General features: G+C 50.7%; 13 protein-coding genes and 10 non-coding genes across 37 annotated transcripts; 13 read left to right on the top strand and 10 right to left on the bottom strand.

Moving 5' to 3' along the window:
* Positions 1 to 10,461: 10,461 nt before the first annotated feature.
* Positions 10,462 to 244,301, top strand: RNF220 (ring finger protein 220). Of its 2 annotated transcripts, XM_049808212.1 has the most exons (16): positions 10,462 to 10,544; positions 16,009 to 16,749; positions 104,261 to 104,335; positions 153,868 to 153,997; positions 168,726 to 168,771; positions 179,118 to 179,213; positions 183,818 to 183,860; positions 191,844 to 191,965; positions 192,995 to 193,127; positions 209,849 to 209,945; positions 210,982 to 211,068; positions 212,772 to 212,827; positions 214,627 to 214,705; positions 230,059 to 230,167; positions 231,301 to 231,375; positions 241,124 to 244,301. In XM_049808212.1, the coding sequence occupies exons 2-16, from the start codon at positions 16,125 to 16,127 to the stop codon at positions 241,193 to 241,195; spliced, it is 1,845 nt and encodes a 614-aa protein (XP_049664169.1). In that variant the 5' UTR covers positions 10,462 to 10,544; positions 16,009 to 16,124; the 3' UTR covers positions 241,196 to 244,301. The 2 variants fall into 2 exon arrangements, with proteins under 2 accessions (XP_049664169.1, XP_049664168.1); XM_049808211.1 differs by lacking the exons at positions 10,462 to 10,544; positions 16,009 to 16,749; positions 104,261 to 104,335; ... (1 more) ...; positions 168,726 to 168,771; positions 179,118 to 179,213 and adding an exon at positions 183,449 to 183,642.
* A 5,760-nt stretch (positions 244,302 to 250,061) lies between these two features.
* Positions 250,062 to 254,094, bottom strand: TMEM53 (transmembrane protein 53). Its single transcript, XM_049808790.1, has 3 exons — positions 254,000 to 254,094; positions 253,305 to 253,417; positions 250,062 to 251,452 (listed from the first exon to the last, which is right to left on the bottom strand). The coding sequence occupies exons 1-3, from the start codon at positions 254,052 to 254,054 to the stop codon at positions 250,790 to 250,792; spliced, it is 831 nt and encodes a 276-aa protein (XP_049664747.1). The 5' UTR covers positions 254,055 to 254,094; the 3' UTR covers positions 250,062 to 250,789.
* A 210-nt stretch (positions 254,095 to 254,304) lies between these two features.
* Positions 254,305 to 272,179, top strand: ARMH1 (armadillo like helical domain containing 1). 3 transcript variants are annotated; one of them, XM_049808642.1, is made up of 13 exons: positions 254,305 to 254,340; positions 255,258 to 255,361; positions 257,644 to 257,857; positions 258,235 to 258,303; positions 258,806 to 258,972; positions 259,808 to 260,004; positions 260,171 to 260,255; positions 262,968 to 263,090; positions 263,645 to 263,717; positions 264,721 to 264,850; positions 266,841 to 266,918; positions 267,709 to 267,814; positions 271,930 to 272,179. In XM_049808642.1, exons 3-13 carry the CDS (start codon positions 257,652 to 257,654, stop codon positions 271,941 to 271,943), a joined length of 1,248 nt encoding a protein of 415 aa, XP_049664599.1. In that variant the 5' UTR covers positions 254,305 to 254,340; positions 255,258 to 255,361; positions 257,644 to 257,651; the 3' UTR covers positions 271,944 to 272,179. The 3 variants fall into 3 exon arrangements, with proteins under 3 accessions (XP_049664599.1, XP_049664601.1, XP_049664600.1); XM_049808644.1 differs by lacking the exons at positions 254,305 to 254,340; positions 255,258 to 255,361 and adding an exon at positions 257,435 to 257,526 and having other exon boundaries at positions 257,640 to 257,857; XM_049808643.1 differs by lacking the exons at positions 254,305 to 254,340; positions 255,258 to 255,361 and adding an exon at positions 257,548 to 257,575 and having other exon boundaries at positions 257,612 to 257,857.
* On the top strand, positions 260,669 to 260,783 carry LOC126042413 (U5 spliceosomal RNA). The gene has a single exon (XR_007507142.1). It is a non-coding gene; the product is annotated as a U5 spliceosomal RNA (small nuclear RNA).
* On the top strand, positions 261,639 to 261,753 carry LOC126042423 (U5 spliceosomal RNA). The gene has a single exon (XR_007507152.1). It is a non-coding gene; the product is annotated as a U5 spliceosomal RNA (small nuclear RNA).
* On the top strand, positions 262,687 to 262,801 carry LOC126042424 (U5 spliceosomal RNA). Its single transcript, XR_007507153.1, has one exon. It is a non-coding gene; the product is annotated as a U5 spliceosomal RNA (small nuclear RNA).
* On the bottom strand, positions 268,559 to 287,670 carry KIF2C (kinesin family member 2C). Of its 3 annotated transcripts, XM_049808639.1 has the most exons (21): positions 287,511 to 287,670; positions 287,261 to 287,355; positions 285,470 to 285,574; positions 285,190 to 285,238; positions 282,389 to 282,508; positions 281,525 to 281,641; positions 281,026 to 281,126; positions 280,672 to 280,767; positions 279,423 to 279,477; positions 279,174 to 279,336; positions 278,828 to 278,918; positions 277,346 to 277,409; positions 276,086 to 276,177; positions 275,699 to 275,841; positions 273,998 to 274,202; positions 273,451 to 273,561; positions 272,884 to 272,951; positions 271,188 to 271,290; positions 270,994 to 271,110; positions 270,509 to 270,635; positions 268,559 to 269,203 (listed from the first exon to the last, which is right to left on the bottom strand). In XM_049808639.1, exons 1-21 carry the CDS (start codon positions 287,572 to 287,574, stop codon positions 269,127 to 269,129), a joined length of 2,163 nt encoding a protein of 720 aa, XP_049664596.1. In that variant the 5' UTR covers positions 287,575 to 287,670; the 3' UTR covers positions 268,559 to 269,126. The 3 variants fall into 3 exon arrangements, with proteins under 3 accessions (XP_049664596.1, XP_049664597.1, XP_049664598.1); XM_049808640.1 differs by lacking the exon at positions 281,525 to 281,641; XM_049808641.1 differs by lacking the exons at positions 287,261 to 287,355; positions 287,511 to 287,670 and adding an exon at positions 285,802 to 285,878.
* Positions 287,671 to 288,069: 399 nt separating this feature from the next.
* LOC126042425 (U5 spliceosomal RNA) lies at positions 288,070 to 288,184 on the bottom strand. The gene has a single exon (XR_007507154.1). It is a non-coding gene; the product is annotated as a U5 spliceosomal RNA (small nuclear RNA).
* Positions 288,185 to 289,059: 875 nt separating this feature from the next.
* Positions 289,060 to 289,174, bottom strand: LOC126042402 (U5 spliceosomal RNA). The gene has a single exon (XR_007507131.1). It is a non-coding gene; the product is annotated as a U5 spliceosomal RNA (small nuclear RNA).
* A 364-nt stretch (positions 289,175 to 289,538) lies between these two features.
* Positions 289,539 to 295,930, top strand: RPS8 (ribosomal protein S8). Its single transcript, XM_049808520.1, has 6 exons — positions 289,539 to 289,829; positions 290,688 to 290,794; positions 291,176 to 291,275; positions 293,797 to 293,972; positions 294,951 to 295,080; positions 295,767 to 295,930. The coding sequence occupies exons 1-6, from the start codon at positions 289,826 to 289,828 to the stop codon at positions 295,874 to 295,876; spliced, it is 627 nt and encodes a 208-aa protein (XP_049664477.1). The 5' UTR covers positions 289,539 to 289,825; the 3' UTR covers positions 295,877 to 295,930.
* LOC126042408 (small nucleolar RNA SNORD55/SNORD39) lies at positions 290,534 to 290,618 on the top strand. The gene has a single exon (XR_007507137.1). It is a non-coding gene; the product is annotated as a small nucleolar RNA SNORD55/SNORD39 (small nucleolar RNA).
* On the top strand, positions 290,981 to 291,084 carry LOC126042411 (small nucleolar RNA SNORD46). The gene has a single exon (XR_007507140.1). It is a non-coding gene; the product is annotated as a small nucleolar RNA SNORD46 (small nucleolar RNA).
* On the top strand, positions 294,238 to 294,310 carry LOC126042410 (small nucleolar RNA SNORD38). Its single transcript, XR_007507139.1, has one exon. It is a non-coding gene; the product is annotated as a small nucleolar RNA SNORD38 (small nucleolar RNA).
* Positions 295,480 to 295,551, top strand: LOC126042409 (small nucleolar RNA SNORD38). The gene has a single exon (XR_007507138.1). It is a non-coding gene; the product is annotated as a small nucleolar RNA SNORD38 (small nucleolar RNA).
* Positions 295,931 to 296,611: 681 nt separating the features above from the next.
* On the top strand, positions 296,612 to 296,741 carry LOC126042421 (small nucleolar RNA SNORA35). The gene has a single exon (XR_007507150.1). It is a non-coding gene; the product is annotated as a small nucleolar RNA SNORA35 (small nucleolar RNA).
* A 3,130-nt stretch (positions 296,742 to 299,871) lies between these two features.
* BEST4 (bestrophin 4) lies at positions 299,872 to 303,949 on the bottom strand. Its single transcript, XM_049808178.1, has 9 exons — positions 303,798 to 303,949; positions 303,484 to 303,578; positions 302,740 to 302,973; positions 302,266 to 302,420; positions 302,097 to 302,174; positions 301,591 to 301,743; positions 301,218 to 301,298; positions 300,604 to 300,758; positions 299,872 to 300,289 (listed from the first exon to the last, which is right to left on the bottom strand). The coding sequence occupies exons 1-9, from the start codon at positions 303,947 to 303,949 to the stop codon at positions 299,872 to 299,874; spliced, it is 1,521 nt and encodes a 506-aa protein (XP_049664135.1).
* A 1,705-nt stretch (positions 303,950 to 305,654) lies between these two features.
* On the bottom strand, positions 305,655 to 307,951 carry LOC126041873 (SLIT and NTRK-like protein 6). Its single transcript, XM_049808216.1, has 2 exons — positions 307,880 to 307,951; positions 305,655 to 307,613 (listed from the first exon to the last, which is right to left on the bottom strand). The coding sequence occupies exons 1-2, from the start codon at positions 307,896 to 307,898 to the stop codon at positions 306,379 to 306,381; spliced, it is 1,254 nt and encodes a 417-aa protein (XP_049664173.1). The 5' UTR covers positions 307,899 to 307,951; the 3' UTR covers positions 305,655 to 306,378.
* Positions 307,952 to 312,714: 4,763 nt separating this feature from the next.
* PLK3 (polo like kinase 3) lies at positions 312,715 to 320,131 on the top strand. 2 transcript variants are annotated; one of them, XM_049808876.1, is made up of 15 exons: positions 312,715 to 312,955; positions 313,769 to 313,876; positions 313,963 to 314,079; positions 314,538 to 314,667; positions 314,755 to 314,842; positions 315,355 to 315,450; positions 316,157 to 316,352; positions 316,700 to 316,826; positions 317,226 to 317,335; positions 317,415 to 317,532; positions 317,637 to 317,720; positions 317,919 to 318,081; positions 318,209 to 318,338; positions 318,584 to 318,694; positions 319,078 to 320,131. In XM_049808876.1, exons 1-15 carry the CDS (start codon positions 312,797 to 312,799, stop codon positions 319,270 to 319,272), a joined length of 1,932 nt encoding a protein of 643 aa, XP_049664833.1. In that variant the 5' UTR covers positions 312,715 to 312,796; the 3' UTR covers positions 319,273 to 320,131. The 2 variants fall into 2 exon arrangements, with proteins under 2 accessions (XP_049664833.1, XP_049664834.1); XM_049808877.1 differs by lacking the exon at positions 315,355 to 315,450.
* An 865-nt stretch (positions 320,132 to 320,996) lies between these two features.
* Positions 320,997 to 322,123, bottom strand: DYNLT4 (dynein light chain Tctex-type 4). The gene is made up of 2 exons (XM_049808630.1): positions 322,035 to 322,123; positions 320,997 to 321,683 (listed from the first exon to the last, which is right to left on the bottom strand). The coding sequence occupies exon 2, from the start codon at positions 321,672 to 321,674 to the stop codon at positions 320,997 to 320,999; it is 678 nt and encodes a 225-aa protein (XP_049664587.1). The 5' UTR covers positions 321,675 to 321,683; positions 322,035 to 322,123.
* Positions 322,124 to 323,567: 1,444 nt separating this feature from the next.
* On the top strand, positions 323,568 to 330,820 carry BTBD19 (BTB domain containing 19). Of its 4 annotated transcripts, none has more exons than XM_049808005.1 (8): positions 323,568 to 323,769; positions 325,875 to 326,112; positions 326,528 to 326,581; positions 328,141 to 328,200; positions 329,496 to 329,564; positions 329,939 to 330,070; positions 330,301 to 330,426; positions 330,555 to 330,820. In XM_049808005.1, exons 1-8 carry the CDS (start codon positions 323,579 to 323,581, stop codon positions 330,687 to 330,689), a joined length of 1,005 nt encoding a protein of 334 aa, XP_049663962.1. In that variant the 5' UTR covers positions 323,568 to 323,578; the 3' UTR covers positions 330,690 to 330,820. The 4 variants fall into 4 exon arrangements, with proteins under 4 accessions (XP_049663962.1, XP_049663965.1, XP_049663963.1 ...); XM_049808008.1 differs by having other exon boundaries at positions 330,260 to 330,426; positions 330,555 to 330,679; XM_049808006.1 differs by lacking the exon at positions 329,496 to 329,564.
* Positions 330,821 to 331,626: 806 nt separating this feature from the next.
* On the bottom strand, positions 331,627 to 353,849 carry PTCH2 (patched 2). Of its 2 annotated transcripts, XM_049808849.1 has the most exons (24): positions 353,697 to 353,849; positions 353,202 to 353,394; positions 342,741 to 342,930; positions 342,542 to 342,611; positions 342,213 to 342,304; positions 340,036 to 340,231; positions 339,814 to 339,935; positions 339,297 to 339,444; positions 338,951 to 339,082; positions 338,715 to 338,870; positions 338,499 to 338,591; positions 338,285 to 338,410; positions 338,088 to 338,206; positions 337,564 to 337,969; positions 337,168 to 337,480; positions 336,758 to 336,900; positions 336,488 to 336,668; positions 335,644 to 335,927; positions 335,041 to 335,178; positions 334,746 to 334,888; positions 334,376 to 334,475; positions 333,706 to 333,951; positions 333,124 to 333,537; positions 331,627 to 333,019 (listed from the first exon to the last, which is right to left on the bottom strand). In XM_049808849.1, the coding sequence occupies exons 1-23, from the start codon at positions 353,772 to 353,774 to the stop codon at positions 333,124 to 333,126; spliced, it is 4,083 nt and encodes a 1,360-aa protein (XP_049664806.1). In that variant the 5' UTR covers positions 353,775 to 353,849; the 3' UTR covers positions 331,627 to 333,019. The 2 variants fall into 2 exon arrangements, with proteins under 2 accessions (XP_049664806.1, XP_049664807.1); XM_049808850.1 differs by lacking the exons at positions 331,627 to 333,019; positions 333,124 to 333,537; positions 333,706 to 333,951; ... (1 more) ...; positions 334,746 to 334,888; positions 335,041 to 335,178 and having other exon boundaries at positions 335,744 to 335,927; positions 336,517 to 336,668.
* A 13,715-nt stretch (positions 353,850 to 367,564) lies between these two features.
* Positions 367,565 to 472,014, bottom strand: EIF2B3 (eukaryotic translation initiation factor 2B subunit gamma). Of its 2 annotated transcripts, none has more exons than XM_049807661.1 (12): positions 471,943 to 472,014; positions 471,568 to 471,716; positions 468,835 to 468,974; positions 450,476 to 450,635; positions 444,706 to 444,817; positions 419,822 to 419,911; positions 401,200 to 401,330; positions 399,811 to 400,004; positions 395,554 to 395,631; positions 394,707 to 394,855; positions 379,363 to 379,466; positions 367,565 to 367,781 (listed from the first exon to the last, which is right to left on the bottom strand). In XM_049807661.1, exons 2-12 carry the CDS (start codon positions 471,713 to 471,715, stop codon positions 367,729 to 367,731), a joined length of 1,359 nt encoding a protein of 452 aa, XP_049663618.1. In that variant the 5' UTR covers position 471,716; positions 471,943 to 472,014; the 3' UTR covers positions 367,565 to 367,728. The 2 variants fall into 2 exon arrangements, with proteins under 2 accessions (XP_049663618.1, XP_049663619.1); XM_049807662.1 differs by lacking the exon at positions 471,943 to 472,014 and adding an exon at positions 469,361 to 469,488 and having other exon boundaries at positions 471,568 to 471,657.
* Positions 472,015 to 472,419: 405 nt separating this feature from the next.
* Positions 472,420 to 481,339, bottom strand: LOC126041570 (E3 ubiquitin-protein ligase HECTD3-like). 4 transcript variants are annotated; one of them, XM_049807453.1, is made up of 21 exons: positions 480,949 to 481,339; positions 480,706 to 480,866; positions 480,045 to 480,137; positions 479,480 to 479,615; positions 478,986 to 479,101; positions 478,607 to 478,720; positions 477,427 to 477,509; positions 477,030 to 477,195; positions 476,379 to 476,460; positions 475,921 to 476,103; positions 475,776 to 475,825; positions 475,587 to 475,651; positions 475,209 to 475,312; positions 474,824 to 474,943; positions 474,606 to 474,695; positions 474,308 to 474,514; positions 473,902 to 474,031; positions 473,358 to 473,432; positions 473,012 to 473,093; positions 472,813 to 472,884; positions 472,420 to 472,645 (listed from the first exon to the last, which is right to left on the bottom strand). In XM_049807453.1, the coding sequence occupies exons 1-21, from the start codon at positions 481,273 to 481,275 to the stop codon at positions 472,561 to 472,563; spliced, it is 2,541 nt and encodes an 846-aa protein (XP_049663410.1). In that variant the 5' UTR covers positions 481,276 to 481,339; the 3' UTR covers positions 472,420 to 472,560. The 4 variants fall into 4 exon arrangements, with proteins under 4 accessions (XP_049663410.1, XP_049663411.1, XP_049663414.1 ...); XM_049807454.1 differs by lacking the exon at positions 473,902 to 474,031 and having other exon boundaries at positions 473,012 to 473,091; XM_049807457.1 differs by lacking the exons at positions 473,012 to 473,093; positions 473,902 to 474,031.
* Positions 481,340 to 484,210: the final 2,871 nt, after the last annotated feature.

Below are 484,210 nucleotides of genomic sequence, written 5' to 3'. Positions count from 1 at the left end.
GATGAAAATCTTCTGCATTTGGAGGGAAAGGATCCACACGATTTGGCACTGGACCCAGCAGATTTTCCAAGGCTCTAGTAACAGTTCAGCACAAAAGGGAAAGCCAGCAGACGAGAAGCAGGGCATTAACAAGTCTGAATGACACGTGCAGCCAGATTGTCTGCTTCGCTGACAATTGATGCCATCCCTATTACTGGGAAAATATTGTAAGCATGCTTCCATAGCGCTCTGCAGCTTATTGCTACAGATAGCCAGTGTTTCTTGTCATGGCTTATGGCTCTTGTGAGCTGGTGTAAAATGGCTTGCTGTTCCCATGCCCGAGTTTACTGGTGGAGGCAGTCGATGCACAGCCAGAGCGTGCCTCTCCAAGCATCTTGTATGCTTTGGAATTCTGCAAAATAGCAACTGTATTATAAATACTCCTCTGGCACAGCTCAAGAGACAGTCTTTACTAGAGACGCTCGCTGTTAAGTCTCACTGTTGAGGATCAAATATGTGACAAGGGAGAGGGAGTCCCACAAACAAGATCTTCTGAACTTGTACAAGGAGCGCACAAGGACGCTCCTCTAAATGGGATCATTGGGAAGCCCAAGGCTCAGGTATTTAAGTTAGACAATTTATTTTCACCATCTCAGCAGCACTGGAAGAAGAGCAAGAGGGAAAGCTGGGGGGGCAGCAGCCCCTGGGCGGCAGGAAGGTGCAGGTGAGCACCCCACAGCAGCCTTGGGGCAGGCAGCGGAGGGCTGAAGGAGTGAATCCAGGCAGGCATGGACCATGGGCGATAGTCTCAAGTAAGGCTCTGCTACAAAAAACAGTTGAGAAGGAGTCCTAGAGCAGTCCCCTTGTTTCTGTTGATATTCCCTCTTCACTCTCACTCTCCGTTTCTTTTTCTTTCACTCCTGAAGCATCTTGTAGGGAAAGACAAGCAGTTTGCCTCTTCTGGCAGTGGAGATGTGACACAAGTTTCACATCTTCATGTCCCTCTTACATCCTCCACCTGCAGTCAAAAGAACCCTGTAAGGAAAACAGCTGTGGTGGGTAGGCAGAGCAGGGGTTGAGTGGAAAGGAAGGAACAAGAAGAATCGGAGGCTGAGGCAGACCATCACTGTGAATCATAGCAATTTCCTCTGATCCTGTTTTATCATTGGGGGTGGGAATGTAAAAGATGCAGAACCTGTGTGAACAAGGTCAAATTAAATCACATTTCCAGGCTGGGGAAATTACTTTTGCCTGCAGCAAGAGAGGTGCACAACACGAATGAAGGAGGGGAGGTTCATGCCACCAGGCATGCTGTATCCAGCTAATGCAAGACAGAGGGAATTTATAATTAGCCCACTGAAATATATCCCTGAAGGATTTCAGTGGAGGGGGGTCACACCAATTGAACATGTAAGAGAAAAACCAACTGAGATCTGATTTCAAATCTATTGCTCCTTATGAAAGACAGCTCATCCTTATCTCAGTGGACATGTGTTTCTGTCTAATGACATGACATTACTCAACAGGGTCAACTACCCACACATTCTGAAGACGTAAGAGAGAGACCCTGAACATCTCCAGGACAATTCAAACCTGACCCAGCTTCAAGAACATCAATAGGAAAAAGACCCAGATGCTACCGAAGCTCAAGATTTCCTACAAGAGCGCACAAATTGTCAGGTCTATTTAACATCTCTTGGTCAAACCCTATGACTGTTTCTCACTGGCACAGCCTTAAGGAAGGGAGAACAATGCTATGCATTGGTGGACCGATGGAAGGATGAATGGAAAGGAGTTGAGGAAAACTGCAGATGCAATGAGATGTTCCTCCAACAATCGAGGCAGACATCTGAAGGACTGTGAGATGTGGGGCACTGGGACTGCATGATGGGATATGGGGCATTGGGACTGGATGGCAAAAAAAGCTAGCTAAAGATAAAGCTGGGCCAAGATAAAGAAATTTTGAGCGTATCAGTTTCTGAACAGGCTCGTGTGTGACAGAAAGCTAGCTTGTTGCACGTATTTGCCTGCTTTAAATAATTTACTGCTAGAGTAATGTGAGCTGGATTAAAGGACAAGAGAGGGGCAAGAAAAAGGAATGGGAAATGCAGGTGAGAAGTGACTTGTGAGAAAGACCGGTAGAAAGAAGACATGTTTATCAGTGGAAGATGGGTAATTCCCCAGGAGGGAAATAGTGAGAACCAGGCACAAAGTCCTGGAAATCAGCAGCAGGAGTCTATCTCAGTATGAAACCAAAAATTTTCCAAAGTCATAAGAAGAGATTGTGAAAATAGTCTCTGAAGCCAGGTTTGGTGACTGAGCTAAGGAAGAGCTGGAGCTCTGGAGCACATCACCCCCTCAGAAAGGGAAGGGAGGATCCCAAGGAGGAGCGAGGCTCGGTTGGGTCCGCAGCAGCACCCTCCCTCCCGCGAGTACCCTGACGGGTACGTCAGAGTCTGAAATCTCTGCTGGGGCCCCAGATGTGCTGGGGCAGAGCAGAAGGCAGGCTGCCGGGCACTCGCGTGCAGCGTGGCAGCAATAGGGACAGGGTCTCCTTGTGCCGTGACTCTGCTGGGGCCACGCTGCTGTGGGACCAGGATAGAGGGCTTCGGTGTGGAAGTCCCTGGCCTGACCCAAATCCCCAGGGAAGGACCGATTAGGCAGAAATTCCCGCTCCCCTGCCCTGCTACAGGAGGGGTTTGTTTTGCTGGAGAGGAGGTTTTGCACAGAGTCTTCTACAAAGGGCAGAGGAGACAGAGACGGTGAAAGACGTTTCACTCTACTCTTGCCTGAACAGAGGCTGGTTTGTTATTTCAACCTGGATTTTCGCCTCTTCAGATTTAACCTCCAACTCCTATTAAACAGGCAGATCAGTCTAGGGAAATAATGTATTTATTTATTTGGTTATTATTATTTTTTTCTAGGGAGGAATACCATCTGGTTGGCATGACAACGGTGCTGTGGGCCACCATAAACACTGGATCATTAGCACCATTGCATTGGGCTATTATGTAGGCTTGGCCATCAGCGCGGCTAAGGTGTGTGGGTTTATGGTGCAATCCCATTCGTGTCGCAGCATGGGAATTATCACAGCAGTCACAGTAGTGAGCACTACAGCTGATGCTGAGGTCCAGCCTTACGCTGGACTAACTGCATCGGCATAAAGCGTTTTCCTTTGAAAGAAGGCAGACACAAAGCACAGGCTTGTCTTAAGTCGTCTATGGCATGTGAGCTGGCTAATATCTAACGCAGTTCCTGGGTTGAACCACAAACATCATAATACTCAGCACTTTGCACTCCTAAACAACATCCCTCTGTTTTACGTAGTATCATGAGAAAATGCACGTGCATGTCAGGCACCAGTGTATTTTCTCCTAAGAATGGGCAGTTGCTATTACTACAGATGTACAGGGTGCTCAGCACGGCTCTGAATTAGATCCACAACCTGCGCGTTCTTGGGAAAGAGCAACTTGTCTTTCTTTTTACTGTAAAGCCCCATTTCAGCTTATGTATCTGTAGTAGATATTAATAACAATCACGCTGCACTTGGCTGCTGCAAACTCTGACTGATGAGAGCAACCCTAACTCACACAAGTTTCCAATTGATTTTATCTCATGTTAGGCTCTAACTAATCACACCAGAGAGCTGCCTTAAAAGCTCACTAGATCTGTCCTGCTCAGGTTTGCTTGCCTGACTAAAAGGGAAGGTGGGGGTTGTTTCCAGTCTCCCACTGATCTGGGGTTCCCTGCTGAACTGGGGATCCCCACGCCTCAGGTAGGTGCAGCCCCGTGTCCCTCCAGGCTGCAGTGGTGGTGCTGCCCCTGCACCAGGCTGTGCAGCTTGTTTGGGCCCTGAAAGCAAACCCAATGTGTTCCCGGAGGTGCAGTCACATCAAAGACCAAGAAATAAGTAAGAAGAGCAAAGCTGTTTTGCTTTGCGCCTTGCGTTGCTCACCCCGTGCACTATGCATGGGCCAAAGCAGGAGCCACCGCTCTGAGCTGCTCTCGGACATGGCTCCAGCTTCCCCTGCCTTCCGAGGCACAGTTCAACAGCTTTGCCTTAGTTTTACTTGATCCCATTAATGACAAAAATGACAAACACATATGCTTTGCCTTTATAGCTATTTCACGCTTTGACATGATCCCGGGCAAGTTACCTATGCTGTCAGCGTGATGGATGGTGCACAGAAGGGGGGTTGGACAGGTGTAGCTCTTGTCACAGGGAAATATTTTTCCACACCATTAGCCTGTGGAACTCCTAGCAACAGGATATTGCTCAGAGAGGGATTCAAAAAAGCCCTGAAAAAAAGAGTGGATGCTTGTACAGAAAACAAGTGTCCAGTGCTGTAACAGCAAATGTTCGAAATAATCGACAGGAAAGGATGTCGCATGCTGCACATGTATAAATTGCACAACTTCGGCTACCGGAGTTTTGGAGAGAACTTTCCTCGGGAGCAGAGTGTCCCAGAAGTGCCTCATTTGGGGCTCTGGATATCTTATCCTAAGCATCTGGGTCGGCCCTCAGCTTTGGAAATGACAATATGGTTGGCGTTCACTTGTGAGCAGCGCTCCTGAAACGGTTGGTGTAGTTACTTGTCAGGCATCCACCATACAGTCTGCAACCTCCTTTTTGGAGAATGAATTTTCCAAGGGGAAGGTCATATAAGAAATAGTACTGGAGGACCACGGTTTATAAGGAACACCTAGTACTCATTTGCAGAATCCTGGGCATGGTCTCCACTCTGCTGTGGAGTTTCGGTGATGAACAAGATTGAAAAGTATAGGGGCATCTTGCAGCATGTCCTGAGAAGCAGAACCAGGAGGTTCTCCTTGCTCTCCCGTGTTATTCAGCAGACTTTAGAAAAGATGTAGGTGATGGTGATGATGACAGTGAAAAAGAGACACGCTTATCTGTCAGCCATGGAAAATTTTTCTAGGCTGAAGAAAATTTTCTCACTACTAGTCTTATGAGTCAACAAGTCATTTAAAGGACTGTTTTCTCATTCTGGGAGGACTAGTCACTGAGAGTACGCCAGCTCTAAATTTCAAACTTCTGGCAGATAGTATGATTTCAACCCTGCCTCTGCCAAATTCCTCCTCTGCAAGAGAGAGGGGATTGGCAGAGGGCGGTCACAGATGGCTCAGAAGAGGAAGAGTTCCCATATTAGAGCTCTCCTGATCTACGGGACAACCCTTACACCAGCCGCTAGAGTAAAGGCCAGCTCAGCTGCTAAGACCAGAATAATGCTCCCAAACTCCTAGGTCAATCAATCTTCATCTCAGATGAAGTATCTTCATCTCAGATGTCCCTCCGAACAGCACCAGAGAGTGAGACGTGGCGAACTGCAGAGGCTTCAGGCTCCTGTCCTCCTGGAGCGTAGCCACCAGCTTATCGACTCTTAAACCAGGGCCACGGCTCTGACAAAACCAGGAGACGAAAACATTTGGAGAGCAGGGACTACCACCACTGGCAGCACTTCCCAGCATCTTCTCCCAGGAGGGGAGAAGTGGTCCTTCTCCCAGCCGGGAGGGCAGGGCGGTGGTGGCACGCTGCTGGGACACGCTGGCTGTAGCCAGCAGAGGGCATGGAGATTACACATGCCACCCATACCGAGCTGGAAGCCATAGCCGCCTTGAAACATCATTGCCATAAAAAAAAAGGGGGGGGGGGGGGGCTTAATTAATTAATGAATTAATTTGCCATTTTCCCCTCCTCCACCCATACTGCAGATGAAAGGAGGCAAGGGATGGCCTGGGTCTGGCGGAGGTGATGGTGACGGTGACTTCAGGACGTGGACCCGTACCTGCAGAATTTCGGCACTTTCTCGGGGTGTCGCTTTTCAGGGGACCCACAGCATCGCGACGGGGCAGTTCCCAACAAATGCAACGCGCTCCCATGGCATCCCAATGTGCTGCCGGTAGGCGTGCGATACAGTTTTGCTCCATGCTTTCTCTAGTTGCTGCTACAATTTATCGTATTTCTCAATCTCATTTTATAAAATAGCAGCTAGAGGACATAACAATGAGTGAAGGAGTCTCTTGTTTTAAGAATTTGTACATTGGTATTGTAAGAATGCAGCACGCTTCCAGTCAAGGCACTGTTTGTGGTGGAATTTACATGTACGCTTGGCTTTATGTATTATTGGTAATCCTACTGAAATCTGTATGCAAAAAGTTAAGTGCATCTAATCAACTCTGTAGGTTCAGGATTGTATATATTAATTTAATTTAGATTTCGGTATTTAGACCAGCATTTGCAATGAGAAGGTACAGCACTGTGACAGCCCATAACAATCTCAAATTTTGTTTTACTGTTAAATGCAAAAAAAAAAAAAAAAAAAAAAAAAAAGAAATTGAGGTGTCCCCTATTACTCCTAGACATGAGCAATACACACAAAGTTAAATCAGATGTTAAAAGTTATTTTAGGGTCCAAATTATCAGTGTAGAATATATTTCAGTGGAAATTTTTCCTATGGGCCTCTGTGCATATCACAGCTCCATAGTGGTGCAGGAGTCCATGTTTATGGATCCATTTTCAGGATCAAAACCCTCATTAGTAATACAGATTAATGGTAATTACAAATATAAATAACTTGAGTGTATCTTCTCATTTTCCTCTGAAGACATTGCTCACAGAAGCTAGCTAAATGCCAGACTTGCTCCCTGAATCCAAACTGTATTAAGTTCTTGTGTAACGGTGCAGTAACATAAAGTTAAATAAAGCTGCATAATTTTTTTAGAGCCTCAAAACATGGAGCTTGATTCTCAGCTAGCATAAATTGGACACCAGCGCAGGATTCAGATCCTTTTTTCCACACTAAGAAACTGAAAAAGTAAAAAAAAAAAAAAATAATTGCTTTTTGGCTAAGGACAAAAGAAAGAAGTTTAAATCTGAGGGATCATTTTTCACGATGTTGTAAGTACTGAAAATACAGCCTCATAATAAGAGCGCTTTTTAAACCAGAATTCTGTGATTGCGACTGTGAAGCTGGAGCAGAATTGGGCTGTGCCTGTTCACAGGCTGAGTGTTTTCCCCAAGATCCCTGGGAGATAAGGGTTGGTTTTTAATGTGGCTTCCTGAAGTGTGTCAAAACTCTGATGTTATTTAAAACCTGGCTCATCTATACAAACCTACAGAATATTTACCGAAGTCCTCAGCTGGTTGGTCCTGTCTGTGTGGAGCACGCTGCAGGATGAGTGCCTTGGAAATGTCTGCGGTGCCAATTAATTCAGTGTCCCCCCACAAATCAGCAGGACTCGGGTGTTGGGGCGCGTCTGTACACGCAGCCTGTGGGGCAGCTATTTCCAAGGAGGTGTTAGAAACAACTAACCCCCAAAATCGCAACTTTGGTTAATCAAGGAGTGACTGCAAGATGTTATTCACGAGCAGAATATATGCAGAGTAATGTTTGCTCACAACTGAGAAAGATTTTTACCTGGAATATCTAAGTGCCAGTTTTCACATGAAGCAGAAAAGGAGCTCAGGAATCTGAGACCAACTTACCATCATGCCACGGCTGATCCAAGGAAGAAGGCAGCGCTTGCTGCCTGCCCTTGCCAGCCTCCTCGCTCCTGCACACGGTGTGCAGGAAAGCAGCAGCGGAGCCGGTGCCTCGCGCGGGAAGCATGCTCTTTTTGTTGGGTATCATCAGCTGCTGTATGGCAGAGCTGCGGGTCAGAGCAGGGAGCAGAGCTACTGATGGGTATGTAAAGAAAGTACACGGAGCTCCTTCACCCAGGTGCTTTCTCTGAGTTGAGGAGCTTGAAATGCCGTGTGGTTTTATTTTGAAATTTAAGTGTGAAAATACGAAAGCGCCTTTTTTTTTTTTTTTTTTTTTTAAACTACCGTTTCCAAAGATTTTTCCATTCACGAGGCATGCAAGCACTCTGCCTAAGACCTGTCTCTGAAGCAATGTAGAAAGGATGGGTGAGCTTCAGCCCCGCGGAGAAGCAAACCGTTATGGTCTGCACAATGCACCCAGTGAAGGAAGGCCTGGGGCCGTGTTTCTTACCCTGCCTGTGGACACTTTTATAGGGGTTGGCGCATTCAGCGATCCCGTGGAATAACAGGGAAAACCAGCCCGTATACTTTAGTGATGAGTCACCGCTTACACAAAAGTTGTTGGATGACATAAGCACATAATCCCTTTTACTCTCTCACACACACACATAGGATGTAGCCCAAGTGGTTGATGACGCTGACGGAGAGGACTTCTTTTTTTCAGCCTGCGTTGTACAGCACAGTCATATTTTGAGAACGCCAGTGCAGAGCTAGATAAGAGCCAAAAAATGCCGCCCATACTCTATTTTTAAGAGCAACCTGAAATTATTTAGAAGCTGAAGAAAAAACCCAAACGGTTCCCTCCTGGCTGCAATAAATAAGTCTCTCAGATGAGTCCCTGGTGTCCTTCACAAGAAACAATGAGGCAAGCGTTTCATCTGAGCCCCCATCACAAACTGGCTCTTCCATCTCCTACGACCGTCAATTTTTGCTCGGACGATGCGAGGGCCGGCAGGGGAGTCGCCGGCGGCCGAGGTGGAGCGCGTGTGCGCGAGGGTTGGTGCGGAGCTGCGACGCGCGTCCAGGAAACATTAAAATAGCAATGTGCGTGCCGTGCGTGCGTGCTGCAGTTGGAGAAACACTGGGAGGGTGAAGTCCCTAATTTGATAGCTGGGTCTGCCGTGGCCGTCCAAGGCGAATTTGGGGATGCTGTTCCAACTGCCCACCCCCGGGCACCCCTGAGCGCCAGGAGACGCAGCAGGGTGCGTGGGGGAAGGCTGCGTGCCCGGGAGCATCCCGCGGGGTGCCGGCTGCCCCAGGGCTGGGGGGGGGGGGGGACACGGGACGGGACGGGGCTGCCCCGGGGGGCGGCCGCTGCCGCCCGGGGAACCCTGCAGCGTCCCCGCAGCCATTTGGGAGGGAGCCGCACGGTGGCAAATACGACCGGTGCCAGGACCTAAGGCCGGGTGGGTGACGCCGGTGCGGAGGGGCTGGGGGAGAAGCGGCAACCCTGGGAGGGGAGCAGCCCCCCCCGAGGCCCCGTTTGGGCAACTCCGGGGGGGGGGCTGCGCCTGACGGCCGGGCGCCCGGTGCCGGACTGCATTTCCCATACTGCCCGAGTGCCCTAATGTATGCAGTGCTCAGCCTGGCTCCGTGTGCGAGTGTGTGTGTGTGAGTGCGTGTGTGTGTGTGTGTGTGTGCGGGCGTGTGTGTGTGTGTGTGCGTGTGTGTGTGTGCAGGCAGGAGTCCCTCGGAGAGTGGAGGCTCATTCACTGATGAGAGCCGGCACTGAGAGGCAGCACTGCTCCTTCCCTCGCACCCCCGGCGCCTCCCGCTCTGCTACATGCGAGCCGCGGGCGCGCAGCGGGGCCAGCACGCCCGGGACTCCCCTGCTCCCCGCACGCCGCCAGCTCCGCGCAGCGCCCGCCGGCAGCCGCACCGTGAGTACCGGCCACCGGGGCCGCCCGGCCACACGCAAACTTTGCAGGGCAAGTTTCTCTCCCCCCCCCCCCCCCCCCCTTCCCCGTCTCCCCTCCACCCTCCGCCTCCTACCTCCACCCCAACCCCCCGCGCCCTTTCCCCCCTTCCCCCTTCTCCCTCCCCAGCTCCGGGGAAGCCGGGCAGCTCGGCGGCGGGGAGCCGCGCCGGCCGCGGGGAGGGTCGGGTGGGTGGGGATCGGCATGGTAATGCCGAGGGGGAAAGGCAGATAAAAGGGGGGGGGGGGGCCCGCACCCTCGGCGAGCCCGGAGCTGCCCGGATCCTCCCCCCCCGCCCCCCCGGTGGCTTGCCGGGGGGGGGGGGGGGACACCGGTAGCCACCGGGGGGATCAGGTGCCGGGGACCGCCGCGGCAGCCCGGCTGGGGACGGCGCACGGCGGGGGGGGGGGGCACGACGCGGCCGGACCCAGAGACCGGCACAGCTCCCTCGCTCCGAAATAGATTTTTTTTTTTTTTAAACTCTTTTTTTTTTTTTTTTTTTTTTTCCCCTTCCCCTCCCCTTATTTTTTTGGTGGGGCAAGCCGGGGAGTTATTTCCTCGCTTCCCTCCGCTGCGCCCAGGACCTCGCTCTCTCCACGGTCGCTCTGGGCAGCGACAATTTCATTTCCCAGCGGCTGCGAAACAAAAACTTTTTTTTCAAAGGAAATAAGCAGATCCACGCACCCACCCGCCCAGGGTTGCTTTTGGTTTGGTTTTTTTCTTTCTTTTTTTTTTTTTTTTTCCTCCCAAATACACAAACTAAGGCTTTTATTTTGCAATAAAAGTATCTGCAAAAAACCCCGCCAGGGTTTCCGTGCGCTCAAGAAACACTGAAAAGGCAGTAATTTGATTTCCTCCGAAGCTTTCATTTTTGCAGTCGTGCAGTCCCCGTGTGAACTTTAGTTTTAAGCCGTACCAAAAATGCGCGATCCCCGCTCGAAGACCGAATTCTTTTTTTTTAAACGCACGTTGTTAAGTCGCCACTTAGCTTAATTTTGGCCGAGGCTGAAGTTTGTCCAACATCCTCGCCCCTCCTCGGGTCCTTCATCCCTAAAAGATTGCCGCCCCTGCCCCCGACTGCTTTCAGGTAGGAACCAAACGCCTGGATCTCACGTGCGGTGTTGTTCTGGTTTTATTATTGCAGATAAAACAAAGGTAGAGAGGCGGTTTAAATTGTCAGCGTTATTCAACGAATGAGCTAAAATTTCTCCACATGTGCATTGCGTAGCTTGGAAAGCCAGAAGAGGTGAAAGGAATTATCCCCGTTTTCGCTTTAGGTCCTTTAGAAAACTTTCGGGATCATCCAGCGATGCGATCGAGAAATCGCAGGATTTTCTTTCTTTTACCCAACAACCCCAGCTCTAGACCAGGGAAGTCTGTAAATAGGTTGGAAGCGTGGAAGATAATTCTTCACCTTCAGATCTAAATACATAAAAACCATCTGGTTGACCACAATGAAATCATTAGGAACTGTCTACTTAAAGAGTTGTATTGAATGCTTATCCTTCCCCACAGGAAATGTGTATGGTAAGTGATTGTTGCAATAAATCCAAACAACTTTGGTCATCTTCGCGTTTGATGATCTTTGTGACTTGGGGGTTTAAGGAGGAGGAAAAAGTGTGTGTGTGTGTGGGGGGGGGGGGGCTCGCCGACCTAACGGGCTGTACGGACCGGAGCGGCGGAGCCCCCTCCCGCCGCCCTCCCCGGGCGTGAACAATTCCCGAGAAGGCAGGAGAGGAGCAGCCCCGGCTGCGTCCCGCTCGCCGCTTCCCGGCGGGGCGTGCGGGACCGGGCGGGACCCGGGGGCCGAGCCGAGCCGAGCCGGGCCGGGCCGGGCCGAGCCGTGCCCGCAGCCCCGGCCCCGCCAAACACCTGTTTAATTTGCCGGCGGGGAGAGCGGAGCGGCGGGGCTTTGGCGGCGTCGGTAGGCTCCAGCCCGGGGCTCGCCCCCTTTCTTATTTCATTTTATTTGGGTTTATTGAACACCCCCTCTCCCCCTCCGCTCCCCCGGGCGGGGGAGAGAAGCCGGGAGCGGGAGGTAAAGGGGGCGGCCGGCGGGTGCCAGCCCGCTTGGTTCGCCGCGCCGAGGCGGGCGCTGCCGGAGGGGGCCGGGGCCGGGGCCGGTGCCCGGGGCCGGTGCCCGGGGCCGGGGCGCGTCCGCCGCCCGCCCTGCCCGGTGGAGCGGGGCTTTCCCCGGGGCGACGCCGCCGGCGATTTTCGTTCGGATTTCGCCAAGTTGGGAGCGGGGCCGGGGGGCGCGGGCCGGGGGCGAAGCGGCCAGCAAAGCCCTCGGTAGGTTGTGGGGTTGGCTTTTGGTTTTTTCCTTTCTTCTTTCCCTCTTTTTTTTTTTTTTTTTTTTTCCCTCTTGCCGAAGCCCCGGCGCTTCCTCTCTCCTGCAGCCCGCCGCCGCGGGGAGCACCCTCTCCGCCCGGGGGCTTTTATTTTTTCCGCCTTTTTTTCTGAAGAAAAATTTTTTTTTTTTTTTTTTTTTTTGGAAGAAGTTTGCAGCAAAACAAAAGCGGGCGCGCAGTGCGGGGCCAAGGGGCAGAGGCCGGGCTGCCCTGCCCGGCGGAGCCGACCGGGCACCGGGACCGGGGCTGGTCGCTCCGGCCGTCCCCGCCGGCGGCTCCTCCGCTCCCCGCTCTCCTGTTATTATTATTTTATTTTTTTTTTTTCTTTTCCCCTTAAACAGGTTTTCACAGCAGCTGCCCGGGTGTGCGGCTGCAGTTGGCATATTTCACGCGTTGGAAAAAAAATTAACTGTTTTTCCTTTGTATCTTAATCCAGTGATGAGAGCTCTCCTTTGTTGGCTTTCGAGCTTGCATTTGTTTTATTTATTATAAGGAAATCCAGTTTGGTTCAAATATATAATCCATTTGAGCACTTAAATCCCCAAACAGCTGGCATTATTTTGTTTTATAATCTTTGGCTTTTCTGCGCAGAGCATATTTCTAAATTCCTACTTGACATTTATGGGGAAAAAACTTTTTAATGTAAATGGATATTGTGATTTTTTTCTGGGTCTTTCCTAATTTACATGCATCATCAATTTTCCTGGATTTCCTATTGTTTTAATCTTTTTTTTTTCCTCTTAGCTTGTTAATTAATTTTTTTCCCCAAGAAAACTTTGTTTCTGGAGGGAGAAAAATGTTAATTTGCCCCATTATTTTAATCTCTGGCATTTGGAAATGGTTGAGAGACCACAAAAATGCAACCTGTTGTAGAAACCAGAGTGGTGTGCTTTATTTATTTTAATCGATAGCAGAGAGGTGATTTAGTAATAGGAACTCTGAGTAACATTTTACTAAAAGACTTGCAGATCTGGTGGCTGCATATGGGGTGTGCATGTGCTTGCATATGTGCGTGTTTCTTTGCAGGCTGATTAGCAAGTGGGTTTTACGCTTATAACCGGTGGTCACTGCTGTTTTCTCCACTTGCTGGGTGTTTGTGTGATGCCTGCTAAATCCAGCTCTGTCATGGCTTCTCCTACTTTTATCAGACTTTCCTCTTAACTAATTCAGCACGGTGCTACAACCTTCGTAAGGAGAGGAACCAAAACTGAGCCAGAGATAACTGATTACAACTTGTTCCTTGGTGAGAGATTTTTTTTTTTTATGGTTCAGAGCTAAAGGCTGTTGATTCAATTTGTCTTGGTTGTGGTGTGTTTAGCCTCGTTATTAGAAACATACACGTTTACACAGGTAATTTGTGTACACCTTAAACAGGGTAGCTCTCAAAACCAGTAACTGTGCATATAGGTAGCCGTGAAAAAAATAACAATAAAAAAATTAGAGTTTGTTTTCAGTCTGTCCGTCTAACCTTCATACTTGGTAGACAGTTTATGTAGCTTCCTAGATTGATCTCCACCCCCCCCCTTCCCTCTACTCCTTGTTTAGTTAATTCAACAAAGACTTTTTGCAATCTGTTTGGAGTTTGTCTGATGCCGTGGAAAAGTAGCTGCTGATTTATTTGGTTGCTTTTCGATTTCTGTCTCTAGCCCGTCTTTTCTCCTCCTTTCAGCGGGGATGTCAGCTGTTATTACTTCCTATTGATCCCTTTGCAAAGTGAGAAGTGAACTAAAATTAATGTCAATTCCACTGCTCGGATCAATAGCTGGAGTTATTTTAATCTGGATTTGCGCGAGGTGCTAAATTAAAAAAAATCAGCATAGAGGCAGAAAAGTAGCAGTTCCTCACTCCACCTGTGCCCACTGCCTTCCCGGCACCCAAATGTTCCCTCCAGCTGATTACCCTGCAATCCATATTTTTTTAATTAAGAAGGTCAGTTAGTTTTCTTATTTTGGGGTTCTCTATTTAAACCTATGACATTTTGACATTGGGAGTGTATTAACGATAGATTTTCATAATGACTGGTCCGCCGCAGTCTAATCTGTCCGTCTTGCTGGGGGTGGGGAGGTGCTGGGCGAGAAGGGAGCAAGAGAGAACGAAAAAGGAAGTGGGAGCTGAAAAAAAATTAAATTTGGCTGGCTGAGATATTGTAATGTGTTGATTTATTCCCGGTGTAATGAAGTTTGCAAACGAATAAACGGCCGTAGTGATTCACGGTATCCTACAGGAGTGTCAAGTGTTGCGGCCAGATTACTAATTTATGAAATACATTTAACGTAATGGGGTGATAGCACAAGTAAAAATAGAAGAGGAGGCAGGGGTGGATGCTTTTTTTTCCCCTGGAAATCCATGTTTTCCCGTGACTGCTCAGTTTCACTTCCATGTTAATGATTGTTTATTTCGGAGAACGGTGGCTCATTTGCATGCATCTCTTCAGCTCTATAATCATGCGTGTGTATATATATATTTACACGGTTGCATAAGCCCCCAGCAACTCCAGATTCGCCAGTGGCTGCAGTTTCCTGACCTCCAGTTTTCGATCAGCCTTGCGTGAAGCGGCGGAGCGAGTGTACCCAGGACTGCAGCGCTGACCAGGATGCCCTTGGCATCCCTCGCTCTCCCTCTCCCCCTCGCTCTCCATGGCGAGAACTCGACGGGAAAGTTATTTAAAATTTGGAAGAGAGCAAATCCGTTAATGCGAGATACATAATCTGGTAATTTAGCAATGATGTCTGTAAGGATGGGTGCCAAATGAGGAAGCAGAGAGATGATGTCCACTCATCTTCACAATTAATACCAGTCGGTGGAGCGGCTGGGTACAGGATGGGAGAGAGGAAATGTTATCACTGAACTGCATTAAAGCCACAGACTGGATTTCATACACTTTGTTAACCTAGGCTCCCTCATTCATGGAGTACAAAAGGCACTCCATTAGGGAGACACTCTTTCACTAAGTTTTATTTGAGATGTTTGACCCTCTGGATTTAAGAGGCACAATTTGTAACAGCTTTTTATTATTATATGATTTTTCTGGCCCTTTGAGCTCCAGCGGCTAGTATATTGTTTCAAAGTTATAGTCCTTGTATTTTAAGCTGGGTTGTGGGGCCTGAATGGCAGGCGGCGGAAGCTTAAAAGAAAAGACACGAGATTGATTGGGGGAGAAAATAACAACACAAAAAGCCGGAGTGAACTGAGGGAGATACAGAAAGCAGCATTTTCCCTTCTTTCACCCCGGGAGGGGGTTGTGGCTGGCTGGGTGGCTGCAGCCAACCTAGGAGGCTCTGCAAGATGCGAGGCAGAAATTTTGTTAACATTTTCCTCTAAATGTTAATGGCACATCCAGGGCAGTTTACAAATCTACTTAAGAGTGAGTGCATTAGGAACTAAAATTACTGATCCATTCCCTCTTGTCCCCGACCCGAAAGGCAGACGCTTGCAGAGATCAGATGGCAGAAGCACCCATTATGATTTTAAATATCGTCAGAGACGCCAGGCATTTTACTGGGGAAGTCTCTTCCCCTTTGGCTAACGGGGACCGTGTGTGTACGCACGGGTGTTTGTGTATTACACACAAGCACCCATACGCAGTCACGTTCCTACATTCCAACCGTGTGTATATATACACGATGGTATCGAGTGCTGTGTGTGCAAGTTCTTACCTACCCATATATACTGTGAGAGTGAGAGAAAATACATGTCTGTTGTGTGTGTCTTAGGCGTCGTGCACAGCGTAACCGTGTACGCCGGCTTATTTGGGTAACTGTACAACAGATATTTTTATGTTGGTTCCACATGTGCACACCCCCAGGCAAACAGTGGTGTGTGTATGTGTGGGCTTTCTTAAGTTTACTGCAATTACATGTACGTGCCTCTTTTGCCATATAAAATTCCAACCATAATTTGGAGTTACTATCTTAATTTTAGACCGAACCTTGTTTATTAGTCGGTTATTAAATCTGCATGTTATTATGTTTAGTTTGCCTTTCATTCATCTGCACTGGCTGATACCCTTTAACATGGAGGGCCAGAGCTGATTCCACTAGTGTGTGAAGTTGTCTATTGATTTTCTTGAATGAGAACAGTGGTGCGTCTCCGGCCAGTGGGTTGTAACGCATGTGGCCACCCTGCTGCTGGAGCGTCCCAGAGAGAGGAGCGCGGAAACCTAACTGGTTGTGTTTTCTTTTCTTTTCTGTTTCCTTCCAGCGTTCGGAGGGCGATGATGCTCCAGTAATTTTCCCCGCTCCATTCCCAGGCACCGCTTTGCTTTCCTTCCGGGGAAGATCGTTCCGCCTGTGATCCTGCTGAGGAAAGAGACTCCGATGGACTTACACCGGGCAGCGTTCAAGATGGAGAACTCACCCTATCTCCCCAACCCGCTGGCGTCCCCAGCACTGATGGTTCTCGCCTCCACCGCCGAAGCCAGCCGTGATGCTTCCATTCCCTGCCAGCAGCCGAGGCCTTTTGGGGTCCCCGTGTCAGCAGATAAGGACGTGCATATTCCCTTTACCAATGGCTCGTACACTTTTGCCTCCATGTATCACCGGCAAGGCGGGGTGCCAGGAGCGTTTGCAAACCGTGACTTTCCTCCATCCTTGCTTCACCTCCACCCCCAGTTCGCACCCCCCAACCTGGACTGCACCCCGATCAGTATGTTGAACCACAGTGGCGTTGGGGCTTTCCGCCCCTTTGCATCTACTGAAGACCGGGAGAGCTACCAGTCGGCCTTTACGCCGGCCAAGCGCCTGAAAAACTGCCATGACACTGACTCGCCCCATCTGCGCTTCTCGGACGCTGATGGGAAGGAGTACGAGTTTGGCACGCAGCTCCCCTCCAGCTCCCCCGGCTCCATCAAAGTTGATGATACGGGGAAGAAGATCTTTGCCGTTTCTGGCCTCATTTCTGACCGGGAGACCTCATCCAGTCCCGAAGACCGAAGTGACAGATGTAAGTACCTCCGTTGACTTGTTGGTTCTTCTTTAGTTGCGCCTCGTTGAGATAGTCAACAGGTGATTGTCCCGCAGTGCTGTGGTTCTTGCTGAAGGCAGAGGAAAACCAGCCTTTCCTGCCTGCCAAGCTCAGCCACGCAGTATTGCCTTGTCTCTTCTAAGTGGACGTTTTAAGGCGAGGTGCTCTTGAAGGAAACTCGTCCTCCAGCACACAGCTGGAGAGGCAGTGTTGACCATGCAGAAAGCTGTCCGTGCCCCAGTGCGAGGCTAGAGATGCCGGTACATATATGCGTGTAAACGGGGATGCAACTGGAGTGTGTAGCCAGAAACTTTCCCAGAGCTTGCAGAAACATGTACCCCCTGCTTCTTCGGGTATTTCTTTCTGACCTTTTCTTCATGCACACCGTTCTTATAGCAAATGCATCACCTTCAGGATTTGTGCCTCAGGTTAGGACAAAAGTGCCTTTTCTTCTGGTTAACTTAAGAATATTTCTGGCCACCGAGCTCCCTCGTCGAGACGTAAACCCGAATCTGTTCTTACAATTCAATCAGCTGTTGCACCATGTGCTTTCTCTGAGCGTTTCCCCCCCTCTGGTGCCAGCTGAAAGGTGATGTGCCCTTTAGCAGATCGCTGGTTGGACTGAAGGAAACCAGTCCACATGTTCGTGACTGTAACTCCCTGTGCCCCGTCACCTTGTCCCTTGTGGTGTTGCCCCCACAGAGGGGCAGAGCTTTCCTCCGGGAAGGGCAGGCTTCCAGCTTTGCTGAGCTAGGAGGTGACCCACGATGGGGAGTGGTCTGGGGACAGCCGAGCGTGGTACCCTGAAGAAGAGCGCTAACTTATGGTTAGAGTTCTCCTGTAAACCCAGACATGTAGACCGAGGAGCGAGTGGTTTGCTTTTCACACGGCCTCCTTTGTTCTGTTGAACTTTCTTCCTAGAAAACAATTTTATTGTTGTTGTTGTTATTATTATTATTACTATATTTTTTTTTCAGCCAAAACCTGCCACACTGCTCCTTCCTCTCCCTTTCAGACGTGATTTTTCTTCTCCCCTTTATGATGCCGAGGAGAGTAATAGAGACATTGTGGCTCTCTCTCCCCTGTCGGCGCTGCTTCCTCAGGCTGTCTGCTTGAATTAGGCACTGTGCTAACTTACCGGCGCTAAAAGGCATCTGCCTAAACCCAGCGTACCTTTTCAATAAAAGTCATCATAAAATCAACCTGCCTTGTAAATCCATCGCTCTTTGGTTTTGAAATATGCTGCAAGTGTGTCTTTTATGTCGGCGTTTGCGAGGGTAGGACGATACCCGCTGAAGGCAGAAGCCGGGTATTGCTTGCACTACGAATGTGATCTCTTATCTGTCTCCCCCCTCTCCTTCTGATCCACCCCCGAGCGTGCTACTTCTCGTGCTGTAAGCTCCTTTCATTGTTCAGCATCTCCTCTCCCTTCTTTTGGGTCCGCAGGGGAAGCGGCTGTAGGTGGGAGCGTGTGTGGATGTGGATGTGTGTGAGCCGGTAATATACTTATCCCGGGGGGGGGAGGCAGGTGAGATGGCAAGGCTTAGAGACATCTTTGTCGACGCTCTTTCCCTTATCGATATAACCTGGCTGTGGAAATGAAGCTTGCTCAAAAGAATACTCCGGGAGATAGCGGCGGAGGCGCGGGTCCGCTAGCTAAGCGAATTTAGTGTGCATCAGCTGCTATGGATCTTGCTAGCAAAATCCTGTCAGATACCCCATTTAAAGAAGTAAATCTGTTAAATGAATTAGACCACATGGAGCGCAGCTGCGGACAGACAGACGCATCCATATCCACGTCCACCGCCGCGCGTTGCCTTTGCCAACAGCGTGTGTGGAACGTGGGTCCTCTCCTTCCTGGGAGCCGAACGGGGCTTTGCACAGGCGCGTGCGAGAGGCAGGCACGGTGACAGCCGGCTCCCCGCGCCGCCAGCGCTGCGGCAGGGGACTTGCTGGGGAAAGGAAGCAGAGTGAAAACTTTGCAGGCAGCCTGGAAAACTTGGGCAGAAGTGGAAGGTGTTTTGTCGTGTTGTTTTTCTTACCCGTATTGTTAAATTTCTTTAAGATGCTTTGCTGCACGGTAGAGCCAAGCAAATGCAACATCCCTGATATTTCATCGGCATTAAAATTCTTCTGTAACTACCAGGACGGTGTACACTAAATATGTCTGTTGGCTCTGTATCATATTCCCATCACATATAGATACTGCACCATGGAAACTTCGCTCCATTAACACAGCTAGTTTATTTGGTGTGTGCATACGCACGTATGGGTGTGTTTGCTGGAGGCCGAGAGAGCGAGCGGCGGAGCTTTTTAGAGGATCCTAATGATCTTTGATGTTGACCATTAGGAAAGAAAAACTTCCGCAACGAGGAATTCGAGAGATCACAGTTTGCAGATATAATCGTGATCCTGTTTTGCAATGACATTTGCATACCTGTATTTGGAGTTTCTATATACATGCACACTTTGGCGGGGTTGTTGTCTCTTATTATTGGTCCCTGAGAAGTTTTGTGGATTCCTTGTGTAATTGTTATGTATAACCCTTTGTAAAAACTGCCCGTTTGTGCTCCTGACGGAGAATCTGTTGCAGGTAGGTGGCTGTAGATTCTAGGCAAAAAATGTAATAAGGCTTTTCTACAACAGCGAGCAAAAATTGTAAAATTTTCTTAGATCAGCAACACCTTTACGTGTCTAATAGGTGCTTTTCAGATTTGCAGAGCTCAATCCTTTAGTTGTATTTTTCAGATTCCTGAAAGGGTTTGTGTTACACGGAAGGTGAATTACTGTGGTTGCACTGCATATTCTTCTGTACCACTGCACAAGAACCTTTTTTGAGTAGCTCATTAAACTGTTTGTGTTGCCCCATAGCTTAAATGGTGATTTTCTAAGAAATGTGCCTTTTTTTCTTAAATGTTTTCTTAAAAAAATAAAAAAAGGAGTCCAATGCACTGAGTTTTAATTTTCCTGAAAAATAGGTTTACGCTTGAGATACTTTGCAGCAAAATGAGAATCCAAAGTCAGGCATTTTCATCTCCAGGATTGTTTGGAAGTTGCTCTATTTAGTCCTATGCATCATGGGAGCAAAGTCTCATCCTCGTTTTCACCAGTGGAGGAAATTCACAGAATTCATTAAAATTATTTGGGTTATGTGCTGATGTAACCCAGATTAGCACCTGGCCACGTAAGATACGTATCTGTGCAGTAGAGATTGCTGAGTCTTTTGGGTGAACCTTTCCTTACTTTTAAAGCAGGGTGTTGTTTGCCAGCGGTACCTGTACCTGTGCATCCCACAAAGGGAGAGCATCTCCTCTGGGCTGCATCTGGGTGGGATTGTGCTCCTTGTTATTCTGCAAATTGGGCTGAGATGTCTACATTTGGCCAAATTGTCTCTTGCTGTAAAATGCAGGTACTCAGGACATCTGGAGCAATGGAGCGTACGGGGAGCGCGTAGAACAGCGGAACCTTTCCAGGGAGAAGCAGACGTAACGTGTATTGGATGGGCCGGTTCGCCTAGGTGCTTACTGAGAAAAATAATGCCATTTGTTAGAGTTTAGGGGCTTCTCGTAAAGCATGTGTTAAAGACACTGGGAGACATATTTTATGGGTTTCCTTTAAAAAGCGTACAATAGTTGAGATTCCTAGAAGGAGTGGAAATAAATGGCATGTTCCTTTCTGCAAAAGAGATCTATAGCCCTGTTTTAAAATCACAAAAAAAAAAAAAAACAAACCCCAAAAAGATCCCCAGCTTTATTCTTTGCTTCTAATAAAATCTGTCCCAGTGGCCTTCTGTACCGAGTCACCACGGCATCACTTTCCCACCAAGTGACAGGCAGAGGTCCATGCTGAAGCTGGGATCTCTTGGCAAAGAGCCGGACCTTGTCAGAGCGGACACCTCTGCCGTCCCTGTGAGGCTGCCCGTACCTCCAGCCTCTCTGGGACCACGGAAGATGGTTCCTGTTGCTGCTTGGTCTTCATCACGTGGAGCACACCCTGATGTGTCAAGGTGACCTTCTACATCCTGGCCACTGGCTCTCCTCACCTCAGTGTCCCTGCTACTGCTGGTGGCTCTCGCCCAGCTCCTGGTGCGCCCTGGGGATTAGGGATGGAGTTGGTGAGCACGCTCGCAATCCTCACTCATCTCTTGGGACTGGTGGGTCATGTGGGCGTGGTTTTATTAATGTTATTTTGATTATTATTTTTCATAATCACATTTAACCTTGGTTATCTGGACACAGCCGGTTTGTCCTGCAACCAGTTTCTCCCTGCAAGGGAGGTTGTGTGCCATGTTAGTGAGCTCTTTGTTCCACTTTAGGGTTTTAAAGAACATCTCTAGCTTGGAGTTAGTTTTCCTTTTGAAACAACCAGTTTGTTATTGATCAAATGTAAATTGCACTTCAGGCGATGAACATTAGGGCTGTGATGACCACAACTTGAATTCCTGAATAACGTAGTGCTTTAGAGACGGTCCTCGGTCTGATTTCCACAGTCACCCACCCGGTCAGACATGCGTGTGTTGGGCTTTGTGTGTACGGGCTGGGACCTATGTAGAGAGCTCTGTGTGTACATATGTGTACGTGTGCTGGGGGGAAGAAGGTTTATCTTCTTATATTCTGTGGCAGAACAATGGGTTGGAGGAGGAACGCACACATGCACACATCCATTGCTCACGACTCTTCCTGCTGGGATGCACCGCTTCCAACGCCGGTGAAATTTGGGGTCTAACGTGAAGTGATGCTTTGTTGCTAATAATAATCAGCCGCGACCACGGGAAATTGCAAGCTTAACATTGCTTATGAAATAATGAAATAAATCAGGTGGAACGTTTGCTTTCCGTTGTGCAGTGCCCTGCGTGATGTAGGAGGAGTGAAGGAGCAACAGTGGATTTTCTGAAGGGGTGGGCAGACAGAGGGACAGTAGCGGCGATGAAGGCCACGCGTCCATCCCTGTCACGCCACCGAAAACGCGCCGTCCTCATGGAGCTAGGTGTGCTGCATGGAGGGAGGTCTTGGAGTATGCAGCAATCGCCTCCTTTTTCTGCTTTTCTGGCAACAACCTTCCCGCTCCCTCTGCAAACTGTTGCCGAGACTCTTTTCCACACCGTTCGGCTTAATTGTCTTGTCGGGATAAAGAAATGTTTGAACAGTTAAAGTGGGGAAGGGTTGGATGGGAGCAGCCCCTGCCGGCTGCGGGGCCATCTGGCCTGCCTTGGATCTGCCGGTCTCCAGTTTATATTTCTCTTTCTGTTATTTGGGGCTATCTGGCGCACTCGGAATACCTAATCACCATGGTGAGAGGAGGGACGGGGCTGCCTCCCCCGCCGCCCCCTCCGGCCTCCCCTTCCCATCAATTGTCATGCAGAGCCCGGCCGGGCGGCTGTTCTGCTCGCAGCCCTCATTTGCTGTCCTCGCCGGGCTCTCGGCAGAAGGATGGCTTTTAATTGATCGTTTGAGGGGGAGGGCTGGGGCTGTTTTCTCCTCCAAAATGTTTCCCCGCGCAGCCGCTGCCATCCGGCCAGCTTCCATGTCGTCTCAGCCATGCCAGCGATGCCTCGTCCCCTTTCTCTTCCTTTTTGGACTCCCCGGGAGTTGGTGGCCGGGCTCATAACCGCCGTCCTCGGAGCGCCGAGCAACACCTCCATGTCGTATTTATCTGTCTCCTGCTGGAGAGATGGGCATGGACACAGTAAATATTTGTTGTTCCTCTCTTGCCCCGTGCGTCTGAATGCTGACGTGAGGGTATTTATTGTACAAGTGCAGGGCAAACTCCCCATCTTGCTCGGTACTTCCCACCAAAACCACGGCCCCCCAAACCACTGGCCAAACCTTGCTTTTCGAGAAGGATTTAATCACGTTAAATCTTCAGCCCCATCGATCAGACTCGACTGCTGTCACAAAATTGTGGCAGGAGAAGCGAAGGCAGACTTGGTGGCTGCCGTGTCGGGTTGGGGATGGGGAATGCCTACCTTGGGCATGGCTCGGAGTCGCGGCTTCCCGATCCCTAACGGGGATATAGCGATACCTCCCTCACGGCGGCGTGTGCCACTTTGATATCTTCTGACAGAAGACACTAGGCAAGGGCAAAGTATTAGTATTATTAATATAGTACAGTTAGTAGAATATTATGAACTATTATAAATCATTACTGCTAAACTACAGTTATTAAAGGAAATGACCAAAGTGCACTTTGCGAGCCAGGATCTCTGACAGTTAAAACACTGTTTTATTATTTTACTTGCTAACTTGCAAAATTCAGGAGTTAGTAACAGTTTCCTGGTTGATCGGTGGCGATTGCGTAAGGAATTGGGAGAAGCAGGGGGGTGTGCATTTCAGGAGGGAGAGAATAAGCATTAGTGCTTCCCCCCCCCCCCCCCCCCCGCCTTCTATTTCTGTGATAATTTGAAGGTCTTGAAGGAAAGAGACATACTCAGGCATGGGCCTCATCCTGCTCTGTAGGAGTGGAAGTGTTCAAGGCAACAAAGTCTAAGAGTTTCTGGAATTCCCCCTTGGAAAAAATAAAAGTGAAGGTGTTTGTGAATTGTTGCTGGTTGTTATTTGTTTGATATCATTTAGACAAGTCCCATTAAATGCTAGCAGCAGATTCATCTTTCCCTCTTTGTTTGCCTTCCAAGGAGCAGAAAACAGACATAATTATATTTTACGTGAGACTGTAAGATTTCCTCTCATCTCTTTTTTTTTTTTTTTCTGGCTAATATCTGCAGCTATAAAATAAATTCCATTTGTGCATACATGGTGTTAGACTGAGGTAAATAACTGTCATCTAAAATCTGTCTAACCTTAATCTGCATCAGGAGCACTATAGAGAACGGTACCCATTTGTATAATATTAAGCTTTATTTTTATTATGGATTTCTAATGCAAATTCATAGTGGGGGCAAAGTTGTTTTCTTTTAATACCATATTCCAAGAAAAGCAGCCATGGAAAGCAAATTGTGACGATTTTTATCCCACGGTTCGTGTCACTGGTGGTCTTCGATCACGTCAGTTTGCTTGATAGCCTATGAATTTTTCACCTCACTTCTTCAGGATGGAACAGCAGATTTGGGGACTTCTGAGGACATTTTTCAGCTATGCAAAGCAATTGAATTTCCTCGGGAATAATGGATTTCTATTTGGAAATTTAATGTGGGATCGGATTCCTATACAGCATCCTCTGAAAAAGGGCATGTGTATTTTTTTTTGGAGATCTACACATGTAATCTGTATGCGTGTCTTTCTCCCCTTTTATGCAACCTCGCTCTTTGCTTGCATGGCTCTGCTGGCCTGAGCGATCCTTGTGTATATAAACTCGCAGGTTACAGACATTCGGGGCAAATTCATCACCCTGAATTCAGTTTTCCTTACGTCTTAGGGCTGAAGTATTTTCCTGTTGCTGCTAGGGTATACTGGATATTTGTTGGCCAGTCCTTCTCTGGGACCCAGTCCTCAAGTCGTTGAAAGCTCTGGCTGAAAAAGTACTGTGGGATTTGGTACTATCTGTGTCTGTCCTCTCCTTCTTTGTCTTGTCTTTTGAAAACATGGATGGTGATTGTGATAAGCTGGGTGTCCTTCTTTAGCCACCACTTTCTCCTCTCCTTCAACCATTTGCTGGCATCTTGAATTGCAGCAGTACCCTGAGCAACAGAAGAGGGGGAAAAGCAATGTTGGGAAGGAGCGAGGCAGAGAGAGATTTATTGTCTTAAACGCAGATAACATGGGGAGGGAGTCCTGGTGACAGTGAAACTGCTCACTGAGTTCAGGTGTGGGACACTTCCATCGTATTTTTCCTCACTTGGGACATTGCTTCTAACCAGTATTGTTTTAAAACCTTCCTTTTTTGGTAACTCGAGGCTGAGATCTGCTTTCTCACTGAATTGCAGAGCAAGAATGTGTTTTGTAGTTTTTCTTGTGAATACCGGGCTGTTCTGCAGTGGGAAAAGGAAAGCACTAAGTGTCTCTCGATACCCCTAAAAGGAAGAGCTGGAAACTGTGTCCTTGCTTTCCCCCAGCAGCACCGATTCTTAGTAACTGGCTCTCGCTAGAGTAACAACGTCAAGTTTTTAATCTGGAAAGACGCAAGAGCTTTCACACATGAGCCTTTCGCTGGTGCAATCCTACAGCCTTGCCCGTGCTTTGCAGATTTGCGATGCTGCAGCCCCGAGGAGGGTGAGGGCGGCAAGACGCGTCCAGCTGCAGATGCTGGGCTCGCTGGCATGGCTGGTTTCCCGAGCGCGGGCTTGTTCCTTGGAAGGAAGGTGGAGCGCTTTGTGGCTCTTGGATGAAAACTAAAACAGAAAACGCTGGGGCGTCAGTCAGCAGGCGAGCAGGGTGCTGCCGGGGTAAAGGCTCCCGGTGACAGCCTCACCAAATGCAATAGGTTTTGTACACAGAGCAAGACGTAAAACTCAGGGGACTGCCCTGACGGACCCATTTCTTTCTATTGGGATTTTTGGTACTTTGATTCAAATTAAGATCTTTTTAATTAAAAAGGACTCAACCTTTTCATCTGATTTTGGTATTGTTTCCCTGCGCTTTAGGAAACAACTTGCAAAGCCATTTAGTATGTGAAGTTGTCTGTCCCGTAACATCCCTCGCTATAAGGAGGCATAGGATAATAATCCCTCATCGCGGAGAGCCTGCTTTGGCAGTTGTGCCGGGATGGGAAAAGACCCGGTACCAGATCACAGCTCTGCCTTCTCCTCCAACCTGGCTTCCAGTATTGAAGATTACTTTTGGAGTTTTCTGTCCCAGTCCTGCTTGGGGGGAGACTCCACAAAATTCCTTACCGGGCCCCCGGCCCAAGCCCCCGTGCCGTGCCGGAGGCGATGCGAGGGTGTTTGTGAGAGAGCAGGGAGGAGGGCTCGGGGGGGCGAACGGCATCCTGGGTGCTGCACCTCCGGCTGGGTGAGGGAAAGCCTTATCAGGGTGGCCTGGCCGTGCCGCAGCAGAGCCACCCCGCGCCCAGGCCAACCTTTGGCCCATGCAGGCTAGAGGGAACCTTGTCTCCTCGTTGCTGTTTGCAGCGCGGAGGTTCCTGACGGCTGCGGATGGGTGGAAAGTGCCGTCTCGGGTGCTGGGTATTGGCCCAGGTCGGAGGGATCCAGGCCAAATGCTGCAGCACCGTCGAGGGGGCTGCAGACCCTTGTTTATTCTCCTCCTTGCAAACCAGTGCTATAGGTTGGAGGTGAGCCTCCGGCAAAGTCCTTAGCCAGGGTGACAGCATTTCCCTCCTGAGCACTTGTCTTCAAGCCTCCCTGAGGAGGCAGTTTGACCACTGGCCTATTTTTTTTACTGGGGAGATGAAGGAGCAATCAGTGACCTGGGTAACCCGGCGCGGAGCAGAAGCAGAGGAACTTAACGGTCACAATCAAAAAGTTGCCAGCCAGCCTGAGTGGATTACATACATCAGGAGGTGCCCCTTAGACAGGAGAAGGGGAGAATGAGCAGCTAAATTCTTACAAGCCTGCTTCTTCGCCCTCGGTTTTGCACTTTGCTCGGCGCACAGCCCTGTACAGGACTGCTGGCGTTGCTCCTGCGCTCTCTGCTCCTGGGGGCTGGTTGCCACCATCTGTGCTGCTCCTCCTTTCTGTGTATTGGGGTTCACGCGCAGAAGTGTTGCTCTCAAAGAGTTGTTCTGGCTACAGAAGAGGTGTGGTGATCGGCAGCCTGCCTTCGCTCAAGTTTTGGGGCTAGCATGTTCAGGGAAGCCGTGTTGAAGGCGCCTAGAGATTCAGTAGTGGGGGAAGCAGGGAGGCTGCAGACCAGAAATTTAATGTCAGCGAGAGGTCTGAGAGAGTGTGAAGTAGAAAAGTGCTACAAGTTATTTCTGCCTTAATTTGGCCAATGCATTGTGTCCGGTCCCACGTTGGGTCCAGGATTGAAATAAGTATGATGGTATTTGGATCAGGACTGGGATATGCTGGAAAAACTAAGCCGTGAAAGTCTGCAGATCTCTGTCTCCATTAGCCAGAAGTAATGTTCCCACCATCTCATTATTTTCCCCTCTTAAAATGAAAACAACACGTTAACTGTGGAAACAGGGGAGGTTTGTGTTAGAGCAAGACAGAGCTGGGCAGAGAGAAATTGAACTGGCCTTGCTTGCATGTAACTGAGAAGTTGTGGGTGTTGTAGCCCAGGAAATTTGCCTATGGTGTGGTCCGGACCAGTCCCCAGGTTTGCAGTACACCTCAAATAAGAAGGGGCCTTAAATTCAAAAAAATGCTTCACCGTTGGTCATCTCTTCAGGAACACTGTAAGGACCCAGGTCTGCCCTTGAGCGTGTGCATCTCCCACCTGGGCGCCCACCCTGGGGAGTGGGCACTCCCTGGCGAAGGCTGGGGAAGGTTACGATGTCAACGAGAAACATCTGGGTCTGCGTTCTCCCAGATGTTGCCAGTTGTGTCTGGGTTGTTAGCTGCACCTGGGCAAAGAAGAAAAGGAAATCCCCGGGTGGTGTGATGGATTTTGCAGACCCTGGGAGGAGAAGGCAGTTAGGCACCACTTGCTGATAGTCTCTCTGCTATGTACTCAGGTGGCTCACCGACATTCGGGTGATCCAGGACCCGCGTTTTTTTTGCAGCTAAGGAAATGTGTCATCGACTTGTCACATACCGATTATTTTACTTTTGTTGCACAATTCTAGCTTGACTGGTGTGGGGGTATTGAAGATGAAGGGCATGTTTATTGGCAGAGCTGAGCGTGCCTTCTCCTTGCAGCCATGCAGAGCAGGAAGAGGGAAGGGCTGCCTGGGCAAAGCCCTCAGCGTAGGTTGTGCTTGTGCTGTGGACTCTATTGACCTTGGACAAGCAGAGTCATTTCTCTTCGCCCGTCTTTAAAGCAGGGGTTACGATATTCTCGTAGCACAGCCGTATGCTGAGGGTGGTTGTGTTCACGTTTTGGAGGTGCTCGGGTCCTACGGCAGTGGTTATAACCCTGGTACCCGGATGGTTACACCAGGATTGAAAAGGCTGTGTGGGGGGAGGGATGGAGGCTTGTTTAATAAACATTATCATTGAGATTTTATTCCAAAGAAACAGTTGCCAGATATTTTTTTTATGAAACTTGGATGAGCAGCTGAAAGCAGTGGCTGGAGAGAGAACAGTAGAGAAAGAACGGGGGAGAAAAATTTGGAGTAAGGTAGATAAAAGTGAGAGATAAAAGAAATAATGCAGGGAAGGATGAGTAATCGACATTCTTGGAGTCAAAGCGCAGGCTCTGGCTTCCTTCCTGAGCAGTAAAATAAAATAAAAAAAAAAAAGTCTTTAGAACAACAAAACTCTGGACGCGCTGGTTTCCTTCCTGACAGGCCCAGCCTCGTGGTGTTTCGATGAGTCCTCATTGGCAACCAGGGCTGATCTAAAGGCCAAAGGCAGAAAGATTGGGGGGAAGGGAGAGGGATTTAACTCTTTGAGCTCTGCTGAAAAACCAGAGGTCTTCTGCTTTGTGTGGGTTCCTTTTGCCATCGCTGAAGCATGAACAGTGTTCGTCGTGACTCAGAGGTCTGAGAGGTGGTCGGTCCATCTGTCCAGGTGCTTGGTCATAGTCAGATGTTATAAAACAGAAGTGAGTATTTTTAATCCTTGTGGATAAAATTCCGCGGACTGTGCATGGTACGGCACGAAACAACAGCACCAATGAGCAACACGGGAGTGGACTGGTGACTCTTGGTAGGGAGCCCTGACACGCCGCTCTTGCTGTCTCAGGGATGCTCATTTTACTCGTAGCATCCAGTTTATGGTAAAGTACTGCTCCAGTGTCTTTCGTTAGCACACTGCCCAGCTGGGAAGGAGCTGCTGGGTGCACGAGAGCCTGTCGCGCCCCAGAAGGCTCTGGGCAGCTCGCGAGGAGCCAGGAGCGCGGGAGAGGAGGCTGTGTGTGTGCTAGACAGGTTGAATGGCTCGGGCAAAGCTTGTTTTGCAACTAACTCTCTGAGGCTCGCCGCTCTCCGCAGGGTTCCCCTCTCTGAAAGGTCGAAGCTACTTCTTAATTCTCAGCAGCTGACAAAATATTTATTTTCAGGTACTTAAAATATTATAATTTGAAGTGGAGTCCAGGGCCCTGGCTGGAGCTGAGCTTTTGTACTAACAGCTTCAGTGAAATGCCTTTTTCCTCCTACAACTTGCCAACAAATGCTTGGAAAATAATTGTGGGACAGTCATCCCTTTAGTGAGCAGATCAAGAAGATTTGAGACTTGCCAGAGACTTTCAAAGGACAGGCCAAAGGTTCAAGTTGTTGCCAGTTCTATTTGTCTTAGCCTTTATACTTACTTTTGTGCCATTAATTTCATCAAATGTCTGTGGGTAAAAGGCACCCAGCGGGCTGCTGCTTTTGCCGAGCTCTCTGGGTGTACTTGGACACCTCTCGGGAAATAAGCCCACCTTTTTGTCTAGGGAGAGAGATTAATGCCACCGCAGCTGTAGCAGAAAGAAGCTTTACCTACCTGCGTGCTTGTGATAACCTGCCATGGAGACGGCCGTCCTGGGGGAGCGGTACCCACCAGTTACTGGTGTCCTTTCTGCAGCCCTTTTTAAGTGCGTTTTGCAGGGAGACGCGCATATGAATGATGCTCTCTCGGTGGTACTGTACCTATAGGACCTATAGAGACCTACAGAAATAAGGTGCCACGCTTGGGTTGTGTGGAAATTACTGAAAGGAGGGCTCAGCAAGAAGGAGAGGAGAGCAGAGGCCGGGCAGAGGGGAGCCCAGAGCCCCGGGTCCTGTTCCCGGCCCTGCCGTTGCGTCCTCAGGATAGTCCTGTGTTTTTGCGGATGCCGGCAGGTCGTTCCGTTGATTTTGGTAGGCAGGGCATGTCAGTTGAGCTCTTTGTAAGGGCTGCCCTTGCTAGAGTAACAACTCTGTTGGCACTGTCCTCTCCTGGGGGCCGTGCAGCAAAAAAAAAGCGGGCAGGAGGCTGTTTTCTCAGCAGGATCCCCGCAGGCAGAGCTTCCCTGCCCTTCTCTTGTGCTCTCGTGCCGCAAACCTCTTTTCTTGGTGCTCCCGTCGCTGCCTGCATCCTGACAGCTGCTTTCCTACCCTTTCTGCCCCAGTGCAGCCAGCCAAGCACGTTAATTTTTCGGCAGAAGTGTTGTAATAATTAGGCAGCTCGTCGGAGGGTTTAGCAGTACTTAACCAGATGTGAAAAGACTCGTCCCATGGTCCCCGCTCTCTCGCTGGGCTCCAGCCAGCTGCCTTTTCCCGCCTGCTCAGGTTGCCTAGAAAGGGCTGGAGGAGATCTCCCTGCTGCCCTGGCTCCTCTGGCCTCTCTTCTTATGCTAAACACTCATTTGTAAAGGAGAAGGAGGGAGGGTGGAAATCCGTGGGCTGTTTGGGAGAAGAGCAGCAAAGAATTAAAAGCAGACACCTGCAGTGCTCAGACTGGAGACCTCCACCATTAACTCTTCCCAGGGCAGCATCCCTTGGGCTTGCGGCCCGTCTTTTGGGGCCTGGCAGGGCTGCGTGGCGGGATGCGAGGGCTGGAGCGGGTGGTGGAGCCTATCCAGGGCTCTTGATGGGTCCTCGATATACATAATCTTCATCAAGTTTATATATATATATCAACAAAACTGACTATACATATATATATATCTCTCTCCATCTTCCCTGCCTCACTTTCCCTCCCTGTGGGGCCGATGCTGTTTCCCTGCCCACTGTGCACTATAAGCATTTATACATAAGGCAGTATTATTATCACTAACGTGGTTATAAAAAGAGGTTGTAGTAAACTGTATTGTCTGCCTAATCCATATTAATGGAAAAAACTGTGGGAGACAGGATATTGGCCTGGATGGCCCTCGGACTGAGTCATTCTGACAATTCTTACATTTCTATAGTAAAGTTTTATAAATACACGCTGGCACCGTATATTATGTTTAAAAAAAATCTATATACAACCTATAGGTTTATGGTTATAGAGAGAAAAGACGTATTAAATCAGCGAGACCAAGGGAGCAGACAAGATATAAAAATGATACTGTATTATGCTAGAACTTATTGAAAATCCCAACGCATCTTTTTTGTGTAAATGGTAAATTCTTTTCTATGTTCTGAATTTGTTTTTTAATGTGCGTCACGTACCAGAATAGTAGCATGGACACAGTTGCAAATACGGTATGTGTTTTATTGTGAGTATTATACTGCATAGCAGAGTAAGGGTGTTGAATATTGCAGCCAGTTATATACAGCTGTAAATGGGAGCTACCTGCTGTTCTGTATACAGCGAGCTGCATATTTATTAGTAAATACCAGTCTAGGTAAAATAAAAATAAAACAGGAAGTTGTATTAAAGACTTCAAGGTTTAAAACTAGTTTGCACAGAGCTCCTGGGATCCCACTGCAGGGAACGGTCCTGCATTCTCCAGCATTAAGCCTCTTCCATCTGATTTTTCTAGTTCTGTGAATTTGAAAGCCTCTGCTGAACTCCCCCGCTCATCAGTTTGTGGAATAATTCATAAGTGTTTCAAAGCAGGGTAAAGATTGGGTTTGGGGCTGGAGGAATTGCGGGTCGGCTCCCTCCCTGGTGTAGCTCCAGCTGAACATAGCAGAGTGGCTCTGACGGGCGAAGCTCTGCGCTTGTGTTTCTAGGCACACGCGAGGGCACGTGTGTCACACGCGTGTGCACGTAACACACAGAGCCGCGGATGGTCGATGCCTGCAGCAGGAAGACCGGGTGGCGAGCAGAAAGCAAACCACACGTTTTCTGGGGTACCCGCAGTCTCCCCGACTGACAAACACTTCTCGGGAGAGAAAGGCATCAGGGCAGAGCATGGGCTCCAAAATGAGCAATGGCTTCTGAAATACCCGAGTGTTTAACCTAGAGGGAGCTCTCTTACATGAAGAATGAGACTATTGGCACAGCCTGCCTGAACAGCTTTTAGTGTGTGTATCTTCAGCAAACTTCTGCCTCCTGCATCCTCAGCTTGCGCTTCTGGGTACCACATTTCCCTGGGCTGATGTACGGAGGGTTGGAGAAGTCCTGTGGGTAACTTCTGCACTCCCAGCGGTGCAGGGGCCGGAGCAGGAGCCTCGCTCGGTCTCCAGAGGTGGCTTCTTGGGGAAGTTGATGGAGATTTCTTCTGGCGACAGCGTTTCTTCTCGTTTTCCTGCTCCCGGTAGCACCATCACACCTCGCAGATGAGTCACGGCTGTCGGGGTGCCAGGCACCTGCTCCCTGTTCTGCCGGGAGGAGGAAGGGGTCCGCGGTGAGGAGCGACCTTTTGTTGGCTGCTGAGGGTGCTGTTAGCAGGCTGATGAACTAAGGAGATATTTATGTGCTGGTCCGGGGTGGCTCAGTTGCTCCCTTTGGGTCTCTCCTTTTAAAGGGCTTCATAACCATTCGTCCTCCTCGGGGTAGGTCCAGCTGCCTGAATACAAAGCCGTGATGTTTTGGGGTTAGATGAATTGATATTTCCTTTCCTGGAAGCTGGGTGATGCTGTGGGTGACAAGGATGGATGATGCGAGGGTGCTTCCCCAGTGTGCAGACAGTCCAGCTCCGACCTGGTGTAAGTCCTTCAAATCCCACGGGTCCTGCTCCTGACGGGTGCGGGAGCTCACAGCTGTGGCTGGAGGAAAGCCCCAGCTCCTGGGACTGTCTCTGGATACCGCAACACATCAGTGAGAGGCATGAATGAGCTGACGGGGAGCTCATAGTCTTGTGTACCTACGGCAGCAGGGCAGAGGGAATGTGGCTCTCCAGAGGCAGCGATCATAGCTCTGCACCTCCAGGCCACCCACTGATTTAACAGAGTGAAAGAGAAACTCGCTGAAGTACTGGGGCAGAGGTCTTAGAGAACCGACAGTGCCTGAGATGTCATTTAAAAGGAGGACCGAATAAAAGCGGATGGTGCAATTCTTCCCTAGGTCCAGAAAGCTCCTGTTTGAGAATGGTGGGCCCAAAGGGACAGCCTCATGGTGCGAGGGTCAAGCTGGAGGCATCGAGAGTGGTGATGCTGCCCTGTTCCCCCATCCCGACCCATCCCCTGGCAGTCCGGGTCCCCGTGGTGGCTGCATTTGCCCGGGGAAGTGGCAGGAGGGTGTCACTCACTGCTGAGGGCTGGCAGTGTCTCTGCTGGGGAGCTTCTCTCCCCAGGGCAGCCTCCCCGCTGTCGGCACCGTGCTGGTCCCAGGTGAAAAAAGAACCAGCCCATCAAGAAGAAAGGGGAGGTTCGTCCAGCCTGGGTGTACCTGTGGGGAGTGCAGCTGGGAGAAGCCGGGAGCTGAAATCTAGCCTGCCAGCCAGAGCAGGCTTTCCCAGTCACAGCCCAATCTCTTCTTGGGGCCTTCCTAAGCTGCTTGGCACTGTCTGTCTGTCTGCCTTCCCATTCTAAGAGGCTTAAGAGTGTGGGGGGCGGAGGGGGCTCCTCTCTCTTTCGTGGCCCCTGCCTTAAGGAGTTTGTGTTTTTAAGCTGGGCAGGGGGCTGGGGTGGAGGAGGAGGGCAGGGGGCCTTTCCCCTCTGGCACGCTGCTTGCCGAGAGCCGTGGCCGTTGTCAGTGGCTCGGCTCCTCACATGGGCATCCCTGGGAGCGCGGGGCGAAACGTGGTGCAGTGGTGTCGCTGGCACCGGTGGCCTTCCAGCCGCTGCTCCTCGGACGCGTCCCTGCTCTCTAGGCAAGGGCTGGATGTTGCTTAATTAGCTTTTTGTCTCATTCGTGTCCCCGCTGACCTACTCTGCCCCTCCCCAGCTCTGTGGACCTACCGACCAACAGCTTGAAAGGAGGACGAAGAAGCCTAGGTGCAGGAAAGAGATAGGCCAGAGTTTTCGCAGGAGAAATCGGAGAGATGCTGGTGGAGTCCCCCTGGAGAGGTTTTATAGCAGAGTTTGTGGAGAGCTGAATTCAACCTTTCAAATACCTTGACCCTGGCATGCAGGGTTGGGGTGACCCTTCTGCAGCCCCACTGTCCGGCAGTTGGGCTGCTTTAAAAGAGGGCTGCAGAGAGGCAAAGCTGGGAGAGAAATTAAGGACAAATGGAGTAGGACAGCACATATTTTCCTATGGGTGCTTTTCTTTTTGTTGTTTGGGGTGGTTTTTTTTTGGTGAATGAAGGAGTTTAGGGAAGGAAAGGGCACGTGTGAGGGTAAGGAGCTGAATGGGGAAGGTGGTTGGAGGGAAGAAATGGAGAACTAAAGCACCTTTTTCATCTAATTTTTAAAGAAAGGCTTTGCGCTAACTTTTTGTGTCTTCAGTTTGTAGCGTGGTCTGTGTTTTTCCCAGAGAGGGCAAGGAGAAGTGTGAGCAGCAGAGGCAGGAGAAGTTACTTTGATTCTGGCTCCCAATTTGGCTTGAAAACTGCCAGAGGAAAGCAGGTGGGATTGGAATAAGCATTTTTCCTGGGGACTTCTCTCTGTGTCTCAGATGATGGCCATTCCTTCCCCCACCTTGCTGTCCTTGCTCTGCTAGCTAGCAAATCATACCTGAGCCTCCACCCTTCCCTTTTCCGAGTTGGCATGAGGAGATTCTGGGAAGCAGCTAATTGCAAGGGTATCTCCCCTGGACTTCTAACGGGGTTAGGGGATGCTGTGGGAGAAAGAGCAGGATGAGCAGGCACACCCAGCCTTGGGGTCTCGGCAAATGTCTCTGCATGTTAATAGTGCCCAAGCCTCACCCCATCCCCTTTCTGTCTCTGACGGGAGGAAGCCACATAGTTGAGTACAACTCTCATGAAATTCAACTCCGTGAGAGCCTGTCGAAGTATGGTTAGAAAAAGCAAGCCGTTACTCTAACGGTTAGCTTTAAAGAAGTCTGTTAACTCTAGGAAGCAATGAGAGAGCAAAATGTGCTGTCCTTCAGGGCTGCTTCCCAAATATTAGAGTGGCAGACCAGTCCTTGTCAGTCCTGAAGTAGCAGCTATTAGATGTAAACTCTTGCAGTGAGAGGTCTAAACTGCGCATTTAAAAATGATGCCAGTGTTGGTTTGATGCTTGTCCCGTGGCTGTGGGTGCAGATGGGGTCGTGGTTGTTGACTGAAGTGCATTCCCTCGGGCTCAGTCAGCCTGCACGCTGGATGAAGATGTGTTGCATGGGAGCGGTCGACGCAAGGAGAGTCCTGCTTCCCAAGCTGCGCTGCAGCTGAGGGTGCTGCTCGGCGAGGAGGGTCCCAGCCTTGCCCTCCTCGCGTGGCTCGGGCAGCCTGGGCCCTTGCAGCGAGCGCTGCAACCACAATCCAGATTGTCGCTGCCGATCATGAAGGATTGTAGCGTTGTGGCGTTGCTCACACAGGCACCTTGGTGAAATGCCTGAGGTTCCAACTACGAACATCCCCACGCAGCAGAAACGCTCCATCTCCTCTTCCTTTCTCCCTTGTGGTCCCAAGTCCACAGCCCAGCAGATACCTGCTGTTTGAGGACCTGGCTACAGCAGCCTTTTTATTCTACGTCCAAGTTTATTGAGAGTGAGCTCCCTGGGGGTCTCTGCTCTTTGCTCAACACAAGCAGCCCTCCTTATGTGTTTGACCTTGTACAGAAAGTTAGTTTTATTTTTATGAGCCCCCAAGGGTGGGTGGCTCCCTCGGGGGCAGAGCAGGTCCTGTGTCCTGTGCAGGGTGGTGTGGAGGCAGCTTTAGGGGATGCTGGTTTCTCATCAGTAATTCCCACCGGTTGTCAGCTGTTTGGAGTGAAACGTTTTGGCTCCTGAGAAATTCCTGGGAATCTCAAAGGGTTAAAGAAACCTGGCACTTCTGAGTTGTACCTCGTGTGATCTTTCCCTTTTTTTACCCTCTTCCCCTTATTCACCAGTCAGGAGAGAACATTAGCCCGAGATGCTGCAGGTGTACAAAACCAGGCTGATTTATGTTAAATGAATTCGCAATGCTCCATGTTGTCACCAGTGACTGTCTCACTGTTCATGACATGGGGATGAGAAACAAACTGCTCTTCTGTCCCACGAGACACTGCCTTTATACCTAAAGATATTAACAGTGCAGAGAAAACCAGGAGCAGCAGCCTGCAGGGAAAATGGAAAGGACTTAATACCCACAGCTTGCAAAACGAGAGCAGCTCAGGACATCAGGGTCGGTTGCTGGAGCCTCGGAGGCGGTGGGAATGTCTGTTAGGAAAGGGGAGCAGGGACGAAAGGGCTACAATGGGGGGGATCGCTATCGCAGCCTGAGACTGTTTTCAGAAACAACCCTGGACCTTTGGTGGCTCAAAGGAAGTATTGAGAGTCCTACACATATCTGTTGTGTGCCCCCCTAATAAAACCATACCCCCCAAATGAGGAGGCAGGTGGGGGATGGTGAGCGTGTCCCAGACGTGCTGAGAAAGGCGAGAAGAAAGGCTGTCTTCTCCCTCCGTGGCTAGTCTGACTTAGAGCAGCCCTCCGAGCTGGCGTCGGCTCTTTTCTCCAGGGCAGAGGGGTGACGATCAGCGGCATGGCCATGCTCTGCCCCAGGCGGGAGGGAGGGCCTGGCCTGGCGCTGGTGACGGATGGAAGTTTGCAGTTCTCTGCTTCAACGTGGGTGTCACTGGCTGCGTCGCCGTCTTCCCGCGCTCTGCCCGGGGGTCCGGCCGGCTGCCAGCAGAGGAGCGAGGATGCTGCTGGCTGCTGCCTGCTACCTGGTGGCCCCTTTGGGCCCTTTTGTGACCCCCAGTAGGTCACGACCCGCAATCGGAGAAGGACTGTTTTAGATCAAGGATGGCCGGCGAGCACACGGACGGCGAAACCCAGCCCAGCAGTGTCCAGCTGGGAGAGGAGGACCAGGGCTCGGGCATCCCCAGCAAATGGACTTTGAAAAGGCCTGCCTTGCCCTGTATAGGTGTGTTTTCAGCTCTTACCTAGACTTTAAACTTAAAAGGTCCTTGCTTGGTAAGTCAGGAGAGACGTAACTTTGGCTTGCAAACTTCGGGCTTGATTTAAGCAAGGGCAGCAGCTTAAAAATAAATCCTTCTTCTCCTGCTTCCCTAAGATACATCCAGGTAGCGTGTGCTCAACGCTGGCTTAATGCTCCGGTTTAAAGAGATAATTTTGTCCAAAGCCACCCTTCTGTAGGAGCCTATAATTAGCAATTAAAGCATAAAAAATATTTCCATCAAGTGACTCCTAAATAAATGCTTGTCACTGCTGATCAGAGTTGGTTTATTTCCATGTGTGTTTTCCTTCTTTCTTTTTTTGTATAACTTACGGCCTTGTAAATGCTCAGCAGCTGTTAATATGATTCTGTCGATACGTTTACCATGGTGATTTGGCTATATTTGGCGAGCGTGTGAAGAAATCACTCACTGGTTAGAAGGAGGAAAGACAAGCTGTCGATATCAAGGGAGAAATGCTAATAACCCCAGTGACAAATCATTCCTGGGAATCTCAAAGGGTTAAAAAAAAGGCAGCAGCACTTCCCGGAGAGAGGGGCCTTGGCGAGTGAAGGTGACTCATCCGGAGCTGCAGACACCAGCTGTCATCTCCAGCTCCTCCTGTGCTTAATCACTTCACTTTTCTAAAGAAATATTTTGTTCTAATTCAAACAGACCTGGGCTTGTTTGTTTTTTATGAATTATTTACTGGTGAGGAGAACCTCTTGAGGTATCCATCTTCACTCAGAAATAAGTGGACTCTGAGAGCCTGCTGCAGCACTTTAAAGCACGCAGTGCCCTCCATGATGAACCCTTTTTTTTTTTTTTTTTTTTTTTTTTTAGAACCCACTTAAATCCAGAATAAATGCCAGAAAGTCAGCTCTGGCACTTGGATCTGTACTGGAGGGAATGTACACAGACTTTGGCCTCATCTAGTTGCTCTTTGAAAGACATCCCTTCTCGGAGGTGTGGCGCAGGTGACATCTGTGCCCTGTGACTGCCACCGGTTTTCCAGCGTGGAGGTGGAGATGTGCCCCCATACCTGACTTGCTCCTAGGTGCATTCCCATAGCAAGCATGCACTCACTGTGCACAAAGCAAGTGCACGAAGGGGCTTGTGTGTGCCACTGATCCCCCCAGTGACCACCCTCCAGCCCTGGGTGGTGTTTCTGTTACTTAATAAACTCGCGACCAAATTCCACCTGGCTGTTCCTGACTTCTGCTCTTTGCACATTTATAGCTCTTCCAGTGGCAAGAGGAGCTCATATGATATTCTGCAGTCCCAAAAGGTCTGATCCAGCAGCCGTGGAAGTAAATAAATGGAAAAATTTGCACTGACTGGACTGGGCATCAGATTAGTCCCTAAATGTTAGTTGATCTGCTTTGGGGTTATGACAGACAAATATTGCCCCAAGGTTACTGCTACAGGAATAATCGATCTACCTGTCTTGGATATGTCTAGGCTGCCTATCATCACTGTAATATCTAAGTGAGTGCTACCTCCCAGGAAGATTGTGCCTGACCAAATAACTTGCCTTTTCTTTGTGTGGTCTGAGACCAGAGAGTGCAGTTCTCGGCATATTTAAGATCATTTCTATTTGGCACTTATCTGCTCCACAGGATATTGCTGCTTGACTGCAATGTCCTTATTACCTACTACTTATATTTCATTTATAATTCTTTTTTTAATTTTTTTTTTTTTACTAAATAAATAACATGATCCATAAATAAATGCCTTCATCCTTAAAACAATTTAGACAGACAAAGTGCCTTGAGTGTGATTTAGCTTGAGTGGTGTAAGTCGCACGCTTATACAAGCTTCAAAATGACAGGAAAGATAATCCCATCAGGCAGTCTGTAAAACAGAGCAGGCCTGGAGAAGGGTTTTCTTGTGTACAATTACCCTTAGAGACACAGGATGAGAAGGAAGGGGATTCAGGACATGGGGAGGCTGAAAGAGGCGGCTGGTTGTGTCCTAGACGCTTGTTTGCACTAAGGCCCCTTCATGCAAGTCACCGCAGCCTATGGAAGCTGGAAAGGAGATGGGCCCAACCTCGTGGAAAGTAGCTCTGGTGCCCCACCAGCATGGATTTGGCCAAAGGGCTTTGCACTGACGCCGGCTGAAGCCGCCGGTGTTATCGCAGACCTGCTGCGAACGCGATAGGAGCGTCCCGTGTCGTGCAGCCTTTCCTGCATCCCGTGGGTTATGTGCAACGGGACATATTTTAGCCTCATTTCAGGGCTGCTCTTGTGTGACCTGGAAGCCTGCAGCCTCCCAGCTGTCCCTGAGCACAAGAGACAAAAGTGCCCGAAAGTCTCCTTTGTGCCCCATTTCTGTTTGGAGAATGGGAACACACCCTGACAAACAGGATGCATGAAAGCGATGCCTTTACTGAAGTCAGTAATATATTTGCTTTTGATTCCTCACCTTTTTTCTTTTTCCTTGCAGAAGACCCTTTAAGCAAGACTGTTTTTTAGGGGGCACTGTTGACACCCAAGCCTCTTCTTCCCCCCTTCCTCCCTCCAGCCCACAAAATCTTCTGGGTTCCCTCTCTGCTCCCCTCCTGGTGCAAAGATAAGACATTTGGGGTACCATATTCATTACTGATGTCTAAGTTAGCAGAATTGAGGACTTCTTTGGGATTTTTGCCCATTGCTATGAACTCTGGGATCCCGCTCTTTACATAGCAGTGGCTGGTGGAAGGCACAAGATACAATAACTGAGGTTCACTTCTGAGCCAGTTTCTTGCTTTTTTTCTTGTGTGAAAAGTTCCTGACTCTGTGTTGATTTTCTTGAGATCGTGTTTATTTAAATCAGGATAATAATCTTCCAAATATACCCTAAAATTATATAGCCATATAAATCCTGTCATAATGTATTCAGTAAAACTGTCAGGTGATCATTCTTAATGTAAAATGAGACCTTTTCATTTTCATCCAGTCAGTTAGCACTAAATTAACTCCTTGGAACAGGCTCAGAGTCATTCATTTGAGTAAATACCCAAGTTATTTATTGAATATACAGCACTGCTGTCTGTCTCGGGGCTGGGTGCGAGGGGCTCCTGTCCTTATCCCAGCTCCAACACCGGTCACTCAGGATGCTTGAAAACTTCAGGAACACCCACACAAACGTTCATTCTGCTCTTAATCCCGGCGCAGCCATGAGCTGATTCCCAATGATGGGTTCGAGCCGTGGGCTAGGCTGTAAGCAGGAATCCCGATGCGCTGCCCCGGCAGCAGCCCAGGAGCAGGAATTGTCCCACGCTGGCTCGAGCACTCGGGGACGTGGGCAAGAACCGCATCTTGGCAATGCAGCTGAGGATGCTCTGCTGATGAGCTCCTTGGAGGAGGGCTCTGACCAGTTGGACTCACTCTGTCCTCCTTGGTCACCTCACCTCAGAGCACCTTTTTCTAAATGGTTAATTTTCCCAATGGTTTTGATTCCTAACCGGGACAGGTATTCTAAACCTCCAGCCAGGAGCTGATCTGGGCACATCAGGACCTCTGTCTCCTCCTCTTGGGATGGAAAGGTGCCAGCAAGTGTGGGGGAGCTTTGCTGGGGGGTTCCCCATGCATGGCTGTTTGGAAGAAGCATTCAGACTAGTGCTGGAGTCCCAGAAGGGCTGTCACTGAGATAAAGACCCTCAAGGAGCTTCAGCTCATCCTTCGGGGGGGTGATTTTGTGAAGTGCCTGGTCTGTTACAGCCTCCTCTGTCCCCAGAGAGGCTAGGGCCCCTCCTTTACTCTTCTTCATCCCTCCTCCGGCTGCCAGGCCAGCGGGGAGCGTGAGTGGTCAGCAGACGCCTGTCCCAGAGCCTGCCACAAAACAAGGTGGAAAATGAAGCGCTGCCTGCAGGGGATTCCCTGGAGGACTCAGATATTTTATCAGCACGCACTGTTTAGATGTCCAGTCCCATGATGGAGCAGGAGGGAGAGGTGAGCTTCTTTCCCTGCATCCCTGAGAAGACAGGGGAAGTGCCTCCAGAGATGCTCCTGGCATCCAGCCCACAGCCTGGGAAGCACGAACTCAGACAGGTTGGACCTAAAGAAAGAGCTTTGCTGCTTGCAGCCCCATATTCAGCTTGCCAAACACAAAAGCCAAATAAAAATAAATGAATCAATGAATCAAATCCTGACTGTCCGGAACCGGGCTGCAAGGAGACACACTCATCCTGCTCTTCTGGGAGATCAAATTCACTACACAGATCAAAGAAAGAAGAGGAAAGGCTCTTCAAAAGTCAGGAAACAAAATTGCCTTGGCCTTCCTTTAAAGAAGGAAAGTTACTGGACCGCAGCCTAAAAGAACCAGAGGAGAAAGCATCAAAGGGAAGCTCTTAGTCACATGCAGCTCTGTGAAAGGTGAGGTCTGCCAGGTACTAGATGTCCAGTTTGAACTGACAAACTTCAGCTCCCCAAGAGCAGTCTCTTATCCTGCCTACAGGAGCTCTGCATCCCCCTACCCCCTACAAAAAATGAGAAGATTAGAGTTAGGGAAAAAAAAGAAATGAAAAGGCTCGCCAGGTTTATTCATAAATTCTTTATAGTCCTGCAGAAAATGGAGGGCTGTTCCCTTTCTTATTTCTTCTTGTTGATGCCCTTCTCAGCTATAGCCTACCTAAAACAAAGTTGGTGAGAGTGGTCGGATGGGTCTCTCCTTAGGAGGGTGGAAAAGAAATCCACCCTCATTCGAGGATGGCGTGTCGGGTGGGCATTGCAGGTTGAGGAGTAGGAAGATGAGCCAACTGCAGATAAGGCAACAAGTTTGGAGCTTAAACTGAAGCCTTTCTGTCAGCTCTTATTTTCTAGCATGGGGGTGACAAAGCAATGCAGTAGGCTGTCTAGGGAGTGGGGGTACTGATAGGTTTCAGGAGCAAATTAAGCAGAATTATTTCAGGAATGTGTTAAATTTAGGTGTTTCCGCTTTTGGACGGAAAGAAGCAGATAACCTCTCGTTCACCCTTCCACTTCTGCACGATTTTGTGATTCTCTAAGTATCAGGTTCCCACTGTTGCACAGACACAGGGTGTGGAGCATTGGGTGCTCTCCTAAAAATGTGCTCCAGTTTCTGTGGGAGCTCAATACCGAGGTAACCTGTCAGGTGGGGAGATGCTTTAATAAACATGAGGCACAGCAGATTAAAGTTCAGGATTGGCAGCTGGCAGCAAAAATGGTTCGATGTAAATTTACCAGCACATGGTCAACTGGAAGAGGGGAGAAAACAGCTCCCCCCTAGAAGAAAAGGAAAGAAGGTGCAAAGGGGAAAGGTGTGAACAAATTGTGCAGGGATTGGAGGCGAGGAGTGCAGCTAGAGAGATGGCCCTTATATCTTCCAAGTCTAGGAGCTGCAGGAGTGCAGTGACCCCAGCCACAGTGGGGTCACCTGTCCAGAGGACTCACAAAATCAAAGCTGCGGTGTGTGTCTGCCCAAGGAGGACCACCCGTTTGTAGGTACCCAGGTCTCAGCAGAAAGGATGCCAGGGCTTGGTATGGCAGGATGCTGAAGCCTTTTATCTCTGTTTTCTTAGTCTGGCTGACCCAGGGCGATTTCAATGCCTAACTGGGATTTTGTGTAGTTTGTTTTAGTTTAGTATGACATTGTTTAGTGTTTAAAGGTTACCTGGGTTACAAATTTTACTGTTGTATTGATTGACTGGTCTTTTCTGCCTTGTTGCTGAAGATGAGAAGGAATTGAGAAAAATGTTCCCGATTCCCCCACCAAACTGGAGTACTCTTCCCTAGAGATGGCTGGGAGTTTCCTTCCAGCATTTTCCTCTGCTCCCATTTTTCTGTGTGCAAACATGTGTGCAAGGCACGGGCTTCTTCCAGTATTGCATGATATGCTTGAAATTCACATTTGCACACTGCTTTATATTTTTTCCAGTGCAACTTCTCCTTCTGGGTATGTGCAGCAAGGTTTTAAAAAACCCAGCAATAACCAGTATGATTCTTCTGAGCAAGGTGTTTGTGCAGGGAAAGCAGATCAGAGACCACGGAAGGATGCTCTGCTTTACTGTCGCCTAAGTATGGCCCTGCCAGCACTACTTCTGCTACAGAGAGCAGAGTTGGGAGCAGATGTGTTGGTAGACAGACCATGTACATTCATCCACTGGAAGGTGGTGTACTTTGGGGGACTGCTGTGCACTGAATCTGTGACAGCAGCAGTTGCAGATTTGGTCTTTTTCTACTCTTTGAATGAGTGAAGGGTTCCTCGCTGCCCCAGGTGCTTTCCACTAGCAGTGAGCGTGTGTGATCCTGCCAAGGAGGATGCGTTGGCCCCACAAAGCGTGGCTGGGATGCTGCTCTCATATCTCCACTGTCCCCTTTGCTGTGTTTATTGACATCCGCATGCCTTCATTTTAATGTTTTAGCAATCTTGGTGATAAACAGCATCGTAACAGTGCCCTGTGGGCATCTCTATTCCCGTGCTGTAAGGTGCTGCTGAAGTACCTGGGCTGCAGAGCATCTCCAGATGGGAGCTGGTTTGGGGGCTGCAGTTGCACCCCGGCACGCGGTACCTCCGGAGGTCGTGGTCCAAGGAGGCGGGTGGGCAGCAGGCATGAAGTTCTGCCTCTCGTCTTTCACTCTATCCACAGAGCGCTGGAAAGCACAAATTCTGTTGAGATTAAGTTATAATTTAAGGCAGTGAACATGTGCTCTGCTGGCAGCTATAAAGATTCAAATCATAAAGTTTTACAGTGGAACAGTTTCTGTAAAAGCATCGTTAGAAAGGGGGAATCGTGCCTTTAATTCTTACGACTTATGGGGCTGCCTGGTTTGTTTTGGTTTTAGTGGTGCTTGGTGTGACATGGGGTGGGGTCCCAAACCCATCTTTCCGTTTAAAGTCAGGCCTTTCTTCCCCAGGGCCCTGCTGTTCCAGTGCCTTGAGAAGGACTGGAGATGGTGCAGAGTTTTCTGTGTTCACCCCATCCACAGGCGAGTTTTGGGGCCTCTAACGTGTGCAGAGCTTTTGGCCTGTTGGACTGGCAGGGAGAAAGATGATCTGGTGTGTGCTGCATGGTCATGGTATGGAGCCTGGGGAGATCCAGGCTGAGATACAAGTATCTTGAGCGTGTTGTAAATGCCTAGCCAAATGGGCACTGTGGATTTAAGGTTGGGTTAGTCGACCTGAGGCCTGTGAGGCTCTTGAATATCCTTCCAAAGGGTGGATTAACTTCCTCATTCTTTCAGACTTTGAGACCAAGTTAGGCTTCATCATGCCCCATAACACTGGTTAGTGTCCAAAAGGAAGCACCACCACACGTTGCTTCAAGTTTTTGCACTCTGCAAGGTGGTGTTCTCCATCTAGAATGTCTTTGCTCTGGTAGCATTGGAGTGGAGTCCTAATTGCTTTCAGCAAGCGAGGACTCCCAGGTCTGGGCTTCGGAAGTTGTCTGACACAGATGGTGAAAATATGCAGCTGCTGCGTGAAAGGCAAATGAATTAAAACATAATATGAATAATACAGTCAATACAGCAGCCATGAGTTGTTTATTTTTATGTTAAATTCAATGCATTTTTGTTGCCCTCATATTTTGAGTGATCAATAGGCCAAAGATTTTCATATTAACGATACTCAGCTGCATTGTAGAAGCAGGGGGAAGCGGGAGGTTTTGGCAGCTGGATAGACACGTAAGGTTTTTGTCACCTCTTTGGGACACGTGGAGAGCAGTTTGAGATTATGAATAAGCATCATAGATACATATATTTGCTGGAAGATCAGCAGTGAAATTGTTAACAGTATTCCCATTTCAACGGTTATCTCCAGCTCCCAGAATTAGCACCCCACTGGGGTGAGTTGACTACGGCAGACCTCGCTGTGCGTTATAGCAGGATCTTTATGGGGGGGGGGGGGGCGGTGAAACACACCGCTGGTGGGATTACACTTGGTTCGTCTTTCAGTTTTATTTATAAATTAAAGCACAGGAACTTATTCTTAATGAAAATTAAGACCGGTGGTGCAGGTGGTGCGTGTGTAATTTTTAGGGCTTTGACCCTAGGTGGTGAGCTGTGTTGCGCTGAGCTTTGCAGCTGGACCGCCGTTGCAGGGCTTGTCTGGGTGAAACCGAGAAGGGAATTTAGCTCAGCTCTAAGTTGGCTGGGTTTGAAATGGGGGAGTTTTACAGTCCTGAATTTTGTGATTTTATGTGATTCTGGCAAAGAGCTGGAATAGGGCATAGGGAGATAGGCACTTCCCAGCCCTCATCTGCAAAATGGAGGAGCAGACGGTTAGCTGAGGTGCTGTTGGTATCTTGTGGATGGAAAGAAGGCATTTAATCTGTTCCACTGGGCGGTGGAAGTGACTTCCCAGCCTCGGCTGGCAGCTGGCAGCTGGCAATATTGCCTTTAAAGCTGAGTGTCATGGGATTAGACTGAGTCCTGTGGCATTATGGCCAAGTCTTGTTCTGCTTTTGAATCCTCCCTTTGCCGAGCCCATAGATCAGCTCGGCTCAGGCTGTGCGGTGGCAGTAACCCGGCATTATTGAACCTGTCTTCCTCGCTCTCCCAGGCAGTCACACGTGCGTCTGGCCAGATTTGCAGGACTCAGCAATGGACAGCCTGGGCCCCACTTACTCAGAGGAGCAGATCGATAACAGAGGCGGGTGATAGATGAGGAGAGTTAGGGATGGATAATCTGCTGAATTTACATGACCCAGGGTGGTCCAGGGAAGGCTGCGGCTTTGCTGGGAGACTTTCAATAGGAGACAGAAGTTGCCTTAGTTTCCAGCTGCTGACTGCATTTTAAAAAACATTGCAGGGTCTGTTTGGGTGGGTGGAGGAAACTGCCAATTGTGAGCAGAAAATAAAAAGCGGCATGTCCGCTGCCTGCCTTCAGGGCTGCATCCCCCCGGCCCCGCGGCAGCAGCCAAGCCGGCACTGCGTGAAAGGGAGCGTGCGGTGCCATCCAGCCATCTGCCCGTGCCGGCAGGCTCCATCCCACGATGGAGTTTCAGGGAAGAAGGAAATACTGGCAGGATGGGCAGGACATGCTTTGAGATACTATATAGATATATATTCAGTATATACGTTAAATTGGCTGTGCTGGCTCACTTGGTAAGAAGCAGAGGGTTTCAGTCCAAAAGATCTATATTTCCAGGACCTGGTTAGCAAAAACACATCATAAAAACAAGCACCAGCAGGTAGAAGAGGGAAGCAAAAAGCTGTGCTTTTAAATAACAGTAATAATAATAATAAAAAGATTCTAGCTTTCCAGTCCCATTGATACCGGAGAGCAGAGTTTTAGGGCTTAATCCTATAAGATGTTGCTAAATGCCTTTTGCCATGAGAACAGAGCATATGCCAGCAGCCGGCTTTTGGGGAGGAAACTTCCCTTGAATTGAGGCTGCCCTGTAACTGTTTACAGTGGGGTCTTCCTTTTGTCTTCTTTCGTTTGATCTTTCACAGAAGCATCTGGTCTGGCCTTTGCTGGAGACACCACACTGGGCTGGAAGGACCACAGGTCACTTCTTCTGCCCACAAGTGACAGCTCTGGTGCCCATAAAACTATAACCTTCCTGCTGGCTGGAGTGCGCTGCTGGCAGACCGGCACACTTTGATTTAAGTGGTTTAGCTTTTTCTATAATGTAGCTATGTCATTTGGTCTCAGATTCGGTTTTTGGTAAGAATCAATGTTTACAAAACCTCAAAAGAAAAAAACCCACCCAAACAAACAGTAATTTGAAATAAATATGTACACTGATCCTTTAAAAGCCAGCCCTCCTCCTTCCCTTTCATCTGTTCATCTTGGAGCTCAGGCCTTGCAATATTCAGCTTTTGCACAAAACTCTGAAAGATAAGGCACTGCAGAGCGATTGGAAGCAAAAGTGAGGACAGGAAAGCTGTTTTCAATATGCAGACTGATAAAAAGTACCCAAATTCCTGATAGTAGAAAGCAAAATAGATTTTCATGTTTCTTCCCAGTGCAACAGTCACAGAAGTTTCTAAAAAATAAATAGATTATTTTTTAAAAAATACATATGATTTTAATCAAAGTGTGTTTCTTCATTATTTTACTGAATTAGACCCTGATCCTACAGTTAGATCTATTTTGGATGCAGCTGATTGATTGAGAATCATCTTACTCCCTCTGATTCCAGGAGGCCTTTGCTATCTGTAGAGTCTTTTCCTCTGTACACCTAGCTGCAGAGTTGATGTCTTGGGATGAAATGGTCCTCTTCTGCTTGAAGATGCCTGTCCACAGGTAGAGTGAGCATTGCGGGGTCTGGGACCTTCTGGGGAGGGCAGTGCTGGAAAAAAAGCAGGACACTGAGCTGCCTTGTGCAGGAGTGCATGGAGCTGACATGGGCATAAAGTTGTTCATCAGCTTTGTTTGTGTTTGCTATTTTCCTGGATATTGTAAGCAATTAGCGATAGACCATGTCTAAGGAGGGGTGGTTTTCATGCCAAAGATCATACGCTGCCAGGAAGGGCTGCTGACAGCGAGGGCATCGGAGAGTCTTCACACCAAGCAAAAATTGCTGTTCTAATGCAAAAAGACCTTAAAGGGACTGATTTTAAAGGCTTTTCCCCTTTCTTCCTTCCTTCCTTCCTTCCTTCCTTCCTTCCTTCCTTCCTTCCTCACCCCACTATATATTAGTAAATATGAGTGAACGGCTCAGGGTTGGCCCTACGGCAGGCTGCCCTACTGCGGGAAGGGATGCACTGGAGCGGGGTGGCCTCGCGTGGGACGCAGGCTGCTGCGTGCTGCCGTGTTGTGCCTGTGCTGAGGGGCTGCGAGGACGGCTGCGGGGGTGGGAAGCTCTTGGCTGGAGGTGTCCTGCAGCTCTGCAAATCATCTGTTTGGGTAGCTGTTTGGGTAGCATCCCCAGTGAGGCCATGGCTCAGTGGTTGAAAGGAGCATCCTGGAGGGGGAAATGAGCTGTGCAAGTGTAAGGGAGTTCACGGGAGAGCAGCGGTACCCAGGGGTACTCATATAATGGTCTTGGTAAAACACGTGCCCTCCAAACAAAGCAGTTGTGTTGCTACCAGAGCTCTCTGCAGGCAAGGTCTGTATCTGGATTTTCTTCAGCACCTTTGGTTGCCGCTGCCGTCTTCCAGGGGAGAAGAAGGAGCAGTGCTGGGAGGCCGGCGTGGATGTGTGAGCCCGAACCAGAGAGTGTGGGTGCAAGGAGCAAGGGGAGCCCTGCGGTGGCAGAGGTGCTTGTGCCGCAGCAAACCTGCGCTGCTTTGGTGCTGGGGCAGCTTCAAGGAGGAAGGGGCTGTTCTACTGGGCAAGTTGTATTCAAAGCAGAGAAGTTTTGAAAAGGCAACACTTTATGTTTCAAACCATTCTGTGTAGCAGAGAAGAAGAGACACTCTCGCCCATCGACCTGTTCTCTATGCATGTAATGTACGTACACATTGGCATACATACAAGCAGCGCATGCGCGTCTTCCATAAAATTGTAGGCATGCACGTATCTGGACACACATACACGCACCCAGATTGGGGCCTTTGTACATTTGTGTTTATTGAATGGGCTTAAAACAGGGCAAAGTTCCCTTTGCTTTCCACTCCCTGACATTTCAGGGAGAAAAATGTCCTGCCGTAGCCTCGGTAAAATAACTGAGCGAATAACTTAAAGGGAAAAAAAAATATCCAGGATTGCTCCAGTTAAGGAATTAGCCTGCCTTGCCTCTGCAATAAAGCTCCTCTCCCTCTCTCCCTGTCAGTCCTGTGGCACCCTCCCTGCTCTGCGTTTAATTCTAGTCTCTAATCTCAGCCGCTCCTGTGATAAATTAATTGTAATGATAGAGGCCCCAGTTACGAGGTCTGCACCGTTTGCTTGTAATCTGAGCGACAGGTTTAGGGCCTGCTTTATTTAAGATGCGAGGGTAATTACATGGGAGTTAGCATATGCAGGCAGGGAGATATGATTCATTCTCCCAGCGACGGCCATGACACAGCTGTTTGTCGGATAAAATAGAGGAACCGTGTTGTTACAAAATGTTCCCCTTATTATACCTCATTAAAAACAAGGCTGCGATAAGTCAGACCTGGCAATGAATAAAATGTATTGCCCCCTGTAAAAGCTGATAGGAGAGAAAGAGGGTCTTCCAAGCAGCCTCAGGTCATTTATTTATTTTTTGTTCTCTTTCACGCTCCCTCTTCTTTCTTTCCCTCTGGTTTTCTGCCTTGCACTGGCTGCTGGAGAAAAGAAAAGGAATGTTTTCTCTTGCTTTCTCTTCTTTCTTTTCTTCTTTCTTCCTTTCTTTGAACCTGCCTATGCCCTCCCCTTCTGGGAGCAATCACAGATAAGGCAGAGTCGGGCCAACGGCAATTAGCAAAGCCTTTTGCAGGGAACAAAAGAGGAGATTTGTTCCCATCGGCCTAACACGAGTTGTGCCTCTTCACCTTGCCTGAATGCAACAGGCTGAGTGAGAGAGATGGGAAGCTCCCTCTCCAGCCCAGGGGGTCGGGGCCTTCCCAGGCAGGTTATTAAAAAAAAAAAAAAAAATTAATACAAAACCGTTCCTTTCAGGAGAGAAAAAATATTTTTCTTTTCCTTTCCCTTTCTTTTTAAATAACCTGAGAAATGTAAGGTGATTCTCTCTCCTTTTTCATCTGCAGGAAAACAGGGAAAGTTTAAACAATAAAAGCCAAAAGTGGGGGAGAAGGCCACAAATGACTTCTGAGAGCCCCATCAGGACGAGATGTATAGAAAGGGTCTCTCTGAACTGGCGTGCCGGAGCAGATGCATAAATCCGTCGGCTCTGAGAGTGCTGGGGCTCGGGAGTTCAAAGGATGGCTTTCACTCTTTCACCAGCGGTTTTTTCTTTACGCACACTTTAAGCTGTCAGACTTTGTGGGTTGCAAGCATTCCTGCTTATTTATTTATTATTTTGGTGCCCTAAGGAGACAATGTTGACTTTTGTTTTAATTTTTTTTTCTTCTTTTTTTCATTCCGGGGGAAGATAGAGTAGTTTTAAAGTAGTAGGAGCAGTAAGAGGTCTTGCCTGCTCTGGAGGGCTGTCATTTGGGTGAGAGGCACCAACCACCTTGAGCAAAGCTCAAGGCGGGCAGCTGTGGCCTTTTGGAGCTGTTTGTATGGGATGCATTAAACCAAATGACGTGTGTCTTGGTTTTTCTAACATTTTTTTTTTTTTTTAAACTCTGATCAATACGTTCAGCTGCCTCTTCTCAGACCATTTGCTTCTCTCTTGCGTATGTTGCTCTTTTCTTCCCACAATAGCTGAGGTGAATGAATAAGGCTGATTGATAGATTGGCTAGTTTATTTTTAACTTAAGCTATTGAGGGAGATTTATAAAAGCATCATAATTTCTCTCTGGATGGGTATTTAATTTATAAACACTGTAATATTTGACTAACAAGATATTGAGCTGCATTTGATTTAAAAATTAGATGCAATATCTTAGAAATAACTTTCTGAAGTACCAGACACAGCAAATTAGTCACTTTTCAGTTTGTTCCCTTGGGAATAGGTCCTGTTTGTAAAAATGCATATCTGGTTTACATCCAAAACATCTGATTTTTGGAAGGGTAGGTCATTGCTTGCCTGAGTTATTGGTCTCCATGCTGTACCCAGGTCCTGTGCTGCCATGTGGCTGGTGGTAGGTGTTAGCAGTGGGCTCTGGAGTGACAGTGACAGCAGAAGGCCTTGCAGCACCATAGGGTATCACCATGCTCTTAAACAAATTAGGGACTTAGGACGATAGAGCTGGTGTCCTGGGCAAAGAAGATCAGATCCCAGGGTTGTGGGATCACAATCTGTGTTGATGTCCCATTGCTGCTCATGGCTTCTCCCATGCCACAGAAAAGGCACAAGTACTGCCAGGTCTGGCCTCTGTCTGGTGGTAGTATTTTAGTGGAAAAAGTGAGTTTGGGGTTAGGGGCAGTATCAGCTCATGGCAGTAATGGTAGCAGTGGTGTCATGGATCCGCTGGGCTTTACAAGCCCATTTTAGCTGTGGAGAGATCAGTGCTGTGCACTTGTGAAGAGCCTATCCTGTTCACATCTTCTTGCTCCAAGGACATGGAGTGTAAGGATGAGGAGACGTCTCAAGACAAAATGTCCCAGGCAGATGTGCCCTCATGCAAGAGTCTACAGCTTTGCCATGAATGGCAATGGTGCTGTAAGTTTCAGGATGAGACTAGTACATTTTGAAGGCTGATGTTGGAAGGTTGGGGAGAAGTCGAGTGCAGCATAGGCAGCCCTTTGACAGTTTTTACCGAGTCTCTGGGTTAATCACACTTTCCCAGACTGGCTTGCTTCTCCCCTCACCTCCTCTTCCCACTTCTGTATTGATCCTCTGCACCAGTTCTCCTTTCTGAGTAGATCTTGTTTACAGAGATGTAATGAAGTGTCTTATTTCCAAATAAAATCCAAAACAAGCAGGAGTAATGGTTCACAGATTCAACCACTCCCACACTGGTAATTTACTAAAATTAAAACTTAATTAAGCCAGGCTCACTCAAAGGTTTTGCATAATTTAGTAGTCTGTCTTGGATAGCCAAGGAGCTGTACAGGCAGGCAGCTGAGTCAGGAGCCAGGTCTGTCATCCAGCTCTGGAGTCGGAGCTATTGGCACTTTGTACACCTACTTCCTTTCACTTGTAAGATCTCAGAGCAGTTTAAAGGAGTGAGCTGGAATCACTGCCTCCCTTTTACTGATGGGGAAAGTGAGGTCCAGAGAAAAGCATCAACTGTCCAGGTTGGTGCTGTGAGTAGTAGTACAGGAGAACCCGATGTCTGCACTCCCTCATCCCTGTTTATGCATCACATCATCCATTCTCAAGATTTATTAAAATGGATTATCACACAGTAGCAGCATCTGAACTAGGACATGTCTCTGCTGAGGGATGCAACTTGCATTTTAAGGTCCCATCTTGAGCAAGTACGTCGCCTCTGAGCACAGGACAACTTTGTGTCACTTAGGGATGACAGCTGGGCAGTGTGTGAAGCCGGGTCATGGTGATGGTACCCATATGACTTGCTGCTAGGTATTAGGGCTCCTTTGCAGGAGAGCATGGAGGAGAGCTGCTTCCAAAGATCTTACAGTCTAGGAAGGGAAGGCAGGCAGCAGGAGCAGTATTGAAGGGAAAATAAAGGCTTGAGGTGTCTTAATGGAGCAGCAGCAGAGGTGCTGGGAAGCATGTAGGAGCAAAGACGGAATTGATGGACTGCTGTCAGTGTGTGTTAGGCTGTACCGTCTCCCCTCCCTGAGAGATGCCCTGTGAAAGCCTGCAGTTCACCTGGGAAGAAACCTTTGTACCCACAGTTACTTGGTCTCTTTTCTTTATTCCATAAAGGGAAGAGACAAGTTTTATCACTGGATCCTCTGCTGCCTCTGAGAAAGCTTTGGAGAGCCTTGGTGGTAGAAATCCCAAGCCCTCTTTCTGCTCCTGTGAAATGGCATTGGTAGAAGCACTGCTGTGGGAGGTCATCCCAGAAAAGCTGGTGGCTAATGTCTGAAACCCACAGCTTCGTGCAGTTTTGCTCTTCTACTGAGTGCAGGTACCCAACTGCGTCAGACACACCTGAGCACTCCTGTGGAGCAGTTTGGGCATTAAAGCCTATCTATCTCAGTTGTCCCGCTGGCCACATGGGGACAGCTGGTGGGGACTGCCCAGGTGGGTCATCACGGTGAGGCTTTGAAGCCCAACAGGGCTGTAGGAGTGGTGTTGCCTTTCTGAAGCCTTTGAGAGATGCACCTTGGCTGCAAGGCTTGGATGGGCTAGCGGAGTTGGCTTCCTACGCAACCAGGCATGAGCGGGGCTTACGGAGAAGACGTCTCTTCTCTGCGAAGGGAATGCAGAACTAGGGAGGGAGCTTGGGAGGGAAACGGAGAGCAACCATTGAGCTGAAGCTGCGTAGAGGGGAGCTCACCTCAAAGGGAGGACCCTGAAACGCCTCCCTCGAAGGGAAGGGAGCTGCAGGACTCCGCGTCTGGACCATCAGCACTGAACGGGACACCCAGCACTGCTACGGAGGGGAGGGACGTCAGCAAGTTGCGAGGTTAAGGATCACCCAGAAGATGCCGGCTCAAGAGAAGTGGGGACAGCAACAAAAGCCGGGGGGGCGGTGTAAAACCAAAGGGCAGCCCTCCCCTCCCCCTCGGCCCATAGAAATCCACGGGGGGCTGGAGAGGCAGGTGAGTAAATCACGCCGCCCGGGCTCCATCACCGCTGGGCTCTTCTTTGTGCGTCGCACAAAGGCCGGGAGTGTTTTATTTTTGGTGCGTGCGGGTGTGTTTTGGCGCGCGGGGCCCCCCCGGCCGAGGGCGAGCAGCGGCCGGGAGCGGGGAGCAGGGCCCCCACAGGGCTGGGTGCCCCTTGTCGCTGGCCCGAACCCGCCCCGGCCAGACAATGCGGAGGGTGGGCTGGGGGAGGCTTTTGTCTCCCTGTTTTATACACTCTCTTTTCAAGGTGGGGAGGAGGGAGAGGGGCTGAAAAAGTTTTTGAATTTCAATCAGGTTTGGCTTTGAAAGCCTTTGGCTTTTGTTGCGGGGAGAGGAGGGGAGGTTTACATTTCAGCTGAGCCTGGTGGATGGGCGCTGGGGAGGCGAGGGGGAGGGGGGGGGGCAGTCACTTTAATGACATCAGTTTGGCTTTGGGGCTAGGCATCCAAAAAAAAGTGTCATCCCAGAGCCTGCTTCTTTGGCAGGCACATGGAGAGGGTGTCGCGGGGGGACGATGGGACAGCGCTGCGGCTGCTTTCTCAGTAGCTCCGAGAAGGGCATGTCCATCTGAAGGGCCGGGTGTGAAACACAAGCCTGCCTGAATGGCTTGTCCCCGCGAAGCACCGGCCACCCCCCGCCTAGCTTGTCCCCCCCACCTCGGTGGCAGCTTTGACTTGCGTAAGCTGGTGAAGAATGGACCCACCCATGCCTAGAAATCCGCCTCCTCCCTCCCTTCCCACCCCTTCTCCCCTTTTCTGAGAGGTGTAATGGAGCAGATCTTACAGGGAGCAGCTGCCTCTGCCCCCGTGCCTGCCTGCCCTGCGCTCCGCTTTATGGCCTGGGGGTGAAAGGGGGGCACGGGGTGCCTGGTGCCCCCAGGATGGAGGGCTCAGGTCCGCTCTTCCCCTGCAGAGCCCTGGCTGCCACCACAGCGCAGGCTTTGGGAAGGCTTGTTTGGCCAGACGCTGTGGCACCCCCTCGGTTGGGTGCCGTGCAATTTCCAGTCTCGCAGCACCGTGACTGGCGAGGGCAGCGCACCGTGAGCTCCGTGAGCTGGTTCATCTCCCTCTGTATCCCACTCACCCCCTGCCTAGTGCAGAGGCAACAGCGGATTACCCTTTCGGCATGGCCAGCCTTGGCAGGGGAAGGGTCTGGGGGAGAGGAGCATCGCTCATTCCAGCTTGTCATCATCTCCAGTGATGTGTCCTTCTTGCACGTAGCGATGCTGCGTGACTCTTGCCCCCCATCTGCCCGGTGGTGGGGAGGACCTGTACCAGCTTCCATGGTTGTATCAGATGGTGCAGGTGCAGATGGCCCTTCCTCTTTTGTGTGTGGCCGCGTTTGACTCTCCCATTCAGCTGCAGAAGAGCTTATTTTCCTTTGTTTTGAGTAGACTTAAGAAAAACACAAACCCGCACTTCCAACAGCAGATCTGAGCTCTCCTAACACAGGCCGTTCAGATGCACACTTCCGATATTAAAAATCAAACACCACCCTCTTCTTCTGGTTGCTGCAGTTCTTTGTGGGACAAACTTGGACTAAAAAATGTGGAAGACCTCATGGAAAGAGAAGGAATATGGTTTCACGTGATTATTTTATATTTTTGAGGCAAAGCCTGAATTCTAGATCATAGGTCCCAATTCTCACGTCATAGAAAGAGTGAGAGGTTTCCTGGTTTAAAGAAAATAAAATGAACAACATTTGGGTTTTGATCAGAAACATTTTATGTCCCAGAGGTGTGTGTGTTGCCAGACCAGTGTGCCCTTGGCAGGGAATTAAGTTCTTCCTCTTGTGCATCCTTCAGAAGCAGCAGAGCAAGGGGATGAGAAGGTGTCAGGAGCGGGTCTTAGCTCTTCTAAATGGAGATGTCTCCTATTCTACAAACACAAAGAACCCATCTCTGTTCCTCAAAAGTCAGAAGATCAGAATATCAGTCCTGCCCCAGGGGCAACACCTTTTCCCAAGCCTTATTTCAATATTATTTGGGAGGAATTTCCACAACACAAAAAATTGTTTGAAACGAGTCTCATTTTATCCTGAACTTTTCTTTGAAAGTTGAGTCTATTAACAAATATGGGCACTCAGATGAAACTCCAGCAGAGAAGAGCCCAGGAATGCTCACCAGCAGCATGCCAGTGGCTGTGCAAGGGTACAGTCTGCACGGGGCGAGGTGTGCTTCTATCTTTCCATATTGTGTTTGTACATTTCTAAGAATACTTCAGCTTTGCCCCTGAACAGTACTTAACTAGGTAAAAATGCACAATAAAAATCATATTTCTTATAGTAGTCTTGTCATATGCCCTTTCTACCTGGTGTGGAGTTTTCTTTGTCTTTAAAACAGTATCAAAATTCATATTGACTGCCTTGAGAGGTATAAAGCGGTTTCTCGGAGTTACTGTGATGCTTGATGCAGAAGGACGTGATCAAATTTTTCCAGCTTTCAGTCTCTGATGTAAGCCCAGCACCTTCAGCTGGTGTCTGGTACGGACGTGTCCATGTTCACCAGGTCCATGCTGAGCTGTAAGGGTCTGTTTTAGAAATCAGCCAGAAGAAGGCATTGGTGGAGAAGGAAGACTCACCATCCCTTTTAGGAACTTCACTGTCAGCCAAGGACATGCCTGCAAAGAAAGCAGTCTACTCCTATGGTGGACAGGCATTGCCGGCAGCTGCAGGTGCTTTGTGTCCCTCATTGTAAGGATCTTTGGAAATGACCCGAGGTTCTGGGGGAGGTAGCGTACAGTGTCCTGCTTTCCATCTGTGTGTCCGTCACCACCTGTAGAACCACAAGGTGGAGGGTAGGAGCTGCTGTACCACTGCAGAGCGAGTCCTCAGGGCTGTTGACATAAGGCTGGCATGAGTCTGAGGGTGAAGGAGGTGCCTGTACCAGCCCAGGCTGCTGAAGGTGGTCAGGGTGGCATGGCAAAACCCACTCGCACCCAGAGCGTGACCCAGCATTGCTCAGAAAAGGGAGATTGTCAAGAGAGGGAGGGGTTCAAAAGAGCAACAGCTTTGGGGGAAAGCAGCTAGACCTTGAAAACAGAGATGGTGAGCTGTTCATGTATGAAACTAGTCAGCAGACCTTTGAGGGCACATGTTGGCTCCTGATGGGGCTATGGGGACGCAGTGGTGAGAGGTGGAGGTCAAGGAGGATGCATTCCCTTCGTTTGTACATTAACCTGAACCGCTGCTGTGGGAACTCCTGCTGTGACCCATATTTACGTTCGTATTTTATCTATTTAACTCTCAATTGAAGAGAGATGGGAGTGGATGTCTCCTCGTAGGGGACTCAGTTCTGGCCTCAGTTACGTCCTGAGAGCTTGCAGGAGATCCTGGCTCCAGCAGCATTATGCCGGGATTTACACCGACACGGTGGAGGTCAGAATCCGGCCCTACCGCCCCTGCTGCCCCTCCTTCTTCTTGTAGGAACCTTTTTGGTTTGTGGCTTGCCCATGAGTCCCATGCAACTCTGATTTGCTTTTCTCTTCTTTGAAAAAAAGCCCACAGTCTAATTTTTACTCTCTGACAGATTCCAGGACCTGAGGTGCCACTCCAAAATAAAAATGCATCCTCCCTTCCCCAGGTCCAGCGAAGTTGTTTTCATCTGCCTCTTGCAGCTCAGGTTAAGCCAGTGCCAGCTCTGGTCTCGGGAGATTCCCTGCAACCCCCACTTGCCTCGCTCCGTCGCCGGCAGCTTTTTCATTATTTATTTAATGTCTTGTACCGTAAATAATGGTGACTTTATGGTTATTAGGAACGGGTTAAGGTACATGCGGGCAGCACCAGGCTGCCTTCAAAAGGAACAGGCCCGGCATAAAATGTTGCGATAATTGCTTTACTGCTGAGTGCTTGGTCTTTATTTTGTGTCCGATTTGTCTCTTAAGCCAGCGTAACATTCTCCCCGCTGCAGGAGAATGCAGAGAGCAAATTGAAGGTCTGAGCGTGAACAATGCAACATGGTGCACTGCTGGGTTTTTCTTTTCTTTCCTCTTTCTTCGTTCCTCTCTCGACCTCCCTCCAGTCATCTCTGCTCCCCCTCCCCCTCCAGCCTCCTCTCCCTCTCGGCCGCTCCGGCTCTTCCACCTCTCGGCACCCTGTTTATGGCAGGTGAGATGGGAGGTGGGAAGCTGGCAGGTCCTCTTCAAAAGCAAAGAAAAAAAATATAACAGCGGAAACTACCTTCTTATACGAAGCCAGGCATGTCCTTCAGCCTGAAATCCCAAGCACGTGTCCCAACCCAAGAATAATCATGGCTCTTCCGTAGCGCTAATGATACCCACGCCCGCAGCAGCTAAGGGTGCTGCTGGGTGCCCGCGCCTGCCAGCAGCGGCACGGCAGCTGCCCGCACGCCGCACGTGCCGAGGAGGAAGCAACAGGGAGCAGGTCGTGGAGGCAGGTGTGCTTTTAAAACAAACACAGCTCCCAAGGTGCCAGGACCTGGAGAGTGTTTGTGTCGTCCTGCCGTACACGGTAATTACCTTGTTAGGAGTAATTAAACGTGGATTTGTGATCCTTCTAAGGTGGAGCTTGCCTTTCCCTCCTCTTAATCATGAAAGGCAGCTGCAGTTGCGCTGTGGACAATGGGAACATCCCGGAGCAGGGCAGAACAACCCAGGGCCCTGGTAGTTGACCCGGCTCTTTTCCCACCCGTACGCTCCTCCCAGGCATGAAACCCTCTGAATTGCTTTCTTCTGAGATTTATTTTCAGCCGCAGGGGTGGGGGGGAAGCTGAGTGCCAACCTGGCTCCTGCGTGGCACTGCAAGTCTGTGCTGCGCTGCTCCTGTGACCTTGACAAAGCTGCTTGGTTTTCCTGGACCTCAGTGATCCAGGCTGTGAAATGGCACCATTGCCCCCAGCCTCCCTGATTACGAGTCTCCATTTAACAACTATCTGGGAAGTGCTATACCAGAAGGACAGAGATCTGCTACAGAGCCTCCTGTCTCTCCTCTGTCCAGAGGCAGTGGAAGCAAAGGTTGCAGTTTCTCATCTAATCTCTGGTTGCTAATTGACATGGCTTGTGGACCCCTCTGGAGTGCCTGGGTCTCCGTCATGTTGGAGAAACGTCCTCTGGTTGGAAAGTCAGAAGTTTCCTGGTTGCGCAGTGTGTGCTGGCATGATGGGATGGGGTGACGGGGAGCTGGCCTGGTGCGGAGCAGGTGAACAGCCCTTTCCCCATGCCTTGCTAGCAGTGTTGGGGCCAAGGCAATATTTGTTTTACTAGGAGGAAACAGAGAAAGGGGGGTTGATTGTAAAGGAGTCCACAGCCTTCTCCTGGGTGTCTGGCCGGGAGTCTTCTGAGATGTTCAGAATCTCTCCTGTTTGAGATCAGACCTTTCTGGTTTGGCCTTTCTATATCTTATCTACCTGATATGGAAAATGCAACCCAAAATAGCTGCTCAGGAGTTAAGATTTGGCCATTACCCCAAGGCCAACAGCTACCCAGCTGAGAAGTTGGTATGTGCAAAAATTCAAGGCCAGGTTGGATGGGGTTTGAGCAACCTGGTCTATTGGAAGGTGTCCCTACCCATGGCAGGGGGATTGGAACTAGGTGATCTTTAAGGTCTCTTCCAACCCAAACCTTTCTATGTTTCTATGATAAAAATTCAACTTTTTGCTTTGGACCCTATTGCCACCTTAGCTACAGACATGATGTTTACCAGGAATTACAAATGAGAGAGTTTTACTTTCCCTGGGCCTCTGGAAAATAGCTTGATTAGCACAGCAAATTATTACACAAAAGAAGGGGTTTTTTTTCTTTGCAAGGATCCAAGAGTTATTTCAATCAGAAAGTGCTAATCATCAATTTAAGCTTAAGAATCAATGGGTTGTAGCCGTGGCAAAAGCCAAATCGATGCTGAAAATCTGACCCATGGATAGGTTTGGTCCCCTTTCTCACACTCCCCACCTGCCTCCCTTCCCCCTCCCCTTGTCCCCTAGAGCAGTGACCAAGTAATTAATAAGGCATAAGGGGAAATATGAATGAATTGGGCTGAGTGAGAGAAGGACGAGCAGGAGGAAGGATTTGCTCTGTGTATCTGAACAGCTTTAATTAGCTGTTTCTTAGTCTCTTTGGTTTGGTTGCTTGTTAGGGTAATCCAGTTAAAGAGGCTGCCTTTCATCTCTGTTAGACTTTTCTCTGCAGAGAGGGATGGGTGAGCTGCGCTGGAGCACGGGGTGGTGCAGGCGGGTGAGAGCCGAGGCCACCCCAAACCCCAAATGCGATTGTTCCTACAGGACTGCTGCCTTTTAAAACAACTAAAACAACCCAACTCTGGTGCAGCCCTCTAGCTAGCCACGAAAGTCAGCGGTAAAATGGCCAATGTGCTTCTCTGGGCTTAATGTGTCCTGTTTTCTGACCCCGAAACGTTTTCTTTATGAAAGGATCAAGTTGGGAGCATTGTCCCAGCGCCTTGAAAAGAGCTGCACAGAATGCTCTTTTGTGTTAAGTTGCCTTTTTTTTTTCTTTTTTTTTTTTTTTCTGAGCCACTGCCTGCTGTGTTTTTTTCCTCCCCCTCCCTTCTGCACGATGGGGGGAGAGGCTGGGACGGACAGTGATACAGACAGAGACTGTCTTGATGAACCATCTGTGCCACAGTGTAATCCAGTGGAGCTGAAAAATTAAACAGCATTTTCAATTAACTTTCTCTCTCTGGCTCTTTTTTCTTCTTCTTCTTCTTCTTCTTGGGGAGAAGCTTTATTTTAACCCCTTGGAAGCTGTTGGGATGGGGAGGATCCCAGATGCAGGGGCAGCAAGGGCAGGGCACGTGTAAAAACCACACACCTGGGATCAGGACAGTGTTGGCGAAGCCCAGTGTCCTGTCTGGAGCAGAACATGGTGGCTGACTTAGAGGATGGTTCAGAAAGGCACGTAATTTTTGAATAAATGGGCCACAGGGGAACTTCTTCTTACTCAGTTGAAAGAGTGTGTACTCCTTTAAAAAATTACAATGGCAGTTTTTGTTTACTCTTGTTGATATAACCTGGGATGTTTTCATTATCCTGTTTAAGTGGGTTTTTTTCCTCTCAGCGATATCGTGTGACAAGGAGTCGCAGAGGTTAACTCTGCATTGTCTATAACTATCGCCTTTTTATCAATTGCAAGGGGTTTTTGCCATTCATCTTCACTTCTTCACTGAATTTCCTTCTTCCTTTACCCAAGGAAAGGCGTAGTAGGTGTTACTTCATTAAAACTACTCCTATTCCACTCCCTGTTTTGTATATGACCTTCGTGACCATTTTTATTTGTCCTCTACAAAAAAGGTATTTTCATTCTCTTTGGGAAAAAGGTTACTCCTGACCACGGATGGTGGCTGTGGTTCACGTGAACGCTCCTGTTTGCAGTAGAGGTGTGGGGGCTGGCACGGGACGCAGTGTCCCTGCTGCTGGCTGCTGATGCATGTGCATGTCTCCCGGGTTGTGGTTCCTGTGGCTTTTGGGGCGAGAATCCTGCCTTTTTCCAGTTGATGACTCTAGCTGTCCTAGGTCCTCACTTGGGAGTTCCCTTGTCAAAGGCATTTAGAAAGCCCAAAAAACTTGCCAGCCGGTCATTGAGCTGAGGTACTCGGCCAATTCCCACAGAGAAGAGAATATTTGCCTTTGCAGGAGGCTCCCTGCGTGCGGTGCGTTAAATCATGGCCATCTGAATACAGTCTTTAATCCTAGAACTGTTTCCAGTGGTTTGTGTGATACTGAAGCAGGGCTTTGCTCATCTGTAATCCTCATGGCCATCCTCCAGCCTCTTTAAGAAACGTTACTAATGTTTTGCCCTCCAGTCCTCTGGCTTAGTGGTTGCAATAATCCTCATACTATTTTGCTCTTACAAGGTACTTTTACAGCTGTAGGACTCTCAGTACTTCACAAAGGAGATGAACCTTGTTAGTACTTTATTTTGAAGAAAAATCAAGCATGAGGAGGCAAAGGCACTCACCAAAGGTATCACCAGGTGACCAGCATCATGGCTGAGTCTGGTCCACGAGCTGCAAATCCAGGCTGCTCCCTGTTTCCAGTGGAGTCAAGCTGCTGGTGTTGAGGAGAATATCCAGCCCTGTCATTCCCACATCTCCTCGCTTGTGTCTCCCCTGGGCCTGGGAACTTGAATTCTCTTAACCTGTGTGCTGTGCACATACACAGACAGAGGCCGCCAGGCTCTCGCTCCTCCAGCTCATCTCTTGCTTCCCCGCTCAAGCAATGCAGCAACCTTCCCAAGCCCTCCCAGCTCCACACCCTTCTCCTTCTCAGCCTTCCTCCTCAGTAAGTTCTCTTCTTCTTCCACCCTTGCAGCACAGCAGTAGCAACTTTTCCCCAGCAGTGACCCCAGGGAAAGACCCATGAGGATGCCCCCATGCCTGTTTCCCCTCCCAGTGCTCATACAGGGAGTATGGAGCTGGCAGAGTGGTGGGTGCAGAGCCTGGTCCCAGTCTTTGTCCTTGGCTGTTGAACACTCCAGATCTCCATCCACAGTGGTGTGGGTTGGAGGCCAGGAAGGGAGGACCTTTGCTTCCCATCAAAGCAAATCCAGGCTGTCCCTGGACCCAGGCTGCTCTGTCCCACTCTGCAGAAGCTGGGACAAGGGGGCAGTGGGCGACAGCAAAGCCATAGCTTCACTGCAGCCTTTGCATCTCCACTTCAGACCTCTTTCATGCAGCTGGGTAAGGCCAGGCAAAGCAAAAATAATGTCCTCCCTGAGCCAGTGTCCCCAGTCCACTGACTTCTGCAGCCAGGAGGGGAGGTCACTGGAGCGTGAGGGTCCCTCCAAGCCCTCCCCTGCAGCTCAAACTTGTCACTTCTCAGGCTAGCAGACAAGCGGGGAGAGTTGCCGCTTGCAGCAGCGTCCCAGTGCCCGCTTGCCCTGCGTTCCTGTGCCCCCTCGCAGGGCTCCCTCCTCAGCCCACAGCTCCCCGGGGAGAGCAGCCCGCAGGTCTCCCCCTCCACGCGGGCAGCCTCCCAGTTACCAGGGGCTGCTGCTGGCATGACAGGGGGGAAGAATACTCAGCAAATTGCTTTGCTGCACATCTTAAAGCAGCCCTTGATTTGATTTAAACAAAAACAAAAGGGGGCTTGGTGGAAAGCGGGGCGATTGGCGGGCGCAGGCCCTCTTCTGTGTCTTGCACACACAGGCTCGCATAAGTGACAGCTCAGTGGGCCGCTGTTGAGCACTTTCATTGCGCTGGCTCAGCCTTTCGCTCGGGAAAGCCAAAGTGTCTGTCAGTGTGTGTCCCCCCCGGCCACCCCATGCCTTTTCTTTCGCTGTTCCCTTTCTTTCCCTCCCTCTCTCTGCAGAGGAATGGGCGAGACCTTTGCATTCAAAGGGAGGATGGCTCTGTGAGGTCTCACTGAGGGTGGAAATAGCTTTAGCAGAGATGATGTTTCTTTGTTTAGGGGCAAATTGTGCCCCTTCTCTGCGGCTCCAGGGTTGCCAGATGCTGTCATCTGCAGGGGGTCCCCAGAGAGGGGTGCGGGAGCCACGAGGGGAGAGGAAGGCCTCTGGGAGGGGAGCTGCTGGTTATAGCACTTTTCAATAGGAGGCAGGGATACAAGGGGGAACAGAGAAAGGTTTGGAAGATTTGTAGTTGGTGTCTGGGGAACTGCATGTGAGCAAGGGCACAGGGAAGAAGTGCAGCTGGGTGGAAAGGACATGTGCTCCTTCCTCACATCCTGGGGCCATGAGCTCCATGCAGTCGCCGAGCAGTGGCTCTCCCTGGGCGCTTTGGTGTGAGTTTCTGCTGTTATTTGATACCGCATCAGATTCCCATGCTGCTTCCACCTCCAGTCTTGACCAAAATGGAGCCCTAGGACTGAATTAACTGGCACTGAGGGAGATGGCCTGCATATTGCATTTCAATGTCTCTAGTTGTTCATTTTATTGGAGCTGTTCTGACCATATCCAGCTCTCATAGCAAGCCGGGGTAGATCCATCCCTTGGCTTTCACATGAACCTAGCACAAAATGCAGGATAGTGGGATCAAGAAAAAGCAGTGAACAGCATCGAGGAAGACACGGGGTGCTTGGACCCTGGGTGATGGGCACAATGGGGCAGAACCTCTTGCTGCTCCCCCTGCAATCAGCACCTACTACACTTTGTGCCAGAGCACTGAAAACAACTGCAGACACTGCACTCGCTCTCCCAGCATCCCAGGGAGAAGCAGGACTTGAGAGCACCAGCAGAGCTTTTGAGGAGGTGCCTAACAGCCCTCTTCTGATGTCCAAGCACATGGTCTCGGCCAGCTGCAGCCAAGTGTGAATGTGTTTGGGATGATACATCCTCTTTAGCCCCTGGACCAGGGCTGCTTTTACTTTGACAAGTGAGCAGCTGTCTCAAGCGCCTGTCCCTCATCATCCTTCATGAGCTGTCTGACACCCTTGCTGAGCTCCGCTCCCAGATGTATTCATTTGTGGGTCTTGTCAGCTCTTGTTCCTGAGGACTCGGAGCATGGTCGTCTCAGCCCTCCACAACTAGTCATCCTTCCTGAGCGTGATCCTGCAGTCTCTGCCTTGACAGCAGCAGATGTCAGGTCCGTGTGTGTCCAAGGACGCTCTCAGATTGCTTCCAGGCTCAATGCCAGCACTTTGGGTGAAGAGGCTGGTTGGTATTTGGAAGCAGGCAGGGTGGTTGCTTTAGCAGCAGATCGCTATAACCCCTGTCATGAGGAGTGTGATGTGGAACATGAATTTCGGCATTTGTGCTGCTCCCAACAGTCATTCTCTGTTTCTCCATTCCCAGTGGCAGGGTCAGGCTTACCACGGGTCTGCTTTGGCAGAGGGGAAGGGAAGCAAGTATCTCCCCAGTGAGGGATAAGGACAGCGACTCATTTGCGTGATCCTGCAAAGTCCTCCTGCCAGCCCCGGTTTCGTACGCCTCAGCTGTGCTGAACACTTTCTCTCGGTCCTTTTGGCAACCTCAGAGTTAAAAACTTTACCAGTTTCTTTCTCTCTCTTTTTCCCTTCCTTCCTTTTCAGAGTTGACAGGGGCAAAATAAAGGCTTTATTTTTTTTTAAACAATTTTGTTCCTTCTGGGAGTGATGGAGCGAGAGTGAGTGAAGATTATAGCTCTGTGTGCCGAAGACCTTCATAATGGGGGGAGAAGCAGTGACATAATGGGAACCTAATGGCAGTAATTGGCCCTGGTTTTGACAGGGCCTATATCACGGCTCAGGAAAAAAAGAGATGTTTAAAGTAAAAATTTACACAAAATTATACGGTTTGGGGGGTGAAAACGGCTGTTTGGTTTTTATCTCTCTTTTTTTCCCATTCCTCTGGGGACATTGCCTCGCACTGTGTTTGTGTCTGTGTGTGTTTTCATGTCCATCACTTAATCAAAGTCAGAATGCGGGTCCCTGAACAAGAGAGCCCTCTACGCAGCGCCCAGGTTTTTAAAGCTCTGGGTCAGATGCTGAAAGGCGGCGCTGCTGAAGTCTCCTTCAGGAGAGGTGGGATGTGGGGACCCCACTGAGATTTTTCCGAGGCTCAACTTTGTCAAGGCTGGTGGCATAAGAAAGCGAGGAGTACGGCAGGGTGCAGAAGCCAGAGCGGCACAGAGAGGCTGTGGGCAGGGGTATCTATTTCTCCTTGCTGTCCACACCACTGAGTGAGGTCCCTTCTACCTTTCTCAGTTTCTCCTTGTAGGAGCTGTAAGAGCCTGTGCATGGAGAGGACAGTGAAAGGGATGTGTGTCCAGCAAGCCAGGGAAAGGGCAGCACTGTGTCTGCAGGCTGCACTGCCGTCCTCTTAGCCCTCAGCACACTGCGTTTCCTTTAACGTTTGCTCTGGTATTCAGAGAGCAGAGGTCCGCAGTATCTTACCCATCGTCGGATCCTGTGAACTTCCTTGCTTGAATGTAGCCACAGCTCCCCCAGCCTTAGTCAGCTCCTTGATCATCTCCCAGGATCTCTTGCTGCTGCACTCCAAATTGCCTCTGCCTCTTGCCAACACTGTAGTCCCAGGGGAAAACGTCCTTTCTTCAACATGGCCACGTCAGCACCGGCCAGAGTAAAATGCTGGTCCGAGCTCTGATTCCTTTGCAGGCCTGGACCGCTCTGCATGTTTTGTGTTGCCATATCACAGTGCAAGCTGAGGTCCAGCTTGATATTCCCTACCATCACCCAGGTCTCCCCTCCATGTTTTCTTGCTCGATACATATCAGTCAGCTTGTTTTCCCTTGGAATAGCAGTGTGTGCTAACGAAAGCCTGTATACTGTAGGATTGCACTCTGAAGGCCCTTAGCCAGAAAGCGGCCATAGGCTTGGAGGTGTGTCTGTGAACAGAAGCTTGGAAGTGCAGCATCACAAGCCATTTGTGTGTGTCTGTGCAATTTTATATACGCTGCTTGGGACGAGGACTCAAACTTGTACAAGATCCTGCAGGAGCCCTCAAAAAGTGTGTACATATTGTGGTGTAAGCGTGCTTATCACACACATGGTTGTGACAGCTCAGTGACAAATTGCATCACTGCAGTTTGGAGCACAAAACTATTCTAGAAGATACTTAGATGTTTCTAGAGTGCATTGAGTTACAAAGTCCTCTGTCTTCAAGCTGGATTTAGCACAAAGGGCTGCTGGCTTTATGGACAAAAAGGTGTTCAATTGGGATGCGTGTCTGTGTGTTGGTTTGTTGGTTGAAAAGGTCCTGATTCTTTCACTTTCCTGAGTCTAGGACCCTTAAGTGTGTCTAGTAAATAAGCTCAAGGCTCGCCATGCCTATCACCCAGCAGAAGTTGGGCAATACTCTTCAAGGACTGATCCCAAGGGGGCAGCTTGGATGCACAGCATGTTCATTTATCCCATGGGAATGGCTGAAGGGGGCTTGTACACGTTTCACCCACATTCTGACCAAAACAAAACCAGTAGATTTGCAGTCATACAGTTTGAAAGAGACAAGGAGCTTAAAGCAGGGTCTCTCAGTGAAAATGCCTGAGGGCTGTTGTTACACCTCTGTGTTAAGGGATCAATAGTCATTTGGACCAGATTGAGCAGAGAAATGACTAATCTCAGAAAACACCACTCCCTGTATAGCTGGGTTGGAAGTGATGTGTGTGTTACCCTCCCAGTGGTGTCTGGGAGTGTAACCTGGGCTCACTGGGCGCTTGGTGAGCTTGCAGACCCTGGGTTGCCCACTCTGGTGTGATGTTTTAGGAATAAATAAGGGCATCTCTCCTCTAAGTTATGAGCAGTTGTCAGTTCTTCAACCTAGGCAGTTGGTAGTCGCAACACAGAAGCTCTGTGCTTGTCCACCAAGCGCACATGGATCACCTACTGCTGTAGTGTGCCTGGAGAGGACCTTTCCTTGGCCCCTGCTTCTGCAGCCATCTCACCCCCTCACATCTCCCAGAGGGCACAGAGAATACGCTTAACTCTAGTTTAGAGATGGGAACGCAAAGTCCCGACACCTATACCGCTGGCTGGCTGTGGGGAAGGGAAATTCTTTTAACACTAAAGGCTGCGCATAGCTATAACTCTTCCCTGCGCTTGCTTTGCTTTACTCTGGGGTGCCTCTCTGCCCACCTCACTGTCGAGCTTGTGTGTGTGTGTGTGTGAATGTGCGTGCTTGTGCGCATGCACCTGACTGACCTTAAACAAGTGTGCAAAACTCGTTTGCCTTCCCGGCTCAAAGGCAGCAGAGCTGCTGGGGACCTTGGGGGCAGGGGGAAGGCAACATCTGTTCAAAACCAAACAGTGCCTCCTGCTAAATGGCCTAGAAAGCTCCTGTGAGCGGGGTCCTGGGTGGAGACTCCAACGCTGGGAATGTTTTGTCTGGAGGAGCTGGGATCGGAGGTGGGTGTCCGTGGGGGCTCCCACATCCTGAGAATGAGCCACATCTGGGGAAGTCGTTTGGCTGGTGCTGATGATTCCCCAAGCGCTCTTGGCTTTAATGACTCGTGATGCCGCAAGAAGTGGCCCTGTAATAGCCATTCCATGCTTGGCCAAGGGGCGCGTGCTCTGCCCCCACACTGGTGTGTTTTCTCATTCCCACAGGGGACCCGCACCTTCCGCTCTCCAACTGCCCCAGGCAGGGCCACCTGGAGACCCCAGCGCCTTCAGGAAGGGTCTGGGGGATTTGCAGGTTGCAGTAAGGTGTGCTTTTGGTGGCCATCCAGGTGTTTGTTCTGCTTCTGCTGTACCCATCACCAGTACTGGGCCAGCAGTTCTCCCTGCATGAGGTGGGTTCAGAGGTGCTGGCTAAGCTGGGCTGTGGATGCTGACCCAGGAGCGTGAATCTGAGCATGGACCTGCTGCTTGTAATGGGAGGGAGAAGGGGAGCACCCTGGCCCCGGAGCAACAGTCCTGGGTGTTTCACCGCCTGGGAGCTGGGTTTTCAGTGAGGATGTTATGCTGCAGTGCCTATAGGAGGGGTGACCAAGCCTCAGCACACCAGCACCAAGCTTGCCTGCTGGAACTCATGTGGGGCCCAGCACCCCCAAGCATGGCCCTGCGCTCACAACCCTTCTTACTGTGCAGCTGAGAGGCAATGATGGAATTCGTCCCCCTTGTCCCTGCCAGACTGCCACAGATCTCTGTTCAGAAAGGTCCCTGCTTTGGACCTTGCACTCTTCACACAGCTTGTAGAGACCTGGGCCATCCTGTCAGCCCGGTATCTGGCCAGGCCTGCCCCTTTGGCTGTTTTCATCTCTGTTCAGAAAGGTGAATTGCCATGGGACTTGTCCTTCTGGGAAGCAAACTAGCAATCTGTTTAATCCAGCACCTTCCCTGCAACGGTGAGTGGAGGTCAGTACTCCAGCAAGAGTTTAAGTACTCTGCAGTTGGCAGTTTGGGGTTAATTCCCCTCCAGCTCTTGTCCCACTCACTAATAGACTTCAGTTTAAATCCCCTGGCTGCATGGCAAATCTCAAGACAAAGTTTCCTTGACTGAAAGTTGCCTCCTGCTGACTTGGTGGTGTCCAGTAGCCATGGTGCTTGTGTGGCTTTTCTATTGTCCAAGTACCATCATTAATCCTCCATGGGAGGTTTTTGGTGGGCCTCAACCTAGTTTCTGGTGGCACGTGCACATAGTGGCCGGGACTCTGCTCTCTCTCCCGCTGTCAGGCTTGGCACAGAAGCTGAAGCCCAAGAGGGGCCAAGGAGAATGCAGCTGGCACCATGCAAAGCGGGCATCCTGGCTCTCCTGCAGCCTCTGAGACTGCTGCTGCCCCCAGCAGGTATGTGGGGCTGGCACTGGGCTGTCCCTGCCACCCTGCTTCGGTCTCTCTTAACCCCAGATAGCAGAGAGTATGACGGCCAAGCACCCACAAGTCATTTTGTGTGCAGGCACAATGTTCTCCAGGCTCCAGCTGTGGTGAAGAGGGATGGAGAGACAGGGTCATTGCCTGGTGGCTCCTCCAGTGCCACCACGGACCTTCTCCTTGGTGGCACTGGTTTGAGGGTCTGTTGCAGTCTGCTCCCAGCCTTGCTGTCTTGACAGTGCCCAGATGTGACTGTTTCTGGAAGACAGACATGACACTTTTCACCATCCCCCTCTTCCTTCCCTCCTGCCCCTGGTGTGGGTTGCCTTTCCTTGGTGGGTTCTCTTGGTGCTCTCCTGCTTCTCATCCAGACCCTGGTGGAAGATTTGTTTTCACGCCAAACCAAATGCAAAGAGCGTGGCAGCAACAGCAATGAGATCCACGTACGGATTCGGGCCGCTCGCAGGGCCCGGTTCCTGCTCAGCTCCGGGTCGCAGCATCCGGTACCCCATCCTGGCAGGAGCCTGTCCGCCGTGCCGGTGGGGAGCAGGGAATTCCCTCCCCCTGCCCGCCTTGCGCAGCGAGCGCTCATAAAGCCGCAGGTGTGGGATGTTTGTTATTTAGTCTACAGCCTGGTATGTGACAGTTTCTTTTCTACTCGGAGTGGTTTCAGATAATTAGTACATTATGATTCCCCCACCTTGAGTGGGGGAGAGAGGAGGGGGCAGCCCACCCTCAGACTACTTGTAATTTCACATCCTGTGTTTTATGGACCCGAACTGTTCGGGGCGGGGAGTTGGATGGGGGGGATCAGAGAGCAAACAGCGAGTCCTTCCCCCACCTTCACCATCAACCCTGGGGTTGTTAGGGTGGCCAAATGTTATTTTGCAGAGTTGCAACCAACTTAATTCAGAGATGTTTGTTTTCTTTATTTTTTCTTTTCTTTTTTTTTTTTTTTTCCTCTTAAGGTTTGAATGCCTGAAAAAGGGAAGAATGAAAAACAAGATGCTCTTTCTCCCGGCCTGTCCATGCTCCCCTCTCTCCCTTTTTATTACACGCTTATCGCTTCTTTCCCTCCTGCTTTTGAAATTGATTTCCTTTCCTTTCTCCCCTATTCAGGGCCTAAACGCTGAATGTTCGATATTTCATTTGAGGCCGCTAATCGCATTACCACCCTTGACGTTTTACAGATATCATATTATGGGCGCAAATTTGGCAAATTATTAGCGTTGTAATGTATAGCTTGTCAAAGGTATTTAAGACACTAAGAGCCCTGGGCTTATCGGGGTTAGCAGAGAGCTCTCGTTGAGCTTTTGAAATGCAGAGAGCCTGTTATAAAACACACTGTGACTCTCTTTTCAGCTTGTAAAAAAAGAGTGCGAGAGAGAGAAAGGAGGGGGAAAAATATCATCCGTCTATCAGGGGCTTCCAGGGCTGATAACAAGCAAAATTCTTCTCTGTGGGTTTCACTAGAAATGTGAGAAGCTTTTAAAACATTTCACAAGCTGTCTGGGAAAGAGGAAAAAATCTTTATTGAAAGGATGTAGCAATCTTTTTACTGAGGTCTATTTATCTCCTGGGAACAAGCTGTAAGTAGGAGTTCCCCTCCCGGTCACCGGAGGGGTTTGGGGAGGGAGAGCGGGGTCCTCCAGTGCTCCTGCACTGTCCCCTGCAGTGATGAGTCCTGGCCCAGCCTAGGATGCTGGTAGCTGGAAATGGGTCCCAGCAGCCTTCCTTCACACCGCTCGGCCAGGATGCTCCTTGTGATGTCCCATTAGGCAGTGAAGGTGGGAGGCAGATGCTGCCGGACCAGCTGCAAGAGAGAGGGTCCAGGGAAGCCCCTTCTCCAGTGCCCCAGCGCAGCTCCGGGGCAGGCAGAGTGGGACAGAGCCAGTGTTGGCATTTGCTCAGCGACCCCCTCCCAAAGGGAGGTGTTTCCTCTCTGATCAGTTTATTAAAATGGTTTTAAGTCCTTTTAAAGCCCTGTGGGGGATTTTTGCCTTGCCTCGCCTCGGTGTGGAGATGTGAGCGTGTGTGTTTCCCCCTCTCTTTTCAGACCGAGGGAGGAGGGGGCATGGCAGCACAGGGTCACATTTTGCTCCCAATATTGTGATGCTAACAAGCTGCGGAGTTCGTCAAGGCGAAGCGGGGCTCCAGCAGGACCAGGGAGGGGGTGACAGGGTTGGCGTGATTCACTCCCCGCTGGCAGCAGAATGGATATCATGCGTCTTATTACTGAGTTAGACAGACAGAGCCCCACCACTGAGAGCTGTCAGTCCTGCCTCCGCTTGACAAAAACAAGCCATAAATAAGCAAATGCTTCACAGCAAGGGGGCCTGTGTGTGTGTGTGTGTGTGTGAAAGAGGGAGAAAGGCTGTGTGTGAAATACCCGTGGGGGGGCTGCATTTGTAACCCCTGTTTGTAAGAGGGAAAATGGGTGGGATTTGTGCTGCTGGGTCGCCACAGAAGAGAATGTGTCTTCGTATTGCCTTGCTTAAGTGTTTGGAAACATAACCTTGTATACAGCAGGCAGTGCACATCTGGGTGAAAGTGTGCCAGCATGGGGGGTGGGGGGGTGTAAGCACGTTCACAGCAGTTTGTGTTTGCGAGGCTGTGTTGGCAGGAGAGAGAGCCGGGGGGGTTCCTCTTGAGGAGTTATTTTTCTGGGAGGACACAGTGGGTTGCTGAGGTTGGCAGAAGCATTAAGAGTACCTGTTGCATATGCTTGTAGGCCTGGCTGCGATGTATGTGTGCTGGGAAGATGCAAAGAGGTAGGTTCAGGGAGGTGTCATGCTTTTCTGAGCACAGAGCATCTCTGAAAAGAGCTGAGTAGTGGATATGGGTTGTGTGCAGGCATGGGTGAAGTGCCCATCGTATTCAGCAAGCTCTGCCAGCACCTGTGAAGGTAGGAGGGCATGCAGTCCTCAAGGGCAGGGAGCCTGTCTTGTTTGGGGCAGGAAGGGTCCATGGTCTTGTCATAGCTTTTCTAAGAGAACCTCAGTGAAGGACCCTGAGCCCATGCTCCTGCATGGGCCCTGGGAAGGCTGCAGCATCGATCTGTCACCCATCCCTCCCGGGCTGAAGCAGGGCTTGGCACATGGTGCCCTGTCTCTACTGATGGGTGCAACAGGTTTTCCTGGCAGCCTGGCAGCCCCATCCAGCCCCCTTCCGCTGTGGGTGCTCTGCCATCCACATCCTCCCAGCAGCTTTCAGCCTCTTCTCATTTTGTGGTGCCCCGGGGGGTTTCCAGCAGAGATGTAGAGCCCACATGCAGAGCACTATTTGATCATCAGTTTGCTTTTCTTGTTCAGCATTCCTGGGTAGCTGAGAAGTAATCCATGGACCCTCAGGGGCCACAGGCCACGAGCTGCAAATCACTGCACTCTGCTCACGTCTGTCAAGGAGTTTTGTAACTCTCCCCCGTGCCTGTCAGAGGGCGGGGGATGGTGTCCTCTGACCAGCCAGTTAAAGCAGTGAACCACCTGATTTTCATGATTTTCACTGCAGTACAGAGCTGCTCAGCACCTCTGTGCCACGCAGCAAGTTTTGGGGCAGTGCTAAGGGCTGGAAGGGCAGAAACGTCAGCCACAGGGCAGCCAGCAGTGCACAGACCTGAGAGGTGCTGGGCACTGCGATTTGTCAATTCTTGCAGGCTCCTGCAGCAGTGGTGGGAAGCAGAAGAAGCAGCAGGATTTGGGGAAGGGTTCTGGGTTGGCTTTGGCTCCTCTGAGGAATTTGCCTCATTGCAGGCAAATGTGCCAGGCAAGCCCTTTCCACGTCAAATGGAGCTACTTTTCTATCTTGTATGACTGGCCATGGTCCTTCTACCTTAGAAGAAGGCAGTAGGAAAAAGACACTGCCCTGTCCTCAGTTGGTTTCTGCTGGGTTGAAGTCCATCCTTAGGGCTTTGGTCCCATTTCCCTAATGGACAGAAGTTTGTTTGATTTGAGCGTGGAGCCCTGGGCTCCCTTCCCCTCTCAGCCTCCTAAGGATGCAGCATTCACCCTCTCTCTCATATGAAATGGCGCATCGGTAAGTGCTACTTAAGAAAACACATGTTCTCCCCCTTGAAAGCAGCCCCCCCCACTCCCCCCTCACACCAACACCTTTCTTTATTCGACCCAAACCTCACCAAGGGGAATTTGCAACAACTGCGGTGATAAATCCGCCCGCAGATAATTGGCAAGAAAACAACACTTGTGCAGTATATAACGTTTTATGGTTGTTTCATGTACTTTATTATAATACTAATGAGCAGTTATATATCAGGAGCTAACTGCACGCCGGATTAGCTTGTTAGCATGATATGAAACGGCAGAGCAAATAGTCCAGTCCCCCTCACCCGCACGCCCTCCCCCTACCTCTCGTTCCCATTTGCACTGAGTAATTAGTATGCAAATTAGACCCCGGGACCACACAAGTTCTAGTATATTACAAGGGCTTTATTATGCTCTTGTGAGTAGATGATGGAAGCGGCCCATGACAGTGTTTATCTCACTACCTCTCTCTCTTTTTCTCTCTCACATACATTGGCAGAGAGTAAACACACACTGAGCTGGGCCCCGTACCATTATGACTCCCTGAAGATGCCACCAGCTTGCCTTTATCCCAATGACCGGAGTTAAGAGCCTTCTCTGGAAACACCATAACAATGATGTTAATAATAATAATAACCCTGATGATGATGGTGATGCTAAGAGCAGCCTTGGCTCTGGCAGTCATGGTGATGATTGCAGGAGCAAGGAGAAGGATCAGAGTGAGCCGGAATGAGCTCTTTGTCACCTGGGTCATGCTGCGGAGGAGCAAGGGTTGGCCTCAGTTTCCAGCCCTGCAGGGATATCCTGCTTTCTTGTAGCACAGGCTTATGGTGTGTTAACTCCTTTGGGGGTGTGATGCTCAAAGCGAAGCATCTTCACAGTCTTTGGTGGTTTCAAAGCTATTGAGAGATAGATCTTAGCTGAAGTTGGCTTCGGGGTTCCTTTCGTCTTCTGTTTTCCGTATACCATACTTTGTGTCCCACTTTCTCTTTTTCCCTTTATTTCTCACTGAGGTGGTCTCTGTCTTCCAACCATGTATCTGATGATGGACAGACCTCCCTGAATATAGGCCCCTTCTTTTTAAACTAGACTGTAAGACACTGGCAGCATCCTCTGTCTCTCCTGCCAGCATGACTCATATGTGCACCAAGGCACAGACTGAAGTCGGTGTCCGTGGTCCACTGATGCTCTGCTGGGATGTTGAACATGGTGCCACAGGGCTGTACTCCTGCCCATAGCAGCTGAACCCACCAGCTTGGGTGCCCAGCACTCTGTTGAGCTATTATTCATATTTTCTGGTTGTCATAACCAGGGCTGATGCCAATCTGGTCAGCTGGGTGCGAATGCGCACAGTGTCATTCCCGCCCCTGACCCAGCCTGCTCTCTTCTCTCCAGGTCTGAGATCTGGTGTCTCATTTAGTTGGGGTTGCTCTTTGGGTTGAAGCAGTGAGTACTAAGGAGCCAGTAGGGGTGAAGGAATGGAAGGAATCTTAATGAAACCTCATCGCCACACTTGGGCTCTTGTGGCATGCAGTCACCTCCACAAGTGTGTTGAGCTCCATCTCAGAAACAAACCGGTTTTTGCCCAGAGGCTTTCCATTATAAAGTCCTGGCTGTGAAGCTCTTGAGCTTTGACCAAAAGAAGATGTTGTATGGGGGGACATCATGCGCTCTGTGGAAATGCAACCTCCTGTGGTGACTGTAGTGCTTCTGGGGGTGCCTGGGACTTCATGAAGGTGCAGGGGAGTCAGCTGATGGGCCTGGGGTGGGGACAGAGAGACCTTGATCAGCACCAGGCTCTGTGCTGGGATTGCCCGTGGGGCAGGGCAAGTGTGGCAGGCATCAGGTGTTAAACCGTTAAACCATCTCCGGGGAGCTGCCTTTTGCCAGTCTTCCGTTGGGGATTTGCTGCCAGCGTTCGCTTTGGTTTGTTCCCATTTGCATCCAGGTTTTTCGCACCCTGAGAGCTGGCTGTCCTGGACGTTTGCTGTTCTGGAAGACAAAGAGAAAGGGAAAACCAGAGGGATGGTTTGTTCTGGGAGGTGTCTTCTCAGGGCTTAATGCTGAGGAACTTTGTGCAAAAGGAGAGAGATCCTGAAATCCCAGAATAAAAAAAAAAATTGGCCACATTCGTCCTAAGCATAAGCGAGGGGTGGGGGGAAATCTGTAGAGGCGGCAGTTTTTGTAAAGTGCTGAAGTGCCCCACACATCATGCCCTGACAGGCCCTGATGTTAGCTCCCGGAATGGATCACAGGAGACTCATTAGAAAAAACAAATATTATCACACGCTGAAATGATTTATGGAGAAAAATGAAAAATTTTGTGTTGTTGCGTCCTCGCTCTCCCTCTCTCCTCTGCTTTCGCTCAGGGAAGTTATTTATGGCAGCGGGCCCTTAACAAGAGAAAGGCAAAGCGCTGAGCCGCTCGCTCCTGCAAACTGCCTGCATTTGATTTTTATTAGCGAGTTAAAACTTCCTTCTTTTCACCTCCCCCCTTCCCCTCGTGCGCCTTTATTATCCCGGACTAACTGAAATGCATTTTAATGCCTACTACTTGTGCTTTTAATAGTGATCCTATCGCCACCCCAGCAGCAAATAAAGTGACATTGACAGGGGGAGGAAGGCCTGACAGACAGCCGGGCAGACAGGAAGGAGTTACAGGCCCGCGTGTGCTCCCTCCTCGTCTGCTCGGCGCCGCTACCTTCCCAGTAACCCGAGAGGCGTTTTATTGTCAGAGCAGCAAATGCACACCAAACCCAGCCGACCATGGATTTGCAGCCCCGGCAGCTCGCCGCCTGCGAGGCCGGGGAGCGCGCGGTGCCCCGGGCGCGTGGGCTTGCGTCCCTGCGGAGGTGGCGGGCCCTCTGCCTCCCACCCGTGACGGGGTGGGGGGGTCAACGGGAGACATGGAGCTTCCCCCCAGGCTTCACAAGTGTTCCTGGGCCGGGGGGGACTCTGTACCCCCAGCTCCGCTGCCCCAGGTGGGGAACAGCCCTACAGCTTCCCAAGGAGGGCCCTCGGCTCCGGGCCTTGTCCCTGGCCGCGGCCTGGGTGGAAGGGTGACTCGGGCTGGTGCCTTTCACCTCCAGGACACAGCCTGGCCTCTGGAGCAATTTTCCTGGCCCCAACCCGGCCAAATCACCACCCTTGGCCGTGCCCAGCGGGATAACCCCGGCGGGGGGCAAAGCCACCGAGCACCCCCCAGCCTGGGCGCTGGCAGGGTTCAGCCGGGCCGGCAGGCGCCAGCCTCCAAGCTGCCATCCCCTCCACTCAGTTGCTAAGTGTCCCCAGGACCACTGTGGCTATGCCAGGCCTGGGCCCCCCCCAGAAACTCTCCGGGTGGCTGGATGGCCCCATTCTCCCCCTGGCCGAGCATCCCCGAAGTGGCACGATAAGCCTTCCAGAGCGATGGTTATCGCCTGGCCTTTCCCCCTGCTCCCTCTTTGTGTGGGGTTTTCCACGTGAGACCAGCCTGGGGGACCTTCGAGCCCCGGCTGTGGCTCTCCAGCCGGCGGTGGCCGGGTCTTTCCAGGGAGCCGGGATCCCCGCACGGGTTAATGCCCGCTGACACCTGCAGCTCCACGGCTGGTGCTGCTGGCTGGGGGGGAGGCACGCGAAGGAGGGGGGGGATCGTTGGTGGCGTTATTATGAAGAGCTCAGCAGGCCTGGGGCCTTCCATTGTCCAAGTGGCAAATAAATAAATAGAAGAAAGCAAGTCTTCCCTATGGCTCGGCAACGGGAGGTTAACAGCTGGACATGACATGACAAATTGGGCATTTTTTTTTCCTGCGGGGGCCGATCCCAGCAGCTCGGTGTGAGGGGGAGGGATGGGGGACAGCGGCTGAACGAGGGGAGGGAGGGAGAAATCGGCTGGGCGAGGGTCCCATCGGCTTGCGGAGGGGCTTTGTCCCGGGCCGGCTGCCTCCCTCACCACCAAGCCAGGTCCCCAGGACGAGCCTGGCTCTAGAAAACATGTTGTGGGGGGATTATCCTCCAGGAGGGAATCCCCAACGCTGAAACATTCGCCTTAACCCTGCGCACCTGATTCCCACGCCAGCAGGTCCCTGCAGCCAGCCCCATGTTGTGTCCCCCCCCCCCAGCACGGCTCCGCTCCGAAATCAGGCGGCGCGGTGCCTTTTAACGGCCAATAAAACCCGGAATTCTCCAGCAGGAAAAGCAGGGAAATTAATCAAATCGTGGATCTGCTGTGAATTACGCGCTCACCTCCCATCTGCCCGTTCAGCCGGCTCACCTTCCCCTCCCTGCCTGCAGCCCCTTCGGCTTGCTGCGGGAGGGAGCCTTTATGGCTACGCCTGGAGCCCTCGCCATTTGTCGTGGGCTTAATAGAAAATGTGTTAAACATACAGGAAATGGCCCAAATGTTACCAACGGGTTTAGTTTGCTTGATTTGTTTCTTCTTTTCAGGGGTGGCAGGGGGTGGTTGGTTTCATTTGGAAATTGTGGAATGTAATGGCAGCCGGCCTCGTCCCCAAGATGGTCCTTCTTGCAAGCCTCTGCTCGGACGGTGGCCCTGGCTGAGCATGCTGCTGGTGGCAGTGATGCCGGTCACACTGAATGTCAGCCCTGGCACTTTGGTGAGCTGGGGTTTTTTGAGGCTTCTCCCCAGGCCTTTCCACCAAACTCTACCTCTCTTCACTTCCAAGTGGCTGCCCCGTTGCATGTCCCATGGTGGGGTCTGTGGGCCCCCATCCATTCCTGTGCTTCACTGTCTGCTGCCTGTCCCCACGCATGGGCACCTTGAGCCTGGCCTGCTTCTATGGCTTTTATTCCCACTCTTGTGCCTCCCAGGACCTGCCAGGGCCTTGGTGCACCTAGGAGGGACTGCTGCAGCTCTTTGGAGGGTCTCCACGTGCAAACACTGTGCTGTCCAGAATTGCTCGGCGGCCTTTGTACACAGTCACTCTTTGCAGTACGTTGACTTGCTGACGGCTTTGGGAGGACTGGAGGCCGCTCTGTGCAGCCTGTGAAAGCCCGGTGCAGTTAAGGCACCCAATCTCACTGAGATTCAGGTAACACTGAGTTCCTGTCACCGCATGGATGTGGCCAGGGAGAGCTGCTTGCTCTCTCCCATCTCAGCTGATGTGCCTGGAACCAAAGGAAGGTCCTCTAAAGCAGCAAGCATGACCCAGGCTGCCCAGCAGATGTAGCCAGGCTGTTTTTTCCTCTATGGTGGACACCAGTGGAGCCATCACCATGACTGCGGTGTGGACAGGCCCAAGGGAGCTGGAGCCATGGTGGGTGGTCAGGAGGGAGACTCTATAAACCCCATCAATCTCCTCCTCTGGCTCCCATACATCTGCTTGCAAAGGGAGGGGGAGGCAATAACCTGGCTATCCGCTCACCATTGGCGCTTTGGGAGGTGGAAGGGGGAGGAAGGGGGGAAACGCCAGCCCCGATCCCTTGGCAACTGCAGGCTGAAATATTAACTGGAAGAATGTGCCCAAGACTTGGCCCCCACACTGGCCTGCTCCAGCACTGCCTCCTGGGGGGGCACAGGGAGGGGGCAGCCTGTTTGCACAGCCCAAGTGTCAACTAATTAATAGGAGTTTATAGGAACATTTCCAGGGCAGCTGGCTCAGGAGTGGTGGGAGAAGCACCCCATGTTTCCTGAATCCCAGCCGTGACCCAGTGCTCTTCTCTGCATCTTGGAGGGACAGTAGCTGATTTGATTTGCTCTGGGGTCTGTGCGGCTGAAGCAACCTCAGCCAGTCACTGCATCTCTCCTGTCTGTGCTGCCACCACGCAAAGGGGTACCCATGGCTTATTCAGGAGACCTCTTCATTGCATGGACACACTTCTCTTCCCAGGGCTTCCAAGTGCCTGTTGAACAACCCAGGTGGGTGTACTTGATGATGTGTGTCCTACAGCGGTTCCCTGAGTACTCATGCTCAGTTGAGGAGGAGCGAGTTTCACATCCTGCTCTCTGTCCTCCAAGGTGCAGGTGTGGATGAGTCCAGTCCATTCGATAATTTCTCATGTTTTCTCAAATAACAGGAAAGATGCTTCCTGGGAAGTGAATACACTCCCAACAGTGCGTCTGCTGGACAGTCCCCTTGGAGCGCATGCGCTGCCTCGTCTTGTGTTGGCATCAGACTCTGTAGACATCAGTGAGGTCTTGCTTGTACATTTCTCCTGATGCGTAGCACATTCCTAGGGCTCAGCTCCTCTCCTGTGCTTCACCTGGTCGTGGTGGAGGGATCTTACAGAGGCAGCCAGGATGGAGCTGTCCTGGGGTAGGGAAGGGTGTGAGCTGGCGGAGCACCCTGGGGTGCAGGGCAGCCCCGTGAGCCCTACCGCAGAGAGCAGGGCTGGAGACCCCTGCTCCAAGCATCCCTGAATTTAGGGCCTACCTGGCTGTGATCTTTGAACAAACCAATAAATGAAGTTTAATAACCAAAACGGTGATTGTTTTCCTTGCAGTAGCTGTGGAAATCTCTCCCGGGGGAGCACAGAGCTGCCAGCCTCAGGTTTTAGATCACAATCCCACTAACCTTCCTGTCCCCTGGGCAATAGTTTACCGCTGCTGCCCTCGGAGCTAGGCTCTATTTATTATATATACTGGCCTCTGTGTGTGGCGGTGTGTTTGTAAAGCCTGATTGAGCTGTAAGGAAAAGTGCACTCGAGGGGAAGGAGGAGACAAATGCCTGATTTGGCCTGCCCTAAATATGGGCTTATAACCTCTGTGGGTGCTGCCAGAGGGATTGAGGCGGTCATCCAGACGCAGCCCCAGCCTCACAAAGCTGTTCCTTGATAGCTGTCCTCTGCAGGGGGTCATCCTGCCCTTGTCACCACCCCTGAGGGGCCCAAAGGGCTGCAGGAGTGCTGCAGAACCTGAGCGGCTGGCTCTGAGCTGGTGGCTTGCCCTTCGCATGGATCTGCAAAGTCCAGCTCAGAGAAATCGAGACGTCTGGCCATGCAGGTGCAGCTTGGAGCAGCCAGCAGATGGGACCTCAGTTGCGGCTGGGGATGCTGAGTCAGAGCCTGCGAGGTGTTGCAGCCATCGCATGCTAACAAAGCATCTTGAGTTGGTTTGAAATGATGGAGGTTACATGTAGCCTGTCCCAAAATCACCTGCAGGTGTCTGCCTTCAGATGAGAGATGGACAGTCAGGTCACAGTGGGGAAGACAATGCTCTGATCTCCTGCCAGTGCAAGTCTTTGGCACTGGGCTTGGAAAAACTTAGTCAGGGTGGCAGAGATGAGCAGGCATGTCCCATGCTTTCATGAGCTGGAGACCTTTACAGTTACCGTGCTGCAGGGAGAGGATCTGCACCTCTCTGCAGGGGAGTTAGCTGTTTGTCCAGACAAAACCTTGGCCAAAGGAGGAAGGGGGGTTTCTGCTGGGGTGCTGTACTGCCTTGTGTGCATGAGTATCTGTGCACAAGTGTACACAAACCTGCCCATCATACTCAGCTGTGGGTCACAAGGCCTGTATTGCTCAACTGTGGGAGCAAATCTTCTGTACGAGTGTCAGTGGCCACCTGGTATGGACAGCTGTGGACCATGGCACTGCTGCTGCTCGATGCAGTAAGTGGCCATGGGGCCCAGCAGAGCCTTGACTGCACATTCCCATTTCACTTTGCCCAGTTTTGCTGGTTTGATACAAGTGTGAACTGAGGCTGTGATAGAACAGGACAAGAGACAAGACAGATGAGGCCCCGTCACTTGCTGGGTGATGGCATGGCCCAGGAAAGCCCCAAAGGACAAGCAAAACACCATTCTCCACTCCCAAACGCCACTGTGAGTTGGGCATTGGTTGTAAATACCTACAGGCTCTGGAAGCATTTACTCCTGGATCAGGGCTTGATGTTTCACACCCATCTTCAGATCTACATCCCGAAAGTCACCCTCCTGGTAGGGCTGGTGGCAGGGATGCATTCCAGCACACGATGTAGCTAGCAGTTGCTTGGGTCATCAGCATTGCTCTGTTTGTCTTGCCGTGGTTTTTACAGCGATGCCTGTGCTAGGTGAGAGCCCAGTACAGACTGATGTGGGAGCTGGCAGGCTGGGAATGGCAAGGCTGCCCCAGCCACTCAAGAAGGGGCACAGACACAGTTGTTCTTCACTGGAGTAACAGAGAGCTATGAGATCTTTCATTTTCCAGGAATCTGCCCCCTCCCCCTACTTTTAGCTTTCCTATATAATATTCCATGCTGTAGCCTATAAATGCTGCTCTGAGCCCACAGCCTGATTGAATTTGGAAGCCTTTGTTTACAGATGTCTGGCTGTACAGGGGTATTTATTGAATTTTCCATGAAATGTTGCTCCTCTAATGCTGTAAAGCACAAGCTGCCCACATCAGAGGAGCTGCGTGTTAACGGATCGGGTTACGCAAAGATGCATTGCTCTCCCTCGCCATCCTTTCCCCTGCCAGGGGAGGAAGGTAGGTGCTGGAGTCCATGCACAGCAGGGTGTTTCAGGGGCCTCTCACCCTTGAAAAGAGGAGGACCGGCTATCCTGCACCCTGAGGCTGGAAGTTTGGTCCTGCAAGGCAGCAACTCCAGCCACATGTGATGCAGCCCGGCCAGTGCTGAGGGCAGAGCAACTTGCTGCAGGTCACAGCAGCAGCCAGGTCTGCTGGTGGGACTCGGGTGGGTGTGACTTTGGGCTGTTGTAATTACTGTGCTGGCTATCGGTGGCTCTGGAGAGACCTTGATGGCAAGCAGATGTCCTCAGGACTTTTTTGTGCCTTCCTTTGAGGCTTCCAATGTTGGGGTACACTCAAAATGGTTGATAATTTATTAAGATGCCCCTTGGGTTGCTGTGTAACCAGGGTCCATCTTTCCTTGCTCATTTGATCTACTGGTGCCCCACAAGCAGAAGACTGGTAACAGCAAAACAAACAGGTTTTTCTTCCTGGGAGACCTTTAGGGAGCCCCTTGGAGCATCCTCTGACCTCAGTGTGTCATTTTTAACCTCCGCCTTGAGAGGGAAATGGGGGAGAGCCTGGTCTGTGAAGGACACATCCGGGACCTGCCGTACTTGGAGTGGTAGCTGGAGGAATGTGTCTTCCTTCCTCATGGGGGAAAGTACAAAACCATCTTGCAAAACTCTGGGTCAGGAGCCCCAGGATCTCTGATGTAAAATAAATGATTCTCGGGAGAGAGCATGTGTTCACCATGTTAGAAAAACAAGCCCCCTGCAAACAGCACATACCAAACTCTGCCCGGAGGAAGGGACTTCAAGGGTGGACGGAGGGAGCAGTCCGAGCATCAGAGCACAGCCTGCCCCCCTCTCCCAGGCTGGATCTTCACACTGGTCCGAGGAGGAGGCAGGAGGGATGGGGGCTTGTTTTCTCAGATTTGATTGGTTTATTTATCCTTGGTCCAGGCTCCCATCTGGTCCAACTTCAAACAGGGGCTGCCGTGAAGTGTGGAAGCCACCAAGAGAGATTCTGCAAACAACAGTTGTGCAAAGTATATAAATATTTCTGGACATAAAAATGACTGTGTCTGAGGAGGGATCAATTTGGGCTGGGATGGAGGGTTCCCTGTCCTGCTTGAGATAAGTCCTGGAGGGTGGCTGGAGCAGGGAGAAATATGTGCTTATCTACAGTTTACATGTGCATGTGCAAGGGCAGAACCAGGCCTGCTGAGTGCCGCTACTGCCAGAGGCTGCAAGGCAAGGAGAGGACAATGGAAAAGTCTGTCTCTCTGCTCCTGATTTAATAGTGTGCAAAAATGTCCACTGATCTGGGGGGGGCAGAATTGGATTTGAGGTTTGTAACTCATTGGAAAATCCAGCATGGTCTGTCTCAACCTCCAAAACACAGCAGCTACATTTGAAAAGTTTGGTGCAGCTGCTGGACATGAACTTTTAATTGAAGATACAGGGTAAATGCAGTTCTGTTAGCAATAGCCTTTTGTGCTGTTTGAACAGCAGTGAGTGCCTGGGCCAGGATCCTTGTGCATCCTGGAGCAATGCAGCCAATGACTTCAGAACTGGGTGATGGATTGTAAAAGAGATCAGCTCACAGATTACAGTTTGGATGGCATTCCTTCAGGGATAAAGGCAGTGGCTGACGTTATGCCTGGCCTAAGCCAATGTCTGCGTTAGTGATGCTGAAGAGGACGTGCAGGCCATGTGGAGGAATTCATAGCTGATGCTACAATGGAGGGAACTGCAAACACCACTGAGGGCAAAGAAGTGGTGTCAGGGTAGAGAGGACAGTACATACTAGGCGGGGGATGCTCAGGTGTAGGAATGGTATGTGGCATTCCCAGATGTGCTTCTCAGTATTCATGTAACAGTCCTTCCTTGTGCAAGGCAATGTGTATTTCTGGCTGGGATGAGGAGAGGGACACGGAGGACACAGCCACCTCTGTGGGCTCATTGCTGCCTTTGGAAACATTTGGGAGTGCTAGGTTTTGTGGGGTTCACCAGGGGTGTGCCAGCCCCAGACAAAGCATGCTCCACGGTCCAGCTCCCCCAGGGCTCAGCTGCCCGTTGACCTCTGGCCACAGGGGCTGGAGCCAAACCACATGGGAGAAATCCCACCAGGTTAGTTGTTCTCAGATCAGACAAAGAAGAACCCAAAAGCAAGTGTTTCTTGAGTTGGATCCCGGTCAGGGGGGGACAAGGCAGTTCCAGGTCAGTAGATTTAAATCTGAGTGGTTTACATCCCCAGGATTCAGAGGTTTTAACCTCCAACTTTGAGGTATCTCTTAGCATCAGCACACCCAGATGTGCCATAGACAGCAGCATGCATTTGTCCCTTCTTCAGAGAGAGACAGGTACTCTCGGCGGTGTGTGGTGGGACCCGACTGCTAACCGTGGACAGAAATGACCTCGTGCCTGAGTGGCAGGATGGTTGAGTGCTGTCCCTTCCTCTGCTGTGGAGCTGCCTGGTTTGCATCCCCAGCCTTGCTTTAAGAGGAACATGGCAGCCGGAGCCTGGTGGCATGGACTCAGCCAAGGGAGGAAAAGCAGCTGTACCCAGGCTTGGTTTTTATCACAAACTGCATCAGGCAACACAGTCGGCAGCAAGGCAAAGCCAGAAGAGCCCTTAGGACCAAAGGCGGGATGCTGAGATTCCCCCTTTGCCTCCTTTTCTCTTAGTAGGGATCAGGATCAGCCCCACGTGAGCTCCAAAACCCACCATCCTGTGGCACAGGGCTGCCTCTCCGGGAGCCACAGCTCTCCCGCCCCGCAAGCACTGCTGGCTTCCCACACTGGGGCTCCCCAAAACTGGGTGTTGACCTGGAGGACAGGGGCAAAGCCCTGGGGAAATTTGCTGGAAGATCTCAGGGTTGAACTCAGCTGTCTAGGATGGAGAGCATCTAAAAAATGTCTTGCCCACGCGAAGCCCAGCCTGAGCCCTGGCCTGGCCTCCAGCAGCCGCTCTCTGCAGCGGCCCTCAGTTAAACCTGATCCCTTGCTTTAAGGGCCTGCCTGGCACTTAGTGGAGACCGTAAATAGCTATTTATAAACGATCTTCACGCCGATTCCTCTGCCGCTGCTCAGACATCAAAGTCTATAATTCACGCCCTCCCGCGTCCTGAGCCTTGCAAAACCGGAGCCTTTGATGTGAGCCTCCCCCTTCGCTACCTGCGCGCGGGGGCCAAGCCCGGCTGGGCTGCGGGCATGTGCGCTGCTTGCAGCAAGGCGCCAGGCCCGCTCTGCGAGGCATTTTATAAGGTGTCTGCTGTCATTCAGCCTGTTCCTGAGCCTGTTATCCCCTTTGGCAGGGCCGCGTGGGACGGCTGCGAAACAATGGGAATGGACCGGGGGGAGATTGCTGGGGGCAGCGTCCAGAAAGCACCTGGCCTTTCCTTCCCCCCCTTCCCCCCAGCACCTGCAAATTAATGGAAACTTCTCCTTCCAATAGTGCTGCCTGTGCTGTTTAACAAGTCCAACTGCGTGCTCTGAGGGCTAGAAACCAGCCTCGCTTCTCGGGGTGGAGGCGGCTCCCAGGATCCTTGCGCCAGCCCTACTGCTCTTGGGGCAGGGGCGAACGCTGGTGCAAGAGCTATGTCGTGTAAACGGGCCGTGATTATATCTAAGGTGAGGGTAAGAAGGAGTTTCCTGGCTCTGCAAGCAGGGACCTTCTGAAACAGCCTCCCAGGAGGCAATAAGGAGAACGAAAACGTCTGGCTGGTTGTAAGATGAAGCTGGATCCATTGTAGGAGGTGGTGCTGGTGACAGCCCCTCAGGGCTCCTCTGCGTGCCTAAACTCACCATGAGCTGCTCCTGGTCTGCAGCCATCCTCAAGGTTGACTTGACAGCCCCACTGGCCTCTCTAGACATTGTGGAGCAGAGTTCAGCTTTGTCCTTTTTATGAGCTGGCTTAGGATGCTTTCCCCATTTTCCCTGACCTCTGCCTCACCTCTCCCGAGCCAGCATTGCCCCGTGTGAGTGCAGGAGCCCTTCTCCACTGCGGCAGTCAACCTTCCAGTGCCCTTTCCAGCTCCTCCATTATCTTCTGAAACCTGGAGCTGAATGTCTCACCTCTTTTCTGTAAGACGGGCGGTTTTCTCTTCCTCGTACATGTGAAACTGCGAAATGAAGGCTCCATGCTGTGATCAAGCTGAGGTCTGGGCGAGCTTTGTGGGACAGGTGTCCCTGGGCACAGCTCACCAGCTGGGCAATCTCTTCCTCTTTCTTCTGCCTCTTTCTGCCTCTGTTTTTTAGCCCCTGGGGCTATGGAGAGTACTTTCAAGATGTGAAACTGGTGCAGGCTCTGGGGAAGGCACGCACCCCTGGTCACATCCAAATGATCGTTCAAGCACAACGTGCTTGAGCATGGTACCAGAGCACTGTGAGAAGGGTGAAAGAGAGGGGTTAGGTCTGTATCCCTGCTCACCTTCATCTCTGCCAGTTCAACCCCTTGTTCCCCACACGAGGGCCTGCAGGGTCAGGCACCAGAGCTGGATATAAGTCACATGTAAAGCACAAATTAAACTGTGTCCATAAAAAAAGCTGCCTGGTGTGGTGCGAAATACTATGTCTTACAAGCCAGACACTGCAACGTTGATAGGCCCGTTTGGCGTGTTGGGAGGATTTCAATGTATTTTGCAGCTGGGATGGTTGTGGATTTATTTATTTTATTTTATTTTAAGTGAATGTCTGTAGAAATGTATTGAGAGAGTCTTGCCTGTGCTACAGGCTGGCAAGTGGTGAAGAAAGGGCATGAATCATGTCACTCGGCTCTGTATTTAATCATATCAAACTGGTTTGGTTCTCCAACAAGTCAACATATATTATCTGTGTAAAAAAGGCATTTTACAGGACTGGGAGTCTAAATATCATTTATAAATATTTAATTCTACAAGTGATCTTTGCAAAAGAAGAATAGCTCTTCATTATCATACCTGTGTCTATTGAAATATCACCATTATTTATCATCCACTGTTGGTGCAGTGTCCCGCCTGGGACTGGAAGAGTTATTTTGTACTGGAGGCCACCACGGGGCTGGTCCTGTCCTTCTCCCCACATGAGGCACTGCATGAAACGGGACACACAGCCATGGCATGGGTCCCCTCTGCCCTGGCCCCTGACCGCACCAGCCCGGTGGCCAGAGGGTCACACTGTGGAGGTGCTTAGCGACCCAGTGTCTAAGCCTGGGGGATCATCATGCCACCAGGGTCCTTCTTAGCCTAAGCAACCAGAGCTGACGAAATCCTCTGTCTGTCAGAGAGCTTTTTGGAACACTCGTCACCCATCCTGCTGTGAAAGTGCCCTGCTCTGCCACAGTCCAGCTTCTCTTACAGTTGCCAAAGTGAACCATAAAAAGCAGTGGCCAGCCACCCCGCTCATCCTGTCCCCATCCCTGTGGCTTTCTGCCTGTTTAATCTCTCTGACATTCAGCCCAGCTTTGCCCTGCTCTGTTTTGACTCCTGACAAGCCTTTCAATTTGCTCTCCTCTCTGAAGAGCTGAGAAGCCATTGATAGCTCTCCCCCTGAATTATTGAACCTCGGCGTCGGGTTTCAGGCCCCAGGGAGCAGCCCCACACGCCATTGATCTGCAGGGCTCAGGTTCAGCCTGCTGCTGGCACACGCTTGTCCCCAGGTCCCCAGGCAGCCGTGGCTCCCTGCGTGCACGCCTTCTTGCTCTGCCATGGGAGGAGACCCCCAGCTTTTAGGACCGGGGCTCTAAAAGATGCCACCTCTGGGGTGTGCATCCCACACCGTCATCCTCCCCGTATTTGACAGCGATGGGAGGAGATGGACTTGTTCCTGGCCAGCTTCCCGTTCGTGACCGGTCTGCCAGCGCAGGAGCCTTGAGCCCTGTGTATCTCTGTGTCCCCTCCCGTGAAACAGAGGTGTGCCATTGAGGTAGCGGAGGTGTGCGAAGTACCAAGATCTTCTGCTGGAGCAGAGAGTCAGGAAGGGACAAAGGATTAGTCTGGTTAGAGTACGAGAACCTCTGACATTGCTCTTCTTGGAGAAACAAACCTCCCTGGAGAAGACACAGTGGCAGGGAGTATCTCATTTAAACGCTGCTGGCATCTTGCCCCAACTACCTAGGACTTTCCTCTTGTCATTGCTACATGAGCTGATCGGAAAACAGATACCCATTTGTGCAAGAAGTACACTTGGTGTTTTTATATGCTATTGTGAATTGTTTTCCAAACACCATGGGAATGTGTGTTGAGAGGCTACAGAAAACCAATAGCATTTTTCACCATATTTTCAAGAGGAACATTTTTCATCCTCTTTTTTCACTGCCACCCTTACAGCCACTGCACCATGAAAGGGAGCAGGTATCCCTCACATACCAGCCCATGTCACCGTGTGTCCACTGGCACCGCTGTGCAGTTCTGCTTACCCAGGAGAGGACAGATACCTTCTCCATCCTTCCCTTACCCACTTAGGGCATTTTTAGCACCTGGTCGCTCCATGGTCCTTCTCCCAGAGGCTGGCAGGATGCAGGGGCATGGCAGGACCTGGCCTGGGAGCAAGAGTGCAAATACATTTCAGCAGGGGAGGGGAGAGGAAGGGCAAGTGCGGATTTTATTAAGTGATAACACATCTTCAAATCAGATTATGGGAAATTTTCGGGGGCACCACGGCATTGATTGGCTGGGCCAGAGTTGGTGAGGCTGTGTGGGAGCACGTCAGAGCATGTGCAATTGGATCCCTTCCATTAGCCTGATCAATAGTCACCGCATGGGGGGAGTGGACGGGAGTGTGGACAAAACTGCATAAATATATACGTGAGAGCTAAGAAATCACATTACAGTCAAAGAATCCAAGCACGACATGGGTAACCCTTTCACCCCAGCACCCAGGGCAGGGGGAGCATTAACCCTTTCAGGGCAGCCCTCTGACTCTGGTGTTGGATCGAGGATGACCAGGTTGTGGCTTGGTGTAGCAGTAGGGCGAAGTGAGGCACCACTTCCCCATGCCCAGCTTGCTGGAGGCCAGGTGTGTTTTCTTTGGCCATGCGGGATCCAATGGCACACGCTCTCATGTACATGAGATGTGGCCGGGCACTGGAAGCGTGAGCAGCGTATGCACGGCGTCCCCTCCAGCAGTGTCCCCACCGCTCTTTGCAGTGGGGTGCTTGTGGCACACCATGCGAGCGGGTTAGCGTCGGAGGCTGCACCCATTGGATGCATAAGGAGAAGGTACTGGCAAAGGGCTGGGAGAGCCACTGCAGAGCTGAGCCAAGCCCAGCCTGCAGGCCAGGTCTTCATCGCTACTCCACCAGTAATTTGCTGTGCAGCCTCAGGAGACTAGGAGCTACGGGCCTTTCTTCTGCATCGTCGCATGCAGCATCCCCAGGTGCTCGCAGGCAGGCGGAGTTGGGTGCACCGAGTTCAAGGCAGCCTGATGGCAGTGTGGGAGATGCAGGGAGGGAGAACAAGCACTTCCCAGGGGACAGAAAGCAAAATGGGGTGGGGCGGAATGTCTGAGAGGGAGAAAGACAGAGAGCTAACATCAAAGAGAGAAGTAACACATTTATTAACTCTTCTCTGCCTCTTATAATCCTAAGAATTTGCAGGAATACAGGACAGACCTTGTTGTCCTCTGAGCCAATCTCCTTTACATCTCACATCAGGGATTTCTGGGCAAAATAATGTCAGAGAAGCTCAAATGCCACTGCAGGGGCCTTCCCGCTCTCACCTGCAGTGCGGTCCAGAGCCCCAGGATTTCACGTCTGTCTCCACCAAGCCCCGCTTATCACATTTCCAGGCCCTCCCCAGACGTGCCTGCCTTTCCAGTCCTGTTTTGACACTTCTAATTAGCAGACATTTAACACCTTGTTTTGCTTGGACTCTGCCTTCAGCCAGACAACACATCGATGGCCTTTGACTTCTCCCCTGACCCTGGCTAACCTGGCAGCGCAGTGCTCTTGGCATCACTCTGAACACATCCTGTCCAATTTCCTCCCGCTGCCCTCTGCCCCTCGGTCCCCACGGCCCTCCCCAGCCACGCCGGGGCGAAGGCACGGCGAGATGTGGCGTGCAGCCTTTCCCTTCGTAAGCGCTTTCCTGAACATGATTTAAGGCACTGAAGCAAGAAGAGAAAAAAAAAAAAGACCTGTAATAAAGTCAGCACTCTGCTTATTAAGGGGAAAAGGCTGTGCTTTACTTATACTAACATTAATTAGATAGATATATAGGGAGCAAAGAGGCCTCTAGGAGATTTATACAGAGGCCTTGAAGATGGATGTGAGGACTGACAGACAGACAGCAGCTCCCGTAGAGTGCCAGGAACAGGGTACCTGGGAAGCGGTGATGGGGAGCCGAAGCGGCAGATGTCTCGGAGATGCTTCAGTCCAGCAAGTATGAGGGCAGATGGGGATGTTAGGACCTGCCAAAAACACCTGGGGGTGCCAGAAAGCTGGAAGGAGGAGCAGATGGGGAGTACCTGAGTTTTCTGAGATTATCCTCAGAGAGGAGCATGTCTCCCTCTCCTGTTCCCCTCTGCAGTACAATCAGGCAGGTGTAGTGGCAGCCAAGGTCTTTCAAGTGATAGTTTGTCTTTCATGCTCCAGAAACCTGTAGTCACCTGGATGCCATTATCAAATCGAGGAGACACTCAAAGCTGTTTATTTTCACTACAAGACTTTTCTCCCTCTGTTCCCTTCCTCGCTGCATCAATCAAATATTTCTGACCGCTCCCAGCACTGGACGGACAGCAGAGCAGAAAACTCATCCTGCTTTTTCATTATCCCACTGCAGAAGGGTGCTTTGTTAGCATCTGATCAGAGCAGGTCCCCTCCTGCTCGGTGCATCATGCTGAGGCAGGAGAGCAGTCCCTGCCCCAGCCGCCCCAGCCCACAACCGTACGCAGTGGGGCATAACCTTGTGTATGGCACCAATGCAACAGGAGGGGTGACCATCTTCTTGATCCTTCTGGGCATGCCCTCGTGGCCATCTGGACCATCCTTTTCTTGCGTTTCTGTTTGGGGAGGTGACCACAACCTGTGGGTCTGGCAAGGATAGCTGAGCCCATGCCATGCACATGCTCCATGTTTCTTGCCATCCTCCCTCCTTCCTCATCTGTCACCCTGGGGAGAGCAGAACTCCTCACTGGTCTTTTCCCACTGATGCTTCAGCAAGGACAAGTCTGGAAGTCCCCTCTGATACCTTTGCAACTGCTGAACTTGCCGCTTCGCCAAGACGGTTGGCGTCCTTGGACTTTCTTCTCTCTCCTCTAAACATTTCTTTTACCTGCAAGGACAAGGTCTGACTTCAGCAGGAAAGGAAGCTTAACTGTGTGTCCTTGCAGCCTCAGTGGAGGGGCTTCGCTCATCCTAGAACTGCCAGACACTCGCACACCAGTGAGAGACTTGCCCAGCCTGGAGAGCTGGCTGTCTCGTTACATCTCCGTTCTCATCTGCTTTGCACAGGAGGAGCTTCCACAGAGGGAAGAGGCCAGGGCTGCCTGGGGAGGCTGTGACAGAGGTGGGAGTTCAGCTGAGGTCTCTTTGATCTGTAGCCTCGTGCTCCACCACAAGCCTGCCTTGCTTTTGGGTTAGGGCTTGTAAAAGGGTTGTGGCTGCTGCTGACAAGTGGAGGGTGAAGGCTCTGGGGTTTTTATTTGCAATTGCTCCAGCAGGCCCCTGCCTGTGTCCGTGAGCTGCATCAGGGCCGCTCATCACCCTGTCCTCTCTTCGCTTTCTGATCTGGATTTCTCTATCCTGCCCAGGCAGTGCCCCCTCCCCTCTTTCCCCCAGCCTGGGTTAAATATAGCGGCTAACTTTGGTGGTGATTAGTAATAAAATTTTAACAAGCATCCATATGAACGTCTTTCTGTCACTTTTATGAGGCCATTTACAGCAGGGAGATATAAGAGCACCTTAAATCTCCCCCTAACAGGAGGGGTCATGTCAGAAGGGTGAGAAGCAGAAGGCCCAGTGTCCCATGTCACCTGCCTGGTGGTGCTGTAGGTGATCCCTGTCCCCATGATGGTATGGGTGGCTCCCATTTGTGCAGATGTTACTGGCTTGGCCAGTTGCTTTCTGGACCAGCGGGTGGAAGAGCAGAGGGGATGCTGTGGGCTGCCGGTGCCCGCAGGCACTGCCCATCTGCAGAGGAGCACAGCACAAGGATGGTGCTGGAGCAGGGCAGGCACGGCGGTGTGAGGTTAGCTCGGATCCTGCAGCAGGGCAACTGCCTCAGTGCTAAGGCGTTGCACTTAGACTAATAAACTCCGTTAGGAAAAAGTGTTCACGTCAACCATTTTCCATTCGCCTCCCAAGTGTGCTAACTGCAAAATGGGGAATGGTTCCTGTTGCTTTGCCCAAGCCTAAATTCAGGGCCTGACTCTGCCTTGACACTGTCTACCTTTTTTAAGAAAGGCTCGTAAAAGCCATACACCCTTCCTTGTTTCCGACCCATTTGGCTGCACACCAAGGGCAGGGTCTGCTCCTGCTTCCAGCGGTGCAGATCTCCCCTGCCCTCAGCTGCGTCACGCCCGGCGTAAGTGGGAACAGGATTGAGTCCCTGGTCGGCCATATATGTGCGAGCAGCTGAAGGGATCCTTTCCAGGAGTAGGGTAGAAGGAATAAGCCTTTGTGTTTCCTGTGTGGTTACATGTCCCAGCTCTGCTCCTGTCTGTAGGCTTAATTTGTGAGCAGTGATATTTGAAAACTTCCTGCCTCTGGTTTTGCTCAGCATGGCAGTTGCATCAGGCTAGGACAGGTCCCAGGTCAGGCCAGGCTCTGGGCTGACCACCAGGGACAAGCACAGTTTCTGGACCACTGATCCAGCCAGCAAATTCAGTATGTGAGACTGCACAGGATTTTGCTGGGTGGCGTTTCATGGTGTGAAGGCGAGAGGTCCTTCTGCCCCAGGTAAGAGGCAGCAGCAAATTCCTGTACCTACTGATGCCCCCATACACCCAGAGGAGGGCAAAGGGGATCAGGGACAGGGAGAGGTGCTGTGCCTTCCCCAGGGTCACAGGACCCTTTGGGTTGACGGCAAAGCCCAAAATAGAGCCCCTCTCTCCTGACAGCCGCCAAACCACACGGCTTCACAACTGCTCTGCGACAGCCCTTTCGTGTGGGCACTCTGCTTCCTGTGCCAGGAGTGTGGATCAAACACAGCTTCACCAAGTCTTTTAATATTAAGAAAAATGCCAAGACTTGTGGTCGGAGTTTTGGGCGGAAGTTTAGGTTTGTTCCTTTTTCTAGTTTTGTTTCTTCAAAAAAAGGAAACACACCTTTGAATAGTGAAATCAGAAAATAAGGAAGCAAAATGTGTGTGAAATGAGGGCTTGTTTGTTGTGAGCAATGCCTGGTCCCTAGATGAGCAACGTGCAGCCTCTTCAGAGGCAGCACAAGCATTGCAGGAAGAGCTACTAATATACGTTAGTTATGTAAACATATATAACTAGTTTTCCAACCTCCTATATGCTACCCAAGTGCTAACTGTGCAAGGCAAGTATAAATATCACCCATGCAAAGGCAAGGGAGCAGATGCCTTGTTCTATGTCTAGAGCTGGAATTGTAGTTCACTCTTGCAAACCTGATCCTTTCTGAGGCGGCGAGATGGAGCTGCCAGCATCCAGCAACCTGGCAGAGCAGACAGCAGGGGTGCTCAGACTCCTCTCAGTAAAAATATCTAGTGTGGCCAACGATAAAAGTGAGGGGAGAAGATTGGTATGGATTATTTTTATTTTCCAGTGAGGAGGGCAGAAGTGAATAGGTTGGCTAAGTCAGAGTGTCACTTTTTGCTCAGAAAAGATGACTTTTCTATGTTTGAAAATTTCATTCTGGAGTCTTGTAGGATACACCGGCCCTCTGGTTCTGACCAAGCGGGAAAGTGATTTGGCAGTGTTGCTGTTTCCTATGAAAAGCAAGGCTGTGTGAGTCAGCAGCCCTGACAGACAGCATCTCAAGGACTACTCCCCGTATCACGCTCGGGCCGCAGGATGGAGCAGGGGTAGAGCGGAGGACAGCTGCTGACAGCTTGCGGGTGAGAGGAGGTAGCGGCTGCTGCCAGACCAAGACGATGTTGGCACTGCCTGGGCTTGGCAGCAGCAGAGGGATTGACCCTGCTTCTTGCTCCCACGCTGCTCTGTTGAGTTTCCCTTGGAGCCCCGGCTCCCCCTGGGCTGGTATTTGGGTGTTTTTCCTGATTGCTTCTCTGGGTCAGATGAGACATCTGTATCCCTGGGAGCAGGCGGGACCCGATGCTCCCTCCGTGCATCACTTCATGTTGCTACTGAGAGCGCCTTGGTACCCCAGATGAGGTTAGTGAGCCGGGATGTCCCGCACATCCTTGCTGCAGCAAGTAACATTCTTCAGCCTCCGCACACGCACATGCTCCCATCCCGTGGCCGCATGTTCACTGTGCGTGTCAGTGCAGTCATTGATAACGATTGGGATCCCGGGATCACCAAAGTGACCAGTTTGCAGAGGCAAGTTGCCCAAGCTTGGCAGAAGAATGCACCTTGAGGCCCCTGGAAGGATGGGATGCAGGTGACCGCGCTGAGGGAAGGCGAGCAGGGAGCAGAGGGCAGCGGCTGGCAGCCCCCGTGGGCAGTGGGATGCAAGGGTAGCCCTGCTCCATGGGGTTAGAGCCTGCTCCGGCAGGAGGTCAAAAAGGCAAAGTTTCTTGGGAGGTGAATTATCAGTGGGAGCAATATCGGCAGGTCAAGCACATCGGTGCTGGGGTAATACAGTTAAGGTGCAGAGCCTTGGAGGGAGCCCGGCCGAGGAGTGCAGCATTAAAGCAATGAGCCCAGCTTAATCTGCCCCAAGTGAGGGCAGTGGGGTCTTTAATATTGTGTCAGGCTCGCAGGCCCTTGTTGGCGGGTTATTCTTCACGGCAGCTAATGCCACTGGGCTAACTGAATTAGCCCCTCCTTCTGCGGGGTGAGCGTGGGGTTGCCGGGAGGGCGATCATGCCTCGCAGCTGCAGGGAGAGGGAGTGATGGCCTGGAAATTCAATCAGGTGAGGAGCTGCCGCCATCCCCAAAGGACAGGGAGCAGCCGAATTGGGGAGGAGAGCCCGGGACGGGGATGCCAGTGACTGGCTCCATGCTGTCCCTAGGCAGGGTGCCCTCCAGGGACTGCTCCCTGCTCTGGATGGCATGAAGCGCTGCCCTGCAGCCTGCTGCTCTGCATCCATCAGCCATCTGAGAGCACCTCGGTGGAGAGCCCATCCGCACATCCATGCTCGTTTCCAGCTTGCTCACCGCTGGGTGCAGTATACCCTCCCGCATCTGTAGGGAGCCGCGGTGCGGGGACATGCGGAGACGTGCGGTCCCCAGGGCCCAGCCTCCAGCATACTTGTAGCATTTCTGTTTGATCAGAGATGAAGGTTAGCCAGCAAGAGACAGCCTGGCCCAAGGAATTCGCAAGTGGGTCTTTCTCCTGGCTTTGCTGTTGAGACGAGGTGCTCCCCTAACAAGCCAGGTGATTGCACGATCCTCTTTGTAAAGCCTTGTGGGATGCACAGGAGAGGAGGGCGGCTAAGGGGCTGGGTGCAGCAATGGCCCATCATTCCCAAGAGTCATCTTCTGTCCTTCAAGTTAAGGAAGAGTGAAAATCTGAACCTCGCTGCTTGTCCTCCAAACCTGCCACTGCTTTTTTTCTTTCCCAGCCTCAGCAATTGCTTTCTCCTTCACATCTAATTAAAAGCATCCTCCCAGCGAATACTGCAGCACATCCTGAGTAGGCGATGGTGTCTGTGCCCACTGCTACCTGGATGGTGCCAAATCCAGAAGGGCTCACCCGTGTGCCAGGGGCCCGGGCCAGCCTGCACCCAGGCAGTAGCACTTCATCAGCCCCAAGGGCAGGAGTGGCTGTGGGGGCCCCGGAGGATGCTGTGGTCTCAGGGGCCCAGGACAGCAGACCCATGGCACAGGACTGCTCCCCTCCCATGGGGCACAGCCCCCCTCGCCCTGCCCCACCAGCCCTTCCCTAGCTGAAGCCACCGTCCCTTCGCCCCTGCTGCCAGGGCTGATGCAGTCCCCTTTCCTTTCCCAGATGCCCCTTTGATCTTCAAACCTGCCCCATCTCCTTCCACCCCCCTTTCCTTCACATTGTTATAAATGGAGGCTTTGGCTGCCTTTAAATAGTCATATCTATCAGACAAGCTCATGTCAGCCATAAATTCTACAGTAATGATGATTTTCTAAGTGGGTCGACCAGAGCTATTTCCGCTTCAGCCTCAAGTTACTGCACATGTCCCCCCCCAGGGGCCAACAGCCTCATTTGTTGTCCCCCTAATTGTCATTTCTCCCACACGCACTTGGGCAGAAGCTGGAAGGAAAACTGGCCCTGCCGCCAGCCCCAGGCTGGGGCTCCTCTCTGCCCCTATGGGTCCCTCTTGGTCTTTCCACCTGGGAGGGGGCTTCAGAGGAGGGGAGAGGGCTGAAGGGGGGAGACAGCACCGGCTGCCTCTAACACAGGCAGGGAGAATGGCCGCAGAAGCCCACCATATGGATGCCCTTACCTCTCGCGGCTCTCCCCCCCCCCTTCGCCAGCCGGGTGAAATCGGCCCCAACGTGTGAAAGCTGTAATTGCAGGTAATCCCCCCGCACTGCGCATGGTTTGAATTTGGCAGAGCAGGAATGTGGAAGGGAGAAGGGGAATTACTGCCCAGACACGCTGCAGGGCCAACATCTGCACGAGTCATCAGTGCACATCTGGCTGCAGCAGCCTGTGCTTGTAGCCCAGCTGGTCACTTTTTAGCCCATTGAGTCTGTCTCTCCACTAAGGGCAGGGCATGGACATCCCAGGACTGGGAACCTTAGGCTGATAGAGAAATTACTCCCTTTACCTGATATTGCTGCTGATACTGGGGTAGTCACACAGACTCGGTGTGCCTTAGTTTTTCCATTTGTAAAATAGATTAAGGCTGTCAGGAGCACGCTCTAGGGTACCCATCACTAGCTCTTCTGGAGAGGAGAGTGACTGTGGCACCCTCTTCCAGATTTGCCTAAGGTTGGCACTGCTTTGCAGCATCCCCCAGTGAGAAGCCGGAGCAAAGGAGCTAATTTCTGCCTCCACATGCAGTTGGGATCAGTGAGGCGGGTCCCTGCCTACTTTCTGTTTCACTCGAGCGTGGTCCCAGAGCCAGCAAGCTTTCTGCAGAAATCCTGCCTTGAGGTTCAGTCCTGCAAGGCTGAGCACTTCTCAGTACAGAGCCCCCAGTGCAAAGAGGAGGATTTCACATCTGCCTTGCAGGATCAGGCCTTTGCAGAGAGAAGTGAGGCAGGATGGGCAAAGTGGGACTCACGTGCTGTCAGTACCAGAGGGTCTTTGTTGCCTCCAGGTACCACAAACCTCAGTCGATCTGCTTACACTGGATAGGGATGGAAAGCCTCCATCACACAGACAAGATGTACTCTCGGCAATTCCTTGCATTTCCCCGCTGTGGCTGGCAAGCTAGTCCTGCACCCTGGGAAGGCTGCTGGGACCCAGGAGGAAGCAGAAAGGGCTGCGCAGATGGGAGGGCTCAGGACACCAAGAGGGGCTGCGGTCTTGGTGAGGGGAGGCTGTTATGTCCAACGCCTGGTTTCTGTGGCTGGGCTCGATCTGATCTGTCAGTGAGAGGGTGGGACAAGAATCAGGGAGGTTAGAGACGTAGGCAGGCAAGTGGCTGAAGATTCACCCGCCGCTGTGCTCTGGGACGAGAGCTGGCCCTGGGGAGCATGCTGGCAGTGCCTCGTCCCTGAGGTAGCCGACCCTGCTCTGTCTCCTTGATGGAGAAGACCTGCTGGACTTTCTCATCCTGACCCTTTGGCTCTGAGGTTTCTTTGGGAACGTGCACGGTCAGGCTGTAAAACGTTACTGCCAGTGAGCTGCCCTGTGCTGAGGACCTCCCAAATGTGGCAGAGCGCACCTCTGTAAGGAGCCTGCTTGGGGCTGACCCAGGAGCAAAAGCATCTTCTGTTCAGTCTCCAGCTCTCCCAGCCCTGAAGAAAGCAGCCTGACCTCGCTCAGCAAGGAGGCAGACACAACCTCCTCCCCAGGCAGGCAGCTTCCCAGATAACCCCCCGGCTTTCCGAGGGCAGTGCGGGTGTCAGAGGCATTGTCTCTTTGGAAATTAATTTTCCTGTCGATTTCCTTATTTCTCTTAATTGATGAGGGGCAAGTCTTAGGCGTGTTGCCAGCGGCACCAGCCACAGCCTCCCGTAGGTATCGGCGGAGCCAAAAGCACTAGCGCCGAGGGCTGGGGAGTGTAATGAACTCTCAGAGGACTCGTTGCAGCTCAGCCCGTGCTCTAGATTAGCTGAGGAATCATCTGGCCCAGCTATTAACTGTCCCATTTAACATCATAAATTATTAACCTAATTTTGAGGAGGGTCGGTGACGGATCACGCTGATTTTGTCAGCTTTTCTGCAGCCTCTCGCACAGCCTGCCGGTGTGGGGTAAGCTGCGGGCAGGGCCTGAGGGTCAGTGCCTCCAGAGGAGGAGAGAGACGGGGCAGCACAGCCTGGCTGCCGGCAGAAGGACCAGCTCTGCCTCCTCTTCCAACCCAGCAGAGAGCTCAGGGAGAGCCCGAGCAGGGGAGATCCTCCGGTGGAAATGGGGGATGTGAGAGCTGCCCCCGGGGAAGAGCAAAGCCGCTCACTCCCCAACACACCTGCGCCCATGTGGGGTACATCTGGACCTGTGGGCATGGGTGTCCAAGACCTCTGTCTCTTGCTGGGTGCCAGTGTGTGCTGCCCACCCTCGGTCCAGGCCGTTCATTACCAGAGGTGCTTTTGAGCTTGTTTAAGCAGCTCTCAGGGTGCTTTTTAGCTTGTACAGCAAAGGCCTGGGATCAGGAGGTTTTTCTTCCTACACTTGCTGTAGACTAGAGCTGGTTCGAAAAGTTTCCCTCCTGGGAGAAGTTTTAAATAAAATAGGGGGAAAAGTGGATTCTTTGGTATAAAAGTTTTAAACCATTCAGAGGTTTTTTTCAGCTGATTGAAATGTAATGAAAATTTCAGGGATACCATCTTTTCTTTCCCCTTTATCTTTCTTTGAGAAGAGAGATGTGTGCAGGAAGAAGGGGCTGAGAATTGCACTCAAACCAGCATTTTTTTAATTGAGTGGAAAAATTTTGAAGTCATTTGGTCTGTCGAAAAAAACCATACAAACCTGAAGGAGAGCAAGCTCTGAAATCCTTGTAAAACGCCTCTTTCATTCTGGCATCACAAAAAGGACTTTTTGTTTCCCCGCGAGCAGCTGTGCTGCTCGGTGCTGCCTGTCCGTGGTGTGCGCGCGCGTGGCCCCGGGCTGGCCGTGTGAGTCTCCCCATGCTGTGTCCTACAAAGGGGTGGCATTTGGGAGCCAGCATAGCCCCCAGACCCACTCTGCTTCGAGGCTGTGCGAGATTCAGCGGCTGTAGGACCAAGCCTCGCTCTCTGCCGTGCATTTCCCTGGATGGAGGTGCATGGGGTCAGGACCAGCAGGCTGCATTGCTGGTAAAACAAAGCCCCCAAAACCCCAACACAAGCACAAAGAAGTGCTTCTGGTTGTGGTGGGGCCATGGAAAGGTGTCAGAGTCTGCATTAAATTGGCAAGAGCCTGTGCCACTAGCCTGCTCATCCTTGAGTACCCACCTACTAACCAAAAGTGCCTGTAGCTCTCAGTGTGGTTACTGCCCCTCTTTCCCTTAGGCGGTGAAATTGAGAGTCCTGAATTTGCAGACCCACAGCATCAATGCTCTCATACTCCCCTTGCTTGATGCAAGGCTTTACACATGTGCAGAATAGAGAACGTGCAAGGAAATCGCCTTCGCCAGAGGCCTGAATCTCGCATTGCACACGCGGTACAGACCTGTACAGGACTGATGCCCAGCACACGGATATAAAATACAGCGCCCTGCAATAAAACATGCACTGCTAGTCTATATATTTTGCAATCCCTTTAAAGATTTTTTTTTCTTTAAACCCCTCACCCCAGCTCCCTCCCCATTCTCCCCCCAAAAAATTATTATAAAGAATTATTGCCATTAGTACGTCTTTCCCAGTGAAAGGAGAAAATCGCCTCATTCATAATTTATACCCTCAATTACTATTAATAAAGAAATATTTCAGCAGAAAATCGCCTGGGAAAATTACACGTAACATTGCATTAACATTCTATTTGAACATTTTCATCACATTTGTTATAGAGTTAATAAGAGGGATATGCTCCCCTGACTTCTTCATGAAATTATGGGCTGCCTATGATAGTTTAATCTTTTAGACTTTATATAATATATTCACTTTACTAATTGAGCTATCCAAGGAGCAGTTAGGGATGTTCTTAAACGTGGAAGACAAAGTAATCAGGGCCGTGACTTCCTGATGAGAAGATCTTCTTCCGGAGATGAGGAGCCGCACGTGTGAGGAGCACACACGTACGTGTTTGTGCACAGATGTGTCACTCCATTAGCCCTTCCCTTAATGTCCTGCCTGTACTTGGAAGTGCATATGAGTGAAGGGTGGAGGTGATTTTCGGACTGGCGAGTTATTCCCCAAAAGCTCCGTTTGTACTTCAGAGTGAAAGGGGGTCTGGTGACCTTAAGCAAGCTGTTATTTTTGGAATAAGAAGTGCCCAGCATGGGGGGTTTCTTGGGAGCACTACTTCGTGTAGACAAGCCTTTACACTCAAATTCACCCCTACCCACAATCATGCACAGGCCATCTCCAAAACTCTGGACAAGGAACTGGGCTGGGTTGTACAACCCCTCTTCTATTCTCCTTGAAGCTTCTGCTTCCCCAGGTAGTGCTAGCTGGGGCACATGGTGCAGAAAGGCTTCCCCGCGCCCAGGGTACAAACAAACCCCAAATTGGGCCAGAGGCGAGAAGTGAGGTAGGTGTGAGCAGTGAGGGATGAGGAGGCATTTGGAAGATGGACACTTCTCTGGTGCACCATGATAGTGCCACCATGGGCATCGCTCTGGACAATATACTTTGATCTACAATCAAAAAGCTTGAGCAACAGGAAAGTCTTGGTAGGTCTCTCTTCTGCTCCTGCACTTGCAGCCGGGAACCTCGTGCAGCAGCTGGAGCCTTGGTCCAGGCCCAGCTGCTCTTGGACCCTTCCTTGCAGAGGCTGTGTCGGGCACTGAGATTTGAGCCCCTCATCCAGTTTGGGAGTTGAACGCAGGTCAGGATCTCTCTGTGAGATTCTCCTTTCCCCTTCATGTGCACACAAGGTGTTCCTTACCACGGGATGTGACCCAGAGCTCTTGGTTTCAAGCAGGAGGCTACCTGAGGTGACAGCAGGCAGCGGTTTGGACCAGGACGGTGTGGAAGAGAGCTGCATCGTCAGCATGGCAGGAGGTTGCTCCCTCATTAAGCCTAAGTACATGCAGCCGCAAGCAGGTGCAAAGAGGGATCCATCACTGCTGAGCAATGGCCCTGCCACTGGGGATGAAGGTGAATCTCTATTAGCTGTCCCTGACGAGGGAGACTGAAGGAGCCCAGGACCAGCTGCTTCATTTCATATGCACAGGGCGCTGGTGTCCACTCTGCAGCCACTGAGACTGGGCACAGGCAGGGAAAGGGTGGCAGGGCACAAGGTAGCACGCAGGCTTATAGGTGAGGATTTGCAGTCACCCCCGAAACCAGTCTTGTGATTCCCAGCCTCTGCAAACCGGTGGCCAATGCTGACAGCAAGCCAAAGCGTTAATGAAAAGCTGTCATGCATTGGGATTCATTAGCTGGGACTCATTAAACAGCAAATAAGAGCCCGGATGTTGCCAACTGAGCCCTGATGGAGGCAGCTCTGTGGGTGAGGCGGCCTGGGACCGCAGGAGACCCCCATGCTGGGGGGCAGCTGGGTGAGCCCCCATCACTCCCCATCAGACTGTGGCCAGTGCATCCCACCAGAGATGGGAATCGGTGCGGGAAGAGTGCAAGGGAGGTGCTGGCAGTGAGCACCCCTCCACCACGTCCCCAGCGTTTTAATGTCTATTCACAATGCCATCAACCCATCAGGCCCGGCCAGGCTCAACTGTTCAGACCCCTGGAGTGACATCCAGTTCTGTCACTGGGGAGAGGGGGCTGACCTCCTGCCAGCTCTGTGCTCCCAGCCGAGGTGAGCCCATCAGGGAGATAGGGATGGGTGCGTGACAGCCTGAACCTGTGGCCCTCCACTGCGGTGTGAGGTATGGGGAGGAGACCACCCATGCATGGTTGCATGAGACCTGCAGCTCCATTAATGCTTTCATGGTGGAAGCATGGTTGTCCCCAACTGGTTTCTCATGGGGTGTCCTGCGCCCTCATTGTTGAGCTTGCAGTCAACATTTTCCTGGGTGATGGTGTGCCACCAGCCGGCACTGTTGGAGGCTGTGGCCACCTGGGCCACCACCAAGCCACGCTGGGCAAGCAGCAGCCCATGCAAGCCCACATCTCCCCATCACCTCCCAGATGGGCAGGGGGCCACAAGATGGTCTGTGTGCAAACACGTGGGCAGTGCAGGGTGTTGGGTATCTTTCCAGGGACTACATGGGCAGCCTGGGCATGGCAGAGGCCGAGAAAGGTGAGGCACAGACTGTTCACCCTGGGGATGGCCACTGCCTGGTCCTGGGCAGGATGGACCACACTGTAAACAGGACAAGGCTTGTAAACAGGGCTCCAGCTGGGATAAATTTAGCCTATTGGGGTTGCAGCCCTGGCGCGGCAGGACACGGTGTCAGGGCATTGTCGAGAGGAGAAGGGGAGAAAGAAGCTGAATAAACAAACACAGCTTGTCCCCGTTTTTTTTTTTTGTCCCAGCGTTGTTATTTCAGCCGGACAATTGCCCTGCAGATTGAGGGAACAGGCTGGAGTTCAAGTGAATTTGGCTTCCAGCGCCTCCCTTTTTACATTGTGTTTTCACATGGAAATGTATCCTGGCGTATATGGGAGGGTGTCCTTACACATGTGGATGGATAACTCCATGGATGCTCCATACACATCTCTGGGCTGGCCCACAGGGATACGGGCTGCTTTGAAGCCCAGGTGAGGCCGCATAATTTGGCATTGGCTGTCATGTAGGACTTTGCTTTCTCCATGTGCACGGCCCCGACTTACACCCGTGGGTGTCCAGGAGCACATGTGCAAGGTGATCTGTGCTCCGCATGCATCTATACATGCCTCCGTGGGCAGGCGCAGCCCTGGAGGTGTCCCTCCACGGCAGCGGGGACACTGTAGAGGTGAAAGTCTTTGCAGGACTTTAGAAATGGGGATCAGGACTCCTGAGCTTTTTTCCCTAGTTCTGTCATGAGGTTTGGACAAGTTGTATTCCCTTGACAAAATCATCTGTGATCTTGGGAGCAAAGGGCATGGATCTTCTCTGTCAGTCCTGCTCTGTGAGGACCTAAGTCTTTTCTAAAGGCCATGTTTAGAGGCAGCCTAATTTTCATGTCTTAATTTTATTTTTCTCACATCTCTCTCTGACACACGCATACACACACACACACTTCTATTGGAAAAACGATTTTAATACCCATGGCACATTGTCCTGGTGTGATATAAAATCCAATGACATGTGGCATTTGGAAAAGGTCACTTCTCCCATCAGGATTCATTATCCTACCTCAGCCTGGGAAGCCATGGGGTTGCCCCCGCCTCCATGGACCCCTTGCTCCCTCCCTGGCTGTGGCGGGCAAGCAGGGAGAGGGGATGAGGTGGCCACACTGGGGACTTGAGCAGTGTCAGGGCAGTCCCTGCGGCGAGGGCTTGTTTCTCCCGTTGATGTCCCTGCCCTTCCCTGTGCCTTCATTTTCCCACCTGCCATAGGGCAAGAGGAGTTACAGGGACGTGCTGCTGGGAAGGCTTGGGCTGCAAAGACGGCTCTGCTGGGTGCACGGGGCTCGGGCCAGCTTTTGCCTGCCTCCTCCTGCTCACTGCTCCCTCTCTGTTCCCTTTTGAGCAGGAGCCGGCTCTTGCAGTGCCCTCGCTCTACACAGTTGCAAAAGGGAAACACTCCCCTTCCCTGTTTCACTTGTTCAATTTTTTGGTTGGGTTGGTTGGGAAGTGCTCTTCCGTGTCGGTGCTCGCCACCACCTAGGCAGAACTGAGAAGAGAAAGCAGAGGGAACATGGAAAGCCCAGCTCCTCGCCAGCTTCCCCACCAAGCATGGAGTCCCTGGCTGCCCCACGCTCCGTGCCCCCCAGCCCGTGGGGCAGACCAGCAGCGCCCAGAAGGCTGGGTGCAGCAGCACTGGGAGGGCTCTGCCCTGTCTTTTGGAGATTGCCCACTCAGGGCAGCACCCTGGGCTAGAAAGGGGTCCCTGGTGCATATTGCAGGTGAGGGACAGCAGGTCGGGCGGGGGCGATGCTCACAGCAGGGCAGGATTGACAAGCTGTCCTGGGATGCTTGCATATTTTTGCCTTTCCTTGGACTCATTTCTGCTCAGGCTTCCCCAAGACCATCATTGTCCAAGTACATCCACCTCCCCAGGGTATTTCCAGCCCAACTTGGAGCTATTCCCTGGAAAGGCAGAAGAGTGCAGGAGGGCTAAACCTGCTGTGGAGGCTGCCTGGGAGTCCTCAGGGGACACGGTCCCTGGCAGGGCAGAGCATGGGCTGTTGCCCAGCAAGTCATCCCATGGGCAGGGGGACTGGGAGCCAGGACTTCTCTGCTTGGTCACAAACTACCTTGAGGCACCTTGAGCAAGTCATTCACCTCCGTAACCCCATTTCCCACCCGCAGAGGACGGGAGACAAGGGTGGCTGCCCTGAGCATGCAGTGGGCTGAGGGCTGCGGGAAGGGCAGGAGGTGGGGAGCGGGAGCAGTTGTTTCTGGGGGGAAGAGGATTATTTTTGCAGCAGGGAGTGGGATTTGATGCCTGCTGAAGATGACTTCTCAGAGTGCTGAGGGTGATGGTGAGTGTAGCCCCTTCCTACCACATAAACACCAATGAGTTATGGGTACCCCAGCCTCTAATTATGCAGTCAGCCCCAAATAGGCTGTGTCTAACGAGGCTGACAGACTAATATCTCAAGAGCCCTTAATGCGTTATCATCTCTTGCTGTATGACCTCATATTTATAACTGCTCTGGTGGGAGGTTGAGAAATGTCCTTCTCTTTCCCCAGCCCCCTCCCCAACTTCCCCCCCCCCCCCCCCCGGAGCAGCAGCTCTTCAGCCTCATCTGTTAGGATCAGGAGGAGAGAGGCGACTTCTCTCCATCCATCATGAGCGGAGTTCACGCTATTAGATGATTAAAGACATTTTTTATAATATTTGGAAGAGGCTTTGAAACGTCTCTCAAACAGTGTGATTAATGCCTGCTTAACCCTCGCCTGGCCGGGATGGTGTGGTGGGGAGGTGGGTGCACCCCGGGGCAGGGCTCCCCGAGCATCTCGGCCGTTGCCCGGCCGTTGGGCACCCCAAGCCCTGACAAGGTGTGATTCATGAGCGCAGGGCACCTGCAGGAAGCTCCGGCCTCTAGGCAGTTCCTAATGCACCGGGGACTTGGTGGTTTCTGAGGCTGCAACGGCCGGGGCAGGAGGAAGCGGTGCCTGCCCCCTCCCCAGCGCTTACACAAGAGGCCCCAGGGCTGTGCTGGTCCGGGTCCGCAAGCCGGACCATCCCACGCCGATGCTGTGGGTTTCTAGGGCTGGCAGGGAGAAGGGCTGAGCAGCCTGTGCCCATTCCCAGCTGTCCTGAGCTGGTGGGGTGTTTGCTTTCCTCATTTCCCCTTCTTTTTCCTCTGCTTCTCTGGATGACTCGATCTCAGAGGCAAGTGTCTCCAAAAAAATCACGGGCATTAGATGCTCTGGTAGGATACACCTTTAGGATGTTGCATCCTTGCTCAGAGTTTGCCATAAAGACCCGTGGGGCTGGTGGACATGTTCACGCTAAAATTTGTGTCGGCATTGTCTGGTACCTGCCAAAGGCCAAATCGCTGATGTTCGCTGACGTTGGTTCCTGTGGGGGAGTGGAGATTTGGCCTCGGATGGGGGAAGGATGCCCACCTCCTTTGATCACAGGCGCAATGTTTCATAATCTCAATTTCTTGTCAATTGATTGCCAGATAGAAGCGACAACCAAAGAGGGCCCCAGGCGTCTGCAACTGCCACTCATCGTATGATTTTAACTCTCCCCCTCTGTAAGTTTGCATTATTTTTTTCTTGTTGTTGTTGTTATCTAAATAAACCTCCCCTCCCTCCCCCTCCAAAAAGCCTCCTAGAAATCCCAATGCCCTTGTCAATTTGGTATTCAATGTACAAATAGCCGAGAAGGGTTAATGCATGATTAATAGGTGTTTTATTAAAATGGTTAATCTGTCATTATAGAGTCCAAAAGATCAATAGATTTCTTATAATCATGGCTTAAAATCATCCTTAGCACCACTGCTTATGGGCTTAAGACCCTGGGCAAGATGCTTAGGGGGCCTGGGAGTCTCCTTTTAACTCCTTCTAGCCCTTCTGCCATCTCCCACAGACGGAGAAAAGCTGACACAGGGCTGCACGTACTGTTATGGTTGCCATCCACCTTATTATTTATGGGTATTAAAATTGTCACACCTGAGCGACAGAAAAGGGAAATGGAAAGAGGGAGAAACTGGGAATGCAGCTGGATAAATGCTCTTTGTTACGACCGTCAGCAGCGCCCGAGCAGAGCGAGGTGGGGGCATGGCTGGGCTGTCTCCGATCCATTAGTGCCGTTGCAAAGCAGCAAGCATTGGCCAAGCATCGCCCCATCGCAGCCGTGCTCCTTCACTAACGAGCGCTGCCTCGCACGCCGGCGTGAGGCGGGGAGGTTCCAGCCTTGCACGGAGGTGAAGCCACGTGCCTGGTGTGAGCCAGGGTGCCGGTGGGCAGGGAGGACCGGCCCATGCCACCAGAGTCCCATCCGTGTCCTCAGCCCCGGAGGCTGCTTTCCTGGCAGCTGGATGATGTTGGGTCTGGTTGACCCAACCCTTTGGGGTGCCTGGTCCAAGCTGCTTTTTGATAACTCTGGCGATACCGTGACAAATCCCAGAGACGCTGAGCTGCCGACCCCCAGCGCGAGGTCTCTGCGGGAGGAGGTGCTGTTTAGACAGGCTGACGTGGGAGCGGCTGAGCCAGCGCAGGCAGGGGGAAGCGCAGACCCCCCTCTGCCCCCTCACCGCCCCGCAGCGTCCTCTCCTCTGCGGCAGAGGAGGGATCCTGAGGTCACGCAGGGGGGCTGTGGTGGAGCCTGGATGGCAACGCAGAGCGCCGCAGGAGCGCTGTCCTCTGAGCACGAGGCAGGGCAGCTGGCACCGGCGAGTGGCCCCAAGTGCTTGTGGGAGCCTTGGCCATGGATGTTGCTGCAGCACTCATGCAGTGGAGACCCAGACCTGCTGCCTAGTGAGCGGAGCAGATGCTGGTGTGCTGGGCCCTGTCCTGGTGGCCTGAAATCCCTCCCTGTGCCTCCATTTCTCCCTCCGAGATGCACGTGTGCAGGATGGGCAGGCTTTTGCGCAGCCCCTGGCACTAAAAGCCTGTCCAAGGTTGGAGACCCTCACTTGGAGGCTGCTGGGAGCTGGTGCTTTCCCATAATTTGGCCATGCAGAGTGCCTCTGCCACAGCCCCCCTCCCTCACCTCCTTGCCCTGCATGGGGGCTCAGCCCCGCTCCCCACCAGGCTCTGCTCCCTGCCCAAGCCCGCAGCCCATGCCATCCAAACTGTAGTTCAGGTAAAATGAAGGCAAGTTCGTACTGTTACTTTCCCCTTCTCTTCCCTGCCTGTCCTGCACTCGTCCTCCTTCGGGCTGGCTTCAATAACTCCCACCAGGCAAGAAATCCCAAGTCTGCCCCATCCAGCTGGTGGGTGGGTGCCCAGTGTGGGGGTCCCAGCCTGGCTGGAGGGTATCACTGCCCCCACCTCCCACCCTCACCGGTGCTCAGTGTGGGGCTGGGCGGAGATTTTCCAGACCCCCCTGGGTCCAGCCCTGTCCATCCCTGCCTCATTGCTTATTTCTGGGCCATTATGTTCGACAGGGAGAATTTGTTTCTGTCCAGAGCAGATCCCCGGACAGTCTCAAACCTCTGAGGATTTATCATCCTGAGCTTTTGTTTGTGGGTCTCCAGGACCCTCTGCCCCACAGCCGAGCCCAGATGCTTCTCTGTCTCCTCCGCAGAGCCTGCTGCCCCCCCCAGGAGCACTGACCCTGAGCTCTCTTCCCCCATGGATGCCCAGGCATCCAGGCTTCCCCACGCCCCGGTCGCACCACGTGCCTGCAAAGGCCACTGCTGGGGGCAGGATGCTGCGGTCACTGCGGCAGGGGACGTGTCCTACCAACCGGGAAGGTGATAGCTGTGGCTCCTTCTGGTTTTGCTCCCCAGGGCTGCCAAGGGAGGTGGCCCAGGGCAGGGCACTCTGGGCTCCCAGCATGGAAATCCCCTGGGATTCTTAGGTCACATTCAGCCAGCCCCAGGACCGGTGGCAGGGAAGGCTGGGCTTGTCCCCTTGCAGCCTCGGAATTGCATCTCTGCTTGCAGCCCTGCTCCACCACAGCTGAGCAACTGGGAGGGCCAGACCCAAGCGAGGTGTCAGCCCCCCTCGCTCATCTCGGGGGTCAGCACTGACATCCCCTCGTGTCTAATAGAGCTGAAACAGCGGCGGCCGCCTGTGCCGAGTGACAGCAGGGGCGGCGCAGGTGCCAGTGCCATTGGCTGCACTCTCCATCTAAGCAAATGTTCAGCTGCTCCACGGTCATGCTGGTGAGGATTTGGGGTCGCTCTCAGCAGGTTCAGGTCTATCAGGACAGAGCTATTGGCTGGCACAGGTAGCAACTGGGGTTGCGTTTCCAAATCACCACCGCTGCTGCGTTAGATGGGGACCCCACTTGCCACCAGCCCCCTGCTCACTCTCCTCCTGTCCCAGAGGCCACTGTGTCGGTGACAGAAAGCTGCTCGGGAGGCCGGAGGAGTGTGACAGAGAAGGAAAGGGGTGCAGGGCTGGTCCACCAAAGCGCCGCCCTCGCAGCCCCCTCCCCTCCCTGGCCGCCCACATTCCTCTGCAGCAGTGCCAGAAAGCCGGGGACCAACCTTTGGCACGTTTATTGACACTCCCTGAGTTCATACTGCGACTCTACAATCTTTCCCTGAGATTATTAAGAATTAATTGATCACTTTTATATTCCCCCCGATACCCAGTGCTGCTTCGCGACAGGCGGCAGGAGGAGGGAAGGGAGACAGGAGGAGGGCGGGGTGTGTGTAAAAAACACACTGATAAATGTTAATTACTCTTTTACAGCCCTTGTCAAATTCCAAAGCAAGTCGTAAATTCATTAAACTCTAACGGATTAAGCACATGCAGCTTATTTAGTCGCCATAAACAAGATCATTTGGATGTTGATTTTCCCCTTTTTATTGCTGCAGCAGAAAAGGGGAAAAAATCAGATGAGGGAAGCAATTGGTGGTTACCAGGGAGTCAGAAAAGTTTGGATTTATTTCATATCTTGTTTTCTTGCTCCGTGGCAGCTCTCTGCAGCACATCAGTTCTCAGGTTGCGCCTGAGCAGCGTCTTGCCAGAAAGCATGGCCTTCCCAGGAGCCGTGTCCATGTCCCAAATGGCTGAGTCTGCATGGACAGCCCTGTGATGGACCACGCTGCACAAAAGGTCTCCGTGTCCTCTCCATGCCCCAGGGCTGCCTTTGTAGTGCTGAGTCTCCTAAAAGACCCAAGCAAGGTCTGGATGAGCAGCGACGGGGTGCTCAAAGACCTTTCCATGGTGGTTTTGGGCTGGGCTGGCTGCTCTGCACTCCATCGTGCTGGGAGGTCTCCAAGGGTAGGTTGTCTCCAGTGAGGTTCAACCTGGCCCCTGGGATGCAGGGGTCTGCCCTCAGCCACTCCGCAAGGGATTGTGCAAGCAGAGTTAGCATAAAAGCCGCTCTGCTCATTCTGGGTTGTTTCAGCTCATTTAAGTGCTGTCCCCGAAGTGCTGACTGTGCCCAGGTGAGTGAGACGTGTCCCCAACCAAGCCCAGTGACAAGAGAGAGGAGGCAGGGGAGGGACAGGGCACCTTCAGCTGCTCTGAACATGGGGACATGGCCCAGGGTCTGCCAACCCACTCGGTGAGCTTGCCATCCTCTACTTGCATGTGTTAATAATCCAGGCTGACCTCCTGAGCCGTGGGAGCAGGGGAAGGAGAATGAGAGGAGGGTCATGGAGATTAATTAATACTCAGGGCTCTAATTATGAGTTTCTTCAACACTGGGCTTCTAATGAGGAACAGGCGCTGAGGCAGCCCCGAGTCCCACTGCCCCCCGGCTGGCCCTGCTGAGACATCTCCTGCCTCCTTGCAGGGGTGGTTTTACTGGGAGAGGGACAGGAGTTAGCCCCTGGCCACCAGCATCTCACTCTACGGCTCTGGGGCTCCGGGCTGCGTGGCGAACAAGTTGCCACGCTGCTGTGTAACCCTGTCCACGCCTTGGGCTGAGTGCCAGAGACCTGCTGCCATCCCCAGCACGCCCAGCTCCCTGCCTTGGTCCAGTATCCAAGTGTGGGACGGGGACAGGAGGTGGCCTGAGGGACCAAAGGACCTTGATGGGTGTCACAGCCTGGCCCTGCACAGTGGAGGGCGCTCCCCAGGTCCGGTGTTGGCAGGAGCCCTGGCCCTGCTGGCTGCTGGCTCTGCTGATGCTGGTTAGGCATCTCTAGCTGAGTGGCTCATGGCCAGCGATGCTGGCCCTGGGACATGGCTGTGCTTCTCCAGCGTCTCCTCGCCTCCGGTGAGGCTGCGCTTGTCAGGAGCTTCAGGCAGCCATGCGCTGCAGGCAGCAGAGGGAACTCTCAACACCTCACTGGAGCTCACTGCCTGCCTGCTGCCAGGAAAATTTAGGGCTTTTGCTTCAGAGTCCTCAGCAGTACTTCATCTAAAGGAGGTGGCCTGGGCGCTGGAGGGGTGACTGCCCTACTCCAGCCCCATCTGAGCCCATCTCTGAAACGGGTACAGCGCAGGAGGGTCTGAGCCGTGGGCACGTATGTAACCGCCCTGGCCCTGCTCCCCTCTGCGTTTGCCTCTTGGGGGGCAGAGGTGAAGGAGAGGAGCCGTTGAAGGTCTCAGATAGGACAGCGAGGGGTTGCCAGCCTTTAGAGCCCCATTCCCAGCAAGCATTTCCCTCCCGCAGTCCTCACAGCGGGTACAGCGCGCACAGATAAGCGCCAGCAGAAGTATCCCTGCCCGCCAGATCCCTCCGTGCTTTCCCGCTGCAGGGACGTGCCCTCCGGAGATCTCCCTGGGCTTCTGAGCACGGATGGGGCATCCAGGGGTTAACGGAAGGAGCGTGTCCCATGCTAAGCAGTAGCTAACAGCCACTAGCTAATAACTTTATGGCTTCAAAGCAGGGCATTTATCATGCTGAAGTTTGTTTATGCACTAGTTATATGGTGCATTATACCAGCGCTGTGTTTGGCTGATAAATTCTCCGTGACAAGTGAGGCTACCAATGGGGACTCACTGAGTCCAAAAGACCAGTAGCTTTTTCCTGAACTCTGCTTTCTGAGATAAGGGTGTTTCTTCCCTCTTTTGTTTTTTAAGGAGGAAAGAAGAAATTTGACAACCTGTAAACTTAAAAAAAAAAAACGGAGATTTTTGTTCTGGGCAAGTTCGCCAGTGCTGTGGTCCCCTGAGGGGGGCAGAGGAAAAGGTCCTGGTCCTGGCGAGGACAAGGTGGGCTGTGTGTGAGGACTTCTGTGCTGGCAAGTGATGCATGTGGGCCCGTGCCGCGAGATTTGTGCAGGTGCTGAGTGGGCACTGACAGCTCACAGGGGCTCGGGATGTTTCTGGGAACAGCCTACCTCAGCCCCGTCTGCCTTCGGGGAGGGTATTTTTTGGGTAGAAGTGTTAGAGGGCACTCTGGCAAGCCCCTAGCTCTGCCCAGTGTTTCTAAAATGAGCCATAACTGTAGCAGTCATCACTATTTTGAGGTTGTGCATGTGTGCGATTTGTTGCTGAGCGCGGTGCAGCTGCTACATTCACCTGTACCCCCTCACTCTAGGTTAAATTGCTTTAATCCTGCTAATAATAATGACCTTCACATTTCTGGCTTGCTCTATCACAGGAGCCAAACCCACTTTGCAAACATTAACGAGCTTGGCCTCCCGACTCCATGCAAACCTGATGGGTCAGGTTTATTTTTCCTGCTGCAGCTGTGGGGAAACTGAGGCATAAAGAGAGGAGCTGGCTGGTCTGAAGCCTACCCAGAGGGACACCCTTTGCTTTAACCTTACCCTGCTCCAATTTGGACCAGCGTAGGCTTTCATGGATCTCACCTGTGGAACAAGACCTGGGGCTACCTGGCCAGTGGGATGCAGCGGGACAGACCGTGACGCCCAGATCTGCCTCCACAGTGCCACCAAGGTGCTTCGTGTGTCAGCAGGGGAGCGGGACCCACGCTGCAGGATGCTGCGGGCGGGGCTGGGGTGTCCGTGGGGCCATGCCCACGGCCACGGCGCTCGGCCCTCTGCCCTGCTGCGACAAGCGGAAAGCCCCCCACTATGGTCCAGAGTTTGGGGGCAAATGCCCAGCCAGCAGGCATGTGGGTGCACACCTCCCTGCATGCAAACGTGCTTGTTATGTGCAATCTGCAGGTGCATCCCGGTGAGGGCGTCTTAGCGCATTTACCTGTGCACGCCTCTGTGTGCATGTATGGGTGTGCATAAACATGGATTCATTAGTGCACTACGTGCATCTCCATCTCCGAGTGCTGCGTTAGGATCCGTCCACAGGTGCCCACCTGCGTGGGCATCCCCGGGCCACGTAGCCGTCCCAGCCCGCGCATCTCCGGCTGCGTACCTGTTGCATCCCCGGCTGCGTACCTGTGCTGGCGTGCGCGGCCCCGGCTGCGGATCTGCATCGGTGGCTGCGTGCAGTGGCCCCTGCAGGCTGTAAATACTGCCAGTGTGGCGGGGAGGTTGAGCGGTTTATGGCTCAAGGTCAGGCCCATGAATCATAAAAAGGTGTCGGAAGGAGCATTAACTCCTAGCCTTCGCTCGGTCTCTGTGTGGTTTCAGGCGGGGCCCCGGAGGCAGTGATTAAAGGGTGCACCTTCCCCTTTCAGTTTTACGGTAAAAGGAAAGCAGTAAATTAGAAGCCCACAGGCTGGGGCAGGCCAGGTCCTGCCAGCGCAACAGCTAAGCGAGTACCTGCCGTGCGCCCCGAGACCCCGCCGCCGGCTCTGCACCCCCCTGCCGGCCTGGCCCCCGTGCAGCCCCTTCCCATGGCGGCCCCTTCCCGAGGGACAGGGTCCGGCCGTGTGCCGGGCAGGCGGCCGTGCTCATGGCGGGTACATTCCTCCAGCCTTGCCCGGCCAAAGGCTCGGGATGGCTGGGGGTGCTCAGCCCTGTTCGCCCCAGGGAGCAGCAGTGCCTCTTGCTCTGCACCTTTTTACGACTCCAGCTATAATTAACTCAAGTAATAAAATTTTTTGAATCCAAATAGATATAATTAACGTTTAATGCCCCTGTTTTCTTGCGAATTGTCAGGACTATTAAGAGCTAAGTATTGATTGAAGAGGTGAGGCAGATGTTTCTGCTGCTGAGGTGGGATTGCAGGGGCAGAGGCAGAAAGCCCTGATAACGGTCGGGTACCCTGCCCCACATCTGCACCTCGGGACAGCGAGTTGGGGCTGGGGAGAGCTGGGGCAACGTCCAGCGCTGTGGGACTGACCCTAGCCCAGGGAGGCAGGGAGGAAGGGATGATGGCTGCTCACAGGATCCTGCTTTTTCCTACCGCTCAGCTATAGGTAGTCTCCAGCGCTGCAGCCTCATGGCAAGCACTCGGTCGCGGAGCGTTGCTGGAGGTTTTCACCCTGCCAGCGCATGCTTCAAACCCACCACCTCCTAGAGAGGGGCTTTCGGGGACGGAGGTGTGAACGCGCCCTGCCCCATCCTCATCCCGGCCGGAGTGCCATCCTCCGGCGCCTGACCCAGCTGGCAGCTGCCCTGGCATCCCTGGCTCGTCCCCACCGCTGCCAGCCAGGCTGGCGAGCAGGACGTGGGACGTTTGCAATAACGCCTTCCCCGAGCTGCTGCTGCTGCTGCTGCAGCCAGCCCCGATAAGGCACCGTGCAAAGGGCCGGGCGGGTTTGGCCATCGCCGGGCTGATTTCCCCCGGCTCCTGCCAGCTTGGCACGGCCGCTCACCCTCCGGACCTGCCTGCCGGACCTGCGGGCTGCGAGTCAGGCTGCCACCGCCTGCCTGGTACCTGCAATAGCAAGGGCCCGGGGGTAGGCTGGGAGCCGGAGCACATCTGCCCCAGGGGCATTGCACATCTGGCCGGGGACACTGCAGGTACCGCAGCCCTTCTGGCCCCTGGCAGCCGGCTGGGAGGCTGGGGCTGGGCTGAGTGAAAAGCCCAGGCACACGCTGTGCCCCTGTCCCTGGGCTGGGTTGAGCATTAGGTGTCTCTGAGGAGAGAAGGAAGGGAGCATAGCAGCTTTCCGGGAGGGAAGATACTTCTCCTTTCCCTTAAAAAAAACAAAGTGCTTTTTCCCGTGGGGAATGGCATCACGGAGCCCTGGAATTGACAGGGCTGCCAGAGCTGATGGATGGCACCGGCGGAGGGAGCAAAGCGGGTCAGCAGAGCAGAAACCAGCAGGCACAAAGAGAGAGCGTCCCCGCTCACCAAGGCAGGCGGTGACACCCTGTGCCGGGGCTGGGCCCACAACAGCCCCCCTCTCTGTTGGGCTGGAGAGTCGGCACAGCTGGGGTACCTGGGGTGCCATCCTGCGATGCCCCCGGGCTCACCCCAACTGCACCCGCCGACAAGAAGGGCCTTTCTTCGTCTCTGCACAAGCCCTGATTGTTCGGATGCTTCCCCTGCCACTGCCTTGCGCTTCTGCTCTTCCCAGAGACGGTTCTGGGAGGAAAGGGAGGACTTGCAACATCTGCATAGCCAGAGCTGCTGGGGCTTCAAGGCTTCTATAGGGGCCGAGGTTCCTCGGGCAGCTCCAGACCAGGACATCTCAGTCCTCTCGGTAGCTCTGCCGTGCGGCCGTGCGAGCCCACAACCCGCCTGTGCCTCAGTTTCCCCACTGGTGGCTGAGGTCCTGCTCTGCCTTTGCAGGTGTGCTGCAAAGAGTGGGTGCGTGCATTTGAGCCAAGGCGCCCCCAAGAATTGGGGAGCTGCAGTGCCAACTGCCCCGGGCAGCCTCAGTGCAGGCAGTTGTGCTGCCAGGTCCTCTGCTTTCCCTCTCGGGCACACAACATCCCGCTGGCCATCCCGGAGCTGAGAAGGGGGAAACTGAAAGGTGAAAGTCTGGGCTGAGGTGGGTCTCCGAGGACTGCCCCAAGCAGCGACCTGGCCGTGTTTTGAGGCTGGTGAAAGGAACTGAGTTTTGTAAATGGTGGAGGCAGTGGCTGCAGGGAGAGATTGAGAAACTGGGCAGCTGTGCTAAATCAGCCCTAACCTCACTGAAACTTGTGTGCACTCTCTGCTTCCTCATGAAAGACGCCCAGACAGCCTCCCTGCAGGAGAGGGGACAGCAGCTTGCAGTGACACCAGGCGGGATGCTGGCTGTTGTGTTGTGACCGGGGCTCACAGACACCAGGTCCAGCTTGGGAGCCCCTGGCTCTGCCAGTGGGAAGTGTCTCCTTCCCAAGCGCTGTCCCCATCAGGCAATCGTGGGAGGGCAGGATCTGTCCCCATCAAGCATAGGCGCGTGGGTAGGATCGGTGGGGAGGAAGGAAGGTCAGAGTGGAGGCAGGCCATGCTGAGCTGTAGAAAGTGAGAGCTCTTTGGAGAGGTGGAGTAAAACAAGGGGGCAGTGAGTCCCAGGCTTGGGATCCAGGACGGCAGGCTGCTCCCCGTCACTCTTGTGGGGTCAGTGGGACCTTCTCCTTTCTTCCCCTGAGCACAAGTAGGAGAACAAGCTCCTGTCTCAGCAGGGAGGCCATACCCCTTTGCCCAGGTCCCCCTGGATGGAGGCTCACAGTGCCCTCCAGGGATGCAGAGCTGCATTGTCCCTCCTGGAGCCTGGGGACCCGGAGCAGGTCTCCCAGCAGATGGGTGGCAGGAAGAAGCCCAGGCGTCCTGGCTCCTGTCCTGTGCTTTGTCTGCAGCAGAAGGCTACGCCTGAAGCTGCTAGGCTGGAGGGACGTATCTCCTAAGGGATCCAAACCCCGAACTGTCATCTTTGCTCTCCAACATGCCCTGCTGCTGAGTTCCTCTGCAGCGCCGACCGCCGCTCCAGCAGCCGCAAGGAGGAGGAGGAGTTCGGGGAAGGGGCTCAGCTTCAAATCGATGCTGAGCACTGTGATAAGAATCTCTTATCACCCTTGTCATTGTAATGGCTGGGACTGAAATTCTGGGCTGAGTAAGGGCCAGATTTCTGCATGGCTGGAGGTGAGGAGGAAACAGGGCGCAGCAGGGAGGCAGAGGTGGCTCTGGGATGAGGTCCCAGTGCTTTTAGCACCTGCTTGCTCTCTCCAGTAATGACCAGAACCAGCTCTCCCTTCCCTTCCCAGCCTTAGGGCTGCCCCGTCTCCTTCCCCAGCTCCTTACAAGGAAAAGAAGCTCCCAGTGGCACAGGCAAAATGCAGTAAAGGAATGGGTCCTGCAGATCCAGACCACACGTGGGGGTGAGGGGCACACACAGAAGAGCAGCCCAGAAGGCTGAACATTGCCAAGAGAGACTAGGAGTGAAAGGAAAAACTGGAAAGCATCCTGCTCCTGCCTTTGCAGCTACCTTCAGCCTCTTCCCACCTCCCCCAGGGCCAGGATCAGCCCCAGCCCTTCGGGGGGTGCAGCACAGGAACAAGACAGGCACACAGGAGCCAGTGGAGCAGACAGGGATCTGGGGGTGGGTAGTTCCAGGCCTTTGGGAATTCCTTCTGTTTCCATTACTGTCCAAAAGCAGATTTTCCAATGGGTAAGGAAAAGGGAGCTGGTAAGCTTACGCGCTCCGGGCAGTATTAGACTAGACAGTGGCAGCACTGAGTGCCCTCAGCATTGAGGCTCCCCCAGAGCCCTGCGTGTGCTCTGCCTTTAACCCCTTGTGCTTCTCCCCTATGTTTTATTAACAACTGTTGATTGGGATTCCAAGGTTGTCTGGCCATGCAGAGACGCAGATAAAATCTAAGGCTGCTGCGGTCCCCTGCATCTCTGGACCCACCAATCTTTCTCTCTACAATAACTCTCCTCCCACTAAGATTTCCTCCAGCGGACAAGCCGAAGAAAGTTAAACAGGGTCCTGCAGCAAGGCCACTGCTCTGTCCTCTGCCAATAACCATGCGGCTGGGGGATGTGTTAGCTTTCCGCCCTCTTGCCCTGTTCCCCTTTGCCGTGGCTGTGTGGGATGTCCTGCTGCTGGTAGGGATGGTCGGGCAGGGACTGCAGTGCCGAGGAGGGCAGTGCTGCTCCAAAAGGCTTGCTCAGGGTCTGCGGCTGCCTGGGAGGCTTTGCTGCTGGCTCCACACTGTTGGCAAAAAACCCGAAGCTTGAAAGACCGCGAGAGCCCCACGTGCGTGGGTGCCCTTCTGTTGGGGGCTCCTAGCCATGGCAAGGTACCCTGGTGCACTGCAGAGCTGGGGACATGCACAGCGGGGGTTTTATCAGACCCAACAGTTGTTCTGCTGGTGAGGACGACTCTGAAGCTACAGACTGGTCTTTCCTATCACAGACCAGACCCAGGTTTTATGGCTACTCCCAGCTTGGTGGCCAGGGAACTGATGGGCAGGGGTGCTGGCACAGTGCTGAGCAGCCCACTGCTCCGGAGAGGCACCTCAGGACTCACCCGTTTAATTCCAGGAGGAGCAATGTCAGGTTGAGTGAAATTGGCCCCACCGGAGGATTTATTCATTTCTCCTTCCTTCTGCCTCCTGCCAGGGGCTGCACTAAGATCCCGCGCTGCACAGTCATCCTGCTAAAGCCGAGGGGAGCTTAGTGCTTAAATGGTTTTCATGCCGCCGCGGAGTTTAGTGCTTGTCAACAAGTCTGAGGTCTTGCCGAAGAGCCTTGACAAACAGAGCAGCAGGGAGATGGGGAGGCTGGGCACCAGTGCTGGGAAGGGGGGAGTACATGAATCGGGTCTCCAAACCACCCTGCATACATGGGAACGTCGCATACCCAGCTCCGCGTATCCCCTCTGGCACAGAGACAAATTTGGCTGTCCCACACTCCAGCAAGAGGTGTATTTGGCCCAGCTCTGAGTTTAAACCTCATGGAAACACCTTCATTAAGCCTCACTAATGTGAAAAAGCAGAGCTTGCCCATGGTTTTTAAGCCCTTGCTTTTGTAGGCTCTTGCAGAAATAGATGTATGCATACAAATATATTTTGTAGTCTGTATTCATCGGGCCGCTTTTACTGCTGGGGTAAGCCCGAAGCCGGCGGGGCTGAGTGCTGTTGCAGTAACGTGCTGGCTCTGCAGATGGGGATAGCAGAGCTCAGAAACCAAACCCGGCTCCAGATGCAACTTAAAAAGCTTGCCCTGCCTGGGGAGGGTGAGGAAGGCACCCTCACCTCCTCCTGCACCCCAGCATACCCCACTGGGAGGAGAAGACCTTAAACTCCTTTCCTTTTGAGGAGCTGCATTTGCCAGAGATGAATTTGCTTAAGCATAGGATAGTTCAGTTCAAGCTCTGGGACACAGATCTGGCACAGTGCGGAGCTGCGAGGAACACGGCACGGGTGAGCCGGCAGTGCCGAGGTCTGGAGGCCACTCGTCCTGTGGTCCCCCGGGAAGCTACCCCACACCTTGGTGGCAGCATGGGGAGCGAGGAGGCAGGCATGGCGGGGCAGGCTGCCCCCACCCCGGGCGTGCTGCAGCAATAGCAGCCCCCGAGACACCCGCTCCTGTGGGATCTGCTGCTGCCAGTGGGTCGCCCGAGTCAAGCGTTTGAGCAGGATTCGGAGGAGAGCTGGGTAGTTTTATGGGCAGTTATAGTATTTACAGCCCTGCTGGCTGAGGCACTGATCCAGGGGGAAGGGAGCCCCCTCCCCAGCGAAAACCGGATTGCAACACTATCCCGCCTCCAGCCTTCCCAAGGGCAGGATTGGCCCCATCCTTTTTTTGAAGCATCCTTGGTTGACTGATGCCCTGTGAACCCATGGGTCAGTCCCACCTGGCGCGGCCAGCGTTCCTGTGCTGGTGAGGTCCTCATTTGGTGTAAACTCACACTTCTCCATGGATTAAGCCCTTCATTTTCATGGGAAGTGACAGAGATTTTCTTTCTACACCGCACTCCTTGGCTTTGTCCTGCCATCCGCAGTAACTGCCTTCCTTGGCAGCTCCCCTGCCCGACGGGCAGGGATGGCAGGCAGCCCCACGCACACCCCACATTGTTTTCCCATCACCTGCCACAGGCCCCGTATGTTTTCATTTAGTCGACATAGGGGAAAGCTGTAAAACATATGTCTGCTTCCCAAGGAGAGAGAAGAAAATGACTCCAACAGCTTGGTCCAGTTAACGGCTTGGGCTCTTGACTCCGCGGTTGGCTTTGCAGGGACTTTGTTTCATGCTCTGCATTAGCTGGCCCCCTTCTCTGGCTGGACCAAGGTGTGCGTCTGGGGGGAAGGATATTTGGGGGCAAGGATGCTTGGGGGGGGGGGGATGCCCCCAGCAGCTTGGGGAGCCTGGTGGGGCTGTGCTGCCCCCCCGAAGAGCGAGCAGGCAGGAGCACTTTCCACCCCACCCTCTGCGGGCTCCTCCCAGCACAGCTCCCCATCCATCCCATACATTTACCTAACGCTAATGAGACGTATTGATTGGAATGATGGGATTTGTAAAGGTCGCAGGGTTAAAGTACATAAAACCAGCCTTTCTGGAGCTGCAATATCAGGGCCGATGGGTCTGGTGGGAGAGATTAAAGGCCTCGTGCTGCAAGAATGGAGAGAGCTGACAGCAATTACATTTCAGATGTGTGCATAGTTATAACCCCCCCCTCCACAAGACAGGCGACGACGTCCCCACCACTGCAGAGCAGGTCTCCAACCCCCCCATCTCCCTTTCAAAAGCAGGATTCCAACAGAGCAAATCAGGGAATGAAAGAATGAGAGAAGTGGGGAAAGAAGAGAAAGAGAAAGGCTGGAGATCCTTTTGGAGAGGTGGTGCCCAGCCCCATCCCTGCGGCTGGGCTTGTGCCCCTCTTTTGGGATTCCCAGCTGAGCTGTTGTGGCATCACTGTGCTAAAATCACATGGTGGAATGTAAACTCTGAAAACACTGTGGTCCCTTTTGTTAGGGCAGGACTCCCACTACTGGTAATGAGCTGGCAGGTCATTAGAGCTCTGTCTGTCCCCTGGAAAGGTTTACGCTTCAGGGCTGGAGGAGTCCAGACCCCCAGAACCACAAACGAAGTCGGCTAGAGATTTGTCCCAGGTCAGGGCTAACAGATCTTGCCATAGGAGGCATATGGATACGGACGTTGCTTTTTCTAGAGGTGTTTCTCAGCCACATCCAGAGATGCCTGTGAGCTTAGTCCCTCATGCTCTGCTCTGGACTGTGCCCAGCAAAGGTTCCTCCTGGAGCCACGGCACCAGCCCAGCTCTGGTGGAGTCATCTCGCTCCACCGTCCCTCCTTGCAGGCCCCTCTCTGCACTTCGTGTTTGTTTCTTGATCCAAAACAGAGAGGAAAGAGCACAGCCAGGACAGTTGTACCACCTGAAGGTTACGTGCTTCTAACATTGTGGGCTCCTGCACTTGTTCTGAGGTACAGGGGAATAAATGTGTGCCTTGGTGGCTTTCCTGGGTCTCCAGGGGGAACAAGTAGAGAGACATGAGCTAGCCTGAGGGATACACTCGTGTTAAGGAAGGGCTGATGTCAACAACATCACTACACACAGGAACAGCTAAATTAGCTCCATGACCAAGCTTCATTAGCCCAGGCTTAGAGCTCAGCTCCAGACAGGAGGAAGCCCAGCTCAAGGGCCTTTCAGTCCCAGCTCATCTTGACTTTACATCACCCACTGTACCTCTCACGGCAGGATTAACACCAGAGGCACCTGGGACTCAGGAAACCTGGCTCCATCTGGCATGACACCAAGTCAAGAACATGAGCAGGGGCTGCACTTCCCCAGGGATGAATCCCAAGATGAAACCCAGGAGGGAAAAGGAGCCATTTACTATGCAAGGAAAGAGGCACGTTGCTCCCCTGTAACTGTAGCTGTCTCAGGCTTAGTCTTTCCCTGGTGACAAGGCAGGGCTCAGCGCATGGCACAAAGTACCAGCGATCTCAGCAGCCCCTGCAGAGCAGTTGTGCGCAGCAGCTTTCCCCTGCTGCCCATCCACACACGCTGGAGCTTTTAAATCCTCCCCCAGAGCCCTGCCGAAGGGGCTGCGCCGGGAAGCAGGAGCCATCCCCCGGCACTGCAGCTCACCACCAGTCCCAGCCACCCGCCCATGTAGCTCCGTCTTTATTTATCCCTCCCGCGCACTCGCTTTCCCTCTCTCAGATGGTAATGAGTGGTTTGCACTGGGAACTAAATGAAGTTGATTGCCCACTGGTGTCTGCCATTAGTGGTAATTAGTTAAAACATCAGAGTATAAACAGTAAATTGGCTCTAATAATTAATACTAGCACTCAAGCATATGAGAGACACAGAGACTGGGAGAGAAGCAGCGGCAAGCTTGTAAAATCAGCTGGGGCTGCTTTAATTAAAAAAGAAGGAATGTAAGTAACACAGTATTGGAAAAAGGACAAAAGCCATCAGGATCTTGCTTGTTAGGAGCGTGGTCGTGTCTCCCCTAGAGTGCAGCAGGGCCGAGGGCTTGCCTCGAGCCTCGGGTGCCCGCCACTGCAAGATGCAGAGCCCACAATGCAGAGGCTGCCGCATCCCTGAGGTGCTGGGAGACCACTTGTGTGATGAGTTTTAGCCTTGTTGCCGGTCTCTGGGCGCAAGAGGGAGGACCGTAACATGTGGATCTGCTCCTGCGGATGTGAGGCAAGCTGTGCAGAAGGGTGGGATAATCCCATGGGATTTTTCAGAGGAGATCTGCTTGGATCAGAGGGGCTGGCTCATTTGGCTGCTCCCTGCTTAGTAAAGGCACCATCCTCTTCTCTTTCTTCCAGTGGCAGATTTCACCTGAGCTGTCCTTTGGGAAGAAGGAGCCAGCAAGGAGTGGGTGGGTCCTGCCAGGGAAGGTTGGGTTTACTTTTAGATTAACAATTTTTTTCCACAGCTTTTGCCAACCTGCATCCTTCCCCTTCTTCCAGCGACCTTCTTCCCCTTGCGCACCTTCCCCTTCTCCCAGCCAGCATCTGCGGGGAGTTCCCATAGCTCTGCCTCAGCAGAAAGCCCTCTGCCCCCCAAGTGCCTTCAACACTTCATCTTAATAATAAAACACAGCGTAAAGCAGTAATATTGTTGGTGCTGGGGTGGTGTTGAGCACCTACGGCAGGGGTCTCCCCACCAAGACAGGCGCGCTGGCTGTGCCCCTCGCAGCCCCTGACTCGGGCAGAGGTGGCAGAGACGAGGCGTTTGGGGAGGAGGAGGAGGCTGCATGTATATCACTATTAATCATCCCCGCGTACGTTAACCATGCTAATGTCGTAAGTGACAATAGCCCATCTCAGCTCGTGATTTAGGGTCTGTGAACGGAAGCTGGGCTCCTGGGAGTAAATGCGTGAATCCTCCGCTGGTACTAAACCTTCTAATAAATCTAACGCACACCAAAAAGCCCTGGGCACTAAATCCCAGAATCCGGTAATTGAAACCCTTACAGCTCTCAGAATAAAGGTAACCGGTGAGTGGAAGTGAGTGTATGTTTTAACAGAATATACATCCTATCTGCACCTGATTACCTTCAGCAGAGACAAAGGAAACCTGGTGCCTCTTCGTGAAGCACCTCGTTCCACAGACTTAAAATAATACCTTTGAAAATAAGAACCAAGCAGCCTCGCGCTGCAGGGGCTGATGCTGTGCTCTGCAGACCCTGCGTCCCACTGCTGCCCCAGCCATTGGCAAATGCCACCAGGACTGCTGCCGGTCCATCCGTCTGCTGCCCCGGGCTGTAGTGCCATGGTGCCGTGGGGGTCGGTGGGCTGGCACGCTTGGGGACAGTCACCAACCTCGCCTGGTTCATGCATGCCTTTGCAGCAGGCTGTTAGTACCAGCAGAGGAGCGTCCCTGAGCTGTCCCTGTGCTACAAGTCGCAGGGGCAGAGGAAGGGCAGGATGTTCCCGTGGGGCTCAGCATCCCGGCCAAGGTGGGCTGGTGCAGGGCAGGTTCCTGGGACAGCGTGGGTGAAGGTGTTCCCCCACCAAGCGGGTCTTCAGCGCAGGGAGCAGCTGGACAAGCAGAAGCATGTGTGCAGGGCTGAGCCCCACTGCTGAGAGTGGGGCGTTTGCAGGCACAAGTATGTTCGTGTTGTGGCAGCAATCAGTTCGGCATCCTTCCCACGGCTTGTGTGTTTCTGGTAGCCAATGCTGAGGCTGTTTATCGTTTTGTTTACTTGAAAAAAGATCACGTTGGTGTTTTATTCTCCTTTTAATCTCTGTTACAGACCACTCTGTAATGCCTTGGCAGGGGACTTAATAAATATAGTCTTTTGGATAATGAATGGTTATGATACAGGCAAGCTTGGGGGAGGTTGCAGAGGAGAGATGCTGCACAGGGCACCCGGCTGCATTTGGAGGCAGGAGGACCGTGTCCTCCCCGGGATCAACCCTCCACAAGGTCCCGCAGCCCTGGCTGGTGGCCGGGATGCAGGAATTGCCCAGCCCTTTCCCGGTTCAGCATCCTTCATCACGTGAAGAGGGCTGAGACAGGCAGGGATCAATGCAGACGCCCAGTGTCCTGCCTGGCGGTAACCACAAGCGTGTCACCCACTGGGACTGGTGGGTGCCCTGTGCCCCTGCACCCTGGGGACCTGGGAGCCGTCCCGTGCACACCGCAGCACCATTTCATGTAGCACTTCTGTTATGATGGCTTTCTGTAGGAGATTTCTCCAAAACAAGAGAGAACTGGATTTTTTATTCCCCCTCTGCCTACCTTTCCCTTTACCACTGCCTGACCGTCCCTCTGTATTACCGTGGATCATCCTCGCAGCCCCTCTTGCCATCTCCCACCCGCTGAAACCCTGCATCCCTCCCGCCGTGCCATCTGCACACCAGCACACCGGCACAGCCATTTTTGGGTGAGCCAGTGTCGGGCTGCAAGCAATCAATGACAGACGCCTGGCGTGGCCGCCCACCCACATCTCCCATCCCATCCTGGAGTGCTGGGACTGTTCCCTTAGGGACAACCATGGGATTTCCATCGTCTCTCCCCTTGCTTCCCCCCAAACCTGGGGGGAGCCTGAGCACCCTCATTTCTCAGGTCACCGCTTGGCTAATGGTCTATTAATTTGTTCAATTGTCCCCTGTGAGGCAAACTCAATTTCTCCCTGAGATTCCTCCCTGGCTGTCGACACAGTGATGGATAGGACAAGCGGCTGTCACCGCTGGCCCCGGCGCCCGCTCGGCACGCCGGGCACCCGCGCCGGCCCTCCGCCTGCACGCTGCTGCGGCTCTGGTGGGGCCAATCCGCCACCTCGCGCCCAAGGATCTGTCTCCGGCAATGAAAAATGACAGAAATATTTAAGGACAAATAAGGTTTACAAACCCAATTTAAAATTATTACGGGAGGCCCCGGCTACAGATGGGCCCAAGCTGATTCGCGGCGGCAATCAAATCGAATTTTCTTATCGTTGTATTATTTTAGGGCGTTATCTGGCCCCATAATGCAGTTATAAATTCAATTTCATCTGCGAGCGTTCATTGTTTACTGTCGCCTGTTTGCCGGGGAAAATGTAAACACTTCGCAGCCCTCGGCTGCAAAATTAATTTCTGGCAGAAAACGGGAAAGGGGAGAAAAAGTGGAAGGTGCCAAAAAAAAAAAAAAAAAAGAGAGAAAACAGGAAAGGTGGTGGTGGGAGCGCTGCTGGGCATGGCATGAGGGCTGGCCAGGGCACCGGTACTGCCTGTGCTGCTTGTGCCGATCAGCTGCCGGGGCTGGCTGCCACCGCGGTGCCGTGCGTGGGACGGCGGTGGATGGGGATGGATGGGGATGGGTACCTGGGAGGCATCAGCAGCTCTCGCCTCTCCTCCCCGCTGCCACATTTCTTCCCTGTGCAAAAGGAGAAAAAAAATACTCAGTGACCTGCTGGGGCTGCCAAGGGAAAGTTGAAGGTCTCCCATTAATTCCAGACTAAAAATGACAAATTCATCTTCTACGACAATTAAATGAAGTCAGTAATTGATGCTAATTGATCTTCAGCCGAGAGGGCTCTTACTGCTTTGCCGTGCTCTCCCCGAGGCTCCGGCGCTTCCCCTTTTCCCCGCTCCTCCTCCCCGCGGCCCCCCGGCCTGTGGGGACGTCCCCAGGGCCCCGACGGCTGCCCCCGAGCCTGCCCAGCCTGGCCAGCCCCGTGCATCTCTTTCGGCCACTCGCTTCTTGGAGTTTGCATTTCTTTTCTTTTTTTTCTTTTTTTTTTTTTTTTTTTTGGAGGCAGGTACCAGGCCTGGCTGTGTTAGCGACAAAGGATTTATAGCCTACAGCTGTGTAGGTTTCCACTTAATTTTTATAAGCCCAGCATAAGAGCCAGCAGGGGGTAAAGCACACTTGGATTTTCTCTACTTAAAATATTACAATGTTAGCACTTTTGCTTGAGCCCTGAAAAGGGGGCGGTGGGGGGGCTGGATGCGTGTGTGTGTTTGGGGTTTTTTTTTGGTGTGTTTTGTTGTTTTTTTTTTCTTTTTTATGAGAGCCCTTTAATCTCAAGCCAATATGTCAAAATCAAATTAAGCCTTGGAAGGGGAGCGGGCTCAGCGTGCCAAGCTCGCTCGCTGGGTTGTAAATGTACAATTGTTTCTGGGAGCTGTTATTAAAGCGAGGTGACTGCTGCCCATTAAGGGACCCTGACGTCACGTCCTCCAGCCGCGCTCGGGAAGCGGCACCGGGAGGAGGGGGACGGGGCTCAGCCATGCAGTGGCCGTGGGGAGGGGATGGACCCATGGCATCCCCTGGACCAGAGCAGAGGGAGGGTGGCACCAGCCCTGGGATGGATGGGCAGCATGGTGGCACCAGCAAAAGAAGCCCTGGGGACCCCTGAGGACCTCTGGGGACATGGCATGTGCTTCCACGCAGAAGAGCAGACCCCCAAGGAACCGTCAGAGGGGCTGGGGTTGGGGCTTCCAGCAGGGGCTGGGTTTTGGAGGTAGGACTTGCTCAGCCAGGACTTCCCCCGGCCCTTCTGGAGAAGCAAAAAGGGGACATAATGGGGGGGGGGGGTGTGTGTGTGTCAGTTTTTTCTAATGAAAAAGTCCCTGTTTCCTTTGGTTGAGAAGCCCATTTCTTGCCCAAGCAAAACGCTATCAGCAGGGTGGTGGTGCCGGCCGAGGGGTGCCCTGCAGAGCCCCCTGCGAGGGATGGGATAGCATCGCTATTTTTGGTAGCCAGGGCTCTTTGCCAGGCAGTAGTTAGGGGGAGGAGGGGGCAAGCCTTGTCCCTAGCAGTTACTGAACCCCCCTGATGCGGAGGCAGGATTTGGGGTGCTCTGCTGTGGGGTACACATTCTGCATGGGGGTGGTGAGCCATTTGCAGGGGGCCGTACCGTGGCAGGATGCTGCCGTCAGCACCGTCAGGAGTATTTTAAATCCACATTTTTGCTGAGCTTCACTGCAAGCAAAGTGACAGCAATGACAATACTGTAAAGTATCACCATTCTTCACTCAAGACAGTTTATAATTATCCGTAACGCTGATATCTGACATGATATTTAGACTGCGCAGGTCTTTAGGGTGGTCACTTACCGCCTTTTAATTCATGCAGTGGAACTGAAATGGGCTGGAGAAGCACTGGGGGCAGCGGGAAGGTGTGTTGGCACATGGAGATCTGCTCGCCGCCCTCTCCCATCTGACCCGACACCAGCTCCTACAGATGCCGAGGCAGGTGGTCCCTGCTCCGTATCCCCAGATCCCTGATTTCAATGCATCGAGTTTCACAGCTCACCAGGAGCCATCCGGGACTGGATGCTGCGGTCCCAGCGATGTTACCATCAGCGCTGGGGCGAGGACCCAGCACAAGGACAGCAAGGAGACCTCACGCCTCCTCTTGGCCATGCCACGCTGGGCAAGAGAGACGAACTAGCAGGCAGGATAATTAGTCCTGGTGAGAGGCAGTGCTAATGAGACGGAGCGTAGTGCTGCACTAACGGGGCTGTCTTGCTTCCAGGACACGAGACGGGAGCTCTGCGCAGCATTGGGCTGTCCTGGGTGGACGTATGAGCTCATTAGGAGTGAGCTGAGAGACATCTAACACGAAGCTGTGGGCAGGGTGTCAGACCCTGGGGTGGGCAGCCCCTGGGGCCCCAAGAGATAGATGTAGGTACACTTGTCTGTATGGGCTGGGCGATGTGACAGAGAAGCCTGCATGGATGTTGCAGGCTGCTTTCACTGGTCTTGCTGGGTCACCGCTGGGAAGCAACGGCACAGGTAGTTCTGTCCTCTGGTCTTTATGGGTCCCACTAAATCCTGTGTAATATACTGTAAATAAAGTTTATAGCTGAAATCGGTGTTTTACAGGGGCAAACCATAGTCCAGCTGCAGATCTGCAAACAAATGCGCTGTATGCAAAGGGGAGACAGCACCAGAGCCCCGACCTGTTTCTTGGGCATGTTTCACTGGGTCTTAGGGAGAGCATAGCTTGCACCAGCTGGCTCTGCCTTTGGACATGCTCATCACCCACATGTGGCTCCCGCCTCCCAGCACCTATTCCCCATAAGCAATTGAGACCAAAAGTCATCTGCAAAGTGAAAATAAATGACTTTCTACAAGTCACGCAGGGAATCGGCAGTGAGGGCAGAGGTAGATGTCATGCATGGGGAAACTGAGGCAAGGAGTTGTGCTTCAGTGTCACGTAACAAGGCTCTGGCAGAGCCGGGAGGGAGCCCTGTGTCACCTTCCTTGTGTCTCTGCTGTTGATGCCTGACATGGCGTGCAGGGACTTGACCCGGTGCACGGGGCCATAGGAACCCCAATGTGTCAGAGGTACCCAAAATACCCCCCTTGCCTCTTTTCCCGTGGCTCTGCAGCTGGAGGGGCCAGTAGGCAGGGCTGTGCCTGCGAGAGCACTCCGGGTTGCTCAGCGATTCCCAGACGTGCTGCGCTTGCTGTTTTCCGGGAACCCAGCGGCCTGAGAAGAGATAAATAAGTGATACAGACATCTCTGCACTAAACACACATGACGCGCTCCCTCCTGCTCCCACCCCCCCCCCCCCACGCACACAGTTCTATTAATCCTGACAAATTATGACGTACAGACGTGTAATGCAAACTGATTCATCATACATTCAAATCTGCTGTGTGGGAGCAGCAGGAGGGCAGAGGCAGACAAGTGTATTACACGGATAATGTATTTGACGTATTAATAAAACCAGCCGCATTGCTCAATCTGGAGTGAGGGGGGGATGCCGATACATCATGACAGATCACATATTGATGGAATCCAGATGTTGGGAATCATAGTCTTGGGGCCTTTCTTCTATTGACTAAAGGTAAAAAATGCAGGCTGTCAGCACATTAAATCTCCGCTCCTCTCGCGGAGGCTGGGGGAGTGATTATTTCTTTCTGGAGGATGAGGAAGCTGCTCCCCATGTCCCCTGTCCCGTTAAACCAGCCATCTGTGAGGGAGGGTCAGGAAAAGAATTTTGAACCCTCCTGCTATTTGGTTGCCTCTTGACTACAATGACCAGCCAGAGCACACATTAATAGGGTCCCATCAGCTTGAAATCCTTAGCTTGGCCCCTCAGCTGATGTAAATCAGCATCAAAGTGATCCCCATTGAGCACCTGGCCTTGGATTTTTAACCAGTGAAACAGTCAAAACCACCCCCCTTGGGTTTACCAGTGATGCTGCTGCTTCCCATGTTTTGCTCCTCTTGGCCAGTGATGCTGCTCAGCTCCATCTCCCTTTTTATCCTTGTTCTGAGCACGTCTGAGTGGTTTGAGTGAATGTTACATACATACTTACATGCATACGCATATGTGTATCCATCAGATATTTTTAGTATTTTTCAGGGAAAAATATTCTGTTACTCACACTTTCATGGGTAAAGGTCATTGTGCCAATAACAACTCCAACTTCTATTTTACCTTACCAAGTCCTTTTAAAATGAAATCATCTTGTTTCAGATCTGTTTGTGTTGGATACTTTTTAAGGGCTGCTTGCATTCTTGAAGCCTGATTGACTTTGGCTTGTGCGTGACAAGGCGTTACACGCACAGTACATTATCTGTTGGGGTACCCAAATGAACGTACTGGCTTGGCTTTGTGTTTCTCCGCCTGAATAGCGCCTTTCCCTTGAGCATCTTCTTGTTGCAGTGGGTTAAACCTGCTGCTCAGTGCACGGCCAGCCTAGTGGGATGAAGCGACACTGAGAAGATGACAGAGCTTTATGCTAATGTTCTTTTCAGAGTTATTGCCATCCTGGAGAAGGTGCTGTGCTCTGTATTTCTGGGCCCTGCCCCTGCAAGCTTGCATTATCCCCAGAGGGGAGTGACCAGGAGGTGGCTGGGACACAAATGGTCATCGCCTGGGAGGCCAGGGCAGCTCAAAGGAGTGGTGGGGGTCTCAAAAGGAATGAACTTGCAGCAGAGAGGGAGGGATGTTTGAGCAGCAGGAAGAGTTTCAACAATTGGGGCACAGTTTCCTTGGATTCAGACCACTGGGACATATATATAGGAGCCTATGGAACAACTATATAGGCTCAGAGAGAGAAATTCTATATAGGAACTATAGAACTATATACATATATAAAACTCTCTCTATATAATATAGAACTATTATATTATATAGAACCAATATATAGGAGCCTATAGAACTATTTGCATGGCATTTTTTTCCCCTATCAGAATGGATCAAAAAGCAGGAATCAAGGAATTTAGGGAAATACAAAAGCAGACATGGACATGTTGGTGTTTTCCCCAGGGGAGGCCTGGTGGGTGCGTGCTGTGGGTCTGTGCCCAGGGGACTGGGATGCCGGGAGGTCTCTGGTGCGCAGAGGTGCAGATGCCCAGGTCCATCCTGGCATCCTGGGTCCCCTGCAGAACACTCCTGAAATCCTCTGCTCACAGGGAGGGTAGCCCAAACGGGAACTATGCTGAGTGATTGGCCTTCCAAAATATGTCCCCAGCATCCCCGGTGGGCTGGCAGCAGGGCAGGGATTAGCACACAGCGGGTTTGCTGAGTGGGACCAAGCCTGCCCCATGCTCTGGGGTCAGGGCTCCACCGCCGTCTCTTTACAGGTCTGTGGTCTTGCGAGCGAGCTTGGCTGATTGAACGGGGAACCGGTGCTGCCCATTGACAGCGGTGGCCCCTCTTGCTGTCCCGAGGGTGAGCGAGACCTGGCCGGCCCCGGCTTTGAGCGTGCACAGCGGTGCTGCTGCCCTCGGGCACGGCCGGGGCACGGGGCTGGCAGCCGGTGTGAGTCTCTGTCCCCACATCAGCCGCCGACTCCCTCTTGAGCTGTGGGTGACCCGCACCATGCAGGGCTTTCAAAAGCAAGGACACAAGTCCCTCGGAGTCCCAAAGTGCTTTTAAAACTCCTCCTTTAACTAACCTCTGGAAGCGGTTTCCTTGCATGTGAGATGGAGACAATAAACACCTGAGATGAAAGGGCAGCTTTTCTCTGCTAAGATAAAGGGGTTTGCTCTTTCCCCGGGACTCATTTGGTACAAGTGGACAGGTCTGGAGTCTGAACTGCTGGCAGGGAGAGTGCACCAGCCCCAGAAAGTAGCAAGGTCATTTTTCAAGTTGGAGAAAAGCAGCTTAGAGGAAATATAAATTGCACTGAGTGAGCAGGACTTGAAAGCAGGGAGGGCTCCTCAGATGGGGAGCCGGGGAAAATGATGGAGGGAACGTAAGAATGACAAAGCATGTCGTTCCAGTGGAGTGCAAGACGATTTGCTTTAGCTCATTAAATACTGCAATAAAATATTAATAGTTATTGTCCCTCTATTTTTTGTAATTATCCTTGCAAAGAAGGATCTGCTGCAAGTCACTAATGTATTCCCAGCAGCGGGTTGCTTTTTAATACAGCGGTGGCAGTCAGGGGTGAGGGGGGCGGGGGGGGAAATGAAAGCGTTTATGTGTGGCCAGAAAATAGTTGTATGATCGGGGTCATTAAGGAACTGGCGCTGTCTACAGTGGGAGAGACACGAGGAGGGGAAGAGAAGGCTGTGGGGAGAGGAAGAGGGTTCAGGTCAACCCAGGAGCACTTGAGAAGGGACGAGATTTGAGGACAGTCTGGTGTCTGCATCCCACCTAACCCCAAGGAAGAAATTCGTGCTGTGGCTGCCCAGCCCAGTGCGCCTGGGTGTTTGCTGGTGAACGCGGTGAACCTGATTGCTCTGACGCAGCTATGAAGGACCTTGGACGTGCCAAGCTCCTGCTGCAGGTGCTCGGGTGCTCTGGGGACAGCGCGGGCACATGAGAGGTAGACGTCAGGGCGCTGCGTGTTGTGCCAGGGAGGGTCCCCTCCATCACAGCCCTCTGCAAGGCAGTCCTGGTGCGTATTAGCTGTGCTGCTGCCTTCCATTGCCCGCATTCCTGTGCCTGTCCCACCTGGCTCTCTTGGGGCTGTCCTCACTCCGGTCAGTGCCATAGCTCACGCTGTCACCTCCAGGCTCCTCTGAGCAGCCTTTGAGACTCTGAAGACTCTCCCTCCAGGCTCTCTCTTTCTCCTCCTGCTGAGGTGCAGCTGGATCCAAAGAGGCCGTCACCCTTCCCTTAGCATCACAGCTGTGCCCCTCTGCCACAGCATCTGGGCTGCAAAGGGCAGGTGAGGGCCTGCTATCAGTACACGCTGCTGTGGTGCTGGGGCTCAGCAAGCCCCATCTTCTCTCCATGGTCAGGAGGGTTGGAGGTGTGATGGGGTGCCACCTCGCAGCCTTGTCCTCTCCATACCGCGCTCCTGCCAGCTCTTCTTGGACCTCAGCATCTCTCAGTGGTCAGAGGATCCCTTCCCAGGAGTTTCACCTGAGCGAGCACACTGTGAGGTGGTCCCCAGGGTGGCTGGAGACCCAGACGATAACTGGTGGGCCAGACACCATCTGCCTGGCCAAGAAGTATCTCAGGGACCACACTAGAACCAGAGATTTGTCCCAGGGGAAGCTGGGGAGCAGCATCAGCCTCTCCCTATCCTGCTGCCATCTCAGGCTACTCCCTCCTCCTAAGTGCATCCCCGACCCAGGAGCAGGGGCGTGCCTGCCAGCGCCTCTGCATCCCCACTGTGGTGCCAGCCAGGGGGTCACTAGCGCATGGCTGAGATGCGGCACCACACCGGAGCAAGCAATGCTGATGCTGTGACCATCACAGGCTTTGGCAGAAAGCTTAAAAAAGTGAGGCGGGATGTCTCCTGCCAGCAGCAAAGAGCCCCTCTAAGGCTTGAAGCTTCTGCAGCAGCACCAACATCCCACCCCACTGTGCTCTGGCCAGGTGAGACCTCACTCCACTACCTCCAGCTCTGGTTTCCCACTCCTTGAGCAAACCAGGTTGCAGAGAGGCATTTTGCTGAGCCTGGGCAAAGCTGTCGGCTTGAACATGGCATGGGGGGGAGCTGGGGCTTTTCCAGCGGTGGCCAGCCCGTGGTGCCTGGGGTGGGTGAGCGAAGTCTGAACCCCAACAAAGCACTGCTGGTACATGAGACCAGCCTTGCGATCACTGTGATGTGGCTTGCAAAGCGTCAGCCGAAGGAGACAGAAAACGCTCTGCCATCAGAGGAGGAGAGAGCAGGGATCCCACTGTGGTTCCTGCCCCCAGGCAGGGAAAGCCTGGGAACACGGGTGCCGGCACGGTGGCACGGGCAGCAGCAGTGGGGCCGTGCAGTGAGCCTGCCCTGGAGAGCAAAGCCTGTCCTGGTGATCTGCCCGTCCGTCCAGGCAAGCCGAGGGCAGGGCAGCCATGTCCGTGATGCTGCCTGCTGTGGCAGGGATGCTCCTGCCTCCCGCGCCGGAGGAGGGACGGGGGCTCCGGCCCCGCTCAGATCCCATCAGCCGGCCTTCGGAAGAGAAACGGTGCTGACAGGTATCTAAGCGAGGCAGAATTAAGGGAAATGATAATAAATGTAGATGGTCAGGCGGGGGAATGAAATGATCCATCTTTTGCATGTTAGTCAAGAGGTGCTCGCAGGCTCCCCCCTCCCCGCTCCCATTCAATCAGGGCCTGTCAGACCTCCAGCAGGCTGGCATTTTTGTGAAGAATCTCTCGGCTAAAAATTGTTGTCATTCCTATTTCCTTGTTATCAGTTGGCGGCACCTCGGCGGAGCCCGGAGATTAACGCAGAATCGCCGGGCGAGCATCCATTCCCGAGGAGCCCTATCCATTACGCCGAGCTCGGCGGGTCCCTCCCGCCTCACCTCCCACATTCATCATCTTTAACGCTGACAGCCCGGCGCAGGCCTTTCAAATTTATCTCGCCGCGTCCCGGGCAGGCTCTATCCGTCAAACTGCGCGAGAGGGAGCGAGCAGAGCGCCGTCTCCTCTCCCCTGTTCGTCAGGGAGGGAGAGGGGGGGAACAACCTGCCCGTGTGAGGGACTCGGTAAAAGATTGGTCCGAGATACACAATTAATCATGGCTCGCATCAATTTGCTTGATTTACTCCCCGGAGGGAGAAGGGGCGTAAACACGGCGTGTGCAGAGGCAGTGTGGAAACATAATGTGTCTGTCTATAGGAAAAACATTAACACATCATCCCCGTTGTGGGTGATTGATGGGGGAATGGGAGAGGGACAGCCCGGAGCTGGCAGGGTGACAGAGAGCCAGGAGCTTGCCAGAGAGACGGACCCAATGGAGATGAACCTCAGGGGCCACCGGTCAGGGCAGACGGTGCCCAGCACGTCCAACCCACCTCGTGCTTCCCTCCCGGTGCTCTCCCCAAGGCGGCAGCCTGGCCTGGGCATCTTCCCCCACACCAAGACCCTCTGGGTGGGGAAGGGAGGCGGGAAGGGAAGCTGCCAGCCGTGCTCCCTGTGCGAGGCAGGCACTTGAGGGTACGGATGTATGAAATGTCCCATCCTCAGGGCGATGCAGAATCCAAAGCACAACTGCTTTTGCACATAAAAATTTCCAAGGCGTATTTTGTGTTCACCACCATGCCCTAAATGGGTGGCAGTGCTTGCTCTGCCTTGCCTTCTCTGAATTCCTCCTGTAAATAACTTTTTTCTGCCCGTCCCTGGAAGCGGGTGCGTTTCAGGATGAGATCCAAATGTGCGGAGCGTGCTTGTGAAGCCCTTTGGTAGCCTTTGGGGCAGGAGATGCCATAGCAATGAAAGATGCTGTTATTATTAGATCCCAAGCACTGGGTTGTGCCATCCCTTGATGGCTCCGGCGGAGAGAAGAGGCTGACTTTTATGGAGAAAGTTACTGCTGTATTTACAATCCAAACCTCCTCGTAACCAGCTGCAGGGTGGAGGAGGAAATGCGGAGTGAGTGTGTGATGATTTAATGTGTCCTTCTCGCGTGCCTTTCAGCTAAGGAGCCTCCTCCCTCCTTCACCAACTCGCATTCGGCCGGGCTCCGGCTCAGTGATCACACCCACACGGACAAGGGGAGTGGGAGGAGAGGTTTAGCCAAGGTCAGAATGGGGGACCCGTGTCCCAGACCTGTATCTTCCTTGGTAAAGTCTTCACGGAAATAAATGGTACCCAGACCTCACCTGGCCAGGCACAGGGTTTCTCACTAGCTTTCGGGGAGGTTACGGTGTTTGGAGGGGGAGATGGGGGCTCATGAGAGCTCATTGCCACCAACAAGTAAATCTGCCCCTGATATTTGTAAGGAATAGCCTAGCTGATAAGAATAGCTAAGTGTGAGGGATGAGCCGATACAGTTTACCAGCTCTTACCACCCAAACAGACGTCTTTCCCTGGGCGGGTTGCAACCCCCAGGCTGTTCCTAAACTTGGCACCGTTCCTGCTGGGAGCTGCGAGCGCCCGCCTGAGCCGCACTGCTGGGTTTGCTCCCCGGTTAGCTAGCCACGGTGGTGTTGAACGGGCTCGCTCCTGCCCAGCCTCGCGTGGTCCTTGGCTGGGACCTTCCTGCAAGCGCTCCAGTCATTTGGGCTTTGAGCAAGCAGTAATTTCCCCATCTATGTTCCTTAACACGCCCAAGGCCGGGTTTAAAATCTGGTCTTCCAGCTCTTCCACTGCCTCCCTGCGTGGGGTTTCCTTTAGCTGAACCCCAGTGTTTCCACCTGGGAGGAAGGGATAGTAACGCAGGGAGATCTGTCATCCATAGAGCACCGGCTGGTGCTTTGTAAGTCAGAAATGCACTAGACGGATGTAGTCTGCCTTAAATGAAACCTGGAGTGGTGCAGGCATGATTTGAGCATCCAAACATACTGGTCATTAGCTGCCCTCCTGTTTGCAGATCCTTGGGAGAAAAGCCTACCGTGCCACATCTTGTTGTCTGTCCAGCTATCAGTACAGTGCTTCAGACCGTTCCTATTTATGATTCGTAGAGTATGAATTAAACTCTGGGAATTAGCACAGCAGCCGGTGGCTGCTCCCATCCGCAAGAAAATTCCCATCCCCTCTCCGTGATGTGCATCAGCCCACGCCCGCACACCCGACGCACCCAGCCCTTTGCCCTCCTCGGGGTAGATCCTGTCCCTAAAGCACCCAGGCTGAGCTCAGGCAGGATCAGGTCCATGACCCACAATTCTGGGGTTGCTTGTGATTTAAATTTATCAGTTTAATTTAGTTTTGTTCTCCCTTGATTTAGTTGCGTCTGAAGAGGTTTTTTGTTTCGTCTTATCTTGTGGAAATTGCTCATAATTTTGTAGTGGCTGTTTAATATATATATATGTATGTATATGCTGGGTTTTACAGCCCATTTTTATCACCTTTTTATTATCTCGGGTCAAAAGCTTTACTGGGTTGCATTCAGGGAATTATGCAAACTAAGAGAAAATACCATAGCAAAACTATAGATTTTCTCATTAAACTCTGCTTGGACATGTAGTTATTGTAGTAAAACTCTAGTAACTATTACAGGCCCTAATATAAAATTATAGTTTGACACCTCAGCGTGATTGGCCTTGCACTGCGGTTAAATTAACCCTTTCTGTCCCTTGCCTGCTCAGACTAAAGGCTTTTGCTGGAAGCGGGCAAGCCAGGCTTAGTGGGCAAGCCAGGCTTAACAGGCAAGCTGGGGTGGCTGCGCAGGGGCTTAGCCTGGGACTCCGCTGCAGCACCCATGAACTCTCTGTGGTGTGCAGCTTCAGAGCAGCTTTGTCTGAGCTATCAAAAAACTTTAATCCAGCAAGCATTTAGAGAGACAGTGATGCTCGAACAAGGGAGGATCCTGCAGCTCCAGGGGGATAAAGTCCAGCAAGGAGGTAGGATTTTGCTGAAGTTTGCAGCCTTCCCCATCATCCCAGAAATTGCTTCGTTCCCACTGCCCAAAGACTGTGCAGTTCTCCCTGCTCTGTGCACAGTGGATTTAAGGAGCGATAAGCATATTCAGCGACTTAATTATCTCAGACCACATTTTCTTCTCAATTACACTCAAGTAAATCTGAAGTGATTCCATTCAAGTGGATTGTGTTAGTCCACCCTTGTAAAAAATAAAATCAGATAATATATCGTCCATGCATTTTAGCAAATCTCCACGCCTCTGCCGGTAACACTGCAGCGATTGCGGGAGGGTTTGGGGACCATCTGATGCAGTGATGGGGAGCTGTGTTTAAAACAACTTGGATGGTCCAGCGGGGATGGGGACTATTTCCTTCTGATTGTCTGATTAACATTTTAAAGCCATGTTGATAATAACCTGGGGTAGCGTGACAGTTCAGCAACTTCATTCGAGGGAAACACTTAATCATATTTATTATGTAAACACAGCTTGCCATGCCCCCATTAAATTATTAATAGTACCATTAACATATTTACATATAAATCTTATAGCAATTGATGGAAATGGCTTCAAGAACCTTGCGTTAGCTCCCTTTTTATAATGGATTCTCTCTCGCAAATACCCATTTATTAAAGAGACAAAATATTAATTTTTTGTTAAATGTTCATGTCAAAAATGTCACCTTTGCAGTTTTGCAAATTGCCATTTATGCAAAACCTACTGACTTGGTATTTTCCTGTCTTAAAAAACGGTCTGTTTAAAAATATTGCTTCAATAGGAGCAATTAAGGAGAATAAGAGTAAAGATATTTCAGTGATCTGTTTTTTCACATTTTCATTAATAATCAGCTGGTAAGCCGAACAACACAAATACTGGGGGGGTTGTTCCATCACTTCACCCCTGGAAGTACCCTAAAATGGCCCCAGTCCTGCTGCCTGGGGGTTGACCTCTGATCAAAACATACACAGTTGCTATGTATTTGCAAAAGCCATTACTGGGACCTGAGTTAATTTACTCTGGGCTGGAGTCATGCCCAGATGTCCCAGTTAGAGCTGATCACTCTAATGGGATGCCATCCCCCACTTACGCATGGAGGATGCTGGACCAGACTCCCGGGGAGATGCTGCTGTCCCGGGGAGTTCCCGGGATGAAGGGCGGAGGATAAGGCAGAAGGGATGCGGTTTGCACGCACAGTGGTTGGAGGTGCTGGGCACCAAGGGCCCAGCAGCTCGCCTCTTTTTCTGTATTTTCTATGAAAAGAGGTGAGGTGTCCTTTCAAAACAGGAGTGGGAAACTGAGGGAAATAGGTGGCGTAGTGGGCGTATGGGGAGAAGAGAAGAAGGAGGGTAGGGAGTACGAAGGCAGGATTTACTGGACAGGATAAAGAGAAGAGGATGGAGGGTAGGTTAGTCCTTCTTCTCCTGTTTCTCCTCCAAATCCTGCATCTTTCCTAACCAGCCCAGCCCTGAATAATAATCCTAATTAGGCTGTATACTGTAATTCCTTAATACCTTCCAGGTAGTGGTATCCCAGGGTGATTCATTCCCAGGATTGCCAATTTTCACAAGTTTATCATAAGACTCTCAGGATTATTTTTTTCGTTCCTTAAAGTTTCAGCCCCTGCAATCAAGTGGTGATATAAGAATCTCAGTTTTCCTTTACATAAATAGAAAAGGCATGCTTCGAGCCCTGTGGTCAGGGCAGAAAGCCTGAATATGTGCTGTGAGCCTGGTCCATGAAGTGTAGAGACCAGAAGACAGAGAAGATGATCACAGGGTACTGGAGTTGTAAGATAATTTAGGTTGAAAGGGACCTTGGGAGGTCATCGTACACTTAATTTCTGGTGCATCTCATACTTAAATGGCATTTTTCATTAACATTTCTAGTAATAAAATTAATAAAACATAGCTCGCAGTTTTGTTTGAACTATGTATACTATACATCTCCATATGGTGAAGTATAAATCTTTGCCGAGAGCCTGGCTGCCCCTTGCCCCTCTGGTGCACCCAGCTGCGATGGCAGATGTCCCACGCCGGCAGCTCTCAGATGAGCAGAGGGGAGGAAAACCAGTTTGCTGGGAAGGAGCCATAACTGCCCGAACTGGGACCTGCTGGGGACCCAGCACAGGCCTCCTGTCCCAGCTCCGCTCAGGATGCGCAACCTCAGCAAGTCATGTCCCTTCCACACCTCCCTTCTCCCCACCTGAAAATGGGAGTGAATAAGGCATTTTCCTTTCTGGAGAAGTATTTAAGAGTTAGACCTTATTACATTAATGCAGAAGCCGGGGAAAGAAAGGAGGCATTACGAAAGACTTTTTTCCCTTTCTCAATTAAATGAATGTTCTCCTAACCCATTGTGCCCAGCCCTCGTGTGTGCTGTTACAATTGTCTCTAAAAACTCTGTCTGATTTTTCAAGCAATTTCTCACAAAACAGGCACTTTCAGAAAAATCATAAGAAAGCAATCGTTTCAAATTGGTCATTTGGGACTCAAATTACTAATCTAATACATTTTTTATTGAGGGTTCCTGAAAGGTTCCATAAAACACAGTCTGTGAAGCTGCCCAAACTTACCAGCCTCCCAGTTTGACAAATCGAACCCAACAATCCACTTTGCAGCTCAGGTTTAGGGCTTGCAAAGCCGCCACCAAAATAGCAGCATTTATATTTCTCCATCAATAGTGCCTATCTGGTCAGATTTTTAAATTCCCTGGGGTGTTTTGTTGATATTTTTTTTTGCCTGTGTTGGATTTTTGTGTCCGTGTCCAAGATACAACACTGATATTGGGGATATTTGGGGGGGTTGACCTGGAATCTGCTGCTGAGCATTGGCTTTGGCACTGCAGGAAGGAGCAAGCGGGAGGACAAAGGTTGGGTCAAGCAAGGAGAGGACTGGGAGCCAGAGACTGACTTTTTCATTATTTATATTTTTTAATTATTTATATTATTTTTATTATTTATATTTTTAGTATTTTGTTTTATTATTTATAACATTATTTATGTTTTTCTTGAGGCTGCGCTCAGACGGGGCCACCTATAGGAGCAGAGCACTGCGCGCAGTCCCTGTCCCGTTGAGCTTGAGGGCTGAACAGAGAAGAGAGCCAAAATATGGGAAGACAATTTCTTTCTAGAAATGAGGGCTCAAAGCATGGGAAAATGAGTGAGACCAAACAGGCGGTCTCTGGTCCTGAGTTCCTGTGTCATGTCATGGACACGAGACCATACTCGCCTCTTTGCAGCAGTTTTTTGGGAAATAGGGATAGTGCTGACCCGCTTCCCGGCGGCCACTCATGGTTACAAAGCATCAGCCTCCCCCCCACGCAAGGCACTAATCAAATACATGTTAATTATTATTTTGGCAGATGCTGAGGGCCGGCTGAGTGTCGCCTTGAGGTAGGACCAAAAAACCAGCGCCTCTCTGATCAGGTTTAATAAAATGCAAAATAAAACTCCGTGGGTTGACAGCCAGTTCCTTCCTCATGCCAGAGAGGCAGCACCCAGTGAGGAAAATCAAGCGGCGCGAGGCCAGCGCCAGCTCAGCTTGCCAAGAGCCCAACCAAAATTGCTTTTCCCCTTTAATGTCTGATGGCAATTTTTCTATTGCAAGATCTGCTCGTCAGGAGCAAGGCAGAAATGCGGTTTTGGGGGTTCTAGCAGTGACAGCTTCTTGGTACAGCCAGCACAAGAGGGTGGAGGGGAGAGAGAAGGAGCAGGGCAGCCCGAGAGAGACATGGAAAGCTGCTGGCCATCAGGCAGAGATGGAGATGGACAGCTTGGGAAGAGAGGTGGTACCTCTGCCGGAGGCTCAGCGCCCTCACCGTGGCTCGTGGAGCAGGGATGGGGCTGGCATGGCGCCGACGCTCTTGGCTCAGTCCCGGCATCTCGGTTTGAATTTCACCCTCCGAGAGGAGCCACGCGAGCCAGTCCGATGTGCGACAGCGGGCAGGGAGAGGGGGCTTCCCTGCAAACCCCGCTGCGCCCGGTCTGCGCCTTGCCTTGCAGCCCCTGGTGTCCTCTGGCTGCGCGGCTCCCTTGGTGCCGAGACGGCCGGCTGTGTGCTGACGAGCTCCCCTCTAATGCCTCCGAGGGGGCCTGTTACTATTTATTGGGTTAGCATATAGTTTTCTGCTGCCGTTACGGTTTTACTATGGGGATAATGCACAACATGTAGTCAAAAAGTAGAGCTGGAGTTGCTTTCGAGCCAAACACGGACGTTTTGGATATCAGCTGGGACCGCATTGCAGGGGGGAGATGTTCTGAGCCACTTCTGCCTGTGGTGGTCACCCGTGGGTGATGGGGATGGGCTGGAAGCCCCTCCAGCCCGTCCTCTGGTCCACAGCTCCCCGAGGAGTTTAACGCCAGGGTCCTGCCCTCACGCAGGCAGCGAGGGTTGCACAGCTTCCTGCACATCCACGGCCCTACAGAGCGGAGTTTATTACTGTGCTGTTTCTTTACGAAAAAAATAATCTGTCTATTAAAATTAATAAGCGATGTGACATTTCAGAGAAAAACTCTCTTCCCATTTCAAAGAAAACTTCCAAGCCAAACTCCAGGCTGAAACAGATTCAAAGAGGACAATTTATAAATCAAGCAAAACGGAAGGTGAAGCAAGAGCCAGCCTTTAACCTTGGCTGCAGCCGCACCATCAGCAGCTCCTGCCTGTGTGCCCAGGCTGGGGGTGGTGGTGCCAGTCCATCCCAGCTCTGCCAGCACCATGTCTGGCGCAGCTGGTCCCTTTACAGGGGATACAGGTATTTTTATTCCAGATGGGAAAACCTACGTGCAGGCACGTGCTCCCAGCTGTGCGTTTCCTTCTGCGCTGCTCAACCTTTTTTTGGGCACACGTGAGCAGCAAGATGCCCACGTGTTTCCATCAGAGGGGCTGCATGACCCGTGGGGATGCGTTTCCCGAGCTCAACCCTGCCTTTTCCCACGTTAGAATTTGCGGAGCAGGTCCGCCCTGCCGAAAGCCGCACGCGCCAGCCTGCTCTGCCTCTGTCCCCACCAGGTAGGAAAGCCACCAGCACCGGTCCCTCACAGAGGGATGGCGAGGTGCCAGGCCATCGTCTCAGCGCGAGGTCCCCGCACAGAGGCACGCAGGGCCCACGGCAGGTCAGGGGCATCGCTCCTCGCTCTGCGGAGCCGCGGGTGTAGCTCTGCCAACCCCTGATCCTCCCCGCCGCCCTTCCCCGAACTCCCTCCAGCCTCCCGATGGCTTCGCAGGGTGCGTGTGCTCCGTCTCCTCTGTGCTCTCGCGATTCACACATCTCCCCCGCCGGGGCCGTTCCCCCCTCTGCTGTGTGCCATGGCCGCCTGCCACGGCGCAGCCTCCCCGGGACGGTGTCTGATGAGCTGTTTGCTTTAGCCAGAGGGAAGAGCCAGCCACGGGGCGGGAGCAGCGGGCGGCCATGACGGCACGTCTCCCGGCCCGCCGCTCGACAGACTTGGATGCTGAGAGGCGCAGAGGTGCCAAGTGCTGATCTGGCTTTCGCGCTGTTGAAGTCCGTGAAGTCGCTTTGGATTTACACCCGTGGAAGCGGGATGGGAACTTGGCCTGAGGTCTCGGTGCTGTCGTAAAGCTGAAGGAGCCTTCGGACCCACCGCCAGGCCTTTAATTGGGGTGGGGGATGCGGTGGAGGAGAGGAGGGGTGAGGCTCGGGGCAAGGGGAAGGCAGCCCTGGTCTTCTTGGCCTCCTGGGGAAAAAGTGATGGCTACTACGGCAACTCCGGCCGTCGTGGGAGGGAACAGCGAGGGTCTGGGCAGGTCAGGACCCAGAAAGAGGGAGAAACCAGGACTTTCAGTCCCTTCCCCGCGCTCCTCCACATTCCCTCCACCTGGCAAAGGTGCATTTCCTCGTGCATCAGCTGAGGCACGCCGGGGCACAGGGACGAGGGCGTCCCGGTCCCCAGAAGCCGTGCCCGTGCAGGTCAGGACTGTGTGTGAAACGCCAGATCCTGGCAGCAGATCAGGAGGCTGAAGCATCAGGATGTGTCCCCGCCTCGTGCTGAGCATCCCTCTCTGGGGAGGGGAGGCTCTCAGGGCAGATTTCACCTTGTGCGAAGGGGTCAGCGAAAGACTCGTGCGCCACTTAAATCCCACTTAAGCACTCTGCACTGGGGTGAAATTAACTCTCTCTGTAGAATAAGCCATCAAGAAAAACTGATCTAAAAATCTACGCTGGGCCACAGCCGAGCCACACTTCTATTAGCAAGTAAAAAAATATTTCCCGTCCTTAGAGTTAAATGAGCCAATAGTTCAATCACGGAGCGAAAAGCAGCAATAGAGACGGGGATGCTGAGTGCCTCAGGTATTGGCAATCTATGCAAGGAATCACAATAAGCAGGACTCGCCTGTTTTCTCTGTGTTTAGCAGCAGTGTTATTCAACAACCTATTTGCAAATGCCATCTTCCGAAGTCCTTTTTTCCCCCCTCGTTAAAGTTGCAGCGATAATAGGGCGATTACAGTGCAATAAGCTAAACGCAATCCCTTAGTGGCATCACGGCTGTTTTTAGATCTTAAAAAAAAAAAAATCAAAGCTGTTCAAGTTTTCTTATTATGCACATTAAAGGCAGGCAGCAGGGTCTGATCAAAGACAACACCACCCCCGCATTCCCCCCGCCCACCTCCTGTCCCTGCATCTTGTCCCCCCTCTATTCATTAGTGGTCACAGCTGTGCAGTCGGCCAATTACTTGGGAATAATAAGTACATTTTGCAGTAAATTAAATATTAATTAGTCCTTGGCAGGTTGTTTTGGGTGTTTTTTTCTTATTTCCCTTCCTCCACCTGAAAACGGCAGGAGGGATGTGACACTGTCACCGCCTGTGTTGGCATGTGGGTGACAGTGGGGGAGGCTCTCCTCCGGCCCTCTGCTTGGTCTCCTCCATGGTGGCTTGCAGCGAGGTCTTTCCTGCTCTTCCTAGAGGGTTCACTGCTGCTGGGCCAGGATTTGTAAACCCATCCCCAGCTTTGACATTATCTTCTTCTCCCAAACCCAGGCATGTCCCGTCTCTGCCTGGGTTCCCCTTCTGCACACTCTGTTTGGGCACTCAGCTCTCCGGGACAGGGCATCATCCCTGATTGCCTGTGATGTGCCTGTGGTCTGGAGGCAGCAAATAAATCCATGTGGAGTTTGCCTGGCCATGGGAAGGGTCTGCTCCATGGGGTGTGAGGGCAGCTTGGCTGGTGCGATCCTCTCCCCAGCAGCGCTAGCGGGAGAGATGCCGCCTGGTTCCTTGGACGTGCCTGCGAGGCCTCATCCTGCCCTGCTCCTACACAGCAGGACCCCAACCCAAACAGTGCGTGTTGTGCCAGGGGATGAGGAAGAGGAGCAGGGATGGGCAGAAGGAGCTGGCTGAAGAGCGACTGTTGTACAGCCCAGCATCACCCCTGGGCAAAGCAAGTTGTCCCTTTTCTGGTTCGGTGGCAGACCCCAGGCAGGGTGACCCTTTGATCCCCTAGCCAGGGACTCCAGGGACAGAGTGACCTGGTCTGGCTTTGCCTGTTCCTGTGGAACTCAGAGTACCTTGAACAATTGCAGACCCTGGGGAAAAAGCCCTGCAGACTGTGGTCAGGTGAAGACCAGACCAGATCCCAAGCGTGGATCTGCTGGGAAGAGCAGTTTCTTAAACTGAGCCAGGTGGGCTAGTTTTGATGTTGTCAACATATCAGCATATATTAAGTTTTAAAGAATTAATGCAGTGAAAAGGAAAAGTGGGTGAAAAGAGCAGCTAAGCTCCCTCACCGGAGAGATGAGAGCCCGACATGGAGGGAAGACCTGTCCTTGCTCTGGAGCTCCCCAGGAGCACTGCAGAGGCTGACCCAGGAGCCCCTGGGAGCCCTCAGCAGTGAGGACAGGAGGGGAAGATGCTCTGGTTGCTCACGCATTCCCTGCTGGCTAATTCTGGTTGGAGCCGCTGTCCCTGTCACCTGGGCTGTGCCTCCCTGAAGGGCAGCATCACCTTTGCTCCCTATGGCCAGGCAAGGAGCCTGGAAACAAGGAGATGGGTCTCAGCATCCCACCCACCACCCATCCTTCCTCACTGGCACCAATGTCAGTGTGAGCAGAGGAGAGAGCTTTCTGTGCTCTCTGTTCTTACTAACCCCTTACCAAGAGTTTCTGGGGCAGGAATGAGCTATGTTAGCAAAGCAGAAGTAATCCGTGTCTGTCAGCAGATCCCAAGGTAAAAGGCTCCACTTGTCCAGCTCTTGGATTTACACTTTACTAACAGCTCTGCAGGCTGCCTTGTGATGCACCGTACACTAGTTCGCCCCTTGGTGCTCTTGAGTGCAATTAAGTTGTGGGGTTTTTTAAATGTAGTTTGACAATATGCAGGTTAGGTTTGTATTTTATTTACAGCTTTTACTTGGGGACCAATAAAACCCCAGCTGGCTAATGTGAGATCTAAAACTTGCATCTCACTCTTTGCCTTGGATATCTTTTCTATGGTAAACTATTTATTTGCGTTTCATCTTGTACAAGCTCCTCTTTCCATGCTGAGAAGCCGAGAGCTCCAGGGGCTCTTTGAAGACTATTTGCTATAGGATAGCAACTGGAATTCTCTTTAAACATCCGCGCCTGCTTTGTCCTACAACTGGCCTCTTGGTGTCAACACGCAGTTTTGTGCGAGTTTCCTGTGCAAAGCTAACATTTGCACACTCCCCTGGCAATTGCACTTCCAGATCCCTCTTGTTCAAGCATATCCCATCATTTATTCTTGCAAGCATGAGCAGCAGTTACTCCACGTGCCAAATTAGAGGCAGCATCAAGGCCTCTTTAAAAAGGAAGATTTAACTGGGTTATGAACGACCGCTGTGCTGCTCAGGTAGGAGGAATGTGACCTATGTGGCTGGTCAAAATGGTCCACGTTTGGATTGCAAGTATGTGGTCCCCCTATCTCTGAGCCTTCAGGTTCTCATCACACAATTAAAATGCGACCAACTCTTCATGGAAGGGGTTATTCAACAGCAGGATGAGGGGCATGCTTGCAAAATTCCAGCGCATTTCAATGTCGGGCAGTCAGACATCTCCACCTATGAGCATCCCTGGACGCTAACCCTGGCATACCAGCGGAGCACGGGTGAAGGGTGAGGTGGCATCAGGCTAGCGACACAAATCTCGCTAAAAATGCCAAATAGCTGCGTTTACATGCATTCGCAACCCTGGGGTCGTGCTCTTGCCACAAAAAGGAAGATGAACCCTGGAGAGATGGGAGCAATGTTCCCAAGGATGCCTCTGGGAGGGAAAGATCAAGAACCGATGATCATAATGGCCTCGGCTGCTAAAACAGTCAAAATAATAATGGGGTGGGGAGGATGCTGGAGGGGCTAGATGTGGCCGGGGAAGCCACGTGATGAGCGCCCATCATGTGCTGGTGCTTCTGCCCAGTGACACCCCAATGTGCCCATTCTCCCTGGGATGTTGCAGACCTTCAGTGCGCATATCCCAACACGCAGCCCCCTTTTAATTCCCAGCAGCGATTTCTGTTATGTGGGTGGGAACGGCCAGGACAAGCTCTAGGAAGACACAGAAGGGAAAATATTTTCTTTCTCTCCGGCATTATTTTTTCACTCCTTCTGTTTTTTCTGCCCTTCCTTTGCCATCTCAGAGCTCTCTAAATTCACAGGAGCTCTTCCTCAAGGTGAAATGAAGGCTCCGGGCTGCGTTTGGTGGTGCCGGTGGAGGAGGGGGGAACGAGGGTCAGGGAGGGTTAAGCAGGGAGGGGGCAGTGCAACAAGGCAGCCTGATCTAGTGATTAAACAAAGGGATTCAGCCAACATGTGTAAAATTAAGTGATCAAGAGTTGATTACAGAGTGCATTGATTGTGTACTGATGGATTAAACAGAGTCGTGCTCGGGATGCGATTTTCCGAGCCGGGCACGGAGAGTGCAGGCAATCGACGTGTTGGCCAGAAGGACCCGCTTCTCCCAATCCCTGGCTTTTATACATTCTCCGGATAAATCTGCAGAGAGGCCCGTGGAATTATAATCGATTATCCATTTCTCAAAGTCACTTAAGGGCCCTGAGCTACAAGCTAAAGTGCCGGTGCTGCGAAGAGGCATTGGGTATGCGCCGGCATGTGCAGGTGCTGGCGCGAGGGGAAAATGTGGCAATGACCCTGCGTGCTGCAAGCTGATGAATCTATTTTCTTGTAGGAAATAGTTTTGACAGTTCAATATCTGTGTTTTCGATATGTGCCCCACACACCCCCGAGGGAGGAGAGAAGAGGAGCTGGAAAGTGGGGGGGAGGGAGTGGGTGGGAGGCAGGGAAAGACTCTACCCCATCACCCCTTCGAATTATAGGCGTATCAGTATATCACCAACTTAACAGGCTGCCCTCCAAGTCAAGGGCATGGGAGCAGCGTGGCTGCCTGCAAGCATCTGCTGCAGGGATAGAATGGGGCTGGAGCCCCTCTTGGGGCACCGCTCTGGGCTGCAGGGGGACCCACAGCAAACCCCTGCCCTGCTGGCAGTGGGGTGGTCCCCAGGCTCTTGTTTCACTGCCAATGATGAAGGCAGAGTCCCATTTCCAGGCTGATCCTGTCTCTCAGGATGCAGCCAGATCCTTCGCCAAGGAGCCAGAGGAGCAGGAGGACGGGGCGCGCAAGAGCTGAGCAGCTGCAGTCTGGTACAGGATCATCCTGCAGGTTTTGCAGGGAGCTGGGATGTGCAGTGGTGGGATGCAGCCAGGAGGGAAAGGACCTCTGGCTCTCCCCCAGCCCTTGTGCAAGGCTGTCACTCCCGCTCACAACTGCAGCCTGGTTTCTGGTATGGATGAAGCAATCAGAGCATGGCACAGACTCCAAAAGTGTCTAGGACCTCAGACCCCAGCTCTCTTATGGGCTCCCAGCCAGACATGGGGATGTTCCTGTGAAACTCCCACCTTCTCTAGTTCCCATTGCTGTTATTTTTTGGCAGCTAAAGAAGGTATTTTGCTCCAGGTCTTTCCAACCCAAGAGTTGATGCAGAGCATGGATAATCAAGGCACACTTTGGCAATGCAGCTACACAGCTCTTCCTCGCCACCCTCTCCCACCAGCCCAGCAGGAACCCCAGCTCAGGGGACTGGTTTAACAAGGGACAAAAAGTGACCCTTGTAACAGCAAACAGGGCTAGAGGCCAGGCCTGCTAGTGAATGTCACCCGCCTGCCAGCCCTGGATGCACAGCCCCAGGCATGCCAGGCCATCAAGGAGGAGGAGGAGGAGGGATGGTGAGGAGGCAGAGCCATTCCCCGTACTCAGTCCAGCCATGACTGCACACACAGCACAGCCAGCGAGAGAGCCCTGGGGTCTCCTGCCTGGCTGCCTGCCTGCTGGGGAGTGTGATGGGTCCCAGTGCCTGGTTTTGCAAGCCCCACTGAGGAAGGACTGGCTGTGGGCCACAGATTTTGCAGAATTGTAGGCACGGTCCCTGGGTCTCACTGGCTCTGGGTGGTTTGTCCACAGCCTGGCCAGTCTTGGCTGCATGGCGTGACAAGACCCACAGGATGGAGGGCAGCTCAAGGATGTGGGGGGAAGGAGGTGCATCAAGCTCCAGGAGATCCCCCAGGCTGGAGGGACAGAACTGTAGGATTCCCCCAGGAGAGCTTCTGCCGTGCCATATTTGCTGAAGCCAGGGACTTCACTGATGCTGGGGAGACCCAGCTGCTCCCCAGGACTTGTGTGTTTTGGAGACGAGGCAGTGGGTTGGAGGAGGCTCCATTTTCGCTGCCAGGGCAGAGGATGGGTGGCAGTGGGAAGGTCCAACTCTGTGGTCCTGAGCTTGCCCAGGCTCATACCAGCACTCATCAGAGAAGCTGGAGCAGAGAAGGGATCACCTCTCCCTGTCCCTGGTCCCTGCTGTCCCAGTTTGATCCATCTCCAGCCCAGCATGGGTCGTGGCCAGACACCAATGTGCTTCCCTGGGGAAAGCCGGCATGGGCAGCCTCCCGTGCCAGGAGCCACAAGGAAGGAAGGCAGGGACGGAGGCAGCGCAGCCCCTTGGCCTGCTCTAGGTATTTCTCTGTTTTTCTCTTGTGAAGCCCAGGGAGGCATTTCTGCTCCGCTCTGCAGGGCTGCGTTGAGCCCAGGAGCAGCGCCATGGGGAGACGGGACTGCAGCCTGTCCCAGCCCTCCTCTTCCCCTCTCCCTTCCAGGTCCCTGTCATGCTCTCCCTTTCCAGCTCTCCCGGCAGCCCGCGTCCCTCTCATCGAGGATTCATTGTCTTGTCAGCCTCTAGTTAGCCAGCATGCGTGCGAATCATAAATTACCCCACCCGGGCCTCTGCTATGCTTCAGCACAGACAAAAAAATTGCACTCCATCACCGTGTCTCCCGGCTTTTAGTGGTATTGATCAATGCTGCTCCCTTCCCGCCCCCCCCCTTTTCATTTTAACCGAGCCGGTTAAGTGCAGTATCTTATTTTGTGCTGGGACAAATGAAAAGAATATTAGCAAGGGCTGAAATATATCTCTTTTTTATCTCTCTGCTACTTTTTTATTGAATCTTTCTGAGTAGGTGGCTTTCCGCAGGATGACAGCCTCATGACAGGCTCCTCATTAGAGCCGAGACAGTAATTGTGATGCATTTCCCTGCGCAGCCTTTTCACTTCTCCCCCCGCTCCTGCCTTTACTCCTCTCTCCTTTTCCCCTGATTTGTAAAGTGATTGGATGTACAGACTCACTCAGTTTCTTAAATTATTGCCCAGTTCAATCCATCTTCCTCTGCCCCGTGCCGGGCAGCCGTGATCTCCGCAGGTGGGGAGCCAGGGCCGGGATCACGAGTGCTGGGGTCGGATGCTCGGAGGGGCTCCTCACCTCTCCTCACTGCCGGGCTGCCACCCGCCATGAGAAACATGGTGCCAGACGCGACAGGACGTGCAACAGCCTCTGAAGAGCCCAGGGTGCTGTTTGAACACACATTTTTACTACGCAACTCATGGGATCACCCCAGCTGATGTTAGCTGTGTGGCAGCAGCACTGCACCAGTTTACACCAGTCCTCTCCAGTATCCAGCTTGCCTGGAGAGGCAGGTACAAGAGCGACTCTTTTCTTTGGAAGGAAATCAGTATTTTAGCAAGCTTTTCTGCCTGAGATCCCTCCGTAGTTTTTAGCCTCAGGAGAAGCAGGTATATTTTCTAAGCTGCTTGGGAGCTTGGGCACGTTAGCAGGGAGCAGTGCTGGGGATCAGGCCCTTGGCAGGGATGCAGGGGGCTGAGTTCAGCTCTTTGCTCTGCCCCAGCTTGCCCATGAGTTTGTAGAGGTATCTTAGTCCCTCTGTGCCTCTATGTGTTTTATACACCTTAGCTGTCTAAAATTCGCTGTCACCCATCCCTGTGGCCCTCTCTGCTAGATTCAAGGCAGGAGTAGCCCCGTGCCATGCCCAGCACAATCCGAGTCCAGCTTCTGCTGGTGTCCTGTGGCAGCTTTGTGCTGTGATGCAGGAGTGGAGAAGCAGTGACTTTTCAAAAGTCTTTTCTTACATGAAAAGCCACTTTTCCAGACCTCTGCTCCCTTCCCGCTTGCACACACCTCCAAAACACATGTCCTCCAGGGAAGGGCAGGTCTGCTCGATGCAAGGTGGTTCCTCAGTGATCTGGATGTGCTCGCTGCACTGTGAGGTGTTTGCGGAGTTAAGGCGTGCTGTGGATGTGGTTACAGCCAGATGCTGAACCCACCCACAGCACCTGAAGCCAGAGTCACCTCACTGCCCATTGCTGTCCCTGGCGCCTGGCTCTCCACCACCCTGTGCAGAGCAAGTGCAAGAGGGGCCAGATCCAGGGCACCCAGACCTGGGCAGCAAGCTGAGGTCTGCATCCCACATAGCCAAGGTCCACATCCGACACAGCCGAGGTCTGCATCCCAGAGCCAGCCAGGAGCCCGAGGAAGGGAAAGGGCCAGCTGGAAGGAGCAGAACGTGCCCTGACCTCAAGCCACCCCTTTGTGCAGGTTTTTGGGGGCCACGTACCTTTTGGCCCCAGTCAACACCAGCAGGATCCAAGGTGGCACCCAGCAGGCAGGATGCAGCCCCATGGGGATGGCACTGGGAGCACACCAGTAAATAATCAGGGAGATGGGAGAGTGATGAGCAACTTTATTCCTGCTCCCTCACTTTATTGCCAAATACTTTTTGCCTCTGCTGTTACTCCAGGGTGCTCTGCACTGACACGTGAACCATCTCCGCCTTCGTCGCCCCACCATTGTCATCCTCTCCCAGCTGCGGCGCAGCCCCTTGGCTGCACTTACTGTCAGGGCTCTGCGAGCCTCGTCGGCTGCAGTGCGGGCTTGCTGGGAGAAGAGTGAGCATTTGGCTATTTTCAAGCTAATATGGGGCTTGCTTTGAATTATTGTTTTTTGAGCTGGAAGGAAAGGAGGCTTGTCACACGAGATATCTGCTATCAGTACACAAATAACAGCAAGCCCATCATCGAATGGAAAATAATCGTCGCGGAAACCAAGTTGCGGGGGAGCCAGGAGGGATTATTACAGGCGCTGGCAGTGGTGATGCTGTCAAGGAGCCTGTGTCAGCACTTCCATTACCACCCACCTGGTTTCAGCGCGGCCCCCAAAGCGGCACGCGGGGCTGCAGGGCCCCAGCATGGGGTCATTTCTATTCAGAAGAGTTTCAGATCAACTGGCTTTGATTGGGTTTAAATGATGGAGTGTTTAACAGGGAGAGAGAGGAAATAGGAGGGCGAGATGGAGGGAGGCATCTTGGAGGAGGGGGAGTTTGGTACTCAGACAAGTGGAAAACAGTTTGAGATAGGAGAAATTAGGAGTTGGGAGAGAAGAGCTGGTTCTCCCGGGGGCAAGTTTCAGATGGCTGTGAGGAAGGACAGTGTGGGGAGGTGACCCAAAACCTGCGCAGATGCCCTGGGGTCTGCACAGCAAAGGGCTCTTAGGAAAGAGTGCCCCCAGCAGTGCTCCCTACCCGCTGGCACTGCCTGTGCCACCCGTGGTGGCAGTCCTGGGGAGGCACCTGGCTGTGCAATAAGCCATCAGCGGAGCTGAGCAATTGAATTATAAACTATTTATTTCATTCATTTGGCAACTTGCTGAGCTCCTGGGCAGAGCGAGCCCTCACGCCTTGTAAACTTTGCTCATTTGGAGTGACGTGGGAGCATCATTTACTCAGTGCGGCATAGTGACGAGGGGCTGTATACATCACAGGCTATAATGGCTGTTGGTGGGCTGGGTCCCCTTTTATTCCTCACTTAAATGCTCTCCAAAACAGCATTTGCCATTCTGCTTGTGAGGGGAAAGCTCTCCCTTCCAAGTGACCCAGTCCTGGCCTGCAGACACCTCGTTAGTGCTGTCAGCCCTCCGTTCTGGGGCACAGACGCAGGGTGGGAGCAGGGATGGCTTCGTGCCTTCACACCTATTCAGTGCCACACTTGCATCGCCGGTACCTGAGCCCAGCTCCCAGCCTGACACTCAGAGGACTGGACTCAGAGGAATTATGTTGGATCCGTATCAGATCTGGCCCTCGATCCCCAGCAGGATCGGGAGAGTTTGGTTCCATCCCTGCCTGGGCTGGGATCCATTTGCAGATGCCCTCCAATGGAGCCCGTGGACAAATTCCTCCACGCAGGGGTGCGTCTGCGCATCGAGCCCTCTGCTTTCAGAGCAGGAAATATTCGGTTTCAACACTTGGAGTTAAACATTTCTGCGAAGCCCAGGAGACGGGGCAAACAGCGGGAGCACCAAGGCTTTGCCTTTTCATCTCTCTGGCACTGGTGAGCAGGGGGTCAGCAGCAGGGGAAGCACGGCAAAGCCGAGGAGGGTAAACACTGGAGCTGAGCCCACCGAGTAACCAGAGAGTGAAGGGGAGAGAGAGGGGCAAAGAAAACAAAAACACAGCTGCCAAAAAACAAAAGCCTGAAAAGAGCCATTCAGGGTCTCCGAGGAGCAGGTTTGGCACAGGGCAGGGACAGAAGAGCGGGGAGCACTCGCTGCTGGGGCAGGCACGGGTCCAGCCTGCTCGGGGATATGGACCCTTCATTTTGCCCTGGGCACATCAATGAGCTCTGCTCCCTCGAGCGAGGTAAGCATCTACCCCCCAGCATGTCCAGGTGCACACACAGTGCAGCATCCTTTGCTTTTTCATGGGTACCAGGACGTCCCTGCTCTGGAGAGGAAAGGCAACATGTATGCACCTCCCTCCACCTTTGCATCCACAAACAAAACCCGAGGACTCGCAATGCCCATCCTCTCCCTCCCCACAACCCAGCATCCCACGCCACAGAGCTGGGTACCACTGCTCAGTGTAAGACACCGCAGCGTGGGCATGTGCCAGGCTCTGGGGCACGCTGTGGATGCAGATGCCGCTGATCTGGGGAGACGCATCCCGCCGGCAGCCTCTGTGGCAGCGCGGGCATGCAGCGGGTTTCGCAGACCTGGGGAGGCTTGCGTAGGTGTCCTGCTGGCATGGGAGATGATCCCTCCCTTCTGCCTGTCGCTCACACTTAGCCCTGCTCCTGCAAAAGCGTGGTTGTCAGCCCCTTGGGCCAGGAGCCGGGGCTCCTTCTGTCTCCTGCTTTGCAATCTGTACGTCAGGGACTTGGCTGCATGTCCAGGTCCCTTGTTCTCCTGCCCCTCTGGAAGCCCTTGCTGCAGTGCAAGCACCAGCCTCCCACACTCACTGGAGCAAGGGGATCTTTGCGGCTGTCACAGGGATGCAGGGTGACAGCTGTCACGTCCTTCCTTGGCACGAATTTGTCACCGTATTGTTGGTGTAGCTGGTGGGTAAGGCCTCGCTGCTCATTTCTCCTGCTGGCCTGGGCTGGGGTTGGGAGTGGCCATGGAAGGCAGCAAGGCTCCTTCCCATGGCCTGAAATCCCTCCTGGTTGCCCAGCCGTTGAAATCCAAAAAGTCACCTCTGCTTAGGAACATGCACCCCATGGAAGAGCCCTGAAGAACAAGCAGGGAGTGAGGACCTGGGCGTGCAGCAAGCTAAAAAAGCCACCAGCCTGGTGCAACAGAGCTGGTCCCCAGGAGGGACCCCAGCTGCGCCTCCTGGTCCGAAGCTGCCCATCCCAGCACTGCGGTCCAGGACATTCCATCACCTCCCCTCAGCAAAGAAACATCCTGGGGCTCCCCGGAGAGCAGAGAACCAAGGATGCCTAACCTCCAGTTCACCCTCCAGTGCTGCTGAGAGCATCCCTGCCCCACCAGCCCAAGCTGTGGGTGGCAGGCGAGGGGGGCTCACGGGCCCCACCGCGGTGGCCTGGGCTGGGAGCGGGGATGCGGCGCAGTAGGGCGGAGGGCAGCCTGTTTACCCGTCCATCTGCACACCCCACAGCGGGGATCCAGCAGGATTTCCCGTCCGCTCAAAGGCTGCCTGTTTATTTTGGGAGGGAGACTCAGACAGCTCCATTGTTTTGCTGTGAAGCTGGGGTTATAAATAGCAGGTGGTCGGGGACGCTCCTGGGCTATTTTGGGCCCCCACTACACAAAAGTGGAAAAGCTCCAAGAGGAAGGTGGAATTACTGAAATGCCGACCTTTCCCGCAAGGGTCAGCAGGAGCTGGTTGTTTGGGTTTGGGTTGGGTTCTGGGCATTATTTAAACACGAGGGAAGGAGGAGTGAGGAAGATATTCCCAGTTGCATGGGCTGCATGCTGTGACCTCTCTGGCAGAAGGGTGGTAGGGATGAGGAGCCGAGGCACCCGGGATCTGCCGGGACTTTGCCCAGGAGCTGTCAGGAGTGGTTCAAGTCCGGAGGAGAGACCAGCTGGTTTTTCCTCCTGGGTCTGCAAATGGGAGAGTTTCCAGTGGATGGAGAAGCTGGGGAGGTAGGAGATGCCCCACAGCACTGGCCTGCCCCAACTTGCCCCTTTTGCCTCAGTTTCCCCCACCTCCTACAGGGAGGCTGAAGAAAAGGGCAGGTAATGTCCTGGCAATGGCCCCACTCCTGCCAGGCACGTAGGCTGTGTCCTGCTGGAAGGCAAGGATGAGCCAAGGTGACTCTCAAACTTATTTCAGACCCTTCCTGTCGTTAAATGCCTGCGCCAGGCGGTTATACAGTGAGCAGCAGGGACCCAGTAAAGCCACTCACACCAATGTTTTATACTTTGAGAAGGTCTATTCCTTTAATGGGGATTCATTTAACTGGGCTCTGCCATCGTTAGGAGCCATAAAATGGCACCTTTTGGCTCCTGATTGGAAGGCCACAGTGCACGCAGCCCCCTCGTATCCAGCGCTGGCTGCTTTATTGTGCATTACTGCCTCTCACTCGGATTTAACCAATTTGATCCATGTCTAATACATAAATAAATAATCCAGCAGGAGGGTTCACGTTAGATGACAACAGGCGGCTATAAAGCATGTTTCTCCCTGCCGGAGCCATCTGAGCCAGGCTCCGCACGCCCTCTCATGAGCAGAGCTGCTAATACAGCTGGGAGAGGGGGGCCTGGAGACCTGCGGGCTTCTCTGTTTTATTGAAACTTCATTGTTTGCTTTAGAGTTTTATTTTATGTTAAATAGACGCTGTATATTCCTTAAAGAGGGGGCAATAAAGTTTCTGAGCTGGAGGAAATTGGCTTCGGAGCAGGGAGTGAACCAGGGAGATGTGGCTGGGCAGGGGAGCGGCAGGGAGGATTTGGGGCGAGGAGGGTGTGAGGCAGCACCCTGCTTCCAGAGTGGCCTCAGGGGCTCAGGCCAGCTTGGGATCAGGGTCTACAGGCACCCCCGAATCTCGCCCAGGGATGATGCAAGCCCAGGCAGGCGGCTCAGACGGCTGCGGGGTCCAGAGCTGCTGGTGGTACGGGGAGGGCAAGGGGCCCCATCCCAGCCCAGGGACGGGGTAAGCAATCGCTGGTGACCGCTGGGGCGGCCGTGCCGAGCATCCAGATCTGCTCCCTGCCATCTGCAGCTCAGCACCGCAGGGTCTCCTCTGCTTCCCAACTGTTGTGTGCCCATGGAGAATCGCTCTCCCCTTCGGGGGCTCATCCTGACCTACCTGACTTCAGGAGTGCCGAGGAGGATGCAGATGGCTCTTCTTAATTATCTGTTATTAGTTAATAGGAACACCAGGTAGTGCTGTGTCATCCATCTGCCCCAAGTCACACCGCCTGCACCGCAAACTGGGGAAGCCAGGGTTCCACGGGATCACTCCCGAAATGTGGCTGTTGCTGGTCTCCCTGTAAGACTGGAGGGCCCATGGCCAGGGCTGGGATGCTCTCGTGCCAGTTGCGGTCCTGCTGCAGAACAGAGTCAGTCCCTGCCCCAGGGAGCGTGCGACGGGGAGAGAAATGAGGCTATACTGGCAGAAACCTCCCTGGTTTCAGACCTCAGCTAGGATGGGGACCAGGCGATGCTGATGGCAGCCGATCAGAGCTAAAGCTTTCTCCCTTCTTTTCCTCCCCACAGGCAAAAAGAAAGCGACTTTGTTTGACAGCCAGGCTCCGATCTGCCCCATCTGCCAGGTCCTCCTTCGCCCCGGGGAGTTGCAGGAGCACATGGAGCAGGAGCTGGAGAAGCTCACCCAGCTGAACATCAGGTAAGCAGCTCCCTGGGGTCCACCAGCACCCCTGGTTAGCCAGCCGGGGCACCCGCAGATGGCAGAGGAGATGGTGGTACCCACAGCTACCAGATATGGGAGATTTAGTGCTAACCAGTGGAGCAGAAACATATTCCTGGAGTTCATGACAATGGTAAAGCCAGGCAGAAGTGCCTCCCAGAGGGCACAGACACCCCTTTCCCTGGGGACTTGCGTTTGGGTGAGCAGCTCTCACATTGCTCACATCCCACGATGGAGCAGGCCTGCAGCAACGGTGCATGCTGCCCCTCAGCTGCCTTCAGCTCCCTTCTGCTTTCCTCAGCACAGCAAAGTCCCCTATTTAAAAATAATAATAATAATAATTGCATTTTAACTGCTAGCAGTTATTTAGGAAATGGCTGCAGCCAAGGGTTGGCAGATCCCTGCCCCTGCCTTAATAAAACTCAGCAGCCTTGGAAAAGAGCGTGTTTATTTCAATTATTAATGAATTCCCCGGTCATTAAAAGGTGAGGAAAGGAATCAAACTGCCAACTAGAAGCAAAGTTACGTCACCAGGTGGTAGGAGAGAAGGGAGAGTGCGTGTGTCTGTGTGTGTGTGTGCCAGGGCAAGGGGGTGCACGTGGCTGCACATAGTGTGGAGGATGCAGAATCCATCCCTGCCCAGCTTGGATCTTCTTTGCAACTGAGCGATAGCCATTGCAGATGAAAGGAGAAAGAGGGAGCTTTAGCTAGAGAAAGAGAGACCTCCCCCAATGGGTCCGGGTTGAGATCTCCCAAATTCGGCACCCGCAGCCTCAGGCTGAAACCCGCATCCCCCACGCATTGCACAGGAAGATGGAGAAGAGGGGGGGGCGCAGGGAACAGGCAGCCCATTTATCCCCCACGACACCCAGTCCCCTTGCGAGTGTAATTTATGGTGTAATTTGGGCTGCATCCAACTTAATAAAGGGCCACTGCAAATTAGTGAACAGGTTTAAATGAACAGAAGCAATTAGTGCTCGGAGGAGCCCATCAAAGAAGTTGGGCCAATATCAGAGTGAAACTGAAACCGCAAGCCAGGAGCAGAGGCTGGCTGGCGCGAGGCGGTGATGGGAAGGTGGCGTTTAATGGGAAAGGAAAGGAAACCCTAAATCATAAAGCATGACAAGGGCCATTGTGGGCCAGCTGACAAATGAAAAAGAATGGCATTATTCCTTTAAATAACAGCAGCAGTTAGATAGGAGACAGCTCTCCCCAGCTTGCCCTCGCTTCCCTGGCCCGCTCCGCTCGGCCACGCAGGCGGCGAAGAAGAATCAGAGGTCTTTATTAATTATTAAATAACGACTCCCTCTGTAGTGTGATAGATAACGTTCAATCTAGTCGATGGATTCAGGCGATGGAGGCTAATCTGTAACACGGCAGGCTCTGCACAGGGACAGTCTCTCCCAGTCCCGGAGGGGAGCGATGCCGGGGCCAGCCGGCAGCAGCAGGCAGGGTGAGCAGGGTGGGCAGCAATAGCGGGCAGCAGGACGGGAGCGGGTCGAGCCCCCGTGCGCTGCTCGGCTGTGGCAGGGTGGCTCGGTCTAGCGGGTGGCCCCTTCTCCCATTCCCCCACCTTTCCCGCCTGGAGGAGCCGGGAGCAAGAACACATCAACAAGAGGAGAGAGAAACTAATAATGATCTCAAATAACCCAATAAACATAAAAATAAAATGTAGGCCTATAAACGTGACGGGCACCGGCAGCCCTGGCCGCTCCCTGCCAATACCGACTTGTTACCGAAATGGCTGAGCAGCTGTTACTTATCAGTCTGATGGGTAGAAGCGGACTGGGGGGCTGCTTTCCAAGGGCCTTATTTTTTTTTTTAATTTAAAGAGGATGCAGCCAATCATGGCTTGTGCTGTTAAGTTTTAATAAACCTTAATGATTTGCAACAAAATCATAAATTTCCAGCTCTCGGGGTTAGGAAGGCAGATCCCCTCCTGCCCGCTGAGCCTGCAGCACCAGAGACTTGGCGGGTGCCGCATCAGCTCCTGCCGCGGCACCGGGGCTCCCCGTGTGCCGGGATCTCCCCCGAGGCAGCGCGGCCACGGAGGGCTGTGTGGCGGGGTGAGCCAGCCGAGATGCTGCCGTAGGGCCAGATCAAGAGGAGGGGAAAGGCTGGTGGAGGAGCAAGGTGGAGGGGCTGCCTCACGCCATCGCCTTTGCCGGGCGTTGAGCACTTGTGTGGGCTTTCGGGCATCACCGGAGCGGGGAGCTCAGCATCGCTTGGAGGAGGGCAGAGAAAGAGAAGGAGGAAAAGGGATTCCTCCAGGTGATCACAGGAGCTTCTTGGGGCTGAGATACAAGGGAGCTGTAGGAGCTACCTAGATGATGCTACCCATGATCCCAGCTCACCAGCAGCCTGGGGTTGCATCCCACCCGCACCAAGCTGGCAGGGATGGGGTTTGCTAATCCCCCAGGGAAAGGAACAGCTCTTCTTCCCCATCGGCAGTGTCGGTGTGACCGTTCTGGCCTCAGGCCAGGGACATCTCAAGGTCTACCCAGCTGGAGCATCAAGCGGTGAGGCAGGAGGAGCCATGCTGAGCCACAGGGCAGCACCCACCCATGCCAAGGGGCTGTGTGTGCCCAGGGGATGGACACCGGCCATTGGACCGGTGATGAACATCACTCAGGAGGATCCAACCCTGGTGCAGGGTCAAGCTCTCCCTTGAAAACGCAGACTTGAGTGGGAATGAGGGACCTGAGTTTCTAGCTCTGCTGCCTTCTTGGGGTGTCCAGTCTCCCAAAGCACAGGGAGAGACCTGCTTGTGCTCACCCCATGGCTCCTCCACCCTGTGTGGGTCCGGACAAGCCCCATGCACAGCTCCGTGCGGTGAGGCAAGGCTCTCTGAATGCAAATTTCATTTCTGAGCCACTGGCGCTGTTTCAAGAGCCGGCAGCCTCCGAGCCCTTCTCGGTGTTACATATGTAACAGCCTCATTGAACTTGACATGTCAAATTCAGGCCATTTGTGCAAAATCTCCCTTTAATAATACCGTTTCATTTCGCTCAAATGAGACTTGAATGCATGTAAAATGGAAAAGGATATTTAAGCGCTAACATTAGGCAGATGTCTTGCCAGAGGCCGATTGAATATATGAGATTTTGAAGTGCTTAACACGTTTTCGGTGCTCCCTCTTAGAATATGTCACCTGGCTTTCTTTTTTCTCCCCCTCCTTTCTCCCCCCCCCCCCCTCTTTGAGTGAAGGGTATAAATTGAAAGAAAACAAAACTACAAGCCTTGGTTTTATGGGGTTTAACTCTTGCCAGGCAAGACTGTTGGTATTCCTCCTCCAAAGAGAAATTACCTAGTAGCTCACCTTCGCAAAGCACAAGCACAAAGCAGCAGAGAGCGGGAGGCGGGCGAGCGGCGGCCCCACGGTGCTCTGCAGAAGGGATGATTTCCTTGCTCTGCATGTACAGCTTGGAGAGCAAAAGGTGCCAATCCCCAGCTGAGCTGCTAAGTGCCACCAAGGTAAAAATAAGAAATAATAACAGCGACCCTCTCTGTACACTGATGCCCTGTGCCCCAGCCAGGCTGGTCGCTGCAGAATACATGAATATTCCTGGCTTGTGTGCGTGAAGCTTATCTGTGTGCTAGATGCACGTCTCCTATCCTCACTCGATTTATATTCACCTGTTTTATACCTCATCCGTATTAAAAGGCTTGCAATAAAGCACACTGAAATGTGAGACTCTTTCTGGAGCTGTCAATGGCCCCAACTCTGAGCTTCGGCTGGTGCTTTGGCTGCAGATGCATTTCCCCAGCCCAGGGCCACCCAGGGAGTGCAGGCAGGCACAGCGTTCGAGAGTAGCACCCATGGGTGTCCTTCAGGACAGGCACGCACACTCGCACATCCCCGTGTGCATACGAGTGTATCGTTGCGTATGTCCCTGCAGGTAAATACCACGAGCAGAGGTGGCGGTGCGCAGGGGGACCCTTAAACCGTGCCTGCTGCTCCCCGAGCAGTGACCAGAGAGGACAACCTGCTGATGACGGCGGAGGCTGGGTGGAGAAGGGGCAGGTTTGGGGCTATGGTTTGAGTTTGGGGTGGGAGGGAAGATGAGTCTGAGGACAGAAGAGGAGGAAAGGAGGCAGTAGGAGCTGTGGAGCCCACCTCAGCTGATGGTCCCCAATGGGTCCACAGTGCTTTCTCGAGTCTGGGGAAGAGGCACTTATTGGCCATTTAAAAAACATTAGGAGGTCACATTACAAATAATACAGTTGCTGAGTCAAGCACTTGAAGGTTGGGAATGTGCCTTTGGATGCAGTGGTTTTAATAACATGATGCTCTGTTCCTGAATATGTAGTGCTCTTTTTAAAAAAATTATTTGGCAGGGGGCATTTTTATTTCCCTGTGTGACAGCTAGCAGATTCTTTCCTGCATTACCAGCAGCAAACCTATGCTTCAGAGCTGTGATTTCACCTCCCCAAAAGGATGAGGTGTATCATTATAGCTGGGGAATGGTCCAGCGGGTGGAGCAGCGAGTTGGACCATGCTGTCTGTTCCTGCTTTTGCAGCTGAAGGATGGTGTGAGCTCAGACAGGACTTTCTCAGCTCTTTCCCCTTATTTTAAAGGGGGTTTCTAAGCTTCGCAGATGTAGCCAGCAGTATCCTCATGCCACGTTGTAATATTACCTGTGCCTGCGCTATGGCATCCTGGGGCTGGGCATGGGGGTGCAACAGCCACCCGGGGTGCTCGGCGGGTGCCTCTGGGGATGGATGTGCTTGGGTGGGCGGATGGGGGGTGACGCTGTTCTCATAGTGCCCCATGGCTGTGCAAACTCTCCCGTTTTTCACTTTTCTTCCTTTCTTTCCTCCGCATTAAATACTTAATCTGAGCATATTTGTATTTTAAAGCCCATGCCCACCTGCTGGCTGTTCCCAGCCTGGGCTAGCAGCTCTCATTGCTCCTTGCCACTGGGCTGGGAGCGTGGGGACACATCCCTGCACACCCAGCATCTCAGGAGCTACTGATTCCCCATAATGACCTTTCTGGTGTGTCCGGGAATAATTTCTCTTCTGATTCTCTGATTATAAGGCATTTCCCAGAACACAGAGGGCACCGGGGTCTCTCACCTTGGTGGAAATGGGAGGTGCTATGGGCTCTTTTCTGGTGACCTCAAAGACGCTGTCATAAAGAGGGAACCGAGTAGTATCGGGCAAAGGAGGGCAGAGCAAGATGCAGTGGGAAGGCCTGTTTCAAAGTAGGTGAAGTGCCCAGATGGGGGATTTAGCTTGACTCTTGGAGCCAGCTTTGATTCATGTCTGAGGGAAAGAGTCAGCCATGGGACTGTGGAGCTCCAGCTGCTGTAGCAGCTCTCAGTGAACCTCTGCCCAGGCTTGAGTCTTCCTTCGGCATCACTCTGAAGATCCGTCTCCCTCATTTGCACATGTGCTCTTTTCCTGTCACTATTCTTAATCCCCCCTCCCTTGGCAGCCGGGGTGAAAGCAGAAGGTAGTGCCTCAGCTCCTGGCACTGCACTGGGCATCCTCACCCTGCTGGGGGGGGCTTCAGCCCAAGGTTTCTTTATGCAGAGAGGCACAGGGGTAGCTCTCCTCAGGGGACAGAGGCAGCTCTGGGCCTGATGGGGTAAGGAATAAGGAGGAAGTTGGCAATATAGCTAAAACACAAAGGCTGTGCGACCTTGGGAGATGGCCTGGTCACTCCAGGCAGGGTCACTGTCCTTGAGAGATGTCTCCAGGCATCCGGAGATGCATCCTGGATATCACATCCTTTCACAGGTTGCTTTCCCACTGTTTTGTGGTCTTTCTGATTAAAGTCATCCTGTGCTAACCCCCTTGAGTCTGCACCGGAGACTCCTGCTGATGGACGAGGAGAGAAGCACACCATCCTGGTGGTCCCTGCACGCCCAAATGACAAGGGGTTTCTCTGTTACTTCTGGTCAGGATAAGGACCCAGAGCAAGTTATGAGTCGTGGCTCCTACCCCTTCCCTGCTCAGGGAACCCTGTATTTAAATATCGCTGCTCCTCGCACTGCCCCAGGCAAGGGTTTGCTTCATTTCAGCGGGATCTGCTGAGTGCCCTGTTGTCTCAAATGGCCCTTGGAGGAGACCTTCCCAGGGCCGGCGTGGGCGGCTGCTCTGGGAAGGGCGAGTGGCCACGCTGCCAGGCCTGGCAGGATAAATGGAGTGTGTAAAACCCAAATTAGCTCTGTTGTCATGTGTCACATCAGGGTCACGGCTCTCGCCTCAGGTCTCCTCGATTTATGCCTGGGGACTTTAACTTGACGGCCAGGTACTTCCTCAGATTTCTTGTACAGCGAACACTGCAGGTCCCGCAGCCTCTGAATGTGTGAGATTAGAGATGGTTTTGAGTGAGAAGGGTTTTTTTCCAAACCTCCGTTAAAATACATGCTGATTCCCTTCCTTGCATGCAGTAGACACCTGCGAGTGCTCCAGAGAGGGCAAGGAGCTCTGGCCAACAAGTGAGATTGCAGGCATCGCAACCTCCTGATGCTCAACTTCTGTCTTTTTTCTTCCTTCTTTTTCCCTCTTCTTTTTCCACCCTCTGCCTTTCCTTTCTTCCCTTTCTCCCCATCTTCTTCCCCCTCCCTCCCTCTCTCCCCACCCCCCGGTATCAAGGCGACATCTCCAAGCCAAGTACTTTTAATTTCGCCCGTGGCCCTTGCTGACACGGTGGATATGCACAGCAAGTTAAATTCCCGCCTGATCAATAAAGCAGAAGCAGTGTGTCCGACTGGTCGATATTTTTTTATCTGTCTTCAGCCCAGTCCTGCTGATGACAGCCCCCTGCGCTTCAGCAAAGGCACTCAAGGGCATCGGGCCTTGGCAACACAGCTCTTTTTTTTATTTAAATTAAAAAAAAAACCAGATGCCTACAAAAAAAAAAAGTTCACGGAGTTTGGCCTTTGCTTAATAACGTTTTATGATTTATCTTAATTTTTAATTGAAAAAAATTTGCGAATTAATTGATTTCTGGGACTTGCCAATTAACATTGTAATTGGGTGCATGATAAATTTCGAGGGAGCATCATTTTTCTCCCTCTCCCCCTTGTCACCGAGAAGGGGAATCGCGAGGGCAGCTGCTTCCTATCCGAACGCCCCCCGCTCCTTCCTGAGGTGCCGCTGCCCTCCTCCCCCCTTGCTACTGTATCTTAAAGAAGGAACAAGAAAGCTAATAAAGTCGTGTTATTAGAGTCTCACCAGAGGTGACCCCTCAAGGCATAAATCCAGGCCAAGGAGATGGTGGGGACAGGTACTATTAAGTGCTTGACGGTGCTTTGCGAGGCGGGACTGGGTTCTTCCCCTGCAGCACCCTCTCCCCGGGCCGTGGGGAAGGCAGCCGGCCAGTCCGGGGCTCCCGGGGGCTTTCCCAGAGGGCTCTGGCACCCCCCAAGGTGTTCAGCTGAGCAGTTCATTACCTGTGATGTCTCCCCAGCGCTCTCCCCGTGTGCGAGTCCCGGCACGCGTGAGCCCCCGCGCAATGCCCGGCTGCTCCAGGGAGAGACCCGACCGCAGCACCCAGCACCCCACTGGCCGCTTCCCGCGGCACGTGCAGCATCTGGGGTTTGTCCCGCAGCCAACGTCCCCCAGCAAAACCTGGCTGCCGGCGCAGGCCGGTGCTTGGGAGCTGCTGCTTTGCTCTGGGGACGCAGAAGGGGTCGTTCGCATCCTGCTCTGCCCCGAGCCCCCGGGGAGCGGGTCCTGCCCCACGGCAGCAGCAGGGCATCCCATGGCAGAGGTGTTGAGCGTGGGACCTCAGCTCTCTGGTCGTGGGTGTCCAGATTCAGGCAGGGACGCATCTCCAGGTGCACAAGAAGCGGCATCACCTGAATCTTTCTCCAGCAGTGTGACTCCTGTCAGACTTAAATTAAACACACTCTGTCGCTGGAGAAACCTGTCTGGAAGTGTCAGCTTCTTGGTGATACCTGAGCAGGGCACAGGGCCGCCTGCCACCACAAGGCAGCTAACAGGGTCACATCCCCACACGAGGTGTGGAGAAGGGGGTGAGCTGGCTGCTGCCAAAATGAGGAGTGAGGACATGGTGATGTGCCAGGGCAGAGAGAGAGAACAAGCCACACCTGGGGAGGGCTGAGATGGAGAATGGAAATACCAAGTAAATTGAAGAGTGGTTGGTGTCCCTAGTTCTTCTCCCACCCATTTCACGTGCTGGTACAAATCACGTCGCAGTCAGCTCAGGTGTCCCATGCACCGTCTAAAGCCCATGAGCTTGGATGGGGCCTTGCTGTGCCACCCTACAGCCCCCACTGCACCCCAGTGTGTGCAGGGGGTGAAGGTGGCCAGCCCGGGTGGAGGGTCCCAGGTTTCCTCATCAGAGCCACGGCTCTCCCCACCAGCCAGGACACCAGAAAGGCCAGGATCAGCCCAGCTCCATGTCTGCCAGCGTCAGTGGCGGGGAACCATGGGGGAATGGAGGGAAATTTATGAGGAGAAGAGTCTGTTTATTATCTAGCAAATGTGGTGCTGCTGATACCGTGGATTTATCCTCTTTCATCCCCCCTCTGATTTGTGTCCCTGCCCCTCGCTGTGGCAGATTAATCATGGACAGAAAGGGAAGAGAGACCCTCCAGCTTCCTCCCATGCACTCAGAGGGTGGCAGTGACAGCAGCCGGGACCCTTCATCCGTGGCTTCTCCAGCAGAGAGAGCACAAGCCACGCAGCTACTTGTCCTGCTTAGAGATGCCCCATTCCTCTCCTCCCATGGTAGACCTCAGGACAGGCAGAGGCTACTGCCTATAACCCGTGGGTGAGAGCACTTCTCATGGGTCAGGGCTTCCAGAGTAGCACAGTGGGTGAAAAAATTTGTGGGTCATGTATTCCCTTGCTCATGCAGTGCCCTGAAAGCGCTATGAACACTCCCTGAAGTGCCTTCAGACCCGTGGTACCCACCACCCATTCCCTGACTCCAGGGCATGGGTTTGCAGGCTGGGGTTTGGGACCTCGGAGGGCAAAACCTTCCTCTGCCACTGACTCCCAGGGCAGCAGGAGGCCTGGGAAGGGATGCATGGAAACCCAAGGGTGAGAAATAAATCTTCGGTCAGTTATTTGCCCTGAAGCGATGCATGCCTTCTGCAGAGCCTCTTCTGAACTGCCACGTGAGCTGGGAATAATTAAACAGTCATTACAGCCGCCGTAGCAAAGAGCCCCCCAGATCAATCTAATGCATGACCTTTCCCTCCGACTTTTCTCTTTATTTTTCCAGCCACCTCCTTTTCAAATAGTGGGAGAGAAATGAAACAACCCTTCCACCCCAGCCTCCTGCTTCGCCCTGCACACATCTCATCCTCAGCCAGAAACCTGTCGCCCGCTGAGCGGGGGCTCCTGGCAGGGGCATGGGGTACCAGGGGTTGATAGAGGAAAAACCCAGCAGGGGAGAAAGAGCCAGGGGCGCGAATGGGACAGAGCAAATAGGGGATTTTAGCACAGTCAGGTCATGCCTCAGTGTTTTATGATCCTACTGCATTTCTGCTGCAGCTTCACCTCTTCGGGAGAGGCAGGTGGCTGCCCTGTGGGGTCAGGTTTGTCACAGCTGACCATGTTGGGCACTGAGGTCTCACAAATACTGACCAGGGGAAGCATTTGGGAAGCGTGTCTGGGACTGCAGGTACAGAGCGTTTCTAGTCTTGACTCCAGCGTCTTTGGCAATTTTTACCATCACTCAGCCCCTTTCCCCATCATGGGATGCAGGAAATCTTCCGAGCAGCACTTGGAGCAGGTGTGCTAGAGGAGCCACAGTAGGTAAAAAATCTCAGCCTGCTTCCCCTGAGGACACAGATCACTCCTGGCTGCACTGAGGGCTGTCGCCTGTGGCTAGGTGAGGATTTGGCCTCATGTATTTAAAAAAAAAAATAAAAAAATCAAACTCCTATTTCCTTATTTAGGCTTCAAGTGACACTTCCACTTATTTAAACTGGCATTCACAAAAATCCAATTCCATCTCTACACAGCGACTACTTATTTACAGCTGGTGTTGCCGTCTGCACAGCTCTGCAGGAGGCTTGTTCTGCTGCCGGGGCTCCCGTCCCAACGCGGTGTGTTCAAGCTGCAAGTCCTGCAGCTAAAAATAAATTGGTTCCACTAGATTTATTATTTTTTTTTTTTTTTAAGAAATACATCCATTGGCTGCAGCTTGTAGAAACTTTTTAGCTTTGCAGGATCTCATCTGGGAGCTGCATGTGCTCTAGCTGGTGCCCATCAAATCCAAATCCACAGGGCTGCTGAGAGTTGTTCTGTGGAAGAGTTGCAGAACTGGAAAACACCAGCTGCATGGCAGTAGCCCTCTTACCACCTCTTTAAACCTCTTCTGGCTGCAATGTCATTAAGGGATGAGCACAAACAACTGTAGCTGCCCGAGCTCAAGGAACTTCTTCTCTTGCAGTTGTTATTAATTATGTGTGGGGAGTGCTGCCTGGGGGATGGCTGCCATGCCAGGTACTGAGCTCAGCCCTTCCTTGATGGATGCTCGTCATAAGCCCTGCCTTGCCCTGGGTGGGGGCTCTGCAGAAATCTCATTTGAACATGCTTGGGGAGCCCAAGCGGCTGTGGTGGTCCCAAGTGCCGTATCGGAGCTGTTTCTGGCTTTATTGTTGCTGCACTGAGACTTCAGGCAAGTCCCATGGGTTCCCCGTGCTCAGATCTCCCCTCTGAGCACATCTGTCTCTCTCTGGGTCTCCTTGCTCAAGCTGTAGCTACAATTGCAACAGAGCTTTCCAGCCCTTGCTCCAGGATGCTGCCATGATGTCCCGGTGCCAGCACAGTGTGTGTGCTGTGGTAAGCGCAGAGGAGGAAGGCTCCTGCCCCTGCTTCCCTGGGGCAGCTGCCTGGCATTGGGCTTCTGCCTGGGCTGGGGGGTCAGCGAGAGCCCTGCCTGGCTGTGGTGGGCTCTAGGCACCAAGAGTACACCCTGGGTCATGGTCCTCTGCCTGGCAGCTGATGAGCCATCTCCCGTGGGGAGCAGGGCTTCTGCTTGACTCCTGATTTGGGCACCCAGAAAACTTCTCTTTTCTTTTGGAGATAAGCTGGGATTCCTACAACAGCTTGCAAGAGCAAAGGCTTAAAGGAAAAGGACAAGTACCATCTTGCTCATGGTAAAACACAAGCAGATCACATAACCTTCAGCTCATGCCCTGGGTTTTCTGTGTGGGAAGCAGCAGCTTCCATTCATGAGGCTGATAAGGGACCACTCCTTTCATATTGCTTTTTTTTTTTTTCCTATGGCAAGCGCAACCCAGAAGACAGGACCGTAACAACACAACAACAAAACCAAACCAAAACTTGAAGGTCGTTGTGTCTGATAGCGACCATGGCAGGGGTAGACAAACCCTAAGACTGTGGGTAAGGAGGGCACGTATTTGGCCTTTGCCCTTTGGGACATCACAGCTGAAGATGTATTGCTGAGAGTAAATGTTCCTCTTAAAGCTGATGTGCCCTAATATAGAGGAGCGATGGGTCCCTGGCGAGTGCCCCAGGGCTCACGGGGACCTGGCTGTGCAGCTCCCATTAACGTTTAAGGGGTGATGCTGCCGCAGGGCTGGGCAGAGCCCTCCAGCAGCACCACAGCAGGCACCTTATTTTGTCCCCACAGAGGTGTAGGGCACCCAAACACGTGGGGATGCCTGAATGTATGGCCAGAACCGGTGTCTCAACACTGAGAAAGGGAATCACAGAGGAAGCAGCCTCGTAAGACTTGGAAATGCAAAGTTGTTGGGAGAGAGAGAAGGAGGCTGTCCAAATCGCTGGGTCTTTCCAGGGCATTTCTTGTCTTCTTTGGTACTTTGGGGGGGTTGCCTAAAAGGGAAAGAAGTTGTTTTGCTGTAATGAACTAGATAAACAATTCCCCAAATAGATTAAAACTAACTGTAACTTATAAAAGCGGGTAGTAATTATATTTTATTAGCTAGCAAAACACCATTTTTTTATTTCGTAGGATAATTCTGTGTAAATCACCTTAATTAGAAGTGTCAGACGAGCCCATGAATATCGTACTTAGTAACTAATTTCCTATGTACAGGTTATAATTTAAAACACATGGATCACTCGCCGAGTGGAAATATGCTAGCCATGAAATAATGTGGGGAGTGTTGGGGTTATTACTATGTAAATGTGTAATCATTTCAGACCACTGCAGCCTGGCTGGGTGATTAAAGAGAATCCCAAGGTCTCCAAAGATTGTGCTCTCTGCAAGGGCCTAGAGCGAAAAAACTTTAAAAGGCACCGAAAAGTGTTTGAACTTTAAAGGTCTTGATTTCCCTTTTACCATTTTTAATTTGTCTGCGGTGTTTATGGAGGGGAAGGTTTCTCTTTGCTGACGGCCTTTCGATTCTCAGCCCGCTGCCAGCATCCTTAAGAGGCGCGGGGGGCTGCAGCCGCTGTGAGTCGGGGGGTGGTTTAGCGGGATGGAGGAAAGCACCCTTAAATGGCAGGGTCGTGGGGCTGGATGACCAGGGCTTGTGACCATTCCTGACCCATCTCTGGAAATAAATAAAAACAAATTGCAAACTCTTATTAGCAAGAGAGTGGGGCTAAATCACAAGGAGGGGGCTGGTTTTTAATAATCCTCCCAATGAAGAATAAAATAAACTCTGCCAAGTTATCCAAATAGGTCCCCTTCCTCATCACTTCCAACGGCAGAGGCTTGGCCTTTCAGCTGACCAGAAAGACTCTCATCCTGGAAACTGAAGTTGCCTGGCAGTAAAACCATTTCTGGGAGGAATTAATGAGATTCTTCCTCTTTCCCTCGAAAAGGAATAATTTTAAACACCTTTAACAAGAAAAGGGAGGAAATGAGTTGGTTTTTTTAACCTGGCGTTTGGATTATAAAAGGAAAAAAAAGTTGTTTCACACTTTGGGCGACTGAGAAATTCAAGGTAGAGCTGGAGATGGGGAGGGGGTGGAAGTCTTTCCCATCGCACACGTTCACAGGGCTGCACCTCGGGGGGCAGCGGGAACCGACTCTGCTCTGTGCCGCCTCCTGAGAGCAGGGGGGGCAGAGCTGGGGGACAGGGCACGGGGGGCATCCTGCACCCCCCAGCAAGCATCTGGCAGCGCATCCCCTTAGGGAAGGGGGGCTGCGAGGGAGGCGATGCCCCAGCCTGTCGATCGGTGGTCCCCAGGAATCGCAGCCGCTTGCTCCGGGAGCAGAGCTGCGGCGTTTGGGGTGACCTGATGGCTGTGGATAACTGAGTGTTTCCCCCATTTTGGGGTGGGGGGCGAGGGCGGTGGCACTGGGAGAGGAGGGGGGCTGTAGCCCCGGGAGAAAACACCTTCCTCCATCCCTGCTCATTTCGTAACACCCAGCCATCTGCCAAATCAAGGCAGATTAAAGCCAGCCAAATTCAATTTCTCCCCGCTGCCACTGCAGCTCGGCATCTGGGGCTAAAGTGTCCCCGACAAAGCGAACATGACAGGCACATTGCTTTTTTGTCACATCTAGTACCGTGTTGATCTTCTAAAAGTCTCATAAAAATTTATTGATGTCTCCCATATTGCTGTGATTGAGAAGAAAGGAGCGCGGGTGTGCGGAGCCGGGCGCGCGCGCGCGGGCGAGCATGTGTGCATGTGTATATTAATGTTTCTGAAGTAGATCTGATTTGATATGTCTTGTTCTATTGTCAGCATCTGTTTAGCGAGGCTTTTTAATACTTTCTGGCTGCCGATCACTCATCCTTAGCCTGGGATGCAGGCTTGCATACAAATTTTGTTATTAAACACAATTCCATTCCCCCCCCTTCCCCAACCTCCGCCTCCCCCTGCTAACCTCCCCCCTCCACGCACCCATCCATCATCTCCCCGGGGCTATGGGGAGCTGGGAGCCAGCCGCCCCACCGGCGTGCACTTACAAGCACAGGCACTGGGCTTGGCAACATATTTCAAGAGCCTTTTGCCTGCTGCAGGTGCTTTGCATTGACAAATCGAATCATGGGGAAATAATTTATTTCCTAATGCTGTTTGCAGCATGTTAGCAGGAGAATTTACATGAGAGAGATTACTTTAATAACCAAAAAATTACAGTGCAGGCCTCCCCGCCATGTCGGCTTTGATATGTAATTGTTTCAAGTTTAACCTGTCTGGAGGGGGGAAGGTGTTATTAAATCTATAGCATCTCCCGCTGGCGAGGGCAGGCGAGGAGGAGCACCGTGGCGGGGACCTCCTTCCCTGCTAAATGGGGAAACAAGCTGAATTAACAAATCACTCCAGCCTCCAGCAGAGCTGCTGCCTCCACGGCGTGGCTGGAGATGAGGGGATCTTCTTTCCCTTGCTCTTACGCCGATTTAATCTCCTCCTTTTTCCTTCCCTCCTTTTTTTTATTGTGCCTGACCCTACTCGGGGCTCGCCACCTCCACTCCCCTCTCCTTGGCTTTCTTCCCTGTGCCCCTGCAGGCTTGCTCCCCACTCCTCCCCAGGGCTGGGAGAGGAGCCGTACAAGCCCCTGAGGAGGGCAAGAGTCGGGATTTGACTCTGCATCATGTGCCTGGGTTTGGGGGTTTCCACTCGTAGCACCATTTTATTCCAGCTGGAGAAATAGCTAGCACTGCCCTCCTTTCCGTGCCCCTCCAGTCATGGCGAGGAGGCTCTCGTTGGTCCAGGGAAGGGGAGCCATGTGCTTTGCTATTTGACCTCATGAGATCCCTCGAACTGCTCCCCCCCTTGCCCACCGCAGCGGTTTTGTGACTCTGACCCCGCTCTCTTCTCTCTTGGCAGCAAGAGCTCCATCCTGAAGGATGCCATGGCAGCGGGCACCCCCAAGGTAAGTGAGCGCAACTCAGAACACTTTCCCCCCACCCCAAGGGATGCTCTCTACATGCCCTCGCCTTCCCAGCCCGTTCCCTGTCCTGCTACTCGGTGTCTCCCAGGAACTTTGGGGGCCAGCCAGCGCTGGGGGGGAAGCCGCTGCCCCCATGCACCCGGTCGGCTGGAGCAGCCGAGTCCCTGCACGGGACTCTCTCGTTCCCTGTGCAGCTGAGGGATGGTGGAGCTGAAGGACCCGGCGGGCTCCGAGACTCCAGATTGTGTCTAATGACAGCTAATGAGAGCTGATCACACACGGGCTGAGCTCAGCCTGGGAAATCATGTCCGGGAGTTCCTGGAGCCAGAGCCATATGCCAGCTTTGGAAGAGGGGAGTGGGACTGCCTCAGGGGAGCGAAGCATACCCGAGGAGGAGCCCAAATCACTAAAAGGCCCCATCTCAGCTGTATCCCCCTCCCCAGGACCCACCTCCCATCCCCTTGGCTCAGAATGCAAAAACACAAAATGCATGGAGCATCATGGCATTACTGCAAAGGGCATCATTTACTAATTAGTATTACTGTTAGCTGGACTTCATATGATACCAGAGCTTGGGCAGGCAAGTGGGTGGCAGGGAGCACTGCAGGGCAATTGGGCATTGCCCAGCCTCTGAAAACCATGCTGTGCTCTCCAAGGCAGGCAAAGGCAAGTGGTCCAGGCTCTCCTATGCTTCTGGTGACAGTCCAAGTCAGGGAGGCTCCTGGCTCCCAGGAAAGCTCAGGGCATCTCACAGGACATGTCTTCCTGCTTGTTTTAATAGAATCAACTTCAGGTCTTGCTCTCCCTTTTTCTTCTGGAAACCTGGGGTCATTTTTGGCATGTGATGTCAGAAAGAGAGACTGAAATTTCAGCTCTAGGTTTTCCCCCTGGGGCTGGGTGTCTTGCCAAGCACATCAACACCTTGTCTTCCCCACCAGGGCCAGGGAACCACTGCGCTGACCTGAGTTCCTGGCAGGCAGGGACACCTCCCAGGTCAACCCAACAATTTCCCAAACCCTCCAAGGGAAAATAAAGATCACAGCGATACTCCGTAGTGCTCCAAAACTTTGACATTCCCGTCTCCTGTGGGACTATGCCTGTCTCCCGTGCCCTGTCCCAGGGGAGGCCGAGAGGAGAGTGGAGACCTGACTATTTGTCCCATGAAAAACAAGCAGAGCAGAAAGCAATCCCAAAACCCACCCGCCACTGAAAATCCATAGAGCATGAGGCTGCCTTGGGATGTCTCGAAGGAGCTGGAAAGGGCACCCACAAAATGAAAGCAGCTGGACTCTGCAAGCTTTCCTTTCCCTCCTCGTCAGGTCTTAGTGTAGATAACTCAACGGTCCCAAACACATCGCCTGCGAGGGAGAAGGACGGCTAGGAAGACAGATTAGCTGTTTGGAGGGAAACGCAGCGAGTGACTGACAGAGACCAGATAAAGAAGAAGGTCCAGCTCGCAGCAGGGCCGGGCTTTTGAAGTTTCCATTGACAAAGAATCCCATTTGCCTTGAGCGAGGGGATTAAACTGGGACTGGAGCGTCGTTCTATGTAAAAGAGATCAATCGTCCCCTGTCACCACATGGATCTTTTCCCTTTGCCCGTCACGTCTGGGGCTAAGAACATTAACTTCAAGAAGCCAGGAGAGCAGGGAGGGAGAGGGTGAAATCAGGAAATCTTTCATTCCCTTCTCAGAGAGCTTGAAAGCCTCTCAGCCCAGGAGGATTCATTATTTCTAGGTGGCTTTTGCTGGGAGACAAGTCCTGTGTGGCATGGGAAGGCACAGTGCTGTCACCTTCACCTGAGCTTGGTATTAAAGGCTCTTTTGTAACCAGGCAGGATTGAGGAGGAGGGTGGTGGGCAGATGAAGGCTGCCCTTTCCCTTTGTGCCCACTGAGTGTTTGCAACATGGGATGTGAAGTCCCTCTGAGAAAGTCCTGCTGGGCACAAAGCTGGGCCTCTGGGCCACCCCTAACAGGGGTCCCAGGCAGAGGGATGGGGGACAGACCCCCAGGGTGGGCTTGCGGCCCATGCCGAGGCACACAGGCATCACCGGAGGTCTGGCAGGCACCACCTGGGAAAAGCTGGGACCTGTGCCATGTCCCAGTTCCCACCCTGGGCACCGGTGGAAGGGGTCGCAAGGACTTCAGGGACTGCCACATTTCGTGGCCGGTCCTTCTCCTGGTGCCAACAAAAGGGCCAGCAGCTCCAGCAGCTCAGCAGTGGGAGAAAGGGGCTGCACCTCCCCATCCCTCAGGAGCATCCCCTGGCAGCATGGGCAGTGGCAGGCTGCTTCCACTCAGGGACGTGGGAACTGGGGAGGGGTGCAGGCTGGCCATGTTATTTTTGTGGTCACCGGTGGCTTTAAGACCACTTTAGGACTCATTTAGAACCTTTGCATATCCTATCACTACCATCACTTCTGTGCTGGCCTGAGGCTCTTCCCGGGGCGGCTGAGGGCAGGGAATTTAACCCCCCATGCTCTGTCTCCTGGCTCTGCTCCCATCCCTTCCCCACAGTTGCCCCAGCAAACGTCTCTCCTTGCAATAAAAGCCCAGATGTATACGCACGTTCCTCGCTCGCTGCTTTCCTGCCCCTGAAGAGCTGTCACTCACTGCACTGGGCCAATTTTCATGGCAATATGTCAAAGAAAATCCAATCACTCAACATGGGATGTGATGAATGCAGGATTATTGTATCAGGTTCTTCTATTATTGGAGCCAACGGAGGCAGTGATGGCCAGGCAAGGGCTGCGAGCTGGGGAGCTCCGGCCAACATGACTGCTCGGTGCCTGGGCTCCCTCTCTGTGAAGGCAGCACTGGAGGAGGAGGGCAGCGCTGAGCACCATGTAGCTCCACGGCGTTCAGGATCCTCTTTTGCTTTCTATGAGAGACCAAGCCCAGTTGATCATGACATGCCAGTATGGACAAGCCACTTGAACAAGCAGCTGCCAAACCTGCACAGTGAGCCTCGGGATGAGTTTTCTATCCAACCCTGACTGCCACTTACTTAGGAGAGCTGGTGACAGCAGGCTGGGCTCTGCCAGCCCCTGGCTGGGGAAAAGGGCCTGAGATAGCTGCTTGGTGTCTGCAAGAAGTTCTGTGGCCCACAGATAGCAAGGGGAATACCACTGTCTCCTCCCAGCTGCAGTTTCTGTCCCTGATTGCACGCTTGGATGCTCACCCCAAGGCTTGTGATATAGCCTTTGGTGCCTGGATCTTCATGTTGCTGAGAGCCAGGTAGCCCAACGAGTCACCACAGGTCAAGGTGACAGCTTGCTCTTGCTGGGCTACCTTGTGCCTATGCTTTGTAGAAGCCAGGTGTGCAAAAAGGTGCTGAAAGCCCATCTCCTTTCCAGAAAGCACACCCAGTGGTCCTGCTCTGGGAAAGGTCTTTCTCAGGCATTGGACTTCAAGGGGAACCCTGGACACCCATAGCATCCTTCTCTAATGACATGTCTGAGATACTAAGAGGAAGAGGAGGGGTGGGAGAAGAAATTCTTCACCAAGGAGAAGTTTCATTGTCAGTGGGAACAGATGCTTCACACCCATGGGAAGGGGTGGAGGATGTCCTTGCTCTTGCTGAGCTAGAGACCGCAGCCTCATGGTCCCATTCACTGGTGTGGTTGTTCACTAACCTTTCACTGTTGTCCTGGGTCACCACAGGGAAGCCCAACACCAGAGTCACTCAGAAGGACACTTTCTGAAGGTTTGTCCGAGCCAGCCATACCCCAGACCTCTGTGAGCCCCGAGCTTTCCTGCAGCACTCCCCAGCGTGGCCAGAGGCTGTGTCTCAGGCAGACGAGGCAGCAGGGATGTCTTGCAGAGGCGTACAGACAACACCACAGGGTCCGTCCAGGCTTGTGGCTGCCTGGGAGTCCGTATGTAGCTGTTAGCAGTGTGTAGTTCCCCTGGGCATCATTCCTGGGCTTCACGCTCTCCCCTTGCCTTGCCCCTCTTGCCTTGGCTGCCTCTTGCAAGGGGTTGTGCAGGAGAGGAGCACATGTTGGATCGAACCCATGTTGGTGAGGTGTACCAGCAGCGTAAGTCCAACTGTTCCCGCTCTTCCTTGAGCAGCTGGTGGTAACGCTGGGAATCAGCATCCCCAGGTCCTCCTAGCTACTACCTGAGAGCACTTCCTTGTCATTGCCTGTTTGGCCCGTGGCTATTCCTCCATGGGCTATCATCTTGGTGAGATATCATCTCTGCCCAGAGAGATCTCAGCCCCCAAATTTCAGGGTATTAGCTGCAGACTGTTACCTGTCACTCAGCAGGTGAACTTATATCCCCTGTGAAAGTGCTGGTACTGACCACTGAAGAAGAAGAGGCTGGGCTCCATGAAGCATCCCATTTCCCGTGGCAGATTCAGCATTCATTTTCCACTGCTGCTTCCTAATACATGACTACAAATTGCCTTTCCCACTAGCAGTCTAGCCCGTGCGCTGGCTCTTGCTGCAAACAAACACCAACATGAACAGCCAGGAACAAAATCCATCTCGTGCACCCAGCAGATGCTTGCGGCTGGTTTGTTTAAGTGTGCACCCAGCTCCTCGGAGGGTGCCCGCAGGCAGGCAGCCAACATGCTGCTCCGAGACCTCCGGCGGAGCTGGGAACTGAGCCACAGTGCCAGAGCCCTTTGATTCTCCCACCCACCCCCATGATTTTACAGCTTCACTGAGCAGTTTGAGAGAGAATTACAGCATCTAGAGGGAAATTTGACCACTAAAGCCCTCCAAGGAAAAAGAGCTTTGAAGCAAGCAAGATTTGGAGCCTTAAACCTTGACAGAATGTCTGTATTAAGCCCTTCCCAGCTGCCTCACTCGAGATGAAATTTCTAGCACCATCATTTAACTTCTCCGTATCATGCCTGGTGGTAGGAACAGGGGATGGGTGTCAGGGCCCTGGGGTTTTAACTCCTTCTCTTGTGTCATTGACTCACTGTGGGGGTTGGAGAAGTCACTCAACTGTATCTGTGCCCCCTTCCCCTGTAACTGTGATTTACAAGGAAAGATTGAAAAGCTAAATCTGAGTATTGTGGCAAAGCTGTGGCCAAGCTGAGGACACAAGAACAGCCCACAGATATGCAATGGAGGGAAAATTACGTAGGATGAGTGTCGGCTGGCTGCACTCCCTGCCAGTTTGGGGTGATGAATACCAGAGCCACTCCAAAAAAAATCTCTGCCAGGTTTTATTCCATAAAACAAATTACCCCATGAACAAACAAAGCCCCTTGCTCCCCTTGGGCCAAACAGCTGTGCCCTCCCATTAGTCTGGGGGAAAACGCTGCATTCGGCAGGAGGAGCGGAGAGGGATGTGGTCGCGAAGGGGAGCCGGGCAGGCTGGCAGACCCTGGCAGACCTTGGCCAGACCTCTTCCCCCCTCCATCCCTGGTGCGCCGATGGGCAGTTCTGCTGGTAGGGGCCCCTTTCCCCACCCTGTAGCTGGTGTCTTGCCCAGGAGGACCCAGAGCTTGATTACAATCCCAGGTGTGACTGTAACATGCACAGAAATAAATCAGTAGCTCGCATTTCTGTAAGCTTATTCTGCTTGCGGACCACTGGAATCTTTCAGTGAAGGCCAGAAGCTGCTGATACCATTATTTCTGTTCACTGTTCACACCCTTCTCACATTTAAGCCTTTCATCCCTAGCTCCATCTCACCTTTATCTCTGCCAGCTAAAAGCCACTAGATAATTTTACCTCTAACTTTCCCGGGAGCAAATGTGGACCCTCCGAAAGCTTCTAGGAAACTCAGCTCTAATAGTAGCATCTTTGTGTCACAGATCCTCCAGCAATAACATAAAAAATGGCTAGCAGAGTTAAGGGGGAAAATCGCAGCAAGGCCTGGTATCACTCATTGCTTTCGGGTTACAGTTCCCAAGTGATAACAGCTATTAGCAACACTTTGACGGCTTCCCTACCGTGGAGGGGAGGGCAGGAGACAGAAAACATGTCAAGCCATCACCTCCATGTTAAGTGATAAGTACCTATTTACACGGCAGAGTTAAAGCTGAATGCATCAAGCAGGGAACACTTTGTGCCAAAATAAAAAAAATAAAAAAAGGCCATATAGATACATAAAAAGCGGGGTTAGGGTATTTGTTCTGCTGACAGCAGCTGTGATGGATTGTTTAAGAAAAATAGACTCCCTGTGTTTTTCCAGGGCTATCAGAAAGCAGGAGTCCAGCACTTTAATACTCTCAAATGACTGGCCTTGAGAGGCAGCAGAATGTCAGCGGCACCGGCTGGGCTCTCCCAGTGCTGACACCTGCCCCGGCTGCCGGCGAGAGGCAGCGCTTAGGGCTGGGGGTGGTGCGTGCCGGCAATTTCCATCCATTTCCTCGGGCTGGCGGCTGCACCCTGACACCCGTCCCCTCCTCTTGTGCTGCCCCGGGCCCTCGCTGTGGGTTGGGAGCTGGCAGCATGTTGGCACGCGTGCCCTTGCTGGCATCGCCTCGGAGCTGCCCACAGCTCCTCCACCCGAGCAGGGAGGACCGGGTCCGGAGAGCGATGGACTGGGATCACAGCAGCTGGCACACTGGCTGCATGATGCACACTCAATTCGCGCCAAACCTGCCCGTGTGCTTATATACGTAAACTGTACCTTGTTCCTAATTGCAATGAGACTGCTGAAACATTTGCAGAAGCTGCAGCCCAGCTCTGCAGAATTGCACAGTCCATGGAGGGTATCGGGAGCTGCCAGGGTGCGAACCTCACAGCGTGAGCAAGGCTTACCTGGCCTCTGCTTACTGCTGGGATCTGCGGACACAAGTGGGTAAAGCCATACATACAGACATGTCTCTTGCCCTTGGCACGGCACAGCTGGGCTCCAAGGGGTGGGAAGGAAACGCCAAGCGGGGCCACGGCTGCCCGGCACGGCAGGAGGGGCAGGGGAAAGGAGGGAGTACATGGCTCAGACAAGATTGATGGCCTCGTTGCCATTAAGAAAAAAATTAGCCGGTGGCGGCTATCATATTAAAGGGTGAAGAAGCCGTGAATTATTTTCTTAAAGATCTTATCACTTACAATGATAATTTTACCTTCCAAAAGGCCACTTTTAATGAGGCAAGCCAGGCAAAAAGTCATGATTTAATGCCAGATTTTTTTTTCCAAACACATTTTACTGCTTTTTTGTCCATGTTTAAAAAGCGCCGGTGACCTTTTTTTATTTAGCTTGCCCCAGGTGTAATGCTCGGGCTGATCCTCTCAGGGTTTATAACCTCCGCAGAGAGTGCCTTTACCCAATGGAGAGATGATTTAAAGGGGAGGGAGAAATATGAGGCTGCACGGCCGCTCCCACAAGGCCCTTGCTCCATCTTTGATGCTGGGAGCCATGGTTTGCCAGGGGAAGGGGGGACCAGGGAGGGAGGAGGGTGCTCTCACCCCCATAGCCCTGCTCAGATGCACCCTGAAGGGGAGCTGGGCTGAACTGGCAACTGCGGGGATGAGCTGGCTGGTGGCCTTTCCCCAGGGGGAAAAGGGATATCTCGGCATCAAGGCTTGTTCCCACCATGCAGAAGCAGCCGGTCCCTGAGGTAGGGAGCATCTCCGTACAGCTCGCCTGTCTGCACACAGGGCACCCGGCGCCATGTTTTTGAGGTGGGATGCCAGAATTTGGGTCTGCTTTGCAGCATGGGCATGCACGAGGGCTGGGAGGCCATGCGTAAAGCTGCCTTTTCTCTCCGCAGCTGTCTTCCCAGATGCCAGTTGAGAGAGGGATGGGGATCGTATCGCTGCCCCTTCTCCGCTTGCCTGGATCCTGGGTGGGAGCGAGCAAGCAGTGTGGGTGCAGGGAGCAACAAATCCGTGGCTTGGCGTGCTGTGGTCATGCGTCCTCGCCGCTCAGCCATTGGGAAACGGCCCCAACACAATGATTTGGGGGAAAAAAGAGGCCAAAATTGGGATGGCAGAGAGACTGGCCTAATGCAGAAATGAAAGTCACCCTGATGGCGAGTGCCTTTCCTAATCCCTTAGCCCCTGAGCCTGCATCCCTGCCTGCCCCCACGGCTGCCTGAAAGGCAAAGTATGGCACAGTACACAGAAATGAGAAAAACAAATGAAGTCAAGTTTCCTAAGAGTGAAGGGGAAGTGTGACTTGGCATCTCTAACGCTGTGTTTAACATGCTGGTGAGGTATTTAGAATTGAAGTGCTTGCACACAATTTAAAAATAGACAGTTTATTAATCTAAACTGCAAGTGTATGTAGAAGAGGCCTCGAGATTGACATCTTTGGGATTAGTTTAGCCCTGCGTTTTTCCAGAGGTCATCGCCATGGTGCTCAGGAGGTTTGTGGAATAAATGGGGCCGGCGTTCTTCCTGGGACCACACGCTAAAAACTAATACATAACGTTTAATTTACTGTCTCCATAGCTAGCCCAACCATTTTTCACATAATAATATTGGATTAGAGCTACCAGAAGCTGAGGGGGGAGCTGGAGGCGGGGAGGGTTTGTCTGTCTGTCGCCGAGGAATGGCGAGATGCGTATTTTTTCCCCTTCTCCAGAATACATTGGAAGACAAAACGGATTTAACCCTCCCAGCTCCAGGGTGCTTGGCTTATTAGAAGGAAAGGGCGTTAGCACCACTGCAGTCAGGGCTGTTGTTCTGAGTCACACCTGAAGACTTTGAGCCTCCATCCCTCCGTTTTGTAGGACATGTGCAATCCTGCTTCTTCAGAAATGGTCCTCATTCTCTGTTTAGAAGATAAAGAAACAACAGCAGGAGCTCGGGCTCTGCACTCTGCTTCACATGGTTATCAGAGGGCTTCTCCAGAAATACATGAGGTGCTCACCAAAACCGATCACCAGCTGGGTTTGGCCAACATATGAGGCAGGAGAACCCCCTGCTCTGCCCATCCCTCTCCTGGGAAGCAGAAGTTGGTCTCTTGGGGCAGCCCTTGCTGCGTGCCCCCAGCCCCGTGGGCTCCCGCTGGCCCTCCCAGTGCCTGGCACGCTCCTCAGCTCAGCCCCAAGATGTGGCCAGCACAGCCTTCAGCATTGGCAGGAGGGACCATGCCCAGGGAGATAACTGAGCACCCCAGTAGGTAATTCTCCTGTGAGCCCTTTCAGGACATCACGTCTTTGCATGGCCAGTAGAGCCATGTTTTATGGCAGAGACTTGCAGTGCAGACAGGGATGCGGCTCTTGCCCTCGTGCGAGGCTGGCAGCTCATTCCTGTGGGGTTGAACCCAGCACCCCAAATCCTTTTCCCCCACCTCCATCCTGAGCCTGCCCTCCCCCCGTGCCCACACTGACCGTGCTGCCATGCTTTTCTCACCGGGAGAGCTGTCCGAGTCCAGGGGATCGTATCCTGCTGACTGAAACGATTTGTATGCTGAGTCATTTTTCCACTTGCTCATATCTTTCCAAAAAATGCACATTTTTTCACGTTTCATTTCAGCCCAGAGGCAAATGTTTCTGGAATACTTGCCTTTCTCCAAGGCATTATGCTTTTTAATAATGTTGTCACCACACTTGACCTGTCCAATTCAGATGATATCTACACTTCCCTTCGCAAACATACACATCTCCGAGCAGTCATTTATTGTCAAATCTTGCCAGCTGATTCTCAGAAACAAATATCTGGAGAGCTGCATTTCCAGTGTACATTTTTTTACAATGTATTGGGCTATATTTAGCCTAGTTTAGCTAATTTATATTTTAAATTGCTTTTCCTCAAACTCTTCTAATAATAAAGTTCACTTGCAACTCAGTGTACATTTTTTTAGACACTGTCAAACTCCCACAGTAATTTTCCTGCTAGAGTTCACTGTGTGTAGAATTTAGACTTACCTACTATTGACTTGAAGTTTATCAGTGATTTCTTAGGTCTCAAATATCACTGATCTTTTTAACCTTCTAAAAGGCCCTTTTTTTCTGTGCTACTTATTAAAATAAATAGCATCATTACAGAGGGAAGAAGTAGTTGCGCTGCAAAGGTGCTGAGAGCTTTAGTGCAGTTTACAAAGCTATTCAGAGATTTAGTGGCACTTAGAGGGGCGGACAAGGGCACGTAAGCACCGCTCCGCGTCCACGCGCCTTCGCCCTACCATGTGAATATCTGGTGTGGTCCTCACACCCCCAGCCACCAGACCTGGGGACGAAATGACCATCCTTTTGTTGCGTGATGCATCTGCACTTCGCTAGACCCTGCAGCCCGCTCCCATTGTGGGGCAGGGTCCCATGGGAAGAGCAGAGCCAGCCCCACAGCCCAGTAGTCCGTCCCAGTGCAGCCCCACAGCCCGGCAGATGCGCTACATGGCTTTGAGGACAGCTTAGCGAGGGGCAGAGAGCTCAGCAACGCTCACAGCATGAATTTCTCCTTTCTCTTGCAGTCAATTTTGTTGTCGGCCTCAATCAAGCGGGAAGGAGATTCTCCGACAGCATCACCCCACTCCTCAGATGACATCCATCATTCGGACAGATACCAGGTAAGCAGGCAGATGCTGTCGCTGGTTTCAGCCTTAGGCAGGGAGCCAGCTCGCCCCAGTGCTCACAGCTCTCCGTGTGTGAGAGCCCAGCTCCCGGCTGTGCACCACTGCCCCAGCTTGCTTGCCTGCAGCGTGGGGACATGAGCACTTAGTCCCTCATATAGCTACAAAGGCGTGCTTTTGTCTACAGAGTCCTCCCAGCTCTGACTTTAAACCACAGCCGTGCAAAACTGCTTTAAATCTTTGCAGAGGTTTCTGTTGCATTATATTCATCATTTCAGTCGTTGCCATGGCTATGTTTGTCATTACTTACCCCATGCCACCGGGAAACTTTCAGAGAAGTGATTTTTTTGTACAACAGTGAATGATGTCAGCCTGCAGCAGGCCAAAATTTTCCATTTCACTGGTGTGCTGCTGCCCAGCGAACTGACTTGTGACTCCCACCCAAACCAGAAACGGTTTTGGACCATCCACAGCCATGCCAACATGTTTTATAAAACACTCTCTGCCCAGAGGAGCCACAGGTCTTGACTTGTGATGCAATGAGTAGAAGTTGAGGGAGATGGAGCAAGAAAAGAAGAGAAAGGCAGCAGCAACAAGTGCGGCTTTGCTTGTTCTAAGTCTGTCCATATTTTGGGGACAGGCTGGCACACTTGACTCCAACTGAACATGAATTAATGGTGGCCTTCAGCACAGACCCAAGTGTGACTCTACCTGCTGTGTGGACAGGCTGGGTGGGCTGTGGCTGCACCAGCTTGTGTCGTGGTTTCCCCGCCCCCACCCCCAGTTCCTATCCTAGACGGGACGGCCCATGGTATGGAATACACCGTTGGCCAGTTTGGGTCAGGTGCCCTGGCTGTGTCCTGTGCCGACTTCTTGTGCCCTGGCTGGGCATGAGAAGCTGAAAAATCCTTGACTATAGTCTAAACACTACTGAGCACCAACTGAAAACATCAGTGTTATCAACATTCTTCACATGCTGAACTCAAAACATAGCACCGTACCAGCTACTAGGAAGACAGTTAACTCTATCCCAGCTGAAACCAGGACAGCTTGGCATACGCCCATCACCCCGTATCCTGCGGTGCTCTGCAGCGATACCCTGTGCCCAGGGTCAGGCAGACGGTCAGGTCTTCCTGCATCAGCCATTTCATGTGTGCCAGGTCTGCATTTAGATCTGCAGAGGGAGAGGCTGATGACCAGTGCTGGGGGTCTTAACCGAGCAGCTTCAGTTAAAGCATGTGTTAAAGATAGGTCCTATTAGTAGCAGATTAGTACACTTGTTGCCCATTATTCCGTCCTCTGTCCTATTTATTGGTTATATTATCAAATACGGACCAGATCCTCCCTTGTTTGCTACGTATTCCCATGTAGCCTTCAGTTATAACTCAGTGTCACATCACAGTCACTTTACGCTTCTATGAACGATGAGACCTGGTGCAAAGTAAGAGAAGCAAAGCCCTGCAGAAGATACAGAAATGCCTGATTCAGGTAATCCCGCTCTCTTTCCTGCCTGTTTATTAAGGCTAACAAATAAATCATGTTCTTTCTGAAAGGGCATGGAAGAGACTTTTGCCATGGCTCCCTTTGTTGGAGAACACCCCTCCCTTTCCACTCGGGATTTCAGTCTCTGTGAAATTGGTGGTCCCTTGCAGTCCACCATTCCTATAACTTTTTATTATGTCATACTTGAGGACAAATATTCTCAGCAGAAGCCCCCTCTATGTGCTGAGTCTAGCTAGTCTCTAATGTGTTTTAAGTTTGTGAGTGTATTTTATGGAGGGTTGCAGCCCTTAATGCAAATGTGTAATGGGAGTTGTAAGTCTGCACTGCAGGGAGAAAAGACCTCTGGGGCCTGATTTTCATTTACGCTTGTGCTGGCTGCGTTATGCTGCTCTAGCAGTGTAAAGGGACCTCAGAGTGGGTGCCAGGGTTGTGTAAATCCTCAGCGTATCCTTAATAAAGCCACAATATGAGTGAGAATTCAGTCTTCCTGGCTTACCAAGTGAAATGCTCAGGAAACAGAGCAGAAGACTCTCATGGTGGTGACTTTAAGGGCTGCAAAATTTAGCTTTCCATATGCAGATGTGTGCTGGAATTATGAATGTCCCTTCTGTTATCTGTGATCTAATCACGAATATACACTGTATTAGTAACATGGTAGAAAGTGAGTTATTGGCATATAGGTTTTCAGAATTCCTGTGGCTTGGTTTTCTTAGTCCTCATGCTTATTTACCATGGGGATATTTAGGGAAGAAGGAGATTGATGAATAGGAGTGCTACAGGAATACAGGCTTGCACAGTGCTTGGACTGCTTGCATTGCTCCCCATGCTGAAAGGGAGCTTCAGCAAGGTGGCGGGGTGGCTCCGGGACGTGGGGAGGGGGGAATCCCCTTGCCTTCCCTCTGCCAAGCCTGGTTGCTGGAATTTGGTATGTGGACACTGATCAGCCTGAGGTGGTGGCGGCTGCTGTAGTGCAGGACCTTGTGGTATGGGTCAGTGGTGGGTGCTCCTCTGAGATACAGTATGTCCTGTCCGTCAGGACTTTTTCTGTGCTCCAAGTAAAAATAAGGCCATTTTAGTTAGATTTAGATACAACCCTGAATCCCCAGTGAAAAAATCAACAGCAAATTGTAAGTTATTCACCACACTACAAAAATAACATTTCAGACTCAGAGGGAGACCACCTTGCATGGGTCAACTGAGCCCACAGAATATTTGTGGCTGAATAACATGTGGAGCAAGTATAACTGAAAACCTAAAATTCTTGTCCAGGAAAAGCTCACCTCCCTCCACCTGAGCTCAGCGGTGAGCATGCCTCCTGAAAGACAGCTTAATTAATTAGAAGGGTAGACCCAACAATCAGGAGCTTTGATTTTGTAAGTAAGCACATGTATGAAAATACAGCTGCATTTCAGCTTGCAGACAGCGCTGGGATGTACGATGCAGGTCAGCACTGCGCAAAGCTTACCAGCCAGCACCTGAACTTGCTGACTGCCTATCGTCTTTCTGATACGGCAAAACATGTCAGGGTGTGTGTGTGTGGGGGGGTGTTTTCCCTCTGAAGAAGGAGTGGCAGACTGTCAGGCACCAGAGCGAAGACCCAAAACGTAGGTTTGATTCCAAGAAACAAAGTCTGGAGAGCCTGCAGAGTGGGGAACAAATGGGATGTGTGTGTGTAGGAGCCTGTGCTGCCCAGTTTCTAGCCCCTAGCTCTGCCCTACCCTCAGGCTGGTCCACTGGGGCCATCCCCTACCACAGCTGTGGGGCAGACATGGGAAAGAAATCCACGAGCCAGGTTTGATTGCCCACGTTTGCTGAAATGCAGAAAGGAAAAGAGGGGGAAGAGGCTGAAAAGCACAGGGGAGGTAGCAGCGCTCCACCTGTAGCCTGGGTACCCCCGTGCCTAAGGCAGGGGCCACTTCTCCTCGGGAAGGCCAGGAAGATTTCAGAGCCCCGAAATGGAGGTGGGTGCCGTTGGGGTGGGTCGGGCCAGGTTGCCCAGCCCAGCCCCGGCAGACGCTGTTGGCGTTCAGGCTGTGTTCTGCCCGCGGGACAGGCGGGAAGGCCAGGGCTCCTCTCCCCGGGACCTCGCCTCGCCTTCCCCCCCTGCCCCGGGCCAGTACCCAAGGGGGCCTGGTCAGCAGCCCTGGGGGCAATATGGCGGGGCTGGGCAGGGACCATGGAGCAGCCTCTGGGCCCCTATTGGACACTGCCCTTGAGTCAAGTTACCCCGTGGGCCCTGATTGGTCAAGTGCACTTGGTCCCCTAGGGCCCCCCCATCCCTAATTGGGCAAGAAAAGTGGGAGAGTAGTTCCTCCTGGTGCCCGATTGGCCAGTGCCTTTGGGTTACAGTTGGGCCCAGGGCTCTGATTGGCCAGTACTCTTCGGCCTAAAGGGCACTCAATCCCTATTGGGCAAGGCAACCTGCTTCCAGTTGCTCCTGGACTCTGATTGGCCGTCTGCCCCTAGGTTCCAGTTGCCCCTGGGCCCTCATTGGTCACGTGCCCTTGTGTTCCAGAGGGTCCTGAATTCTGATTGGCCAGACGCTCTCGGGTCCCAGTTACCGCTGCTCCCTGATTGGCCAGACGCCCCTTGATTCCAGCGGCCCCTGGGTCCTGATTGGCCGGGGCTCGCTGGGCCTTGCTGCCGCCTGTCGGTTGCCATGGGAACTTCCTCCTCTCGCGCCTCTCCCCGCCGGTTTCCTGGTGAACTTTCACCCTCTCGGCGGCGGGTCACATGACCGGGGCCAACATGGCGGCGGCCGCTGGGGGCTGATCGGCAGCGCCTGCCGGGCCGCGCCGTATCCGCCCGCATCCCGGGCCGTGCGGGGGGGTCCGCCCCGGGGCCCGCCGCCCCGCTGCCCCGCCGGGCGCCCGCGGCTATGCAGAGCGGCAGGAGGGGGCCCGGCGGCGGGGGCCGGGAAGAGGTGGGTGCGGGGCGGAGGGGGGGGGGGGGGGCCGGCCCGGGGCCCGCGCGTTGTCCCGGTGATGCGCGGGGCGGGGGGGGCCGGGCCGGGCCTTGTTTACCGGCGGGGGGCGAGTCGTTTGCATCCGCCGCCCGCGGGGCCCTGACACTTCTCTGCTCTTGTGTCCCCTCTACAGACCTTCCTGCGGGTGCGAGCGAACCGGCAGACCCGGCTGAACGGTGAGTGCGGTCCCGCGCGGCGACCCGGGCTGCCCCCGCCCCGCCGGGCCTCCTCCCGCGCCTCCCCCTTCCCGGAAAACTTTCCAGAGTTGGGCCGAGTTGTGTGACACCACCACCCCCCACACACACACCCCCCACACACACACCCCACACACACACACCCCCCACACACACACCCCGCAGGCCGGGAGCTGTGACCTGCCTCGCCTGGGCCTCGGAGTGTAGCTGGTGGGGAGCGGGGTGCGTTGTTGGGGTGATGGGGGGGAAACCCTCCGCGTTCATCCCTGGCTGCCTGCGGGAAGCAGTTCTCACCGCTGGGATCCCACCAGCGAGTTTACACATAGGCCCTGACTCCTGTGTTTTCAATTACGGGGCCAGGCTGCCGTGCTTTCCCGGCTCACATGGCAGAATCTTGCAGTAAACTTTTAAACCAGCAGTCTGAGCGTCCGTGCATCTGATGTTGTGTTTGGTTGTTTGGGGGGTTTTTCTCTCAAAACCCACAGATGCTGGTGTGTTACTCTTATTCTTGTATTTCTGGGCGTTCCTAACAACAAGTAAACAAGTATTTCTAGCAAAAAGTGGCTTGGCATTTAAAAAACAAATCAGAAGTCGCTTTATTGCAGAGAGAGAAAGTCCCATCTCTCTGTAAATCGGAAAAAGCCTGAAAGTTGGGGTTTTTTTCTTGAGCTGAAGAACTTGAAACTCTTTTCCTGAAGTTCAGAGAAGTCAGAACTTACCATTTAACTAGTAACAATATTCTGTCATCTGATTTTTGTATTGCTCATAACTGGTCTAATATGTACCACTTAGTCAAAATCTGGTTGTTGGGGTTATCGGGAGGCTTGTTAATTTTGAGCTTCCTGCTGTGACAGTTTGAGATAACACCAGTGATGTTGTGCTGATGCAGTTTAGAAGAAGATAGAACAAAATAGCAAAGGGCTTTAGACTGTACTGTTAGCAAAATAGCGTGCCTGAATTTGAAGTACTACATGTTTAGCATAGTCTAAAGCAAATAGAAGGATTATTAAGTTACTGACCCGATATCTGTGATGTTATGTATAACCGAATTCAGAGCTAGCTTGGAGATTTTTAAGTATCAACCCAGAGGGCCAAAAACCTGTGAACTCTTGAAAGTCTGTTAAGTCATACAACAAAGAGGTGAGTTGCCTTGCATCAGTTACAGGTAACTGCTGGCAGGTGTGCTCACATCTGCGCTCTGAGATGAGTGCGATGAGCTGCCAGTGTTGGCAGGTAGACCCTTTTCCTGACACAGAGACTTCAGATGGCTGAAATGCACCAAGGTATTGCTCTGCAGTGACTTGTTCTGTGTGACAGAGGTCTCTGGAGTCAGTGATGTCAAACTGTTTCTTTATCATTTTTGGATAGCTGGGGCTAAGCTCCCACCTTCCACCTTTTTTTCTAGGCCAACAACGTGCAGTTACCTTATTTTAAATTTTAAAAAAAGACTGAGCCAGGCTTGTGGGGTTCTTGGTGTTGTGGAGTCCTTCAGTATGAATGGAAGCTCTTGATGACAGCATGCTCTGCTGAACTGGCTCAGTAGTAGTACATTATGCTTTTGAGTTTAACCCAAAGTAGGGCTGCAGCACAGTCTGTGTAGACTGTGATCTAGGAACTCCTCTTGGGCCCTGTTCTTGGATGTTTTTGTGAACCTGGGTTCATCATCTAAAGGGAGGCTACTTCTTTTGTACAGCATTTGTATTGTTTTTGCTGAATCTTTTACTCTTTTTGTATATACTTTTTGGGGTACAGTGAGCAGAACTAACAGCCATATTCCAAATGAGGACATTTGGTTAATTTATATAATGCCCTTGTAATGCTGGTATTTCCTGTCTGTTCTGTTGTACACCCTAACAGTATTGGGTCCAGACGTTAGGGAGCTGGATGCAGAAATACTAGCTGAAGTGCTTTGGCTTTGGGTCACAAAGAAGGTGAAACTAGATCAGAACATTTAAGCAGTACTGCTCCAACAGAGAACACCTGAGTGCTTTGGGGGAAAAAGAAATGCTTATTTGTCTATATCTTACATTTTAATGAGCTTTTGATTAATCAAGCAACTTTATAGCTTGCTCTGTGAGAATGATTTCCTTATCCCCATTAGTTTACATTGACAGAAGTTATGTAGGACTTGTCCAAAGATACCTGCTTTTTTGTTTCGTATTCTTATTGACACACTGAAGAAACTTAGGATACAGAAAATGCAGTCTGTCAAAGAAAAATCTATTTCCTTTGTTTTTATTATGTTTTAAGTGTGCTTTTCAACTTTGTTGTAAGCAGTTTATCTTGGTATGTCTGTCAAACTTCTTACCAGTTGAGTCCCAGAATCACTTCTGGTAACTCCTCCCATAAAAAGGGACCCACGGTGTTTGCTTTTCTCCCACCTTGTCCTTGACTCAAATCTCAGCTGCCCAGGCTTTTTACGTCCAAGTCCCGTCAGATCTCCTCAATGTGTTCTGTCCTGTTGTGGTCACTTGGGTAAGTGCAGCAAGAGTAAAGGAAAGAGAAGGTAGAGAGGGAGATGTCTTCTGTGAGCTGCTATTGGCCTGGCTGCAACATGATTAGGTCCTGATACTTACATGCTTCACAGGTACCTGACAGTCCAGAATTTTAATTCTGTAAGTCAAACCTTTGACTTAAATTGAACTGTAAGGTGAATGTATTTGCAAGCTCTGGAGGAGGAGATTAATGTTCAGTCTGTTAGATTCTTGGTTCAGTGTATCTGAACTTCCCTGTCAGCCTCGGTGAGTTAATCCTGCACCTCTCGCCTGTGCTAAACTCACTTTGCAGAGGTTGTGTCCTTGTGAACCCAGGAGTATGAGGTGTTGATTCCTGATGAACCCATGTGATAAAGAAGGCATTTCTTTCATTTGCCTTATTTCCAGTGTTGCCAAACTGGAAACTTTAAGCCACCTTGTAAATTGATGCTCATGGAGTTTAGCAGTGCAGTGCAGTTAGGTAGTCATTCAATATTAGAGGCACAAAGTTATGGGTTAGTGTATCAGAAAATGAATTCAGCAGGTTAAGTATGTGCCAACCTCGGAGAACAGTGTCAGATTGAAGGTTGCTGAAAATCATCTGTGTGGAACTTCGGCCATGCAAATGTGAAAGCCCCACCGAGATCCTTCTGTGACTTTGGCCCTTAAATGTTCTCTCTCGGGCAGATGAGCAGCAAATTGTACATAAGGTCTGAAACGGTTTAATTCTTGACCATCTGTTTTCTTGCTTTAGTTTGTTCTTGAGATGGCTTTTTGTGCTCTGCCATTGCTGCCTTTGTTCCCTTGGATCAGACACTCTTGGATAAGTTGATCACCCACAGAAGCTTTTTGTGATAGGCCTAACAAAAATAGGTATAACTGCTCCTAAAGACTGCTCTATTAGATTTGCAGAGAGCAGGTACTAACTCCTGCGCTTGAATATCTTTGATTCAAATTTAGGGGTATTTGCAAAGTTGGCATTCTCAGTAGAGTTGTAAAATAGGTCCTTACAAAGCTCCTTTTGCACCTGCCTGAGAAGCTGATTCCTGTTTTGGTGGTGACTATAAGCCCGCCTCTCTGGGCAGACCCCTGTGGAGCTGGTCACCATGCAGTCTGTTGTTGAACCACCACCAGCATGTCATGTGCTTTTGTAGCTGATGGGTGGGGGAGGAATAAGGCTAGATGATTTTCACTGGAAAGGAGACAAAAATGTTTCCACTTAATTTGATTGGCCTGCCATTGCAGGAGCTGCTAATGATGTCTGCATGAGACTCGGGGGACCACTCAAACTGGTGGAGGGAATCATAAGAGATATTGCTAGTAACTTAATCATCTCCTTTGATGCTGCGGTAGAGGTTTGTATAGCGTCCACTGCTAGATGCTATGTAAGAACGCTTTTGAGGTAATTGGTGCCCTGTCCTGAAGGTGAATTTTTGCTTGGGGAGGGGAGTACCAGTGAAAACTAAAATCCATTAGCTTTTCTCATGGGAAGTTTTGCTGGGCTAGAAAATAATATGATCTTTAGCCTTGATGGGGAGAGCCTGTTGTGAGAAAAGATCCTTGGTCTCTTCCACCCGTAAGGCAGCAGCGATGGGCTGGCTCCTTCTCTCTGCACCCATGGGAAGGCAGGGGTCAGTGTACCCTCAGCAGTAGAGGCTTTGTCAAGTGCAATTTTGCTCCTCCTCTAGGGCAAGCAACTTCTCACCTTGCATAGTCCCAAAAGACCCCGTATTAGGAAAGGGAAGAGCAGGTCCCTTAGCCAGCACAGCTCCAAAGTTAAGTCAGAGACAGTAACTGAGACCGCGGCCCTTGCAGAGGGTCCCAATTCTTACTCGCCTCCATCTGCTACTTTCTCATTCATATGCTGTGGTGACTGAAACTCCCTGGGTGCCCAATGGTTTAGGGTAACCTGTGGGAGAACACGCAGGAGCAGTGTATAGGGTAATGTACATCTGTTAAAAGTGAGGCCTCAAAGGTGCTGGAAGCCCTCTGATGGCCTAATAATAATTATTAATGCTAATAAAAATTAGTGAACTCCTAATCTGGCAGAAGGCTGGAACAATTATGGAGTCTTTGTTCAGTCAGAGATAAGAATGGGTCATCAGTCTTGTGCAAAAACCTCCTTCCCTGAGGTCTGTCCCCTTGTTGCATCCAGTCCTCCGCTGCCTGCGTTTTTATCTTCCTGAATTACGAGAGGCAATGGCTGCTTCCCCCCGCCCCTGCCCCATGCTCCTGCGACAGGAGCAAGGGGGAGAGGGATTAGTCAGCTAATTAGAAATGATCGCATCTATCAACACTAATTAACAATCCTGTGGTCTCACTTGCGTGTTCTTTTGAGCTGCTCCCCTTCGGGACAGCGCCGCAATCACCCCCTGCCTTTGGGGCTGCTCTGTCCCTTCTGCGCTGATTGGAAGTGATAGCCGGGCTGCGTGTCGTGTCGGGTTGGGACAACGCTGCTCGGGATGTGCTTTCTAGGCTGCAGCATTCCCTTTCAGCTTCTGCTGTCACCAGGGGCACCCTGGGCCTCTGTGGGCACAACACTGCCGCTGCTAATGACCACAGAATGAAAATGGCAGGGGGATTTGTTTTCAACACCTCTTTCTTCCAGTGGCTTTTTCACTTGTGGCATTAGAACTTAAAGGGCTGCTTCTCAGCAGAGCTAAATGAGCCAAGATGGGGGCTGTCTGCCGAGTCTTGCGTGGAGCTGGACCAGAGTGAGGTTCTGCTCCCAGCTCTGCACTAACATTTCAACAGTAGATCAGGTGCTTGTTCTGGTAAAATGGTCCCAAGAATTTATCAGTGCAAGACCTAAAACAAGTTGTCTCCCTTTCATCAGTGTTGCAGTGCATGGACTGGAGGATGGCAGTTAAAAAGTTAAAAGTACTAATAAACTTGGCAGGCAGACTGACTTAGCTCAATTGATTGGCCACGGGGAGTCCTACCAGAATAATTAAACTGTTCTCTCCCTACATTTCCCTGTTTAAAAACAGGGTGAGGTGAGAGAAAGATGTGTCTGCGATCAGGATAGAGAGGGCTTTGTTCATGTGTTTTTCTCTGGTCAGATAGGTGTTTGCTGGAGAATGCTCAAGTCGTGTCTGATTCCAGCCTCCTCCTACCCTATTTTGTGCTGGCTCTACAGAGCTAGTGTGGCAAGGAAAGAGCATCCTAAATTTATGCGAAAGAGCCATACTGGGGGATATAGGTATTCACTAAACCAGAACTTCAGAAGTCTCTCGTGCACTGAAGTGCAAACCAGAAAGAGCATGGCTTAACTCTGACTACTTCTGTAACAGGGCTGGATGATGTTGAAGGGGGAGGAGGGATAGCAGTTTGGGGTTCAGGAAGGGGAGAGAAAACACAGAAGACATGTTGGGGGTCATTGTTTTATTTAAAAGTGGAACATAATTCATCTGGGCATGATGAAAATAGCAGTAACACTTTGATGTTTGCTTTTCTATTGACTGGAAGTCAAGTGGTTTACCTTCTGGAGTAGAAGCTGACAGTATAGGTAAAATAACACGATTTAAGCATACAAATTCGAAGGGAAACTATTAAAATATCCCACTAGGAATACTGAAGTATCTGAAGTGCGTGGAGATGCAGGTGGGCTGGGGAGCTGTGGTGTGGTGTACCCAATACAAGAGAGGGTTGTGGAGCTTCAGCAAATAAAATTTAGACAAACGATGAAAGTGGTGTGCGTTTACTTTAGAATTTCTGTTGTCCAAAGTGCCAGGTATCGAAAACACTCTTGTGGTCTCAAGTTCCTGTCACTTGTTCTAGAATGTCACATTTGCAGAATCATTTTCGTGATTCTAGGAGTGGAGATTTATTCTGCAGGGAGTTTTCCCACAAATCTGTCTCAGTGAGGAAAAGCAATGCCCGGGGAATAGAATTATAGAATCATTTAGGTTGGAAAAGACCTTTAAGATCATTGAGTCCAACCATCAACCATGGCCTCTAAACCATGTCCTGAAGTGCCTTGTCTACGCACTTTTTGAATACCTCCAGGGACGATGACTCAAATTTGAAGCTGCCTTAATCATGGAGCATCAAAGAATGCAGGGGATGATGAATACGCCTAATTCTGGAATGTAGGAAAGTATATCCTAACCTAGAGAGTCCTGAGACCAGGGAAGCCAACAAGAAAGCCTTGAAAGAAGCCTTTGAGGTCTGTGTTGGTGTGTTCAGCTGAAACTTTATAATTCACTGGGTGATGTGTGTGCACTAAACTCATGCACTTTAGAAAACAATTGACAAAAACTTTCCCGTACTCTGGTCCTTCTCTTCCTGGCATTCCAGCAGCTTTCTCTGACTTGTTGGCTGCAAGAAGCAGTTGATCCCACAGTATTCAGGCATGAAGGCTTTCAGAGCATGCCGCAGTGCTCACAATGTCAGTAACGATTTCTGGCTAATGCAGCTTTTTGGTGGTGTCGTTTCTCATTATCACATGGGCTTTCCTTGGGCATTTCCTTGTCTCTCATTCAGAATTTTGACCTTCCTTATTAATTAAACAACGACTTTCCTGCAGCCAGTGATTGAGTTATTCAGTAATACCTGCCTAAAGCCATCATAATGAAGGACAGAAGTTCTTTTTAATGCAAATGATTTGGTTCCAGATGTTTTGATCACATTAAACGATGGCTCAAATTAACCAGAGATTGGATTAAGCAACAGGCTACCTTGGCTGCTTTTTCTAATCATCGTGATTCCTAACATGTTTGTTTTCCAGAGCATGCCCTCAAGAAGGCAGTGTAGCCCCCAGTTTTCTTCTACATGAAAATAGTGAAATAAAAATAAGAGAGCCAGAAGCTATCTAGCATAGGTGCTGCATCAATCTCACAAATATCTTTCCTCTCCATGAATGTTACCTGCTACTAAGATGCTGCTCTGACTTGTTCATGATGTTCTGGGAAGGAATTATTTAGGGTATACAGGAGACTCTGGGGTCCTGGAAGTGGCTCTTATGTACCTTGTCCAAGGCTTTTCATGTGCTACCTCATCCTTCTATGGTCTAAGCAAGTTCTTGTATAGGGAATAGATGTGTTAGCAAATGGGTGTTGGACTTAGAAGGCAAAATCCAGAACAGGATTCAGTGACTTGATCACTCAACTTTGAAAAAAAATTTCAGCCTTTGAAGAGAAAGTATTTAACCATTTGAATAACTTACCTGGGAACATGCAGCAGATATTCCCTTTCCTAGCTGCTAAATTGTGAGTAGCTGCCTTTCTGAAATCGGGCTGTACTCAGCCACAGGTTACAAATTTAACCCAGAAAGTGCTAAGTAACAGTCTCCGTACTGTTTACAGATGTCAGAATAGGGAGTTGCAACAGGATTTTCTGGTGTGAAATGTTACCATTTCTGCCAAGGGTTTATTATTTGGAGCTAAGCAAATAGCGAGAAGAGTGTCTCTACAAACTTGACATGTCTTCCTTTTTTTTTTTTTTTTTTTTGTTTGTTTGTTTGTTTTCTTTCCCTGGTTTCTCCATGCAGCTCGGATTGGAAAAATGAAACGGAGGAAGCAAGATGAAGGGCAGGTATGTCCCCTCTGCAGCCGACCTCTGTCAGGATCCGAGGAGGAGATGAGTAGGCATGTGGAACAATGCCTTGCAAAGGTAGAGGCGCAGCAGGATCACCAGCTGCCATTCCCTTATCCCTACTCCCAGCTTTGTCTGCAGTTGACCTAACATGGGGCAAAAACTAACATTGCTGAGCTTGCAGGCAATGCTAACTGTCTCCCTAAGATCTGTAGTCACTTCTCTTTGTCTTGGAAGATGGATTCTTCTGGATTTTTCTCCTGTGTTGCGTTAGTAACTTTTTTTACTTCATGCACCCTTTTGCTGTTATTGAAGTGTAAGTTGTAGACTGTAAAGGTAGAGCTATTGAAGTTTATGAAGCCTTTTGTAGGACTTCATGCTTCCTATGTAGCACAGCAGGAAGAGTCCTTTCTGATCTCTGCCTTTGACAACATTAGAATTATTTTTTGTTGGGTTCTTTTGTAATAGACTGGTATCTGTAAATGTTGCATGACCATCTTATGCCAGGAAGTGCATTTGAGCAGAACTGTTCTCTTGCTGTTCATCCCAAAGACAGCAAGGAAGAAGGAGGAGCAAGCCCTAGGGGAGGGAGAGAGTTGTGTCACAGGACTTTCTGTGCTTGTTTCTCAGGAAAAGCCCACAATACAGATGATAAACTCCTTCTTGTTGCCTCAAGAGGTGCATGGTGTAAAGAGAGGTGTCTTTTGATCAGGGTCCCCCAAAAATTATGCTGTAAGAGAACATTCCTGCTGGGGGTCAAAGGAATCTGTGGTTTACATGGTAGGGGAATTGTGCATGCAAGGCAGGGGAATGCATGTTGAAATGCACACCAGCATTGCTGTAGGAACCAGAGCTTTCATCTCTCTGTGTAAAAATGGTGAACCTTGCAATTTGTTTCGATCTTAAGGTTTTCAAGTTCTTCCAGCACCCATTTACTTCTAGATTTAGATCCCTGGGAATGGGGGCGGGAGTAGATGCTGCTGTCTGCTCTATACTTAGCTGTTCTGGGAACAGTCCAGCTTTTCTTCTCCATCCCACCATGAGTTATTAACCCCAAAGAGCTATTTCATACATTTCAATGCTCTGCCCCTGCTTTACCCTGTGCAGAGAGAAGGTTCATGCATGACTGAGGATGACTCTGTGGACATCGAGAACGAGAACGGCAACCGCTTTGAAGAGTACGAATGGTGCGGGCAGAAGAGGATACGGGCTACTACTCTCCTGGAGGGAGGATTTCGAGGTGCGCTAGTGTTTTGGGGGCCCTTATAAATTGTTCTGCTGTGGAAGTTGATCATTACCTATCTTTAAAGGGAGGGACCTGGAGATTTGCCTTTCACAAAGGGCGGGACCTTCAGCCTTTGCCAGAATGTAAAGTGATTTCAGCTTTCTGCCTCTCTTGAATGAGAGTCAAAATTTGTGCAAGTCTTGAAAAAAAAAAGTGTGGCATTATTTCTTGCTTGAGAAATGTGGCCGAAGAGGGATTGAGTAGGAATGGGTAGAATGGGGAGATCATTTGAGGAAAATAGCTTCTTATATGTTACACATACTAAGAAATACATGGAAATATGTGAAGAGAGGGAAATAGAAATGAAATTGTAAAAATTCCCAGCCTGAAGTGACGAAAGCTGGTGTATCAGCCTCTGGTGATGTATTGAAGGTGACAGCTAAGTCGCTTTAGCACCTGCATAAAATATTAAAGGGCCAGTTGTGCATTTATCACTCCATCCCTTTTAAGGTTGATAAATGAGAATCCAGGAACCTGCTCTGCACCTCCAGCACTGCAAGCCCTTAGGGCTCCCAGACAAACACGTTTTATTTTTCGTCCTTTTTTTGCTTCTTCCCCAGTGACGGGGAAATCAGTTACTGAGGAGAGAGTGAGTTATGGCAAAATTTGACCTCTCGTGAGCTTTATTGGTGAATGTAATTTTAGCTAGAAACCTGGCCCTTTTCTTGCTCTCAGCCCTTTGGCCTCAAAGAGGAGGATTTACTAAACTGTTCGTTGGCATGAACCTCTGGCACTAAGGAAAGTCTCTTGCAAGCAATCCACGTAGCGCATGCCTAATGAGAGGAGTAATGCTGGCTCCCTCCGTTCAATAAAGAGGATGGGATGTGATCTCTTCCTATATCAGCTTGGATTTTAATTTAAAATATCTCAAGGGGAAAGGCTACTATGTAAGGGAGTTGGACTTAAAAGCCAGCCGTGTGCTCAGTGACAGCCTGGCACTCCTGATCTGCTGTTACCTTGTGCTGAAATTAAATTGTCGCTGGGTTGTAGCAGAGCAGATGATCAGGAGCACAGAGGTGAAGGAGCATCTCAGTGCTCCTTTGAGTTTTAAAGGCTGCCCAGTGAAGCTCACACAGTCACTTTCTGTGTCTGTAGCCTTACCTACCTTAACTTTTTTTGTGCCTGCATGGGAAGTTGCATCTGTACATGATTCCAGGTAGAGGTTTGATGAGACCATGCAGGGTCATAGACTATATTTATGTAGTATAGTCTCTACAGTCCATAGCAGGGGAGCATGGGATGTCTGTGTGCCTCTATTGTTGTCACTGGTAGCCCTGATTAGAAAAAGCTACTTGGTTAATTTCTGTCCTTTTTTGTGCATGCGTAGTTTCCTCCTTCACCCCAGCGGAACACCTGAGTTTGAGGAGAGTGCAATCTTCTGCTTCCTTTGGTGTGGACATTGTGCTGTCTTCACCTGGTTAACATTCCTGGTTGCTTTTGAGTTAACTTAATGAAGTGTGATCTGAACCTTTCATGTTGCTTCAGTCATATGGAGAGCTTCTTTCAAATGAGGCTTCAGGTGGACAAAATGTGTGTAATTGATCTGATTAGGCTGTGTAAGTGCAAAGTACTTGCTCCTTGTTACATTTTCTTCCTTATTTTAAGGAATTCTCATATGTGTTAGTTTATATTATATAGATCAACTGCTTTCCTCCACCAGAAGTTAGACAGGTTCTAGCATCAGTCAGGGTTGTAGCCTCTGCTAGATGGCTGCAAATGCACGGACGGGTACTTCTGTGGTTCATGCTTGGAAATAGCCTTGCTTCCATCAGGAAGTATGGGGTCTGTCTCTTCTTTCCTTTTTGAGGCCTTCATGACACCTTCAAGAGTGTTTAGTTACATAAACAGATCCAGAAAAGGATCGGAAGACTAGAAGAGTAGAGCACAACTAGATGCAGTTCTAAAACCCTCCATGATTACCCTGATGGGAAGGTTTTTGGATTAGAATCCTTCCCTTTGTGGTGCTGGATGAAAGGTGTCTGTACCTCAGTTCACAAGCACAGGAACCTCCCTGTAACATTTGTAGTGAGGAACATCCTTTCTGTGCAGCTTTTGATGGCAGAGCCACTGCTGAAGAAATGACACCACCTGAGTGGCTGGCAGGTCCCTAGTGCGTGTGTTTCTCCCTGCCCTTCCTCCTCTGGCACACACCTCTGCTGGCAGCTGGATTCAACAGCTGCCACGCTCCTCCTAGAGAGTGTCCTCTTCCCTAAACAAGAGAACTTCTCACCACCGAATTTCTACCTAGTATTTCGGGATGCCCAGGTAATATCTGCAGGGTGCCCACCTACTCTGCGCCACAAGTTTCTGTAAAATTTGGGAAGCCAAAGCAAAGCTGGAATGATCTCACATAGTTGGCTGATTGTATTTTTTAAGCAAGTTACACTTTTTTGTTCTCCCTTTTGTGGTTCTCATGTCTCTGCTGCTGGTATTCAGAGGTCTTCATCAGTCAGGCCTGCTTTGTGCGCTCTCAGGTAACCTTAAGGTGACTGTCTTTTTCCTTTCTCTGCCAGTGTTGGCTCTTGCCTTGTTTTAGGGACAGAATTCTTAATTTACAGCCCTGAAGCGCAGCACAACGTTTTGGGGATGCTTTCCAGTGTTAGAACTGCTTTGTCTGGAGTTGGCAAGGCCCTCGTTAACCCCCCTCACCCGAGGCTTTGTGTTTGGCTCTGTTCCCTTTGCTGAGAAGTAGCAGCGATGTGGAAATCGAAGGCCTTTTATAATGCCAGACAGCCTTTGCCAGGCTACAGGGATGTCACCAGTGTCTAAAGAGATGACATGGGGAAATATATAAAACCAGAGGGGAAAATAGATGTCCATGTGTCTCATTAATTTCAGTTATAATGGCGTGTTGCTTTGAGGAGATGTCATGGCTGGGCGAAGGGGGAGCAGGACACTGTGGCTAGTGTGTATTGCATGAGTTGGTCAGACCATGGGGCAGCATTACAGAGGTGACTCAAATTTAACACAGGTTCCGGCTGCTTCTTTTTATCATTTTTTGTTAATGGACAAAGTTCATATCACTCTCAAGGTGATGAAAACTCTTTGCTAGCTATATGAAAGATCCTGCTGGGTTCTGAGGTAGGGTAAGGTTGGGAGATCTTTGGGTTTTTTCTTCCTGAAAACAGAGGGTCAGGGAAACGAACAGCCCTGCTCAGATTTTCTGGAAGGTGGTCTAATACCTAGGAGCAGTCACAGGCTGAGACTTTCGCATGTGTGGTTCCTAGGATGACCCTTCCTTGCTTCCAAAGAGCTTGCAAGGAAGACTTGCTCCTGTCACCTGAGGGGCTGTCTTAGAAGGTGGAAATTCTTTGTCTTCTGTGTTGGTGTTACAGCTGCACACCACCAGTCAGGTCTAGGGCAGCAGAGCCAAAGCACACCTCCTTGCCTGCCACGGCTTGACACACTTCAGGCAGCAGGTGGAAAGAACAGGAGACAGCAGCGAGGAGGAGTATGATGTAACTGAGAAGTGCAGGGATCATTATGTTGCCTCTTAAGCTGGAGGGTCTGGTGAAGGCATTCAGTCAGGAAATACTTGGTACTTCTAGTTGTCCTCCTGGCTTCTTAAAGCATCATTTGCTATCACTTAATTTGCTTACCCAAAACTAGAAGAATGCAGGGTGTAAATGAAGATTATTGGCAATTATATATGATTTGGAACCACTCTGTTTGCACAGAGGTCCTGCTTGAAGTAGAGCTTTGTAGTAGGAGAGTTCTTGCTTCTGTCTGGGATAGGTGTAGAAGGCTACCAGTGTGAAATACCAAATGGTGTTTAAATCAAGCTCACGCTTCAAAGTGAAAAGCTATACAGATGTAATAATCAAATATTTCCCTATTTTAGTACAATGTCACAAGACTAAAATTTCCCTTGAAATACCTGAACATTCAGTAACCACCTGTCCTCACATCTCTGGATCATCCCTCTCTGAAGCTCTTTGTTGCAGGGGATTATTTCATGCCATCTTTGTCTAATGAGTTTCTGTGTTTAGGAAGCCAACAAGGCTTCACAAGTGAAAGCATCAAGTGGCTCCCTCTCTGATGTTGTGTGGTGTTTTTTTTTAACGCTCAACATATTTGTAGCAATTCTTCTGTTCCTCTCCAGAATGGATGCACGTTACCCTCAGTGTTTACACTGTAAGGTTATCCCTTTAAAGAATTCCTGAGGGAAGTTCAAAAGGTTTTTTTTTTCTTTGAAAGATTCAGTGTCTCTTTTTGTGTGTATGTCTCTCACTTGAAAGAAGGGAAAAGGAGGGGGGGGGGGTGAAAAAAAGTGCTTTATCTGAAAAGAATCACATCAGCTTCGCACTGATAGAAGCTGCTGTCATCTCTTAAACGGCTTAGCACAGTCAAAAGGCAAGAGGACTTAAAACAGTGTCTTACACAGGGATCGATGGGTGGAACACATAACTCGTAACTGCAAAAAAAAAAAAGCGCGGGGGGAGAGATAACGGTAATGATTGCATTGAGGGAAGCTTGAGGGAGGCTTGTTCTTTGTAACACAGCTTCAAAGGTGTCTGGGCCGGTGCCTAAGCAAACTGTCCTGTGAAGTCGCTGCCTCTGTAGCTCTAGCGAAGGCGGGGGGATGCTTGCACCCTTCTGTTTCTTAGCAGATGGGACAAAGATTAGTAAATGCCAGGTTAGCAACTCCCTTCTGCTGCTTCAGATTTGAGGAGAGGATTTTGCCTCTTGGTCTCTTGCCGTCCGTTCCAGGAAGGCAGCTTGTCCAGGAGAGGGGAAGGAGGCTAGGGGTGGATGGGGTGGTTGGGGAGATCGGGTGGGGGGACGGGATGTCAGTTTATCGATCGCACCTCAGTCAGGAGAGCTGCAGGCGCAGTGCTCTGAGCACGAGCGGCAGCGTGCTTAATGTGATTGAAAGGCAGTTAAAATGGCGGTGACCTTTTCAGGGGGAATTAGATTGCCTGCCAAGAGTGGTTAGAGGGAGTGATAACGCCAGCTTGAGGAAGCTGTCCAGTCTGCTTCAAAGGGAGAGAGACAGAGACAGGGAAAGCAAGCTAGCAGCAAGTACCATTTAAAGCACAAACCGCGTGGTCTGATAGAAGAGAGATTGCTGTCCTCTTTAGATATGAAAGAATTGAAGAATTGTAGCTAAGTTCTCCCCACCCGCCCCGTCCTCCTCTTCTCCCCTCCAGCTCCCCCACCAAAAAGCTTTCCTCCAGGCGCAGTAGCAAGTTAGTCACCACTGCTCTTCTGGGTTTCTTTTCCTTCAGCAGATCAGTTGTATCAGAAATAACACAGAAGAGAGAAAGACTTTGAAAATGTTAAAATGGTAAGCAGAGCATTTTCAGGGAAGGATACTTTCTAAGAAAGATCAACATGACAAGGATCTGTCTGACAGATTGCAATACTCTTGAAGAAGGAGAAACACACAGGGATTACTTAACTCTGAAGTTTCTCTATTTCTCCATGCTGCCCTCCTCCCAGGCTAGCACATGGCTTGTATCTGTTCATTAATGTCTTAGCAAGGGAAAAGAACAGCACAACTTAGTGTATGCACAGAGGCACTTGATAAAGCCTTACAAGCAGTAACAAACTACAATTATCCTTGGGTGTCCATTTGCATTGGATCTCATGTCATCTACAATTAGGGCAGCTGCCTGGAAAGTGGGACTGTATTAAAATGTCTAAAAGTTTCCAGCAGATGGCTGCAGTCCCACTGTTGGCTTTCTATCTCTGCAGAATCAAGATGTGCTTTAGTTTGAGCAGCAAATGTAGGCCAGCCTTCGTCCAGCATGGGTTTCTTGTCCAAGAAGGGGCATTGGGGCAATAGCTATATGTTCCTCCAATTTGTTCTCCTTCTAAATAAATGCAACATTAGAAGCATGCTCTCAAGTGTGAGGTCCTGTCCTCAAAATCTAAGTAGATGCTTTTCAGTTCTCCTGCCTCAGCAGCAGGTGTTTGTGGGATACAGTGACTTTGCTTGTGTCTGTTAACTGCCTGGCAGAAAGCTCCAAATAGAGGAGTGTCCTGGTTTTGGCTGGGATAGAGTTAATTTTCTTCCTAGTAGCTGTTACAGTGTGTTTTGGATTTAGTGTGAGAGTAGTGTTAACACACTGATGTTTTAGTCCTTGCAAAGTAGCGCTTATCCCAAGTTAAGGATTTTTCAGTTTCCCGTGCTCTGCCAGCAAGCAGGTGTACAAGGGAGCATGGCCAGGACAAGCTGACCTGAACTAGCCAAAGGGGTATTCCATACCATAGAACGTCATGCTCAGGATATAAACTGGGGGGAGGTGGCTGGGAGGGGCGGATCGCTGCTTGGGCATCAGTCAGCGGGTGGTGAGCAATTGCATTGTGCATTACTTGTATTTTCCTGGGTTTTTTTCTTTTTCTTTTTTGTTATATTCCTTCTCACTATTATTATTATTGTTGCTATTGTTGTTGGTGTAAGTATTATATTTTATTTTACTTTAGTTATTGAATTGTTCTTATCTCAACCCACAAATTTTACTTTTTTTTCCAATTCTCCTCCCCATCCCAGGGGAGGTGTAAGCAAGCGGCTGTGTGGTGCTTAGTTGCTGGCTGGGGTTAAACCACAATGAGGAGGAAAACTCAGTTGTGCTTCTCAGTGCAATTTCATGAACATCAAACTCTACAACAAAAATCCACAAAATCTGTGTTTGACAGGTATGTGGAAGCTGAAGCATGGAGAAGCTTCTTCCGTAATGTTACAAAGATAGTAGCAAAGCTGGCAACAGAGTTTAAAAAAATCTTGCTCTAGAATCTCACCTAGTAGCCAGCTGTGCCCTCTTTTTCAGATAAAATATAGTGAGGCTTGCAGGAAAGCTTCAGGAGGCAAGGAGACTTTCCATTTTTCCATGCCAAGAGGTTCAGGCTGCATTTAAGATCATACTAGTAAGAGGGTATAAACTTATCTACTCAAATTCAGCAAAAGAACTTGAGCTAAGCAGTGAAAGCGTGACTTCTCCTGAGGGACTGTGTGGGAAATAGAAGATGTCGCTGGCGTATTTAGGGCTTTTGGAAGAATGGTCTAGTAACTAGAATCATCTTCCTAATTTCTGTGTAGATGAGTCAGAATTCATTCATTTTACCTTGGCAGGCTGAAGCAAACTTCAACTTGGATGCAAGAGCAGGCTGTGGTAAGAGTGTAGAGAATCTTTGCCATAATGAAATTCTTAATCTTCCTCCCACTTAGCAAGAGCTCAGTTCAGTGCCTTTCTCTGTCACGTTTCCAGCGTCAGTGTCCCTTGTTGCTTAGTGTCTAAGGTGATCTATACATCTAAGCATCCTTCCCAGCCTCTCAGTCCTTGCATTTTAGCCTTCCTATATTTGGGTTGCTACCTTCTGCTGGTCACTTCTACCTGCTGTAAGCTTCCAAGTGGGCAAGATGTATAAATTTTGTGTTTCTCAAGTGCTTATTCTATGCCTTATCCCCCCTTTAGAGGGCTGCTGAGTCCCAGAGCACTCGTATGCTTTACCTCAGCTCTTGTGTAAAATGGTGGTAATCCTGGTAATCCCTCTGTTGCTGAAGGACGGTACTTTGTACTAGTCTGATGGAGTAGCCCAACCACTCCTTAATGTTTGCACGTCTCTCCTTTGAGAGCAAGTACTTGTCCATAAGGTAATACTTGACCTAAAAATGCTAACAGATCTGTTTACATAGTGTTATATACAATAATCAGATGGGCTGTACCTGACTATTGCTCCATAATTTGTGTCCACATATAGAATTTGAGAGATTCTGTGGCTAATAAATGTCTCTTGGGTATTGTACTGTATATTAATATCAGAAGTTGCCTTTAGTGAGCAGGAAAAACAGATGAGAATAGTATGTCATTTAAAAAGAAAAAAATTCAGAATTCCTACCTTACATATAAAAGCCAGCATGACCCACCGTGTGATTGATGCTTGATATATGTTTAAAGTTCATATAATGCTTCAAGGAACAGCATTTTCTTCATTTTGGAATACGAAGTAATCAATGGGACTTGGCAAAGTAAAAATCACTTCAAAAAAAAAAAAAATTTATGCTTACAGCTGTTAAAAGTCCTGATTGTTGATAGTACATTTTCGTTAACTTGAACGCATGCAAAAATGTAAGAACCTAATTTTTATGCTGTAACTGCCAGAACACGTTAGCTGAAACAAGCACAATCAACTAAACCTTGCTGTTTGATTTACGTAATGCCAACAGCCACCTAACTAGGAAAAGATTTTCTGTGGGAAGAAGGGGAATTCTCTCCATTTGACAGTATTGTGTGTCATATTTGGGGGAGGAAAAGGGGTGTCTATCACCCAGCAACAGAGGAAGGAGGAAAAAATTTAATTAGAAGGAAAACAGAAAATGCAGTTGTAACACCATAAAAATTGGCAGGGGGAGTAAGGGAGCAGGTAGAGCACCTGAAACTACTCAATTTTTTGAAACTGACTGGGTTTTGAGTTGACAGCATGCCTTTAAACTTCAGTTTTCCTAGGTCTCAGACATACAACATAGGATCTTCCAGTCCCATCTGCTGCACTTGCTTAGCTGCTCTCTGCAATCCATTTTTCTAGTGGTCTGTCTGCTCTGGTTTTGAAAGTCCCAGGCTTTCAGACAGTCATTTGATAATTATTTTTTTTCCCCAAGCATCTACAGTTTTGCTAGAACTGCAACCTACTTCTTGGACACTCAGGTCAAACTTCAGCCTTAAGCACACAATAGTTGATTGACGTGATTTTAATAGCATTTTAGAATACAGTTGTTAAGTCAGGAGCAGTGAGATTTTTCTAAAGGAAAAAAGGAGCACGGGTCTCAATGGTTCTAAACAGCTCCTGTCTCCGCATGTCGTCTCTTACACTCGGCGGTGAAACGCATTATCGAGTAGCGCCCGGAAAGTGGCTAACTGCGTTTGACACACGCCAACTCCCTGCCTCCACACTGGATAATTGCATTGTCAACTGTTCAGCAAAGTGGCAGGTGACACTGCAGCCGGATTGATTGTCCTAGTATGGAGGCTCCCAAGACTGTCAGCCACCCAATCGATAGAGTTTACACAAGACACCGTGACTGCATCTGTAACTAATTTCAGTTTAAACCTCACAAGATGCGGCTGTCCCTGTTTCCTGGCCTCTCTTCTCCTTTGCTTGCATCTTCTCCCTGGACAAGGAAGTTGCTTTTCTGCTGAAAGCCTGGCTTTATTTCTTGTTTTGGAGCTGGAAGTGAAGAAATCAATGGTGTGTTTTGTGGTTTCAGAGTTGAGGGCATTACAGCACATGGCTAACTAGCAGCTCCAGTTTTGCAATCAATAGGCTGATCAATTGATTAAATTAGCACTGATTTTTCTTTCTTCTTTCCAACCTAGAAAAGAATTAGTTTGGGGGAAAGAGCATGTGGGTTTGGCCAGTGAAATTTAGCCCTTGGTTTTTCCAGTCCTTGGCTGCCTTTCCCCCAAGAATACAATCTCTGTGCTCATCATTATTTAAAGCAAACTGCATTGAGCCCCGCTGCTGGCAGTGGCCCGCTGTAAGCCAGGGTGTCACTTTCAGCTGTTCACCAGCCTTGCTGCTTCATGCTCGGCTGCCTTAGAAAAGTCATCCTCCAAGCTCTGCTGTGTTGCTTTATTATTGGCAAAGTTGCGACATTCCTGTGATCCCTGTCAGTGGTGCTTATTGATCCAGTGATGTGAATCTGCTTAGTGATTCAAGATTACTTTAATTCTCCCTTTTCCTTTTTTGTTTGTTTCCACCCTCTCCCCAGGGGAACAAAAGCTTTCAGATCCACCTTTTCCTGACTGTGGAAAACGAGCCGTAGCTGCAAAGACCATGTCTGTTGCTGCTGCTTTTGTACTTCAGCTCTGGGTTTTGAAGAGCAGCCTTTGAGATAGACATGAGACTGTTCTCACCTTACTGCATCAGGCTGGCATGAGGCTCTAGGAGGCAACCATGCATGAATGGCCACACCAGATCACACCCTTTGGTCTGAGTGCATTTTCCCCTCTGCAGCCACAGTCCATACCTCATGGGTTACAGAGAGGCATTAAAGAAATCTCTGGAATACTCCTTGGTGCTGCAAGGGCTGGGGAAGCCTCTTCCCTGAGCCTTGCAGCAGCTGGCCCTTACCCTGTACAGCAGAGCTTGCCTGCCCTTTGTTCAGCACACTGCTGCAAAATGATGTTAATGGTCATAAAATTATATGGCCCCTTTCTTTAAAGGCAGCTGTTCCTCTGATCTATTAGCAAAGATCACTGTAAGCGTCTGAGACACTGGTAAGCAGTCAGGTCTCTGGCAGCCCATTTGTGCCTCTGTGGGAGCTAATAGACGGCATCAGATGGATGCATCTGCTGTTTCAGGTGTATGCTGTAATGACACAGTTGGCTGTCAGTTTTCCAGGTAAATTACTGTTTTGCTTGAAATGGATCTGGCTCCAGAGAGATGAAACCCTTGTCCTGTAAGCAGCTTTTCATGGCCTCTGAATGTCATTTTTCGTGCAACAGGCTGGGAGAGTCACCAGAAGAATTCTTCTGTCCCTGTTTGTGCTAGGAAAAAAATGGGGGAACAATTCCACTGTCCAAAAACATGGCTGGGGAGGTGTTACAGATCTGCAGAAAGACTGTTGTTCAGCATGGCCTCATCTCTGCCTTCCTCTTGTTTTCAAGAATCTGTAAGGGCTTTCCCTTTCTTCCCAAACGCCTTTTAAAATAAAATGCCATCCGTGCCACCTTGTCCTCTTAGTACTAGTTTGGGATACTTCAGCAGCTGATGAAATAAACCCGGTTTAGAGCCGTTCTTGGGAAGTGTGTGTGAGGCCTGGCCGTGTGTCTGCATAAACTACTTTTATTGCCTTCATTGTTTTTTACTCTCCAAGAAGCCAACGAGTGACATTTCGTTAAGAAAATAGAGTGAACGTGCTGGAAAGGGAGGTTGTGTAGAAGGGGGTCACTGCAAGGAGTGTAATTAGCAAAGGCTACAGTTCTGGAGATTTACGGGAGGCTTTTCTTTTTTCCTGAACACATGTAAATTACCTGCAAGCAGAATGAATGCCTCTTCTGAGCCAATACAGGCCCCAGTAGAACTACATGCCCCTGAAATGGATTTGGATTTAGACCCACTTACAGAATTTACACAAAATTCTGGATTTCTAGAATATTTCCAATATAGATTTGATACCCGCCCTGTTCCTTGGGGGCCAAACAGGAGAAACGCTGCATTCATAATGGTGGTGCAAATAATAATACTAATGTTTTAGTTTTGTTCCTCACTCTTGTTTGGAGTGATAATTAAATGTATACAGCACAGCTGGCCCCCAAAACTGACTTTATCTGCCCAGATAGGAGTTGAGGTGCAGAGGTGAGGCACAGTAGGTCTGTGCTTTTCTACCTGTGCTGATGAAATTTGGCTGTGGTTGTTTGGGTCTGCACTGGTCTGGTTGTCTTGCCTTTCTACTCCCAAGACTGCCAGTCTCCGTGTGAGCTCATGCCTGCGCAGGAGCCAGCAGCGCTGCCAACACCTGAAGCAGCGTATGTTGTCACTTTGACCATCTGCCACTGAACATGATGGAGAAAAGGAGGGACTTGAATGCGAGGTCCTTCTATCTGTTCTGTGAATCTGCTTATATATCATGTTAATGACCCTTGATCTTAGCTTGAGCCACCATTCACTTGAGACACGATGAGATGACTGGTCATCGGGGGGGTTGCACAAAAGGAAGTGAGATTTAAGAAGCAGTGCAGAGGTCAGAGAGGATGCTTAGGCATAGGGGATGGCTTAGGAGAAAGAAAAGTGCTATGACAACTTATGGAAAGGGGAAGAAAAGAATTTCTGATGAGATTTATCTCCAGCCATTATTAACAGGCACATGGAAGAAAGCGGGAAGCGCCGATTCCTGTAGTCTGCCAGTGCCTGCAGCCTGGCAGTGGCAAAGAGGCACCTGAATTTTTTCTGCTTTTCAGACTTCTGAGTCAGTATTTCAGAAACACTGTTGCTTGTGTAGAGTACCTAAATTTTTCAGGAACTACCTTGAATTGGTGCTCGGGCAGACTGCTTCGAGGCCACCCCAAGCAAAGCTGTGTACACAGTGCTGGAGGGTGGCGGGCGCTCTAGGTAAGTGATCTTGATAGGTACATTCTGATTGATGGGGGAGTTTGTCTCCCAAACTGTCACAGGGTTTATAGAGGTGCCACTCAATACCAGTGCTGGAATTGCTTGTCAGAGCACCTGGCTACAAGAGCAATGGGGATTGGAGACAGAGCTGTAACTTTGTTTTTTCTCTGCTTAATGGCCCTGGCGTCTGACCTGCCTGCTCACTCCTGTTTGTCTGGACCTTAAGGATGCAGCTGGGATTAAGACTGTCAGAGGATTGTGCTGCTTTAGCATCAGGAGGCTAATTGTATCGGGGCTGGCAGCTTATGACAAGTGGTTGCTTCCTAGCAAATGCATGGCAAGAGCAAAAAATTCTTCAACAAGGAAAGGGAAAGATATAGGAGAGTCTGTATTTTCGTTTGTTCTTTTTTCATCTGAAAGCAGCGTTTTCAAATTCACATGTGGAATTACATTTCTCAGGCCTTAGGTGACTCTCCTTGTAAGAGTCGCAGCTGCTTCTGTGAATAACAGAACATGTCTCTTGTGAATTCCTAGGACAAACTCACAACTTAACATTTAGTTGTCAGATTTACATGTTGGGATAAAGTTCTGGTCCCGAGCATTGACCTCTGGATAGTGGCACTGCCTTTAGAGGTCTGATCTAGGCAGCGTTGCTGATGGCCGTGAATTACTGCGTGACCTTCAGAAGCCAAGCCTTGGTGGAGGCTTCCCCATTCCCAGTGCAAGCTATTGAATTGCAAATCACCTGAGTGTAGTAGTAGTGGGTCTTCTGGAAGCTCCTGTTCTCCTCTAGTAGGTCCAAAGCAATGCCATTGCAAAGGCCATTTTATTCTCCTTGACACCCTCTGTGCTCCATTTCACGTTTTCCTTGCTCCTGGATGGCAGTGTATGCTGCCGGCAGGAGCTGGAAGTGTGAGCCCTCTTTACACTTGGGCTGAGTTAGTGAGAAGCAGGTGTGATCCTGTTGGGCCTTACTTGCATTTAGTGGTCCTCTTAATCCATTTATAACAGCACTTGTCCAGAAATCTGGTTTGAATGAGCCTGAGACGAATGAATAATGTCAAGCAGTTCAGACGTCAAATATTTGAACAGCTGCGTGGGTGTTTTCACTGGCTTTGTGCATGGAAGCAACCCCAGGAAGTTAAGACAAGGAGGGTCAGGTCGAAATTGTGGCACCAAACCCCAGCCTGGCAGGAACTGGCCTCAAAATCCATCCCTGCTGCAAATCAAAGGGCGTTAGGATGCTGGTGGCCAGCCATTCCTTCTGCAGGTGATGCTGGACTAAGCTTTGCATCCTGTTCTTTGGTGTTCTCTAGCATGCAGTGGTAGTACTGGGATTTATGGACCTTTTGATTCACATTGGAAACATATTTTGTGGATGTTGTTTTTTTCCTGTTTTTTAAAGCAGCCTCTGAACTCCTAAAACTGATAGCACAGCTTGTATACAAGTCTTTTCTGGGTACACTGAGGTTACTTTGTTTAGCATATAGTTTCTGAATCAGGTTTTTTTTTTTACTGTGTTGCAAGGGATTGCACTTGCTCATGTTCAAAAAAAAAAAAAAAAAACCAACAAAACCAAAAAAACCCAAAATGCATATTTGGTGAAAATCTGAGAGTTGGATCACCTTATTGCAGCTTCCTTTAGGCCCTGGCCTGGGAGTCCTGTTTGATCAGAAAAGAAAATTTGCCCTTCTCCTGCCCCTCATCTTAACCTATGAACTTCTCTGCTATGCCCTCCTCTCTGACTGAAATGCTGTCCCAGATCATCCCAGTGTCTATCTGTCATCATAACATGTACTGTCCAAACCCTTCCCCTGTACCCTCCCTCTCTCTGTAGGGAGGATAGTACTCTGTTGGCAATGTGGCGGTTCCTATTATAGACCTAGATTCAGCAAAAGCTCTGGAGTATTTTCCTTTCAGACTTAAAAGGGATTTTCTTAAGTACAAAGGTTTTGAGAGCAAGGACGCCAGAATTTCAAAGTCAAGGGGCCTTAATATTTGTAAATTGTATCGCAGTAAGCAGATCTTCTTTTCTTAAGCTCTAACCATAAACCACTAGTTGGCTTTAGTCACTTGGAAACAAAATTGATGGAAAGGTGCATGTTTGCTGTGTGCTTGGCATCCTTGCAGAGAGAGACACAGGGAGCGGTCCCACTTACGTTCAACTCTTTTGGACACCTTTTCCCCCCCGCCCAAGGCACTTGCTCCAAGTATTCATTGTCTGGCTAACATTCAGATCACCTCCGGGACTGGCCATGTCACAGCTCCAGCTTTGCATGATTTGTGTTTCCCACAGCTACAAGAAAAATGAAGACCTGTGTGTCCAAAGTTTATGGCCTTTGAGAAGTGATTGGCTAAAGTAATGCCAGGTGCAGGGTATGGTGTTACTGCAGGTTAAATGCCATGCCTGTAAATTATCACCCCATCGCCCACTGTGACTTCTAAGGCAGCTTTGAAAGACTATCCAGCTTCTTTGACAGGTCTCTCTTACTCCTCTAAATCTTCTTCCAAACGTTGTGATGAACGGAAGGAGTCAAGATTTACTAGGTGAGTCATTGCAGCAAGAGAAGGCAGCTCGTGACGTGTTGGCTGGCAACGTGCAGCCAGTATGTGAAACACTTTATAGGGGGTTTGCTGGAAGAGGGCTGCCCCAGTGACACTGCAGAGCTGACCTACAAGCATGGCTCCTGCAGTATGTGGTGCAGACAGTGGATTCTGCATTGTCGATGCTAGTTTTGTTACCTCTGCTAAAAATTAAGGCTGGCAATTACTCTGAAGTAAAAGGTAGTTTATGCTTCCAGGGAAAGGTTAGTCTTAAAATCATTGTCATGCTACGGTTATCACTCGTTAAGGACCTTCTTTATATTCAGGGAAGAGAAATATCAAATCCATATAAACAAATTTTATTGGGGGCTTAATGAATCAGCGAGAGCATCCATTCCTAGAGAGCGACAGTAAAGAACTATGTCTGCATGGTGTCCTTGGAAATGAGACCTTCGCCTTGCCCTGCTCTCTGCACAGATGCAGACTGTTAGAAATACAGCTCACTGTTCTGGGCTGGGAAGGTGCAAGCTTGCTGCTGACAGCACAAGCCTGTGTAAGTGTGCTGGTGAGAGCCCAGTGGGGTGAAGAGACTCAGGCATCTGTAGCACTAAAAGGGCTACCCTACCTAATGGTTGGGAATGTCCTTTCTTCAGACATCCACCTTGTATTCAGTGCTTCTACATTAACTTTAGCCTGTCTTCTGCATTTAGAACCACATTCACAGTGCAGAAATGTAACCCCTTTGGGGCATTTGTCCAAGCCAAGGGTACATTTGCCTTTAAGTGTTTGAAGGTGGGATGTGCTCCCTGGTGTAGCCACAGACTTGGGTCACCAGCCATCTGGATGTGCCAGGTCTTTCAGGCTCCAGCAGGTACCCTCCGTCTGTGAGCCAGGTGTCCAGGTCTGCTGCCTGGACATTGGGATGCTAAGTGAAGGAGCGTACTGGAGGCAGCCAGAGTGAGCTGTCTGTCTGCATAGCTGATGTCCCCAAACAACTTAGATCTGCTGCAGAATTGAACATGAATGAGGACCTTGCACCACCCTAGGATTCGGGAGATCTTCGTTTAATTTCTAATATCATGGGAGAGAGCATGTCCAGTGTTAGATCTCATAAAGAGTAAATACGTGTCTTTAGTGTTCCTTCTATTAATAAACCTTAAGCAGCAAATAGCTTGTGAAGGTTCATCTTTGTAGGTGTTTGCACGCAGATTGAATTAAAAGAAGCCTGGTTACAATCAGCAATAACACAGTCAAAAAAAATACTTGAGAACCAAAATAAATGTATATGTTGTTAGAAAGTGGCAATTGTTACACAATTCAGTCTCAGGTGGAACTGTTTGTGCTTGCTTCCTGCTGGACTTGGGACTGGGCTTGTGCCTGATCCACCCATGATGGAAGTGCAGGACTCTTGTTGACTTGCACTGGAATTTGCTTCCATAAGAAGTGCTTGTAAGGAGCTGTTAATGACTGTGGAGTCTGATGTTTTTATATTTTTTTTTTCCCCTCTCCTAGAAACAGGTTTGCTATTCCTAAATGTTTTATGTTGTAAAAATCTAAGCCATGACTAAGTGCATTTAAAAAAGAAAAAAGGTAATTCTAATTGTATTTCAGCCTGTGCCTGCCCTCTGCATCTGAATTAAGGACTAATTCAGAATGTCCCTGTGGCCTTCTCTTACCTGCTAGTAGTGTAGTTTTTGTGTTAACCACTTCTATATTTTCTGTGAAAAATCAGTCTTTTCTATTCTGCTTCAATTTTTTTCTGCTTTTGAGAAAAACCCTTCCAGTGCCTTCAGCTTTAAAATAACTGGTGTGGAGAGCAAAAGGTCAAGAACGTTTCATTTTAAGTGTTGAGGGGTGTTTTGGAGCATAAAATCCAGGAAGTTAGAGCATTTCTGTGAGTGTTTTCTGTGCAGTCTTCTGAAAATTGTTCTTGTGCAGTCTTTGGAGATGGTACCTTTTGTGAGGCTGTTAAGAATAAAGGACAACCTGCAGACTGATGCTGTTGCACCATCCTTAGGAGATCTCCTGCGCTTCATCTCCAATTCAAATGCTCATCCATGCGTTTTTATTTTTTCCAGGTTCTGGGTTTATCATGTGCAGCGGGAAGGAGAATCCAGACAGCGATGCCGACCTGGATGTGGATGGAGACGACACACTTGAATATGGGAAACCACAGTATCGTTTTTGAAAGGCTCTTACTGAGAGGGAACCTAGAGGTGCATCTTCAGCTAGCTTTCATACAGCACTGCCCTGGGTAGTGGTGAATAATCTGTGTTCAGCCCTACTGGAAATGACACTCCCTTCTCCAGTTACCATGTTAGTCGAACTAGGAGGTATTCCCAGTTGCTCCCTTTGAGATCCTTCTGTTGGCGCAGCACTACTTCAGACCTGGTTGGTGAAGTCTGTGGGAGACATTGCAGGAGATCAAAGTTAGTGTTTCTCTCTTCTTTTTCAGAAATAATCTGTTGTCTCCATCTGTGTCTCTTTCATATGGATAGCTTTTCCTGCTTCATGGGTAGGAATTGAGTTTATTTTCCACAAGACACCCCTTTCTTTTCAGGGTTTTGTGCAGTAAACGTTTCAAGCGCTATTCACCTGCCACTCTTGAGAGACTGAATATTTTTTTCTTTCATTAGACAGTTCATGGGCAGAACTATCACTAAGGGCAGTTTTTGTGAACTTCTCCATCTGGGAGCCAGGCTCTTCAGACACAGCTCTGGGAGAGCTGTGGGCAGACTTCTGCCCTGCAGCAGCTGTAACAGCCATGAGGGAGGAATTCCTACAAGGGTATTAGTCAGACATTGACTTAGCTGTGATGAGGGGGAATGCATAGCTATAGATTTTACTGAAATCTGTACCACCCTTAAAGACTGAAGCCCCAACCCTTAGCTGGTAAAAGATCTCTGTACTGCAAAGAGAAATAGTGGAATTGTGCAAGTTAGGCTTGCAGAGGTTGAGGAATTATTTTCCCCTTCTAAGAGTCTGTGGCATCATGTTGCTGTCAAAAGACTTTTCTGTTTCTTTCCACCTAAGACAAAACATTAATCCAGAATTTAAAAGCAAGCCCCTCCGTGGATACCAGCCCTTCTTCTTTTGAGGTGTTCCCAGTTGGAATGAATTTGTTCTGTATCCCAGATAGTGTCCTAACAATCTCAAAAGCCTTTCCACTGTCTGCAGCCAGGCTGTACATTCCTTAACCCCTTGTGCTCAGGTACACAGAGGCAGACGTTATCCCTTGCACTGGGGAAGAGCCAGGTGAAGCCAAAGAGAGGGAGGCGCTCCGAGGTGCTGTTTTAAAGTAAGTACTGTGCTTTTCTAATTTGCTTTCATTACTTTTGGGGAATCTCAATTTGTGGAAAAATACCCATTCACTTGAATGCAAGGGTCACAACGAGAGAGACGTACAAAAATCATAGTGTGATGAGTGGCTCTCCATTTCTACCTGTGCAGCCTCATAAAGCCTCCCTGCACACTCAGCTTCCCTTAACCACCCCACTGCCCAGCCAGTGCTGCCATCTCCCTGAACAGTGCTGGACAGAAGGTGAATTCTGGCCATGGGGAAACTGTGCTGTACTAAGGCCTTATGCATCGTCTTGCTTCACAATGAAATGTGGCCTCTTTGTAGTAGTATAACTTGATGCCATCTGAATCTTGTTTGGCACATTAGGAGTCTGACACCCAGGGTATGATTTCATTGCATCCCATTACGTGTTGTGGGTACGCAAACTAATCCTGCATTCAGCTCTGGGGTTGGGGCAGGATGTGTGCTCTGCCCACATACCTATGTGGAGAATGTAGGCAGCCAGTGTTCAGGGCGTCTGGGGAAGCATTTCAGGCAAATAAAATGAGCTAGGGATTGCTTTCTAAGCCCTCTGCCCTGCATAAAACAGGGCTTAAATTACCCCTCTATCTCTTTCACTGAGTGATCCTGTGAGGTCAGGGTTGAAGTGATTGATAGAGCACTGAAATGAAGTTTTCTTACTGCTTAGCCTGCCACAAACACTAGTTCAAAATTAGGTTCCACTCCATAGAAAAGTGGCATTTGCCACACTGGATCCAAACCATTGGTCTGTTTGATACTTTGCTAACCATGCTAATCCATAGGCAGGGAGGACCTCAAAGATGCTGAAGTCCCTTTGCAGCCAGGACAGTGGTATTGTAGCAGGAGAATATCGGGGTATCCCTTTTCAGTGGCTGTGGACGCTCAGTGAGATGACTGAGGACCTGAGGCCAGGAGACCCAGTTCCTTCATGTGGCTTGCACCTAACACATTTTGCTGTTTGGGCAAGGTCCTTGCATGTCTCCTGGACTAGTTTACCCATCTCTAAAACAGGAGAGGTGATGTTGCTTTTAAAAGCACTTGGAAATTCTGGCAAATTTCTGTGGAAATACAGTAGGGTAGGTGATGCTGTGAAGCATGAGCCTGGTACCTTCTGTGCAACTGTCTTGGCACATAGAGCTAAAACGTTATACCTTCACAGGTGTGCAGCCTGCTCAGAAGATTCCTTTCTCTTACAGTCTCTGTTACTGGCTTTCAAGTGAATGGACAGGGTTAGGAGTTGTCTGTACTTCAATGCTGCTGTTCTTCAAATGGAAAGATGGAAAAGATGGGGCTTAGGAAGGTGTAGTTATTCTTAAAGGGAGAAGCTATTGCAACACAGAGGATTTCTGTTCACAATTAAGGTTTTCATCTTTGAAATTGTGTATTCAAAAATGAGCCTTAGGTCACAGTTGATGTTTGAATCCCAGGCCTTCAGTCAGCATCACAACCCACATGTGATTTCAGCAGAGGTTGCAGCTAGAAGTGCAGGTTGGGACGACACTGGTGGAAATGTGGACTAGCACAAAAACACCTCCTGCAGCAGGCCAACCGCTCACATTTTGAAGCCTAGACTGATGCACAGAAGTATTGAGAGAAGTCATGGGTGGAAGGTGTAGCTTTTCCTGAGCAGTAAAATTTTCCCTGTTCAACCTTTAGCATTCTACCCTTTTCTTTTTTAGTGGTGGCACACCCAGTACTCGAATAACACCGGAGTTTTCTAAATGGGCCAGCGATGGTGAGTGTTGAACTTGTAAATTACTAATTTGTATGCTACAGGGGGGCAGATAGATATTCCATGTCTTCTGATTGCCAGTAATTAGGCAAATGGTAGTTACAAATGCTCTTGCACATTACCAGCAGATATTTATGCACATATAATCACGCTACCTTTTTGAAACTTTACAGCACAATGAACTGTAGTCAGCAGCAGCCAGGGGAGTTCCCAAAAATGCAACCTTAACTGGTACGGTGATAAGAGATAGGGGTTGGGTTGACTTGCTGTCATGTCAGTAAAAGACAAACTGCTGTACACAGAGGGAGCCATCAGAGCTTGACTATGTGATGGTGGTGTTCAGCTGCTGGGGCTTTAAGCTACGCAGGTACTTGTTGCTTGGGGTTTTTTTTCAGCTGCTTTCTTAGCATATTCCCTTCTTTAAAAGAGTATAGTAGAGACTTGTATCATGATCTGTTGGGTAGGTCTTGTCCTTGCTGGCCGCTGTGTGGCAAGAAAAGCCTGCAGCTCTGAAGCCTGCATCTTTAGAGTGGGAACTCTAGTTTCTGTCCTACTTCATGACCTGTAGCTGAGACTCCAGAGCAAACGAGTGCATGTGAAATTGTACCTTTGCGTGCGTTATTTGAAAGCTCATAGCATTGGGGAGGGGGGTGTTAAACCCATTGAACTGCTGGGTTTTTTTATTTAATGCCAGCAGCACTGGAGTGTAAGCAGCAACCTAGTGGAAATATGAGAATAATAAAACTTGGCGCTTTCCAGCTGTAGATGCCAAATCCATTTCCAGAGCTGGACAGTGCTGCTCCAGCTCCCTTAGGAAGGGAACTGAAGCTCAGCGACCTGAAGAGACTTGTCCCAGTGATTTTGTTCCCTGTTCTGTTACTGTAATGCTTTGGGCATTTGATTCGCAGCCTTGAAAGTACCTATAAGACATAACTGCTTGCCAGTGGGAGGGGGAGGGGGGTAGAACCAGTTTTGCCAAGGGCATGATGATTAAATGGAGAACATAGGATATCTATCGCAGGCATTTTCTTCTGTGGGGTAGGCAATCACATTTATTTTCTGTGATGTAGGAGTACTCACTTGTAGGTATGTTCAGCTTCAGTTAATTGCAGCCATAGAGGTGATGAGGAAGCAGCCCTGATGGCATTTGCTATGAGCTGTTTTCTACCTTTTACCTGAAGCAAGAGTGCTGAACCTATAGCCCAGGGGCTGGCCCCAGGACAGTTCATCTGGCTCGTCTCCAACTGGTATCTCACATCCCCTCCAGTACTGGGAGGAGCCATAGGACTGCTAGTACTGGGAGGAGCCATGGGACTACTAGTACTAGGAGAGCTATGAGCAGACTATTCTGTTGTACTAGTTACCTTGCATATATTTTGATCCTTGTCTGTGTCTGAGGGGTCTTAGAAAAAGAGAGAAGCTGAGAGCAGGATCTGGGCTGGGTGGATTTGCTCCAGACCCACCTTTCTAGAAGTACACTTTGGCATGGCAGCTGCATCGAACCTTTCTGAATTAAATCCTGGCTTGAACAACTGGTACATCTGTGAGGGTCAGTCAGTATGAAGTGGGGAGAGGGTAGGGGTTGTATCTTTAGCCCCAAATCATAGAAGTGTGTTGTCCAGAGAGAGAGCCTCCCTGCCAGACAGGGACAGGTAGCATCGGTCCCTTCTCTCTCTTTCCAAGAATTGGCATGAAAATGACTCACTGGGGTCTTCTGCTTTTGAAACTGTAACTCGCTTAGACTATTTCATTGCAATGATCAAATGTTCTCTTCACTAATTTGTCTGTTCGTCCCTCAACAGAAATGCCCTCAACGAGTAATGGTGAAAGCAGTAAACAGGAGACCATGCAGAAGACCTGTAAGAACAGTGACATTGAAAAGTGAGTGTAAAGTCAAGAGCTTTCATTTTTCTTGTTCTAAGGAACCATAGTGTCCCAAATGGTGTTCCCAGAAACAGTGCTAGTCTGAGGGTAGGCATATTTGAAGCTTTTACCACTGAGAAGGGAAGCTGTGCTCCAACATGAAGCCTGGAGTTGGACCTGCTGGTGTCCTGACTTGCCACTGCTGTGTCTACAGAGGGCCTGTGGGAATTCCCCCCCAGATATCTGCATGGGCAGGTACCCAGTGACAAGGAATTGAGTGCAGCTTCCAAAAGGCTTCTCCACTGCAAATTGCCTTCTTTTAAAATATGTAAATAGATATATCCATGCTTTCCACCATATTCTAGCTGTGGTGGGTTTTCAAATATGTTGTGTAGTGCATAACCACCTGGACTAGAGCTGGGAATTTGGACAGGGGGTGAAGATTCAAACCCACTTTAACCTGACAAAAGCAATTGGCTTGTCAAGCTGTGCTTTGATTTTTTTGATTCCCCCTGCAAGACTTCTGCTATCAATGTGTCACAGGATCCTGCTTTTACTGGAGAAGTTACCTTATCACTGCATCTTGGTTTTTGAGGGCAGTCCTTCACATGGTCTCTATTATGTATTCTCCATGGTACCTGCATGTTCCAACCTTCATCTCTCTAGCAAAAGGGGATCCCAGCAGCACCATAACTAGGCAGAAGCCTCACTGAGAGAATTTCTTTTCCCTTAAGACCCAGATATCACCTTTTTATGGTTGCTAACAGAAATAATGTCTGAGTTCCTGAGTTTTTTACCTGCAGCCCTTCCAGTTGATTCGGAAGTTTAAGTCCCAGCATTTGAATGTACAATAGTGCAGGGGCTTCTGGCCATCTCCTTTCCTGTCGCTTTCTGATTGCTGGCTATCCTGCAGCCTCGTCCGGGATAGAAACAAATGGTTTCATCTGTACAGTGCATTTGAGTAACAGTCTCTATCCTCAGCCTCCTTCCACATGCTGCTGGGGTGACTTACAACTCAGGCAGATTTGACAATCCAAGCCTAAAACTACAGGCTCTTCACTACTGCTATGGACTGGGTTAATTGGGCTAGGGCAGTGTTTTAAGTTGGTTATTGCCTGACATAAAATGTTGCCCCAAGATCAAGTGAGAGGCAAAACAGCTTGAATGAGGTGGAAGAAGCAAGGTAGTTGTGGGTTTTAAACAGATGGCATTTACATTTTGGGGACGAGGTCCACTGATAATTTGGGATGAGGAAAAAATTTTGGTGGTAGCATTAAGCTGACTTTACAGCAAGTTTTTTTTCATGTAGTTTGTTCTCCTCCTGCCTCTGATCCTGACTTGAGAGGTTGTGTCCCTGGCACATGTCAGGATCTCCAACAGTTCAGGCAGCCTGGCAAAGCATATGTTCACAGTCAGGGGTTAACTGGGGAAACTCCCAGCTGCAGAGGAAACTTTAACACTGCTTTGCTGTCTTGGCACTTTCCTTCTTACAAGGCTTTTTATTAGCATGTCCCAAATGTGGGCTGTCTGCTGTTCGATGCTCCTCGGTGAGCAGGCTTTCGCCAAGGACCACTGAGTTTGGTAGCTCACAGGTCAGTGCAGAAGCAGCTTTGTCCTTAGAGTGAGCCAACCGTTGCATGCTGTCTTGGTGGCGAGGACTCATCCCTTCTGGCCTAATCTGTCAGCCTCTGTCTCTGCCGCTGCTTGGCTTCCCTTTGGGCCTCCTGCCTGTCAGCCCAGCAGCCCTCCACCCTCCCAGATCCACTCCTATTGAAAATCTTTAAACTGCAGGAGCTGAAAGGATTTGACATTTTCCAGAACACTTGAGCTCAAGTGATAAAATTGACGTAGCTTTAATAATCTGATCAAAGAGGCTTTAGCTAGCACCTTTTGAAGGATCCCAGAATCCTTTCCAAACAACACTCATGCTAACACCGCTGTGAAGCTGGGGGAGCGTGTATGTGTGTATGCACGTGCATGTGTATGCAAGCACACCTTGCTCCACAATGACCTTGCCCTGCTAAAGCTTCAGGTCCATAAAAGGTGCGAAAAGTCAGCAAAACCCAATAGAAATTACAGGAAGAGCCTTAAGTGTCTTGCTGAGACTTTCCAATAATGTTGATTTTTTGAAAGTATCAGGGAGAGCTTTTATTTAAGGTGCTTTATTTCACCGAGGTTCAGAAAACAAGATGGTGTTTCAGGTAGAGAATTCCTAGCTGCTTTTTTTCTTTTCTCTCCTTCTTTCCTTTGAGACTCGTGCGTGATAAATAGTTTCTGTCCTGCCATTTAAGGAGTCTGAATGCTCTGTGTGCTTGTCTGTGTAGAGGGGTTCTGTTAAATTAATTGATAACAGGGATCAGAGCTAGAAGCCTACAGAAAAGGAGGGGGGAAGGGTTTCACACTGTCTGGCTGCTTCCCGCTCACTACTGAGCCATGATATATGGCGACCCAGCCCAACAGGCTAAATTGATTCATCTCTAGTTCCTGTTTCTTAATCTGGAGCTAAATTGGTTTCATTTTTCTTGTTTTGGGTGGTGCTTACAGGAAGTTTTTGGCAGCATCACTTTACTCCATTGTTTGTAACTTTAATTTTTGCCTTTAAATCTGAGCGTTATTGATTGGCATGTTAAACCCCATGTAGCATCTGATTAGCATTTTTTAAATTGTCCAGAAGCACATGGCTTACCACCTGTGTCAGCCGTGCCCTCCGTTTAGAGCAGTGGCTAATAGAGTTAACAGTGATCCATGTATTGATTCTTCTCTCATAAGAATGACGTTCCTTCCCCCTCCCCTCTTCCAAAAATAAGTCTAGGCAAGGAAAGCGGTGTGGTTTTGTTTGGGTTTTAATCTGTTAATACAGTATAGCAAACGGTCCTCTTTTTGGCATGCAGCTGAAGCTCTTTGCTTGAGCAAGTTAATTTAATCTAAACTTAGGTTTTCATGGAAGAGTCTCTTGCATGTAGAATGACTAGACAGGGTTTGGGGTCAGTCTGCATTTGTTGGCCCGCTCCTTGTGCCGTGCCAGGTCATCAATAGCTTGGGCAGGTTGACCTCATCTGCGTTGTGTTGAACTTCAGATGGCAGCCACAGGTAATGAGAGACATGGTGCTGGTCCCAGCTCTCCTTCGCAGCCATGCCAGGTCCTCGGTAGCTCGGGCAGGTTTCTCACCGTTGACATCATCTGCATTGCATTGAACTTCAGATGGCAGCCACAGGTAATGAGAGAGTTGGTACTGGTCCCACTTCTCCTTCCCAGCACTGTGGGGCGTCTCAGCCCTGCTGAGCTTTTCTGATCTCGCCAACCTGAGGTGTCTGGGAGACACCCTGGGGTGCTGAAGGCTCATGGGGTAAAGGAGCATCGCACCGCCGGGGGTCTTTGGCAGACAGGCAGAGCTGAGCCGGTGCGACGCTCCTTTACCTCGACTCAAGATGAAGCTTTGCTCAGAGAGAGCAGCCAGTCCCTAATTGCCCCAGCATCCTCCCTGACTCCTCCGCCAACGTCATAGTCTCAGCCAAAGCACTGTTGCACACAGAGAGCTGCAAAAGGCACCTTCCCCACAAAAAGTCTTCCTCCCCCCTCCTTCCCGAGATGCCGCCTGCGAGGGTCTGGTGCCATTTTGAAACCGAGGTTCCCCGGGGTTAAAAGCCAGCATCTTAATTCAGAGTGCCAATGTTCAATTTTGCTTTCTGCCACCAGACTAGATTGCAGGCCAGCGAGAGAGTCTGGGTTAGTGGCCCACTGGGTCACCTCCCATTTGTTTTCCTCAATTTTGTGTTGTCATAAATTCATTCCAGCCCGTTGTGGTTGATCAGTTTATCTCCGCCGGGGCAGGGAGCGCTGCGAGCATGATATATGGCACAGAGCATTGTAGCCAGCCTCTCCATGAATCACTCCAGCTGTTTGGTGTCAGCCCCAAAGCAAACAGGACCCGGCCGCTGAGCGTTGACTACGATGAGCTCAGTATGGGAAGAGACATGACGTATGAATGTTTATTTAATAATTCTCTAATATTTCCAGCGGAGTGTGGCTGTGCCTTCTAGGAGGGGTAAAAGGGGGGGAGGTTGAAGAGGGAAACTCTAATCTGTTGGGGTGGGTCATAAATCAGGCAGACAACATCATTAATCAGGGATAGGACAGAAGTGGAAGGAGGTGGGACTGGAGCTGCCATCCTTGGTGGGAAGGGGCTGTGCTCTTTTTTTTCGTAAAACAAATCTTGTTTCTGATTCCGCTTGGCCCCAGCCGCACTGCCCGCATAATAGCAAACCCAGACGCAAGGCTGTTTAAGTGAGTATGCTACCTCCACTATAAACCTTGTGATACAAGCCTGCCAAGCATTAAATCCCTTTATAATTATCTTCTTTATATAACACTTCATGCTCATCATGCTTCATTGGATGAGATGCTCGTTGGGTTAAAAAGAAGGGTTTAGAGACAAAAAGCAATTGTATTTGTTTTATTTTTCCTGTCACCTCTTTCCTCCCCTTCCCCCCACCTCACCTCTTTCCAAAGCAGTTTTTCCGAAAGCATTGGCTCCAGAGGGGCTCTGGTGCAGCAGCACAGGAAGGAGCATCAGTTAAAATTAAACAAAGTTTAGTTTGGGGTCCTTGTGCAAAGAGTCAAGCATGTGAGAGCAGTCAGGGAGGTAGCAGTGCCTGTCACGGGCACCCTGCTCCCGGGCAGGCAGGTTGTGATGAGAGCAGAGTGTGAAGCCAGAGGATTAGCAGAAGCCTGAAAGGGAAGGAGCCACGCTTAAGCTGGTGTGTCAGAGGGAAACAGAAGCTGTTGTGAATTCACACCAGAGGATAAGCACTCCCCAGCCCTTCTCCATAGTGTCACACCATTAATAGGCTTTGGTGGCAGACAAGAATGTTGTCTAGCAAAGATAGAATTAAAAAATTAACTTGAGTCATAAACGAAATAACCATTTGTGCTCTGCTAAGAGAGAGCATGATGCTGCTGGTGGATCGAGTCCTAGATCAGCCCATGTAAACTTGACAGGATCCAGGAAGCTGAACTGAAGTGTGGGATTGTCAAAGCCAGGCTGAGAAAGCACTACTGGGCTGTGCTGGCTCATGTCCAGATTTTTATCTTTATTAGGTTTTAGTCCTTCCTTTCGGTAATTCAGTAGCGTGTAATATGTTCTTGTAGCGTATACTGTTGTTCAGTGTTGAAAGGGTGCATAGGTAGATGTTCCATTTCTTTACGAAGTGAGACTTTGGCATTCCTTCATCATCTATGTTGTGATGGTGAAGAGCAGAGTGCTGGGCTGCATTTCTTTATTCCACTCCCTCTTTTAACTGTTCAGTAGAAGTTGTGTGTCCCAGTGATGGTCTCAAATGTTATTACCACTGCGCCAACTGAAATTGTATCAGTGTTGTGGTTCATCACAGGCTAGTGGTTAATGAAGCTCAGCAAGGCAGGCTGACTGTACAAGCTCAGACCTGGGGGAAGGTGGTATCTCTGTTTAGTGCAGCTGTGGCCAAAGATTTGTTCTAATTCTCATACCTTGGGGCAGTTTTCCGTAGATTTTGACGTCTTCATACAGGGAAGGACTCTTATAGTCTGTTGAACCTGTGATGTTTTAGAGCTGAAGCATCTTCAAACCCAAGGTGGCTGCCAGCTTCAGGGGCAGTAGCATCCCTGTCTCATAACTGGTGAAAACCCCAGGAAAGAATTTTATTCCTATGCTGGGGGCACGGTTTAGGCATCTTGCCATCGGTGTCTCTTTGCCTGCCCCTTCTTTTCTTTTTTTCTTTTCTTTTTTTTCTTAGTTTCAGAAATGCTGTTAACTTTAATTTGTGGAGTTGCTTCCTGGGAGTGAAAAATCGATGGGGGGCTATCGCAGTGTGAAATTCGACTGTCACTATTGAGCTATAGAGTTAGCAAGATGTCTTAGAAGGTAAAAAATAAATCGTGGCCCAGCAAGTGCTCAGCTGTGCTATTTCAAAGGGGATATGAGGCTGATGGTCCGTTAGAGGGTACTTCAGTTAGATGGATGATGATTCCCTGTGAAATATTGGAGTTATTCCATAGGTAAGAGAAACTTTAGCTTATAAAACACAAACAGCTGCCTTCTAGCAGAAGAATTCTGTCCTTAGATGTGTGAGCAGCTTGTCAGAGAGAGGGTTCGTCCCTAAAATTAGCCTGTTGTGTTTAACAATGTCTCTGATGGAGCACTGTAGATCCTGCCGTGTTTCTTCTGAAAATATTTTGAGGATGTGACTGTTTATTCACATCCCCTACCTACACTGCAAGAATTAAGAGGCAGGGACTGATTTATTATTATTTTTTTTTTAGGAAATATTTGTACGGTGCCCAGATGCTCTCAAGAGAAAAGTAACAATTATTTTTACATAGGCTTCATTCCCTGTTTGGATGGAAATGTTCCTTTGAAGAGCAGAAAAAGGATCATGTTGTGTCCCATCCGCTGCCAGTTTGCTGTCGCTCTCATGCATCTGTTGAAGGGCAGCCCTGGCTGCGCAGGCTGTCTGCATGCTGGCATTAATAGGGCTACTGCTTTCTTTGGCACTTACTGACTATTGTGGCAGGACTCAGTAAGTGTTTATGCTGTGCCAGCTGCTGTATGACAACAGGATGATTGTAATTATGGTGCTTGGTAGTTTATGCATTTCTTAGATTATAGTTAGTAGGTATAAATATGAAATAGTACCAAAAACCCCACCAGTTTGTATTACTTCTCACTAAACCACGTCTGGGACAACTGTAGAGTCTGTAATTAGTTTTCTTACGCTTGCGTGTACAGTTGCAATACCACTGAGGGGAGCTTACTGCTGCAAGGAGTTCTAAGCTGTATTTATCTGGAGCTTGGTAAAGATTTCCCAAAGAATTTAATGACAGAAGAATTCATTGTGCTTTCAGATCTCTTCTGCCTCTGAAACACAGAACCTAGTACTGCCTTTACAGAAGCAGTGTTAATAGCAAATAATGTAACTAATGTAGTTTAATATCCATGTTGATTTTTTGCCCTTACTCCGGTGTTGGTACTTGTCCTAACCTTACTTGCTCCCCACCACTGCAGACACTTCATCTTATTTCTCCATTCACTTCTTCTTTCCTCCTTTTTGACAGTTTCTGTCCACAAAAAGCTGCTCTTTCCCCTCAGTTACATAAGCGTTCCTGCTTTTCCCTCAGATAGCCGGCTCATGACCTGTCCTTCCTCTGCATTGCTGGTTTCCTCTTCCAGCTCTGAGACCACAATTGGTTATGTGATACTAATGTGCCATAGCCTCCTTTAATAGCCTCATGTTTCTTTTTGAAGGCATGATTACCTTAAATGATGCTAATTCTGATCCTTTCTTTCCCTGTAAAGGAAACAGCAACAGCGTAAAAGTTCTAGGGCGGCAGCAGCAGTTGTAGGAAGCTGTCTGGAGGATGTGTTATCGCGTTGCCCTTGTGTACCTCCAATCAGCGGTCATGAATGGAAGTTCTGGAAAGCATATCACCTGCACGGTAAAGCCCTTAAAAGGCTGCAGATGAATCCAAGTGCTGCTGTAGTAGCATAGATATTTCCTGTTTATTTTGGCCGTTTGGACGCAGGCCATGGGAGTAGAAGGCATTTCATTGTGCACAGAGCCTGGCCGCAAGACTCGGCTGCATGTCCAAGCTTCTGAACACCTTTCAACCCTAGGAGTTTGCTATTCCTCTTTCACTTCAGGGACGTTTTATAATTTTGTGCCCTGATCGTCCAACCAAAGCTACCAATAATCCCAGACCACGTCCAGGCCACAGTAAGATGACAGGTTACAGCTGCCATAAGTCTTCTGGTAGAAAAATGTACCTGCCTAGCTATATGTGGAGCTTGGTCATAATCCAAACATGTTTGTTTGTGAATGGAGGCAAGTTTCAGTGGGCTGGAACCTCTATCCTGTGTGCCTCACCAGGGAGAGGAGCTGCATTTTCCATTTCCACTGCCTGCCTTTTGTGGCCCTGGCTTGTATTAAGATAAGAGACCATGGTGTACCTTCAGAGATCTGTTAGGAATACAATTAGGGTCACCAGGATGAAGGATACATTTGAGAAATGTACTGAGATATTAACACATTAGATGTGCGAATGCTTCTGTTTAGGAACTTTGTTTAGAGAATCATTTTCTAACTCGTCTTGTGCTGCCTCCACAAAACCTTGCCGCAACAAAATACTTTTCCGTAGCGTGGCTTTTCCCTTTATCGCCAAAGCTGCTCCAGTAAAGCGATGGGATTGCATTTATTTTCTCTTTGGAACAGGGGACATAGTCTCTAAATCGAAATCAGAATGACCCATGCATTCTTTCTCCCAGCTTTCATGTCGAACCATAATTGCTCAAATGGCACATTTAAAATTTTGGCGCAAGCTCAGACTTTCACTAGCCGCCTTTTTAAATCAGTCCCAGTGGCCAGCAGATACTGCATAGCCCTACAAATGCATCTAAACATGCTGACTCCGAGGCTCCTTCTATTCTGAATGATCAGCGGTGCCATCTGTCTCTGTTTTGATTGGGGCTGGGCACATGTGTCCCAGCGAAACACGGGCCAAAAAAAAGAGAGAGAGAAAGAGCCAGCGCCTGAATTTACTTCCCGCTTCTGTAAAGACATTGTTGGGTTCTGTGTTATAGAGGCGGAGGAGATATGAAAGCATAATGAATTCTTCTGTCATTAAATTCTTCGGGGAATCTTTACCCAAGTCCCTACTAAATGCAGCTTAAAACGCCTTCTTGCAGTGGTAAGCTCCCCTCAGTGGTATTGCGACGGTGCATGCAAGTGTAAGAGAAATAATTCCTCTGTGGGGAAAAAGAGACAACATTTTTGGTTTGCATCAAGATGAAATTAGTCAGAAGCAAACTCTGAATTTGGCAAGCAGATGCCGGTATTAACAAGTTGTGCAAGCAAGTATAAAATAGAGGCGCTCGTGACTGAGAGCGCCTCGGCATCGTGTGTGTGTGCCCTTGCATGCACCCCGCTCCAAATTCACAACTTAGAACACGGAAATTAGAATGGGGAACATTGCATTATTCATAACTTGGCAACCAGAAGCCAGGGCACTTTGCCAAAATAAACTATTCTCTATAATTACAGGTGAAGCAACATTCTTTAATATCTTACAATACAAAAACATACATTAATCAAGGAAAGAGGGCTTTTTTTTTTTTCCTAGAGGACAATAAATTAGCATCCTTGCCAATTTCCTCAATACATGTGACAACGTTTTACAGGATTATAAGTCAGCCTTTTTAGAGGAGGTTAGTCTAAAAACAAATAAACCCAATAAATGAGATTTTTAGCTAAATAAAGGGGAAGCCAGCTACTAAAACGTTGATGTCTTGCCAAAAGATTGCTTTTAGCACAGGCACTCTCACAGATCAAGGTTCTAAACTTCACTTGGTGTGATTTGACACGGCTCTACTGCAAACAGCTTTGCTGGGCAGTTTTCTACTGCTAGGGATCTGGCCCCTTCTGCTGTAGCCAGCTCATCTAGTGAAATAAAATCTCAGTGTGTCATGCCAGTCCAGTAGCCTGCATGTTCTGGGGTGATTCACAGTCAATCTGCCACCAGTGCCTGACACTGGACTTTTTTCGGAGACTTAACATACTGAAAATGCTTGAGCTGTGTCTGTTTTCTTTTAAAGCCACCTGTGACTTTCCTTTTTAAAAACTTACTTATCAGTTTAAGTGTTTTGCTTGTTAGTAAAAAACTTTTTTTTTTTCAGCTTTATGTTATGTTCTTGCCCTCCAGTAAGTGCAAAAGGCTTTTGTGTCTGTATATCTCCCACTGACTTCAGTAGCGCTCACCCACATCTGCCAAAATAAACTCCCCATATCATTAGCTGTAGCACTTGATGCAGGTGATGCTTGCTAAATTGAAAGAGGGGGCAGATTCTTTCACCAGGTTGAAAACAGAAGCAGTTCTTGTCCCAGAAAACTTAAGGTTGTTTTTAGTTAGTGTTTGAAACTCGGATAGCGAGGGAGTTGTGTTGAAGACAAATTAGGAGTGAGAGCCAAGACAGCATCGTTGTGCTCTGCCGTTCTGCAGTGCTACCATTGTCACAGCAGCTATGGACAGCATGTTACAGGCTAATAAAACATGATCTCTTCTCTGAAAAAGTTGCCCTCTCACCCAAACGTAAATTGGCTATGAGAGGAGGCTTGCAATTAAATGATTGTGCACTGATGTTGGGGTCATTTTTGGATCTTTTTATCAAGTCTTAAAGATTTGTGCCCCACAAAGCAAGGACTGCAGTAGGCTCTCTCTTTTGCAGCATGGTAGTGGTTATGATAATTGTCATCTGTGGCCATGGTTAGATATGGCCAGGAGCAATTTCTCTGCTCCTGGAATCTTACTTTAGCTTGACTCTGCCTTCAAAGCATCGACCAGTCTGTTTCTAATATTTATGATATGTAAGCTGCTAGTGACCTGACCTCTGCCCCTGATGCAGGGAAGTGGCATGTATGTTCTGCTGGGATCAGGTTCTCCACCTCAGACAAGGGAAGATAAAGGCTTTGTTTAAAAATAAAGACATCACACTCAGGTTTGTCAGTGGTACTGTACATTTTCCCCTCTGCCACTCTGTGTTTACAGGCATAGAAAAACAAAAATAAATGTATGAGGAAGAGAGAAGAAGGTCAGAATATCAAGTGTGAAAAGTAGCCCATGAAATTTTATTGGTGGTGCATTTAATCAGTGCTAAGCGTTTTTTACAAGGTACATACAAACAGTGGAATTGTAAAAATTTATGGAATGCTGTGTACAGTGTGGCCATTTATGAAGAAAGGAAAATTTATATCCAGTTGAAATAAACCAAAGGGGAATGGTTTATGGAGACTCCTCAGCAGCAGGGTACATCAAGTGAGATCTGGGTAAGGGGAGGATGGGGTATTCGCAGGGGCTTACTGATTTTTGAGGTGGTTTTCTGCTTCTTCAGCAGCTAACAGTTTGCATCTTTCTGTGGCTCTCAAATGGGCAGGATGCTGGATGCAGTGATGGTATGGTGTTTTGGTTTTTTCCGTATAATGGAAACGAAACGCAAGTGAACAGCTGCTACTGGTATCTCTGGTACGAGGCACTCGGTCTTGGTCTCGTTCCAGTCCAACAGTTTCTTGAGCAGCCTTTAATATCCAGCTGGGAAGGGTTAACTGAAGCCAATCACTTTGACATCAGCATTTTTTTGTTTCCTTTTTGGTCCAGTATTTTGTTGATGATAAAGCACAGACTTAGTCAATTGAGAGATTCCAGAGCTGCAGAATCAGAGATAATTTAATTAACGGAATTGCTTGTGATTGCCCACTGGGACAGCGGGTAGGAATTGCTCGATTTAATTTGGAGAAACAAAGATCACATGCATGCTAATGTTTAACAAATAACCAGTGTTGGGGTTAAAGTTTTTTTGCAAAGAGAGGGGCAGCTGATTCCCAGGGGAGATTTCCCAGGAGGTGATTGCTGAATAACAGCTCAAAGCTACAGATAGGTCCTTTTTCTTCTTCTGGCCTTTTACCTGAACAAAGCAAGGATTTGCTCAGAGGAAGAAAGTTTGTTCTTATTTTCAGTGCTCAGGGGAAAACGCTATGAACAGTAGAAAAACGTGCATTGAGCACAAAGACTGAAAACTATCATATGCTGTCTGCCCAGTTTCATAGACTTGCTCCCTGGTACCCAGCATCCTCAACTGCGACTGCCAAGTTGTTGAACAGTTAACCGCACAGTCCAGAGAGAAGTGCAGGACCAAGCGTCCTCCGCGAGGAGCCCTCCCTTCATGTTTTTGCTCTTGCATAAACGTTCTTGCTCAGGCTTCCCTGTTTGTGTTGACGTAGGTCCGCAGTGAGTAGAGCGTGGATGTGCCCTCTTGCTACGTCCTCAGCCACGGAGGGCAGTTCAGGTATCAGCAAGGCTGCTCGCACCTGCTGGAGAAGCACCAGTGCTGGGGCTTGAGATATTGCTCTCGGCAGCAGTTGTGCTCAGCAGATCTCTCTGGAGACTGATAAATGACGTTATCCAAACACGTCAAATCAGAGCGCTGAGGCGCAAAATTGTTAAAAGAGTCCTCTTACATCCAGCATGAGGTCAAGGCAAAGCGGGGAGAGCAGGGCTGTGGAAGCCAATTCCTTGTTTCCTGTAATTCCCTCTGCCTTCCTTGGCAGGGTAACTTGTACACAGCCTTACCCTGTCCGTGGAGCTTGGCTTTCTGACCCTCGCTCCACCCCAGCATTACCCTGTAAAAATACTGCCCAAGCAGCTCCCAGCTGTGTCCGGACAAGCGCACACGAGGTGTGCACGCAAGAGGGAAGCCTGAGGGAGTTCCCAAGATTGCTGCTGCAGGAAGAGTTGCTCCTAAGCGATGCTTATCTTTAGGATACAAGCAGCAGGTTGACGGTAAAATGTCACTAAATGGAATGGCATGTGTCCCAAGTGTGCTGGCTACCACAGGAGCCAGACACATGGGAAGTGACTCTCGTCTTTATTCCATCCCTGGAGGTAGTTCCAGTTTCCTTTATTTACTAATGTTCTCCCTATTTCCCTTGACCTCATTTCCTCTGGCTTTTCGGAAGCAACCGTGCAATTATCGCTCACTTTGGGTTGACCCTTGGCCACCACATCCCTGGTTGCTGCTGCTCCAAGAGGCTTTCCTGAAATCTCAAGCACAAGATACTCGCTTGTGGCCAAAACCTCTGTCTTGGGAGATAGGAGCTGCATCTTCAGCACTACACTGTGCATCAGGATTTGTCCTGAGAGCACGCTTGGCAAGGAGAACATGGAGTTTAAAGTCTGCCACGGCTGAGCTTTGATCAGCGCTGGGAGATGCTGCAGTGGCTAAAGCTCCCTCTCTTACCAATGCACCCCAGTCTTGTTAATAAATGTATATTTAACAATGTCTGGAGCGTATGAAGTGATAATAACTAAATCAATACCTCCCACATTGATTGTCCAGGATCCCTACAGCGTGACGCACGCAGCGGTGCGGTAATTTTCCAGCTAACTAGCACCCTGATCTACAGCCCTCCTATTGATTGGCCATTGTATCAGGCAGCCTCTGAGCATTATTGCTTATACCTCTATTCAGCCTCCTTTTCTGATTCATTCGTTTATTACTGGACAGGTGCGATTATCTCAGAGACTTTCCGAAATTGGCCGATGGGGGTCAGCCATTTAGACTTCTATAAACAAGCCATTTTCTATCTTCTCTAGTTGTTGCAGTGGCAAATTTTTCCTTTTCAAGAGTTGACTGTTATTGGGCTGGGACTGCGGATGAATTGGCCTTTGCTTGGATCTGCTCAAGGAATCAACTTTTCCCTTTCCTTGCTGAGTCGTCTGCCCTTCAGAGGAGGACAGGTAGCTCCAAAGGTAGTAATAGGAGAATTTAGCAAGGGTTGAGGTTCTGCTTACCACCTCCTTTGGGCAGGAGCCACACTTGCTGCCTTTACACCGCCAGTGCCCTTAATGCATGCAGGAATGAGAAATGGATCCCAGAAAGTCAAATTCAACTGCAGCCTTCATCCAGCATCAGTTTGTTGGTGGGCCAGATTGTAAAGGAAACAATTTTTTCATCCGACAATAAGCTTCAAGCTATAAATAAATAATTCTGTTTCTTCCTTGGACAAAACTAACACCTTTCTAGACTTTCTTTGAAAACACTAACAACTTCCTTGAGGGTGAGAACCCAAGCTGGGATGTGATAATAATTTATAACAATGAGTAGGAGCAAGTGGGTGTTTCACAGTGGGGAGCACTGTCTCCTACTGAAGCTCTTTCATTTTGCTCCAAAGATTATTTATTGATACCAAGACTTGAATCCACAGCGTCCCTGTCCCCCAGCGGTCCTCATCCACTAGGCTATCATGAGACATGTGTATTTCTTTGCCTTTTTTGCAGTTTTAAAATTGTTAGCATTTCCTAGCAACTGTCATTTGCAATGAATCTCCTTCTGATGAAGATCTCTCCTCCGTTAGCTCATGCAGAGAGTGTCTGATCTGTACAAAGGTAGGAGTGAAGCTGGAGGAGCTTTGTAACACTGGTACTTAACCATATGCACTCCTGCAGCTCCAGTTTCTTCTGAAGTGTCATAATTAGAAAAATCACTCAAGAATTTTTCAGCTAGCTCTGTTTCTGGGGCCTTGGGAAAAGCCAACAGAATCACCTCATGGGAGATACCTCAGGTCCCCCCCTGCGTGCCAGTGACAAGTGACTAATGAACAAAGGAGCAAATGTGTGTGTGCAGCGGGAGTGCTGAGATTGCAGCTCACTTTATTGGTTGTAGTAATTCCGCTAGACCTGTGTTTTAGCCACCTGTTGATGAATCATCCTCTGAAAAGGTAGAACAGGTAGGCGCCACTGTGGGTTATGTTGTGATTGATGCAGCTTCTAGTGGCGAGGTACTCTTCAGGTTCTTCTGAGCTGGAGTCTGCTTGGACAGGCCTGAAATTCACCGACATACGTGAAAATTGCTGGTTTGGTTTGGTTTTTTGCAAGAGTGAAGGCCTTAATGTCAATGCAATACTCTAAACCTTTTCTGCGGAATGCTTGAGGACCCCTCCCTATGTCTGCACTGTGTAGAAATCAGATTTTGCAGCATTCTGGGACACATCCTTGTCTGTAATGCTCCCTGCATCTCATTTGCTAAGCATTGCTGTCTGCCCTTGCTTTTAGGTTGGGAAGTTGCTCTTTTCACCAGCCTTGCAGAACCATGAAAATACACTTGCCTGCCCTCAGCACAGCGCCTCTGTGACAAAAGAGATAACGCTGCCCATCAAAAATGACCCTAGGAAATGGGAAAGCAGAGATTGTAAAGCTGCTTTTATAGCCACCCTGTTGGCACAGTGTCTGTTGCTTTGGTTTCTCCTTTTTTTCAGTATTAGAATGCAAAAGGCTAGGGGTTTCTTTAATGTAAGACCATTGTGTTGATCTTGTGTAATGAGCCGGTTTTGTGTTTCACAAAGTTGATGGCCAGCAAAGACCTCTATTCTCTAAGGGGAAGAGCAGCTCTTATTGCCCACAGAAAGTTATCTCACTAGCTTTAGAGCAACGTACAGAACTTTGTCCAAAGCATTTGGTCCTAAGGAATCTCTCAAGGGAGACAAGAAAAGAGGCAAAAAAAACAAAAAAAAAATCTGTTCTTTAAATGCCCGTGTCTTGCGGAAGCTTGCTTTGTGTGAAGCTGGCAACCCCAGCCCCGCTGTGTTCTGTCATGATGTGTTTGAAAGTGTTTAATAGGACACATCAAAGAATTCACACTGGGCTTTTCAGGAGTTCTTCTTCACCCCAAGTTGGATGTATTAGTTCGAATGTTGCCATTTGCTGTGTGGTACCTCTTGTGGGATCCTTTCTCCCCCAAACTCTTAACAATCTCGGGTGCTCAGTGATGCTCACTCTCCATCATCTGTTGCAGAATTACAGAAGACTCTGCAGTGACAACATTTGAAGCGTTAAAGGCTCGTGTCCGTGAGTTAGAAAGGCAGCTTTCCCGTGGGGACCGCTATAAATGTCTCATTTGCATGGTGAGTAGCACTCCACTTCTGGTAATGAATCAGAAATGTCTTGGTATCTTTGCCGAGGAGAGGAGAAGCTTTTTCTCCTTTTTCGGGTGGAGTGGGGTAACTCATCTTTGTCCCTATACACCAATTAGCCTTCCAAATGAAGGTGCTAGGTCTTTTTAGCAATTGAAATTTCTGTATGCATTACATTGTTCCACTGGTATTTGTAGCTGTCCATCTGTATCAGGGCTGAGAAAGCCCCAACTTTGGAAGACTTTCAGCCTTCCTATAAAACTCCCAGATACCAGCGTCCTCTTCCTGCAGGTGCAGATTTACATACACAGGAGAGAGCAAAATCTGTGATCTGAGACCCACCATATGATTTGGGAACAGGAATGTTGCCTGAGCATTTTAAAAGTTGTCAATGTCCTGCTTGCTCTGTGGTGAGGCTCTGGCCTTCTTAAAGAAGGGCAGCAGCTCCCTCTGATGGTCTGAGCCTGCAAAGCTTTGCATCTCCTGTTAGATTTTTATTCTGCTGATAGCAGGAGAAAATTCTGCTTGGCAGAGGGCTCCCTCTGCAACTTCAGCTTGATGCATGGTGCTTTCTATCCCAGTTCATGACTTGTAGGTAAGGAGTGCAGTCCCCGTCTCTCATCCCACAGAAGGGACGACAGCTTGCTGCTGATTTCCAGAGGTGTATTAGCAACGATAGAAAATACTCAAGAGAAGCCATGTCTGCTGAAATAGCCACAGTATTCTTGGGATGTAGTTAAGCTGTTCCTGCAGAGCTAAGAGTTGTGATGAGGGTGTTAACCTTGCCCTGTCACTGGTTTTTGTATGATCTGGTGACCTTTCTGATGAGAATAATGGCAGGTGGCCACAGCAACTTCAGATGGTCTTGTGATAACTGTGCTGAGCCAGGTCACCACTTGAGTGGATTATGGGCTTCCAACAGGAGTTCTGGACTGTGGGAGACTTTCTGTCTCCACTACATAAACATTACAAAACCACAAACTTACATATTACACAAGCTTATTTTTTTAAAATACAAAATACAAGGCAACGTTATCCACAAAGAAAGGTGTTGTGATGGGGTTGGGAGCAATGAATCAGTAGATCCCTGCTGTGGAAATAACCTGTTTCCTTCTTCTCCTCAGGACTCCTATACAATGCCCCTGACTTCCATTCAGTGCTGGCATGTGCACTGTGAAGAATGCTGGCTGCGGACTCTGGTGAGGCTCTTGGCTTCTTTCTTGTTGACTTGCAGGCTTTTTCCGCTCTTCTGGGATTCTTTATTTTAAATCACCACAGGGAAAAGTGCTTTTTGCTTTATTTTAAACAATCTGAGTGCTGTGCATGCAGACTTCCCAAGCCTTGCTGTTTAAGACCTCACTCTAGCTTTGACTTGAGTGAGTTTCATTTGAGTCATCATGACCTGTGCAGTCAAGTGCAGTCCTGCCCCTTGCTTGCTCCTCTGCTGCCGTGGGGACAGCCATTGCTCATGTAACAGCTCTGTGCCGGGGACAACTTGCCTTACAGTAATTTCCTGTGGGGCATCCATGCAGAGAGGTAAAGCTGTGAGAATGGAGGCCAAATCCACTGAGATTTCATGGAATGGGTAGCTTCTGAGAAACCTAATATTCCTCTGAAGCAAAGGGAATCATCTTTAGGATAGAGGATATGGAAGGGAGCTTTTATGAATATGAATCTATATTTTTCAGATTATTTGAAAGAGCACTGTGCAGTTTTCAAGCGTGTGCCATTCTGTTTGGAAGATTGGGGACTGTCTTGAACATTGAATAGGTGACCCAGTGCAGTAGTAATTTATACATGTATTAAAGGACATCAGGTTAAAATTTAAGCTGTTATTAAATAAAGTGTTTTCCTTTCCTGTGTTAAAACTGTGGGCTTTATAATCAGCCTTTAATCTCCCCTGTGCAGCTGATTTTCAAGCTTTCATTTTGCTCGGGTTGGGGAGTGGAAAATAGTCAGTTGTTCTTTCTAGTTCTCCTGTTAGCAAGATGATACAGTGTTGGGTTGCAAAAAATGTAAGAGAATGCCACTCCTAAAAACTGTTCCTGTAAGGCATTACAAAATCTACTTTATAGAACACGTTGTGTGCTTGGAATTATGATTAAGCTGATCGTGCTCCTTTAAATCCTGCCTTTTAAAAGTCTTGTCCAAGAAAAGTTACCAGGACAGTGAAGCGCCTGTGGGCTTGAGTACTAATAGCAACTCAATAACTTGGCTATCCCTTAGGCTGTATTTTATAGCTCTTCAGCTACACCCCGTCACTATTTAGATTATACAAGCTTTTGTAAACATTTTAGCAGTATGTTATAAAAGACACATATGTGGGTACATAGCTGTGAGGTGTTTGGATGAAATGTGTGCTCTGCCACCTTTGCTAAGTGAAGAGTAATCTTGTCCTTCAGCAGTGCTACAAGCGGAGGATAAAACGCTAATTTCTTTTTCATTTTCTTTACTCTGAAGTCTTTGTCCTCTCGTATTCCCAGCAGCCTCAAGTCATCTTCTAAATCAGTGGCACCAATTTCAGCCTGTTCTTAGGCCCAGCAGCAACTTAGTTCAACTTCAGCCAGGCCCCTTTGTTTCATATACAGCAGTCACAGCTGCTCATGAGAATGGGGAAACCCCACTCCAGGTGCTCAGGGGTTAGCATTTACCCTTGCAGAGGGGGAGCCATCTCCCCCCTAGAATTCTGTGAGGAAGGTGGGGATGGAGCTGGCGGCGTGCTGTCCGCACATGGCTCTTCTGCCGACCAGGCAGGTGGGATGGGAATAGTCCAGCAAGACATCATGTTAGGACTTGGCACTTGCACAGGGGAAGCAATTAATAAGTGGCTACTCATGTGTTCCCCAGTCCTAGCCTCTCCCTGCAGCCCCCAATTTATTAAGCCAGGCCGTTTCACAAGGCATGCTTGCACTCCCTCTCCCGTCTCAAAAAAAATCTCCCAGCCTGTGTTCGCATGTTTCTAATGTAACCATTAAAATGTAGCCCGAAGACAGCAATAAAAACCCTGGAACGCCTTGGTGCTTTTGTGTCTTGATCAAAGTCAATGTGTGTAATCTCGTTAAGACTGCCCTCCTTCCCCCCTCCTTTTTTATGAATTTAATGGCATACAGCAGCTGGGCTCAGTGTTTAATGCTCACCAACCTGCATTGTTCTAATTAAGGTATCTCCTTTTATTTCGGGCACAAAAGAGACTCTTGTTTTTTTTAACAAGCGAGGAGCTGTGGGATAGTGTGTGTAATAATCGCTGCTGTTACCTTTCCCTGGGTATAAAGCTGGCTCCCCAGCGGGGCCGGGAGGAGGGAGCCTGCGCGTGCAGCACACATGGAAAGACTTGGCTGGGGGAGAGGGGCAACATTTTTCTTCTGTTGTGCAATAAACAATTTGTTGGAGTTAATAGGAGTTGGGGCTGGTGGGTTGTGTCGGGCTTCCGGCCCCTTTTGAACATTCTGGAGATCTGCCATCCCTGCTGGTGAAAAGTCCCCTTTCTCCTGTGCGCCTGTGGTTTATATGCCCAGCCGAGATCTAATATTAAATTAGAGCGTGAGTGTGTCTGAGAGAGAGAGGGAGGACCGTGTATTGAACAAGGCCCTGGAACCGAACGCTCACAGTGCCTGGGAGCGCTTCTAAACCTCTGCATGGTATTGAAGACAGGGTGAAATTTGATGCTTACATCAGTCTATGGACCAGAGGAGGTGAAGTGTTTTTTAAAAGGTTTAAGGTTTAAACATTTTCTGGGATACGATGCTACAGTGATCTGAGCATCTCTGGTATCCTCTGACTTTGGTGGTGTCTAGGGCACTGATGAGGATTGGATCTCTAAAGCACTTAGGCTTTCTGAAAATACAATTTTTGGACTTCTGGCGCTTGATGTCCAATTCCAAATTATAACTGTTACATTGCTAAGGGAGAGAGGAAGATATTTTTAACCACCAACTCTACAAATGGTTGCTGGGCTCTCTAGCTGAGGTACTGTTGTACTAGAGCTCAGTGCATCAAACTGGCTCCAAGTTCTGGGGATGAAACGTTCACCAGAGCAGACTCCAACTCTATCTCTGTTGCTGTGTTGGATTAACGTGAAGGAAAGGCTGGGGTCACAGAAAAGGACGCTGGAGATGGTTTAAGAGAACTGAGGTCGTAGTGCTCACTGAGTTAGCCAGCGCCTCCGTGCCAGTAGAAGCTGCTTGGTTAGATGGTCCTCAGGGTGGCCATGGACAAAGGGAGGAACCGTCCCTTCACCCAGCATCAGGACATGATGAGTTGAGTGGTTTTCTCTCCTTCCACTTGCTCTGTGAGCAGAACCAGTCTGCCTGAGGGCTGCAGTCCAGGGGCCACAGACTAAAGGTGTGCTGTACACTGCATACAGTGTGCGCAGCTGTCTGGTAGTAGGCACAACAGGAATGGAGACAAGGGAGAGAGAGAGACAAACTTGTTCCTTGATGCCATGTGATTGTGCCTGGGCTCCCAGGAAATCATATTAGCTGTTTTGTCAGCTGGGTTTGTCTGCTGGTTTTGTATTGCTGTGTCAAACCACACCAATGAGCTTGCTACTCCCTACTTGCTGGCTGTCTGGGGCACTCAACACAGTGACATTCTTCATTCATCCATCTGGCATGCAGAGAGCTAGTTGATATCTTCGAGTTACAGAGAAAGTGGGACACAAGCCTGGAGTAACTTCCCTGCGATCCCTTTTGGAAACCCCTGAAAACACGTGCAGGTTCTTCAAAGACAGGAGAGGAAATGGTGTTGCAGGAGGGAGGCTTAGCCTGGGCAGTGGGAGGTGGGGTTCATTTCCCTGAAGATCGATGTGACTCTCACGGTGCATGTCCGTCCTCAACTGGTTGTAGGACTGCAGCCCTGAGTCACAGGGTGATGGGGGATGAATCTCCCTCTGGAAGAGGTTTGTCTGCCCCTTCTCTGTCCTTCGCCATTAACTGACGGGGACCCTACAGCTACTAGTGGGCGAAATTCATATTTTCCTTCTCCTGTGAAGAGTGCTCTGACAGTAGAGATTGGCAATCTGCTGCAGTGCTTTACTGGGGAGGTTTGGAGCCTCCATCCTTGGAGGTTTGTGAGAACACTTTTGATGGGTGTCCATCAGCAGTAATTCAGGTTGAGGTGATCTTGCCAGGGGAGTGAGTTGGTGAGTTCTTGTCATCCCTCTGAGCTGTAGTTCTGTGATCTCCCAAACTCTGGTATCCTTCCTTACAAAGTAAATGCAGTTAAAAGCTAAGTCAGGCTGTTGTTTGACCGCAATGGGTTGTGGTGGGTGCAGGCATGCAGGGGCTGAAAGAGGGCAGGTTTATTTGAGCAGGTGCAGTTTGCTGAGTTTCCCCCATCACCTGTACAGCCAGATCCAGCATTTCCTATGTGTATTTGCTGACCCCAGGCTTGTGCTTGACTGTCTTGGGCTTATTTGAAAATGACAACTGCAAGAGCAGGACAGAATCACTTCTAAAAAGCCTTCTTCATCACAGAATATGCTTCCAGGGGATCCATCAATAGATGTGTATTCTTTGCAGTTGACACGTTTATATCTTTGGTAGATTACACTACTACATTCTTAGCCTTGTCGCTTTTTCCAGGCTATAATACCATATATCCCATGCGGGCTGGAGTATTTTTGTAAGAAACAGTGCAGATACAGAGCAATCCTTCTGGGTGATTTCTTAGTGCTTCCAAGCAACATAGGGACCACCTGAGTCAACAGCTGCATGGAGGATGCTGCGCTTGATCCTTCATGATGTTCCTATCTGCCATGAGGTTGTCTGGTTATTTATTAATATATTTCAGTTTTGGCCTCCAAAAACCTGTGGGGGTGAGCTCCACCCTTTGAGGAGGCTCTGTGAAAAAGGTTGCTCTCCTGGTTGCTTTAACTGCGTTGCCTGACAACTGGAGGTACCCCACAATGGCAGTGGTGAACAGCTGCTTCTCTGGGAGTTAGCATTTGCAGAGAAGAAGCTACCACTTCATATGGAGGCATGAGTGGGAAAGGGGGCTGTCACCTTGGTTGAGAATTGGATCTTGGAGTTCGATTCCTCTCCTGGCAGAAGCTGGCTCTTGGTTTGGGTCCCTTCTGTCATCTCTCTATTTTGGTTTTCCTTCCTATAAAACAGGCAAGCTTTGAGCCCAGGTTTGAGAGTGGCACCGTGTAGACAAAGTTGCTCTCTGTGTGTGTGTCTCTTTATTCTCTGTGCCTGGTAGCATATTCTGCTTGGAAATTGCCCATTTTTAGACCCACAGGACAGCAGGAAGTGCCTAAATCCTTCCTTTTGAGTTTTCTTGCTTTAGCCAATTTATAGCAGACGTCACACCATTTTTTTTTTAAGAGGCAACTTTAAGACAAAATACTCCAATCCTTCCTGGCACCATGCAAGCCCTAACGACTTCTCAACATCTCAGCTCTCGTTAATGTATTTTTCAAACTACTACCCCAAGTGATTAGCCTGTATTGTGGATCAATCACTTGCCAAATTTTAATTAAGAAAGGAGGAGAAAAAATAAACTCCATCCTGGTTCCAGCCCCTTTTCTTTGCTTTGTAACAGCCCTGGAGCAAACTTCTTGCAGCAGAGTTTTATAAACCCCTCAAAACTGGGGTTTATAATGGAAAAGCTGAGGTGGCCTTTACTCTAGTACACGCAGCTATAACACATCAAGGCTTTTCCATGAAGCTATGATGAAAGGAGCAGAAGGACCTGGAAAAAAAAGAAAGAAAGAAATGGCCGACAGGTGGGACTTATTATTCCACAGCATTTTTATTTCAAGGGAAAAGTTTAGTAACCCCAGCTGGCAGGTGAGCAGTGGGGGAGCAAATGCTTTTTCATTGTGACTGTGCCAGCATGTGTGTGTGTACAAGCTTGTGTGCCTCTCTACAAGAGAGGAGAGCTTAAATGCTAGTGCCAATAAATGTTGTACACCTACATCGAAAAGTCAGATGTAAGGAACAAGGTTCTAAGCAATTTCAATCTAAAAAGAAAAAATCAGGACTTAGTTCTGAATTTAACACACATGCTGATGTGTGCAGAGGATGATAGTTTAAAAAAAAAAAGAAAGAAAAAAAGAAAAAGGCTTCCCCAAGGGTCCAAAGTCATTATTTTTGCTTGAACTGTTTAATACCAAGCATAAGTACTAGGGAGACCCAGAGACCTGGGCCCGGCGTGCCACGTGGAGTCAGCCTGCACAGCATTCAGGGCAGGCTGCTGAAGGTCTCTAGGATGCTGTCGTTCCCTCCAGTGTGCCCAGGCTTCAGAGCTCAAGATGAGCTGCTCTCCCCGTGTGCAGGTGAAGCAACATCCACCACTGCCCTAAATGAATCTGCAATCAGGTCATGTAACTTTTTCAGAAAATGGGTCAAGCGACATGTGGTTGGGTTCTGCCTTCTGGTGTGGTCAAAAACTTGGCCCTGGCTGCCCATGTGCAGCTCTCAGCCTTAGGTGGGGAGCGTGGATCCCCCTAAAGCCATCAGCATGTGGTGCAGAAAGCAAATCTCTGGGACAGAGATCCCAGGGTCTGCCAGGATAAATCCACCCATCTTCCATTTCCCTGTAGTGTAAAGGAATTGCATACCTGACTTTGCTTTGCCACAGAAGAGAGGAGCAAAGCTGCAGTCGGTTTAACCAGGCTTGTTCTGCCATCCTGTGGGCTGAGTGTGGAGGACTTGTGCTTATAGTGAGCACCTGCGTAGGCTTTGGAGAGACCTGGGCAGGTTGGCTTTCCAGGAATCTGTCCTTCCGAAATTTCCCGCATCGAGCTGTCTAATCTGTGTTAGCGAGGTTGCCCTTGCTAAGGTTCACGCACATCTGCCTGCAGCTGTCTCAGTCCACCTCCAAACCCCAGAACAGAGTACAAGATGCAAGACAGTGGATGGCAGCAGCTGAGGTTTGCTTTTAGCAAAAATGAACTCAAGGGGTTCAGTGTTCCTCCCCACCCACGTACAGCCAAACGTCTCCCACTTCAGCAGAGCTGGTAACTGCTGAAGTGCTTTTCAGCATTGCACAAGAGCGCTGAAGAAAAGGGGGCATGGTTTTAAGTGGCAGCAAGCACTTTCCTTCATCCTTCGCCCCAGACTGAATGCAAACTGAGGCATTTGATGTGTCAGGAGACTGGTTTTGCAGAGGGTACTCTCCCTGGCGCATTGTCCAGGGAGTTAGAAACTCCAGGTACTCAGTTGGATGCTTTTTTGTCACTTGCCAGTAAGCCGTGCCCTTCTTGGGAAGGAGAGCATGGACACAGATGTGTGCAGTAGTCATATCTGGATTGCCTTGAAGTCCCCATGCATACTTACTTCTGCTTGTCAGAGCACGCAGGAAAGCTCAAACGGGCAGCTGCCAACTGCTGCCCCTTTGACAACATGCTGTGAATTAATTCCTCAGCACCTCTATGGCACTTCCCTGGGACCCTCCAGCTACAAAGACAATGCCAAGAGGCCAACCAGATGCAACAGGCACCTCTGAGGACCAGGGAGCTGCACGGCAATGCAGGCCTGAGCAGGGACTCAGTTGAAACAGCCTGTTTCATGGCATTTGCATCCAGATTAGTGAGCCCCTCCTTGGCAGTGCTGCTATGTAGCCTGGCCCACAATGGCTTTAAAGGTGGCGGAGGGGTCAGTTTTTTAGATTTTTGTCTCCTACCTGTTGTAGCTGCTGCAGGAAGTTTTTACTGGGACATGCAGTGTTAGAGCTTGCCCTTTTCTAATGATGGAGATTCAAAGCTCTGGACTTGAGCACAAGCAAAGGGGCATGTTACATAAACAGGGTCTGTTAAAGTCCAGTGCAGGCAGTCTTCGGTTTCATCAGGGTTTTAAGCCTTTTGTTCCAGCTGTGGTTTGTGCTTGCTCTTCCCAGATTCCAGCATGCCAAGTCTACTGTGTGAAGACCGGTGCATGGGGCTGCCCGATGCGTTGCACAGGCACAGTGAGATGGTCCCTGTTGCAGAACACTGAAAATCTAAACAGACACAGTAGTTAGAGAGGGAATAAGATAGGTCCCAGACAGCTAGAAGGATGGACCCACAGGCATCAGCACCAGAGCTAGGTGCACCACCCAGACCACCAGTGGTCTGTCCTACTGCCAGTCTGTCACTCACCCTGAGAGTGATGTCCAGGGTGTCTTAGGTGTCCATTATGCGTTTCATTCAACTCTAGTTCAACAGGACTTGGTGTGTGGCTGTTTTACATCTCAGGCGCAAGTGCCTGTGGTTCCCACATGTGTTGGGGCAGCAGCTCAACCGCTAGCAGCAAAAGGTATCCAACGGGAGCCTGATTGCTCAGAAGTCCAAAGCTTGGGGAACAGTGACCATGTGAAGTCCATGTCTGTAGGGAATTATGTGCACTGGGAGCAGGGAGGGGGCTGGTTCGAAGCCGGTCTGCAGGGCCTTTTCAGTAATACTCAATACTGCAGAGCAAACAGGACTTGTGCCTCTTTGGATCTGCATCCTTATCAATTCCTTGCACCCGTGTAAATTTTCTGTACCTGGGGCTCTCTCCTCCAGGTTCTCCTTAGTCCAGGGAGCTTCTGGGGGAGAAAGCCCCTGTCCTTTCTCTGCAGGTGTTGTCACAGAGCAGAGAGGACCTTTTCTAAGAATGCTTGCCTTTTGTAAGCAGCAGTGCCACCTCCCCTGCTAGGGATGTACCCAAATGCAGGTAGCAGTACCAAAGCAGTGTGACAGGTCATGGTCCTGCCCTGCCACTCAGTCCATGTCCTGCAAGCTGCCACACTTACTGCTGCAGGTACTGAAACAAGCCCTGCTAAGGGAGAGCAGCAGCATCACTGGACCAAATGGCTTCAGTTTTGCCAGCAAGCCCCGTGCAAGCCAGCAGGCTCTCACACGGCATGTTGTATGCCTGTCAGCTCGCTTGCCACACCGAGCGTGGGGCGTTAGCTGCTGGAAGGGCCTGTCTGACTGTGGTGAGCAGAACTCAGGGTGCTCAGACAGAGCCTGTGCTCAGTTCTGTGCAGCGGGAGGTCGTGCTGAGGTTGTGGTCCGTGTTGAAAGCCAGGACATCCCAATTTCCTGTGCTGCTGGTGCTGTAGACAGGAGGCTGCCTCACAGCAGAGCCATCTTTCTGTCATTTTTCCCATCAACTGTCTGTCACATCTGCCAATCTAATGATGACCGGCTTAGGTTGACCCCGATTCTGAGGCTTATTAACACCCTCTTGCTGTCAGGCTTGGTGACAGATGGCACATCAGCCTTTGTTTTATTTCACGTAGTGTTCATGTTGGCCGCCCATTACCTCGCCCCAGCTCACATCACAGTTTGCTGGTTTCAGCTCACCTTGGCAGAACAGACTCGTCTCCGCAGCATCTCTGCAAGGGGACAGGACGGGGGGTTCCTTTATGTCAGCAGCTCTGGGGCTTTTACAGGAAGGCCAAGGCAGTCCCCAGCTGTGCTGCCCTGAAACGGATGGTCCAACCCCACCATGAACCAGTTCAGTCATCCCAGCTGAAAACTGCACTTGTTCCAGCTGGGTTGGTTTTCTGCCTGCTCAGTGACATGAACTGGCTCATTGAGGGCTGGAGGTGAGCAAGGGAAGCAGAAAGGAGCAGATCTGCCTGGCAGCCAGCGGTGAGAGTGCAGCGGGACAGGGTGCTCTGGCCGATCCCTCTGCAGAGACTTCTCTCCCTGGAGCTGCTGTGACACACCTTTGGCTCTGGGTTTCAGCCTCCTGCAGAGCTCCTGCCTGCCCAGCTGCCTCGTGCCAGCAATTGGAGTGGCACGAGGGATTTGCAGGGCAGGCAAGAAAGGCATCGGGGCTCCCCCTTCTCGCAGGTTGTGCCTGCTGTTGGGAGAACATGGCCCTGCTTGGAGGGGCAGGGCCCCTTGGAGGGGCCCTGCTTGCTGCCCCCTGCTCCTGTGCTGCTCCCCCTGAGATCCCAGGCCAACGGCAGGGTCATGCGGGTTGTCCTCCTTCGCTCTCTCACACTGTTCATCTCGTCTGCCGGTTGCAGGGTGCCAAGAAGCTCTGTCCCCAGTGTAACACCATCACGTCTCCTGGAGACCTTCGGCGCATCTACTTATGAAGGACCCAGCGGGAGGGACCCAGCTACTTGGCTCAGCTCATCACACCAAGGGGGAGAAGAACGACAGCAACAAAAAAAAGACGTTTTAAAATTTAAAGAAAAAACAAACCAGAGACTCCAGACATGGACTTGAGGATACAGGAGCAGTGGGGAGCCTTGACTCCCAGGTCCCACATGTTGGAACCTCCTTCAGCATCTGCAGCGGGCAAAACCAAACCCTTTGTTGTGAAGCCCCCTTTTTTAAAACCAGTATTCCCCATCCACCCATTCCCTGGAGCTGGCTTTGCATCGCGGATGGCTTGTGAGCCCTCCTTTGGACTGTGTTGTTGACCACTCTGCCCCCAGGAGACTGGGGAAGGGACCCTTGACAGAAAGATGTTAAATAACCTGTAACTTGTGTTCTTTGTTCAGTTTTTTTGTTTTGTTTTTATTTGTTTTGGTTTGGTTTTTGGTTTGGTTCTGTTTTGGTTTTTTGTGGTGTTCTAGTGATAAAGAAAGGTTTAAAGAAAAAAAAAAAACACACCCAGGCAGAAATGAAGCACATGTAATATAGATTATATATGTTTACAATGTTGTGTATAAATGGGATAGACTCAAACATTACATACTAATAAGTTTCCCTTTTTTTTTGGGTTGTATTTTTTTTAAAGAAGAAAAAAAAAATGAGCAGAGAACATTAAACCCATATTTTTCTTGGTTCAGCAAAGTTTTGGCATTAAAGTCATTAGTTTAAAAAAAGTATATATATACATATATATAATATAAATGGTTTAATGTTCTGTGGTGTATATTTCCTCATTCAGATATGAAGTTAACAGCTTTTAGTAATGGCTGTAGCATTGCCCATAACTTACAGAACTTATGGGGAGTAGAGGAGGTGGATTTTTGTCATTAGTTGTAGCTAATGGGGCTATTTATAATAGAATCATTATCCCCGGAAAGACACGGCTTTTAACTCCTCGCCGGGGGACCGGGCAGGGCGGGGGGATCTGGCTCAGCCCCCTTTGCCTTTCCCAGCTGGGGAAGGGGCAAACGGTGCAGAGCTGGAGGGAGGCAGCCTGCCAGAGCGCTGCCCTCTCCCCTGGCCGGCAGTGCCTGCTCGAGGGTCCGGCTGACCCCCTCGTGCCTCCTCCAAGGCCGTAGCCCCTTCCCCTGCCCCTGCCATGCTTGGCTTTCCTCTCCTCCCCTGCGGGCAGCGTTTGCTGGCCGAGGATGCCTGAGCTGCTCCCAGTGCCCGCTGCCGAGGCAGGACGGTGGGGAAGCAGCGGGCACGGGGAGGGACGGCAGGGCAAGAGGGGTGGCAGGGGACGGGATGGCCCTACTGGTGGCCTTGCCCGGAGAGGCTCGGCCGGTTCCCTGGCGGTGCTGGCTGCAGCGGGCCCCGGTGCTGCCCGGCAGAGATGCGCAAGCCCCTGCAGAGCCAGCCCTACCCTGCGCCAGTTTCCCCCAGCTCCCGCTCGCTTGGAGCTGGTGTTTTGCAAAAGAGGTTTTGGCAGTAGGGCGGAGAGCCAAGCCAACCCTGTCTCGTCCCCACGGCCACCCCCAGGGCTTGCCCGCAGGCTGCGGTGAGCAGAGATGCTTCCAGCTGGAGCCAGAGGTTCGCCGCAGCTCCAGCTTCTTCCACACGGTCCCTCATGCCTGTCCCTGTCTCCCGTATCCTCAGCCTTAACCAAAGCTGCCATCTGGCCTGGTTTTTTGTTGATTTTTCTTTTATTTTTAGGACCCAAGAAACAGATACTGATCCATTTCCCAAGGCGAATGCATGCCCCATGTGCTGACTTCTCCCAGCCCTGCCCCGAGCAGTCGCGGGGTGCCAGCTCCCCGAAGCCAGAAGACAGGGAGATGGGGAAGCTCATCTCCCCCGGTCCTGCAGGGTCTTTCCAAGCAGATCCCACCTGGCAGCACAACGTGGCTGGGGCATTCTAAGACAGTCTGGAAACAGCAGTGGATGAGGGGTTTGGAGCTGGGACTCCGGTGCTGCTGGGCTGCTGGGGCTTTTCCAGAGAGTGAAGGGCTGGGGAGGCAGGATGCCTTCGGGGTGAAGGTCCATCACCACTTCCCTGCTCTGAGCTTGATACTGTTTTGCAGAGAGCAGCTGCTGTCCTCGGCATCTCCCGAGTGATTTCAGAAGGATCCCACTGCACCCAAATAAAAAAAAAAAACCAAACCAAATTGAAGGAGCGGTATTTTATAAGCATCTTGGCAAAAGATGACAATTCCTAACTGGGAGTTTCCCGGGTCTCAAAGCTCAAAGCAGTGTGGTGGCCTCTGAGACCAAAGAGCTGCAGCCTCCCCTGCTCAGGGGCGCATCCCTGTGGGGCTCCCCGGGACCAGAGAAAGCCGAGGCACCCCGGCAGGGTCCTGCTTCCCCCGGGGAGGCTGCGGGCAGGGAAAGGGTCCACAGCGGTGGGCTGTCACTGCTGGGTAACCCTCCAGCCAGCAGCGCTCGGGCAGGGGAAGGGCAGGCACACAGAACTTGGGTCTGGGTTTGTAAAGGGGGAAAAATTGGGGGGGGGGGGGGAATGGCTGGACTGCGAGTTTCACCCAGCCGGGGTTGCGGTGCCTGAGTGCTGGCGCTGGGGTCTCGGAGATGGATGTGGAGAAGGTGCAGTGGGGGGGTTTGAGAGGCAGCTGGGAAGGGGGAGAGGGCAGGACACCCCACCCCAGCCCTTCCTTGGAAATAGGCCCTGGGAGGGAGCCAGGCTTTCTGGCGGGTGTTGTGGACCAGCCGTGTTCTTTATGTACGTATGTGTAAAACCATATGTAACTAGTCATTGGTTCTTTGTTTTGGGGGTTATTTTTTGTTCATTTTTTGTTTTAATTGTAAAGCCATCCCCTGTTTTCAAGGGGGGGGCTGCAGGGGGAAGGCTGGGGAGAGAGGCATCCCGGTTTGTAACAGGCATCCGCCGCTTCCCCTCTTCTGTAATGAGTTTAAATGATTTTAAAAAAGAAAAAAAATTGAAATATCGGAGTTACCTATCTTTGCCCAAAGAATCCCAGTTGCACAAAGCGATATTCCGGTGTGTCGATGATTGTGTGTCGGTGTATATTATACAAAGAGGTACTTGTCACTCCCGTTTGTAAACTACATTTGACATTAATTAAACAAGTATAAATCTTCTTGGGCGCTTTCCGCCTTTCTGTGTTTCCCTTTGCAGGCGAAAGGCAGCGGAGGAGACACCCCCACATCCATACCCCCACACCCACCTCGCCCACACCACAGCCCCTGGATGTGGGTGATGTCCCAAAGGGGAGCCCCGATCCTATTTGGGGTGCAGGGACAGATGCAGGCAGATGCTGGGGCAGAACTGGACTTAGGGTCCTGCCCCAGCATCCCCCGCCCTGCAATGACGCATCTCTGCCCCACCATGGATGGGGTTCCCCAACCTGTCCCCCCCCCATAGAGCCAGGAGGGCAGGGTGAAGGGCACACCTCAGGGGACACCTCCATAATGAAGTCTCATCGGCTGCATTAGTTGGGGGCAGGAGGCACCCAGCCCCAACAGATCTATACGTCCTGCATTAGGGGCCACCGGCGCAGTATAGGGTTACCCCTGACAACAGGGACTGGGAGGCTGCTGGGGCGGGGGGGGGGTAGAGGTCAGGTTCCCCCCGGCGTGGGGCTGGCGCCGATGCTTTGGTTTACAAACATTTTGCAGACAGGTCGATGAGGTGTTTTCAAACCCCTCCCCATGGCTATGTCCCCTGGGGCTGGGGTGCTGGGGGGGGGGGGGGGGGGAGGACAGCAAAGATGTCAGGGACCTCTTTCCATCTGAGGTGGCAAAGATGGGAAAAGGGATGGATTTTGCCACTTTTTTGGCTGGTGGGGAGCAGCAGAGCACCTCAGCCACTCTCCCGTCCGGTTTTAGCCCAGAGGAGGCCTGAGGCCAGGGTGAGGGGCAGGAGCCCTCTCTCCCTCCCCCTCCACCCAGCCCGCAGCAGGCTGCTAATATTTTATTTAAAATATCTTTAGGAAGCGGAGGGCCGTGATGTATCGGATGTATTGAGAAAATGCTAATGTGTAATAGCGTGTGTCAGGGGCCTCGTTCATCACCCCGCGCCGCCTTCTGGGGGATCCATATCTAATTAACAGTAATGAATGAGGGAGCCCACCTAATGACAGCCCGCCAGTTTGTTATGGAAATGAGGCAATCCCATTAGGCAAAACACTTAATTAAACAAACTGCTCGGAGTGGAGGCTGGAGCAGGATGGGCACAGGCCCTTTGGGGGACTGGGGGCCCTGGTACCCAGCCCCCCACATGCCAGGTGGGGGGGGGGGGGCACAGAAGCTGCTGCAGCCCCACAGGGCCAGATGCCCCACGGGCAACCCCAGCAGCAGCAAGCTGAAGCCAAGAGGGACCCACCGGGGGGGAATCCCAGCCAGGGAGGGGGCAGTGGGGTGGTTTGCATCCCCCTCTTGTCTCTCCAGCACATCGATGGGCGCAGAGGCGGCAGAGGCCAAACACAGATTTCCAATCAAACGTGTGTACTTGGCTCCTGCTCTATTGACACTGAAGCAAGAAGGGCTCAAGGTTAATTCCTTATCAATACCCTATTGTCAGCTCATTCATCACCCAGGGAGGGCAGGGGCTGCCCAAGCTCTCCCTGCCCCAGCCCCCATGGGTTTGGGAGGGTGACCGAAGGATGCCGTGCACACCTCTGCCCAGTGCAGTCCTTCCTGGGCAGCCCGTCTCTGGTCGGTGGTGCTGGGGTGACCTTGCAGCCATGTGAGGATGCAGAGATGAGGGGCCGGGCCTCAAGTTCAAAGGGAAGGAGAATGGGTGGGATGCCAGGCAGGCAGAGCAAGCAGCTGCCCAGTGAGCCCCTGCCTCCCTTGCCTGTGCCCCAGGCTGGGTGCAGGAGCAGTGCATAGGGTGTGCTGGTGGGGGGGCAGGTGTGCACATTGGGGGGGGGGGGGCGTGGGGGGGATTTCAGAGAGCAGCTGTGGCCCCCATTTGTGCTATCCTGTTTCCTAACTGCCCCCCAAGTCCCCAGCCCTGTGTGCTGGGGAGTCCTGCCAGCCTTTCTGGAGAGTAGTGCTAAGCTCAGCTCCCTCCCCAGGGCTGGGGGGCTACAGGGAACCCAAGGAAGCTCCACAGTCCCTATTTGTGGGGTTTCCAGAAGTTGGGCCACGGTCTGTCTAAGCACAATATTGCACAGATTCGCTTAAAAAATAGATAGTCCTCTCTGGGTGATGGAGAGGGAAGTGGTGCAATCTGGCCTGCCAACACGAGAAGGGCAGTGAAGCTATTTCTGCCGTTAGACTTTTGGTTTTAACGTTCAGGTAAAGCTGAGAAACAGGATCTAGTACAACTTCCAGGGGCAGGCAGCTCTAGGGCTAGATGCTGTTCTATACTAACTGACGATCGCTACTTCTCATCATTGGAGTTTGTTCTTGCTGGTCTTTTTCCTTGCCTCGAGAGGGGACTTTTGCAGGAGACGCTCTCAGGCACGCAGAAGCGCTGGGCTGAGCCGTGCTGTTGAGTCTTCTCCAAGATCTGCTCCGCTCGTCTCTGAAACTGGAAGTCTCTCCACGCAGGAAAAAGGGGACCTGCTGCCACCTCGTGGAGCGCTGCTCCCTCCCGGGCCGGAGCATCCCACGCCCAGCAGGGCCACCCTCTGCCAGCTCCATCCTCCACCACCTCCATGGGACGATGGAGACCAGCCTCACACCTCCCCTCTTCTCTTCTCTAGGAAGCAGCACATGGGGTTGGGTTGCTGGGTTCCATCTCAAGCCATCCGCACTTTTCCATCAGTGGCAGAGCTTAGCACGTATGCCTGTGACTTCCCAACCTGTACAAAAAGACGGGGCCTCAGCCCGTATACGATTTGCTGCCCCAACACAAAAAAGGCAACAGCAGACTTGTTTTAAAACACCTTTATTAGGTGGGGACACAGGTCAGTCTTTGCCCAAGGGCTTGGTTTGAATTACTCACACTGCAAGATGCTCCCCCCCCTGCTCCAAATCACGACCCCTGGCTGGGCTGGATCATGCCCCCCCTCTGCTCAGATCCCCGCTGCACCCTCTCCCAGTGCTGCAGGGCACCCTGGCTGCACAGGCACCCTCCCACTGCCTGTCAGCAGCCGCTAAACACCCTCCAGACCAGGCACACGACCACCTTGGCCACTAACTAAGCTGCCTTTTTTCTTTTTTTAAAACCTTCCTGTAACATCACCACTGCCTGGGGAGAGAAGTCAGCACAGGGGAGCAAGCCAGCAGCCAGCTCCCTCACAGGAAACACTCACAAATGGCTATCGCTGCTGAGGAAAGGTTAATTTGTGCTCTTGCAAAATGAACCTAGCTGGGAAATGCACAATGGCAGCAGCTGGCCCCGGCCATCCTCCTCTCCCACCACTGCTGGTGTTTCGCCCACACTGCTCCACCACCTGCGCACAAGGGCTGGACTGTAGGAAAACCAGCTCCCGGCTCCCCAGGCAGAGATCGCTGGTGCCACATCCCACTCCCTACCCACAAGGCAAGCCCAGGGGCACCGCATTTTTCCTCCCAAAGAGCAGACCTGCAATACCCCTCCCATAGCTCATCTTAGAGATTTACTTGGATTTGCCACGATATCCCAACCTTTGGCTTTCAGCGTTCAGGCTGAAGCTCTTTAGGAACACAGGCTGCACCAAACTGTGACAGTTTAGCAAGGATTAAGGGTTTGAGGCTGGGGTTTTTTTAAATCCAGTCGTGCTTGGATCAGTTCTTGGCCGTGTGCCTTTGGGCTCCAAGTTATTAACCTTCTGCTTCAAATAACAACCACCAGAAATAGAGGGCAGAAGGGGGGGGGGGGGGGGGGGGAAGAAGTGGGTAATATATCACACAATACATTTAACACACTGTTCATAATCATCATTAAAATTTGCTGGGACACAGAAAACGAAACCCACCCAGAAGATCAGTGCTGATGACTTCCTCTGTAAATCACTGGCTTGCTCGAGATTCCCCCTGCTCTTAGAGAGGTGTGTACATAAATTAGCCCTGAATTTCAAGTCAGTTTTGCAGCAGTGGAAATGCCTGGAGCCGGTTCCCGCTTGCGTAGCACAGGGCACCACTGACTGCAGAGTTCCAGCAGACAGCACCCACTCCCTGCCTGTTGCCCTGGAAAGGGAGGAGGTGGACCAGAGCTGGACTGAGCTGGGGGAGCAGCAATCCCCTGGCAGGGAGGTGAAGGTGGGGATGGAAGGTGTAGCTGACATACTTGAGCCTCTTCCCAGAGGGAGCTTCACCATCTCATCACACAGGGACAGAGGGTTTAGCTCCAGCTCCTGCCAGCCACACTCCACAACAGCCCGAGTCCTTAAACAGGAGAAGTTCAACACCCACAGCAATAAACAGGAACAGCAGATTCCCAGCCCAGCACAACTGTATTAATTCAGAGGTGTGTATTACGGAGTGTTTAACTGTTCTGTAAATACTGAACCCATAGAAACCAGCGTGAGGGCAAGTGCTAGTTAAATAACCTTTATCACTTCTGCTCCTTAAGAGTTTTCACAGTGCCATGAACAGGCTGGATGCTCAGAAGATGCAGCCCAGCTCTCCGGGAAGGCAGGCGAACAGATCACAGTTCATGAGTTATGGCACTGGCAGCACACACCAGGGGCCTGCTTTAAAAAGCTGGGAGATCTCTGATGGGCTTTCTGGGGACAGGGGACTATGCCTGATTTTATAGGTCCAAACCCTAGGGACAAGAATTTCTTCATGAAAAGCAGCAGACTTAAGGCTATCCTACTGCAGGGTAGCCCTCACAGATCATCTTCACAGTGGAAGCCAAAACTGGGATCACACCTACAGAAGACCGGACTCTAAGCAACAAGGGATCCCATGCCTGGAACCAGTTTTCACTTTAAAAAAATTGAAGACAAACCAGGCCATGAGCCCCTTTTTAGTTACTCCTCACCCATCCTATACACCCCAGTCCGCCCCCTTTAAAACCATGCCCAAGATGGGGTTATTCTTTGCTTTAAATAAGCATTGCCACACTAGTCTGCTAAAAACAGTTGTGCTGGCCACCGACCACAACTCACCCTGTGCTTTCATTTCTGTGAGGTGTTAAGGTTCTTGTTTTAAACTTCCAAATTATTTTAGTGCTTCCCAAAAGACCTCCCTCTCTGCATTGTGATTCAAAACAGCAAGTCCTTTGTAATTGCGGATCACAACACCCCAAGGGTGGGCAAGACAAGCACAGCAGTCCACAGGCAGCAAACATGTAAAAATCTTTGTGGTTTTTATGTTCCTACCTCTCGAAGGTAGTCCCTTGTTCATATAGGCCCATACCACAGCCCTCCAGAGCCTATTCCTGGCGACCTTTGGGAATTTAAAATTGGCTAATCTTGTCCACCACACTATGAATTAGCCTGCAATGCTGCGACATGGCGTAAACATATTAGCAAGCTCTCCTCTGTCTTTATCCCCACTTCTCCCCCAAATAAACAACAAAACCCAAACTCAAACATGGCTGAAGTGCAGTGCAATCAGCTACTTTTTTACTAGGTGGAAGGAATTAATTTCTTGTATTATTAGTACACGCTGCACAGACAGCAAAGACTGATCATCTGAAGAGAACATTATGGGGAAAAAAACATCAAATCTCACGGTCATTTGTGGGCTGAAGTGATTTAAGAAACACCCAGTATAAATCATAGCTCCAAGAGACAGTTTCATTTTTCTCTGCAGTTCCACCTTTCTATTTCTGAGGTCTTTTGGGTTACAGCTGTGCCAGTTTCCCTGCATTTCCAGATGCACAATATAGGCTGCTCAAAGACACACAATAATAAATGAGCAGTTCTCCAAGAAAGCAAAACTACTCAGGACAACACACAAAAGACTGGAAGGAAGAGAAACAAAACACAAGACACATTCAAAAAGGTCAACTTAAATCTTTTGGTTGAAGAACATAAAAGCTATCAATCAATCACGAACATTTGAGCTCCCACCAAGGATCACAGCTTTGACTGTTCTACCTCAGCTATTTAATGGAACCAGATGAGAGTCTGGTCATACTGCCCTGCCCATACCTTTTTCCAGGTCTTACACTTGGTTTCTGAGCCTGATCTCCAGGTAAGGAGTATAGCAAGAGCTGGCATGCACTGAGAGAAAAGTCAAGTCCTGCAAAGCTGCTTCTGTTTGCTCACTGCAAGATAAAAGAAACCGCAGAGAAGAAAAACAACAGCAAAGACATGGAAGAGCTGTATTGTAAAATCAGTACACGGCAACAGAACGTTGGACATCAGGGACAAGGAGACAACATGGAAAGCAGAGAACAATAGGAGACAGGAAGAAACAAATAACACTCAATGTAAAATTCTGATCTGTGACACCTTAGTAAAGCATATCAAATTCAACCATGCTAGGATTTCACCTTCAGTACTTTAAATTAATCCATATTTACTTTCTGCTATAATGTGGCTGTCCCAAAGGCCAGCCTGGAGGCTTTCAGACTTGTAGATGGTGGGCAAAAAAAACCCAAAAAACAAAAACCCAAAACTAACAAGCCTCTACTTTCCTCCCTTCAAAGACACAAAGGCGAAGGGGGTAACATCTCCCATACAAGCTGAGCAAAACAGAGGCAAACATTGGATATCATTACACCACTAACAAGGTGAGCCCCTGACACAGTCAGACAGGAATGTTGTACAGAGGTTGCTGTAATAGGTGGGATATGCCCGCATATGGCTGACATGAGCCGAATCCGAGAAGTCTACAGCTTTCACAGAGATACCGAGCTGCTGCCGGGCATCAGCCATGTGCTTAACTTCACTGGCCTTGATGATGGCATCGGCTTGGGAATAGAGGTAAAGCTCAGGCCACCGCGAGGGTGCTTTCAGCAGGGCATCATAATGGCTCTCGTGGATGAAGCGGGTCAATGGGTACAGCAAGATCCGCAGCACAACAGCTGTAGTAGCAAAAGCTAATAAAAGGAAATACTTGAGCAGCACATTCATGGATACCAAGACAGTCGCCAAGGCACGAAGGCCTCCTTTCAAGTTTCTTCTGCCAGGGGCACTATCAAAAATGGTGCCTGCTACTTTGAGGTTCTTAAACAGCTTGTGAGTGTGGAGCACCTCAATGATGTAACGGTACAGCATGACACCACCATTGCTAAAAACATGAAAAAGAACTGGTCTGTTTTCAACAGTGTAGTCAAACAGCAGCTCCAGGAGTTGCCTGGCTGGGGTCTGGAGGGACCTGATGCCAAAGGTCTCAGAGAAGAATATCATCCTCCATGGGGCCGTGTAGCGGATGACGGTGCACCCCTAAGAACAGAAAGAGACCCCACACACATTTAGACTGCTGTAAATTACATGGAGCAGGCAAGCATCAGTACAAAGAAGGTGAAAATTTGGGACAGGTTTACAATAAAAACCACAGGGCCGGAAGAAAGTCTTTAGTGTCAATAGCCAGGCACCAATATGAACAGGATTATATTAATCATAACAGTATACAGTATTATGAAAAGGTTTCTACAGTAGCAGAGGCCTGGATTTGATGATGTCCGAGAACCTTTCAAATCTTGTGCTAACTGGCACAGCCCCTGGGGACGCTGCCACCCAAGCTTTTATGAGGATTAGTCTTCAACCAGGAAGAGAAAACCATTTCCCTAATTCACAAACCTTCAGTATCAGCCATTTTGGCAAGAAGGGCCTGCTCTGGTACACATCTAGTTCATGACATTGAAACAAACATAAGAAGGAGGAGGAACTTCTTCCTGTCCTCCAGTAGTTTGCAGCTTGTTTGCAGCTGTCTCTAAGACTCACCCACAATCAACATTGACATTATTTTCATAAACCTTTCTGAAATGCTCCAGCTGTGCAAATGAAGAGCACTGGTTCAGAGATTCAGAAGGCCTGAGCAATTGTCCGTACAGTCAAGGCCTTACATTTAGGTGTAGGCTGAGAAACAGGATCTTGGAGAAGTTTCTAATAGAGCAGATGGAACTACATTTATAAATGCTTTCGGACTTTTCTATCATCTAAACTCACTGACATTACACGCTGACAAACACAAGGCAAAACCACCAAGACAGCCCTCCCGCTCAGAGCTCTCTAAACAGTGAGCGAGGAAGAAGAGGATATCAAGTTCTTAAAGTCTTCTATACTGTCTCGCCATGCTTGCAGCGCCTTCCTCGTTAGGGAGCTAAGAAAACCTTTTCTCCCCTTTCCCATTCCTATCACTTTTCTGATAGAGAAGTATTTTCAAAAAAGTTGGCATGCTGCCATGTAACGTGCTCTTCATCTGCTCAGCAGCATCTCTTAGTCACAACAGTCGCTTAACAATTAATTCTGACTAGAACAAGCCAATTCATGACTCTTGCACTGGATTACACGTTAACAATAGACTTATTAATGCACAAACTTTGCCACTTATAGCTGAAACAGATTTGGATAAATACAAGATCCTTGTACGCTGACAAAAAAAAAGTCTAATGTTTCTCTGGGTCCCCATACTACAAGCAAGGGTCATTGCAGTATAATACAGTATTAGAAAGGAAAATATCATAACTTAGGGAAGTAGCAATCGGACAGACCTCTCCCGTTCAAACACAAGGAGTTCCTAGTGAGCAGGTATGACTACCATAGGATGCCTGTTTCACAGACAGGATAATATTAATTTGGATTACAACATTTAGATGAATCATCTTCACAGGAAGGGAAAGCTAGAGGAGCGACAGATACTGACGTGCTCTGTTAGCCCTCAGCCTGGCCTCACCAAGACTGTGCTGTGACCTATTAGCAAGCAGTAAATGCATAATCTTTCCCCGCATGTTTAACTGTTTGGAAAGCTAACACAGTTCATGTCATTCCTGAATAATCTCACAACTTTAAAAGCCTTAAAATACTCCAGTTATTCACACAACAGCAGAAAGTTTCTCCAAGGAAGTATTTTTGTCTCAGCTGCACGCACAAAGATGACATCAGCAACTGTTAGATAACGCTGCCTGGGCTCTGAGAGACAAGGAGCTTTCAATGACAAGAAAACTTGCCACTCACTCACAATGACACTTCAGCCTGAAAGAAGCTTTAGAGCAATTTTATCAAGATGCAGAAAATAGGTGGTTTCTCAGAGAGCTGTACGGCAATGTCATGAAAATATAAATAAGCTACTCACTTTCTGACTGTAGATTGTGCTGTATTTGGCCAGGTATTTGTCCTGGCAGCCCGCCCACCCTAGAAGGATCACCACAGGCTGACCATCTGCATGCCCTCTCTCTGTACCGCTCTCTGAAACAAATCACAAGATTTAAAATAATTTTCCTCCAGTCCACCAGAGTCAGAACTTTCAGCAACGTGCCTGGTGAATAAAGTTTAAAGGTAATGGTGAAGCAGGTATTAGCTTAATTTCTCAGTCAGTTACGAATACTGCCTCATCCCAGTTTCACTATGTGAGTGAGCTCAGTAAGACAGCACAGTTTCAATCCCTGCAGCTTCCCAAAGCTCTCCACTGATGCAAAGACAGCAGCGTGCAGATCTCTGGGGGGGAGGAGGGGGCTGGGCGGGGCAGAGACCCCTTCCTCACTCCTCCTGGAAGCCGGGGAGGCATCAGAGACTGCTGCCCACTTCCAGGGGGGAAAGGGAAGCGTCCTGCCCTGCCCTCCAGGAACTACCAGACATGTTGTACAGCACAAGTATCTCCACGGCTTCCTCCCCCCATACCGTGACGGGTCCCCCAGGCCCGGTGTCCCCCCCCCTCCACCCTCAGGGCTCCCCAGGCCCGGTCCCGTCCCCTCCCCTCCACCCTCAGGGCCCTCCCAGGCCCTCCTGTCATTGGGCCCGGCCCCTCCCCCGGCCCGCTCGCCCCCGCACCACGGGCCTCCCCCGGCGCCAGCTCCACCGCCGCTTCCAGCCCGCGGGCCCCCATGGCCGCGCACTCCCGCCTCACACCCCACCGGCGCTTCCGTTCTCCCCACCGGAAGCTCCGCCTCCCCACCCCTCTCGCAGCCAATGGGGAGGAAAAGCGCCCACCCGGCCTCACTCTCCGTGCCCACCCCTACCCGCCTTCCACTTCCTTAGTAACGCGCCCTTAGCACCCGGCCCCGGCTGGGCAACCGGCCCACCCATTGGGCCGGGAGGGGAGCAAAGACGAGCTGCTATTGGTTCGGCTACGGTGTCAGTTATCCTGCGGGGTATCCGCCCCCTGGGGGAAGGTGAGAGGGAGTGAGGGGCTGAGGCGGGCGCTGCTGTTAGGGGGGTTGTGGGACCTGGGGGGTCGGGATGAGGGGAATTGTAGGGCTTGGAGTGGGGGTCGCAGTCAGGGGGGCTGGGGGTTAAGGTGGGCTTGGGAGCTGAGAGGGGTTATTGGTCCTGAGCTGGGTGTTTGGGTCCGGGGGGGCGGAGGCGGGGGCTGGGGTGGGCACTGGGGTCAGGGAGCGTGTGAGGGACTGTAAGGCCTGTGGTGGGTTTTGGGGTGTGGGGGAGCACAGGGCCTGTGATTGGACTGGATCAGGCCTGGCGGGATGGTTGGGCCTAGGGCAGGGAATGCTGAGGTTGCAGTGGATTAGGAGTGTAGGAGCTGGGAGGGACATCGGGGTCTGCAGGGCCTGGCTGGGCATGAGGGGAGTGCAGGAGCTAGGTTTGGGGTTGTGGCTGGGCTTAACAGTGGGGCTGGGAGGCAGGACATGTAGGTGAGAGAGGGGCCGGTGGGACTATGGGTCGATAGGGGCTGGGTAGAAGACATTGGTGTACACTGAGGAAGGTGCATTGTGTGTGAGGATGGTTGTGGGGGACTTGAGTTATGCCAGGGGAGGGTGAAACCTGCTAGGGAAACAGAAGCTCTTAAGTTTTGCTTGAGGCTGGGCACAACCTTGATATTGCAAGATGCAAAGGTAACACCAAGTCACCATCACTCTGTCCTTCCATGAGTCCAAGGCTATCAGTCCCTGGCACCTCACACTCAGACTGAGGCTGACATAGCACCAGTCTGCCTTTTGATCTCAATCTGATGATTTAGCAGCACTCTGGATGTAAAGAACTGCTGAATTGCCAGAGCCAGTTCCTAAATCACTTGTGTTTTTCTTGGCAGGAATAAAGCACTGCCCTGACCAAGCCTTGTTTTGATTATTAGGTCCAGTGGACTGGGGTGGCAGCCCAGCACAGTTGAGAGCAGAGTTTGAAGCCAACAAATAGGAGTTACGTGCTGATGCTAGCACTGACAAACAACTCAGGCAAGTCATTTAACTTCCCTGTGTCTGTATGTTCCCATATGTAAGCTGGTTCATAATAAAAATACTCATGTACATTTTCAGGGTACTTTGCAATGTTGGCTTAAATACTACTACGTCAGCAGATGCTGTTATTATAGCAGCCAGGGACAGATACCACTGTATCCTCAGAAGCCTCGTGTGATCATTGTTTCAAACTCTTCTCTCTTTTTTTCGCCATTGATTCATAGGCAAGCCCTTTGTATCACTAAAATCCTCACGTCCAGGGGCTGGTGCTGGTACTTCTGAATAGCAGGGGGTTACTGCAGCTTTATAATAAAAATAGGATAGCATTACACCACCAGCATCTTAAACATAAATATGGAAACGTTAATTTAGAATCAATTTTGGGATGTTTCAGACTGTAAAGTTCTTTTAACTAGATCTCTGTTGAGGACAGAGGAGCACTTTATGGGACTGTAAATTTCATGCAAACAGTCTCTGTGAAATACAGATTCCCCCTACACACTAGCTGTTCTCTCAATATCAATCATATGCCTTGCAAGTAATGTTTCACAAATATTCTGTAAATCACAGGAAAATGCTCGCAATAATGTGAAATATGACTTTCACTTGACTGTTTCACCAGAGGCCCCTAACAGGCCATTCTCCTGTCAGCACTAACATTTGTTATGGCTAATAACATTTTCAATCACAACTATTTTGGGAAAATGGATTTATTTTAAACCTGCTTCCCCGCAAAGGAGATCCTGAAAACGCCCTGCCAAGGACACATACTCCTTACAGAGCACAGACCGTTAATTCCCAAATGAAATTTCATCTCATCTTAATTCTCAAATGTTGTTTCTTAGCCAGCTTTTTGAAGATTTTGTTTGTTTGTTTTCAGGCAGAGGTACATGTTCACCTCTTGGTCATTGTTTTCAGTCTAGTTCACATAATAGCAATAGAAAGTTACTTTTGAGCAGGTGTCTTGGGAATATTCTGGAACCTATTTGGAATTTTTCCTCCAGATTCTAGGAGAAAAGGCTTAAGAACTTTGTAGATAGGAAATTGGTAATCTTAGCAACTTGTATTACATTGAAGGAAACTTCTTATTCTGAAACCCAATGATTTTGTGTCATTTTAACTTCTTTTCTCTTAAACCAGACTTTAAATAAAATATAAAATGGTGCTTTTCTTATGTAGAAAGGCCAAGAACTATATTAGGCAAGGTGTGAATTCCTTTCCTAATATCAGGCTTGCTGATACAGCTTGGTGGAGGACAACACACCTGTGTTAATGCAGCTGTCTGTGACCTTGTCCCTCTTTCTGCATCTGTGTATGTACACAGATACTGATGTTTAACTGTGAGGCTCCTTGAGATTGGCCAAACGCATACGTGTCAGTGGAATTCTCACCTACCTGAATGAACAGAGAGCTTAATCCTCTGACGTTTCATCCCCCTACTAAGTGCACCTTCACTTTTGTCAAGCTGTAATAGGGGATATCATACTGAGCTAAAAGTCTGACAAAGAAATTTGGCAAAATACAGATTGCTTTATTTAACACCTGTGTGAAGGGATGGAAGGAAGTGCTGGCAAGGGATGTTTCTGGAGCTTCTGTCTTCTTGCCTATAGTTCTTATAATTTCAGGTTTTCTTAGATTGTTTAAAAACATGCCATAGAAATTAGATAAGAAAAAAACAGAGCAGATGTCTGTCATTCCAAAGGGTCCCAAAGCACTCTCCCGCTGCCAAGGCCAAGCATATCTTCTTGGAGTGGATGTGGGCCCTGTCCAAATGACTATCACTCCATCACGTGAGTGAGGGCATGCTGCGCTGCTGTGCTAACAGGCATTTACAGCCCCCTTGACCCTGTCACTCCCCATAAATCCATACCTATTTGTGCTCTCATTTCACCCTATTTATTCTCTGGCAGGTCAGATATGAGATGCAGTGTTCATATCATGAGGCTAGCGAGAAACCAAGGCTGGGGTAATGGGTAACATCAAAATGACTTTATTAACAGAGCAGAGAAGAGAGCTCCTGTGGTGAAGCCACCTGCCCTGGAAAATAATCTCAAGTCTGTCACAGATTCATTGTGCAGCTTCAGACACACCAGGAACTCTCCTTTTGTTTCAATTTTCCTATCTATGCAATGAGTATAAAGGAAAATGAGATTAAATTAATGGCTAGTAAGTACTTTAATATTATTTGCCAGAGATTTTAAATGTGATTCTGGTGGTAATTCCTTGGTACAGACTTCTTCTATCTTCAAAGCCCTTTTTTAACTTCTTTCTCACTTTAGGCAGAAGAGATCATGACTTCTGTCAAAGAGCAGGAAGCCATCAGGAAGCTCATGGTTTTCTTGCAGGAATGGGATAGTGCCCACAAAGTTGCTCGAAGCCGCATCCTGGACAACTTCATTGAAAGCAACAATGGCAAGACAGAACCAGAGCTGGAGCTGGAGTTCTCCCAGGGAGCCAGCTTGTTTCTGGCTCGCTTAACCGCATGGCTCAGAATGACGTATCTGTTTCCTTGGACAGCTGGAGGTGGTGTGTGGTAGTGGGATGGAGAGGAAGGCAAAGTTCTCTACCAAAAATTTGTTTAAAGAATCAGCTTCTGTATGGAGACATCCATATCCAGCCATGTTCTGCAGGGTTCAAAAAAAGCTGGCTATCTAAAGGTGGAACTGAAGGGAAAGCCATGTAACCTGTCTCTCAGGGACCTAGAACTAGTGGTTTTTCGCATATTGGGATGAGCATGCTGGCTCTGCCTGTCTGTGACAGGAAGGTCCATGCTTTCTTGCAGAGAGAGTACCCAGTTCAGACCTTCAGATTCTCAGAGGCAGCCTGGGGGACACCATGTTGGTCTGTAAATCTCTCCTTAGTCTTGTCAAACAGCTACATGTACAGCACGTGCCTTGACAAGCTGCTCAAGTCCATTGGCATCTTCCTATCTGCTGCAAGCGGGTGAGTATAGAATGTCACTGTGTGAGAGGTCCTGTGGGGAAGGCACACAAGGATGAGGGGGAGAGCAGATAAAGAAAATAACAACTCCTTGGCCATCTTTTGCGAGGGCTGTGTAAGCATTTCAGGCAAGGCAGGCCCCAGTGAGGCTTGTGGTAGGGATTTCAAATGCTCTCAAAACCAAATCCACTGCTTGTGCATGTCTCCAGAGCCACCGGGCCACTGGCAAAATGTGGAAGGTGCATGGTAAAAGTCTGAGTGCAGAGACAGGGCCTTCTCTGCCTGTGGTTCAATATCTGAAATGTAGCACATGGTAAAATAGGAGCTGGTGACCTGCTGGCAGCAAAGCCTTTGCGCTCCAGGCTGAGCCTCCTTGTGTTCCCTTCCCGGGCACCTGCCGCAGCAAGGCAGGATGTGATGGTTCCCAGGAGCACGGTGTGTTGACAGAGGAAGATGGGCTCCAAGGCAGGTGACACTTTTGGCTTTGTTCCCCCTATCCTTGCAGACGCAGATATGTTATTGAATTTCTGGAGATTGGAGGTGTCTTGATTCTCCTGGAAATACTAGGGCTGAACCACCTGAAAGAAGAGGACAAAAGGGAGTCTGTAAAGCTGCTGCAGCTTGTTGCAGACACTGGCAGGAAGTATAAGGAGCTCATTTGTGAAAGCTATGGTAGGTGGCATGTCCATCCGTGCTTTTTCCTAATTCAGGCAAAGATGTTCTCCCTGACCTCTGGCCCCCGGGGCTGCTTGCCTCGCTGAACCACTCCCTTCCCTCCACCTGCCGGATGGCAGATTGCCACAGTGTTTCTCTGGCTAGAAGGAGTTCAGAGTCTCAGCTATTGTTGAGCGGTTGCATTTCATCCCCTCTCAGTTTTTAATGAGCTCGCTTTCTTTACAGTCATTTCTTTCGATGTGATATTGCTATCCTGCTGGTTGCAACTGCTCCAGTTAAAACCACAAAACAGTTTCCATTCTTCCCTGCAGTGTTCACCTACTGCAGACTTTCCCAGACTTCCCCTCTGGGGATGGGAGGGTTTTGCAGCTTGTATCTTTTGAAAGAGCATTACAAAATTTTTTTCTCCTGTTTTTTCTCCTGGGCCGTAGAAGCCAAACCCCATTAGATATTCTGTAGTTCATATTACCCGTCAGAGGCTATGGGGCGATACCTGCCATCACAGCTTGCTCCAAGAGAGATGAAGCAGCAGGATCAGCAGAGGAATCCTTAGCAGCACTGTTGGCATTCCGGTGCCGGAGTCTCTGCTTGTATAAACACCCACAGAAGGGCCTTGGCCACATACTCCAGCTGAGAATTTTGCCAACTGGTTTTCCAGTTGGTGCTGTGGCTCCTGACAAGGACAAAGAACTTTTTTCCTGGCTTCCGTTCGTTGAGCCACCCTTTGAGTGGGATGTAATGCTGGGTTCTCTAGGGGGTGAGACTGAACCAGCTGAGATGGGTGACCCAGACTCATCCAGGCACACGACTTGGTGTCTCTTTCTCTGCACAGGGGTGCAATCCCTCACTGAGTTCTTGGCCACTTCCAACTCAGCAGAGGCTCAAGAAGACGTGCAGGTTCTGCTGGACTCTTTGGGCCGCAGCAATCCCAAGTACCAGAATCAAGTCTACAAAGGCCTCATCGCTGTTCTGCCGTGCGCCTCCCCCCGTGCCCAGCAGCTGGCTCTGCAGACGCTCAGGGGCATGCAGGTGGGCAGTGGGCCTCGCTGGGGGCGAAAGGGCAGCATTAGCTTCCCTGTCCTGTGCCGGTCTCCCTGGCATTGGGGGCTACAGTGGGCAGCCCCAGTGCCTGGAGGAGGACAACCCAGACTACTCTGTGAAGACTGTCCCTGTCACTCTGCCCTTTTTTCCCCAGGACGTGGTGGGAGAGGTGCCCTCTGTCCTTGTGGAGCCTGTGCTGGGCGTGCTGTCCTCCGTGCAGCTGGAGGTCCAGTATGAAGGTAGAACCAGTCGAGCCACCCTGGGCAGTGGTTGAGGGGGTCAGCAGCAGGCTGGGGCTGGTCTGGGCAAGTGAGGTGGGGGCATAGGGAAGGGCGGTGGGGAGCCCCCCCAAAGCCCCCAGGACTACGGCCGTGCTCGGCGCTGCGGGCTGTGAACGTCTCATTAGCATGCGGCTCATTAGCATTCGTCTTATTTGCATACCCAGGGTGCACCGCGCATCGGCGGCGCGGCCCCGGTAATATTGTCCGCATCCGCAGGTCCCGCCGGGCCGCTGGGGTCCGGGCGCAGGGCTGTGCCCGTGTGCGCCGCCGAGAAGGAAAGGGACGAAGCGGGGCGTCGGGACCGGGCAGGGGTCGCCGTGTCCTACGAAGGGACAACCGGGGGTGGCGTGTCCGCGGGGAGAAACAGCGGCATACTCTGGTTTCTCTTCAGATCGTATAAATCTTTCGCCTTTTACTAAAGATTTCCGTGGAGAGGAACAGGCACGAGTGTCGAAAAATTTTTTGAGGCTCCATTTCGGTGGAGCTGTCCTTTACCTGGTTAAAAACAGAACAAAGTCAGGGCCGTACAGAAACTGCTAGCACTAGCAAGCTGCGAGGTTTTCTCTAGTGCGCCCGGTGGAGCCAGTTGGAGTCCGATCTGGCTGACGGCCCGGCGGGTCCGCTGCTCGGGCCGGCTCGCACCGACCCTAACCCCGCCGGGGGCGGCCGCCTCGCTACCCGTGTCTGGTCAAGAGGGGAGCGGGCGGGGGAAGCCTCGGGCCGCCCCTTGTCCCGGGCCGGGCGGTGCAGCGGGGCCGCTGCCGGGCGGCGGTTCGGGCTCCGGGAGAAGCGGTTCGCTGGGGCCCGGCCCCGCAGCGCTGTCCCCGGCGCTCCAGCCCGCCCGGGGCCGCCGCTCTTGGCGCCGCGGGGCTCCTGCGCGGGCCCGGCCGCTACCGCCCGGGGCTCAGCGCCGTGCGCGGGGCTCGGCCGTCGCCGCCGAGCTCCGGTCCGCGGCGGCGGGGGGAGCGTACGGCGGCCTCTCCCCGGGCCGGGCCGGGCCGGGCCCCGCGGGGACCCCGGCCGCTCCGCCCCGGCCCCGCCCCGCGCTGCCTCCCCTCCGCCCCGGGCGGGGCGGGCCGCCTCGTTAGCATGCGGCTCATCAGCGCGGCTCCGATTAGCATAGCCGCGGTGCAGCGCGGGTGGGCGCCGTGCCGGCCCCGCTGGACGCCGCCGCCCCGAGCCGGCGTGGCCGGCGGGCTCGGGCCGAGCCGGGTTGCCGGTAGCCGGGGGGCTGGTGTCGGGTCGGGTGGTGCGGCGAGGTTCGGGTCCGGGTCCGGGTCGGCGTGTGCTGTGGGGCGGCAGCCGGCGGTGGGCAGGTGGGCGGGGGGCAGGCGTGGGGTTATACTCTGGTTTCTCTTCAGATCGCATAAATCTTTCGCCTTTTACTAAAGATTTCCGTGGAGAGGAACAAGCACGAGTGTCGAGAAATTTTTTGAGGCTCCATTCCGGTGGAGCTGTCTTTTGCGTGGTTAAAAACAGAAATAAGTGGTGGGTAAGAGCAGGTGAACATTGAGGTGGCGGTTGGCGGTGTGACAGTGGGGGCGGTAGGGAGACCCACCCTCGCGGGCGCTGGGGACAAGGGGGATGGCTCCTCCGAAGGCGTGTCCAATTTAGTATCAAAATCCATCGGTTTTTATAGACTTTCTCTGTCAGGTCGTTGTTACATAAGCTCTTTACATAAAAATGCATTCTATGCTCGCTCTTAAATTTAACCTTTATAATGATTGGTCCTTTGATTATATAACCTTATCAATATTCTTATTTAAAAACATTCGTTGGTCAATTGCACTTAGCTCTACTCGTTAGAACCTTTGATACTCAAATCGAGATGGGAAGGGTAAGGGGGTTTCCAAGCATAACTGGCGTCCGTGACGGTTTCCTTAGCTTCTTAAGACAAAACATAGAAAACCCAGTAACTTCCTGGTGAGGTTTCTCTGGTCAGCTATTGCAAACTTTAACAATGTTGAGGTTCCTACAGTCACACAGAACACAGTTCCTAAAGTTTCTATGGCTACATTTCAAACTTAACAATCCTATACATTATGCTTCACAATTTCACTTCTTAATCAAACCTAACTCTTCTATGTGATTACATTTTGATTTCTTCAACAGAGTATTTGTAACGCTCCCCCGCCCGCTCTTCCCACCGCCTCATTAGCATTCGGCTGCTTTGCATACCCAGGATGCACCGCGGCTCGGTCCCCGCCCCGCCGGTGCTCGCCGCCACCGGAGGCCGGTCCGAGCTGTTCGGGTCCGCGCGGCTGGTGCGGCCGCGGCGGGGACGGGGTCGGGGGGCCGGGACCGGGCGGATGGGGCGGGCCTCCGTCCGTCGCCTTGACTTGTGGGGCTTGGGGCACGCATGTGGTTTGCCGGGGGCGGGAGGACGGTTATACTCTGGTTTCTCTTCAGATCGTATAAATCTTTCGCCTTTTACTAAAGATTTCCGTGGAGAGGAACAGGCACGAGTGTCGAGGAATTTTTTGAGGCTCCATTTCGGTGGAGCTATCTTTTTCGTGGTTAAAAATAGACTGGTTTTGTAGAAGAGTGGTTGAAACTGTTAGCTTGGTTGAAATTCTTACGACAATTAAGGCGAGATGTTTTCGTCTTGCCGGGAACGCGTCTGAAATGCGAGTAAGTTCCAGTGCTGACAGGTACTCCCCTCTCCTGCAGCCGTCCAGCTGCTGAAGGCCCTCATGGCCCTCGAGGTCCGGCCACTCCTGCTGAAGGGCCTGGTTACACTACTGACTCCACCGAGGAAGAAAGCATTTACCTTCTGTGATGAGACCATCAAAGGTAAAAGAGCTGACCGTGGCCTCTGAGTACACAGCAAGCCATGGCCTGCCAGGACAACCAGGGGGGTGTTTCTCCCAAGCTCCCTCGTCTCCTCCTGCAAGGCTCAGCCATCGCCCTGACTCGTACTGGAGGAGGTGCAGGGGGCTGCCGCCCCTTGAGGCAAGGGACACTCCAGCAAGGGCTGCCCGGGTCGAGGCAGTGCTTGCCTGCAGCACTAACCCTAGCGTGCAGGCCTCCAGAGAGCCGCTGAGGTCTGCTGGCAAGGTCAGTGAACAGTTCCAGCCCCAGGTGTTTCCTCCCCCCGACTCAGCAGAGCAGGCCGCAGTGGCCCAGGCTCTCTGAGCTGTGTCTGTGCTGCCATGGGCATCACACGCACAGATCCTCACAGGGTACTACATATGATAGATACATAGCCACAGGGTTTCCTGTTTTCAGGTTTTCCTGAAAAAACATCCTCCTTTTATGCTAGCAGTGTAACGCCACCTACCCTCCCTTCTAACATCTGAGAAGTGTTTCAAAGCATCGCTCTCACCTTCCTAATGTTCCTCATGCAGATCCAACAGCACTTTGCCTGAGGGAGCCTGTGCTGGTGTATATTCAGCAGGCAGCTGCCGCAAAAGCCATTGGGTAAGAAACTCCGGAGGAAAATCTACAGGAGCATAAAAGGGACTTTAGAAAAGTGGCTTCCTTTGGGTAGGAAAGGACCGGGATGTTCCTCCCAGGGAGCATTGACCCGTTCACCTCTGGCACTGCTCTCTAAGTACCCCAGCTCTGCGAAGACTCTTTGTACTAGACTGGTCAGAGATGGGGGTGTATTCAGGAATAGGGTAGAGCCGCTGCCTGCAAGTAGCAGTTCTCAGACCCTCCCTGCTACTGACTCTGGAGCTGGCTTGAAGTTTTATTTATAGGGATGTGTGGAATCCCATCTGCTCCAGCCCTGTGTGCCTTCACAGTGTCTCCTTTATGGCTAGGCCTGGAAGCAATGTATGCATCCTGCCACAGCACAGGGCTGAAGGGTGCTATATTGCTCACGGCCACTGTATTCTCTACATAGCTGGGAGACACAGCAAGCAGTGAAACACTGTTATTTAACATCAGCCACCCAATGGAAGAATCTAGTGCCTATGACCGACCGCAGAATCCCTAAGGAAATTCAGCTTCGTGTGCTAAAATTGGTTCATTCAGTTCGTTCATAATTTCCTGCAATGTCCACAAGGTAGTGCTATCAGAACACTTTTCCTGCAAAAGCAGATGACAGAAAGCCGTTGGTGGATGGGGAGACATACTAGAGTGTCTTCCAGGGATGTGCTCACAGAAGTAATGGTAGTGATGGTTGAATCCTAGGGGTTTTGTGGTCACAAAAGAAACTTGCTAGACTTTAATACACACAAGGAAGCTCCTGCCAATTGTTAAACTGGTTCTCAGCAAGCTCACATGTTAAATGATTGCTAATCCCATGCGCAGCCAAACATTTCTTGTTTATTTTGAGACTTTCCTGTCTGTTGGTGCCACTAAGGCTGGGTGGGAACACATCATTTTCCATTGGGCTTGCACCAAGAGGCCCAGACTCAATTTGTTGTGTGCTTCTTCCCCCGTATGGGGTAGGGGCTGATGGCTTATCTCATTGCAGTGTATTAGCCAAGGAGTCAGCAGAAGTGGCTGAAGAACTGATCCAGCTGAAAGTGGTACATGGCCTGATGGTTGCTCTGGGGAACCTGGATCACGTGGCCAGCCAGAGACATGCCAGCATCTCCCTGGAGGTAAGCAGGGTTGTACATGGCAGCGGACATCATAGCACAGGGTCTGCTCCCTGTGCACCTGAGCGGAAAGGCTCATTACACTGGGGGGGGGGGTCCCCCTAATGAGGCACATTAACCCTGGCTGAATGCCAGGTGCCCACCAGAGCCGTTCTAATAACTCCCCCCTCCTCAGCTGGACAGGGGAGAGAAAATATAACAAAGGGCTCATGAGTCGAGATAAGGACAGGAGAGATCACTCACCAATTACCATGACAGGCAAAACAGACTCAAGGTGGGGAAAATTAACTCAATTTATTACCAATCAACCAGAGTAGGGTAATGAGAAATAAAACCAAATCTTAAAACATCTTCCCCCCACCATTCTTCCCAGGCACAACTTCACTCCCAAATTCTCTACCTACCCCCCCCAGTGGCGCAGGGGGACGGGGAATGGGGTTTACAGTCAGTTCATCACATATTATTTCTGCCGCTTCATCCTCCTCAGGGGCAGGACCCATCACACTCTTCCTCTGCTCCAGCGTGGGATCCCTCCCACAGGAGACAGTCCTCCACAAACTTCTCCAATGTGGGTCCTTCCCACGGGCTGCAGTTCTTCACAAACTGCTCCAGCATGGGTCCTTTCCACAGCGTGCAGTCCTTCAGAAGCACACTGCTCCAGCATGGGTCCCCCACGAGGTCACAAGTCCTGCCAGAAAACCTGCTCTGTGGGCTCCTCTCTCCACAGATCTGCAGGTTCTGCCAGGAGCCTGCTCCTGGGGTCACAGCCTCCTTCAGGCACCCATCTGCTCTGGCATGGGGTCCTCCGTGGGCTGCAGGTAGAGATCTGCTCCACCGTGGACCTTCCTGGGCTGCAGTGGGACAGCCTGCCTCACCATGGTCTTCATCACAGGCTGCAGGGGAATCTCTGCTCCGGTGCCTGGAGTTCCTCCCCCTCCTTCTTCACTGACATTGGTATCTGCAGGGTTGTTTGTCTTACATGTTCTCACTCCTCTATCCAGCTGCTGTTTCTGTCTGTCTCAGCAACTTTTTTTCTTTCTTAAATATGCCATTACAGAGGCACTAACATCATCACTGATTGGGTCGGCCTTGGCCGGTGGCAGGTCCGTCTTAGAGCCAGCTGGTATTGGCTCTGTTGGACACATGGGAATCTTCCAGCAACTTCTCACAGAAGCCACCCCCGTAACGCTCCCCATCCCACTACCAAAACCTTGCCACACAAAGCCAACACACCTAAGCACAGCAGATACAGGCTTATTCACAAAGGCAGGAGTGACACTTGCTTCAGGAAAGAGCTGTATTTCCCCTCCTGTCTGCCTCCCTCCTGCCACCCACCACACAGAGTGCTGGGAAGCTAATGTTGGCCCTTGCACCTCTGTTCTACCCCCAGGCTTGCTGCAGGTAGCAAGCACAGACAAAGCTAAGAGGCTAACCAAGACAATTTGCCTGAAGCAAGACACTAGCACAGAATTACAAGCAGCCTATTTTTTCCTGCTGGTGCTGGGTAAAGAGCTTTGGCCTGTCTCAGCACAGTGCTCTGCCTGCGTAACAGTCACAAGGGAAGGACCATGCTGTCAGTTGATGGGAAGGGCTGAATGAGTAATAGCTGAGAACAAGGCTGCTCAGGGTGAAAGAGGGTTTACAAACCTACCTGGTAATGCAGAAGGTCAGTGCACCCTTCCTCTGAGCAGGCACCGACAGCAGAAGAGGATGAACTCCCTGGCAACTACTGCACTGCCATCATTTCACCAAAATGCCCTCCCTTCTCTTGTCAATGAAGGTGGGAACTGGCACTGGGGGAGAGGAGGGACCCACAATTTTCTCTTGATGTGTTCATGAAGTCCCAGCAGTAGCACTGTCACTAAAGGAGATGGGTCAGTGACTCACTGGTGTGTGGCACAGGTTATATGGAGCCACATCATCCATGCAGCTGTACCCTCTATGCACACACTCACATCCCTTCTCCTTACACACCAACTCTGTTCTGTTGCAGTATTTTGTCCACACATTTCCCTTTGTGGAGGAGTGCGTAAAGAAGGCACTAGGACACACGCTGTTCCAGCACTTTATGGTAAGCCTGTCTCCCTTAGGGGGTTTATTAGTTGCCCTAGGACCTTGGGCTGTTTTGCAGGAATGTAGGGACTGTCTGTCTTTTCACAAGAAATCCAACCTTACATGAGAGCCCAGAAATAAACAAAGCCACCCTTTGAGAAGCATTCACTTTCAGTCTCAGTATTCAGGAAGATAATTGTTCTGACTCAGCCCCAAGACAGAGCAAGGAGGGATCTCAGACTACTGCTACTTCTGTGACAGTGGGAATGTGATGTCAGAAATGTGAGCTAAAGGGCCATTGAAGCCAGAGGTGACCTGAGCTCCTCCAAATCATGTCTCTCCTGACTCTAGCTCTATATCCTCCTAGTGGATATACAGATTAGTAAGCAATGCTAGGTCCAGCAAGGGAAGGTGGAACAAACAAGAGGCAACATTTTTTTCCTTGCACTCAGGCCCATCCTCCCTCACCCTAAGACACCAGGCAAGGCTAGATAATCCAAGTATAATAAAGTAACATCTGAAGTGGAACAGGACTGCCTTGCTTTAGTCCAAACTCAGTAGGGCATAACAGCCTTTTTACTCTGGATGTGCCATCTTAATGTGATGCAGGCAGAGCCTAGGTACAAGTCAGCTTTGACAGTTCAGAGGCCCTTAGAGCACTCAGCCCCACCAGTACCTAAACTGTTGATCACAAAGTGCCCCAGCTGTAGGGGAGGATCCTGTCTGGGTTGAATTATCCCATCTCTAGCTCCTTGTCACTGCTTGCCCACATCCCATTAAGGTCTTAACTCTTTTGCTGCCTTTTCCAGGACAGTCCTAAGACATGGTACACAAAAATGGATCCAGTCCAGGCTGAAGAACTGGCCTCCAATATAGTAGACATCCCCAGAGACATGGCAAGGATGCAGTCCAGAGGTATGTGCAGAGCTGGGAGCACTGTCAGTTAAATTACATCCTTTACTTTCAGGGGTAGAAGGCAGCTCAGGAAGTAGGAGACTAGGGTGGGGGTCTAGGGAAAAAGGGAGTAACAGTAAAAGGATCCCTTTGTAATCTGATGTTTGTGTAGCTGCATCCTGTGTTGCTGGATCCAGAGCTCACAGGCCTGTCTTGTCCTTTCAGAGACAAGCCCTGGACTGAGCTGAACAAACAGAAAACAGAGGGCAGCAACACATGCTTCCTATCTGTCTTCCCCCACCCTGCCCTTCTGCCTGCTCCTTCCCAGAGGACAGGTTGCATGGGGCCACCTGGACCCAGGTTGCACACAAAGGCCATGGCAGCACCTTGCTGCACCTGAGCCGTGGCCAGCTTTGCACTTCTGCCCTCAAATACAGATCTTGCTGGGCTACTGAACATGTGTATTTTAACGTGGCATGTTAGCCACAGGAATATATGTGAAAAAATGTGAAGCAACATCCTGGGGCTACCTTCAAAGCCTAAGTAAACCCCAATGGTACAAGGGAGTCTCACAGGGCCCCTCCTACTTACCTGATATAAGAGCTGAACCACTCACTACATGCTGAGCTTTGCTCAGATGCAGGGTAGGTACCCTCTAAACCAGCTTCCCCCATGGTAGGCAAGTTCTAGCCAGCAGGATCTCAAAATTAAGAGACAATTTATTTTGAGTGATTTTTATGGACACATTACAAGCGTAAAGACTTTAAAAAGAAACTTCATCCAAGAAATCAGCCTATCTCTACAACACCAGTCAGTCTTTAGGGGCTATTAGACTTTACCAAAATCAGCAAGAAATATATTTTTTAGAGATAGAAGATAATTAAATCCAGGAACATTTATTAATCAAACTTCTTAAAATACTGGGGTTTTTTACAGTTACATATAGTCCACTTTCTTTCTAGAAAAGCCAGACTTGCAACAGTTTTGTGATGTTGCAAGCACATCTGGAAAGGTTATATGTACACTAGAAAACTATACATGTGTATCTAGTTCTATCAGAGGAGACCATTGTCATTAGCAAAGGGCCAGATGCTAGACACATCTAGCAGACTCTCAGGTCCCCCTCCCCAAGCATTGGAGAGGGTGTGTTTCTATCACTCTGCTGAGTGCCCTGATACCAGGCCATGAAGAGAGAGAGGCTGCCATGTTCACTGCCCTCAGGCACCCGTGATCTGCAGACGCTCTACCACATTTAAAATAGGAGTTGGACAAACCACTGAAAAACATGCAATCATACAGAAGACTGCTTGTGAGCCAGGTTTTGCTGTATTTACTAAGGCCTCTGCCGCCTCATCTGCTTGCTTGCTTGCTCCTCCAGTTGCATGGCAGCCCCCAGGGCATCCAACGTTTCTGTGAAGGAAGACAGTGACAGAGTGACTGACCTGGAAACTGAACTCCCCAGCCCAGCTGTCCCCCTCAGCAGGGCTCTGCAAGGGCTACAGAGGAAAGTGAACTAACTGGGCAAGAACCACTCAGCCAACATCAAATCCTGCTGGGTCCCACAAAGCTCTTCAGCTGTACTTGTTCATTTCTACTCATCAACAGCTTCAAGCTTGCAGTTTGCAGTTCAAATGAGATACCACTAATCCAACCATCCCAGAGAGCCAGATTTCCCTGGCCTATAAGGCAGAGAGGGTAGCAGGGCATTTACTCTTACTGTCTTGTCACCACCCCTCCATGGTGAATGGAGGGATACAGCTATCAGGCTGCATTTGAGGTGGGAGGACAGTCAGGGCTGTTTAAGAAAAAAGTCACTGTTTCATGTTAACAGTTCATTTTGATGCCACGGTTTTCAGCCTCATTAAAATAAAGCCTCACAGCCCTGTTTTTGAGGCAAAGACTATGCCAGCTGTAATGGCTCAAGTAGCAATCAAAGGCCAAGTTATTGCAACAGTGGCAGAAAAGTTACCAGTGTAGCTTCCCCTGTCCTAGTCAGGCAGTCTACCTACCCAGCACTCTGTTGCCATGTGTCAGCCAAGTTCCTACATCTGCCTTGCTGCCTCTCTACCGCCACTTCAACCAGCATGGTCCAAAGGCAGGCAGACAGTGCTCAGGGAACAGGCAGCCAACATCCTCCTGTACAGGGCTGGGAAGTCTCCAAACTGGGTCAGAACTGAACAGTTGGAGGGATTTTGTTGCACATACAGTAATACCCTATACTAAGGCAAAGGCATGCCAAATGCAGGTGCTGGCAGACCCTTGTTATAAGTGGATAGGTATTAAGGCCTGATTGATATCCATGAAAACAGGAGTGGAAACAGTGGGCATACACCTAAGAACCCCTAGAGTGTGGCACTGGGACCTGTTTCTCAAATTCTAGTTTTTGGCCAAGACAAAAGGTAAACTATATAACCAACTAGCCAAACATACTTCAGCTCATCTGCTCTTGGTGGATGTTGCATTCTGCTCAAGGGAAGGCAGTTTTATATGGCAGGTGCAAAGCAAGCAGAAGTTACTAGCCAAAATTTTACTTTGGAAAGTGCAGACAATAGGACATATCAGATCTGTCCCTATGATCACCTAGGAAAGTGATCCAAACTGTAGGCTATGCAGAAGAACTGGGTGCTCAAACCCCCACAGGTATGCTGGTGTTACTTTCAGGTCTTTGAAAAAAAGATTAGTGGCAGTGCTAGTCAGAGACAGGCACTAACATACCTCTGACACCAAGAAATTTTCTTGAGCTTGCCTCTACAAAGAGGTTAGCGCTGCTCACAAAGGTCTCAATATCGTAGTCTGGTTGCTCCGTGATTCCCAAGAGGTAGTCAAGTTCAGTCATCATTCTCTATATTTACAAGGATAACAGTGATGAGAAATTGACTTTCTGGAAATTCAATTAATTTCTTCAAATCTGGCACTTAGAGCTAAGCTTCTACAGACCAGTACCAGTCAGTGCTCATTAGCAGCAAGTAGAGGTTGCTAGCTGGAGGGGAAGGGGGACCAGCTGGCCACAAGCACTGAAATGCCCCAGTTTAACCAGCAGGGCAGGAAACAACAGGAAAAAGTTGGCAGTGAGGATAAACACCACTGACAGCATCTTGCAGTACAGCCCACAGCCTACCCAGCAGCACTTGGCTTAGACAAGGCAAGGTGCTGTCAACATGTAGAAGGCAGCCTGGGCTGGGCTTGCCTCTTCCACATACCTGTCTCAGGTCTCTAAGCTGTTCTACAACCTTCTCCTCCCGTTCACTAATTTGAGTCATAGCCTCACGAAAGTTGAACATGTGGGGAGAGATATCTTCCTCCTCATCCTTGGAGAGCTGCAAGAAACAGCCCAAGTAAGAACAGCAAGTTGTTCCCAGCTTTAAGATCTGTTCAGTCCACGACACACACATACATTGTGACCTGAGCCTTCTCCGCTGGTCTCTGTTTCCTCATTCTCAGTCTCCATCTGATTCTGTGTTTCACCACCTCCATTATGAGGACTGAGCTCTTTCACTCTGCAACAAGAAGAATTGTCACTCAAACTCTTCTTCCAGCAGTTTTTGGGCTACAGCATCACAAAACAGCTACTGCAATCAATCAGTGCTCAGCAAGAAACATTCATCTACACTTAAAAAGTTGCACATTACCACCTCCAGAACAAGCTCACAGGGGCAGAAACCCCAGAGGGCTGTGGGAAGGAAAGCTGAGAGATGTTTGTCTCCATGCCCAATCTAGGACCTCTCCTGGAGGGAAATGTCCAAGTACACAATGCTAATTGCCAGCAATGCCTTTCACAGAAGCTGTCTTCCACATGTCAGCTTGGTCTGTCATGACCAACTAGGAGAATTTAGTATGGAAAGAAAAGGAGTAAAACTTATTTTTCGCAGAGACCCACTGTGCCAGAATAGGTCTATAAGGATAAAAGCCATGGCTGATGACATGGTACTAGAGGTAGATGTCAGATACCAGCTGGTCATTTCATTGCAGTTACTGGAAATATGAAGCTGATGTGAGTGAGTTTCAGCCTAATACCTACTTTCTTATAGCTTGAACTTTCCTTGTGCACTGGCTAAGAACCCAATAGGCCCAACTCAGGACTGGAATCTTACTGAAGCACAGTAAGTCAGATGTTGCATTTTGTCCTGTATTTTCAGGTGAGCAGGAATGACTTCCACCCGAAGAAAAAAAATGTAACTTCAATCCGAACCAAAGCTGGGAATCTGTCAAGATTCAGTGTTCCCAAATGCTTATGACATGAATTACCATACATCCTTTCAGAGAACGGAGTGCTTTCCAGGAAGGAACCAAGCAGCCTTTTGTGAACTAAATGAAGGAAAGCTACCAAACCTGAAATGTACAATTGTCGTCTTGTTAACCTATGGCAAAAGTCAGTCATCTTTTTACTTGTCACCTCATTGGAGAGATGTAGAAGCATATAAAGCAGAGACCAGGAGGCACTCACTGCTCTGTCACAGGGCTTCCAGGTATCAGCAAAACCCCCAGGGAAACCTGGGACTCAGTCCCTGCAAATCTACTGTACCCTGCAGGTACTCAAGGTCAGCCATGGGGCACTCAAAACACACACTCCCACCCTCTGCTTCGAGGCATTTGAGTTCTCCAGGTCCTTCAGATTTTGCACAAAGTCTCCAAGGTGCCATACCCTAATTAGTTCATATCAAAGTCCATCAAGAACACCAAGTGTTTTGTGTCATCTGTAGGGCCATGTCAGGGACACATTCTTGGCACACCACTTACAAATGAGACCCAAAGTACTACAAAAAGTAAAAGGCACAGGGGTAACCATTCAGGACAGAGTAAACTCCTTACAAAAAAAACCCAAAACACCACACAAAACAGGGCAGCTTGAAGTCTAGCATGAGAGACTCCTCTGAGGAAAGAACATTAATCACAGAGTTTAATCTCTATTATGTCTCACACAGAGAACACCCAGGCTAGTTTCATAAGACAGCTCTAAGATAATATGTTCCTAACAACCAACCTCCAAATTGCCATTACAGGCAATGACAAGAAAACTTTTGGTCAGAGTAAAAGCAGCCAAAACACCTTCTGCAACAAGAGTAGAAACCCCAGGTCAGAAAGGCCATTACCTGTCAGCGTATCTCAGTGTGTTTAAGGTGTATTCACATGAACTCATGCCTGGAGAAATCATTGCTATCTGCAAACAGAACAAAATACCTCAGTGATGCCCACATCTGACTTTTGTTCATATTAATGGTCCTACAGGTCTCACCAGGCAGCTAGGACATGTTAGAGCAAAGGGTCAGAGTTGAGACATTCTGTCAAGGCCATTTTTCTTTATAGCTTCTGTGGGACATACCAGTGGCCCTGTATCCAGCTTCCCACTGGCTTTGTGTACACTCACTGTGCTGGACCCTCCACAGTCAAAGCCCTTTGGGAGCACACCAGGCTCTACTGTAGATTCACTGTATGAAAGTGACTTCTGCAGCCCTGCTTCTACTGGGGCTGGGCATAGCTCACCAGTTTTTGATCTCAGTCACCATGGGTGAGTGGAGGAGGAAACTAAGACTTTTTTGCTGAGAACTGAAGATTTCTGACTTCAAAGTCCCCTCACACTAGAAGAAGAGCATGCAGCTGTTTGGTCAAATTGCAGAACCCATAAGCAGTGTGTATGTTTGCGTCATGCACATACTCACCATACAGGTCCTTGAGTTCGTTCCTATGAAAGAGTCTCTTAGCACCTGGGTCAGCTTGCTTTCCCGGAAAGGGGTATGAGATTTGTTCTGCCCTAAAGCTCGGATACATTCCTAAGAAAAGACAAGTCTTGTAAATGCAGTATCTGCATCTCTAACAGCTCTGCAAGCTATCAACCACCAATTGCTGGTAAACCCAACAGTCTGGAGAACGGTCATCTCTTGCTCTGTAAGTACTTCATAGCCTTTTAAATATACTCCAGGTATTTGAGTGTCACAGGACAGCTGGTATATCCATTGTATGTAAAAAAAAATAGAACCCGAAGCTTGAAATGGCTGTACCAGCACCTAGCCTGACAAGACTGCACTGCTTTCCTGGAAACATTCTAAATGGAAGTATACACCGTTTTCAGGGTTGTTAACATACCAAACTAGGATCTATTTGGCTGTTCTTTTCCCTTGCACTGGAAAGAAACAAAACAGATAACCCCAGAGTTGAACAGAATCCATGTGTTGATTAGCACTATTTGCTCCCAGAGCTATAGCTCACCTTCAAAGCCAGCAAGCTCTTATTGATTTCTGCACCTTCCATTCGTGTCTGCCGATCAGCGCTAGATGTGTCTGCACCCCTCTCATTTCCTGCCAGGTCCACCAAGGAAAATTTGCCAAGCAGTTTCCCTCTTTGGCGTAGTATGATTTGGAAGCAGGCGTGTGACCGTGAAGAGCTAGCATTTGCAAAAGTCTGCCCAGATGTCCTACAGCAAAGATGAAAACAAGCCTTAGAACTGTGTCACAGAAGACACAAGAGGTCCCAACAGCACTAGACAAGACCTGCAGCCATTAAGTTGTTTAACCTCCTCAGTTTTATCCCACACATTAATACCTCAAGCTTGCATGAATTATGGAATTACCGCCAATATGAAAGCACAGAAGGACTAGTGTGAGGAATATGAACCTGCACCCCAGTTATAAAGGTTTAAGACTATTTAATCTGCCTGGCTCAACTCAGCCAGCCTATACAGGAATGCCTTTCTGACTGCTAATGCCTTGCATGCATTTGGAGCTGGAAGACATACCTTTAGTACTGCATCTACCTGCCTCAGAGCAGGCCACATGTCATTCTCCTTAATGCAACTGCCATTACACAGTAAGCTTAGCCAAGCTCCCCACTAAACAGCTTTAGCTGTGCTAGCACATTACAGTCATGTTAAATCCCCTTCTCTAGCCAAGCTAGCTTGGCACTTTACCTCTGCTGTGCAACTGCACCTGCCCCATCACTGCAAGGCACAGACTGGAGTCTTATAAATTACCATAAACCTCTCTGTGACCTTCGCTGTCAGTTATTCTCTGAGAAGGCTGGCAGGCTCGCTGTCCCACCTGCGTCCCTGCTGCTGCAGGAAAGGGAGGGAGGTTGTCCTAAAGTGAGGCAGGAGTCTGAAATGTTAAACAGTTCTTGGCGGGACTGTCAGCCAAAAAAGCATGCAGAGCAGAGTGCTGAATGAGCTTTCAGTATGTGCATATCTGCACATGCAGTGTAATACAGAAGCCAAGGAGTTCTCATTTGCCTAGTATTATTTCCATAGCAGTTGCAACTTAACCAAGACAGATAAGACATGCTAATAAAGATTTTGGCTCCTGATTAAATACACCAGTATGATGGTAGTGTTGCCCCAACCACAGCCTTCCTACCAGGATGATGAGCTAAGCCTATGGCTGTCCCTTGGCACTTGCTCTCAAGGATTCTTTAGACAAGATCCCCGAATGACATGTAGCATTTTTATTTATTTATTTTTATACCTCGTCTGGCCTGCAGTTAAGCCAAAGCATTTTTGCAACTGTAGGTTGATGCCAGCTGCTCTTCCTTGATCTTGCAAGCACAGAAGGAGCTACTTGTGCTCCTGTAAACTAGCTGATACTTCTAGAAAGCAGCCGGACTGCTCAGTTTGGCTGTGGCACCAGGGCAGCAATCTCCTCGTGTGAATAGTTTCTCTCTTCTTGGAGTTACATGAGGACATATGAACCGTGAACTCTGACCTTCTCTATGGAAGGCAGGCTAAAGCCATCCCTGCTAGCCCTTTATTCTGTAGCCATCATCTTGTACTCATGCAGAGGTGCTGTTCAGTGCCTGCCTATGACTGGGTACAACAAGCTTCTGTTTAAGTCTCAAAGCACCAGCTACAGACATTATATATTTTTTCTAGACATGGAGATACAACAGGACATGACTCTTATTAGTTTTAAAGCACCAAACCTGCAGGCACTGCCCATCTCAATCATTCTGATGACATCCTCAGCACAGCTGACTTGTCTCTCTTGGAGACCAACAACCTGGACCTGCTGCTTGCCATCCTCCAGGACTCGAAGCTTTGCCTTCTTATTCAAGAGGTCAAACACCTATATTCAGGCAACAAGATTGAGGCAAATCTGAACAAAGTCTCCTTGGAAGCATTTTGCACTGTCTTTATAGAAAGTTGTATAGAAACAGTACCTTTAACACAGCCTTCCAATTCAACTCCAAACACACCAAGAACAATAGACTATATAGAACTATAGAAACCACTAAGTTTCACTCAGCTACTTACAAAACATTCAACCAAAGAAGTTAAGTCAAGATTTAAAAAAAAAAAAAGAGTCTTACCTTTCCATTGTATATTTCAAAGAAAGTCACATAGACTTCCAGGTCCTGACTCCTGTACCTGGGCTGGTTTAGGAGGAGGAAGACATCTTGTGCTATTGAGGAAAGGCAGAAGTTTAGTTAAGTAGCTTAAAGCATGTTCTAGTTGCTACTTGATCTGCTTTCAAATATTGTGCAGCCATAAGACCATGTCTAGCAGCTGAATGGCAGTCATCTTAAACAAATGCTAGTGAAACAATTAGTGCTGTGCTACCATGTGGAGAACAGTTTCAGCAGCATCCTCATCCAGGGAATGAAAACAGACTGGGGCTACAGAAGTTTCTACTGTTAATGTCACTGGCAGACAGCAATCCTTACTGACCTTTGGGGAACACTGGGATTCTCTATTGTTTTGGACAAGCCTGAAAAAGTCAGCTATTTATACTTCAAGTGCATCTTGTGTAAAGCCTAGAAAACATACATCCCTGAGCATCTGCATTGCTGCTGTTTGGAGACAATGTACGAAATTATTTGACCCTTTGGCTGGATCCAGTGCTGCTTTTCACAATTAGGCTTCAGACTTTGAAATTGATCTGAAAAGCAAAGGCTCTCCTTCACAGCCAGTCATAACTAATTTTCAGAGACTAGCAAACAGTTGCTCTTGTTTCAACTGCCTTGCTAGACAGACTAGTTTCACAATATACCTTTCTAAAAGGAAAGTAGATGAGGTCAGGGTTCATGGTGTTTTCTAGGCATTATATCAAGGAGGGGCTTCTAAGCATCTGTTTTCTGAAATAATTTTGTATGTGCTAGGCTTTTTTGCATCTAATGCTTACAGGAAGAAATATAACACATACATTCATATGTTTTCTGTATAACAAGCTTTATATCAAAAATGGGTAGGGTTGTGTTGCATTCAAGTTGAGTATCTCCAAACACCATCCTTATCCGAGACAAAAGCAAAGCAGAAGAATCAAGATTATATTGTTCAGCCCAGCAAATGCCAAACTAGAAAATATGTCATCTCTTTGCCTCAAAAACAAATATCTTCTGGTGAATGAAGTGTGGATCTAGAAACTTACAGGCTGGATGGAAAATATTTTGTGAAACTGAAGAAATAATCATACTTCCTGCAACAAACACCACTACTTATTACTGAAAACACAAATACTTCATGTATCTTTTACTGGAAACATTTTAAATAGCCATACAAAACCAGATCTTATCTTTTTAAGGAAAACAAGCATTAATTTGATTTTCATACCTAAAGAAGAATCAACTTACATGCAAAAGCATATATGCCCTTTGAGGCATTCTGTGCTCTCCCGGAGAAGTCTCCACCCATAGTCTGTGAAAAGACCAGAGGTAAGGTGTGGTCCAAACAAGTCAGGCTACCTGATTTTAGTCCCGAGAACATACTAGGAAGTTACCATATATGCACACATGCTTCAATGTCAGTGAGATGATTAGAACATAGTGCAATTCAGGATAAAATTACCTTGCTGCTTCCCTATCAGTACAGAAAGAAGATCTGGACTATGCAAAACAACAGCTGAATGCCTGTAAGGCTCTGCAGTGCAGAATCAAAGTAGTTGTTCCTTCAAGGGGAAATGCATGGCTTTGACAGTGCAACCAAATAGCCTCTGGTCAGAGGAAACAAACCTTCATTTTTTAGGACAATAGGTTGAGTAACATTTTCACTGCTACTTGCAAAAACTCACATGATATCAAAACACATCGAACTTCTAGAGTAAACAATACATTTAACTCCTTTGACCAAGGTACCTTTAATCCCAACAAAATTTTCAGTTGGTGCTATCCTGGTGACTTGGTCTACCACTTTTATATGCAACAGCCATTATTTAAAACACAATTCAGTATCATGACACATTCTCAATCTACCAGCATTTAATATGCAGCACTCCAGTCTCAAGGTACAGCTAATGTCCTTGTGCTAGTTCTGCATCCTGGGATTAGGAAGGGAAAGTAACTTCATTGCCTATTATTTTAGTGCCTCACAGTTGTATTCCTGTAACGATGCTCAAATGAGCTGCAATGGAGGCAGCCTATGTCCAAGCTTCTATAAACTTCCAAATTTCCTTCTGGATTACTGGAAAAGATCTACAGCTCACTACGTAACACTAATGATAGGAGATCCTAGGCCAAAACTTGCCTCTAACACTGGAATGACAGCAACTGTCTGATTACTCAAACTGGCAGGCTAGCCTAATCGAGATCACTGTGGTTTGAGGCAAAGGCTTCTTGCAGAGCAAGACAGCAGATTTGACTCCACTATCATGCTGGGAGGGAAGATAGTTTCCCACTTTCCTTCCCTGTAGTTTCCAGAAGAAAGTTAAAAAGACAACACCCTTGTTGAAAATTTAGACCAGATCACCTTTGAGGCAGAAAACACAATCTTTAGGTCTCTTGAAACTGTAACTGGTAGACCAGAAGGAGTGGTTAGAAAGTGAATACACTAATTTGCCCACTTCACAAACAATACCATATCACTTAAATGTTTATCTGCAACAAGAGGCTTATTCTTCCATAATTGATAAAGTCTTTGGAATGCCTCTAAGCTCAAAACACAGTACAGACAATAGCCTTTGTCTCAGATGTAGGCTAATAGCCCCACTTTGCAGACTGGAGTTAGTCAGAGACAGCCATCTGAGGCAAGGTGTAGCCATGACTAACATGTCAGGACATCTTAAGTCTTTAAAAAATACTTTAAAGCTAGAAAATTCAAGACCTTGGAGAAAAACTTACATGTGTCTTCCCACTGCCTGTCTGGCCATATGCAAAGCATGTCGCCTTCCCACCCTCAAAGATGGTCTCCACAAGGGGTCTAGCAGTGAACCTGGATATTCAGAAGGTAAAAGACAGTTAAGGCAAGCATTTCACACCCTGCTTCATCAATTTTCATTTTAAAAAAAGGCAAATAAAAGCAAATCCTTAGGAAATAAGCAGGGCCATGCCAAAAATAACCTTTAGACTTCTCAGTCCTTTGGTTTCCTCCAAAAAGGATTTTAATATTTATTTCAGGTAGCAGTTTCTAGCCATAGCTCCATGCTTTTAATCTTGAGAGTTGTTACCAGTGAGAAGAAAGCATTACCTGTATACCATTTCATTAGATGAGGATTCATCAAATGAAAAGTCAAATCTAAATGCTTGGGTTTCAAGGTATTTTGTTAGGTCCACTTTCTGCTTTGGCTCGTGCACCAGCAGGACACTCTTGCTCGGAACAGTAATCACATCACATTCCTTTTTTAGAAGTTCTGTTGATAGAAAAGACCCTCAGTGTTAACAAGAATAAGTAATGTCAAACTGCTCCAAGACACAACTGCTTTGTCAGTACACTCACCTTGTTTATTGAGAGGGCGCTTCCTCACACAGACACAAATCCTATGTTCTTCTATCTAAAAGGAAAGTAAGAAAACAAGAATTATTTCCCAATTACACCCACACCTACTTATTATTACAGAAAGAAGGATCCGATGCTCCCTCACATCTACTTTTCTATATGCTGGTCAGAGTTGTCTCTGCTACTGATCAGAGCCACTTATGCAGGGATGTAAGTCAAAGTCTGTTCAGTGCAAAAGAAACACTAAAAACAATTGACCTTTATGTAGCATGCTCCAACATATCAGGTGGAAATGCTGCTATGCTATAGAAAGTGCCCCAAATATTCTGTATCAGAATTAGTGAAAAGTTTAGTCCTTGGCCAGCTTTCCAGCAAAATCTGTGATATCAATACTGCAATTACGGTCAAATTCAGGCAAATTATTATTTTAGTTTACCCTAAACTAAAGGTATTTTTTGACCCGAGTTCTTTACTAATGCAGTAAGTTTAGCTATTTGTGCAGCACAGCTACAGATCAGCTGAGTTTGGGTGAGGCAGAAAGGAGATGATGACAAACTCTTCTTCTGTCATGCAGTGATACGTACACAAACAGCTGGTTCCCAGCCCCATAGGATGCAGGCACACAAACCACCTAGTGTTCTAAGCTAGTCCACACCTGCTTTTTTGTTTGAACTTAAATGCTGTCATTTTTCAGTGACCATAACAAAGTTTTTGCTAGACAGGGACTGCTTGTTCTCAGGTATTAAACAATGCTACCTCCATAATTGCTGAAGACATTGACCGAGCCTGGTTTTTCTAGTTTTTGACCTCTACTTTTGCTCCTCTGCTTTTTGACCTAGTTTAAAATTGCTTCATATGTGACTTACATACAATAACACTTTCTGTAATAGGGCAATAGTCCATTTTAAATTATACCTATACCTACAATAAGCTAAGCTACTATGTAATAGGCCCTGCCATTTACAAGCTCTGAAAAGTACTGATGTTACCACACAAATCATTGCATGATAATTGTTAAAGTGCAAGCTCTTCACTAGTGACCTATGCAAAGTAATGCAAGGCAGCTTAGCTTAGCCCTAAATAGGGAAGGTAAGTGACCTCACATATACCACCAGGTGCCTCAAGCACACAATATGCTCAGAGGATTTCCAAGGTGCAGTGATGCACTAAATTGCTCATATGCTAAAATCTTCAGTACAAAATAAAGTCTGTTTACCAGCTGCAGTTAGTAGCCTCAGTATTTACTTACTGGGTCAGTTATAGATATTGGCTGGCATTCTAAAGTTGCTCTGAATTCCTTGATCATCTGTGCAAACTCCCAGTTTGGACAGCTGCTGTCAAATTCCTGCATGGAAAAAACCACGGATGTGAAGGTAATTAACCTGTTACAGCAAAAAAAAAATCTCTAGAGCATACTAAACAATCAGCTGTACACAATTAGAAATGTTTCACAAGATCCAGAGCTTTCTGAAACTAGAATCAATCCATCCTTATGCACAGCTTTGTAAGAACAAAGCCTATCCAAAATATGGTTTAGTTTCAACTACTGTGATACACTGTCCTATAGAATTTCCCCTTACTGATGTATTGCAGAGTACTCCACCTGTGCACGTTTTGTCCTGATTTCACTAATCTGAGCTCTCTTTTCTTCTCTCTTGTTTTTCATTTTCTCCATCTCTTTCACAATGTTAGATCTTCTCCGAACTAGGTAAAATAAAAACATTTAATTGGATAAATTTTCATACTAGGTTTTAAGCACAATACAAATATTTCAACTTTTCCAGGTTGCTGACAGAATAACTTGTACAGGAAACAATCCTCTTCAGAAGGATGGTCATGAATTTTGCAGCACTTCCTTCCCAAACTAGATCTACCTATCACAGAAACTGCCTAGGAAGTCACAGTACCACTCTAAAGGCAGCATTTGAGGCAATAGCACTATAACAGAATTACACATTTGTAATAACAAATACTCAGGATATTCAGTCTTACTGCCAAAGCCACCTTTTCAAAGCTTTAGTCTCAGACTATACAAAGCAGCAATCACATAGTGATGCACTGCTGACTTGGTCAGTCAGTTCTTACCCACTGCTCCCTGGTACCTGGGCTGCCTGAAGAGCTCATTCTAGCAGCAGGCAGATGATCCTCTGTATTTCCATTTACATTTGTCAGTGAGGCTTCTGGAGCACAGTTCAGCCTGCTAGTCCTGGTTCGGCCAGCTGCAGAAAGAAGCCAGACCAAAACCAATAATTAGATCCCAAATATCAAGAATAATTTTGTAATTTCTAAAGCCTCACAGACCACAGGCATTCCTCAGCTCTGATTCTGGATCAGTAGAGAAAACTAGCTAAAACCTGTGGTGAGTGTTCAAATAATTTTTTAAATCCTGTGCCAATCACCAACTTTTATTCAAAGCTACAGATCAAGGCCACACTGACTAGACAAGAATTTAGTATCAAGCCTCTTATTTCAATGTCTTTGCAGAACATAATAGACAAAGGATGCCCTCAGCTATTCATAGGGTAGGTCTGATAAAGATAAATACAATTTCATAATTCAAGTAGGCTCAAGTTCTTGCCTTACTCAACCAGTATAGGTAAAACTACTACCAGTCTAGTTACAGAGCACACCGTCAGCAGTATTAAGGTACTTCTCTTCCCACTCTAGCCCTGTGAATACCACTTTATGCTGTCAAGCAGATACCACATCCACCCACATGCACAACCACAGCTCTCTGGCTAACAAAGCACATCATTACTCAACAACATTGTTTCCAAAGTCCTTTGAGAACCCCTTCAGGTAGGGCCCCTGGATATTTACAGAGTGGCAGACCTCTAGGTCTCTCTTGTTTCATAGATGAAGGCATAGGGGTTGCTCCTCCCCATTGGGATTTGCAGTTTACCTAATTAAATGCATACAAAGCATCTTGTTTCATAGTAAGAATTCACTGGGCTTCCTCCACTCACCAGGAACTGATAAATTGTTTCTGGTTTGTGTAGAAGTACAAGAATCCACCCCCATCTCATTTTCCTGGAGGCTGCACTGAGATTCTGTGATAACAGACATCCTGGAACGGCCACGAACAGCTTTGGAAACACAAATTCAAGGTCAGCATCATGCCTCAGACACTCGGACATTTACAAGTAATCAAATGCTCACAAAGTGCAGAACAGTAGGGAACAAGGTGTGGTTAAAAGGACCATTTCCAGACCTCTGATGCTTTAGCCAAGGACAAAACAATGTAGGTGGGTAAAAAGTGATTATGAAATACAGCACTACAAAAAAGCAAACAGTTCATTCCAAGTTTGCAGTTCCAGTGAATTTCTTTCAGATACCACTAAGGATTCACTAATATGGCAGTTCCAGAACCTTAATACCTAGGAAGGAGGAAGTTAAAGGTCAGGGAACTGGGAAATCCTCTGAAGCTTCACACTTGCAGGGCTGCGTGAATTAACTGTTTGATTGTGGCAGTAGTATTGCAGTCTGGCAACTGGTCATGGGCAGCATCACACCCACCATCACAGCACCCACACACAGTGTGCAGGGTGCACAGTGGAGTGGGAGCTTGTTAACACTAAATTCAGCTAAAAGACTCTATATAATCACAACAGCAAATCTTTGGAAAGGATCCTTTTGTAGGCAGTCTCCATTGTCACATCTCAAGGTATATTTCTTTCACCAAGTCCAAGTCTCTCACAAAGCTGCCTGGGGGAGGGATTGGAACATACACCTCGATAGATTTGTAAAGAAAACAAATCTGATAGGAAAGAATTAGAAGTGTGATATGAATACTAGAACTACTTTCACTTCTAGCAATCACAAGAATTTATCCAGAATTAATGGCTATGACTTTAAAGGACATTAGATTTGTTTCAGCCCAATGGTTGATTTCAATTATGCAACAAATTCCTTACAACTGTACCCACAAAATTCAGTCTTCATATCTGTTAACTCTTTACCTGGAATCTTTTGCTCAGGTGCAGAGACATTAGGTGTCACTGCCACAACTTTAGGAACAAAAAGCATCAGTTTCATTATGCTCAGAGATGGCATTTTATTCCATTTACTTTTGTCCCACATGCCCACACTGGGTCTCAAACTCAGCAGCACTTTTTCTATAAATGCTAGTGCTCCTGGACAGGCATACCAACTGGAGGATTTGCTGCATCTAAATGGGCTTGATTCAAGTGATTCTTGTACACGAGTCTATTCAGCATCCTCCAAAATTCTTGTTGATTCAGAGGACTGTGGCAATATCTGTTTCTTAATTCATCCTGAAAGCACTGCTTCTGCTTCTCTCACTTTCCTGAATGAGATGGAGACGGAGACGGACACCTCCTGATCTTCTCTAATTTGTTTAGCCCAAGAACCAAAACTTGAAGCCAATGTTAGCTAATTGGTGCAGTGCAGAGTTTGCAACAGGACAGATACTCACTAACTCATGGGGTTTAGCTAGCTCTACTAACAGATAATAATATTTGAGGAATACTGAAAACACTGATTCTCTCCTGTACTCTGAGCAGGTCTTCAGGGACAAGACTGTGCCAGTAGGAAAGGCAACAGAATTTCAGATTTGCCATTAGATTCTATATGTCAGGAAAGCCATGACCTCTGTGAGGACATTTTTTCATTGATCAGTGACTGGATTAACACACCTTTATTTTTCTAGCTGGCTATCCAGCTCCATTAACTGACCTGTCTAGAGACAGTCACGGCTTTTACCACTTAATTTTGCTTGCCAGTTCACAAAATTTAAGGAGAGTTTTCTGGCTTTGAGGAAGATCAGGATGCTCTACAACAGAACAGCTGTTTACACTTCAGGTTTCTCGGACTACTCCTGCCTTTCTGATGCAAGGGAATTTGTACTGTTGTCTTCTGGTACCAGCTTCCCTCTCTTGGATTGCATACAACAAAAGAGGCCAGACAAGCCCAGATGTTTTGTTTACAGCTCAAATGCATGGAAAAGCACAAATTTTGGCTAACTATGCACTTTAGGATAATAATTAAACTAGCAACTATTTAACCTCAGCATCATGCAAGTGTATTACAAATAGACCTGTAATGCTGCCACTTGCCATTCAAAAAGTCAAAACAGTCAATGAATAAGCTAAAAGAAGGTAGAAAACATGGGAGTTCTCTAACTCCTGACACCTCAGGAAAAACAATTCCTTAACAATCCCACACTGTGACATCTCTATCTTTTCCTTCTGGCTTTGCTCAAAACACTGTTCTGACATAGAGTCACTGAGCTATGGCGCACCAGCTGGCACTTTGCCTGCCTGGTCTGAAATGTCTCCAAGGATAAAGCTCTAGTTATTGTCTAGAGGGACTGCTTGAAGAGGAGACATCCATTTGTCACCGCTATTTCTTTCTTGCCCTTTCTACTCTCATTTTGACACTTTTAATCCTAATAAGTGCCACTTACCTTTTGTTGTTTGTGGCATCTGCAAAACTCCATATGAAACTTTAAAACTCACTGCAACAGTAACTGCCTAGTGACATTTAAAGCAGTATTAAGGAATAACTACAGCAATGCTGCAGAAAAGGGCAACACATCAACAAACCCCAGCTCACAGGAACAGGACAGCAATCTGTTAGCAAAGTTTCTGCACTCTGGAGTCCAAAAAGCTGGTATGAAACGATATGCTCTTGATTAGCATTGCCCGAATGAGCAGCCTTATGATGCACAAAAGTAGAATATTATGTCTACAATGAAAGACCACCACAGTTTCACAGGGGTATAACAGACAAGAGAACATTTTCTCACCTTCCCGTGGAGCAGGAATTTTTGAAAGGGTTGTTCTACGCTTCTGTTTCTGAAAAACAATGAATGCTGTAAGTAATCAGAGTAAGCTACAAACACCTAGCACAGCACTTCAAGACAACTTCTTCACAACAAGAAGAATTTCTGACTAAAGTCTTAACTAAGAGACAGAAAAGACAAGTTAGAGACCTCAAACTTGAAGACTGAGGGTATTGCTTATAACGACCTACGCTGTTGACACTTTAGCACCTTAGGAAAGACTAAGTCACTTTAAAGCACTTACCTGTACAGTTACATTCTCTTGCAAAGGAAGGTTCTCTTTCACATCTGCAGCAAGTAGTTCTTCTGATAACTCAGGATTTATTGTTATCACATCATCAATCTCAATCTACAAGAGCAAAGGCAGGATTTTACAGAGTGGAATATTGCTGCTACCGCTTACGGCATTTTTCTTTTTTAACATTGCCTTTCAGTACAGGCAAACAAAACTGACCCACTGCCTGCCAAATGTTAGGTTAAAATTGCCTGGAAGGGCAACACAGTAGTTCATATTCCATTTGAATAATCTCATACATCCAAATATGCTGGAAGAAATGTGCTAGTTAAGCCGTTTACCCTCATCTACCAAATACCACACAGCTCTGCAGGTGCCATAGAACACTTCTGAAGAGATGGGCAAAGCACGTTTGGCATCAACTGCTTTAATCTCTTACTGCTAATCTTAGTAAATCTCAGCTGCTCTGTGACTTCTGTGCTAGGAAAGCATTAAGTATTTACTGTGTGATTGTGCTTACTGAAATAAACTTCAAAGAGCTGCTTAGACTTTGGGAAATGAAGGATTTAGCATTTAATCCACAAGTCAATTCACCTGCATTTTCACTTGCTGTTGCAAGTGATTTCACCTAGGGCCAGCTACTGCCTCCTGCCTGACCCTCCAGTGAAGTCATAATCCTGCCTTTACCACGTTCTGCAGCGCCCTGGCGCAGACAGCCACAGGGCAGTGGGAATGAAGTGGGGGCAGGCAGCCAAGGGCAGGCTTGAACACAAAACCCAGCAACTTTCTCGGTTCAGTTTTTCAAACCTAACCCCCCAGAAGAGGTTGAAAGCACATGTACACAAAAACTCCAGTATCACAGCAGCTGGCACTGGAATTCACCTAACAAAGCAACACAAGCACCACTCCAGGAAGTTCTTGAGTTCTCAATTCACTTTTAAGTTACTTAAATGAAATAAGAGTCCATAAAAATAGCAAAAAAAAAAAAGTACATGAACCCCTGTAAAATGTGGAGATACTACATTCTAACATAAGAGAAGTAATCTTTAAAATTTCATTTATATGGAATCTGTAAGTATCTAACTGGAAAGTGAATTAGCTCAGAAACAGGTATATGTAGGCAGCATAATATATAAGTGTACGTAAGTATATATACACAGTGTAAATGTAAACATACAAGAAGATTGCTGGACTTTGAAGCATCTTCGTAAAGATTTATTATTGTAACACATGCACGCAATTTAGCCAGCAATGACATCTAAATCTGCACATTTTGCATATGTAAACCCAGCATACACATAGGCAGTACAAGATCCCGTTTCAAAGAACCAGCCAATGGCAACTTTAAGATTTTAACTAAACTCTAGAGTATATATATATATGTTTCCAGAGAAACCAGCAGGACAAGCATGTTTGCTCGTTACCAAAGGAGATGTTGTTAAGTGTCAGGATTTCAGCCGCACCAACCTCATGTGCCCCAGACTCTCCCCGCCCCCCCAGCCCCACCTCACACAGGGTGTATTTCACGCCAGCGCGGAGACTCGGGAAATCAAAGGGACCCCTCTTAACGCGGCACACTAAGTCCTGGGGAAAGCCTGAAGGCCATTGCCAGAGACCCGAAAAGCCCCAGAGCCGGGAAAACCGGGACTCGGGGGCGTTCCGACCGAGCAGCCGGCAGCTCGCCCGGAGCGGGAGGAGCCCGGTCTCGGCACGGCTCCGCTGCCGCGTTCGCGCCTTACCCGGGCGCATCCACCGCGTTGCCGTAACTGCGCAGAACCTTAAGGTCAGGCCGTCACTCACCTCCTTGCCCTTGACGGTGCCGCCCTCGCACCACTCCACGGACACGGAGGACCGGTCCGCGTTCACCGTCTTCACCGTCGCCTTGTGGATCAAGCCTGGAAGAGGCCGGCGTTGAGCCCCAGCCCGGCCGCGCCCCCGCCCCCCCCGAGCCCTGCAGCTGCCGAGGGGCGCTCCGGGGGGGGAGGGGGGGAGGCGGCGGCCGGGACCCCCCCCCCACCGCCGCCGTCCCGGTCCCCTCCCCACCCCTCACCATTGCTCCTCTGGATTTTAATGACGCGGCCGGGGCAGACGAGGCGGTAGAGGCGCGAGTCCATGGCGCGGGCACAAGGAGAGCGGCGGCGTCACCTCCGGTCCAGGCAGCGAAACCCAGAGCCGGTCAACCGCCGCCGATTTAAACCCCGCGCGTCGGCGTGCCGCGGGGCCTACCGGGAAACAACAGCCGGGGAGGGGGGCGGGACTACGGCTCCCAGCATGCTCTGCGCGCACGGCCGCCTACAACTCCCGGCGTGCCCCGGGGCAGGACTACGGCTCCCAGGAGGCCGGAGAACGCCCGCGGCGGCCCCCGCGGGCGGCGCGCGGCGCGCCTGCGCAGTCGGCCCCGCTGCTTGACGGCGGCCTGGGGCAGGGCGGGGCCGGACGGAGACGTCGCTCCGCGATCGGGGCCGGGGCGCAGGCGGGAGCCGGCGGTACAGCCGCAGCTGCGGAGGGGCTGGGGCGGCTGTGACGGGGATGGGATGGCAGGGGGTGGGTGTGGCTCTGCCGCTTTCGAAAAAGACATGATCTGTTCTGTTTTTAACCACGCAAAAGACAGCTCCACCGGAATGGAGCCTCAAAAAATTCCTCGACACTCGTGCTTGTTCCTCTCCACGGAAATCTTTAGTAAAAGGCGAAAGATTTATGCGATCTGAAGAGAAACCAGAGTATAACCCCACGCCTGCCCCCCGCCCACCTGCCCACCGCCGGCTGCCGCCCCACAGCACACGCCGACCCGGACCCGGACCCGAACCTCGCCGCACCACCCGACCCGACACCAGCCCCCCGGCTACCGGCACCCCCGGCTCGGCCCGAGCCCGCCGGCCACGCCGGCTCGGGGCGGCGGCGTCCAGCGGGGCCGGCACGGCGCCCACCCGCGCTGCACCGCGGCTATGCTAATCGGAGCCGCGCTGATGAGCCGCATGCTAACGAGGCGGCCCGCCCCGCCCGGGGCGGAGGGGAGGCAGCGCGGGGCGGGGCCGGGGCGGAGCGGCCGGGGACCCCGCGGGGCCCGGCCCGGCCCGGCCCGGGGAGAGGCCGCCGTACGCTCCCCCCGCCGCCGCGGACCGGAGCTCGGCGGCGACGGCCGAGCCCCGCGCACGGCGCTGAGCCCCGGGCGGTAGCGGCCGGGCCCGCGCAGGAGCCCCGCGGCGCCAAGAGCGGCGGCCCGGGCCGGGCTGGAGCGCCGGGGACAGCGCTGCGGGGCCGGGCCCCAGCGAACCGCTTCTCCCGGAGCCCGAACCGCCGCCCGGCAGCGGCCCCGCTGCACCGCCCGGCCCGGGACAAGGGGCGGCCCGAGGCTTCCCCCGCCCGCTCCCCTCTTGACCAGACACGGGTAGCGAGGCGGCCGCCCCCGGCGGGGTTAGGGTCGGTGCGAGCCGGCCCGAGCAGCGGACCCGCCGGGCCGTCAGCCAGATCGGGCTCCAACCGGCTCCACCGGGCGCACTAGAGAAAACCTCGCAGCTTGCTAGTGCTAGAGTCCCACAGCAGACTCAGCGCTTTTTGTACGGCCCTGACTTTGTTCTGTTTTTAACCATGTAAAGGACAGCTCCACCGAAATGGAGCCTCAAAAAATTTTTCGACACTCGTGCCTGTTCCTCTCCACGGAAATCTTTAGTAAAAGGCGAAAGATTTATACGATCTGAAGAGAAACCAGAGTATGCCGCTGTTTCTCCCCGCGGACACGCCACCCCCGGTTGTCCCTTCGTAGGACACGGCGACTCCCGCTGCTGCCCCCGGTTGGTCCCTGTTTCCCTCTCCCGTCCCCTCCCACCCGATGGCGCACAAGGGCACGGCCCCGCGCCCGGATCCAGCGACACGGTAACGGTATTATCTCCCGATCCCTCGCCGCCGATGCGCGGTGCACCCTGGGTATGCAAATAACGTGAATACTAATGGACCTTCCGGGCGGGGACGGGGAGCTCCGCGGGGACGGGGGCGGGGGCGGGCTGCTGCCCCCGTCCGGCCCCGCCACGGGATGCCGGCCCCGGGCCCAGCCCGGAGGCGTTGGTGAGGTGACCCGCGGGACAGGAGGGCCGGACCTGCGACAGTCAAACTCCCGACAACGCTCCCTTCCCTCCCGGAGCCCGGGCCCGCTGGTGCCCCGGTGGAGCAGCCCCGGCGCTGACACGGGCCGACACTCGACACCGGCCGCCGCCGTCCCCCACCGTCTCCCCTCACAGCCGCCGCGTCGCCAAGGCAACGGCGCGCGCCCCGCGGGGCCGCCGCGGTGACGTCACTGCCTCGCGAGAGCTCGCCCCGCCAAGCCGCCCCGTGAGGCTCCGCCCCGCCTCTTTGCGCCAGTGCCGCACCATGGGTGAGTTCAGCCGCCGCGGGGCCCGGCCGCCATCCGCCGCCATCTGCTCGCCGCGCCGCCGCTGCTCGTCCCTGTCCCTTACCGGGTGACAGCGGAGGGTGCCGCCAGCCCGCACTGCCCGCTATTGGGGGCGGCCGCGGCGGCGCTGAGCTGCTGGCGGGGAGAGAGTGACCAGGCCCAACATGGCGACGGTTGGGGGGTGGGGGTGGAGGCGGACGGCCTTGCTTTGCCCTGCCTTGCTGCGGGCCTGAGCGCTGAGCTCGCTCTCGGCGTTTTCCGCAGGGAACCCTGCGGATGAGGTGAGACGGCTTTCTAGGGGACCGAGCAGGAGGGGTGGGGTGTGACTTTGTGAAGGAGCTGGTTGGCGGGGGCTCGGGAGGCTGGGTGCGCTGGGGAGATGGTCCCTGTAGGGGACCCAGCGGGCTGGGCAGAAGCAGGGTTGTGTTGGGGTGCCTCTCATAAAGGGCTTGGCATGCAGGTGGGATGGGGGTCTCTTCCCATGGAGGACCTACCAGACCCCACCGATAGCGTAGGGTGTCTGCTATAGTGTGCCTGGCGGCTTGGGATGGGGCACTTCTCATAGGGTGCCCAGCACATGAGGTAGGTTGAGAGGCTGCTTCCCAAAGGGCCATCCGTCAGACAGAGTGGAGGGAGTCTGTCTGCCTTGCACGGTCCTTCTGGAAGGGAGGAGGTCGAGGTGGGTCTGAGTATCAATGATGAAGCTTCTCTAACTGCTGCATAAGGCTGAGTGCACTGTGCGGATACCAACCTTGGAGAGCTGAGTACTCAGAACCGTTTCCCCATGCCATGGCCAGGTGGACTCTGTGCAATCCTCTGACCACGCTGCTCTCCATTCAGGTATCTCCAGGGACAACTGGCATAAGCGTCGTAAGACTGGGGGCAAGAGGAAGCCTTACCACAAGAAGAGGAAGTATGAGTTGGGGCGACCTCCTGCCAACACTAAGGTGGGTGATCTGGGGAGGGTGGTCTAGTTGTGTTTACAGACACCCAGGCTGCTGGTTGTGCGCTGTTGGAGGCTTAAATATGTGTTGTGTTTTGTGAGTGGTTAAGTATCTGTCACCGCTTCTTTAAGATGCGGTACTTTTCTTTATGCCTATGGAAAGCAGTGATAGGTTTTTGCAGTAAGAGGCAATTGGAGTGATGAAATTTTCACCTTAGGTAGATGCAACTGACCGTTCTGGTCACTTACCGCATCTGCCGATGCTGGGGTTTGTCATAGTTACACTGACCACATTGCCTTTGAGCTTAGGACTTGGCTGGGCTCCCGTGTGAGCTGTGCAGCATTCCAGCACCAACAACACCCTGGTGTTTGTTTCTGACCGTAGATTGGCCCACGCCGAATTCATACAGTGAGGGTTCGTGGTGGAAATAAGAAGTACCGTGCCCTTCGATTGGATGTTGGCAACTTCTCCTGGGGATCGGAATGTAAGTATATCGTAAGCCTGATGTGTTGGAAGAGAAAATTCTGTTACAGCTGTGCTGGTCTCTGCTATTGCTGCAGAGTAGAGGGATGATGATGATGCAAGTGTGGATTTGTAGGCTGGGTTTGAAAATCACAGAGCTTGCAGTACTGGGTCTGAAGCAGCATGCATCGTGATGATAACTTTGACCTTACGTGGCCTTAGGAGACTTGGATGTCTGTTAAGTTCACAGTGATTGGAGTGTCATAGTTACACTGAGTGATGTGCTCATCTTACCTTTTTACTGGGGGAGTACTACAGAGGGGCAGAAAACCTAAACATGGGTAGTTCTTCATAAATGCAACTTCTTCTGTTTATTGATGAACACTTACTAAAAGGCGGTCTTGTACAAGAAAGAAAGGTGTTGAGGATTTTGTCTTAGGGCCGTGCCTTCTCAGAAAAATCCTAGCAGGTGCAGTTTACTTCATACTCCTGTTTCCCTAAGCAAAAGCGGGAAGCACAGAAGTGAGAGGGGAGTCTACAGTGTTTCCCCTGAGCAAGGTGGGGTTTCTCTGAATTACGAACTGAAAACCATATGACTCGAGCCTGGGCCTGTTCAGTGTTACTCAGTGCAATGGTAAAGTCAGCAGTGAGGTGGTGTTTCAGTGGGCAGCGTGGTGTGAGGGAGAAAGGATATGCTTTCTCCTCAGTGATCACAGAGTGTTGTCCATGCTGTGATAAGTGCTGTCATTTATAGGCATTATTACAGAAGTGAAGGGACTGAGCCTACCTTGCAGAACAAGGATGAGGTGCATGAGCAAAGAGGAGAAAACCCATCTTGTGCCTGGCCTTTGCATACTTGGAGGGCTGTGTCTCCAGAGCAGGCAACTGCTAACAGTCAAATCTAGTAGCTGAGACTGAATGCTTCAGGTGGGTCTTGGAAGGGTGAAAGCACCAGCTTCCCCTCTCAATTTACTCATATACCCTCATCCTATAAAAATCATTTCTAGTATGTGTTGCAGAGCAGTCCTGTTCAACACTGCTTAATTCAGTAACTCTAGGAAGTACATATGGGGTTGAGCCCTGTGTGCAATGTTAGTTGGCATCTTGTTGTGGTTTAACCCCAGCCAGCAGTTGCTGCAGCCACTCTATCACTCCCCCCCTCAGCTGGACTGGGGAGAGAAAATAGAACAAAAGGCTTGTGGGCTGAGATGAGGACAGGGAGAGATCACTCAACTAATGACTGTCACGGGCAAAACAGACTGGACTTGGGGAAAATTATCTCAATTTATTACCAATCAACCAGAGTAGGGTAATGAGAAATAAAACCAAATCTTAAAACATCTTCCCCCCACCCCACCCTTCTTCCTGGGCACAACTTCACTCCCGAATTCTCTGCCTACCCCTCCCAACGGTGCAGGGGGACAGGGAATGGGGTTTACGGTCAGTTCATCACACATTATTTCTGCTGCTTCATCCTCCTTAGGGGCAGAACTCATCACACTCTTCCCCTGCTCCAGCATGGGGTCCCTCCCACAGGAGACAGTCCTCCACAAACTTCTCCAGTGTGGGTCCTTCCCACAGGCTACAGTTCTTCACAAACTGCTCCAGCGTGGGTCCCTTCCACAGCGTGCAGTCCTTCAGGAGCACACTGCTCCAGTGTGGGTCCCCCACAGGGTCGCAAGTCCTGCCAGAAAACCTGCTCCGTGGGCTCCTTTCTCTGCAGATCTGCAGGTCCTGCCAGGAGCCTGCTCCAGCACAGGCTTCCCATGGGGTCACAGCCTCCTGCAGGCATCCACCTGCTCCAGCATGGGGTCCTCCGTGGGCTGCAGGTGGAGATCTGCTCCACCGTGGACCTCCCTGGGCTGCAGAGGGACAGCCTGCCTCACCATGGTCTTCCCCATGGGCTGCAGGGGAATCTCTGCTCCGGTGCCTGGAGCATCTCCTCCCCTTCCTTCTATACTGACCTTGGAGTCTGCAGGGTCATGTTCTCACTCCTCTCTCCGGCTGCAGTTTCTGTGCCACAGCAACTTACTTTGCCTTCTTAAATACGTTATCACAGAGGCACTACCATCATCACTGATGGGCTCAGCCTTGGCCAGCAGCGGGTCTGTCTTGGAGCCGGCTGACATTGGCCCTATCAGACATAGGGGAAGCTTCTAGCAGCTTCTCACAGAAGCCACCCCTGTAGCCCCTCCGCTACCAAAACCTTGCCATGCAAACCCAGTACACATCTGCTGAGGTATTTTCCAGTTTATTAGCATTGCCTAGTCTTATTTGAGATGAGTTCCAGCAAGGCCACAGATCCCAGTTTTTCACTTGAGGTGAATTGGTTTGCAGTTGTAGGCTTCTGTCCTAGCAACAGAAATTTGGACTGATGAAAAATAGATGATCTCTCAGTTAAATTTAATTTGATGCCAGGGAAGCTGGAGGACATTTGAGAGGGTGATGAGTGTGAGATGGTTTGAGGGTGTGTGTGAAACGCTGTGGACTCTTCTCAGTTGTCTGATCCCTGTAGGTTTGAATTCATACTCTTCTTTTGAAAGGCTGCACTCGCAAGACCAGAATCATCGATGTCGTCTACAATGCTTCAAACAATGAACTGGTGCGGACAAAGACCCTGGTGAAGAATTGCATCGTTCTCATTGACAGCACCCCGTACCGGCAGTGGTACGAAGCCCACTATGCCTTGCCCCTTGGACGCAAGAAGGGCGCCAAACTGGTGTGTCTGGGATTGATGTTGTCATTTTGACTCCTTGTCAAAAGTAGAGTCTGCCCTGCTAGAGGCAGTTAGCCATTGGGAGTGGACAGTGCCTGCCAGAATAGGGTTGAGTACCCACCAGTGATAATGTTGGTTGTCTGGGTGACATTCCTGTCAGTTCCCAGGATAAGTCTGGCTCTGTTAATGGAGTGTTCAGTACCATGGAGCTCTCTCTGAGGCATTGCACCTGTTTGTACACAAGGACCTGCCTATCGATCCCTTTGGTCTTCTAATGATGATACCTTTGTCCAGCTCTGCTACTGAAGGGAGAACGATGACACTTTATGGTGCTGAGGAGGACTTTGCAGGTCAGGCCCTAGTGCTGGGGAATGATTGCTTTGATGATAAGCTTGTAGATTGCAAACTAAACTTCAGCTTGCTTTTAAGTGCCTTTAAACTATGCAGACCCATTGCCTTTTAATTTTGTTAAGAACCAAACCCCAGACTGCTAGAAGGTATTTAAACCCTTATGTGTAGCACTCAGCTTTAGGTCGTCTTGCATTAAAAACAGAGCACTTTTAGCTGAGCACTGTGCAGTTCAGGAGCACGGGGAGAGCTCGTAAACCTGTCTGCCAGGACTTGCACCACACCCAAGTGCTGTCATGTCTGGAGAGGGCGAGTATTCACTTTTCTGGAGGAGGATTAATTCATCAGGGAAACCTTTGCAATATCATTTGTCGAAGAGCACCCTTCCCTAGGGCACTGTGCTTTGTTGTCAGCAGTGACTAGTTAGCAACATGGCATTTCTTGGCCTCCAAAGTGAAACACCACCTGGTTCTGTGAGGTGGACATATTTGTCCTTCTAGAAGGTTTGACTTGGGAAACACAGTACAGCACTTGAGAATACAAGGGTCTCCTTGATGTTAGTGGAGACCACCTGCTCTAGGAGAAGGCAGCCATGTGCTTAACCTTGTCTTAAACTTACGGTCTTGTTTATAGACTCCTGAAGAGGAGGAAATCTTGAACAAGAAGCGTTCAAAGAAGATCCAGAAAAAATATGATGAGCGAAAGAAGAATGCCAAGATAGCAAGTATTCTTGAGGAGCAGTTCCAGCAAGGAAAGCTGCTTGGTGAGTCCCTGGCAGCACTCATGTGGGTGGGGATAAGGGAGTTGGGGCACGAACAGTGTGCCAGAGCAGAGCTAACTGCAGGGTGAAAGCGATGGGGTGTTCATATCTGCAGGGATATCTTCTGGGTCTTAAAGGTAACTTCTTCTTTTATCTTCTCTGGAGTCACCCCACTTCTGGCAGGAGGAGGAAATCTGTTGCTGGAGCTTGAACTGGTACATGTCCCAGCCAGGCTCCTGGAGTTGATCATTCATGGTTGGCCTTTGAGAAAAATAGTGGCCCTCAAAACTTGCAAAATGAGCAAAGACCCATGGTCTGCACTGTGTGTCAGAAAAATGTCCAACAAACTTGTAACAGCTTTGACCAGTTTCAAGTTCTGAGGAATAGTTCAGTGTTTGAAGTCTTCTGGTGATGAGACCTTTGTCCAGTTCTGCTACTGAACTTGAGCGATGACAGTTTGGAGATCTGAAGAGGACTTCATTAGGGACTCAGTCCAGCAGAGCAGGTTCAAGAGCACGGTACCTTAGGGGGAGGTACTGAAGCCAGCACATAAACTGGTGTGTCTGTTACTGATAACTTGCTCATCTCTGCTTTTGCAGAGAGACTGCCTGCAGCGTTTATTTAATTTTGTGTATATACTGGGGAGGTGAATTATTAAACTTCTTTAATTGGATGACTTCTCGTTGCAGCCTGCATTGCCTCCAGACCTGGACAGTGTGGCCGAGCCGATGGCTACGTGTTGGAAGGCAAGGAATTAGAGTTCTACTTGAGGAAGATCAAGGCCAGAAAAGGCAAATGAATAAAAACTATTCTGCTGAGAGAACGAATAAAACCAAGAGTCTACTACAGTAAAGGGGTTGTGTGCTCATTTGTGTGTGCAGGGTGGAGGGGGCTTGCGTAGCTCCTGCTGCCTGTAAAATATGAAGGAAGAAGGATCTCCTGGAATCCTCAGTGCTTTTATGTCTTCAGACAAGCTCTGATCCTGCATGCTCTCAACTAAAACATCTCCCTGGGTTCTAGGACAGTGACTTAATGGACCAAGTGGGTGTGGAAAAGTGTTGTCAGACTTGGCTCAAGTGGAGAATTTCCAGTACTGGAAACCTGCGAGCAGGAGGAAGGTGCAAATGCGCACTCCTCCATTGAGAGTTCTGGCTTTCTGGGAACTGCTAGGGTCTGGCTGGGCACGTGTCCCCCTTCTTCTGTGGTGTGTTAGGTCAGCACACGCCGCGTTTTGGGTCTTGGAGTGAGGTCAGTGGGGAAAGAGGTCCCGCTGCTTCAGGAGAGGGTTGTCCAGGGAGCAGCTCGGCAGCTGCAGCGGTGTGTGTCTTAGACTGCGTTTGTGCTACATTTGGCTGAAAACTTGTTTCTTACACCTTTGGCCTCTGCAGCTGGTACCTCCTGCCTCCCCTTTGCAGATCACACATGCTCACATCCTGTGGTTTGGGCCAGCAGCCTCTTTTGCCATCACTTGGTGTTTCCTGCCTGGTTGTACGATTGCCTTCAGGGTCCGGTATCTTATTTTAACTGAACTTGGCTGCACTGCTCAATGACCAGCTGGTCTTCCCCTGACCTCCTTGGTCTCATTCCAGTGCAAGATAAATTCCTTCTAGCAGAAGGGCCAGTCTCTTGTCATGGTCTGTCCCTTTCGAAAGCTGGGTACAAACTCCAGCTTTCTGCCCTGTCACTTGTGGTGGGATTGGAAAGCTATGGTGAACAAAAGCTTTTCCGGATGTTTTGGGGCATGTGATGCCATTCCTTGGGGCTGATGTCTTTTAAGAAAGGCAGTGTGATGGATCTCTGCATCTAGTTGCTAAATACTTTGTGCAGGTGTCATGGTTTAACTGCAGCCAGCAACTAAGCACCACGCAGCTGCTCACTCACTTCCCCTCCCACCCAGTGGGATAGGGGAGAGAATTGGAAAAGAAAAGGTAAAACTTGTGGGGTTGAGATAAGAACAGCTTAATAGAACGGAAGAGAAGAAACTAATAATAAAATTACTAATAATAAAAGGATTGGAACATACAAAAAAGTGATGCACAATGCAATTGCTCACCACTTGCCAGCCAATGCCCAGTCAGTTCCCAAGCAGTGATTTCCCCCCTCCCCAGCCCCAGTCCCCCCAGTTTATATACTGGGCATGACATCACATGGTATGGAATACTCCTTTGGCCAGTTTGGGTCAGCTGCCCCGGCTGTGTCCCCTCCCAACTTCTAGTGCCCCTCCAGCCTTCTTGCTGGCTGGGCATGAGAAGCTGAAAAATCCTTGACTTTGGACTAAGCATTACTTAGCAACAATGGAAAACATCAGTGTGTTATCAACATTCTTCTCATACCGAACTCAAAACCACAGCACAATACCAGCTATGAGGAAGACAATTAACTCTATCCCAGCCAAAACCAGGACAGCAGGTAACTAGGGTGAAGCTGGGAGCCCTTCTAAGGGCTGGTCCTGGTGCTGTGGGCACAGGCCAGACTCGCACATCTTACGCCTGCCAGGTGGACTCACCGCGTGCTTCACCCCACTTTTATATTTTTACGAAAGCCTCATCTATCCGTAGGTGCACTCTGCTGCGAGGCAGGCTACCTGCAGCCCCAGCTTCACTGAATTCCAGTTCATTTTTAGCTCTGAACTGAAGGAGATGGTCCATAACCACCAAGCAGAGCTATGGTGAGACCCATGTCTCTAGTGCCTTAAAATGCAGACTCTGCCCCACAAAGAGCTTGTGCTTGGCAGGTTTTTGTGTTTTTCCTCTGACGCTCTGCCCCGGCTGCCTTGTGTGGCAGCACTAGCGGTGCCCTGGGCAGCGTGGGTTCATCCTGCCTTGCTGGCAGGGAGCTGAGGGTGGGTGAGACACACCAACCCCATCAAGGAAATGGTACCTGTTGCCCAGATGGCCGCAGCAGCACGGTTATGCCGTGGTGGGCAGGCGTTGGCACTGCCTTGCAGCTTGGGTCTGCGCTCATGTGGGCACTGGGAACAGAGCTGTGCCCAGCTAGTGCAACTGGGAGTCCCTGGCTGGGCGGGATGTTTGCACAAGCACGTTCCTTCTCCATAGTGATCTGGGGTAAACTTTCCCTGCTCTCCAGCAACGCCTGCTTTCCAGAGAGGTGGGGCAGAGGCGATAAAGGGCACTTGGGAGGGATGCGTCATGGCTGCTTCCTCTGCATATTTCTTCTTTCCCCTCGCCCTCCGCAGAGCTCAAACAGGATTCAGGGTGTTTCTGGGGGACTTTGTACAGATGGAGAAACCAAGGCTTGTGGAGCCAACCAAGTGCCAACTTGGTGTCAGAGCAGGAGCTGTAAACCTGGTCCCTGATGAGCAGGGTTATGGCCAATTCATCAATGCACGCTGCTTATAAAGTTACTGCTCAGAAAAACGCAGCTGCCAAGGGCAATAGCCCGTGGGAACGAAAGTGGCACCTATCGCCCACCGCAGCCGTGCTGTAGGTGTGACATGGGAACAGGACGGTGGCAGCTGGCCAGGGGCGTGTGGCACCTGGCTCCCACGGTGGCCCAGCCTGCGGGACCTCGTGCAGCTTGGCTGCAGGATGTCTCATCTCTGGTCTGGCCTTGGCATAGCCCCGTAGGTGTGCACAGGGATTTACCTGTCTGGGAGGAGGCAAGCCTGCCAGGCACCGAGCCAGAAAGAGATGGGCAGGGGCTGGGGTTAAGCACAGCTTCAGTCTGGCTACGTTTATGAGGTGCCACAGCGTAGTCTAAAGACCTTACCCACCTCTGCACGTAGGTGTGAGGGCTGAATTTTAAAAAAGTTATTTTTTCATACGATGAGCAGTCAGCAGTGAAACCCAAGTGAGGTCACTCATTCTGAGTGCAGCTCCTTGCTGTTGAGTGGCTCTCTCAGCTCCATGCGGTATTAACTTTGGAGTGTTTTCATGGGACATGGTCCAACCCAGAAAATGACCTCATGGTCACACTTTAACAGGTCCAGCAGTGGCCAGGAGGGTAGCGGAGGAGGAGTGGGGCTGGCTTGCTTGGGGGAGATGGGAGCTTTAAAGGAAAGATGGCTTTGGGAAAGGGGGGCTTGCAGGAAAGGGAATTTTTTAACAGTTCTGCTAATATTATCAGGGTTAACATGTATGTCTGACTGCGGGAATTCTTCTACAGGGGCTGAAAGCATCTTTCTGGTTTTTTTCTGGCTGCATCACTTGATTTAATACCTCACAACCATCACTGGTGTCAGTCCTTGGGGCTGTGTCCTTTTTGCCCTAGGAGAACGTGGGCATTCCTTGAAAAATACCTGAGTTCACCCACTTTTTGAATAAATGTGACGTCCCTGCTGTCTCACTGCTGGGGATGATTTGCTCCGACAAGGAATAACCTCAAAGCTGAGGTTGGCAACAGCTTTATTAATATTGAGGGGACATCCCCATCACGGTGTTGGTTTTCTGCAAGACTAATGCCCTCATCCCCTCCCTTGCTTGTGGTCTGGGCTGTCCCCTGTCCCATGTGCTGGGCCATGGGAGCAGGGAGTGAGCCTGGCCAGCTGCAAGTTGGCGGCATCATCACACAGATGAGCTAAATCCTGCAGTTTTGGGGTGAACAGCTAGTGTTGAAGGCTGTCTGCCCAATCCCAAACCCACCCGCATCTTCCCATCAACCTGGGGACACATCTTGGCTCGGGGCTGGTGGCAAAAGACCTGGCAATGTCCTGCTTCTGGACAGGGGGTCTGAGGGGGGTGGCTGGGGACAGGGAGCTTTGTGGCTGGCGGTGGCGGTGCTTTGGGGTGGGGGCAGCTCTTCTGCCCCCAGGAAAGGGGTGCTTTTGGGGCAGCCTCAGGGCTTCCAGGACTCCGGTGGGTCAGCCCCAATGCTGTCGCTGGACGGTGCCTTCACCTGGATCAGCAGCAGATCCTTTCTCTGTGTTTCAGAGGCCTCGGGTGGCCGGGTCCCCCCCGGGCAACTGCCAGGCGTGGTGGGCTCACTGGCCCGGCTCCCCTCATCCTCCGTCTCTTCCTCCTCGATGCGGGCCACCGACTCGGGGTCCTCGGAGCGGTTGGGGTAAGGGGAGGGGAAGCTGCCATCCGCCCGGGGACGCCGCAGGTGGGGGTGACCTCGGCTGCCCCGGCCGAAGTTTTTGATGCTGATGGCGGGGGATGCGGCAGCGAAGAAGCGGCTGAGCAGAGGCGTCTGGATGCGCGGTAAGCTCGGCGAGGCCTCTGCCGGCTGGCTCTGCTCCGCATCCTCGCACATGCTGGGGGAGCACGGCGGGGTAATGGGTCAGGCTGCCATCCTCCCCAGGGATGCCCAGGACCACTCACCGCCTCCATCCCAATGCATCTGCAAGCAGGGAGCCGCGCCGGGAGGCCACATCCCTGCCCCCGTGGCTCATCCATCACCCAGTGCAGCCCCCAAGCCTCACAGGGGCTGGTCAATGCACTCCCAGGGGGGATTTGCTGTTTGCTCACTGTAATTGGGCCCAGGGGGGGACAAGCCGACTTGTGCTATTGCTACCCTGAAGCGCTCACCCTCTTTTTCTCCAGCCGCAGGGCTGTGCCGTGCACTCACCGCATGTCAAAGGTGGAGCCCAGGAACGAGGGCTTCAAGGTCTCAGCAGCTGTGGCCATGGTGTAGGGAGGCTGAGCTGTGGACTCGTTCCAGTATTTGTCCTTCACAGCGGGGGGCAGGTTCTGGTACATGTCATCCACGGAGAGCAGGGACACCTGGCCGTGGCAAAAGCAGGGGACAGGGGTGGCTTTGCAAGGACATGAGCAGGACCAGTGGCTGCAGATGCTGCTCCCAGCGCCAACCTGGCAGGGGGAGGGCTGTCATCTGCAAGGAGCTGGGGAGGCTCCGGGCCTGTCTCCTGGCTGCATTTGGGGTTTTCCCCTTTTGAACGTTTTTCTTGGAGGTGAGGGTCTGAGCAGTGGTGCAAGGCTGCTGAGTGTCCCTTGGGGGGTTGCTGACCCTGCTGTGGGGAGCAGACATACGGAGGGACAGGGATGGAGGGACAAGGTGCAGCCCTGCTTCCTTGCGTGGGAATATATTTTGGACAAGGACCTGCATGGTCAGGAGCAGGGCTGGGGGCCAGCAGGGCACAGGTCCCACTGCCAAGGGGCAGGGATGTCCCTGTGCCCCAATGGCAGCAGCCCCACACAATGTCAGCCTGGGGCAGGACCCACCTGCAAGTTCCTGTCTATCAGCTTGTTGGTCTCAAAGTCATCGTCATCTTCTCCAAAGGGGTTAATGATCTGCTCTGCAACCTGGGGAGGGAGGGGACCAGGTGAGACAAGGGAGCAGGGACAGGGACACCTTCCCACAGGGCTCTCCATCCCTTGGTCCACCTATGTGGCACATGAAATGTGCAGACCTGGAGCTCTGTGGTGCCCCAGTGTGATGGCTGGGCCCAACGGACATGTCCCCAGGGGCAGCTAGCAGTGATGTGGCTGGTGTCATGCCCTGGACCAGCCATCCCCACAGCCCAGGGGGGTGGTCAGGGCCAGCTGACCACCCCCAGCCCATCAAGCAAAGCCCAGCTGCCTGGCCATGTCTCACCTTCAGCCAGCCGGCATAGAAGAAGAACTGGAGGAGGGTGGAGAGGGGGACGTACATATCCAGGTCCCCCTCCTGCCCGGGCTCCAGCGGCTCCAGGAACTGCCGCCCAATGAGGCAGAAGGCGAAGAAGGAGTAGACGGCAATGGTGACCACCTGCCGGGAGTGCGGGTCAGCTGGCAGTGAGGGTGGCAGCCAAGGATGATGCTCGGTACAGGAGCAGTGAGGATGCGAGAGGCTCTGCTGGTCACTGATGCTTTCATGGGTTTGAGGCTAAACCCCGCTGCCCCACTGCCCTGTGCTCCTGCACATCCCTGCAGGGCTGTGAACCAGCAGCCATACCCGCTCTGGCACCAAATTCAATGGGGGAGTAAAGTGCTTTTAGGAAGGGGGATAAAGTGCTCCCCGTTGGGGTACAGGGAGGAGGCTGTGGGGCTCCTCTGCCATTGTGGAGTGGAAGGAGCTGGGATCTGGGCTCAGGGGAGCCCATGGGGTGCATGGATACCCACCTGCGTGTACACCAGCGGGATGCTGATCCAGTCGTAATGGAACAACATGCTGCACTTGGCCCGGTAGAGATTCAGCTCCTGGGCACAGAGGACAAGGACGGGTGACCCAGGCTTTGCACGAGCCCCCCTGTGGTGCCTGGTCCCCCCAACGCACCCAGCACCGACTCACATCCATGAGCAGGCGGAGGGCCACGTCGTCGCGGATGCGGCCATCCCGCCTGGCCTGGGCCGCCAGGTTGGTGAACCACACGCAGGGGATCCAGTACTTGTTGAAGTCGGAATGGAGGCTCTCAAACTTCTTGCACTCTTCCTGCGTCATGAAGCCTGCGGTGGGGCAGAGGCTCAGTGCCGCAGCCCCAGTGTCAGTGGGGGAGAGCCCTTTTGGGGACTGTCCCCAGTGGGAACGCGGGGTTTTCCAGGTGAAACTGCAGCCCCAGACGGGCTCTGGACAGAGAGGACATGGGGCTCTTTGGGGGTGAACATCTGTGAAAGGATGCCACCTCGTGTGCAGGGCAGTCTGGGGCAGGGATGCTTGCAAGGATCCCTGGCCCCCAGCACACCCTCCTGGTGACGATGACATGTCTGCGGCCCCCAACTCTCACCCCACATTGCAAGCCATCACTCCCGGGGCTTAGCTCCTCACCCGCTTCCACCACGTGGTCCATGGTGGGGAAGCGCTTGAGCACCCTGGTGCTGACGGAGCGCAGGATGAGGACTGCCGACAGGTTGGCGTAGCGGATGAGGGTGCGCCGCAGGATCCGGCCCCTCTCGTCCTTGCCATGGACATTGCTGGAGATGACGCACATGAGCTGGTCGGGCAGGGGGATGCTGGTGTACTGGGCCCACCACCGGTTCACGATCAGGGTGACATAAAAACCTGCACCAACAGATAGCACATGGGGGGCTCCGCGCAACCGGGTGGTGGGTTGGGGCAAGGACGAGCCCGTGCCAGGAAAGCAGCCAAGTTTCCAGGGGTGACAGATTTCTCTGTGGCTGGGAAATTGTGCTTCCCTTCGGGCTGCCCTCCCCAGGGATGGAGGTAAGGATGTCCCCAGCTCTTCCCTGTCCTGGGCACGGGTGGCACAGGGCAGGACAGCCATCTCTTGTAGTTAAGGTGCCCCTTTCCTGGGCATGGGGAGGGCGGTGCATAGTAGGCCAGGGGAAATCACAGCCTCCTGCTGGCATCGCCAGGGCCATGGAGCTGCGCTCGGTGGGTCTGAAAGCCAAGTGCCATCCCTGGGGCACCAGACTCCTCCCTTCCCCATCCGATGGTGTCCAAGGGATGTTTTGGCATGGGGCCAGGATGGGCAGTGGGGGCATCCTCAAGCTGCCAGCGCTGGGGCGAGCAGGGGAACCCAACTCCCGAGTTCAGGGGAGGGACCCATACCTAGGACGAACGACATGGGGATGAGATCCGTGGAGCGGTTGCAGTATTGAGCTACTTTGGTATAGAGGCGCTTCTGCTCCTTGGTCAGCAGCCACCTGCAATGGATATGCAATGGGGTCAGGGGCAAGTGGTGGGGCTGGAGTGCTCCCTCAGACCTCCACAAAAAGCCACGGCCTCGTTCCCCTTCTCCTTGCCCTCCCCTGCCCACACTCACCCTCCCTGGGGGAGTCCCCTGGGCAATGGGGCATCTCTGGATGTCCCAGTAGCTCAGCAGGGAGGGACACAAGCGGTGGCAACACACCAACCCTACTCACCGGTAGACGAGGCTGAGCAGGGTGTACAGTGCCACGAAGACGATGAACTCCTTGTACAACAGCTTGTAGATGCTGCCTTTCCAGCGGAACAGCAGCTTGGAGAAACCCCCGAAACGGGAGTTGGCGACTTTCAGCGTGTAGGAGATGGTCATCGTCGCTCAGCCCCACGCCTCGGCAGAAGAATCCTTCTCTCGCTGGCTTCCAGCTAAACTGGGGGCAACTGGGGTTCCCACTGCTGTCCAGGCTGCAGGGCCTGGGGACGCACGCTCACTCCCACGCCAGGCACTATGGCCCATCAACAGGATCGCCCACACGGCCGCCCTGCCCTTCCCACGCCTGCTGAAGCCGCTGCCCGCTCCCTGCTGCACCTTCCTCTCCTGCTGGTGCCTCTTCCACCTAAATACCCCAGCATGGGTCCACACGGCCAAGCCCTCCCCGTGATGGATTGGGGCTGTCAGAGGCAAGGAACAGGGAACTCCGGGTCAGTCACACCTTCCTGCCACTGGCCATGGCTGAAGATTTTGGTGGGGGCTGCGGGTGCTGGAGCTGGGGCTGGGCAGTACCCAGCAGGGCGGTTTGGGTTGTTACCCTTTGCAGTCACGGCAGCTGAATTTAAGGTCCGTGAGAAAGAGGGGAAAGGACTGAGAGTTTCATTGCTCCTGGGAACGGGACCCCAGGGTGCGTGGGCAGAGCCGGCACACAGGGCGGGCTGCGGGATATTTCTGGAGCACGGGTGAAAAAAGGCGCCTGTCGCTGCCCAAGTCCTCGCTGCCAGCGCCAGGCAGCGCCTGCGGCTGTGGGTCAGGCAGCAGCTCCTGGGGACGGCTGGCTGACCACTGCCTGTCCTGCCTTGGCACTGTGGGAGCTCCTGGTCCCTCCGTGTCCCCAGGAGGGACTCGGGGATGGCATGAGCTGGGGCACACCGGGATGTCCTGGCTGCAATACCTGGCAGGGAGTGATGGAGGCATATTAAAGGCTGGCACCGGGCCACTTTCTCAGGGCCTGGGAGGCAGCGGGAAGGGAAAAGTTCCAGCAGGACATAAATCAGTGGGAAACATCTGTGAGTGACAGCGAGACATGCAGGGACATCATCCCGTCCTTGTCCCCGACCCACGCTGGGGCTGGGACCGACCACTGCCGGGGCCCGTGGCTCATCCCACCGTGGGCTGCCGGAGGCCACGCCGCGGTCCGCAGGAAACGCCGCTTCCTTTGCCGGCCGGAGCGCCGCGTCCTGCCCTGCCTGGCTCCCTCCCTTCCTGCCCGGGCACAGTGCCTGGGCCAGGCCCAGGACGGCTCCAGTGTGGAGCGGGGTGGTTGCTGGGGCTTCCAGCCTGAGAAATGTCTTCCTGGGCAGGGGGGACAAAGCTCAAGGGTGCCTGCATCCCGCCATCCCTGGAGAAGGGCTGGAGCACCCATGGGTGAGACTCGCTGAGGGGGGTGCCTATGCGGGGGGGTGATTTACAGCACCCCCAGCCTTTGCCCCGTTGCCAGGAGCCCCGCGAGTCCCTGACCTGGCTGGGAACCTTGGAGTTTACAGCAGGTTGACACCTTCCCCAGCCAGGCTGTAAATCACGGTGCAAGGCAGAGGCTTTGCTCGCCCTCAGCCAGTGCCCAGCTCTGCACCACCAGGCGGGCAAAGCAGCCCTGGGGCTGCTGGACAAGAGCCATGCTGGGGCATCACCCAGGGCATGGGAGGGGAGATGGGGTAGGAGTGAAGCCCCCCCATCGCTGCGCTCCCCCATGTCCCATCGGTCAGCTCCCCACCACCCCACACCATACAGACACAGGGAGGGAGCCGCACTGCCAGGAGTAAAATGATTTATTTCTTATTGAGAGCTGGATCCTACAGGGCTTGGCGGTACATCAGGCAGGGGAATCTGCAAGGGGCCCCCTCCAGTGCCTCCCTGTGTGTGTGTGCACCCCGCACACCCACTTGCGCCCCCAGGGTGTGCAGCAGCACATGTCCACCAGCTGTTTCAAGCCCCTGTGCCACATGGTGGGACATGGCGGGATGTGGGGTGGGCAGCAGGCAGAGCCACCCCAGGCTCCAGTTGCCAAGCCCAGGGCGCCCAGGGCACCCAGTCCACATGTGACACCCCCTATAGACCACGTAGGCAGAGCCAGTCCCTTTTCACGCCCCCAGACCCTCTTCTCTGCAGGCTGGGGAGCAGCAGGTCTGTGCCAGATGCCATCTGGCTCCAGCAAGAGAGGATGGAGGCCCTAGTCAGTGGGTCTGGCACACACAGTATTGTCACCTGGTCCCCAAAACCAGCTCCCACATCCTCTCCATGTCCTTCCTCGGGCACTGCCGGCACTCGTGTCCCCAAATGCCGCCAGCCTGCGGCAGGGTCCCCAGTGCCTGAAGCACCCTCGCACCCCATGCCCAGCTGCAGTACATGGCCAGCAAGGGGTGCACGTGGTAGCGCAGGGGAAGGGATGGGAATTTGGGGGTGCAGCTTTGCAAGCATCCACTGTAAGCCATGGCAGGACAGCTCGTGCCTCTCCTGCTCTGCTGGCTTTCACTACTGCCCGGCCCCTGCCATCTTCCCGGTGTGTCCCAGACACAGCCTGAGTCCTGCCATCAGTGCAGGTCGATGTTCTCATACTCCAGATTGTCTGAGTCCTCCAGCTCGATGCCAGGTACCAGGTTGTAATAGTCCGTCGACTGACTCATGTAGATCTTTTCCCGGTCAGCAGAGTCCTTCAGGACTTCGCTCACGCTGACAGTGTCCACCTCTGGCTCGCTACCCCCCAGCTCCTCTGCCCTCGGTGCCGGGGTGTCCTCCTGCCGGCCCAGCCCCGTGCCCCGCTGCTCTTTATGGGTTGGCACCTGGGAACTGCTGGGGGATCCCACCTGAATCTCCACCTCCTCGTAGAGGTCTCTGCCACTCTCCAGCAGGTCCGCAGAGGGCTGGAGCAGGACCTGGCTCCCCAGCAGCACCTTCTTCTCGGTCTCAGGTGGGGCGGCAGGCAGCTCGTAGGGGACGTAGTGGTGGGGCTCTGCAGGCACCGGCGCATTACCCCTCTCTGCCGTGGCCAGGTGGCTCTGGGACCTGCTCTGGAGGCTGTAGTTGGTCTTTCTCTTCTGCCTGCAGAAGCACCAGGTGACGCTGGCAAGGATGAGGAGAGAGGGCAGGCAGACGAAGAGGGCGGTGAGGCTGTGCGAGCGGCACAGCTCATCACGAGGGATGCTCTGGAGGTCCACGCCATGGTACTGCTCCGGTGTGTGGCAGATGACCTCAGCAGCCAGGCTGGGCCAACCCTCCAGGTTGCTGAGCAAAGCACAGCTGCAGTCCCAGCTGTTGTTGGAGAGCTGGAGCTGGAGCAGAGATGGCTTCAGGAGGCTGGCGGGGAGGAAGGTCAGGGCGTTGAAGCCCAGGTAGACCTCCTGGACCTGGGTGGATGCTTTCAGGAAGGAATTGGGCAGCTCCTGGAGCTGATTGCTGTCCAGATAAAGGACCCTCAAATTAGGGGCATCTTCCAGAAAGCTTCCAGGGAGACTTTCCAGCAGGTTGTGACTTAAGTGCAAGATCTCCAAGGCAGGGGGGACTCCCTGCGCGTTGCTGATATCCGTGATGCTGCAGTGCGAGAGGTAGAGCTCCCGCAGCCCCCGCACCCCTACCAGCGCGCCCCAGTCCAGGTGGGTGATGTTGGAGCTAGTGAAGTTGAGGCAGCAGCTCTCGGCGAGCGGAGCCTCCTGGAAAGCCTGGAAGTCCATGCGCTCCGTGCAGTTGCAGCTTTGCGGTGCTGCGTCGAGGGCAAGGCCGGCAGCGAGCAGGAGGCTGCCCCAGAGGGACACGGTCCCCAGCCCGGCGCCTGCGGGGAGAGCAGAGGGCACGGGTGACCCCCACGGCGGGACCAGCTTCCCCCTTGCTCCAGCCCGCCACGGCGGAGGGGTGAACCCCGCTTCTTCCCCCCACCCAGGGAAGGAACCCGGGTCCCCGCAGCCCCCCCCCCCCCTCCCAGCGCTACCGCCCCCCGCCAGCCCGGGGCTGCCTCACACCCGACGTCCCGCTGAGGGAGAGACCCCCGGGGCTGTGCTCGCCCCCCGCCCCGGCCCGGGCCGCCCTGCCCGGCCTCACCTGCCGCCGCACGCCCCATCGTCCGGGGCCGCTCCGCCGCCCCGCCGCGCTCCCCGCCGGGCGCGGCCGCCGGCTCCGCCTCGCTGCGGGGCGGCCCCGCCGCAGCCCGCCCCGGTCCCGGTCCCGGCCCCGGCCCCGGCCCCGGCCCGCCTCGCCCCGCGGCCGCTGCCCGCGGTCTCCCTTCAGCCCCAGGTGCGCCGTCCCCTCGCTGAGCTGCCACCAGCCACGGGCCCTCCAGCCGCGCTGCGTGGTGGCACCCCCCAAAATACGCTTGTCCCCAGCCCCTACATTCAATCCGCCCTCTGGTCCACCCTCCTCTGCCCCCCCCACCCCCATAAACCATGGCTCCTACAGCCCCATTCCCTCCCCATCCCTCCCCTCTCGATCCCCCCGAAGCGAGGTCCCTTTCCAGCTTCCCCCCAATCTCTCCGCTCCCCTCTGCCCCCTCCACAAGCCATATGTCCTTCCAGCACCAGCCCCCTGAGCTCCTAGAAAGGGGCCGGGCTGGGGTCTGCTGAGTTCCCCTCCTTCCTGGGATGGGGAGAGGGCTCTGCCCGGCTGGCTCCCACCTCTGTGCATGGTGCAACTCCCAGCCCCACTGGGGAGCGGATGCAGAGTGGACATGCTTGTAGGATGGGGACCAAAGGGGCCAGCTTCTCTCTCCATCACTGGACCCCCTACAATTTCCTTCCATCCTGCTCAAGTCCCAGGCTGCGAAGGAGGAGCAGAGTCAGACACGAGCACTACAGCCCACAGGAAAAGCAGCGCTGGAGAGGGGAGCTGTGTTTCCACACCCTGAAAGTGCATGTGCACTCACCGCGGTGTGAACCAGGTAAACCGAGGCCCATGGTATGGCACTGACAGCACTTCGGTACTGGTGGGAGGTGGGTGAGATGGGACCTGGCCTGAGCACGTGTGCAGTGCTGTGATTCCCGGGGCCCAGTGGGGTGATCGCAGTGGGGCCGGGCTCTGGCGGCCGCTCTTTGTCCTGGCTCGGGGTGCAGAGTGCCAGGACACCCTATGTGCTGCATATCTGGGGTGCCTCAGAGGCCTGGCAAGCTGAGCGCACCAGTAATAAAAGCACTGGGTTGTTTCAGGCTGCCTTGGGCCACCAGTGCTATCCTGAGGGATGCAGCGATGTTTGCGAAGGCAACAGGCCTCAAGAGTTTCTTCCCTTGATTTCACCCCTTGCTCGTGGCTCAAAACTAGCACCTCAGGTGCTGCTTTCACGCCTCAGCTCAGGGACGCTCCAGCCCCCAGTGGGAGAGCAGCAGCTCCCCTTGGCACAGACCCATCACCCATGTCCCGTTCACCCTGCTTGGGGCTCTCCCAGACCCACAACCCTGACAGAGGGGTGGGTTTCTGGCAGTGGGACCTGCCCCATCCTGCTGCGGGCATTGATTGCCATGTGAGCAGCGGGTTTGGGGTGCCAGCACCTTGCGCTGCGCAGCCAATGCTGCAGCAACAAACGCTGCACCAGGGATTTCTGCTGGGAAGCAGGGATGGGATGGGATGGAGCGGGGAGGGAAGCAGGTCTGGCCAGATCCCGGCTGCTGGGGTGGGACGCAGGAAACGGCATTTGGGCCCTTGCGGGAAGGGAGGTGCTGGCAGCGCGCTGGCCTGGGGGGACGAGAGTTGCCTTCCGGGGTGCCCTGGGCACGGTCACACAGCTCCAAGCTGGCACCAACGGGCTGGAGCCTGCTAACACCCCAATTGGGGTAAAGCCTCCCCTGCTTCCCCTGTTGCAGAGCAGTAGCTGAGCCAAAACCCCATTGCAGGAGATTTCAGAGGGCTCCCTGAACCTCCCTGGGCCAGATCCTGCATCCCAGGGGGTACCTTCCAGCACTGGCATTTTACATACCACCCCAGATCCAAGTATGTCCTTAATCCAGAAGGATCCAGGTGCTTTTATCTCTCTCTCCAGGCAGCTTCACCCAGATTTGCACCTTCCCTTCTGCACATCCCCAGCCAGCCCCTGGGGTGGGTTGGTCTCTGCTGGCACTGGTGCTGGTACTGGTGCTGGCGCTGGTGCTTCCTTCCCCGGCTCACCCAAGGGACCAGCCACCCTCTCCCTCCTCCTCCTCCTCCTTGGCGGCTGCAGCCCCGTGCTTTGCAGGAGCTCACCAGGTGAGAGAGCCAAGGGAGGGGAACACCCCTCTCCCGAGGGGTTCAGGGCTGTCACCTCAGTCCTGCGGAGCTCACCTGCACCCCAGACTGTGGGGGGACACGGGTGTTTGGCTGGCATTGCTTTTGCTGCCCAGTCACTGCATGCAGAGCACAGAGCAATGCCGTGCAGCTGGCCCGAGAAGGCAGCCCAGCCACAGAGGCAAGCTGGCAACTGGGTTCAGCTTCACTGCTCCTGATGCAGCTGAGCATCACTGAATATTGTGAGGGTGGGGAGGCCTTGGGGGGCACCAGGTGAGGTGTGAGTATCGTGGAAGACAGACATCCTGCAGCCTCTCTGGGCTCCTGTAATATTTTACCATGCTCACAGGGGGAAAAACGTTTCCCAGTATCTAGATGGAATTTCCCTTGATGCAACTGGCATCGGGTGCCTGTCCTGGTTTCGCTGTACGCCTCCCCAGAGAGTCTGGCTCCCTTTTACTGTAACTCCATCTAAATAACTGCAGGCAGACGGGAGCTCACGCCAGAGCCTCCCCTTCCCCAGGCCAGGCAGGTTGTTGATGTTAAACCACACTTCCTCCCACCGCCCCAGCTCGGTGATGGGAAAAACCCCGGCTGCGATGCTCTGCATCACCACAGACCCCAGCTGCAGGTGGAAGGGGGGCTGCTCCCGGGCTCCATCCCTCTTGGAGAGGAGGTTCCTCAGCCTTGGTGGGACATGGGCTGTGGGGTCCGTCCATGCCCCCAGACCCGGCCCAAGGACTTGCCTGGAGCCAGTGGGAAGCAGGAGTCGAGCCGGCAGCTCTCAGCCCTCGCTGGTCCCCGCTGTGCCTCTGCAGGGGACCCCGGGGCAAGCCCCACGCAGGTCATCCCGCCACCCCCAGGCAGGTGCCCCAGGGCCTCCCCGCACCCCTGGGTGCCTCCACCTACACGCTGACTCCAGACGCTGACTCAGCTCTGCCCGGGGAGCTCCCCACAGCCCCAAGCTGGGGCCTCTGTCGGAAAACCAGTGCTGCCCCATGACGCCACCCACGCCCTGGGGAGCCCCTGGGGCCCTGGTGGAAACAGGCAGCGTTCCCCCAAGAGGCAGCAGCCTCCCTGCCTGCTCCTGGAGCGTGTTTGCTGCTGGGTGGTGGGTTTGCACGTATTTCCTCTGCAAAAGCTGGAAACCTGAGAAAAGTCAACGGATCCGGCTCGTTTCCTCTCTCCCTGCAGCTCAGCTTTTTTTTTTGTGCTCAGCTTTCCTGCAGCAAAAAAAGGGGGTTAATTCCCCTCACAGGAGCTGTGCTGTGAAGCACGGGGCTGTTTGGCTGGGAGTACTCATACAAAAACTTCAGCATATTCAGGAGCAAATCCGTCATCTGTGACCAGAGCTCTGAGCTCTCCCAGGGAAGCAGAGGTGGGGCGCAGAGTGGGGAAACTGAGGCACAGACCAAGGGACGTACACACAGTTACCCTGTGTGCAAGTGTGGAGCAGGGGAAGGGCAGCAGGATCTGCTTTCGCAATGCTGCTGCTCCAGGCTCACGGGGGCCGTGGGTTTGCAGCCACCTCTGCCAGATCCCACACCCGTGGGGAGAGAGACATGCCCCGCATGACCTGTTTCGGGTGATCCAGAGACGTGTCCTCCTCATGGCCATTAGAGAGCAGCACCGCTATGGCACACTGCCTGGACACCACCCCACACCCCGGCCAGCACAGCCAGGCCCACCCTGCACCACCAGAGCCCCCAGGAAGCCCAGGACGGGGTGCCCAGGTGCCGAGGGGCAAGGATGGAGGTCCTCAGTGGGACAGTCCTGCGGGTCCCCAGTCCTGGACTGGCCACTGTGGGCAGCCACAGGGGACTGACCTTTTGGGGCTGTTTGAGGGTCAGTGGGGCACAGGGTTGGGATGGAGCCGGGGCAAAGCATGGCCAAGGGACACCTATCCAGGGGACAGTCCAGCCACGGAGCTCACCTGCATCTTCCACTGTCCCCTACGTCCCCAGCACCCCACCTGGGGTGGGCTGTGACCCCCCTCCCCAGCCCCTGGTACAGAGTGAGGGGCTCCAGGGGGGTGTCTGTCTGCATCCAGGTTTGGCATGGGGGGGGGGGAGGGCACACAGCAAACACCTGGGCTTTGAAATCCTACCCTGGCCACAGCCTTTCCGTGGGGCGTGGGTAGGGGGTCCCCAGTCCCCGGGGAGGTCGTGTGACACAAGCTGGTCACCTCTGTGAGGGGAGGTGTCATGTGAGTGGGTGTGTGTATTTAGGAATGTGTGTGGGGAGGGGCTCTGCCTGTCCCGGTTGAGAGGAGAGGCAGCTGAGGAGGGGTCTCTGCCTGTCTATGGGGGATCCCTGTGTCCAGGGGGATCCCCATCTGTGGGTGTCTCTGTGTCTAGGGGAGGGGGCATGGGGTGCCCGGGGAGAGTGCTCTGTGTGTATGGGGGGGGGGGGGGCCTGTGCGGTGGAGGCAGCAGGGCCGCGGCTGGACCCCCCCTCCCGGGTCACGGCAGGCCAAGGGCTGCCGGCTAGCGCGCAAGACCCCGCCGCCCCTTCCCACACCCACCCCCTCTCCCCCGCCTATCCCCGTGCGGCGGTCTCTTTAAGGGCGGGGCGGGGCCGCCCGGGGGGGCGGGGCTACGGGGATTACGTCAGCGCGCCTATTGATAAAGCCGGCGGGATTCCCGGGGCGGCAGCGGTAGCGCGCGGCGGCGGGGCCACGTGCGCGGGGCCCGGCGGTGGCGGCGGATCAGCCCCGCGGAGCCGCCTCCTCCTCCTTCTTCTTCTCCTCCTTCTTCTCCTCCCGCGCCCGCCATGGAGCCTGCCGGCCTCTTCCCCCCCTTCCCCGCCGCCTGCCTCCCCGCACAGCCCGCCCCGGCGCCCGCGCCCCCGCCCCGCGCGGCCGAGACCACCCGCATCATCACCGACCCGGTCTCCGGTCGCTCCTACTGCAAGGGCCGCCTGCTGGGAAAGGTACCGGGGAATTAGGGGGGAGGGGGAGCCGCCGCGGGGGGGAGCACCGGTCGCGGCGTGGCGGATTGAGTGGGGCTGGGAGGGGTGGGGGGCTGCGCGCCCGCCCGACACCCACCCCCCCTCCGCCGCCCCGGCGTGGCCCCGGGGCTGGATGCGGCCCCTCGGCCGCCGCACGCCGCCTCCGCCCTCCCCGCCTCTCCCGGCGGGTCCGCAACAGCGCTGGAAGCTGTGAATCACCCGGGCTGGCTGCATGCCTTGCCGGCTATCGGAGACGCATCGGTTTCGGGGCGCCCCGCGGGGCCTGCGTGGGCCGGCGGGTGCCCCGGTTCCCAGGGGTGCCGGCCCGCGCCGCTCCGCCACACGCAACTTTTCCTCCCGCTGCCAGCGGCGTGTGTGGGAGGCGGGTGCCGGTTCCCAGCCCGGCCCGAGCGGGCTCGGCGGCTGAGTGTGCAGATTGGAGGCTGACATCACGGCAGGAAAAACCTGTCTCCGTGGGGCGGCCTTTCGGTGGCCTTCGGTCCCCGGGCTCCCTGCCCGGCGCAGGACTTTCCAGGTTGATCTGTCATGTGGAAAGATGCGGAGTCTGGCCAAGGGGGGAGGAAAAACGCCCTGGAGGTCTTACAGGAACCGGGTGAAGAAAATCCCTGGTTGAGAGCATCACAGTTCAGATCTTAGTGGGCGACGCAGCAGGAGGGAGCGTGTGACGCTCGCCGGGCTGTGCTGCAAGGGAATGGAGGAGGAGGAGGAGGAGGCTTTGTAGGCAGGGGCGAAGAGCTGTCTCTCACCCATCTGTAACCACCTCTTCCCTTGCAGGGTGGGTTTGCACGATGTTATGAAATGACGGACCTCTCCAGCAACAAAACCTATGCCGTGAAGGTCATTCCTCACAGTCGGGTGGCTAAACCCCACCAGCGGGAGAAGGTGGGTGCTGTGGGACTGGTGGGGCGCTGGGCTGGCAGGGTGTAGCAGGGGTCCTGGGCTCACCCAGGACCGCTGCTCCCTTTCAGATCACCAACGAGATCGAGCTGCACCGGGACTTGCACCACAAGCACATCGTCAAGTTCTCCCACTACTTTGAGGACACAGAGAGCATCTACATCTTCCTGGAACACTGCAGTAGGAAGGTGAGCGCTGGTGTGGCCTCCCTGCCAAAGGATCTCCTAAACAGAGCCGTGGCTGATTGGAGCAGGTCTTATCTGAGGTGCTTTGTTAGCACGCTCCTTCTCCTGGGCTGCCTTGCTGCCTGCCCTGTCACACCCGCTGAGGTCAGCCACAAGCTGTGCGGTTTCGCATGGCGCTGGGGACAGCGCTGGCTGCCTGTCCTACTCGGGCTGCCTGCTCTTGTTGGCATCTTTAGCTCCTGGTGAGGCCACCATAAATCCAGCGGTTCCCCTGGCTGTGCTGAGCAACCTCCAGCCTTGTGTGGGGAGTCTGCTGAGGTCATGGCTGTGGAAGGAGGATTATTTGTGGATGTGCAGCTTCTGGAAGAACTGGCTTTGACCCTGCCTGCCCCATGCCTAGTCAGCAGGGCTGCCTCTTCTCCCTGCCTGCCATCACTAAGCTTCCTTTTCTCCCTCTGCAGTCCCTGGCCCACATCTGGAAGGCCCGCCATACTCTGCTGGAGCCCGAAGTGCGCTATTACCTCAAACAGATCATCTCAGGCTTGAAATACCTTCACCTCAAGGGCATCCTGCACAGAGACCTCAAGCTCGGTGAGTGCTGTGGTCGAGGCAGGGCACCGTGTGGGGAGCGAGCTGCCCCAGAGGGACTTGTGGTGACACATCGCCCTTGACTTGCAGGCAACTTCTTCATCAATGAAAACATGGAGCTGAAAGTGGGGGACTTTGGGCTAGCTGCTTGCCAGGATACCTCTGACCAGAAGAAAAAGTGAGTTTTCCCTATTCCAGGGCCCTCTGAGGTTTTACTCTTCTTCTTCCTGCAGCTTCCCGGGAGGGTGGAGGGGTGAGTGGTCCCTCTTAGCCTGGTGGGGGAGGGATTCCTGCCCCAGCTGCAGGCAAGGCGAGGGGGCTGGGGGCTTTGTGGTTCCTTCAGGAGTGAGCTCGCAGCCGTCGGGGAGGACAATGTGCTGACTATTGCTATTGTGCCTGCCTGGCTGCCCTGCCGGCTGCACGGGCTGGGACACAAAGGCTCTGTTCCTCCCTGGCTCTAGGACAAGCTCTTCCCAATGGCTCCCCAGGAGCAGCTGCTCCTGACCCCCAGGAGCTGGAGAGGGGGAGAGTCTGTGTGGGGCTCCTTGTAGATGGAGGGGGGCTTTGGGCCACAAAGAGCGAAATGGAGGGGGGAGGACAGGCTGCAATCTGAATCCCAGGGCTTGGGGCGGGGGAGGTTGTCTGCGAGGGGATACAGAGCATACGCTGATCTGGCGCTCTGCCCCACAGGACAATATGTGGGACCCCCAACTACCTGGCCCCAGAAGTGCTGCTGAGGCAGGGCCATGGGCCAGAGTCGGACGTGTGGTCTCTGGGCTGCGTCATGTAAGTCTGTGCTGCTGGGTGGGGAGGGGTCCGGGCAGCCCTGCCTGCGCGGGCTGGGGAAGAGCGGGGCTGTGGAGCAGCCCCGATGAGGAAGTCCTCTTGCGCTTTGCCTCGTGGCTTTGCAGCGGTTGCCAAAAACCAGGGGGAGGGGAACAAGCGGCTGGATCCTGCCCAGCCCCACTTTGGAGTGGGTGCTGCCTGCCACCCCGGGACGCTGCTCCCGAGGGCTGCGTGAGCGGGAGCTGCGAAGAGCAGGCACTCTCGTGCCACGCTCAGCTCTGGTTCAAAGCAGGCTCGACCGCCTCGCAAACCTGATAAACGGAAAATCTCAGTGGCTGGCGGTTGCTGCTGCTCTGTTGGGGGAGCGATCGCTGCGCTGCTTCGGCGCATCCAGCCCTTTGCCCGGCCGCTGCCCGCAAGCTTCCTGTCCCATTTTCCGCCCTGGTGGCCGTGGAGGGGTGAGAGCGGCGGTGGCAGAGGGTGGCCTTCGCCCGGCAGCTCTCTCCCCTTCCCCAGGGCTCCTCGCCTGTTGCTCTAAACAGTTGCTAGGAGGAAGCGTGGCCGGATGTGAGCGCGGCCGCCCGGGCTGGAAGTGGTGCTCCCGGCCAGGTGTGGCCGGCCAAATGCCAATAACTTCCTTGCTTTAAGTGCTGCTGAGTCACAAGCCTGGCAGGGATGTGACGGTGGCACGTGTGTCCCCTCCCAGGTACACCCTGCTGTGTGGGAACCCTCCCTTTGAGACCTCTGACCTCAAGGAGACCTACAGGTGTATCAAGCAGGTGGAGTACACCCTCCCGGCCTTCCTCTCCCTGCCTGCCAAGCACCTCATCGCTGGCATCCTCAGACGCAACCCCCAGGACCGCCTCACCCTCGAGGAGATCTTGGACCATGAGTTCTTCAAGGTGAGTGGGTGGGAGTCTGGTGTTGACCTTTCTCTGGGTGGGATGAGGCTTTTGGGGGTGTGCAGGATGTGGTCCTCAGAGCCCAAGTCTCTGTCCTTCAACGCAAGCAGCTGCTGTCCTGTCCAAATGCCAGCCAGAGGAACTGAGGGATCTGGTGTGCTCTTGCTACCCTGTCCCTATAACATGGACAATTGCCCATATTAATTCCAGTTGTGGGGCCAAGGCTTAATGGAAATGCAAGCTGGCTGTCAGGAGGGCTGTGAGGGACTGCGGTCAGCCCAAGGCAGCTGCTCTGCCTGGAGCACATGGGCTGTGGAAACCAAACCTCTGCCTTGACCTCTCTGCAGGGCTACACGCCTGAGAAGCTCCCTCCCAGCAGCTGTGTGATGGCTCCAGAGCTGAGTCCCCCCAACCCAGCAAAGAGTCTGTTCGCTAAAGTCACCAAGACACTCTTTGGGAAGAAGAAACCCAAGGGTGAGTCCATGCACTTGCCCAGGAGCCTCTGGGTAACCCTTCCTCCAAGGAGAAGTGGGTCCTATCTCCTGGAGAGACCTCCTGATGGGTCTTTGTGGACCCCCTGCTCAGGGCCAGCACAAGCTGGGTGTGCCCCTGCCCTTCTGGTGGCTGGTGGCCTGGCATGGGTGTGCGCCTGGAGAGCGGATGCTGTGCTGCAACCCATGGGGGCAGTTCCTCCTGGAAGCCCTGTGTTGCATGAGAACTGGGAAGTGAAAGCGGGAGGCAGCTGCTTGACACCATCCTCACCACTGTGGGCATGGGAGCAGATGAGGGAGAGCTGAGATTCTGGGAGAGGTGGCCCAGATGTCCCCACCCCCCTGCGTTCAGCAGCGGGCTCATCACTTGCTTTCTCCTCAGCCAAGAAGGGCTCTTTGGAGGACAAGGATGACATCTCCAAGCTGGTCACTGGGCTGATGAAGACCTCTATCTGCCGGCAGATGAGCTATAAAACCGTGGAAGGGAATGAGGTGAGAATGTCCCCGAGCCTGTGCGCACCCCTCCTTAAGGGAGCAGGCAGGAAGGTGATAAAGCCAGGTATCTCTGCAGGCTACCCCCGTATCATGCCGCAGCGCCAGCTCCAGCCCCGTGGAGACAGTGGTGGAGGAGACATCTCACAAGTCTGTGTCCCCCTCCATCCGGGGGACGATGGCCAGCAGCTGTGAGGGTGAGCAATACCTGCCCAGGCCACCCCAGCCTGCCCCGAGCTTCCCGTCCTGCCCTGGCTGATAGCGGGGCCGGCTGACTCAGCCCGTCATCTTCTCTCTGCAGCCTTTGAAGACTGCATCACTGCCTCTGCCATCATCGAGTCGGCTGTCCAGCTCCTGCGGACCTGCCTCTCCTCCATGCCCCTAGGTAAACCAGTTGGACTGCTCTGGGATGGGACAGGGTGCTGTGCATCCCCTTCCCCATGGGATGAAGGCATGGCTGCTATTTGGTGTACCTTAAATGCCACCCAGAGCCTGCTGTGGGGGGTTTGCTTCCCCCCCTTGGGGAGGTGAGGTGGGCAGGGGCCGACTGCCTGCTCTGCTCACCCCCTCCCCTCTCCACCAGCGGAGAAAAACCCAGCTTCCCTGGCCCGCCATGAGCACTTTGTCTGGGTGAGCAAGTGGGTGGATTACTCCAACAAGTATGGCTTTGGCTACCAGCTCTCCAACCGCAGCATTGGGGTCCTCTTCAACAACGGCACGCACATGACGCTTTCCCCCAACCACAGGTAAGCGCTGGGGAAGGGGCTGGTGTCTTTGGGGAAGCCCCTCGGGTGGGAAGGGGCAAGAGGAGGCTGTGCCAGGGGTGGGTTTGGTGCTGGGTGGCCCTGAAGCTCATGCTCTGCTCCCTCCCAGGACTGTGCATTACAACCCGACCAACAGCAAATACCTTGTCTTCTCTGTGGCCGCCATCCCTGAGCAGCTGCAGGGACAGATGAGTGTCTTGCGCTACTTTGCATCCTACATGGAGCAGCATCTCATGAAGGTGGGTGCTGGGGCCCTGGGGTGGGCTAGGATCACGGGTGGGTTGAATGTTGGGTCATGGCTTGACCACACTGCTTGGGCCTGTGGGACTCCCAGCTCACAGACTGCGGTCAGGTGGACACCCAGAGAGCTGTGTCCTGGGAGTGGGGACCCCAATGGGGATGTGTCCAGGTTTGGCTGTGTGTATGCTGGTGGCAGTGCTCCCGTGTATGGGACCAGTGGCTTATGCAGACCCTTCTCTCCAAGGGAGGTGACTTGCCCAGCACAGATGACCTCGGGCAGCCGGCCCTGCTCCTCCTGCAGTGGGTGAAGACCGACCAAGCCTTGCTCATGCTCTTCAGCAGTGGCACCCTGCAGGTATGTGTGGGGCACAGTGGAGATGCCCAGACCCCTGTGAGGAGGCCACCAGCGGGGGACTCCTAGCCTGTGTCAGATCTCGTCTGCCACAGCCCAAATGCAAAGTTCAGCTGCGAAAAACGGCTGTGGGTGCAGGATGCTGCTCTAGTGCCCAGAGCTGCTGGTGCAGCTTGTCCAGCTCATGGGGGACATGACACTTTAGTCAGCTGCTCCTGTCTGCCCTGGTGCTGGGGCTGTTGCGTTCCTGCTGTGGGGCGTGGAGCAGGGATGCTCCTGGGCAGGTCAGGGAGGAGGAACGGGTTGAGGCAGGAAGCATGGCTCCATCCTGGCTCCCGACATGCCTCGGGAAGCGTGGGTTAAACCAAGCCCAACCTGTCTCCTAGGTGAACTTCTACAATGACCACACCAAGGTGATCATTAGCAAGCCTGACCATTCCTGCCTTGTCACCTACATCAACCGGGAACGCAACTCCTACACCTACAAGCTGTGCAGCATCCAGGAGCTAGGCTGCTCTCCTGAGCTCCACCGCCGCCTCAGATACATCCTCAAGCTCCTCCAAGAACGGGCTGAAGCCTAGCATGGGACCTTGGGGGGGGACCTTCTCTGGATGTAGAGGTCTCCCCCTGCCCTCCCACAGGATGGGAGGTATGTTGTGGTGCTGGCTGCCCACCTGGGCACCCTGTATCCCAGTGCTCAGCTGGACTCTGGACTGACATGTGGATGTGGTTACAGCAGCAGGTCTGGACATCCTTGCTGCTCCCTGGCTCTGGGCAATCACTGTCTTCCCGCTGACAGCTCCTGCTCTGGTTGTGCTGGTCTTGGTGGAGTGGACTGGGGTGGCACAGGGAGGTGGTGGGTGAGTGCCCTGCAGCCAGGTTTGGGGCTGGCTGTGCCTTGTTTGTGGCCTGATGCTCCAGCCTGCCCTGGCTGGCAGCTGCTTGCAGTGGGGGCTTGGGCTGTCTTGCCCAAGGTGATGCACCAGCTGCACAGACCCTCTCTATGGCCTGGAGAGGACCGGCACAGCCTTGACCTCAAGGCTTGGCTGCTGTGGGTAGGAAAAACTCCTTCCCAGGAGTGGACAGGGGTGAAGGGCACTGCCTGCCCTGCCAGGGGGCTGTGTGGGCTGGTGTATGCCACTCCACAACTGCTACACTAAGGAGGGGGCTGTGCTGGGCCCAGCTGGGCCCTGTATGCTCCCAAATTGTGAATTGTCTGGTACAAGTTGAGGTTTGATAAGGGGGGGGGAGGGGGATCCGAGGGCTTGCCTGAGGAAGCCCTTGTCTCGCTGGGACCCAGGGAGGTTTCTTGTTTCAAGGCAGTCTGCTGTGTGGGACTATTTATGTATCTTATTTATATGGAATTATTTATTTTCCTGTTGGTCTGTCCATGTGCAGCTCCCCTGTCCCTGACTCACCTCAAAATAAAATTTATTTGTATAAGGGCAAACTGTCTGCCTTGCTTGGAGCTGGGGTCACAAAAGGATTTCAGCTTCCCCATCATCCTTGCTCCAGGGCTGCTTCTGCCTGCCAGGCAAGACCCCTCTTGACACTGGCTGTTGCTGGGGGACAGGATCAGGAAGGCAAGATGGGGGTGAGGAGCCCATGTGGTGTGGTACCTCCACTGCCCTTCCTGGGGCTGGCAGGAGGGGCAGAGTTAGCTCTTGCTGATGCCTGTGGAGCCCTGGGGCTGCCTCAGCTTTTCCTTGCTGCTGCCAAACTCTCATTCCCAAGTGTCTCTGCATTTAGACCAAACCCAGTTGCTCTCATGCTTCTGCTGAGCTGGAAAAGGCAGGGGCTGTGGCCCAGGGGGTGGGTGGGGTGCCTGGGTCCTTGCACTATGACACCTGGTGTGATGGGATAGGAGCTGGGCATGAAGCCAGGAAAGAGGAGGGACTTTAATCTACTCCATGAGCTTGCTTTGAAGGTGATCTGTTACCTCCTTCCCCAGTGCTGGTGTAATCAATCTGCCTGTGAGCAGCTTGTGCTGTGGGAAGTAGGCTGAGCTGCTCCCTGTAGCGTGGCCTTGGGCAGCTGCCTGCTCCAGGGTAACGCAGCCTTTTGGCTTGCATTTGCTGCAGCTTGGCTCTGCTTGCAGATTGTGGTACTGGAAGCTACAGCATGGGTGTGAGCCCAGGCTGGGGGCTGTAGCAAGCATCAGGGCACTGAGGTGTGACCATGCCTTGCTCCCTGTGTGTACCATGGCCAAAGACTCCAGGTATGAGCCACAGCTAGAGCAAGCCTCTTTATTTCAGCTGTTTTCTCCCTGTAGCTCTACAAGGCTGGGTGGAGGGAGAGGCAAGTGTTACTCAAAGTAGACCCCATGCGCTGTGACCACAGCAAAGAGGGAGGCATTGGAGAAGTTGGCAGAGGCAAAGCTGTCACTCTCGGGGTCCCACAGTGCCCGGCTGGCCACCAGCAGGCTCTGCTGGCCCTGCTGGCCCACCAGCACATGGCAGACCAGCTTGTAGCGGGGTGGTACGACTTCCTTCACCTGGTTCTGCAGCAGCTCAGCCAGGCTCTGGGCTAGCAGGGCGCTGCCCTGGGGGCTGTAAACTGTGGTCCCCAGGGCACTGGCCAGGGCCCCCTCCAGCACCCGCTGCACCCGCCCCGCATTGAACTTGCAGCCTTCGTCTGGCCCCATCCTGTAAGTGTTTTCGAGGCGGGTCTTGAGGATGGGCTGGAAAAGGGGGAGCCCGGAGAAGCTCACACGGCTGTGGAGCATCCAGGGGCCGATGGAGGGGCGCCTGCCACCCGGGGCTGCCCCGAGAGAGCTGCGGCGGCTGGCCAGGGGTGCCGGGAGGGTGCTGAGGATGGAGCTGCGGCGGGAGAGCAGGGGTGGTGGTTTGCCTTCCTCGGTGCTCCGGGCTGGAGCTGGGGGCTGCGAGCCACGGCGGGTGGCCCGGAGCAGAGGGGCTTCAGTGTTGTCTGCAGCTGTCACCTGGGCTGGCAGGGCCATCTCTGGGGTCAGCTGCTCAGCCATATGGGTGGCCTGGAAAGGAGAGGTGGCTTTGAATGTCAGGGGGAGGTGGCTTGTCCCCCAGTCTCCCTGTCCCACTGCCTCTCTGCTTCGCTTCTCCCTGTCCCCCACAAATCCCATGCCTCCTGGCATGTGGGGCTGGATGCAGAAGGGCTGGGGGGACTGCGGCAGCTGCCTTCCCTTCTCCAACACCTCCATCCCCAGCAGCCTTGGCCAGCTGGGGCTGATCCAGCTCAGCCACACATGGTCCATCCAACCCCCTGCTCTCCCCTCTCCATCCAGCCTTTCCCCCCGCTACAGGTGAGCGACTCCTTCCCCTCCAGCCTCCCCAGCCCTCCTGCCTGCATCTGGTCCCACACTTACCCCAGCCCCACTCCTGCCCTGCTGGGGTAAACTCAGGGGACTTGTCTCCAGCTGATGTTGTGTTCCCAGCTAGCCAGGACCAACCTTGGTCACAGTGAGCAGGGCTAAACCTGTTGTGTTCCTGAAGCATGAAGTGTTGCTACGTGACACTGTAGCTCTCCAGGGCTGCTCTGGGGCATGGCTCCTGTAACTCCTTGTTTCCTGGTCCCTGGACAGCCCTGTCCCCTTCCACTCCTGCCCTGTCTGCATTTCCAGCTGTGCCAGCACAGGGACACCGTCGCTCAGAGCATGTGCCCTCCAACCTCAGCTGCTCCCTGCTAGCCCTGAAAAGTGCTTGCTGGTGTTGAAAGGAAGAGCAGGGGGTGGAGAACAGACACTGTGATCACCGCTTTGCACCCCAACCATAGGCTGCACCAGACCTGGGACCTCCAACAGCTTGATTTTACCCACAGGCTTGCATCCTTCAGGTACTTATCCCCCCTGCACCAAGGGAGAGTGTTGAACCCGGCCCTGCCATGTGCTGGGGACCCTGCTGCTACAATGCCCTGGCCCAAGGGCAGGTTTGCTGGGGGCTCCTGACCCCAAGCGGGGTTTCTCTCCGACGGCGGAGCCCAGCCCAGCTGGTACGCCACGGCTGCCCCGTCAATGTGCCTTTGTCTAGTCCAGCTGCCGAGCTATTTGAGGAAAGTGGAGACGGCTTTTGTGTTTCTATCTCCCGTCAAAGGTATTTATAGCCTGCCGCTGACTAGCGCTGCCAAGCGCGCTGGCAGCTGGACCCCGCTCCCTCGGGGTGCTGCCATCGGCTGCAGGTCCTGCTCCTCCCTTTCCCTCCCACTGCCACTGGCAAGCGAAGTGGGTCCCTCTGTGGGCATCCTCCCTGTGTCCCTATCCGTGGGCTCCTCAGAGCCAGCCAGGCTTGTGAAAAAAAGGGATGGGGCATCCCCTGGCACAGCACTTGGTTTGGGTTTAGGCAAGGCTGGTTATGCTTTTTCCTGCCTGTGATCGCTTGTGTCCTAAGCAGACATGAGTGCTGCAGGGCTTTGGCCTGGAGCATCGGCAGGAGAGAAGGCTTTTGCCGTTTCAGGAGGCAGATCTCCCCACTGGGCTCGAGTTTGCTCCACTGCCGGTGTTGGGGACCCAGCCATGCCCAGCAGCTCTCAGTGGGGGCTGTGCATGTGGAGGTGGGGGTGATCTTTGTTCGTTTAACCTGTGCACGTGTTGCCTTTTCCAAAATCCCAGCCGCCTGCCTCCCTTCACCCCCACCTGCCCCATCCACAGGCTCCTCTGCAGCAAAGCAACCGCCTGGGGGGCAAGCCCCATGCCGGTGGTGCCGGGGCCACGCTGTGAGCCACGGCAGCGATACGCAGGCCTGCTTCCCCATTCCGATCCCATCTGGCAAACGCCCAGCCAGAGCCGCCTCGGCAGCAAGGGTGGGCTTCGCCGTTTCACCGCCCCCCCCCCCCCCTTTCTCCCTCCCGCTGCCTCCCTGACAGCCGGGCGGCCTGGTCCCGGTGCTGCCTGCCAGGTTTCCCTAGCAATGCGCCATGCCGTACGGCGCAGCGGCCTCCTCCCTGCGGCCTCCCCAGGCCGGCCGGCCTGCCTCCCGCCTGCGCCGCCTTCCTCCGCCGCCCTCCCCAAGGCAGCCCATGGCCGGACCCTGCTCGGCGCGGCTGCAGGGCGAAGCGGCCGCCTTCACCGCCGCCCTCCGCACCCTGGTCAACAACCCCCAGTTCAGGTGAGGGGCCGAGGGGCCGCCAACCCCCCCACCCCCCACCCCCGACCATGCCGAAGCCCCCGGCGCCTGCTCTGTGCTGCTTTCCCGTCAGCCTGAGCCCTGCTGGGGGTGGGTAGGGTGGTTTGGGGCCCCTGGGCGATGTGGGGAGCCCAGGGCAGCTGGCGGGGCAGGCATGGCTTGTGCACACCCCGGGGCACCCCGCAGTGCTTTTGCAGCACTCCCCACCCCCCCCCCCAACGCCGATATCCGCACGGCTGCTCAGCTGCATCCCCCCCGGGACTGCCACCCCCTGTCTGGAGGAGGGAAGGTCCCTGGGTGCGCCCTGACCCCCTCTGTCCCTGGGCATGGTGCCAGCAGGACAAGGCAGCGTCCCAGGCTAAATCCCGTGCTGGGGCTTCCGCCCTTGCCGGGAGTGGGGGTACTGCAGCTGCTGTGCTCCCCAGGGGCAGCCACCCGTGCTCGGCTTCACCCGTGCTTTCCTTTGACATCTCCAACCTCCCTGCACCCCAGAGGGCAAGCGGCAGCCCGGCTGGCCCCCGTCACAGCACCTGGCATCCCTACCACCTCCTTGCAGAGCAGGGAGTGGGGATGGAAAGCCGCTGCTTCGGCTGCCCCCCACCTACACGGCATGGCACAGCCTGCCTGGTAGCGGTCTCGCTGTGTGGTCCTCTTTGCCTGCTTCATGCTGAGGCCTGGCACAAAAGCCAGTGCTATCTGAGGAAATCCCTGTCCCTGATGAAATTTTGGCCACCCAGAAGAGAAATCCCAGTGAAAACTCCCCAGCCACAGTGCCAGGCAGTGGGGAAGTGGCTGCCAGCACCTGGTCATCCCCAGCCCATATCCTGCTGCTCTCATCTTGCATCCCACACCCTTCATCCTGCATCCTTCTGCATCCTGCAACCTGAAATCTGCACTCTGTATCCATCAACCTTTGTCCCGCGTCCTTCATCCCACATCCTTCCTCCTGCAGCCTGCATCCCGCAGCCTGCACCCTGCAGCCTTCATTCTGCATCTTGCATCCTTCAACCTTTATCCTGCATCTTGCAGCCTGCATCCTGTATCCTGCTTCCCAGACCTTGCACCCCATAATGACAGCCTGCATCCCACATCTCACAGCCTGCATCCCACAGCCTTCACCCTGCTTCCCCCACTTGGCCTGTGGACCATAGCTATGGAACGGTTTATTTCGGCCCCCTTACAGTAGCAGTCATGGAAGACCTGTCAGGCTCTGCTCACACAACCCAGCAAGCCCCAGCCATGTGTATCCTGATATACGTGTGGGATGACCCAGGTGGCCTTCCCTCTGGTGGGTACATCCATCTCCCTGTGGAACACCACAAGGGTCAGGCCATAGGTTTGTGCACGGCCTCATGGCAGCTAGAGTTTGGGTGCTCATTGCTCTGCTGGAATGGAGGAAGAGAGGAGGAGGAGGGGATGAGGGGATGGATGGGCCATGGCTGCATGGTGCACACAGGCTGGAGACTCCTTGCCCTTTGCCCACTCCCTTTCCCCCGATCTTGCCTCCCTTTCCTGGGGCCACGGGGCTGGGGAACCATGCTGGGGGACTGTGGGGGACCAGGGCAGCGGGATGGACCCCATGCCCCAGTATGCACCACAGGCTGCCCTGTCCCAGAGGCCTGGGGGGGGCCAGTGCTAGCCCTGATGGCAGCAATGCTGGAGGCTTCGCATCCCTGAGCCTGTGAGTCAGTTCCTATGAGTCAAGGAGGCTGAGCCTGGTGACAGCCGTGCTTTCTCCAGCTCTGCTGTGCCAAAAGAGAAAGGTACTTTCTCCAGCTGTCCCTGGCCTTTCTCTGCTCTGTGCCAGCACCCAGGGCTATCTGTACCAGCACCATAGCTGGCTGTGCTTTCCAGAGGACCCATCTTACTCACCTCACCTGCAGCATCCATATAGTCACAAGAAGCCATCAGCAAAGGCTCCTCCATGCCTCTGCTAGGAAAAGCCCCTGGGTTAAAACTAAAAGGCACTGCCCCGCTGGGATGGGTACCCAGCTGGTCCCTGCCTGTGTGCCCTGTCCCAGCCCCAGGATATCCCATACCCTGGCTTTCCAGGCACCACATCCCTCATGGTCTCCTCTCTCCCACAGCGACGTGACATTCGTGGTGGGCCAGGAGCAGCAGAAGGTGTTTGCGCACCGCTGCGTGCTGGCGTGCCGCTGCCAGGCTTTCCAGGGGATGCTTGGCCAGGGGCCAGCAGGCAGCGAGGACTCTCCTAGCAGCATCCCACCCCAGGGCCCCTTCATCCTGGGCAACGTGCAGCCCGAGGTCTTCCTGGCCGTCATCGAGTTCCTCTACACCAACAGCGTCACCCTCAACAGCCACATTGTAAGCGGGGATGGGGCTGGCAGGGACCACGGGCAAGGGAGGGACAAGGGGGGGATGCAGAGTTAGGGGGTGCTCTGCAGCTCCTGGGGTGCCGAAGGTGGAGGGGATGCTCTGCATGACGCTTTCTGGCTGGCTAACAGTGCAATGAGTGTGTGGGTTCTCAGCCCAGCACAGTGTCCAGAGCACCCTGTTCCACATGTGTCTGCCCCAGCTGGCTGTGCAGACCTTGGATGCTGGGAGTGGGGACACTACAGCAGGACATCTTCATGTGTTCCCATGTGGCAGCCCCTTCCCCCCTCATGGCCTACCTGGGAGCTCCCACAGAGGCAGGAGGATACACGCTCTTGGCCCCTGGGCTGCCATGCCCATCTGTGGCCCTGCCTGTCGATGCTCACAAGGGCTGTCTTGCCTGCAGGCGCTGGAGGTGCTGACCTCATCGGTGGAGTATGGCCTGCAGGACCTGTGCAAGGTACGGCCCTGCTTAGACTGGGGGTGGTGGTCCCCAAGTGCCCCTGTGCTGAGGAGCACCCCAGGATGGTCCCTGTGTGGCTGGTGGCTGGAGGTGGCTCTGAGGATGGCACCGTGGTGCATCACTTGGGTCCAATGCAGGCTTAGCCCCTGCTTCTCGATCCCAGAGGGTATCTCCAGTGGGATCCCCCTTGAGGGGGTGCAGCACCGGCTGGGAGCCACACAGGGGCTGGGGAATCCCAGGGAAGAGCATGGGGCCTCACATGTCCCACATGGCAAAGGGCAGCAGGAAAGCCCCTATGCCGTTGCCCACGGGTGCTCTCCGGTCATCTGGCAGGAAGATGCCGTAGGGAAAACCCCAGTCCTGGGGAGCGCTCAGCACCCCAGCCACGGTGCTGCCAAGGGGGTGCTGCTTCAGGCAGGATGGTCTTGGGAAGGTATCAAAAAGGAAGGGTAGGAGCCGGACGAGGAGGGGACAGGGAGCTGGAGCAGCCTGGTGTTGGGGAGGGCGGCCGGGCCACGTCATCAGAGTGATTCCTGAATTACGGCCAGGCTGATCGCGTGACCTGCCATCTCATGCCCGGACTTCCCCTCCCTTCCCACTGCGCTGAGGAAGGACCTCACTGAGGAGCTGAGGAACCGCGGGCTGCTGTGTGCTGGGGCGGTGGGATGGGACCTGCCCTATCACCCCGTGGGGACAAGCTTAGCCCAACCCCAGATGTGACACGAGGCTGTGAAACAGCTGGCTGGGCAGCGAAGGGACATAAGGGGTGTTGCAAAAAAGGGTGACACAGTGTCCCAGCCACGCAAGTCCACCCCCACCATCCAGCAAATGCATCCACGGGAGGATGACCTGCAGCGGGCAGAGGCATAGAGGAGGGGTGGAGGGGAAAGGGCTGACCAAGGACAGCTGGGGAAGCCCGTGACGGTGTCCCCAGCTGCCGGGTGACCTCATGTCTCTCCTGCCAATGACTCAGGGCCCTTCTCCTCCAGCTGACAGCTCCTCCCTGCATGTCACATCCTCTTGGGTTTCCCAGGGGTTCTGACCCCTTTTCGTGAGAGGCAGCTGAGACGGGCAGGAGAGAGGTCCTGCTCCCCAGTAGAGGTACCCATCTGGCTGCATCCCACTTGCAGCGCCCGCGTGTGGGCTGCAGCCAGAGATGCTGATCCCCCAGCAGTCACAGGCAGAGAGCTGGCAGGCAGGGCTGGGCAAAGCTGGGGTCACCCAGTGCACTGCAGCTGGCACCAGGGCCGTCCCCCACGGCAGAACATGGCTGATGACTGTGGCCTGGGTTAGGTGACCCACCAGGGGCTGGGGTTTGGTCACATCAAGCTCAGTCTCTGGCTGAATCAGTGCCCAGGCTGGCTGCCCACAGGCTGTGCTGAGAGCTCACATCCCACAGTCCATCACTGCCTTACGAAAACCTGGGGGGCTGGAGGTGCCTCCACCCCTTGTCCCATATCCCATGTCCTGGGGGCTCAGGGGATGATTAGAGTTGCAGGAGGGGATGGCAGGTCTGGGTCCCCCCTCTGCCCATCCTCTCCCTATCTGTCTTCCAGCTCTGCGTCAAGTTCATCAAAGACACACTGAGCGTGGAGCAGGTCTGCGAGGCCCTGCAGGTAAGTCTGAACCCAGTGGGGTCACAGAGGCTTAAAAATAACCCATCCGATTTTGGGGCAGGAGCTGGCCTGACCCTCCTGCTCAGTGGGGCAGGATTTCCCATCCATCCGTAGCCCAGCAGCTGTCCTGCCAACTCCTGGGCACATTGTGCCAGGGCTGCAAAGGACCCTGGGGCCACCACAGCCTGGCAGGGAAATGTCCTCCTCACGCTGCCCTGAGCAGGGCTGGCCAGAGCTCCCCAGTGCCAGGACCTTGCCATCATCTGTCTGAAACAGGGAGGCACTGGGTTTCTGGGAGCTCTCATGGTTTTGAGTCCAGTCCCAAAAACCCTGCTGAGGGTTGGGACACCTAAAAATAGCCTTGGGGTTTTCCCAGTGGCCCTGCCATGCTGCTTGGTGGGACCAAGGCTGCTCCCCAGAGAAGGGGGATTTGTTCCATCTCAGGCCGAAGCGATGCTCTCAGGGTGAGATGCTGGCCCCAAAGCACAGAAGCTCCTGCCAGACGTGGTGCCAGACCACCGTGGCGTAAACAGAGCTAAAACTGGCCCAGAGGAAACAAACAGAAAACCCCAAAACCCCAGAACAAAACAAACCTGAAGAAAACATCTCGCCTTCCCTCCCTGCTTGCGTCAACACCGGTCCCCTGCCGTGATGGAGGGGGAGGCGACGCTGGCCCTGCCTGTGCTGGTACCGAGTAACCCCCACGCAGGGGCTGCCACCGCGGGGGGACAGGGACGTGTCCTCCTGGTGCCCAGATGGGCAGTGCGAGCCCTTGGATGAGCATCGCTGGTTAGGGTTGAGGGAGGATGAGACCACCTCAAATTCCTGCTGCAGTGGGGTTGGCAGCCATGGGGCTGTCACCAGGGCGTGGGCCGCATGGGGTACATGTGGGGGGGCCCTAAGCTGACCCTGTGCCCACACAAGGAGACCTGGGGATGGGTGGCCCCATGTCCCTGTAGTGTGGCCTTGTGAGTGCAATGCCGGGGCCCCTCATCCATCCACGGCTAGGTGATGTCCCTGAGCAGCAGCGGAAAATCGGGTGTTTCCTGCTGACGGTGGGGCTGGGTGACCGTTGTGGGTGGTAAAACCACCAAACCCTTTGCCATGGGGCAGGCCAGGAAAGGAGGGGACCTTGGTGCCCCTTCCCCACCATACCCACACTGTGGCACCCACACATGGGGATGCTCACCTCACCTGGATCCCTGAGAGTGCCCATGTCCCTGTAAGGCTTTGGCAGCGGGGGGGGGGTCCCTCCTGCCCTGGACCCTTTTGCAGGTGTCTGTGTTGTCCCACAGGCTGCGGTGACCTATGGGCAGGCAGATCTCCAGCAGCACTGCCTGGCCTTCATTGAGGGCTGCACCGCGGTATGGCTGTGGGTGATGGGGGAGCATGGCACTGGGTACCCCAGGGCATGGGGAACACTGGGGGCACGTGGCATGGGGAACACTGGGGGGACACAACATGAGGCAGGGGAGCAGGGCCCCTAAGAATGGGGTGGCTGGAGGCTGGGCAGGGGACGAAAGGGAGCAAATGATGTTTGGGAAGAAGATGCTGGGTGCCAAGTAGAGGCAGGCAGGGGGGTACTGGGGTGCCAGGTAATGGAGTATGGGTGGGGGATGCTGGGGTACCAGGCAGGGATGGTGCCAGGATGGGTCTGATGGCCCATAGGGGTGGGGGGGGGGGGAGGGCTGGTGTGGGGTCCTGGTACCAGCATCCTGGTGCTGCGGTGTGCTGGCAGGCGGTGGTGCGGACACAGGGCTTCCACGAGCTCTCCGACGTGGTGCTGGCACGGGTGCTGCGCAGCGACCGCCTGGCCGTGGACGAGCTGGACCTGGTGCAGGCTGTGCGGGAGTGGGCGCACGTCAGCTCGGTAAGTGCAACACGGCGGTGACAGGGTGGGGGGGTAGTCCTGGCTGGGTCCCAGACAGAACCACCAAGGGGTGCCTGGACCCCCACCAGCCCAGGCAGGGAACCCAGGCGCCCTGTCCCTGAGCCCAGGGCTGTGTGATGGGCACAGAGGCTGTTTCACTCCCCTCCAAACACCCCCCCCGGTGCCCAGGACGTCAGCAGCCCCATCCTTCATATGTCACTGGCTGGCAGGCTGTCCTGGAGCGCCCGGTGCCCGAGGTGGCTGCCCTGCCCGTGCGGGAGCTGCGCTTGCCCTTGCTGGCACCCAGCGAGCTGGTGACGCTGGAGAGCCACAACCAGCGGGATCTGCTCATCCCGGTGAGCTGCTGCCTCTTCTTGGGGTGCCCTGGCTGACCTCTGGGGCTGGAGGATGCTGCAGGGCCGGGTTTGGGGGGGGCCACGCTGTGGCCATGCTGATGCCCCCATCCCTCTCCCTGACCCCATAGGCGGAAAGCATCGCGGCAGCCTGGCGGTCCCATGCGCTGAGGAAGGGCAGCGGGGTGCCCTCCCGCCTCTGCCGGCCCCGGCGTGGCACGAGGCCCCGCGACCACCACCGTCACCTGGACCCACATGCCAAGTAGCGGCCAAGAGCCGAGGTGTCCCCCTTCCCAGCTCAACCCGGCGGCTCGGGCAGCGGCAGTGCCCCCCGGTCAGATGCTCCGCAGTGGGGCAGGCTGTGGGGCTGGGCACTGCCGGAGGTGCTGCCGTGGCCAAGAGCATCAGTCAAGCACTTTGCCCCATGCCACGGCTTCAGGGTCAGGGCAGGATGCCCAGGTCACCCGAAGAAATGGTGTGGGGACTATGGGGGGGGGGGGTTGGAGCTGGTCCATGAGGCGGCTGCGAGGACATCCAGGCGCTGCGGTGGCCGCACGCAGCCCGGGCAGTGACCCCGGGGGTGGCGGGGCTGCAGGGGTCCCTTGCGGGATGGGGACACAGGATGAGTTGCCCCTTTCCCAGCCCCACTGCTGCCCCCCCCTACCCCGAGCCGGGCCCTGTGCTGGGGCCCTTCCCCAGGGCCGTGCTGCCCTCCCCCGGCAGCGGGGCTGTGCTGCAGCGGGCAGCGAGCACTGGCACCGGCCTGGGGAGGGGCACAACACCCCTCCCCCCCCCCCGCCCATGGCAGCGGTGGGGAAAGGGGCTGAGCAGGATGGGGAGCCTGGGGCTTGAGGGTGGGGGGGGGGCAAGTGGGAGGGGAGAGCCCGGCATCTCTGCACCCTGCACCATCTCCAGTGACACCCCCCCCCACCAAGCCCTGCCAGCATCCCCCAGCCCCTGATAGCCCCGGGGGGGACAACAGGCTGCCAGCCCCCCCTCCGTGTACCACACACACTCTTACACACCTCTCCACAGCGTGCACACACACCCCCATTGCGTGTGTGCACACAGCTGGGTCTGTCTCAAGCACCCTCCCCCCTGAGCTGTGCTCGCCCCCCCCCCAGGAGAAAGGGCCAGACACAGCAGGTAATTTATATATAATATATATATATTTACTCTTTAAAAATAAACCTTCCGTCCCCACTACCGCCTGTACAAACTACAAAAATAAACCTTTGCTCTCTTTGATATAAATAACTTAGATGGCGTGTTGGGGGGGGGGGGGGGACTGCCCACCGTGCCCACGCCTGGCACGGGGACGGGGTCCCCAAGGCCACCCCAGCTCAGCAGCAGTGTCTGGGGGCCAGGGGGGGCCGGGGCCACGGGCACGGCAAACACCGCTGGAGTTAAAGTGCTGGGTAATGGTGCAGATGGTGCCCGGGATGGGGACGGGGGACAGGGGCTGACCTCGGGGACAGCCCCGTTGCACGGGGACACGGTGAGAAATGTTTTCCCAGTGAGATGTGCCCGGTGGCACCACGGATGCCCACGTGCGTGTGCGCTGCCCTATGTGTGCACCAGCACGTGCTGTCACCAGGGCAGAGCACAAGTGTGGCACAAGGGGCTGTGACCGTGGGGCAGCTCAGGGGCTCGGCACAGCAAGGACCCCACCCCAAAACCCTGCCTGTGCGGTGGGAGCAACAGGCTCCCTGGCTCTGCCGTGGCACGTCCCCGATCTCCAGCCCTCCCGTGCTCGCTGGTGGGGAAACTGAGGCACTGAGCAGCATGTCAGAGGGGGTGAGCTGCCTGTGGCCACCCAGCACCCCATGGAGCTGGGGCGTGAATCAGGTCTGCACCCCTGCCCCGGGCTCCTGCAACCTCCGGCAGGCAGCCCTGCACCGGCCAAGGGTCTGCCCCCTCCCTGCCTGCACCCTGGGCAGCCGGGCGAGGCCGTAGGCTGAGAAATAAATCTTTTAAAATAAGCTTAAAAATATATATCTCTCTATAGATAGTTTCCCTTTGCAATAAATAAAGGTGGGGGGTGTCCGCCCCAGGCCTTGCCCATGGCACCCCAGGGCATGGCTAGCTGTGGGGCTGCCCCCTTACTGGGATGGGGGGCATCAGGTCACCCTGTTGGGGCACCCCAGCTTGTGGCCCGGGTGGGGGGCTCCCAGGAGGAGGTGACAGGGAGCAGGCAGTGACCCCACAGAGGGGGAGCTGGCAGGGCACCGAGCCCACCTTGCCAGCAGCTCCAGAAACAGAGGGGGGAGTTAGTGCTTCCATTTCTGGGGGTGGGCAAAAAGCCCGGGGCAGGGTAACCCTGGGTGAGGGGACACGGCACCATCAGCACAGCCCCGGGTGGGGGAACACGCGGGCAGGGCATGGCCTGCACACAGCTTGCATAGAAATGCCAGCCCGCTCTGCCGAGCCCCTTTGCAGGGGGGTGCGGGGGGGTGCGGGGGGGGCTGGTCCTCCTCAGCCAAGACCGGGTGGCATCACCGCTCCGGCGATTAGCAGCACGATGCGGGTGACCCCGCTCTGCACCCTCCTGTGCCTGCCAGGCGCTGGGGAGATGCTCTGCCCAGGAGCCAGCAACCTGTGGGGAGAAACGGGAGGGGGTCAGCCGGGTTCCTCCAAACCTGCACCCCCATGCTGCCATGCACGAGCCCCAGGTTAAGGTGCCTGTGTCCCCAAGCTCACCTAGCGCCGGGTGCCTGCCCCGCGGCGTCCCATGCTCTGCATCTCAAAGGCATCGGGCACGGCGGTGCCACCGGTGCTGGGCATGCTGGGCTCCTCCAGGCAGTCCTGCTCGCCACCGGCGAAGCCCTCGGGACCGAAATTGGGGTAGGAGCCAGGCAGCGTGGGGTGCAGGGCCACCGTCACCGAAGCGGTGGCCGTGACGGTGGCGTAGCTGCCGGCAGGACCCTGCAGGTGGGTGCTGTAGGCAGGCAGGGCTGCGGTGGGGGCTGGCCGGGCGCCCGGCGGGCAGGGCTGCGGGTAGTCTCGGGGCGGCGCGGGGCACGGCTCCTCAAAGGGCAGGGGGGTTGTGGGCTGCAGGCCGGGACCCTCCTTCTTCCCCTGGACCTCCGGGCTGTCCTTGTAGGGCTTCAGCACCTGGAGGGGGGATATGGAGCATGAGGGGCCCCAGCCACGCCGAGCATCCCGCTGGCAACCCCACCAGCACCACAGGAGACCCAGGAGACCCTGTCCCCCAGTTCTATCTGTGACCCTCTCTGAGGGGCTGCTGGGGACCCAGTGATGCCACAGCAGGCAGACACTCACGGTGATGCGGGGGAAGCTGGGGTCCTTGCCAGCCTCCAGCAGGATGTGTGCCGGGGTGGGGGGCACGATGAAGGGCCCCCGGGGGCTGCCCGGCCCTCTGCCCTCTGTGTAGCACTCCGAGTCCGAGGGGTCAGGGAAGGCGGCGGGCCAGGCTGGGGCGCGACGTACATAGAGCCCCCCGGGGCCCAGGCACGGGGGCACCGGCGCCGGCGGGGGCAGGTGGGGGTTGTTATCCACCAGGGATGCCTGAGGAGAGAGGGGACAGTGTCAGAGGGACCAGGGACATACAGGGATGGAGGAGTGTGGGGTGGCAGGGAGAATGGGGTGATGTGAGGATGGGGTGAGTGCTATGTGGGGTGAGGGAGATATAGGGTGAAGCAGGGATGGGGTCAAATGGGTCAGGGAGGGATAGGGGGAGTCGAGCATGGGGTGAGGCAGGAATGGGGTCAAGTAGAAATGGGGCAAGTTTGATATGTGGCAGAGAAAGGACGGGGGAAAGCAGGGATGGCACCGGGTGAGGGATGGGCCAAGGTGGGTACGAGGCAAGGTTGGGACTGGACAAGGCAAGGATGGGTATGGGGTGAAGAGGGGACAGGGTGAGGGGCAATGGGGGATGAGGAGATGTAGATACAGAGTTGGGACAGGGAGAGGTGGGATGGAGGTCTCGTACCTCAGGGGGTGGCCCGATGACGGAGAGCAGGACTGGCAGCAGCACCAGCCCATTGAGCAGCCCCAGCAGCGTCAGGATGGTGAGCACCGCAAAGAAGTACCTGGGGGATGGCACAGGCAGAGGGGGTAAGCGGGCACAGCTGCCATGAACCCTGTCCCACCCCAAACACAGCTTCCCACACCATACACCCTAGCCTAGCCCCCCCATGACTCCCCAGCCTCCATGCAAGCTGCCACCCCCAGCAAGACACGTCCTCGCCAGCTGCCCTACATACCCACCACCAGCCAGGGGGCTGCCACGCTCACCAGTTCCCATTGCCAAAACTTTTGGGGGGCAGCAAGCAGCTGGTTTAGCCCCCTCCGGCACTCACCTCATGATGAAGTCAAACTCGGAGCCAGCCAACATGAGGACGCCCAGGAGGGTGGAGACAGCACCGTCCATCACGGGGGCAAAGGTGTGTTCCAGTGCTGCGGCTGAGCGCACGTTCCTGCTCCCTGCAGCTGTCAGGAAGCCCTGCATAGGATGGGGATGTCACGCAGGGCTCATCCCCTTGTGCCACTCATGACGTGGCTGCTCATCGGCACATGGGGTGAGGGGGGGGTGAGGGTGCCGGGGAGTGGGAACTGGGGTGCCCCACAGCTGGGCAGGGGTCTGCCTGTGCTCACCAGAGCCACATGGACGGTGAACTCCACACCGATGCCAACCGAGGCGATGAGGATGACCACGGGGATGGCGCTCAGCTTGATGCCCATCAGCCCCATGATGCCAAACAGCTCCACTGCCATCATGGCCAGGATGGACACCTGGGGAGTGGGGGGGGTGGGGGGGGGTGTGTGTGTCACTGAGGGGTGGCTCTGACCAGCTGTCCCCTCTGCCCCTCCGTCTGGCATGCCCAATCCTACCCCTTCATGTAGGGCAGCCTCACCTCATTGCCCCTTTTCCCTCTATTTGGGGTACCCCTCTGTCCCATCTGTCGGGGGTGGCCCTCACCCTCCTCTGCATGGATGTCCCCAAACCCCTGCCCACTACACACGTTCCCTTCATAAGGGGCGTCCCTGATCCCTCCGTATGGATCACCCACCCACTGCCACCTCCATATGGGTGTCCCTTCCACCCAGGGTGCCCCTGGCCACCCCATCCCCATGAAGCAGATACCCAGGGCCACCCAGCAGGATGGGAGCAGGGCTGGATGTCCCTGTACCCACCCGTCAGGAGGGCAACACAGCCGGTCACCCCCCCAGTCCCCACGCATCGGGGTGCGTACTCACGATGATGCCGGCCGTCCAGGGATTGAGCAGCAGCAGGGCACAGACGAGGAAGGTGCAGGCCAGCAGGATGCTGATGGCCAGCAGGAACCAGTGGCGCAGGCCGATGTACTGCTCCCAGAATAGGAAGGGGTAGCCGCTGGGGTAGCTCAGCACCCCGTGGCGCTGGGCAGCCTCCCGGCAGATAGCCCGCACGCTCTCGATCGCCTCCACGAAGTCAGCTGTGCGACGCAGCCCGCTCAGGTAGAAAGGGAACTGGGCGAACTCCAGTGGCTGGGCTGCTGGGACTGGGGAGGAGAGCACGGGCAGTATGGGGGCAGCACGGGAGTGAAGGCACCACGGGGGCACCCCAGCCACACCAGCCTGAGTGCAGCCCAGGCAGCACAATGCCTGGCTGGGTACCACGGGGCAGGGGAGTGTGCAGGGAGCAGACTGGGGGCAAGGAGGAGGGGGCTTCTCTGCCAGCAGGATGCTTGTGAGGTGGGGAGTCATGGGGAGCAGGGGGGTCTGCTGCAGAGGAATGTTTGTGAGGCAGAGAGGGAACAGAGTGGAGGGACTTCTTTGCAGCGAAATGCTGACGTGCTGGAGCAAGGGTGTGTTGCTGCATGCTAAGGGCCCAGGGAATGCACAGTGGGGTGCTCAGGGTGTGGGGTGCAGGGGGACAAGCATGGGGCACAGGGAGGCAGGGCAGTTTCTCTACCAGAGGATGTCGATGGGATGAGGGATGTGGGGAGTTTCAATTTGGGGCGATGTCTGCAGGGCAGGAAAGGTGCAGGGAGCGGGGTCCTCTGCAGGGGGATGCCGGGTGGCAGGAGGAGGCTGTGGGGAGCCCACCGCGCTCACTCACTTCGCAGGTTCTCGCCCGTGGTGTCGTACTTGTCATGGATCCACTCGGGCGGCGGGGGGTAGAAGTTGGCCTGGGAGGCGGCGAAGCCCAGGGGGTCGTTGCTGGCCCACACCGTCAGGCAGATGTAGAAGGTGTCAGGGGGAATGATGCCGTTCTCATCCACCAGCCGCCGCGTGGTCAGCTACAGGGAGAGAGCAGGAGTGGGCGTGAGTCGGGCAGCGGGCACAGCATTGTCCCCAGCCCAGTTGCTCCAGCCCCGTCCCCACGCACCTGATTGAAGTTGAAGGGCTCCTTCTTGTTGCCGGTCTGGATTAGGAGCTTGTACGCCAGCGCCCCGTCCTCGGAGCCGTTGCGGTAGCTGTCGTGGGTGATGCGCCCGGCTTGCCAGTCCCTGTCAAAGGTGGCCTGGAGCCCTGGGGACGCAGTGTGGGGGGTAAGCATCCCTTGGGGCACCCGTGCATGGCACCCTCTGTGCCCCAGGGAGCGTTGTGCCAGCGGGATGGGTGAGCAGAAACCCCAGGGCTCAGCCTGGCATTGCTGGGCACCCTGGAGACACCAGGGGACCACCCTCCTCAGGGTGCCACACACCAGAGAATGCATTGCCAGGCCAGCGGGGAGGGTGCGGGCTGGGGAGAGGGTTCTTAGGCAGGGGAGGTCGAGAGAAGAGGGGTGTCCCTCACCTCGCAGCCAGTCCTGGAAGTAATGGAGCCACATCTTGGGCAGGTCACGGTTGCCCTCCCGCACCACGTACTTGACGGTGCTGAAGGCCTGGTGCAGGCTGAGCAGGGCTGCTTGGGCGCCCGGGTAGTGGAAGCCGCCCTTGGTGACGATGAACATGTTGTAGAAGGAGAAGTACTTGAACTGGGCCGAGATGAAGGCATGCGCCTTGGTGTCCCGTGGCACGATGTCCGTCAGGTAGAGCCCGTCGTGCACCATGGTGGTGCCATAGAGGCTCAGCCCCAGCAGCGCCAGGAACAGCACCGCCACCACCGCCTGTGGGGACAGCGGGGGGTCAGGCAGGGTCCCCTGCCACCCACCCACCTCGGGCGGCACTGCCGGGGCCATCCCCACCTCACCTTGGTCCGGGTCCGCAGGAGGAGCGGGGCGTACTTCTCCCGGGCAAAGTCGGCGAGGCTCCAGCGGCAGAAGGGCAGCGGGACACACTCCCGCCCACCCTTGGCCTCATCCAGCTGGGCTAGCAGGTCCCGGGTGGAGCTGGATGGGGCGAAGACCTGCGAGCCCAGGGGGTCGGTGGGAGGCAGGAGGACGGCGGGCGAGGTGCACACCTGGGAGGTGGGCGGCAGGACGGTGACGACGTGGTGGCCCGAGGGGTCGCACCGGGTGAAGGCTTGCACGGTGGTGGTGATCTGGGTGCTGGTGGCCACGCCGGGGTGCCCGTAGGGGGACGGGTGGCAGGCGTGGTTGTCGTTGGCATCAGCAAGCTCCTGGGGTTGGATCTGGATGACCCGCGAGGAGCAAGGGCTAAAGGGAGAGAGGGAAGGAGAGAGGGAGGGAGGAGGAGATGTTGAGGAACAGAGTCACCCCATGCTTCTGGCAGGGACACACAGGGTCAGCCCCATTCCGGCCAGTCCGGCAGTACCTGTAGAAGCAGCAGAGGATGTCGAGCCGGCGCTTCTCCCGGCGGTGCAGGTCCAGGCTCAAGATGGCGGGGAAGACGAACAGCACCATGGCGAAGTTGAACACCACAACCACCGCAGCCTGTGGGTAGGGGGGACATGTCAGAGCAGGGTCTGGCCGTCCCTTCCTGCCCCTCCCAGAGAGGGACCTTGGCCCTACCTGGAGGGAGAAGGCGCGCAGGGCAGGGATGGGCACCAGGGCTGCCATGAAGAAGGCAATCATGTTGCTGACAGAGGTGAGAGCCACGCTGGTCCCCGTGCGCTTCAGGCACTCGCCTGTTCGCTCCTGTGAGGACAGAGGGAGGGGATGACGAGAGGGGCCATGGGGAGGCAGGAGGGGGCCAGGGAGCCCCTGGGCAGGGCCCGGTGCTCACCTTGAAGGGGATGTGCTGGCTGGTCTCAGTGAAGGCGTGAGCCAAGAGGAACATGTCATCCACACCGATGCCAAGGGCCAGGAAGGGTAGGACCTGCCAGAGAGCAGCCAGCGTCAGTGGGTGGACACAGCCACCGCCTGGGAGAGGACCTGGCCACCCTGCAGCCCCCAGGGTCCCACCAGCCCCACGGTACCCAGCTCTTCCCCCAGCACATACCTGGGTGGTGGCTGCATTGAAGGAGATGCCCAGCAGTGAGCAAAGCCCCAGGCCAGAAGCCACGGAGAGAGCCACGAGCAGGACTCCGGCCAGGCCCACAGCCCCTTGGGACTTGGAGCAGTCCCACCGCAGCATGGTGACGCAGGCATAGGCCAGCTGGAAGAACACAGCGGGTTAGCGGGGTCAGGGGCAGTGATGGAGGGACGGCAGGGGACACAGAGAGGAGGCACACCCACCATGAGGAGGTAGCCCCCAGCCACTCGGATGGCGCTGACATCGGAGAAGGACTTCATGATGTCATTGAGCGTGGTGGTGGAGAAAGCGTGGACGCTCTGCGTGGCGTTGGGCGGGATGGAGTCCTGTGCCAGCTGCCAGAGGTGCACCCCATTAGAGGAGTCAGGACCCCCCCACTCCCCAGTACATCTGCCCCACAACCACCCAGGGTGTCAGCATTGCCACTGAGGGTCCCAAGGGACCCACCAGACCACAAGAGAGCGGTGCCAGGACCTGTGGCCACATGAAAACCTGGGCGCAGGGGGATGCCATGCACAGCCCCATGTGGGGGCTGTTCCCGGTGCCCACCTCCACAAATTTCCTCTGCCAGGCCTCCAGGATGGCGCCCGCCTTCTCCTCGCTCCAGCTGATGTCATGGATCTCGTAGTCATCCTTGAAGTGCTCAAAGAGCTGCCGGGGGCTCATGAGGAGGAACATGGTCTGCAGGGCCTCAGCACTGGGGGACAGGCACATACCTGGCTGGAACCAGCTGCAGTGCCCCGGGATGCAGGAATGGGTCCATCCCCCACCCCTCAGCTCCCAGCCCCACCATGGACAACCGGGAGAGGACCCAGGCATCCTGGCCCCAGTCCCCCTCCTTGCTCCGAAGCACTGCCCTGCTTGCCAGCCCCATACACTCGCCAGCCTCACATGCTCTCCCAGACAGCCCCGCAGCCCCTGTTGCAGCCAGAGTGGGTTCCCATGAGCACCAGATGAGGACGAGGATGAAGATAAGGGAACCCTGCCCCAAACCATCCCGGGGGTGAGTGCTGCAGCTGGGCCCCTGCGCCATGCCTGGGGACACCCGCACCGCAGCGGCTCTCACCGTAGCAGCTTGCCCTGGGAGTCTTTGGTCGTGCCGCCTAAAATCAGCTCCTGCTGCCAGCGCATGAACTTCCTGGAGAAGCCGTGGCAGCCCCCCGAGAGTTCGGCTGGGATGTCGGGGCTCTGCGGGTGGAGGGGAGGCGTCAGGGATGCAGGACCATGGGGCAGGCCGGAGAGCAGCAAGCCCCCACACCTCTCCCAGTCACCATGGGCTGTGACCCACCTGCTGGCTCTGCTTGTTGGGGGCACTGGGGGGGCACTGGGGGTCCCGGGGGTCCAGGCAGGGCCGCTCCATGTAAGCTTGCCCCACCTCTGCCTTGTCCAGCAGCTCTTTGAAGCCTTCCAGGGACGTGAACTGCCCCAGCTCCTCCATCAGCTGCAGAGGGTCCAGGTTGCTCCACTGGATGTCCGGGCGGCCCCTGGGGAGAGAGCAGGACTAGGGTGATGGGGGATGCCGAAATCCACATGCGGTACCACCACCACCACTGTCACCTCATCCCATGGGTCCTGGGGGTGCCCTCGAAGGCAGGGTGTGAGGACGCAGAGGAGCAGCATCAGTCCCCAGCGCATCCCTTACCCCTTCCTGGAGCCGCCTGCAGCATCCCCCGTGCCCCGCACGGCGCAGCGGGCCGTGCCCAAGTCAAGTAGCATGCCTGATCCTGTTAGGCTGGGACAAAGCGGGGGGAGCCGTCCCCACCGCCCGGCCCCGCTTTGTGTGAGCAGTCAGGCTGATTACTGCCTGCGGGCTAACATCTTGATAGAGGGGAGCAGGCAGGCAAGGGCTCTCAGCATCCCCTCCCACCCTTCCTGCCACCTCCCCCCGAGCTGGAGGTTTTGGGGCTCAGCACAGGTTCTGGGGGCTCAGGACGGTGCTGGGAGCTGGGTGCAGACCAGATCCTTGAAGGTCCAGTGGGACCCTATGGGACTCGGGTACCCAGGAAAAGGGGCTTTTCCATTGCCTGCGGATGCTCTACTCCCTTCATCCCAGCCTGAGGTGCTGGGGGCCAGCTCCCAGCCTTACTTGGCTTCTTTTTTAAGACAGAAAGGACACACAAAAAAGCCAATAACCCAGCCCAGCGCTCCAAAGAGGGGAAGAAAAAGCCCTGAGCAAGTGTGGGCTCTGGGGAGAAATGCAGCCTAATAATTCATGAAGTCTGGCTGGGCCGGAGCCGGCCGCTCGAGATTCCCACATACCAACCGGAGCTGCTGCTGCTTCCAAAGAGAGCCCCTTTTATCTGCTTTCGCTTGCTTCACTGAGCCAGGGCAAATCCTTTTGTCTTTCCATAGATTGCTGCTCTTTGTTCTTCCAGCTCCCGCCCCGCTCACCCCTCGGCGTTAAAAAGGGGGACGAGTCCCCATGGGCTGGCCGGCACTCAGCCGGGGTGCCCGCCTGGGCACCTGCTCACCCAGCTCCGAGGAGACATGGGTCCCACCACTGCTGTGGGTGCCATCCTGCCTGCCACATACCCCGGCACCAGGATGATGCCCACCCCGGCGGATGATGCCACCAGCATCCCACTTGGCACGGCCACCCCAGCCCCATTCGTTCCCACTCCCGGCTGCTCCCCAGGCTGGGATGGGGAGAACCTGAGGTCTTGGTGGGGCAAAGCCAGTCCCCCAGTCCTGGCTGGGGATGCTGTGGCCCCTTCCCCCTCCTCCCGTCCGGCAGCAGCCTGAATAAGGCCACTATTTCATCTGTTTGGCAAGGGGCAGCTTTCAGAGCAGCATTAGCATGAGAAAGCGCGGGGCTGCGTTTGCTGACAATGCACAAGCCGCCCCGGCTCTCCCGGACAAACACACGCGTAAACAGAAGGAATGTGGGGGGGGGGCTCCCCCCGCCCAGCCCGGGGTCCCCAGCCCCACCACCGCGGTGCAGGGAGCTGGCTGGGAGTCACCCGCCACCCACCCCGGGGACTCTGCGCCCTCTGCGTCCCTGGGCACGGCTCAGGAGTGTGGGTGCCTCCTCATCATCGTGGCACCCACAAAGCGCTGTTGGGGGGCAGCAGTCCCCAGGAACCTGCCTGCGGCACGGCCTCTGTCCCCGCATCCCCATCCTTGGCTGGCGTGATGGCACGGCACGGCAGGGACGGGCAGCTCCTGCCCGTGGGGTGCAGCGCCCCCCCGCTCCCCGCAGCAGTGCCACTGAGGCCGGGCAGACAAGGACAGGGACCTGTCCCCAGGGTATTGACCCAGCAGGACGAGCGACGGTGGTGGGACCATCCTGGTGGTGAACACGACAAGGAACCTGAGCAGCACCAAGGGACCTGAGGCAGCACTGAGGGACCTGAGGGCAGCGGGACCAAGCTGCATGGGGAGGTCAAGCGCAGTCCCTTGGCAGCCCCCTCAGCCCCTGCTCCCACCCGTGGCCCCCTGCACCCCGGGACGGCCCCCCACACTCACGGGAGGTAGGCTGAGCCTCCCTGCAGCTTGGCGCCTTCCCAGAAGCAGTCCAGCGGCGTCAGGATCACACAGGGGAACAGCTTCTCTATCATCTGTGGGAGGAAGAGATGTGAGGGTTTCAGCAGGGATGGATCAGGCCCCTCTTGCTCCCCCCTCAACCCCGCTGGGCTGCCCAAACCTGCGCCCTCTCGCACGGAGCTGGCGGTGCCTTTGTAGCACCTGGGGCTGCCAAGCCCCATCCCCACCACAGCCCATCCACTACCCGTTCCTTGGGGGACCGATCCCCCATGGGGGGCTCCTTGGGGGGACACGCCACGCCCGCCACTCACCCTCTCGATCATGCCATTCTCAATGATGGGGACACCCGACTTGTAGCAGATCTTGTTCAAATCCCACGATCTGGAAAGGCAGAAGGAGGAGCTGAGGATGAGCATCATCCCACATGGAACATGGCAAGGGGTAGTGGCTGGGGGACACGCAGGACACGGCGGGGGTCCCCATCACCCCCCCGTCCGGAGCCGGACTCACTTTCCGTACAGCGAGACTTGGACTTTGCTGGCGGCCAGGGCCGCCTCGAGGTGGAGCTGCAGGGCCTCCTGCGTCAGGATGTTCTCCCCATCCCTCTTCGGCGTCTGGATCAACATTTGGGAGGTGTAGACGGACTCCTCGCCCAGCTTCTCCTTGGTGTAGCGCAGCTCCTGGCTCACCCGGCTGCCTGCTGTGGAGGGAACCACGATGTGTTCCGTCAGTGCCAAGGCTGGCAGAGGTCCCATCCCACCAACCTGCCCTGCCCATCGGGATGCCCAGGGAAAGGGACTGGCACGAGCGAGGCCCCCGCAGCGTCAGATCATGCCATGTTAACCCGTGGGGGGGCTTCTTGCCATGGGTGTCCCCAGCTGCTCCATGCTCTGGGCGCTCGCACCCAGGGGACCCAAGCAGGGAGCACCCCAGCCCACACCGGACTGGGCATCCCCCTTCCCACCGACATGGATATTTCCAGCACCAGAGCGGCTCATTGGCTTTGCTTTCCCTGGAAAAACCCCACAGACGGACAGCTGGTGAAGCGGATGGGGCAAATCCTGCCCACTCCCACCCATGCGTTGTGGTGGGTGCTGCAGATGCCCAATGCAACCAGCCCCCGATGCAGAGACCAAAACTGAGGACACCCCACCCCATCCCTGCCCAGCTGCTCCCTGGCACCCCAAGGCAGGCAGCGTTTTGGCCAGGGAATGGGTGCAGGGAGAGGCGGGCACCCCCAAGCCCCCACAGGTGCAGGCTATCCCAGGAAGGGTTTGGGCACGGGGGAGGGACACGACACTGGGGAGCTCTGCAGGACCCCTCTCCTCCCGCCAAGGCTCTGGGATCCGTCCTTGACGGCAGCAGGAGAGCTCCAAGTGCGGCAGGGCTGAGGTTTCCGGGAGAAGTTGCCGACTTCATTTGCAACCGCCTCGGCACAGAAGAAAAAAAATTCCCCTCCCGGCCAGCACGGCTGGGGCTGAGATCAAACCCTGCGTGGCTTTTTGCGTGGCGGAGCACCATCCCAGGGACAGCCGTCCCCATCCCCGTCGAACAAGGGGCTCCCGTCCCTCCTGGCACAGCGACAAGGGGGGACGACACAGCCCAGAGGAGGGTGGGAGGATGATCCTGAGACCCTCGCCAAGTACAACACCCAGCCACCCTGCTCCCAGCCCCCTGCCTGGGGGGCGCAGGGGGGGATGCTGCAGTGCCCAGTGCCACCCACCAGGGATACCCCAGTGTGCCCAACATCAGGGCACCTCCCAAGGCAGCACTGCTGGCAGGGGGGAGGCCGGCTCCTGCCCAGCCCCGGGTGCTGGGGAAGGAGGGGGGGGGGGTCAGGATTCATCCGCGCCGGGATGCTCCCTCAGCAAGAGGCGGGGGCCCCGGCGGGCCTGGCCCCCTGCCAGCACCGAGGAGGCCGGAGCGAGACCGCAAATAAGGAGCAGAATCTTCCCTTTTAATGACTTATTATATGGGTTGGTGTTTTTTGGTTTTGTTTTTTTCCCCGGCTTTTTGGGAACGGGGAGGGGTAAGTGTCTTTATTGTTCCTGGCTGGGCTGGGGAGCAGCTGGTGTCCATCAGATGCCAGTTGGGATGGAGGTTGTGCCAGGGCTGGGGAGGGGGGGGGACACAGCCTCAGCCTTTGTGTGTATGTCAGAGGGGACGGCAGTGCCCGGGGCGAGGGGACGAGGACACAGGGAGGGTGGGTGTCACGGGGGGGGGGGGACGGAACACCCATCCCCTTCCCAGCAGGCTGGGAGGTCGGGCAGGAGGTGCACCGAGCTGCTCTGATCTCAGCCGTGCCACCCACGCTGAACCCGGGCGGGCGGTGGGACACGGCGATGAGGGGGGTGCCCAGCATCGCCACCGCTCCCGGGGGACGCATCCTGCTGCGCCCCGTGGGCATCTCCGCCCAGCACGGCTGCGGGAGGAGCCGCACATCTGCAAGCGTGGAGTGCGGGGGGAGCCCCCCAAAAAATTAAAAAAAAAAAAAAAAAAAAAAAAAAAGAAAATAAAAAGCCGTCCCTTGTAATTAGTGTTAATTTGGAACAGGGCACTGTGAGCCGTCAGCAAGCTTCAAAGGCTGTGAGGAAGCCTCAAATTCCAACACCCTAATTAACCAAAGAGCAACATGAAAAGACAAGGCAGCGCACACAGGGCTGCCAAGGACACTTCAAACGGGCGCGCGCCCGCCGGCCGGCCCGGGGCCGGGAGCGGGGCGAGACGCCCCACGCCGCACGCAGCCCCCCGGCCCGGGGAGGGGGCTGGGGGGGCGCCCCGATACCAACAATGAGCACGTTAATGAGGAACTGTATGTAAATTCTTCTTTTTTTTTTTTTTTTTTTTTTTTTATTCCAATTAACAAAGGGAGCCCTTGGCTTTTTCATGCAAAGGGCCCTCTGGTTCCAATCAGGCGCCCTGGTCCTGCTTATTAACAGCCCGTTCCGCTCCCCGGCAGGGTTTGGCTTCACCACCACCCCTGGACCCCCAAGCTGGGCAAAGTGAACCCCACACCCCCCAAAACCCCACGCCAGGGCCTAGGGGCAGGGTGGTCCCAAGAGGCAGCCGTGCCTTGAGCAAGCAGCCTCCCTGGGGTGGGTACCACTGGCCGGGGGTTTCACACTGCGGGGGGGTGGTGTGTCACAGGGTGCAGGCACACAGCAGCGTGGGTTGGAGGGTGGATGGGACCCCATGCCCACCTGCACCCCATACACCCGGGGTGCAGAGTGGGCTCCCACCGTGCCCAAAAAGGGAGGGCAGGGGTGGCAGGGAGGGGACGGGGGTCCCCGGCAGCAAGGGCGGCTGCGTGTGCGGCTGCCTCCCGCCCGCGGGCCACGCCGGGGGAGCCCTCCCCGTAATTACAGCATCCGCCGCAAAATTACAGAGCAGGGCGGGAGCCTCCCTACCCCCTTCCCGGCCACCCTGCCTGAGCCACCCCCCCCCTCGCCACCGTTCCCCAAACCCTCCTGGCACAGGATCCACGGCCGCAGCCCCGGCGCTGCAGCCGGCTCATCCTCGCCCAGTGAGACCAGCTTGTGCCCTCGGCTGCCCCAGTGGGTGCTGGGACCACAGCACACCCTGCTCGGTGCCAGCCTCCCCCTCCCACTCCAGCCACGGGCAGCCCCAGGCTGGTGGGGGGGAAAGGGATTGCTCCTGCTCTCAGCCAGGACAGAGCCCCTGTGTTGCCCCCTGCCCAGGAAGGGGTCTGACCCAAGCTCACCCCACATCCCCACGGGGGCTGCCAGCTCCCCCCCAGACTCAGCTCAGAGGGTTTGGGATCAGAGGAGCCCCTGTCAGGTCCCGCTGCTCCTGGCACAGCCACAAACCCCCTGGCACAGGGCTCACCCCGACGCAGCCACGCTGCCTGGCATGACAGCAAAGGGACCTCCTGCAGCGCTCACCCAGGGCGGGAGGTGGACAAACCCCACGGGAGCCCTGTCCCCAAGCACCCACGGGTGGGGGGCAGCAGGCTGAGCACGCCGGGGCAGCGTGCCCGGGCGGCAGCAGGAGGGTAGTGGGTTGGGGCAGGCTGCCAGCCCAGCACCCAGCCCTCTCTGCCTGGTAAGGGCAAAGGGGCCGGAGGTGAGGGAGGGCCACGGGAGGGGCTGGGGGCCATGGAAAGGCACTGGTGACCCCCCAGAAGATGCATGCTGCTGCAAGGACCGCTCTGTGTGTCCCCCAGGGTAGGTGGAGGCTGTGGCCAACAGCAGTGCCACCACTCTGCAGATGGGACCTGGGCACTGCCACCACCACTTGGGTGACCCAGGTGGGACAGGGTGGCAGGGAAGGAGCACACCAGGGTACACATCCTCGCTCGGCCTCCAAAAATCAGGCCCTGTCCTCCTGATGTAATGGGGATGTGGTAACAAATGTGGCGAGTCCCAGATTTGGCTGGTACTCAGGGGATGCTGCAGCCCTGACCCCAGCTCCAGCCATGCTGCCCACCAAGGGAAGAGCTGGGGGCAGTAAGGGGGAGGGGGGGGGGCCCCTGGGGAGCAACCCCCTTTCCACAGCACAACATCCCGATGCCAGGGCTAGAAACCCTGGCTCAAGTCCACAGCAAGGTCATGCCGAGATCCCCTGGGAAAAGCCATCCCCAGGGGGACCCCCCTCTGCAGCAGCCCCCCCCAGCCGCAACAAGGGGCACCTGCAGGGGCAAATGCTGGACTGTCAAGCCACCCCAGTGGCACAGACCAAGCGCATCCCACTGGCAGACATGCCCACCCCTGGGCGATTAAAGCCCCCAGGGGCATCGGAGAGACGCCGGCACCGTCCCGCATCCCGCGTGCCATCCCGCGTCGTGGTGGGAAGGGGTCCCGAGGCACCGCCCCGAGCATCCCTCCACCGACCGCTTCCCCGTGCCGAGCGGCGCGCAAGCCAGAGGCCACCTTCAAAGTGTTGTGGGGCGGATTAGCTGGATTAGGGAGGCAGTGAAAGGACCCATGCTGCTCCAGAGGAAGTCTCGCCCAGGGCACGCTGAAAGAGCCATTTTTACCTGTCCCGGCCGCTACCGCCGGCCTCGCCAAAAGCCCCGTGGCCCCGTCCTGTCAAAACACGTCCTCCCGGCCCCATTCACCCCGTGGCATGGGGCCGGCCCTGGGGAAGGGGGAGTAGGTGGGTGGCAGATGGGTGTCCTCAGCAGCGCCGAGGGATGAACGAGGGCTCACTGCTGCCCCAGCACCTCTGACCAAAGCCGGCCCCACCAAAGGGGCTCCCGCTGCCCGGCTGAGTCAAGAGGGGCGGCAGAAGAGGGGGATGCCTTCAAAAAGCCAGCAGCGGAGGGGCTGAAAGGGCCGGTTTGGGGCCAGCTCCCCAGCCGTCAGCCCCGGCCAAACCCTTTTGTTTAACAGCAAAGCTAAATTAATGTCTTTATTACCCCAAATCACGGGGCGGCGGTTCCCAGCGCGGGGAGGGGGGCAGCCGGGAGCTCGCACCGCCCCGGCCAGCACCGAGGGGACAGCGCGACCCCCGAAAAAGAGAAAAAAAAAAAAGGGGGGGGGGAGAGGGGATTCAGTTGGGAACTATTCACCGCTAAGACTCCTGTCAGCATTGACATAAATTTCCACTGGTGTTGGCATTTAGGCATTTGCCATTTCCATATGTATAGGGCTGCCTGTACTAATTATGCTAATCACCCCCTCTGTTGGCTGCTGTGAAAAATGGCCACATTAGGCACTCCACTGCTTGCTAATGTCACTTAATGTGTGGTTGAAACATACATTCATCCCCCTCTGAATGGTGAAATTTTTCCACATTGCTGGCTTCATTCAGGCAAGAAATGAATTTTTTGAACTCAGACCACTTTTCCAGGCCCGAGGGAGAGGCAGATAATAAAACCCTCTTCTCGGGCCCTGGCGCTGCCCCCTCCCAGCCGCCAAATAACATTTAAAACGCAAAAAAAAAAGCCCCCTCCCTAAGTCCACGGATATGTCTAAGTTAAAAAAAAAAACCAACAAAAAAAACCAACAAATAAAAAACCTCACCACTTTCTAGGAAATAAAAAAATATATAAGTTGAAAAGCAAAGCAAAATGGATAGGGGCAGATAAGCCACAGCCATCTGTAAAGAGTCTCCCAGTCTCTCTGGGTTAATTAGCAAAATTTTCCAGCCCAAAAAAGCTGACCGAGCTGTCAAGGAAGGGAAAGGGAAAAGCAAGAGGTTTCGCACTCGCCTCCCGAAGATAAATAAAGGCAAACTGCCTGCGCCCCATCTTTGGGCAGGCAGGGGGCTGCTGGATGAGCCCCCCCCCCCCCCCGCCCCCCCAAGAAGAAAGGTCCTTTCAGAGTCAGCCAAGGCTGCGAGGGAGAAGGTGCTTTGGAGCAGAGGGCAGAGCCAGGCAGGTGGGTTTTAGGGATAATGGGGACCTTGGCACTCCACGGCAGCAATCGCCCCGGCTGCCCCTCGCTCCTCCGAGCCCCCAAGGATGGGGACACAGGGTCCCCAAGGATGCTCAGACCCTATGAACAGAGAGGACTGCAGGGTCCCAAAGAAAAATCTTGCCAGGCCAGGCAGGAGAGTCCCCAGGGCAGCGCTGGGGACCCCCAGCTGCCCCTTCCCTCCCCATGGCGCGATACCCATCATCGCACCCCGAGGGAAGCGGGGACCCTGACCCCACCGGCCGCCCATCTGGGGACAAAGCGGGGACGTGGCAGCCCGGGAGCCGCCCCTTGGGCGCCAGGCCGGCTCAGGCCGGATCCCGGCAGGCGTCTCACTGCCCCGGCTGCAGGGACAAGCTGCCATGAGAGCCCCCCATGCTGCCAGCACCAGCCCCACACAGTCCCCCAGCCCCACAGCCTGGCTTCACCTCCTCTTTCCTTGGCCCCTGCACCAACGCCTCACCCCACAAAACCCACCCGCCAGCGGTGAGACCACCCACCTCTCCCTGTGCCCACCCAGGAATGGCCACGGCACCCCACTCCCCACCACAGCAGCTGCCCCTCTCAACCCCCCCACCCCCCATGGGTCCCACCAAGCACAGTGGGGACAGGGGCTGGGAAGAGGGGCCACACGGATGGTCTCCCCAGGGTGGAGGCAGGGTGGGGACGGTGTTCAATCCCCATCCTTGGCTTTCCCATTCCTGATGCCCCTCTCTCTGCAAAGACGGACCCAGCCAGCATCTGCTCTCCCGCTTTTGCCTGCTGTAGAGGGAGCCCCTGACTGCACCCCAGCCCTGCCCCGGGTGCCAGGGAGGGGACGCCCTGTGCCAAGTCCTGTCCCGGAGGTCAAGGATGGACAAAAGCTATTGCCGAGGAGTTTGGGGGGGTGATTCAGCTTCTTCCCCTAAGCTGGGAAGAAGGCCGCAAACTCCCCTCACCCCCATCCCACACTTTCCATTTCATCCCACTGGCACATTCATGATGTCCCCGACCCCTCCAGGAAAGGGATGGGGTCTTCTCCGGGGAGACTCAGCAGCTCTTTGAGAGCGCGATGGCTGTGCGGGGTGCTCGGCTGTTCCGGTTAGGAATTAACCCGGCCTTCCTTTGAACCAGCCCTCGGTGCTATAAATCAGGCAGACCCATTCACCACCCAGGGCTCTGCCTGCCTGGAGCTCTCTGCTCCGGCCCCTTGGCCCTACAGACACCCTGGGAGAGCCGGGAACAGCTGCCAGGTGTCTAGAGGTAACTCAACACTCGCCGCTAGCCAGGATTTCAAAGCCTCCGAGTGGCTAATTGCTTCGGAGGAGCCTAATTGAACATTTCCACAGTCAAGTCCAATTTATGGGGTGACATGGCCTCCTTCCATCTCCCAAACAGGGATGCAGGTCAGGCATAACCCCAGGATACCACAAGCACCCCCCAGCCTGCATGGCTGAGAACACCCCCCCCCCCCCAAACTGGGGCCAGAGACCCTGCACTTTCCCCACAGTGGCCAGGGTTACAACCCAGGCTCAGGGGACCCATTGGGGCACCTGCCATCAGCATGGCCCCAACACTGACCCCAGCCAGGAGGCCAAAGCAGGGCTGCCCGCCCTATTCCCCTGGGAGTAGGGGGTGGGTAGACAGCAGCGCGGTGCCCCCCCCGGGAAGCAGCTCCCTTCCCTCCCCTGCCCACCAGGTCCCCAGCTCCCAGAGGGCTGCGTTCAGCCTGCAGCGGGACAGCCCGGCACAGAGTCACACTCCGCTCCTGCGGGACCTCACCTGGGTGAGGTGGTTTGGGCTGGAGCATCACCAACCCACATCCCTCAGCCTGGCTAGGCAGAGGCGGACGATCAGCTACACACCGGCTTCAGAGGGTCATCAGAGGCTTCCCAGAACCCTCAACCACCCTGCCTCTGAGCTGGGACCTACTGGCCTAGGACAACGTGACCGGGACTCCCTGCACACATGCCCTGCTCCTAGACACCCCACGGCGCTGCCTCAGGGCCAGGATGGGCCACGCTCCTGCAAACATCTCCTCAGATATACCCATTGAGGGCAGGACCCAGGATCCCCTGGCACCCTGGGGATCCCAAAGCTTTGGGGTCAGGCTGATGGAGCCCCAGCTTTGCCAGCCCAGTGGCACGACAACCTGGCGTGACAGTACCAGGCTCGCTGCAGAGGGATGGACAGGCGCACCAGCAACCCTGCCGCACACCCAGGGATGGGAGAAAGTGTCGGCTGAGAAAATCCCCAAGCAGCTTCAAGTGGTCAGGATCCAACCGCACAGTCTGAGAAATTGTGTCCTGCTCCCCAGGGGCAGCCCAGGCCCTCCTGTCCCCAATAATGCACATCCCCACACCAGCAGGAGAGGGTCCAGAGATCAGGGAGGGCTGGGTACACCTGAGGACACCAAGGGATGCTTTGATCCCGCCAGAAAAACACAGAAGTGGTGGCCAGCAGAGAGGCAAGGACCCACGCACGGTTATGGAGAATGGAGGCAGACCCACAGCTGATACACGAGACTGAAAGAGCTGCTGCAAACCTTCCTTCCACGTCCTGACCCACGCATGCGCATCAGGGACCCCGCAGGACTAAAGCCACCCTAGCCACATCGTCCTTGGTGGTCGCAGATGGTGCCAACGCCCAAAGACGGCCTCCCTGAGCACGCTGGGGCCGTGCCACCCAGGAGCAAGGCACAGAGGGGTCTGCCCTAGGCATACACTCCTGGGGGAAGAGCCCTCCCAGGAAGGCCAAGTGGGGGCTCCCCGAGCAGCACCCCAGCATCGCAGATCATCCCCACCCCAGGTGCTACAGATCCAGAGCAGAGGCTATGTGCAGACCCCAGTATACCCACCCATCGCCCAGGAAAGGGTAGGATACCCCAGGTCAGCAGTGTTTCACCATGGGGTAAAAAAACCCAAGCAAACAAAAAAAACCATCTTCCAACACCGAAAAAGATGCCCCAGCCATGAGAAAGAGCCAGTTACTCAGAGAGGCCCCCGGCACCCACGTTATAGCCACACCACAGTGTGGGTGAAATATGCCCCAACAGCCACAGTCCCTCCTGGCCGTACCCACGCGAGCAAGGAAGCACAGTGGGGCGCAGAGTGTGTGTGCACGAAAAGCCGGGTTTCTGGGCACTTCCAGCTGTCCCCAGGCTCGGCCCCTTCCCCATCCCGCTCTCCACCCCGATGTGCCACAAGTCCCGTTCCCCCCCAGCGGGAAGAACCACAGCCACTTCCCTGGCTCCGGCCGCGGTTGCACGAAACGCTGACTCCTTGAAACCCCAAAAGCACAATAAAAAAAATCCGATGGAGCCAGAGCCACGAACCGGAGCAAGGGAACCACGGAGGGAGCGTGTCCCTCCTCCAGCAGCCACCGCTTAGGCGCCGGCCGGACCGGGAGGTATCACTGGATTTCTCTGCTACGTGTTGCAGAGGAAAGGGGTGATGGAGACGAGATCGGGGGACACACATGCACAAACACCCCTCGGGAGCGGGGAGCAGGTGGGAAAGCTGGGGATTCCTGGGCAGGGGTGCGTGCGTGCATCTGTGTGTGAGCAGCAGCGAGGGAGTGCAGGGCCTTTTTTTTTTTTAAAAAAAAAAAAAAAAAGGGGGTGGGAGAGCAAAGTTGCTTCTATTGTTGAACCAAATCCAAGAGTAGCTGAGGACCACACAGGGAGCGGGGCGTGGGGGAGGAGGCAGCGCTCCCGCACAAAGATGGCTGACACCCCTCCGCTGAGCAACATCTGCCCCTGCACAGCACCCCGCCGGGGACCCCAGGCTGGGAGACCCCCCTCGGCCAGGGCCTGGCAAGGATGGGGCAGAGAGGGGGGGGGATGCGATGCGGGGTGCTGCCCCCTCCCCCGGGACCCCCAAAGCAGGAGGGAGGCGCAGGGAAAGCAAATCCCAGCACTGGGGAGTGGAGCTGCAGGGAGAGGGGAGAGAAAAATCCACGCTGGAGTTATTAATAACAAAGGAGGGGGATCAGCCGCTTCCACTCGGAAACGGGGATTTGCTCCTGCCCGACCCTGCCCGCTCCTCCGTCCCCTCCGGGTGTGGGTCCCGAGCCGGGACTGGCAGCCCCGCGGCTGCCGGCTCTGCCCCGCTACGGGGCTGCGACCGGCCCCGGGGGCCTCTTCCCGCGGGGAAGGGGCCCGGCGGCGGGAGAGCGGCACCGCGAGAAAGGGGGTCCCCACGCGTGGGGAGACGCGCGCTCAGTCGGCGCCCAGCACCACCCCCGCCGCACGTGTCCGCTCGTGCGGGGACGCGACCGCACCTTCGCGCGGGGACCCCCGCCGGGACACGCGTGGGGGGGTGAGGGGGGAAAAGGTGTCCCTTTACAACTCGGCACCACGCGGCCGCGCAGCCGGGACCTCCACTCGCGGGCACCCACGGCCCGGTCCTCCGCGGCCCCTCTCGCGGGACGCCCGGCCGGCATCCTCCTCCCTCCCCGCTCCCGCGCTGTCACCTGCCTCCGGGCCGGCTCCGCACCTCCGCGTCCCGCGTGGGGCGTGGGGGGGGGGGGGGGGGGGGAACACGGACAAAGCCGCGGCCGGGAGCGGGACCGGGCCGGTTCCCACGGGCGGCTGAACCCGTGGGGCCGCGCTTACCTTCCACCCAGAGGTGCTCGATGTCGGTCTCGATGGAGGCCACCCGCAGCCCCACGGCCAGCGCCCCGAACACCAGCAGCCCCACGAAGAGCACCTTCCCGCAGTGCCGCTGGATCCGGCAGCCCAGGGCGAAGAGCAGCGCCTGAAAGCGGGCCCGCAGCCACAGCGGGGCCCTTTGGCCCACGGCCCTGCCCTGGGGAGAGGGCGAGGATCAGCCCGGGAGCGGATAAGGGGAGACCCTGCCCGAGGAGGGAAGGCGGGGGGGGGGGGGGGGGGAAATCCCGCAGCAGCCACGCTCCGTGGGCTTGCGGCGCGGGGCCGGGACCCCTCCGACACCCGCGATGCTGCGGGTCCCCAGCCGGGGGACACGGGACTCCACACACCCGCTCCGCGCCGCCGCTCCCCCCTCACCCGGCTCCTCCGCGCTCTCCGAGCCCCCCAACCCCCCCGGCCGGGAGCCCCCCCCCGCGGGAGCGGGCGATGCTCGCCCCTTACCTCGGGCAGCGGCTTGCGGCGGGCGGCTCGGAGCGGCGGCGGCGGCGGCGGCGCGGAGCGGGGGGGCTCGGCCGGCATGGCGGGGCGACTGGCGGGGCTGGGCACCCCCCGTTATGTGGGGCCGAGCGCGGCGGCCCCCATGCGCGCGGCGGGGCGGGGCGGGCGGTGCCGGTAGCGGGGCCGGTGGCGGTGCAGCGCGGTGCCGGTGCGGAGGGCTGTGTGCCGCCGGCCGCCCGCCGCGCCTCTAAAGGGGAGGCGGGGGCGGGGGGCGCCGGGGCCGCGCCGCCGCCGCCGCTCCCATTGGCCGCCGCCGCCGCGGCAGCGCCCATCGCCGCTGCTAGGCAACGGCGCGCCCGCCGCCGGCGGCCACACACGGCGGCGCTCCCCCCCCCACACACCCCCCCCCCCCCGCTCACCCCCCCCCTTCTCCTTTCCCCGCCCGCCCCCCCCGCCCCGCACGGCCCGGCCCGGCCCGGCTCCGCCGCGGGGGGGAGCGCGGTGGCGGCGGCGGCGGTGGCGGCCCGGCCCGGTCCGGCCCGCCCTGCCCGCGGGCAACGGCAACCCCCCCCCCCCCCCCCCGCGCCGGGGGCTGCTCCCCCCCCCACTCCCGCCCCGAGAACGGCAGCGCTCCCCCCACCCCCCCGAGACAACACCAGGGACGGGCAGGTCCCCCCCACTCCCAGCCGCACCGTAGGGGTGGGCACCCCCACGCTGTCACCCCCGGGGGTGGGCATCCCCCGCAGCAACCCCCAAGGGATGGGCACCCTCCCCCCCGTAGTAAACCCCATCTGCTGGGCATCCCCCCACAGCCACCCCCAAGGACGGGCATCCCCCTGTAACTACCCCCAACAAAGGTAGGGAGCCCCCCCTGTAGCTATTCCCCAAGGATGGGCACCCCATAAGCAGGGCATCCCACCGGAGCCACCCCTTCTCCCACAGCTACCCCGCAAGGGTCGGCAGCCCCCTGGAGCTGCCCCAAGGGACGGACATCCCTCCCAAAGGCATCCCAAGGGCAGGGCGTGCCCCCGCAGCCTCTCCCCGAGGATGGGCATCCCCCCATAGCTACCCTCCTTGCTCCAGGCATTCCCCCACAGGCCCCCCCGCTGCTGGGCAGACCCCCCATAGCCACCCCAAGGCACAGGTATCCCCTCCAGGGCTGGGCATCTTCCTGTAACCACTTCCCAAGGCATAGGCAGCCCCCCTAAGGGCTCTGTCCACCCCCCAAGGGCTGGGCAGCCCCCCCTAGCCATCCCAAGGGATAGGCAGCCCCCTCCCAGAGGCTGCGCATCTCCCCTGTAGCCACCCCTAGGGAAGGGCACCCCCCTTTCAAGGGCCCGGTGTCCTCCCCCAAAGGACCAGGTATCCCCTGCCGATGCTTTTTCCCAAGAACAGCCCCCCACCACCACCAAGAGCAGGGTGTCCCCCTACCCTCAGTGCCAGTTGCCCTTCCCAAGGGCCAAATATTCCCCCAGGGCCATGGGGGGGGGGGACACGACGACAGAAAGACACCCCAGTCTTTGGGTGTGCCCCGAAAGTGCTGCCCCATCTCCTGCCATGGGCAGCCAAGCCCAAAACCCCAGGGCTGGAGGCAGGGGGGCACAGAACCCCCATCCATGGGGCAGGGGGCTGGCAAAAGGGCAAGGGGTAAATGCCACCAATAATTTGTGGGGTCATTATTTCTCTGCTCATTTTACACCCTTCTCAGGTCTTTATTGGACAGACCTGGTGCTGCTCCCACCGGGAATGGGACCCTGAGGAGCTGCTGAGGGCACTCCGGGGGGGTCGGTAAACCCACACGGAGCAGCACCCACCCCACGTGCATCCCCATCCCTGCTGCCCACCCCGGGCCCCTGAGGCAATGATGGTGATGCTCGTCCTGGTGTCTCCTTACTAGCCAAAAATGGGGAAAACCCCAATAAATAAACTGAGTTCCTCAGGCGGCTCCTCTGTGCCCCCCGGCCACGGCCCCTGCCAGCCCGACCCGCTGCCACTGAGCTCTTCGGGGCCTTAGCGGCACGTAAAGGGTTTCTCCCTCGTCCGGCGATAGGCCTGTAGCATCTGGCGTGTCCCCAAATACAGAAGGGAAACGGCTATTCAGCACTTCTGCTGCCTGATTGCTATTAACAGCTCCACCATTCCTCTTTCTCGGTGGACCCGCACTACCGCCGGGCAGCTGCTGCTTTTCATAAACTTGATTTTTAAAAACTAAGTTGTCATCCTCCTCTCCAGCACCGCCGGTTCCCCCGACCCACATTCTCCATCCGCTTCCTGTCTGTCACCATTGGTTTCCACCTGGGGCTCTCCCACCGGTGCTCTGCAGATAGGGAAATGGCATCAATGGCCTTGGAAAAGTCGTGGGATGGCCAACGGAGACCTGCTTGGTGTCTGCCAGGGCCCGGGACTGAGCTGGATTTGCCCCACCCCAGGGCACCACGGGTTTCCCTGGGACTTGGGCTCCCGGTGCTGCAGGACCGGCTTCCCCGACCCATCCTGGTTCACCCACGCCAGCACCGGGCTCCTGTGCCGCACGCTGTGGCAGGATCAACCCCGGCACTCCTGCCTACTCTGCGCCACGCACCCCTGTCCTGCTGCCCACCCGCTGCCTCCGTGGTCCCTGGGGACCAGCTGCCCCCCCAGGACCCGTGTGGCCCCAGCAGCAGCTGGCACCATCGCAGACACCACGGTGTCTTGCAGCCCAAGTGAGAGGGCGTAGGGCTTGGCAGGCGGGCAGCCGGTTTGGGGATCCCAAGCTTTGGGGGGGGGGGGGGATGTGACAACCCCAGCGACAGGGCCAGACCCTGCCACGCCAACGGGGATTGAAAACCCAACTGGAAAAAGCCTGTGGACGGGACGGGGTTCAGCCTGCCCCTGCTCTGACACCACGGAGATGGGCTCCCAGACAGTGGGTCTGCTCTATGCTGGGGGCTTTGGGTCTCCCTGCAGGACCCTTATTTCCCCTGAAGCCACCCTGGAGGGGACTCGGAGCCCTGCAGGCCACCGGCCTTGGGGGAGTGGGATGGGATGTGGGGGATCGGCTCGTGTGCAGGGAGGCTTCGCTTGCCGCATCTTGCTGACCGGCTGTTTTATATCAAGGCGGGAGGGGGGATTTGCTGTTCTAGATGGTATTTTAATGGGCAGGCAGGCAGCTGGAGCCTGGGAGAAGCCTGCTTTACATTGTTTGGGGTTGTAACAAATAAATTCAATTAAAGGCAAATGGCTCCGCGCAGCCCCCACCCTGCGCAGTGTCTCTGCGGCACCGGTGGTTGCGAGAGCCGTGGGTGCGAGGCGGGAGCCCGGGGCTTTGCCCCCCATGCCAGGGCCACCCGGGGGTCCTGCCCACTCTCACCCCTCGCCCCCGCCGCAGGGAGATGCCGGGGTGCGCCGGCGGGATGTGGCGAGGGCCGGGGAGCGCAGGGCACCGCACCCACCAAGCACCCGGAGAGGGGACGCCGCGGCCGGGGAGTCCACCCTGTCCCTATACTGTGCGTCCCACCCTGTTGAGCAAAGGGGATGGGAAAATCCCGGCGGGCAGGAGCCATGCCGCAGCGGGCACCCCTCGGGGACGGGCAGCCCGGGACAACGGCCTCGGTGGGCAGCGGCATCCTCTGGGCAAGCGGAGGCCGGGCAGGGGCTGGGGTGTGGAGCTGGGCTTTGCACGGCCGCGATGCAGCCCCAGAGCCCTGCGGCCTTGGGGGAAAGCAGAGGGGACTTGGCAGGGATGTGCCAGAGCCTCGGCACGCTGTAAACAGCCACCGCCGCCGCAGCAACTCCTCTGCCGGGAGCCAGCGCTGGGCGTTTGTTAGTTGGAAACCAGATGGTGCTCTCCCAAGCACCGGCGCAGCTCGCCCGGCTGCGGCCCTGAGCCAGGCGCAGGCTCCCAGGGACCCCGGGGCTGCGCAGCACCCGGTGGCTGGGACCCCATCGGGGTGGTCGGAGAGCTGGGGGTGCAGGGAGGGCCTCCCGAATGGACGGGCAGTGTCAGGGTGTCCCCTGCCCCATCGCTTCCCCCAGCCGGCACCGGGTGTGTCCCAAGGGATGCTGTGTTCCAAGGGATGGAGAAAGCAGGCAGCATCCCCCAGAGGGGATTAGAGATGGGGCTTTAACATCCCTTAAAACCCCCGTGCATCTCTGTGCCACGCTGTGCCTCAGTTTCCCTGCGCCTCCCCAACAGCAGGAGGCTGATGCAGGGGGAGAGAAGCTGGTCCCCAAGTCAGAGTCCACCCGGTCCCCCCAGAATAAGGCTGAGATAGCAGGGAAGGCATAAAGCCCCATCTCCGCGGCCAGGGAAAGCGCCGAGGAGGGATCAGAGGGGTCCCGGCCACATCCCACTTGGGCTAATTCTCTGTGGGACACGGCACAGAGGACATGGCCAGCGAGGCCCTGTCCCAGTACCACCAGCAGGACCCGGGGGTCTGGGCTCTTCCCCAGTCCCCAGCGGTTCTGGGGGCAGGTGTACCTAGGGAGCACGGACAGACCCATCCCAGCCCTGGGATTTTGGGGGGGTCTGCAGCAAGCAGACGAACAGACAGGGCTGGGGAGGGGCCGGGAGGGGGGGAGGACGGCATCCCCGGCAGCCGTGGGGGGGTCCCGCGGTGTTTACAGAGCTTAAAAACCGCCTAAGCCCCGCAAGGCCATGGCGCACAATAGCGTGTGGACGTGGTGACACCGGCCGTCCCCACACCACCTTGGAAGACAGAGGGCCCTGCCACCCACCGCCAGCACCGGGATTAATTATGATAATGTAGTTCTTTCCCCCTTTGTCACCCTAATGAATGGGCCCCTTTAGGATTTTAAGGCCTTTGTTTGGTGCCTCTTTACTGCGGTATTGTAGGATGGGGACTAGCAGGTGGCAGGTCCCCAAACAGCCCCTTTTGTCTCCTTTGGGGGCTGTTTTGTGGTGGGGTTGGGGAGGGGGATGCGAGGATGCAGGGAGGGGGGGGGGGCTGCAAGGGGGCTCTTGGACGGAACCATAGTGCTCGCCCCATTGCTGCGGGGCCGCGGCACCCCACACCGTGCATCGTGGCATCGTGGCCCGCTGGCCCCGGCCGTGCCCTGAGCCGCCCGCTCCCCGGACCGCTCAGTGGGCAGATGCTGGGAGCCACCGTCTGAGCCCCTGCCTTGATCTTTTACTGCCTGGGCAAATCAATTACCCAGCAGAAAAGTCCCTAAATCCCACCATAAAACCCGTTTAGCAGCCGCCGTGGCGCTTGCCGGGCCCTGGGCAAACCTCGCCCGCTGCCAGCACGAAGCCGGGAGCGATTTGCTGCGGGGAGGGTGGGTAATCACTGCTGGGGAAGGTCAGGCTGCGGCCGCAGCTGCACAGCGTCTCCCCACTCCCGGGAGGCGGATGGGGGCTTCTTGGGGGTCCCGACTATGCTCAGACCCTCTCGAGACCCCCACAAATCCCTGCCCCTCTGCACCAGCCTGTCCCCATCCACATCCCCTGGGCAGGGGAGCAGCTGGGGATGTGCCAGCGCTGGGGATGGCACTGGGGACCAGGGGTGGACAGATGAGGTGGCACAGAGAGTGGGGACAAGGCAGGGCATGGAGGCACCCGGGTGGCGAAGCCCTGTGTCAGCAGGGGTCCGTGTGCCCCATGGCAGGGCCGTTGGCCGTGCTCAGCAATGAGCCCCGTGGCACCATGGCGGTGATGATGGAGCCTTCCTTGCTCCCATGCAGCCAAACATAGGAGCATCTTTAATACCACGGGGACAACACCAGCATGGGATGGAGGGACCTGGGGATGGTCAACATCTCCCTGATTGCAGGCTGGGTTGGGAGATGCCTTCAGGATGCCCAACAGCGCTGGAGACACAAGATGGTTCTGCCTGGGGGCATCGCCAGGTACTGGGCACTGGGGATCTCTCTGCCCCACCGTACCTTCCCCACGGCACGGGGGACCCCAACCGCCCTGTCCCCCTGACTGTGCAGGGCAGAGGGGCTCCATGGGGAGGGGACAGATCCTGGCCGGGCACTGCCGGGGGCTGCAAACTGGTGAGCAGCGGGGTGGTAAAACGGTGACAAGTAATTGGTGTCCTGGCCAGTCCTTTCATGCCGACGCCGTTTTATGGGTGAGGAAATTGCTTGTGAGTCAGGAACACAGGAGACAAATTTAGGAAGTGCTCTCTGAATGTGCCGGGGTCAGGCGCCGAGGCCGAGCGCTTGAAACCTGGGTGGCCTCGGCGCTCGCCCCGCGTCCCCCCCCCCCGGCTCCTCGGCATGGGAAAGCAGACCTTTTATCTTATCACTGCTCTTCCGCCGCCCCGGCCTCCCCCGCGCGGCCCCCTCCCAGCACAGCCGCTCACGCCGCAGACACAATGCGCGGCAGCCAGCTCTGCGCCCAAGACCCTCTGGGAGCACCCAGCACGGGGGGCTGCTCCCACCCACCCACCCACCTGCCTTCCAGGGGGCTTGGGGTCCCCTGTATCACCCCGTGTCCCATCGCTCCACGGCGCCTTGTTGGTGCAGAGCAGCCCCTCTGGCCTCTGGGGCGATGGGATGTGGGGGTCCCCCCTTGGGGACCAGCCCCGATGCAAGCTGCTGTGGCCCCAGGGACGTGGAAATGGGGAAACACCGGTGCAAAGGTGTCCATACACTGTGGGACAAGCGGTGCCCGTGGCTGGTCCCCATCCCTGCTGGCAAAGGCACCGGGGCCAGCAGACCCCTGTGCCATGGCGCTGCACCCCACACCTCCTCCCTCCCCACCCTGGCCTACCCCACGTCGCCTTGTGCGTCCCCCCGCATGCCGGGGAGCAGGTTCTCCCTTTTGTTCGTTTGCTACGGTTTTAATTGGGAGGAAAGGCCGCGGCCCCATTAAAACGCGCCCAAATGCGGCCGACGGCTACCTTGAGCGCACAGCCCCCAAGCCCGAACGCCGCCGAGCACGCCGCATCGGGTGGTTTGGATGTATTTGGATGTATTTTTCTTGATCGCTGGCCAAGCGCTCTCTCCTGCAAAGCAGCATGTTTCTCATTTTCTGTAGGTTTAACTCCAAATTAATTTGTAAGTGATCTAGGTTTCTTGTTCCCCGAAAGATACCTAATAGTGGGGGGGAGCTCCTGCCAACCGAAACGTCTCAGCGGGGTAAAGGAAAAGCAGGAAAAAGAAACCCAGGAACTGTGACCCCTGGTGGGTATTTAACAAGGTGTCAGGGCGAGGGATTTTTGGAGCCAGCTAAGTGGATGTGACACCAGCCCCGCGGGTCGGGACGGAGCGTGGGGATGCTCCCACTGTGGCAGCTGCTGCTGCTGCTGCCGGGTCTCATCCTGATGCGGCCCTTGGGGGGAGCGGGGAGGGATGCTCAGCACCCCGCTGCCTGCGCTGGCGGGTGCTGTGAGCCCCAGGGTGCGAGAAAAGCGGGAGGAACAGGAGATGCTTGGGAATGGGGTGAGCCATCCCCAGCAGGAGCTGCTGGAGATGTCCTCGCTTTGGGACCAAGGGACCGTATCTGTGCCTGGCAAGGGCTGCCGAAGCGCCGGCGCCTGCGGGGAGCCAGGGGAGGCCCCACAGGGTGGGGGTCCCCCAGGGCCGGTGGGTGGTGGGAGGGGGCCAGAGAGCCCGCCGGGTGCTCCTGCCGCATGGGAAGCGGGCACGGTTTAATTGGGCGGGCGGCCGCTCGGCGGGGCCGGCTGCTGGCAGGCGGACACAAGCTCTTTTGTCTCCGCTCTCGCTCCCGACACCGGCTGGGGCTGGCAGGGCCCGGAGTGGTTCAGCCACCGAGAGCCGAGCTCGCCACCGCGGCAAGCAGCCAAACCCACCCCGGCTCCTCGGGCTGTCACAGGCCTTCGCTGCACGCGAGGAAGCACCCAGGTGGCCGGCAAGGCTTCCTGGCTGATTAGGGGTTAGGAAACTTGCGGCAATCCCCGGCAAAGAGCCCCGCAGCCCTCCCCGTGCCCCCTTCTTGCCAGGAGAGCTAGCAGGAGCTGGCAAGACCCCTGCCTCCCCGCTGGCTGGGGCTCCCCAGGGCTCCTGGGTGGCTGGCTGCATGGCCAGGGTCCTGGGGCAGCAGGGGTGTGAAAGCACCTGGGCTTTCGCTCTTCAAGGCAGGAGCTGCAAGGAGATGCCACGGAGGGATCTGCAGCGAGAGCGGCCACCGCTTTCGGATCCTGGCTCCTCTTGCATCCCCGTCCCTCAGCTGTGCTCAGATCCCCTCTGCAGTGTGGGGTCACCAGCCACGGGGCTGTGCATCTCCCCCCTTCCCCGGCACCCTCCGGGCGTGGTGGCTCTCCAACCCCTCAGCTGACATCCGTGAGAGTGGATGGTGGCAGGGTTGGTGCTGGCTGGAGAAGACGGGGCTGACCCCCACCACGTGCATCCTTCGCCTGCCCTGTCTGCTGGGGGCAGCACAGAAAGGAGCCCAGGAGCCTCCTCTCCCAGACCTCCCTCACCACAGGGGGAACAGGGTCTATGAAGGTTGGAAGGGACATCATGGTGGGAGCAGGAGCCACCCCCAGGTGATGGGGGTCCCTCACCACAGGGGGAACAGGGTCTATGAAGGTTGGAAGGGACATCATGGTGGGAGCAGGAGCCACCCCCAGGTGATGGGGGAGATGGCCTGGCCACCACCCAGAGGGAACCATCCCTCGTCGCAAAGCAGCCCCAGCCCCTTGCGCAGGGGGAGCCAAGCTGGGGCCGCTGGGTGGGTCGAAGCCAGCTGCGGATCAGCGGCGACCGCGAGCAGAGCGCGGCCAAATCCCTTCTTCCCGGCATCCGGCACCAACCACCCTCTTTGCAGAAAGGCCCAAGCAGGGGGAGCCGCTGCTGTTGCTCAACGACCCTGCAAGGGCCCAAGTCCCAGCTCCTTCCCGGCACCACTGGGAATGGTTGGGTGACACAGCTGAGCGCTGCCGACCCAAAGAACGGGCACCATCACGGTGGCGAGGGACCTCTCATGGATGACACAGCCTGGCTGGGTTTGGCTCCCCAAGTCTCCCAACCCATCGCCAGGGGATTCCTGGCTTTCCTTGCCCAGGAGCACGGCTGGCTGCTTTGGGGGAATCCTGGTGCTGGGGTGAAAATCAGAGGGAAGGGGCTGCGGGACCTTTACCTGCCAGCCATCTCAAATGAGCCCGTCACCGCCACCGGCACTGCCGGTCAGTCGTGCCTCAGCGTCCCTTCCAGCTCTCCCAGTGCCAGCAGGCGGCTGTACCCCAGCCCCGGGCGCAGGTGTTTGCACCGGGGATGGAAGCCCGTGGTCCCAGGGGACGGCGGTCGTGCCTTCCCTGCCTGGGGCGACCCACATCCCGCCATGGGGTTAAACTCCCCAAGGAAAAGAGGGAGGAAGATAGGAAAAACAATCACAAGAATTTGTTTCATGCTGCCTGGATCCCTCCCCGCACGCAGCAGTGTTTTTGGACGGCCAATTTATAATCAGCAGTGTGGAATGTTGTAAATTAAATATTTTTAAACAACTTTGCTCTCTCTCTGGTTAAACATTTCAGAGATCGCTCTTTCTTGTCTGTCTCTTGCTGGGTGGTCCCTCCATTCGCCCGTACATCTTCCTCAAACACAATTAACCATTTAGATGTTGCACAAAGGAATAGCTTATGCATACAACACCAGTCGCTCGCTCGCTGCTCTGGCGCTGGGGGAGGGAGGCAAATAAGAAGGCAGCTTCTTTTATTTTCTACTAAAAACAAAAACAAGAAAATCCCTTTTTCCTTCCCAAACTATCCCATTTTTCCTTGAATTGTAAAGGCACCGATCCAAGCTCATCAGCTGTCTTGGTGCTCAGTCCAACAATCCCCTTGTGTGCCCCCTCCCCTGAAATTCAACATTAGCATTTTAAAAGCCTTAAATATACAAGTTTATTTAGATTCAAGGTCTCCCAAGCTCTTGCTTTCCATATTTATATACACACGTATTTTAACGTATATAAAATGTCTGTCTATAGGGCCTGGAAGGAAGTTCTCGTCTGCCGGCCCGTCTGGGAGGCACAGGCGCGGCTGTGGACCTTGGCTCCCGGGAGATGGAGTAAAAACCGACAGGATCCAGAAATGAGCCGCCCGGCTGAGAGTGAGCGAGCCTCCGCGGGCAGGCTGCTGCAGAGGTGCTCGGGGGCTTTGCTGGGCACTGGACCCCGGTGAGGGAACCTCCACATCCCCAAATTAACCCTGCAGGTTGCCTGTGCTCCCTGCATTGCACAGGGAGGGGGGGGCTGGGATGGGGCATGGTGGGCAGCCTGTAATGCCAAGGGACCCAGCCCCAATTGCCCGCTGCAATCTTCAGTCCTTTAAAATAGGTGACCAAAGGTCACAGGAGTGGCTGTGTGTGACAGGAGGGCAGCACTGATGGCCACTGCGGTGTCCCGGGACCGGCGGTACCTGGGGAGCGGGTTACACCACGCGCTGTGCAACGTGTGGTCGCCACAGCGTCGCTGCCGGTGCAGGCGATTCCTCTGTGAGCCCCGCCTGGGGCTTGATCCAACCCTGCCTTTAGCCTGACACTGGGGCAGGGACCAGAGCAGCCACTCACCCTCACTGCAGATTTGGACCAGTGTGGAGGCAGCAAGGCACCTCCTGAAAACACTGGTGTTCCCCAGACCTGTAGGGTTTTATAAGGAAAATTCTGGTCTCCTAGGACGAGAAGGTCCCACCAGCAAAGTCCAAAGGAAGGGCAGGGTATGGTGAAAACCAGTCTTTTGAGGCAGCCAGAGGAAGGAAAGTGTGTGCAGAAGCCAGCCAGGAAGCCAGCAGGAACAACACGGCTCTGCACGATAAACCTTGGAGACCAGAGGCAGTAAAAGACTGGTGAGTCCTCATGATCCCCAGCTCCAAGAGGTTCAGGAGAGTCCTACTGCTAGGGCTGCAGACACAGCGTCAACTTGATAGATGATGGGGGAGTCAGAGCTGCGGACCTGAGGCCATATGACCGCTTAGCCTGGCGTTCCTCTCCCCTTCCTGCCCACCAGACCAAAAAGCATCCCAAAAGCAAAACCAAAGCCTGGTGCAAAGGTTTTATGTCCCTTTGACACTGCCAGAGCAGGAAGCCCACTGTCCCCCGAACTGCTAGCTGCTCACCTCCCTCTTGCATGGCTCTGCTCCAAGACTGCCAGGAAGATGGGAGCCATCCACTTTGATTTGACTGCAGAAGGGACCAGATGAGCTGCTGCTTTCTGAAAGATCACAACGGTCACCTACAAAAGCAAACGCAAACGGCCGAGGGAGGAGAGGTACGGCTCTGGGTATCTGTAAGCCCAACAAATGCTTTTGCCACCTCTGTGTCTTGCAAGCAGGCTTGGCTGCAAACATCCTGGGAAGGATCTCGCTGCAGAGCTGCTGCAGGTGGTACCCACCTCTCACAGGAGCCAGGGCAAGGGGGCAGAGCTTCAGGTGCCCCGTCACGATGTGCTGGGGTGCAGGACCCACAGGAAGAAGTACGGGCCGGGTGTGCGCACACACTGCTGCTGGGCTTGGCGCTCATGCTGACCTGCTGCCCTGGTCGCAGAAAAAAGCCTTTTAGGAGCTGCTGGCTGGGGACCTCGCTGGGCACCATGACAAGCCTCCGCTTTACCACACGCAGATGCAGCACATGATGTGCCACTGCAAGAACCTTCTCACATCAACACCAGCTGTACATCTGCCAAGGAAGTGTTCAGGACAAGCCTGTCCAGGAAGTGCCAGCATCTACAGAGCCGGGAAGTTCAACCTTTTCAGAGAAATACTGCTTACAAAGAACCACCTCGGTACTAATAGCATCGTGATGGGCACGGGCTGTAACGCTCAGCTGCCTGGGTGTGACAGAGCAGCAAAGTAAGGAGACTTACTTGCTATCTGAGAGGTGACCCTTTCCTCAAAGCTGGTAAGCAGCCTGTACCGGTAACACCTTCCTGAAGGTCTGTATGATCTAGGACCAAACAGTCACATCCAAAGCTACTTGGGAACAAAACTTCATTTCCTCAGTCACCTCCCCGATTTTCTTGAAGACCGTAACATTTATCACTTGGTTTGTTAAGTTGCCTGACTCAACCCATCATCTGCTCACCTGGTGATGACAGTGGCGTGGAGACCAGGTTAGATGAGGAAGGGTTAACCTCCCAGTGCCCGCCTTGGGATTCCTGAAGGCCCTATTATCCCGAATTATTTTTCATAATTACTGCCACACACGTAGACTACATCAAGAGTGAATCTTCACTTTGATAATTTGTGCTGTGAAATCTCACTTTGGGATCTACTTTTATCTCACACCAAACACCTGCAGGTCGTAAAAGGCAAAAAGGAAAAGAAAACGCCTCAAATCCCGGCCAGGTTTTCAAGTGTCAGAGAACACTAAATTAATGCTAAATTCTAACCGACACAGTAAAGAGCCCCCCACCCTCTTCTTAAATTAGCTAAACAAAAGGACTGAGACTTTAACATATAATTAAGGCACAAGGAGGTAAAGCTGTAGCTGTTAAGCAAGGGGATGTGGACTTTTCAGAAGTTAAGAAGTATCCTAAAAACGGAGAGGGAGAAGGCTTTGTGTTTAAGCAAAAGGACTGGGAGTCAAAGTCCCTGCGGACCTCTCAGCTTTGCCACAGCCTTCTGGTAAAATGCAAAGCCAGGTAATTATGCTCTGCTTTGCTTCTGTTTCTACACACCCAAAATGGATGCCTCGCTCCCTTGCCGCACAAAGAGACAAGAACTCTCTTTAATTAACCTTTGTAAAGCCTCTGCGATCCTTGGATGAAAAAGGCTTCGTACCTTAGGAACATGTTTGCGCACATACGCAAGGCAAAACCTCTAGCACAAAGCCGGAGCTGAACTGCAGTGCGTTTCTTTCTGCAGCTTGTCAAAGGCCTTGAAGCTCATCCTTTACCCATACTTTCTGTTCCAATCTGGTCCTTTAGAGGAGGGATTTTGTTTGTGAAACTCAAGGAATGTCTGGATTATAATCTCTCTCCTGTCCAATTAGCTAGGAAACGGTAATTTTCCTCAGGGGACACTGGTGCCCATGAAACTCACATTTAAAATTTATCGCTTCAGTTAATGAAATATCATCCCAGCCAGTTGCTGTAAGCACCTCTGGATGTCAAACTGCCAGGGGCAGATAAATGTCCCGTTGAATCCTACTAGATTCTAATAAACAGCTTTTAGGTAGGAACTTGTATCCAATTTATAAACGTTAAAGAACAGCTTGTGTTTCAATCCCATCCAGGGGCTTTACAATCCTGGCACAACCCCTGACCACAAGGCTACGCGTTTCACATTAGCGCACTCGACTCATCTCAACGACGTAGGTGCAGTCATCCACAGATCATCTAGATGTGGGGAGGGAACTCTTGTCTGGGATTAGGAACAGCGGACCAACAAGCAAAAGAACCATCAAAATAAGGCAGAGAATACGCACTGCTTATGCCCCACTTCCCCTCCACTCTCCCCCATCCCTCCATCCCTCTCACATACTCGCTTTTGGGCAGGATTTCAAAGTAACGGACCAAACTCAGCCCTGATGGAAATGGGTGCCAAACTCCTCAACTGCATTACAGAAGAGAAGAAGCGCAGCTTAAATGCCTCTGTGCTTATGGGGCAGCATCCTGAGACAGAGAGAGAGAGAAGGAGGAGGCTGGTGAAGCTGCCGGGCTGCAAAGAGCAGCCCGCATTACCACTGTGTTTCGCTGCCCGCCTGCTGCGTTGATGAGATGCACAAGCAGCATCCCCCGAGCGGTTTCTCCCAGGCTCAGGGACGGTGGTGCAGGGCTGCAGCGATGTGGTTTACATCGCAGGGAGGGCAGCTAAGTCATTCTTTGGAGTGGGCACAGTCTGTGTGGTCCCCACTCTCCCTTCTGCTGGAAAAGTACAGTGCGTTCACCGGGCGCGCAGGAACCGATATTACCCTGCACAAACCCGCGTGCATCCCAATGAGGGGGGAGGGGCTGACGGACACACCGCTCTGTAAATACTTCTTTATTAAGACATAAATATAAAGCTGAACAGGAAAGGAGCAATGACAACATAAACCGTGCCAGTACTGATCTGTACGGATGATCTTACGATGCTTGAACATCTGGTTCTGCTGCTGGCTTCCATAAAATCATCTTTAAAACCTACTCGGGTTATATCTCCATCAGCTGTTCGGTGCCCACAATGACTTCATTAACATGTTTGGCTGAAAAGAGAGAGGGAGGAAAAGAAGAGGAATTGAGTTTTGCAGCAGTGCTTCAGACCTTGCATTTTTCAAATCTGCAACTTTAAAACAAATGAGAAAAGCAGATTCTGGGGAACTCGAACACAGATTTGCTGCCTTTCTTTGGACTCTAGCGTCTCTGCAATAGCATCCCACACACACAGCAAAAGCCTAAACAACTGACTAAACATCAGGAGGTTTCTCTAATGAGAGTTTTCGCATGTATGTGTCACTACCAAACAAGAGAGGCCCGATGGAAGTCACAGCTGCTACTGACAGGTGTACACCTAGGTCGAGGCAAAGAACCATCAGCATCCAGCATGGAGATCTGACATAAAATTAAAGATCAGTAATCCACCCTGGTCCTAAAGAGCCCTGTGTGCCCTCAAACTGCACAGAGGTTGGGGAGGAGAGGGGCTGCTCAGCACTTGGGGGCCATCACAGAGGCAGCGTGAGATCCTCTCAGCAATCCCTACTCAATCCTGGCAGCTTAAAAAGAAGGGCTTTTTTTTTTTTTTTTTTTTTTTAATTTAAACCTGACTTCTCCCTTCTGGATTGAGGTCTTGATGGAGCCTCTCCAAGAGTATCCACGTGAAGCAAGGTCTCTTAGCAGAGTTATCATCTCTGAGGATAACAGTGGACAGCCCTCCTCAGACTCCTGTGGAGCTAATTTGTTGGAGGTGCAATTTCTACGAGGTCACTCCTTTGCCTGTTTCCAGGAGCTCTGCACAGCCCCAGTGGACGCATTAACGTGCCAGTCCCTGCCCCAGCACTGTTAAGGCACTGTACTGAATGAGCCTTCCCTTTAAAATGCAAAAGCAGCTTGTCAGGGAAGGACTGCAAAAATGTGATCTAAAGCCAAAATAATAAAAACACGCAACTGAAAGCCCAGTGCCTAAAAACCCCAAGCATGTGGCCTCAGAGTGTGACACAAAGCTGGTGTGCTCAAAGTGGGTGTCCTCAGGGTACCGTGGGGGGAGGCAGTGAATTTAAATTGCTCTCTGGGAGCTGGACACCTATTTAGGTGGAGCTCAGGTGGTTCGACCCATGCCCCTAGGCTCTCCATCTCCCCTTCTGCACACTAGGAATAACAATTGGCTCTGGAGCCTGGGATAAAGCATCAAGGCCTGTGAGGTGCTGCGATCCACTGATGGAGGCTCTTGTCTCCCACACCTTACACAGCAGTGGGGGTGGATAGCCAAGGATGATGGAAATAATGAGTTGTGTTTTATTTACCCACCTAAAACTCCTCCCCTCAGGGGAGTGGATTTTGCAAGACTGCTGCACAACAACAAACATGCCACCTTTGGCTAAATGAAGAAATTCCTGGCAATCCCCAAACTGGCCGGGCCAACACGATGCTTCTCTTCGTTTAAAATTCAAGACATTACCTTTGCACCATGCAAACCATTGCTCCAGAAAACGTTTGATCAAAACCTGCTCTATAAACTTCAAGGAGTTTTGGACTGTGGCAAGATAATTTCCCACTACAAGCCCGACCCCACAACCATATGGATCCTGCTGTCTCCTCAGCCTGGGGGACAGAGTTGGGTTAGCCACGCAACTGCCTTTCAGAGACCCTTCATGGAGGCAAAAATAGGACATCAAGGAACTGCTTCTCACCTTCAGCATCAGATCAAGTCATTTAGTTCATTGCTTAGGGTACTTAGCGACAACTGATAATTAATCCTGGAGCCTCATGCTAACATCTTGGAGCTAGAAGTTGGAACGCGGAGCCCAACCTCCAGCACTTCGGGCAGGACGAGCAGAGGTGGATGCAGTGCTCAGGAAAATGAGGGACTGACTGATACAAGTGCCAGGTGCAAGTGTGATGTAGGTAGCACCACACAACCTCTCCAGCACAGTTCTGCCAATAGCCCCAAGTCCAGCCCTCAGCGCCTCTCTCCTCCCGTCCTGGACCCCACACAGCTTTGCCAAGGTACCTCAAATCCAACCTGCAGCACTTCTTGCTATAACATTCCTCACCCCCAACAACTTTCCCAATATATCTCAAACAGGCCCTGTAGCAACTCCTGTGACTCCATTCCTGAACCTCCTCCAAGCAGACTACCTATCATGTTGATTTCTATGATGTGAATAAGACCCTGGCTACCATCCAGTGAGAGTAATTACGTTATGCCTCTGCAGATTAAACATGCCTTCATCTAGGCTTATAAAGAGCCATGTCAATTTATGGTTCTATATATAGGTTATCTGTAGCAATACTTTTTAATAAGGAACTTCATGCTTCATTTCAGACAGCATCCTGCACTGTCCTAAATGTGCAGAGCCGGGATGGGTCCTGTCACATACTTTGTTGCAGAGGTGGTATCAACTATTTGTATTTTGCACTGACATGCTTGTAGCTGCCTTATGCTGTCTTGCATTTTACACCTGATGAGTTCAAAATGCTTTTCAGGAGTGGGCAAAGAAGAGCATTCCCATTTCACAGATGGGGAAACTGAGGCAGCAGTGAGTTTAGAGAGTTTAAGTAGCCAAACCCACACGGGATATCAGCGCACGCATTCCCTCGTCTCCCACTCCTCTGTTTCATCTCCTCCTTGACTGGTGTGGCCCAGATTCCCCGAAGCCTGCCCAGTATGTCACTGCTACCTCAGAAACTCACACGAAATCACCAAACTCATTTCTCCTTGTACAGGCTAAAAGAAAACACATGAATGTGCCTGCCTCAAATCCGCAAGAAAGTTTTTAAGCGATAAAGGGAATGGTTTTGCTAGAAACAAAGCCCGATTCCATACCCCGAGGGGATGCGATAGGCAGATAAGGATTCACCCTGCTTCCCTCTTCCCTTCCCAAAGCCCTCCTTGCAGAGGGAAGGGAATTCAGACGCCACTGTGTGTGCCAGAGAGCAGAGCTGCGGATAGCGTTTCATTATCAGCCGCGGCTGCCAGTTGCCAGTGGCTCTGGCTGGTACCAGCAAGCTCAGTTCATGCAGAAACTCTGCCTGAAACTCTGGGGGAGGAGGGGGAAGTACCTCACATGCTTAGCTGTTCAGCTCCCTTCTTCTTCCCCAGCTCCCCATTAGGGATTTCTTACCAGGCTGCCTTTTATCTGACACTGGCAGGGTTACAGATGCATTCAGCCCACAGAGAATGAAGAGGGATTAGAGAAAGGACTTTCAGAAAGCCTTAGAGTTGGACTCTGCAACCTTAAATCATGTTCAACTAGATCTTCTCAGATTGGGAGCATCTGGTGCTAAGGAAATCCAGAGCTGATCAACACATTCAACCTCCTGATTAGCACTTTGCTTCAACTTGCTGACGCAGCCCAGCCTGAAGTCAGCCTGGGTGCCTGAACCGAGCGTCCACGGAGACTTTACCAAGTGTAAATCAAAAACCTGTCACTCGTTACATATGCGTTCCTGCTTTGGAAGACATTTGTTTACACATACTGCACACTAGCCCCTTAAAAACACATGCACAAGGCAAGGAGAGCTAGCGAGCTGGGCAGCTTTTGGTGCTTGGCTAAAAACAAATTGTAATGCAAATAAACAGAGGGGCGGAAATGACTGTGCAGCCCAGCACAAACCCCACCAGCAGGCCGGGGACCCAGCGCTCCCCAGCCTTCCTGGCAGGTTCTGCCAAGCTGCTCACTGCTCACAGAAAGGGGATGCCGGAGCATTCCTTTAAAAGCCATGTGAAAGCATCTCCTTGTTGTTTGCTCAATTAGCCCCAGACAGATTGCTGCTGCTGCTGCTGGTGGCAACGCTGGGTTGTAAAGGAGGAGGGGAAGGAGGGGAAAGGGAGGAAAAAAAAAAAGAGAGAGAGGAAAAAAAAGGGTTAGGGCCTAGGCCCAGGACCACCACGAAGTTCCAGCCCTCAGGGGCTCCAGAAAACGTTCAGTTTACTCACTCAATTACATACACTGTTTTATAAACCCTTTAAAATAAAATAGAAAACAGTCCCTGGCACAGAATTACTGCTCTATTATACAGCAGTGATGAAAGCCACTGCTGTGTATTTGCTCTCTTTAAAGCAAGAGATAGTTTAACTTAAAAAACTAGGCGGGGGGGAGGGGTGGCTGCACAAACGCATGCACGAAAACACGCTGTGGGTGGTTCCTACCACATTCACCCAGGACAGAAAGGATCAGAGAGTGGGAGAGAAGAGCAACTTGTCTCTGCAGTGATGGTTGGCCCTGGAAAAGCAGCCAGGTTGGGGGGTGGGGGGGGAGAGGAACTAAAGGGGCTTAAGGGGCTGGGAAGCAGCTGAAGCTTGACTTTGGGAGGCTGGAGGGTGTTTTAAATTACATGTAGGGATAAAGAAGGGAAGCAGGTGATGGCGGTTGATTTGTTTGTGTTTACAGAGCAGCAGGGCTTTCCAGTCAAGTCCTGCTCTCTCCCCAGCCACCCTTTACTTAGGCGATCACTGGAGATCAGGGGTGACCACGCTGTGGCCCCAAAGGCCAGGAATGTCTTGCGGATTCCTCCCAAGTGCCACATCAGCCCCGCTATGCAGCCGTCAGCCGAGCCCGCGGGTCCCCGGAGCAATGCTCCCCAGGAGCTGGGTGCCCCAGCTGCTCCCCGGGGTGGGATGTGCAACTCACCCCAGGGGCACTGGGAATGGGGCTGGTGGTAGCTTCAGGCAGATCAGCTCCAGCCCAGAGCTGAGGTCTCCAGCCCACCGAACAGGTGGGCAGTATAGATCTCACTCCTGCCTCACACCCATTCCCAGCAACCACCAGTGCACAGTGCCGGTGCTCATCTGGTTCAGCTGAGGCTTTTCTCGTAGTTCAACCAGTATTGGCCCCTTCGCCCTCAAACCCATCTGGGGAATAGACATGTCTTCGAACCATAAAGGTAAAGGCAACACTGAATTCAGTGCCTGAAGAGAGATGAATTTACTGTGGCTTGAAGCAGATGGCTCAGGGGAGTGAAGGAACTGGAAAGAGGTGTATAGGAAAGTCATCAGTCAGGGTCTTAGGAGAAAGGTTAGTCAAGGGAAAAGGAGACCAAGAACTGGGGATGTGCATAAGATAGCAAGTTCCTTGGGGAGGGTGACACACATTTGGAGTCCTAGTACTGGGACAGAGTCCTAGCAAAGTGTTTAAGAAAGGGACTGGATTGTACAGATCGATGTGCTCCCATGGGGTATCACCACCTCACAGCAAATGCAAGCAGGGATCTCAGAAACGTCAGTCTGAAAGACTCTGTCCACACTTCCTACTAAGATGGCAGAGATGCCATAGTTGCCTGGACACTGTTGCCTGCTGCACTGCATACAAGTAGACGTTCCTTTCTCAGCATCCATTGAGGTGTTCTTCCTGGCTCTTTCATGTGGCTGAGCTCTAGCAGAGCACAAGTGGTTATTTTCTCTGCGTGGAGCATGTAAAAATATTTCCACAAGGTTACGAACTGCTGCCTTATGGGTAGACTTCACAATCAACGTGCTGCGAATGTGGCAGCTCATTGAACCCACTCACTGAGGAGGCCTGAACTTCCCTGGGCGGAATGACAGTATGCACAAGTGTGACAGTCCCCAGTGGCAGAGGGGAGGACAAAGCATCACTGGATGGATATTCTAGGGAAGTTTTATGCCACTGCTAAGGCCAGAACTCATAAACCATTTTTATACAACTTGGAAAAGAGGCTTATTAGGATCAGTTAGAAATGTAGTCACTGCATAGTCACTGAAACAAAAATGACAACTATTTAAGACATGCCTGTTTTACCTGAGAACTAATATCTTTGTCAGGGACACTCAGTAGTTAAACTACTTCAGGGAGTAAGTCATGTGGACCTCTCAGTTTTGCTGTGAATTTGCACCATTCCTACATCATCTCCAGCTCATCTTGCACCCCAGTGCACAACATACATGTGTTCACTGTTTAGTCTGTGTCTGTTCTTCGTGAGCTTTCGTAACTCCCATCTGCATTGCAGCATGCTTTCTGATCCCGACCTTGTGTCATGCTAACTGTTTTCAGTTCCTGAAGGCTTCACCAGGAGGTACTCAGCATCTTGCAAGAGCAGATGCTCGCCCCTACTTGAATGCAGCAAGAACATCAGAAAGTCCCTCAGTTCCTTCCTGTCCCTATCCTGCTAAATCTTGGCTGGGGCAAAGCATCCTCACAAGCAGTCACCCATTCATATGTGGAGGTTTCATAAACTGTACCTGCCTTCAGAGGATGACTTTAGAGAAAAATGTGCTCTTTGGCCCTCATTAAAATAAAACAATCTTACTCTGTTTCATTGAGAAGTCCTAGCACTCCAAGCTTGGAACAGGACTTGGAAAATGATTGGAAATGGGAGCCAGTCCTTACTGGATATGTGCCTTTTTCTGTTCTTGTGAGAAACCACACAGTTTTGGCTATGTGATAAGCCTCTGGAAAAAAAATCTCAGTTTGCACATGTTCTCAGGAGGGCAGCTAAAAGCTCCAGAGACTCTGTCTGCAGTAAGCATTCTCAACCATGGAAGTGCAGGAGGAAGGCAGGGCTTCCTCCATGCTTGTATCCCTGCTCTATGGACCAGTGCAGCACTCCACACGGAACTGTTTCCCTCCTGTGCCCAGAATGATCCTGCCTGGGCATGACGGCAGTATGGAAGGGGATGCAGTCTGACTCCAAGCAGTCAGGTAGCGAGTGCCAGATGGGAAATGGAGCATGGGACTGTTAGGCAAGGGGACTGGAAATAGCAGCTACGGTCACACCAGAGAAGGAGTCAGGTGGATGTCTGGGAATAACCAAGTAAGAGAGAAGAACAAGAATCTCCATGAGAGAAAGACTAGAGGAAAAACCAAAGAGAAGGCTAGGAATGGTATGAGTCTGGTCCTGGACAAAGCCATAGCGGGGAGCTGTGAAGCAGGAGTCAGGATCAGGTAGGACATAGGTGATGTAGTTGGGGTCCAATGGCTGATGCTGGAGGCAGGCGCAGTAAAGCCTATAGTAACTACAGCCTTCTGCTCCCAGCACCAGGAGTGGATCTCAGGGCTGCTGACACCCATGGGCATCCGTGAAACCTCCTGGCAAAGAGTTTCTCTTGTCCCATTGCAGATCCAGCTCCCCTTAAGGAAGATGACCCACTACTATCAGTTCCCATCAGCTGAAGCAGCAGAAAGCTGTACAATGGAGTTCAAGTTTCTTACACTGCCAATGATCCATGCAAGGGCCAGCATCATCCCATATAGTAAAACTAATTTTTTTTCAGTGGACTGAACCTTCCCTCCCAACATTTACAAAGGAAATGCTAAGGCTAAAATGTCAAGTCTGTAATAGCTAGGAAATGCCACATGTAACATGCAACTTCAGCGCTTAAGCTGGCTAGTCCAAATGAATGGGCCCATGATTGGAATCTCCCTGTCTCTCAGATCTCTGTGAAACAGGAGGAAAAAACAACCATGTTCATACTGAAGGAGGCAAAAATGAGGTTGTTAACACTTGTGAAGCATTAAGATGACAAACGTTGCAGAAAAGCCATAGGAAGGAAGGACCTTGTCTCTCCCATAGTGTACAGTAATTAAGGTTTCAGACACAAACTGAAAAAAGATAGGAAAATAAGGAATATGGAAAACCCCCGCATTCAGCTAGCAGTGCTCATTCTGGGTGTTAACTGTGTCAGGCCACCAAGGAAAATAAAAATATAAGGTGGCATAAAAACTGCACAGGAACAAGCACGGTGAAGTTTTAGTCTACAGTCTGATCATGGAGGTACTGCTACTACTAAGTATGTACCAGGATACCAAGCTAAGGTTACATCAGCATCCTGATGTAACGCTCTTTTTGGGTGTGCAATGATTCAAGCTGTCCCCAAACAACATAATTCCCAATGCACATAAAACATCCCTGCCCCAATGACAACAGAGATGAAGGCGAGGGATAAGGTGGTGAGTTTTATCTCAATTTGGCTAGTTCTGTCCTATGTGTGTGTCTTTACCATCTCTGTTCTTGGTGTTGCTTTGAAGAAAGGTTAGGCTGCTTTACTGTGTATGCCTCTTCCTGGCTAACCTATACCAGATGTATAATGTACTCCCTGCTGAATCTGGCCTAGAGACTCCTTCGGGAGTAGTCACTGACTTTGGGGCTCGTCTGACTCCTCGACTGGCCCATCACCAGCACTCCCTCTCTCTAGTCCTGCTTCAATAACTGCATGCTGCTTTTGAGCTCCTCTTTAAAAATAGGTTCATCAAAAAGGCTGGAGCATGATCCTAATAACTGTCTTCAAAACAGTGATTGAATGCTCTGTGCAATTAAGTTCTTTCAGAACTGCTGCCTGCCATTTCCTATCCCTTTAATAATTACCTCCTTTTTCTTAGGTACCAACATGTTTTTCAAACTGCTACCTGCGTGAGGTAGCTTTCACAAAGCCCATCTGTTAATTCTCTGCTAGCAAATTCCTTAAATTAAAGTATCAAAGAGGAAGGGAAGTGGATGCTTCCTAAGCATGGTAATAAAAGCAGTAGGAAGAGAACAGTATGGCTCTCAGGAGGCATGGCTTGCAAATTCAGAAGTTTAATAAAACTCCATACCTTGACTTTAACAGAGGCACTTAAAAGTACCATCTCTGGCCAGTGCTGTGATAAGGCTGAAGTCAACGCAGGACTGGGACATCACTGCTGACAGTTACCTGCCCCCTCCTGTGTCCCTAACTTTCTTTTCAGTTTGAAAGTACTAGGCTGCATCTGATCTACCCCAGTAACCAGTGTTGGAGTGTTCCCTCTATTTAGGTGTCCAGAGCTTTGCCAAGCCCATTATTAAGTGATGAGGTCTCCCACCATGTCCCCAGGGAGATTATCCCACAGCCTACCAGACCACATCGTTAGGAAAACGTTCCAGATAGCCAACCTAAATTGTGTTTAATTCAATCCCATTACTCCCAGCTGTACCATTTGGACCACCCTAAATATGCCCATATTATTCCACAGAAGGAAAAGGATGAGAGCTGGTTTGAGTTACGTTTGTCTATCATTTGTGGTAGCTGTTCTCCTGCCATCCTCCTTGCATGAGACTGGAGTTCATTTTATGAAAGGAGGTCAGTGCACCACTGGCTCAAAGAGCTCTTGTACCCTGAGCCGCCTGGGCAGCGTGGCCAGGACTCATCTAGCAGAGCAGGGAGCACACAGCCAGTTATGCAGCAAAGTCAACTGTGGGATTTGGTTGGGGCTGTGTAGGATGATTCAGGGATATTTCTACCTTTGATGAATCCTGGCTGATGCTTTGGAATAAGGGACTGCTGTATTTTTTTTAATGTTTCTGGGAAGGTGTATGCAGCTTTGCTGAGGAGGTTTCTAGCATGTAACTCCCAGACTAGGGTCAAGAGCCAGCTGCTACCACTTACGTCTGCTGAAGTGTGATCAGCTTGCAACAAAAGGTGGCTTCAACCCAAGAGAACTAGGTTTTTTTCTAACCTGGCCATGGAAGCTTGAGTCTGAAGAAGGAAAAGTTACCAAACAGAACAACACAGCCAAAGCGTTGATGAAAGGGGGAATATGGAAACAGACTTACAGGGCCACACCAAAAGCTTGGCACAAGATACAGGAAGTCTTGGGCAGGGGAAAGGAAGTCATGGCATGCTTTCACAGCAAAAAAGAGAGGGGCCAGTTTACTACGGGACCAGCCAAGGTCAGAAGAGACATGCTGGGCTGGAAAGACTCCACAGTTCAGGAAATAAGTCATGAACTTCGCAGACAGATCCCAGACCACCGAAGAGAACCTGACCCCCAGCCTAAAGAAATTCCAAAATGGTTAGGAAACTGAGGCAGGGAAATGAACTGAGGCTTTATTATTTTTTCTTGCTCAGCATAATGGTGTATTCATAATCTACCTGAATGTGTCTTTGCTAACGTCAATCATATGTTTCTGAACAGTTTAACTAGAGGGCCCACAGACTCATTAAGAAGCAGGTTTAAGCTTTGGAGAGGTGAGCAGTAGACTCTACAAGAATAGGCAAATGAACCACAGGTTACAGCTCTGTTACTCTCCCTGCAAATACTTCTACAGACCCTGAGAAATATTCAGACAAGGATGACAAGGACAACCAAGCAGAAAGAACGGGTTCCATACTAAAATCAACCAGACTAGGATCTGAACCCTGGAAGAGACTACTGAAGCAGATGTCAGCGAGGTCAAAGGGTGATATTTCTGTTTGATATAATCTACTAAAGAAATCAAACATATTCCTAGTTCCTAAAATATTAGCTAAATCTACACCCCACCTCCTCATAGTTCATGCAGCAGGTTAACAACCAAACGTGACCTGATTCAGTTCTCCTAGTGATTCATGCAGATGTGTAGATGTGGCACTTAGGGACGTGGTTTAGTGGTGGACCTGGCAGTGCTAGGTTAAACGGTTGGACTCGATGATCCTAAAGGTCTTTTCCAACCTAAATGACTCTATGATTCTATGCTCAGGGAAGGACATCAGGAATAGCGCAGATCTTCAATGATAGGGGGCAATGAACCCTGCAAGTGCCACTGATTCAGACTGATGTGACGGGCAAAGCCATGAGCAGGCACAGACTCTGGCATACAGGGACCAAGTGCACAGAACACTCACTGGGTGTTTCCTGCAGTATCGGAGACTTGCAACTGCAAGATCAATACTTTGTTTTCATGAGTCTTTTTTACTTCTAGTTTCAATTTAAAGGAAAATTTGTCATATGCATAGCTGACAATAGGTTATGCTATACTATGTTCAGTGCAAATCCTGCTCTGTATCAGGACACTTACAGCTGGGAATCCACCCATAAAGACAAAGCCAGCAAACAAATCCTGATCTGACTAAATAACTTCACATGGAGCCTGCAAAGGAACTCACTTTTGTCCTCGGTCCACACCCTAGAGCAGGGATCTGCCAAACCCCAACTATAAATATTCATTAAAAAGCCCTCTGCTTGGGATGCAGTCACTGAGACAGCCATTTCCTGCCCATTATCTTTTAGGGCAGGAAATCAACAGTTCCACTCAGGCGGTTACCACCGAGCCCTCGCCACGCACACTTCCACTGCATGGCTTAACTTTGCCCAAATGAGGGCCATGTAGTTGTAACCTCTCTGAAGCCCCAAAATAGCATTTCATAGCAGTAAAGCAGATCTGAACGTAGCTGCCCTTGTATTTAGTACTGAGCACAGCAGCTCCTAGTACGATAATCCACCTCGAGCTTTTGCTTGGAGCAAGGTGAATGGGAGCACGCTGGCACCGTGGGCTGGTAGCATCTGCAAAGAGAAGGATGTCTGCATGATCAATAATTTGACTGCATCACCCCTGACACTGACAATGATTACTAGTCAAAATAACGGCTCCTTCTGCTGAGGACAACTTCAGGCTGACCTAATTGTGGTCTCTGGGAAAAGACTGTCTCAGCACCCAAACTTGTTCTTTATAACAACAACAACAGAGCTCTTCTGCCAACTTCAGAGGAGCAAGTCCCTGAACTATTTTTATGCCAAGAAGCTGTACTTTCCATGAAAAACAAATCCTAGTATTATAGGACACCACACTGTAGAACTACCACGGTTTACTGGCACTTCATGAAGAAGCAGGAGTAAAATCTTGAGGAAGAAATTCTGAAAATTATTACAAATGCACTGTAAATACAGCTCCTCTACTTACCTTTGGCTTCCAGCCTCTGATCACTTCCAATCAAACAGTCTTTGATGTCTGCACCCTTCTCTATCACGGCGTTATGACAAATAACACTGCCCTGAAGACAGCACCTACAACATAAACACAAAGTAAAGCAAGAAAATAATTTAAAATGACAGGTGCAAAACAAAGGTATCCACCAGAATATCTAATGAGCCTGTTCTGCTCTTTTCTCAAAAACTCCACTATTTTTCTCCCGATCCTCACATCCTGTTGCTGGAAAAACTGAAATGCCAGCTGTCAGAATGGGTTTGCAAAAAAGGGTTTCCAGTTTTACCTCCTGTTAGAACAGCTTTCCTTCACATTTCCTTAACAGAATAAATACTGCCAGAGGATTTCATAGACAGGACACTGGCCTGGGACTTGGGACCTGGATCAAGTCTTGTATTTTCCACAGACAGTCTGGGTAACTGCAGGGGTGGCTTCTCTGCTCAGCTCCCCAGTTAAAAAGAGGAGCAACAGCCCAGTCCTTCCCTGTGAATTTTGCTGAGAAGTTTCATACGTTCCGGCTTGCCAGGCACTAAGAAAGGGTGGCAAGAAGAGGCAGATTGATACCTCAGCTGGTTGGCTTTGTTCATGTTATGTTCAAGCACCCAAACATGATTACTCTGCAGTACTAAACCAATGAAACCCACACTGGACCTGCTCTGCCTGTCTTGGGTAACTTCACACTCACATAGCCTTTGACATCACAAAGTCCGAAATGCTACATAGGATGGAACTTTACCAAAAGCCACCTTCTTCCAAAATGTGTTTGAATCTGTGATAACCAGCTTTCAAATCTGCTGATCTGATTGTCCAGATAGGAAAGAAGTTCAGAGTCCAAGTGCTGGCTTCGTAACTCCTCTGCTGAGAGATGCTGAGTGACTTAGTGCATTGGTCTGAGCCCCTCTGTGCAGTAAAATGGAAGTTGTGAATCTTTACTGATATCCGTGATGTGTCCTGAAATGCTGTTCACTTAGCATCGTGAGTAGTGCTATATGGTATTAAATGTAATTTCTTTCAAAGCCACAGAGAAAAAAAACAGCTACGATGCAAATTATTTGTTTCCTTATTTTCACATGTGCAAAGATAGGTAGAAGTCATTGAAGGACAGAAAAATTTGAAGGTGCCCAGCTAAGAAATGTCTAAAAATACAAAGTCTAACACCCACCTAAACCAACTGATTGGAAGGAAGGTATAAGTGAGACATATGTAACCCCAGAGAGACGCAGGTAATCTGCTCCCCCATATTAATCCTGCTGTGAACCATGGCATTTCTTATCTTCTCCCCAGTACTTCTCCTAATATTAATTACAACAATTGTGGATATTCTTGCTATCCTCAGTCAAACAGCTGATCACTGTCTGAGGTTTTTGGCTTCAGTGACTTTCTGCATGGCAAGTTTCACAGTTGAAGGACCTGCAGCCATTCCGCACCTTGGTCACAGGCGTCACCACTACTCATTGCACTAGTGAAACACAGCTGCACCGCACCATCCGGCTGGCTCATGGTCAGAATTGTTACCCTGGAGTCTGAACGAACAGCATAGAGGCGTTTTGGTATCACGTCAAAGCCCTGAGTCTCCATTCTGTATTGAATGGAGAGCTAGCCAGCCACGGTCCTTAGGAGAAGACAGAAACATCAATCCTCACTCCAGACTGACAATCCTAAAATTAATTCCTAGTATTTTCCTGCTCACACATCACTATCATCTAGTACACAGTATACAGAATTTGCCATTAAACATATTACAATTCTGTTGCTTGTATGAGCACAGAAACCATCTGCCCCACAAAACCAGCATTAATTCTGCAGGAGTAAAAGCAATAAAACCGGACCTCAGCCATAGTGGTTAGCAGTTACAACCCCCCTTGAACAGACTGTCCCCTCTGAACAATTATTCTTTTAACTTGCTTAAACTCCCCCTCCTCTGACCTATAAGGAGGCAATATGAGCAATTATGCTACAAGTAACCAGCTCAGGTTGCCTTGGCAAGGTTTTTACTAACATGTTAATAAGATAAAAAGCGGCAAAGATAGACAGCAGACCCCTGCCTGCCTTTGCTCTCACACTGTCATGATCTGCTTCCTTTCCAATAGCTTTGTGTGTCCGTGCAGCGGCTCAGGCCATCATCTTGCACAACAGTGGTCACTGAGAGCGAGAGCAACTCTGCCTTTGCAGCCGGGCTAGGCAATGAATCAGCGGAGGGAGAACTGCCCACCGCTGCCATCCTGACTTGGCTTTCAACAGGACTAGTGAAGGCGATGGGAGAAGTTGCTCATTTCCCACTGAAATGGCTCCCATCCAAAATGCACACTCCAAAATACCTCCCCCTCCATCGCTTCGAGCCAGTCAGGTGAGAGCCTTCCCCTGCAAACTTTTAGGTTCCCACCATCTATCACTTCTTCTGAGCAAGAGAGCAGCCGTGAGTACACTACACCTCTCGGCGTTATCGTCCCACAGGAGGGTATTCCCCAACAGAGAGGGGATTTAAGCTGTTGGTCTGGAGTTCAGGCTGAAGAATACTAGATGTGTGTTCAGAGCCTACTTGGGGATAGTTTTTCAACTCCCACAGAAAGAATAGCATTGTAAGCAAGAAAATGCTGATGACATTAACATCAAAGATAAGGGGGGTTCCTGCCAAACCATTTGTTGGGAGGGACAGGCCAGGGAACCAAGATGAACTTGTCTGTGCCAGGTGCTCACAAACCAACCCTTCCCTGGTGCCAGGGTAAAACAAAACCCAAGAACTCCGCCACCCCAGGAGTTTCTTAAAACTTATAAACCCAACCAACTGCAGAAGTTTTAAAAAACCATACTCAATGCTCAGATTACCCCAATCACACAAACCAGCAGCGAATCCGGCTTTTATTGCTCAAGTGGAACAAAACTTCAAGAGATAAAAACACAATTTGTGGGTGTTCCCTTCACCCGCTGACAGATGTAACACAGCTATTTTGAAACCACTTGTAAATGCCTTTAAAAAAAAAAAACAACTATGTTATAAAGCCTGCCAAGAGAAGTATTTTGTGTGTTTATTTAATTCTTACTATTTTTTTAAGTTGAAGAGTAAGGAATAAACTTTTATTCTCTTACAGGGTAAATATCACATCTCAGGGCACTCTGCTGTATTCTCCTTGGCTAAACAGCCGCTGCGGTTCCTGCCTTGCTTGACAATTAGGTGCTATTAGTCCTCAAAGGTGCTCTGACAGCATCCAGCTTCATCAACACCGTTGTGTGTGCGCATACATGCACATTTGATGTACTGGTTTATAATGCAAACCATATTTATTTTTTTTTCCCCGAAAATGTAGTATATTTTTAAACTTTTCAGCACGGTGAAAACGGATATCTTCTGACCTTAAAATCCAAAGAGCATGTTCAAACCCACAAGAGGAACTAATTTGGGGCATTTGATTTATGGCTGAAATTTCAATTTGAATTTGTTTTAAGTGTAATCACAAACTGAAAGTCTGGCAGCTGGGTGTTTTTCAGAAAATAAATAAAAATATTCAGTGTGCGTCTGCATTCTAGAGAGAGCATTTTACAAGCCCAGTCCTGTAGTGGGAACAGATGTAGCTAAGACATTAATTTGTTGTACAGGTACAACGTGCGAATGGAAGCATACGAGAGAGAGTGTGCGTGTACGTCTGTGTCTGTGCACGCGTGCATGTGTGTATGTTACGTGCCTGTATCTGAGAGACAGAGAGGCTGACTTCAGGGTGTTTTTTTTTTGAAAGTGAGAGAACAAGAGCAAAAGGAGTAGTGGCCAAGGAGGCATGGGGGGATTACAAGGATTTAGGTCTTTAAACTGCAGACCACCTAACAAGATCACTCTGAAATGCCACTAATTTCAGTTAAGGCCACAGACCTCCCTTCCTCTGCCCTCCCTCTCTCCCCCATTGTAAACAACTAATCCCAGCAGAAAACAACAGAGAGCAAAATGTACACACATTCTGCAACATTCCAGGTCCTTCTTTATCTTTTATTTATTTTTCTAAAAGGTCAGCGTATGTATGGAGGGAGGGGGGAGGGGAAGAAAGCCAAAAAACCTCAAGTCCATCTCTTGTGTGGGCTTGAAGGAAGCTGGGAGAAAGCAAAGTCCAAGAGCATACAATATGGAGCTTTTATAGCATAGCAATTCCTGGACTCAGCTTACTTTCCCCTCCCTCTATTTGTGGCAAAGTCACATAGCTTTAAACCAAAGGACAGGGTGGTCGATTACATCTGAAAGAAATGTAAAGAATTGAGAAAGAATTCCATCTCCTGTCGAAATTATAAATAAGGAAGTATTAGTCCCAGAGACAGGCTGATTTACGCAGCCCTGGAACTGCTGACTTTCAGCCCGAGTATCAGTCTATAAATCAAACTCTTAAATCAAGTGTGTCAATTGCTGCAGCACTGCGATACTTAGGAAAAGCAAGGCACCTACCACTGAAAGCAGGAAGATTGCCAGGGGACTGAGGTGCCGTACCCTTCTTAATTTTCTAAAGTGTAAATCTGAGATCAAACATCCTTGGGGGGAATGGGAAATCAAAATACGCAGCGCTCAGCACATCGGGAGCAGGCTGCAGGAGTCCAAGACACAACCCCCTAATTACAGGCTACCCACTGATTATTTAGGACTCTGTGATTAAAGTGATGAACGCTCCTGGGAGAAAGGGGCTTAAGTAACTGAGGTCAAGACCTCAACTGCAGCTCTCACCCTAGTTGTGCAAGCTTAGGAAGGTATGAATGTCACAGGTTTGCCTTACAGCAAATCTCCTGAAATGCCAGTGGAAGTTACCCAGGTCTGCTAGTTTAATCCAATTGTGCCAAAAACCCAACATAATCTCTGTTGGGCAGCAAAGCAAATGAGGTGTCTAAAATGCAACGCTTAAAACTATACACTCATGAGGAAGAAAGAGCCTGGAGCACAAAGCTTAGGACAGCCTGTTGGTACTGCTCCACCATGCCAAGAAGTTGGGTCTCTTGCTCCTCCATATGAGCTATGAAACGGAAAGACTGATTCAGGAGTTAAAAGCAAAGGGTGACATGCCTCGGCAACTACTTTGCTGACTGAGGGGTAACAGCTGTGGATTCCCCTGGGAGCAACGTCCCATTCTGCCCTGACCGAGAAGATAACAGCCACAATAGGCACCTTAGTAACACTGAGAGGTGGCAAGGAGGCGGGTAGAGCTCTAAAACCTACCAGCAACCCCTCAAGGAATCCCCTGTTAGCCGGTGAGTCGGTGGCTGGGACACACAATCACAGGGGTGAGGCACAAAGACCATGGGAAAACAGGGGAGAGGCAAAAACACTACTAGGAAACTTGAGAACCCAAAATGTTGCCTTCACCAACACACTTTACAGACCAATACATTTTTACCCAACATGCTTTTACACACTAACAAACTCAGGGCACTGTGAATCTCATGTTATATGCTCAAGTAAATACCAAAGACTACAATAGATGCCAGCAGTATGTGCTATAATTTATAGATACATTTCAAAGCAAGCATTCTTAAGTGAATTTAGGCTTTGATCTTCTGTTTTTCCCCTTGGGGGTAACAAAATCATTCTACCAACCCCCCTAAATTCTTCACCCATCTCTGAGGGTGTTTTCACTAAGGAACTTGTTTCATGTCTCTCTTCTAGCCAAGCTCATCACTGTGGTATGGCTCCTTTACACTTCTTCCCCACACCCTAAACATTTTGCATTACATATTGCATATACTTGCCAGCACTCGTATTTTCCAGTGAAAGTTCAACTGACCTTAAAGGATTGCCTCAAACCTACCTTAATGTGTTTTATTAAGTGAAACTTAGGCTGCTGGGGGAGGTCGCCTGGAAGGTTGTGCCTCACCTCTGAAACTTCAGTTAAATCCAGCTGATCTTGGAACAAACAAATTGGTGGCCTTTTATGTAGCTGCAAGCTCGGTTTTGCACACTTCAGCTGCAAGGAGTTTTACACCAGGAACCCCCCCCCCCCCCCCCCCCGAAAACTGATCTCCCTCTGGATTCTCTTTTGCAGAGTGGGAGGGCCATGTCCTTCGTGATTTTACAGACACTCAGCTGATGCCCATGAAAAGCTATCAATGTCTGTGTGAAGGTAATGAAGCAGAAAAATTATATGTTCACTCCCATCTCTGGGTTTGCTTTACTTTCTCACTAGCTGGCACGGTCAGACTGAGCGGGGTACCTGGCACGCACAGTAGAAAGACACTTTCTCTGGGGTTTGGGTTGAGAGCAATTCTGGGTTGAGAGCTATAGCCCTCCATAGGACATTATTGGTTAAATCAGCTTCTGTATCATATGGGCTAGGTTGACAAGGAAAAGTATTTTCTAAATGTCACTCTTACAAACTGAGCCTGACTTCATAGAGCCAAGCTGAACTTGTTCAACCCCACGGTCCCCTTAGGAACTTACAGGCACGATTCTGGCACAATGTAATAATCTATTCCTTTTCCATACCCAGGATGGGGAAGATTTTTCAAGAGCACCAGAGACACTCACACCCAGATTCCCACCAAAACCCAACAGGCATCAGTTGCTTGTGAAAAATCTCCATGCTCTTCGATTAGACCCATGTGGCTAGCAGAAGGCAGAAGCTTATTTATAGCTTTGAAGTCAGGCATAACCCTGGCCACCTGAAGAAGCGTATCAGCAGAATGAGAGGAGATGTTTTAAAATGCCACTCTTCAGAGCTGATCTGTGCTTTAAGTTCCACATTTGATGTACAAGATGTTTGGAAAATTGGGAAGAGCTCCCTGCACTATCAGGGAAACATCTGCATTTGAGATTAAAGAACAGGTGATTTATTTAAGACACATTCATGTACCAGGAAGCTAGCCAGAAGAAAACTTTTTTTTGAGGAGCTGCTAGTAATAACGGTTCAGACATTCACAACATAACAGGTACTATATGAGAAATATCCTAAATACATTAGATACAGCAGAATTTTACTTCAGTTGTAAGTAACTGAAAACTAGCCCTGCAAGTAGCTCAACTGCTTTCTGCTCCCGCTTTCTGCTCAATAGTTTCCTAGTTTGCCCTCTCTTCTTCAATTTATCTTCCTGAAAGCAAACTCCGCCAGCCAGAGGTTGTCTCTATTCAGTATCTTACACAGCATATGCATTGAATTAAACAGTAGAATGAAAATTACGGTTCCTGACCAAAAATGTTTACAGTTTAAAAGCAAGAGGTGTGACAGAAAGGACAGAACATAATTGCTACATAATCAAGAGAATTAAGAGCCCTTTTTACAGGCAAGGACTACACCTAGCTTTCTTCATACATTCATGTTTATCCATATCCATGACATACTTTATCCGTATATAGGCTTTGTCCATACATATTTAAGCTGAGCATGTGCTTTTTCTGAATCAAGTTCTCACTTTTCACGTGCTTTCTGTGATATCTATTCTAAACTCATTCTTCTTTCCCAGGCTAGCATAGGGCAGGGGGGCAATCAGTGGTGTGAGACAAGTGTCCAGAAGACAACAGCCATCTTAACAAATGGTTCAAGATACAAAATGTGTGGGAATCCCAGCATAAGCAAATCTTTATTTCCAGCTTTGCAAGCTATGGTGCTGGAAACAACTTCATGTCTTCATTCCTTCTCATGAGGGAATGTACTGTAAAATATATTTTACAATTTCAACAAATGTTGCCTTGGCAATAGGATCATTCCTTTGTACTGCCATTATCCAAGGGGAAAAAGACTGCTTATGTGCTGAACCCCTATAAATGCTCAATTCCATCCTGGTTTTAATTAGAACTTTCTTCAAACCGCTGACTGTTTCTACATCAGGTGCTGATTTGGCACTATTGAGGAAACAACCAATAAACTTCACAATCAATCTGCAGTTAGTAGTCAATCCAGCTCGGCTTGCTTGTTGTTTTCTTCCTTTGTACATTTTCTCATAGAAAGTAGCAATAAATTGGAGACATGTGGTAAACTAGAGTAGCCTTTAACCAGTCACATGCGGTCTCTCTCCAGTCCCCTTCCCCTCACTGAGTAACACTACAGCATCTGTGCCATCTACTTTCACACAGGTAGCCAGAACACCTTTAACAAAATCCAACACATAACTGACTGTCTTCATATGACTGAATAAGGAAGATGCTGGTTTTGGCTGACATAATATTTTCAGTGCCAGATCTTCCTCCACAAATCTGGGTACTTCAGTTCTTCATACAAATTTTTAATCCAGCCTGTTCTTTCTGCCCAGGGAGTCAGAAATGCCCAAGGTTTACCACATCTCCTTGTGGGACTTATCTAACTTTCCCTCTGTCTTCAATATTCACATCACCTCCCTGCAGTTTTAGTAACCCGCAGCGTTCGGTATCACCTCTCTTGCATTCCAAGTTCTCTGATGCTGCAATGCTCTGCAGTTTGCTGCCATCATGTGCAGCCTGACCCAAAACATATCTGCTTGTCTTTTAACCCCTTCCCTTTCCAAAAGGTAATCTTAGCAGTGTGTCCTATGGGGAATTTCAGCAGTTCTTTTTGGGTAGTATGTTTTTATGTAGTTCCAACAACACGCTGTAAGCTTTACAAACACAACAAAGAGACGAGTTTATCATTCAATAGTTCCTGCCCTGGCACGCACACACACAATAACCTCAGTCACATCTGCAATCCCAGTCTTACAGTTCCTGAACTGAGACTGCCCACGGCATCAGGCTATCTGGCAACGGTCTGCTGCAAACTCCTTTGTGGAAGGAACCCTCTCCTTCTCCCACTGCTACTCCCCGTTTGGGATACAGCTTGAGGAGGAATCTTTTGAGACATCAGATCAAAGTGTATCTACATGACAGACACCAGGATAAAGACACCGTTGTACAGTTGAAGGGGGAGCCTTGCAGAGTTCCAGCCAGAGAACTGCTAAATGTCAGCAATGTAAATACCAGAGGAAGGCAGTACCTGCCCACCAGAGCTTGCAATTCTACATCCCACAAATTACACCTGTGCTGGCAAGCCCCTGTGCCACACAAAGTATCTTTGACCAGAGACTGTGAAACAGTCGGGAAGAGAGATGTGTCTCTGTGCATTACAAGTGGAAACAGGGAAGCTAAAATGAACACTGGAACAGCTTCCCAAGGTGGTCAATAGACCTTGAATTGTTCCTGACTTTCAAATGAAGACTGACATCTAAAGTCAACTGCTGCTGAGTTCAACTCAGCAGGTAATGCCTAAAATTCTCTGGCCTGTGCCAGGCAGATGACCATACATTTCATTTATCTCTTCCATTGTCCAAAACCAATCATCCCCAATGAGTAGTTTTTCTGATAAAATTATAGGTGAGACAGGTTGAGCTTCCTTGGTTACTCAGTGAAGACCTGGCACTTCCTAGCTGTGGAGGTGAAATCTTGATGCAAATCTTGGGCCGTTTGCATCTTGCTGTCACCCCCTCTTATAATCACAGCAGCCTATTTATGATTTCCATAAAAACATCATTTGAAGCAGAATGCTTTCCTGTATTTCCTTGAAAAAAGAAAATCAGCAAAATACTTCATTTCAGAGATTAAATCTGCCACAGAGCCCCTATGGTACTGACTACCAGCATGTCAACAAGACCACTTCAAAGTATGGCTTACTGTGGACTCAATATTTATCTGAGCTTTTCATGCTTGCCTCCTCAACTAACCTCTAAGTAGTCCAAAGATCAGATTTTTTTTTCCCTACTATAGTCCCATCTATTGAATCTTTCCCAGGGAAACATTCATTTTCAATGACCAAGGAAGAAGGATATACTGTGCACATGACAAAATGGCCAAGCTCCTTTCAGTAAGCGTATACAATGAGATAGTTTTACTAACAAACAAGAGGTTTCGAAATCTTTATCTCCAGGGATGGAATAAAAGATTCAACATGCTTTTCCTGTTAATATTACTTGTAATGCTCAGAGTACTTCAGCACAAGGTCCTGTATGACCAGAGCAATTAGACGTTCCTGCTGCCAGAAGCTAACAAACTAAGTAAAACTACAAGACTGGTAAAAATAAAGCCAATGTTTGAAAAAAAACCCCAACAAACCAACCACCAACTGCTAAAACAAAAGCCAAAACAAGAACCTGAAACTAAATTCATCCATATCTATGTCTCATTTCAAGGAAGCTAAGTGTGCCTAAGTATACCAAATGAAACACAGTTACCACGCTCAGGTCAGCATAATTTGTTGTGAGATTGTCTGCAAGCCCCAACAGCAGTAATTGCTGTTCTATGAAGAGATCTATGGAGTTAGAATCAGAAAAATCATAGAATCATAGAATAATTTGGGTTGGAAGGGACCTTTAAAGGTCACCTAGTCCAGACCCCTGCAGTAAGCACAGACATCTTCAACTAGATCAGGTTGCTCAGAGTCCCGTCCAACCTGACCATGAACGTTTCCAGGCATGGGGCATCTACCACCTCCCTGTGCAACCTGTTCCAGTGTTTCGCCCCCCTCATTGTAAAGAATTTCTTCCTTATATCTAGTCTAAATCTACCCTCTTTTAGTTTAAAACCATTACCCCTTGTCCTATCACAACAGGTCCTGCTAAAATGTTTGTCCCCATCTTTCTTATAAGCCCCATTTAAGTAGTGAAAGGCTGCAATAAGGTCTACCCAGAGCCTTCTCTTCTCTAGGCTGAACAACCCCAACTCTCAGCCTTTCTTCCCTTCCATCCCTCTGATCATTTTTGTGGCTCTCCTCTGGACCTGCTCCAACAGGTCTACATCCTTCTTATGTGGGGGGCCCCAGAGCTGAACACAGTACTCCAGGTGGGGTCTCACGAGAGAGGAGTAGAGGGGCAGAATCACCTCCCTTGACCTGCTGGCCACGTTTCTTTTTATGCAGCCCAGGATACGGCTGGCCTTCTGGGCTGCGAGCACACATTGCTGGCTCATGTCCAGCTTTTCATCTACCAGTACCCCAAGTCCTTCTCAGCAGGGCTGCTGTCAATCCCTTCATCCCACAGCCTGTCTTGATACCAGGGGTTGCCTCAACCCAGGTGCAGGACCTTGCACTTGGCTTTGTTGAACCTCATGACATTCTCATGGGCCCACTTCTCAAGCTTGTCCAGGTCCCTCTGGATGGCATCCCATCCATCAGGCATGTCAGCCACACCACTCAGATTGGTGATGTCTGCAAACTCGCTGAAGGTGCACTCGATCCCACTGTCCATGTCACTGATGAAGATATTAAACAGTACTGGCCTCAATATGGACCCCTGAGGGACACCACTTGTCACCGATCTCCATGTGAGCACTGAGCCATTGACCACTACCCTCTGGATGTGACCATCAAACCAATTCCTCATCCAGTGAACAGTCCACCCATCAAATCCGTATCTCTTCAATTTAGAGAGAAGGATGTTGTGGGGGAACATGTCAAAGGCCTTACAGAAGTCCAGACAGATGACATCTGCAGATTTCTTTTGTCAACTGATGTAGTCACTCATCACAGAATGCCACTAGGTTGGTCAGGCAGGACTTGCCTTTGGTGAAGCCGTGCTGGCTGTCTCGAATCACCTCCCTGTCCTCCACATGCTTTAGCATCGCTTCTAGGAGGATCTGTTCCATGATCTTTCCAGGCACAGAGGTGAGGCTGACAGGTCAGTAGTTCCCAGGGTCCTCCTTTCTATCCTTTTTAAAAATGGGTGCAATGTCTCCCTTTTTCCAGTCACCAGGGACTTCACCTGGCTGCCATGACTTTTCAAGTATCATGGAGAGTGACTTGGCAACTACATCAGCCAATTCCCTCAGGACTCCGGGATGAATCTCATCAGGTCCCATAGGCTTATGTATGTTCAGGTTCCTCAGGTGGTCATGAACCTGATCTTCTCTTACAGTGAGAGGGACTTTGCTCCCCCAGTCCCCGTCTTGCAGTCCATCCACTTGAGAGGTGTTGGAAGAGAGATTGCCAGTGAAGACTGAGGCAAAAACATCGAGTACCTCAGCCTGCTCCTTGTCTGTTGTTACCAGTTTGCCAGTCTTGCTCATCAGGGGGGTAAATCTATCAGAGACATCACTTTTCATTTGCAAATGGCACAGTCTCCCTAATTCTCCTAACCCACTTCAGTCAGTCTGCCAGTGCTGCAGATTGCTCCTTTGCAAGCGAGCTATAATTAGGGGCCTCCTGCACCAAAGACATAGCAATCCAGGGACGCTGTTGTACTGTACCACCTCTAATGCAAACAGAACAAACAGAAGGGGCATCCCCAAGCTACTGGAGAGACTGAGGACATGTACAGCTACTGCAGGAGCATTCAGATATACAAAGTTTTCAAGTGACCTGTAATTTCGGCTTGATTAGTAGATTTTCTCCAACTACGTAACTCAGTGCAGTCATTTGTCACTGAGCTCTGGGGAGCCGTCCAGAGGGAAACAAGAACCGTTTCCCTGCTGCAGCCTGTCACCTGGGCAGTCAGCATCTCTCAGCACTTGTGCTGTTGTATAAATTACATCCCTCCCAGCTTGGTCAAGTATGTCCATCACTCAGCACGTATGTAATCTTCGCTATTTTATTGTCTCATTGATGGAAGAATTAGCTGCACAGTGGGAAGCACATTAAGAAAGGACTACCAATTATTTTGCCCGTGTTACTAACTTCTTTAATCCCCTGTAATCTCTTCTAAGGGGGGATTCATATCTACTCGAATCACTTCACAAGGAGACATATATAACGTAACAGAAGTCCTACACACCAGGGAAAACAAAAAACCCTGCTACTGGTCCTCCAGAATATCAAACACACCACCCATTGCTGGAGAATGGATCGTAATTTGCAAACAGTATGCAATGGCACTGTCCGAGCTAACCCCAGTTCCTGGACCCATTCAGTTGGGAAGAACATCATCATTTAGGTCATAACCTCTGTTTCTCCAGTAATGAGCCAACCACAGCCTAACAATAGGAACCTCGTTTTATTCTAAGCACCTTGTGGTGTTCCCATCTGCCCAGAAGGAATCTACTTATCCATTTCAGAAGCTGGTATCAAATGTGGTGAGGCTACTCAAAGCCTTTTCTGGTTAGGAGATGTAATTTGTGGATCTTGAAGCCGCAGGAACTATGGTACAGGATCCTCAAATCACATTACAGGAAAACCATCAAGAGATAAAACTTTTTCACATGTTTTTTTATTCTTGTTTTGGTTTTTTTCCCCCATATTGACATAGTGAAGTGAAGCTGCTGATCACTTTTGCAGTTGAGATGGAAAAAAAAAAAAAAAAAAAAGAAGGGTAGGATTCAACCCAGAGAAACTAGAGGTGATGTAAGTGGTAATGGAATTACCAAGGCAGTGCCATGTATCATCATAGTTCTTGATAAATGAACTTAGAATGCGGAACAATTTTTGCATTTGGTTGTTCCCAGTCTCCCAACTTTCAGAAATTATTTACCTGATCTTTCTTTCTTCTCTGGGTTATCTAAACAGCTTTGTCTTTTCCATAATATATGCCTTACTGCAGTGTTCTCAGCCTTCTGCTTCAAGTTGGTATTACTGCAATGAACACTGCTGGGAGTAGCCTTCAGTTACCACTCACATTTGACTAGGGCAATAACATAGTCAAAATACATAGAAATTCTTCACTAAGTTACAAGCAAGACTTCTTTCAACAAAACTCAGTAGCTAGAATACTTCTGTATCTCACTACCTGTGTATAAATGACTTCATACCCCTCTAATCTTAAGACTTATCATGATGCAGTAAGAAATACTTTATCAGCTCCATATCTGTGCAGATCTACACAATATGAATTACAGTATACTTTGAAATAAAGCTCCACAGTCTATAGCCTTAATTCTGGCTGAAGAGGAATAATTACAAATTTGACTCCAGTGCATCAGTCTGCAGTAATCATAGAGCAGCTAAAGGGGGTAAACCCCTGGGACTATTAAGTTTTTCACTCAGTGGTGGCTACATTGTTTTCACTGAGACTGACTAGGGATGACATTGTTTTCTAGAAAATCACCAAAATGTTACCCCAAAAGTTAGTCTATCCCTCTTAAAAAAATAATATATCACCATCTTTATGATGCCTGTGGAATTTAGTGGAATGCTTAAGATAACGACTCTGAGCTCAATTTAGGATTTACAAGAAAATAATACTATATACCAGTGCAGACAAACACAGGCTGATTTGGGACTCTTCATAAAAATAGCACCATTTATACACTTAGTTGCCTCTGTGATTTAATGGTAGAGCCACTCACCTCATATGCAAAACCATACCATTATGACTGTGGCATCAATTCATTAATCAAAATGACAGAGGGTCTCATGATCTAACGAGAGAGGTTCCAGTACTTCTTATGACAGCAGTGCTTGTGATACAGCCATACTGGATCCATTTGCGATTGAACTGGAAACCAGCTATTTTCTATACTCAACGGAATTCTGATTTATGATGTGCTTGAAATTACTGTGGATTTCTATTAAAGACAAACACTTGGCAGTAAGGTACCATACTTACCTGTAATTTAGTTATGTAACAGTAGTATCCTCCATAGACCCCACATCCTTTGGGGTTTTTTGTTTTTCAGATATGCAACTTTCAGAGCCAACTTGGCATTTTTTAAGAGTTTGGCCTTTTTCCTGAGGCCCTAAGCAAACCTCAAGCCATGAAGGAGCAGGGAATTTATACAGGCCTGCACAGACTCAATCAGCAGTTTCCTTTCCACTGACATCCACAGGAAGCCAGCATGTATGGAAAGATGGGGGCATGCAGACATCAACAATTACAGATAGGCCACTTTTCCCACATTTGGAAATGTACAGCTCAAGGCTACCTATTTAGTTACTCTTTAATTCATGGGAAATCTCTGCTAGCTGGCAGATTTTCTCTTTTAAAAATTTATTCATTTTTTCTATTACTCAGCATACACATTAGGAAAGTAAAGCTGCAAAGATGACAAAAAAAGGCCAAAGAAAATTACATTTTAGGTGAAGCTGTAATGTTCAAAGGTGGTAAGAACATTTCTAGTTGGTAAATGTACCACTTTAAAATATGCTTTGTGTCACAAATATTTTAGGTATACTCATAGACCCAGCCACTAAAATAAAGCTTGGAAGGATGACGCACAAGCTCAAATAGATACATCCACTTAACTTACACATTCTGAAGATGACATGATCTTCTCTAAAAAGAAGAAATTTATATTCTAAGACTGCAGCCCTCTCATTAATTCATTTCACTTCTGCATTTGTAGCCTGTTTATAGAAACTTATTTCTGACTCCGTCTTTAGAAACACACCACTGGTATCAACTGAGGATTGCTTACAGGACAAAAATTACTGACTCAGAATCTATCTAGAAAAAGAAACCACAAATTTAGGGGACCAAGATACAAAGAGGTGACATACCCTTCCTCAATTGTAACAGAATTCATGATGATGCAGTTTGTTATCTTAACTTTGTCTTTTATGGTACACATGCTGCCAATGATGGAGTGTTTAATGGATGTCTTCTCCCCCACTTGCGTGGATGACCCAATGATGCTGTCTGATCCAACCTGGGGAAGAAAAGCAGAAATTGGCAAAAGCACCTGGAGCTCTCCAATATGTGTTCTCCATAAACCTCTTCCAAACAGCACGTCTCAAGCACTCATCAACAAAGTGTAACCTGCTCCACCCTTAGGGACGCCTGGCAGAGGAAAGACCTAGAAATTTTGGGGGCATAGGCAGACAGTTGGACAGCCTTCCCAAGGTCCATTAGCTTGGTAAAACTCCATTAGCTTGTCCAGCTCTGTAGGCCTCACGCAGTAGGTAAGCACGGTAAGAACAATCCTGCTGGTACTCACTGGTGTCACTAGGGTTTGCCTAGTGAGACCTGTGAAAAGGAGGCTTGAAGCAGGTATTCAACAAAAATGCTTCAGCAAGAAGCAGAGCTAAAATACTGACCCTTTCTGAGTTTGGTGTCCTTTGGGAGGCAAACTGCTCAATTGCCATGAACTGCCATTAGGGAACAAGAGCTGCAGACTTGGGAGTAGGAAAGAATTTTTACCAAATGTTTTGAAAGACAGACTGCTTTCAGTCTCAAACCCATGGGCGAGCCTATGAGACTCTGGGCTGCATCACCTACATTCTAATTCCACACTTCAGAACTCAGCTTCACTTCCAACCATGGGACTGAATTTTAGGAAGCAGTTCTTGAAGCAGTGGGCATGCAGACTGTATTGAAAGAGCAGAGACAGGGAAAGGGAACACTTACCATGCCTCTGTCAGTGATCTGTGCAGACCCATGAACCAGTGGCTCTTCGAGACCCAGATTAAGCAATAGCTTGGGAACCTGGATAGAAAAACCCACATCACAAATTAACATGAGAGTGCTGTACCCGGACGTTACATAAACAGCTCAAAGATGGCTTTGGTTTCCATTGCACTAGTGCTTTTACCATAAACATTTTAACTTAAAGGAAAACTTAGGTCCCTGCATTTTAAATCTGCGACCAGATATGTGTGATTCATCATCTTCCCCTTTTGTAAAGGACACAGGTACACTTCCAGGGCAGTGCACTGCATGTCTCCTCTCAACTCAGCTTCCCACCTGTGGAGAAGCAGTGGATTATCAGCAGCAAGCCGGCTGGCTCCAGCTGAACACAGTGACATCCTGTACATTACTACAACGTCCAGTATCTGCCATTTCAAATGCAGCTCAACGTGTTTTACACTATTCAGTAATGCAAGATAGGGAAGCAAGTAATATCAAACATAAATCAGTAAACTGGCATAAACATAGATTACTATGTTCAGCCCACTCAATAAGGTAGCACGCTGAGGTACAGGCAACAAAAAAGTATTTCAGATGTTTAAGGAGAAAGAAATTAAAGTTGATCAAGTGGGTATTCCAGATGGTAGAAAGCTGCAGAAGAAAAGGCTCTTGACAGAGAGAAGGCAGGTGTTAGATAAGCAGACAAAGCAGCAATGCTAATAGAGAGAGACACGACCCATGAGGTAGCCAAGAACAAATCCATGGAGAGCAATTCTGAACTGGCTCCTGAAAAGAAAGGGGAGCCAGCATTGTAGGAGGATGGGATATCACTCCATCATTCCTCCTTTTCTGGGTGAAAGAGCAGCCCGAGGCGTTCTGCATCTCCCAGCGTCAGGCTGGGGCCAAGGTCACACACCACAGAAGAGGCGATGACAGCACAGATGGGGATTTCAGGGGAGGTGGGAGTCTCACGGCAATGCACAGACACAGTGCTGTACACAGTTACTTGCAGCGGTGATGCAGTATATGATGCATCTTGGTAGGACAGAGATGGCAGTGAAAGAAACACGGGGGATACAGAGGGTGGCAAAGTGATGCATGAGGGCTAAGAAGTCTGTGTCATGGCAAATCGTATGTCTGAGTGAGAGGCAGCGCATGCCTGGGCTGGTGTGGAGCTCTGCACAAGCTGTTTGGCCAGCCAGGATGTGTGCACTGACTGTCCATCTGGGAAGTCAACTAGAGTCTCAGCACAGTAATGGTGTAACTGGGTTTGCCTGAGGGGAGGAAGCGGCACTCATTAAGTCTCTCTTTTCTCTGCCTAGGCACCTATTTTTACAAAACTCTTTGGAAAGTTTATCTTTGAGATTTCTATTGCTCTGTTAAATTTGGCTGAGAGTTGCCAGCAATTTCCAAAGCTGCTGTGAAGGAGCTACCATACCGTATGATTGTGTAAAATGACTTAGAAGGCTGGGATAACAAGAGCTGATGGCTAGGGAGTGAACCTCAAGAAGCAGATCCCACAGACCTGAAGAAGTTGGGATCAGATGAGAAAAAAAAATCTCAAGATCTCAAATGAGATGATACTTGCAGGAAATTGTTTGGATGTTCATAATATGACCAGCCTGTTTCCCTTCCAGCATGCAAGGACGGATAAATAGTGCTGTTTTTCATATGATAAGAATTTTCACAGTTGATGCTTCATTCAGATGAGTGAGATGAGCTTAGATGAGCTCAGATGAGCTCACACCTCTGAGCTGTCATTTCAGGCTGCCTGTTGCCCCCAGTAGACTTTTTCACTTCTGTAGCTCTTTACTTCTTGAAGATGGTCCTTCCCACTAGACTTGTGTTTTCTTTGTTTTTTAAAAAACAAGAGTAAGTGAGATCCTTCAGTCCAAGGTGCAGGCACTACAGAAAACCCCCAGCTTACAAGAACACCACAAACTAGGCCAATCCGCCTGGATGATGCTTGCTTGGTGAAGGGATGTTGTCCTCACCTGACACATAGCTGGGCAGCCACAACAGATAGATCCAAGAGAGGAACACACACCAAAGCATACCTACAGCATAGGTTGGAAAGACTCCTACTATCCAGTGTTGCTCAGTGGGAAAGGAAAGAAACAAGGAGAGGCTCTTGCCCTCCTTAGTGGAAAGGTGGTGTGGTGAAACAAATAAAGGATTTTACTGGCCAGAGCAAAGGCCTTATTAGAATCAGTCAATGGTAGTGCAGCCTGAGGGGTGACCCAAGAAAGCTACCAGCTCAAGCATTTTGCTCTGAAAAGGAAGGTTAGATAGGGGGCAGGAGTCAGAGGGAGTGCCTGGGTCAAGGGAAGGTTTAAGATGTGTTTGGATTTAATTCATCTTACAAAGAAACTATTTCCTGCTATTGAAGATAACTCCCTCCTGAACCCACCTGCCCACACACAGGCTGCAGGCATCCAGAAACCCAGCTGGAAGTGAAATGATGTGAGTAAAGTGTTTCCTCACCAGAAGGGCAATGGGTTAGGATGCCATTCCTTCTCACGGCTACTGGACTGGACTGCTACTGCTCCGGCAGTCTGTCCTCTCAGACAGCAAAGCTATAGGTCCTGGCTTTGCAGCCAGGGAGTCAGAATCTGGTTTGTGAAGACCAAGACAAGAGCAAAGGAGACACCAAAAGTCTTCCTTAGAGACCACAAAACAGGTAAAAAAAGCTGATAAAATTAAATGTGTATCTTTTATGAGGATTAGCAAGAGAAACAAAATGCAGTGGCACTGAAAAAAGGAACTCCTTTCTCACAACCCCTCATTAAGCTCCATTTTATGTTTTACCTCCACATAGTTTCCTTAGAAATTTTACCATTCTGGAAAAGTTAAAAATTCAAAGAAAATCCTTTCCAACGTTGAAGGCCCCAATGTGATTTCAAAACACTAATTCTATGTACCACCCAGGAGCAAACACATTTCCTGAACTGACCAAAATGTAGAATATTTAGGTTAACCTTCCCCCCCACCAAAAAAAAAAAAACCAACACAAAAAACCCCCACATGGAGTCTGACTGGCTCAACTCAATAACTTTTTACTGAAGTGGCTGCTGCCAAATGTACACGCACACTTCCCCTAGCAAGTGGTGTTCTCCCTTAACCCTTTGGGCACACTTGTTCCTGATATTCTTGGGAAAAGTTTTCCCTTTCTGACAGCAGTGCTGCCTCCCTCCTCTCTTCTTCATGTCCCTAGCCGCAAAACAAATCACTTTATTTCTGTGCTCCTCTACAGGCACCAAGGAGAAAGAGCTCCAATGTGTGAACTCACTCTGCCATGCTGCAACTCTAATTTGCATAAATTCATCCATTCATTTTATTAAAAAGAAATCAACTCAATCTGAGACCAAAGGCAAGGCAGCAACCAATTCCAGGACTCCCAATACAACTTGATCGCTCTCCCAGCCCTGCTTCAAGAAATCTTGATTTTTTCCCTACTACACTCCCTATTGGTCTTTCAAAACTAGAGGAAACTGTTCACTCCTGATAGCAACGAAGTTCATCACTAGCAGAGTAAAGTGAGAACTTGCACAGTGCATCAGCCAGTGTAGTAAAAAAAACCCACCCAAAAATCATATTAAAAGCTTTTAATCATCAGCTCATTAGCTAGTACAGGATTTCTCTAATCCTCCCCTGTGATCTTTTATTTTATGAATTCTCAGTACTGTGAAAGCAAAAGCTGCAACAGATCAACATTTCACCTCTGTGTTTACCTGGAGTGCCACTGTATTGAAGCCTGTTCATAAAATAATTCTTTCATAATGGAAAGCATTAGGCAATCTGAATGTATGGGTAGTTTAAGTCTTCCTGCAAATCATTAAATAACCTTTGTCATTGTAACTTAGATAAACATCTGTTAGGAAGAGTCCAGTCAGAACTGATCTTGCCTTTAGGACATGGAGGACATAGATTAGATGAGCTATCAAAGCTACTTCCAGCCTTATGTTCCACACTTCTTGGCTCTTTGGCTGCAGGTCTTGCCACCCCCAAAAAATAAAAGAGCGGGTGGGGTGGGGGTTTTCTTAGCTATATCAAAGCTATGGAGTAAATTAGTGACAGAAATGTTTTCTGGCCTCGTGTCCCTATCCAGCAACCAGTAGGGTGATGTGCCTAGATAACATGGCACTGGTTCAATTCCCACACACTCCTCAGCTGTATCGCAGGGAGCCACTCCTGGAGGCTAAAATGTCCCATAAACTACTGCTGTATTCCCACATGGCAGTTCTGTATTTTTCTCACCTGTCGGTTAGCTTCAATATACAGCCCAAGAGTATTCACTCGGTAGCACAGTCCCTCTTTCATTATATGGACATAGCAGCGCACTTTGCCTTCATGGAGAGTTTCATTCATATCTCCTCTATGATCATTCCAACAAGAGTTATCTGGAGCAGGTTTCAGCAAGCTATTATCTTCCTTTATGAAACTATAAATGTCTGGAGAACACACACATGCATAAAGTTAGACAGGATTTAATGAAATACTTTTTGAAGAGGAACACTATTAAAATACTGTTGGTGAAGGGAAATCTTTGCCTCACATCATCTGAACAGCTAGATACTTAGCAATCATCAACAGATTTTATCACACGTAGTGAGTAAGTGCTTATTTTTATTCTGCAGGTGGGAATCAAGGGATCAGGACGGATGCAATGTTTTGCCCAAGGTCACAGAAGGAGACAGCGGAAATGCTAAAAATAAATTCCAAGATCTGAGATCCTGTCCAGTTACCAGTGCAGGGTGGTTAAGGCTTAGTCTGTTGCTCTACTGTCCTGGTTTCAGCTGGGATAGAGTTAATTTTCTTCCTAGTAGCTGGTATAGTGCTATGTTTTGGATTTAGTATGAGAATAATGTTGATAACACACTGATGTTTTCAGTTGTTGCTAAGTAGTGTTCATACTAAGTCATGGATTTTTCAGCTTCTCATGCCCAGCTGGCAAGAAGGCTGGAGGGGCACAAGAAGTTGGGAGGGGACACAGCCAGGGCAGCTGACCCAAACTGGCCAGAGGGGTATTCCATACCATATGCCCAATATATAAACTGGGGAGAATTGGCCAGGGGGGCGCAGATCACTGCTTGGGAACTAACTAGGCATTGGTTGGCGAGTCGTGAGCAACTGCATTGTGCATCACTTGTTTTGTATCTACTATTATTATTATTATTATTATTATCCTTTCTGTCCTATTAAACTGTCCTTATCTCAACCCACAAGTTTTGTTTTTTTTCGATTCTCTCCCCCATCCCACTGGTGGGGGGAGTGAGCAAGTGGCTGTGTGGTGCTTAGTTGCTAGCTGGGGTTAGACCACAACAGCTACGCAATTTTAGGAACTCTCTCCTAAAATTACATTTTCAAAAGTGCATTTACCTATACTGTATTCCAGGAGAAAAAATATAGAGCACCTAGCTCATTTACTTTTGATTTACACCAAAATAAGGGAGGACAAAAATATTTATTTAATGCACAATACTGTTTGAAAAAGAAATCTACTAGGATCTTTGCAATTATGAAGTATAAGAGAAAAAACCAAATCCCCAAACTAGTGTTTCAGGCTAATTCTGTACTCTGCTCAATAATTCTGCTGTAGCATATGGCCTTTAAAACCTTCACAAAATCTTTGATACTTGTACTGACCTAGGGATGCTTGTTCTTTTTTCTTTTGGTCCTCTTCTTTGTTGTCTAGTCCTTGCTGCAATGAAGTAGGAGAAGAGAACTGCCTCCTAACCAGATGTGGAATCAGTTCACTCCGGAGAGATGTGATTGTCCTGGGGAAGACAATGCACTCATGAAGTCCATGAATGCTTCATTTTCTTTGCATAACATTATCAGACATTTTGGACATTTTTCATGAAGATGAATCAAAATGCCAGGTACTCCAAGACATCTGGCACTAAGACAATGTTCACTAGCCACATGCTTCCTTAATGCATTAAAATACAAAGGAAGAGTCAAAATAAGGAAAAAGCTTCATCTTCAGGACTAATTCCCCTATATTTTAACAGAGATGCCTATAATTTAATATGGCATCACCCTACAATTCATGCTTGTCTGCAGATGGAATGCAGAAAGTACCAACATTGTAATGACAACAACTGAAATCCACTTTATCTGGCTTATAAAAATGGCATCAACTGATGGGAAAAGAGAGAATAAAGTGCCTATAGAGGAAAAACCAAAGCAGCTCCTTTTCTTTGTGATAAAAATATGGAAATGCTCAAGCATATATGAAATATCAGATCCTTAAATGAAAATATTTATGAGAGTCATTGATGTCCTGCTCACATGAAACATCAAGAACATTTTAAAGACTCAGTCCTTTAACCAATAGAAATCAGCACATTTTAACAAGCTTAGGTCCCAAGAGTTTCATGCTCTCGATCATGTGCGTTGATTCAAAATACATGAATGAGCAGAAAGCTTCATTTTGATATCCCAATACTAGGAGGCAGAGAAATCACGAGGAGTTTGTGATAAAGCATGGACTTGAACCCAAGCCACCTATGCCTTAAACAAGGACCCTGCTCACTAGATTATCTTTCCTCTTGCACTGATTTATACATTACAATGAATCTAGAAAAACCTCTCCCCAACAGACAAATATCAATGTAGAAAGTCTACTGTACAATGGGATTTTAACCATGGTAATTTAATTTTGACTATTAGAAGGTAATTTTATTTTTCAATGAAGTATTTGGAAACCCCCCCCCAGTTCAATAGTTTTTACAGTTGGAGTGCATGAGATGCAGTCTTAAAAAAGCTTTATTGTTGTTGTTTCATCATTTTAACAATCTGCATTTAGTTACTGAATTGTGGATTATTTAAAGTAGTGCTTGGGAAAATCATGCAGAAAATGAACTCAAACTTGGCACGTCTAAGAGGAAGTGCTAAACTTCAGAGGAAGGATTGGGAGAACTAACACAGAGAGCTTGGCTAGAGGAACTCAACAAATGATAACCTGCAAAGAAAGAGGAGTTATTTAGAATGGAAGACAGTAAGACTAGGAAGTAACTATAGGTTAAATTAAAAAGGAAAGTACTAGAATGAGTATCCTGAAAGTGATTTTAGTTGGCAAAATCTCTAGCAAAGGGGGATCTTAAACAGTTCAAACTTTAAGAAACATGCAACTCATAACCCGCCCAGGCGCCTGTTCAGGTCAATGATAGTGAAGCAGACCTAAGGACCAAAACAGTCTTTCCTGTCTCTAACTTTGATGGGAAGATTCAGATGTGATTGCCTATGAACAAATACAGTGTTTTCCTTTTTCTTGACAAACCTTTCCTGCAGTCCTCAACTGTAGGCTGTGTCACATGCTCCATCCTCCAGTGGGATAATCTAACCCATCCCAGGTCTGAAATTCTGCTTTTTATTTTTTATTATAGACAAGGAAAAGCTCCAGTCTTCAGTCTCTCCTCCTTCTTGAAAATAAGATTATAATCACCTTCAGATAGCTGTATTTCAGGAACTAATGAAGCAAAACACTTCATTCTTTAATCACCAAATTTCTCCCTGCTAACCACTTACAGGCGCGCTCTGCCACGGCCACCCTGGCCCCGCGCTCCAACACACGTGTGGCTGTGCAGATGGGCAGTTTACTAGCTTACAATGTTTGCCTGCAGCTGTGCCATTCAGCAATGATTTCCTGCTTGGGTTTTATACTCCATCCAAAACCGACAATCCTGTGTTTCCCTCAGAGGCTGGCCATGGCATTTATAAGATATATTACCTATAAAATATCCAAGTATTTGGCAGTCTTAAATAGTCTGATGCAGAGGACAACACAACATGGTAGGAAATGAAAGCAGTGGAAAGGGGGAAAGACAAAGTTTTGCCTGGTTTTTGATGGTTTACTCTTTCTTGGACAAACTCCTGAAGCTTTCCTGCAATTCTCTGAAGTGCTAGCCACATTCCTTCAGCAAAGGTGGAGTAAATCTCTGGGTCATCCATAAGATGTGGCCCAGAAACACACCCTTCTTACTGGAAAAGGAAAACCAGGAAGGTTTGCCTTTGCTTGCTGTTTAAGCAATTTATATGTGACATTAAAGGCATTTGCTTTTGGAAAGTATTAAAAAATATGCAGTAAGGCACTCAGTGACAAACATTTAGGAATTTTTTGTGACAAATCTTGCAAATGTGGATATACGAAGTGATAGCGTGAGAATATTATCTGACTGTCAACAGCGGGGGAAACCAAACATCTGGCTGGGACTAAGAAAGGAATCGAAACCAAAGGAGGGATGGGACTGAAGACCCTTCATCAAGAGAGAAAAAAAATAGCAGAAGTTGGGAAGAACTAACTAGCCTGTAACCTAGATTCAGGAGAAAACAAACCAAAGAGGTTTCTGGTCTAGTGTGTTAAAAATTCTTACAATCAAATCCTGAACTACATGTGCCTATATATGAAGAAGAAATAAGTGTAAGACTGTATATGCTGAAGAAGGCAGTCTTTTTTATTCTCTTCAGGTTTTAAAACTTGGCATCCCCCTGGTTTCTAAGCTTGTTATTTTCTTTAGCACCAAGTAGTAAGAATGAAATACTCACCGAGATCAACATAAGGAAAAATCCACTATAACCAGGAGAAAGAAAGTGGAAGGGTGGGTGGAAGGAGAGGAGGGCACACAAAATTTTGGCAGAAATCCAATTCTAAACCAACTAGGAGTAACCATGCTCTGACACCTCACAGCAAAATCCAGACGGTAGAAAGGATAAAAATGTACCTGCTTTTGAGAAACATTTGCCAAAATAAACATGCTTTCATAAATTCCAGCCCAAGAGATGAGCCTTTTTGATGATCTTTCATTCCCTAAAATTTGATTTTTGAAGTTATATATGTCTGTTTTCACCTAGACAGAAAGTAGTAGGTTTTCAATTAAGCTGCCAAAGATTGAGAGTGCCATTAAATTGTTGCTTGTAAAGGAAGGAGCGGTGGAGGGAGTCGGGGTGGGACATGGGACTAATCCCTGAAGCACTTTATGTGGCTTCAGTCCCATGGGAACAACAGGAGATGGCAGCAATTTTGAAAGGGGTTGATATTGATCACATTTTAAGCATGTAAAAAGAAGAACTATCTCTGAGATGGAATCTGCCATTCACGCAGTGGGTCACAACAATGGGGGATGTTGGCAAAAGACAGTGCATATTTGGGGGAAATTAAGGAAATGGGGGCAGCTGAAATTCATGGTGCATGTGCAAAAACCAGCTAGGAATTCAAGAGAAGATGAAATTTCTAAAAGCAAAAGAATCCCCTGGGAAAGTCTATATGAAAGGTACGTAAGAGCTCACAGCACACATCAGTTATTTGCAGTCAGCTATGCAGACTACACTCAGATCTAGGCATTATAAACCTAGGATATTCAAGGTTAATTTTATTTAAAACCTAAAACGCTGAGGTACAAAAACGGGTACTTGGTCAGACAACTGTAATTTTACCAAGTACTATCATTACCAGAAAGACATAAGTATCATGTCTTTAGAATCCATTTATCCCTGGTCCCTTGCACACTACGATGTCTTACCAGTGTTCCTGGGATTTTTGCATGACAGCAAAGGCAGAGATAAAGTTCACGCTAAATTAAAAATTTTTACTCCTGAAGAACATTAGGTGAAAATACCCTAGATCTTTAAGTTTCATATGTAAACACAGCTACACAGAAGTTTTCAGTGAGTTTTAACCACAGATAAAATTAGAATAGTCTGTGATATGGCAGAATTAAGTTTTTGTCTATGTATATTATATTATATTACATTACATTACATATATTACGGCCCACAGAGGGCCAACTTTTACTTGTTGCTGAAATGCAGCTGCCTCTGGGATGAAGGGAAGCTTATTGAAACTTCAGCAAGAAATGAAGAAAAATGGAGCCAACTGAAACACAAGAATTAGTTTTGGAAAAAAAAACAAATGTTGACCACTTAAACTTAAAACAAAGATGTATTTCGCAATTATGCTTCAATAGGCTGTGATTTCTGCTCTTAGACATACATACCGCTGGAGACTCTATCTTTCATATGACTCAGAAAATAATGGTTCTGACCAACGCTGGTAAAGAAAAAATCTCATCAAATATTTTATAATAATAGAACAGTCTATTTAAGTCTAGGTTTAGGTGACCTCGCAAAAGTCTAGGTACCAGGAGGTGCCGTTTGTCTTGACCCACAGCAGGAATGGGAGCATCCGCAGCTTTTGTTTCCTGCGGCTAGTTCTCACCAGCTTCAGACATCCTGAACACAACTGTCAGTTCCATTTACCGGCTGTCATTCATCTTCATTTTCCATGTTTAATCTTAAACACCATAAAACGGTATTAATGAGTATTAGCATTTTAATATCCTCCCTGTTGTATTAATCTGTGTTGGAGCATGAAATCTACCATTGCTGTCAGCACCCACCTATGAAATCTGCTGTTACTCTCCATGGGCTAGTTGCAGGGGGTCTCCCTTGCTATCATTATTAGCACAATCAGCTACATCTACAGGTGCAGACCAGTGTTTGTGATTCCTCACTATAAACAAGCAGATTATTAGCCCTTTTATACCTAGTTTTGCCTTTTTTTTTTTTTTTTTTTTAACAAGCTAATGTTAGCTCTTGTACAATTATGCAAGCATACAGTGGGTTGGGTTCTGATCTTAGCTCCATGGCCTTCAACAGAGATTCTTCAGATCACATCAAAAGGAGAACATGAGGCCGTATTTCAGACTGGTGCTCATAATTAACGTTAGAAATGAATACATAAATACAACTAAACAAATCCTAAGGCACTTACAGTTTTGGCCAAAAAGAAGTTGCATGTTTATGCAGAACAATAAAGATGTAAGAAAAAGGGAAGGAGGAAGGAAAAAAAAAAAAGAAAAGAGGGTGTGTTGGAAGAAAGAGAAAAGTTAATTCCGAACCCTGTAGGTACATAGTTCATGGTTCTCATCGCTTAAAGGATAAAGCCAAATAACATTTAAAAATTCCATGTAAGCTGGGAGCTCTCTTGTTGAACCTCAACGTTATTTTCTCCTGATCCTTTGATGGAGATTAAAAATTTCCATGTGAATACAAAGAAAGAAACAACAGTTACTCTGAGATTTTTTCCCCAAGCATTTAATGCTCCAAACTAGAGCAGCCAGCCACCATTCCCATCTCCTCCCCCCTCCTTAAAGAAAAAAAAAAAAGTCAACTCACTTTGAAGAAAAGACAAAAGAGGGTCAGGGCAAAGGGGGATTAGGGAAATGATATTTATATCATGGACCAAATTAAAATGTCAATGCAAGAGGCAGGCAAACAGCCCTTGCCACATATATACACCAGGCATGTTTCCTCAAGGAAACAGGAAAGAGATTTGAAAAGAGTTAATGCAGTCCTGAGTTAATACCACCTGCCTCAGACTCAACACCACTTAAAAGACAGTGTTTGGGTCCACTTCCCACAATGCGGTTTTAACAAGCACAATGGAAAAAGCAATTACAGGCCTTTTCCCCTTCTTCTCACTGATTCACTGCTAAAAATGCTGGAATTTCTGAGACATGCTAAGAATGTGGAGAAAGCAGAGAAAGACTATGTACAAAAGGAAAAAATATCAAATGATAAATTTATAGGGTGTGTCACATCCCTGCAGAAGGCTAATTCTGCCCTTATATCTTGCAATAATCTTTTTGCCTTTGTTTGGTGTACCCAAGACCAATTATAATAAAGTAAAACCCCAAAGTAACCAGACAAGCCAATAAACTACCAGGCAATTACTTGTGCCTAATTCAATAACCTGCAACACCAATCATAGCATCAAACAGATGTTATTTCTTGCTATGTTGTTTGTCCTGTTCTACTTTCTACTTTTTATCACAAAAAGAGTAAATGTATTTCTCGCCCCACCCCCCCCCCCCAATTTCATATTAATTACTTATTTGTCAGTATCTCTCATAATTTTTGGAGCTAAAAGCCTATGGAGAAGGCAAGGAAACTTTGATAAATGTTCTACTAAAAGGTAATTTCACGTGACTGTATTTGTGATTCATTTGTCCTTCCATACTATTTTCTAACCAATACCTTCAAGTCTGACAGCAACCTACTCCCAATGTTCATAAGAGCGTCAGTGACAGTATTTCAAAAGCCATTGCAGAACAAGCCGGTGTAACTGCACAGCTTTGCTTTGCAGGCTCAAGTTTATGAATGACTTCCTGAAACTGCAGAATCACCACTGAAATCCCTGCATTCTGGATGATGGAGGGAAAGCAGAAGATGACATGCAAGTGACAGTCATAGACACCACAACGCAGAGAGGATCCAGATCAAAGTATGGAAGGGATGGTATGGATGCAAACCACATAAAAAACTGTTCTCAAGTTCCACCAAGTCTGGATGCACTTAAAGGAGCAGGGATCTAACTTCCACTTCTGCCAAAAAACCCTTTGGGAAACAAGGCAGCTTTCTGAAAAATTGACCACAGAAATTAAAACTCCTCAATTACATACTCAAATCCTTTGAAAGCGTGCGTGCACTCAGCTCGGGTCATCTAAGTAACCTTAACTCTGCCCACTCACCAAACAGCCAGGAACACCCTGCAGCTCCTGACTAATACAGTTTTTGCACGGGAATGCCAGCAAGTTTAGACATTTTTAGAACTTCTCTCTGACCAAAAGTCTCTGAGGCCGTCGGAGCCCACCCAGGGTGTTTGGCAGGTTGTACACGCTGCTGAGGAATGGATCTCATTCATTCCCAGACAGCATCCCATTCTTCTAAAACAAGCGCACCTGCACCAAACGTGATTCTTTGCCAGAACTCATCTTTCCTCATTCTCTCCCACCTCCGCCTTTGCAGCCATCTGTGTCTGAGTTACCAACTTTTTTCTAAATGCCTTTGAAATTAGGCTCCTTTTCTGAAAAGTGCACTGAACAGAGGCATTCTGATAATACGCCTAAACAAACACATGCATATGATGCACTTGATAAAGTTGACAAGTATCCATAAAACTGTTGAACTATGTAAACTTAACGTGCATAAGTATACATTTAGATAGATAGATTTAAACACTTCAGGCTTGTCTGCATAAAATGTGTCAAAAAATGTAGACATGGCTGTAGCTTCGCATGTGTAAGCTCTTTCACCCTGCTCCACTGAGGCTACATTAAAGGCACCATAGATGTCCCCATCACTGTGCTCTATATCTCCACACTGATACTTTGTTTGGTGGTCTGCAATCAAATGGACCCATTCTCAGTTTGTCTTAACTACGCCCATTCTTTCAGCAGTCTGGGAGATAAACTGGAATCTCTGGTGCGTAATTCAGTCCTGCTTCCATCTGTATAAGTCCCATTTCTACACCCTTCTCCCCAGCAATCATTCTACCTTAATTAATTCCTATCCTCACTATTGATTACTAATCCTTGCTGCGCCCCTTCCTGTAGGACAACTTCCATTCTCTTTACTGGCATTTGCAACATGATCTTCTGTCCTGTGATAAGACTAAGCTGCTTTTTTTTGGTCACTTTATCCTTTCCTGAAGAACTTTAAGATGAAGCTTTTTTGTGGCCAATGAATCCCATCTCCTCTTTTTCACGAGCCTACTTTTATTCATACTGTTCCTTCCAGGTGGCATTGATTCAGAAAGTTTAGTGTAAAATGCTGTGTGTACTCCAGTTCAGCTCTGCACCTTTGATTTAGGGAAATGTCACTCCTCCTCCCCATTCAGGTCTTTGTTTTCTTCAAAATCAGTGACTTAACTAGACAGCACTTGGCATTTCCCATAGGCTGTCCTGTGGCTGTGTAAAATGTTATACTCCCTTTTTTTATGTTTTCACTTTAAGTGAAGAAAGTTGTAGTACCTCCCCTCTGATTCAAGATTGTTCTAAGATCTAGCTACTTATCACATTCAAAATGGAACTTTGAATATTGTTATTGATTGATTGATGATTCACTGCCTTAATGAAGATATCTCTTAGCTATTCTATTCAGGCATGTGTGCCCTATCATCATTAGTAGCATTTATTCTCCCTTCTATATGCAGGAAGTTTAAAGTCTCCCATCCCGATAATTCAATGCTATAATAAAGTCAGCAACAGTGTTATAGACAACTTTATTATTGTTCATGTTTAATTTGACTGGCTAAGGCACAATAAAATTTGACATTGAACTAACACCTAGAATGTAAAAACTAAGAGCAGCAGAATCATAGGGAAACAATCACTTTTTCTCTTTTCTAAAAATTCAACTTGTGAGTAAAAGGGGACTAAGCATTTCAGAAGCATCAGTCAGTGACTGAGGTGGTGAGGAAGAGATTTAGAAGCAAACCAGAGAGAGGAAGAAAGGAAAAGATTATCTTGAAAATCCTTGAAAGTCGTACAATCAGATCATCTGAATCGAAAATACAGGAGAATTATGTTTTCCACTGTAAGAGAAATATACCATGATATTACATATAAGGATTTTATCCTCACAGGGAGATGTCCAGCAAGGTAATATAATAATTTCACCCCAAGTATTATCTTACATGCAAGTAGTGCTATGTGGAAGAAAATGTACTGCACTGATGAAAGAATGCTTAGGGTGATACTGACCAAGTGGCAATGAGTTAAGGAAAAAAAAAAAAAAAAAAAAAAAAAAGAAAAAAGCACACATAGATGGATAAAAGAATCATCATTTCTCCTTGGTTCAAAATCCACATCTTGCATGAAGACAAAAGTCAATTTGACTAAAGGCTACCCAAGGAAACTGCAACTGCATGAAACAGTGATAAAAATAGTTAACAATTTTTAATGTTTATTATCAGATGAGAGCAAGCCCAGCTGAGGCCACCAAGAGGGCCAGGAGCATGACACAGGAGGAGAAGCTGGGGGAGCTGGGTTTGTTCAGCCTGGAGAAGAGAAGGCTGCAGGGGGATCTGATTACAGTTTTCCACTACCAAAAGTGAAGCAATATAGAAGACAGCCAGACTTTTCCAAGAGGTGCACGGTAAATGGGCAAGAGGCAACGGACACAAGCTGCAACAAGGGAAATTCCATTTGCGACACACAGAAAACAACTTCTAAGTGAGTGGTACAGTCCTGGGACAAGGCCCAGTCTCCATCCTTGGAGATTTTCAAAACTCAACTGCAAGAAAAGCCCTGAGCAACACAAAAGTTAGACTTACTTGAGCAGGAAGTTGGACTAGAGACTGCTAGAGGTCCCTCCCCAACCTAAATTTGTCTGATTCTATAATATCTGCATTGACATTTTAATGACCTTTTTCATGTCCTCCGTACATTCCCTTTTCATAGGGAATCCAAAGGGTCATTATCTGATACTGTAAATCACAGTTAGAGGACAAAATTAACAGATTTTAACATTCACTTTAGAAATACTTGCATTAGGAGCCGCTTGCATGCACAGAATACTGTGCTGTGACCAAGCATGCTTCAAGTATCTCAGGCACATGGCCACTATGGCATATTGTGGTCTCACAGAAAGATTTGCAGTTATTCACGAAGTTAATAAGCTCCAATTCAGCACATCCAAAGATATGCCTGCTCCCAGGTAGTCTGCTAGCTGGAAAAGGAATTGTATTTATTACAGAAGTGATTTGCTGAAAATCATAATTTTTTTAATTCTAGTTTGGATCATTGGGGTTTTTTCCTCTGAGGTTTCAGGAGTGAGCTTGATTGGTACCATGGAAAGATGATAACGTTAATGATACTCTGGAGGAGGAGGACATCAACAGATTTCAAGCCTTGGCATTTCTAGTAGGCAGCAGAGAAAGCTACAACAGCTGGATATGTTTGACAAGGAAAGGAAATGGGAAAGATAAATTGCCATTTCACATTCTAGTAGATTAAATGCACTAAGGAGGAGCTTGGGTTTGGTTGTTTTTTGGTTTGGGGTTTTTTTTTTTTCCTTTTTCTTTTCCTTGTTTGGAAAGCTACAATCTATTTGCTCTGTCTTCACACAGTATACTTCCTGCAGGAGCTATTTGTTTATTTACCCATTTTAATCACAAGGAAAGTATTCATTATAAAATCTCTCTTTACAGCAAAGGAGAAACCTTCCAGCCACACGGCTGACACATGTTAACTTGCAGGTATTCACAGAGCAGGTTCTGTTTTAAGCCATCTTTCAGGCAGCCACACAAAGACCACCAAAGCTGGGTGTTCAGCTCTGCCAGACCTCCCCCAGCCAGCAGCCCTTGCCAGGAAACACAGGTGACAGCCTGAATGATAAAAAGGCATTTAGAGGGGAAAAAGAAAAAATGCACTGGTTTAGTCTGAGCAGCACCTTAATATAAACCTGCAGGGGCCTTTGTGTACAGCATAGCACACAGCTATCCAAGCAGGAGCTTCAGAGCCAGTCACTTGCACCTCCAGTTTTCAAAGATCTCATACTGCCTCTACCATTTACGGGGGAGAAGGGTGGCTCCACTGCAGCTCTTCTCACAGTCACAGATCTCAGAACACAGCACTGAGACAGCAAACCTTCCTCTCCCCTCCTAGTGCTGGCCCAGCAGAGGGGAGCTGAGAAGAGAAGCTTGCTCTGGGATTGCAGCTGAAGCAGTTTGGAAAGGCAGAGCACTATGACCTCACACAATTTGCTCTTATTTATTTCAGCAGTTAAAAAAAAAAAAAAACACACCAAAAAACCCCCAGTGTTTAACTTTGCAAACAAATCATACTGACTTTGGCTATAAAGCTTACTGCAAATTTGCTCAGTTCAGAGAAGAGTTTCTCTACTGGCGAATTCTGGCAGGCAGCTCTCCAGCGCTGGAAGAATCGCAAGAAGAGCCGATTTGTTTCCTTAGCTCCAGCTCAGCTTCTCGCAGGGTGCACCCCAAAAGAAGGGCTCCCCAGGGAAAGTGGATTTCTCTGGTGGCAAGCAAGATGTTAGCACTCAGCATTCCCAGGACAAGGCACTGCGAATGCTTACTCAGACCTTTTGAAGTGACCACAGTGCTGCTGTTTATCATTCTGGCCTTTCCAGTGCCACACATCATTCCTTCTGGCCCCAAACAAAGCTGCCTGCTTCCCAGGTGACTGTAGGGAAACAGTAGCTTTTTCTACACCCAACAGTTCAGAAGTATTAGATTCAGGACAAAATGGCGATTTGCAAAACACGTTACTAAACACCATAAAAATTTTACCTTGCTTTTAGGAGCAAGAGGGGGAAAAAAGGGGGAAGGACACCACAAAAGTATGTGAAATGTTCTAATGTTTAAGAGGAAGACACGTGCTATTAACCTGGTTTTAGATATACGGACATAGTCTTTTGAAACGAAATCTGAAGATCACTTATGTTAGAAAATGCAATTGCCCCTCTGGTACATAACATAGAAGCCATAACATCTGAGCAAACGCACAGTGGCATCTGCCTTCATAAAAACCGAGATGACTAGCTTTCAGAGGTGGTGCAGTAGGGGTGCCTATAAATTGCCCAGCATTTCCTATTGTAAGTTTCTGTCTTCATCTGTTTGTAAACTTTGCCAAAGTTTAACTGTTTTGGCTGAAATTATCCAGGCCAGGTGTTTGCTTCAAGCTGATTTTTTTTGGATAGCTTCATCAAAAATGTCTCAAGCTATTTCCAAGAACAGAATTATGGAAAAAAACCTTTGTTTTGTCCATGTTAAAAATATTTCAACTGCTCCACTGAAAAGCTCTTGCACTTCCATGCTTGCAATTTGGCACAAGGTTGTCTTTTCATCAGGGTGTTACATTTGTAAACATAAAAAGTGCCCACACTACATCAAGCTAAGTCTGAAAAAACACTGTTTGCACAGGCTTGGAAGAGACCTGTTTTGCAGCTAAATTTTTTTGAGTCCTTCTACGTTGGGCATGCTCCATTCTCTTTTTTTGCAAGGTAACTGAACTGCTCATGCAGTACTCCACAGAGTAACAGAGCATGCTCCAGGCCAAGGTTACAAAGGCTGAGCTGGATATTCTCTGAAGTTTAGAGCATCCCATCTCCTTCTGGTGGCTGACCTGAAAGGTGATAAATCTATGTTGATAACAGCTACTCCATTAGCAAAAGTCACGGTAGCCTCGCTGATTAATTCTAAAAGTGTCACATATAAAAATATATATATATATATACACACACACACTTAAAAGAACATCAGGGTAACAGTTTGGGCACTCAAATTAAGAAAAGCTAGAACTATGTTGCTTATACAACCTTAATTAAGACCTCGTGTGTACACATTATGACACAATCCTTAAGAACACACTCACCTACTTTTCTTCTCTCCCCAATCTCAATATCTTCTTCACCCAATGTAAAGATGGACTATGCCCTGGGGATGAATCAAGGTTGTGTAATGAGGCAGAAGAATGCCTGCCTCATTTGTTAGAACATGTGTGTTAAATGTACAAGGCAGAGGGCTGTGAGAGAAGAAAAGAACTGCTAATATTTAAGGCAAATGAATGATGCCTGAAGAACTGATCTTTTAATTTTTTTTTAATTGTCTTCTGTCAGAGGAGTTTACAGATGCTGCTGAATGCAGAACATAAATCTGATTTCTGCAGGTTGCCACTGATTGTGTGCTTTTGATTTGATCAGTGTCACCCTGTGACAGCTATCATCAATGGAAAAGATTCTTTCAACATTAAGAGCTCTCTGTATAACATTAAGGACTGAAAAATGGCATACTTAAGACAAAGATGCTTCAAACTTCAGCTCTTGTGTGCCTTAGTTTTCCCCCTTTAGAATGGGGAAAGACCGCTACTTCACTAATAGGGGTGCTGGAAAGACAATAGTTAACGAAATGTGTGCAGAGCGTTATAGTATCAGTGATGAGCACCAAGAATCCAAAGGGAAGTATTTACCTTATCTTCAGAACAGGGTTTAAACGGCGAGCAGCAAGTAAGGCTGGTGGCCTTCACCTGAACTACAGAAGTTATTGAACAGTATCTCCTTCAGTGAGCACCTCAGGCAACAAGTGAAGCAATGGTCACAGAGGGAAAAAAAATGTAGAGAGTCATGTAACTGGAGACTGTACCATATATGTGGCACATATACGCAAAAAGTTGCACGGGGAGCCTCAGCTGTGGCACTTCCTAACTGCCAAGTGCTTAACTTTGCCAAGTTAGTATTTCCAAGTGTAGCTTTTCGTGTGCCCAACCTATAACTAAGGTTTGATTAGCATATTCGTGACAAGGTCTGCAGTAATGAAATTTGACAAAAGTGATTTGGGGAGGTAACTTACTAAGTAGGACCACATACTGCTTTGTTTTAGGCAGCCTTGATCTGACTTCGGATTTTCTGTTCTACCTCAATGAGAGGCAAGAATGGCAGTCTCCATGTGTCTACAGGTTTCAGCTGTGAGCAAGGTGAAATCCTTACACACATAACAAATGTTGTCATCTGTACCTGTGCAACTGACTATAGGCACAATGCTATTCGTGCATACCTATATTATAAATGCATATTACATATACTTTTAAGCATATGCACAGGATATATAGAGAGATGCATCTTCAACACTTTAAAATTCCAAAGCAAGTTTGAATTTTCCATGTTAAAACTTTACAGGGGAAGGGGTTGATTTATATCTTGTATCTCCCCCCTCGCCCTCCCCTAAATCAGGTATCTTATTTTACCAGTCTAGAGCTTTAGAAACAGAAAAAACAGAACACAAGTTACCACGCAATTTCACTTCGATCACATTTCTTCTGCTAGCAGCTTTGCTAGGATTGTTAGCAAGCGAACTGTCAGCACACAGTAAAGAAATACCAGTGCATGACTGTGCAACATGCCGGGCCCACAAAGCACAGGCCTAGATCCTGCCCTCCACTACAGATGAAGTTCACAGAGGAAAGGGAATAAGGACTCTCTTCTTCCATCTGCCCTGAATGCAGCAGCGAGGCAGGATTCCAACCTAGCACTCAGGAGAGTGCCAAAAAAGGGACTGGCTACTGTGCTGGCTGCCACCCCAGGGCCCCCGGGGTGTGAGGCCCGCCAGCTGTGGGGTGGAGCCGTGCCCCCAGCCAGCTACAGCCTCTGCTTCTGTCTAGCCTGCTGGCTAGATCGTTTTAAGAAAAGCAATATTGTGCAGTTCATCGCGCGGTGCAGGTGTTCACCTTCAACTATCCCTGGCCTGTATGGCAGAGCAGTTCCCTCCATGCACATGGCCCGTGCTTGCCTGTCTTCCCCACGCCACAAAGTGCAGCACTTATAAGATCCTCAGGTTAGCTTTATTCTGAAAAAGGACATGTTTAGGAAAGAAAAGCTCTCGCCTAAATAGAGGGAGATCAGATTTTTAACTGACCTCCCTCCCGTGCAAAGCTGCGATACAATTCGGCAGACTCGGTACATCTGCCAAACCAAGACCAGCCTCAGCAACTCTAACTTTGTTGATGCAGAAAGGAACCTGGGGAAGAACCAAAGGTCTCTGCAGAACCCCTCCATTCATAATCAACAGAAAATTCAGCCCAAACAAGCTCCTGCTTGTTCACATTGAGGTCACAGTCCCTGTTCAGACGGATAGATCTGGCTGGTAGCAGGGTATGGTCCGTGACCTGTTGTGAATCTAGTGGGAACGCACGCAGAAGTCGTCAGCGCTGGGTATCCAGTGTGGACGCTGGGATGAAGATGTCCATCCCAGGGCAGAGCTCTGAGTGCTCCTACTGGCACCCCTGGGCAGAAGCTGCCACTGCACTGGAGCTAATTATGGAGCACTGAGATAATCAACCTGCCCTGGTGATGCAGGAGTGTGGAGAGAAGGGAAGGAATAAATTCCAGCTGCAGGGAATAACAAACTGCTAGGGGCAAGAATTTCTTCAGCTGTCCCCCAAGCCACTGTGGAACTATAAGCGTTTGACATTGGTAGATTCAGACAGGGTAGGACTCTTGTACCCTTGAAGACTCAATTTCACTAGGATCCAGTGCTGAACTAGTGGATGGGACATAGATGGAGATGGGGATTTCAACTGCCAAAATGCATTTTTTCCTCCTATGAGAGGAAAGAGAAAGAAGTTTGATTCCCCAAAAAAGAAACTCCCCAGGTTTAAACAACATTAGGGGTGTGCTATTTTTTATTTTTGTCTGGACATCCATGTTTGAGGGGGTTCTTATAAAGAGACCATTTCCTCTGAGTTTCATTCAAAGGCACTAGTGATCTCTGCTTTTTAAAACTCAAGAATTTGTTTGGTTTGCTATAGTGCAATAAAACTTCAGGCAGGAGAATCTACTATTCAGTCCTTTTAAAATAGCTCATAAAAATGTATTAAAAGGACTACGAACTAAGTTACAGACTACCAAACACTATTTTGATCTCTGCTAACACCCTCCATAGTAGAATCTCACTGCTGTCAAATACAATTATTCTCCAATCGCACCCAGAAGAAGAAACAAGCGCACAGAAAAATTAAGGGATCTATCCAGTACCACAAAGCAAGACAGTCACTGAGCTGATAATAAAACCTTGGTATCATGACTCCATTTTGGAGCTGAACAATAAACTCAGCCTTTTCTAGAGGTGTCATACAACAAAGTTGTCCCAATTCCTAAAGCAAGATTCATATACTTGGACAAAACAAAGGTTTAGCCATTTCATGTTCTTTTTTTCCCCTGTTTTCATATTAGTGGGTAGTGATTACATATGACATATATTAATCCAATTGAAGTGGAGGAATGCAATTTACCCTTACAGGTGCAGCTATATACAAACTACATTCACTTGGGGAGAGCTTGTTCTTGCCACCTCTTTTCAGCTAAGCTGGGACTACACTGGGCTTTTATCCCATTTGGAGCAACAGATCCCACATACATAACCACATTAGTTTTCATGTAATTCTTTGACCTGGAAATAATCCTAATTTTCCTCTGCAAAAGGGTGAGCTATAGCCAGTTCTAGGATCTGAAATTTTTACTGCTGGGCAACATCTTTTCTGCTCTTGTATGTCAAAATAAAATTTGAAAAAAATGTAAATGCTTCACTGAGCTACAAACAATGAAAAAAAGGTGTTCTGCCTGCCATCAAACCCCGCTGTTAAAATATTAACACAATGTAAATATTGTAATATTGAGGAAGTACACTGTGTCAGTACTTCCTGGCACCGTACAAGAGCTTCACTGTTCACTTCAGTCCCTGCTGTTAGTTTTAAACACGCACAACTTAAACAAGGCATCTGAGCTTCTCCAGTCCTGCTGTTGAATTGCAGAGAGGCAAAATCTTACTGTAGGTTCTCTCTAGACTAAAAACCAAAGTATTAAAAAGAATTTTTAAACACAAACAATTATGTAGATGTCAGTACTGTTGAGGCAAAAATATTCCACAGGGTCTTTAAAAAGTCCTGGCATATTGCTGCCAAACATGGAAAGATCTTTGGGTATGCACTGTCCTCCCCTTCCTCAGAGAAGAAAAACAAGCTGCAAATGCCCACCAATGCCAGAAGCCTGAAAGCCCAAGTTATTCCTCATGGCAAAAGTCCCATTCCTCAGATTTGCCAGTTAAGCACATTACTCGCAATTGACTCTCTCTCTCTCAATTGACTCTCTCTCTCAATTGACTGAATAAGCAGCATGTGTGTAATAAAGAGAATGAAGCAGCTACCTGCCATTAGTTAGCCAGATGTTACTATCAGGTCACAGAAATGCTGTCTAGCTGCTGTAATTATGATTTGTTGTGGAAGTGTCACAGAGAAGAAGCACATCTGCATAAAATAGTGAAGACGGAGAATGACCTCTCTCTAGAAAACAAAAAAACCCCAACTGGTCATACTTGCAAAAAGCCAGTAGACGTGTTCTAGGGGGATCTGGAAGAGTTCAGAGCACGATTTCACTCTGCTGGCTGTGGGTAACACAAGGTAAAATCCTGTCACTGACAAAGCCAAAGATCTTAGTAATTTCAATGGAAATAGCATAAAGCCTTGAAATCTGAAGTTACCACTATTTACGCTTAGAGGCCTCATTGTGTCACGCACTGTGGCATGTCTGACAAAGACTGTCCTTGTCCCACAGACCTAATAATCTAAATTCAAAACAGCATGAAATACCAGGGATAAAGAACCAAATGTATGAAATAGCTAATATTCCAGAAAAGTCTAATCCCAGCAAAACTGGATGGTTAGGATTTCAAGAAATGAGTTCTACACGTTGTATTATGACAAAAGAAAGGCATAAACACTGCTTCTTGCTACCACAGGAAATATAAGAAGTCTAAACTGTCACTGACTTTCTAAAATACACTGAATAAATGGCTTATTACAGAGTTAAATCATCTGCTGCTCCTGAAGCTTTCTCACCTTTCAGACATGTTACCATACACAAATGGGAACTAAAATGACTTGTACAATGCCCCCATGTGCCAGTCACAGCATTGGATAAGCTTTATTTTTATGCATGGCAAGAAATTGCCCTGGGGGTTAACACAGATTTTCCACTTTAACTCGCTCACAGAACCTTATTGTGGAAGAGCTTCTTCAATCATGTATCTAACTGCATCACCAGATTTGTATATGGTCAAGACTACCACAAATCCCCCTGCCCCTCAATGTTTTTTCACATGTCAGTTTATGTGCTAAGGAAAAGCACTATGGACGCAACACTTAGCCTCTTTATTTTTCATCTTACTCCAAAGGGGAGAAAAACTCTTGAGAACTCAGTGAGCATTCAATATATGTAATGGTCATGAGAGTGCCACAAAAAGTCTAGGAACAGGACATCATTCCAAAACTGAACTACTTACTGTGGGGAGGGTTGTTCATTTGTTTGTTTTTTTAAAAGATAAACAGGGTTTTTTTGGTCTGTTTCATGAAATATTATAGCTAAGATCCTTCTTCACTTCCATAAATGGATGTTTTTCTTACTCTCAGTGGGTGGTCTCAGAGTTTTGACGGAGGAACATCACAAGCTAAAAACATAGGATGCTACAGAGATAGCCCACCTGCAGTGGTGGTGGATGTGAAGGGGGAGAGAAAAGGTGATTGCAAAGGCCAAAACAGACTGTGGTGGGCAAAATCAAAGGTCAGAAATGTATTCACAGCCCTAACAATGGGGGAGCCCTGGTGAAATGAGCAGCCAAAAAGCACAGACACCTTAGGAAAATAAGGGATGCAGAAGAGGCAACAATTTTAGCTTTCACTTATGCTGTTACTAGATTTTTTTAAACTTCTTTTTTAAAAAAGTCTGAATAAGAAACTCAGACATAATGCTTGGCATTCCTTTTAGTGTGGTTAAAGCATTTTGAAAATTGGTTTCTTTTACATTTCTACTTTATACTAGCCAATTTAATGAAACAAATCTTCCTTTAAAAGCTCTGGTATGAACTATATGTCAATGCAAATACCTGCTACTACTTGTGTATTGCTTGGTTTCTTACCTGTTTTCTACAAGGAAGTCTACCACATATTTCTTCAGACAGTAGAGATGGGCATCCATCAGCCCTGTTCTGATGTGCATTCTGGGGTGTCTGGAAAAGAAAAAAAGGAAAATCATGGAGCTTTGCATGGCCATTTACAAGAGCTTGACTTTGCAATTAAGTTAATGAATAGTGAAAAGTGTGCAAAGGCAGATCTGTTCCTTTCCATCTACTGCTGGATTAACAGAGGAGAACAGTGTAGGCTGCCATTATTGGCCTGCATCTATAAACTTACACCTGCTGGCCCTGGGCTGATTTGCTGTGAAAGAAAACACCTTCTCCAAGGAGTCATTACTCCTGCTACATCTTCTTATGTAAGTGGAAATTGCACATTACTGGGCAGGAAGCCAAAGTAATGGGCCCACAGTGCTAAAAGTTACAGTGGGTAATGTCAGGGTACAATAATTCAAAGCTTCTGGCTAAGTGCCTGCCTTAATATGCAAGGCTGTGCATGTTCTCCTAGCAAACACAACAACACTACTGTATTTTTTCCAACACTTCCTGGAGGGGAATAGGGGAAGGAGATGGGGTCTGCTCACCTTTCCTACACTACACATTACAACTGACTGCCACAGCTCAATTACAAAGTGTTTGCCAATCCAGCCCAGCAAGGAGGAAAAGATCAGTAAAACTCCCACCCATCATTAGCCAAACAATGGCAAACAGAGAAATCCACTTTCAGACCAGTGGCAGGTTAGTATTTCAGAAACTCAGAAATCTCCAAAAGCTTCAATATTTTAAGAACAAAGTTTTAAATCATAAAGACTCATTGATTACTTCTGTTACTTCTCTTTATGCATTCTCTGTTCTTAGATAGTGGAAACCCTTTCTGGAACCCGTCTCAAAGCAGCTAGATATTTTATGCCAATATTACTTTCCCTTCCACACACCTGTAGCCTCATTTGAGAGTGTTCTGGCTGTCTGAACACTCACCACTAGCTCTCAGGACAGAAAAGCCACAAAAATATTTAGCTTGCAAATTTAAAAAGACAAAACACACTGGGCAGTTCAAGAGATCTGTAACTGCACTCACAGTCCAGAGGCTATTTAGGAGAGAAATTTCAATCCACACCTGAAATTGTCTCTCTTTTCATTTTTCATTCTCTGATGCCTGGATTTCATAATGAAGTTTGAATGAAGATATCTTACCAGTATATTCCATCCTACCTTTGTTCACTTATTCCAGAACACACTGAAGTCAGATGTTTGTGATCATGCTCACTTCAATTATTTAGTTAGCTCAGCAGAGGGATCACTTAGGATGGGCATGTGTATATATATATGTGTGTGTGTGTATACATATATATGTAGTAAGCCAATACTAGCACACCGAATATTTAGTAACACAAAAGCTATGGAGAATATCAGGTATTCTAGTAAGTAATTTTTCAGTGTATTTCTCAATTAATGTATTGAACTACCGAAGTATTTAAGTCTTAAAATTTTGTAATTTAGGTGGCATTTCTCAAGCACGCCATTCAATTCAAGCTAAGCATATTATTAACTATAATGAAATTCTTTAAGTCCCACTTGCAAAGGAAAGCTCCTATAACAGTAGTACGACACTTCGCAGTAAAGTATGCGGTACTAAAAAATGATATATGCACTTTCAGTAGATTACTTCATTAACAAAACATGAGCTCACCTAGCAATGCTCCAGTACTGATGTTATCAGTGGCCCAGATGTTGCTGTGGAAGTCAGCCCAAATAGCAATGTTCCTTATGCAAAGAGGATAGGGAATCCACTAATTTTAATGAGGTCTTGCAGTTGGAAGTCAGCAGACTCCCTCCTGCTCTGCATCCTGAGGATGGTTTCCACATTTTGTGTATTTATGAGAGGGAGAATTTTCATATCTTCTCTGAGAAAAAGGGCTCCCTTGTATTTAGATAATGAATATAATAGTTTATTGAAATGGGTGAAAGAGACAAATGGAAAGAAATGGAGCAGGGAGGAAAGCTGGGAAAAATGAATACAACAATGGAACAAGGCAAAAAACATGTAAAAAAAATAGAAATGGATGCAACATGGGAAGGGGAGGGGAAAATGGGAGGAAAAAATCCAATTCTTAACTTGAAGATGACAAACAGGACACAGTTTCTTTAGTGCCAGAACGCCAAGTTCTGCTCTCACTATTCAAGATCTATCACAACCCCCCTTAAACACCACGCAGGGGAAGGCTGCAACGGCTAGACATCAAGCAGAAGAGTGTAAAACAGGAACTCCTCAATAAATGCTGGTTCTGTTGCCAGAGTCTGTGTGGCTTTCACACAGTCTCCCCACCTGCAAACTGGAATAACACTATTTAGCTACACCACAGGACACTGAGGATTTGCAGGCTGAAGTTTGTATCTGCATGCAAGTACTGTACCAAGTTTTTCTGTAGCTAAGCAACTTTGTAACAAAATCAGTGCAAGTGGACAGACAGTAGCACAATGCTATGGTAGCTACAGCCTCATCACCCTCCCCCCACCCCCCCAAAAAAAAACCCCACACCCAGCCAGACAAGAAGATGTACTGAAATGCCACTCTGAGTTAGCTTTCAGTGTAGAATATACCAACAATAATGAAACATCATGCTGGACAAGAGGGAGGTCCCACAATGAAAAATCCTCTGAAATACAGACCACCTAAGTGATTTGCAATAGAATAGTCCCATAGATTAATATTATAATCACAGCTTCAAAGGTCAAACAGGCAAGTTTGGGCACATGCATAAACAAAGCTGCGATTTCTGTAAACCAGACTCAGGGAGAGAATAGCCCCACTAAACCAGACTGATAAGAGCACTCTATCATAACAAGCCACTAAAGATGATGCTAATTTTCATTGACTAGTGCTTAAACCAGTTTATCTTCAGGTAAAAGCAAAGGAGCCAAATAATCTAACAGATAACAGCAAACTCCATCACCATTTCAAATGAGCATCTGGTTGCTAATATTGAAAGCCACACTCCCTTCTCATGCCTCTGATCTCCCACTCCATCAGCTAATCTTTACAACATATGAAAAATGAGCCCGGTCGCAAGGAACAGCTGATACAGAGAGAATCGAATAACAAACAATGCATGTGCTGAGAGCTGACGCACCTAGACTTATCGCTCTGAGGGAGATAATACAGAAGGCTTTTAATTATATCATCAAAGCAAGGGAGAAGGTACTAGGAGGGGCTGGCTGCAGATGGTTAAGTGTTAATGAATGCCGGGTTGGGTGGTTTATCAAAAGAAAAAGACTGGATATATATCTGAGAGGGTCACCATTGAGATGAAAGTTGTAACAGCCATTGTTGGAGCTCTTTAATGAGCGAGGAATGTCAAATGTGAACCCTCTAAGAATCATACCAATTACTAAATGAACTTCAGTTCAATCTAGCAAATGTAATCAAGCACAAGTCATTAAAATACATGGTAAAACTCCCATTGGCGCTGCCACTATAGTGTCTATTATTGTCTGTGCTCCCATGCAAGGGAGGGGGCCGCTCCCAGTTGTAAGCTCTGTGTGTTATGTTAAGTGATGGCAGATTTTAGCCCTAATGATGAGGCATGGAGGGCTCCCTGGCAGAAAGTCGACAATAAGGAAGCTCAGAGAGATCTGTGGAGAAGTCAGGGAAAGAACAGCAATTAAAAGAGCAATTTCAAAGAATGCAATTTAATGTGTAAAATTAGCTTTTATTAGCACATAATTCCACAAAATCCTGACTCGGGATGAGAGTGCATAAAGGTCTGCAAGACTCCTTAGAAAGGTCTGTGCCCGTAATTCCTGACACGCCATTGTGAAATAATAAGCAGTACTAACAGGATTGATGCATGCTTCGTACATGGCATTGCTTTGAAAGTGGAGCCCGGAGCTTTTCTCTCTCTGATAACCTCCCTCAGGATTTCCTCCCTCAGGGAAATCAACCACTGATAGAGCAAACTTCCCTTGTTTAAAGGCAAAAAGAGGGACAATTGTTTCAACTGTAAACTAATTAAGAGAGATTACCACCAAGAGCTGGAGGTTCAAATCAGCCCTGCACTCCCACTGACAGTGTGATAATGCCAGGCTGGGGTCAAAATCATAAATCTGAAGGGAGCACACACAATGCTTAAAGCCAAAAAGCCTCTCTACTAAGCATGGGATATTGCCACATTAACCTCAGCACCTCACAAATAAACTAGCTGAGAAAGAGAAATCCCATGGCCTCTTTCCCTTTAACTTCATGCAGCTGTTGACGGAAAATATGAAGGTCTTGAAATAAGCTCAAGGACCTGAGGCTGTCCGTACTCTAACACTAATCCGAGCAATGACACAATAAAAATCCAATCATACCTGCTATTAACCTAGCTCCTGCATCCACCGTGGGCTTATGGGGTATTAGTTCATCTTCCTCCCCATCCCTCCAAAATAAGTAAAAAAATAACAGCACGCTAAGCGCAAACTATGCATTCCACACTCATTTCTTTTCTAATTAATTGCATGTAGCTCACATAGTCCATGTAGCCAAACAGTCTACTGCATTCTTCCTATCCCCCGCGTACTGTATTCTTGCGTGAAGAAGCGTGCCATCCGGTTCAAACACACACTGCTGACCCCTCACTGTCTGCAATGGAGGTGGTGCTCTCGTGTTGATGCAAAGCCAGTGCACAGATCAACACGAAGAGAAGTCTCACAGCAAAAGCTGCCAGACCACCTTTAATGTCTGGAGCATTCCTACTTTTAAAGGGAAAGAAAAAATAAAAAAAATCCCTAAATCGCATTGCTCATTTACGGGACAGCACTTGGCTGTGAACTCACTAATAATAAAAGACCACTGTTACGTTGGCTCTTCAAAAATCCCATACACCTTATGACCTTAATTTTTTTTTTTTTTTTTTTTTTTTTTTTTTTTTTTTTTTACACAGTGCTTTTGGCCAAAGAGATCCCAAAGCACTTAGCCAAATGAATGTCCCCACTGTATCCCAGCCCTCCTTTGCCCACCAGTGAAATGCTGCCACCTCTGGGCTGAACCGCAGCAGCTGTAGCAGCGCAGGCCGGGACCCCCCCCCGGCCCTCCCGCACCGCTCTGCCCGGCACCCCTCTGCCGCCGGGCTTCACGGGAGGGGGAGCAGAACTTAACGAGAGGATGCAGCCCCTCGGGTGGAACGGCTGGTTCGGTTCTGGCTCCGAGGAATACCTCGGGGTCGTGAGAGCGAGGAAAGGGGCACAGAAAAGCAGCCACCCAAGATTTCAAGGCAGCGTAGGCTGCTCCGAGGTGTCTCACCACACGTGCCGTGGGCCCCGGGCGACCCTGACCTCTGTTTCCCAGCTCAGAGGCACCCCCCTTCCCCTTGCCCTTCCTCCTGTTTTGTGACAACCTTATTTGCAAAGACAGGAGGGCAAGACTCGCTCCGGTCCCTCGAGGACCTGGCAAGGGAGGACAGGCTACGTTCCCAACTTAGACTCAGTGCCCGGAGGCAGCTCTGGTAACGGCGCGTCAGGAATGGGAAGTACTTTCCAAATGAAAATGTTTTATTGATCTAGTGACCTAAGTTGCTTGAAAGCCTTCCGAATAATAAATATTTTTCATTTAAAACCTTCACCACGTGCCATTTTTCTTTGTTGTATTATATTATTAATATACCCTTGAGACTATAATACAAACTATGAACCTACTTCTGACAAAAACATGCTGAAAACTTTTTGGTAAAAGAACCAACTCGCATTGAAAGCCAAAGATTAAATCATTTTCTCTAGTATAAAGAGTATAGGTTAGCAGTCAGAACTCAGGCTTGGTATTTGTTCCAAGGCCAGTAATGGTTTACAATTAGCCAGCGTGACCTCCCGTAGAAAGCGTCATTATCTTGGCACCAACACCGTGCTTTAACGTTAACATCCCTCTTGACTTCGACGCTGAACAGCAAGGGTGCTGATGGCTGCGCAGCCAACTACATCCCATGACCTTATATAAAATGCTTTTCCTCGCCCTGCTTCAGCTTCCCCCCATGAAAACGAGAACAACAGTAACTCCTCACGCACCCCGAGTCCGAGGAGCGCTCCCTGGGGGGTGCGCGGCCACGTTGCTGGATGCACGTGCATCCCCCCGGGAGCACGCCAGACACAGCTGCTGAGGAACGCATTTCTCTAAACTTGGTTCTAAGGGTCTTCTCTGCCATACTGAGTGCTAACAGCTGTAGGAAATAACACAGGGGCCGGGCTCCCCAACACCCCTGCCCCTCTTCTCTTTCCCTGTCACTGGAAAAACAGAGTTCGTGCAAATATTTTATACTAGACACTTTTATACTAGATTCAAGTTTGCTAGAATACCCCAATGGCTATGTCGAAACTGGGAGAGCAAAAGAGAGACCAAAATGATAATAAATCTGGAGTTTGGTGTGAACAGAAGAGAATACACTGCGAAGGAGGGCGGGGACTGCCAGAGACATTATTAATAGGTTTTACCCTTGAGCTCTGGCAGCTACTTGTTCTATACACAGAGGAAAAGGATTAATCAAGCCTTGCACGTAAAGGTTCTTTCTATGGTCTGCCAAAATATTTAAAGCAGTATATACAAAGTGTAAGCCTTATTATTATACACATTCAATGTAATCATCTTATGCTACAGTTAAGGCCGGGATGACAATAAAGTAGATTATTGTGCACTATAACCAATTCAATTCTAACACAACGGGACGTGGCTTAGTCACTTGGTTCAGATCTTGTATTTGAGCTTATTTTTCTTATGCTGGGCTAAACTGTGATTTAAGAGATTTAATCAAGCTTTGGGAAATGCTTTCTTTGCTGAAGAGGGAGAAAGAACTTAAAGTCTGCACCTGGCAACCCTAATCATTTCCAATTTTCAGCTCATTTTGCTTCCTGCTTTGTGGAAATTCACCTTGGTAAATAATTGTTCCCTAAAATCACCAGGGCTGAAAGGATGACAACACAAAGAGGAGCAAGTTTTAAGCAAACAACTGAAGCCAGAGGATTGTACAGAGGCTACTGAAGAACAGCAGCTCCTGCTGGTCCCTCCTATGCCAGTTCCCAAAAGGCTAAGCAGTAGACATATGATATATTTTCTTAAATCAAATAATTACAGTAAATGCATGGGAACAGTGAAACTGAATACTAGGTCAAGCTGTAGGTCACTAGCAATATATAGCTTAAACACAGCAAGGCTGCCACAATTTCTTTATGTCACTGGCCTAGACTCAAAGACAAACAAAACGGTACCAGGCAGTGTGACTCAGCCTTGCTCTATAAGGCTCCAAAGACCTTCTGCACCTCCCAGGTGAGGCAGGTTTTATTCAGATCTGTGATCTGCAAAATTTGGGAATTTAAGGCAATGGCATACATTTGGACTACTAAAACACACAGGCAAAAAGAAATCCTCCCTCCCCCAACCTTAATTTGCAAGTAAAAGCAGAAGCAGAAAAAACAAAGTTGAAATAAGCATTATAAGCATTTCCCTTTTACTTTACAGGGCCCAGGAGCAGAGCAAATTGAAGCTGTCACACTTACCTTTGGGTTTCCCATTGTGAGCAACTTTCCAGGTACCTCATGAAAATCACCTACTTCTGCACCACCAGTTTATTAAACACCCCCCTCTAAACCTGTTACCGTGCATAGGCCATACCTGATCACTCACTTTCCTTTGCTAGGATCTTCACCTGACAAGCAACTTAGCTCTTATGATGGAAAGTGCATGTTTGTGAGTCTTTTTTTAAAAGATATTTGCATTAAAGACAGTTAAGTTTCATGGGACTGGGGAACAACCTGACAAGAGTCCGATAGCAGGTCAGGAGGGTTAGAAGGAGGAAGAGAGCGGGGAGAGGGGCAATACATGTTGTGTGTTAGACAAAGCTGAATCTGGCTTTCCCCAACACTTACAGTCTAGAAAGCAAGAAGACATGAGCTTTGAATCCAAAGATGGGAAAAATTCAAGTGTTACGGTTTAAATTACCAAAACCTACCCAAATCCAGCCTATGTAGGATGTCTTCTGCAATCTGCCAATGCTCATTTCCTTCATCTACTGCAAGTGAACGATACTTAGCTCCTGTTCCTCCAGGGTCTGCAGCTTCCTCAGCTGATGCTTTGACCTGTGTTTCCTTTTGATTTCCCCCTGGAACCTACTGCTTCTGCCTCACTTTTGATTCATGATAAGGTTTTACAGTTGTACCTATTCACATCTCAACTCCACTGAAACCTGGACACTTTAGCATTTGGCAACAAAGTAACCACACTTCACCCTGACAAGATCCCAACAACTGCAAGTGTCAAATATTTAATTGGAAAATGAAAACAGCTTTATCTCAGGCAGAAATTAAAATGGGCACAGAACTTGGCTCTGCCACCACTGCAGAGGGAGCCTGGCTGCGACTGCCAGGACACAGACTGCTGCTCTACATCTCTGCAATGCTGAATCGGTACGTAGAAGAAAAATACATTTTAGGGGAAAGTATGCTAAGGTATAAGCAATCAGACTTGATGAATCCTGCTTCCTACAGAGAAACAGAGGGGTTTCCCGATTTGGCTACACTGAAGTCATGACTCGGTGTATTCAGATACATCCTCAGACACAGGCTAGCCTGGATTTAGGGCAACATCAACCTTGAGCCACGAGATTTCAGGACACAGAGAGCTGTCAGGGCTCAGGACATGATCAGCATTAGAGTACAGCCCAATTCCAGAGTGAAAAAATACCCAAGTGATAGGAAATCACATAAGAAATACAGAGATATTTGCATTCTTTTCTAGTTTAAAAGAACTTATACTATTTAATTTATCAGCTAATATTCAGACAGTATCAAATAAAAACTTCATTAAAATAAAGCCTTAAAATCAGAAAATGTAGCATTCTTTTTGCAGAGTGACAGCAGAATTTAAAACCAAAGGAGAATTGAAGTCAGACTGAAGCCACCTGCAGACATCTCTCATCTTTTCAACCCAAAAGTACTTTATGATTAATTCTTTTACTAGCTAACTGGGCACTTTACATAACACCATTAGAAATACCATGGGATGATGAGTGTAAGTATCAGGGGAAAAAAAAAAAGGGGGGGGGGGGGGGGGGAGAGACAAGACAGAAAACATGTATTGTTACCACAAGAAGAGCTTAACATCCACCCAAAGTCCAAATCTGCATTTTTTAAACAAGTAATTACACTGGTTACAACCACAGTGGATTAGTTTCTGGTTAGACTAGATTACTCATGATTTAAATTTTCCAGATTTGTTAATAGCTATATCAGAAGTTGCTGCTTCATATTACTATAAGAAGCTGAGCTTACACCTAAAATGCTTTCAGGAGGATGCTAAAGTTGGAGCACTACAGCATTAAGCCCAACTGAACAAAAACTTACACTGCACTGAGGACAGAGCTGGATTTCCAAAAACTTTTCTCGTCTTTCACCCACTACTAGGACTGAATAACAACTTAAGGTTGGGCCAGAGGAATTCCACTCCTTTTGAACAGTGATGATATGGTGATTAGAATATTGCAGAGGACAGAAGAAAATCCTGGCGAATTCAATGCAGTGAGATGGTACTTTGAGCAGCAAGTTAACTTTCTTCCTTGGGACGGTTACTACTGACTGAGTAACTTCACGCAAACAAGTGCTGTTCTGCACAGGCCACCATGTGCTAACTCACTTCATACAGTAGGTGAGAGCTGCCTTTATGGCAAGTAGGAGACAGTCACTGTTCATTGAAAAAAAGAACCAAAAAAACCGCACGTTCTTGAAGGAAAAGCTGTCTGGACAGCTAATAAGACACTGCTTATCTGTGTATTTTCACAATTTAAATACTAATTTATTTATTTTTTTTTAGCTGCAGTTAAAGTTCAGGTTTGGGCCAAAATTAGCAAGTATTTTATTGCTGTGATAAGGAGACACCAGCACACTACATGTCTGGAGACTGTGGCTTCAGCAATGAAATAGATAGGAGAAATGTCATTAATCTAGACTTCAGTGGTCCCTAATAGCAAAAGCAGTAGTACAGTACCATTTTCACCACTGATCACAAGCTAGTATTGAAAAGCAAGACAGGAGACAGCAACTGAACCCTCTGTTGCTTATGCCACGTGGGGTAGCGAGTTAAAATTCACAGCCTAGAAGCAATAAACTGGCTATGGCAAGTAACAAGAGTTCAGATACCTCCATAATTTGCTCTTAGAACAGCTCTCTGTACAAAGAGCAGAATGGCAACAAATTCAATCCTTTTCCTTTACAAGGCTAAACCCATGGTAGGACAATTTCCTCATCTTGAAACACTTAGCCTAACAGAAAGAAAAAGAAAATGGGTAGGGGATGACCTGAAGATTATCATTTACAGTTTTATGGCAACCTCAAATATTATTAAAACAAAATAACTTCTATTCCCTTCTTGCTTGGAAGAGACTGGGACTATTCCATCTGTGGTTGTGGACTGTTTCAGTATTATCCAACTGCATAAACGAAACTAGCGTCAAAATTAAGTTTTAAATGGCTTGAGGTTTATAGGAATTAAAGAAGGAAAAATTAAATTTGAAACTCTGCTTGTTTACTAGCACTAATTAAATATGCCAGATTTCTGGGCAAGCTTCCTAGCCTGTGGCTACTACGTTACTGGCTTGTAAAACAGTCAACAAGTACATGAGTACAAAGCACAAATACAATAACAGAGATTTCGTGTACAGTCCTGCCCTTAGTTTATAAAGAAAAAATGTATTAGAAACAATCTGTAACTATAAAGCCCTGTGCTAACCCTCTAGACTATATTAGCAATATAAAAAAGGGCCAAGTCTACCAATGGTTGCTTTTGCAGAGAACAGTTAAAAAAAATAAATCAGAGAGAGGTAAGAAGCAATAAGCACAACCAAAATGAACAGGAAGCCTTAAAAGACTAGTTTACTTCTAAAAATCCCATGCTTCTGGGCTCTGCTCTCAAAATAATTTGCTATAAAAAATAAAAGGTAGTTTTTGCACTTCAGCAGCAGAAGTGGGTCTGATTATTCACACCACTGAAGCTGCACTCCTCACAAATAGTAGATTTTATTATTATATTGGAATTTGCTAGAAAATAGGTTTATTCTGAAGAGCTGGAATTTCACATTTAATGGGAGCAAAGGCCATATCCATAATCACACAGTCCATTTAGACTCTATACTTTTAAGACAGGTAGTATCTTTGCATTCTACATTTTAAAGGAACCAGCACAATGAGCTCATAGTCTACGAAGAAGCTACAAACCAACCGAGAAAGAACAAACTAAAGCCAACCTCAGATAAAAGAAGCCTCTGGAGACTGTTCATCCTGGCACACAGGTGAAATAAAATGGTACCTGCACCACCCCCAGGTAGGTAGGGCCACGAGAAGGAGGGCCAGTAAGATCCCATGGCCTAAATGCCTAAATGTTCTTTGCACATCCTTCTTTCAGGAAAAACTCCCAATTTACCTTCCGTGGAGGAAGCAGCCATTTCTACAAAAGCAGCAAACAACTCTTAATGAAGAAACACTTGAGGACAATTTGCTGCCTTGACAGTTTTAAAATGAACAGCCTTTCACAGCAACTCAAATTAATGTGTGTTCCCACCGTACAGTAGCCTTGCTCAGCTTTAAGGAAACCAGGAATTATGCTTCAATAAAAATTCAGCCATGCAAATATTCTGCTATAAAAAGAGGCATAAACATGTAACTCTCCCAACTTCCAGAATCACGTACACGAGGCAAAGGGAAACGATATAAAAATAACTAGGTTTTTGTTTACACCTCAGATTTACAAGAGCAACTCCAGAAACTAAGTTCTTCCACAGAGACATTGATTTAATTAGCCTGCATAGCACACTTTATTTGTATTTGGACCTCTGACGTACATTGATAAAAAAGGAACAAATACACAATGGATACACACAAAATGGCTTCCTAAATTTTTTCTTTGCCCATGTGCAGGTAAGAATTCTCAAACACTTTCATGGGCTCTTCCTTACATGCAAATGATCCTTTTTTAATATATACAAACTATGTATGTTTTAAATTAAAAATGTGACTGGATCAATTGAATCATATATTCTTGCAAACCAGCCAAAAATCAAATACAAACTGAAGCCCTGAAGTAACTTCTGGAAGTACAAACCAACCAGCATAACAGTTCTACTTCTGGCAAGGAGAATCACCTCTTCTTTCAAAATGAAGATAGAAGCGACAGCAGTGCGTAAAAACATGCTGTCATTCAGCAATGAAATAACTACATTAATGAACAGTACTCAGAAATCATAAAAAATGTAATTGGTGAAAATCTCAGCTTAGCAAGTAAGCACAAAATGATCAAGTAACAGCAGAGCACTCTCTTCTTACTTTTTGGTAACAGTTAATCTCAATTTTGGGTCTTACTATTCAACTGGATGACAAAATTAGTTCCTCAGAGATGTGAACACTGGATTCTCTTCAGGACACAAACAGTGGCAGAGAGGGGGACATTTTTGCTTAAGGTAACAAACAGGACTACTAAGAATGGGTTCTCACACGCTTTTTTCCCCCATTGTATTTTGATCCACATGAGTACAGACTTTTTCTGCTTGTCCTTCCTCATGTTAGATTTAAAACCCCAAACATCCCAGAAGTTGGGGAATAAATATTTAACTGTGAATGTAAACAAGAAGTTATTATCCACTTTTAGAGACAATGTGCAAGTTCAAGTCAGTGCCTACCTGCAAGGAATGCTTCTGAGGCTCATCGATTTTTCTCCTCCTTATAACTTCACCTAATTCTCCACACCTGTGTTCTACCCAGCCTGCAGCAAGCAGGGATCAACAATTTTGACCAGTAAACTTATTCTTAGAAATCAGATCAGCCTTTGCAAAGATATGGCCCCAACGTCTTTCACTCGCATACACTGCAGTTGTGCTTGATTCTCCCATGTGCATAGCACACGACTGGTTGTGGCCTCAAATCACTACAGTGCAGCACACATTCCCATAACCCCCATGCATTTCAAGCGTTTTGATGCTGAACAGCTTGGTTCAGCTCGCACCTCTTCACCATACAATAACTTTTCAGGCACTGACCAATGATGGAAAAAACACTCACCAGCTACATGTCACCATACCTAGAAACATTAGGAAACAGCAGTATCCTAAGATACCCAAGACCATGGATACTTCCACTGAGACTTGAATTAACACTTATGGCCAGTTTTCTTATTGTCGTTGCAGGAGGAGTCAGAATCAGCAGTAGATATGCAAGCACGTGGCAGGTAGCAAGCACGTGGCTGAAGCCTTCCAGAAGTCCTGAATGGAACCTGTGAGCCACCTCCACTGTGGACACAACATGTTTTCTCTTAGGAAAATTAAGAACTCAAAGGACAGAATGTCAGAGCAAAACTAGCCTTTAAATTATTGTGCTGCAGTCTGCTATGAGCTTTCTGTAACTCAAAGACTCATGTTCAGTACTAGACACCTTTTGTCAGAGATGCACAGATTCATACCCTTGCATCCACACACCTTTCTCACATGCACAAGCTCATATCCTTGCATCCACTGTCTTCAAGATGGTGAATCAAGCAGTTACAACTTCAAAACACAGAAATGAAGGAACAGGTAAAGTGACAGACTACTTTGCAGCAGGTTACTCAACTGTGCTTCAGCTCTGGGGTTTGGCATTTCTGCTATTCATGGCTTTCTTGACTTACAGGTTCATTATATCTTCATTTATGCACATGACCTTTATGAGACCACTGTTTAGCAGGGCTGTATCACCTTGTTTTATTACCATAACCCATCATAAAGAAAACATTAACCCTTTCTCTTTATGGATAAAATTGTCATTAAGAAAGTGAAGAAGCAGATGACACACAGCAGCCTAAATCAGAAGATATTTTACAGCAGATAACTTGTGAAAAATAGCTGTCATGCTTTTAAAATGTTTAGGAGAAATGAACATAGTTTTTGGAGTGATCACCTTCTACAGGGAATGACGTTTCTACTGTGAAAACTAAGCTATTTCAAGAACTATAAAAGATTATACTCTTTTTTGATATTTGCATTTTGCTGGAACCTGAAAGTGCTAATCAAAGCATACATATGCGTAACAAAACCACAATTCTCATCTCAGAATTTAAAATCTGCCATCAGGTAGCCAAACTGGAAGTGAAGAGCAGCAAACAAATGCAAGGATTAAAGAAACATAAACATCACTTTTTTTCTCCCTTATCCAGAGCAATATGGACACAGGAAAGCACAGATGATACTACTGTTTCTGCACCAGAACTGGCTCCTACCGAGTTCTTCTGGTACTTCCACGGCGTGCCCCGAGCCCCCGCAGGACTCGCTAGCTCAAGAGCCGCTCTGCCCACCCAGCTACGCCGCTGCCAGCCCAGCCTGGCCTTGGCAGCAGTACAGCCGCTCGCATGTTAGCTCAGGTGCGCTGCTCCAAGCTGTGCCAGACTCAAGCCAGCATTTGTAAAACCAGTTCATGCGCACGCAAGGAACCACCTATCTACAAATTTGATCGTGTACACTCAGGAGTAGCGGCTCGTTAATGCAAAAGAAAACATAATTAATTTTTCACTGTATGTCCAGTGATTTTGTATGAAAACCTGGAGAATTAGTACGTTGAAAGGAAGTTAGAGACAGTGGAGCGATAAGAATAGCAGCGAGTAACAACGTAACACACAATGAACTATACAATAATACATTTAAATACTACTGGCGTCTGACATGCAGAAATGCAAGTGCTGAAACTGAAAATCTAGGTTTAAACATGAGCTGTAGCTTATGCTGTATGCAGTGTTACATCAGCTGCTTCCTCTGCAGGTTGTTTTAATAAGTACTATTCTGATTCTAAATGTAGGAAAGCCAACGGTTAATACCCTGTACTCAGAACAGCATTTTTCATTTACACCATTGACATAAACATTGAGGGGTTATGTCCCTATGAGACAGGAAAGTAATATTGCGTTCATTTTAAAAAGCAAAGAAAGTACAAGAGACAAACATTAAGTGGACTTCTCAAGGCCACAAGGCCAAGTAGAGAAGTGAGATCTCTTTGTATATTAATTACGAGACATTCTTAATACAAACAGGTGACATCACATCAACTCACGTTAACTTTTACCCTTTCCAGCACCAGATCACCTGTAGAACAAGAGAACTCTTCCTCTGTAAGCACAAAGTTTGCTTACTTTAATGTTGTTCTCTACAACAAACAGATTAACATTTCTATTTTTTTTCCATAGACAAGAATAGACTAGTGAGAAGTACCGTCAGACAATTTTTCTGCAAACCCTTTAAGTAAACAGTTGTCCAGGCACGAGGTTATCCCTGTCACATATGAAAGCCTAGAATCTATGTAACATCCGTATCATAACCCCTTTTTTTCACTTGACAAACATCAAGGGCATAGCAAAAAAGACACCAGTCTACTTATTTTCAGGTCGCTTCCTTCATATAATAAGGTAAATCAGAAAACACACAGTATCCTGCATTCTAGAGCTACACTATCATGGGGTACATCTAAAACAAACACATGCAAAAGACGTATTCCTTAAATCTGAAACATGTATTTTCTCAAAGGGTAAGATACAGAAAAACATATCAGCAAGCACTAATTTGTCTCACTGATCTATCTCCCTAATAGCCAGAGGCTACTTTTAACAACACTGACTTAACAAAGGAATCTAAATTGTATAAATCAACGTCTCAATTAACATTTTGTTTAGGAAGAGTTGCGGAAGAGAAACAGAATGTAATCATTTGGTAGCACAGTGGCTCCAGAGGTCTGGGAGCAAGTGCAAGAAGAATGGAGTTGAATGTGGGAAGGGTCCATTATTCTTTCAATAGCGTCTGGTGCTGCAAAATATGTGCTTGCATACTTTCCTACTTGAAAAGCTTAAGTCTTCAGTAGCTCCTTCGTCTGGGAAAGTGGCAAGCACCCAAATGCTAACCCAGGGATCTAGGAAGGAGATCTACCTGAAGAACAATATTTTTCAAGTGGCCTTAGAAGTGAAAAATGGCCATAAAGAGAAGCCTCATTCCCAAGTGATTTTATTCCTTCTGTCTGGCTGCTGTTAGTCAGGTGCCGTTCCCCGCACACATCCCCAGCATATTCTAATGCAAGAATGGAGAGGGCCTCTCTGAAAATAATCACACTTGCTGAAAGACCTGCCCTGCATAAATATCTCTAACAACAGTACAAACAGAAATCAGACTTCTTGCTCGATACTTTAGTTTAAATTTATGGCACCGTTGGCCGTGATTCTGTTATTACTATTCTACCTGGCTAAGGCTCAAAGTCACAGAAGTGGGAATTTCAGAGGTATTTTCAGAAATTATGTAGCTCGTTTGGAGGGGAAAAAAAACAACAAAAAAAATATATACCTAGTTCTACAAATGCTGTACCAATGCATTAGTGAACAAAGCTATATATTACACATATATGTATACATGTATGAACATATGTACCATAGAAATTGGACAGAGAAGTTAGGGACGCACATGGCCTCTGAAATGATATTTAATGCTATACCTTGGGAATAATAAAGCAAAGGGGAAAAAAAAAATAAAATCAAAGGGAATACTGAAAGACAGTCTCTTGTGCTCTTGCAAATATCACCAGCTGCTGGAGGATTTATATGCAGAAAAACTAGAAGTTGAGCTTTAACTTAAATTTCCCTTGCTTTTTTACTGGTTTGCTTCCAACCCTCGGAGTTTAATTAAAGTCCATCAGCCAATTTTTTTCTGTCTGAAGGTCCTAAATGATTCCCTTTTTAAATCTCCCTGTATTGACTGACCCAGATTTTTCAAAATCCTGAGCTTCCACTAACCTAAATTATGAATACCTCCCACACACACTTTTTTAAAAGGTTAAAGGATTTCAAGATGATTGACCCAAGTAATACCAACAGCTATCGCTGGCCAATATACAGGTATGCAGGTACATGTAAGTTACACTTAGAATGAGTAATTGTGCAAGATATAGCATTCTGCATTGCCAGTTCACATATCAAGGTCTAATAGCCACCTCCTCTTAATTCTTAACAGAGTATATCATATTTGATGACTGGGGAAGGAGAGCGCCCTATAAGAAATCTCTAAGACAAGAGGATAAGAAGTTTTACTGCTTGTAAAAGGAATCTCTACCTAATCTTCTCTAGCTGGGGAAATGGTGCTATAAATTTGATGAAGAAAGGAAGGATTTAAAGCCAGCGAAAATTAGTATTTCTCAAAGCAGAAACATAGTGGACATGCTGCCCTTAGGAACAGATCTCTGCTTTTTACTCGATCTATTGGAAGAACTCCTGGGGAGCATGTCTTCGCAAGAGAAAGGAAAGTTTGCTATGCTCTTCATTTCCTGTGTAATTCCAGAAACTGCCAGGACAATGCTGTTTGGGGAGAACCAAACTACGGCTATTCAAGAGGGAATTCAGCATTGTATTCTGGATGAATGGAAACATTTTGAAAGATATATATTTGCTGCGAGTAAAGTAGAATGTGAACCCAATAAGGATTGTGGGCCCACATATACCTTCAACTAGCTAATTGTATATTCTGACTCTTTCCATTACGACTTTCACAATATTCTTAGCAGTGCTAAACATCATAGTAAATCACCCAGGTTAGAGTTCACAGTAGCCATGAAGTAAGCGTCATAAATCAACACTAAAAATATTATGCAACTACAGTTCAACTGATTCCAAGTGTAGCTAATTTCAATGGAGAGGCTATCTCTTTTATGTATTCCTGCAAGTTAGTGATTTGGGATCTCAATGACCAGGATGAAGGAAAGGCTCTTCAAAGTCTGGGTTTCTTAGAATAAACTAGACGAGTCGTTCCTTGCAAAAATCCCAAGGGTATTTCCCTCCAGCCCACTGCAAAAATCTTCTGCTAAGCATGACAATTTAAAGGATTAAAAAAAAAAGTCAGTAACATAGAACAGTAAGGGAACCACAAGCTTTGGCTGGGCTCGTGAGCCAGGACCTCAGCCCCAAGCAGAATCAGACCTTTTAACTGAAGAGGAACAGTCACATGCCTCATTTCACCCTTACTTTGCTTTAAACCAGGCCGTTTCCTCCCCCCCCCCCCCCCCATATTCCACATTGGCTGATAAATTCCCCAACGGCGGGTGTTAACTAACTCTGCATTCCAGTCTGCTCTGCGTCATGGAGTTCCACATCCCACTGATGAGGAACACATGGTGGACATGTGGTAGGGGAGAGCCTGACAGCGCTCGCACAAGCAGGGATAACTCCTCTGACCTTTGGCTTTTTTTCTCTCTGTACCATCCCAACCACACAATAAGGAGTCTGTGCCCCTCTGTCTGCATACTGGTCATTCTGGGATCACTGGACACAAGCTGAAACCCTAAGATTTCAACAGGCAGCTATACTGAATACACACTATGGCTGAAAACACACGTTGAAAGTAATTAATTGATCATTCTGTGTCTCTCCTCTAACCAGACCATTCAGAGGAACTTCATACAGGATCATACAGGTTACATCTGGATCAATTGGGGTAAATATGTCACAAAAGCAACCGGTGACGGCTACATTTCCCATCAACTCTGTGAAATAAACTAACACACAGCATTGCTAAAAAATGCACAGTGGCAACTGTATTAAAGTATTAAGACATCTTTCTAAAACGAACAGCCCATTTGTCATCTCTTCAAGACCCAAGCCTGGCTTAGAGTAACAATGAAATTCAACTTCAGTGTTGTCCAACCTGATGACTCATCCAGAACACTGCATTTACCAAGTCACATGGACTCGAGGGTGTCCAAGCAATACAGTCATCCCTTCCCCTTTTGAAACCTCTGAAAAGTAAAACCAAATCACGGGCTAAGTGATGGTCTGAGACCACAGCAGACAGACAGACAAATGACTAATGAAAATCCGCGCAACATACATTTACTGACGATTAGAAACCAAATGTTGAGCCTCACGCTCTCTGCTTTTAGTCTTATGCGTACTGTAATGCTGGCAAGAATCTTTCAGTAAAATTAAATCTGTTGCCAATAAGTCTGTCTATAGGTACATTCAATAGAAGCTCCTGCTAATATTACAGATTCTAAGATTCATGACCTCTTGCCTGTACAAGCTGTCAAGACACGGCATGACCTTTCTTTTATAAAAAGGACCTGGATATGCTGTACATTCCTTGGAAGCAACAGTATTAAAATCAGTAATAGCAGTATGTTCTTTAAAACATAAAGTCAACATCTAACTGCTTTGATAGTGTGTTCACGTTTATTGTACAAGCATAACATATAAAAGCACCAAATTAAAATGTTTTCCTTATATTTGGCTACATCCATTTTAGAAACAATAAAGTGTTTTAAAAATACTCCATTTCTGAAGTTGATGACTACGCTCATCCCCAACATATTTACAGAAAAAGCAGAGCAAGTTGAGCAAAGTTTAAATGCATAATAAAAAGGGCAAACTTTCTGAGAAAATTAATTCCTTTTAGTTATAGCAGCTACTCTCGGTGAACTGAGAAACTTCTCAACAGGCATGCAAGGCCTCCAAGGGCATCTTGAGAACATCTACTCCCAACTGATGGCTCAAACAACAACTCACAGGCCAGTATCTTTTTCTGAAATGTTCAGCAAAATCCTCTTTTGTAAAGAAATATGATTAAAGCTACGACAACATTTTTAAAGTGTGGTTATAGTCTGAGAAGTTAGTGTGTAAAAATCACACCCTCTTATTCAATAGACCTAGTTTCCCTGTTTTGATTCAGAGTCAGATCCGCTTGCTTTACTGGCTAAAATAACTTTTTACAACTTTCTAAATTCCTACTAGTACTGTGAAACCAATTCAGTTCTGGGAAGGGGAACCAGATTCTTTTCTGGCTTGTGCATCTGCAAAAGGATTATTACCTAAATCAGCACATACAATTTCTATTTTTGTGATGGAGGAGCCAAAAAGAACCTGACTTATTTTCTGATGCTAGTCAGAAAATTTTATTTTTATTTATGAAAAGAGCACATCTGGAATAACTGCAAGAGCAGATCTGGACTAACAGGAAAGACATGAAGATCTACACATCGCTCTCTAAAAGTCATATTTTAAAGAAAAAAAGATATATCCAACATCTTTCCATGGCATTTCTCAAAATATCACTTGAATGCAAAGCAAACTTAGTAACAAAAATTTGCCAATAGTGAAAACTACTGACTTTTCCAACACGGGAATACCACTAAAGCTAATACTTGTACATTCATCCTGTAGACAGCTGAGTACAGCAAAGAGTTTTTGCTCCCTGGTCTGCCCCGAGTTGCTCCTCAGGATTTTCCTACTGAGTTGGGTTATTGCGTCCCTTCCTTCCCTGCCAGTGGTACTGCTTGTGGAGATGATTCCCTAACACACAAAGTAAAAAGAACCAAATTATCAAAGTCCTGCTGTTTAATCTATTAAAAGTAATGCAATTCATTTTGACACGTGGCTTATGAAGTACTCGATCATACATCCAGCTGGGGGCAAGCTGGAGGTGGTGGCCCCCTTCACCAGCACAGCTGGATCTGGAAGAGGACATCTGCCCATGATCTAGTTTAGGATGCTATACACAGTGGAACATCTGCCTATACCTGTGCCATTCTTTCTCATGGAAGTAGATTTTACAAGAAAAAAAAAAAAATCAAAAGAACCACCATAGCAGTGGCAGAGTATTTCAGAGATGCCAATTTCCCAAGGAGGGCAGTTTCAGAGAAGAGAAACACAAAGGAAGTTGTAGTGTGTTTATATATGATCCGCTTATTTAAAACAAATTATCAGTAGAAAAAAAAACCAGGCAATATCCCAAGGCAACAGAAAGGAAATCAAGTGTATCAAAGCTATTCCTGAACTCCCATTACCTACCCACTTGGCAACACTGACTTTTAAAATCATACTGCACCATTCATTTTTACCCTCATGATGCAAGGGGAAAAGGAAGAAAAAAATCTCCCATCTCACCCCCCTCTTTTTATTAAAAACAGATCTGTATTGTTACTTCAAGATTACTAATGTTAGTACTGTATATATTTATAGATGAGATATTCCTTTCTGTCTGAAGCACATGAGGTAATAAGTAGCTGGAATTGTCACGGTGATTTATTAACATATTCTCTAGGAGAAGCCCTGCACCTGCGTCTGTGCAGACAGAACACCCACGAAGGCTGAACTCACCCTTACACAGCCCACAAGATCTTGAAAGGAAATGCTCCAAATTTAGACCTGCTCCAACAGGTGTCTTTTACTGTCTCACTTTGCATGACCATAAATATCAGAGGTGGAGCAAAACGCTCCCTGTCCATTGTAATCGTGCTTTGAAAACAAATACTTTTGCCCCCTCCAAAAGCAAAGGCAGCAGCTATGGAATTCTCATCATTTCCTCACTCCTTCATCCTGCCAAGACCCAAGTCAGAGAGATGTCACCGGCAAAACCAGGCTCCAGGGATGAGCACATAACTTTATTTTTTTCTCTTCAAAGGCCCCTAAGCTGGCTCCAAAACTTCCCCAAACTGTATTTCTTTCATTCTAGTATCTCATCTTGCAGCTATTTGCCAAAGTGAATGACATGCACAGGCTGTTCATGGCTTTTTATAAGCTCTCATTACTCAAACAGGGAACCATTTCCTTGAAAATGCTTTCCCCAGCAGCATTAGTCTCTCTAGGCACCACCAATAAATTTGTCTCCTGGCCCATCCTGACGCACACCAAAATATGCCTGGATGGATGTATTTGATACTATTTTGCACTTGTTTACTGGAGGGAGGATGCTACCTGTGGGACTTGTTATCAGGGTAATTAACAGCACAAGAGAAAAAAAAAAAAAGAAGAAAAAAAGAACAATTTTAACAGCTGAATGGAAAGCTTTGCCAGATTTGCTCTGGCAAGCAAAGGAGCAAAATCCAGACTCCTTTCTGTGGTGTAACAAGGAGAGGCGTTCTCAAAACCAAAATGGCTATCCACAACTCTCAAAACCCCAAAACAAATCAAAACAGCAAATCTGGAAAAGAAATCCTAACCAAACTGAGAAAGAGAATAACAGGTTACACCATGAACTTAGAAATCCTATTAAAATGTTTCATTCTGTAACACTTACTTTATTACGAAATATCTGAGTCAAGAGCAAATAAATATTTAATACTCAACAGGTACTCAAGAGAATGTGTGTTTTCCCCTGTCCCTCCCCACCAGCTGCTCTTTTATGGCAGGAAAGTGAAGAGCGTGAAATCCAATGATAGGAAGAAGGCAAAGGTCAGGAAAAAGGTTTTTCTTCAAGGATTTAAATTAGCGTTCTACAGCTTTGGATGTTTTGTCAACACAACTTCCCTCCTGTGAGGAGGGGAAGCCAAAGGTCCTTTGAACCATTTCGGTATGGGATCTAGATTTTTACCAGTAACGAGATTCCTAGCTTTAAAGAAAAGTTCATCTTCCCATTCCTTTCACCACTCTTTCCTTGTCCCTCCCTCCTTCCATGCGCCTCCTCAAAAAAGGAGGGAAAAAAGAAAATAGAAAAAGAAAAGGATCTGAAGAGCAAAACAACCACTGAAGGAATTCTAGAGTTCATGTCACAAGACCACTATAGCCCTTTAAAGGGACATTAAAAGCAAAACAAACAAAAGCAACCCCCTCAAGATGTCTATTGTATTTTACAGAGGAATGAATGAGTGTACTGGAAATTCTCCCATCTTGCCACAAAGTCTGTTATTTCATCAAAACAAAATCCAGAGATCAAGAAACGGCCAACATGGTAGCTGAAAGTCAGTCACTTCAAGTGATCCACAAAGAAAACAAGATCGGGCTTGCTCTCTTTTTTTTTTTTCTCCTCTCCTTGCTTTACTATGATGTATAAGAAAAAAAAAAAAAAAAGACAACTTCAAAGATCTTTTTAAGCGTTGCTTTTGTTTCTCACATGAGAAAGTCAGAGCTTGAGCAGGTCTAGACAACACAGTGGTTAAAACATCATTAGCTGCCAACACTTTGTCTTCCTAGAGCTCCCACAGTTTTTCTACCCTAGAATTGCCTCATTTGAAAATATTTGACAATTTCCATATAATATTTTGCTTCCCTCAGAGCTTCTCCGAGATGGCAGCTGTAAAACCAAGAGAGCGCATGTGCGTCCACAGCAGCCAGTTTCAGATGTCAGAGGCTCACCCAGGTGGATACTGGCCCAGTGCTTCTGCCTGATGCTTCAAAGCATTTTTGTCTTAATTTTGTTTTTTTTTCTTCTTTTTAACACTTAGCAGATCTTCTCTCCTTATGCTTCCAGACTATCCCATCATCTGTGGGCTTTACTTGGAGGGTGGCTAACTCTATACATTAGCTTTCATACCTGTGCATACGGAAATGTAAGAAAGACAGGGACACATACAGATTTTTATCACATCTATATATTACCATCACTACATGTACCAAATCCCAAACAGTTATGCTCAAGAAAATCTGCTGAAGACAATGTAATTGAACAGGTGTTCCTGAAGGCAAAGTTTGGCCTGCAGGATAAAGCCTGATTAATTTTGCTGTAGGGTAACAGGAATGACAATCCTCTGGTTAGATGAACCTGTAAAATCAGAGGTCAACTAAGATCACACATGTTACAGCAATTTCTAAGTCATTATACCATAGTCACCCTCCAGTGCTAGGAGAAAGCCATAAAGACAAGTCTATCACTAAAAGTATATAAAATATTCCTTCATAGCCCAAAATAGATCTATTAGTCTTTGTTTGCACAAAACCACAGCATGCAACAGTGCTGAATTTCCTACACTATGCAGATCAGCTGCGGTGTATGCACAGAAGGCTTACCTGCAGCTTGGTCCCTGCCATGCCCAACAAAAACCCAAGAAAGAGCCAGTGGGAACATGCTGGGACAGGCTCTCTCCATCACAGCAGTTAACAGGGCTCACTCTTGACCACCTTCCTTCTAGGGTAATCCTTAAACTCTGGCAGAAGAGGGGTCATCTTTCCATGGGCACACAGCATCTCCCTCGCATCTGGTAGCAGGCTGTTCAAGGAAAGATTACACCTAGCTGTGGCCTGCAGCATACACCAGACGCATTTTCACAGAAGAGATTTATTTGAGAGCAGACCTCAGATGTCCGCATCCTTGACTTACAAGGTCCACATGGATGAATTTCCCAGTTCTCAGATGGCTGCCCCACAGGTGTCTAATCTCACAGAGGTGAAAGTCCGACTGTCAGCCTGGGACAGACTACAAAGGCTGGCCTCTCAAGAGGCCAGCAGAGCTTTCCACAGAACACATCAGACAACGTGTGTCTGAGAAAACTAAAATCACTGTATGGAAGAGTGTAAAGAGCAACAAGCTATCCTTCCTTCTTCTACTAATGGATATGAATTACGCTGTGCAGGAAGCTCAGTTACTGCAGGAAGCTCAGCTAGTCTGCTGTATTTAATAAATTCATCCAAGTCCCCAGTGCAGTTTAATGGTGGATATAACACAGATCCTCTAATGAATCTTTTTGGGCCTGGAAAGACAGCTGAGGTTTTGTGCCTTATATGCAGAAAAGTGTCATGCAATCCTGAGATCCTCTCTTGGATACTCTGTAAATCCATTTGGGACTTAGCCAGTGAGACTAGCATTTCATTTATGGACATAGGCCTACCACTTCCGAATCTCTGAATCTAAACTGTATCTGAACTATAGCGATACTGGCTTGATTTCAAGGAGAGTTACCTTTCCACCCATTCCTTCTCTTTCCCTGGAATTTTTCACAATAAAGGTATCAGACAAGCCTATCAACTGGTTGTAATGATGTAATGCATAATAAAATACTGCTCCCTGAATATTGCAAAAGCTGCTTTTCCTCTTCCGTTCTCATCCTACTTTGTCTTTAACCATCACTCCTAGTCCACAGTTATTTTCCCCCATCCCAAGTTCAGTTTCTATTACAAGGACTCATAAGCTTACTTCTGAAGGATGGATCTTTTAATGACAAGTTCTTCATCCAAGTCAGCTTCATTAGCCATGAAGAGCAACCTTTTTCCTGTGTCATCCACGCCAATGAAGTCACGCTGCTCCACTGAAGTAGAAAAATCAAACACAGTCATTATATAACGCTGTCTTAATGCAGGCTGGAAAGACAAATGGGACCACCAACCACCCCCAAAATACGACATACTAGGTTTCAGACTAACCCAGCAAATCAATGAATTTGCAAAAGTTACCCACAATATTTATTAACTTCTCTTCAGTCAGAGTAGCTGATATATATCACGACATTCAAAACACTGGCCCTGCAAGGTTTTTGCATCCTTTTTATGACGGTGCCAACTACAGGTCCTGACATGCAACACTCCATCCTGAGCTGTGCTTTCCTTCTCTCTCTCTCTCTTCTTTTTTTTTCTTTTAAAGAAAAAAAAATAAAACCAAAACCTGCTACCTGAATTTACACAACAACAAACCCCAGGCAAGCAGAGAGTTCTTCAAAATCCAACTGCTTCTTCCTCATCATAAATCACTCCACATTAGAATTAGGTGGTCTGGAGAGGATTATGATTTCATTTGAGACATTAACTACTTTGCAACTGATCTCCTATATCAGATAAATACTGATAGCAATAGAAAACCTAAATCACATACACACACACATAAAGGTATAGATTCTAAGACTCCTACCACTGATGTTTCTGGGTAGGTTAACTTGGTTTAAGTATCTATTTATAAAACTGCCAACCAAGAGAATACGTAATAGTCACATATATTAATTGTGACAGTTCCCATCTCCTGCAGTCAGTAACTGTGCATCAATAGTGACTTTGGTCTACTGAAATGTAAAGCATTTGTTTCTGAACAGTTTTCCACAGCATCTGAATACAGTGGTGGCAGCTTATTCTAACTTGCACTTTGTAGCATGAGCCACTCTGGTGGCAATGATACACTGATCATTACAGGAACACAGGCTGTACAAGAATGCCATGGTACAGTTCTAACAAAAACCTCTTCTCTCCCACTAAATACTATTATTTTGGGCCAACCTGGCAAATATTCAATCTCCTAAATTCTAAGCCTTTAACCACACTGGAGTAACAGCATGCTCTATAAGTAGTTAATTCTCTAAGATCTTTTCTCAGCCAAACTATTTTTAACCCTGTTTTCCCCAGTTCAGCCCCATCCCTTATTTTACTTTTACCTGTTCCTTCAGAGTTACCATAGCAACAACCACTATCAAAATACAATCAAATCTACACAGCTGTTGAAAGTTCTCCTATTGGCAGTCTTTGATCCAAGTGATCAAGAATACTGTCTTCAGAAATCCCCCCATCCCTTCTCAGAAATTAATCATACAGCAAAGTAGTACAAAAATGGGCCTCAACACGTAACACTATGACAAATTAAGTACAATTAGGATAAAGCTCACTTGCTGCAAAAACTTAGAAATAAGTCTTGAAAGCAGTGCTGATTTTCATGCTAAGGAGGGCAATGAAGTTTGAGAGTAGGGGCTAATCAACCATTGCCACTGCCACCTAACTGGGGTCTCCTGATAGGCTAGAAACACAACAGTGACCGATATTCCTGTGTGAAGGTACCAACACTTCTCTCAAAGTTCAGATCATGGCTACCCATCTCCTGACTGTTCCTACAGTAACATGACATATTAAACTGCTATAGCAAAGGTCTATGCAATAACAAAAAGGGAAAAAGAACACTTGATGAAAATGGGACCAAGTACATGACTGCCACCAAACCGGTTTCTCTTGCTTGTGTGGATAGGTAAGAAACACACAGTGAAATCATGTGAGAGTGCTATTATTTTTTTGTGTGTGTGTGGTGGATGCCAGGTCAGGTTTTTCCCTGTACACTGGCAATAAATAGCATTACTTCTGTAATTTAGAAAAGACAAAACTTATTACTAAAATCAATTATCCAGAGATACCAGAGTGCTGCTTCAAATCACACTAGCATTACTTAGTGAGGAAAAAATAAATGGAAGAACAAATACATAACTAGTTTACAAAATCCCTGCAAGGGAAGTATGAGAAAAAATGTTAAAGTTGCAGTGATAGTAACTAAAAAAATCAATTAAAATATAAACATGGAATGCAGGATGTGTTTTGCCTCCTCACAATAGATAAATAAGGATTTGACACAGCTATTACAATTTATTAGTTACCTTAGAAATTAGATGCCCATCAATTTTAAGGGCTTTAATGACCTAAAGAAATCATGACATCACAAGAAAATGGAAGTTGAGCAATTCAGTGATGAGAAGAAATAATTTTCAGTCAGATTTCCTAAAATGCTTTTTAATCAAACATAATTAATTGACACTTGGGAAAAAGACACCTTTGTTAAAGATTCAGTATCCCCACCCTTTCAATTAAAGGGAGAGAATTCACACGATGCTGCCTGCAAGACCACCAAGAGGTCTTCTGGCAAACACAGGGAATACCAGTGATGACATGCCTGCTGCTTTCAAGACAAGAAAAACAAGCAGGAAAGAGTCACCATCCCCATCTTTTCTGCCTTTCTTTATACACAGAAAGATTCAGACACTCTTTTCCACTCAATCCCTTGCAGGTCATCTTTAAGCACATGGCTCCATTCCGGGTGTCTGAATTCCTAACACTGTTTATTTGGGTTACTACCATTCACTAGCACTTTGCGCCCCCCCCTTTTTTTTTTATTGCTATACCTCTTATTGATCAATTAAAAAAGCCAGTGAGATTATTATTGTCAATATATGATCCCCTAAATATAAAAGCCAATGAACTTCACTCTGTAGCTGGCAGCTGATTTATGTCAAGCATTTCAGGAAACCATCAGTATGAATTTATAGCTGCTTAATACTGCACTTCATGCTGATTTAAAAATCGTTCCTTATATCACAGTTCTTGAATGTTCAGTAATATCCTGAAAGCAACAACTTTGTATTGGATTCCATGACACATGTGAAATAAAATCCTTGCTGCTGCTTCTCAAAAAAATGAATGAATTTGTAGGAACAGTGAAACAATAAAGCTGCAAATATATCTAGTGGCTTGTCAGGACTAAGGATCCATTTCTTAATACTAACACTTGAACAGTACAGTACCAAGTACATAGAAATATATATGTCATGATTTAGAGAAGGAGCTAATAGTGCCACATACTATGAAAAGCTGCCTAACATTCCACGTTAATATCTTGTCTTCAGTTGCTTATAAGCTTAATCAAATTTTAACTGTTTGGGATGAATTTCCAGTGCCAGGTACCTGCCTTAAGAGGAACATTTGGAAAACTTCAGCGAAAAGAGTTCAGCTGCTTCTAAGGCTAAAGAAAATAAAAAAGTGTTTAGCCTAAGCTTAAATAGTTAGGTGGCCCTCCGCTTGAAAAGCTCTGGTATTCCAGTTCTTCAGAGCAGCAGCATGACACTCAGTAAGCACTGCTGACCTGTGTATCAGGAGTGTACTTTCTGCCATCTGACTCCATTATAAACCTTTGAAAAACTGCAGTTTCACGTGCTCTTTCAAGACTTCTATTTTTGCTGCAAAAAATTCTGCATATTTTATTCTTAAGGGAAGGTTGTTTCAATTTCTCAGCTCCTAGAACTGATCAAATAGCAGGTGTCATCTAAAGTACCATCAGGTGGTACAAGCAAAGCACATAATCCATGAGGCTCCACAGCCACACTGTGATGACTGCTCCATCGGAAAGAGCTTAATTTGTTGTGTTTCTGCAACCTGTTTTTTACACGGAAATAAAACTCATAAGCTCACAAGGGTGAGGGGAAAGAAAAGCATAAAAAATGTGGACTCTGCAAGACAGGGTGGAAGGGAAAGTAGTCCCTGAAAACTGGTGGAAACTGGGGCCGTCTGTGAAAGGACACTGGACCACAGGGGGAAGGGGAAGGGGAGACTATGGGCAGATAGATGAAGCAGGTCAAGATGAGAAGTGGAACTGGTAGTGAAAGAAAAGAGTAATATATGAGAAAGAGAAGCTGGACTCTTGACCAGGATCCTTGAAGGAAGAGACTAAGCAAAGAGAACAAGAATGGAAGCTGGTGGTGGCAAGAAGCCAGCATGCAAAAAGAGATAGGGATGAGCTAGGACAATGTTGACAGCAACAGGGTGCGTGCAGTCAAGCAGTTAATGAAAGGCAGGAGGGTCTGGTGCTCCCTAAAATGTACTGCCCCTCTCCAGAACCTGGAGAAGAACCCAAAACTCCTGTCTCAGCACTCCCCTGCTTTTAGCAAATGACTGAAAAAGGTCTGGTAGGGTTCATGTCTCATCTGAGGCAGTTCATAGAAAACAACTTATTAGTGCTATCCATGACAGCTCAAGTAAAGTAGTTTTGAGTGAGAGACCTTAGCATCCAGCCCCACAGAAAAACACTGTGGGTGTCAAAACACTTCCACATGATGGAATTTCAATGTTTTCAAGTTTGGTCTTTTACAGTCCTGAGAAATCACACACAAATTTTAACAAGTCATGTAGGAAGAGTTATGCTACAAAGTCAAGCACAGACATTAAAAAACAAGCAAATTAAGAATGCATGTGCAACCTGATGTGTTTATATTTGTGAAGAGTCTTCAGATGATCTTGTTTATCCTCACAGACCTCCTCACCCCCAACCTGTGTGCTCAAAGCTTGTGTACTGGGCAGCTCTATGATGTGTAACCATGGACCTGTTAGTTTGTACCTCCTGAATGCTAAACTCTGTGGCTGTAGTAGTGTTCTTGACAATGTTTTATGTGCCATTATCATTTAGATTGCCTTTTCAAAAACAGGGGGGTTTAGAGCTGTTTGAGAGTCCAAGTCCTAAATGCTTTCAGCCCTACTAATCTTACACTTTGCTCCAGAAAAATCTTTTCATGGAGCTTTCTTTTAAAAACACATTTCCTCCACTTTCAGACACACACGTAGTCCAACTGTTGGCTGGCATTTCACTCCTCTCTCAAATAGTTTGAAGCTACGCTTTCTTATTCGTATTACTGTAATGCCTCTGAGCTTTAATCATGGACCAGGACCCACTAAGCTAGCAATAATCAAGCCTCAGCAATTTAACAGATATCATTAAAAGAAAATGAGAGGTATGGTATGGGAACAACTGCATGGTATTTAGTACTTTCAGCATACAAGTAAAATAGGGATAATAGCCCTGCCCTGCCTTACAGCAGTGTTGTGTGAATAGATACATTAAAGATTACAAGGCACTAACTAAGATATTATGGTAAGAGGGACAAGATAAGCATCTAACCAAGTCCTTGAAATCAGTGGGAGTTTTGCCTAGCAAAAGGCTCCTGGATGTGATCTCAGAAGAGTAATTCAGTACATACGATGAGAGGGGAGAATTTCTAGAAGTATTTGTAACCCACCTAACGCTGGTCCCTACAGTCAGTGGTAAAATTCCCAGCTATAATCTGGCTGATGCTTAGTACTCTTGAAAAACCTAACGGTTTTAATGTTCATATGTAACAAAAATTTAGGGTTTGATCCAAAACTCACTGAAGTCACCTGGAGCTTTTCCCTTAACTCTTGTAAGCTTTGGATCAGAGCCTGCAAGATTACACGAGTCTAATACTTAATTCTGAGCTGGAAAAAACCAAGTCACACCCCCACCAGAGAATGTGAGGAAAAATAGGGTATCTGTACCTTTTTTATTTCTTTTGCTCTGGGATTGATAACTAAACATATCATACATACCAGTGGTTTCTCTATCACTTATTAATAAATAAATATATGTATTCTTATCTACACACCTGGCTTTTTTTTCCCTTTCTGTCCTGGTACCACTTCTGTGAGTTCATGAGTTTTCTTCATCAGCATGGAGACAGTAGCATCATGTGTCCGAAAGAGATCCACAACTTTATATAAATCAACATCTGTGATCAGATCGCAGCTCAACACCAAGACATCAGTCTGCAAAAGAAGAAAAAAAAACCCAAAGCCTTCAGAGATACAAATGACCACATATGGATTAGCATTTGAGGACTCAACAACAAATACATCCATAGCTTTTTCTGTAACTTCTTTTTTTTTTTCTCTCTCTTTACTTTAAAAAACACAGGGTCTGCCATATTCTGCCAAAAATAGTTACTTGTTTTTACCAGTTCACTTTTCTTGAGTCCTGCTGTTACTGAATTAGTTATTTGGTTAATGCTTATCCAGCTCTGGACCATAAAGAATATGTGACCATCCAAACTGCCATCCTCTGCTCCTAAGGGAAGGAACTGGGACCCAGAAGCCATGGATTTCAAGACTGCCATGAAATACTGCAGTATTTACAACAGCTACTTTTAGTTACATAATGATGTAGAAAAGAAATCTTTCTGAAGAAATCTTTTTTAGCTGACTTTGCATCTGGCTACAAACCACTGGAAAAGATATTTAAACTATGTTATTTTATCGGGGGAAGAAAAAAGCAAAGACTATCTAGGATGTGATTTACTCAGTAATTGCACTGCGATGGTGGGCTCAGTTTAGAAATACATTTCCTAAAACCAGCAATACCCCATATAAAAAAAAAATATGAGGAAGTTAGGTCCTATTTAATAACAGGCTTGTATTTAATTTTGATCTCAAAGGATTCCAAAGTGCCTTACTAAGTATTTAAAAGAACTGCTGCATATATCACAGAAACACTGTCACATATTGAGCGAGATTTAGCAGCTTCATTAACCACGCACACTATCAACATATTCTGGCTAAAACCTCTTTCTTAGAAACAATTTTCTGTGTTTCACATGGGTTGTGGAATATATTGCCAAAAATCTACTAGTTCGGCAATTATCTTCATTTAAACTAATCCTAACATAATATTTTTGCAGCATGGCCTACAGAAAAGTAGCAAGTTTCCACTTTATTTTTTGTTAATGATCAACCTTCTAAACGCGTCTCAAGAAGATAGTGTTTCTTTCTTGACATTTACCATTCTCACTTTCTGTGCTACCATTTACTATGGTAAGCCTCCCTACAGAGCATGACATGGCTTTCTAGTTTTGTCTTTTTAAGAGACATTATTAAATAAGAAGGGCACTAGAAAATATTTGGTAAAACCTGAGTTGATTAACTCACGGAGGATCAGTAATTCTTTTAACTCTTGAAAACTATCTTGGTTCAAAGCGAACTCGTTCAGCATTGACCTTGTATTACAGAAAGGTTTATTATAGAAAGGTTTGCTTTACAGACTTTATCTTATACTAGGAGATTCCACATTGTAGGTGAGACTAACTGAGGTCTGGTATTTACATTATTTGACAGGTTCTCCTACAAATGCTAGGTAGTTTCATGTGTTTACCAATAAGTCATTGGAATTCATCATGTCACAAACTGTTAGAGCTGCTGATTTGGCATGCTGTGCAAAAGGTCAAGCTCTTCAATTTTCATTTGATTTCTCCCCACTTTACTGAGAAACACCTGGCTGCTTTATAGGAAGGAACAGAACAATGTGCAGGTTGAGAATTTTACACATTCAAAACCTGACCTGCATCGCCCCTTTTAACATATTTTCAAAATGTGTATTTTATATTACGGTTTTGCCCAGGAGAAGTGTTTTAATTATCACTTCTCTAAAACAAACAACATGCACACACTGGAAAAAAAACAACCAACCCAAACCACTAAAGCAAGCTGCCCAGCACTCTGGAGCAGCCCTGCTCCAACATTCCAGTGTGTACAAAAAAGTAAGAAAAAAATTCAACTTGGTATGGAAGTAAATGTCCTGCTTCATAACTGTAAATAGTGAAGAAACACATTAAATATCCTGGAAAATCCTGCAAAATTTTCAGATACTCCATTTTTAGAAGAGCACGAATGAGTTACAATACTTGCAGAAAAGGCCAAAAGGTATCCAAGACTCATAAAAATAGACCTGTACTTTTCAAACTCAGTTTGTAGAAGGAAGAGGTCGCTGGCTTCAAATCTAAATGCATTCACTCCAGTGGTGAAAATAAGAAATAATAATAAAGAGAGACAGACACACCAATGGACTTATCCTGAGGAACAAGTATCTGGACTTGTAAAACAAACCTTGCAATTATTTCACATTTTACTAAATGCTTTAATCTGTCACTACAGCAAAAACCCAACAAGCGTTTCATAGTTGTGAACAGGCTCCTGGGTTTTTTCTCCTCACTATAGGACAAGCTTTTTGCAAAAACTGAATGCAAGACCCCTGAGGAGCATACGGGAACAGAACCACCAAATGTCTGGTTGCCATCTGTTCTACCCATTTACTCTCCCAATATGTAAATAAACGTCAGTGAGCACAGGGACCAGTGAAACACACAGTTGCTCTGTAAAGCCCACATTTCTGCCTCTCCTCCTGATGAGCAGAGCAGTGGCCTCAGAAGCACGCTGAGAATACACCATGAAAGGCTCTTTTGGGACTTGACAGCCTCCCCTTTGAAACACCACCCCCCTCATAAATAAAGCCCTCACTGTCTAATGGATGCAATTTTTTTCCAGTGTACAACTCCTGAACGAATAAACTAATGGCTGAATGAAAAAATAAACTATCCTAGAACCCTAGCAGAAGTGTGTGTTTTTCTTTACGTTTTTAGGGTGGGTGTAGAAGAAAGAAAATAAATGGTAAGGCTTGTGGGTTTTTTACATATATACATGCCAAATAAATACAGTGCACCTTTCCCAATGAGCCACTGATACAAAGAAGTACGTACTTACTACATGCACTCATGTGCTAACAAGGGGTATGTGAACATACTTGACTTCATGAATTATGCAAACACCTAAGTACACACATACATCTCTTAATGAAATACATGTAACAATGATTACATCAACCCCAAACTATTATACAAACAGACGATAAGAATCAACATGAACTGATTAAAAAAAACCAGCAAGCACACACCCCAAGCAGAACCACTGCAAAGGAAGAACAACGCATGCACAAATGCAGTCTCAACACCCATTACAACCATGGGAAGGACAAGGCAAGGGTCTTAACTCAAGAAGGACCATCTAATGTATGGGGCATGAAACAAATGCTTGGAATTTCTGGCATTTTCCTGCTCTGCCAAACTTGATAGGTGCCATTTTGTTTACTCCTTTTATGACACAGAGGAGACGTCATCACAGACCAGGGCTCTACCATAGAAGCTGCTGTACAGACCACTTGAAAATACCATCAAGCATTATAAAAGAGAACAGCAAATGACTTTGGGTTGGGGAACACAAGAAAACACTGCAGCGCTACTCAGGTATAGGGACAGCAGCCCTAGCTTGCTGGTAGCAGAGCTCACAATTTTTGTGAGCATCACAAGAGCAACAGAAAAGACAGAGAGAATATGAAACTCCTTGAAAGAGTCACTTGGGTCCCAGTAATCCTATTTAACCTCAGATTTGCAATTTATGCACTCAAGTTCAGAATTTAGACTCTGCTGCTGATCAGCGGAGAAAAACAAAGTCCTGCAGAGATCATCTCACCTATGATCTGAGTTTCAAGGAGATGTTTCTCTGTCCCTACTGACCATGGATGGAGCCCTGGGCTTCCAGTCTAGCCATCACTGAACACAGTGCTCTATCAAGTCAAGTATGGAAACACAGCACTTAAGGCCTCCAAATCTCTGCTCTCCCTTTCTAGCACTGGCTAACAGCACTTCACCACCACACGTTTCCGAACTGTAAAATGCTCAGACATTATGAGATAACTTACATACTCAATCTGAGTAAATACAACACTGTAACATAAAACACCAAGAGATTTATACAAAACAGAGGGGAAAAAAAACAGTAAAAAAAAATCAAAACCAATACGTCAACAATTATATTAAACCCAGCACAATATGGAAAATCTATACAAAAACAAGAGCAAAAAGCAGAATGTTTCAAGAACTTAGTTCAAGACGACTGATTTAAAAATAGAAAACATGTTTTCAATGGAACTAATTCATACCACAGATCAAAAGATGGATGCAATTATATGGTGTAATATACCAGCATAAATAAAAAGCCTTGGACTTTCTCACACTGCATACAAAGGCAATGCTAAAAACTCTTTTATATTCAGCAATAATTGCTGGATCCCTTCTGTTCAAACAGGAGATAGCAAGGTTACCACAGATAGCTGGCAGCAAATGATGAATTTTTAGTGGTATTCACTATGCTTTTTCTATCAAGTATAGACAAGGGCAGGACCTTGTAGCCTAACGTGCTGATTGCCTCAAATACTGCAGACTAGAAAATGAGAAAACATGTGTTGCAAGGAAATCTCTAATTTGAACAAAATCAGCCTCAAGAGAAAGAGGAAAACAAATGTCAGAATGCATTATAAACAGAAAAGAAGCAAAATATCCACAAGCAGTAGAACTAGCTCCTAACAGAACTGAAGACAGACAAAACATTGAAGTTAAATGCTAGAAGTTTCCATTTACACAGTATTACACCTGAGACTTTGACAGGAAAAGAAAAAAAATCAAGAGACTAGATAGACTCTGTTCCTACACTCAGCCTAAGTTAACACATGCACAAACAGAGAATTTTGCATCACTTCCTGTGGTGTCACCATACAACAGGGGAGAGAGGAACAAGTTATAATTACTGCTGGAATTAAGACTGAGTTTTATACACAATAGCCTGGAACTTCACCCACATGTTGCATTAACAGTGGGGTTTGTGTGTAATGCTTTTATTATTCTAAAGAGTGGAAAGGGAAAGAACAGTTTGGCTGCGGGCAAGCGTTTCGATTGCTTGTTAGCGTGCTCCAGGCAAAGCCAAAGATACCTCCTAGCAATCGCATTACTCACCACTCTTCAGATCAGAAACTTACATCCAAGGCTTTAGAGAATCCCTTTTTATCTCAGTCTCCATTAAGAGTCCTCCAATTTCCACACCTGTGACCTCTTTGAAGCTCCATGGCTGTTGCTGTAACTGGAGCAGGGAACCTCTTTTATTTTTTGATGTCTGTAGGATCTTGTTAGCTACCAACTGAAATGGCCGCCTTTGGCTGGGAATTCCCACTCTGCTTTTGTAATGTCCTCGATAGCAAGATTCAGAAGAAAACCATGATTTAGTACTTTGTTAGCAGACATGAAGCATTTACCTACTGCGCACTCACCCTGCAGCAGCAAGTTTGCTGTAGATCAGTACCTTCATAACTATTCTAAGGATAGAGGGTAGTGGAGGCACAGGATGTCCCTCAATCTGAAATCCAGCAGCAACGACTCCTTATTAAAAGATGGAAGAAACTTTTTTTTTGAAAGACAGTGTGTAATGTGAAAGAGGCTTCTTTTTTTTTTTCTTTCTTTTTTTTTTTTTTTTAAAAAAAAAAAGAAAACAGAAAAGTCTAATGCGGGAGCCAAGGGAGTCTCTTCTAATTTCTTGGATGGCCCTGAATTCATCAGGTGAGGATGTCTTAAGGCAATGTGAATGCCTTCACATACGTAACCTGTCAGCATCACTGTTTATCTTCTCAAAGAAAGCTGGAAGAAAGATGCCAGAAGCTGGGGAGGAGACTTAACCCCAGTCCCATCATATGGCTCATCCTATGTGTTATATCAGATGGGAACATACAATGAAAACACCATTTTAGGTTATCTTTGTATCTCAGGAGCTACCATCCAAAATCAATATTTTTTAATTTACATACATATAAGCTAGGAACAGGAAAGATATTCAAGCCCAGAAGGCATCCTGTCTCCTCCCAGGAGGAAGTCTTGTTACCTATTGCTCAAACTGACACGTGGGGTGGAAAAGGGTAATTTAGAGTTATCAGCAACCAAAAGCAGAAGTTTAGAGATGAACACAAGTTCATAAGCTTATTAAGAGTGTTCCCAAAGCAGGACATTGATATTATGATACTTACTGAACTGTAAAACTTCTGTCTGGAACATAAGCTTTGTAATCCACCTTTTCCTCCATCACACAGTACTCCAAAAATAATTTTCCCAACTTCCTCCTCCAACCACATCACCCTTCCATTTTCTGTCACATCAAGCACAAGCTGTTTACCCTCCTTTAATAGCCTATCCCTTCCACTCACCATGCACTCACCAAATCTACTGCCTTACATCAGTAAATGATGACAGCTCTATCACCTACTTGTATCTTCTAAAGGATATGGTTTTAGGCTCTGCTGTCTTCCCCCCCCCCCCCCCCCTAAAAGAAATCTGCTACCCTTACACTTACAGAAAACTGACAATTATCAGGCTATCAGTATGCTGGGGCTCCGGACTGATACACTGACACATACTATCCTGTCTCGCTAGGTTCTCTCATTTGTCTAAGGTCAGGAGTCATCTCCTGGTTTTACGTCCAGATCCTAGGCGTGCCACAGAGGAGACTGTTTTTTTCCGCCATCTAAAGGCACCCAGAAAGCGTGCACCGTCACTCATGAGAACCATGCCTGCTACAGCTCAGAGGAGCACCCCATAACCCAAGCCTTGAATTCACCAGTTCATGGAGGGTGAGCCTGGCAAGCTAAACTCTCCCCTGGCTCAACGCACTGCATGAACAGATCCCTTCTTCACAGGCAGGAGAACTCCCGAAACAAATGGCGCTCTCCTCATGACTCCTATTCCTGGAAGGCAGGTTTCCAGGACTACCTGCACAGCAGCACTAACAGACCTGCTGCGCAGCTGATCTTGGACTCTGCCTCACATGAACAGAAAGGAGAACGCCGCAGTCAGGCTCCAATCTCAACAGCAGCCGCACAGCAGGCTTGCTGCCAAAGCCCAGAGCTCAAGCCCAGGCTTAACACTTAATGTAAGCAGAGCCTTAGGCAGTCAGGTGCTGCAGTCATACAAACAATAATAATAAAAAGTAGTCCTAATGGAGCTCAACCGGCTCAACTTATTGAAGGGAAAGAAGGCCTTTGCCCACAGCCCGCAATTACCTAAACAGCAGATCTCTCAGCAATACAACAAAAAGCAGGCATGACTGGATTCAGTGGCTAGAAATCAGTGTTCACCATGGAAATAAAAGGCAAAGTGGTTTGAGAGGGAGAATAAGTATAATCTGGAATAAACCACCAAAGGATATAATACACTCTTTATCTACTAGAATGTATGAATAAAGCTTTGCTATCTTTCAGAAACACATTCACTAAGTCATCTGTAAGTTTTGGGGCTAACAGCCCTAATTACTGTGTGCAAATTCCCTTACGGACTAGAGGATCATAATGGTTCCTTGCAGTCTCAACCCAGACTATAAACGAAAACCAGGACATATACAGCATGTGTCCTTAGGAATCATTCTGCCATCCTGTAGCTAATATCAGTGTGATTTAAATTTAAAAAAAAAGGCATGAAATTCTTTCCAAGGTCAAGCCAAGTAATTACACAAAACCCAGTTTCAACTCTGCTCCAACAAAAAACCCAAACGCTAAACTGCTCTGCAAAGCACACGCTCTGTGAAACACAGCTCAGTGGCATTGCTACTTCGTACTAGACTGCACTGAACTGAGTGTCCACTTGTGTGAAACCTGATTAGCTTCGTTCAAATTTTGTTTTCTTCCTGTAAAAACTAAATCATGCTACGTTAAATAAAAGTACTGTTTTGAACCATAGATTCCTACACCTATATCCTCCATGCAATAATATTTTCTCCTCTAGCACCTGTCCAATTTTGCCAGTGGTATTTGGTCTGCAGCAACTGCTGTTGTAAGAAAAATGTTATGAAAATTTCCAATACCTCCACTGCTTTTTCCAGCACTATTTCTCTACATCCAGAATTTTCACCATCTTTGCAAAGGAGCTAACAGAATTTATACTACAGAAGAACGCTTAAATTTGCTTCAAGAAAATCTTAATACACAATTGTTTCTCCCTTTTTGGAACAGAACCAAGATAACCTACGTGGGCTTCCCAGTTAACATAACATGACAAAAATGCAAAATTAAATTCCAAGCATCCTACAAGTCCACTGATCTTCACCATGGCTTTCACCAAATTAAACAGTGACAGAAAACCAGTGCTGAGCAAAGTGACAGCCTCTGGGATAGCCTGTGCTGTTCACAGCACCACCTTCCTATTATCAGTGTTACACTACTGTACCAGGCTGCAAGAAACAGACACAGCGAAAAACCCTCTCTAGTACAGTAACTCCATGGGTTGATGTTTGGCATGTACTCCCTCCCACATTCCCCAATAACTGGAACTATGTACTTAGGTTAACACACACAATTGTGCTTGATACAAACTATTCCATTTTCTCTTTCAAGGGATGAATACTCACTGAGGAATATCACCTGCAACAGGGTAACTGTGACAGCTGTATAGCCCACAATTGCCATGAAAAGTCCCAACCTCCTATGACGAAAGCGCTCTTAAGATCCAACATGGGGAAAATACACAAGCAGAAATCATGCAGGCTAGAAACAAAGTAAAAAGGCTGCGGACAGCAAGGAAGGAATGTTATTCCAGGAAAATGTACAAATAGCCTGTGAATGCCTCCTTGCAAGTATCATCCTACCTGAAGCCAGGGAGGCCTTGAGTCTCATAGGGAAAGGCCAAGGACATTGGAAATTACAAGCAAAAAAACTATTAAAACATCAGACCAGATGCTGACTTAACATTCAAAACAAGGATATCATTGAGGAACACAAAACTGAGCCCTACACAACTCCTCCTGCTCCGTGGGGTCCAGGGTGGCACAGACATCAGTGATGCCTTCACACTGCCCTTCATGTCCTCACCCAGGCACGGGTGACAATTACATCTTCAGGGCTCATACATGGCACAAGGCTTTGCCCTCACCACTGACAGCACCAAGGAAAAATGGCAGCTGAAGGACACTAACTTTTTTCCCCACATTCTTAAAAATCTCTCTCTTTGGAAGCAAGATGTACAAATTCACTTCACACAGACTTTTCATTTCTTTGAACATTCATCACAGAACGATTTTTGAAAACTAGAAACTTGAGTTTGACTTATTAATGTAAAACATTTTCTATGCCTGATAAAATGAGCTGATAGTAAAGGACATCTAACTCTTCTTTGCCTACATGTGTCCATGAAAGTCTTGTTAAGGACAGAAAGTGCAAATAGTTTTTTGAGATTACCTTTACTAAAGCAGTAATTTTCCATCAGCACATAGCACACTAAGTTACTGACACAAGAAGACTGTATATAATTTAAATAGGGAAAATGAAGGATGATTTCCAAATACAATGACTAAATTCTATTTACTCTGAAAAAATGAAAACTAGTAGTAGCTCATAATAACAGGAGAAGATTTCTACCAGGATGCTTTTAAACAAATTATTTCAGCTATATACATGTGCAAAGAGCTTACTACATCTGCAGCTAGAATAGGCTGAATTTGTGTAATTCATCGGAAACCACATAGGGTCTAAATGAAAACATATACTGTAATACAGGAGAAATGCTGACAATTAACTTCTACAGGGAAACAAGAGGTATTGGTTAAAATAATGAGCACAGGCCTCAAGTTGCCAGGAGCATGAAAAGGATAAAGACACGCAGTGGGAGATGCAACGATTAAAACTGACAGGCATCTCAGGACTGTCAATGACTCTTCTTGCAAAACACCTAAGGTTTTGCCGCTGCGTGTGATGGAAGGCAGCCTCTTTAGCCAACAACATGTAGAAAAGCAAATGCCCTAATAACCATTCTTGATCCTAACCTTCAGAGCTAATTGCCTCATTCAAACTTCTGGTGTTTTAGCCCTGATCCATAGTAAACCCTGGCAGCAAAATAATTAATTTAATTAGCTACATTCTTCTAAAGCTGAGTAACTTAAAAAAAAAAAAAAAAAAAAAAAAGGCAAAAAAAACCCCAACAACTGTTGAATTCTCTAACTCTTACCCTGCCAGGAAAAATAAAGATCAGAGCAAAGTCCTGAACACATTCATCAAGCACACAGTCAGGCAGCGCTATATCATTCCCCCCAGCAACATCGCCAGCCTGAGCACCTGCCAGTATAGCTGCTTTCTACTAAGACAATCAGCTGTGCTTTGGGAATGGGACTTGGGCATGCAATCTGTAATAAATTTTGCCTAGTGCCTCAGTGGTGGCAGCTTTCAATCAGAGGCAGAGAAGGAAACAAGATGCTACATACCCTGCGAGCTGCCATCTCATATATCTGCTTTCCCCACACAGCACTAACAACATTGTAAAAGGCAGAATCAGAAAAAAAAGCAAGACAGTGACTTCTATTTGCATTTTAGACACTCAAGTAAAGAGTATTTTCTGTCAGGTCTGCTGGAAAAAAATGATGACTTTTTTTTACTATTTCAAAATAGATGAACAGAATAGTTAAGTCTTGCTCAGAGAGAGAGAGAGAGAGAGAGAGAGAGAGAGATTGTCTCTTACAAATGAATTCCATTTGTTTTTTTTAATTTCCACTGACAGTACAAAAAAATACATAACTATATATTATGGGGACTGAAGTTTTTCTTTCCATGCTCACCAAACTCTGCTCAGCTGTACCAAAAGGATTCAGATTCCACCTTCCAGCCGTTACAGCAAGCTTACTTACATCATGTGTTTGGAAAGGAGATTTTTCAACAGAGGAAGTGAAGCGCTTAGCCATGCCGTCCAAGACTCCACGGATCAGTGACCCTCAGCAGCATACAGACCACCACCGTGACATCACACTTTCCACAACATGGCTCCCAAAGATGCACATACCAAGAGAATCTGGAGTTTCAATCTTTGTTTATTTGTTCAGAGAAAGTTGTTTTTTCTTCTTCTTTTTGGTAGCTTTTTAGGGTTTGTTTTGTTTTGCTTTTTAAGAGCCGTATTACTTTCAAATCTTACTTTGTTAAACTGAGAAAACCAGGTGGACCACCTGAGATGAAACATTTCACATGCAAACACTCACCAGTGATAGCAGCAGAAGACATGCTGATTAATTCACACCATATTAGTCAGGGCTTCCATTAACACAACTAAGGGCTCATCAAGGAAGGAAAATGTGAAATTGTTCCATTGCTGTTACTCTGCTGGAACGCCACATTTTAATCACTGGCTGGAGTATAGTTGAGTGACACAAGGGAGAGAAATGCTTAACAGAAGATGAAAATAATATAGACTCAGTGAAGACAAATGCTTGATCCAGGCACACCCACTCCACCTCCTGCTTCAGCCTGAAACACAGATTCATGATTTAACCAGGTTTCTCAACCTGCTGCCTGGAGAGGCCCCAGCCTGGGAGGTGGCGCCAGACAGCAGCTGCATGGGTCTGGTAAAATTTGGCACAGGAAACAAAATGGTCAAATATTAGAGATGCCTAAATTTCAGAGGAACTCATTTGTAAACTACAGTGACACCCCCCAACTTTTTTTTTTCCCATCAAAAATAATCTACAACCCACAAAAATGTCTGCAGCAGTTTGATGAATGGTACAAGCAGAAAGTCACAGAAACACAGTTCTCAAAGGGGCTCCCTGAGTCAGAGTTTAGCCTCCTGCCATTCCAGGTATCACACTACTTAGTTTATTTTAAAAAACACTAACTAACCAACCAACCAACCAACAAACAAAAAAAACACAACAAAAAACCAGCTTCTCACCCTAGTATAAAGTTAGGGGATTTTTGTCTCAATTACTCCTTCTGGAAGACTGTTGCACAATCCTATTCTGCTCTGATTAAAACCTTTCTGTAATTTTCAGCCTATGTTTTCTCATAGCAAATTTAAACCCAATTATATCCCACTCTGCATACCTTATCTCATTTTTCTAGTGTTTGTTCCACATTTGATGCATTTGATTTCCACACTTGTGCAGTATTCCAGGCAAAAAATCTTTCCATTGCCTTAAGTAATAGTATTAATTTCTCATCTCTACCATAAAAAATACTTTACCTGATACTTTCTAGTCTTACGTTTACCTTTCCTTCCTCCATCAGCATGGCTGCTCACCACCACCCCATTTCAACTAGTACATTCGGAGACATTGCAATTTACTCTTGCGCTCCTAGCTCCTATTACAATTTCTTGTTACTAATCCCCAAAATCATGAGTCCTGTGTTACCAACCAAAGCTTGACACTATTGCTGTGCTATAACATGGCAGGTCATGGCACATATATTTCGCACTGGTCCTGTGAATCATCCAAAGGACGCCTACTAAACTGCAAGAGAAGGCCTTTAAGTATGGTAGTAGAAGTCAAATAAATGAGGACATAAATCTGGACTGAAGAAATCACAGAGCAACATACTGGAGGTAATAACCACACTAAAAAGCCCCAGTAGACATACCAGAAGACTTTACATTATGACTTGAAAAAAGCGTGTCCAGTAACACCAGCTACAGAGGAAAAGCCTCCCTAAGTGAGCCAGGGGATTTCATTACATAAAATTTCAAGAGACATCAAAGTAAGTTAACTTTTAAAAAGGCAGTCTACTACCCACAACTGGGGGGGGAGGGGTGTGTGTGCGAAATCACCACTGAAAGACGAGCTGCCTACAAAACAAAACTGCATAATCTCCTACCACAGCATGCAGTGGACAGCACTTGCACCTCTTCTCTTGCTAGAAAGCATGTACCGCCACTGAAACTGTCAAGACTCTTACCAATTTCCCTATTATTCAGATTGAACTCAACTAAGTGCTCCAGCTAGTGCTGCTTACCAATGAAAACCAGAAACAAGGACTAGTGATAGTTATTGAGGAGAAAGCAATTTTAAAAAAAGAAAAACCACACTTCTTAGAGACACCCCCCTTCCACACTGCTCCAGGCAGTTAGCAAGCTTTGAATGCTAAATAAAAATAAATAAAAACAGGAACATGGAAGTTATCAAATTACACCTTAGCACCTGCTCTGTCACACCTGTAACATCATCCTTAGTTTACAGCAGCATGCTGAACATAACTGTTTTACTAAAAATGCCAAACACTGATCTCATTTAAAAAAACCCTTAATCTTGAAGCACCACGTGTGAGGAAAATTGAAGACAAATCCAGAGCAAGTTTAGTGTTTTCTCACCATCTGTGGAAGAGGTACTCAGTTGTTTATGCTAGATTAAGCCATCCTTACATCCAAATTGTTTGCTCATTTGTCCCTAATGAAAGTTTACCCTTTAGAGAATCTGACTCTTAAGAAAGCAAATTACTTCTTCCCCCTTACAAATAAATTCTACAGGCTCCTTAGCAAAGCATGCAAAGGCTATGTGCCTCCCATGCCAGTAACGGATGAAACAGTGACCAGTAACAGCCTGAGTGATGAAGCAGGAAAGATATCCTGAGAGTAGAATCAGAAAGGGACAGGGGAAAAAAAAAAAAAAAAAAAAAAAAAGGATGTGGAAAATGAGATTTCACGAAGGAAAGAGTTTGATTTGCATTTCATACAGAAATAATTTTTTACACCTATGTTAACTAATATTTTTTTATTTAAGTACTCCCTGACAGGTCAAGAATATTCTTTAATGCAAATAATAGATTAAGACAATAGCAACATGGTTCCAACCAAAGCAGGAGACTAAAACATATGCCCTTCAGAGACAAAGGAAAGCATAGATTCTGCCCTAAAGAGCTCACAGTCTGCTTTTACCAACGTACATTGGATGAGGTGGTATTTACCTGTTACAGACTTCGAGAGAGCTGACTTTGTTATTTAATCTATAAAAATCATTGTCTGAAGTTTCAAAGTAATTACCGACAGTGATTCTTGAAAACAGACATGAACATACAGCAATATTTTAAAAGTTTGACATAAAGATACTGGATTGAATAAATTGCACAAGAGTACTGCTTTAACAGATTTGGAACCTAAGGACATAACTGCTTGATTCATTGCTTCTTACAATCCATCAAAGTTGCTTCGTTTATCATAGCTCTTCGTTGTCTTCAAGAGATTTAGTGAAAGGTTTTTTCCACTACTTTGCACAGCTTTTCAAATGCTGACAGGCACACAGTTGAAGAAATCCATGGTAGTGCCTCTTTTTGTGTCCTGTAAGTCTTGCTGGACCTGTCTTACTTCCATGCTGCAGGTAAGGCTATAACTCAAAAAGCACTGAAGTTTTCACAAAGTAAATCACTTCAGAATTACTCTAGTATAATTGCATATGTGAACAATTGAAAGAAAATTGAAGTTAGAAGGCACTTTAAATAAATAAATTTAAAAAAAAATTGATGTTCCTATAGGAATTTACTCAGCTACAGAAGCAGACCATCATCTTCCAAAATACATTACATTCCTCTATAAACCAGCTCTTGCCAAGGCCCCAACGGGAACAGGAGAGCTCTCTTTGCTCTTCATGACCAGGGAAGGTCACCCACCCAAACCTAAAGGCATGGAAGGCTGGCTTGTTTTTCTGTTTAGGCTAGATCACGAGGTGACAGAGATCTGTCTCATCAGCATAGATCACCAGGTGATAGAGACCTGTAAACAGCCTTATGGTGGTAAAGCTGCAGTTTCAACTAGAGCATTATTATACCATCAACTGTGAGTCTACATAGTCTATGTTGTACTATTTCCAATACTATATATAAATGAGAAAAGAATTAAGCCTTTCCAGCTGCACTTTTATTTTCATAATTTGAAAAGCCATTCATTATCAGTCCTGCAAAAGATGAGAAGAAAACTAGGAACTTAAAGGGCCAAAAGAATAAAACTGACAGTGATATTAAAAGTGTATAAAAAAACCCCAAAGACTGGACATTAAAATGATAGCCATGGAAACTGCCATAAGGCACAGACTACAGAAGAATGCTGAAACCAAGTGTTCTAAGGAAATGCTGGGATTATCCACAGGAGAGCAATTAAAGGATCTGATCAACAGTTATCACAAAGTCCTTAAACAAATTGTTTTCATATCCCTGTATAAAACAAAACATTTAAGAAATAAATGAGTAACTCCCATACCCGCTTTTTGACAACATCATTTTAAGTGCTGGACTTAGTGCAAAACATTGATGTGTTATATTACCCAATCAAAAAATAGTACGAACACAGGCGCAAAAAAAAAAAAGCCCTACCAGTTTCTACTTCATAAATTGCAAAATGGTTTTTCAGTTACTTACATTTAGACTGACACATTCCCAAACTGAAGACCTTTTTAAAGTCATAATCTAGCACACACTGAAAAAACCACAACACTCACCATTTAGAAACTGGACTACAGCTCTACTGAATTTTCTGTTTCAGTAGTTTCCATTTAAAACAGCTTCAACTTGTGTTTAATCTCTTGTCCTGCTGGCTTTTTCAGGGTGGGGAAACAGAGTATGCAATCTGCACACAGTATAGAAAGATGATCTTATGCACAAAACCATGAGAGATTTGAGACCAATGTCCAGTTCCCAGTACTGTTACAAATCTCTTTAATGATCCTAGGTAAATTACTTCACTTCATTAAGCATTGGTTCTCAGTTGTAGAGTTGTGACTAGTTAATGGTGTTAGCTATTCAGACCCCAGAATTGAATGTTTAAATAAAAACAAACAAAACAACCCACCACACATGTCAATTAAAGAACTACCAGTACAGTAAAGAACAGGCCAGGCTGACACCCAGGCCTAGGAACCCAGAAAGTGGAACTTATGGTACCAAGCTCTCTATTGTTCATTACTTCTCAAGCAGGTGCCTTTAGGAATCAAGTTCAGCATATCATCTTCATTGTGGAAGGATCCAAGAAAGGGATACATTCAGACTTGTAATGAACATAAAAACCCTAATGAAGCTGCTACCTTGTCAATCAGGTGTAAGCTGAGACAGCCAAAAATAACAGGAAGAGTTCCAATAGAGCAAAGAGCACACATCTACTATATCAGCTCTTGAAGTAAAGATGTCAAAAAAATCCTCTGTGTGTATAGTGGGCAAAACAGCAAGCAAAAACTTGAACAGGCTTCCTTTGCTCTCATGAACTTCTGAACAACCAGGAAAGAGTAAGACTGGTGGGGTCAATTGGTTATTACTGTGAACCAAGACAGTGAGTCTTACCTGCCCCCAAAAATGCCAGCACCAAAAAGCAATAAAACAATGCAAGCTACCTTCCCTCAGCCCTTACAGGCTTTGCACGTATGTATTCCCATGCTACTACTGACTGCAATTCTGTAAATCTGATCTTGACATCTAATCTTTAAAGTATCAAGCTTCATTAACCAAGGTGCAACACAACAAAAAGCCCTGCAACTCCCAGCACAGCAAACAGCAATGCTGCGCTGGTGGAACTCGCTCAGACAAATGCTAGAAAAGGCAGCAAGTCATGAGATTTTATGCTTTAGAGTGGTCCAGCATTTATGCACATCTCAGAATTTGTGATCAGCATTTCAGCTACATATTTCTTACTGTGCATTTATAATCTTGGCTTTACTCCCTATCACTTGCATTGCACACAAGCAAGTTGTCTATACTGTACCATGTTACCTCGTTTTTATTGAGCACACTTGGTCTTCTGTCTGTGGGCAATTTGTGACAACTAAGTTTCAGCAAACAGTTTAAACTCCTCATCAGACTTTTGGCATGGGTTACAAAAAGCCTGCCAGCAAACTATGTCCACAAGCAGCCATCGTTTTCACCACGGAAACTCATTCTTCAGCAAGATCCCTCTCCCGCTACACCAGACACAGCCAACATACAGCAGCTTTTCAGCCACCTCTACTGTATAGTTCTCCCACCTGTATCAGACAGGAGAGGGTATACCCTGTAAAAGGTGTATCAGTGGCATGCATTTACTAGAAGAATGACTCCAAAATACACAGTACAGCAATCTGCTCAAGAACTTAGTATAGGCTTATTTCAAGTAAGAGACCATTTTGTCCTGTCCGGCCAGACAAGCAAGACATGGAATAAAAAGGGCGGAAGCAGTTGCTGCCATTCTTACACAGCAGTTGACTGAAGAAAAGTTGTGAGGTAGTATTGAAAAACACACATCTTCTCTAACCTTTTTTCTGAAAAATAAACAGAAGATGCAACACTGCTACCTCTGAAGACACAGTCTATTTTCTTACCACTACATGCTTTACTGTTGTCTCCCAGGCCTCCCCTAGGCAAACTTGGCTGGATTACCAAAAAGAGGGACACCCAGACAGCCCAACTGATCGCTCTGGTTAGGCAATAAAACTGTAAGGTCAGGGTCACAATTTGCAGTGCAGAGGTATTTCCTCCCTGCATGCACATATTTAAAAAATACTGCCAGAGTTATGACAGAGCGCAATTCTCTACATGACAGAAACATTCAGTTAAGTTAAACTGATTTTGTTGACTTTGGTTTCCTTTTTATATCTTCTCATCGCCCTCTAAATTATTCTAGTCTGTGCATTAATCCCTTGCAGTATCTCTCTCCTTGTGCCTAGACACCCATATTTGCCTGGAAACTTTAATCTTGTCTCACCTGGAGTCTTTCTGTTGGGAGTACATAGCCTGTGACACTGCAGTTTATTACCCTCAAAAAGAGTCTGAAGACAAAAAGACACCTCAGGACTTAAATGGTTCACTGATGTTCTGTTGCAACCTTTATTTAAACAGCCAATTTGGCTAAGATGGCCTAAACAGACAGGGAACAAATCGGAAAGATTAAGTGTATGACAACAACAAAAAATTCCATCCCAGATCACAGCAAGAACTCCAAGCAGCATTTCTGCCTTACATGGGAGTGTTTTAATTGTGCAGCTGGAAATCAGAATTCTACAAACTTGTGTTTTTATTAGAACAGCAGCCCTTTATCACATCTGGGCACTGTTTATCAAAGAGCTAACCGTATGACCAAGCCAGCAAAAGCATAGGAAAAGCAGAAAACTGAAGCACAGAGCAAATCACTTGCCTAATGGTGCAGGCAAGCCTGTGGCAGGGCCAAGAACTGAACAGAAACTTCCTTATGTATCAGCTAAGATGACAACGAACATTTGTGCAGAACTACTTCCCCAAAAACTATATGGACAACAGCTATCACACATCATATCAAAAATTGTATAAACAAATACAGCCCTTTAATTAACGTGTCAGAAAGCTAATACTGACTAAGAAGCAGCCAGTGCCCAGCCTGAATCTGCTCCAGCCTTCCTAGCTGTCAGTTCTAGTCATTTAGAGTCTTTGTCTGAGTTCCCCCATGAGGTGACCTTTACAAAATTCAGCTCTTCCGAAGATCAGGAAATTCAGTTACCCGCAATATCATTACATGGGACAGCTCTTAAAGCACAATAAAAAAAAAATATTATTATAAACAAATGTCTTCCAGTCAAGTTCAATAGAAGGCAGTAATACCTTAATTTTCTGATGAATATGCCTCAGTGAATCTGCTGTACCCATGTCCATGTTGTCACTGATGCACACAAAATCCAGCTTCATTTTTGTGTCCAAGTTTAACATCTTTTGGATTTCCTTCCTTGTAATCACAATGACCTCTAGGACAGAGTAAAATGGGATGAGATCAAGCAGAAGAAACAAAAAAACATTACAAATAGGATACACTCACTTTTTATTTACAAAGGCTGATGGAACTGTCAAAAGGCTTGAGTAAAATAACTGGGTTCTACAACGAACCAAGCTCTTTCAGCAGTAGTAACTTTTGAAGAAGAGAATTAAACTCCTAATGAATATGAAAACAATCTCTCCTGCTTTGTGTGGGTGGAGGTTGTTACTGAAAGGCACACATGCATGAGTGGCACAAGTTAGCGAGACAGAACAGAAACATCTTCTATCATTAGTGAGCAACTTCAACCGTACGTCCTCAGACCATGAGACCCTGCATTAATGTCACCAACACTTTAGAGCTTTGTCTTTTGCCCACCTTGATCCTCTATAATCCTCTATGGACAACACCACCAACCACAGTATTACAATACAATGGTTAAACTATTTCTCAGCACCAGCTTGGCAAGAGAGAGGAGTAGTATGTGAGCAACAAACTCATTCCATCTACAAAAGAAAAAAGGTAAATGAATATTTGAAGGATATCAACAGGGGCATGAAAGCATATTTTCCAAAATTAAGAACGCAAGAACAGCAGCTCTCCAAAGAAAAGACTGAAAAAACAAAGCAGCAAGAAACCTTTTGCCCTGGCTTCAAGAACTGGAAGGAAAAACAACAGTCAAACCCTCAAATTAAAATATCCCACCCTCCCAAAAAAAACCAACACCGTAACATTGTATTCCACATAGAATTTTAACAGAGAAGTATGGGAAATAATACAGCCCTCTGCCTACAAAGCTCCTGTGGTAAGATGAAAACACACCAAGAATAAATCTGTATCGATCAAAACTGAACTCATCCTGAATCTGTTAACAGAAAAGAGGAAGGAACTGTAAACATGAGAATTGTGCAGCAGTTTGGTACCAGAGGTATGGAAGGGCTCTTCTCCCACTCCCATACTGGATGCCAACCTGGATTCAAAACAGGCTGAAGAACCTGGAGAAAGGGATTGAAAGCACACCTTGAATTAGGGAAAGAAGTAACCAATGGAGAAGGAACTAGCGTCAGGTGGAAGTTGTAAGCCCACACAGTTCAGTGTAAATCTGGTGGGCTGGACAAAGGTCTCCTAAATATCAGGAGAGATGAAGCACTTGCAATTAGGACAAAAGGGATGCAGTGAATCAGGCTGTGGAACACACCTACTTACTAACATAAGCGAGTATGACGTGAGGCTTCAGTTCCTCATACTTAATGAAAATTATGATCCAGGGAGAGAATTCATGCCACTGGAGTATTAACACAGAAACATACAGCTTGGCTGGGGGCAGAAGCAAGAGAGGAGCGGGAAGGTGGCGGCTTGCTTACTGAAGCTGCATATACAACTCTGCAAGTCCAAATTTTTGTAGAGGATAGATAAGTTGAAGAACTATGCATGAGAAAGGAGAAAGATCTGACTGTAAGAAAGATCTGACTGTAACACCACCTACTAGTGGTCAAGAGCATCAAGTGGAAATGGTTATTTCTCAATAGTTAAAGAGCCACACAGTCAAAGAAAATGGACATTCAGAAAGCAGATTTCAGCAAACAACAGGCAAAAAACAATTCCAAGGGAAAAAAGTTCTTAAGGATTTCTTAATGAAACAAAATTAAGGCAGTCTTTCTTTTGTTCCCTCACACTGAAATAGTAAGAGGCCAACATGAATAATCATGAGCTGATCTTTACAACTTCACAGAAAAATGCTGCAGTCAGGAAAAAAGCCACAGTGTCAGGATGGACTACAGATTAATCGCACAGTCACGCAAGAGAAGCAAAACCAGAGAAGCAGAAAGGCAAAGGACAAATACAAATGCGAAAAAAGAAAAACATGAAAGGTGTCAGGAAGAAGTTTTACAAGAAGCAGGAGGAACATCACAGAAAGATTTGGTCCACTGCTCAAAAGGTAAACAAAACCCTAAACCCAGAAAATACTAAAGAATCTCACCACGTACTAAATAAGATTTTTAGCCCTTCCATGAAACAAGGCCCACAGGTGAGTATTACAAGTCTGCCTCTTCCCCCTGCCCTGCTCTGTCCAAACCCCAGCACTTAGCTCCACGCTGCAACAAGGACTAAATGCCCCAGAGAGAGCAAGTAACCCTGAAATTCAGGCCAGGCTGAAACAACAAACCAAGAGATATCCCAGGAGAGCTGACACAGTTTCAAGCTACTCTCATTAATAATTCAGAGAAAGAAACGAGCAAGAGACTCCTGGTTAACAACACTGGGAAAGACATTGAAGTTGGGAAAAGCATAGAGATGGGAAAAGCCTTGGTGAGGGGAGAAGAGGGGGGAAGTGGGCGCTGGCACAGGAGGCACAGCCTAGAGCGAAGGAAGGGATGTGACATGGGCCAACAGCGCAGCTGCAGTGCACAGAAGATGAGATCTCCTGCTGCGGCACCTGCCCCAATCAACAGGGCACCTGCGACAAGACATTAGAACAAGAGGGGGCGACAAACGGGAGTGGCGGAGGTGACCACGGGAAGCCTGAGGAGACCAGAGTAAGCACGTCGTCTCCACTCCCGCACCAAGACACCGCCATGCCTCACCTTCGAAGCCGGCGCGCTCCAGGAGGTTCAGCGGGTACCAGAGCAGGGGCCGGTTGCCCACCGGGAGCAGCGGCTTCGGGATGCTGGAGGTCAGGTCCGTCATACGAGAACCGCCTCCCGCGGCCATCACCACAGCCTGGAACTCCATGCTGCAGAGGGAGCACAGGGGCAGGGCCTCACTCAACCACGGCAGAACCGGGCAGGCCGGGGCCGGGACAGGCCGAGCCGAGCCGGGCCTGGCTAAGACCGGTTCGGTTCAACCTGGCCCAACTTTAGGCGCCAGCGCTTCTCGGAGGCGTGCGCCGCCTCCCCGCCTCCCCCGCGCCCCTCACAGCCCGTGCGGAGGCACCGGGCCTCCCCCCGCCTCGCCGTTACCTCGGCTCTGGCGGCCGCCGGCTCCCAGCACCTCACTGACAGGACAGGAATGGCGGCGCCGGCGCCCACTGCGCGTGCGCGCGGAGAAGCGCCGAGCGGGTCGATCGCGGACAGCGGCGGTAGAGCACCGATAGGCTCGATCCGCCTTCCTCGCTTTGCTGCCATCGGCTCCTCCCGGCCAGGGCAGCTAGAGGAACACCGAGGGAAGGATCCCGGGCTGCGGAGCGCCGAGTCATAGCTCCTTACCCAGCAGCGGGAGGGGCTCGGCGGCACAGCGCCCCCAGGCGACCGGAGGTGGCGCTGCGGGGCGGGGGGGCGGTCTGCAGCTGCGCTCCCCACGCACACCGTGTCCAAGGAGGGGACAGGACCCACGTACACACCACGCTCTCCACCCCGCAGCACCCCGTGCCGGCGCAGCACCCAGCAGACAGTGCCATGCTGGCCCCCCCACACCCCCCAGTTGCAACACTGGCCACGTACGGCCCAGTCAGAGCCCTGGAGTAGCACGGACACTGACAGGACCTGGGGCAGGATGGCGGGATCCGGCCCTGCCGTTTTATTAAAGCCGGTGTCCCTGGGGCAGGCGGCTCCCGTGGCATGGGGCGCCTGGGGGGGGCCTCATTCATCCCAGGCGTTCTTGTCGGTGTCGATGGACATGCAGTTGTACACGGCGTATCGCAGCAGCTCCTCACAGGCCTTGGCCCTGGAGGGGGGGAATGCTGGGTCACGGCTGGGACGGGCACTGAAAGCCTCATGTTCCCCACACCCCGTCGCCCACCCGGACATCCCGCAGGGGAGGACCAAGGTAGGCTGGAGGGGGACCCCAGTGCCATCCCCAGGGAGGGGGTCCCTGTCCCCAGCTCGACTTACGAGGAATAGTTGGGCAAGAAGAAGCTGCAGGAGCACGTGGAGGCCTGTGGCATCAGGTCCAACGCGTTCAAGCTTGGGAGAGAGGAGAAAGAGTCAGACCTTGGCGAGGTGCAGGGACCCCGGGACAGTGCAAGGACCTCACACCACGCAGGAATCCCAGCATGGCGCAGGGACCCCAGCCCAGGCAGGACGGACTCACTTCTCCCTTTCTGGGTAGACAGTGATCTGAACTGGGAGGCGGCTCCGGCCAGTGACGAACTTGAGGAAGCGGCTGAGATCCTCTGAGGGGAAGGACAGGACTCAGATCTCAGCAACAGGGACAGGACCACCCCAGTCACTGCTGTCAGGGCAGGGTCTGCCCTTGCAAAAGCATCCCGGGAGCACAGGGCAAAGCTCTTGGCACCCTGGGAAGGGCCAGGCGGGATGACCCCAGCTGACTCCCAGGGAAGCACCTGGTGAGCATCCCAGGGGCGCAGGGCAGTGGGTACCCTGGCCCACCCCGCTGCACATGAAGAGCAGGGAAAGGAAGGCTTAGGATCACTCACCACTGGTGAAGTTATTGAGCGCCTCCAAGAAGTTCTGGATACGGGTGTCATCAGAGGGAAAGTCCTCAAACGTGACTGCGATCAAAAATGTGTAACAGCTTCATTAGAAACTCCCAGCAAAGCAAATTAACATGGGATATGTCCATCTTGCCCTTCTGTTGAGACACCAGAGCAGAGGCAGGAGAGGAGGAGACCCTCTGCTCTCAGTGAGCCCCTGAGAGCCCCCGGCACCCCTGAGCAGGGCCAGCATCCTGCACAAAGGCAAGTGGAAAAATGGGGGTCCACGTTTGCAGGCTGGCCATTCACCTCTGCCCATAGCGGCTGAAGACCAGAGGGACCAGAGTGGGGACCAGTGGGGTTTGCAGCTAAACCTGAAGCATCCCTATCCAGGGTCTCTCTGGCTTATCCTCCCCCAGGCTCCAAGGCACCCCACAACCAGGGACTCAGCATGGGACAAGATGCGTGTGCAGGACGAGCATCATCAAGTGGGTCCCCTGCCCATGCAGGGGTCTGGGAACAGCTTTGGGCTGGCCCCGGCACTTACTAAACCTCCGCAGTTCAGCCACTGTGATCTCAGGGTCCCCACAGACTTTCTTCTCCAGCTGCTGCCAGGTAAGCAGGTCCAGCACAGGCTGAGGTACCACACGGAGCAACCCAGCACGCATGGCTGCGATCTTGGGGGGGGGGGGCACAGGAAGGGTCCCGCATCACCACGGTGGGTCTGAGCCCAGGGCAGCCACCCAGGGCACCAGGGGCAGGGACCACAGGACCCCAAAGGGTATCCCCGGGGCTCATGGATATCCTGGGCATGGGATGCAGGGAGGAACTGCCCAGCTGGAGCTGGTTTTGGAGACACGTTTTCACAGCCACCAACCCCACAGGTACCAGGAGTGCTTGCCACAGCAGCAGGGTCCCCTTGGAGCCATGCTGGCCCTGGAGGACAGCGTTACCTGCTCCTTGCTCTCCTCCAGCCGAGTCCTCTGCACCAAGCGGATGAACTCCTTGCGGTCCTCGTAGCGCACCACGGTGCTGCTGCCATTGGGGATCAGCTCCACCACGCGCTGGTCACTCCGCACTATTGTGTAGGTCAGCTCTCTGCCAAACATGAACTCAAAGGCTTCCCTGTCCACCCCCTCCAGCACCTCCAGCAGCTTCACCTGCAACCCCAACAGGCAAAAGCCATCATGGTGGAGTCGGAGCAGCCAGGGTAGTGCACGGCACTGCCCTGCTGCCCCCAGTCCCGCTCACCAGCTCCAAGTCCACGGTGGCAAAGTCCTTGCTCCAGCTGACCTCCTCCCCTGCCAGCTGCTTCCACACCAGTGCCGGCAGAGCCAGGATCTGCCGGAGGGAACAGAAACACATGTCCTCCCCATGACCCTCCTTCACCTGAGGGCAGCCCCTCTGCCCAAGACACGGCGGTCCCTGCCAAGCCCCCTCACTGGCCAGGGAGGCTCTGCCATGCTCACCAGAAACTCCTTGCTCCTCAGGGCTGCTCCCATCAGCTGCCCAATCCACTCATACTTGGGGAAGTCGCTGCAGGAGGGGTTGGGAACGTACAAGTCCCTGGTGTCGCTGCCACTGTTACCCTGCAGGAGAGAGGCTTAGGACCCACAGACACAGATGCGACCAGCCCAGCCTGGTCCCTCCTGTAGTCTCCCTCTCCATCACCCCTCCACCCACCTCTCCTGCCCTTTATACCCCTCCAGGAGATCTCCACCACCCAGATACAAGCACAGCCCCCCCCCCCAATAGCCATGCAGGCGTTAAGATAGGACTAACACCCCAAAAGCCCCAAGGATCTTCTGGCTGCCCCACCCAGGGCCAGGACAGGCAGACAACGGGTTGTCAGACCTGATTGGAGGTGCGCACGAAGAAGGGTAGGGGCACAGCAACATCGCTTGAGCTGGGACACAGCTCCTCTGAAATATCTGACAGGCTGTCCCGAAAACCACCACCTGCAGTGGGAGCAGAGGCTGGTTAGTGCCTGCATGCCAGGGCCAGACAGTGAGCCACTGGATCTGGCCAAGCTGCCCCCCTCCTTGGGGCTGGGGCAGCACTGGTGGGGTAGGGGAGATGCAGGGACCACCCCATGTGTGCAGAGCGGGGCTGCTTCCCACAGAGCAGCCAGGACAGTGTGGGCACTCCGCTGCAGAAGGGGAACCACAGAGCTGCACCCCAACACAAGAAAGCCCAGGGGAGTGCCCTGGGGCAGGAGGGGAGAGCTCTCACCATTGTCGATGATGCCCTCGGTGATGAACTCGCACTCCCACCACTGGCTGTAGCTCAGGGGCCACCTACGGGGAAGCAACAGCCCCATGCACATCCCTTCTCCAAGAGAGACAGCAGCACCTGGTATCCCCCCACACACCCCCCACTCCAGGGAGGTGACACCCCACAAATGTGATGCTGAAGACCTACCTGTAGTCCAGGGGCTGATTGTTCTTGGAAGATCTGAGCCCTTCGTACAGCTGGAGAGGAGCAAAGCAGAAAGAGGATGAGATGCAGCGGGGGCAAGCGATGCTGAACTGGCAGATAGTTGTCATGCGGCATGGCATTGCCGTACCTGGGTGAAGACAGTGTTCCTGCAGCTGGGGTCCAGTGCTGGATTGCTGCGGTGCTCTCGGGCCAGGTGCCGGTTGATGTACAGCTTTGGCGGGGTGTGAGGCGGGGTGCTCTCCGAGGACTGGAGACAGTGGGTGATGAGGGCTGTGCTCTGCTTGGACAGCAGCAAGAACGGCTTCATGCTCTAAGCAAGGGATGAGCAGGGATGGTTTGAGGCCCGATGCTGGCACCGTGTGCCCTCCTTCCCCCTCCCCAAGCACAGCCCATGGTGTCACAGGGAATGCTCAATTCCTCCATCCCTGCAGCAATGCCCAGCACGGCAGCTCTCAGCATGAGCCCTGGGATGGTCTGTCCTCATCGGATCAAGAGGCACATGCCACAGACCCCGGCAAAACCAGCCAAGCCCATGACAAGATGCTCCTGCCGGCACCATCCCAGGGGACCCCGGCAAACGCTCACCCTGAGTGCATTGAAGGTGCCGACGCTGTCCTCGGAGAGGGGGATCAGGTAACACAGGACACTGTCCAGGAGCTGGACAAACCTGGAGACCAGAGAGGAGCAGCGTGAGGATGCGAGGGGGATGGCAGACCTGCAGAGCCTGATATGCCCGTGGTGCTTCACTGCAGACACACCGAGCCTGGGCGCTGCGCTGCCTGCATGTGGGTCTCCTCCAGCCCACGGAGGGACAGCAGCACACCAAGGGGAGCACCCAACCAGCACCCTCGGTCCAAGTGCTTTATTTTATTCCCCCCGCCCCAAGAGAAAGCTGTAAATGAGGGCAGCCCAGCCCACGCTGCAGCACTGTGGCTGAATTGCTGCAGAGGGTCTCTCTGTGGGGCCAGTGCTGACCCCAGCCTAGGGCTGCCCTGCAGGCAGCAGGGTGGGGGACTCCGCGTGATGCAGGTCCCCCTTGCTTTGTGCTGCCTCCATGCTCCCCAGATACTGGAAGCAGCTGTGTTTGGATGGGGAGCAGCAAGCCAAAGTCCCTGCCGCACACGGGAAAGGAGCTGGCAGACTTTAAGACATGTGCAATCGCCTGCTAAAGGCCAGGGCATGGTTCTTCTCAGGGTCCAGGCTCACTGCAGGGATGGTGCCATCCCTGTGTCTTACCTCTGAATGACCACAGCCCGCCGGTACAGCACATCGGTGTTCACCCCTTCCAGGAGAGGGTAGCGCACCAGCCGGGCTGGCTGGAACATGTCAGCATTGAGGATCAGGTCCCACTCCCAGAAGGACTTGATCTTAATCCCTCGCAGGCGGACGTTGTACCCTTGGTCTGCCAAGAAAGGACAGTGATGCTGCATGTGCAGCTGCAGCTGTGCTGCCGGCAGAGCTCGGGTGCTGCAACTGGGGGCAAGGAGCCCCCAGCACTTGTGGCATCCCAGCTTTTCCTCCAACAGACCCCAAAAAGCAGCCAGTGCAGCAGGAAGAACTGCAGGTGCCAGGACCAGCTGCAGGTTTAGGGCCAGGCTGAGCTGGCAGCCCCAGTCTGGCAGCACAGGCTCACCCCGGCACTCCAGGATGCGGATCTCCAGCACCGGCAAGTGGATCTTCATGTCGCGGAGGATGCAGACGTCCTGGAAGCTGTTCCTGCACACAGCATGGAGGGAGATGGCAAAGCCACCAGGCACAGACACCAGTGAGGCAGCCAGCAAGGTGTGGACCACTCCGGCTCCCCAGCCAAGGATGTGATGTTACCCATGGTGAAAGCCCCCCCACCTCACCGAGGCTGCAGCAGGAGGGGACTGAGCAGAGAGCAGAGGCTGTCAGAGGCACAGAGACATCCTGAAGAAGGTGGAAGCTCCATCCAAAGAGCCAGAAAAGAGCAAAAATTCAAAGCAGAACAGAAAGGCGAGATGGCCAAGAGCGCATCGCTGTTCCCAGGTGTCCCGGCACATCTCACAATGGAACAACTATCCTTCAAGCCAAGCTGGTCACACAAGGGTGATGTGTTTTGAAGGAAACAGGGATTTGTGGAGATGAGCTATTTGGCAAGTGATCCACTTGTGTTTCCAAAGCCTTTGACAAGGTCCCGTCAAAGAACTACGCGTGTGTGTGTGTGTGTGTGTGTGAAAAACCACTGTGACTGCTCAGATGTAGTGAGGAGTTGGCTCCTGCCACCAGGAAGGAGACCTTGGTGGTCTTGCAGGTGTTTTTTCAAAAACAGATATCACTGCTCAGCCAAAAAAAGGCAAACAGGCAAGTTTTGGGGAAGTAGGAGATCTTCGCACCCCTGCATAAACCCCTGCCTGCCTCGAGAAGGGTGCTGCAGAGCCAGGGCAAAGAGTGAGAGTTGGAGAACCCCAGGACTTCTCAGCTACAGCATGGCCGAGATGCTCAGAAAGGTGACGGCAGCGGCATGTGTCCCCAGAGGCAAGGAGGAGGCAGAAAGACCCCCAAAGTCACCAGGCAGGGGGGAGCACGCTGCAGCCCAGCTGCTGCAGCACAGATGAGAAGCAGGAGTGGAGATGAAGGTGTGTGGCTGGCACATGGAGGCGGGGGACCACCACGCTTGTGGGGACAGATGTAGCCTGCACCCAGGGAGCCCTGACCTGCAGAGAGTCACTGTCACCACCAGGTCACTCTGGACCGACCCCAGCCATTTCCTTAGCATCTGCTCTGGATGCAGACACAGCTCGGGAGTTTGGCCCAAGCTGGACCCAGGCTGCTTCTCGCTCATTACTCACTCATTAATTAGGACTGTTCTCAGGTGCTGCAGCCTGTTCGGTGCCCCCCCATACACAGCCACCCGCCTGGGTACATAGGAGCTGGCCTGCCCGTCCAGCATCAGCCACAGCTTCCTGGGGATGAGAAGAGCAAGAGGCAGTGTCGTCCTCCCCTCCTGAGCTGCCTGGGCACAGAGATGCCCCCAGAGATGTTCCAGGGCTGGGGGCAAGGCCATGTCCTCCTGGGGTACATCTGGCAGCAGCTGCCCCCCACCTTGACCCAGAGACCCCAGCTGCAGCCTGGGGAAAGCTGCATTCAGGAGGAAGATGGTGCTTTGGCCTGCACCCTGCCCATCCCTGGCACAGCCGCCGGCAGGGAGGGGACACCCTGAGGTCTCACTTGACAATGGTGCCTTTCTTCATGTTGAGCCGCACCCAGTGCTGCCCCGGGGGCCCGTTGCTCTCCCAGAAGGTGTATGTCTGGTTGTCCGTCAGATGGGCTACACTGCCATCCTCCTGCAAGAGTGCGGCGAATGGAGGGAGGGAGCTGAGCATCCTTGGACACGCCATGGCCACCCCTGGGATGGGTGCCATGGGGCCAGAGGACGTCAGGACCGGGCCAGCCCCTCCGTTCACTGGGCTGCAGGCAGATGGTGGCTCCTGCACAGAGCAAGCTGGGCATGGCCACAGACCCCTCGCAGTAGCCCAGAGACACAATAGCGTTTTGCTCCAGATGCCCAACTCCTGGCAGCTTCGCTAGAGCAGCAAAATCCCACCACCATCCCCTGCTCCTCACAGAGGGAACAGCCACCACCGGCTGCTCCTCCCCACAGCTTCAGTGATGGTTGTGTGTCTCACACTGATTTTAGGCTGCAGAGGAGCCCCACTACACACCGCCTGCGAGGAGACCTCGACACTGCTGAGATGCTCCTTGGTGCAGTCCCCATGCTGCAGTTCCCTCTCGCTGTGATCATACAGGAAGCGCCCCAGCTCCATGTCATGCTCGTAGCTCCAGCCTGGGGGCACAGACCTGCAGGGGGGGCTCTGTGTTAATGGGACAGGGAGACCAGGCTGCACCCCAAACCTGTCCACCAGCACTGTGCAGGTGCCCCATCTCAGATTAGCCGCAGCATCTCACGGTCACCACATCAGGATGGTGTCGGGCAGCTGTCCCTGCCACAGGCAGATGGCACGGCTGTATGTCACCACCACCATACCAGGTGTTTATGGCCACCCCAGCCCATTGGGAACAGCACCATGTGGTTGCTCTGATGTTCCGTGGAGCAAAGGCCATCTTTGCTTCAGCAGTGTTGAACAGTTTCAACGTAAAAGGCATCTAATGGCACCCACCCTCCCCACTCCCAACCCTGAAGCCAGTCCTGGCCCCACAGGCATGTCCAGGCCCCAGCCAGCTGCCCCTCAAGGTGCTGCAGTACCACTCTAGGACATGCGTTCATACCGAAACTTCTGCACCGCGGCCTCATCCTGCTCTGCGAGTCTGGGCTTCTCTCCCAGGCGCATGGAGTAGGTCAGGTCCACCACTTGTTCCCAGCTGGAGCAGCACCGGTGGAGGAATTGCACAAGGAAAAAGACGGGTCAGTGCTCAGTGAGCGCAAGTGTTTACTGCCTTAGCCCGGAGAGGAGGCAGCAGTGGTGGGGGACCAGGGGTGACCCCCAGGGACTGCAGGAACAGCTGCGGCGGAGATGAGAGCGTCCCTGCACCCGGGTGGAGGCTGTGGCAGAGCCGGGGAATCCAGGCCTGCACACAGCCTTCCGTCGTGAAAATCAAGTATGAGCTCTCTCATCACGGCGTTATCTCCGCGACATCGCTCAGCCCAAACCCGGGTGCCTCGGGAACCCCCCGGCATCACCTTTATCCTGCGCAGGTGCTGCCGCAAGCCAACAGCATCAGCCTACGAGGGAGCACCCTCCCGCCCGCAGGCGGCTCGGCAGGCATGTGTCCCACCTGCGCTGGAGGGAGTGAGGGGGGCTGTGCTGGACGTGCCCAAGGGATTTGGGACGGTTGAGGTCCACGCACGTCCTCTGTGGGCACCGGCCACACGCGCCGCCGGCGTCCGCGGCCCGGTCCCTACCCGGGGGGCGGCAGGCAGGGGCCATACCTGACCGCGGGTTTATAATCGACCCCGAGCGTTTGGTGCTGCCACTGGACCTTCTCCACGGAGTCGACCGGGACCAACTTGTCTCCTCCCTCTCCAAACCTCTGCGCCAGGAGCCAGCCCTCAGCCAGGTCACGGCTGCTCCCGTACTCCTCCAGCTGCTCCTGAAAGCGCACCCCGCCTCGTCACCGCCGGGATCCCGCAGCCCCCGGCTGCGCGGCGGGGGCGCGTCCCCGCCGCCGTTACCTTGCTGAGCTTGACCCAGAGCCCGGCGCCGTTGCAGTACTCCTCGCCGGTGGCGCGGAGGCAGCCGCCCTTCCGCACCTCGATGGTGGCCCGCGCCGCCCGCTTGCCGCCCCGCGCCGGCCCCGGGCTGTCCCAGACGCTGAGCAGGCTGCGGGCGGCGGCGGCGGCGGCGGCGGAGGGGTCCTTGCAGATCTTGTACTGCACCTCCCGCGGCACGTAGCAGAGCGCGGCGGGCAGCGCCCGGGCGCGGCGGAAGCACTCGCTGCACTGCAGCAGGAACCGCAGCCGGCCCAGCACCTGGTGCGGCGCCTCCCCGCCCGCACGCATCGCGCACCGGCTACCGGCTCCGGTGCACCCAGCCCCGCACCGGCGGGGTCGCTGCTCCCGCTGGGCCCCGGGCTGGCCTGGTGCCTGTGCCCCCGGCGGTGCCGCCGCGCCCGCCTCCGCCTCCGGCCGCGCCCGGCCCGGCCCGGCCCTCGGGGCCGGGCTGCCGCCTCCTCCCCGGGCAGGTCCCAGCCCTTCTTCACCCCTCCCGGGCCCCGCTCCCCAGCGGGGTGCTGGGTCGCCGTCATCTTCCCTTTGCCAAGATGCGACCGTGTGAACGCCCACCCCGGTCCCGCGGTCCCCGGCAGGAGCTGACCCGGGTCGCCTGCATCCCCGCAGCTTAGGACTCCGCTCCCTCCTGGCCCCCAACGTCCCTGTCGCTGCCTGCATCCCTGCAAGCAGAGAGGGGGCCCCTGCGGGGTCAGGGCATGGGGCTACATCTCTGGCGTGGACAGGGAAAAGAGCAGAGCGGGCATCCTGCTATGGGGAGAGCTGGCTCCTGGCTGGCTGGGGGACATATTCCTGCCCCACGCAGGCTTGCAGCCAGCGGGGAGGCTCCAAGCACCCCCCTGGGGAGGGTGATGGGCTTCCTTGCCCAGGAGCAGCAGCTTTATCCCAGGCAGCAGTGTCATCCTGGCAGCAGCAACGAGGCCATCACACCCAGCAGCACCCAACCACCCCAGAACGCCGGCATTACATCACCCCATGTCATATCAGCCTGTCGCGTACCACGGCAAGGCGGTGGCAGAGAACAACTCGGCTCCACCCTGCGCTACCTGAATTTCTCCAGGCTGGGCACAGAGCTGCGTTTAGGGATCAGGAAACAACCAGGCTGGCAGAGCTCAAAGGTCCCCCCACTCCTCTGGTGCCTGCCTGCTCTCCTGGCAGGTCAGAGTCCAGCTCCATCCCTGCCTGCAAAGGCACAGTGCAGAGAGCTGTCACCCCAGCAGCATCATCTATTGAGCAGGCATGCCTGTGCCTCACCATAGCAATGGGCACCAGCCTCGCCGAGAGCAAAGCGTCCTGAACCGTGGTGCAAGAGAAATGCAAGCTTCTGCCTTGCTCCTAACTGTGGCCACCACAGTCAGAAGGGTCCCATGCCCTCCCTCCGCAGCCAGGTCACCCTCTAAAACTGGTTCCAGAGCTGTTGCAAAGGGTTGAGCTAGTTAATACTCTGAGCTACCTCCACGACACCACTTTGTGTGCGAAAGGTATCACAGGGCCGATTTCTGCTTCACCTCCAGTTGCCTCTCATGACACCGGTCTCCATTACTGTCTAACCCAACAGAAGGACGCAGGAGCCCCAGCCAGACCAGACGAAGCATCAGGAAGCCTAGGAGTAGTTAGTTCATTCACTTTATTTTAGGTCCTACATGAGGTAGGGACAGACAGATCCTGTCAAACTATTTATAGCTTGTCATACTCCAGGATATTATTGGAATAACAAGAACAGCTAGACTACACGTGCGTTATTAATCACCTGAAGCTATTCTATGACAATTCAGCAAGCTGAAGTCAGGAGAGCGAGTAGTTATACAAAGCCATGGTGGCATCGGTCCCGCCCCCAGCTTGTCCCTGCCCACATCCTGTAAAGCTGCAGCTCTGGCACACACAGAAGCCTCCTCAGCAGTACAGGGGCACCAGCACCTTCCCCAGGATGGCACTGGCTTGAACATCAATCTCAACCAACTTGAGACTGGGTAACAGGGTAGGGACATGCAGCCTCTGGTTCCTGGTGCCCAGGAGGGCTCCCTCGACCCAGCCACGCACAGTGGGAGTCTGGGGCAGGGGCGCTTGACTTATGTCTTGTCAAACACAGTAGGAGATGGCTCCTACCCGCAGCTTGAGAGATCAGAGGAGAAGAAATGTGACCCAGCACTGAAATAACACCTACTTTAGGCCCCTGAGATTGGTCAGAGCTGAGCCAGGCTGACCTTTTCCACAATTTGCTGGGCTGTCACAGCAGAAATTCAGTTTGCAATTGGCTTTAAAACACCACGGACAAGACAGAGGACCACACAGAGGAGATACAGGCAGGTTACCAGCTCCCCTTTCCCAGCTCACCTTTGCACAGCAAACTCAACAGCATGATCTGTAGGTTATCTTGGTGCCCTTGCTCAGCAGCCACATTTGTCCAGACCTTCTGCACTAAATGATCTCAGCTGAGACCTCACTGCAGCACTGGGCTCTTCCTGCAACTGGAAGGGCTTTCACAGGTCTCTACACCATGGTGTAACACTACAGCAGCGGCTGCTGCCATTCTTCAACATGTATATGGCCATAACACAAAATGGACAGTAAAACAATGGTATATATGGAAAGCCAATGCTTTTCTCAATATGCTTGTAGGGGTTACACCCAGACCATCCTGGATGAGCTCTCACCTGCAGCCTTCCTGCTAGGGCCAAGGTCCTGTTACTACAAGTATGTTTAAAATAGAAATCCCCGTCACCAGCTAGATCCTTTCCCCAGAGCTGCAGTACTTGCACCAGAGCTCCAGCAAGCCCTGGGGCAGCACTCTTAGTGGCAGGAAATAAACCCAAGGGTGTGAGAAGTCAGGGGCTAAAAGACCTTGCTGGAAGAGTAGAGAAATGTGGGAAAAGCTAGAGCTGGTAACTGCACAATCATCAGATGCTTCAGGTTAGAGAGGTCCTAGACCTGAAGCCAGCAGGGCAAGACTGGAAGTTAGATCAGATTGCCCTGTAAGGCAATCAGGGCTGCAAGACAAGTCTTGAGCATCTCCAAAGATGGAGATGCCACTATGCTTCTAGGGAAGGATCCCACTGCTTCAGCCAGGCTCTGGTCTCAGCATTACCCTGCACGGCAGTTCTCCCCTCATCACGGAAGGCTGGACTGCGTACATGGATGATGAGAGGGAACAGAGCTGTCCAAGCATCTCATCCCTCAGTGAGAAACCTGAGCTGCTCTAGGTACCTCC

The sequence above is a fragment of the Accipiter gentilis genome, chromosome 8 (genome assembly GCF_929443795.1).
Source record: "Accipiter gentilis chromosome 8, bAccGen1.1, whole genome shotgun sequence".
NCBI lineage: Eukaryota > Metazoa > Chordata > Aves > Accipitriformes > Accipitridae > Astur > Astur gentilis.
Note: the sequence above shows the minus strand (reverse complement) of the source record. Positions and strands in the feature narration are given on the sequence as shown.

Excerpts from the sequence above, each read along its gene's own strand:
- RNF220 (XM_049808212.1), top strand. The coding sequence starts at position 16,125 with ATGGACTTACACCGGGCAGCGTTCAAGATGGAGAACTCACCCTATCTC. Across the intron at positions 168,772-179,117 it reads TGGCAGCGGGCACCCCCAAG|TCAATTTTGTTGTCGGCCTC; the intron begins GTAAGTGAGCGC and ends TTTCTCTTGCAG. Across the intron at positions 230,168-231,300 it reads ATAAATGTCTCATTTGCATG|GACTCCTATACAATGCCCCT; the intron begins GTGAGTAGCACT and ends TCTTCTCCTCAG.
- TMEM53 (XM_049808790.1), bottom strand. The coding sequence starts at position 254,054 with ATGGGGGCCCGCGGGCTGGAAGCGGCGGTGGAGCTGGCGCCGGGGGAG. Across the intron at positions 253,418-253,999 it reads GGCGCCGGGGGAGGCCCGTG|AGAGCGGTACAGAGAGAGGG; the intron begins GTGCGGGGGCGA and ends GATTTGTTTCAG. Across the intron at positions 251,453-253,304 it reads GCACAATCTACAGTCAGAAA|GGGTGCACCGTCATCCGCTA; the intron begins GTGAGTAGCTTA and ends TTCTGTTCTTAG.
- ARMH1 (XM_049808642.1), top strand. The coding sequence starts at position 257,652 with ATGACTTCTGTCAAAGAGCAGGAAGCCATCAGGAAGCTCATGGTTTTC. Across the intron at positions 258,304-258,805 it reads TTCCTATCTGCTGCAAGCGG|ACGCAGATATGTTATTGAAT; the intron begins GTGAGTATAGAA and ends CTATCCTTGCAG. Across the intron at positions 266,919-267,708 it reads CGCTGTTCCAGCACTTTATG|GACAGTCCTAAGACATGGTA; the intron begins GTAAGCCTGTCT and ends TGCCTTTTCCAG.
- KIF2C (XM_049808639.1), bottom strand. The coding sequence starts at position 287,574 with ATGGACTCGCGCCTCTACCGCCTCGTCTGCCCCGGCCGCGTCATTAAA. Across the intron at positions 287,356-287,510 it reads TAAAATCCAGAGGAGCAATG|GCTTGATCCACAAGGCGACG; the intron begins GTGAGGGGTGGG and ends GGCCTCTTCCAG. Across the intron at positions 282,509-285,189 it reads AATTCCTGCTCCACGGGAAG|CTGTTCGTGGCCGTTCCAGG; the intron begins GTGAGAAAATGT and ends GTGTTTCCAAAG.
- RPS8 (XM_049808520.1), top strand. Across the intron at positions 290,795-291,175 it reads GACCTCCTGCCAACACTAAG|ATTGGCCCACGCCGAATTCA; the intron begins GTGGGTGATCTG and ends TTCTGACCGTAG. Across the intron at positions 295,081-295,766 it reads CCAGCAAGGAAAGCTGCTTG|CCTGCATTGCCTCCAGACCT; the intron begins GTGAGTCCCTGG and ends TTCTCGTTGCAG.
- BEST4 (XM_049808178.1), bottom strand. The coding sequence starts at position 303,949 with ATGACCATCTCCTACACGCTGAAAGTCGCCAACTCCCGTTTCGGGGGT. Across the intron at positions 300,759-301,217 it reads TGATAGACAGGAACTTGCAG|GTGTCCCTGCTCTCCGTGGA; the intron begins GTGGGTCCTGCC and ends TGCCACGGCCAG. Across the intron at positions 300,290-300,603 it reads GGCTCCACCTTTGACATGCG|CATGTGCGAGGATGCGGAGC; the intron begins GTGAGTGCACGG and ends GTGCTCCCCCAG.
- PLK3 (XM_049808876.1), top strand. The coding sequence starts at position 312,797 with ATGGAGCCTGCCGGCCTCTTCCCCCCCTTCCCCGCCGCCTGCCTCCCC. Across the intron at positions 314,843-315,354 it reads ACCTCTGACCAGAAGAAAAA|GACAATATGTGGGACCCCCA; the intron begins GTGAGTTTTCCC and ends TCTGCCCCACAG. Across the intron at positions 318,339-318,583 it reads TGGAGCAGCATCTCATGAAG|GGAGGTGACTTGCCCAGCAC; the intron begins GTGGGTGCTGGG and ends CTTCTCTCCAAG.
- DYNLT4 (XM_049808630.1), bottom strand. The coding sequence starts at position 321,674 with ATGGCTGAGCAGCTGACCCCAGAGATGGCCCTGCCAGCCCAGGTGACA.
- BTBD19 (XM_049808005.1), top strand. The coding sequence starts at position 323,579 with ATGCCGTACGGCGCAGCGGCCTCCTCCCTGCGGCCTCCCCAGGCCGGC. Across the intron at positions 326,582-328,140 it reads GCCTGCAGGACCTGTGCAAG|CTCTGCGTCAAGTTCATCAA; the intron begins GTACGGCCCTGC and ends TCTGTCTTCCAG. Across the intron at positions 329,565-329,938 it reads TCATTGAGGGCTGCACCGCG|GCGGTGGTGCGGACACAGGG; the intron begins GTATGGCTGTGG and ends GTGTGCTGGCAG.
- PTCH2 (XM_049808849.1), bottom strand. The coding sequence starts at position 353,774 with ATGCCGGCCGAGCCCCCCCGCTCCGCGCCGCCGCCGCCGCCGCCGCTC. Across the intron at positions 338,411-338,498 it reads GCCAGCACATCCCCTTCAAG|GAGCGAACAGGCGAGTGCCT; the intron begins GTGAGCACCGGG and ends CTGTCCTCACAG. Across the intron at positions 336,901-337,167 it reads CTTCCAGGACTGGCTGCGAG|GGCTCCAGGCCACCTTTGAC; the intron begins GTGAGGGACACC and ends CTGCGTCCCCAG.
- EIF2B3 (XM_049807661.1), bottom strand. The coding sequence starts at position 471,715 with ATGGAGTTCCAGGCTGTGGTGATGGCCGCGGGAGGCGGTTCTCGTATG. Across the intron at positions 395,632-399,810 it reads ATATTGAAGCTAACCGACAG|GTTCCCAAGCTATTGCTTAA; the intron begins GTGAGAAAAATA and ends TTTTCTATCCAG. Across the intron at positions 379,467-394,706 it reads TCTGTTACAATTGAGGAAGG|GTGCTGTCTTCAGGGCAGTG; the intron begins GTATGTCACCTC and ends TTTATGTTGTAG.
- LOC126041570 (XM_049807453.1), bottom strand. The coding sequence starts at position 481,275 with ATGCGTGCGGGCGGGGAGGCGCCGCACCAGGTGCTGGGCCGGCTGCGG. Across the intron at positions 473,094-473,357 it reads GCTCAATAACTTCACCAGTG|AGGATCTCAGCCGCTTCCTC; the intron begins GTGAGTGATCCT and ends CCTTCCCCTCAG. Across the intron at positions 472,885-473,011 it reads GTCTACCCAGAAAGGGAGAA|CTTGAACGCGTTGGACCTGA; the intron begins GTGAGTCCGTCC and ends CTCTCTCCCAAG.